This window comes from Nyctibius grandis, chromosome 3 (genome assembly GCF_013368605.1).
Source record: "Nyctibius grandis isolate bNycGra1 chromosome 3, bNycGra1.pri, whole genome shotgun sequence".
NCBI classification, from domain to species: domain Eukaryota; kingdom Metazoa; phylum Chordata; class Aves; order Nyctibiiformes; family Nyctibiidae; genus Nyctibius; species Nyctibius grandis.
Genome location: NC_090660.1, coordinates 66,601,831 through 67,178,546, shown reverse-complemented (window position 1 = coordinate 67,178,546; position 576,716 = coordinate 66,601,831). Strand labels below are relative to the sequence as shown.

Sequence of the window (576,716 nt, the reverse complement as noted above, 5' to 3'; positions counted from 1 at the left end):
AACCCTTGTGGAGACAAACATGTTTGAAAAGAGACCAGCCACAATATTTCAGAGATTACATTGCCATTAATCTGCAACACTGTAAACTCACTCCTGGGTAAATAGGAGATGACCGGGAAAAATGTGTCCTAGGTCGGAAGTACTGAAAATGGGTAATACTATTTTATGTGAGAAATTACCTGAAAAAGCAAAAGCATATCATACAACTCATGATCATAAAAACCTCAATAGGTCCCCCTAATCTGGGTGCCATTTCAGAATTTTAAAAGAACTAAACCTGTGTTTTCCTCTTCATGTGGCATTTTACAGACAGTATTTGATTTGGGTGTTGAGATATCATTCCCATAAAATGTACTTTCTCACTGAATTTAGATTCACTTCACTAAAGAACAAGAATTTGGTGAAATATCCTTTTTGCTTAATTTAACAAAGACTAAAAGATTATTCTATAAATTTTTGCCATTGAATAGAAACTGATAATAATGATGTGACTGTGCAGAGAAATATTTTGCATTTCAAGTATAGTTTGAGAAGACACTTGTTTTTCCTACCACAGGTTCTGGAGTCTGGCCCTGGCAAATATTATATTAATAACTCTTTTTAAATTTAATTATGCACAATCTGTGGAGTACTACATAGCTTTATTTTTTTCCAAATATACTTTTCTTTATTGATTTGTAGTGCCAATGGTCAACTCAAATTTCACTAAGTTTCAAACAGACCAAATATTTTCCAATAAATTACAAAAAATAGTGATGCAAATATGGTTTTTGCATTTCAGGAGACATGCTTCAGCATTTTTCCAAGTATCTGCTCTTCAGAGAAAGTAAAAGTGTTTCAGATCTGCTGCTTCCATGTTGGAAGATATGTAACTCTCTATGCTCAGGAATACTCTCAATATTGCCACCATTTCTGTCAAAAAAAATGACAAATGTCTGAATCTCAATAGTGTTAATAATTTTGCAGATCTCTTCAAGTATAAGGGCCCTTATTTGTTACAATTACTTCAGACTTTTTATTCAGTATCAGAAATCTGTAGAAGGATGCTTATATTTATTATCTGTTGTGTCTGCTTGTATCCTTATACTGGAAATTGTTCAATAAGATTCTATTCAGTGTCTTCTTTATACGAGTGCCTCAAAGAATCTGCTTGCCGTCTTCTGCCTCCACCTTAATGTTTTGGTAATTTTATTTTTATGCAAATTTTTATCCACGTCTTCATTGAGGCATAATGGAGAGCAGACATACATTTCCAGAAGAAATTTCCACTTAACAAATTTACACTTAGTAGACTTATTAAACATAACCAGCAAAAAGCCCTAGCTTTAGGCCTTTTATTTTCCTAATTATCAGTCAATAAGAAATGAATGGCTGAACGTAAACTAAGGCATAATAGAGCACTCAATTTTCAATCTACCTCCAGTAACAGTGGGCAGCCACAAATTCATATTTATTAAGTCAGAATTTTGTTAGAAAGGAATTTAATTATTGTAATTACTTTACTGAAAAAAAGAAGCCACATTTATCTTGCTAAAAAGCATATAATTAGAAATTAACTCAGAGCTAGTTTAGAGAAATTACAGAGGGAAGATTCTTCTAGAAGTGTAGTCTAAGAGACAGGGGAACAGACTAGATGCTGAATCTTCACATTAGCATGTAATTTCTCTCATAGACAAAACTAAATTATAACTTGTTTAACAAACACATGCATTTGCTGAAATGCCCTGTGACTTACTTGCAAGACTGGGACCCAGCTTGAGTAAATTATGGGTGCATCTACAACAGTAACGCATGTGTTGAAGAGGGAAGGACCAGGACTTGATTTGATGAAATCTGTTATGGTTCTGGAACCATATGTCCCCATTACTTGTTTACTGGAGATAAAATATGTTCCAGGTGTCCTACCTAGGTTTCTACCCTGTGTCTGTACCTCACAGTGGATATGAAAGAGATTTTCATCCAGCCAACCCAGCTTGCCTTGCCATCACTAACTGAGCATTGTACCTGTAGGGCCAAGCTACTGGAGGACTGCTGAGGAGATGTCTTTTCCACTGGGATGAAGCACCTTGACTCCCTTTTAAAGTGCGGTGCTTGCAATAGTACCTGGTCTGTGACTTCAAGCTTGGTCTTCTTGTAGGGGTACTGTACTTAAGTGCATACAACGTGACTCCAAACTCACTGATATAAACAACCCTTGCTGTGCTCTTAATCGCTAATGTAGACCAATCCTTTGTCTTCTGTTTGGCCTCAGTACTCAGTACAGATTTTCCCCCCAGGCAGAAAAGGAGAAAGGATGGTGACTGTCTGGCTCCCAGTTCAAGATGGAATCAGCAGGCAGCTGGGGGATGCACCCAAACTCATAGCTGGGAAACTCGCTAGAAATCTAACTGCGTTGCATTTAGGAGTCTTCTCCTAAACAAACTAGCAAGATACAGATTGGATGGGTGGTCTGTGAGATGGGTAGGACATTGGCTAACAGGCTGCACTCAGAGCGTGGTGATCAATGGTTTTTACTCAGACTGACAGCCTGCCACAAGCGGGGTCCCTCAGGAATTGATACCGGGCCCCATGCTGTTCTGGATAATGGGACTGAAAGCACCCTCACCAAGTTTGCTGATGACACTAAACTGGGTAGTGAAGTGGACACGTCAGAAGGGAGAGCCATCTTACAGAGAGAGACCTGGACAGGCTGGAAGAATGGGCTAGCAAGGACTGTATGATGTTCAACAAAGACAAATGCGAAGTCCTGCACCTGGTACAAAATAACCAAAAAATCCAGCACGGGCTAGGACCTGTGTGGCTGGGAAGCAGCCTTGCTGATGGAGACCTGGGCGTCCTGGTGGATAACAAGCTGAACATGGATCAGCAGTGTGCTGCTGTAGCAACAAAGGCAAATGAGATCCTGGGCTGCATCTGCAGGGGCATTACTAACAGAGGGAGACACGTGATCATTCCACTCTACTCAGTGCTCGTCAAGCAGCACCTGTATGCGTTGCTGGTCCCCACAATTCAAGAAGGACTCAGACAGAGTGGTGAGGGCCCAAAGGAAGACCATGATGATGATCAAAATGATGGAGAACCTGCCCTATGAGGAAAGACTGAAGGAGATAAGTCTCTTCTCACTGGAGAAGAGAAGGCTCAGAGTGAATCTCATTGCAGTATTCCAGTATTTAAAATGCAGCTACAAAGAGGAAGTAGGAGGCTGCCTCTTCACAAGCAGTCACATGGAGAAGACAAGGGGCAACAGGTACAAGTTGCATCGGGAGAGGTTTCATCTCAACATAAGAAAGAAATTTTTTACAGTAAGAACAATCATTCACTGGAACAACCTCCCAGGGACGTGATAGAGTCCCCATCACTGCAGGTTTTCAAGATGTGACTGGACAGGGTGCTAGATAATCCCACCTACAGTCCCTTTCCCATGAAAGTTTGGACCAGATGATTTGCAGGTCCCTTCCAGCCTGAGCTGTTCTATGATACTATGATTCTATGATTCTATGACTTTATGAACTGAAAGGCTTCAGAAATGATTACTAGTCACCCCCGGTTGTATGTTGGAATTTTCTGCAATCAGATCTTGGGTCTTCAATAATATATACTAGTTCTATAAATTTTCAGTGGTGTAGAGCATAATTTCTGTTTTATAACAACTGAAAGTTTTTGGTTTTGTTTCTTCAACAAAGAAGAGAAATAAAGTCAAGCGGAAAAATAAGTCAAACTTACTTATTTCTTTATAAGGCTGTCTACACCTAGGGCAATTAGTGACTCAGTAGGAGAAGCTGAACCTTGAGCAGGAAACTGAGTAATGGAGTGAGACAAAACAGAATGTCTTCAAGAAACTATTTGTTCCCCATATTGGCTTTTAGTGTTAGGAAAAAAAAAAAAGGTGATTGTAAATGGTAATAAATTGCAATAAGTAGTTACTATGAAAGATTTAAAATATGCTCTGAAGATATTTAATTCTCTCTCAAAGTGGATATTTTCTTCCTTGATTATTAGTTCCATAGGTCTTTTCCTTTATTAGTGATGACTCACAACAGCAAACCCCTCAACCACTCAGCCAGCAATATTCGCTATTCACTATGTAGACACACAGCTCTTGATCAAAACGGCTGCTATAAGATTAACTTTAAGAATCTTTTCTTAATTCCTCTCTTATTTTTTTTTTAAGTCAATGAACTTTAAATCTATGAATTCCAAGTTGTTTTCAAGTTGAAAAATGTGATCAAATTCTGAATGGTTGTTACAGCTAAAGAATGTGAAGAATGATTCAAAATAAGCATCTAAAATCCTTTCTCTAAAGCACAAAAAGTGAGATCTGAAGAGGAAGAATCCCAGGCATCAGCTAAAAAAAACTCTAATATTGTGCAAGTAATTGCAGTAAAAGAGAAATGCCTGGGGTTAAACCCACACAAAATCTTGATTCCTTTATTATCTTTTTTTTCTGTAAAAGGAACTGTACACAGCCTCTTTTTCTATTAGCTAACTTTTTCTAGACAAAAAATGAAAACAAAACCAAATAATTCCTCTTCTTCATTGGAAAGAATGCCCGGTCGCCGGCCCTTGTACTCGTGGGCCACTTCAACTTGCCGGATGTCTGCTGGAAATACAACATGGCAGAGAGGAAGCAATCTAGGAGGTTCCTAGAATGTGTGGAGGACAACTTCCTCATGCAAGTGGTAAATGAGCCCACTAGAGGAGGGGCCCTGCTTGACCTGTTTTTTGTGAACAGAGAAGGACGAGTGGGAGATGTGAGGGTCGGTGGCCGTCTTGGGAATAGCGACCACGAAATGTTAGTTTTTGATAGTGGGGGAAGTAAGGAGGGGCAAGAGCAGAACTTCTGCCTTAGATTCCGGTGGGCTGACTTTAGCCTGTTTAGAAGGTTGGTGGACCGAGTCCCTTGGCAATCGGTCCTGAAGGGCAAAGGAGTCCAGGAAGGCTGGACATGTTTTAAAAAGGAATTGATAAATATTCAGGAAGAGGCTGTCCCGATGTGTAGGAAGACAAGCCGTCGGGGAAAAGGACCGGCCTGGTTAAACAGAGAACTTAGGCTAGAACTTAAGGAAAAAAGCGAACCTATTTGCTCTGGAAGAAGGGTCAGGTAACTTGGGAGGTCTATAGGGATGTTGCCAGGTTGTGTAGGGAGAAGATTAGAAGGGCCAAAGCTCAATTAGAGCTTGATTTGGCTGCTGTGGTCAAAGATAACAAAAAAAAGTTTCTACAAATACATTAACAGCAAAAGGAGAGTCGAGGAGAGCCTCCACCACCTGCTGAATGAGGAGGGTAGTGTAGTGTCAGGGGATGAGGAAAAGGCAGAGGTGCTCAATGCCTTCTTTGCCTTAGTCTTTAATGTCAGGACCGGCTGTCCTCAGGAGACTCAGCCCCCAGAGCCTGAAGTTAGGGACGGGGGGCTGTGTGAACCTCCCATAATCCAGGAGGAGACAGTTAGTGACCTGCTGTGCCAGTTGGACACCCACAAGGCTATGGGCCTGGATGGGATTCACCCCAGAGTAATGAAGGAACTGGCAAATGAACTTGCCAAACCACTCTCGATTATCTACCGGCAGTCCTGGTTAACTGGAGAAGTTCCAGCTGACTGGAAATTAGCAAATGTAACGCCCATCTACAAGAAGGGCCGGAAGGATGATCCAGGGAACTATAGGCCTGTCAGCCTGACCTCGGTGCCAGGCAAGCTGACGGAACAGATCATCCTGCGTTCTGGATTGTAAAATGAAATGCTGTGCTCCTGCAAAATTTAGACACCTCTTTGTTAAGAGCATAGCTGTACTCCAAATACACTTAGCATCTTAGTTATCTGTACCTGGACTAACTCAACAGTGCCTTCTCAAAACTCTTCCTTCTTGAAACCTTTTTCCTGCCTCTCCAGGCAGTCTACTCCATTAAAAAGTGACCTTTTTAGTGCTTTAGACCTCTTTTCAAAAGTATTGTGACATTTCAGTGATGTTTGAGACAAGTCCATAACTAAATTGCTGCTATAATAAACCTTTCCTTAAGAAAATGAAAAAAGTATAACCTGAGTGTACTGTGCTAGTTTCTGCAATCTCATCCTGGTTTTGTTAGTCAACAAGTTATGGAGGAATATGACTTTAGGAGGAACTTGTAAACTAACTTACTTCTGCTATTATGAATAGCAATTTCATATGATCAGTTTGTAAAAAATTATTTTAAAAATAGTTAACATTCTCCTTATCTCCAGAAAAGCTTTGTCTATGGCCAGTTTATACCCACCAGTTTTCATCCCACTGTGGTTCTTCACTTAAGTTGTTCTTCCAATTTCAGGGGATATGGGTCCTTTCCCTCCTGCTACATTTACAGGCAGCATTAGTGTGCTGTGTTCTCTCTAAACTTTTCTTAAAACTTGAAGTGTGGTTACATCTTGATACTTTACCATCATTAGTTTTTGCATAATCCATGTACAGCTTTCTAATCTATTCATATGTTTGTTGCATTTACAGTACAACTTTTCTTTCTATGTGCTGATACTTGTTTTGACTAACACTAATCTGTCGTCATTCCTGTTACAAAACAATGGTACTGTTTTTATTTTGTTTTCTTTTGTCTTACAAATATATTACAAATATTTTAGCTGGATATTCTTGTCTTTTATCGCCCGTCATTAAGTAACATTTGCTTAGTCATTATTGCATTTGCTGTTGTCGTTCATGATTCTGATAAGAGAGTTTACCAAATCTCTAAAATATTTTCTGTAGTATTCCCATTTCTGAAATGTACAGATCACAAAAATAATTTGAGTGCCTTTTTCTCAGTATGGTACAGCTCTCACACTCTTGCTGTTGATGCACTTGTATGTTGCACAACACATTGCTATATTCTATCTTTTTTTCTTTTCTCGCATAAAGAAATACAACAGTCTGATGACTGGCAATAATTAATACATTATAAGAATCAAGTGAAAATTTATGCAGTAGTTTAAAGTAGATTTGAGTGCCTAAACTTTGGATTTAGGTACTGGAGAAAGTTATGAAGCACTTAGAACTCCGTATTCTTATTTTAAAATAATTTTGCATAGATCGGTGAGTCTTCCTTTTTAAAATACTAAAATCTGTCAAATTATAATGGATTGGTTAAAAATTTTACAAATATAATATTACAAATACACAGTTCTGCAGAAGTTAGAATGATTTTGATCAGGATATCTTATTGCATTTCAATATTTGTTTCTACAATTCCAAAAAAACTGACCTCTACATCTTTTCCACCTGAATACTCATTACAATGTCAATGCTTTTGTAAGTTGTTGTTGAATTTTTTTATTTTGGAAGCACAATAATGACAGGGGGGTTGGAACTAGATAATATTTAAAATCCCTTCCAACCCAAACCATTCTATGATTCTATGATTTTATGACTTGGTTTAAAAAAATGTGTTGTTTTCAAGGCCATTCTCTACAGTTAATATATTCATTTGTGGGGCATTGGAATATTCATCAACCTGTAAGTGTTTTCACTTCTAAAATAAAAATTGTCAAAAGGACTTAAGGCTGAATAACACAATCCAATAATGTCATATGGAATCTCATGACAAACCCAATATTTTCTCATGTGATTCTGGCTAGAAAATTAAAATGAGTTTTTCCTTGATAGACTATATTTTTTCCCAAAACACCTTCAAAAATATGTGTAAATTCTACTTTTACACTACATTTACATGATCCAGTTATAATTTTACATTTCTCATTTTTATTTTTCCTTTACATGAGTACTGAAAATTGTAGGTTAACTTTAAAAATATTAGAAAATTAAGTATCTGAAGAAAGTCATTCCCAGATGTCAGAGAATTTTTAATTATGCAAATGGTTCATTGCAATGCACAAGCTGAGAAATTGCAAAAGAGTGAATTTTTATTGCTGTTAGTTATTAATATGAATGGGATAAATTTATTGAAGATCCAGATTTTTTTTTACCTCAAAGACCTGATTCCATAGGAGGCGCAGCAGCTTAATGCACAGTGTTACAGTCTTGCTTCAGGTATTTACAGGAGGTTTTGTTATGAGTAATCTCCATATAATACCCAGTACCTTCATTATGAAAAATGTGGAGGACATGAAATGATTGTTTCTCTTCTTTGTTCATTCCTGAACTGTTCAATGTGTCCCAGTGCATGCAATACAATCAGGAGAAGAGTAACCCATACACAATATCTGTAAATGTAAAACTACAATCACAAACTCCTAATGAGGAAACTGCATCCAGCATGCTGGAGCTGTCACTCAGTGGTCAAGCCCCACTCACTGCACACAGACAAAAGGTCTAATTTCCATTCTTCAGGCATTGAGATTTCTGCTGACTTTAGAAGGAGCTTTGCATGTGTAAAGAATGCAAAACGAGCAGCAGGAAGCGCAACTACAGTGCAATCTCTTTACTACTGCTCTTGCAACATTACTGAGAAATATCACCATATTGCCTTGGAATGGAGAAAGGACCATAACAGTAAATGGAGATAAGGTAAATGGATGAATGTACATGAGGAGCTGAGATCAGAAGTCATCCTGATTATCATTTTTTAAAAAAAGAACAATTGATTCCTGTGACATTATGAAATGTCATATAAGCAGATGTGCTGAGAGCTGTGCAGGAAAAAAGTTGCACATGAGATACTGCTTGGTTCATAAAATCTTCTTCCCCAGCAGCACTGAAATCAGCTCAAAATGCTTATGTATTTTTAACGAGAAAGAGGAAGGCTTGCAGCCTCCATAGCTAGACAGGTTCATATAAATGCATACATTTATATAAATTCCTACTAAAATCCCGGTGACTAATGTCGATTCACAGAAATCCTGCTGTATACTTGTGCATCTGATTTAATGACCTTGTTTGTAAATGCCCTTTCGAATAACAGGCAGTTGTCTGTTTTTACTAGATTTCACTTCAGGCTTTCTAGGCGTAGTATATAATTGAAAACTCAGAGAATAATTATTAAAAAAAGCTTTTTACCGAAGTCACAAGCTGAGGTCAGCAAAGCGTATCGCACAGCAGCCCTGCAATAATTATTAAAAGAAATTTAGTCAGAGGCACTAATGAGGTCATTAATGGGGAATGATCAGTGGCGTAGTAGCATCTTCCGAACTACCAGGTCATATCAAGTTAAATGGATAGATATTCCTAGTCAGGAAAACTAAACACTCTAACTCTAGCACTCTTCTTTCCTATTTAAAAAAGTGAAATTAATTCAATGTATGTACTTTAATTCTTGTGACTAAACCAAACATATAAATTCCTTTCTTTCAAGATAAACTCCCTTGGCAAATGGCAGAAAAAAAAAAAAAGAATAGAGTCTTCATTTCTAATTTGCACAAAGAAAGATTTTTTAACAAATAACCAAATAAGAAAATATCCTTATTTTTTTTGTTCTCTCTGGGAGAAATCCAGAGAGTTTCACTGCAGAAGCTAGCTGTTGTAGATGCAGACCACATCAGCTGTAACCTTGTTACTGTCTGAAATACACATCGTAGGAGTCCTCTCCCATCCTGTCATAGACATGCTAACTAGGGGACCACAAGGTCCCTTGTGCAGGCATCGCTGCACAACACACAGTTGTGTTTTGAGAAGATCCTGTCGGGAGTGGTTTGTGTGCAAAATGTTTTTCTTTCAGCTTAAATTGACAAGGCTTTTTTGAAATGACAAGAAAGTAGAACCCTATACCAATGTCAATGAACTTCTTTTCTGGGCAGTTTTCACCAGAATTCTTAAGGATTCCATAATTTACACTTTTCTTCTCTCAAGCAGGCTGCTTGTAAACCTTGTGTGTGTACTTCTGAATTTACTAGTTCTAACTAATATGACTTCAATGACTCTAGCCACTAGGGTTTCTTAAGAATCCAACAGCACAGATCAGACTTGCTTTGGGGCTTACACCTTTTATGTCCATCTGTAAATGTGCAAATGAATAATAAATACTGTAAAACTTAAGCATATGGGTAGCCAGATAATGTGAAATATTTGATAGAAATCAGTTGAAATAATATGTAGCTGCTTATTATACATAAACATACATAAATATGTATATGTAGTAAGTATATATTTTATATCATGTATTTGTAATGATTAACCTACCTCATTTAAATATTTGTTTTTCTTTATCTTGAAACTGATTTGTTTCTAATATCGAACAGAAAGCTCCTATTTATCTTTGAGCATTGCATATGTAACGGTACTAGTTAGCACTTTCAGCTTTGTGGATTAAATTAATCATTTATCAAGGTAAACTGAAAGGGTATTTAAACTAGTGGGGACTACAATATTATAGGCAGGGGATACTTCCCTTTGAAATGATTTAATTATTACAGAAAACATTAAATATTAATTTTAAAAAGGAGAGCAACACTGCTGGGGTTCCCCTCCCCACTAGAGTACAGGACACATGCAGGCTGGGTTTTGCAGTAATACATTTGGGACACACAAACCCTCCCCTGAAGGGGAGAACAGAGAAGAGCTGCAAAATCTGGGAGTCGTTGACAAACAAACATTTACACACAGAATCACAGAATGGTTGGGATTGGGAGGGACCTCTAGAGGTCATCTAGTCCAACCCCCTGCCAAAGAAGGTTCCCCTAGAGCACATTGCACATAGTAGCGTCCAGGCGGGTTTTGAATATCTCCAGAGAAGGAGACTCCACAACCTCCCTGGGCAGCCTGTTCCAGTGCTCTGTCACCCTCAAAGTAAAGAAGTTTTTCCTCATATTCAGATGGAACTTCCTATGTTTCAGTTTGTGCCCATTGCCCCTTGTCCTGTCACTGGGCACCACTGAGAAGAGTCTGGCCCCATCCTCTTGATACTTGCCCTTAAGGTATTTGTAAGTATTGATAAGATCCCCCCTCAGTTTTCTCTTCTCCAGGCTAAACCGACCCAGCTCCCTCAGCCTCTCCTCATAAGGGAGATGCTCCAGTCCTCTAATCATCCTCGTAGCCTTGTGCTGGACTCTCTCCAGTAGTTCCTTATGTTTCTTAAAATGTGGAGCCCAGAACTGGACACAGTACTCCAGGTGTGGCCTCACTAGGGCAGTGTAGAGGGGGAGGATAACCTCTCTCAACCGGCTGGCCACACTCTTCCTAATGTACCCCAGGATACCATTGGCTTTCTTGGCCACAAGGGCACATTGCTGGCTCATGGTGAACTTGTTGTCCACCAGGACTCCCAAGTCTTTCTCTGCAGAGCTGCTTTCCACCAGGTCAACCCCCAACCTGTACTGGTGCACAGGGTTATTCCTTCCTAGGTGCAGGACCCTACACTTGCCTTTGTTGAACTTCATGAGGTTCCTCTCCACCCAGCTCTCTAGCCTGTCCAGGTCATGCTGAATGGCAGCACAGCCTTCTGTGTATCGGCCATTCGTCCCAGTTTTGTACCATCAGCAAACTTGCTGAGTGTACACTCAGTCCCTTCCTCCAGATCATTGATGAATAAGTTAAACAGGACTGGACCCAGTACTGACCCCTGGGGAACACCACTAGCTACAGGCCTCCGACTAGGCTCTGCACCACTGATCACAACCCTTTGAGCTCTGCCATTCAGCCAGTTCTCAGTCCACCTCACTGTCCACTCATCTAAGCCACACCTCCTTAGTTTTCTTATGAAGTGTCAAAAGCCTTGCTGAAGTCAAGGTAGACAACATCCACTGCTCTCTCCTCTTCTACCCAGCCAGTCACGTCATCATAGAAGGCCATCAGATTGGTCAAGCATGATTTCCCCTTGGTGAATCCATGTTGACTACTCCTGATAATGTTCTTTTCCTCCACATGCTTAGAGATAGCATCCAGAATGAGCTGTCCCATCACCTTTCCAGGGATGGAGGTGAGGCTGACCAGCGTGTAGCTTCCTGGTGCTCCTTCTTGCTCTTTTTGAAGACTGTGTGTGTCAGTGAGTGACACACAGAATGACATTGTCTTTCCTCCAGTCCTCAGGTACCTCTCCCGTTCTCCATGACCTTTCAAAGATGATGAAGAGTGGCTTTACAACAACATCTGCCAGCTCCCTCAGCACTCATGGATGCATCCTACTGGGGTCCAAGGATTTGTGGGTATCCAGTTTGCCTACATGATCTCTAGCTTGATCCTCCTTAACCAAGGGAAAGTCTTCCTTTCTCCAGACTTGCTCTTTTGTTTCCAGGGTCTGGGATTCCTGAAGGCCAGCCTTAGCAGTAAAGACTGAGACAAAGGCGGCATTCAGTAACTTTGCTTTCTTTATATCCTCTGTCACCAGGGCACCCACCTCATTCAGCAGTGGGCCCACATTTTCGCTGGTCTTCCTTTTGATGCTGATGTACTTGAAGAAGACATTCTTGTTGTCCTTGATGTCCCTTGCCAGATTTAATTCCAAATGGGCCTTAGCCTTCCTCGTCTCATCTCTGCATACTCTGACAACCTTCCTATATTCCTCCCAAGTGGCCTGTCCCTTTTTTCCACATTCCATAGACTTCCTTCATCCATTTGAGTTTTGACAGAAGCTCCTTGCACGTCCATGCAGGTCTTCTACCCCCTTTGCTCAATTTCTTACTCATAGGGATGCACTGATCTTGAGCTTGGAGGAACTGATGCTTAAATATTGACCAGCTCTCTTGGAGCCCTCTACCTTCTAGAGCCCTAACCCATGAGATATCCCCAAGTAGATCCTTGAAGAGGTCAAAGTCAGCTCTCCTGAAGTCCAGGCTTGTGATCCTACTTATTACCCTGATTCTTCCACACAGGATCCTGAACTCCATGGTCACTGCAGCCAAGGCTACCCCCTGCCTTCACATCCCCAACCAGTCCTTCTTCATTTGTGAGTACCAGGTCCAGCCGTACACCCCTCCTCATTGACTCCTCCACCACCTGTGTCAAAATGTTATCATCAATGCTCTGAAGATACCTCCTGGACTGTGGGTGCCCAGCTGTGTTGTCTTTCCAGCAGATATCAGGGTGGTTGAAGTCGCCCAGGAGAACCAGGGCCTGTGATCATGAAGCTACTTTCAGTTGTCTGTAGAAGGCCTCATCTACTCTTCCTGAGCAGGTGGCCTGTAGTAAACACCCACAACAGTGTCACCTATATTAGCCTGCCCCTTAATTCTTACCCACAAGCTCTCGACTCGTTCTTCATCCACCCCTAGGCAGAGCTCAATACATTCCAGTTGCTCTCTCACATAGAGGGCAAATCTACCTCCTTGCCTTGCTGGCCTGTCCTTCCTAAAATGTACATACCCATCCATGACAGCGTTCCAGTCATGCGAGCTATCCCACCATGTCTCTGTAATTGCAATGAGGTCATGGCCCTGCAACCACACATAGATCTCTCATTCAAGTGCCGGGTCTTACACTTTGGCCACAACAACCCCATGCAGCTCTACAGGCTGGGGGAAGAGTGGTTAGAAAGCGGCCTGGTGGAAAGAGACCTGGGGGTGCTGATCGACAGCCGACTAAACATGAGCCAGCAGTGTGCCCAGGTGGCCAAGAAGGCCAATGGCATCCTGGCCTCTATTAGGAATAGTGTAGCCAGCCGGTCTAGGAAAGTGATCGTCCCTCTGTACTTGGCACTGGTGAGGCCGCATCTTGCGTACTGTGTTCAGTTCTGGGCCCCGCACTTCAAGAAAGATGTTGAGGTGTTGGAGCGAGTCCAGAGGAGGGCGACCAAGCTGGTGAAGGGTCTGGAGGGTCTGACCTATGAGGAACAGCTGAGGGAGATGCGGTTGTTTAGCCTGGAGAAGAGGAGGCTCCGAGGTGACCTTATTGCAGTCTACAACTACCTGAAGGGAGGTTGTAGTGAAGTGGGAGTTGGCCTCTTCCCCCGGGCAACTAGCAATAGGAGAAGAGGACACAGCCTCAAGCTTCGCCAGGGGAGGTTCAGGTTGGACATTAGGAAGAATTTCTTTTCAGAAAGGGTTATTAGACATAATAACCCAGGGAGGGTGGTGGAGTCACCATCTCTGGATGTGTTTAAGAAAAGACTGGACATGGCCCTTAGTGCCATGGTCTAGTTGACAGAGTGGTGTCAGGGCAACGGTTGGACTCGATGATCCCAGAGGTCTCTTCCAACCTGGTTGATTCTGTGATTCTGTGATTCTTCCTGGTTATTCCCCACGCTACGTGCGTTGTTGTACAGGCATTTCAGAGAGGTAATCAAGCATGCAGGTTTCCCAGGAGGGGTGCAAGAGGATCCACCATATCCATACACAACCTTGAGGTGGTTGGCCTTTTGGTTCCCATCTTGGGAGGCAACTAAGGAACATTTGTTGACGCTCTGGTTGGTCTGGCTTATTCCCCAGTTGGATGCAAATTCATGAGCATTGCCACTTTGGACCACACCCTCCAAGTCCTTCATTGTAAAGCCCACCTTGCTTGACCATCACAAAATTTTATGAAACTGCTCTAAAAGAAGCCCGTATTCAACTTCTAGTGTCAAGTAAACTCTGATTTGTTTTTGCTTGTTTCCCACTTTAATTCCTGAAAAGGATCAAAAGAAAAATGCTATGTAATCTTCCAAGTGTAAATGCAGTCATTAACTATATTCAACCACCTGGAGTATTTTATTTTAGCCTTCTTATGGATACATTTCTTATATTACAGAATCACAGAATCACAGAATGTTAGGGATTGGAAGGGACCTCGAAAGATCATCTAGTCCAATCCCCCTGCCGGAGCAGGATTACCTAGATCATATCACACAGGAACGCGTCCAGGCGGGTTTTAAATGTCTCCAGAGAAGGAGACTCCACAACCTCTCTGGGCAGCCTGTTCCAGTGTTCAGTTACTCTCACTGTAAAGAAGTTTTTCCTCATATTTATGTGGAACCTCCTGTGTTCCAGCTTGCACCTGTTGCCCCTTGTCCTGTCAAGGGATGTCACTGAGAAGAGCCTGGCTCCATCCTCATGACACTTGCCCTTTACGTATTTATAAACATTAATGAGGTCACCCCTCAGTCTCCTCTTCTCCAAGCTAAAGAGACCCAGCTCCCTCAGCCTCTCCTCATAAGGGAGATGTTCCACTCCCTTAATCATCTTCGTGGCTCTGCGCTGGACTCTCTCCAGCAGTTCCCTGTCCTTCTTGAACTGAGGGGCCCAGAACTGGACACAATATTCCAGATGCGGCCTCACCAGGGCAGAGTAGAGGGGGAGGAGAACCTCTCTCGACCTGCTAACCACACCCCTTCTAATACACCCCAGTATGCCATTGGCCTTCTTGGCCACAAGGGCACACTGCTGGCTCATGGTCATCCTGTTGTCCACTAGGACCCCCAGGTCCCTTTCCCCTGCGCTGGTCTCCAATATCTACTGATATTCTACAGGCAATATCAGTGTAGGAAAGACTGAAACTTCTAGAGCTGTAGTTTACATTTTATTACTGCAGTCATAATCTGGTTTGGTTTTCATCAACATTACTTCCTACCCATACTTTCTTTGTGTGTTCATTTGCTGCCCAATTTGAAGTTATGTGAGGTGCACAATTATTTCAGTTTCAGTCTGAATTATTGATACAGCTCTCTTAAACCCTTGCTGCCATTTACCAACACAAATAACTCTAATCATATCCACAGTTAAATAAGGACGAGTTCAAAAGTATTTCCCAACATCCCAATTCATTCACTCCTGATATTGGAAGGATCTTTTTTTGGGTACAATTGTTTCCTGTCTTATTTCATGCTTTTGTAGCGTGCAAAGAACAAATGTTCCCTGAGGTGCCAGGAAGAGTGGTTGATGCACAGATTGTTTGCGTTTTCAAAATCATGACATGTAAGTAATGATATTATCAGATCCTTAAAAGTATTTGCCTGTCTAAACAAATCTCTCAATTCCTTCACGGGTGCCAGCAGAACATTTTAATACTTTTCTGTCAGCTCAATGTCAAAGATTAGCATCTGATATGCCATGTCACGTTCTTCTACCTGTCCTACTGCATTTGAGCCAATGAGACTTCATTTATATATTTTACAAAAAAAAACCCACAGAGACAGATTTGCAGTGGAATTCATGGAATCAAACTCTAAGTTGCAGGTGACAATGATTAGTTGTGGTGCCTTGAAAAGATGATAAACTCCTTCTTGTCAGTTATTGAGCTAGAATATGCAGATAGGAAACTTGTACTCCTCCACTGAGCACATAAAATTGAATAGAAAGCCTTCTTTTGAACCTTTTCCTGTGAATGTAGTGTTTTGTACTTTCAAACCTACTTCAGCAGATAGAAGGTATTTTATAAGCTAAACAAAACCTGAATAATCTAACAAAGGTAATTTTTTTTTTCTTTTTTCATAAAACACAGACATAACATCTTAACGAAAGGATGCAGATAAATTCTAATAAGAGAATACTACGGAATTACAAAGTCATTCACCATGTGACTGAAAGAAAATACTTTTCTCTATAAAATGAAGATTTAAAAGGTAATCAGTTAAAAATACCTATGTATTTTACATTTTAGGTTTTGCATACTAATAACAATTAAATTATTTGCAAATAGAGGTAAAAAGCAAGGGGCTTTGGCTATGTCATCTATCGTAAGGCTCAAAATTAAAGGATGTACAGAAAGATAAATTTTAGACATTTTTTTCTTTAAATCTTGTTTTCTTTTCATGGCAAATTCAAACAATTATTTTGGTTTCCTCCAATTTCAGGATGGAGACTCAGTGTTTTCCCTGTTTTACCTATACACAGACATGTTGTTTCTCTATAGAATTTACTTTGGCTCTGAAGAAATTGAAAGAACCCCAAAGGCTAGTTCGGTAATACCACTGTACCCCAAAGTTACATGTTTCCTGAATGAATACTTTGGATTAGATTCCTCTCTCAACACAATTGGTTCACAGAACCACAGAATCACAGAATCAGTTAGGTTGGAAGAGACCTCTGGGATCATTGAGTCAAACCTTTGACCTAACACCACTGTGTCAACTAGACCATGGCACTAAGTGCCACATCTAGACTTTTCTTAAACACCTCCAGGGATGGTGATTCCCCCATCTCCCTGGGTAGCCCATTCCAATACCTAATAACCCTTTCTGTGAAGAAATGCTTCCTAATGTCTAACCCGAACCTCCCCTGGCGCATCTTGAGGCTATGTCCTCTAGTCCTGTTGCTAGTTGCCTGGGAGAAGACGCTGACCCCCACCCTGCTGCAACCTCCTTTCAGGTAGTTGTAGAGAGCGATAAGGTCTCCCCTGAGCCTCCTTTTCTCCAGCCTAAACAATCCCAGTTCCCCAAGCCGCTCCTCATAAGACACGCCCTCCAGACCCTTCACCAGCTTTGTTGCCCTCCTCTGGACTCTCTCCAGAACCTCAATATCTTTCTTGAAGTGAGGGGCCCAGAACTGGACACAGTACTCGAGGTGTGGCTTCTTCAGTGCCGAGTACAGAGGGACAATTACCTCCCTAGTCCTCCTGGCCACACTATTCCTGATACACACCAGGATGCTGTTGGCCTTCTTGGCCACCGGGTACACTGCTGGCTCATGTTCAGCCGGCTGTCCACCAATACCCCCAGGTCCTTTTCCACCGAGCCGCTTTCCAACCACTCTTCCCCCAGCCTGTAGCGCTATATGGGGTTGTTGTGGCCAAAGTGTAGGACCCAGCACTTGGCCTTGTTGAATTTCATACCATTGGTCTTGGCCCATCTATCTAACCTGTCCAGATCCCTTTGCAGAGCCTTCCTACCCTCAGGCAGATCAACACTCCCACCCAACTTAGTGTCGTCCATGAATTTACTGAGGGTGCACTCGATACCCTCATTGAGATCATCAATAAAGATATTAAACAGGACTGGGCCCAGTACTGAGCCCTGGGGGACACCACTAGTGACCACACACCAACTGGATGCGGTACCGTTCACCACCACTCTCTGGGCCCGGTCACCCACCCAGTTCTTAACCCAGCGAAGAGTGCACCTGTCCAAGCCATGGGCTGCCAGCTTATCCAGGAGAATGCCGTGGGTCACAGTATCAAAGGCTTTGCTGCAGTCCAAGTATACTACATCCACTGCCTTTCCCTTATCCACTAGGTGGGCCACCTGGTCCTAAAAAGAGATCAGGTTGGTCAGGCAGGACCTGCCTTTCCTAAACCCATGCTGATTATGCCTGATCCCCTGGTTGTCCTCTATGTGCTGTGTAATCGCTCTCAAGATGATCTGTTCCATCACCTTGCCAGGCACCAAGGTCAAGCTGACAGGCCTATAGTTCTTGGGATCCTCCTTCCGGCCGTTTTTGTGGATGGGCGTCACATTGGCCAGCCTCCAGTCATCTGGGACCTCCCTGGTTCGTCAGGACTGATAATAAATAATGGAGAGCAGCTTAGCAAGCTCTTCCGCCAGCTCTCTCAGTACCCTTGGGTGGATACCGTCTGGTCCCATAGACTTGTGAGCATCCAAGTGGCACAGCAAGTCACTAACTACTTCCTCTTGAATTATAGGTGGTCTGTTCTGCTCCCTGTCCCTACCTACCAGCTCAGGGGGGCAGCTGCTCTGAGGATAACCGGTCTTCCTGTGAAAAACAGAGGCAAAAAAGATATTAAGCACCTCAGCCTTTTCCTCATCCCTGGTCACAATGTTCCCCCCCGCATCCAATAAAGAATGGACATCTTCCCTTGATCTCCTTTTGTTGTGCATGTATTTATAAAAACACTTTTTGTTCTCTTTTACTGCAGTGGCCAGATTGAGTTCTAGTTGAGCTTTTGACTTTCTAACTTTCTTTCTACATGACCTAACAACATTCTTGTACTCTTCCTGAGTTGCCTGCCCCTTTTTCCAAAGATCATAAACCTTCTTTTTTCCCCTAAGTTCCTGCGAAAGCTTCCTGTTCAACCAAGCCAGACTTCTTCCCCCACAGCTTGTCTTTTGGCTCATGGGGATGGCCTGCTCCTGCGCCTTTAAGATTTCTTTCTTAAAGTATGTCCAGCTTTCCTGGACCCCTTTGTTATCAAGAACTATTTCCCATGGGACTCTCTGAACCATTGTCCTAAATAGGCCAAAGTCCGCCCTCCAGAAGTCCAAGGTAGAGGTTTTGTTGACCCCCTTCCTTCTTTCCCCAAGAATCGAAAACTCTATCATTTCGTGGTTGCTGTGCCCAAGACAGCCTCCAACCACCACATCTCCCACCAGACCTTCTCTGTTTGTAAACAGCAGGTCTAGCGGGGCACCTCCCTTGGTGGGCTCACTAACCAGTTGTGTTAGGAAGTTATCTTCCACACACTCCAAGAACCTCTTATACTGCCTCCTTTCTGCTGAGTTGAGTTTCCAGCAGACAACTGGCAAACTAAAGTCTCCTACTAGAACAAGGGCTAGCGATTGTGAAACATCAGCCAGCTGCTTGTAGAATAGTTCATCTGCCTCTTCATCCTGGTTGGGTGGTCTATAACAGACTCTCACCAGGACATCTGCCTTTCTAGCCTTCCCCCTGATTCTTACCCATAGGCACTCAACCTATCCTTACACATCACTATCCTTAAGCTCTATACAATCAAAGCACTCCCTAATGTAAAGGGCCAACCCACCGCCTTTCTTTCCTCTCCTGTCCCTTCTGAAAAGCTTGTAGCCATCCATTAAAGCACTCCAGTCATGCGAGTCATCACGACACGTTTCCGTGATGGCATCTATGTCATATCTTTCCTGCTGCACAATGACCTCCAGCTCCTCCTGTTTGTTACCCATGCTGCATGCATTGGTGTAGACGCACTTCAGCTGGGCTATTGGTTTCTCCCCCAAGTCGGCATTCCACCCCTAGGCTCATTTCCAGCAAGCCAGGTTTTATCCCACTCCCCCTTCAAGCCTAGTTTAAAGACCTTTCAGTTAGCCCTGCCATCTTACAGGTTAGAATCCTTTTGCCCCTATTAGACAGGTGAACCCTATCTGTCTCAAGCAGGCCTGGTGCTGTATAAACCGCCCCATGATCGAAAAAGCCAAAATTCCACCGATGGCACCAGTCTTTAAGCCAAGTGTTGATCAGGTGGGTTCTCCTATTCCTTTCGCCATTCTTGCCTGCTATGAGAGGAATAGAGGAAAACACTACCTGTGCTCTTGTCCCTTCAACCAGTCACCCCAGTGCTTTGAAATCCTTTTTGATTGCCCTAGAACTTCTCTCATCAACCTCATCACTGCCAACCTGTCAACCAACAATGGGTAATAATCAGATGGTTCAATTAGTCTAGGGAGCCTCCTGGTAATATCCCTTACCTGCTTAGTATAATACTTTCTAAAGATTAGTATAATTAATTCCAAAACTATGGGTAACTGCACAATAATTTTAAGAAGAAGTTGATCTTTATAGAGTAAACCAGATTTTTCCCCTGAAGTAACTATGACATTAATGCAACCAAAATGTAATTAAGAAGCTATTATTTAAGATTAGTATACTAACAATATATTTAGCGTATCCAGTATAATTCCTGTTCAGTCTTACATTTTCTTCTACATAGAAAGTTAACCATATTCTTCCTTCCTCCCTCCTCCCTTTTTTTTTGTGGGGGATCAAAGAGGTAAGCTGCTATTTGGAAAAAAAAGCATCAGCATTGAATATAAAAGCCCTCAGTTTTCTGAAATGCAAAAGCCAACCATAAAAAATACTCCCTCTGTGTTATTGCTGCCTTTCCTGGTGATCTAGACCTGAGTCAGTGATAAATTATTTTCTTTTGGTCTATGATTTTTGAGTCCTATTTAAATTAGTTATTTAAAATGAAAATTCTTTCTACAGAGGTTATTTATTATGAGCTGTATTCATCCAAGATAATGAATTTTCTACTTTGGAGTAAATATAAATAAGAATATCAGTTTGGTCTTAATTTTTGTATATTTTTTAAATGTTAGTGTTACCAACATCTTTTACATATGTTTACACTGTGTGAATAGTGAGAAAGCTGACATACTATGTTATTTCACTTCCTTTTGGCAAAGTGAAAGTTAGTTTTGAATTTGAAAGTAACATCAAATTCAAAAGGAACATCTGTTATTAACTGAAATAATGTTTTCCCATCATTTACAAGCTACCTCAGATGTACAAAGTGAAAAATAAGGACCTTGTGTCTTTGTAGAAAGAAGTACATATAATTCTGGTATGTGTGCATATGCATATATACATATGCACACATCTGTGTCTGTATATGTCTATAGATGTGGAGGTAAAACTGTATCTACACATATAGCCTATATCTATCCATAAAGACATATCCATACATTTTCCTTGGAGCAGGTATATTGTTCTCAGTTCAATTGACCTAATTTTCTTCTTTCAGTAGAAACAAACTTCTTAACAATTAGCACTAAGGAAAAGGTTATTCGGAGTACATGATAAAGTAGGCATCTAACCTGTTTTTTAAGTTCAAGAAAAAATTCATAGGGTAAATGATTTCTGTACTGAACTCCATTTGGAGTTATTTTCAGCATTACTTTCAATAACTTTTTTATGTTCCCATAAAATGTGTCCCACTTTCTACTGTTTACCTAGGGTAATAGTATTTCCAGCAAAAATGGGACTGTGCTTGTGCACAGGACCAATTTTACTCTGACATAAATTGGCACTAATCCATCAGCCTTTAATATTTGTGATTACCATCTCAGTGTAGTCAAGTGCTGTCAAATAGCAGATGGGGGAAATTAATTATTAAACTGAACAACAAATAAAAACTCTAATTTTTATTAGTAATTAAATTAACAAGAAGGATTAAACCTGCCATATGACCACTTGGATAACTGAGGGGAAAGAAGAATTTTCAATTAATATCACATTCCCTTGACATTACAATTTGGGAGAAGAAATTCTCAGTGACATCCATTGGCAGGACAAGGGGCAATGGGTGCAAGCTGGAACATAGGAGGTTCCACATAAATATGAGGAAAAACTTCTTTACAGTGAGGGTAACTGAACACTGGAACAGGCTGCCCAGAGAGGTTGTGGAGTCTCCTTCTCTGGAGACATTCAAAACCCGCCTGGACGCGTTCCTGTGTGGTATGATCTAGGTAATCCTGCTCCGGCAGGGGGATTGGACTAGATGATCTTTCGAGGTCCCTTCCAATCCCTAATATTCTGTGATTCTGTGTAATTAATCAAATAGAGCAAACCAGAATTATAAAGAAGAAGATTACTTTTCTGTTAATTTCTTCCTTGCTTTCTACAACGGAGAAGCTCCTTTCACACACACCTCTTCTCATGTTCCATTCTGAAGAGTTCTAGTCAATTAAGTACATTTTGTTTCTTGCAAGTGGCAAAAAATCTGTTACCAGCTATGACTGAGCAGCTTAGTATTCTTCTACAACAGAAAACATTTTTTGTTTTCAATCACAGAATACACCTTTGACTTTATTCAACACATACCTTTGCCTCTGATGTAGAAGAAACTTAGCTGCAGACAAAAGTCAAAGGTGCAAAAAGAAAATGAGACACTTGAACCTAGACATATACTTCCATCCCAGTTGTGAATACTGTATCTATAGTGTTAAGAATGATATCCTGTCACATTTATTGGTTTTGATCTGTGTGTAACCACATTCAATTTAACCATTTAAATATTGGCATATGTGATAATATTGGCTAACTGATATACAAGGATATACATTTTGCTTTCAGGTTGTGAGACACAATGCAGAAGCATAAAGGTAATAGCAGCGTGTAAAACATCTGCTTTTTCCAGTCAAACAAAACACAATTTTGGAAAGAAAACACAGCTCTGTAAGTCATCAGGCTATTACCACTGGAGCAGAACAGACTCCCCTCCTCCCCTGTTAGGTTGACTTCGGATGAAATGGAAGCATGAACTTATTCTCTAAAAAGGAAAACAGAATGCCTTTGTTTCGTGTTTGATAGGAAAAATATAAAATAAAATTAAAAATACAAAAATAGTGAACATTATATTGATATGTATCAATGATCTTTCCTCTTATTTAGATATATATATCCTAAGTTTATACATGTATGCATACAAAGTTTTGAACATATAACTTTAAAGGTGAAGAAGTGATATTTCCATAAAGATACATGAAGGAACTTCTATCCTTTTGTCCAATCTACAATGATACAACTATTCATTTAGTGAAAATAGTCTTACAAAAACAGAGAGTGAGGGGAAAAAATCATTAAAAGAAATTTATTTCTCTTTGCTGGCTAAGTTTCAAAGTTGTTTGTGGTTTTTTGTTTGTTTTGTTCGGTGTTTTGGTTTTGTTTTTTTTTTTCCTCTGAGATTAAATACAGATTTTCACCATTTAAATACCTTTTTACTTTGTAAAATGAAACACTTCCTCACAGCATGGAACAGAGGAAAATATCAAATGCTAAATTCTTCCTGCTGTGACACACTCTTGAAGGTTGAATTTCGACCTTCTGATCAGCTTCATGACGGCATATGAAAGAAGGACTGAAAAGAGAGGTGTTTGCGTGGCAGTCCTGAAACAAACACTTGAAAAAATGTAGGCTACAGAAATTAATTATTTTCATTTTTGTGGTCTAAGTATGCTTGCCTTTTTATTTACTCTTAGTGTAAGCACAAACAATAACTGTCTTACAAGCACTCTAGAAGCTTGACTAGCCATAGATAAGGTTTAATTTTACTGTATTTGAGGGGCAGAAAGAATAAAATAGTTTTCAAAGCAAGGCCTCTCGGGAAAATATCTTTTTATTAGAGCAGTTGACAGTGGAAGTAGAATTTAGCAAGAAGCATTATCTAAATTATTTTCAGCAGTTATTTGTACTGCAATGTTTACTACAGTGCTTAGTGACTGCAATTGATTGAGACTTAATTATGTTGATAAAATAATTACAGCGATGACCCCAATCACAAGTAGCTTGTGCATAGTGCTCACTCTCATTTTCAGCATAGACTTAAAATCAGCTCCATTACAGTTTAGCACTTTTTTTGTAAAGGCCTGTAAGGAGAAGGGTTAAGAAGAAGATCATACTGAGAAAATGCCTAAAGATTACTAGTGAGAGAAGATTTTAAGGTAACATCTTTTAATAATGAATAACTGATCTCAAACAAATTCTGTCTTTAAAAGTATATTTGCAAAATAAATGATGCACAGAAAACCTTCATAATCATAAGAAGTGGTAAATAGGCATAAATGTAAAAATTTGATCAGACATTCAAAGGCATTTGACCAAGCTTCACCAGGGGAAGTTCAAGTTGGACATTAGGAAGCATTTCTTCTCAGAAAGGGTCATTAGACGTTGGAACGGGCTACCCAGGGAGGTGGTGGAGTCACCATCTCTCAATGTGTTTAAGAAAAGACTGGACATGTCACTTAGTGCCATGGTCTAGTTGACACGGCGGTGTCAGGGCAATGGTTGGACTCAATGATCCCAGAGGTCTCTTTCAACCTGATTAATTCTGTGATTCTGTGATTTCTCTTCCATTTTCTATTTTCATTCACATTTCCTAGCTATAACCCCAAAAAGAATCAGAAGAGCAGTAACTTCATTTTACCTGCAGAAATTTGACAAGAAACATGAATTGAGTACATCAGGGTTTTTTATTTTCTGGGGGTTTTTTGGCTTTCATCAGTCTGAATAAGATCTAAAAAAACCAGACTTTGTAACACATTTCAGTCCTGGGGAGCAGTAAATAGAGACCTTGATCATAACGGTAACTTTTGGCTTTGTTTAATGAAAGCAATGACAAAAAGGAAGATGCTGGAAATTTTTTTGTCCTTCTAACAGCCTTGCTTTTCATTGCCAGATACAGAAAATGCCATGATCTATCTGAAATGATCAGCAGCTGAATACCAGAGGCTGACTCTCTGAATTACTCATAGATCTTCTGTTTTTTCAACACGTATATAATAAATAAAAACATATAGTGTGTCTACATATAACTGGAAGTCATGCAGGCCACTACGAAGAATGAGGTCATCTGATTTCTTATCTCTTTTAGAGAAATATTGCTACTGCAATGTGCTTTTAATTGATCTCAAATTCTGTCATCTGCCTTACAGTCACTTTAAAACTGTATTGCCATCAAGTAGTCCATAATCGACTGCCGTTGAAGACAGTGGGAGCTGTAGGGCTCACGAGAGGATGGAGAAAGAACAGATGGACCAAGACTGGAGGCAGCCAACAGCCAGTCACATAATGAACTGCACTCTTGCCAGGGCATGTCCCAGTTTTTCAGCCATTGGGCTGTAATATTCATTTCTTCTATCCGCATGAGCTACACAACTGTTTTGCCTGATACTTACTACATACCTCCTGGGCAAGCTGCCTCAGTACCTGCAGAAATAAAGTATTCGTAAGGAAAAGCTTCTGTTAATGCTCTGTTCCCAGCCTGAAGCTGGACTTGACACAAAGTCTCAAATAACCCTTTTCTTATAATTAAGCTTAGTCCTTCCATATCAGAGAGCGTGCGACATGGACAATGGTGACTGCTTCAGTGTCCCCAGTCCCTGACAATTTGTTACACAGACTGTAGCTGACACTAGAAACTACATTGCACAAGCATTAGCGAGCCACTGGCAATTGTAATGTTTAGTACTTAGATGTACAGAGTTTTCCACAAGGTCCATGTCTTGGAAAATCAAGGTCGTGCCTTACACAAATTACATGAGACCAACTCCTACTCAAAAGAGAATTAGAGCAAGGGCTATACGCTGAGCTGACAAGAGAATATGAGAAAAGCAGACATGGAGGCAATATTCTGCAATATCAAATAAGATGTTATTTGGTCCCAGCGGTACATAAAGGTTTCACCCAGTTACTCTACATTGGTTAGTCAACTACCTTAGTGCACTGGATCACAACCTCTAATATGAAATGTCAGTCTTCATGTTTCAAAGACATAGCCACAGACCTCCTATAGATTGTTTCCTTTCATACTAGGACTCTTGACCATGGTTAATAGCAAAAAATCTCTATTTGCCAGGATGGCTCACTCTATTTAATCAGTTCTTCCTCAAGAAATGCTCTCTGTCCCTTTTCTATTTATATTTATAAATGTTTCACTGAATTTAGGAGAATAAGAGGTACAGTGAAGAGGAGAAATATAGTGAGCCTTATGGAAGGAGAGGGTAAATAGAAGTCTTAAAAGCAAGTAAAAATCAAAGACAAAGCTTCATGATATGCAATCACATGTCAGAATATGCTCTTACTCAGAATATAGGTCTAAGTTCAGAGTAAATTGAGAATACAAATTTAACCTCCGATATTATCTACCTAGACTGAAGCCAATGAAATTGTTCAAAAAGTTTAATTTATGCTCCACCATTTACATAGTTATCTCTATAAATATATTCTCAGGTTCCATTGGTGTAACTGTACAGAAGTTGTTGCTGACCTAGTTACCTCGTCATTAGTGTAAAACTCAGTTTAGTACATGAACAGCAATTTTTCTGTGAGTAGAAAAGGAAATATTATTCAAAGTGACAATGTTTCCTGCATAAAATGATAGTATTTACCAAAAAAAAAACCCAACAAAACAAAACAGAAGCTTTCTAATCCTTCCCAACATGTTTGTATATGTTCATACACAAAAATGTTTTAAATCTTCACAATCATCAAGGAAAGTATGCTGTTGGAGCTGTATCATTTCAGTAGTTACAGATTTAATTTATTGACAATCATTCTGCAATTTGTAGAGATCACCATTTTGTGTCAACCTAAAATATATTAGAAAGACATGTGAAGTTAGTACTAATGCGAAGAAAAGATGCATGGTAGTCAAAACAATATAACAAGGTAGAATGAAAGCCTTGTGCATTAATTTGCCCCAGCTTCACGCAGAAAATTTTCTTTTGCTGTATTTACTCAGTGAATGCAGTTGGTAGATAGATGCATACCGATGCTTACAGCTTTAAAAGAAAATAAAAAAGAAAACAAACTTGTGACGTAACACTTTTTTAAAATCTTGCACTTGAACAACATACGGTAATTACAGGCTACCTTATTCAAGTTTGCTTTCACAAATGATAGTGACAGGCTGTTTCACTTTTGGATGAAGCTATCCCGATAAGCTTGAAGAGTGATGTTTCTCAACTATTCCAGCAAAATGAGCGACTGGTGTTGATTTCATAGAAACATTCAAAATATTAGAGCTTTGTCTTATGTGAGCAAACTGCTTGAGCAGTATGCAGTCGTAAAATGTAAACTTAAAATTAATCTTCACCAGTTTTCAAAGGAAGGTTTCACATTAAACCAGTAGTTTCTTTTGCACCTTTGTCTGTTCAGGATAAATCAGGTATAGCTTGATTTATAGGATGTTATTTTCCTCCAACTGTTTGTGGCAGATTAATTCTACTCAGACTTAAATCAAGCCCTGTATGAGTGCCTACCAAAACCATGAGAAGAGAGCTTATGACAATCAGACTAATAGAATATAAAAGCTATTGATTTCAATTACAAAGACAGAGATAAATATTTTTAATCCATATATTTTTTAGTTACCAATACTGTTTAGACAGCTTTGTAAGAATATCACTGGAGTAATAAATATGTACAACCTGAGTGAAAAATTCCTTTTTAAATCATACTGTTCAGGTGTAGTTTTCCATGGGCTGTATAATGGCTGCAAACTATTTTAGAGAAGCCTAAATGCAGACCAGGTTGATGTATCCCCACAGTATAAACCGCATTGTACTCTGTGCCCTTACAGACTCAGACTGTACCTGATTACAGTAGACCGTTGGTGACATATTCTTTTTGTGGTTTATGTCCCTGTTCTCATGTTATGTTTTTATAGGTTAATATATATATTGTTCTTTACGTGATTTGCTTAATCCTTGTTATCCTCACTTTCCTCAGTACTCCAGGAAACTTAGAATAAATTAGTAGAGTAGTGTAACCAACACAGTTATCTCAATAAAGTGTTAAATTTCTTCTTCAGAGTTTTCCTTCAGCCTTCTCTTTCAATTACACGTTCATAAAATTAGAGAAACAATGTCACAGCATGCCCTCTATATAAATGTCAACATGAACTGTCAAGAAATCGATCAACTGTTATTTGCAAAAGCACCCATTCCTTAGCAACTAATGCTTGAATTCCTTGCTTGAATCAGTTTGCAAACAGATGCCTATAGAGGGATGCTTGCTTTTGAATAAAAGCCACTCTAAAGAAATATAAGTTCAAGCCAAGGCAGCTGCATTAAATAGGAGCCACCAGATGGCAGCACGACTGGCAGGTCTTTACAAAACAAGGGGATATACTTCAGAGAAAACTACCTGGTTAGTGCAATGCTCTTCTTCATCTTTATGCACCAGTAAAACATTTAGTTACTTGTAGCTCTTTGCCTGTGATTGTTGCTGCATGACAGAGCTCCTACTCACAGCAGAAGGAAGTCTTAATGATCCCGCTTTTTATTCCAAAACATGCAATGTGAGCTTGCTCTTTCCAAAAGCACAAATCCCTTGAGATTTTTTATTTTTTACTGTATCTCTCCTTCTTCTCTGAGACAGAAGGATCAGAATCCTCTCTATAATATCTTATGCTGAATTTGGGGGTGTTTTTTTTCATCATTTAAAAATAACAACAAAAAGAGACAGAATCAATCCCATGTTATTTTTCCCCAGAATTTAATTCCATAGGAAAAGAGCCCACAGAGCATCCTTTTTTTTTTTTTAATTTGTGCTGAATTTTTGTCATAAATAAGGCAATTTTTGTGTCAGAGCTCAAAGAACCGTCACAACCTCAACTTGGTTGTCAGTAGTTAAAAAGATGTAAGGAATTATGAAGTGCTAAAGGAAGGTCTTTACACCTATCAGCCCTAGTTCTGTGTGTGTCTTTGTGTGTTTCCCCAGTGCTCACCAGCACTTCTAATAAACTTGCCCTCCTGGCCTTGCCAATTTTTTTTTATAGAAATCAAGGATCACTGTCCATCTGTTTAGCTTTATACACTAGCTCTTTGAACAGCCTTCAGAAATTCAGCCAGTCGGCAACGGCGGCAGCGGCGGCAGCGGCGGCGGCAGTGGTGGCGGTAGCGGCTGAGGTTGGTGCGGGGAGAGATCGGGCCGTGGCGGGTGGGCAGTTTCCATGCAGTTTCCGTGCTCTGAGGGGCCCGGAGCAGCAGCCCGAGACCCGCCTGGACCCGGAAGTTCCCGGCAACGAATCAGGAGAGGAGGAGGCGTAGCACCACCCCCTGTGATTGGGTGATAAAGAGCCTCTGGGAGGACAGGGACTAGTCCCTGCCCAGAGGGGAGAGGGGGAGTCAGCAGTGACTGTGTGAGTCAGCAGTGACTGTGTGTGTCCCGGGGCGGAGGAGGGCACAGCCCCAGGGGCGTGGCAGTTTGCACAGCAGTTCTCGCAGGCAGGGCGGCGAGCAGGGTAGGCGGGCAGGCAGGTATGGTTTCCACTCGGCAGGGCCCTAAGTCCCTTGCGGGTGCCAGAAAAGACATGGCAACCCAAACGGACCTGCCGCGGAAGCATGCGGAGGTGCAGGTGGCAGGCTGCAGGGAGTGCCAGAGCCTGGCCCTGGCACTCGAGGGTAACGGAGACCTCACCTGTGTGAGGTGCGAACAGGTCGATGACCTGATCTCCTTGGTGGCCCAGCTCAAGGAGGAGGTGGAAAGGTTAAGGAGTGCAAGAGCATCCCAGGAAGAGGATGGCAGGCAGTGCTGTTCCCTGCCTGTCCTGGGGAAAACGGACGGGCCTAATGCTCCCTGGGTAGTGGAGGATCCTCTTCCTCCTCCACAAGGAGCAGGAGGAGACCTAGGGGATGGGGGGGAATGGAGGCAGGTCCCTGCTCGGGGTGGCAGGCAAATCCCATCCCGACCTTCCTCCGCTCCTCACGTCCCCCTGCAGAATAGGTATGAGGCGCTGGAGCCTGAGCTTCTTCCTGAGTGTCAGGAAGATACAAATCTAGGTGAAAGACCCTCTACGGGGCTACGTAAACAGAAGCAACCGAGTAAGAGGGTTGCAACCAGCTCCAAAAGGGAGAAAAGAAAAGTAATTGTTATAGGCGACTCCCTGCTAAGGGGAACGGAGGGCCCCATATGCAGGCCAGACCCGACTCACAGGGAAGTCTGCTGCCTTCCAGGGGCACGGGTAAGGGATGTTGCCAGGAGGATTCCTCAACTGGTGAGGCCCTCTGACTACTACCAACTATTAGTATTCCAGGTGGGTAGGGATGAGATTGAAGAGAGAAGTCCCAGGGCTATCAAAAGGGACTTCAGGGCCCTGGGGCGTTTGGTAAAGGGGGTAGGTGCGCAGGTGATATCCTCTTCAATTCCTTTGGTATTTGGGGAAAATAGGGAAAAGACTATGAAAGTACAACAGATTAATATGTGGCTAAGAGACTGGTGCCGTAGGTGGGATTTTGGGTTTGTTGACCACGGGGCAGCTTTCATGACACCGGGCCTGCTTATGCCGGATGGGGAACAGCTGAATCAGAAGGGGAAAAGGGTTATGGCCCAGAAGCTGGCAGGGCTGATCAAGAGGTCTTTAAACTAGGTTCGATGGGGGAGGGGGATAAGACCAGGGCAGACACAAATAAACCTAGGGGTGACAGGCCTGTGTCGGGGGCAAGGCCGCTAGCCCAGCTGAAGTGTGTTTACACCAATGCACGCAGTATGGGCAACAAACAGGAAGAGCTAGAGGCCACTGTACAGCAGGAAGGTTATGATGTGGTTGCCATCACAGAAACGTGGTGGGATGACTCTCATGACTGGAGTGCAACTATGGATGGCTATAAGTTCTTTAAGAGGGACAGGCGAAGCAGGAGAGGCGGTGGGGTAGTGCTATATGTTAGGGAGTGCTTGGACTGTGTTGAAATTGAGGAAGATGGTGAGGATGACAAGGTTGAATGTTTATGGGTGAAGATCAGGGGGAAGGTCGGCAGGGCGGACATTACTGTGGGAGTCTGTTATAGACCACCCAACCAGGATGAGCAGGCGGATGAGGCGTTTTACAAGTGGCTGTCAGAAGCCACCCGGTCGCCGGCCCTTGTACTCATGGGCGACTTGAACTTGCCAGATGTCTGCTGGAAATAAAACATGGCAGAGAGGAAGCAATCTAGGAGGTTCCTAGAATGTGTGGAGGACAACTTCCTCATGCAAGTGGTAAATGAGCCCACTAGAGGAGGGGCCCTGCTTGACCTGTTGTTTGTGAACAGAGAAGGACTAGTGGGAGATGTGAGGGTCGGTGGCCGTCTTGGGAATAGCGACCACGAAATGTTAGAGTTTTCGATAGTGGGGGAAGTAAGGAGGGGCAAGAGTAGAACTCCTACCTTAGATTTCCGGTGGGCTGACTTTAGCCTGTTTAAGAGGCTGGTGGACCGAGTCCCTTGGGAATCGGTCCTGAAGGGCAAAGGAGTCCAGGAAGGCTGGACATGCTTCAAAAGGGAATTGTTAAATATTCAGGAGCAGGCTGTCCCAGTCTGTAGGAAGACAAGCCGTCGGGGAAAAAGACCGGCCTCGTTAAACAGGGAACTTAGACTAGAACATAAGGAAAAAAAGAGAGCCTACTTGCTCTGGAAGAAGGGTCGGGTAACTTGGGAGGTCTATAGGGACGTGGCCAGGTCGTGTAGGGAGAAGATTAGAAGGGCCAAAGCTCAATTAGAGCTTGATTTGGCTGCTACAGTCAAAGACAACAAAAAAAGCTTTTACAAATACATCAACAGCAAAAGGAGAGTCAAGGAGAGCCTCCACCACCTGCTGAATGAGGAGGGTAGTGTAGTGTCAGGGGATGAGGAAAAGGCAGAGGTGCTCAATGCCTTCTTTGCCTCGGTCTTTAATGTCAAGATCGGTTGTCCTCAGGAGACTTGGCCCCCAGAGCCTGAAGTTAGGGACGGGGGGCTGTGTGAACCTCCCAGGATCCAGGATGAGACGGTCAGTGACCTGCTGTGCCAGCTGGACACCCACAAGGCTATGGGCCTGGATGGGATTCACCCCAGAGTAACGAAGGAACTGGCAAATGAACTTGCCAAACCACTCTCTATTATCTACCAGCAGTCCTGGTTAACTGGAGAAGTTCCAGCTGACTGGAAATTAGCAAATGTAACGCCCATCTACAAGAAGGGCCGGAAGGATGATCCAGGGAACTATAGGCCTGTCAGCCTGACCTCGGTGCCAGGCAAGGTGATGGAACAGATCATCCTGAGTGCCATTACACGGCACATGCAGGACAATCGAGGCATCGGGGCCAGCCAACATGGATTCAAGAAAGGCAGGTCCTACTCGACCAACCTGATCTCCTTCTATGACAAAGTGACCCGCTTAGTAGATGAGGGTAGGGCTGTTGATTGTAGTCTATCTAGACTTCAGTAAGGCATTCGACACTGTCTCCCACGGCATCCTCCTGGACAAACTGGCTGCCCGGGACTTGGATGTGTGGACTCTTAAATGGGTTAAAAACTGGCTGGATGGTCGAGCCCAGAGAGTGGTGGTGAATGGGGCAAAGTCCAACTGGTGGCCGGTCACTAGTGGTGTTCCCCAGGGCTCAGTTCTGGGGCCGGTGCTGTTCAATATCTTTATAGATGATCTAGACGTAGGGATTGAGTGCACCCTCAGTAAATTTGCAGATGACACCAAGCTGGGTGGGAGTGTCGATCTGCTGGAGGGTAGGAAGGCCCTTCAGAGGGATTTGGACAGGTTAGATAGATGGGCCGAGACCAATGGCATGAGGTTCAACAAGAACAAGTGCCGGGTCTTACACTTTGGCCGCAACAACCCCATGCAGCTCTACAGGCTGGGGGAAGAGTGGTTAGAAAGCGGCCTGGTGGAAAGAGACCTGGGGGTGCTGATCGACAGCCGACTAAACATGAGCCAGCAGTGTGCCCAGGTGGCCAAGAAGGCCTATGGCATCCTGGCCTCTATTAGGAACAGTGTAGCCAGCCGGTCTAGGGAAGTGATCGTCCCTCTGTACTCGGCACTGGTGAGGCCGCACCTTGAATACTGTGTCCAGTTCTGGGCCCCGCACTTCAAGAAAGATGTTGAGGTGTTGGAGCGAGTCCAGAGGAGGGCGACCAAGCTGGTGAAGGGTCTGGAGGGTCTGACCTATGAGGAACAGCTGAGGGAGATGCGGTTGTTTAGCCTGGAGAAGAGGAGGCTCCGAGGTGACCTTATTGCAGTCTACAACTACCTGAAGGGAGGTTGTAGTGAAGTGGGAGTTGGCCTCTTCCCCCGGGCACTAGCGATAGGAGAAGAGGACACAGCCTCAAGCTTCGCCAGGGGAGGTTCAGGTTGGACATTAGGAAGAATTTCTTTTCAGAAAGGGTTATTAGACATTGGAATGGGCTGCCCAGGGAGGTGGTGGAGTCACCATCTCTGGATGTGTTTAAGAAAAGACTGGACATGGCCCTTAGTGCCATGGTCTATTTGACATGGTGGTGTCAGGGCAGCGGTTGGACTCGATGATCCCTGAGGTCTCTTCCAACCTGGTTGATTCTGTGATTCTGTGTGATTCTGTGATTCTGTGATTCTGTGAAATTATCTGGATTCTGTTTCTTCACAGGCTGTGGACAGACAATAACCGTCCATTGACTACTCCTGCTTTAATGACTTACTACTCGTAACTGTAGCCACATTAGGTGGCTACATGGCTTTCACTAACCTGTTGCCTTTGCAAAATGGAAACTATGACATGTATTTCTATAGTCCAGAGAAGTAAATTTACTCCTCTGGAAGTTAACTTGAGAGATACTCTGATGTTTTAGTATGTTCATTTTGATTAATTGATTTGCACTGATGAAAATCACTTCTTTATTTTCTGCTAGACATATTTAAATACCTTAATTTTCTCTCTTATTTGTTACCTAGGCTTTGGTAGAAGTCTTACCTGCTTTTTAAAAGAAGACTGTCATTGCCACTGAAGAGAAAGTGAAAAGCTAGACTTTTTTCCTCTTTTCTCTTTGACAATGCGATCCTTTGGTACTGTGATTTCTTGTCATAGCTTCTCTTCCTCTGAATTAAAAAAATATATCCTAAATACTGTAACTGCATTTATAACAGTCTTCAGTGAAATCTTAAGCTAAACTTCTCGAATAACTCATACACTGGACAAACTGTGAAAAGTACCCATATCTCCGAAGAGCCTGCGTGCCATTTCAGAAGTGATGCACTCAGGGATTTGCATTCCTGTTCTCAGCACTTAGCTCCCTTTGGCTCTTCAATTATTTACTTTTATTTGCATGACACAGCCTGTGGTGACTGATTTGAGCACAACCAACTGTCCCAAGACCCAGTGAACAATATAAGCCTCTGTCAGATTGGAGAGAGAGAGAGAGAGATCTACCAAAATCCACTCTCTCACACAAAGGTGGACAATATCTGGCCAATGGCACATTCTGACTCAGTTCAGCTGGAAGTAAGTATATTAAACACTATAACAGCAAAAGCTTACTAGATTCACTACCACTGTGTAACAGGTTTTGTAAAAAGACCTTATCTTTCTGCCTCTGACCTCTACAGTGAGCTTTTGGCCACGTGCAGAACAATTTCTGTTGTACCACTTGCCCTCGCATTTAAAAAATCTTGAGTATCAAAAAGTGTTACTTTGGCTACAATTAGGACAAAATGCTGAGCTTGGTTGGTTAGAAACAAGGGTAGAGTTTGGACACAAGAAAAAGAAGGGGAAAGGACTGAAGCTGCGTGCTGCGTCTCAGTTTAGGACAGGGAAGTCCTAAACAAGTGATGAGCAAAGGTAATCGTGACCCCGAGGCAAAGCAGCACTGGGGTAGATTAGGGCAGATGTCTTCATCCATTAACTAAAAATACCCAGCTGAACTTTTGGACATCGGTTTCAGTCAACTTGTGCTGCAAGTTGGTGGAATACTATCTCCTAAGTGAGAGCATTTAATTCGTAACTCAGTCTCCCTCTGCAAAATATGAGGTGTTCTTTTCATATATATGAAAAGACACTTACTGACAGCTTTTTTTTTTCCCCTCATTCAATAGTGCTGTTCACTTTATTAAATCCTGCAGTGGAGAAGCTGTCCACTTATTTTTGATGTCTTTTTTAGCATTTAATGAGGATGGCTGCTAGATGTCATGCTTTCTCATTTGATATGATGACACTTACTGATATGTTTCAACTGAAGTGTATATCCTACTGAGTAGAAGGACCCAGTTACAACACACCATTCTCCTGTCATGGTTCAATGTTGCCATTTAAATAAAACTGACCTATGTGTTAATAGAGCTATAACCTCTGCTTTAGAGTAAACTGTGGCTCAATCAAACATAGAGATGAGAAAAGAGAATATACTATGTGGCACAAAAGGTGAAATATTACTGTGGAGAGTAATAATTCAGCAAAATGTTTAGAGCTTGGCAGCACATCAAAGTACTTGCTGGAATCATGGTTTCAAATCGAGCTGGAGTTTTTCAGGACAGTTTAAGTAGGTACATATAGGTGCCTTACATGAGATTAAAGATCCATCTTTCCCAGAATCCTGCCTCTGAAAGGCATCAGCATTGCTTAGGGAAAACCTCCTTTTAGCAGCTAAGCAATGAAAAATTCTGACAATTTGCAGCTTAGGGACTGCCTCAGCCAGAGGATCTGTGTTTAATAGCACTTTCTAGGGATATTTTTTCCATGTATTTATCTAATCTTTTATGAACTTATTTATGCTTTTGGATTGTAAACATTTTTTCAAGGACTTCAGCTGTGGAGTTGCTGCTCGAAAAACATGTTTCCAACATGCTGTCTGATCATTTTTTTTGGTGTGTTCTTGTATGGTTAGAAAAAAATTTATCATTCTTTATTCGCTTTCATCCCACCCCTTATGCACTGAGGCACCCATAATGCCTTCCCCTGGTCATTTCTCTTCTGAGATGAAGTATCATAGTCTGTTCAATGTCTCCAAGTACAGAGGCAGAGCACACATATTCATGACTGGATATAATCTAAACATATACAACAGTGTAATGGCATTTTCCTTCTTATTCGCATATGAAGTGATTCCTACAATCCACATTCCTTTGACTGAAGCTGATTATTGAACCTACTTTTTTCATCAAACTAGTGACAAGACTTGCGAGATGTTCTCAAAGTAATGAGCTAGCTTATTTATAGCTCACCATTTTCAGTGTATGTATCTAATATACACAACTTTTTCTCTAATCTATGTAGATTCCTTTAAAAATGTGACTTTTACTGCTCTGTCACTCAGGCAGTCTGCTGAAAATTCCAGAAATATTTAGAAATGTCTCAATCTTCCAGATTTTCCAAGCTTCATTCATCACTATTAGTGAGTCTTACAGTGTTGTAAAAGATAGATACACTGTTAATGAAACCTAAGTTTTAACTACAGCATGAAGCAAATGGTTCTTAAAATTAAAGCATGAGGCAACTCTATTAGCAAATGCAATAGCCCTCACTAGGGAAGAAATATAGAATTCTCCTTAAAAGGGTTGCTTGCCACAGAGGGATATTAATCCTATTTAATTTTAGCCATCATTTTATATGGTTATGCTTGCATTCAGACCTGTATCAAAATATGTCCTTTACAAACAAAATTTTTGCTAGGTTCTGAATACAAAGTTATGAACATCAGAGATAATGAATCATATACATTAAAATTCTAAGAAAATTTAAGTTAATTTATCATTAGCCATCACCTCAGTGTTTCAAGTTTTCTACCTTCTTCATTTTCATGTATACTCCATTTTTGTGGCTTTTCCTTATGTCTCTGACAGGAAACAGAAGCCAAAATTTTTGGTCTCTTTGAAAGTTTTGCTTCAGGATGAAGCAAAACCCTCAGATTTCCTCTTTCTATGTTTTCAAGGATTAACTAAATGATTAATTTTATAAGAGGGTATTTTGAACTGCAGGACCACAGTAACATTCCAGTTGCAAATGTTTAAGCAAACTGAATGTGTGCTTGGATATATCTTAGAATATAACCAAGGCAAGGTTTGTATTAAGAAATAGTTTCTTTAGTTGAGTAAAGAAATTATTGGAAAAATGGACAAATTCTCATGTTGAGCCACACACTGGTTCTGACAGGCAAAGAAATAATCAAACCAACCCAAGACAAGGTTGAGAACAACAACCTGTGAATTATGTTAATTCATTATACGCTTTGAGGTAGAAAATTAGTGATAGCATGGTATAATGGGATACAAACAAGCAAAAAGATGACCAGTTCAGCAGAGATGTATAGAAGCATTTTACATTTGTGAGAGAATGAAGTTTTAGCAGCGGGTGAGAAACGGGAAAACTGTTGTGGTCTTTTGATATCTCCAGTCTCAGCATCATCTACATTATGTCTGCAGTTTTTAACATTTAATAGAATTTTACTCTCTGTCTCATCTATTGAAGCTGCTCTGCAGATCTCCCTTAAAGATTCAAATTTTGAAGGTTGAGATAGATAGCATAGCTGTTATACTAAAAACATTCTTTGATTGCTCCTTGTGTGCTCCTGTCCTTTATGAGTTGATTGTGCGAGTCATCTATGGCAGCAGCTGGGCGGATTCGTGTATGACAGGATACTCCTCCTAATTTTCATGGATCCTACATAAGTATATTCTTTTCTTTCAGAAAGGTGAATTATCACACAGAGACTGTACCAGTGACATTGCTGTATATCACAATAAATTCTTACAGACAATCTGTAGAAGTGAGACCACACAGTTACTAGTGAAAGAAAATTTTTCACAAAAGTGTCTTTCCATCTCTGACATCTCACTCCTGGGTGTCAAGGAGACACAAGCCCCTGTCTCAATCTTTGTTGTGCAGAGGCTGAATACTTTCCTTTCCCAAAGTTAAGGCTATTGTCCTCAAATTATACGCAGCTGTTTATTTGGTCTGTCTGTGCCAGACCTGTTGAAAGTTAATGTGACTGAAAGTTATCTACTTTTACAACTGTATCAGCTTGTTTGTTAGAAAGATACTTCTTACCAGCTTGGCCTTTCTAACTGCAATAATACTATTAAATGTTTGATTTGTCATTTGTTTGCTTGTTTTACAATGTCAGCATAACAAGCAATAAAACCTAACAATTTAAAAGGAAATCCTTAAAAAAAGCTTCAAATAGATAGTCCTGATAGCAGGAGCCTATACCTTAAGGATGCTCTATGTTTAAATGGAATCCAAATACCAAGAAATGTTAATTGTATATTCCTTGCCTGGAAGGAAAAAAAAAGAGAGAGAAAAGCAGTAAGGCCCAATCTGCTGTTCACAAAGTGATATTTATGAATGGGAAAAAGAAAGAAATATTGCATAATATTGCTTACCTGGTAAAACAGAAAGGCAATATCAATAATGCAGAACATAGTAGAAAGAGTATCCAAGTAATTGATGTTTAGGGAAGCAAACGAAGAAGCACGGGAAAGGCTAAACAATCCACGCAAACAAAATACAACTTGTCTGCAGGGGAAGCAAAACCTTTTTATTCCAAATAATGGCCAATAAAATTTTATGAAAGAAAATTGGTAAAAAAGCCACCTGAAAATCTCCAGCTTTAACAAAAGCTTTTGACAAAAAAAGCTTTAAATTTGTTTCCGATGAATTGAAAGCTGTTTATGGTCTGTAGTCAGAAAATCAAATTCCTGTTACAATGTCAATAAGTGGTTTCTATTAACAGTCACACAATGATTTTGGAAAAATGGGTCAGTCATTAACATAATAAACATAATGGTCATTTGGTATGCAGTGAGTGTAAGATAATTGCAAACTGTTTCCAATAATTGATCAGTTTTCAAGATCGCTGAGTATTTCTGCAGTTATGAAAGCTAACAAATAAATAGCAAATGTCAAAGCATACGATTTGCACAAGCTGGTAAGAAAACTGGGTATTCTCTACTTGAAGAGCCTAGGAAAAAGATTTAAAAAGATGTTATCAGTTTCCAGCTGTGAGCAAGGAAATGAAATCAGTCATCCTACGATAATCATCAGGGCATTTCTTTACTGACAACTGATGGGAAAGGTACAACCCAAAGTTATTCCAATCTGTTTGACTGATGAAGTTGCAGAGACCTGAACAGAAAATCAATCAGCCTTCTCTTCTGGGTACAGTACAAGTGATACAAATTTTGTTGAATAGCAAATCTAGGAAAAATGTCATGAGCAGAATCAAAACTTGCATACAAACTTTGTGGCTCATGGGAGCTTTGACTCCATGGGTGGAGGTGGTCTACATATGATGATGATCTTATGTAAATTTGATGATCTTATGTAAATTTTTATGATCTTATGTAAATTTAGCTGCCTGAAAAGTCATTGATATCTTCAAATACAAAGCACGTATGTCCTCATTCAAGGATACTTATAAAATAAGCTTGCTGTTGCATATACACTTAAACAGGGCAATCTATTAGCTGGACACTTTAACATCATGTTTTCTGCACTGCTGATCTATGCCTTCAAAAACATAAATTGTGACACCTACTTGCAATATGATTTGGTGAATCTGCATCAATCACATTAAAAGAAAAATATAATTAGAACAACTATGATGACCAAAACTGCACAGAGATGATGTGGCAATGTAAATGATGTGGCAATGTAATTCAGATGATAAAAGAATCCCTGAGGATTACTGTATGGAGGAGTCTCATAATACAGTCAGATAAAATATCATAAAAGCTATCACAGTGCTAATCTTGAATCATATAACGTGGCACAGTTCTATACTGAGGATCCAAACCCCATTCCAAAGTCCACACTTCAGTTCTCCAACGTTGATAAGTTCTGAAGGTGCACTTGAGGTCAGAAGTAATTTGAATTCTGTGCAGTACAGAGCGAAACAGGAAATCAGAACATTAAAAAACAAGTGTTCAGTAACGTGTAGTTTTACCCATGGGTTGTTCTGCATATTTTGAAATAGATGAGCCCTCTAAGTAAAATAGCCAAGGGAAACAGGCAAGAGTACGCTCATTAAGTCTTTCACGTGGTGAACTAGTGTATATGTTACGCTGAGTTGCTTTTAGCAAACCTCAGTTGAATGCAGTTTAAGGTTTAAATCCAAATGCCAGTTGTAGAATGGATTAAAATCCATGTTAGGACTGAATCACTTCTCTCCTCGAGGTAATTGTATGGAATGACTTACAGGAAAGACATTTCTAGAAAGTTTTCCATATTTTGAGTTAAGACTGGAATCAAAGAATGAACTATGAAAGGAAGCCCTGGGGCTCACCCTATTCCCACATTTGATCAGCTTCTATCCTGTCTTCTCCTTCCACACAGATTCCCTGGTCCTTGGGTGTCCTGGAAACAGACCCTGGAGGATGCTGCCCTGAGACAGTCTTTCTCACTGACAAAAAAATCTGTATGTAGGTGTATGGCCATGCATATGTACTCTTTGTAATTATGTATCAAAGTTCCTTGAGAAACATTTAGGATTCTAAAAGTAGCATAAATATTAGATCACTGAGAAAATTTATAAACTCTGATATTGTTCTAGCTTATTCCCTCATTAATTCAAAAAATTAATTAGCTTTTCCTCTTACAATTTTTCTGCTTCCTGGAGTTTTAAATCCAAATAAATTTCTTAATATGTTAACTTCCCACTCAGTAGGCTTTTTGGTGGATTCTCATTTTGCAGTTGTTCTGCAGTGTTTTTCATTATCTAGGTCCAGATTTTAAAATCTGGCTTTGCAGCATAATATAGAGCTGACCTAGTGTTTTTCTAAAATGCCATAAAATAACTTTGCATATATAATCTATAGACTGCTTATATACTGTGTGAGGAATATTGCAACTTTAAGTACTAAATGCACAGAAGTCCTTCCCCAGTAAATGCATCTGGGGAGATACCTATTTACAATCTTCACCACCAGTTCGAACTTCCACGCTTCTGTTCTTTCTATTCACTTATTATTCATTTCTCTCTAATTATACATCTTCTAAAAAACATATCACAACTACATCTTAGTTTAATTAACATAATTTTGTCTTTGACTTCCAAGTGTGTCGACTTCTGTACTCAAAATGCCATATAATCTGTGTAAATCACTTCACATATCCAAGACTGAAGGAGCATTTAAGGGGATTTTTTTTTTAAAGATAATTATCCAGTCTTCCTCTGTTTCCTCCTTTTCCCCCATCTAAGGCAAGCTGATAAAAAGCAGAGCAATGCCATCATTGAAGAAAACCAAAAAACATTGCCATTTCTCAGTTTAAAAAAAAATCAGGTTTATTTTCACTGTTAATACTCACACAATGGAGCAAAGACACTCTGCCCAAGTACACTTGGACGCATTTTCCTTACAAATTTATTCATTTATTCTTTGTTGTTTCACTTGATCTAAAATAGCAGTAATGTGACCTGTAAGTACGTTTGCCCATTGTGAATGAAAAACAAAGCAGCAGACATTACTGGTTATTTTAGGGGGAAAATAGCATTTTGTAGCTGTTTCCAGGAGATTGATCTTCTTTCCCCTTTGATTTAGCAAGAAAATTGGCTTCTGTTCTGTATGAAATAGCAGATACACTACTTGGGTTAGCCTAGAAATAAATGCAAAGGACTACTTGTATTTTTCTCTTTAATGCATCTCTTTATTTAAGAAATCTTAAATTTTGTGAAGAACCATTCATTGAGGGGCGATGTTAATCAGTAAAGTATAATAGAAGGGGAGGATATGAAGGTAATGTTTGATAATACACATGAAAGGGAAAAATAGGACCATAGAAAAATGACCAGCACAAAAATAACAACAGACTTCAATCATCAAAAATGAAATAATCAGTGTAAAGGGTTTTTTATATGCACATTTTCCTTATAACTTTGTAACATTCACAGTTTAGTATATATGCCTTGTGAGCTCTGAAGGCTGAAAATTCCCTATATTTAATAAAATAAGAATGAAATCCAGCAAAATCATTCTGAGTTAGACTCATAGCAAAACAACAGCCAAAATCTCTATAAACTTAATCAATCTGGCTGACCACTACAGACATTCAGTTGTTCAATAACAATTTGTTGGGTGAACATGCAACAGTGTCTGATAGGTCACTGAAGTTCAATTGTAGTTATGCATTTAGTTACAACTGTTACACAGTTTACGGTCTGACTCAGTGCATGTTTACAGATCTGCCCACTTTTTACTAAGAATCCATTCACGTTATTACTTATTGCCTTCCTCGTTTGAAAAACAGTTCTCTGAAAATAACTAGGAGCTTGTGGAAGGCCTTGAATTCAGTTGCAATGATTTGTGTCAGAAAAGCAATATGCTATCAAAGACAATACTGTCTTCAAAATTTAGGCAATGCCTGCATGGCACAATGTTCTGTCAAGAGCCAAAGATTTTCAAATAGAGGTACGTAAGTCAGAAATACAGGGCTCTGAAAACTTATCAGCAATTTAGAAGCAAGTGTGCAGTACTTACCCTTGTTTGTTAGCAGAGAACTGCCCTAGCTGAGTCCTAAATTAATACACCATGCTGGTTCCTGAAGTTAAGTAAGTATTTTTTAAACCTGATTCTGAATTCCTATGGGCAGCCACTAAACTGTGTAGTTTTATTATCACTGCAAACTTTTAAATAGTGTTGAATCTTCTCCACAGCACTAGATGTCTTTGCAATAAACATTTTTTTAGTGCCAGATGGAAACAGTCAGGCTGCTCTTACATGCACAGAGGTACTTGAGACGCACTTTTCCTCAAATGATACACATAAACAAATAAAATCTGAAAATCGACTGTCTCAAAGGTAGGAATGAATTTGAATGGGTGGTGGGTGTATATGTTATGGGAATAGTTGGCTATTTGTGAAGCCGGTAGGCAAAGACAACTCGTTTTTGTGGCATGCTTTCAAAAGATATCTTTCAAAAACCATGCACCTTTGCATATAACGTGTCTGAGAAATAAGGTATTCAATATATCTTGTTTGTGTCGTTTGTTTTATCTCTGCTCTGAGTGAAGTGAGTGATTGAGCTGATTGCGATGTTATTAGCATACGTCTGGGATTCAATGTGAATGCTTTCTTCAGCTATGACTTCCCCAAAGCATGTACCTCCTAGAGGTGATACATTTTCATGAAATATTTATGTTACTTGGTAGCATACGATGATTTGTGTTTGAAAAGTTTCAGCATTTAAGAAAACAAAACAAAAGTATAAGTGTACATAAACTTTTTCCCTCATCTAGTCTTCCACTAGTACAATGGGAATAATGTAAATCTTGAAACTGAATGTTTTTCAATTCTAATCTTAGAGTTGAGTTGCTATTCATTCCAATTTAAGGACATCAATGTCCCTCTCAAAAGAAAGTGCCTCTTACGGGAAAAGGTAATCTACAAACCTAGGGAATAAGAAAATGAGTAAAACATAGAATTTGTGAAAAATAATAGCATTGTTTAGAAATTAGACAGTTGATATTGTGTTGTGATCTGATGCTAAACAGGATTAAACCTTATTTTTTTCATAGAGGCTATTAAATACTGAGTACTCTATAGTACTTAAGCAGAGAGGGAAAAATTACTTCCTTTTTAAAATTCACTTCAAAATGTAATTTGTCCTGTGCTTACCTTTGATAATCAACAAGAATCCCTCTGATCTCTAAACTACGTTTTTTAAATGACAGATGAAGCAGCAAGATAAAACTTCTGAAATGGTTGTAAGTGCTATTTTCAGTTCAGTTGTTGTTCTTTGACTCTTAGTTTCCATTAATTTTCAATGAGATACAGTGTCCTGGTTTGGACTAGGACAGAACCAATTTTCTTTTCAGTGATTTTTCCTTTCAGTTAGGTTTCTTCTAAGTAACTGCACTTTCTGAAGCTGACGATGTGTTTTTCAGACAGTGTCCACTTCTAGAATAACTCTTGAAGTTTATAGACATTACTAAGGCAACAGTATGAATGGCATGTGGAAAGACCCTTGCTTATACTTATTGCTATAGAAACCAAGGTCTCTGCTAAAATTCTTATGACCACAAGTGAAAAGGCGTAAAAAGGTCACATTGCAGGAGGTGCAGACAGGACAGGTGACTCAAAATTGTCCAACAAAATATTCCATCCCATACACGTCATACTCAGTTTAAAGCTGGGGGATCACGAGGGTTGCCCTATCTTCTTCTATGGCTGGTGTTCGAAAAGGGCTCTGTCCATTTCTCCTGCCTTCGATCCCAATCCGTGCATTCCTGAATCCAGTTCCCATCTGCTGCGGAGTCCAGTCCGGGACTTCCCAGTGCCTGCCCTGCAACACCAGTGGTGATGTGATTGTCATCGGGGGAGCTCGATCTTGGTTTTGTATATATTTGTATACATATAATTATTTATATTATTATTATTATTATACTCTTTTTCATTGTTATTTTTTATTAAAACTCTTTTAACTTTTCAACCCATAAGACTTTTTTTCCCCATTTTCCTTCTCCCAGAAGGGGGAAGGAAAGGGTTAATAGAGAGCGTCTGTCATCCATTTAATAGCCATCCCAGTTTTAAACCCTGACATACAGATAATCAAGTGTATGATTATCTGTATCTAAGATCTGTATCTTGTATCTAAGATCAAGTAATGTCTGAAAATGGTTCTAAGAAACATTTTGCAAATAAAAGCTTTTAGAATCTTGACCTGCACATCTTAACCCTAAATTCTCTTAATCCCTAAGCAAATGCGTTATGTCTCTTTTCAATAAAATTACATCTTCTAACAGAGAAAGTGCATTTTGCCTCAAGAAATCATGCTGCACTTATTCCCAGTACACTTCTAATAAACTTATATGTGAGTTGGAGTACTTGTGGAATTGCTTCTGGACTGAGTGGGACATATGTGAAAAAGGTGGTGGAATAAAAAGTCACTTTTCATCACTTTTATTTGTACCACAAAAATTAATCATTTAAATCCCTGGGGTTTAATAATGCTTTGTATGCTTAGTTCAAAGAATTTGTTTTTTTTTTTTTTAATTCTATCTGAGTAAGAAGTATTTGTTTTGGATAGCCTGAACACATACTAATTTTGTAGAATAAAAGGGAGATGGCAGAGAGCAGCTGTAAATATGTGATAGAAATGTGCACAGTAGAATGGGAAATCTCACAAAGTACTTTTGAATACATATTGGGTAAGAGGAGAATTAAGTGCTATCTAAAGTACATGTAGACTCGATTTTTATAGGCAATGGAATTCTACAGAAATAGAATTGACAAGAACATTAAAGTTTCCATCAGCTACTGTTCTGCCTGTTTCTTTCTTCCTTCCCCTTAACTGAGATTTATTCTGCAATGTGATCATCACAGGATCTCAGAACTTGATTGTGTATGATTCCATGTAGAGACAAAATCTGAGAAACTTAAGCAAAAGTCACCTAACAAACATCCAGAGTTTGTATCTATACTTTTATATATTGATCTGTGCAATAATTAAAACAAAACTGTCAACCATTTAAAGTAACCTAACAGCACATCATTGAAATAAAAACCTTGAAGTTATTAATTAATCCCCGTCAGAGACCCCTAAGACTACCATTAGGATTTTGCACTCAGTGTAGAATACATACAGCTTCTGTTCGGAGCAGTTCGAGCTTGAACACTGACCCTGAAACACCACTGTCCCAAAAACAAAGGTTTCCCAGATTGCCTATATACCAAAATAGGACACAACATCGCTTGGTGTGCCCTGGTGTGCTTTATAGGACCTAGCTCTCTGGTTCCCATCTTAACCCACAGACTCTTGAAGTTATACAGAATCACAGAATCACATAATCAACCAGGTTGGAAGAGACCTCTGGGATCATCGAGTCCAACCACTGCCCTGACACCACCATGTCAAATAGACCATGGCACTAAGGGCCATGTCCAGTCTTTTCTTAAACACATCCAGAGATGGTGACTCCATCATCTCCCTGGGCAGCCCATTCCAATGTCTAATGACCCTTTCTGAGAAGAAATGCTTCCTAACGTCTAACGTGAACCTCTCCTGGCGAAGCTTGAGGCTAGGTCCTCTTGTCCTATCACTAGTTGCCCGGGAGAAGAGGCCGACTCCCACTTCACTACAACCTCCCTTCAGGTAGTTGTAGACTGCAATAAGGTCACCTCTGAGCCTCCTCTTCTCCAGGCTAAACAACCCCAGCTCCCTCAGTCGTTCCTCGTAGGTCAGACCCTCCAGACCCTTCACCAGCTTGGTCGCCCTCCTCTGGACTCGCTCCAACACCTCAACATCTTTCTTGAAGTGCGGGGCCCAGAACTGGACACAGTATTCAAGGTGCGGCCTCACCAGTGCCGAGTACAGAGGGACGATCACTTCCCTAGACCGGCTGGCTACACTGTTCCTAATAGAGGCCAGGATGCCATAGGCCTTCTTGGCCACCTGGGCACACTGCTGGCTCATGTTTAGTTGGCTGTCAATCAGCACCCCCAGATCTCTTTCTGCCAGGCCACTTTCTAACCACTCTTCCCCCAGCCTGTAGCGCTGCCCGGGGTTGTTGTGGCCCAAGTGTAAGATCCGGCACTTCTTCTTGTTGAACCTCATGCCGTTGGTCTCGGCCCATCTATCTAACCTGTCCAAATCCCTCTGTATGGTCTTCCTACCCTCCAGCAGATCGACACTCCCACCCAGCTTGGTGTCATCTGCAAATTTGCTGAGGGTGCACTCAATCCCTACGTCTAGATCATCTATAAAGATATTGAACAGCACCGGCCCCAGAACTGAGCCCTGGGGAACACCACTAGTGACCGGCCACCAGTTGGACTTTGCCCCATTCACCACCACTCTCTGGGCTCGACCATCCAGCCAGTTTTTAACCCATCGAAGAGTCCACCCATCCAGCCCCGGGCAGCTAGTTTGTCTAGGAGGATGCTGTGGGAGACAGTGTCGAATGCCTTACTGAAGTCTAGATAGACAACATCCACAGCCCTGCTCTCATCTACTAAGCGGGTCAGTTTGTCATAGTAGGAGACCAGGTTGGTCAAGCAGGACCTGCCTTTCATGAATCCATGTTGGCTGGCCCCGATGCCTCGATTGTCCTGCATGTGCCGTGTAATGGCACTCAGGATGACCTGTTCCATCACCTTGCCTGGCACCGAGGTCAGGCTGACAGGCCTATAGTTCCCTGGATCATCCTTCCGGCCCTTCTTGTAGATGGGCGTTACATTTGCTAATTTCCAGTCAGCTGGAACTTCTCCAGTTAACCGGGACTGCCGGTAGATAATAGAGAGTGGTTTGGCAAGTTCATTTGCCAGTTCCTTCGTTACTCTGGGGTGAATCCCACCCAGGCCCATAGCCTTGTGGGTGTCCAGCTGGCACAGCAGGTCACTAAAATTCTAACTATACTAACATTCTGGAGAAAATTAACCTGGCTACAGGTAAGCAGATGAGAAACTAAGTGTCAGAATTATGAACAAAAACGACAGGAAGCAGAAAAAAAGGTAATATGCAATCTCTACTACATGTTCATAGGGTTCTTGAAGACATCTTCAATATCTCTAGAAATCCCTAGAGTAGATCTTTTACTCTTGGTTTTTCACATATGGCAAATCATAATTTCATTAGGAAAGAGTGAAAATGAATGTGAAATTTGAATATGAACTGAAATGTATTTTTCTAAGGAAATTTCAGTGCTGATGATACAATTCCCATTTTATTGCAGGACAGGAGAACCTGCTACTAAAGGTACCTCATCAAGGGTTTCTATGAACATTCCTTCTTGTCTTGTGTGACCTTGCTGCTGGCCAGAAGGAAAGTTGGTCTATCGGACCTGAAGGAAACAAGCAAAGCTAAAACCCAGGTGGGCCCAGAGTATTATAAGCAGCAGCACGAAGTCCATCTGGAGTCCAGTAACCAGAGGTGTATCCCAAGGGTCAATGCTGGGACCAAATACTGTTAGACCTCTTTGTTAATGACCTGGAGATGGGAGAGACTACACCATCAGCAGGTTTGCAGATGATATAAAGCTGGGAGGAGTGGCTGATATACAAGATGCTTGTTCTGCCATTCAGGGAGACCTTGCCAGGCTGGAAGTTGGGCAGAGAGGAATCTCATGAAGTTAAAAAAGGTGAATGCAAAGCCAGTTTTCCAAAATCTTCTTTTCTATAGACTAAATGGCTTGCTTATAATGATGTCATGAAACTGTGTCAAGAGCTCTAATAAATTCAAGATATATGACATCTACTGGCTATTCCCTGTGCATAAGGTCTGCTACCCTGTCACAGAAAGAAATTAAATTGATTTGATATATGTTGTTCTTGACAAATCCATTTTGGCTGCAACTCATTTCCTTGTTCCCTTCCAGGGACTTACAAACAGGTTTTTTGATCATTTGTAGTAGTACTGGATGTTGGCTGGCCTATTTTTCCTCCTTCACCTCTTTTTAAATAAAGAAAGAAATGCTCTTCCGTTCTCCTGGTGCCTGATTTGTGCGAGATCTCAAAGATAACTCATAAAGATTCTGAGAACTCAGAAACTATTTCTCACATACCCCAAGATGAAATTCTTCTAGCCTGCTTTATTTGAAAGGATCTTATCTAAGCACCCAGTATGCTATATAGTCTTTACTGAAGGCTGAGCTCTTACCCTTTTATTGTGGGAATTCATTCTATAAGTCAATTGATCAAAAGTGACCATTTTATTAAGGATTAATGTAAAAAATATCATTAACTCCCTTTGTATCACCTGTAGAGAGTATACATTCCCACTAACTATTCCCACTATCTTTTGATCATGAACATCCAAGTACTTTATTTTTTATCTATATTCTCATGCTGTACATTCTCATTTGACTGTAACCTACTTTCTGCTCCCTGTAACTTACTTCTTGAATATGTTCTTTCTCTGAAGTCAAAGGAGAGCTCATCATTTAGTCCAGTTCATCTCCTATCCACTTTCTATTTTTCTTCTACATTGGGATAGTGTGCACTTGTGACCTTAGTATCATTTCTGTAAGAACCTGCCAGTTCGATTTTTCCCTTTGAATAAATTTTCAACTGAGAGACTGACAGTTTTCCAAGTTTATTGAAATCTGCCTTCCTGAAATCTCTTGGTTTTCATTTTCTTGTTATTACTTCTTCCTTTCTTAAAGTCAGGGTAAAGGGGGCAGCCAGAAATAGATGTATAATGGAAATCAACTCTTGTCTTCGTGGCTGGTGCTATTGTGAGGGTTTTGGCTTTTATGACAATGGGATACTCTTTGATAACTGTAACCTGTTAGGGAGGGATGGGATCCACCTGTCTGGAAGAGGCAAGGGAATCTTTGGCAGCAAGCTGGCCAATTAGGTGAGGTGAGCTTTAAACTGAAGGACTTGGGGGGGTGGGGTCCAGAGTGGCAATGCTCGTGCCATCGCTTCCAACTGGGGAATAAGCCAGGCCAATCTGAACAGTGAGAAATGTTCCATCGCTGCCTCCCAAGATGGGAACAAAAAGACCAGCTGCCTCAAGGGTATGTATAGATATGTTGGCTCCTCTTGCATCTATTCTGGGAAGCCTTCATACTTGACTAGCTCTCTGAAATGCCTATACACCAACGCACGCAGCATGGGAATAAACAGGAAGAATGAGAGATCTATGTGCGGTTGCAGGGCCACGATCTCATTGCAATTACAGAAGCATGGCAGGATAGCTCGCTTGACTGGAATGCTGTCATGGATGGGTATGTACATTTTAGGAGGGGCAGGTCAGCAAGGCAAGGAGGTGGAATTGTCCTCTATGTGAGAGAGCAACTGGAACAGGCGTGGATGAAGAACGAGCTGAGAGCGTGTGGGTAAGAATTAAGGGGCAGCCTAATATGGGTGGCACTGTAGTGGGTGTTTACTACAGGCCACCTGATCAGGAAGAGGAAGTAGATGAGGCCTTCTACAGACAGCTGGAAGGAGCCTCATGATCACAGGCCCTGGTTCTCCTGGGCAATTTAAATCACCCTGATATCTGCTGGAAAGACAACACAGCTAGGCAGCCACAGTCCAGGAGGTTCCTTCAGAGCATTGACGATAACTTTTTGACACAGGTGCTGGAGAAGCCAATGCGGAAAGGTGCGCCAGTAGACCTTGCGCTAACAAATAACAAAGGTCTTGTTGGGGATGTGAAGGCGGGGGTAGCCTTGGCTTCAGTGACTACGAGCTAGTGTAGTTCAGGATCCTGCGTGGAGGAAGCAGGGCAATAAGTAGGATCACAAGCCTGGACTTCAGGAGAGCTGACTTTGGCCTCTTCAAGGATGTACTTGGGGGTAGCCCATGGGATCAGGATCTAGAAGGTAGGCGGGTCCAAGAGAGCTGGTCGATGTTCAAGCATCACTTCCTCCAAGCTCAAGATCAGTGCATCCCTATGAGTAAGAAATTGAGCAAAGGGGGCAGAAGACCTGCATGGATGTGCAAGGAGCTTCTGGAAAAACTCAACTGGAAGAAGGAAGTCTACAGAATGTGGAAAAAGGGACAGGTCGCTTGGAAGGAATACAGGAAGGTTGTCAGAGTATGCAGGGATGTGATGAGGAAGGTTAAGGCCCTTTTGGAATTAGATCTCGCAAGGGACATCAAGGACAACAAGAAAGGCTTCTTCAAGCACATCAGCAGCAAAAGGAAGACCAGTGAAAACGTGGGCCCACTGCTGAATGAGGTGCGTGCCCTGGTGACAGAGGCTGAGTTACTGAATGCCTTCTCTGCCTCAGTCTTTACTGGTAAGGCTGGCCTTCAGGAATCCCAGACCCTGGAAACAAAAGAGCAAGTCTGGAGAAAGGAAGATTTTCCCTTGGTTGAGGAGGATCAAGCTAGAGATCATTTAGACAAACTGGATACACACAAATCTATGGGCCCCGATGGGATGTATCCATGAGTGCTGAGGGAGCTGGCAGATGTTATTGCCAAGCCACTCTCCATCATCATTGAAAGGATGTGGAGAACAGGAGAGGTGCCTGAAGACTGGCGGAAGGCCATTGTCACTCCAGTGTTCAAAAAGGGAAAGAAGGAGGACCCAGGCAACTAAAGGCCAGTCAGCCTCACCTTCATCCCAGGAAAGGTGGTGGAACAGCTCATCCTGGATGCCATCTCTAAGTATGTGGAGGAAAAGAACGCTATCAGGAGTAGTCAACATGCATTCACCAAGGGGAAATCATGCTTGACCTATCTGATGGCCTTCTATGATGGCATGACTGGTTGGGTAGAGAAGGAGAGAGCAGTGGATGTTGTCTACCTTGACTTCGGCAAGGCTTTTGACGCTCTCTCCCACAACATCTTCATAAGAAATCTCAGGAAGTGTGGCTTAGATGAGTGGACAGTGAGGTAGATTGAGAACTGGCTGAATGGCAGAGCTCAGAGGGTTGTGGTCAGCGGTGCTCAGTCTAGTTGGAGGCCTGCAGCTAGTGGTGTTCCCCAGGGGTCAGTACTGGGTCCGGTCCTGTTTAACTTAATCATCAATGATCTGGAGGAAGGGGCTGAGTGTACACTCAGTAAGTTTGCTGATGACACAAAACTGGGACGAGTGACCGATACACCAGAAGGCTGTGCTGCCATTCAGCATGACCTGGACAGGCTAGAGAGCTGGGTGGAGAGGAACCTCATGAAGTTCAACAAAGGCAAGTGTAGGGTCCTGCACCTAAGGAGGAATAACCCTGTGCATCAGCACAGGTTGGGGGTTGACCTGGTGGAAAGCAGCTCTGCAGAGAAAGACCTGGGAGTTCTGATGGACAAGCAGCTCACCATGAGCCAGCAATGTGCCCTTGTGGCCAAGAAGGCCAACGGTATCCTGGGGAGCATTAGGAAGAGTGTGGCCAGCAGGTCAAGGGAAGGTATCCTCGCCCTCTACACTGCCCTAGTGAGGCCACACCTGGAGTACTGTGTCCAGTTCTGGGCTCCACATTTTAAGAAACATAAGGAACTACTGGAGAGAGTCCAGCAGAGGGCTACAAAGATGATTAGAGGACTGGAGCATCTCTCTTACGAGAAGAGGCTGAGCGCGCTAGGTTTGTTTAGCCTGGAGAAGAGAAGATTGAGGGGGAATCTTATCAACATTTACAAATACCTTAGGGGTGGGTGGCAAGAGGAGGGGGCCAGACTCTTCTCAGTGGTACGCAGTGACAGGACAAAGGGCACAAACTGAAACATGGGAAGTTGCATCTGAATATGAGGAGGTACTTCTTTACTTTGAGGGTGACAGAGCACTGGAACAGGCTGCCCAGGGAGGCTCGGGAGTCTCGTTCTCTGGAGATATTCAAAACCCATCTGGACACGACCCTGTGCAACCTGCTCTAGGAGAACCTGCTTTGGCAGGGTGTTGGACTAGATGATCTCCAGAGGTCCCTTCCAACCCTAACCATTCTCTGATTCTGTGTTTCTGCAAAGATTATGACCTCTATTATTTCATAATCTCTTTTACTCAGGTTCCCTTGTTTGGTTCTTTGCTGTTAGAGCACAACCTGAGTACTTTGCTTATCATTAACTATGTGCTGAACAAATATATATATATGTGTGTGTGTGTAGATAATAGATAATCCCCATTTTACAAATAAGGGTATTGATACCCATACAACCAAGAGTGGAACATCTCCCTTATGAGGAGAGGCTGAGGGAGCTGGGTCTCTTTAGCTTGGAGAAGAGGAGACTGAGGGGTGACCTCATTAATGTTTATAAATATGGAAAGGGCAAGTGTCATGAGGATGGAGCCAGGCTCTTCTCAGTGACATCCCTTGACAGGACAAGGGGCAATGGGTGCAAGCTGGAACACAGGAGGTTCCACTTAAATATGAGGAAAAACTTCTTTACGGTGAGGGTGACCGAACACTGGAACAGGCTGCCCAGAGAGGTTGTGGAGTCTCCTTCTCTGGAGACATTCAAAACCCGCCTGGACGCGTTCCTGTGTGATATGGTCTAGGCAATCCTGCTCTGGCAGGGGGATTGGACTAGATGATCTTTCGAGGTCCCTTCCAATCCCTAACATTCTGTGATTCTGTGATTCTGTGATAAAGATGTCATAACATGACTACTTACCAGGGACATTTACATTTCTGTCAAAAGTGTATACCTGTGCAGTGGTTTATGCAATTCATTCCTGACCTGCCTCTTTCTAGATAATTGTCACATCTGAGTCATATAGGTTGACAGTGTCTCACTAAAATTTCAGTCGTATTTCTACTTTTGACTTCAGCATAGTATTGTGCAAGAGCCTGCAGCAGAGCCTGTAGTAGCCTCCTTAGCTAGACACTAAATAGTGCTTCCCTAAAATTAACAACAATTGTAACTATGCACCACTTGTTATCTGTAGACGATCATCCATATAGCCTCTCCAAAGCAACAATGATATGTCATTATCCAGAAAACTTAATGGGAAGCTTTATCACACTTTATTTGGTTGTCGCACTGAAAACTGGCAATCTATGGTCACTGACTCATTAACAGATAGTAAGCACAACTAAACCATTAGCATCTCCCTGCAAAGAAATGTCCACTTCTAGAAAAACAAAACAAAACAAATCCCAACTTCTTCATCTCTCTGGCAATATCTGTGTGAGGTTGTTCACTCATGAAAAGTGACATGCCAGTCCAATCACTATGTTCTTGAAGAATGGCAATATCCAGAAGACAGAAAAAAATAACTCTTAATCTTTATCTATTGGTTTGCAACATAGTCAGATCACTGGTAAGCCTGGCAAAGTTTCTGATGGAAACAGGTATGGAGCGAGGTATTCATGATGCAAGAATTCACTCTGACACCTACTTAGAGGGTAAGTCTAGACAGGGAAATGTGCAAAGCTGAAGTGAAAAAGAAAGAAAGGTCTATATGTCCATCTTCGCTGATGGAAGTGTGATCTCAACAGTGAACTGTCACTGCATATGAATAAAAAAAAATTACTAGAATTAGTGTTTTTATTCTGAAAAAAATGATCTTTCAATTCCCTTCATCCTCTTCTTCCTTTTTAGACAGCACATCGTCTAAGTTCAGTAAGATATCATTGTAATTAATCACCCAGTTCAACATACATCAAGAGCGTGATGACATTTATTAAAACAGAATTCTCACTGTCTTATTATAGAAATACTAAAATACAGGGTTCTGATGGTTAGAATTCCAGTACTCAGTATTTAACTTCTTTGGAGGACAATTTAACCATCTTTGTGATGTATCTTCACTAGTGTAGTAGAAAATAACGTTCTACATGACATTCCAGGAATGTTAAATCACATGCACTTGTGATTCCAAAGAGCAATTAGCTATTTGAAGTGCTCTTCATATGGCATTTGTTTGTCTTTCATTAGGGATACTAATCAGAAAAAATCCATTTAGGTGTCTGCATGTTATTTGCATAAAAGCTTCTTGGTATATTATTGAGTATTCTGATTTTGGCTACTAGAAATGCCAAACTCACAATCTGTTGACCCCACGTACAACCCTACGAGGACTGGACAGATTAAATGACTTCACAGCAGAGTCTCATGATAGGCCTGATCTTTTGCCCAGGGAAGTGGTTGAGTCACCATCCCTGGGAGGCATTTAAAAGACGTGTAGATGTGGTGCATAGGGACATGGTTTAGTGGTGGACTTGGCAGTGCTAGATTAATGGTTGGACTCATGATCTTAAAGGTCCTTTCCAACCAAAATGATTCTATGATTCTATGATTGTATGATTCTATAATTCTGGACTGGTTAAGCTGAAAACAGAACTGAAGAAAAAAATACATTGTTTGCATAATTTCCTGCTGGCCATGAAGTTGTACTTGTCCAGTAAATTGGATGACCAGAATTAAGATCCTGTGTCTGCCCAGGGAGATCTGAACTTAAATCTCTAATTTCTTTAGGGAATACCTTTAAATCTACTCTTACATGAAAAAAAGGAACATTTTCTATTGAGGCTGTCATTGTGTTAAGCAAGTGAGAGTGATGGAACCAGAGGGAGAAAAAAAAGGAAGGAAGAACATGATTACAGCTTTACTGTTAGAGTTCTTACTCAGGATGAGATACACAACTTTCAGATCTGCTTCCAGGATTTGTTGTTTGTTTGTCTGCTGCCTACTGTAAAATTGTGTGACTCACTTATGATTCAGAGAAAGGAACATGGTTTTGCTTTCTCCCATCATGCAGTCACTTTCATTTTCCTTCCTCCAGCCCCATGACACTTTCTACATCTGACAATGCTTCAGCAACTGGGGAATTCAAAAGGGCGGGTATGTGCAGAACAGCTAAAAGCCCAGTGTTAGATAGGTACCTTGACAATCATTACATTTAATTGTTAAATGCACCTATTTCTGATTCTATTATTTCCTTTTTAAACTGGGAATTGGGGCAGACAGGGTAAGTAATTTTTTACCAAACTTCTCAACTCTGCTGTACAAACAAAGGAAGGATTTTTGCAGAACAGATATATGGAATGGCATGTTCATCAGCTAATTCAATTAAAATGTTGAGCTAGAAGGGCTAATGCCGGAAATCATTGTTTACTTTTTTTTAGTATATTTGACAATGAAAAATGCTTTGAGAATATGTAATGTAATTACTGTTAAATGCATTTCAGGGGTGTGGAAATTACTTGTCAAGGAGAACAAATTGTGTAGATATAAGATGTTACTCTGGTAACTTCACTTTTGTTGCTGAAGAATGCAACAATGAAATAAACTTGTAAAATATAATTTTGCAGGGATTTTACTTTTCTGTCTCAGATTCACTGACTGAGAATTGCATTTCATTTTCAAAGAATAGGCAATTTCTTACATGTTATACAATTTTTGCCCTTGAAAACTGTCAGTTGCAATATCCAGGATGAAAATCTATTTTTGCTACCCAGAGAGCATGCAAGAACATGTTGTTGTATATGGACTAAAATGAGGATGCCACCTGGGTAGCAGTAAGCATGTAAGATATATGAATTCTATAACACAATATAATTTATTTTGGCTGAGAAAAGATTACCAGAAAATGCTATTTCTTCTACTAGAAAAGTCTGTAATTTCTACAAAAAAAGCATAAGAAGAGCTTTATGGCATGTCCTCATTTAAATGCACCCTTCTACGCAATAAAATAACCTAATTAAAGATAGAGGATTGCTTACTTGATAGAGTTCTTGAGAAGCATCTGAAGGGCTCTTATCCTTGTTTAATACTACAACAGCTTGCCTGTAACTGTTTGTTAATGTTGTTTGTGCTAGAAAAAAGATTAACTGATTTCACAAGTCTAACCCATGCACACCAACTGCATGGAATTTTCCATGTGCCAAACTGAAAATTATCAGACCAGCATAAGAGGGAAGTTAAGCTCTGCCTGTCCAAGAGTGAAAGCCATTTAACACACAGCAGCACTGCACAGCAGTCTACATTAGGAAAGCAACTTGGCAGAGCAGCTAGGCTTTACCAAAAGCATAATTTTACACTAATTCTAAGAATAAAAATTTGCCTCCGGGGAGAGTTGTCAAGAGCCTTTTAAGGATCAAGTGTGGTCACAGTCCTACTTTAGCCCTCAGGGTGCTCATTGACATAAACGTACCATATCATTACCAGCTATATCAAGGGGATCTACCAAATTAAACACTGGTCTTTCTGATCTTTCAAAATATGTACTGGCATACCATGTGCTGCAGGAAAATATCAGAGAGAACCGTCATTGCTGAATCAGACACTTGAACCTTTGGATGCTTTATTATGTGTTGTTCTTTCTGTGTACTCACTTCTCTAGCTTTGACCTGCACTGTTGTACCACTCGTTCTGAGAATTTTGGTTTCATTCACTTCATCTCCTGTAACAATAATAGGAGAGAGTGGACATCTGTGAGACCTAATGACTGCTTGAAGGACAGCAAAACAATTTGTGGGTGTGGGGGTGTGCATAGAGTAGTTCATGGTGGTGAGGAAATTAGAATAAAACTTTTGCTCTGGGGCAAAATAGACCCAAAACTAGTAGGGAACTGAGCCTTGTTCAGCAAGTCACTGGCCAAATATTAAAATCTAGAGCTCCTGTATAATGAGATCTGCCTCCTGGATCAGGAATGCAATGGACATGGAAGCAATTATATGACATATTACAATAATATCTCTAAATAAGTAATGTAGCTCCTGAGCTATAACTGTGCAAGTAGTTTACATGGCAGTAAACACAACTGCAGAATAAGAGGTGATACTTTAGGCTCTACAACTATGCAATTAAGATTAGTTTGGCTAGATCTGGACTGAACTGAACACTCACAATCACATACGGATTATACTCCTATTGTCACAATGACTTTTTCTTGCTCTTCCTAGGCAGGATTATCTTCTGGAAATGATCCATCTCTACTCTTCTCCCTAGAATTCTCTCAGCTGCTCACAGAGTTCTGGATCTAAAGGTTTGGAGCCTGTAATAACACATTTACTGTTCACTGCACTCTGACAGACAAAAAAAGTCCCTCAAAGCATCCTTCTGAAAAAGTTGTCCAGCTGTGAAATGAGCAAGTACATGATGTGCTGAGTGAAGAACTGGCTGAAGAGCAGAGCTTAAAGGGTTGTAGTGAATGGGGCTACATCCGACCGGTGGCCAGTCACCAGTGATGTTCCTCAGAGTTCAATTCTAGTGACAGTTCTGTGCAATACTTTTATCAGTTATCTGGATGCAGGAGTTGAATGCACCATTAGCAAGTTTGCTGATGGTACTGAACTGGGAGGTGCTGTTGACTCTCTTGAGGGGTGAGATGACTTTCAGCAGGATCTAGATAGATTGGAGTATTGGGCAATCATCAATGACATGAAATTTAACAAGAACAAATGTCTGATTCTGCACCTGGGATGGAGTAATGCCAGACACAAGCACAAATCGTGAGAGGAGTGGATGGAGAGCAGCCCTGCAGAAAGGGATCTGAGGGCACTGATCAACAGCAGGCTCGACATGAATCAGCAGTGTGCCCTGGCAGCCAAGAAGGCAAACCACATCCTGGGGTGCATCAAACACAGCATAACCAGCCAGTCAGAAGAGGTGATTATCCTGCTGTATTCAGCATTGGTGCAGCCTCACCTTGAGTACTGTGTGCAGTTCTGGGCCCTACAATTTAAGAAGGATGTGAAGGTCCTTGAATGCATCCAGAGGAGGGTAACAAAGCCGGTGAAAGGGCTGGAAGGCATGTCTTATGAGGAATGGCTAAAGACTTTGGGTTTGTCTAGCTTGGAGAATAGGAGGCTGAGGGGAGACCTCATTGCTCTCTACGGCTTCCTGAGGATAGGAAGTGGAGAGGGAGGTGCTGATGTCTTCTCCTTGGGATCCAGTGACAGGACACGTAAGAACAGTTCAAAGCTGCATCAGGAGAGGTTCAGACTGGACATTCTTTACAGTGAGGGTAGCTGAACACTGGAACAGGCTGCCCAGAGAGGTTGTGAAGTCTCCTTCTCTGAAGACATTCAAAACCCGCCTGGACGTGTTCCTGTGTGACGTGATCTAGATAATCCTGCTCCAGCAGGCGGATTGGACTAGATGATCTTTCAAGGTCCCTTCCAATCCCTAACATTCTGTGATTCTGTGATTCTGTGATTAGGAAATATTTCTGTACTGAGAGGGTGTTCAAATGCTGAAACAGGCTTCCTAGAGAGCTGGTCGATACCTCATGTCTGTTAGCATTCAAGAGGCATTTGGGCAATGCCCTTAATAACATGCTTTAACTTTTGGTCAGCCCTGAAGTGGTCAGGCAGATGGACTAGATGATCATTTCAGGTCCCTTCCAATTGAACTATTCTGTTCTATTCAAATATAAATTAGATATATTATTTTGGGGTCATAATTATCATTGCCTGCCATTACAAAATTAATTCCTTTCTTGTTTCCTTGCTTGATACTTTCCTTCCACTGCACTTATATAGCTACTATATAAACAGCTGTCTTCCCATCTATAAAATTTACCTGGTGTGTCTGCTTTCTTTTTGTTTCCATGGAAACAAAGATGTTTTTTAAGGAGATAGAAAGAAATGCAGGTCATCACAAAGCCATTCCTCAGGAATAGATATCTTAAGATATTCTAGTTTTGTCCAAGAATTCCCACCTTGCTACCTCCTAAGAGGCATGTTTTCCCCACAAAGGCCTGAGAGGACTTCTTTTTGTGTCCTCCTATTCATACAGAAATTAACACGGCATCTTATAGAGTCACAACCTAATTAGGCAATGATACACTATACTTAAGTCTGAATAAAGAATAATATGAAAATCTTTACAGTTCAACCTTATTTACATGCTCCCACATATAAAAGAAAAGCTCAGGGGACGTCAGCTAGGTGCCAGGGCGACTGAGAGTTGAGCACCGGATTGCTCATTGCTGCAACTCCGCAGGTTCAGTATGGCCAAAGTGCTCTGATGTGAAGTGGAGTGATAAATGTGAAGTTACTAACCCAATTTCTCCACTCAAATGTACTTAATGATGTTTTTTATGTGGGATGTTCAGTTCCTGTTCTCTTATTACCTTGAGCAGGGACCTACTAGAACATCCTTCTTTCCCTGACATATTTTGATTTACTTCCAGTTGAAACTAGGACATCAGATAAGAAGAAGGTGGGAACAGATGGGGAGAGATCATAAAATCACAGAATCATAGAATGGTTTGGGTTGGAAGGGATCTTAAAGATCATCTAGTTCCAAACCCCCTGTCACAGGCAGGGACACCCTTCCACTAGACCAGGTTGCTCAAAGCCTCATCAAATCTGGCCTTGAACACATCCAGGGAGGGGGCATCCACAACTTCTCTGGGCACCCTCTTCCAGTGTCTCACCACCCTCACAGGAAAGAATTTCCTCCTTATATCCAATATAAATCTACCCTCTTGCAGTTTAGAACAATTACCCCTCATCCTATTGCTAGACGCACGTGTAAAGTCCCTCTCCCGCTTTCCTGTAGGCCCCCTTCAGGTACTGGAAAGCTGCTAGAAGGTCTTCCCGGAGCCTTCTCTTCTCCAGGCTGAACAACCCCATTTCACTCAGCCTGTCTTCGTATGACAGATTATCCAGCCCTCTGATCATCTTCATGGCCCTCCTCTGGACTTGTTCCAACAGGTCTGTGTCTTTCCTATTTTGGGGGCCCCCAGAGCTGGATGCAGTACTCCAGGTGGGGTCTCACGAGAGCAGAGTAGAGGGGCAGAATCACTTCCCTCAACCTTCTGGCCACGCTGCTTTTGATGCAGCCCAGAATATGACTGGCCTTCTGGGCTGCAAGCGCACACTGACAGCTCATGTTGAGCTTCTCATCAGCCATCACCCCCAAGTCCTTCTCCTCAGGGCTGCTCTCAACCCATTCTCTGCCCAGTCTGTATTGGTGCTTGGGATTGCCGTGACCCACGTGCAGGACCTTGCACTTGGCCTTGTTGAACTTCATGCGGTTTTCATAGGCCCACCTCTCAAGCTTGTCAAGGTCCTCTGCATGGAATTCCTTCTCTCCAGTGTGTCGACTGCACCACACAGCTTGGTGTCATCGGCAAACTTGCCGAGGGTGCACTCAATCCCACTGTCCATGTCGCTGACAAAGATGTTAAACTGCGCCGGTCCCAATACTGACCCCTGAGGAATGCCACTCGTCACTGGTGTCCACTTGGACATCGAGCCATTGAGTGCAACCATTCAGTCAAGATGGTACCATCCAGCAAGATGATACACCTTGAACAGTCTCATTATACAGTTGGTATATAATTAATCTACACCTGAAATCTGGTATCCCTTCCTGGAAGCTGGGAAGCCCTGGTGAGTCCCACAGCTTAAATACATACTAAAAATTCCAGGACTCTGAGCATTTCCTGGAAAACTGGGATGTGTTTGCAATCCAAATACCCAAAACAAAATGTTTCCCAATAGGTCTGAATTAGACAATTTTGTGACACTGGGATTCATACCCTGGAAGTAAGGGTGCTCTGCTTTTTTCACTGTTCCAAGTTAAAGGAAGATCAGTATTCAAGACTTTCCATACCATGAAGATATTCAAATCTCTTTGTCCCTGTTTTATACTCTAATGGTAATAACGGATGGTAGTAATTGCAGCTCCTGCTTCAGTTGTTTTCCTCAGTGCCCTCTCTGAGAGTTTTCTGTTTCTACACCAGCTGCTCATGAAGTGCCTGTTGACAGTTTAAAAGTTACAATACTGTCACTAATTTTCAGATTTCTTTATGTAACAGCATGCAATTTTCAGTGATTCCAAAGATGCTAAAAAAAGAAAAAAAAGTCAAGACCTCACTAATATATTGCTCAGAATGTGAATTATTTTAGTTATTTCCAGGTAAATTGACCCTAATTTGAAATTTTTGCCAGCCAGTAAGAAACACAAACCCCGGGACAAGGCAGGACAATTATCAAGACATGGGAAAGTTCCAATGATGTACAGCTATAAGGGCCACAAAGAGGATCTGGGGATTCATGCTCAGACCCTTTTCATATATTAGCAAAGAATAAAGAAATGCCTTCTGGGCAGCAAAATTGCCAGCAAGGGATTTCAGAAAAGGAAAAAGAGAATATTCTGTTTGGAATGGTGTTCCTAAAATAGTTCTTAAGGACTAATCTTGGATATCGCAATAGACAGTTAAGTGAAAAATGCAGAATGCAGTTGAAATAAAAAAAAAAATTAAAAAAAGAAAATTTAGAAAAAATGAATAGGTCAGAGAATAATACAAAGCTTTAATGCAGCTACATGAACCTATGGAAAGATCTCACAACTACTTGTATCATTTTTATGGGTGATAGTATTAGGCACGTGATAGTAGTAGGCAACTCTCTTCTGAGAGGCATGGAGGCACCCATTTGCCGACCCATTACACTCTATAGAGAGGTGTGCTGCTTACCAGGGGCTCGTATCAGGGATGTCACCGAGAGACTACTGACCCTCATACAGTCTATTATCCGCTGTTGTTGTTTCACGTGGGCACCAGTGATACAGCCAGAAGCAGTTTGAGACATATCAAGAAGTATTACAGAACCCTGGGAGCAGTGGTAAGGGACTCTGGAGAGCAGGCAGTTTTTTCATCAATCCTCCCAGTCAATGCGAAAGAGTTTGAAATGGCCAGTCAAATCAGGCAAATCAACAAATGGTTACAGGACTGGTGCCACAGCCAGGGGTTCAGCTACTTAGACCATGGGACTTGCTTTGAGAGACCTGGTCTACTGGGGGATGATGGGGTCCATCTGTCAGAGAAGGGGAAGAGCATCTTGAGTCATAGGCTTGCCAAGCTGGTGAAGAGGGCTTTAAACTAGAGTTGCTGAGGGAGGGGAACCTCAGTCCATCGCAGTCCTGCCAGTTTGATGCAAGGGCCAGCAGATAGGAGTAGCCTCAGGTTCACAAGCCCTGGTCCTCATGGGGGACTTCAACCACCCTGATATCTATTGGAAGGACAACACAGCAGGGCATAAGCAACCCAGGAGATTCCTGGAATACGTGGATGATAACTTCATTCTCCAAGTAACAGAGGAACCAACAAGGAGAGGTGCTATACTGGACCTTGTTCTCACCAACAAAGAGGTGCTCATGAGGAATGTGAGGCTGAAGGGCAACCTTGGCTGCAGTGATCATGAAATCGTGGAGTTCAAGATCCTTAGGGCAGCAAGAAGGGCGCACCGCAAGCTCACCACCCTGGACTTCAGGAGAGCAGACTTTGGCCTCTTCAGAAACCTGCTTAGTAGAGTACCATGGGATAAAGCCCTGGAGGGAAGAGGATCTCAAGAAAGCTGATTAATATTCAAGAATCACCTCCTCCAGGATCAGGAGTGATGCATCCCAACAAAGAGGAAGGCAATCAAAAATGCCAGGAGGCCTGCATGGATGAACAAGTTGCTCCTGGACAAACTCAGGCACAAGAAGGAAGCCTAAGAGGGTGGAAGCAAGGGTAGGTAGCCTGGGAGGAATACACAGAAATTGTCTGAGAAGCCAGGGATCAGGTTAGGAAAGCAAAAGCCCTGATAGAATTAAATCTGACCAGGGATGTCAAGGGCAACAAGAAAAGCTACTATAGGTATGTTGGTGATAAAAGGAAGACTAAGGAAAATATGGGCCCTCTCCAGAAGCAAACAGGAGACCTGGTTAGCCAGGATATGGAGAAGGCTGGGGTACTAAACGACTTTTTTGCTTCAGTATTAATTGGTAAGTGTGCTCTAGTCACACTGCCCAAGTTGCAGTTGCAGAAGGCAAAGGCAGGGACTGGGAGAATGAAGAAATGCCCACTGTAGGAGGAGATCAGGTTCAAGACCATCTAAGGAACCTGAAGATGCATAAGTCCATGGGACCTGATGAGGTGCATCCACGGGTCCTGAGGGAACTGGCAGATGAAGTTGCTAAGCCACTATCCATCATTTTTGAGAAATTGTGGCAGTCCAGTGAAGTCCCTACTTACTGGAAAAAGGGAAGCATAACCCCCACCTTCAACAAGGGAAAAAAGGAAGACCCGGGGAACTACAGGCCAGTCGGTCTCACCTCTGTGTCTGGCAAGATCAGGGAGCAGATCCTCCTGAAAACAATGCTAAGGCATATGGAAAATAAAGAGGTGATTTGTGACAGCCAACATGGCTTCACTAAGGGCAAATCATGCCTGACAAACTTGGTGGCCTTCTATGGCAAGGTTACAGCGCTGATGGATAGGGGAAGAGCAACTGATGTCATCTACCTGGACTCGTGCAAAGCATTTGACACTGTCCCGCACGACATCCTTGTCTCTAAATTGGAGAGACATGGACTTGACAGGTGGAATACTCGGTAGAAAAGGAATTGGCTGGATGGTCGCACTCAAAGAGTTATGGTCAATGGCTCGATGTCCAAGTGGACACCAGTGACGAGTGGCATTCCTCAGGGGTCAGTATTGGGACCGGCGCAGTTTAACATCTTTGTTGGTGACATGGACAGTGAGATTGAGTGCACCCTCAGCAAGTCTGTCGACGACACCAAGCTGTGAGGTGCAGTCGACACACTGGAGAGAAGGAATTCCATGCAGAGGACCTTGACAAGCTTGAGAGGTGGGCCTATGAAAACCGCATGAAGTTCAACAAGGCCAAGTGCAAGGTCCTGCACGTGGGTCACGGCAATCCCAAGCACCAATACAGACTGGGCAGAGAATGGGTTGAGAGCAGCCCTGAGGAGAAGGACTTGGGGGTGATGGCTGATGAGAAGCTCAACATGAGCTGTCAGTGTGCGCTTGCAGCCCAGAAGGCCAGTCATATTCTGGGCTGCATCAAAAGCAGCGTGGCCAGAAGGTTGAGGGAAGTGATTCTGCCCCTCTACTCTGCTCTCGTGAGACCCCACCTGGAGTACTGCATCCAGCTCTGGGGCCCCAAAATAAGAAGGACACAGACCTGTTGGAACAAGTCCAGAGGAGGGCCATGAAGATGATCAGAGGGCTGGAGCACCTCTCCTGTGAAGACAGGCTGAGTGAAATGGGGTCGTTCAGCCTGGAGAAGAGAAGGCTCCGGGAAGACCTTCTAGCAGCCTTCCAGTACCTGAAGGGGGCCTACACGAAAGCGGGAGAGGGACTTTTTACCAGGGCATGTAGTGATAGGATGAGGGGGAATGGTTTTAAACTGCAAGAGAGTAGATTTAGATTAGATATTAGGAAGAAATTCTTTCCTGTGAGGGTGGTGAGACACCGGAACAGGTTGACCAGAGAAGTTGTGGATGCCCCCTCCCTGGATGTGTTCAAGGCCAGGCTGGATGAGGCTTTGAGCAACCTGGTCTAGTGGAAAGGTGTCACTGCCTGTGGCAGGGGGGTTGGAACTAGATTATCTTTAAGCTCCCTTCCAACCAAAACCATTCTATGAATTCACACAGTGCTGCTATGTGAGAACAGATTCAGAGTAGGAGATCTTTTTCAGAAGTGTATTCAGAATAATTAATGTCAGAAAAAAAGTTCTTCTTATTACAATATTTGTTGGTCTTGTCACTCCAGGCCAATCTCTTTAGATTTAGATACACAGAAAATCAATGAGCTGCTTTTACACGCCTCGCTGTCACCTTCTGGCATCCTGCCCTAAACGTGTTAGCTGGATGTAAAGTCACTGAGAGTTCATCTGTCCTTTGTTTCTTTTCTGTGAAAATCTAACCCTTTAAAGCAGAGCAGATATAATCCAGCTTTTTTTTGGGGAAACCTCTCCCATGACAATTAACTCTGCTCACTTTGTTTTCCCTGCACGTACCAGAATCATTTAATAAGTTAGAGCTAGGCAGATACACTCAAGATCTCACTTATGTGCAGTGCTTTCTGGTACGCTTCACTCCATGACGGTAAAACTAGTTCTGTTTAGAAAATGAAGCTGTCTGCATTTTGCTGTAGACATGGAACGAAAGGGAAAAAATGAGATAACCTGGCTGATAAAGAAAAGATGGCCTTATCTTTGAAGCAAATGAATTATGACTGAAGAACTGGTTTCTTTCTGTCTTTGATACCATTCTTTTGAGGCTACTGAAACCAATGCAATCCATTTTTGTATTATGTGCAACTTGTTTCTGACATTAGGTCTGAGTGGCTTGTTTCCAAATTCCTGAGTGAGCTTATTCTCGACTGATGTGAGAGTTCTGCCCTGAGCACTTGCAGACTTGCAGACAATTAAACTGTCCTGAAAGACTGACACCAAATGTGAGTGGACAATTTTTGCTTCTAAACATTCTGTCTTCAACTTGCTGCCTGCAAACAAGCAAAATGCCTAGTGGTCTTTCAGTGCCTTGTGAAAACAAATCTGTTACTATTTCAACAGTGTTCAGACATTATGATGATAAGTACCAGAGGAAAAGCCAGGAGATTTAATAATTCTCTCTTCAGAGTGGATTTTAAGAACGTGCAGTAAATAAGGCATGGAGCAGATTTTGAACGATGAGTAAAAAACAAAATACTGAATAGTTGTTCATTAAACACTGTTCATTTTGTGCTCTGAGTGAGACAGGAGACCTCTGTAACAAAACAGTAGATGATAATGTAATTAAAGAGACCAGAATTTTAATGTACTTAATACTATAATATCAATACTACTCTTTTAAGAAGAGGGGTTTTTTGGGTATTGGAAGGTTATTTTATTTAGTTTTGCAGTATAGAGACTTGTGGTTACCACTATGAAGGTAATGAAGAAGTAGGAAAAAAGCAGAAAATACATAAATCAATATTTAGCAGAGAAGATAAATTGGGAATTTTCACTCTGTCTTACACTCTAAACAGACAGGAGCAATCAAGACTTAAACGCACCAAGTTTTGTCTTTTTTTAAAAGTTTGAACAATGAATAATTGCACAACAGGATGAGCAGGAACATATGACTTTGAAGCCAAGGATGTAGCAAGTTTCAACGGTAGATTAGACATTGATATAGTTTAAGGAATATATAAAGTTCCATGTTTCAGTGTTAGAGTCTATCTCGAAAGGGGATCAAAAATACACTTGTCTGGTAGTTGGTTCATAAACCAGCACTCACACAGATCTCAGATTTTTTGTGTCTCCCTTTCAAAACCATGCCCATTGACAGAAACTGTCCAAACTTTTTGTGACAATTCCAGTGTGAAATGATTTTAATTTTTAATTTATTTTCCCATAAATTACCTTTATCTTCAGTGAAGACTGGGTTAGTGATCAGTTACAGAAATTGAATACACACAAGTCCATGGGCCCCGATGAAATGCACACAAGGGTGTTGAGAGAACTGGCTGATGTTGTTGCTCTACCGCTCTCATCATTTTCGCAAGATCGTGGCAAACAGGAGAGGTGCCTGAGGACTGGAGGAAAGCCAATGTCACCCCAGTCTTCAAAAAAGGCAAGAAAAAAGATCCAGCAAACTACAGACTAGTCAGCCTCACCTCCATCCCTGGAAAAATGATGGAGCGGCTCTTTCTGGAGGTCATCTCTAAGCACATGGAAGAGAAGAGGGTTATCAGGAGTCATCAGCATGGATTTACCAAGGGGAAATCATGCTTGACTAACCTGATAGCATTCTATGATGTCATGACTGAATGGGTAGATGCAGGGAGACCAGTTGATGTAGTTTACCTTGACCTTAGCAAGGCGTTTGACACAGTTTCCCATGACATCCTCTTGAGCAAGCTCAGGAAGTGTGAGGTAGAAGAACAGACAGTGAGATGGATTAAGAACTGGCTACACAGTAGAGCCCAAAGAGTAGTAATCAATGGTGCCAAGTCCAGCTGGAGACCTGTAACTAGTGGAGTCCCCCAAGGATCAGTGCTGGGTCCAGTCCTGGTCAACATCTTCATCAACGACCTTGATGAAGGGACAGAGTGTCTTCTGAGCAAGTTTGCTGATGATACGAAGCCGGGAGATTTGCTTGATACACCTGAAGGCTGTGCGGCCATTCAGCGTGATTTGGACAGACTGGAGAGCTGGGCAAAGAGGAACCTAATGAGGTTCAACAAGAACAAGTGCAGAGTCCTGCACCTGGGAAGGAGTAATAAGATGCACCAGTACAGGTTAGGAGGCGATCTGCTAGAGAGCAGCTCCGTGGAGAAGGACTTTGGAGTCCTGGTGGACAAGAAGTTATCCATGGGACAGCAATGTGCCCTTGTGGCCAAGAAGGCCAATGGTATCCTGGGGTGCATTAAGAAGAGTGTGTCCAGCAGATCGAGGGAGGTCCTCCTCCCCTTCTACTCTACCCTGATGAGACCTCACCTGGAGTACTGCGTTCAGTTCTGGGCTCCCCAGTTCAAGAAGGACAGAGACCTACTGGAGAGAGTCCAATGGAGGGCTACAAGGATGATTAAGGGACTGGAACACCTGCTTTATGAGGAAAGGTTGAGAGACCTGGGGCTTTTTAGTCTGGAGAAGAGCAGACTGAGAGGGGATCTGATTAATGTGTATAAATATATGAGGGCTGGGTGTCAAGAGGAAAGGTGCAACCTCTTTTCACTTGTGCCCTGCAATAGGACAAGGGGCAATGGATGCCAGCTAGAGCACAGGAAGTTCAACCTCAACATGAGGAAGAACTTCTATACCATAAGGGTTACAGAGCACCGGAACAAGCTCCCCAGGGAGGTTGTGGAATCTCCTTCTCTGGAGACTTTCAAGACCCGTCTGGATGCGTTCCTGTGTAACCTGCCCTAGATTGGTCCTGCTCTGGCAGGGGGGTAGGACTCGATAATCTCCAGAGGTCCCTTCCAACTCCTAACATTCTATGATTCTATGATTCTGTGATATTTGTAAAATACATTTTCTGCCTTCTTTCTTTCCTACTCTATTATTTCTTTAATACTGACAAGGTATAGAAAAGTTCTGTGATGTTTTTTTACAGGTAGTTAATTTCACAGAATCACAGAATCACAGAATGTTAGGGATTGGAAGGGACCTCGAAAGATCATCTAGTCCAATCCCCCTGCCGGGGCAGGATTGCCTAGACCATATCACACAGGAACGCGTCCAGGCGGGTTTTGAATGTCTCCAGAGAAGGAGACTCCACAACCTCTCTGGGCAGCCTGTTCCAGTGTTCAGTCACCCTCACCGTAAAGAAGTTTTTCCTCAAATTTAAGTGGAACCTCCTGTGCTCCAGCTTGCACCCATTGCCCCTTGTCCTGTCAAGGGATGTCACTGAGAAGAACCTGGCTCCATCCTCATGACACTTGCCCTTTACATATTTATAAACATTAATGAGGTCACCCCTCAGTCTCCTCTTCTCTAAGCTAAAGAGACCCAGCTCCCTCAGCCTCTCCTCATAAGGGAGATGTTCCACTCCCTTAATCATCTTCGTGGCTCTGCGCTGGACTCTCTCTAGCAGTTCCCTGTCCTTCTTGAACTGAGGGGCCCAGAACTGGACACAATACTCCAGATGCGGCCTCACCAGGGCAGAGTAGAGGGGGAGGAGAACCTCTCTCGACCTGCTAACCACACCCCTTCTAATACACCCCAGTATGCCATTGGCCTTCTTGGCCACAAGGGCACACTGCTGGCTCATGGTCATCCTGTTGTCCACTAGGACTCCCAGGTCCCTTTCTCCTACGCTGCTCTCCAACAGCTCTGTCCCCAACTTGTACTGGTACATGGGGTTGTTCTTGCCCAGATGCAGGACTCTACACTTGCCCTTGTTATATTTCATTAAATTTCTCCCCGCCCAACTCTCCAGCCTGTCCAGGTCTCTCTGAATGGCTGCGCAGCCTTCCGGCATCTCAGCCACTCCTCCCAGTTTTGTGTCATCAGCGAACTTGCTGACAGCACACTCTAATCCCTCATCCAAGTCATTAATGAATATATTGAATAGAACTGGTCCCAGAACCGACCCTTGCGGAACTCCGCTAGACACAGACCTCCAACTGGACTCTGTCCCGCTGACCACTACTCTCTGGCTTCTTTCCTTCAGCCAGTTTACAATCCACCTCACTACCCGATCATCCAGACCACACTTCCCCAGTTTAGCTGCGAGGATGCTGTGGGAGACCGTGTCAAACGCTTTACTGAAATCGAGATAGACCACATCCACAGCTTTACCATCATCTATCCACCAGGTAACATCCTCATAAAAGGCTATCAAGTTGGTTGAGCAAGACTTCCCGTTGGTGAAGCCATGCTGAGTGCCCCTAATCATCCCCCTATCCTTGATGTGCCTAGAGACAGCACCAAGGACAAGTTGCTCCATCACCTTTCCGGGGATGGAGGTGAGGCTGACCGGTCTATAGTTACCCGGGTCCTCCTTCCTGCCCTTTTTGAAGACTGGAGTGACATTCGCTTTCCTCCAGTCCTCAGGCACCTCTCCCGTTGCCCACGACTTAGCAAAGATGATGGAGAGTGGCCTAGCAATGACTTCCGCCAGCTCCCTCAGCACCCGCGGGTGCATCCCATCAGGGCCCATGGATTTATGGACATCCAGGTTGCTTAATTGGTCCCTGACCCAGCCCTCATCTACCAAGACAGATTCCTCCTCTATCCTGACTTCTTCTGAGGCCGCAGGGGTCCAGGGCTCCTCAGGACAGCCTCCAACAGTATAGACAGAGGCAAAGAAGGCATTCAGTAACTCCGCCTTCTTTTTATCCTCTGTCTCCAGGACCCCCACCTCATTCATCAGTGGGCCTACATTGCCTCTAGTGTGGGTTTTAGCTGCAATGTATTTGAAGAAGCCCTTTCTGTTGTCCTTGACCTCTCTTGCCAGGTTTAATTCCAAGGAGGCCTTAGCTTTCCTAGTTGCTTCCCTACATCCTCTGACAACAGACTTATATTCCTCCCAAGTGGCCAGCCCCTCCTTCCACGATCTGTACACCTTCTTCTTCCACTTGAGTTTGCCCAGCAGTTCCCTGTTCAACCATGCAGGTCTCTTGGTCCCCTTCCTTGACTTCCTACCTGCTGGGATGCTCTGATCTTGAGCTCGGAAGAAGCAGTCCTTGAACGCTAACCAACTGTCTTGGGCCCCCTTACCTTCTAGTACCCTGTCCCATGGGATTTCCCCTAGCAATTGCTTGAAAAGGCCAAAGTTGGCCCTCCTGAAGTTCAGGGTTGTGATTCTGCTAGCTATTCTGTTCCTGCCACATGAGATCCTGAACTCTACCATCTCATGGTCGCTACAACCAAGGCTGCCCTCAACCTTCACCGCTTCAACCAGACCCTCCTTGTTAGTGAGGATAAGATCCAGCAGCGCTCCTCTCCTAGTTGGCTCATCCACCATTTGCATCAGAAAGTTATCATCAACGCACTGGAGGAACCTCCTGGACTGAGGATGGCTGGCTGAGTAGGCCTCCCAGCAAATATCAGGGTAGTTGAAATCCCCCACAACAACCAGGCCCTGTAATGGAGAGACTGCTCTCAGCTGCCTGTAGAAGGCCTCATCACCCTCCTCATCCTGATCCGGTGGCCTGTAATAGACACCCACAACAGTATCACCCCTGCCAGCCTGCCCCTTAATTCGCACCCACAAACTCTCAACTCGCTCCTGATCCGCCTCTGGACAGAACTCAATACATTCTAGCTGCTCACTCACATAAAGAGCAACTCCACCACCTCTCCTTAGCGGCCTGTCTTTCCTGAACAGGACATAGCCATCCATGACCACATTCCAGTCATGCGAGGCGTCCCACCAAGTCTCTGTAATTGCCACTAGATCATAGCCCCCTGACCGAACACGGATTTCTAACTCCTCCTGCTTATTCCCCATGCTGCGTGCATTGGTGTACAGGCATTTCAGGGAGCGAGCTGGGCGCAGCGGTTTCATCCCAGATTCACCCCCTGACTTCACCCCAGGGGGATGGGGGGCCTCCTGGTCTACCTCAACACTAGAGCATTGCCCCAGTGGTGCAAGCCCAGCTACTACCCCATCCCCCTTCGAATCTAGTTTAAAGCTCTCCGAATGAGCCCTGCTAATTCCTGTCCCAGAACCCTTTTGCCCCTACAACATAAACCTTTCCCATGTATCACTGTCACGCCTGTTGCCTTATAAAACCAGCCATTATCAAAGAACCCAAAGCCCTGCCTGTAGCACCAGTCTCGTAGCCAGGCGTTAATAGAGAGAATCCTACTGTTCCATCCCACATCATCACCTGAAAATGGAAGGAGGGAGGAGAAAACAACTTGCGCCCCAGACTCTTTCACCAACCGTCCTAGGGCCTTGTAGTCTTTCTTCATCCCCCTCAGACTACGGGATGCAGCTTCTTCCCCACCTGTCTGGAAGATCAGCAGGGGGTAGTAGTCTGTGGCCTTCACCAGGTTGGGGAGTTGCCTGGTGATATCCCTGATTCGGGCTCCAGGCAGGCTGCAGACCTCCCTGTGATGGGGGTCAGCTCTGCATATTGGGCCTTCAGATCCCTTTAGAAAGGAGTCTCCAACCACTAAAACTCTTCTCTTCTTCCTTGTGGAGGAGATAGCTATACGCCTGTCAGGTTTTTCTGACTGTGGTGGGACCTCTGATATAGGTTGCCTCTCCACCACATCCCCAATGGACGGGCTGTATTCCACTAGGGCTTCATATCTATTGCTCAGAGGCACCTGTGGAGGCAAGGTAGGCAAGGAGGGCACTCGCCTTTTGCCACAGCCATAGACTTGCCTCCACTCACTCCTCTCCTCTAGGTTATCATTTTCCACCTGAGAGGGGCAGAGTACAGGGGTCCCTCGAACCTGGGAGCTCTCCGGCAGGTGCTCCCATTTTTGTTGCAGGGAGGGCAGAGCCTGGCTCCACCAGTCTATCTCCATTTCAGCCTCCCGAATGCTCCTAAGCCTTTCTGCTTCGGCTTGAAGCCTTTCAACCTGGCTTTGCAGCTGTGCCGCTCGGCCAAGCAGATCATCTACCTGCTCACAGCGCACACAGCCCCCTGACACCACAGAGACGCTGTAGCATTCCCTGCAGCCTGCGACCTGCACCATCGCCTCCTTCCGTGGGAGCTCTGTCTGGGTTCCCACATCCATTTTGGTCTTCTTCCACCGGGTAGATACCATTGTTCTTCCACTGAGCTGGGAAATACCTGTCGGTGCCACCCCTGGTTCACAGCTCCTTGGCACCTTCCTCGCCTTGTGCACTGGGAGGGAGTCAGCGCCCTCCCCAACGAGCTGCAAACGACTGCAGCCTCTCCTGCCCTGGAGGAGCCTCTCCTGCCCTGGGACACACCCAGTCACTGCTGACTCACACAGGCACTGCTGAGTCTCTCCCTTCTGAGCAGGGACTAGTCCCTGCCCTCCAAGAGACTTTTTTTCACCCGATCACAGGGGGTGGAGCGTTTAAATCACTTAAATCGCCCGCGGTGCCTCCGGCTATGCCCCCTCCTCTCCTGATTCGTTGCCGGGAACCTCCGGGTCCGGGTCCGGGGTCAGAGGGAAGCAGCTCGGGGCTGATGCTCGCGGGGGGCTCAGGGGGGGCCCAGAGCACGAAAAACCGCCCGGTTAAGCCCGATGTCGCCCTCGCCCCCGCACTAACCTTAAGTCGCTTCCGCCGCTTTCGCTGCTGCCGCCGCTTTTCGCTGCTGCCGCCGCTGTCAGCAATTTATTTAAGTTTATTTTTTTTATTTATTTAAATTAATTTAATTTATTTAATAAATTATTATTAATTTATTAAATTTATATAATTTATTTAAGTCAGTAAAAACAGAACTGAAAATCCTTTAATAGTGAGAATTTTTTTTATTGGGAATGTCATTTGGAGCAGCGGACTTAGTCTTGATTCTGTGGATTATGCTGCTGTTTTTCAGATTTATATGAATTCTGTTCCTTTGTATTTATTTTGGGCTAAAAAACACGTCATTTATAGAAGGCAATATTCATGTGAACATACAAAGTGACACTAATAATGTTCAGTTTTTGCAAATTCATGAAGTAGGCATATTACAAAAGTAAAGCTCTTACAGGAGTTATCAGACACATTTTTGAACCTATCAAGAAGTTCATATTTTCCATTAATAGTATGATCATGAATACCATTAAACACCTTGAAATTATCAGTTAAAATCCTCAGTAATGGAACTGTCATTGTACTTTTCATATATAGGCTGTAGATCAGGTATTCAGGGGAAAAACAGATAAAGCTATTGTATCCTTAAGGCAGATATATGTTTGACAACACATATGAAAGTACATCTACTGTTTAATTCAGAGCATAAATTACAGTATATTGCAGAAAATGGAAATTCAAGAAAATTTACTTAGTTGTGTCCATCCTCTTTTATTTCACAGCCCAAACACTTAGGATTTGCTGCCTTAGCTGCTCCAAATCCAGGTGCCATAATTGAAGAAGGTGTGGTTTAGTTTCCAAGCTTAGGAATAGAAAGGAGAAAGCAGCAATATAAGTTATTAATGAAGAATACTAATGAATAAATGCTCCCCTACAGTAATGGCAGACAGAATCTGAGTTTCCAGGTGTCAGTCACTCTAAGTGAAGTTGGACTCTATACTAACCATCACTCATTGCTTTTCAATCTGCCTTTGAAAGGTGGGGAAAAGGAATAGTGACGTAGGATATGTTGGGTCCCCCTTACTTGGTATCTATCTGCTAGTTGCAGGTAGCATCAAAAGAGGCTTTGAATTGCAGAGCTGCAGATTATTTCATCTGCTTCAACCTGTTGGCATTAGTGGCACCATGGCTCTGCCATGGAAAGGGAAAGTCTCAGCAGGCTGCCACTGGCAAAAGCCGTTCTCCCGTAATGCTTCCACTCTTGCTGCCACTGGGGACTGTTTACAGAAGCGCCCTAGAAGAGCTGATGAGAGCTCGAGCCTATTGTGAACACTGTAAACATTTAAAAACCTTCTACTGTGTAAAAGCCTAATTTCCTTAGCCCGTTGGTTTTATTTTTATTTTAGTTTTATTTTTATTTTTTTATTTTTATTTTTATTTTTATTTTTATTTTTATTTTTATTTTTATTATTTTTATTTTTTATGTTTATGTTTTTCCACAAAGCACTATGTACCTGTCACCCAGAAAGCAAGTAGAAATTAGAAGGCAAAATACTGTTTGAAAGTAGCTCAGTTCATAAACTCTGAACCAAACATTCAAAGTTAAGTCAGAATTACTAGCGCACTTTCAACTCATAATGCATATTGGTTTATTTTTCAGTTGTGCTCATTTAAAATTTCAGTGGTGAAGACTCTGCTATTGACTTGAATAACTGTTACCCTTTAGATTTACTTCCAACACACAAAAAGGTAGTCAAGTTAGGACAAAATGATAGTTTGAAGCTTATAAGTTACTGCTCAGACTTCAGGAAACTTGACATATTAATTTAGCCACATGCCTGCTGGGATGTTAGAGCTGTTCTCAGCCATTCTCAAACAAAAATGATCAGTAATACATCATAAGACAGTGATGTGAGTAGGAGATCTAGGTGCTAGCTCTCCTTCCACATTACGCTTCCAGAAAGCTGTAGTTATTCTCTAAATGGAAACAAAAGATGATGGCAGATGTTAATTCATTGAAGTTTGTTTCAGATGAAAGAACTCTAATTACCAGCCCTTGTCACGTTTTTTGATATCTTCATGAGAGATTTTCAAACTAGTTCATGTACGAACTTTCCTAAGATATATTTGCTCATCTTGTATGACTATGACCATGACTGACATGTTTTTGCCTACGATATCTTCATAATTTATTTCAGAAGAATATGTTTTAAACATATGTACAAGGATATGGATCACAACAGTATAGTTGATGATAACAGTTTTAATTCTATTGCAAGTGCCATAAGGTCATTTTATACTCTGAAGAAATCTATTATGATTGAGTTTTGCTTAATATTTCCAGTATATGCACTTATCTCCCTAGCTGAGTAATTAAAAGACTTTGATAATAATCCAATGGGACCAGAAAACAATTGTGTATATAAAGTCTACCATGATTGCATTATTGTTATATCATATCCCAAGTCTGGTAAGATAGCGTAGTTATCAGAGCCATCTATAGTGTTATTTGTCTTCACTTCCAATGAGACAACAGACTGTCTCTGAAGCTCTGCTCCCAAGCAGACTACACAGGCTGCTCCATCTTCCAGAAGGCTGCAACAGACCCTTGTAATGTAAAGTCCTGAATCCCTTCCTTCTCTTCATACTCTTTGTTTTCAAGCACATTTGAAGTTCAACAAGGCCAAGTGCAAGGTCCTACACGTGGGTCGGGGCAATCACAAGCAAAAATAAAGGCTGCGTGGAGAATGGATTGAGAGCAGCCCTGAGGAAAAGGACTTGGGGGTGATGGCTGACGAGAAGCTCAAAATGAGCCAGCCATGTGTGCTTGCAATCCAAAAGGCAAACTGTATCCTGGGCTGCATCAAAAGAAGCATGGCCAGCAGGTCGAGGGAGGTGATTTTGCCCCTCTACTCTTCTCTCATGAGACCCCACCTGGAGTACTGCATCCAGCTCTGGGGCCCCAAAATAAGAAGGACATGGAGCTGTTGGAACGAGTCCAGAGGAGGGCCATGAAGATGATCAGAGGGCTGGAGCACCTCTCCTATGAAGACAGGCTAAGAGAGTTGGGGTTGTTCAGCCTGGAGAAGAGAAGGGGAGACCTTCTAGCAGCCTTCCAGTATCTGAAGGGGGCCTACAGGAAAGCTGGAGAGGGACATTTTACACAGGCGTGTTGTGATAGGATAAGGGTGAATGGTTTTAAACTGCAAGAGGGTAGATTTAGATTAGATATTAGGAAGAAATTTTTTACTGTGAGGGTGGTGAGACACTGGAACAAGTTGCCCAGAGATGTTTTGGATGCCCCCTCCCTGGCAGCGTTTAAGGCCAGGCTGGATGAGGCTTTGAGCAACCTGGCCTACTGGAAAAGTGTCCCTGCCCTTGGCAGGGGGGTTGGAACTAGATTATCTTTAAGCTCCCTTCCAACCCAAACCATTCTATGATTCTATGATATATCCAAATGGATATGATGTTTCTGTGCCCCTTGAGCAGCAGGAGAGACAAAACTTAAAACTTACATGATTCCCCGTAAGAAAGGTCTTCGGACCTGTTTTCAGAAGAGAAGACATACTATAAGCCTTGACAATAACAGTCATATATTAAATGTGAAACAATAACCAGGAGGCCACTGGTTTACTGCGTAAACACATTAAAATATCAGTAGACAGGGATAAATTAAACTAATGGCTTGGTTCTAATTAAGCCTTTGATTTCTGAAGTGATTTTCTGTTAATACACAGGAAAAGGCCTCCAAGGCTACATCTATCCTACCGAATTAAACATGCCCAATATTGTTTTCTGGCACTGAGACAAGCTGGCATGGAGTAGCCCTCACACATACCGCTGCATTCTCTCACCCTCCAGAACAGGATGACGAGGTTCGATCTCCTTATGGGGAATGGTCCTATTCAGTGCTCACTCTGTAATCCCACCTGGAATTGCTTTGGAGACAGCCTGGGCCAAGTATGTGCCAGGGATTGTTTTAATCAATCATTTAACAACATAAATAGGAGTATTAGACCATAATGACTGAACAGTGAAAGCAATTCAGTTCCACTGCCCACGAACAGTCCCTTTGCTTGCATCACCAGCATAATTTTTGCTGAGAAACTTTCTATTTTTTGGCTTACTACTTTGCCATCTATACTGGATATGTGTTTTCTCTATCATTTCATAATAAAAGTCTAAAAATGTGGAGGCATTTATTCAAAGTACTGAAAACTTGAAGTCAATTGTATTCCCTTGAAGTTGTAAGAATTGTCACGTCCCTCTTTTACAACGGGGACATGACAATATTATGAAGTCACATCAAATGTCTGGTTTGTTCGCAAACATTGTGATGAGACATTAATATGTCAAGTGTATTACCATGAAATTCTATTGTATAGATATGCTGATAATTATTTTTTAAAAGGAAAGAAAAAAAGAAGAGAGAAAGAGAAGGAGAATGAAGGACTTTTGCAGCACTATCTTACTAAATGGGAAAAATCACTTTTACTGTTAAAAAAGTTCTCCCTCAGCATTTTCTGGAAATGAATCCACTTAGAGATAAATACATCATTTTTATTCCTATGTTACCACTGTGTGATCCCATGACATACTTGCTAATTAAATTGTTTTTCTCCCAAAATAAAATCCAATTGACTTGTGGTTTATAATCCCACATACTTTTCTTAAGTGGGAGCTGAGATCCTTAATTTGGGAATATGTCTTTTGAGGTCAACTTTTGTAGCCCTCGTGAAGTAGACTATGGAAATTTTGTTGCTCATTTACTTTGTTTGCCACTGATACACACTTAAAGACGATATTAAAATTCAACATTTGCTATCGTTCCACATTGTTATTGCATGTGCTGTTACATATGTGCTGAAAGTTGTGGTAAGATAAGTTGCTATGGTATAATACCATTTACCATTATAGTACAGTAAGAGCTCACTTATAACATTACAGAGATTTACTTGGCAACATGCATACTGGAAAGAACTCTAGGCAGAAGTAAATAACTGCTTTTTACGTCACAGGAGCCTTTCCTCCACAACTCAGGGAGCCTTTCTTTCTCTTTGGCCAAAAAGCAGCAAGTTTAATGTATTCTTGAAGTCTTGGTGGTTTCAAAATCTACAGTTAAACTTTCTGAGGAGAAAAAAGGGATCCAAACCCTTCTTTTGATCACTCCTCAATGGTCCCTTATGTTAGATACAAGCCCTTCATGGCTGTTGAGGGAGACACTGCTATATGCTAAACAATCTTTTAGGATCTTACGCTACAGCTGCTATCCTTGTTTGACTCTCACTGACCTCCAAAAGATTGATGAGCTATTACATTTTGAAGATCAAATGTAAGATTAAAGCAATTCTTCACATATAATTTTGAATATTGGTCCCAGTTCTAGAGGCTACAATGACGGTTTATACATATTGCTGAGCAGATGCAGAGAGTTATTGATTTCTGCAAGACTCATCAATGTATTGTTGCTGCTGTGACTCACCTAGAGCTACTCTGAAATAATTTGAAAATGCTGTAGGCTAACCTAGCGGTTTCTATACAAATATTTTGACTTAAGTGCCTCTTGGAATTGTCTGAGATGGGTCAAGCAGAAAACTGGAGATGACTCACGATAGCTCACAAAAGGGTCATTAAGAGATAATGCTAGAACTATTAGATTTGATGCCTCTGGCCTCTGTCGACTTATGGAATTGGTTTGGCCTGAGAAGGGATAAAAGCCTGCCAATGCAAACGAAACAATGAAGACACCTTTGTGTTATTCAAAGGGATGTAATCTAGGGCTATGACTTGATATCCAGAATGGAAAGAATCTGTCCAGATATATACAGAAACACAGTAGTGTGTGTGGATTAGTTAGGCCTTCTCATGACCTACAGTGCCATTGTCATTTGGAAAGACATGAAATAAGAGAATCATATAAATTATTTGATACCTTATAACCCCTACGTTTTATAAAGCATTTTGGTAACATGAGAATAAAAACACTTTGGTTTAAGAATGACATTTGGTTACCTCAACAGACACAGGATCATAAGTGAAGAAATGTAAATGTTACAGAATGCAGTGGGATATAGTCTTACACAAAATAAATAAGAAGAGATTCTTCTAGTTCGAGAAAGTGGCCCTAATTCTGAGTTAGTGCATTTCACAACACTAGGAAATAAACATGGCCACAGAATTACCACATAGTTAAGAAATTTGTTTTAGGTTATCCACAGAAAGAACAGGATCTGTATTTGTAGTACATCTGCTATTTCTCTCCCTAATATTCTCATTGAAGCATGACAGAATATTATTCATTATTAATGTTTCCTCTGCCAACTTCAAAGGCTCAGACTTTTCATAAAATTAAAAGACATGGTCCCCAAATCCCTTGTTCACATCCCTCTTGAATGTAATTGCCAATCACCTCCAAATTATACACAAGTCAATAGAATATTTCACCCTTCCTGTTCACTGTCTTTGGTGAGGGACCTATTTGCCTTTAGATCTGCTCATATCTAGGAAACTGCCATCTTCTCACAGAAAGAGTAAACAGTTCCCTGACTAACATTATCCCTTTATGTTCCCTCATAGTTTCTTTTTCCTATGATGTGCCTTCTAAGCATTTTCTTGCTTAATTTATCTTCTACTCCAATTTAAGCTACAATGGCAAGGAGAGAGCTGAGCTACTTGAGAAGGAAAAAAGGCACGCAGAGAAGTTATACAGGACCATGAGGGGAAAGCCATGGGAACATTTATTGCATAACTTGCACTGAGCCTTTTATTGTCATTATCTGGCCATATCTCCATCATCACATTTACAGAAACATTGTGAACATCAGCAAAATTGTTGCTGCTTTGGGGCACTCATGAAAAGGAAGACCTGAAAAAAAGCGCCTTCTTTACAAAAATTAAAAAAAAAAAGCATTGGCATGTGACACATCTCTTCATATTAGGTCAAAGTACCAAGACAGAAGATATCCAGTAGAAGCTTGTAGGGATGGACAAAGTGTGTATGTAACCTGTTGACCACCAATGTGAGGCAGAAATATCTACAGCATTTACTCTGGAAATTTTTCCTCATCCTTTTCCTGCCCTCAGAACTCCACATAAGGAATCAGAAGGACTAAATTTAGAAACCCCTTTATTTCATAACTTTCATTAGATACATTTCAGACAGTGAAGTTATTGGTCCTCCCAAATTTTACTCCATTCAGGCTTGTTAAGGTGGTTACCGGTTTAGTATAACTGACTGCCGTAACCATGCAACTTCTACCATAGGTAATGGAAGGACAATCAGAAACAACCATTTTGGCTTATAATGTGATAATCTGTGGTGAATTGCTGAGGTCCACTAAACAGTAAAAGGCGACATGAAAGAAACTGAGTTCCTGAGAAAGATCATAGTTTGCATGCATGTTATTTTGACTAGGCTACCAGAGATAACGCCATGTTTTCTTGTTTTTATTGCATTGTGAACTATCACAATAGATTAATAGATTTAAACTATTAGATTTAATTTTGTAATTGCTGATATTCCAAAATTCATGGAATCATACAATGATTTGGGTTGGAAGGGACCTTAAAGATCATCTAGTTCCAAACCCCCTGCCACAGGCAGGGATACCTTTCCACTATACCACGTTGCTGAAAGTCTCATCCAACCTGGCCTTAAACACTGCCAGGGAGGGGGCATCCACAACTTCTCTGGTCAACCTGTTCCGGTGTCTCACCACCCTCACAGTAAAAAATTTCTTCCTAATATCTAATCTAAATCTACCCTTTTGCAGTTTAAAACCATTCACCCTTATCCTATCACAACACGCCTGTGTAAAAAGTCCCTCTCCAGCTTTCCCGTAGGCCCCCTTCAGATACTGGAAGGCTGCTAGAAGGTCTCCCCTTCTCTTCTCCAGGCTGAACAGCCCCAACTCTCTTAGCCTGTCTTCATAGGAGAGGTGCTCCAGCCCTCTGATCATCTTCATGGCCCTCCTCTGGACTCGTTCCAACAGCTCCATGTCCTTCTTATGTTGGGGGCCCCCAGAGCTGGATGCAGTACACCAGGTGGGGTCTCACGAGAGCAGAGTAGAGGGGTAGAATCACCTCCCTCTACCCGTTGGTCACACTTCTTTTGATGCAGCCCAGGATATGGTTGGCTTTCTGGGCTGCAGGCACACATTGCTGGCTCATGTTGAGCTTCTCATCAGCCATCACCCCCAAGTCCTTTTCCTCAGGGCTGCTCTCAATCCATTGTCTACCCAGCCTGTATTTGTGCTTGTGATTGCCCCGATCCACGTGCAGGACCTTGCACTTGGCCTTGTTGAACTTCATGTGGTTTGCACAGGCCCACCTCTCAAGCCTGTCAAGGTCCCACTGGATGGCATCCCTTCCCTCCAGTGTGTCGACCGCACCACAGAGCTTGGTGTCATCGACAGACTTGCTGAGGGTGCACTCAATCTCACTGTCCATGTCACCAACAAAGATGTTAAATAACGCCAGTCCCAATACCGACCCCTGTGGAATGCCACTTGTCACTGGTGTCCACTTGGACATCGAGCCGTTGACCGCAACTCTTTGAGTCCAGCCAATTCCTTTTCTACCGAGTAGTCCATCTGTCAAGTCCATGTCTCTCCAATTTAGAGACAAGGATGTTGTGTGCGACAGTGTCAAATGCTTTTCACAACTCTAGGTAGATGATGTCAGTTCCTCCTCCCTTATCCCCCATATATTACGGATATAATTACTGACACATTGAAGTCACATCAAATTTCAAAGGTCCAGCTGAGAGATGAACTTGGCAAAACTGTGGAATATTAAAAACACAAGTACTTTTTTATTTAAAATCACATTTCAGTTTGTATTCTTATAAAACCTTGTAACATCAGTTAGCTTATTAAATTATTTGAAAATGGATGTTCATTTTATGACAATCCATATGATTCAAAATCTTCCGCTTCTGAGAAAAGGTACTTCTCCTTAGACTTAGTAAGGATACCGTATTAGTGACTGTATTTGTAATACATATCAATAGTCATTAATATACCCCCCCAAAGACTAACAGTTTTCTGAAAGCTTAAAACAGAGATATACTATTTTTTTCCTTAATTCTTTAGAAGTGGAAGAGCTTGACAGAAAAACTGTTTTCCTCTTTTTCAAGAACATTAAGGATCCAAACCTCTGAGCTTGCTGAAATGTGTTTATGAACAGAAGCACAAACAAATTTGTACAGGACAGAAGATGATTAATTTTCTTCATAGGGAAGTTTTTATTCATAATGAAAACGCATCATCATTTTATAGTTTTAATACAAAAGTCTGTTACTTTTTAAGCACAGAGAGATAACTTTATATCTTCCTATTGACTTGGCAGTGCTAGGGTAAGAGACTTGATGATCTTAAAGGTCTTTTCCAACCAAAATGATTGTATGGTTCTAATATATCATTCTGACTTCCATAACTTTGATATGATAGAATTGCTTGAAGCAATATATGTCCATTCTCTTAAGTAGGCATGATCACTATTCTTCAATAGATCTCAAAGTATTTTAAGCTGGTATGCTCATTTAGGAAGCGAGAAAATTAAACCATAAGGCAGGTAAATGACTTGCCAATAGCAAACGAGTTAAGATTCAGGAAAACATTCCTGTTTCTGTAAGCCCACAATTGCAATTCTTACTCCATAGCTGACCCTCATGAGAAGGAAAAGTGTTTTGTTTTTTTTTCAGAAAAAAAGATCTAATTTTAATTTCTGATATTTTTCAGCTTTAATGTAATCCTAAGAGAAAAACTTAAAAATCATTTAAGGTACTACTGGTAAAGCAAAAAAGTCTGCAATAAACTACTGACTGCTTCCAAGAAGTGTCTCCTGTTCCTTCTTTGCACCTCATATTGCTTTAAGTGCAAAGGAGCAGTTCTCAAACTGTGAGCTTGGCACCATGGGGAGATTTTGATCTCCTGTAGGGGAGAATACAAATAAGACAAGTGAGAACAGAAAATAAATGTTTTTACTTACCCTCCCCAACCCCCACCCTCTCACACTGAATATCTGCCATTTAGGACTTGCAAAAAATAAGTGCCACTTGTGGTATATGATATACTTTATTTCCCTGCTTCTTAAATTGGATTAAGATCTAATAGCTAATGAGCATAAAAATATTTCTATATGTGTGTTCACAATGTAAGGCAAAATTTCAGGCTGTGGTCAAAAATAAAGTAGTGACATACATAAAAAATAAGTCCAGAACTTGTTCGCATTTTAATAAATTATTGTCATCAATCAGTTAGGGACAAGGACATAAAAATTACTTTCAGGGGTAAGAGAGAAGCCCAATAAATTCTTTGAGTCTGTCTGGGGATTTGGGGGAGATTCCCACACCTGTTGCAGTGGTGGTAGCAGATAGGGTGCAGGAGCAATAGCGTTTTGAGAGAAATATGCAGGTGTGAAACCAAGGAGATGTCACCACAGTGGGCAATCACCCAAGGAACTCAGCTGTAAAACTGAAGGACTATGGCAAAGGTGGATACCATTACAAACTGGCACTGAGACAAATACCAGCACTTAGCTAATCTCTAGTTTCCCATGTTTGTATCTACAAAAAAGGGCTCTAGAGGGGATCCTGGGAGCTGCAGACCACTGAGTCTAACTCAGTGGTAAGGTGGATGAGTTTATAATAGAGAATGACATTACTGAGTATATGCATAGAATAGTATGCTAAGGAAGAGTCAAAATCTTCTGAGAAGGGAAATGCTGCCTCACTGACATGCTGGACTTCTATGAGTGTCACTTAGCCCATGGATAAAGGAGATACCACGCAAATCATATAACTGGATTTTAAAAAATACTTTGATGCTGTTCCACGCCCAAGTCTATTAAAGAAACTGACCTGTCACCAGGTTGGAGGAAAGGATGTTTTAAAGATAGGAAGAAAAGGCTATAACTTAATAATTATTTTCCCAGCTGGAGAAGAGTCAGCAGTGGATTCCTTCAGTGACCAATCTTATTCAACTTTTTAGGACATGGAGAAGGGGCTATGCAGTGCATCTACAAGTTTGTAGATCATATTAACCTCTTGCAAGTAGTCAAATACTGTACAAAGCACTGAAAAAGGACTCATCAAATAAATGCTTGAACTAAAAGGTAGTAGTCGAGCTTCAGTGGACAAAAATATATGAAGTCATTTATCTGAGGGAAAACAGTCTAAATTGTGGCTCTGTGAGGTTGAATTTGGAACTGGAACTTAAGAAAGAGTCAAGGTTGAAAGTTTGCTAGATAATTGCCTCCACCTGCAGCAGCAGAAACAAAAGGTACCAGAATGAAGTATGGTCAAGATGGATACTGAGAGGAAGACAGAGGGTCTCATTTTGCTATTAAATGAAATCCTACTCTCCCAGACCATAGCATTGTATATAGTTCTGGCTTCTGCATCTCAGGAATGACATAATCAAGTTAGACAAGATACAGAGAATAACGTATAAAATGATGAGGGGGATAGAGCACCTTCTGTCTGAGGAGAGACTGAAGAGGCTGTGGCTCTTCAATTTGGAAAGGAGGAGGCTGGGTGGGGAATATGACCGAGGTTTACAAAATCATGAAGGTGATGGACAAAGTCATTTCAGCACACAGGTTTTTGATCAAACTAATGTTAGATTGGTTTAAAACATACAAAAGAAGGTAATTCTTCATGTAATGAGCTTCTGGAATTTAACGTCACAAGAGTGTGTGGAAGCAAACAATATTGGCAAATTTAAAAGGGATTAGGTTAACTTCATGGACAACAGGCCTAAAAAGACTACTAAACAGACAAGGCATGGATGTGTCTTCCACCATTAGAATCATAGAATCATAGAATGTCCTGAGTTGGAAGGGACCCACAAGGATCATTGAGTCCAACTCCTGTCCCAGCATAGGACAACCCCAGAATTCACACCATGTGTCTGAGGGCATTGTCCAAATGCTTCCTGAATGCTGTCAGGCTTGGCGCCATGACTGCTTCCCTGGGGAGCCTGTTCCACTGCTCCACCACCCTCTGGGTGAAGAACCTTTTCCTAATATCCAACTTAAACCTTCCCTGGCATATCTTCCTGCTATTCCCTCGAGTTCTGTCACTGGTCACCAGGGTGAAGAGGTCAACGCCTACTCCTCCACTTCCCCTTGTGAGGAAGTTGTAGACCACAATGAGGTCTCCCCTCAGTCTTCTCCAGGCTGAACAGACCTAGTGACTTCAGCCACTCCTCGTACAACTTCCCCTCTAAACCCTTCACCATCTTTGTGGCTCTCCTCTGGACACTCTAGTATCTTCATATCCTTTTTATACTGTGGCGCCCAAAACTGCACACAGTACTCAAGGTGAGGCCGCACCAGTACAGAGTAGAGCGGGACAATTACCTCCCTCAGCTGGCTAGCAATACTATGCTTGATGCACCCCAGGACACGGTTGGCCCTCTTGGCTGCCAGGGCACACTGTTGGCTCATGTTCAACCTGCCATCGACCAGAACCCCCAGATCCCTTTCCGCAGGGCTGCTCTCCAGCCTCTCGTTCCCCAGTCTGTATGTACATCTAGGGTTGCCATGTCCCAGGTGCAAAATCCAGCACTTTCCCTTGTTAAACTTCATGTGGTTGGTGATCACCCACCTTTCTAATTTATCTAGGTCTCTCTGCAGGGCTCCTCTGCCCTTGGGAGTGTTAACAGCTCCTCCCAAGTTTGTGTTATCAGTGAACTTGGATAGCAATCCTTCAAGTCCTGTGTCCGAATCATTAATGAAGATATTGAAGAGCACTGGCCCCAAGATGGATCCCCGAGGAACCCCACTAGTGACTGGTCGCCAGCCCTATGTAACCCCATTTACCATAACTCTTTGAGCCCTACCTGTCAGCCAATCATACACCCATTGCATTATGTGTTTATCCAGCTGTATGCTGGACGTTTTACCCAGGAGGATACTGTGAGAGACAGTATCAAAAGCTTTCCTGAAATCCAAAAAGATTACATTGACTGGCTTCCCTTGGTCAACTGGGTGGGTAATCTTGTCATAGAAAGAAATCAAGTTTATCAAACAGGACTTTCCCCTCTTGAACCTGTGCTGGCTGGGACCAATGACTGCATTGTCTTTTAGGTGTGTTTCAATAACTCCCAGAATAATTTTTTCCATAATTTTGCCAGGCACCGACATAAGACTAACAGGCCTGTAGTTACCAGGGTCACCCCTGTTGTCCTTCTTGAAGACTGGGACACCGTTTGTCGACTCCCAGTCAGCTGGGACCTTCAAGTCAACTGGGACATTATCAATACAGCATTTCTGGATGGTGCAGAAGTATGAAATATCTCTAAATATCACCTTTTATTTCCCACCTTTTATTTTCTCAAAGCCTTCCTCGAGAAGGAGTAAAGGCTAAGGGAAAAGAAATCAGCAAAAAGCCAACTGTCACAGGGAACAACACATGAAACTGTCACAGGGATCAACAAATGAAGAAAAGAAAGAGGGTGAAAGTAAAAAATATAGAAATAAGGAACTTCAGAGAGACTTTGCACAAAGCACCCTACCAGATGGCACCACTCTCTGATGACAACCAAGGAGACAGTGGATTAAATTCATACAAATGTTCATTAACAAAACAGTCAACAGTTGTCAACAGAGACCATATAGTTAGGGTCTCAAAATAATAAGTTATTGATATGTAGGGTAATCTGTTAGCAAAAGGTTTATTTTTAATTGTCACCTTCACAGAACTGAAAGAAAAAAAAAGGGCAAACAGGTTTTTTTTTAGTGTTTTGAAGTGAATCATCTTTTGTACATAGTGGCTTTTGCCACTGGGTTTAAAAAATGTAAAAAAGAAGAACTACTTTAATCTCTTGCTCCTTGAGTGATTTTCTTCATGAAAAGACTAGAGGCCTTTATCTGAAATAAGTCTGGGAACTTTTTTTTGTTGTCTCAAAGGTACTTGACAAATCAATTCTAAACATGTGAATAGGATTATGTAGAGGATTTTAGAGTACAGGCTTATGACACGTCACCAACATATTAACTATAGATATATTTTTTTTTTGAAGCAGTCTTTTTCCAGTGGAAATGTGTATCTGTCCTGGGATCACTGGGTAAGAAATTTCATTCATGAATAAGGAATGTATTGAAAAGAGCAGTACACCAGAAAAGAAAATATGATCAGAAAAGTGCCAACAGACCTTCATGCTCCAGGTAAAGATATTGCTGAAAAAAACCCTAGCAAATTGTGTCATCAGCATAAACAGCTGTAGAAAAAGGGTCTAATGAAAATAACATAACTTAGCTGCCAGGGCCCAGGGATTATTTGGGAGAGCACAGTGCAAAATAGAGAGGTTGCTTCAAGAGATTCTGAAAGCAGGAGAATCTGTAGCATTTTTTCTTACGGAACTTGTGAGCTTCATCTGGCCGTTGCGGTACTGGAATTCAACGAAAGATGTGAAAGTGCACAGCTTTTGGAATAGATCATCTTAAATTTTCTTTTACAACCCAGATACATTTTTCTGATCACATGTTCACAGAAAATTTAATAACTGAAACAAAGCAAGCAATATATAAGGTGAATAACAATAATTTTGTGGCTTCATTTATTCCCAGGTTGTCATACATGATCTCAGAATAATACTTCAGCCTTAGTAAAGTGCACATAAAGGTCAATACTTTACGGGACTGATTCAACATAAATAAATAAATAAATACACCTGTAGCCCTGAGGACAAAACCCACATTTATTATCTTAATATTATTTATTATCATCAGGGATCAGAGCTCATAAAAGAAAACACAGTTCCATTGACAGTCTTCTTTTTTTTTTTTATTTTATCTAAAGTAAAAACATCAAGAAATATGATTTATAATTTCACAAAGAGCAACAATCATTTTTCTGTTCTTAATAACATACACCCTATTTCTGCCCCCTTTCAAACACTATTCAGAATATAACAGTGTGTAACTAAACCAATCTAAGACGAATGAAATACCTTTTCATAAAAGTGAATGGAAATACTGAAAATCCAGAAGTTACTATAACTAAACTAGGAAGGACAGGAATGGAAGCAGCATCTAAGTGTTGGGAAGGCAGTTCCTGTAATGAGACATTCCCATACAAACTGGTTTTTTTAGAAGTGGGAGTGGACAGATACAAGGGCAAAATGTACGAGAATCACGACAGTGATAAAATGAATGAAATTATTCTAATTAAAACATTAGTATATAATAAAACATAGCATATCTTATTCACATTATAGAGATAGAAATCATATTATTCATACGAATGGACTCAGTAGACTTCTCATGAGCCTGCTCATGGGCTCAGCTGCAATATCTCTCAGCGGCCAAATGGCAGGGGTGTAACACCGCTTTAAACAGCCACCTATAATTTTACAACAGTCACCACACTGAAATTGATTTAAATTTAGCCAAATTTATGTATTTACTATGAGGCAGTCTGATGTATTATGTATCAGAAGTTACTTTCTATAGAAACAGCTCATAACACACACTTTAAAGTTAACACTAAATGTATATGTAAATTTAAAATTTAATGTTCCTGTTCATTAAAACAAATGCTGTTTTGCACAAGTTATTAATAACTTCAGATAATTCCCCAGACTCCTAGCTGAGGTTAATCCTCGCAAATCAGTTTTTTGTTGATTTTGTATTAATTTGCGCTTCTGTTTTTAAAAGTCCTTGAGACTGATCACACAGCAGTTAAAATAAATAGACTCACAGGAGTTCATTTATGCACAGGGGAAAAAAGGTAATGCCACTGATTCATTGAACTTCACCTGCTCAAAGAAAACAAAATAGAACAGAACCAAAAAAAAAGAATATCCCACCCACTGAAACTAGTAAAATTCTCTACTGTGTTATTTGTGCCAAAACCTCTGCTCACCTAAAGTGAGAATGGGCTTTGAAAAATGTGATTTCTCTGGCCCAAACAGAAAGAAGGTTATAGAATATAGTGCTGATTTTGTCATTGGAGTTCTATCCCAACCAAGGCTGCCCGAATATAATCCAACTGCAGGGGTTAAAAAAAAAAGAAAGATTAATCACTTGGAAATAAACCGTCTGATTGCAAAGATTCAACAAGGCTTGATAAATGCTGGAGATATTTTACCTCTGGAAGACCATAAAGAAAAGGTTTCCTATAAGCCTTTCATTGCTTCTCCTTTGCCCTTTACAGGGCTTTTTATTTTCTTCTATTCAGTCATGGCTGGAAGCCAAAAGATGTGGAAAGGGGAGGACTGGCATATAAATTCTCTAACCTGCCTCCCAGAAAAAAAAGATTTGCATCCAAATCTGCATCTTTACCTTGACATCCCTTGGAGCTGTCTCACTGAAAGCTAACTCTTAAAATGTTGGCTCATTTCTTTCTGCCTCACCTTCCCCAAAATATAGGGGGAGAAAAGAGAGAGACTCCTAGTTTATCTTCTGGGTGATAAACTGACTTGTTCCTATACCCCATCCTCATTACTGATGAGGTGACAGCTGATCACACGACTGGAAGAACAAGTAGGTCCATGATATACTAGCTTTTCACAAGATGCCTGTGAGTCACCAGTGTGATGCAGCCACAGAAATAACTCATGCAATCAGTCACAGTCATTACAGACGGTCGACAAATATTATGGCCATAGGGCAGGACATAGGGGAGATCATATCTCAAGCACGGTTTAAGGTGCAGAACTAGTCACAGCCAGGGAAAAAAAGTCAAATTGGAACAGATTTAGAGTAAGACTGCATCCCACTAGGATGGTATGGAAACAAGCCAGGGAACCTGATTAGTGAATGTTCTCACTGAGCAATGAAGAGCAGTGCAGAAAGCCCTGAGCTGCTATGGACTTTATCTGCTCTGGAAGCAGTATGTCACGCTGTGGTGCTGATGGGCTGTATTTATCATCTTAAACTGCATTAAAGTGGATGATCTGCTTCTGGCCCTGAGCTGGTATTGCTGCAGCACAACAGGTAGACATATCAGCTGGAGTCAGCAATAGCTCAGGAATCTCTGCACCAAATTTCACTGCACTGCATAGACATCTTCTGTATGAGCTTGGCTTGTGCATTCAGGCAAAATGAAAGCTGTCAGGGCATATGATTGCTTGCTATAAATACATTGAGGAGAGGAGGGGAAAGGGGGGACTGACACTAGGGCTGGAAAAGAACTATTTAAATTAGGGGATAATGTTGGCACAAAATCATATAGATATATACTAGTTACAAACAGGTTTAGGCTGGAAGTTAGAAGACAGTTTCAAACCATCAGAGCAGTGAGATTCCAGAAGGCTTTCCAACAAGAGGAAGAGGGCCAAAAAGCCTAATTACTTTTAAGACAAATTTTAAACATTTGTGAGAGGGGTTATATGACATGACTGCCCAAGGAAGCTGGATAAGATTCAGTGACTCGACTGTTCTTCCTAAATTTATATTTCTCTGAACATTTTTCTACCATCTCAAAAGCCCCTTGGTCCTTCACAGTAGGTCACTAGGTTCCTCTACTCCCCTCAGACAGCTCAGATCTCTCTTACACTACACCAGCTCTGGGGCCCTTGATCTCCCCATCAGGGAAGAGCCCTGTGCATACTTCAGTGGAACTGCTCCCAGCCACGTGAAACACCCAGATACGAGTTCCCTTTGCCTTTGATTTTCCATGTTAACCATAGTCTGAGCTCCTGTTTCTTGTGAAATGATGGAAGGCCTTAACTTCACAGTTCTTGCAAATATTTGTCTTCTGGTATGAACAGAACGTAAGTTGTTTGTGATGTTGCCCTGATCTGAGCCTTCGCAGCACTCTGTGGTATTGCAGTGCAGACCACATCCAACCACCCCACTATCTCTCTTCCTTGCTTCAGTGAATGGGTTTGACTTTTCTGAGACCCCTTGTCTTTCCTCACTAGCCTCTTCAAGTAAAATAGGAAAAAAGGAAAAAAAAAAAAAGACATCTAGCTAGGATTTTGTATCTGTTCAAAAGAGAAAGATGAGAGGTTCATCTCTTGTCTTTTCACTGAAGCTCATGGTACTTGATGGAGGTTTTTTTGCCTTTTTAAAAACCCCAATTTCTAGAGATATCTTCACATAACAATCTCAGTAAAAATCTTTCTAGTCCTCCACCCTGCCACAAAAAAGTCTGAAAAAGTTTCAGGTTGCACCTTAGTTAGTCCAGAAAAATAGAAAGCTGGTAGAACACTATTATCTTCTATGCTCACAATTCTTCAAGGCCAAATTGGGGAATACAGAGTAGCAGTGCTGCCACACACCCTCTTTTCACCATACCATACCAGTGACACAAGTGTAAATGCTTTGAAGTTCATCGTCTCTCTCTGAAATCAGTTTTTTTCTCATCCTTCTAGTAAAGAGCTAATTTCACAGAGTATTTTATTGAAGGATAATGAAACATACTCCCTTTTCCTCATTCTCACCACCTTAAGCTCTTTCCTACACCAGAGGTACTCAAAATTTTCATCCTCACAACAGTGTATTCAGTGCTTTATGAAAATGGGCTCTTAGTGTAGCCTCCTTAATATCTCATCCTGAGTCCACTGGGCAGGAGGACCTGACCTACACCTATCAGTTTTGCAGTTGTATCTTGGTTGATTGCTAGAATCTGTCTGTACAAGGACAAGAGGACCATGGTACAGACCTCCTTGGATGAGCACTTAGCCTCTAAGGTGGCATGCTGGGGAGCCTCCACTTTGGGAACAGAAGCTGTATAGGATTACCTTTTGTCAAGCATGTGCCCCATGCTTAAATAGTCCCCTGAAAACACTAACATTTCCCTAAAGAAGATGAAGCGATTATCCCCTATAGATCACTGTCTAAAATGTCTAATACTGCAGTTTTTCTACTGCCATAAATGCATTCACCAAGTGATTAAAAAAAAGCAAAAGAAAGCAACTGTCACTAACACGCTGGTAACATTTTTATAAATGTGCTATAATTTGTTCGAAGGGAGAATACAGACTGGATTCCTCTGTGCTCAGCCATTTAAGATTTTCCTTATATTTTGGGCTCCTTGCTGAACTAACTGATCTACCTAAAGCAATAGCTTTGGAGGGTCAGGGTGGTAAAGGTGCCATACACAACACCCTACTTTGCACGTGTTGGCTTCCTGAAAAGTCAGGCCAGCAAACGAAGGTGACACCGCCACTGGGGAAGGAGCAGAGGGAGAAGGGTTGCTGCTGGGATACTGGAAGGGGGCTGGCTGTTCCTCCCAATAGCAATAACTCCCATCAGCAGGTCTAGTCCTTTCTCTTCCTGTGATCAGATTAAACCTTCCTATGACAGAATTTTTTGACTAATAAACTTTTGTCCACAGTGCTAAGGAGTCTGGATCCAGCTCTGGTGGCAAGCACCTGTGCCATACATGGCAAAGAAGGAAAGGGCTGCGGAGAAATTCTGCTCATAGCTGGGAGAAGAGTGTGCATGTAAAGTACATAAAGCACATATAGCCAACAATCCAACAGTCTCCAGTACTCACTGTATGGTAAAGCCCTCTCTTCACTTTTCTGGAACAATTGCCTAGCAATATTAAATACAGCACTGCAGAGAATAATTTGGTTTATTTCTGGTAAGGAAATTAAGGGACATAATTTTCTATTTGTAAAGGGAATTGTGTTTCAAGAATACTTAAAAAAAATAAAATGCTATTAATTCATAAGCAAATGAAAGAATAGCTAGCATCAAAATACTGAAAAAAGAAGCACTAGGGAACTGTACACCTTAATCATTGATAAGATGTGAATATTACACTGTGCTTTTATTGATCAAATGCACATGTAACTAGATCACAATTAATTTTAAATGTTGCAAGAATAAATTGTTGTAGGGCTTGAGGAACAAGTATGTTAGCTGTGGAACATAAGTACAATGAATTTAAAGAAACTCATTCAAGAACTGTATCTTAAGAAAATTCAATTACAAGAATTTTCATTCAATTGAGGTCAAAATCTGTGGGGAAAATGTAAAAGCTGCTAGATTTAAAATGACAATTCAGAAGAAAATGGGTATTTCCAGAATAAAAAAACCTTTCAGTTCTATGTGAGTTCATGCTCCCAATTTAAAATGTAGTTCCTATTTACAGGGCAAACAGAAATGGCAGCTGTAACAGGATTCCTGTACATGTGGAATATACTTACTTCCAAGATTTTCCTAACTTTGTAATATTCTATGGTTCTCTTAACCTCTTTTTTTAAAGACCTCTCTCCTCTATTTTTTTTCCTGGCCTTTCATTTAAATGTGCTGTAAAAACAAACTTGAGACACATGAAGCTAACTGAAGTGATGTGACAGAGGTATGTAGGTATGCTAACCCACATCAGCTGAATCACATCTGGGAAGGAGGACTGATGATTTTTTCAGCACAAAGTGTTCATCACACTTATAATTACAACAAACTTCATATTTTTTTCCTTCTTTTCAGGATGCTGAAAGGGCTGGGGCCAACAAGAGAAATTTCCGTGGGTACAGCACTTAGGACAGCAACCCCAGCCTGAGGTCCAAGAAAGCCCTGGTGAGTGTCTGTGGAGAAGGTGGGAGAGAAAGGTGACTGCAGCACTGTCACAAGGGAGCTTACCTGGCTTCTCTGCACTGGGAGCACAAGAAAGGCACCAAAAATATGCCTGCGAGATGTGCACTGCAGACTCTTACCTTAAATTTGTTGAAAAGGTACAAAGGTGCCTAAATAAAAGTAGGGGTTCCACTTCTTCCAGCATCTCTTCCCTCAGTCAGGAAAAAAGACAAACAAAACCGAACTCATCAAAGTTGGTTTTGTTCTAGTAGTTGCAGCACTATTTGAAAGTTATTTGATTGCAAAGATGTACCAAAAAATACCTTCAAGCACTGCAATATCAGACCCAAGTTCATTCCAACCAATACTAAGCAATTAAATGCCAATGGTAAAATAACGTGGTGATTGTGTAGTAAAATAATCCGGTTATAGGTGAGCTTCATAGCCAGTGGAGAGGCAGATATTTCCAAAATCCTAGTCAGACTTTAAGTGGGTGACATGCCTTGTGGAAATGATCATAGAAGTAAGGAGTCATCATTATTTCCATTAAATAAACAGTTGAACATGGTGTTGGGAAATAACTTTACCATCCCAGGTTCTTCAAGTATTTTCTTGATCTCTCAGACTTGGCTCTCAATGGTATAAAACTCATACACTGTATGACTGAATGCAAAAGATTAGTTAAAAAATATTTATTTTCTATTTTTTTCTGTTATGTCTCATTACAAAAAGAAACAAAACAAAACATAAGATAGCATTTTATTAGTGGTACATTAATGAGCTTAAACAACTAGGTGACTTATATTTGTCACAAATACATATTACAAACAATCACAAAACCATAACTAAAAATTAAATAAATAATTTGAAGTTTTTCTTAAATTGTTAATATTTATAAAATATATAGCACTTTCTATTACATTTTTTCAGTCATTTTTATCCTTAACAAAGTAAAACTTATTACATATATTGTAAATATGCTAAAGGGATAAGAATAATTAAAAAATTAAAGTTCCTGGACGTATGAAATAGTAAATCAGTTGATGTTTATCAATTTATTATCATATATCCAGATTGTGCATATCCTGCAAAAATAGCCATTTCTTCAACTAATATACATATTTTTCTTTATATTACTATAAGATTAAGTTTTTAAATGTAAAGCTTCATGGATTTATGCTTCTGATTTATAGTTGTGCCTAATATGTAACTTCCATTAATATATACTGAATATTTTCCATTAGTATATACTAATATATACACACACACATACATACACACACACTATGCATTATATATTAGTATATACTGAATAATAAAAAAAATTCTATAATATATACTTGGGATTCTTGTGGAGAAATCTGTTGAAAGTGAAAGGCATGTATGCCATAGTGAAAACTGACTAGGGTATGCAAATAAAGCATTTAGTTTTACATTGTTCAATGTACTTTAATAGATTATGTAATGTAATGTACTGTAATAATATACAGAATCCAAACAGAAATTTCTTTTTATTCCAGTATTCCTATGCTTTTCTCTATGATTCCAACAGAATATGAACCACTATCTCTGCTAAACTTCTTGAAAATGGAGCCAAGCAAGTAGAAATGTGTTGACGTTACAGACCTTACAAACCCTCCAAGTCAGGAAAGCACTTAAGCTCAGATATGACTTTATTTGCTTTAACCTGAATGTTAATCACACAAGGACTGTTACTGGTACACGGATGCCTTTGCCATAATCCTTAATACTGTCCCGACTGCGTAACAGGTTTAGAGGCTCTGTTATGTAGCTGAGAGTACAGTTTTGCTGCCCGTCTGAGCAAAGGGGATGAGGGGACAGGGAAGTGTGCTTGAGGACCTCAGAGCAAATATTCAGGTGCGTATTTGCCATAGATAGGGAGAAAGATCCAGCAGGTATAGGGCTGACCAGCACGGGTTATCCTGCTTGTAGTCAATTCTATCCCAGTGTGGTGAGGGAAAAAGGTGATGCAGAATAACCTGCCCTAGTCACCCATCAGCCTTCGTCAGCTTCATTCTGCCCCTTGCTGCAGTGCAGCATCTCCCTTCAGGCACTAAGCTCTAGTGGGCTACCTCGTGAAGCTCAGCTTTCTAGGGTTCTTCAAGCACCCATGGTGCACGAGCAGCAGCCACTGCAGAGACAGAAACGGCTGGCAACAGAAGCTGGCAGCCTCGCTGTTAGCATCTCAGAGGGTTTTTTCCTCTGGACTCATTTCAGTTGGGCCACATGAGCTGCAAGCCCATCAGGACCTGGAACTCATATAGGTGTGATGCTCGTTTAGTTTCATCCTAAAAACCCAGTTTATGTGCTTAAAGACATGTCTGTGATATGAAGAATAGCACAGTGACTGGCAGCAGGCAGGAGCCTGGCTTCAAAAGGACATGACAATCCTGATAAAATGAAAACACTAACGTAGAAGCACCTCTGGCTCCTTAGAGAGACACATGCATGCACCTTCAGAGATCCTAAGCTACCTTCCTGCCTTGTATTTCCCTTTTGAGAGCCCCAAGTCCTACCTTAGGCATCTAAAATAGGTACTTAAATTTCAGGAGCTTGAGTGAGTCTCTCATGTTTCCTATCATGCAGAACCGGTCAGAGGTGTCCAAAGTACAGACTCATAACTGCCTGAGGTTGAATATTTAAAAATTAGCTTAAACTTTTTTTCAGACAGTACACTTTTTCAGAGACTGGACCCTGTAAGGAAATGGAAAGTGTAATACGAGGATTAGTGCTTGATATTAATAAAATTACATTTTCCAAAAAGTTTGTTGCAATTACCATTCCAGAATGAAAACTGGTCTTTCTTTTTGGCATAGGGAATACTTGAGGGTACTTAGTCAATATGTAGCAAAGCTGCTGAATTTCTAAGGGCAGCAACCATACATTCACAAGACCTTTAGCTTTTTTAATATTTTGTTTGATGTAAGAAACATCTTAAGGCATTGAATAAACCAAATCACATTTAAAGTTATAGGCTGTAGTATTGACAACTACCTACTCATGTTTAACCATCCACTTTGAGGTGTTCTGATAAAGTGTACATGCACAAAGTAAACAAATACATTGTTGTGGAATCAAGGACTAATTTGGAAAATAATATTTTTCATTATTCTCATGTCAAAGCATATTGATACTGTGTATTATTGGTTTGCATTCTTATGAATTCTAGTTTGAACAGAAAAACCTTCAAATTACAGCTTTAAAAAAATAACCCACCTACAACTAGTTTGTCTCCACAAACTTCTTGCTGAACTTAATCAACAAAATAAAATGGCCAACATTTAAAAATACCCTGATTTTTTTTTCAAAGGTGCCTTCATGCTACTGGAATGCAAAGCTCTCTTGAAAATCTGGAACTGTGTTTTTAAACAGATGTAAGAAATGAAATTTATTCATTCACTGATGAAATCCAGAATAACATGTATTCAAATTGGTAACATTTTCATAATAAAATTATGCTAACACTATAATCTAGTATATGGTTAGTTCTGTGAAGGTCAGATCATCTAAAATTTCCATCATAAAGCAAAGCAAATCAAACCAAATATATTTAGTTATACTTAAGAGTACATATTTTTGGTATACTATACAACATCACTTCAATAGGCACAGTACTATAAAGAATTTTTTTTTATTAAACTTATTTAAGAATATCGACATAGAAAGAACAAATTACATTTTATGCTATGGGTTCATTGGTTTGCTTTTTGTTAAAATATTTGCTTTCACTTGCATACAGATTTTTAGCAAAAGCTGATAGCTCATTATAATTGTGTTTTTTCATTATCACTGGGCTGTGTTGACTTAAAAAATACTTGTATTCATTATATGATACATGTGAAATGAGAAGCTGCAACATAACGCCTAGGTTTTGACATATGCATATGAAGTTCACTATGCTTTAAACAGGAATCTCCTGTAGATATTTAAATAAAAAATATAGCCATTTAATATGTCTGAAAATTATATTTTGCTATTTCAGGATTAGTTATAACACGGAGTTTAAAATTTCCCCTCTTTGGTTCAAGACTGAATTCCCAATCAACATCCTTGAAAAGGGCAAGCCTGGATGCAGAGTCACCTCTGAATATTCTGTGAGGTCAGTGCTCAAACACCTGCTGCATTTACAAACCAACACTGACCTGCAGTCAAGGCTATGGCATTTCATATTCTCACATCACTTTTATCTCCTCGAAAATAAAAGTATTGATTAAGTCCCACCAGTTTAGCTCTTTGAAACATAGGGGTTTAGAAAAACAACAAAAAAAATCAATTTACAGGCTAATGTTTGTCTCTTAAATGTTGTGTATTTAATGCCCAGTTACAAAAGTCTCATTGATGAATACAGCAGTTCTACAAACAGAATACTTGACCGAGATCTCCAGGATACCCTGGTGGAGTCCCAAAAGTTCGTGTTACTACCTCAGTTCTTCACAAGAAGCATTTTCTTAAAAATTTTTTGGGGGGTCTTTCATATCATGGAATCCCTTAATCTACAGCATTTTGCAGTGACATATTTTCTGCTGTTTTGGGTAAATGTTATATTCATTAAAGCACATTAAGCAGCGTCCCTTAAACAACTCTCAGTTTCAGTGGTACAACTGTGCACATAACATGAACAGTTGAAGGAAAAGCATTCAGCTGGCAGCTGATTAGTTTTAGATTCTGCTATTACCAGCAGAGCATTTACTGAGGTGTTAGCACATGCCAACACTGTGAAAGCTGAATCCACAGCAACGCACTAAAAGGAAGGAGATGATTTGGAAGAACAGAGGAGGAGGAACTGTCATTAACAGGTATCAGGCTTCTGTTTTCATCGTTGTCAGTGCTCTGTCAAAATTTGTGTTTCCAGTATATGCTTTCTTGACAAGGGCAGTGCCTGTGTTACCATCATTAAACCCCTTAGACTGTTGTAGCTTTGGATTCAAAATATCTAGGTTTGTACTCTCTCAGGAACAAACTCGAGGTCCCGTGGACAGCCATGGTAGTTTTATGTGCAATTCAGTGGCCAGGGTGTGACCCCCTTATTTAGGGACAATTCATATAAACAAACACATGACGATGACTATGAAAATGCTGGATTTTGATGATACTTAAAGCATTTAATATCCGGATTACGACATCATTCCATTGTATTTAGCATGGAAAATAAATGTGTAATGCTTGGAGGTGTACTAATAAGAAGTAAGCATGTACTGAAAGTCATTTGAAAGTGATAAAAGAGTCCCCAGAAGATATATTTTCAGATTTGGAACTAGTATCAAGTGAGATCAGCTACACTTCAAGGCAAGGATACTCTCACACACATAAATCCAAACACTTCCAACGCAAAGCAAAAAAACAGAGACATGATTTGACCCTACAATTTATTCATCTTTTGTGTCCCCCTTGCATTTTGAATTGTTCCCATTTTGAAAAAGCTTTCCTCTGGCTTCACTTTTGAAGTTTTAATTATCTTAATATGTAGAAGGGGATGTGACAGAATTAGTCTTTCAGCTAAACAAGGCAGATGGTTTCCATAACCCTTACATGCCATGTGCTTTTATAACAAGTCTAAGTGGAAGGAAAAAAAAAAAAAAAAAAAAGAAGTTTTGGTTTCAATATAATAAACAGAAACCCCACAAAGCACTATTTAAAATATTATGCACACACTGTAGCTGCACTGTTCTTCTTGTAGTTTTGTAGGTTCCTTTATCCTGTCTGGCTAAAAAAGTCACCTTTTCTGTTGTTGCAGGTACATCCCACACATGCTGCCACCATTTTTCCATCTTCACTATGTGTGTAATAGCACAAAATTAAATTATTTTGTGAAATTATATTTAAATAAAGTCATTATTTTTAAATTTACAACTCCCTCAGATTTCATTGCTAAATGATACTCTGGAACTAGTATGTGATCCATATTCTTAACATACAAAGACATTATGCATTCTGTCATCTATTCTTTACAGGTTATTTAATTTATTCCTGTGTTTTACTAACAACATTAAAAAAAAGAAATTATTAAGAATTTAAAGGGTCGACTCATTTTTCAAGCATAATGTAGGATGTCTATTTTGTTGAGAGCCTGAGTGGAACAGAGGTTCTAGTTATGATGTGAAATGAAGGTGAAATGTGGAATAAACATGGAAACAATGTATTAGGTGGATTGTCTTTGAAACAAATTCAACGGCTAAGTCTTGTGAACAAAGAGTATTAGATTTACAGAATTTAATTCTTGACCAAGAAAAGGGAGGATGTAAATAGCAGACGGGATATTTTATGCACTCGCACTTAATTTGTAATTAAAATTAAATTCACATCACATTATTTTTACTTAAAGAAGAGGGACTTACTCATGGAAAGGTATTTTGCTTTTTGTGGTTTGTGGTTGTTTTTTTTTTTTAATATATCAGTCCAATATGGCTATATCTTTGTTGTTATTGTTAGACTAAAAGAACAAAATAGAAAAAGTAGCATGACTCCATGTATGGACACAAGTATGGATTTACAACAGTGCTTAAAGTGCTTTCTTATTTGAGGAGATACTTACACAAATGCCTTTTCATGTTTATCTCCTTGTTACCATGTTCTACATGTTTGCTGCTTGCTCTTATGTTGTTTATAATATAATGATAGGGTATTAACTTGATACTCAGAGTTTAGCATATTGTCATAAAAACATCTGCAAACAGGAAAATGACAATTCTATTTGTGTATTATTACAGCAATTTGAAAATTTTATTAAATACTGAAGTGCTTCATTTTGTCATTTATTCATTTGCTTCCAGTGTTGCTTAAAGCACTAAGTACAAATAGATCATACTAAAAGCGTATCCATCCTATTCTGAGGTTTCAGCTAGGATTATTTACTGATGTCTTGCAGAACAGAGATGAATTTATGATCCCACGTGACCATTTATCTGCTGATGCTGCAAGATGTCTTGCCTCCAGGATTGGTTTCCACGTACATGGTTCACCAAAGGTCTACATCTTATGAATATTTATACATTGTTATGTCTTCTTGTTAAGTGGCAGTGCTGTAATGTGAGATGTCAAGTAGTATACTTTAATTTGCCAGTACCAGAAGTTGTGGGAGCAGTAGAAGCTGTGGCTTGACTGCCTACATACAAAGGGTCCAAACAAGCCACTTTGGCTGCAAAGAATGAGTGGATACAGTGAAGGACTGCAAACAGGTTGGAAAACTCCAGCTCCTGGAAGTGAAAACAAGAAGATTAAACATGAAACAAAAGAACACCTCACAAACATATACCCAGGAATGAACTGCTATTCAAATAGCAACAATTTTAATAGTTTGATGTAATTCTGTTAATGTGACTGACAATTCTCCATTATAGGGACTTACGACATTGGGCTATCTCCATTCAGTAAATAATTGTTTGGAGGCTAAGATGGACTAATGTTGAGTGCCTCCACAGAAATACGAGATCCTACTGGCTAAAGTGGATGGAAAGTGACAACATACAATATTTTTTTTTTTGCCTCAGGTGAATGCAAATCTGGAACTTTTGCAGATAGAAATTGAATGACTGCACCATAAGATTCTACACATCTCTGGACGACTACAGTATACCCAATGTATATACAGTATACAAGGACCAATAACATTGAGTTCCACATATGTTACATCACATCACCTCACACTGGCAGCTATTTTCTTACCTACGCTGATTGTTTAACCAAAAAAAAAAAAACAAAAGACACATTTTCAAAAAGTGCTACTATCACACAGTGATAGTCTGGAACTGTTTTCATTGAAAGGGTTACTGTTATTGGACTGAAAAATGGAACAGACTCCATGTTTTAAACTTACTAACAATATTAGACAAGGTCTTTCCTTTTCTACTTTAATTCTTTCATTTACATTTGTTTATAGCTCCTCAGCATGTGATTAAAGTAGCTGACACTCTTTTAGACACCACTACAGAGGAATTAAATAAAAACTACATTTTTTTACATATATAAATTTGCTCCTTTCTGTCTAATTGACTTTATCTGATTATTTTTTTTTAGGTTATCTTCAGTATGTGTTTTTGGAGCTGGGATTTAATCAATAAATATCTGTTGTATTTGAAAGCAAATACTGAGGTATTTGAATACATATACTTGTAGGGATGGTGGTGCAGAGTTGCCATCTTTCTGCTTTGATTCACTGCCTATACAGATTTCTTCATTGTAATATGAAGCCAGTAACAGATATCTGTGGTATATTCTATTTGTCTTTCTGTCCAGCACTGGTATTTTCAGGCTATGTAGTGACAAGGGGCTTGCTTTTTTGTTTAGAAGAATATTGATAATGTTGTAAATACAACAAAAATTGCTAAATCTCTCAAAATGACATTAACCTGCAATTTTCTGCCTCTTGAGATTTCCTGGAAGACATTGCTTCATGTAATTCATGGAGACGTTCATAAATCCCTCATGTGCAAGGGGGAACGACTGCCTGAAAGCAGACAGCTGCATGTGCATAGTGTCCAGTGATGTACTGAATGGGTGGAGCTTTGTTCAGCTCTCTTACAATCTGAGCAGATGTCCTTCAGACATGCTCAGAAATGAATTTGTAACATCCCATGAGCTTCTTTAAAACTCCCTAACTGCCAATTCTCAATAAAGAAGATAAAGTTTATGCCAAGTTTCATAAACCTGCCATCTGTGTCCATTTAAAAAAAAATCTGTTTAGAGACATTCTCATTTTTAAACACTGGGAGAAGGGCAATTTTATCACTATGCCAAAGGTTTTTTTCCTCCCTCAAATGGCAAAATAAGAAAATTTATCATAGATGGGAACACAATGGAAGTTCAAAGATGAGGAAACAAGGAATTATGGAAGCTTTTTGGAGCAAGTTCAGAGGAGGGCCACAAAGATGATCAGAGGGATGGAGCACCTCTCCTAAGAAGACAGGCTGAGAGAGTTGGGGTTGTTCAGCCTGGAGAAGAGAAGACTCCTGGGGACCTTCTAACAGCCTTTCAGTACCTGAAGGGGGCCTACAGGAAAGCTGGAGAGGGACTTTTTACAAGGGCATGTAGTGATAGGATGAGGGGTAATGGTTTTAAAATTAAAGAGGGTAGATTTACATTAGATCTTGGGAAGAAATTCTTTACTGTGAAGGTGGTGAGATACTGGAACAGGTTGCCCAGAGAAGTTGTGGATGCTCCCTCCCTGGAAGTGTTCAAGGCCAGGCTGGATGGTGCTTTGAGCAACCTGGTCTGTTGAGCCAGGCCTGCTGGCTGCAGATGGGGTACACCTGTCTCAAAGGGGGAAAAGGATCTATGCGGAGGAGTTAGCAGGGCTCATTGAAAGAGCTTTAAACTAGTATGGAAGAGGGGAGGGGATAAAACCAGGCTTGCTAGAGACAAGCCTGGGCTTAGCACACCAGTGTTTGAGGGACGGTGTGCTAGCAAGGTCCTTTGGTCTGTCAGCTCAGTGGTGGCAGGGGATGGAGACCCATGCGTCAACAGGAACGCAAGGGTTAGTGATGATTTAGAAACCACAGAAGTGCCCCAGAATGGACATACAGGAGTTAGGGGTTCTCTCCCCACAAAGATGGCAGGATCAATAGCCCAGATGAAGTGCATCTACACCAATGCGCGCAGCATGGGCAACAAACAGGAGGAGCTGGAAGCCCTTGTGCAGCAGGAAAACTATGACATAGTCGCTGTCACAGAAACATGGTGGGATGACTCACACAACTGGAGTGCTACAATGGATGGTTATAAACTCTTCAGAAGGGATAGGCAAGGTAAGAGAGGTGGTGGGGTGGCCCTGTATGTTAGGGAATGTTTTGCTTGTCTAGAGCTTGAGGATGTTGATGATAGGGATGAGTGTTTAGGGGGAAGGATCAGGGGGAAGGCCAACAAGGCAGATATCATGGTGGAAGTCTGTTATAGACCACCCAGTCAGGATGAAGAGGTAGATGAAATATTCTATAAGCAGCTGGGAGAAGTCGCATGATCAGTTGCCCTTGTTCTCAAACCACACTTTAACTTACCGGATGTCTGCTGGACATAAAATACAGCAGAGAGGAAACAGTCTCGGAGGTTTCTGGAGTGTATGGGAGATGATAACTTCGTGACACAGCTGGTGAGTGAGCCAACTAGGGAAGGTGCCCCGCTGGACCTGTTGTTTGTGAACAGGGAAGGACTTGTGGGTGATGTGATGGTTGGAGGCCGTCTTGGGTATAGTGATCATGAAATGATAGAGTTTTCAATTCTTGGAGAAGTAAGGAAGGGGGTCAGTAGAACTGCTACGTTGGACTTCCGGAGGGCAGACTTTGGCCTGTTTGGAAGACTGGTTGACAGAGTCAAAAAAATTAGGGAAAAAATTAGAAAGGCCAAAGCCCAACTAGGACTTAATCTGGCCACTGCTGTAAAAGGCAATAAAAATTGTTTCTACAAATACATTAGCCACAAGAGGAGAGCCAAAGAGAATCTCCATCCTTTACCGCATGTGGGAGGTAACAGGGTGATAAAGGATGACGAAAAGGCTGAGGTGCTTAATGCCTTCTTTGCCTCAGTCTTTACTAGTAAGGAGAGTTGTTCTCTGGGTACCCAGCCTTGTGAGCTGCAAGACAGAGACGGGGAGCAGAGCGAAGCCCTTATAATCCACAGGGAAATGGTTAGAGACCTGCTATGCCACTTAGACATGCATAAGTCTATGGGACCGGATGAGATCCACCCAAGGGTACTGAGAGAGATGTCGGAAATGCTCACCAAGCCACTTTCCATCATTTATCAGCAGTCCTGGCTAACTGGGGAGGTTCCAGGGGACTGGAAGTTAGCGAATGTGACGCCCATCTACAAGAAGGGCTGGAAGGAGGATCCAGAGAGCTATAGGCCTGTCAGTCTGACCTTGGTGCAGGGAAAATTATGGAGCAGATCATGAGTGCTATCATGGGGCACGTACAGGACAACTAGGCGATCAGGCCCGGTCAACATGGGTATATGAAAGGCAGGTCCTGCTTGACTAACCTGATCTCCTTTTATGACAAGATGACCCCCTTACTGGATGAGGGAAAGGCTGTGGATATTGTCTACCTGGACTTTAGTAAAGCCTTTGACACCGTTTCCCACAGCATTCTCCTGGAGAAACTGGCTGCTCATGGCTTGGATGGGCGTACACTTCGGTGGGTAAAAAAATGGTTGGATGGCCGAGCCCAAAGAGTTTTGGTGAATGGAGTTAAATCCAGTTGGCGGCCGGTCACAAGTGGTGTTCCCCAGGGCTCAGTGTTTGGGCCAGTTCCCTTTAATATCTTTATCAATGACCTGGACGAGGGGATAGAGTGCACCCTCAGTAAGTTTGCAGACGACACTAAGTTGGGTGGGCGTGTTCATCTGCTTGAGGGTAGGAAGGCTCTCCAGAGGGATATGGACAGGCTGGATGGATGGGCTGAGGCCAACTGTATGAGATTCAACATGTTGGGTTCTGCACTTGGGGCACAACAACCCCATGCAATGTTACAGGCTTGGGGAAGAGTGGCTAGAAAGCTACCTGCTGGAAAAGGACCTGGGGATGTTGGTCGACGGCCGTCTGAATATGAGCCAGAAGCATGCCCAGGTGGCCAAGAAGGCCAACAGCATCCTGGCTTGTATCAGAAATAGTGTGGCCAGCAGGACTAGGGAGGTAATTGTCCCCCTGTACTCGGCACTGGTGAGGCTGCATCTTGAATACTGTGTTCAGTTTTGGGCCCCTCACTACAAGAAAGACATTGAGGTGCTGGAGCAAGTCCAAGGAAGGGCAATGAAGCTGGTGAAGGGTCTAGAGAACAAGTCGTATGAGAAGCAGCTGAGGGAACTGGGGTTGTTTACTCTGGAGAAGAGGAGGCTCAGGGGAGACCTTATTGCTGTATACAAGTACCTGAAAGGAGGTTGTAGGGAGAAGGGTGTTAGTCTCTTCTCCCAGGTAACAAACGATAGAACAAGAGGAAAGGACCTCAAGTTGCACCAGGGAAGGTTTAACTGGATATTAGGAAAAATTTCTTCACGGAAAGGGTTATCAAGCAGTGGAACAGGTTGCCCAGGGAAGTGGTGTAGTCACCATCCCTGGAGGTATTTAAAAGATGAGTAGATGTAGTGCTTAGGGATATTGTTTAGGGATATTGTTTAGTGGTTGACTTGGAAGTGTTAGGTTAATGGTTGGACTTGATGATCTTAAAGGTCCTTTCCAACCAAGATGATTCTGTGGTCTAGTGGAAGTTGCCCCTGCCCATGGCAGCGGTGTTGGAAGTAGATGATCCTTAACATCCGTTCCAACCCAAACTATTCTATGATTCTACGATTCTATTTCAGAATAAGAACTGCTAGTGATTCAAATTAAGGTACTTTTCATTTAACTCCTTTTTATTAATATAATATTATTTATCCTTCTGGTACTATAAAAATAAAACTGAAGCTCAAGATGAGAGAATACATATTTAGTGGAACCAGTGAAACATTATAATATCAGTTCTGTGTGTTATCTGTAGAAAGACCCCATTTTCACCTATGTCTCAACAGCATAAACCTATTAAATATTTCAGTTTGAGAATTGTACGAGTCAATTAGGCAACCCTACTAGCTGAAAGTTTTTATTATCGTAATTATGACTACTGAACACTGAATTTTCACTGTGCATTAGTACAACTATTACCAACAGTTATCACAGGTGTTTCTGCAACAATAACACATTGGGAAGATCCATTGCTCAATGGACCTTCAAGGAAAACAGGTGAGGTAACAGAACAGCCTCTGAAGGTCCCATTGGATTACTGTTATTGATAGTAATGATACAACGCAGAAATTACCTTGACCGCAAAGATGACCACTAAGAAGTCAGCAAATGCTAGATTATTATTTGCCATGAAACATTATTCCTATTTCAATGTAGACACGCATATTTAACTTGAAATTAAAGCGATGTGAAGCAGAGTAGGCCAACTGGTATGTGGTGATACATATAGGCCTGACTAATGGCTGCAGCTCAATTCACAGGAGCCTGATTGATGGGAACAGGATCTATCAGGAACAACACTTTTCTGGCAGATTAGCCTAACCACAAGAAAGCTTAATGAACAGGTAAGACTTCATGTAGAGCTGCTGACAGACAAAACATTCCCTCACTTCTGCTGAGAACTTGCACTTTTAGCTGCCCACAGGTCTGCACTACTGCCAGCAGATGGAGGGGAACCCATAAGCTTTTTGTGTGCACCTAGCCACCCCTGGTTGTTTTTGTATATACATTGTCATCAGTCATCCTCTTTTCTGAATACACTTTCATCTAGGCAGGGTATTGTGTATTGCACACCCAGCTTCAGATGAAGTTTCAGATAAACAAACAGGCAAACCCTAAGAAACCTGAAGAAATATGCAGTGAAGCCATTAAAGTTGCTACCAGTAGGGAAAAGCAAATGCTCTGAATACCCAAAAAAAAAGCAAAGAAATCCAAATTTAAGCCACGTCTACTTGTCCATGCACAAATACACAAGTTACTATTATTCCAGTTTCCAGACTGTGGTCTGTAGACCTCACCTAACACCTCACTCTCCTAGGAATATCAGTGTGCCCTGTGGTCTTCCAATTGTCTTTCTAATCTCTCTCTTGATCAAATTACTCTCACCCTACATTGCCGTTATTATACCAGACATTCCCAGATTATTAATCCGAATATTCGCAGTTTCTGCTGAGGACAACGTAAGTGGGTAGAAAGGTATATGAGAAAGATTCAGTCATTGAGCATGAACAGAAGCGTATGGGAATTCTAGTAAGCTTTCACAAAGGAAGTCTGGATTGAAAGGACAGAGATGGAAAAAGAAAACAGAAAGAGAGTGCCCCCAGATGAAAAAAACCACAACTGTTATTGCATTATATTAATGATACAACCACATAAACAATAAATCTACAAAATCAAGCAACTGTAAGTTTGTAAGTATTCATGATATTGTTAGGAAAAAATCTATTCTTTCATCCATATATAAACTGATGATATGAGAAGATATTTGTTCTTTCACCAAATGTGGTGTTACATGGTCTCTCTATCTCATCTAAAATAGATATTAAACAGATAATCCATGTGCAAGACATGAGGAAACTAAAAATTGAATCACACAAACCTACACAGGTCAGAAATCTGAACTCAGAATGCAGTCACTGCAATTGAGCAATCACTCTGTAAAAATCCCAAGGATGTATACTTAAAACCCATTTAAAGATGATATTCTAAATTTGAAGAGCATTGTCATGCTCACAGAAAAACCCTCAAGCTGGGAACAAGAATTAATTTAAAATTACATTTTGGGGAATATACTTTAAATGAGCAGAAATGTCAGTCTGGAAAATGGTGCAAGCATCCATCAAGACATCTTGCAACACTTGAAAGTGAGCATTTTGTTCACATTACAACAGCAGTAGCTCAGGCTATTTATCTTATTTTAATTAGTTTTCTATACAAGATAATTTCAAGTTCAAATTAATTGGCAATAATTACTATTAAGGTAGTACTAATTAATAAGTATTAATGCTAAATCCTTGAAATTACACTTCTTCTTTGGCTGATAGCATATTTCTGCCTTCTTCTGTTCTCCGTATTCAAATAGGCAAAGACAACTGACTGGACCTTCATCTTGATGTGCTGATTTTTGTATTCAGTTTTGTAACACTCAGCTTAGGGGTTCAGCTAGTCTATGAACAAAAGCTAACCTGATGCAGCAAAGCTGTGTGACCTTGCCTGAGTGTTTCTGACAAAACTGTTGAGCTGTGAAAAAGCCCTGTAAGTTGAGAAAGGTGAAAGCACAGATCAAAGTCTAGCTTTTGAGTTACACGTATGTTTTATGAGGCACAGAAACTCTCAGTTCACAGAAACTACTGATTGGTGCATTTACTTACAAAATGGAATGGAATTTGCATGTAATAAGAAAAACAGTACTGATGCTGATTTTTATATACAATACGTACTCCTGTGTTTGGGAGCTCCCAGTCAGCAGCAATCAGTAATTTTTATATATATATATATATATATATGTATATAAAACCAAGATGTCTCATAGATTTAAGATACTATTCATTTTTGTCAGAAAAAATATTAAGCAGTTTCTATTGCAGTGGGCAAATACTTAGCCATGTAAAATTGAAGAGAACAGCACTCAGTTTACTACAGTCCTGAGATTGTGTTAGCCTCTGGAAGCTGCTGTGATACTGGAGAGACACTAGTGCATCATTAAACTATAGCTAAACAAATAGGTAAATCAATAGGTAACTAGATAGGAAGGTGCCTGAAGTGCCTTTTGTGTCTTACAGGCAAGGAGAAAGCTTTCCCCTTCTGTGCTTGGTTTTCTCAACCCAACCCCAACAACTCAGTAACAACGAAGGAGAGGGACATGTAGGCTCCATGTTCTGCCAAGCTGACAACTCTGTTTTGTAGCTCTCAGTCAGAAAAATTCTGACTGTGCAAACTTGTGCAATATCTCCTGCTGAGTGACAGTTGGGAAATAACCTACAGATTGGAATGTCTAAGGGGTATTGGTGATTAATGTTTCCCCTAAGTGGTTTTCTTCTCAAAAAACACTTAGACCCTGCCTTAGAGACCTTCAAAGTTAGGTGTTTGCATCCAGGCACCCTGCCATGGACACACTGCTGTGACCTATGGTAATTACTGTTCAGATTTTTCAAGACTGGAATTGCTTAAATCTACACGGAAACCCTTCTTTTATACTACACTATATATCTTTATAGTAACACAATATTGCTTACAGAGAAGCCAAACAAAAGCATCAGTACAAAGTCTACTTAAAAAGGCAATATTTTAACAATATCTGAGAGAATAATGCAAATGTTTAAATATCTTAAATTATTTTCAAGCTGAAAAGAAGTATACCTGGTTAAACTGTAATTAAATCCATAGCACACGTTGTGTGTTTCATATCATGCCATTTTGAATTTGTTAGGTCAGGCATGAAGCACAGGGTAAAAAATTTTGACAGCATTATAAAAATATTAGTTATTCGGTGTCAGTGAAGGACTTTCTACCACTTGGGAATATAAACTCCAGTGGCAAGCGTGTTTTTCACAAAAAAAAAAAAAAAAAAGCTGACTGATGAAGGGATGTGGTTCTGCATTTTTTCTCAAAAAGTATTTTTCCTAGATTCTTCTAACATTAACAATGATAACTCTGTATATTCCACCAGAATACAGAAGAGATGCTGGACAATTATGAAGACAGTATGGCCAAAATTTAAAATGATGCTGCATAATTTTTTTTTTCCAAGCAATGCCCATCTACAAATCTGAATGTATTTCTAGAATAATAAATTTATCTAAATTTTGGATCAAAAATTCAATAGCTAAGCAGTCTGACACTCTTAATTCTCTAGTGTTCTAAAGCTACTGGACATTATCGCACAGATACAAGATGCCATAATCACACACTTCTGGGATAGCATGAGATACATAAAATGTGCAGCATTGTAAATGAAGGAAGACAGGAAGCATTTAGATTTTGATAACTCACATTTTTACAGGAAGGAATTATATAGAATCATAGAATCTCTTAGGTTGGAAAAGACCTTTAAGATCATCAAGTCCAACCATTAACCTAACACTGTCAAGTCTACCACTAAACCATGTCCCTAAGCACCACATCTATACGTCTTTTAAATACCTCCAGGGATGGTGACTCAACCACTTCCCTGGGCAGCCTGTTCCAATGCTTAACAAGCCTTTTGGTGAAGAAACTTTTCCTAATATCCAATATAAACCTTCCCTGGTGCAACTTGAGGCCATTTCCTCCTGTCCTATTCCTTGTTACCTGGGAAAAGAGACCGACACCCTCCTTGCTACAACCTCCTTTCAGGTAGTTGACGAGAGCGATAAGGTCTCCCCTCAGCCTCTTTTTCTCCAGGCTAAACAACCCCGGTTCCCTCAGCCCCTGCTCATAACACTTCTGCTCTAGACCCTTCACCAGCTTCATTGCCCTTCTTTGGACTCTCTCCAGCATCTCAATGTCTTTCTTGTATTGAGGGGTCCAAAACTGAGCAGCCTCATCAGTGCTGAGTACAGAGGGATGCTCACTTCCCTAGTCCAGAGGGACGATCACTTCCCTAGTCCCGCTGGCCACACTATTTCTGATATGAGCCAGGATGCTGTTGGCCTTCTTGGCCACCTGGGCACACTGCTGGCTCATGTTCAACTGGCTGTCAACCATGATGAAAGAAATATTAAAAAAAAAAGAACAAAAAAGCTCCTATGGCCAGACCACCTCACATTTGCAGGGAGTAACTGAATTATAGTGCATTAAATACATAACACATTCTGCCAGTGCCATAGCTGAAACTCAGAGATGGAGTAAAACAGACCCTGGAGGCAAGAAAAGCAGAAGTCCCAGATCCCGTATGCACACTCCATAGCAGGTTCTGCACAGAGTGTTTGTTAATGATGAAGGGGAAAAAAGCACTCTCAGTTCTACTGACTGTCTTAAGCCATGTCAAAGTTACCGGCCACGCTCTGCTTCCACATTACTGCTTGGGAACGCAGAAGTGAAGAGCCTTAATATGTTGGGGCAATGTGTCCTGAGATTTTTGGTTTTGTTCTCATCTGTGAGCTCTCATTTCACTATATTCTGATTATTCTCCATGTAATATAACTGGCAAAAACTTATATTTATGTAAAGAAAATGTTACGCTGTATTTTCCCTTACATCAGTGGGTCTCCAGGCCATCTGAAGCACAGAGCTGCATTTAGCAGGTGATGATAGCTGTGGCCATGAATATTCATCACAACCTTTAACAGATGTTTTACAAAATTCCCATCATCTGATTCCAAATGAAGCCTGCATAGAGTATGCATGAAACCTGGCACTACAAGCGTTTCTGAAAATCTGATTAACATTTCCTAATGACTGAAAGAGTTCCCCAAATAGCTATACCTCTAACTATGTAATGCTAGTAAAGCCCAAAAAATTGGCTAGATTGTTACACCTCTTCTCATGCTGAATAGTGCTTTTAATCCATGAAAGGCTTAAAGGATACCGAAGGGGCCTATCCATAGAATTTTAAGCTAACCAAAGTTGAAAAAATATGACCCAAGAATCTTCACATTCATTTTATACCCACATTTATCTATATTTCTTAGACTGAGCAACATACTTCATATATAAACAAACTGGAATGGACAGAAGTGCTCACTATAAAAGCCATAGCACCTTCCAAAGACAACATGATCTGACATTTTTTGCATGATATAATTGGTACTCTTTGATCACCAAGAAAAAGAATTAAAAGTAACAAATTTTTATTTCCAAATTGATCAATGTGAAAGTTTAAATTTAAAATAAAGAGAAGCAATCAGGGAATATAACAGCATATTAATATGCATGCTAGCAAGTTTGTATAATATTCTGCCTTCATAAGGTAGAAGGTAGAATTTCTACTTTCATAAAAGGAAGAAAGATGAAATTTCCTAGAAATAAAGCTCTATTTGGTTTGAGTGGGAATAACAATAGGTATGATAAAGGTACAAGGATATCTCTAAGGCTTATAAAGTGATTTGCATGACAGATTTAATTCAAATATGAAAACATTTTGTTAAAAACTATTTTTCTTCAAAATCTATGTTTCATACTTTGTTTTTAATCATTTTTAATGTAATTTATTATTAAAAATATATTCTACTTTTACTGAAAAAAAAAAAGAAACGCTGTCCCATTTTGGATTCTTATGAAATTTCTTTAGTCCTAAAATCATGTGTTAATATAACGGCAATAGCAGACAGATGTTAGAAAAATAATGATGAGTTTCATCCTTCAGCTGTACTTAGGAGCATGATAAATGTTTCCAAATATTTGCTTGAAAGAAAATCACTCTCACGACACTAGGTTATTAAGTTATATTTTCTTATTAGAGATGAAAAGAACTTCTGTAATATTAAAACGATTTCTGAAGGAAATTGGAAGTCAGAAAATATTTATCTTTGAGATGTAGCAGAACATGAAGTTATTGAAAGCCATGGTCCACCATATTTCATTGCTGTTGATTTAATGGGAGATTTTACATACCTTTATTGTATTGAGTTCAACATTCAAAATCAAGTAAACAGCTGTTACGTAGAAAGTAATTAATACCAAACATAAACAGATATGCAGGAAGGAAAAATAGCTGCTTAATGTAGCTGTTTGCATTTAAATTCACGACTGCCCCGGACACAATGCCTTTCTTTTTACAGACTTTATTATGCTGTGCATATTTAGCCCTTTCAGACAACAATTTATTTAACCATTTCCTTTTTGCTCATGGAACTGTGTGGTTATCACATTCACTCAGCAATTTTCTCTCTGACACGGTCGGGAAAAATGGTATAGCAAATGCTGCAAAAGTAAGGCTTAAAGATGGCCAAGAAAATAGTTTTTAGGATTACACAACAATTGGGATTCTAGTCAAAAGACCTTCGATTAAGACTCTAAGGCAGTTCCAGTTATCAAAGATCGTGGGAGATCACTTCTCCTCACACACATTGGGACAGTAAATGCCATATTCTCAAAAGACATAAATCAAGCCAAGCATAAATCTCTCAGGGTTACTGTTTTCATAAATTAACTCTTGAATCAAAAGTACAACTGAAAATACAAATTTTCTGATTTTGAATTAGACACAGACACAAAGCTTCAGTCTTGTATGGGAATACATGTTTAATGCACACTTTTTTGCTCTGAGTAATAAAAAGATTTTAGGCCTTTGCTGGGTTTTGTCCCCAGGTTGACTTAAGGATATATTTTTGCAGCATTACTTCATGATACGAGTATAGGGTGAAAAACATGGCATTCAAACTCTCAGCTAGTTTTATCAAAATGATAAAGAGGAGAGTTGGCAAACGTGCCTAAAATCATATATAGCGAGTCCTTTTTTTTTTTATTTTTTAATGTAATTACATCTTTCAAAAGGCTTTAAGCTAGCAAAAAAACAAGCAACCGATTCAGTTTTCTTTTCTTGGAATTTCTTTGGTTTTCTTTGCATTCTTTGACTTTGTGCATTTACCTAGTATTTCTAAGTAATTTAGTTTAATTTACTCCTCTGTTCCCCTAGTTACTTTGATAACTGCTTTTGCATTGTCTTTATAAAACAAACTACGTATTGTTTTTACCTTTGCTTCAATTTGTTTAGTATCTTGGTTTTGGAATAAAAATTTGATTTTGCTCTTCCCATCATCTGAAGAACCTTTGAGCTGGGAAAACTTGTACCTCCATAGTATGGCCTAGAGGGAAAAAAAGAAACATAAAAAACCATACACAAACAAGTCAGTGTAGTTATCATTGAAAACTGTATTAGAAATAATTGATCTCCTTCCAAAGGAATTTTTAACCCTTCTATGGTACACAATTAAATCAATTCAGTGTTATATGGTCTGATGTCCCTTTGATCATATGGATGTATTATACTTCAGCAGTGTCTGATTCAGGTCACTCATACTACATTTGTAAAATCTACTCTGAAATTCCTTTATCTGTATTTAATCCTGATTAAACAAAAAAAAAGAGAGGGTTGGTAAATTCATTCTCGTGCAAAAAACCCAGGTTTTTTTTTCCACTGATGATCTGAGGATTCCCTACTCCACCTGAAGTGATAACTTGTCATAGAAGTCCTCTCTTCTTTCCACATTAAAAAATCTAGTTGTTTTAACATAAAGGGCATCTCAAATTAAAAATAAATATAGATTTTAAAATGATAAAATAACAAAAGGAAACTCTGTAATGAGAACTTATTTTGAGTTTACTTATGAGAACTCTAATCAGGAATTTAAGCAGATCATTAATTCCAAGAATATCTAGCCTTTCAAGTAATTATATTATGATTTATATTGTGTCTTATTAAAAAAAAGATATATTGCTCTACAGAATAAACATGCAATTAATAAAATTTACAGCTGGCTAGAAAAACATCTTTTTTTAATATCTAATGTGGATTTATGCAGAAAAAAATACATTTCAAACTACTTTGCTTAGAAGTGGAAAAGAGCTATTTTTTATTTTAAGTCTTTTCAGTTTCATTTAAAGATATCCCCCCACACACCCTCCATATATTTTGAACCACTAACATTGTTCGTTGTGATTTCAGTAGCATTTCACATAATTATAAGGTCATCCTCATTCACAGTGTGCTGTTACTTTGAGGATACATTAATTCCATATGCATTGGACAACACAGAAACTTAAGACAAGAAGTGCTGCTCCATTTTCTTTTATCTAAATGTTTGTAAATTACTTCCTCTCAGTGGCGTAGGATGACACTTCCATCTATGCCCTTTGTCTATATCTCTGAATGATTTAGTATCTACTTGAAATTAAACAGAATATGAAAGAGGTCAAATTTTTAACTGTCCTAAATCTATACAGGTCACTTTGCTTCAGGATGTGTTATCTCTTTATGTTAATGACTGACAAAAATTTCTAACCTGCACCAAACTAAATAAAGTTAGCTGTGTTTGTCTTAGTAACCTGAAGAGGAAAAAAATCCTCTTAAGGACAGTATCTTAACTGTGCACAGTACACAAAGCAAGCGCTAGAATTATTTTCCCAAAAATTCACTCTATATATTTGCCCCTTCCAGATGAGAAAAAAACAACCTAATCTCAGCACCATTTTCATTCTCTGTGTGTATGTGACAGGTGAACTCCCATCTACCATAAACAGAATTAAGGACATTCTGTTTCAGATAAACTAGAGAAATTTAGCAATTTATGTGAAACTGTATCATATTTGTTTCAAATGGTGGCCTCCTGAGCCCACCAATCTGTGCTACAGAAAATAGAATAGCTTCCCTCATCTCTAAGTGTGTGCAATTCCTTTCACCTTGTTTGATCAATGATGTTTACTTAAGTCCTGTAGATAGTGAGTTAAAACACAAAACAAAACAACCCAGTACACAATTCAAGTGGTGATACTTCTTACCTACATTGTAAACTCCTTTTTTTACAGACCTATGTAACTCAACAGATCCTGTCAGAAGATCAAGACCATTGTCTTTCTGCAGGAACAACAAATCTATTGAAGCATGTCATTTCCTAGATGAGAAATGTAAAGTGCATTGATGGTCTCTTTATCTCAGGAGAACAACAATCAAAGAAACAAGCTATCATCTTTCTCTTCTCTGATGATGTATGGGGAGGGCAGGAGAGAGGTGCAGGACTAACAGGGACCCTTAGATGGGCAAGCAAAATCCCAGGATACCTGGCCTTATTCCAAATAGATTAAGTTCGAGTGAAGATAAAGGATGTACAGAACTGCAGTACTTCAGCATTTCCCATGCATTTTTGCCACTCACTTCATTCCCACTCAGAGGAAAGAGAATGACAGTCACACCAAATCACAGGCATGATTCAAGAACACACTTCCGTTTATGCATAACATCGGTTTTGGAAAGCCTTACTTAGCAATGGCTCTTACTTAACTACATTGCAAAATCAGTTCTATAGTGTGGAGGGGATGAAATCCTTCTTGAGACTAATCCCAACAAGACTGCACTTCTTCCATCAGGATATCAAAACAAGTTCCTAGAACTGCCAGTTCAACATCATACTTCGCAGAGACTATTAAACACTCTTCATCTAAAGTGTAAGGAATAAAAATGCCATTGGCAATGCATGAAATTATTCCCAAATGAAAGAACTACCTGTTTCTTTTGAGTGATCTTCAACAAATTACACACATTTTTTTCCCAAAGATGTCCACATGAAGGAGGGTTATTTTGCAAAAATAAGAGTGGGGAAATGTTGTGAGTTTTAAGTCTGAAATCCAAAGTATTTCAAACATTCATGCTAGTCATCCTGGCTACTTCTTTCATTCTAGAGAATTTCTGAATAACAGTTCCTTCATCCTGGTTTGAACTGTGATGAATGCTGGTTCGCTCTGATACACTCGGGATGTGTCTACACCTCAATGTACCACACTACATTAGAAGTGTAACAACTAGCTTAAACTAGATGTCCAAATTCTAGATAGCTAAAATTGGGTGAATTAGTTAAGCATATGCCCAGTAAGACCCATTTAATTCCTTGTCTCCCACCAAAGAAGCTGAAGTGCTTCCCTGTGTAGCCAGAACTGCACGTTTTGCATGTGCAGCAGATGTACAAGATGATTCAGAATGCTGTGACCAGCAGTCAGATCACCCTCTTAAAATACAGTATCATGGGGATCCCTGGGTTACTTCCTCTTGTGGTTTCATATGTTCTGGGATTTTTTTCTTTTCATTTTCATTACTGCAAAATGTATAAGCACTGATCAGGGTCCAGACCTATCCTTTTTCAAGGACTACCTCATAGTGCCAAAGCAGAAAGCAGAAGCAAGACCTATTCCCCTAAGCACCCAGTTTCACAGAAGTCTGTAGCTGCAGCAGTGACATAAACATATAGAGAGAGTTTCACATGTTGTATCTACGGGCTGACTTCAGTGTCACAGTGCTTGCTGTGGTGACTGTTTTGAATTCTAATTTTAAAGACTAATTCTCCTGCATTAGGAATAGACACCCTTGGGGATACTGATCTATACCACTGTCAAAGCCAAGTGAATGATTTTTTAATGTTTTTGAACATCACAGTTCCTCAGAACCATTTGTTGAATGCTTGCCTCAGAGAGTTAACATAGGTTGATAAAATTTTGTACAAAAATATATGTATTTATGCATAGATTGTCTTTAAGCAATAAGTACATTTGTAAAACACGTTGGCTTTTTCACAAATTGCCAAAAAACTAAACATGTGTCATGTAAATTATTCCTAAATCAGTTTTTATGAATTATAAAATATAAGCAGAAGTATTTGCTGGTTTGAAGGTCCAGTGTTACTGAGCTCAGCACTCTACAATACATTCTGATAGGGCTTCTTTTAGTTAATAAAAGCAGCCTGTTCTCTTCAAGTGTTTTTCTTGTATAATACTTAGTACCTGTGCATAACCTGCATCACTGAGAATATTTTTCAGGACTATATATAGCATTTTTAGCAAGCAGTAATTTTTTGTTTACCCTAAAATAGACTTGACAGGTGGACCAGGTGGTGATCCTTTTTTAAAGCACAAATTGCAACCAAATTAAAAAAGATTCTGCGGTAGATGCTGGCATCAGGTACTCATGAGGACCCTGACATACTTCTCAAGTCAAGGCACCCAACCTTATCATGCCTTGATGGAAGACAAAGATGAGAACTCAGTATGCACTATTTATTGCCTTTAAAAGGGAATTCTCAATCCATGAGTAGAGACAGAACTTGTGAATAACAGCAAGCAGTCCAATTTAGAAACTGGGGACCAAGGTAATAGCATATACTGAAAATACCACCAGCTTCACAATTTGCATACATCCAGTGGGGTCATGGAAAACCTGACATAGCTAATCTATGTTTTGCAAAATGCACTGCAAGAAGACAATCTCATTGAACAAATACTGTATATATCATGCATAACATTGAAAACAATCAATAAGATATAAATCCTTTTCCCAATTATTATTCACAGATCTCTTAGGCTGCTTTGTACATTTTATACCATTTAATAAAATTAACTTCAAAGAATACGAGAATGCAATGCAAACAAATAACAGACAAGCAGACAAGCTGACAAATTAGATTTAAGACTTCTCTTGAGATGCTATTAAATTATTGTTATAAGAAATCATCAAAAAACTAAATCCTGTCTTCACTGAAATTAATAAGATTTTTTTTTCCTTTGACATATCTGGGACCAAGATTCTCCACCAATATTTTTAATGAGAAATATTTTATTTATAAGTAATCATCTAGGACTCATTTGTTCTAGTCTTTGTAACCAAATTACTGCCTATTATCTTCTGCTAGTCTTAGTTTGCTATAATTACCCAAGGATGCTCTTTCCCTGCATATTTTTTATTTTATAGATGGGACATAAATGCAATACATAAATGGCACGTGGAAGAAAAGCTATTGACTTCAGTACCTGTAATACTTTGCTGATGTTCCCCACAGTCATACAACTAAAGAAAATTATATTGCTTCTATTCTTAGCACTAGTGCTAAATCTAGAACACATATTCTGCAAGAGACCTTAGAAAATATTTTCATATTCATATCATATGTCAGTTTGCTACTCATTCCTATCATTTCAGAATCCTGGACTAAACTACACACAATTTTGATGAGATGTCACCAAACAAAACCACTTCCCATCTAGATAATGGTATCAGAAAAGTAGGAATGCATCATAATTGTCTTAGTTTAGGGTATGATAGGGAGCGTTGGTTAGCGTTTTTGTTTTGTTTTGGGTCAAGGGGCTTGATTTACCCTAAAGAGAGACTGTATTACCAAACAAACACAGAATAGGTGTCTATGTATTTTTACTTACCATACTCCAAGGAGTATGCATAGAAATACGAGTGTCTGACTAGTCCATGGCTCTGTAATAGCTATGTGATTTAGCAAGGATATACAGGGCATTTTGCATTGGCATTAGGAAAGAAAAGCTATATTTTGTCAACATGAGAGTCTCCAATGAGAACAGAATTAATTTGTGTCCTATGGCTTCAGTGATGAACTAGCTTCAATTTATTATTAAACAATCTTGCCTTTTCTATATCGGATTATGCACTGTGGACCAATTCTGTTCTTGCAAAAAGACCATTTACACTTAACAAACTTGTGAAATAGTGTTTGCACCACATACTTCAATGGCATAATTTTACCTGCCAGTGCACAGTACCGAATACAGGCTTTCTCTATGCTTTCCATTTACATGAATTATACAGGTTTTATTATGTAATAGCAAAAGAAGTCTGGCCTTCAGTAGGATGCTTGGAAAAAACCTGAAAGAGTCTGTCAGTGTTTTATAATGATTAGACAGCTACATCTCAGACCACCTGTAAATGGCGGAGTAAATAAAGAAACCATGTTTATTACAGAAAGGATGTCAGAGGTCACTGTTCAAATATTAGTTTCAGCAAATCCCTTTGTTGCCTTTTCCATTTCATCTTCAAAAAGCTGTAGCTGTACTTTTCCAACACTGCCTCCTTTTTTCTTGAAACTCCGACTGATTTAATCATTCTTCCATTTAGCTTTTTAAACAATTTTTATGCTATATATATTACAGAATTATGCTAAATTTCAGTGGACACCTTTCAAGCTAATGTTGTTTTGTTATCTGACTACAATAAGTGATACTCCTACATGTCAAACTAAATCAAGAGCAGATGCCTTGTGTGTCCTTATTTTCAGGAATAAAAGTAATTAGGTCTTTGGGCACCTGGGTTACACCTTAATTTGGCTGTTTGTCTCATACCTAATTGAGAAAGATTGCATTCTGGCAAAGTGACACTTTGCCCATACTGATAGGAGCAGTAGGGAACTGAGGAGGATTAAGATCTTGTTCATGCTCAGTTCCACTGTGTTACCAATCTCTCGAGAGTGTCTTACTACTAAAGAATTATGGTCCAAGGCAATTTCCTTTGTCAACTGCTGTGGCTTTATAACTGTAAAGGGAAAGACAGGGGAGGACACAGAGGATAAAGAACAAAAATGAGACAAAGGAAAAAAGCAAGAAAGCCAGCACTAGTAAAATAACTGTTCTTGTCCATTACTGAAGTTACATTGAATGTTAAAAGACTACAGATTATTTGCTTAGTACTGATGGATGACCTACCAACGTTTGCTTCTTTCTAGCCACAGTACATAAGACTGTACAAACCATGCTTAATGGCTTATATTAAAGTTACAGTAGCTATTTGTTCAGCATTTCAATTTCTAAGCATGGAATAAATATTTGTTCACAAGAGTTACATTATTAAATCTCCACCTTGAACTGAGCCTGGTTTCTTTCTGACTTCTCTATTACTGAACTTTGGATATCAAGGGTTTTTTTTACATGCTGTTTTATTTCAGTACATTGTATATGTATTAGCTGCATGAAGAGACAGACATTAAGGTATGTATCCCTAGAAAACATAGAGTCTGTTCCTAAAGAAATTAAGATAAATCATGTTCTCTGTTACTTAGTAGCCTTTTGGTATGAAAAACAAATTAAATATATTTGCAATGTTATTTATTGTTTACAGTGTATTCTCTTTTTTGATGAAGTCTGCAAGGTCTCTGCGAGAGAACAGATGACAGGTACATTGAGCTTTGTTGATATGCACCTTGTGGGCCATTATGAAGCTCTTTGTTACTTTGTTCTGGCATCACCATATAATTCAGCATCACTTTATTTTCAGCCCTATAAGGGATTATTTTTTTCTCTTCTGACAAATACATATTTTTGACTGCTGCTTTAATGAGCAGTAAATGTAATGGAGTACAGACATAGCACTTTGCACACGTAGGTATATTGTAATGTACACTCACACACATACATATATTATTCATACAAACTATGATGCAAATATGGACATTATGGAAAACAATTTTAATGAATATATCAGTATGAACAGAGACATATATAACATACATATGTCTATGTATATACACCCATACACTTGAAGAGTAGACAATATTTTTTTTAGAAGCATGTTAAAAATAAGTTCTTGAATGCTGCTGGAGTAAGTAGTTTTATACATTGGATCACTTTCAGAATAGGAATTAGATGAACTTCTGTACACATCTTGTTATGCTTTTTAATCTATCAGTCTTCATCCTTAATTCTTAAGGTGACTGTACTGGCTGCAAAACCTTATTTATAAATGCTTATCATAATATCTGTGTATGTCTATACCTAACATAAATAGTCCACAAGAGAGTTATGTTTGCTCATTAAAACATTGACATCTATATACTAGCTAATGTTAGACAAATGTAGGATGTGAATTGATGCGCTATAATTGTGCAGGACTTGGGAAAAATGTTTTCCCCAGTAGACATTGATACACAATGCTGTAAAAATGACCTAGGGTAAAATTTGGTTTATAACTTCTAACACCTGCAACAGAATGTTTTGCATCTTTTTAGAATTTTCATAATTTAAAAAAAAACCATTTAGCATCTAAAACATCTCAAAAGAAAAATTATGTCTGGAGTAGATGCTGTATACTAAGACACGTTGTAGAGTAAGGAGTAACTAAACAGAATCCAGAAGACTTGATTAGGCAGCCAAGAGAAAGGAGAACATCTAAATGGTATTCAAAAAGATTAATTAAATTCACTTTTAGTAGAATACCAGCAAGGAAGAAAGAGCGAAGTTCAGTAAGAGGATGTTATTTGACATCCTGTATTTCAAATAATGCAAATGAAATTATATTAAAGCTAGTGGACATTTTTTGAAGAAGTCCCCAGTGGAAGAGATGCTGTGGGGACACTCACTAATGATCAGATTTAAACTTCCATGTATGCCAACACAGGAGGCAGGTGGCCTTTTCACTCCAGGTATATCACTACTGCAAATGAAGGATTACATGATAGAAATTAGTCATAGTCAAACATTTGCCAATGTCTGCTTGGCCTATATGTCGCAGTTCTCTTTCAAACCATACATCATTAATAAGAAAAAAAGATGACATCTTGCACTGGAGCTTTGGCTCTAGAGACTGCTACAGAATAAAAAGAGCACAAATATACATGTTATTGTTTTTTAACGTGCAGGGAGAGAAATTGTCTTGTGTCCATAATTACATTTGGTAGTATACAAACTGTTTAGCTGAATTAAGAAATTATTTTCTGAAATGTTGGAACAATCTGATTTAACTAGGCAGTCTTAAAAACTGTTCATCCTCCTTTCAGGAAATCACAATGTTTTTTTATAAAACAACATACCAAATGCTCTAAATGATAAACTGCTGTTGGCTCTACAAGCCATCAGTCAGAAAATGAGTAAAAGAAAGCAGGGGATATGCAGCAGAAATGGCTATGATTTATGCCAGTGCTGTTATAATCACATCACAGTACAGATTTGTTCTGAAGAACTCAGTTTAATACTTTGTGTACTCATATTTATCATAGGTCTGTGTAGATATAGAAACAATGTTTTTATTGAACTATGATGTGTTTGACTTGAAATACATTTAGCACAGATGACAGTTTTTAACCACTAATTTCGACTTACATAGTTAGGTATTATATAACGATTAAATGACAGTAAACAAGGAAACAAACCACACAGGGTTGTACTGCTTTTGTCTGAAAACCATAAGCGTAATAAGAGTCACTACCCTCTACAAAGTCATTGATGAGCATTGGTAGTGAGTTTGAGTTTTAGAATATTTGTGAAATTTTGACTGCAATTTGTCAGACATGTTGGAAAAAAAACTATTAACTTGAAAGGTAAGGTGGGAAAAAGCAATTTAAATATTGTTTCATTGCTTACATAACTTGAATACTGGAATAGCTGAACAACTGTTAAAATCACGAGTTGAAGAACTTGGCTACGCTTCAGTTTATTGGTGATTATTCACTATTAAAAATAGTTCACAGTCAATTCAGTAGTGATTAAGAAAGAAAACTTAAAATAGCATGAGCACAGTGTTAAATATACAATAAAAATTGTCTGAAGATTTACTGAAGACCCCACTGCATCAAAATATGAGAGGACTTCTCAGGTGTCCTCAAAAACTACTACCTGAGCTTTGTGTTCTGGGAAACATGAAAATGTCATAAAAAATAATAAAAAAATAGTTAAGGCTATTCATTAGATCTGTTCTCCAAATACTTGTCCAAGACCCTCTTTGAACTCATTAAAAGATTTTACATCTGCAGTGTTATTCTGGGAGAAGTGAAAGGAGAGATGGACTGAATGAATTATCTGACATTGAACTCTGAAGTCTATAGAATATGTCTTGGAGTCAATCTTTTCCCAAAAAAGAGTGGTTGAATTTGGTATAAGTAGTGGCAAAATAATAGAAGTGAACATGTACAAGAAAGACATGGACCTGTTAAAGTGGATCCAGAGAAGGACCACAAAAAGACCAGAGGGATGGAACACCTCTCCTGTGAAGAAAGGCTGAGAGAGTGGAGGTCCTTCAGCCTGGAGAAGAGAAGGCTCCGGGGAGACCTTATTGCAGCCTTTCAATACTTAAAGGGGGCTTATAAGAAAGATGGAGAAAGACTTTTTACCAAGGCCTACAGTGACAGGACAAAGGGTAATGTGTTTAAACTAAAAGAGCGTAGGTTTAAATAGGACATAAGGAAGAAATTTTTTATGATCAGGGTGGTGAGACACCAGAACAGGCTGCCTCAAGAAGCTGTGGATGTCCTGTCATTGGAAGTGGAAAGATAATAGTTTCTATTGATTTTTCAAATACTGATTGTAAAAATTCATACAATTTATAAGAATTAGATGTAAGTTTTTTTTTCATTAACAGCATTACATTTTAAATAGTGTTTTTGTCTTTAATACTGAATTTGTTAATTCATGTGACAGTTGCTAGGACTTTTGTACAGTCTTAATGCACAAATGTATATGTAAATATTAATAAGATATAGTTAATTTAATTTAAATTTTATTAATGATTTCCTTGTCCTGCAAACTGTTTTCTGTTTTTCATTGTTTTTTCAGATCTTTCTTGGAAAAGAGATTTTGAACTCCTGCTTCATATGAACTCCTTCATTAGGTGGAGAAATAATACTTTTAGCTTATATGACAAAACACTTCTAGTTCATGTTTCAGTTTATGTGAGTATAGCAATATTGTTGAAGAACATTACCAGCATAGTCACAACCTACACCTGTCATCATCATAATGAAGAGATCTGAACAAATTTTTGGCTGAGTGAATCACAATCTTTATCTTTCCATAAAGTGATGGAGAGTAGGTAATGGTTTTCGTATTTAGGTACTCATTAAAATATGGTTGACACATGCAGGGCAGATTTGAGACAAGCTTTGATCCCATGGCTTGTTTGACATCTTCAGCTGTATCAGTCATTTGGCAGTAGATTATGTTGCATTATACAGTATTGTTTCTTTTCTCTTCTAATGCACCCTTATCATCTCACACTGCCTAACATCCGATTACCTAACAAAACAATATGTCCTCTTTTTTATCCATGATGCTATACTTTATTCTAACATACAAACTAACTGAGGTGCGACACTGCAGGTAGGTTTCTGAGGATACTAACTACATTCTGCTTAAAACACTGAAAGTTTTAAGGTAACAAAATCTGCTTCAATATAATATGTAGAGAAGTTAAAAACAATATTTTTACCTCTTTTATACGTAAACATTTTCTATGTAAAATCTTTTTTTGTGAATGTTATGCAGTAGTTTACTTATGCTTATGCGATTTATTTAAGTGACTATATATCAGAAGCCTGAAAACAGTTTTTATGGAATCTGTTGACAACATAAATACTGTGCTATCTGATTAGAAAACCTGGAGAGTTTCTCATTTGATTTGTTTATGCACAACTTTCATTCAAGTTACAAAAATGTGTATCTGTATTTGTGTGTACAAAACCTTAACTTTGAAGGGAGCTGAACAGTCTTTGTTGGTTTTGTTAACTTTTTTTTTTTTTCTAGATGATGTGCTTTTTAATTGGTAACAGAAGAATATAATGAGTTTTGGGTCACCAGAAGAATTGAATTATATGTTCCATGAAACATTCATGAGATGAATGAATGAGTTTTCAAAAACTGATGAACAGTGATAGGAAGACCTGCAAGACGGTATGACTAGCATATTTGACACATAGCTCAATGACAATTGCCAGAAGAACGTTATCCGAGAAGTGTTTGCATATTGCTTATGGAACTAAAATACTTATGATGCTTGTGGGTTTTACGCTTTAAAGGCTCCATTTTGGGAGGTCTGGATTTGTAAGTCAGGGGAAAAAAAAATCTTGAGGTCTTCATATTATAAGTCTGTAATGAGTTTAATAGTCTCAGTTATTGCTATCCATTTATTTTCTTGAATTTCCAATGTACAAGTTCTCCATGCCTACTGAATGGATTAGTACGTGGCATATCTCTCATATGCATGCTATATAATAGATCAGGCATTTTTAACACAATGTTTTTATCTTAAACTGTACTCACTGCTTGCCTGTCTTTCTGTATCAAACAAAAATGAAACAAACCCTGAAACCTTCAGATTCTCCTTGTACTGACTCCTGACCAGCATGGTCCCTCCCTCCATTCAGGAAAATAAAACCCACTTTTAAAGGAAAAATCAGCAAGCATTAAGGCAAAATTCATTTTATCAGTGTAAAATGGAAACACAAAAAATGCAAGAAAGACAGAGAAAACATGGACAGTGCAAGTGGAAAAGGTGGAAGGGAAACTAGGAGATAAGTGTAGCACTGAAAAATGGGAAAGAGTATTTTTTCAGGAAGAATCACTTCTGCCACAGCATGCAGCTCCTGGGTGGTGTCAGGAGTTTTGAGGACCAGAGTGACACAGTATGGGGCTGGTGATAGATTTGACAGATCAGCAGGAGACCCCTGCTCTTCCTTGCAGCCTGTATGTAAGCATGGTAAATGAGTGGTACTAACTGAGAGATTTCTAATGCTGGTCTGGGTCCGATAAATGTTTTGTGAGCTGCTATCCGCTGCAAGGCTGGCAGGAGAGAAAGAAGAGCAGCACAGTATGTCAGCTACAGATGATGCCAAATGTACTACACTTTCTCTAGTTACAACTAGAGTCTATTCACTGCAATAAAAATGTCTGTCCTCCAGTTCATGAGGAATTCTACACTTGTCTATTCTGCCCACATAATGCCCATGAAGCCCTTCCCTTCCTAAAGGAAATCCATTCAAACATCTGCTACCCTTTCACACTTTGATGAAACCTCTTTCAGACTCTCTAAATGTATCCTCTTTCGTTAGTATTTAGACCCTCAAGATCCCCAGACACTCAGCTGCAGTTAATGCTTGGTTTAAAATTTCAGAACTTTTTGGATGCTGAGGATAGATGCCACCCCAGAAGGAACAGGTTCATTCCACAGTTTCATGGCTTTACAGATGAAGGGGAGAGGAAAAAGTAAAATTGCCTTGTACTTTTATAATGCTTTATGAGCCTTCTCAAGCTTGGAAAGACGGAAAATTCCTTCTTGGCTTTCTTTTGGTTGTCATCAAGTCATCAAAGCTTCACTCCAGTGGTCTTGCATTGTAGATCTTCTGCTACTTAGTTGTGCAGTGTGGTTTTAGTTTAAGTAAGTGAACCTACTCAGTCAGGACTCTTCTGACTTGAAATGGAAGTTAGATGCTAATTTTTTGCTGCACTTGTTTTAGTGTTGGAGTTTATGTGTTTTTAGTATTACTTATGTGACCTGGTAGAGAACATGGGGCAGCAGGAAGAGGAGAGAAGAGCTGAATGTAAATCTGCTGGAAATGCTAACAATTGCCTTAGTGTTTCAGTAGTCAATTTTAATACTTGAAATATTTTTCTGCTCTTTGCTATGAAAGGAAAAAAACTAAAAAAAATCTATTTGTGAGGGCAAAGAAGAATCTGTTTTGTAAGTAATATTGTTCATCAAGATGATGTCTCCAGAAATTTTGTACAAATGGAAAGGCACCATGACTTACTTGAGAAAGCAAGACAGTGATGTTATATCTGTACCAGAGCTTTTTCTATATCTGGAAATCTGCTGTACATGTTCTAAGGACACACGAAAAGGGTACCATACCCTTCAGCCATGGTAACATGTACAAAGGCAGTTGTGCTTGTGCTTTGCTATCTGAAATTTGGTGTATGCATGTACTGCAGATAATGGTTTTGAAAGAGTCTAAAGTCTTTTGAGAATCAGAGATGTGCGAGAGCTTTGAGAGACATGCAAATTACCCTTATACAAGAGCATTGCTATAATATTATTGGGTGGGGGGAAACCTACATTTTTTTACTGAGCCACTGTTGCAGTGATTTTTTGTGTAGTACCTCTTAAGTTGACAGTCATGTATTTTACTAATGAATCATACAAGACTTTGCTTAACAAAAAGAAATACGTATACACGAGTATTTGAATCTCAAATTCACCACACCTTGTACAAACAAATGGTAGAATGGAGTGGGAAGAATAAAAGGGTTCTGATTAGTGGAGTAATGTGGTGAGAAGTGTTGACTTCAGATAGAGGATAGGAGCATATTCTACAGAGAAAAGGGCATTTTCAGCAATTGCTAGTGGCAATGCTGCAGCATCTCAAAGGTAAACAAGTACTGAAGAGAAGTGGAACTCAAAAAAAATCTCACATTCTCCCATAACAGCAGTGTCAAGCAGTAGCAATAAAGCCTGCTTAAATTTTAGTACTTGTTAGCAATTACTGCAAAAGCAAACATATGTAGGCTTTCAATGATTTTACTGAGATTTGGATGTGCATTAATATAATCTATAAATTGATGCCACATTATTCACTTGATATAGCAAACTATTTCATCAGTTGTACTGAGCTTTTTTAAGACTGACGGGAAAAGCATGAGACATACAGACCATGGCTGATTTCTCTTTTTACAGACACCTGAACAAAAATATCTAAAACATAAACTGAGAATTGCTGTAATAACACACACTCCCACACATGAAACAGGAGAAGAGAAAAGTAGGTTCTTGTCAAAGCTCACAGATCAGCTTGAAACCAAGACGATTATTTCTTCTCAAAACCAAGGACGCATCAGTGAAAGAAACAACAAACTGAATAAGTCTGGGCTTTCATGTGAAACTAAAGAATGAAGACTTGATGCTTGTTTCAGATTAGTATTGGTATTCACTTTTCAATAACAAGCACATAAAAGAATACAACTTTGCACATCATTTAGAAATCACCCCTGAGTTTAAACTAAAGCATGAGAGACTTGACAGGAGATGATCTGTTGTGATAACAAAAAGAAGTACATTTTAAGGAGGTACTACTTAAGCCAAAATATAAGAAATAATGAGGAATAATAACAATGTGATGGAAACAAGTCTTGGAACTTTACCTTTGTGGCAGCATCAAAACAGACAAAGCCCATGCTAAAGTCGATGGTAAGTCCCATAAGATGACTCTCCAAAACACAGGCATACGTTTTGCACTGTAAAAGAAAAAATAAGAGAAGGTAGTTACCACAGAACACATTCCTTCAAATTCTTTTTAGGGCCAGTATTTTTGTGTCTTTATTCTAGTGTTTATGAATCTCTTATTATTATCAGAAACTAGTCATTTGTGTATAAATAGGTCAGTTTATTGCCAGCGCATTTCAAAGCAAAGGATTTATATCAGTGATGAAGTTTTCTAAGTGTTGTCAAAAGATGCTTTGCTTCTATTAGGGAAAAAAATAAATCAGAATCAGAATTGCCTCAGTGGTTTACCAATGACAACTGCTAAAAGGGAAGTTTCATTATTTTCAAACTCTCTTATTTGTTTTGGTATCCAGTAACAACTTCTAACATTAATATATTCCTTTTAGCTTTTTAAGAAAAAATAAATGCATTTGTAAAATATCTCTTTGGTGTGCTGTTTATTGTGGTTCTGTGTTGTTCTAAATCTCAGTGAAAAAGGCAGTATTTCATACCATATAGCAATTGACATAATAATATGAAATGCCTTTTTTGCTTCAGCTAGTGGACCAATATATCTCAAAGGCTTCTATGAGAAACCTTGAAATCCTGAAAGACTTTCTCATTCTATGATTTTTAAATCTACACATCTATTTATTTCCATAACATCACACTTCAATACATCATGGTGTGAGACATCTATTAGTGTCATTTTCAGGATCAAAACTATTGCTGTGCCTGAAGGTTGACTTCAGGTACAAAAAGACAAACTTGTATTTTTCATTACAAAATATGTAAAAAAATTAAAATATTTCCAAATCTGATATAAGTTCTTTAAAGAAACCATTCTTATGTTATAGTAATTTTACCCTCCAGATTAAATGAAATATAGTTATATTATTCAAATGTTGCTGTAGCCACTAAATATACAATATGAGAACAAAGACTTTATGATCTAAAATGTGTCAAAGAACCAAAATATAAATCGCAAACATGGGGACAATGTAAGTTACTAAATCATCACTGTTACAAAACTATGTATTATTATTTTGATTATCAAGGATAAATCACATGCCTTTACTTATATATTCTTTGGGTGGGCTCTTTGGATTTTAAACAGTCTTCCCCAGAACACAAGAAACTGAAAGGCTCATTAACAGCTTCTAAGAGTTGAAATAAACATTGTAATGAAGGAAAATTGAAAAGTTCATAGCTATATAGATTCTTTGATTATTTAAAATTTGACTTTCTTATACTTAATACAGATTTCTTTTCTGGAACTGAAATATTTGAGTGAGTTGCTTTCATTTATCAAATCCGGTCTCAACTACATACAAACAATTGTTGGTTAATCTTTGTGCACACACCTTGGAACTCCAGAATCCAGGTTTCAAACACAGTGATATCCACCACTGAAGCTGAAGGACACTCTGTTAGTTATCAGTGGGGCACAAGTGCAGCATTTAAGCCAGTCTATAGGCAAAGGATGGCCATCTATAACTCAGAAGTAAAACAATCCATGACACGTTCCCTACAAGATGATTTTGCGTTATTTCTGAGTAACAATAAATCATATGTTACTGTATGATCCACCAAGGTGTTCAAAAGCTGTAACTGTCTGTCAGTAAATAAAAGGTTTCCTACTGCTGCTGTTGAGTGGAAAGCAGCGATCGGTCTTTTCTTGTAGCTTCCAACACTGAAAGAACTTTATGTACTTCACTACATGTATAAAATCTGAATTCAGATGGTATAGGGGTGCACTTGGTCATTATAACTACTAATGCATAAACCCTCAAAATTTTTAATTACCAATTCAATTATTCAGCTTTGTGGTGTTGTGGTCATACAGTATTTATGTTTATATTAGCAAAAAAAAGTGGCTTTTTTTTTGGAACAGCTACATCATAAAAGTGCTATGAATACGTAAACTTTGATCATAAATCAGCGTTGTTAGAAAAGGAGAGGATAGTGCCTTTGGCAACATCTCATTAGTAGAAGAAAAGAGTGTAAAGTAATATATTTCACAGTGATTTACTACTTAATGAATTCACATATGCAAAAATATTCAGGTTTTACATGCAAAGCAAAAAACGTACATTTTGTAGAATTATCTGGCTAACTTCCTACAAGATGCAAACTACATTTTTATTTGTAGACCTCCAAGATATCTACAACAGGCATAGAGCCTTTACTGAGAATTAAAATTTGGTAAGGAGACAGTATATCAGATTTGAAATATGTATTGCTGTCTAGAGTTACTCATCTGACCTCCCACCTCAACACCAGAGGTCAACCTACAATGTGCATTTGCAGGACCACACTGAGCTGGCACAGCTACCTCCGCTTAAGCACAGCACTGTGCCTGGCCTAATTAGTCTCACTGAGAAGTTAAGATTTATGAGAAACAGGACATACCAGTCTTGGTTCAATGCTGAACTGAAAAAGCAACCTGCTTCCCAGACTGAAGGTTCTTTCTACAAAAGGCAGTGCACAGTTTGTGCAGAAATATCATCTAGTTCAGCTCAATGTGGTTATCAGTAGGAAGAAACCGCGTTGTAAGGTGCAGACCACTAGTAGTAGCTGATTCTTTATTCTTTACTTACACGTAAGACTAGTCTTTGTCCTAGGACCATGTATTCCATGATGTTCAAAACAATTCAGAGAAGCAAAATGTGAGAATAACAAAAGGATCTCTGACAGTGAGATTTTAGTTTCTTCGGGGAAGAATGTCCCTTGCTTTATGCATGTGTTGTATGCACTTGCACGTGATTCTGGTCACAGGTCAGAGTAGGAATGTGAACTTTCAGACACTCGTTAACTCTGTTAAGATTTTTCTCATCTTTATTTTCTTTAATTTGTCTTTTAAATCAGACATTTGGAGAAAACAAAAATGCACAAATTCTTCCCAGGAGACTTGATAATTTAAAATTTCTTATACATTTAACAAACACACACTTTAAATCATTAAAAGTGACTATTAATAACATATACTGTGGATGTTTGGTTTTGTTTCTCACTTAGAGCTCATGAAAACCTTATCAGAACTGAAGCATCCCCCTACCAAAAGAAGCAGAAGATATTTCAGCACTCATTTCTTGTTCTCTCACAGAATACAGAATCTTAAATTGGGTTTATGAATCATTCAGTGGGTCAGGCAGGGGCTGAAGGAGAAAACCCAAAGTTGTTCCTTAGATTCTATCCCTCAATACACACGGTTTAAATTATGGAAAGAATGATACATTGTAAGTCTAGTGTAAGCTATCTCTGAAGCTAAGGGAAACCATACTATAAGTCCAAGATTTAATTCAGACTTTCAAACTCAGATTCAGCTTCAATGGGGACAAACTTTAAAGTACTGTAACACAAAGCAGCTTACATAATAATCCTTACATTAGGGAACAAACAACTCCAATACAAACATGAAGGACAGCAAGAAAAAAATTCATGATGTAAATGGTGAAAATTTTAGCCTAAAGTAGCAGGAACACAAAGGGAACCTGATAAACATATATAATTGCACATTATTATGCAAGCTATAGTAGTTCCAGATTCTTCATATAACAATGCTGTGAGATTGTAAGTAAAAAGGATCTCCATTTCAACTAATTTTTTTTTCTTTTAACAGGTAATTATGAAAATGGATTATCATCTCTTACTACTTAAAACTAACTGAAGAGTGACTGTAACACACCATAATGGCACCATTACAATATCGTACCACGTGTTATTGCTAAACCATTATCAGCTTGACTATCTCTCCTCTAATTTATTCCTTTCCTAAAAAAAACACCTGCCTGATTTTTGTTTTAGATATACCTCTGGAAGAAGCTATGAATTGGGCTTAAAATGAATTTATTACATATTTATAGTGAAGCATTTTTAAAATATTTAAATTTGTGAAGTATTTGTTAGAATTACATCAGAATGAGGCCCTGATTAACCTCTCGTGGAGGTTAATGTCAGTGTACACTCATTGAGTAACTCTGTTATTATTTCTATGATTATGGAATAGTACACAACACATTTGAATAATTTCAAATGGCAGTTTTAAACTGCAGTTATATTTTCAAAAATTATATGATTTCATAGTAAGACAAACCTGCACACAGCTGGATTATCATTCACATTAAATATGAATATTCATATGAATATGATTGCATAAAACACGATGTTAGTAAAAAAAATTTAGTCAGTTGATACTTTGATTTTGAACCTGTCACTTTTTTTCTCACAGAGCAATGAAAGAACTCGTCAGTGAAAAATTGTATGACTACTCAGTCAAACCAGCTTTTATGTGAATCTGCAAATTGGTGGATGAAAGCAGTAACGGATTGATGAAAGAAAAATGAGGAGGCCAAGATCACTTATATTAAACATTAATGTTCTGGGTTTTTTCCAAACTGAGATACAGAAAGAGAGGCAAGAAAATAAGGGAAAAAAGCTGATATTGTGAGTTCCACAATCAAAATCTATCATGAGAAGCCTGTTTGTCCAACTTCACAAATCTGCTATAATCAATCAATCTCAGGAAATCATTAGAGTTCATAATTGCTACTCTGAACATCAGTAGATAAAAAGAAAGGCGGAAAGGTTAAGATTAATCTGAGGTTAAGATTATTAGGGAAATTCTTTTGGGGAAACATGGGAGCAATTTTGAATAAATGTAATTCTAAAACCCAAAATCTAAACTAGGAATGTTACAGTATGGATCAAAATTAAAGAAGAACAAATATGAAGTGGCTTCTGGGCTAAAAGTTATTCAAGAAAATTGCCATATATTCTTTTACTTATGGCACAGTTTCAGTCAGTTATATGAGAAAGACAAAGCATCTCAAATATTTATTAGCAGAGGATATATATTGCAATTTTTATACAGAAAAACTACACTTAACATTTTTCAGCACGACAACCAGTGTTCAAAAGGTAAGAACAGCTCCTGTAAAAGGTAGCAGAGTGCATGAACTTAAAAGTTTAACCTTCTTCAACTTCTCCTCCAACAATGGTAATATGCATTAAAACTGACAGCTGTGTAGTTGTTGCAAAATGGATCATCATGAGTATATACTAATTTAGTCCATCTGCATGTGTTGGTTTATAGGTCAGAAGAAGGCTAATATATAACTAACTAACAATTTGTCTAAATAAAATACTGTCAATGCTTGCATTGGAGGAGGACACAGAAAATGAGCGCAAGGGAAGTGAGCATTAGTCAACACTTGCGCAGGTTAATATGCTAATATGACTTTTCTAGGCGTGTATACAGAATAATTCATGGTACCATCAACTAAAGCTGTTCCAACCACATGTATTTTTTAGGATTAGAACATCAAAATAATAACTAGGATTAGGTGAATTATAATTGTGGTGAGTATTTTTTTCTCTTGTTTTAAATCAAAGAATAGGTGATGCAAGAAAAACAGAGTTATCTTTAAACACTCTGATATGTAATTTTCCTGTAAAAACTCGATAGTAATCTGTACCTGAATGTCATCCATCTCTGCTCTGTCATCTGACAATTGAGTAAATACACCAGAAACAAGAAATGTATCAAAAAAGAATAATGTATCTGAGGTACAATTTTGTTCTTCCTTGCATCCAGGAAGTATTCTCACTCAGTGTACTATCATTCCTGATTATTATAAGGACAATTTAATTCCTGCAAGGTTCTCTTATATTATCCAGTAACAAATAAAGTAGCATGTAAGACAGTATGTAAGAATATCTAAACAGATGTTTTTGTCCCTAATCTATAGATTGGTTTTCCACTTCTGTCCATGAACTTTAGTTAACAAATATGTATCACCTAGCCACAATAGCTCAAAGATTGTATTTGAGGTGATCTCTTCTGAATGTTAGATTGCAAGCTGTTTGGGAACACCAAAAGGGTTTTAATGCAATTACATAAATAAACGAATAATAATTTGAGAGCTGCAGGAGGTCAGAGAATTTCTTAAATTGCATCATTACTTCATACAGATCTAATTTGTCAATCTACCAAAAGGTAATCATCAAGGCAGTTGTTCTCACCTGTATCCGCTCAACTTCTAAAAACGTTGCTGTTTGGAAGGCTTTTTCCCATAGTGTTAGGTCAGACTCTAGTTCCACAGAAAAGTAAAGATCTTCTCCAGATTCAGACTGGACACTGAAGCAATGTTTCCGCCGGTCCAGTAGATCACTGTCCTGATGAAAACCTGAAGTTATATAATCTGGCATACATCAATTAATATTTATAATTGCAAATATCTGTGCCTCAAACCTAGCATTTTTAAATGGCATTTTAAATGATATAACACTGTAGTAACTATTGTGAGCTGAGGAACTGAAAACTAGGGTTTTGGTCTAAACATTGACACTTCAATGAATTTTAAACCGGACACCTATATTCAGAATGGTACAGAACAACATAGCATATCTGGCATAACTTCCGATATTTTAACAAATCACTTCTCTAGATTGTTATCAGCTATACACTTTTAAATTAGATAAATGCTATAAGAGGTATCCACTTTCTATTCACATGAGAGGAACATAAATATCAGCTTCTCTGACCTATTTGACTCACCCACCCTATTCTGGAAGGCTGGCCAAAGTAAGCGAGAGATTTATTTAAGCAGTATGAAAAGTCCATCTGTCCTATTTTCCCTATAGAGGCTAGACAAAACAAGTTCGTATTTATGGTGGTTTACAAAATCCAAGATAAAATTTGTCTGTAACTGCATATTGCCTGTAGAGACTAGAGTGGCTGCCAGTGGTTAGGTTGCTGGCTTTGGACCTGGAGGAGGAAGTTACTTTTGGCTTTAAGTTCAGCACAACACCACACAATGGATATCAGGTTACAAATACATAATATTTAATGATTGCTGGCATTTGTAATTGGCACTAAATCAAAGAACAACCAAGTTAATCAGGAAATCCATCACTAGAATGTTTTTCAATTATTTTTTTTTTTAATACAGAATGCTTTATGCTAAAATTCTGGTATGCAATTTGTCCTTGTGAAAAATACACTTGCAGAAACAGTTTTAATTAATTTTGTCCCTACTATGGCAAAGCAGCTGTCACAAACCACAAGCTCACCAGCTGTCCTTGCAAATAGATCTGGAGATTTGGGTATATGTAGCTTGGGTGCAATTTCTACAATGGTATCCCATAGCAGAAGGCACAGCTGAGATCTGTAAAGGAGATTCACAGGACAGTATTGCCTTCTGGTTATATTCAACTTGAATAGACCAAGGGGACCAGAATCAGCTGATACAAACTGGAAGAGCTCCTTACATTGTCCAAGCCAGCTCCCTCTGGGGCAGAGAACCAGGAACGGAAATACATAAACCAGGAATCTCTATGAATCTCTATGAAACTCTCAGGCAGATAATTAGGCAATAGTAGAGTAAGCACTATTTTCCTCTTTCTTCTCAGTAGATATGTGACGGACCTGCCCAAGGAAGCCCGTACAGCATGCATTCATGAATGCTCCTGGTTCAAAACTGCTTTATGGTTTCTAGAAGAATCAGCTATGGAGGCAACATACCCTCTCTTTGCAATCACCGTGACAAAACAAAGTTACTCAGGTTTGAAAATGACCAGTCACTGTGGAACAATCTCCTGCCTTACTTCCATCAAGTCCTAAGCTTAGTAGCTCAATAGCATTAAGTCATAGATGGAAAAAACAGAATGAACATAGGCTGTTAGATCTTAAAAACAGCGTTTCCAAAAAAACTAATATTCTCACAGATTTTTCTTCCACGTGTGTAGCTGAACTAGTTAGATGTAGCTAAACAATAGCCTATGACTTACGACAAATACTTCTGGCTCTTTTTTTTTTTCTTTCCACTCAGGCCCTTCTGTTAAAACTAAAATGTCAATTCTGCTCACAGTATGTTTCGACCAGCATTCAAAAAGAGGTCATAATGCCTAGGTTGTTGTTAATGACGCCTATGCTCTACTGCACGCTCAGCCTCAAAGTGCACAGAGCAGCAGCACTGTGACAAATGTTCAACCTTGTGGATATGTATTGCAACATAAAACATATAATCTAGCACCTGACTATACAAACCCTATCAATAGGAACAGTAAAAGCACTGGCCAACCCTCACTCCTCCAGGGAAGAAAACCAACTTTGTATAGTATGACAGCACTTCTTGTCTAACAGGTCTTAAGCAAGGTCTTAAATTCATTATGCTCCCAGAGCTACACCTGATTGAATGGGCCTGTTGGTCCACAACTGAAAGGACCTATTCAGCATGGAGTCTGACAAAACTTGTGTGTAAGGTACATTTCTTTCCCAAGGAAGGTTCTAGTTCTCCATAGCTACAACTTCAGAAGAAACTAAAAATATTTTGTACTCATCTTCACCTATTCTTATCAACAGTCAGTAGAGAACAATTAATTATTACTTATGCAATTGTGCACAAAACTCTTAAACCTTATTTGAAACAAGACTATGGCACTATGTGGGATCACAGGAATCACTGACACTAAAAAAAAATGAACTAATAGTCCTTGTTTTCAAATGGGAGGAAGTTTGGCAAAATGCTTGGTTCCAGAATGCATATCTCTATTTAGCTGGGCACAGTTAAGGTTTGATGCTTTTTAATTATATTGTTAGACTCTCCCATTCTTACAGGCTTTTTCCTATTGAGAAGAACACACTGGCTGTAAGAAAGGGATGAGTTCTTGTGTAACTGAAAAATGAAAGTGTTAAAAGTTTTACCGAGAGAGTTCTCTGTTAAAATGTGTTTGAAAAATACAGAAATCTCAGAACAGTCTTTTGAAGTGATTAAATAAAAGCTTGTGTATTTTATTACCAACATTGCTAGTAACAATAGTACTAGATTTTACTAAGCATTACATCAATCCTAGAGGTTGAAAAGAGAAGAGCTAAATAGGATCTATAATATTAAACGATGTTTTTGCTATTTATATATTAAAACAAGAACATACTTTGATTAAGAAAAGATCTAAACAATAGTAGGTAGCATTTACCCTCAGTGGTTCACACACAAAAATTTTAGAATATTTCAACTGCTACACCATATTGTGACAAATAACACATTGTACTCATTAACAGAACAGAGTAAAGCAAAGAAATAAAAAAAAGAAGAAAAATAAAATTCAACCCAAAATTTCTTCATACCAGAAAAACACTTTTAAAAATCTGAAATATTATTATGGGATTTTACAGTTTGTGAAGTTCTTATTTGGAATGAAAACAAAATTCAACATTTCCACAGAAATAATAATTATCCACAGAATACTGATTTCATTTTGTGACTAGTTCCAATTTGATGGTCTGTATGTACTTGTGATTTTGCTATCCATGTTTATGGTTAAGTCCATGGTAAGAAAAGTTAAAGTCAAATATATTTAAATGTTTTAGTTTAGTTTTAAAAGAGTTGCTGACATACATATGAGGTATTCATTTCCTTCTTAGTGGTATTTCATTCTACCTGTAAAAATAATTTGGTGCAAGGCTCCCTTCAGTACTGCTTCTGCTCCTTTTTGCTGCAAGATCTTTCTTTAATTTTTTCATTTGTGCTCAGGCACCTAAAAAGTGAAACCTGTATCTAAACATGTTTCCATTTGTACAATGGATAACTGTAGGGAACAATATGTAAGCAAAGTTAAACGATAGCTATCCAAATGTCCTCGTAAAGGCAGAAATTCAAAGCAAAATTTTGTCTTACGAATCCAACTAAGAATTGTCCAAAAGTCTCTGCAAATTTAAGATAAACTTGTTATGAGTTTCAAAAACAGGTCTGGATTAAGCAGGAATCTTCATTAATTAACTTTTACCAAATGGTTATTTCAGCTAAAATATAAAATGTCATTCTACCCATTTAAGAATCTGCTATGACCCCATGTTTTTATAATCACTTACTAGAACTCTTTTATACTGTTAATGATTAGCTGTACCATTTGCTCCTGATGTTCTCAATGTGAATTAATACAGATTCTCTGAAGAACAGTCACAAAACTTGTCACGGTATGCTAATTCCCTACTGGAAGGAAAGTGGTCCTGCTGAAGGATGGGCTGTGTGGAAAGTCCTTGGCTTACACTCAGCTCCAGGGTAATAAAGCATCTCTGCTGACAGGATAGTATGACTCCTGCTTGCCTAATTAATAATGATGTCCATGCTAAGTGAGAGTAATAAATTTGTCTAAGGGAACCAAGCATGGCTCATTAGGCAGGTCCTTTCAAATTAAGGCAGAATGCTTCTTTATCACCGAGTAGTGACATCGCCTTCTCTTCTGCAGAGGTAATCTTTTCTCTTTTGAAAGACTGCCCTCTCCAGAAGTAGCACTGCTCCTTTTCAATTACTTGTGTCTTTTCATTTTATGTATGAAGAATGCATTAAATACTCATATTTTGGCTATTATTTAAATCCGCTAAGATGCAAGAGACCCTCAACTTTTACTATAGTCAGTGAGAGTTGAGTTGTTCCATTCTGCAAAGGTCTGTGCAAGAGAAAACAAAGCTAGGTCTACCAGTTTCATGCTCATGGCATGATTTTTTACCCAGGAGGTGCTCAAAAACTCTCTGGAAGTATGGTTTACCTGTAAAGTTATATCTAATATACAGAGTAATTTGGCAGTGGAACCGTAAATATAAGTGACAGTGGCGAACAGTTTTTGACATGACCAACAATTCATGTAAGATGTTCAAAACCATCCTAATCAGAGTTGTATATCTAAACAGACAAAATAGACCTTAACTTTTGAGATAGTTTTATTTCAGCTGCTAAAATGAGGTAAATATTCATGTTTGTGATATTATTTGTAATAATTGTTAATAATACACAGATGAGAAAACAAACAAAATCTGGTTTCTTTGTTGACTAGTTTAGACAGTCCTGCAAAAACGTCCTAGCATGACCAAGATTCAAACCTAACACCTAAATGAAGATATAAAGCATTCTCTCATCACCTCAAGACTGCAATAACTCCAAGGCGACTGTAAAAAATAATCACATCATGCCTTTACACTTGCTGGCATCAGTGCCCTTATTATTTTACTGTTTGTGTCTCCTTTCACATATCAACTCCATCTACATAAACATAAATTCTTCTTTCTAAGGGATTTTGGTGGTCTACCTCTTTATCTGAAACTTTGTGAACACTTTTCTTGAGCATCACCATTAGTTGCTATGGAGATGGTTCTAACAGCATTTACAGGCAGCAGGGAGCAGATTCACTCCAGAGTGAAAAGAAGATACTGCTTCTCCAGCATATCCTCATTAATCAAGCAATAAAGAAAAAGCGACCCATGCAGGCATGCACATGTCTGTATATATCTCATCTCATTTGGACCCTTCTGAATTTTAATGTTAAAAGACGCAAGAAAAATGTTGCAAATGTTGAAATTATGTGTATACATATATGCATTTAAATAAACACAGAATGCCAGCTAAACTAAAACTGGAGAGAAGATTTTTCAATGTCCAAATTTAATGAAAATATGTTTTCTCAAGAGGAAAAATAATTATAATTACAGGATAAATTTTAGTTTCAATTAAATTTCCATTAGAAAGACCTGTCTAATTGCTTGACAGAAACAGAAATGTTAATTCCCTGTAACCTACTAGGTATAGCAGTAAGCTTGAATTACTCTCCTATTCTGCCTGAACAGGAAAACTAATTTCCTATTCTGCTTGATTAAAAGATGAAGCAGTCTCAAAGACCCTCATTTGAATCAGAGCAAGAGTCCAAACACAAGTTTCTCCTGAGCCAGTACCATAATTGTGCCTATTTCTTAATGACCTCCACTCAGAAATGTGTTTATTTTAATGCCAGGAGGAAAATTTTCAAAATTTTCATAAAACAGACTAATTTTTTGGGGAAAAAAATATTCTAACACTTTCCAGAGAAGCATTGGTGGTTATTTTCTGCTAAAGAGAAATCAGAGACTAATGTAATTACAAACAGATTAAAAAATATCCTGATCACCTCTTTGGAGAGTTATTAAGGATTTGTACCTCTCCAAACTTTGAGGCATTATTTGCTGGAAATTAAGTTTAAGAACAGATCCCAGAAGAGTACACATAATGATAATAGATAGCAATGCTAAAGAGTGATCCTGTTTTTTCATTCTGAGCCCTTGTTCACAACTTTCTCAAATTTAAATAATTGTAGCTGTGGGTTTTTTCCATGTGTAGTTGCCTGCCTGAGGATATTTTTTATTTTCATGTTATAGTTAAAACAGCTGAATCAGTTCTGTGATAAATTAGGAAAAGGAATGAAATTGTTTTGTCCATGTTGAAAACAAAGAAACAAACAGACAAGCAGAACCACCCCCTGTAACTGCTTTTCGGGCTGCTCTGGTGCATCCATTCTTTGGAATGGCACTGACTGCTTCAGGGATGGCAGGAAACTTTTGCTTTCCTTGATAAAAAAAACACAAGTTAAGATCTACTAAAAAATTTAGATGTTCTGGGCAAAATTTGGCTGTTACTGCTCTGAAGATTTCATTTTGAACATGTTCCATCTCTATGGTGTATAGGAAGAGAAGAACCTTCACTACTTTTCCCAGCTGTTAGGGGATATTATGCCACTAACTATGGGAAACGAGAACAGGATATGCTATTTCTCCTTCAAGAGGTTATGTACCTCTTAAGAGGAGAAAAAAGCACCTAACTCAAAACCAAACTGGATGGAAAAATTATGTGGAAGAAAAGTCCTTGTAATTCTCACATAGTGAAATTTTTGTGAGGTTTGTTTTTTTTTCAACTTCAGATGCATTTGTTTTAAACAGGTCTTTTAAAGGTCTTCCTCATGAAGGACACAAATATTGGAAGGATAAGAATTAAATCTGATTAAATAAAAGGCTGGAAAATTACCCAGCAAATTGATTATTCATTATAATAAAAGCATTACTTACAAGACCGCATAATTTTTATTTATCTTTTTTTTTTAAAAAAAAGACAGAATTCCTTACTTACTCAAATAGCTTATGAATACATTATGGTAGGCTGAGAATAGATTAGGGTAGCATAGTGAAAGCATATGCGTTGGATATCAGTATGTCAGCACATTTATATCAGCAAATGTGTAAAAAAATATTTTACATGTACTTGCTAATAGTGTTCTGAAGAAAACTCAGAAGTGCCTATGGAAAATAAGATCCTATCATAAAACTACAAAACATAAATTAGTTAGGAAATTAATATTTCTGGATTTAGTGTTGGCTTTGGCTGTTTAGGTAAGTAACATCCAGACTTCCACCATGAAGAGAATGTACCAAAGGAAATTTTGAATAGTTTCCCCTGAGATAGGAATAATTGATTTCATATAATAAATGGGACATGAATCCATGAAAAAATACAGTATGGTCACTGTTACATGAAAGCCTATACTCCTAAATTCTTTATGCAATAAAACTCCAACATCTTTTGCTAAATTTAATTATTGCAATAGTCAGAAAAAAGACAGAAAAAAAATCAAACAATTAAAGAATGTGACCAGAAAATAAGAGAAAATTGACAAATTAGAGAAAAATGCTTTACACAAATGTATGAGAATTGAAGTATCAGAATATATTAGTGGATAAAATACTGAAATAATGCATCATTCCAACCTTGAGAATGCCCTGATTAGTCTAAGTCAATGAGAGGAAATCTCAAACTTTGGATAAATCTTGAAAATCCAGGATGTAAGACATATACTTGTCTTTCCAGAGTATCCTCATTCCTTGTTTATACTTCACACCTTATTTCTGTTTTTTTTCAACATTCCTTTTTGCCTTATGTTTAAAGTTGAATTTGGCTTTGGCTTTCAAGGATGTTGCAACACCACTGTGGGTCTCATAACTAGAGAGGCAGCAAAAAGCAACTTCTTAGAAGAAGGAAAAGCTGATGCCTTTAACCAACAGAGGTTGCAGGAGCCATTTAAACACATATTTTCTGTATCTGATATTCTTCTTCTTTTCCTCTGTGTATTTATCTTGTTATTTCTTCCAGGAAACAGGATCAGACTCTGAGATTGGCAGCCCCAGCCCAACACAACTCTCTTTTTTTTTCCCAAAAAGGTGACAGTTTATGCTATTGTAATATTGCATTAAAAATGTCAAAAAGGTTTTTTTCTTTTTCAAGAAAAGGGAAACTTCTCTAAAGTTAAAGGGACAAAGAAAAAGCCCTACTTAATAACTTTATGTTTCAAATATCTTTTCTCCTTCCTTTTCTGAATCAAATAAAAAGTTAATAAGCCTTTATAGTGTTGGAGTTGTCATGTATCTAATAACACTGCCTCTTTGCTTTCAAAATAACAACTCTTACATGGTGCTGTACAGTTACAGGAACATCAACATCTTTGACACTCAGAGCCCATTAAATTTATCCAAATCAAGACACCATGGATTAAGGATTGTATCACTATGTACATGTTGATGAGAAATGAACTGACATCACATACAGAATCACAGAAAATGCAGATGATTGGGTCAGAGGTGTGGCCATCTAGCGCATATCTCTATGCAAGGTAGAAGCAGCTACACACCAGCTTATGCTTATAAGCTTCCAATGATGGAAATTCAACGGCCTCGTCTGGAGCTCTATTTCAGTACCGAATGACACTAGCACTCAAGAAGTTTTTCTTTATTGTGTAACTGAAGCCAACTTAATGATAGTCTTAATGTCAGTGGACATGGAGATCATTTATGACTTTTACTATTTTTCTTATCTTATAAGACAACTCTAATTCTAGTTAGAGTGGGAACAGATCCTCTTTTCTTTGGAAACATTACTCTTAAACTTAGAATAGAAGACAAACGAAAGACTGAAAATTACTTCAACTGGTTAGAACTGAAACACTCAACATTTCAGCATTTTTTCCAAGAACTGGCACCTGGCTAAACCCTGGCTAAAAATCTAATTTTCCCTGGATGTAGTATTAACCTAATCATAAAAGGGATTCATTACTTATGCCTCCTAAGCAGTTTTGAGTACGTGTGAAGTGCTTTAGTGGAAACACATCAGGATGCAAGTCTCAGCCATTGAGTAAACTATATTAATGACAGACCTCAAAATACATTCTGTACCTTCATTTGATATGTTTAGGTGTCTATTGGCATTAATTTTAAAAATTATTTGATGCATCATAAACATTTTCTGTAGTTTTCCATGCTTTTTATATCATACTTTTCTCATACTTAACTTATTGGAAAAAGAAAATAAAATTACAGGAAATTTAAGTGGGAAAATTAACATAACTGCATTTGAAGATTTTACACCCACTAACAGCTAAATAAGGAAGGAAATACAAGTCTTCTGAGACACCAAGTTGGTCCTGGTTGATATAGTAAGAAAATTATAGCTGCACTGATGTGAATGATACCAGATGTAAACATCAATGATTCACCATCCTGACATATTGCACGCATAGACTGCCTTTCACAATTATCCTCACATTTCATTTCAGAGCTGATCTGACACCTGAATATGTTTCCTGTTTTATGCTGAACAAAGTGTGTTTTTTACTGTAAATCTCCAAATATTTTTACATGACACATTGAAGATAGAAGCCAGGTGACTGAACTATAGAAAGCGTTTTCTCACAATTAAAAGGATATGCTTGGATGAAGCTGAAGAACATTAGCAACTCAAGCAAACAAGGCAAACTTTCTTGCAGCAAAGTGCAATCTTTTATATTATACTTCATAATTTACCTGAAGAATTTAACAAAAGTTTTCTACCCCATATGGAAAAATTACTTAAATATTTAAGCTAATTACCAATCTATCAAAGATACTTAAATCTTGTTAAAATATACACACTTACACATGCATGCACATGCACACACACTCAAAACACACACATTAAAACTGCATATCAAAAACATAAGAGGCACCAAAAAGACATATACATTTCAACCAGCTTTGAAGTACTGAACAGGACAAGGCCGTCTGCCCGTTTCTGAAGCTAGTGATATAAGTACCTGCTTTTCTGGAGTATTGAAGATTTGATCAATCCTAACATCGGAATTAGATGGCTGTTAATGGGGCTTTGCCCCTCAAAATAGAGGACAGGGTGAAACAAGCTTCTCCCAGAATAAATAAGAAATATTTATTCATGGCAAATTCTACCACCAATTCTGTTGAAAATGTCATAGATACATTTTAATGTTAGAAGTGGTATCATCAGATTATCTGGCCTGACAAATTGCTTAACATGGATCACAGATTTTCATCCACATGCTAGTGTCACTGTCCCACTAGCACTGGTTTGAATAGAACTCGTGGTAAAAAAAGAAAGTGGTTTAAAAGCTATCAACTTCTCTTACCAGTTCCTTCCACAGATTAATCATCAAAACTTGTACAGTTTCTAACTTCTTCCCAATTTGAACTTGCCTGACTTTGATTTCTACCAACTCTTTCTTTTTACTTGTTTCTTTTTAGGGTTAAAGAGTTCTTTGGTGCCTTGTATTTTCTCTCTGTTAAGGTAATTCCACCCCATAATCAACTGATCTATTGAATTTTTAATAAATTACTTAGTATGCTTACCAATTTATGTATTTCCCCCCCAAGTCTTAAGTTATTTGCAGCTCCATAAATGTTCCTTTTACATCAAACGTAGCCCACTGCTGTTTGCCATTATTTCACAATGAATAATTTAATCCAATATAATTAAAATGTGATTTTTGTATGCAGCCTGCTTCACCTACTTTGCATGTCAAATATTACTATTTCAGCCCAAAAATCTTGACAATGAAGAGCTTTATATTTATGAGATATGTATTTTTACATGGTATTTTGAAAACTTTCTACAGAACCTTTTTTTATAATCCACTGTTGTTTTGGTAGTGTATGAAAGAGGAAAGGCTAAGGGAGCTGAGCCTGTTTAGCCTAGAGAAGAGTAGACTGAGAGGGGATCTTATCAATACTTACAAATACCTTAAGGGCAGATGTGAAGAGGATGGGAACAGACCCTTCTCAGTGGTGTCCAGTGGCAAGACAAGGGGGAACAGGAACAAACTGAAACATGGGAAGTTCCATCTGAATATGAGGAAAAATTTATTTCCTTTGAGGGTGAAGAGCACTGGAACAGCCTGCCCAGGGAGGTTGTGGAGTCTCCTCTGGAGATTCAAGACACGCCTGGACACACCCTGTGCAACCTGCTCTAGGTGAACCTGCTTTAGCAGGGGGGTGGGACTAGATGATCTCCAGAGGTCCCTTTCAACCCTAACCATTCTGTGATTCTGTAAATGTGATTGTCAGGGTTTGGATTTTTTTAATATTTTTTTTACTATCTAAAATTGTAAATATTGTACTAGGGGATCAGTGCTCCTTTACTGAATTTATGTCAATGAACAGTTTTTCACATAGTCTAAAGACTAAAGCTTTTTAAAAACTACTTTTATGCTTCAGATTTTAATGGTCTTCCTGATTATTTAGAAGGTCTTGATCACATTACGAATAGTGACTTATTGCCTTGCTTAGGGCAAGTCTCCTCCTCTTTTTTTCCTAGCAATCTGATAAGGGGGGAAAAAGAGAAAAAAAAAGAACACAGTGACAACAAATAGCGATTTACTAGAGGACTGTTATAAATATGAATCTGCTAGTTATAAATCACATAATAATCTCTGACATCTCATATTAAGGAGCAGATGATCATGCCTTTTAAGTGCTTTGAGACTGACAGAACCATAAAAATTGAAAATGGCATCCCAGTTTCCTATATGGTTCATGAGAAGAGTCAGAGCCTTTGGAACGGATGATAAAAGAGAAAGCACACTCCATACATGCAGGCAACTATGAAGAAAGCACTGGCCATGGTGGCAGCTGAGTTCTGATTTGTATTTAACATGTTTGGACTATATTCCCTTGATTAAATTAGTGAAGTTCTCTGCTGGGTGTAGACATTAATACTTATTTAGTGTTTTAATATTTTTACTGTCACCAGAAGTGGTAGTATTCTCTCATATTGAAATACTGAAATATTAATGTGTATTCAGTAGGATCTGGCAGTTCATAATCTCCACTGTAGCGCTTCTGTCATGAAGAGAAACTTAGAGAAATCTCTCTAACTGAGGAAAATTACAATTCTATTTAAAAAGACAAACTTAAGGTAGTAAATCTCTCTAATCAAAACTGCTCTTATGAGGTTCATCAGAATTTTGGTCATAATTAAGGAGCAGAAGAAGAAGAAAAAAATGCTTTCAGACAGATTTAGTAGTAAGTCTTGTCCTTGTGGTATGAGGGACAGTTATTGAAGTTGCCAGTATACAGCAGAAGAAAATACCAGCATTCTTGGGTGAAAGTTGCATCCTAGTTTCTAATGACTATAAGTCTAAATATGGAAAAAGTTTTTTAAATATCTCATTCCAATCTAAGCCAGCCCTGTAATGCAGATACATTTTGATTAGTAAGTGTTGTGATAACATTTAGTAATTCACTTTGACAAACAAGGCAAGACCCAAGACCCATGTTCTTTCTGGCTCTACAGAGGTGTGTGGCAGTTCTGACCAACACACTCAGTCCTGCATGCAGTTGATAAATCTTCTGCTCTTTCTCAGGGCACCCAACAGCCTGATCAATATATAAGGAAATATGCTTTGGAGACATCAATTCTAAAGCACTACTTCTCACTCCTGGGCAAATTTGTATGAAGATTAGCACAGACCACCTGCAAGTCCTTCTACTTAAAGTGAATATTAGCCACAGAAGCTGTATCTATACTAATAAATTAACCATGTATGGAACTGTTTGTTGACAATATAGCCAGCTGGCAAGGACCAGACCACATCCATACTATGAAACTCTTTACCCCCATAAAACAGGGTGATCACATAGCTCATTAGAAATGCTCCTTCGCTCATGATAACTCTGAAGCTACTCCAGGAATTGTTTGGGAGAGTGCAAGATGGTCTATTTGGTCCAAAATCCATGGTAGTGATCATTCTAAAATAAATTAAGAATATAGATGATGGTGTTCCACCATTTGGGAATGTTCTATGATATTTACTTCTAGTAAATATGTAGATTGAACAATTTACGTTTAGATGAATACATCAAAGTAAACCCACTTAAGAGACACTGAGTGATGACAATTGTCCTGCAAACAGGCATTACTATCTTTCTGGATTTATCTCTACCCAACGACATATGAATGTTTCTTCTGAATCAGAAACACAGAATAATTCCATCTTCTCAATTTTCCTGAAAAGAATGACATGAACTCAGTCTCTGCCATGGAAGAACGGGAAGTGCAGGAGAGGGAACACTCTGTGGTAGCAGAGCCCAGGTTTCTTTCCTTCATTTTTTCATTAGGTTTCCAGAGCTACCATGCTAGCTATCAGTCTCTGAGAATATAATCGCTTCAAACCCTGTTAGTCTGTCCATTTTCCATTCAACTCATTCTCCCAGGACAACAAATTTATAATGAAAGTAACATGTGAGGTACTATAGAAGGAAAGAACTTTGAAGGTGATCACAAAGCACCAGAGTAACTTTTTAAAGCTTCCTCTGCTTCAGTAATATCCATGGTGCTTGTACAAATGTGTCTAGAAACACACTGCTAAAATGGAGACATTTAAGATGCTGGCATAAAAGCTGAACAAAAGCTTGAGTCTCCACAGAGGTTCAATGTAGTAGTAGTAATGGGAAGATGTTCTTCTTGGTTTTACCTGTTTTTATATTTAGTGAACCCATGGTTATAGTACCTGCTGTAGAAAACTGGAATATGGTGAAGATTAATACTCCAATGTCAGAAGCTGTAATTTCATTGCAATGACTTTTCTAGTTCCATTTTTTATTATTTACAGGTTTTAGTCAGCTAAAGAATCTGTTTGAAATATTTCAACACTTTATAAGCTTGACCATGTTTACAGACAATAAAGAAATAACTGAACATGAATAATGTGATAAACACATAAATGATATTCCTGTATCACTTAAACTGGAATTGTCTCCCTGCTGGGACATCCTCAGTTAATACAGACTGAGAATGAAGGATCTACACCTCTTCCCAGACAGTTTGGAGAGCTGGGTGATAAGAAAAAACAGCATCTTTGTACTCTTTTCTATGCTTCCACACAACAGTGCCAGGAAGGCATTGGTTTAGGTTTTACTGCTTTGTGGACTAGCTGCTTGCCTCTAATTAACTTCTGCTACATGGCTGAAAAGAGAAAAAAAAATCCTGCATTGGTATACAAGAACAAGGGATAAAGGAGAAGGGGAAAAAAGAAAAATGGCTGAAAATGAGTGAATGAGAAGAGTATCAACAAAGGAAAACAGAAAAAAGAAAGGAAAAGAAGAAGGACCTTTCAATTACAGAAAACTATATGGCATAGTTCTGTACATTTCCATTCAAACAGTACAATAAAATCTTTGGATAAGTCCCAAGGAAGAGTCATCCTGGCTCCAACAGGCTTACTTATCAGAGAAGAGCTACCTAGGTGCTTACTGTTTTCCAGGCTCAAGGCCTGAAGTAACCAGAGGTTTCCAGAAAAAATAATAAATGTGCATGTCACAAGTGAGATTTTTCATCTCTCTCAAAGCCTGACTGTGCTAAGAGTGTCGGTCATATTACGCCCTCAGTGCAATGTCTTCAGAGAATGACTAACTTTTCCTGTTAATTCTATCCCTACGTGACCACTACTAAAGAGTCAATGTTTGCATGCACTTGGTAGTTAAAGGATGTACCACAGCGATGGGACGTGTTGCATTTGGGATGTTCTACTCCTTGATGAAGACTCCAGACCTTACAGCAGTAAAAGAACCCCTGTCACTTTTGTGTTCCAAATTGCTAGCAGAGAGGTTTTTTCCAGACTATAAATTTAGTTTCTTATTTTTGAAGGCTCTGATGTAAAATATTTCTGAATTTTATTGAGCTGTTCCTTCTGTAATCTGACTCTCTGAGGAAAGGATAGTGCACCTGTGACCTACAAGAACTAGGAAATGTACCATGTATGTCAGTATAAGGTCTTCCTAATGGGAAACACTTGTTTAAAATATGACTTTTCATACTTCTTTTTGATACTACTCTATCTCTGCCTAGATGAAACCTCAGAAAAGACCAAATTATCTTTTACATAATTTTGACCTAAAAACCCCAAACCTAACATACACAGGAATGCACTTTAGATGAATGGAAAGAGACAATTGTTTTTCATCTCTTTCATCTCCTTTTCCTCTCCTCATGTTTTAGATTGAGAAATGTTGAGTATCTGCAGAACTGTTTTTCAGTTTTTAAAACAGAGGGAAGACCATATACATTAAAACTGAATTAATTCAGAGTTAAAAAATAAACATAACATACAATAATGGCCCTATTCCATTTGCTGCTACTCATAGCTTTAACTTTCTAAACATATTTCATTATTTCTTCCCATTCATTACAGTTACGGCAACCTGAAGAAATTCAAAAAATAAGACAGTTTTCAGAATGGTATTGCATATTTAAAGGACTCCGCTCAGTCTTGGTGAAATCTTGCATTGCAGTCACTGTTAGTCGCATCAACATATTTGAAAGTGATCAAATTGATCACTCTTTCTTTAGCTACTCAGTTAGAAAAAGAAATGTTACACTGGTTAAATGTGACATTAAAGTAAAGCTATAAAATCCATACTGCATTATGGAGAAATAAAATAGTTTCCTAGTCAAAATCCGTTTATTCCCAATTTTGCCATGCCTCCTAGAGTTTGACTCTGTACATACTGACACCAGGACTTCTCATATTGATTTCAAAGGGAAAAAAATTGATCTCTTTCTTCAGGGTAGTCACATACAGTTTCCAGTTGCAGTGTTATGCTCTGGCTTGTCAACTGGTCTGACAAAGTGGTAATTTGTTTTATATTTTCTCATCATACCTTGAGAATTTTGCACATTATCTCATAAACTGAAAATGTTTTCTCAGCTCGTGTCCAATCCCAGGTTGTGACCTTGGAAAACAAACAAACAAACAAACAAAACCGGAAGAGAAAGTAAGTTATTTCTGTTTATTTCAAGAATTAAGTTTACTTAAAAAAAAAAAAACCTATCCCTAAAACTTTCAACCCTTTACACCCAATATGACGAAGCACTGCCTCAGAGCAATAACTACCAGGGAGCAGACTGTTCCATCCAGGCAGTGCTTAGGAGACATCCTGCCTGTCTGCTTGGGCTTACAACACAGTACCTTTGCACGCAGGCTGCTCTATGCTGAATGATGAGGCTTTCCCTGGGAGCTTCCTGCCCATGCTGGTGGGGGTTGCACTGAGATCCTGAGAGGATGCAACCATTGAATTCCTCTTACAGACTCTTGACTATAAAAGGGAATATTTCTCACCACTTCCCTCCTTGTAACTGCATACCACAATTTGCTCCCAGTCACATATTATTTGCAAATCCATAAAACCAAAGTCTCCAACCTTGCAATGTCCTAGACACCCCACATGCCTTGAAATCCAGGGGAAAAAACTAACAAGAAACCACAGAGGCAAATATACATTTTCTTTTTTTCTTACTAAGATTAATCTACTCCTAAATTCTAACAAAGTGAGATTTGAAGAATAGTCTATTTCTCCTCTTTGCTTAGGAACTGACAATTGCTTTTAACAGTATTAATTTTAAGCAACTATTTTACACAAAAAATTTGCATAGAGAAAAGAGTTTAATAAAATCATGCAAGGGTAAGGGTTAAGACTTAAACAAGACAGAAGGGGTAGATGAACATACTCAGTAAGGGAAGAGTCAAGGGGATATCACAGCAATCTAGAAATAACTTTCCAAGAAAACTGTGAGAAGGAAAGAGGAAAATTATTCACAGTCTAAAATAGACAGAACACAAAAAACAGAGTGAAAATTGAGGCTATGTATAAAAAAAGAAATCTTAATGGTAAGTATTGAATAGTGGCCTAGCTCCAAAGGAAGATGGTAGTGTCATTACAATTGTTAGGCAAGATAAAGAGGTTGATGAAGACCGAAGTTTATTTGCTTTTCAAGATTCAAGAATACAAAGTTCTTTGAAAAACGTACCTTCAAATGGTATCCATAGCATATGAAGAAAATATTATATGAAACCAATTTATTTTTTATCTAAAGAGAAAACAACCATGAAAAGAGACAACATGGCTGAGAAGCATCTGTAGGTTTGGACGCCTTGGTATAAAACTTTCTTCATCAAAAGTATTTTTGTGTTGTATGACAAAATTCTATCCCTAACTAATTTTTAGGTATAGACACTATTGTAATTGAAACTCCTTTGAGGGAATCACAGTCAGGAATGAAAAGTTAAAAAATACAGTGTCATAGTTCCTCTTCTATTAGAATTTTATTTATTTGCAGTCATTCTCAAACTGAGTTTTCACTATTGTTTTGAAGTGCAGGTATTAAAACAGATTGCTAAGAAAGGGAGTGTCTAAATACTGAGAGTCAACGAATTATCCAATATAGAGTGAGAAAGCAAAGAAATATTGGAAATATACAATTTTTATGCCTGAGTTTTAAGAAGGTATTCAGAGATGTGATGAACGACATGTAAAATACTTTTGACAAAGAAAGAAAGAAAGAAAGAAAGAAAGAAAGAAAGAAAGAAAAGAAAGAAAGAAAGAAAAGAAAGAAAGAAGAAAGAAAGAAAGAAAGAAAGAAAAAAAAAGTCTGCTCTTTCTACTGTGGACAAAAAATGAACTTTCTCACCAGCAACACAGAAATGGGGAGAGGAGTCTTGCTACGGCCCCACTGAGCCCAAAACATCAGCCACACAAGCTGAAGTCGTATTGCCCCATCAAGAAAAATAGTTACTATTGCTGCTGAAGGACAAAGTCATTCAGAGCTATGTTTAAAAGTTTACTGTAGGCTTGATACTTTGGTGAAAGATATCAGAGCTTCCCCTTCTCCTCTGGTTTCCTGGTTTTACTTGTACTTATAAAGGGACTTCCTTTCAGGTCAAAACAAAACTCTTTCTATATAAAGAATATAAAGATATGTGCAAAGCAAAAGCAACTGCAGAATTAAGACACACACAGAAATGGCTTGCCTTGATCACTTTTAATCATTTAAATTAAAAAATCTTGAGTAGCAAGAGAAAAGATGTCAGCAGCTCCTTCTCAAAGTCCATTGTCTCTGAGATTTCCAACACTAAACTGGAAGAAAGTGAAACCCACCAGACTTGACACGCTTAATAATTCTAAAGGAGAAAATGTACCAGGAAATAACAGAAAAATAAAAAAAAAAAAGAGTAATTTTGTTTAAAGCTTTCAAAATGCAAATAAGATACACTAGAATTGCTCATTTATTGGTGCACGGAAAGTAGAAGTACTATTGATCAAGTAGATAAAAAAAGAGGCAGGGGAGGCCGCTGATATATACTGCTTAAACACATGCCTCCCTAATGTGTTAGTCTTTGGCAGAGACGGGGGAAATACTTTCATTAGTTTTTCTGGTTTAAAAGTTAGCAGCACATCTCTGTTCAGAAAACAACTTAATCCAATGAGTTTACACTGCAGATATAATTAAAACTGTTTTTCTTCTTATAACAACACTTTACACATCTCATAAATAGAAGCTCTGAAACTGCGGCATTGAATGTTTGTTCTTAATCTTTTGTAATCCCTGGAAGAAATGAACACACATACCTGCAGAATAGCAAACATAACTGTATGTGTAAAAGTTTGCATATAGAAAATAGGATTTTAGAAGGCCTTTTTAAAGGCCTACGGCAGTCTTTGATAAGAAGATATATTTTCTGGGCATGTAAGTGTGCAATTATTACATAAATTACATGTTTTTAAGGTAGCTCTATAGGAACTCTTGTCTTTGTCCTTTGAAAAGCATGTTTGTCATTCTGCTTCCCTCCTACTCCATGGAGAGAAAATATTTTTCTCCATAGAATCATAGAATCATTTTGTTTGGAAAAGACCTTTAAGATCATCAAATCCAACTGTTAACCTAAAACTGCTAAATCCACTACTAAACCATGTCCCTAAGCACCACATCTAAATGTCTTTTAAATATCTCCAGGGATGGTGACTCCACCACTTCCCTGGGCAGCCTGTTCCAATGCTTGACAACCTTTTCCATGAAGAAATCTTTCCTAATATCCAATATAAACCTCTCCTGGTGCAACTTGAGGCCATTTCTTCTTGTCCTATCATTTGTTACTTGCGAGAAGAGATCGACACCCACCTCACTACAACCTCCTTTCAGGTAGTTGTAGAGAGTGATAAGGTCTCCCCTCAGCCTCCTTTTCTCCAGACTAAACAACCCCAGTTCCCTCAGCCGTTCCTCATACGACTTGTGCTCCAGACCCTTCATCAGCTTCATTGCCCTTCTTCAGACTCTCTTCAGCACCTCAATGTCTGTCTTGTAGTAAGGGGCCCAAAACTGAACACAGTATTTGAGGTGCAGCCTCACTAGTGCCAAGTGCAGGGGGACGATCACTTCCCTAGTCCTGCTGGCCACACTATTTCTGATACAAGCCAGGATGCTGTTGGCGTTCTTGGCCACCTGGGCACACTGTCGACTTATATTCAGCCAGCCATCGACCAACAACCCCAGGTCCTTTTCCACTGGGCAGCTTTCAGTCACTCTTCCCCAAGCCTGTAACATTGCATGGGGTTGTTGTGCTCCAAGTGCAGGACCCGACACTTGGCCTTGTTGAACCTCATACAATTGGCCTCGGCCTATTGATTCAGCCTGTCCAGATCCCTCTGCAGAGCCTTTCTACCCTCAAGCAGATCAACACTCCTGCCTAACTTGGTGTCATCTGCAAATTCGCTGAGGATGCATGCGATCCCCTATGTTTGAACTGTCTTTCTATTTTAGAATAAGAACAAGAATCTGCAAAACAAAATCATGTTGTGATTGCAGCTCAACTGAAACAAGACCTATAAAATCTTCAAGGATTGGTGGCTTGTCTCATTCAGCAGCAGCTTGCCAAAATTGTCCTAACTCACATCACCATGGTTCACAGCCAACAAAAGCCAAACTCCCATCACTAGCCACAGGAAAGCCAAACTCCCACACCAGTGAACTAGTGTACAGACATTGAACACATTAAGTTTTCAATTCATACTTACTTCCGTTCTTCTTGTCTTTCACATGATGTTAAGCAATTTGCTAAACAAACATGAATAGTGATTGATGAATGATGTAAAGACTTGCAAGCTGGCTTTGAACTACCTCAGGCAGGAAGGAGCTTCAGCCTGGATTTGGCAACATGGCAGTCAGAAACGTCACCCATTGAACAGAACAAATTAATCCACACTACTCTCCCTCTTTCCAGTATGGGACTGCTACTGGCTCCGTAGGTGCTGGTTTAAAAGTTAGCTAGAAGATATCTCTGTTTACTGCAGTTTAAGTGTACCATAAAACTGTGAAAGTAAATCACTGAGACAACAGCTAAAATTTTGCCCAGTGTTACCAGTCAGATTTCAATTAATATGTTTAACCTAAACAATTCCATTTGCTTCCTTACCTTCCTTTTGGTGCTCCCAAGCAGCAAAAAAGTTACACTCAGGATGAAATCTCAATACAGAGACATTGCCATTTCCACAGCATGCAAAAAGCTTTGATATTTCCCCAAATCTCAGCAGTTTGACTAGAATGACAGTTCAGTTTAAATCTAATCATCTTGCTTCAGGCTTGTTCTGCCTGCCAAAGGGAAACGAAAAGCCCCCCTTTTAGCACAAGCAGATCTATCTTGTATTTTTCTAAGTGCTCAGGTAAGTGGGGGAAAAGAAATTAGATGCCCAATCATCTCATGAACAGCTATTTTCTGTCACTTCTATACCACATTCCCTGGAACTTTTCAGTTCTGTAAGCTGCAATCCAGCTCAATGAATGATAACTCATTGTGAAAGCCTTGTACATATTACATGACATTATTTTATTTAATAATATTTATTCCCACTAAGCATGAGAAATACTTACTGGAGGTGCTATAAATTTATACAGGGAAGATCCCCTCAGTGCTAGAAACTTTGGTGTGTACATTCGATCCTGAAGGGAGTCTTGTTCCCGTTCTTCCGTCCAGCCCATGTAGACTATCTGACAGAAAAATCAATAGTGTTGACAAATTCCTCAGACACTTTCTTCAAATGAATTTCAAATATTTCATGCAAGTAAGCTGATGTCTGTCAAATTTTACATAGCTACAAACCTTCAACCACTGACACAATATGGTGTATTGGCAGTTCACTTACAATCACATACTTGTACAAAGGATGCCTATTATGACAATCCAAAAACATCAGAACAAATATTTATTGTACTAGCAACAACAAAAAAGCTAAACCACATACTCAGTGGATGTTAAAGGTCTATTATTTCATTAAAAGCTCCCTGAAGTAATTGTAAATATTTGCTGACGGATCCCATCAGAGGAATTCAATGCAAGTGAAGTGTAAGGAACCACTAGGCAGGAATACAAAATCAAGTAACTGTTGCTACACTGCAATGTAGATACAGTCTCCACATACAAGTTCACAGTTATGCATTAAAAAATATGATCTTACAAATTTTATTTCCAAATAATGACAAGTTGCTTTTTTTTTTTTTCTCTGAAAATCCCTGTGTAGGAGTTTTGAACCTCCTCGCTTAGGAATAGCAAGTTAACAGACTGTTTTCAGACACTATTTTGAAGAGTCTTCATCTACAGCTAAGAATTAACCAGAAAGCTGTTGACTCTTACTACTACTTGCAGATCTTCTGACATAGATGTATGAATTAGAACTTATTCAAACCCATTTTAGGATCTAATTCCCTGCCTATCCATCTATTTAAGTTTGAGTAATTTAATATCAAATCCTTAAAGAGTAACAGTATGAGTGAGCACTATGTCAACTTCTGGAGAATATCTGAACAGGGAGTAGACACATCATGCAACTTTTGATTTATAACCATGCCACTAGTAATAACAAACAATTTCCAGTGTGCACTGGTATGCTACTGCTATGGAAAATAGATCAACCCATATTTCATACAGTGCTGCTAATGGAATAGATTTATTCTTAAATCTCTTTGTGAAACTGATTTCTACATTAACCAGGCATGGGACATTCTCTGTCTTAAATGTCAGTAATGAACATGTAAGGAAAACAGTTTAGGAAAAATAACTATAATCATATTAATAGTCCATGAGTTGCTAAGTTTACCAATGGTATAAATGTACCTAAAATGAATGTTTGTATTGCATGTTTTATCCTTTGAGATTTTGTATGTAACACACTTTTAAAAAAGCAATTTACACAAGTTTATTTCATTAACGTTGGGAAGAGGATTTCCATTAGCAGTTCTTCATGGAATATGTATTAAAATAAATGGGGAGTTCTGTTTTTATTTTCTTTCTTTTTCTTTTTTTCCGTTGGATTTTATTGTAACACAGTGGAAATTAATGGCTTTTTCAAATCACCCTGTACAAAATCTACGCTACTACTCTCCATCACAGTTTATTAGTTATTTTATGGTCTATAAACAGAGACAGGTAGAAGGTCCGTTCCTCTAATACAATGAAACCTCTACATTTAATTCTTTTGCCAATAGCAAACACTAACACAGTAATATAGTCTCAGGTCCAGTGAATAACATGTGTTTAAGTATCTACTGTTTGGTGATTAAACAAGTCCATAAAACTCAAAAGAAGACAGAGCTGTACCACAATACTCAAGAATCAAGCAGAGTGCTCAACAGTATATTGACATGCAATAACTAGAAAGCCATGTTCCCCTGAAATCTCATTAAATCCTGAATGAAGAAATAGTCAGAAAAAACCCCAACTGACAGTAGAGTATGGAGAAGTTTTAAATTATTTCAATTGAAAGTTTATGGAGATTTCCCTCATTTCTGCTGTTTTGTATGTTATCAATGCAGGATAAGTATGGATCCTTGTCCCTCTTGACTTGGCAGAATCTGCAAGAGCTCAGCGACTGAGAGGGGCCACACAGAAGAGTAAAATTAGTATAAAAAAATTTGCACTACTATGTGCAGAAGTTTGACACATTTTCCTCTGTGTAACTGAAAGAGAACGAATGATCTCTAATATCTAGGATTGAGACATCTATAACTTCTAAATTAATTAAACTGAACTGATTTGGTTCCATCTTTGACTTGTTTCATTAAAATCAGACAACACAGTAAGATTATCATCTTGTCTGATGATATTTAATATCACTCTAGCACTGTATGTAATCTGTTTTCAGTCAGTGTTTTTCTTTTTCACGTTCCTCATTTCTACTTGTACTATTCATCAGAATAACAGGATACAGTCACTCATGCTGTGCAGATGTATTGATATTTCACATTTGATTGCCTTAATACTAAAGCAGCCATGAAATTTAAGGCAATTGCTCCTTTAGATATTTCTCCCTTGCCTCTGTAGATCATGAGGAGAAATTAGATTGATTTTTGAGACAACCTGTTGTACTAAGGTTTTATTAACAAAAAGGCATTTCTCCTTCAGACTAAATATCTACTATTAAACATACAGAAGAACTGCTAAGCTGTATGATTATAAATAGGAACACTCAGAAAGTTGTTTTAGTGCATGTGCATATTCACATGTGTGGATTAAAATAGCATGGGCTAGATTCTGGAAAACAGGGCAAAACTGAACAAATACTTGATAATTATTTTACTTATGTGTTCCTAAAGTGGTCTCAGTTTATCAAAACACACTGGAATGTGTGAAGTTAGGTGAAATACTGTAATTTTAACATTTTTCACTTATGAGATAAAATAGAGGCCAGGTTCTTGAGACATTTACATTACTGGTAAATATTTTGACTTCTAAAAAAGTTTTGACTATGAACAACTCCAAAAAAATTATTGATTTGGAAAGGGATCTTAATTTCCAATTTAATAGTTCATGTGTATACATGTATTGAAATAGGGGATGAATATGAAATTTCACTTGTGAGTTTTGGAACATATACCATTGTAATGCTACACATGTGGACTTGACCCAAAATATGGAATTTCATGAGATTCTGTCTGGAAAGAAATGTTTACAACCACAGACACTGATGAATGGAAATAAATGTGAATCACAAATAGACAGTGCATAGAATGCCCCTTTACAAATTGAAAAAACAGGTTAGTTTTTCAATCTTACAAAAGATTTTTGAGTCCCTATAAACTGCTGACCATTATCAACAAAGGTGGTGGTGATGGGGAAAACAGATTATAACTCAATATGTTGTTATCATTTATGAGTTACATCATGTACAGTTTAAAAATAATCTCTAAATGATAAATGAAACAGGACACTTCCTTCAGTCAAAAATTCAAAATCTCCTAATTTAGTATGTACTTACATCACATGGACATCGCAATCACGGAGCATTATGGAGACATGGTGGGACGGCCCCTATGACTGGAGGGTTGGAAAGGAAGGATACAGGCTTTTTAGGAAGAACAGGCAGGGGAGACGAGGAGGGGGTGTTGTGCTCTATGTCAATGACCAGCTGGAGTGCATGGAGCTCTGACTGGGGATGGAGGAGGAGCAGACGGAGAGTTTATGAGTCAGGACTAAAGGGAAGGCAGGGACTGGAGACATTATAGTAGGCATCTGCTACAGGACACCTCACCAGGAAGACCAAGCAGATGAGGCCCTCTGCAGACAGATAGGTGTAGTCTCACGTTCACAGGCCCTGGTTCTCATGGGGGACTTGAACCACCCCAATATCTGTTGAAGGGACAATACAGCAGGGCATCAGCAATCCAGGAGGTTCCTGGAATGCATAGAAGATAACTTCCTTCTCCAGGTAATACAGGAGTTAATGAGGAGAGATGCCATGCTGGACCTTGTTCTCACCAATAAGGAGGAGGTAGTGGGGGATGTGAAGCTCAAGGGCAGCCCTGGCTGCAGTTACCACGAAATGGTAGAGTTCAAGATCCTTAGGGCAGCGAGGATGGTGCACAGCAAGCTCACTACCCTGGACTTCAGCAGAGCAGACTTTGGCCTCTTCAGGGACCTGTTTGGTAGAGTATCATGGGATAAAGCCCTGGCGGGAAGAGGATCTCAAGAAAGCTGATTAATATTCAAGAATCACCTCCTCCAAGATCAAGAGTGATGCATCCCAACACAGAGCAAGTCAGGCAAAAATGCCAGGAGGCCTGCATGGATGAACAAGGAGCTCCTGGACAAACTCAGACACAAAAGGGAAGACTATAGAGGGTGGAAGCAAGGGCAGGTAGCCTGGAGGAATACACAGAAATTGTCCAAGCAGCCAGGGATCAGGTTAGTAAAGCGAAAGCCCTGATAATTAAATCTGGCCAGGGATGTCAAGGACAAGAAAAGCTTCTATAGGTATGCCACTGATAAAAGGAAGACTAATGAAAATGTGGGCCCTCTCCTGAAAGAAATGGGAGACCTGATTACCTGGAATATGAGGAAGGCTGAGGTACTCAATGACTTCTTTCCCTCAGTCTTCATTGGTAAGTGCTCAAGCCATGCTGACCAAGTTGCAGAAGGCAAAGGCAGGGACTGGGAGAAGGAAGAACCATCTAGTATAGGAGAAGATGAGGTTCAAGACCATCTGAAGGTGCACAAGTCCATGGGACCTGATGAGGCGCACCCCGGGTCCTGAGGGAACTGGCGGATGAAGTTCCTAAGCCACTATCCATCATTTTTGAGAAATTGCGGCAGTCTGGTGAAGTTCCCACTGATTGGAAAAGACAAAACATAACTCCCATTTATAAAAAGAGAAAAAAAGGAAGACCCGGGGAACTACAGGCCAGTCAGTCTCACCTCTGTGCCTGGCAAGATCAGGGAGCAGATCCTCCTGGAAACTATGCTAAGGCACATGGAAAATAAGGAGGTGCTTGGTGACAGCCAACATGGCTTCACTAAGGGCAAATCATGCCTGACAAACCTGGTGGCCTTCTATGATGGGGTTACAGCTCAGGTGGATAGTGGAAGAGTGAATGACATCATCTACCTGGACTTGTGCAAAGCATTTGACACTGCCCCACAAGACATCCTTGTCTCTAAATTGGAGAGACATGGACTTAACGGACGGATCACTCAGTGGATAGGGAATTGGCTGGATGGTCACACTCAAAGAGTTGCAGTCAATGGCTCGATGTCCAAGTGGACACCAGTGATGAGTGGCGTTCCTCAGGGTTCGGTATTGGGACTGGCACTAACATCTTTGTCAGTGACATGGACAGTGGGATTGAGTGTGCCCTCAGCAAGTTTGCCGACAACACCAAGCTGTGTGGTGCAGTCTACACACTGGAGAGAAGGGATGCCATCCAGAGGGACCTTGACAGGCTTGAGAGGTGGGCCCGTGCGAACCACATGAAATTCAACAAGGCCAAGTGCAAGGTCCTGCATGTGGGTCGCGGCAATCCCAAGCACCAATACAGGCTGGGCAGAGAATGGATTGAGAGAAGCCCTGAGGAGAAGGACTTGGGGGTGATGGCTGATGAGAAGCTCAACATGAGCCAGCAATGTACGCTTGCAGCCCAGAAGGCAAATCGTATTCTGGGCTGCATCAAAAGAAGCGTGGCCAGCAGGTCAAGGGAGGTGATTCTGCCTCTCTGCTCTGCTCTCTTGAGACCCCACCTGCAGTACTGCGTTCAGCTCTGGGACCCCCACCATAAGAAGGACATGGAGGTGTTGGAGCGAATTCAGAGGAGGTCCATGAAGATGATCAGAGGGCTGGAGCACCTCTCCTATGAAGGCAGGCTGAGAGAGTTGGGGCTATTCAGCCTGGAGAAGAGAAGGCTCCGGGGAGATCTTCTAGCATCCTTCCAGCACCTGAAGGGGGCCTACAGGAAAGCGGGAGAGGGGCTTCTGACAAAGGCATGTAGTGACAGGACAAGGGGTAATGGTTTTAAACTGAAAGAGGGTAGATTTAGATTAGATATTAGGAAGAAATTCTTTACTGTGAGGGTGGTGAGACACTGGAACAGGTTGCCTAGAGATGTTGTGGATGCCCCCTCCCTGGCAGTGTTTAAGGCCAGATTTGATGAGGCTTTGAGCAACCTGGTCTAGTGGAAAGGTGTCCCTACCCATGGCAGGGGGGTTGGAACTAGATGATCTTTAAGGTCCCTTTCAACCTAAGCCATTCTATGATTCTATGATAATCAAGCAAGTTAAATTGCCACGAATTGACATATTTCAAAATATTGCTAAAATGTCTTAAATAGCCTTGACTTTCAGAGAGACTTCTCCAGAGTGTTAACACATTTTTTTTTTATATTTTAGGAAGAACAGAAGATAAAAATACACAAAAATTTCCCAAAAATGAAATGTGAAATGTAAAGTGTATGTAACATTAAATGAGTGAGGCGACGCAAAGATCAGAACAGATGCACTTTCAGCTTTTTATCTTGTAAGTCTCATATTTATACTCATGTGAAACAGTGCTGTAGGGCAACAGGATAAACATGGAGTCAGAAGACAAATGAATATGTCAGACAACACAGGGGAAAAATGATGAGGTATGAGGAACTCTGAAAATGCTCTCTAACTGGTTTTAATATCCTTGTCTCTGTATGATAGTCTCAAAATTCATTATAGTCAATTGTTAGCAGAAAAACAATAAAAACACACTAAAAAGGAATAAAATTGTGATCATAATGCAATCATTGGCAAAAATAGTCCTGCATTTGAAAGACTTAGGATTTTTATTGTAAGAAATTTTTTCAATGTCAACAGAAGAAATAATCAAATATATTTTTTAATGAATGCTAGAAAAATTTTATTCTACTGTAAATATAGTCAAAATGTCTCCTATCCTATTTTTAAAGTTTATGAAAAGCCTGATAATCTTTCCACAAATCATTTTAATTCCTGTGAACTATTTTCTATTTTATTCCCAAAGAAAGTCCACTAAAAAAAGACATTCTGCATATGAAAAATAATCTCAAAGAAACAGAAGACAAATGGCAATGAAAGGTTATTTTACATGTGTTTCAGATTAGATTTAAAATAATTTAAAGCCTCATTTGCATTATTACATTTTGTGACAAACGAGCACTAGTAATGGTCAGTATTTTCTAGGAAATTATGCTATGGAATTATTAATAGCAAAGGAACAGTTTTGGCAAATATCCCCTTTGACTTTCATTTCTGAACTTCAAAAGTTAGAAATGAACTATTTTTGATTTGAATTGTGGGTGGACATGGTCCTGGGAAACCTGGTCTAGGCGATCTTGCTTGAACAGGGGAAGCTGAGGAAGATGACCTCCAGAGGTTCCTTATGACCTCAACCATTCTGTGATTCCATGAAATAAGAAAAATTACAAATGTATAAAAACAGAAAATGATTGCTTGCAAAATAGTTTCCCCCTTCAGTGCTCCTCTGTCATATCTCCTCCCTTCTGTCCTATGTGCTTTAGAGCTAATATTGACAAAGATCATCTTCATACCTGTGAACCACCTACCTACTAACAGATTATTCAGTCTCTAAGCAGTTCACTTATTATTGGAGATTATGAAATTATTATGGGAGATTATAAGGTTACACATTTGTTGTATCTCATATAGCTTAATTTCCTTTTGGGTAAGAACTCATGTTGTCATTTTGTTACCGGACCAAGGTTGAGTATATGTTTTCCATTTGGTTTTGTCTCGTTCTGTTTTTTAAACCATCACACAAAAATTAAGGAAATATTTAGGGGACTTACTTAAAGTAAAGAGCACCAGAGAAAGCAGAACATACTTCTTACTTATGGAAGATGATTTTTCCTTTATACTCCAGATAACTGAAAACTGATATCAAAGACTGAAAACAGAGTATATTTGCTTTCTTAGCATACAATATTATAATCATACTGAAGACAGTTGTTCAGGGTAACAAAACTGGCCTGGACCTCTGCAGACATCTGTCCAACATTAATAGCACTGTTTGAAAAGCCTGCATTACAGTTTACCCTACATCCAACACCATACCATGACAAATGTTAGCACCTGTCCAGTGAGATCCACCATACCTTGCTAGAATTCAGGACTATATTGACCACTTCATGCCTTCACTCCCTTCACAGATTTGGAAAGTGATGGCTACATGTGGATACAGGACAACTTTCCGAACAGGTAAAGATCTGTACTTTTCTTTTCCAGTTTTCTCACTATCTGCTTTTTATAATCTACTAATCCAGAGCATCATTTTGTCTCATCCATTCCATTTTTCATCTAGTGTTACATGCCAATAGCTACAGTTTATTTCAAAGCACTCTTTTTAATTACTGAGACTTCTGTTCCTTGAAATAAATTCTTCTAAAGACAAAGTCAATTTGAACATTTATTGGGCAACTGTGTGCCTTTGTCAAAACGTCAACATTAAAAGTTGGGGGTTTTTTTCCTCCTTTAAATTATTCAAGTCAATGAACAATTACATGTATTTAAAATTCATTACAGTTTGAATTTGTCCATTTTAATAGAGGTGATTAGCATTTAGAAAGTACAGCATTCCTGTGTTAAGACTTTTTCCAAGAAAAACCTTATGCAGCTGTTTTTACAAAGATAGATTTGGATGCAAACTGCAGTATTAGACACCAATCTATAATAATTTGTGGTATGTGTGTGAAATTACTAGAAGAAGTAAGTACAAAAGTAGCTCATGCTAGTCCTGGCTTGCAGGATATTGACTGGGTAACTTTAAAAAAATAATCATCAACTAAATTAGCCAGCCAGAACATGGTAACCCCCCGAATTGCACAAAAGATGTGTACATTTTGCATGGGATTGAGTTAAGCATTTTCCTGGTTAATAGATAGGGTAGCTAGATGATGAAAAAATATATCTTGTGTTATCTAGAGTGATCTGCCTTCCTCACTTGAATGAGCCTCCTTTCTTTTTGTAGAGACTTCTCTTGTTTATCTGCCACATAACTCACCTTCAGAGCAATTTAGCACATCCCTGAGCAGGTTCATTTGACTGCCAGGTTGATCACTGCGGAGACTCTGTCCCGCTGCCATCACAGACATTTCACAGACGACCTGAGAAGCTTCAGACCTTCTCTGACACTCTCAACTGAGAAGCTCAGTAAACTCTTTGATAATGACCAGGTCTTACACTCACCCTGACTAAAAAAATTACTATATATCACACTGTCATTATTTCCCTTCCTTTTGCTGTTGTGTAACTGCAACCAGTAGGATTATGGTTTTTTTTTACTGGGAAAAACATCTTTGATATATGGTCATATTTGAATTCCTGCCTGTCCATTTTTCACCTACTGAATTTACAAGCAGGCACAAGAAGGGCTGTAAATTTTAATCCAGGATACAATTTCTGGGTTTTTTTGAGGGTTTAAACAGACAACAGTGCAATACAGAAAGCTCAACACTCAGGTGGCAAAAAAGTAAACATCATCTATTCTAAAGCCTAGTAGCTTGACTGTATTTAGGACTTATCCTTTGATTAATGACTTTTTTTTTCCTCTTCTAAATGTACACAGTATAAATCGAAGATATTTTTCTGACTCTAAAATGTAAATGGGTCAAACAAAAAATATTTCAGATAATCAAGCTGGAGGGCATGGCCTCTCGTTTCTGATGAACAACATGTCACAGTCATTTTTGTCACCTCAGATTAGACTACTGAAACATGTGGAATGAAGAAAAAGATGAGAATATTACAAGTCACTAGAATGTCTTTCAGCCTATCGATGGTGCCACTGAGCAACAACTGACATAATCATCTTTCTTAGGTACCAGTGCAAGTGAATCACTTCTGGAAACATTTATTATCATTCTTAACTCACTCCAGGAGTAGTTTTCAATGATTATATTTCAATGATTGGTTCCAGATATTGTTTTGATTTCCATTTTCCGTTTCTCTGAAAAGGACTAGTAAGCAGAACTTGGACTAGTACAATTCAGGCTATCTGGCTGTCTCTGTGAGATCATAGAGAATGGATTGAGAGAAGCTCTGAGGAGAAGGACTTGGGGGTGATGGCTGATGAGAAGCTCAACATAAGCCAGCAATGTGCGCTTGCAGCCCAGAAAGCCAACCGTATCCTGGGCTGCATCAAAAGAAGCGTGGCCAGCAGGTCGAGGGAGGTGATTCTGCCCCTCTACTCTGCTCTCTTGAGACCCCACCTGCAGTACTGTGTTCAGCTCTGGGGCCCCCAACATAAGAAGGACATGGAGCTGTTGGAGCGAGTCCAGAGGAGGGACATGAAGACGATCAGAGGGCTGGAGCACCTCTCATATGAAGGCAGGCTGAGAGAGTTGGGCCTGTTCAGCCTGGAGAAGAGAAGGCTCCAGGGAGACCTTATAGCAGCCTTCCAACACCTGAAGGGGGCCTACGAGAAAGCTGGAGAGCGACTTTTTACAAGGGCATGTAGTGATAGGACGAGGGGGAATGGTTTTAAACTGAAAGAGGATAGATTTAGATTAGATATTAGGAAGAAATTCTTTACTATGAGGGTGGTGAGACACTGGAACAGGTTGCCCAGAGAAGTTGTGGATGCCCCCTCCCTGGCAGTGTTTAAGGCCAGATTGGACGAGGCTTTGAGCAACCTGGTCTAGTGGAAAGGTGTCCCTACCCTTGGCAGGGGGGTTGGAACTAGATGATCTTTAAGGTCCCTTCCAATCCAAACCATTCTATGATTCTATGATTCTATGATCATCTACTCATGTAGCTGTTTTGCTCACTACTGCTAGATTTCTGCTTCATCCAAAGGAGAAGGTAATCATAGAAGTGTGAGAAACCCAGATGTCTGAGTATATGAAAAATACACATTATGGATAATAGGTTAGAATTGTTTGAAATTAATTTTATTAATTTATGTTTTGTGTTTGCATAACATCAAAATGACTTTTCTATAGAATTAGATGTTTATACTTCAAAGTGCTCCCAAAGCCAGAATAAAACTGCAAACACTTAGTGTATACTTAAAGTTGTCTTTTAAGTCTCTGGTGTTGTTACTTGCACAGCAAAATAGACCTGTTTGACAGAAGTCCCTTTTTTGATAGCAATGACTTCACAAGATCTGACTTAGAAATATTTGTATAGCTTTGTGAGATTGAAGTTTGAACTACTCATAAAATTAGCAGTGCAGATATATATGTAAGCACACAAAAGCCTATTTAGGCTTAAATTATTATATTTAAATGCTTTGTCCTCTCATGAAATCAAAATCAAAATTCTATTGAATAATACTATTCATGGCTACTGGGTGAAGACTTTTAGGGAGCCAAATTTTTACTTTCAATTCTTAGTCATTTAAACAGCAATACTTACAAACTGATAAAATTAGCTATTAATGTTTGAAAAGCGTCTTTTGCTATTTATAGTGGGAAACAATTATTTTCTATCCTATCCGATTATCAAAAGAAAAAGACATCTGCCAGCTTAAAGTGTTCTTAAGGCTTTCTCAGGGCTCTCAGAGAACACAATTACTACTTACATACTCCCAGAATAATAAATATAAATAAAATCTCCAAAAACAATTGAATAAATTTAGACTAGAACTACACTGCCTTTCAGGAACTCATTCATTTTTTAAGAATTCAATGCACGTAACCGAAAGAAGAAAAGTCATAAAGAGGTGAAATTTTATTTTCAAAAGTACAAACTGTACTCAGTTTCCCAAGAGAAATAATGATGAAGTCTTATCTACTGATGGATTAGTCAGAATAAGCAAAGGCCATACAGCTCTCCTATAGAACATGGAAATCTACAGATGAGAAGTATATTTGATGCATCTGCAGAGTGTCTTCAGTGGACCAACATTACTGGTGCCAGTTAATAACAGGCAAAATAAACAGACACTATAAAAATTTAATGTTTCAATCAATGAAGAATACCCCCTAAGGTAATTTTATCATTCATTAGCTATACCAAATAATCTTTTGTCTAATGAATTCACAGTTTTTGAGATCATTAAGCAATAGCTCTAATTAAGCTTAATTTCTAAATAGAAAATGATAAATATTCTTCTTGATCTATAAAAAATGAGCAATGCTGTAAAACTTCAGTTTATATTTCAATTCATATCATGTAATAAGAAATTGTAAACTAATCCATAAATTTTACATATATGGATAACATTGTGATTCCTTCCTTATCAAGAACCTCAGACAACACTTATCCTCTAATCTTCCTTTAAGTCAAAGTGTATTTCAGAGATATATATATAAAGAAATTATCATAAGTCAGAAGAACAGAACACAGAATTCTGAAAGCAAGACATTCTCACAGTCATATTGGTCACTTACTATTAACTCCACAACATCAATGGGACTGACTGATATTTTTCTTTTTTGTTAATCATTATCCTGGTAAAAATCTGACGAATAAGACTTTGCTTTTGACAGTTTAAAATTGATTTAGAGTAAAAATTGACAATCACCAACTTTATCACACATAAAAAAATCACTAAATTAAAAAAAAAAAAGTTAAAAACCCCTCTAAAATGCCATCAGAAACATATTTGGTACAGAAACAACTAGTTTGAACTTTCATTTTTGTTTTGAGTAATTGTGCATGTCAATCTAATGAGCTGAATGCCATTAAGAAATCAAGCTTGTATTTATGCTTATTTCATACTTCCTAGCCACATATCATCAATCAGAGAATTTAGAAAGCTACAGATTTTTCAATATTTTTGCTTTTAAAAGCATTTTCAGCAGATTTTGAACGGCTCACAAAAACTCCTTTTTAAAAAAATTACAGTTGAATCAATAAAACTTGCAGGATTTTAACAAATCGGTCCCAAAGAGTACTCATGTTCCACTATAGCTAAACAGAGATAGCTTTACGTGTCACTGTTTTTCTCTTTCACCGACCTTCAGAGTTTGAACTTTCAATCACAATAGCCTGAAAAATAAACTATTTTTATAAAAACAAATAAATAAATATTCTACAATTGAAATCCAGTTTATGTACCTTGCTAGATCTTCAGAAAGAGATTTATTCACTATCTTGTGGCATTATGGCAAAGAAATCATACATCAAAGCACCTTTGATATATTTTAGTAGTTAAAGAATACAGAAAATTTTAAATTATTTCTCTTAGTGAGAGATGTTATGAAATCTCCATTCTTAAATACATTCAGAACTTGACTGGTCAAAGTCCTGAGAAACTTGATTTATGTTGGCCATTCTCTGAGCAGGGTTTTGAAGAGATGACCTACAACAACTCATCCAATCTAAATAATTCTGTTGTTCTGAGAGTCTTTGATCTCAAAGCAGCCATATCTGTCTTGGAATCTGTTTTAAAATAGTCCTGACATATTATTCTTAGCAAACCAGCTTCAGCATTGTTTTTATTACAGTGTCACATTATTCTTTGGTGGCACACAGAGTACTACATACCAAATGTCATAGTTCACATTTCATAATCCATTTGAAGTTGTCCAGATATTTCTGAATTCACCAATTTTATATCTGCCTTCATTTTCAATGGGGCAGTGTATCAACCTTCTCACTAGAGACATTTTATCCTTAAATTACACTCTGGAAAAGAATTTTTAGTACAGACTACTTGCAGATAAGGCATCGTTGAGACTGAAGATAGTAGGACTCTGCTATTGCTCATGAACAGCTATTGAGAAATGAAAGCTGAATCCTATCATCCTTTCTCAGTTGTTAACAGTGGGGCAGGAAAAGGTTATGATTTGTGAACGACTCTGATATTCTATGGAGAATGAGGAGGAAGGGAAAAGGATGTGAGAAGTCAGACGAGAAGAGAATAGAGATGCTAAGTATCTTGAAATTGCTTGAAATTCAACTGACTTTCTAAACAGAATGCAAAAGCTGGCATTTAAAGGACTAACGTAATGATGTATAACTTGCATTCTTACACACTCTTAAAGTAAATAAAAATCTTCCTAAATTAATTATTAAGAATGAAGGAGAAGTGAGGCTACTCTGAAATTACTTTATATATTAATTTTCAAACAGTGGTATCCAAATACAAGTGTGTCAAAAAAGAGAACCAGAATGAAGTCCCATTCTGAAAGACAGCAATGTAGAGGAAAACTACTGCTAAAATACCTCCCCTAGAAGCTGAAAAAAACCTTAGGGGATGATTAGATCAAGAACATGATATTCAGTATATCCTACATAATACTGTTTTCATGCTTCTCTTCATAATTTATTTTTTACAAGAATCTAATTTTTTTGCTTTGTTAGAATAAAGCCTGTTTTAATTTGACTGGTGTTTAGATTGAAACTAGGCTATCCAAAGGATCTTTTGCCGGTCATATGCCAATGGCCTCTGACAGGGACTTAGCAGTAAAGTTCACAACATTTATTGAATTCACATTTCACTTCATTATTTTTGACAACGGGGTGATATCTGTCAATAGTTGACTTGTCTCTGACATCTCAGTATTTCCATGGATTTTGTAGTTTCACTACAAAAGCTCACTCTTCAAGGACTACTGGGTAACAATTATTTTTCAATAATATCAGAGCTTTCTTCTACTCAATTTTTTTTTAATGCAAAGTGACCCACCATCATGAACAACCAAGGGATACAACCTATAAAGGATGTAACTGCTCCAAAATTAAGACTGGGTCCTGAATGAAGCTCTAACTTTGGTGTTAGACACTGAGGCTTTGTATCCACACAGAGCTCTGCAGAGGGACAGGAAGGATCCTTCACCCTCAGAGAAGACAACATAAAAAATCCACTGTGGGTGCCATCTGTGTGGCTGAAGGAGAGATCCTGATGGAATAGTTCAAGGCCCTGTGAAGAGCAGACAGTGACCTACAGGAACTGTATCAAACATTTGATGGATGTAAACTCAGAATTAACACTTAGTCAGAAGTCTCTCCTCTCACAGAGGGCATCTCTTTTTCAAGGCCTTTGTGCATAGTCTCAGGGGTCTGGGTCCTTTTTGCATACTCTCCTTTCCCACTGTCTGGGGTTGGTTTTGAATGGCAGCCTGCTTCAGTTAGAGGGGAAGGAGAGGCTGTCATATTATATCACCCACTGTATATTTAAAGAAAGCAGCTAGAAACTGCATACTGTTGTATCTTGATCCTGCTGGACTTCGGGGGTACGCTGAGCATGCCTGTTGGATCGGGTGCCTCTGGACACTCAACACTTACATGCCACCAGAGCCATCAGGTAGAAATCTGTTTTTAAGAATGAAGAACCCAGACGTCTGTCTGGAGCTTGGTTGGAAGTTCCCAGCCAGAGCATTGCCTATCTACTGCTTCAGGCTCTTTCACCTCTCCAGACCCGCACCATTTTCCAGAATCATTCTTCATAAAAGTGGACTCTTTTTGGTTCTAAACCCAGCATCACTGAGAGATATTCCAACAAGGAAAACATTTATTGTTAAATAAATAAATTCTTCTGTTGTCAGCTCCCAAGAATATTTTATCTATTTATCACTGTTAAATTTCTATTTTCCGTGTCATAAAATAGGATGGACTTAATAAGTTTTGTTTCCCAAAATAGTAAAGTTGAAAGCAAAAGTTCTCTAATGTGCTAAACATATAACAGATATTGATCACTATGTGTGTGTGCTCACTGTTCCTTACCAGGAAACATAACACTTTAAAAGAACAAAAAAGTGTCCTCATATTATGAATTTCTAGGGGATGTTTCTGCATTTGCAATTAACTACATTTTTTTAACATTTTACATCAATTTTATTGTCATTTTTCCTTCAGACAATTTAGTGATTAATATTTCTTGGGGTATTCTTCCTTCTTCATTTGTAGGTAACCCATAAATTGTCAATTGCTTTGTACTATTTTATGCATCAACTATTTTCTGAAATTCAGGTAGCGACTGTAACACCAGTACCATGAACTATTATTGTGATGAAAGGGAAAAGATCAATGACAATCTATGGTCCACAGAATTCTGTTTAGCTACTGTTCTTAGAATTCAAGAGATTAAATATTTTTACTTTCACAGGGTATGATATGAAGCACCAATCATCTGCATAGCTGTAAAATAAGTGAATGAGAAAAAATGAAATGCTTATTTACCTCTCCTATTGAAGTAAACTGTAATTAAAAATATTTTCTTTAAGCCTTTTGAGTGCCATGTGCTCCTTCAATAGAAGATCTACAGTTAAAGTATATGCTTCACTGATTCCAATTAATTTATTTAGATGATACAATTCCCCAAGGAATAATGTGTGTATAGGCTTACTGAATACCTTCATTCTAATCTACTAAAATTAATGTTATTCTTGGGAACTTTTACACTCACTTGATGCAATGAAAGAGACATTACAATAAAGCGTTGCAATGTTTTTATTTCTAGCCTCAGCCTCCAATGAAAATTCCAAAATGGTCAGAGAGAACAAATTCATATCCGGTAAGCAATGGATATTAACAATTCCTGATTTAAGGTGAGGTTAGAGGAAAAAAAAAGTTTTCCCCATACTTAATCTTTCTAAGTATAACTGCAAAAAAAAGATGACCTATATCTTTTGTGGATATGGTGACTTAATTTCTCTCCCTATTTCCTCTCTTCATTACTGCTTTTCAGGAACTTGTCAGAGAGCAGAGAGGTACAGGACATACGCTTCATACAAGGCATCTATTTCTAAACAAGGATGCTGAAATTTGCTTCCTGTCCTTCTGCTTTGTTGGCCTGTTTGGACAGTAGCTAAAAATCCTGGCCAACAATAAAGCAGATGAAAAAGATGCAAGCATTTATTTTACTCAAATAAAAAAAGTCTCTTTCTTGGTTTAATATTTGCTACTTATGTTTCCAGTCTCAGACATCATAAATATCCAACTGCCCTAAAGAATCTGTCTTTTAAATTGCAGGTATCCCTTTCACTGTCTTATTTATGTTACATACCCCATTTCTTGGGTAAGTGGCAAAATATCAGATCCAAATATGTTTAGAGACTCAAAGCAGGATTTAATTATGTCACACCTTTAAATAGAACATTGGGATAAAATGATGCAACAAAAGCAATCCCTTAGATGGGTATTTAAATACAGTGGTTTCTCACTGTCTGACATCATCATAGATACAGAATTATGCTTCTGGGAAGAACTACAGGTATTTGTCCATGTTAAAGCTTTATGACAAATCAGGAAGCAACGATTCCTGTGCCTAAATCTGCTGGGGGCAGGGGGGCGGGTCTGATTCGAAAGAACCCCAGATGCACACAGGCAGGGTCAGGTTTATCAAAAAATGTTAAGATCATATTGTTGCAAAAAGTAGCAGCTGAAAGGAAAGCCCTTATTACAGCAATCTAGCAATTACAGCTCTCACTAAGTCAGTATGTCAAACCTGTATCTTTCATCTTCTAACCTAAACATCAAGCTAAAAGCTGAGGTATACAGCTCCTGTTGAAGCTATGACACTACGCAGAAAGACACGCAAGAACTGTGGGATCAGAAAGAGCCGATTTCACACCTGAGAGGAGTGTAAAGCAAGGTGAAAGATCTGGTAAGAACACCTTAATCTGGAAAGCAGTGGATTGAGCTGTCTACTTACCAGTTGAATACTTTTAAGCCATGACTGTTATCCAAAAATAGGCATAAACATCTTCTTTTGTAAAGTATATGTATTTATCTATCTATCTATTTATTTATTTAGAGAAGGAACTTCCATTAATTTCTTAGAAAGAGTCTTTGTGGAAACATTCAGAGCTTTGAACCTGACACGAATGAAGCTTTGACTCAGACCCCTAAGCCACGAGGAGAGAAGAGCTATCAGACTTGTCCCTGTGAGCTGCCTGAGGCAGTACTACACCCTGGATGTTTTGGATCTTATCCCCATGGTTCTCCGTTGTTCAGGAATCAAATGGGTAACAGCCAGGCATCACATCACTTCCCTGCAGATTCCTAAGTCCTCTCTGTAATCTACCCTTGAAATGTCACTAAAATAAGTACAATATGTAGTAACTCTTCTTCCAGAACCAGAAAATAAGTAATATTTGTTTATCTGTTTATCAATTTAGGATTCCACCTAATAACATCAGTTGTGGGACATGTCTGTTTATTTCACTCAATTTTAAATGTCTACAATAGAACAAGGCATTTAGACTCCTTTCATTCATCTTCCCTATTTAAGCCTTTAGTGGACAACACAGTACATTCATCCCTGTATTGACTAAAATCTGAACACAGATCTAACATGGATGTAGTCACTAAATCTGGTCAAGCAAAACTTGCCCTTACTGAAAGCAATTTTCAGGGAGTGACATTAATATTGCAGAGAGAAAATTAGCTAATACTTGTTATACTAACGAGTTAGTATTAAAAAAGATACAAGACGATAAAAGAGAAAAATATGTAAATGAGGATGAAATCTATACTTGAGGCAAAATTAAATTTGCTAGACACACAGAAATTATTTGATACACAGCTTGAGACTTATAGTTTGATATTTAAATAAGAACTTGATCTAATCACTCTTTTCTATCACCTAAATTTCCAGCGTGTGTCCAAATTACTTCCATCCTCTCATGAACTATAGGGTATGCAGCCCTAGGATAAAAGCATTGCTATCCAATAACTGCATCAAGTGACTCACAACATGAATGTTATCTAGCTCATCAGGTAATGCACTATCTTCAGGAAGCAGTCTGACCTTCCTCTCAAAAGTCAACATGTAGGTTTCCTCAACCTAAAGTCTCTAACAATCTATGGTGTGTATTGCCCTTCTAAAACATTTTTATGTCCTGAAGTTCAAAAGCTACTCTGGGATACAATTTAAAGGGAAGAAAAATCATTTTATTGGCTACAGGAAGAACAGTTTTTATAATAGAGAGTTCCTCAGAAGCATCTAAAACAATTAAAGAAACTGCTCAGTGAAAAGTATTTAATGTCAAACAAACATATTTTTATATATAGACAGATAGATCGACAGATAGATATTCCTTTTATTTTACAAAAAGCTCAACAAAGTATTAATAAGCAACATAAGCCTTTCAAGGGTTTATGTTGTGGAGCAATAACCCATGCTGAGTGCCATAGATGGCTGACAATACAATGCAGGGAACTAGCACAGCATAATTTACACCCTATTGTGCACTTCCGCTTAATTTAACAGCAAGAGCTCAGCTCCCCCTGTGTGTTTCTAGTGTGTTTCTATAAACATTTAACAATAGAGGCTTCATTCTAGAGATTTTCCTTCAAAATAAACCTGATCAAATCCTTACTGTGACAACAGATGGTGACAGAGCAGATGTACCATAGGCCTTGAAAGTTCAATAACTGTCAGTCAAGAGCTGCAAAATGGCTGCTCTGAGGAACTGCAGTAATGGCATGTTGAAAATTAATTAATTCAACAGCCATGCAAAATCAGGAAGAAAAAAAATAATTAAAAAAATAAAAATCTAAGGAAAGGGAATATAAACACTGTCCTTAATGTACTTCTAGAGTAACGACTTGATTTTCTTTGAGGACATGTCACCTTTCAGCAGAACACCCTGTTTAATCATTCCACTTTAAAAATATGAATAGAATAGCAATGTCATCTTGGAGGTTATTATTCTGCAATTAAAAAAAAAAGATAAAATGGAGTGTGTTGTGTTTCATGCAGATGTTTATCACTAGAACAAATCTTCTACTAGTCTGAGCTATGCAATTCACCTTTTTAAGTGTAAGAGAGATGCAACACATATGCACCAAAGGACACTGTCTTGAGTGACAGGCAAGCCAGCCACCATGACATTTGCATGTATTCATCTTTATACAGGGTTTATAAGGTTTTATTAAACAAACTCACTGAGTTGAATTTTCAGAAGTGATTTTAAATTAGATTCTTCTAACTATGTAACTTTAATCAAGCTGAACAGCAGCGTATTAAGCCAGAATATGAGTTAATATTACATAGCTGATCTGGTACAGCTGCATGTAGTTGTTTTTATTAAATTATATCAAAAGCAAGAGAAAATAGGCATATCCATGTATATTTGTGAACGTCTACAATATGCAAGAATTGTATATACAAGAATGCAAATATGCCTGCAAAACACTGGGATTCATGACAGCTGAGAGCTGCGGAATCTAACACGCACAATTTTACCCCAGTTTCTTGCCTTAACATGGCATCAGTTCATTATGCCATGATGTTTTTTTAAAACTAGAGTTAAACACAGTTGTGGAGATGGAAACATTGTCTCATTCTCATATAATTCTCATTATAAACTGTTAACTTTGAACAGGACAAGTACCAATTCTTTTCCCATAAAGGTAGGAAAATTCTAGAGGGAAAGATTCTTCTTAAAAATGAAAATTAGAATTATTAACAAGAATATCTTATCTTCTGTAGAGACAAGTCAAGTCTTTCAAAATTCTCATGCTGCCTGTGGATAGAAGAGAAATAGTGTCCAACTTAAAGGATTATAGCATTCTTCCACATTATTCTTTTTTGTGAATTCATCATTGATGAAAGGTGGAGGGTTAGAGCCTTTGAATTCATCTTAATAGAGATAAGACATACAGCATGGGAAAAGAAAGTTTTAAATACGCTGCTCTGCCAAGATACTCTAATCTCTGTTTCATGTGAAACCTTGAGACTTGACTTTTGTCTGTGTAGTAGAGAAGCAAACAGCTCCTTACTGCATTTGTGAACATGTATGTGAACACAACCATAATCCAATAAAATCGAAAATCAGCTCCCTGGCCACTAGCTCATTGAGTAAAATAAGTTATCCGAAGTACAACCCGAATGTTATGACATTCCCAGCCGCAATTTAATAAACATTGTAGTTACTTGTACACGTAGGCACAGGAGGAGGTGAACTGAAGGCCATACTAAGATTTAGATCTAAACCTTGAATTCCCCGGCATACCAATTTATCTTACTGGCACAGCAATCAGTAAACACCAGATGCCAATAAAACACAAATAGCAAATGAGGATTATAATGTGTAGTGAAATCTCCACTAGTTGGAAGCATTACATTTTGTTTCCCATCCTGAGAAGAATCAGAAGATTTTGTAAGGAAGACTATCTAAGGCTGATTTCTCTAGGTGCTGTTAAGTCATTTTTCAGCTGAGCTCAGCACATTCACAAACTCATGGTGGTTAATGTAAGGATCGGGAATTGAAAAGGAATGGGCAGTGCTTGTCCTCGATATACAACCACAGTTTACTGAAGTAGGGTGTATTTTCCTGTCGTTTGGGTTAGCAGAGAAGTCAGTGCCACCTTTCAGAACTCAACCTGCATAATGATGGCTCTCACAGGAGCTGACATTTGCTGTACTCAGTGTAACAGCTGAACAGCATTGATGAGCTCCAAGAAAAGGAAACATGTCTGTGCTTCCTTTTCCATCTTAGCTGATCAAATAGGGAAGCCTCTGGCTGAAATATTCTATCTCCATGTCTCCCTGCTATGAGGTCTTTATCATTTTTCTTCTGGATTTATGGAAATTTTGTCTATGATATAGTATTATTTTTAGTGCATATTTAAAATACATATTATGATTTCAGTATCAAGTTATCTAAAATTTTTTTCTCAACTGCTTGCTTGTTTTCTCTTAGATGGTACCATATGTAGCCCATGTGTATAGTACCAAAATAGAAAAGACAACCTGATTCAAATATGTTGCCAATTTTCTAATTTTTTACTACCTTCAAGAGTTCTTTTAATCATTGTCAGCTCAGACAGGGGGAAATTTATTTCCCTCTTCTCCCACAATCTTCTTCAACAACATTTTGTCTGTGTGGTCCTCTTTCATCACTTTTTGCATCATCTTCCCACCACTATTAAACATATTAACACCATTCTCAGATTTTTTTATTGCCTGATGCTGTCCATATAATTATCACTTTATCAATACTCATCATCTTTGAACTTTTAATTTCCAATAAATGTATCTTATCTTTCTAATAATTTCTCAGACAAACCTACTTTCACAATTACTGCCTTAAAGGAAAGCTGCTACACTACGTGTAGTCAACAAGTCTTTTCTAATCACTTTGTCTCTTCTCTTTTTACCTTTATTGCAAACATTGAGACATTTGGATAACACTGTCAGTGTTACAGTAGCTTCCACACCTATGTAGGTTGATTTGTTTCCACATTGTAATGCTAATGGATCTGTCTGTGCTGATATTTTCCTCTCTAAATTAAGAATATATTCATAAAGGAATTATAATTGGATTAGTTCATTGACTGTAGTTTGAAAACTGCATTTGCCTTTTTACCTTTAACAATTAATTAAAATCCACATATATACAGAGAGATATATAGTCATATTAATTTTATTTTTATATATATGTATATATGTATATGCACACATATATATAAAAATTCTAAGTGAAAATAACCTTCAATTACCCTGCTAGTGCTCATAAAAAAAAACCATGGGCACTCTCTAAGTGGAAATAAGTCACTTTTTTTTTAAAGCATAATAGGATGAAGACAGCAGTTGAAAGATCAACTTACAATGTTGCCACTGTTGATGGAAAATTCTACAGAAAGTTTTGCTTAGATAGATAGACAAAGGTGTAAAATCAAAACCTTCACATCCCTTTTAGATATCTAAGTGGGAAAGAGATACTAATCCTCTTAGTAACTGGATATTTAGCAAAAGGAGGATATTTGAGAGAAAAGGTTAAATACTGAAATTTATTGGTATTTATCATGAATCTCTTAGATATACGGGGAAGAAATGTAAAATATACTGTAGAAATTTTGTCACTGAGGGAGAATTGAAAAGTCCCATGATCACAGAAACCTTTTCCATCTGTATTGATTAAAGATAGTACTCTAAAAATTCTTAGTCAATAGATGTTTCTCATTAAAGTGACTTTAAAAATGTTTCTTTATAGGCACTTAGAAACTGACAGACTTTGTTTTATTACAGCTTTTTATTGAACAAGATGCATAGGGTGTACAATAAGACATAGAGGCATTTCCATCTTAAACAAACCTTCTTGTAGTTTGGATTAATCATTTTAGGTAAAATATATTGGAAGAAAAAATCTAGAACTAAAATCCCAATCAGAGTTCAAGTTCATGATGTGCTTGCAGAAACAAGTTAAAACTAGCTTTTCAACCTCTTCAACAAAAATGTATTTTCTTGAAATAAATGTCAAGATGAAAAAAGTAGTCAAGATGATAATTTAATATTCAGATAAATAATGATGTGTTAATGTAACAAGTAAAAAGGCCTGTTCCTTCCCTGCATGTCATGCTAATGTCTCCTGCATATCAGAAGACAGAAATTAAACTTACATCTATGTAGTCTTTTCTGACTCTTCTCAGAAATATCTTATTTAACTTAAATTAGGTTATATTTCCTAGCTTCTTCTACAATAAAAAACTGCAACCCTCTTTACATAAGGTAAACCCAAAAGGGAGGCTGTTTTTGAAATTAATGTTCCCTAAAATTTCAAGATATCAACAGATCAATAAACCTTTTCCTCTTCCAGTATTTAATGATAAGGTCCGATATGACTGAAAAGGTCTCACTGCCCATCGAATCGGCCTCTCTTTTTTTCAATTTGATCTTTTGGCCGACTTTCTTGAAATGGTCATGGTAATTCCATTGGCATATAGTGATTGATGCTGATGAAACAAGAAAGTATTAATTACAGACCGCCCTAACAGATAATATGCCCAACAAGCTATTCAAGCCAAGAAAGTTGTTTTTGCTTTCTACTGGAATTCTAATGAAAAAGAAAATTCCTTCCTGACCACACATGCCAAGAGCTCCAAAACAGCAGAGATTGCTGAATCATTGTTAGCCTGGTAGAACTTTATATCTGTTACATGTATTTTTGTTGTCTTTTTTACAGTAATAGAAGCAAAGAGATAAGTTCAGAATAAATCATAACAGTGAAAATGGAGGTAGTTGAATAATTTTTATTTACTGGGCATTTTGTCTTTCCTTCTTTTGAGGTAGGAGCATTTCTTTGCCACTGCCAGCAACTGATGTTATAGAAACTGTTCTGAAAATGCCCAAATGCAACTGTTATCTTCATTTGCTGGATGTGATGAACCACTTCCTTTCTGTGACTTCAGGAGGTAAGAGCGAGACAGAAGTATCTAAAAATCTGAGTAACTGTAGTACAGACAAAGAATTGACAATCAAGGGCAAATAAAAACGTACCTAATTTTAGCCTTTAACTTCAAGCTGTCTGTAAATGTTTTCTTCTTTTTTTTTAAAAAAAAAAAGTGGAAAGAACAGATTTCTCAAGACACACAGGTCTATCCTTTAGTTCCATGGATCCAGTCACCTGATACGCAGCTGTAGACAAGAGCAGCAGCTCTGCTCGTGATATATTTTGCAAGAAACCATTGCAATGTCTTCCAGTAATATGAGACTGCCAATGGATGAACTTGAAGACAGTCAGATGATTCAGTTTGTTCCAAAATCTGCGGCTGGCCTCCATAACCTTAGGCAAGTATTAATTTTTTATACTGTCATTTGGACCATAGAATTAATACATTTTTAGAATTTTTGAAAGGCATTTATTAATACTGACTAATTCTGTAAAGCATAACAATCACGTTCCTCCTTTTATAACGAAATGGGTAAGATGCAATCTGAAGAACACTTTTTTATATATACATATATATATATAAATATATGCATTAAACTTATGTTAATTTCAAAATACTAAGCATGTTCTTACTTGACCAAAAATTCTAGCTCCCTTTGACTTTAGGGTAAAAAAATATTTCAAGGCAGCAAGGTACTCTAAAGAACGTCTACTAAGAATTCTTGAGCTAGAATAATGCACACCTATCACACAATTAAATACAGTTGAAATGAGAATTATAAATGCAACAACCCCAAATTTTCTTTTTCTTACCTGCTGGTTTATGGGAAAATTCCTGTTGATTTTTTTAATCTATAAAAATGAATAAAGAAAAAGATTAATACTCAGTCACTAGAATAAAAAAAATCAAACATTAGATTTTAGAGACATACATCAGAGCTCCCTTCTAAATTGTGTGTTAAAAAAAAAGAGACAATCCCCTGCAGTAAAGGGACAGAAATCTTTGACATGCTCACGTGAATAATGGGACATTTCTGCAGTCACTGCGTGGTTTATTCTGCTGTTCGAATACAGGAAAGGAGAATTTATGCAAAACATTTTCTGAATGTTTGCCATTTCTTCCTTCTCTGAACTCTACATCTTTTGCTTTCATTCTGATTAGAAGCTATAACTTAAACTAGAGTATTTAACTACATAAGTAATTCATAACAACTTACTGCCATCCACCAAAGTCATCAAGCTTTAAGAAAAATTCTTTTCCTTAGAGAATGATGGAAAATTGGGCTCTAATAGCCTTTGAAATATGCCTCACTCTACCCTTGTATCCTAGGTGCAAAATGAAGTGTGCAGTATCAGTTTTGATAAATGTTCAAGTAATTTTTTCTTAAAACATTCAACAATATCCCTAGGTAAAAAAAAAAAGAGAAAACCAGTTTGAGATCCCTGATTCATGACGAGTTTATATTTAGCCCTGCAGATTATTGAATCCATGTAAATAAACACTCCCAGCTTTCCAAAACAAAAGTGTCCAATACAAGGAGAAATAAGTGTGGAACATACTCATTCCTGCCATCAGAAGAAGAAAAATGTTCTTTTTTATTTTAATCATAAGACCTGAAAGCTTTTGAGCAAACCTAGTAAACCTACCATGTGCATTCATGACAGATACTTAAAACCTAGAATTTATTTTTTGCTCTCGCACATTAACTTTTCACAATTGTTTTTGTAGCTGTTGGTAAATGAGCAAAACACACCTTTAAATTAAAGACATTGACAACCAGGAATCAATTGTATAGTCAACCAAGCCCTGAAACCACAGTGTAACATTTACACTGCTTCAGCCAAAGGTATGACATCTTTTTAGAAGAAAAGAAGAATCACCACTGAATTTCCTCCAGTGTTTACAATATTATCTCTAAACAACTATATGCAGAGATGCAAGTGGCACTGTATTTTGCAGACTTTAAAAACAGACGGTTGCGGTGGTAACCTCTTTGCATTCTTCATGCAAATACTGAGCAAGTCTGTAAGTCTGTCACTGACATCCCACAGTTTTGCTATCAAAGGATAATTCTCACTATCAAGAACATGCTCGCAAGCAATTTCAGTTGGTTTTCAAATGTATCCTGAATCAAAAAGTGTCAGAAGAACATTGCCACCCTCCCTTCTTGCATGTACACCAGCTTCAGTTTCCTCCTTTCTTCAGTGTTAAGGGGAAGCATTAGAAGAGCTAGGACATTCTGTACACAAAGTATTAAAATAAAATGAATCCACACTTTATAAGATACGAACTATCTTAAATGATTCCTTAAAAGAAAAAGTGGATGAAAAACACAGGTTTTTGACAGAAAAACAGAAATTTCAAGACTTTTGGGATTTATTCCTAAATCTGACATGAAATACTCCAGTATGATAAATCCCTCTTTGTGTTAGTAGGCGTTACTAAAATCCTTGTCAAAACTGTGTATTTCCTTAAGCAAAGACTACAGCCAATACCATGAAAAATTTAAGTTATGAAAGAACATTGTCAAGAAAAAGAGATTTTACTGTTCTAAACGAAATACTGAAAATATATCTCTGGAGCAAGTTACAGTTACATAATAAATACTTGGATAATATTTTTGTTTACTTCATATATAGAGATTAAATTTTTTTACAGAAATAAAGTACATTAGGAGTCTTGTAAATGTACGATCCAAACATAATTTTCTCATTCACAAATTTCCAGCTCATTTTTTAAAGTACAATCTAAGCATCTACGTTGCATAGTTGTTTTAACTGTTGTTACTTTGATGAATTAAAACAATCATGTTTATCTTTCAGGTAATATGGTGATGAATTCTTGAAATGCATTAGTTCTAATTATGTTATAGTTTGCAATCTGTATTACAGGTATTCAGTTCTATCTATCTGAAACTAAAAATTCTTAAGTGTAATTAGTTTTAGGAACACTCAAAATGTTTATCATTCACATGCATAAATACTGGACGTTACATAAAAACCCAAAAAAATGCTACAATTAGACAGCAGAAGTCAGTGATCATTAAGATTATGAGATACACTGTCACCAACATGATACACTACAAACATATATGCTCATAATATTTTAAAATAAAGCACCTTGGCAGATACTACAGTAAGAAACTGAGGAGGATGATGAGGATGACAAGGTTGAATCTCTATGGGTAAAGATTGGGGGAAGGTCGGCAGGGCAGACATTACGGTGGGAGTCTGTTATAGACCACCCAACCAGGATGAGCAGGCAGACGAGGCGTTTTACAAGCAGCTGTCAGAAGCCGCCCGGTCGCCGGCCCTTGTACTCGTGGGTGACTTCAACCTGCCGGATGTCTGCTGGAAATACAACATGGAGGAGCGGAAGCAATCTAGGAGGTTCCTAGAATGTGTGGAGGACAACTTCCTCATGCAAGTGGTAAATGAGCCCACTAGAGGAGGGGCCCTGCTTGACCTGTTTTTTGTGAACAGAGAAGGACTAGTGGGAGATGTGAGGGTCGGTGGCCGTCTTGGGAGTAGTGACCATGAAATGTTAGAGTTTTCAATAGTGGGGGAAGTAAGGAGGGGCAAGAGCAGAACTTCTGCCTTAGATTTCCAGAGGGCAGACTTTAGCCTGTTTAAGAGGTTGGTGGACAGAGTCCCTTGGGAGTCGGTCCTGAAGGGCAAAGGAGTCCAGGAAGGCTGGACGTGCTTTAAAAAGGAATTGTTAAATATTCAGGAACGGGCTGTCCTGGTGTGTAGGAAGAAAAGCCGTCGGGGAAAAGGACTGGCCTGGTTAAACAGAGAACTTAGACTAGAACTTAAGGAAAAAAAGAGAGCCTACTTGCTCTGGAAAAAGGGTCGGGTAACTTGGGATGTCTATAGGGATGTTGCCAGGACGTGTAAGGAGAAGATTAGAAGGGCCAAAGCTCAATTAGAGCTTGATTTGGCTGCTCCGGTCAAAGATAACAAAAAAAAGTTTCTACAAATACATTAACAGCAAAAGGAGGGTCAAGGAGAGCCTCCACCACTTGCTGAATGAGGAGGGTAGTGTAGTGTCAGGGGATGAGGAAAAGGCAGAGGTGCTCAATGCCTTCTTTACCTCGGTCTTTAATGTCAGGACCGGTTGTCCTCAGGAGACTTGTCCCCCAGAGCCTGACGTTAGGGACGGGGGGCTGTGTGAACCCCCTGTAATCCAGGAGGAGTCAGTTAGTGACCTGCTGTGCCAGTTGGGCACCCACAAGGCTATGGGCCCGGATGGGATTCATCCCAGGGTAATGAAGGAACTGGCAAATGAACTTGCCAAACCACTCTCTATTATCTACCGGCAGTCCTGGTTAACTGGAGAAGTTCCAGCTGACTGGAAATTAGCAAATGTAACGCCCATCTACAAGAAGGGCCGGAAGGATGATCCAGGGAACTATAGGCCTGTCAGCCTGACCTCGGTGCCAGGCAAGGTGATGGAACAGATCATCCTGAGTGCCATTACACGGCACATGCAGGACAATCGGGGCATCGGGGCCAGCCAACATGGATTCATGAAAGGCAGGTCCTACTCGACCAACCTGATCTCCTTCTATGACAAAGTGACCCGCTTAGTAGATGAGGGCAGGGCTGTGGATGTAGTCTATCTAGACTTCAGTAAGGCATTCGACACTGTCTCCCACAGCATCCTCCTAGACAAACTGGCTGCCCGGGGCTTGGATGGGTGGACTCTTCAATGGGTTAAAAACTGGCTGGATGGCCGAGCCCAGAGAGTGGTGGTGAATGGGGCAAAGTCCAACTGGTGGCCGGTCACTAGCGGTGTTCCCCAGGGCTCAGTTCTGGGGCCGGTGCTGTTCAATATCTTTATAGATGATCTAGACGTAGGGATTGAGTGCACCCTCAGTAAATTTGCAGATGACACCAAGCTGGGTGGGAGTGTCGATCTGCTGGAGGGTAGGAAGGCCCTACAGAGGGATCTGGACAGGTTAGATAGATGGGCTGAGACCAACGGCATGATGTTCAACAAGAACAAGTGCTGGGTCTTACACTTGGGCCACAACAACCCCATGCAGCGCTACAGGCTGGGGGAAGAGTGGTTAGAGAGCAGCCCAGTGGAAAGAGACCTGGGGGTGTTAATCGACAGCCGGCTAAACATGAGCCAGCAGTGTGCCCAGGTGGCCAAGAAGGCCAGTGGCATCCTGGCCTCTATTAAGAATAGTGTAGCCAGCCGGTCTAGGGACATGATCGTCCCTCTGTACTTGGCACTGGTGAGGCCGCACCTCGAATACTGTGTCCAGTTCTGGGCCCCGCACTTCAAGAAAGATGTTGAGGTGTTGGAGCGAGTCCAGAGGAGGGTGACCAAGCTGGTGAAGGGTCTGGAGGGTCTGACCTATGAGGAATGGCTGAGGGAGCTGGGGTTGTTTAGCCTGGAGAAGAGGAGGCTCAGAGGTGACCTTATTGCAGTCTACCACCTGAAATGAGGTTGTAGTGAAGTGGGAGTCGGCCTCTTCTCCCAGGCAACTAGCGATAGGATAAGAGGACATAGCCTCAAGCTTTGTCAGGGGAGGTTCAGGTTGGACACGAGGAAGAATTTCTTTTCAGAAAGGGTTATTAGACATCAGAACGGGCTGCCCAGGGAGGTGGTGGAGTCACCATCTCTGGATGTGTTTGAGAAAAGACTGGACATGGCACTTAGTGCCATGGTCTAGTTGACATGGTGGTGTCAGGGCAGTGGTTGAACTTGATGATCCCTGAGGTCTCTTCCAACCTGATTGATTCTGTGATTCTGTGAAGAAAGAAAGGTAGGTGCTCTGAGAACATTCTTTAGAAAGATGTGTTTATCCAGAGCGATAAGAAGTCAGGAGTAGCACAAAAGGAGACAAAAGGAGAAGCTAGTAAATAAACTCTCTTCTGAAGGCAAAGATACAGGAAGCATTATGAAAGCTAAACTGAAGCTAGCAAGAACTACCTGCTTCTACTTCATGTTCAGAAAAACAGGTGCTGAAGACTGAAATTCTATTCTGGTTCAACTTCCATTAATGTAGGTTAGAAAAAAAAATCTAAGAATGCTGTAGAGAAAGTAGTTTGGGATTTGGTGATCACCTAAACATGAAAGGAGGAAGAAGGGATCAAAAATAAGGTCTCTGCAGTATGTTGCATCTGACTACTAAAGAGGCAAGTGATGTTCATATAAGACCAATAATGGAAGAATAGATTTTAGCAGAAGCTATCACAGAAGAATGGTTTGAAGCATAATTGATTGTGGTAAGGGTACAAACATATATGACTAGATATGTTCCAAAATGTCAGCTGGCCAAATATGTTAGGACATCATGGCCATGAAGAACACTGGACAAGGAGATGATATGAAGTGAGACATAGAGAAGAATGCACCATGGCCAAATTCAGTTAATTTTGTGCACTAGATATTGCCACCACAGTTGGATAGTTTTCACAATGATGGCTGTGCCTGGTCTGCAGAAGAAACAAAGAAGAACATGGAACACATCACTCCTCAGCAGAGTGAGCAGATGAGCAGGCTTTGGCTTCAGTGTGCACAACAATTGCAATGTTTGGTTGGTTTATTTCAAATTTTATTTTATTTTATTTAACAGTCTTCATGCCAGAGAAGCTGTAGTCCAGGAGAATACCCTTCCATACTACTATCTTTTTGTGTGACTCGTACCCTATTATTGTTGCCTTCTGCTGGAATGCAGATGATTAAGCTCGCAAAAACTGTGTTTTAAACTTTCACATTCAGTTGAAACTGAACTGAATTGTCCATTCCTCTGAGAGCTACTATTTCAGATCATCTTTCAGCAAATAGCACTACAATAACTATTTTCAGTTTCCATAAGAGGATCTTAAAGTGTAATCTCAGAATCACTATTTATTAGGGGTTTGTTTGACCTTTTCTACCTATTTATTTTAACGAAATTTGCTATTCCAATGTAATCACAGGATCCTCATGAGATGATGAGAAAATGTGCCTTTCAGTGAGCACACACCACCCTACGAATTCTTAAGGGCAGTATGATCCAGAGATAAGGGCACTGATTCCAGGTTTTTCCAATTCTTAAAAATTTCAATAGAAACAATCATATGATTGAAAACTCTATGTGTCCCATGCTTACTTTAATCCTATTTCTTGAAAACTGTATTGCAAATGAGAGGCTCACAGCTCTAATGTGATACTGGGAAAGATGATTAATGACAGTGTGAGTCTCAGGTATCACAACTGGTCCTCTGCAAGAAGCAATAATATAGTAGGTGTTAGTTGTCAGCACAGGGTGCTTGACAGAGACCACTCCCTCACAGTACCTAGAGGAACAGTCAAGACTGAAGAACAACATTTGGAATGAGTGGGCACAAGCTCCTGCTCAGTATTTTGTTGACTTAAACAATAGATCAGAATCTCCCACACTTTCACATATGATTTGATCTATCATTTTCTTGCAGCCTGTCGATGTCAGGTAACTTTGCAGGTCTCCTTCCTTATCAGAAATTTTCCAATTAAAAAATAACCCTTTATTATTTTAATTTATGCTGGCCACATATCTGGATTTCCCCAAACAATTTAGACTCTGTAGCCATCTTCATCAATTGTTTGCATTACATAACTGCTGATTTACATTCATTAACAGCTAATTAAAATATAATAGCTTGACAAGAATGTAAATTCATTAAATAGTTCTTAACTTTATCTTGTGCATTACAGCAACAATACAGTTCATGCTATTGGAATGTTAAGTGATTGCAAACAGGTAGCAAGATCATTACAAGTTGGAGCACTTCGGAAAAAATCATGAATCCATGCTCTGATAATCTTATATTAAGAATCAGTAAGAAAGAGTAAATAACTAACATTTGGAATTATTAGTTGGTTAGTCTTACTTTCTGTCCCTTGCTAGGGTTTGTTTGCTCAAAGTGATAGGTAAGTTTTGGTAAGGTTGTGAAATTTTGTTATGCAAGAGTATACGTGCATTGAAAAAAGCAGGGAATCAGAAAATTTGAAAGCAGTATGCAACAGTTCACAGGAAATACATCATACGTTGCTGAATACATTCAAATATATGTATAACCGCCTATAGATTGAATGTAGGAATTCTCGATGCTGGTTTTACAAGCTGTAGCAGATCTTAAGAGTTTAGGCTGAAAATCCATATAAGCTATGATATGCAAAGTGATCTGTCAATGCATTCTGGAAAATATGGGAGCATAGGAAATATTTAATGTAACATTTACATCTGCTTCCCGACCTACCAGGGATGATGCCATTCTCTATTGTCTGTTGATCACATTTTACCAACTAAATGGCTTAAAGGATAGAAAGATTGCGATTACTGCCATGATTTCTAGTATTTTAATGCCTAACTCAGATTTTTCTCAAAACTAGATGCGTTGGATTGCGAATACACTCAGCCTGAATGAATTCAGCATCAAGTTCCTTGAAGGAAGAAAGGATAAAAACAGAATATATGAACATTTATATAGAGGAGAGGCTTGATAAAACACTGAATAATGCATAAGCATAAACATGACCTCTATTTTAGAGTCTGTTCCTATAGATCCCTGTAGGCTGAATCATTCTCAGTACGGTTTCTAGATGAAGTGAGAAACCAGATGATACGTGTTTCAACTTATATAATAAATGTTATAAAATCTCTCTCAGGAGTCAAAAAAAATTACAAAAAGAGATTAAATACTTTTTAAAAGTATGGACAATTAACACACAGTAGGCATAATTCAGTAAGTCCCTTATCAGCTGATCGAAGAAGTCCCCAGGTAGAATCTGGCTGGAAAGACAAAGGGAAATACAACTGTACTTTTGCTACTGCCAGACACAGAACTAGATGGATCTTTGTTCTGGTTCAATATTAGCACTTAAAGTTCTCGTGGATCATCTTAATCCATCTGGAAACTAAAAGTTTTCCTTTGCATCCTACATATAATAGAGGAAGAAAGGCCTGAGATAGTCTTGAGGTCTCATCTGGAAAGCAGTCCTATAATTCTACAAACTTCCTTTTAAATTCTTGTACTGACTGCCCTTGTATTAGCCAGTTGTACAAAGTATACAGAGAGCTTGCATGTTTTGGTGAGCTCCCATACATGCAGGTATTTGATAAATACTTTTGGAGACAGAACAGGATGGCTAGTAAGACTCAGTAATGCTCCTCCCAAAAATCAAATCAAGAGGTCTTGAACTGATGTATGGAGGAAAATATTTGTGTATTGAGAGTTATTATCAATTTATGGCATGTAAGAGTACTATCAAAGGACAAATGGCCATCTGAACTATGATTGCAAACCTGCACACCATCAAACTTCTTTCATTCACTTTCTCACTCAAAAGGATTCAGTGATGCATTGAACACTACCAGCACAGCAGTAACGGATGAATATTACAAAGAAATACCAGCTTTGTACCTATTATATGAAAGTATAGTGAGAAAATTTCCTTTTACTTAAATGAAAAAAAAAGTTCACTTAAAAGATTAATGACTTCATCTAATCCTGCAATATTTAACACCCATTCCTAAGTTTGAACATTACCTTAATGACAATATTGCTATTGTGCTTCTTTAAAGAAGACACTTGTGTTACAAACAACACAGATTCACAACAGTGAATCTCCATAATTAAAAAAGTAGCAGCAACATGCATATTATTAAAGAGACAATGGTAACAACTGAAAGCCAGTGCCTGAAAAGGCTATTATGGTCCCATCTGAAAGTGAGAAACATATGTCTCTCTACTGAAGATTTACTAGAAAGATTACAAACAATAAAAATTGAAAAAAATATGAAAAAAAAAGACCCGGAGGAGATACAAGAAGCATTGCTTCACACGATGAAATGCAACTGGATAATCGTGGTTTATATCATAATAGCAGTTGTTCATTGGAGTATGATTACTGCAGTAACAATCACACTGAGTAAAAAAGCTGGTGTAGGTAATAATCAGTAAAACATCTACTCACAAAATAGTGAAATATATTTCTCTTAAGTACCTCTTTCATTTGCAATTTAAAACAATTTTACTATCCACCAAAGAAAAACAGTTTGCAATGGAAATCCATCTGAATACTTCATAGGTATTCAAATCCATTTTAATTCTTGTTAAGAAAACATACATAGATTCCCAAGGGAACATGTAGCATACCTAGCAACTATCAATCCAGTCTTCCTTCGAAGATATCAAGGTCTTCCATTTGAAATATAACTATTCCAGATTCTCATAGCTAATCTTTTTTAAATAATGAATTCTAGAAGTCATTTGTATTTAAAATATTTAAATATAAACCTTATATATCTTCTATAGCTGGAATTACTAGACTCTATAAGATATCAGAGGCCTCCAGAATACATATTTTATTATTTTTCTCTGAATTCTCAATATTCAAGGAAAGTTTTATTGAAATTCCATCCTGTTTTTCAATAGTTTTACCTAGCTGTTGCTATATCCTTCCTCTACACAACAGTGACTACAAAATCTGATTAAATTAAATAAAAGAAATTCTAAACTTTCCAAACACTCACTGCTAAAAGAAAGATACAACAGGGAAGCAAGTTTAATAGGTGGAAGATAATGCTTGGCACTAGAAAACTACAATTCGTTTCCACAGACTACTGTTGACTTATTGTGGGATCCTAAACTTCCGAAATTCACTACTTGAGTGAGTTAGTCTAAAATAGTATGCTTGAGCTATTATACTTTAGTTTAGTTTGACTGAGAATACAGCAAAATAATATTTAAAATTTGGAATATGGTAGGAGTAGCAGTTCATAATGACCAGTTTAGTAGATGACAAAATGCAACAGAAGCAGTTACATCCTCAACACATTACTAGATCAAAACACTAACACCCTGGAGCTTCAAGATATCTGCACTTGTCAAAAGAACAAGGTTAAGGCAAAGAAAAGAACTAGATTTTGAAGTAAGAGCACAGTGAAGAAACCCCTGGATCACTCTCCTTCACAAAATCATGGCAGTAATACACATCCGTCTGTACAAACACCTATGAGAAATGCTTGAATATACAAACTGTTGAAGAGGAAAATAAACTTATTAAACAAGTGTGCTATATCTGATTAGGAAATGTCATTGATCTAGTCAGAATTTCTTTTGGAGGTGGAATAATTTTTTTCAAGGCTGATATATAATTTACAAGGGTAAATGTAGTATGCAAGACTGACAGTTATTTAATATGTTATAATATATGTGCTTGTTATGAAACTTGGATGATGACAAACAAGACAATATGCATGCAGAAAAAAACAAGGCTGAGTGTTTTTGTCATTTGGAAAGTATGTTATAATTTTGGTAATTATTAGCAGCTAATAAGGGAGTTAAAGTCATGAAGGAAAAATCAAATCAAAAAATGAATATGTACTGTATGTACCTAGTGTTAGAGTGGCACAGCACCTGAGGTGATGAGGTTGTTATTTAACAAGGATGGGTTTCAATAGGAATAATTATCTAAATGTAAACAATCAATCAGATGGTTGATTATCTGATTTAGATGGTGGATTAACAGGTCTGCAGCTCTTAGCCCCTCTGTCCACCAGTTATTACTGCAGAATAAGCAACTCCATGTCATTCTTCCAGCAGATATCAGATTATTAAATTGTTAAAAATTGATCCGTATGTCTCTCTTGGTTTAAAACATCAGATTTCATAATTTCTGATTTTGCAAGGAAATTAAATAGTTATTTCCAATTTCGATTTTACTTTTCACTTAGAATTTCATTACAACATATCATTTAGATAATAAAATATTTAGAATATAGTATTTACTTTCAGAAGTTTTCACAGAATGCCAAAGAAATGGAGGAAAACCTTTATTCTAATGGTAGCCATAGAGTGTCTTATCCTAGCATTTCTGAATGCAGTTGCAAGCACTTATATGAATATATTCATTCTGTGATAATACAAAAGAATAGAAACGTATGGCTGAAAATCAACCCAACAGATCAAAGCTGTCTGTCCAACCCATTTGTACAGTCCTGCCATGATGGCACTCTCAATGCCTTATGAGTCAATCTATTAGCAAGTACAGCTCTACTTAGCATTGAAATTTCCTTATATCAAAACAGACTCTTTCTGGTTGCAGTTTAAGCCCATTACTTCTCATGTAATCCATCACAGAAACAATGAAGTAACCGCCTGCTCTTTGTGTAGCTTTTCTAAAGTTGAAACATTATTCTTTTATTCAGACTAAGTAGTTCCATTTCACCTTGTATTTCCTTGCAAGTTCATGCTATTGTCAAAGAAGCCAAAGCCCTCTTTGGTGACACTGCTTCTGCATACGAGCATTGTAGGACACATTTTTTCCTTCATGACCAGGAGGATTGAGTAGCACATTACAACAGTTCTGACCCCCTCAGCCTTCCTCCAAGAGTCTTGTAGTCACTTTTGATCTGCTTACAGTCACACTGAAATCGGTCCTGCCTGCATGAATGACTAGTCCCAGTTAATTGTCACTTGGCTAGATGGCTTTGGCAACATCCCTCAGATTTAAGCTCATGGGAGACAGAAGGCTTCCCACAATGTTAGGTCCAGCCACTAGACCAAATTTTTCATCACACACAGGAGTGAGTCACTCATGACCAATACATCTCTTCCTCATGAGAAGTGTGATCATTAATCTCAGCTTTTCCAGCCTGCCAGGTTTTCATTTTATTTTTTCTCCACTCTGTCATTTGGGTTGAAACTTCAGTTACTGCAAGCATCATTGTAATGCATCACTGCCTGAGAAGGGACCATTTCCGTACAAAGAAGACCTGCGAGTAGAAACCTGTTGTTAACGAGGTTTTCCTCATTCGCAGCAGGTGCTGTTGTGGATCTTCCTGGCTTGTTGCTAATTATCTTATCCACACCCTCCAATTCCAGATTTCACTCATCTTTATAATGTAATTTCTCTACCTACTTCTTAAGAGGTTTCTCTAACAGGTATGCACCAATTGAGGCATCCTCCTCCCTCCTCAGCCTTCTTTTGGAAGGGAAATGCAAACCATAACTCCTACAAATTCAGTTTAAGATTTGGATTAAGACATCAATAGTTTTGGTTCCCACCTAAAGTTTCCACTTGCACCATTAGTAGGTGCTGGAAGAAAAATATCTCATAACAGAATTTATATTCTTATCATCATTTTGCTCTGTATACGGTATACTTGTTGAAGCTCATTACTTTCCTCATTTTCCTTCCCCCTAAAAGTCTTATGCACAGCTTTTGAGTTACTTCTTTACTCAGTCACACAGCCCCTTGCCTTTTAAGTCCCTCTTGCCAACCTGGTCTTTTCACTCTGACTTGGCTGAAACAGAATGAGAGGCAGTTTGTTAAAGATTGCAGCTAAACCTATTTTGTTCCTATGCTCTCAGTCTATCAGCAGGCTTCTGACCTTGCCCATGAAGAGTTCACAGTTTGCCAAGGTTTGCATTATTTCAGGACTCCTCACTTTGGTAGAGATAATGGTAGAGATTTGCAGTTCACACTCTGGCATTTAATAAGACAAAGGGGTAGTAAAATGGCAAAAGAAATAAGGAATTTTACACAATTATATATAACACATGAGACAATTAATCCTCTTGACAAAACCTAATGCCTTGTAGAAATGTAGCTAGTGATTTTTAAAATACATGTAATACTTATACCATAGCATATCAGTCTAAATTAATTCCTACTGGCAAAGTTCAATAAATTGGCCAGTTGCCAGCAGCATAGACAAATACCTTTACCTGAGGCAATGAAGCTAAAGAGGTTTTCTGTAGTCTTCACAGGTATTATATCTTCCACCACCCCACCATGAACCCAAATTTGTTTACTTCAGTTCGAGTGGATTAAAAATAAAATTATAGGAACACCTAGTCTTTAGTGTATTGTGTCACATATAACATTTTCTGTCTAAAAGAATTACATGCTTTTAGTCTCTTGGAGCTCTCAGGAAGAACAGCAATATTTATGAGACAATTTGGCTGGCAGCACCATATAACAAACTGCTTGTGTGTAAGCTAAAAAAAACCACCTGGTACTACATTACTTAAATAATTTGGTTGACATAATATGAAATAGCTGTTGAGACATTAGGTTTGCATGATAATGAACTAGGTATTAACACAATTGCTAAATCTGATATTAAAAAAATAATTAAATCTTTTCATATGTCACTGTGAGATAGGTATAAAAACCTCAGTTTTTCAGTACCTGTTTCTGCTGAAAGCTCATCATTCATCTGTATAACTAATAGTTTTAAATTTCACTTGAAACACCAAAAAATTACTTTATAGTACTTTTATATTTAAAGGTCATGTCCTCATACTTTGTAAAATACTTCTAGTCCCTCCTCCTTATACACAATGGGGCTCACTGTACTCTGTATTCAGATTAATCACAGACTCACTCTAGCACTGTATTCAGTTATACTCTGAGTTGGTTTTCACTGAGAAACTCTTTTGCAATATAGCTTCTGACTTGCCTTCAGTAGAAAAGATCAGAGTCTCTTTAACCTTTCTCTTTACAAGCTGCTGAGCCATCAGCTTGAAAAGTCTTGGATTTAGCTCCCTTCTAAAGAATGCAGTTGCTTCTAGGTGTCTCCAATTTCATCTCATAACTAAGAATTCATTATAAAATACTAAGCAAAAGTCCTCATAAATACAGCTTTTCTCAAGTATCTTCTGGTATTTCTGAAAAAGAATGCTCAAATACTGAGCAATATGGTCATATACAAGTGTAAAGAGCTGTGTATCTGTGTGACCATGGCTGAAAGGCAGGCCAAGGGGTAAAATATGTCAAAGTACCAAAAAGGGTAGGGTTCAGTTTTTTGGAGAAACCAATTAATTTTCAAGCTCAGACTTATTTTTTTTTTTTAGAAGTGTTTTAAATACTGAACTACATTTGAGAACTATTTCAATATTGATAACAATAATGTTAAATCAACACAGTAGTAATAGATGGTATATTTTCCTTGCCTTGGATATGACCTTGTAATCCTTAAAGAGGAAGAATTTTGAACAATCAAGAATCAACAGAATTTTCCCCAACCTCTCATGAATTACTAATGTCTTGGCATTAAGAATGACTAAGACAAGCTCTGAGGATACTACAAGTAAATTTAAAGATGATGTTTGCTTTAATGTGCATTTCAGACTTGCCTATGAGAAAACTAAATCAAATTTCAAACCCATTTAAAAATGACATATTTCTGCACGAGTGAGAGTTGTCACATGGTATACAAAGTTCAAGAAACATTTTTAAGATCTTTCATTGAAAGTGCACCTGTGTCAATAGATTTCAGAACAGTAACTCACTGGCTAATTGCATTTCAGCAGTAAAAGAGATTGTTTAGTCAAAAGTATAGACTTTTGCTATATCAATAGTTTTGTAGTCCAAAGGAAAACATGATGTCATAAGTTAATAAATGCAAATAATAGCATTTCATCTTTTCAAGACATGTGTCAACTTCTCTAAGTTTCAACAATAAAAAACAATATCAAAAGAAGAATCATCCTTATGACACTTAAATTATTGGCATAAACTAAATAAATTACTATTTTTTCCACAATGCCTTCTCTCATTACTCTAGTGAAGTTTTAGTTATCAATCACAGACATTATCTTTCCTGAAAGAAAAAGGCATGGCACATGCTCAGAAAATTACTACAGCACTACAGTTAAAAGAAAAAATCAGGAAACAAATTAATTAGCAAAGGTATAATGAACCATGAAGACAGTGGCATGAGTAGAAGAAAACAAAGGCTATAATTTACAAGTGAAATGCGTATGTCAAGCTGCAACAAAACCAGATGATGTATAATGAGTAAAATTGTATGTGGTTGCATTGTTATATATTGTCGCAATGTGGGAATTAGCTGTATAAACTTGACATTATTATAACACTTAAAATAGTAATATATATCAGCACGCTGTGCTATTTGGAGAATTTAGAACTGAACAAAGCAATTAAATATCTGAATAATATCATGTCTGTTCATAAAGCATAGCTGCTGTGAGAGTATAAGCTCAAAGCCCAAGAAGAAAAAAACCCAAAGATGAATGAAGGCAGCAATTCCTACATCAAATATAGAATTACTATGTCACTCTGAGTACTAACTGTTCCTAGCGGTAATTAGGTGGGTATTAACATATATAATACAATTTGCAAAAGATTTAGTTTTGAGTTGGTTGTGACTGAAAAAAATAGTAATGAAATGAAGACATAGCTATATAAAGACAGTTTTTACCCTGAAACCATATTCATTGGGTGTTCTAAGCCACACAAAATTTATCATTTCTACTTTACTATTATTTATTTCCTCTAGAAAATTTCTGCACGCAGCAAATGGATTTAGAATAGTAGTTCAATCTTTTGTAGCTTATGAGTAATGTAATTAGGACACAGTTTGAATTTTAGAGAATGTGTATATTTAAAACTCTTCTTGTTGACGTGTAACTAGTTGCCTGTCTGGTCTATAACGTGTTCCGACATTATTCAAGATTGTGTCACACACTTATAAATGGTGACAATCATCTGTTTATTGAGTAAATTCTCATCCAAAAGAGCATTCAATACTTTTGACTTTCTTGTCATTGTCTATTAACAATTTTCAATACACGATGGACCAACCCTTTCCTTGGCCTTTCTGTTATCACTGGTATATGTCAAAACTATTTCTTTTCACCCTTACTACTTCCCATCTGAGGAACTCTCATCTAGTCCTACCATCTTTCTGGTTCTACATACTCATGCGATACCTCCCAAGACCACTCTTAGTAACAAATTCTACTTTGCTATTTCTTTCCTCTGTTTTAGGTTAATGGAAGAGTTGATCATCTAGCCAGGTCCCTTCTTGCACTTTCTTTTCTTTCCAGTGGTCTAGTAGAGTATGCATCTTACAGAAAAGATGGCTATCTATTGATTTTTGATTATACAAGTATTCATATATGAAAATGTAAAAAAAGTTCTTTAGTACTGGTAACACTGTATTGGTAGACTCCCCTTTGCCCTACAGGAAATACTACTGAGATAAGAGTAGTAAACAGAGCAACAGAGACAAACAATATAAAGATCTGCTAAGAAGCTGATGACAGACTGATAAAAAGAGTGGCAGTGTTGAAAATAATCCCATTATTAGTATTAACTTTTCTTGTCTTCTAATGCTTGGGATAGAAGACACCAATGTGCAAAAATGTGAGATTTTCTTTTTAAGATGAAAGGTTCATGTTTCTGGAGCTAAAGGTTTCTTGTCTATTCAAATCCAAAACCAAAAAACATGCCTCAGAGTTGTAGTTCCGATCAGATAAAAACAACATGGCCAGTGGGGCTACAGAGACCAGTAATGCGGCAAGTTGATTTTTTTATTATTTGCTGATGACTTGGTCAAGACGCAAACTGCCTTCTAAGTCACTCCGTCGTAAAGAATGATAGGTACTATAACCAGGAGCAAGTGGGAAGTTTCTGTGATTCTGTCTTTAGGGTTTAAAAAAAATGTAAGGATAAAATGCATAAACTGTGATTTGTTCTATGAACTTACAAAGGTAATGGGAAGTGGGTTTTGGATCAGAAGACTAAATACAGGTCAGACAGCTATAATTGCTTTAAGCTAGGTTTGGCCTGCAACCTGTCCAGCTATGTAAATGGCAACTTAATTTACTGGTAGAACCATTTGCAAGCATCTGAACTAGAGAGTTCTAGTTGCTATCCAAACCTAGGGACTTTTCTTTTTTTTATTTCAAATTGCATACTTTATTCTCCTGACTTCCGCTCATTACATTTTGAGATGAAAATGATATTTATGGTTACTGTTTGGTAAATGAATGTACTAATCTCCATATCGCTGCAGCAAGACTAGCTAGCTTAATTAAGGTGCAGGCATACTTTGCTAAATAGTCAGGAGAGGTATACTGACTATCTCGTTAGGCAAATAACTTTAAAAATAATTTGTTTAAAACAGCTTGTTGAGTGCCTTTTAGAATTTTTTTTTGTTATAGTATTTACAATTTATAGATTATGTTTATACAGCAATATCAAGATCCATTTATGTTAATCTAGCCCAAAAGGAAATAATTCAGATGTAAAACATGCATAAGGACTACAATTTATTAATTATTTAAAGAGGAACTGAAAAAGAATGTTTCACTACACAGTTCCATAGGGGCTGTGTCAGCCTAAGGACATATTTCTTCTTGTGAAACACCTTAGTTATGTTGTTAAAAAAAACCTTTTTACTGTTACAAAATGAGGCAAACATTTAAATAGAATGCACACACTATTAAAATATAAGTTTATGAGTAGCCTGTGTTTTTCTACCTGGCAAAGATTTCTACCTGGCAAAGAACAGAACAAGTGGTAAAAATAACATATTTACTCCCTCTAACAAGTGCATCATATAAAAATATGTAGAGTTGAATGAAAAGGCTCACTGCTGAAAGCCCAAACATCTATGTAGTCATTGTATAATATTTAATAATTATAAAGCTAATGTCCTTCAAGATTTGCTTCTTATTCGCATTTGCATTTCTATGACTCCTCTTACAATAATAAACTTCAAAAGTTTCTTTGGAGACATCTGGAGTATCTCAGGAAAACTCATGAAGAGAAACATTTTTGCAACAGCTCAGAATACTTCATGGAAGTGACTAATAACATTAGTACAGCAAAAAAAGGAATCTGAAACAGTAAAACAGGTGTCTGAATGTCAGTTCCTTTTGTCTCTTTGGCAGTATGTTTCTTTATGAATGATCTTAATTGAAATGGTACTCACAATTCAGTGGACATTTTCCAATAAAATCCAAAATTTTCCAAAACAGTTAAGTACCACATATGAGAAAAGGAATACTTTCTTCTTTCTGAATAGAATAGTAAAGCAATACAATGGGCATTAATAGGAGTTCTTCTAAATCTACACAGCAGCTATAGGTTGGTATTCCAATGAAGAAATATTAAACAAATATATATCTAGAGATGTCCAGTAAGACTTGTATTGTTCCTATATATAAGGCTATTATTTTTCCCAGGTACCCCCCTGGGAAGGGAAAGGAGCAGCCACAATGAACAGGAAGGCAAATAGGAAAAAGAAAACAACCAATATTTTCATATATACTCATATATTCAGCAATGGCCAAGTCCATTGCACATAAAAAAAAAAAAATGTTTTGCATCAACCTGGCTTCCCTAAAACAATGTGGGCTAGTTTTGCAGTAATAATTATGCCACAAATTAAGAAGCCTCAGCATTCCAAAAGAGTGGGGAACACCTCCTGTGATGTGAGAGCATCTCAAGAAGCACAGAATTTAATTTGATCTCAAAACCTGAGAGACATTCTTGTTATTTTTTGAAACTTTTGTAGATTGCAAAGGAAGATCTAAGAAGACAGAAGGGAAAAGGGTAAAGGAGGCTTATCTGGCTACAACATTCACAAATATAGAAAATCCCCAGTTGCTCAGCTGAAGACATCTACATGAGCCTTCTTTTTGCTGATCTTCCTTTCATGGCAAACTTGGCTGCAGAAGTTTGTGCTGACTTCTCTCTTCCTGCCTGTATATCCACCCTATGTTCCCAGCCTTTTAGTTGTGCTAAAACAACTGTTTGGGGGATTGCACTGTTAATGAGATTGGTGAACTGAGTTGGGTTAAAAAATCTGCAAAAATAAAAGCTGCATTGTAGTATAGGGAGTGAAGTGTCTGTGTCCAATTTGGTCATGGTAGGTAATACCAGAGTACTCACCCATAATATGGGCCATACAGTACTCAGGCTGAAGGAGATAAGCACTTATCTGCTGCACTTAAGCAATACTCCTACTGGATGAATCCTACTGGATAGCCTGGATGAGAACCCTGCCTCCCGCTAAACAACACTGGCATGAATTTTACATGTGGCTCAAAGGATGGCAACGAGAACAGTCTCTGGAAGGGGGAGCAGACCCTCAGCTCTGCTCTGTCTCCGGGCATCCTTTGGCCAGTGGGAAGACAGATGGCACCAGGCCTGCAGGATGAGTAGCATAGAGAGCTCCTTTCTCTCATGTCAGGGTGACTCTTCCAACCTGTAGGCTATTATGCTAAAGTACATTCTTGCCATTTCCTATTAGAAGTGGGAGAGGTAGGTACTTAATTCAAGGAGATTGAATTACCCTCTGGAGATGTCTGCATTCTTTATATAGTTAATGGGATAGATTTAAGTGCCTAAGTTAGGAGGACTGCTTCACTTTCTCCAAGTCTTAAAGACATTTTCTTCTATCCATTGACCATGTAGAGAGGTTAGATGGAGAGAATCTTGCCTTCTCAGGGACAAACACCTAACATTTCTGTGGGATTACTTAATTTAGCTAGATTAGATTAATTTCTTACATTTTTACAAAAAAAGTAGTTAAAAAAAGACAAGTCTAGTTCCTTGGCATTCAGATACCAGAGAAGAAGAACTGCTAAAGCTCCTTTGACAATGTTATATGAGCTGAATTATGTGAGAAGTGTCAAGGTTTAAAGCTGGGCTGGCTATTAAATGGATGGCAGATGCTCTCTATTAAACTTTCCTTCTCCCAGAAGGGGAAGGAAAACAGAAAAGGGAGAGAGACTTACAGGTAGGAAAGTTAAAACAGTTTTAATAAACAATAACAATGAAAAAGTCTATAATAATAATAATAGAAATAATTAAATATATACAAAACCAAAATTGAGCTCCCCCAATGATGATCACGTCACCATTGGTGCTGAAGGGCAGGCTCCAGGAAGTCTCAGACTGGACTCAGTGGCAGACAGGAACTGGATTCAGGAATGCACAGATTGGGATTGAAGGCAGGAGAAAAATGGACAAAGTCCTCTTCAGATGCCGGCCATAGAAGAAGAGAGGGCAACCCTCATGATCCCTCAGCTTTAAACTGAGTATGACTTGTATGGGATGGAATACTTCGTTGGTCAACTTCAGGTCACCCGTCCTGTTCGCTCCTCCCCGCCGCTGCAACTCTTTTATGGTCTTTCACTTGTGGACCATAAGAAACTTAGCAATGACGTTGGCTTCTATAGGAATAAGTATAAGCAAGAGCCTTTCTGCATACCATTCCTACCGTTACCTTAGTAATAACTATAAACTTCAAGCGTTATCAATCCTAGAAGCAGACACTGTGTGAAAAACATGTAGTCAGCTTCAGAAAGTGCAGTTACTTAGGAGAACCTTAACTGAAAGGAAAAATCACTGAAAGGAAAATTGGTTCTGTCCTAGTCCAAACCAATACTTTTTACTGATCTTCTGTGTGGTTTCAATGCATCACACTGGAAGAGCAGTCAGTAATTTGAAATGGAAATAAAGTTTGTCTTATGACATTCAAAAAGTAGCCTCATGAATAAAACTGGAATTTATCATGTTAAAGATCTAATTTGTGTATCTGCATTGACCTTACATCATCTTTCAGTTAATATACCTAGAAGTAAGTGTAAGGATTAACATGCATCAAGTTCTCCCTCGGTTGCATTTTATGTTGTATTTTATGATACTGAACCATTAAGTAGTCACAGGTGAGATGAACCAGCATTCTTTAACTACCTGGTTGCCTCCTTTCCAGCAGTGTTTTATGATTTCCTCATTCTCTATATCTAAAAATTAGTGACTGCCTTTCCTATCACAGATATCAAAACAGAATTTAGGAACCCAGTATGCACACTTGAGTCATAAAGTGCTCTCTTGACAGACTACTCGGGCATTACTGATAATTGGCTCATAAAAAAAGTAAAATTGGGAAATAAAGAATTGATTACCTGCATCAAATATAAAATGTATAGTCATTTTAATATCAATCTAATATATGTGTTTAATACCTTCTGAGACATTATTCCATATAGAAAAGGATTGCAGGTTAGATTTCAAAAAGAAATGAAGCAACAAAAAGTTGTTTTATACATTTTTTATAGTTTTAATATATTTTTCCTTCTTAACATGTAACACATTAAATCTTATTCTCTGTGTACATATTTGTATGTATATGCACATATATACACACACATATGTAACATTAAAGCAGTTTATTTCTTTTTTTCCCTTAGTCTTAATGATATGACTTAATTCTATGATCTCATATGGTTCTTTCCCCAGGGTGAAATAACCTTGATGAAATTCAGGATTCTATGAAGAACAATGCATCTTCGGGACCTCTGTTTCACTTATTAGCAAAGTTCAAAGATATTTGTATTGAAGAATCAGGACAAATCCAGAAAAGCAAAAAAGCCCCTCATGTTTACGGCAGCTACATTCCCCAACAAATCTATTTTTATCCACTCTTTGACAGTAAGTTCCAGGATTAATTCAAGAAAACTGTTTAAACTAAATATTTTCATTCATGAACAATAACTTTTATAGGATTCCTAACCTGAAACACTATCAGAAATGGTGGAAAATCAGGCCATTACAAAGAAATCAATGGAAGCTGTGCTTTATGTTACTTTCTAGGTAAGTTAGGGTTATTTAAGATCAAAGTTATCCCAAGTGATTCCATAAATGCAGTAAAGAAAATTTTCCTTCGTTTCACTGTACTGCAGTTCCTGATTGGTACAATTGGGAAATACGAAAATACCGTTTTTCAGCCTGTAAAATTGTTCAAAAAATTTTGAAACAATTAAAAAAGAAAGAAAAAAGCAGAAACCTCTCATATGGTCATTATAAACAGTTCAAAAAGATAAAAATCTCCAAAGGAAATTAACAATTCTTTAGTGCAGTAAGTCACAGGGTACCATGCACTGGGAAATGAGAATACTTCATTCTCAGTTTTTCAAGCTTGATTTCATGACCTCATTGATAGTCTTTGAAATAAGTTTTATATGTAATTACCTTATTTTCTGACATAAACAAACTAGTGAAAAAAAAAAAACCAAAACAACTCTGCAACCATGCTAATGCCTACACAGGCGATCAGCATGGCTATGATTTCAGACTTTTCAGACTTTCCCCACAGATGCCTGCCACTTAACTACATGAGGTATTTTTAGGAGATAAGAAACTTGTCACAGAGTTTCATAACACATTTTGTGAGCAGAGAAATGGCAAGTCCAAAGGATTTGGGGCTCACTTCCTCTGTAGCACATTCTGCCTAGTGGTCATTAGTTGTTTTGCCCGTTTCCCCATCAGCTGGGCTTGTTTGCCCCAACCTCTTGAAACTGTCCTGGAATTACTGAAATTCCTGTCTTCTACCCCAGCCCTCTGCCTCCTCCTCTGAGTCCATTCTCTTCCTCAGGCAAATATAAGCTGTGCACTACCAGAATGCGCTGGATGTCTGCGGCACTTTGTGAAGCAAGACAAACTAATGGAGAAAGTGCTTTCAACAACATTAGCCTACTAATAATGTATTCCCTGGGGTGTTTTATGGCTTTTTGAGAGCATTTCAATTTCTTTTAATTATTTTTTTTAATTGGTTGTGGAAGAAAGGCAAAACTTTTGATGTAACCACCTTTCTGAAAAATATTTAAAAGTAAGAAGAAAGGGTTGTGAAAACAAGCTGACCTTGCTTTAAAATACAAATAATGACATCCATGTTTGAGATTTTTTTTTTAAGACAGTAAAGTGGAGGGATACAAAAAGAAAGGTTATTATTGCCTAGCCTCCCAGTTCCCACTTGCTGTTTTATCAACAGCAGTTTGTGATTCAATAGCCACTTTCAACACATTCTTGCTTAAAATAAACCCATTGTGGAATACTGAACAGGTTACTGCACAACAAAAACTAGGTTAAAGTTGCTGGAAGTCTCCAACTGCTACTGAAAGGGCAACTTGGCATTTTGGCAGGAAAGGGCAACTTATAATGAGTACTTTCTTTTTCCATGTGCTACATCTCTGCAAAAACCCAAGTGGCTTACCCTGTGTTCCCAGTCAGACTTCTCCTACTTCCTTTATTCTTGTCATTGTTTCTTTGCCACTTTATATCAATTAAGAGATTATTTTTCCTTTTTTTTTTTTGTTTTTCTTAATTACAGGTTCCTTGCTACCTTTCACCAGGGTGGGATGTTGAGAGCACATATGACATCCCTCTGAAGTGTCTCATGACTAAACAGATTACAGTCTTTATTATAGTGTGTCAACCTAAGCCTTCAATAATAATGGAATGAAGGAAGAGAAAGAGTCTCAGAGTTTAATATAAATCCTACATAGATTAAAGAACACATTGAATGTTCTGATGTTTTGCTTTTATTTAAATACTAGTTCAAGGCTACAATTTGACACCATCAAAAACTGGATGAATCAGACAAAGTGGGGGGATTCTTTGCTGTGTGACAGCACCATACATAAAGTAGCAAAAACATTCTCTCTGCCATAACGTGGCTTTCTTTTTTAAGGTTTACATTTAACAGGTAAATTGTGGTTCTGTTTGAAGAATATTTAAAAAGAAGGGCTTTTCATTTTATTGTCTCTAAGGATATTATTTCTCTTAAATTGTATTTGGGAACTGTATAGTGGTAATTTATAGCAATATAGATGGTAATATCTTTATTAGATATTATTGACCAGTGTAAGACTTGTAATACTATGTACAGCAAAACTGGAAAGATATTATTAAAATAGCATTAATAGATTTAACATTTGGGAGAAGTTTGGTACAGAAAGCCAATTTTATTTCATTTGAAAAGCTATCATGAGTAACTGAAGTTTATGATGTATATTCCAAATCCAGACTGCAAGGCTGCATGTCTTAACGGTGAGTGCTGTCACCATAATCAGAATGTGTCATAACAAATGCTCCAACTATGAAGACAGAAGTTTCTTGCTACAAATTTCCCAGATAAGGTGACTATTCTGGAAGAAATATTTCTCAAAGGAATATTCTTTTTTTGCACTGTTTTCCTGACCTGCCATATGCCATTGTCCTTTAAACTCAGATACATTATAAAAGTGCAAATGAAACACACTGGAGCAACAGCAATACAGTTTGGCAAGACCTAACTTTTCTTTGCAGCGAAATCAGTACACCCAAGAGGATATAAAATACCCCACAATTCTTCAGCCAACGAGGTACAGGCAACAAGTTAGTAAAACAATACAGCAAATGGCCCAAAATGTAAGTAAATATGAGAAAAGGTCATATGTAACACTTGATAAAAATGACATAGAAACAGATGTTTTTTTAAATGTCAGACTGGCAACAATCTCATGTTAAAAAAGGAAGGAAAAACAGGAGAGATTTGATTTATGTAATTTTGACGCCACACTGACTACGTTTATTCACTTAGACCTATGTGCCTTAAGAGAACCATATATGGAAAAAAAATAAATGGCAGCAGTATGTCACAAGTGCATCCAGTTCTGGTTTTAAATGTTCCTTCCTGACTGGAAAAGGGCAAACATAACCCCCATTTTCAAAAAGGGAAAAAAAGGAAGACCCGGGGAACTACAGGCCAGTCAGTCTCACCTCTGTGCCCAGCAAGATCAGGGAGCAGATCCTCCTGGAAACTATACTGAGGCACATGGAAATCAAGGAGGTGAGTGGTGACAGCCAACATGGCTTCACTAAGGGCAAATCATGCCTGACAAACTTGGTGGCCTTCTACAACGGGGTTACAGCGCTGATGGATAGGGGAAGAGCAACTGATATCATCTACTTGGACTTGTGCAAAGCATTTGACACTGTCCCGCATGACATCCTTGACTCTAAATTGGAGAGTCATTGACTTGATGGATGGATCACTTGGTGGATAAGGAATTGGCTGGATGGTCGCACTCAAACGAGTTACGGTCAACGGCTCGATGTCCAAGAGGACACCAGTGATGAGTGGCATTCCTCAGAGGTCGGTATGGGGACCAGTCCTGTTTAACATCTTTGTCAGCGACACGGACAGTGGGATTGAGTGCACCCTCAGCAAGTTTGCCGACAACACCAAACTGTGTGGTGTGGTCGACACGCTGGAGGGAAGGGATGCCATCCAGAGGGACCTTGACAGGCTTGAGAGTTGGGCCTGTGTGAACCACATGGTAGAGTCACCATCTCTGGATGTGTTTAAGAAAAGATTGGACACGGCACTTAGTGCCATGGTCTAGTTGACATGGTGGTGTCAGGGCAATGGTTGGACTCGATGTTCCCAGAGGTCTCTTCCAACCTGATTGATTCTGTGATTCTGTGATTCTGAAAGTGAAGTTACTGTGAACTAAATCTTGCAAGATCTTATGGGCATTCTCAAGATAAATTTAAAACTAACTTGTTGTCAGCTCCTGCTTGGCAATCTTACCTCAGTTGCCTGTCATTGCTGTCTGATGAAGTTAAAGATAAATTAGGGATGTATTGACAACAGGTGGATCTTCACACAGCACATGATTTTGTAGTATTTTCTTAGACTTTTCAAAGCATAGTTTCTTTAAAAGTTATGTGACCTATTGGATATTGTCATCATAAAATTCTTTAAAAAAATAGATGGTAAAGAATAGAAATCAGTATCAATTACCACAGAAATTAATACAGTTTAAAAGTTCATGGAAAGGCCAATAGTTTATAGCTGAATTGAAACAGCAGAACTAAAAACTCCTGCTTGGAGCATGGGTAAGAAAAGATAGAAGCAGCAGCTTGTTCCCTTTCGAATTGTCTTTGGCCTGCCATCCAAACTGACAACATGAAGAGGTAAAACCCTCTTCTACTTTATCAATTCATAAAGGAAGTAGAGTTCCCAAGTCTAGGTTCAATTTAATGTATCCAGGCTTCAGCACATGAACTTCAGTTTCAGGATTGCTTACACTAAATTTTGGGTTTAATATAACGTCCTTGTTTTTTGAGGCTACTGCTAAAACTGATGAATTTTTAACACAGATGCAGCTCAAGTGACTTAAGTTGGAGAGGAACCCACCTTCAGAAATGAATGGTCTTTATGGATTCATCACGTCATCAATTATAGTGTGGTATTAAGTCACTCCCAACAGTGCATTTCTATAGTATGCATCTTGGTTGCATACCAATATACAAGTCAATTCATGTTTTGTAATTTTAAAGGGATGCATTTCATTTCATATGTAATATTTCCTTGGTTTCAGGGGAGCTAAAGAAATGAAAATTAGCAGTATCACTCTCAGTAGTCTACAAACACTGGAGGACACTAGTTCTAATTTACTGAATACAAAGAAAGAGTGCATACCTGAAGTCTGTCTTTTGATGAAAATTTGAAATGAAGTCAACTAGATCAGTCAGCATACTGATGTTTTTATTTAATCTCTTCTTTAGTAGCCAGAATATGATTTTCTATATCTCTGCATTACAACTTTAAGTATCTTGTTGCATAATAATAAAAGTTTTATCTCACACTGTACAATGATTGATAGTCTAAAGTGTGTTTGCCTGCAGACACCATCTTCCAGCCTCCATTATGTATATTCACTTATACATCCAGTTGGGAACACTGCCTTTCAAAGATGATGATGTGAAGACATTTTGATTTTGCTTCTACTCCTGCCTTTTTGTTATCTTCTTGCTCTCTGGTAGGTACTAGCTACACTGATGATTCTGCAATTGAGTCACACCACCTTTGTGTCAGATGTGGACATATTAGATCATGACAGAAGAGATTTTTACATTATCCTTATAAAAGTTTAATTGAACTATAGACTCAAACATGAGATCTTGGAGCCAGGGACTCACATTTCACAACTGTAAGATACATATGGGAACACAGGGAGAGAAAATCATGTTCTTCCCAAACACATTTGTGGGGTTTGAACCATCAGATGATTTTTTTTCAGCCAGCTTGTGTGTGAAAAAGTAAAATAATTCAGATTTTCTGGTTGAGACTAGTATGCTTTTTGTCAAAATATCCAGGCATTTCTTTGGTAGATTTATTCAGAGAAACATTCTCTGGCCCCTCAAAGACACCAGTGACAGGATATAATTTCCTTAGGTATCGAAGTCTGAACTCACCATGCTAGGGTCCCTTACCGGACAAAGGAAAGAAAGATATGTCCTGAGGGAATTAATCTCATCATAAAATAGATGTTGAAAGTAAATCATAAGGATCACTGTTTGGACATTCTGCTTTAAGACATCTAAATTTAGCCAAGATAAATCCCACCCAAATCTACAGAGTCCAACCTTGACACATTGGAAAGGAAACGCTTTCAGAAATAATTTAGTTTTTATGGTCTTATTTTCATCTGCTTCCTTCTTTTGCAAAAGGTAGGTGTGAGAAAGAGTGTGTGAGTTAACATTTCTATGAGCTACACGCTATTTAAATTAAACAAATTATCTTCCACAACCTCTAGACAGAAATAAGAAGTTAATTGAAACTAAAAATCCAAAGAGTAAATATATCTCAATATGTCTAAAAGTTCAAATAAAGTCCTGTACTCTCTTTGTTTCTTTGGTACTGGATGCCCCAGTAAGGGACAATGACTGTGAGTAAATGTCTCCCTCAGAGGAAAAATGCTAACACCAACAGTATGTGTATGTCAATAACCATCTTGTAAAGAAATAAAATATAGGGACCTCTAATCACATCTAATCATTGTTCCTAGCAATAGTTTGTTTTTTTTCCCCTCTGTGTTTCTAATGTTAATTATATACACTTATCACATGTGCTGTCAAATAACTAATTATTTCTGGCAACTGACAAATTGAAAGAAAAGAATATTACAGAAAAGAGTCTCATTGGTTTCTATAAATTCATATAGGCTATGAACAATTAGGATAGTTCTAAAAATAGATTAATGGATAACTGTCATAAGCCCTAACTCTCATAGTTACTTTACAGGATGTCTTTGGGATAAAGGAAATATGAAGATTGGCATAATAGTTGTATAACTTACTCTTTCCATTTTACAAAACATCAGATACATTGTTTCTGTATTTTATGGAAACTAGTGTAGAATTATAAACTGTACTCATTCTTAAAACACTGTAAATATAACAGGTAACAACAGTGCATTACCAAAATTCAAGTTACAGTAAGCAATCATATAGTCTCATCAGAGCTACATAAAGCATTACGTGATAAAATTTAGGTGCATCTATCTATTATTATAAGGAAACAAATACTCTACATTGATAGCCTGAACTAAAAGATTCAAGAGAAAAAAACAGCACCCTCATTTGTCAGGATGCCTAGTGAGACAAGAATGGTTCTATACAGCAACAGCATTGTAAGGATGAATAAATAGCCATAAAGTTGGCTTGTACTGCGTGGAAGCTTGCAGATGGTGGATGAATTCATGTCTGTCACGTTTTTATAATACAATGACTTTTACATATTGCTGCCAGATGGAACATAGTTTTGCATCTTGAATATAAATATCCAAGAAATACAACTTCCTTCAATGTGTTCCCTGTATTTGAAACAAAAGCAAATTGAGAGGCAGGTTTGGAAGGCTAAAGCAGATTTAAGGAAATCTGAGAGAATATAAATAAAATCCTCAAGGGCTTCTTTGTTATAACTCAATTCAAATTAATGGAGTTACCCATGTGCGCTGTATTTTTTGAGGAAAAACAGGAAAGGTATCATATAGACTTCTACAGGAAAAACTATGTCATCAATCAAATGCAAAATACATCCTAGGCAGGTCCAGAAGACCTCTCAATCGAACTTACTAGTAGTTTGGCAAAACTTTTGCATAACATTTATTCTTGCTTCAATAAAAAGAGATATCTATCCCACAAGATCAGACCATTAAAATACAGTGCATGAAGCATAAATGAATTTAATCTTTTCTGATAATGAACATCTGTATCTATACCACAGAAGCACCTTGCCGTTCTCCTTGTGTTAAATGATACCTAAACAGACCTAATATCTAATTCTGATCTGATTACAAGAGTCTTTATATAGGTGTGCTTTCTCAAACTATTAAGAAAGTGCAGAATTTTTTGCTTTTATATGTGCTTACCCATCACACCTGGCTTTCTCCTGTGTGTCTGGTCTTTGTTTCTAAACCTAGCTGGTATTGCTAAGAAGCTAATAACTCTTATAGCAATGAAGGGAACTATATGACTGTAGGGGATAATATTTTCCCATTCAATGATTTCTCGCAAAGTCTGATTTGATGAAACTTGAGTTGACTTCTCTCAGACAGCCTCAAGCATTGTTTATATGCAGATAATTCTGTGTGTGAACCCATTAGGCTTTTATGACAGTTAGAATCAAATATGATTGGGAAACGTTCTGGCTTACTTGGATCCATACTTACATTGTGCTTTGTGAGGCTGGAAATGTTACTTGCTATTGCTTGTAGCCAGTCAATACAGTCTTCAGCAGAGAGACACTGAATTATTCCACTGCAAACCCCATCCACAGCAATTACTTGGAACGCATTTTGCCTATAGACATGTCATAACAGATCAGGTCAGAAGAATATTTCATCTGTTCTAGCATATCATCTTAACAATACTTGTAGAAATGCTTTTCTTTCAACTACAATGAAGGTCAGCCACTGAACACTGATAAATTGCCGGTTTTCCTGTTTTATAAATACGTGACATATTAAAATGATCATGCTAAAAGGTCAACTCAGACTATATTAAGTTTCCAAAAAGCTATAAAAAAAAATGCATAGACTAGCTCCACAGAACCTTTACCAACACTGCGTGACTTCAGAAGCTAAACAAGTGAAATAGCTGATGCATAACAAAGAGTTGATACTTTAATACTGCAGATCACAGAGAACAGAAGTGTGTACTGGACACTGTAGGCAATCATTTGCGAAATTCAGTGGAATACCAGTACCTTTTTCTCAACAACTTTTGTTTCATTTTTCTAATACATTGTTTAAACACAGGAAGTTCCTGTCTGGATACCCCTTGTTGGTTGCTCTTGGTTATACAATTTTGATCCTTTCCTAAACTACCGATAGAAAAGCTGAAGAATTCAAAATCAATCAAGTAGCATTAATAAATTTTCCAATTGCATTTCTGAATACAGGATCATAAGCAAAATACACTGGAATGCCAAGAGACATCCAATGACAAAAGCAGTGCCCACCTGTGTGCCTCCACCCAAGCACCAATCTGGGCACCTACACAATAATCTGTCATGCATTATAGACTGACTTTCTACAGCTGAGTGCTGAGCAATTACAGAACAAGAGAAAACTTTCAGATGCTAAAGCAGTAGCGAACCTAATTTCTTCAGTAAATAGCTTTCTTGGCTAACAGCGTTTGGAAGGCCCACAGGTCTCCGGCTTCAGAACCAAAAAACCTCAATATTAATCCATATCCCAGAATAAGTGATTACTAAACATACAGAGAATACCAAGTTCCACTGCTGGCATTCTGCTGCAAACCCATCTGTTAATAATCAGTTCATGGTTTAAAATTAAGTAAATAATTCAGATTCTTTGAGAATGGCTCAGGCAACGTGAGAGTTCTCTTCAGTGCAAAACTGAGTGTCACTGATGAGAGTTTCTGACATCTCAAGACAGATATCCATTCTGTAAAGGGTTTTTTTACCTCTTAAAATTATATTCCAGTTGTATAGAATGTAGAGCTAACATCTATCTTTACCATAAAGGTCTTTGCATGCATGTCAAGTACAGGCTTTTCCTTCAGTCAGGAGAAGCATTAAAAATCAATTAGAGCCATGCCTTTGCTTTGAGAGTCCCATCATGAGAACTAGCTCTTACAGAAGGATAAGGCTTATATATCCTAACACTATCATGCAGAAACCAGTGGTTTATTTAAATCCATCAGCTAACTTAGCAGTTTAGTTGCCTTTTCATATGGGCAGTGATTGTTCTTCAAAATCCCAAAGGTACAAACTGAGAGCTACTTCTTTCAATGACTCATTTTCACAATAATTCAGGTAAAGTTTTTGAGGAAGATTTATTTAAAGTATCTTCAGGTAATGTAGCTAGCATTTGTTTACGATGTCCTTTATTTTAAATGCCTATAAATAGTACATTCTTCCAGAATAAAATTCTAAATAAGTCCTTACCTAAAAAGCATAGCACGATGCTCAGACAAATTTGTTGATTATCTCTTTGAGGAAAAATAGCATTATTTTCAGGACTCCCCTTCTTCCTACTCAGCCTATTGTAAACCAAAGTAGGAATCCAAGAAATCTGTTAATGTGTGACATTAAACTGCACAAACAAAGAAAATCCAGTATGTTCCAGATTCAGTCCCGATGCACAAATTTCCCTTACCATACAAACACAGTCAATCTGATGCATTTGGAGCATCAGACTGTTCCTACTGTTCCTAGGTATTTGATCTATGCACATACAAAACCATTCAGCGAGAATGTTCTTACCCAAGTATTAATAAGCACAGACTATAAGATGCATGGCTACCTAATAAATTAATTCTGAATGTGGTCTGGCAGTAGACATCCTTAGCCTTAGATTATTGTAATAGTATTTTCTTGAATTAGTCTACCAGCCAAAGTCCATACTACCACACAAACCTGAAAAAATAAAGTATTAAATACGTGTTTTGTATTAAATAGAACAAATAGTAGATTAATCACTTTATAATACAGCAAAAAAGTTAAGATCAGATGAATTCTTATTCGACTACACATCTCAGGTACTGTGCCTTCTGTAACTCGAGAGTTACATTTGAAATTAATAAGCTTTCCAAGATTAACCTGAATGCCCTCTGGAATTTTATATGAATACTCTCTGGAATTCATGCATCTCAAGCATCCCACTTGAAAAGCTAGAATAGGATTATGAGGTGTAATAGTGTATCTGATAATGATACAATGTGCCAGTCTTTTCAAACTCTGAAACATAAAAAGTTATTAGGCTTTATATAGTGAAAGCAGCCTTGCAGATATTAACTACAGAAAATGTAATGAATTAAATTCCATTTCACGTGGCTTTCTAATGTTATTTTCAATATCTTTTCCTTAATGTTGCTCTTTACAGCAGTCTCTTTTAAAAATGATCTACCTTTCTCTTGTAACAAATTTTGAGAGGGAGTTACATTTTGAAATGTTTACACTGATTTAAAAGACTCTTATAAACTGTCTTGCTAGCAACATAAAATGTTGGTTCTATGCTTTTTTGAAGAAAACACCACTTCCTCTCTCATATTTATACTGCATTTTTGTTTCCTTTAAGTACTCTTACTCATGTAAGCATAGGACACAAGGAGAAAATTATCAGAGTAGTTACTCAAGGTTTGAGCATAAATTCAGATATTTTCTTTTGTATGAATATACTCTAAATTTATTTTCTGGAAATTCAAATCTCAGGAATATCATTGCTACCTAAAAATCTGTCTCTGTAATGTACAAGTTCTACAATGTGCACTTTAAGGTTGTGCTTTATTGATGCAAAAGACTGAATTTTAAAACCCTAGATCTATGAATAGTTGAATATGTCCTAATTTTCCATGTGAGTAGTTCTATTCAATTCAATATCTTATCTGAAGTATACAGCAGAACAGATCTCAGATTTGACTGTTACAATTTTGGGCCCTTTATGCCTCATGCTCTTAATTATTTCTATTTCAACCATTGTTAAACATTGAGCTGAAGATTTGCACAGAATTTAATAAAAAAATTCCTGCCTCTGTGGTGAGTATACCCTGTTCCCTTTCAGTTCGGCCAATAAGCCACTGTAGCCTTTGGTTTACACGTTGACTCCCTGGGCCAGCTATTGTTCCTCAATAAAATAAGCCAAGTAAATACGATTTTGCTATTACCAGTCAAAAGCTGCAGGCTCTTTCTAGCTTCACAATTATCTAGTGGTGAAAGGACTATTGCCTAACCTGCTTTAATTTCAGCTCTGTGAATAGGAAAAAGGCTGGCAGACCTAGGTAGTGTACTTCTAAGAAACAACAGCTCTTAGAATGGCCATGGAAGGCTTTTGTGCAACTTTCAAATGTTTGCTGAGAACCAATGAGAAGGAAGCAGGCTGTGATAAGACACAATAACATTCACCCCACGCAAACCCAAACTTAGGTTGAAGAACACTCCTCTTCCCCTGTTTCTGGGGGAGATCATAAACCCACTTCTGGGGGCAGATGGTATCAGTTGACTGTAGGACCCATAGAAACACTGGAAGGGTGAGCATAACAACTGAGAAAAGATACTGAAGAGGTTCTTTCACAAAACAGTCTTTCTAGAAACACCAATGAAGATTTTCTGCATTAATTAGGTAATTAATGTGTATGAATGGAGGAACAGGAAATTTTAAACTGCTAATGCCTGATGAGCCATCAGGGTATAGCATAACACTATTCTTCTCAGACTTGCACATCTAAGCCGGCAGACATGAAGGCTACATGGGAAAGTTACAGTTTATTTCAATTAGTAAGGCCTCATAGCCTCAAAAATGATAAGTTCTTTGTGCTTATTTTACACATTAATGTTTCTGATGGGTTAGAAGAAGAAATAACGGAGAAACATGCTCCGTAACTGTAGACAACTGTCCTCCAGTTAATGATCTACATGCTGGAATGCCCAGAATTTTTTAGTATTACAACTTAATTCTTGTATGTACAGATGATAAATTAATCCACACAATACCTACATATTTAAACCTTTTAACAAGTATGACCTTATTTTTATACTATACCTTGTTGGTTTTTGTAGCTACTTTCTTTTATATTTAGATGTGTGACACTTCAAAAACAGTAATCATTCCAGAATATTCTCATCTTCCTTTCTGATTTCTTCTGATTTACCAGGATAATATTAAATTAAACAAGTTCTGGGTCTATATGATGCAATAAATTTAAACCTGACCATGAGCTCTGGACAGCTTCCCCAGTGATTGGGAGTCAATATAGCAATGAAGTTTGATGATAATAAACACAAAGTAACACATATGGGAAAAAATAACCTTAGCTATAGGTAAGCAACAAAGAGCCTTACTGTAGCTAGAAACATTGAGGAAAGAAATGCCAGAGTTACTGCAAACAATTCTCTGAAAACCATCACCTTAGTCCTCAACGATAGTCAAAAGATAATAGTTTATTACAAAGTATTAGATAAGAACAGAGAAAAAATGGAAAACATCATTATATTTTAATATAAATCAAGAGGGATCCTCTTTGCAGTCCTGTTTACCTTGTCTCATAGAAGATATATTAGAATTATGAAAGAAACAGAGATAATAACAAGTATAATCAGAGCTATGGAAGGGTTTCCCTAAATGGAGGTAAGAATAGGGATCCTTCAAACTGGAAAACAGAAGATAGTCATCTGAAGCTATAAAAACATAAATCACAAAATGCTTACTTAGCAGTTCCCTTGATACAAGGGTCACGGCCCAGAGTCCACTCTCTTCCCCCTCCTGGGTGCCCAGCTGCCTTTGCTTGAGGCCAGCTCTGCCATAGAATGGCTGTGGGATGTGGGATAAGGCTGCTGTGAAAGAGCTAGAGTGGGGGGGCCTGTCCTCCCCTCACTCAGGAGCTGCATATCAGCTCAGGCTCTCGCCCTTGGTCCTCACCTGAGTTTGGTTGCAGCTACACCTGTGCCTGGACACGTATCCCACTGATTTGGACCTAACCTGTGGGCTGACTTCCCAGTCTGACCTGAGCTCCACCTCACCATGACGGACTCATCTGAAGACCACCCCTAGGCCTGCTCTGCTCCACCACCAGAAGGAGTCGGACAGGGCTCTTGTCTGCGTGGATACTGCCTCATCCAGCCCTGTTGCCACCCTCTGCTTTTGCCTTGCCTTCCCCACGGGGAAGCCAGCCCTTGCTGTTCCCAAACAACAAGATTATTTCACCCAATGAAGTCATCAGGCAAGATATTTAACACAAATAGAAGGAAGTACATTTTAAAAATATAATTACATTGCAGAGCTCAATGCCACAGTGCATTGAGAAAAACCAAATGTGTAAAAAAAAAAGCAGCTCAGAAAGAAGCTTTTGAGGACAGGAACATTAGCAGTTATTAAATATGATGACCCACATGCAATCTCAAACTGAGAAACATACTGACCACTAGGTGCAAGTGGGAAGTTCACACGTCTTCCCCACATACCTGGTCCTGCCTGACGTTAGAGTAGAATATGGGCCAAGGAAGGTGGACCTAGACAGACCTTTATGATAGCTCCTACGTTGTGTGCCTCTGACACCAGCTGTGCACTAATATTGCCATTCCTCTAACAAGGCAACTCCCTAAGGCTTGTACCTGTTAACCAAGAAGTCAATAGTTTCAACTTGCTGAACTTCTTTACCTGCACAAATCTGATCCTGGAAGGTACTGGGAAAACCTTGAATGAAGAAGTGGAATTAATCGGAGATCACACCACCTTTTTTCCCACCTAAGTCCTGGGGATGCAGGCCATGAGGAACATGACAATGTATCCTGAAAAACATTAAAAGGTCCTTCTCAGTCTTGGGCTTCATTATAAGTACTCAGCAGATTCGGAAAGAGATAGATAGATTTCAAAGGCTTTATATTTCTTTTGGCATTGTGTTCTACTTTCCCCAAATCATTTGGCATCAGTTTTCATTAGCAGTGGACAGATTGTGAACTTTTTCTCACAAATAAAACAAACCTATATAAACTTCAACATGAATATGCTTAGAGGAAGTGTGAGGAGCAGTATTGTAAAAACCTAGGGAAAACAGATTACGTGCTTTTTTTGAAATGACTAAATTATTCACTATAGAACCATAATTCAGGTGTTTCCTGTGGCCCCATACACATTTACATACATACCTATTCTAATGATGTCACCTCAAAACCTGGTAATTATGAATGGGATTTAACATGGGATGAAAATAGTTTAGTCAAAACTACACACTTATGATTGATATTTGAATTTTACCTATTTACACAGACACTACTTATATGAAAATTCAACTTTATCGTGATCATATCTACATAGAATGAGTATTTAAATATCTACAGTCTAATTTCACTAGTATTTTTACAGAATATAAATTTGAATAAGAAATGCTTACAAAGAGTGAAATGATCAAACCTTATTATTAAAAATCCAACATCTCTTCCTTTCTTTAGAAAAAGCTTTACAAAATACTGCAAGTGTTTGTTATTTTCTGAAGAAGCATGATTCTTACTGAAATGTATGTAGCACTTCTAGTATATCAGTAAAATTGTACCTGTTGATCCTGCATCATTTACAATTTTTTTAAATCTCAGGCTTCATATTTTTTCTTACCTGTGTCTTCTATAAAAGAAATGTTATAAAAATTAAGAATGCCTTGTATTATTCTAGGATGTGATTTTTGTGTAAAAGATCTATGAAATTGTAAAGCTTTTCCAACTTGAACTTTATTTTAACATATATGGTCATATATCTTTTATGTAGATTAAATAAAAGATCACTGAACATCAGTTTAGATGAACAGCAGGCTTTTCACAAGTAGATTTACCTATTTAAAACACTGAATCTCTGGTGAAACATTCCATAGATTCAACCCAAATGAATAAATGATTGGCTAGGAAGAGTAAGCTAGGATGTTGTTTTGAACAACTTCTTGAATTGTTAATGTTTTCTGTCAGCTTTCAGGAACCTTTCTTCACCTCTGATTAAACTTGGGAAAAAAGCTGAAATGCAGCAAAAAGTTTAGATGCAAGCTGTAGGCCTAGATCTGGCTGCAACAGAAATGTTAACCCTACTTTAGCTTGCATAACTCTTTGAACTGTTGCCAAAAGACCAAAAGCAGTCCTGTCTACTCTAAATTCTGAGCAAGAAGTCTCCTTCATGTGAATTACCAAGGCTATAAATGAAGAAATAGACTATGGCCAGAAGTCATAATGCATTCTAGAGAATATTCTGAAAAAAAGGAAGGACCATGACATAAAAGTTGTACATAATTTAGGAATTCATACAGAGGTCTCATTTGGTTTTATGAAGCATTCTATTCCCATGACAAAGGGATATCTGAGACAAGACCCACATCCTGGTCTTCAACAGAAGAATTCGATTTAGCATGAATTATAGACTCATGATGCCTGATTATATTATTTAAACTGAGAGAAAAAGTCTCGGCATCAGTAAATTATTATCAGTTCAAACAGAAACTGTAGCTAATTTAGATCAGTTTCAACACCTGCAGAAATAGGATTCACAAATGGAAGCACAGTTTTTACACTAAAAGCAAAGTTAGAATGGAAGTGGCTAGTGAAATAAGTTTAGGATCTGCTTCAATAGCCTTTCTACACACATACATATATGGACTGTTAAGATAGGTCGGCTTCTGATGTTGTTGCGCTAGTTATATATATATATTTATTACTATTTGACCTGCATTAAGATGGCAATTTTATTGTTTTTATCCTGGTTTTATGAATTCCAGGTCCTATAAGCGTGTATAAATCCTAAAGGCTTCCCATATTAAAATCAGGCTTAAAATCTGTGCTATTTACTTCTAAGTCTCTGGGCTCCTATTTAAAGCCTTTACCAGTAAGGTATGAAAGAACAACACAACAAACCAGAAACTGACCGGCAAAGTCTACTGAACAATGCTTACATTTCTGTTTTTTTAATATATCTGTAGTAATTATGCTGTATAATGGTTTATTTATTCAGCGCTTTTTATTTTATCTGTGTATTTTCACCTATCACAAAGCCAAATATGCAGCAAAAACCCCTTTAGAACCATACAAAACAATGGAAATTTTGCATTTCTTGGCCATGAAAATTGTTAAAAGCCATTGTTGCACTTCAAAGGCCTCTTTTACTAAACACCTGATCAGATATCTGTAACATTTCATCCTAGAGAGGCTTCACTCCATAATGCTATCACTCTTCAGCAAGATTTTAAGTGTAAATTACTAGAAGTAAAACGCTCTCACCTTGAAAATAGGCAAAACTGTGCACCTAAATCATCCTTTGCCAAAAGTTTTAGATAACAAATGAAATAAAAATCATGGAAAAATATTCTGAAAAAGCTGTCTACCTTTTTTTAATAATTTTAATTCCTATGCTGTGGAAATAATCTAGAAGGAAAACCTTTCGCAAAATCCCTACTGCTCAGATAAAAATAGTAATCACATCTATCAAGGCACAGTCTCAGCTGGTATAATTTGTCATAGTTTAATTTCCAGACATAATATCTGGCAAGTCTTTTTGCCCCCTATGGAACTGTCTATCTCCAATGTTAATTAGAGCTCCTCCCATGTTGCTGTCTTTTATTAGGTACTTCCACTTAGCTATTATAGTATTATTATTCTTCTGTGTAATTCCATCACAGAAACATAAGCTCTTACCGTGTTGTTGGGGTGGTAGTTGAGATGCAAACCACTGTCACATAGGGGAGAGGATGTGCCACTGCTTTGGTCACTGGGGGCACCTAATACAAATATGAATTCACCAAAATATCTTCATTAATCTATAATGCTATAATTCAAATTTGTGTATGTCTGTCTGTATGTATGTATTCCCCTCTCCTCATTAGTTTTGTTGTATCTAACACACATTTACTTTCTCCATTCAGCCAGTATCTGTCTTCTGGTTTGAGTGGAGTGCCTTTTTAAGCTGAGTGGAGGCTCAAGAAACCCTCGCAGGGCTCAAGAAACCTCCCACCAGGTGCTTTGCTTAAAGGAGTTAATAATCTGTTTAGTTAGAAAAAAAAAACAAAGGTTTTTGCAAATTTGATAATAAAAGGGAAGTGTGTACCTCCTCACTTGGTTTTCACTTGAATGAACTACTCAGATAATGCTTTTGTTACTCTCAATGAAGTTTACAGATCTAACTGTTCTTGTTACAGTTTAGGAAATTACATGCTACTCACAAGTAGCATGATAGGATCGATTCAAACGCATGTTTGTGTGCATTACTCAGGGTATTCTGTGATACCACAACCTCTAATAAAAGGGACAAATGTACTGGGATACATTTTTATTTAAGAATATGGTGTTCTAAATTTTTTCTTGTGTGACTAGAATTTAATATCTAGGCAAAAGATAAAGATACTATTTCAACAAATGATTGTATAAAATATTATTTCATAATTTAGTTTAATTCCTACTAACATATAATCAAAGGCTAAAAGTATTGAAATCAAGTATTTATTGTTTTGTTGCTTAAAAATTAAGCAATTCATTTTACCCTCTTAGGAGTAAGAAGCAGAAGGAAAGCAGCGGTGACAAAAGGCACAGGCTGACATATAAATATGTTTAGATATGCTGCAATATATAATTATGCACTGACACTTACAATTTAATATAATTAAAGGAAGACAGCTGCCTTGATATGTCTCTCATGGGGCTAGTTGACTAAAACTCGGTTGGACTTAAACAAAATACTAATCATCTGAGTAATTTATTTTTAAGTAGACAGACACCTCCACCAAAAAGAGTGGTGGTCAATGGGACTGAGTCCAGTTGGAGGCCTGTGTCTAGTGGAGTCCCTCAAGGGTTGGTACTGGGACCAGTACTATTCAATATATTCATTAAGGACTTGGATGAGGGAATAGAGTGCACTGTCAGCAAGTTCGCTGATGACACAAAACTGGGAGGAGTGGCTGACACACCGGAAGGCTGCGCAGCCATTCAGAGAGACCTAGACAGGCTGGAGAGCTGGGCGGGGAGAAACTTAATGAAATATAACAAGGGCAAGTGTAGGGTCCTGCATCTAGGCAAGAACAACCCCATGTATGAGTACAAGTTGGGGACAGACCTGTTGGAGAGCAGCGTAGGGGAAAGGGACCTGGGGGTCCTAGTGGACAGCAGGATGACCATGAGCCAGCAGTGTGCCCTTGTGGCCAAGAAGGCCAATGGCATCCTGGGGTGTATTAGAAGGGGTGTGGTTAGCAGGTGAAGAGAGGTTCTCCTCCCCCTCTACTCTGCCCTGGTGAGGCCGCATCTGGAGTATTGTGTCCAGTTCTGGGCCCCTCAGTTCAAGAAGGACAGGGAACTGCTAGAGAGAATCCAGTGCAGCGCCACGAAGATGATTAAGGGAGTGGAACATCTCCCTTATGAGGAGAGGCTGAGGGAGCTAGGTCTCTTTAGCTTAGAGAAGAGGAGACTGAGGGGTGACCTCATTAATGTTTATAAATATGGAAAGGGCAAGTGTCATGAGGATGGAGCCAGGCTCTTCTCAGTGACATCCCTTGACAGGACAAGGGGCAATGGGTGCAAGCTGGAACACAGGAGGTTCCGCATAAATATGAGGAAAAACTTCTTTACGGTGAGGGTAACTGAACACTGGAACAGGCTGCCCAGAGAGGTTGTGGAGTCTCCTTCTCTGGAGACATTCAAAACCCGCCTGGACGCGTTCCTGTGTGATATGGTCTAGGCAATCCTGCCCCGGCAGGGGGATTGGACTAGATGATCTTTCGAGGTCCCTTCCAATCCCTAACATTCTGTGATTCTGTGATTCTGTGAAAGCATCTGAATGTTAAATGGAAAAGTTAAGCCCTCCAAATATACACACACAACCTCATTTTCACATTTACAAGACAAAACTCTTCAGAGAAAGAGTTATATGATGGTGCCTGCAAAACTGCTTTTAAACACTCTGCATCAGAATGTGAACTACTGTAAACTAATGTAATTCCACTGTTTTACCTACCTCTTTGCTGATTCACACCAGTCAAATGCCTGGTGACCTGTTTGTCAAGCAAAGATTGTGATTTTTTGCTGAAAATGAACTTTACTACAGGACCTGGCAATATGAGCAGCTCATATTGAAGCAGCATTGCTGACTGAAAAAGCTGCTGTCAATCACCCGTAATGCACAGTAGTTTTGGAAGCTGCAAGCATTCATGAGCATTGAATTGAGTTTTCTTTTGGCCAAGTAATAAAGGCTTACATGCACAATCTTCATTCAGTGGCAGTTTGAGAAAAGCAGGTGCTCTTTTCAGAAAGGACACAGTTAGGGTCACTTCTTCCCCTGCGTTGCGAAGGACTTGAACCTGGAAGAGAAATACAGACAGGACATCTTAAAATAAATGTATGACCAAAATGCATCAGCAGATGTAAGCAATGTCACACAGCTTTCACATACCAGAACATGACTGCTTAGCAATTTATTGCAATGATATTTTTTTGAAAAGAAAGTAACATGTAAAGCTTGCTATATGCTTGTCTGTTGTTCTAGTCCCACATGCAGGTAATGGAGAGGGTGGGCACTGGCCTCCTCTAATACCACTGGCTTTGCACTGTGCTATTGCACAACTTGCTCCCTGACACTGTTCAGCTGTGCACCTCCTTCTTTCAGATCTGGCATCATCCACAGTAGCATGTGTGTATAAAAAAAAAAAAATTCTTTTGTCCCCCTGAGGTTTTCTCATAAATCTCCAACCAAAACAATAGCAGTAGTTTGCACAGCTGTGCCATAACGCTATGAATAAGTCTCTCCAACAGCCAGAGTTATATTTAGCCTAAGCGCTCCAGCATGGATGAGAGACCTAATCTTCCTTACAGCCACAGAGGAAAAGTACCTATTTTAAGCCTTAAGTCTTAGATAAGGACAAGCTTGGCTTTTGCCAAAGGGCAGCTTGCATTTTCGACACAGGAATGCATAAATCACCTATCTACCTGTGAATGCTTTTAGCCTTCCTGTCCTCTCCCACAATTGCTCCTGTGGCTCTTGTTCATGCCTTTAGCTTTTTTGTGGTACAGCTGATAGACACCTCAAGACACACAGCAGAGAAAGGGGACCCCAGGCACCTCCCCAGAGTGGCACAAAGGAGGCACAAAAGCAACTAAGCAAAGTGCTATACTTAACAGTAGAAGAATAACATTTGAATCAGTTTATAACGTGAAAGCCAAGAAGCATCAGGTCACACAACTCTTTCAGACAACAACCTTTCCTGTTCTTCTGGCTCCATAACTTCAAAACTATTCAAGAGTTGATTTGATTTGGGCTTACAAAGACAGAAGATTGAACCACACCTCTATCGGAGTGACTGCACTCATACTGTGCAGACAGCCAGTGCACTGGCAACAGTGTTCCAAGAGCTGCTAAACAGTAACATAGTAGACAAACGTTTTAAACTAGTATGTATCTGCTCCCCTTCTGCTGTGTTCTCATGGTAGCTGGATAACACACAGGTAACCCCCCTTCTGTCATGCTGCTGCTTCTGAGAAAGTCTTGTAAATAATTTATGGAGGATTGTTATTCTTTAATCTATGCCTATCAACAACCTATCCTACAGATTTCGTTACATGCATGTATATAACTATATGCAGGGATGCTTTCACATGGAATCACTGCACTACATTAAGTTAAAGAAATTCTTAAAGAAAAAAATGTTGACTTTGCCTTTAAACGCAATACTTCCTAATCCACACTGGTTGCTACAGAGGAGTAACAACATGATGACAGAATATTTGATTCAGTATCCGAAATCCACTCCGAAATTTTAGGCTTTTTATTGTTTAAAATAGCACAGAGGTTGTCAAGGCAGAATTTACAGTGTAGTGTGTATTTATATGTATGTGTGCAAATAAACACACATCACAACAAATTTCACAACTTAAACTGCATACCATGTCAAAAAACTTCTTCTGTAACATGAGCCTCTTTGATGAGCACTTCCCAGTTCTGATATGTTTTATACCTTAGAATTCATAAGTAGTACTTATTTCACAAAAAGATGACTCGCAATCTGCAGAACAGTAGATCAAGACTCCAAAGTCCTGAATTCCATCAGAGAAACCATACCGTATCCTCAGCCTTCACAGAAAATTCATCCTTCTCTCTTACATAGCAGTCACACAGTTCAGAATAGTCATAGCCAAAGCAAAAACTTACAGGCATGTATTCTCTACTGAAAAGACAGATGTGGATAGACAAAGTGCAGGAAAACTACAGCTACCCTCTGACTTTTAAAAAATATTTCTTTTTACTCAGGAATGGGGAAGAAATAAGTGGAGAAGTTACAGCATTACCAACTTTAATTTATAAAGTCACCTTTGAAGATCTCTAAGAATAAGTGGATATCATTTGTGAAAGAAGCTGAGACAGGAAACTCTGCCCCTTAATCTGTCTTCTTCTGAGACTTAAACAAGCCATGACTCTACATGACTTCATTTGATAATACATTGTTCTGTAAAGGCTAGAAGTTGCCATAAGTAGTCCACTGTGACCTTTTTCTCTAGCCTCTCTCTCTCTCTCTCAAACCTCTTTATCTCAAAGGATGACGAATTTAAGTTGGTACATATTTTAGTTGAAATCAGTAATACTTATCTCACTGAAGTGTATTTTGGAGTGTATGAAGCATATAACCAGCAAGTGACTAGATTTTGACATGCAGAATAAAGACTAAAGAGGGATAAAAGACTAAAAAAGGAAAAAACAAAGAGGAGACAAGCTATCAATCCCATTTCACTTACTTTCTAGTCATTAACAAAGCCATTCTGGGAAGTAAGGTTAGCTGAAGAAAATAGGGGTTTTAATTAAATTTATTAATTGTCTTTTTGTAGCTTTTGCTTGAAAGCTTTACTGTTATTTCACATTTTTTGTCTTTATTTTACATAAGACATGAACAATTACTAAACTGCTTTAAATCAAGCATGCCTTTGTGTCCTCATTCAACATGTGCACCATGCCATATTGCCGTCCCTCCGTGCAGAAAGAGAATGAGGTACAACAGGAAATCTACTCTTACCGAGGAAACAGCCAAAAGTAATGTGCCTAATTGTTATGGAGAGTTATGTCTATGGAAAAAAATACTTGAAAACAGGAAGCCAAGCAGTTTGTCTGGAAGATACGATACAGTATGAATTTCTAGAGTTTTACAAACATGAGTGGAATTCGACTAATAGTCAGAGATGCTGGCACATTAATTACTTCTCTCTTCCTCACTGCCTAACATCAGTTTAGCTCAAAATTTTATAGAGCTATTTTGGTAAAATGAGGACTGTATGAAAGTAAAGGTGTTGCTTGTTCAGGCTTGGAAAATGCACATTCATGAAAAATGGATGTATTTGCACAAGTATATCCATGTCGACCTGAAGAACTGGTAGCATATTCCACTAACAAAGCAGTAAAGAGCTTTTACCACTGAAGTAAATTCATGAACATACTGAATAAACAAGTTGTCAATCATAATATAATTTTTAGATGAAGAAATGGACAGATATTTGCTTAGCCATCATGCTCTCTTACTTCGAAGAAAGCTCCTTCACCTTTATTGTGTATACGTTGCCAATACCCTGTCCATCAAGCACTATCACTGAGAATGTACGTGTTGGTTATTTCTGGCAGTGATAATTCAAGAAATACTTCAAGGTTACTTTCAAACATAAGAGGGAAGTAGACTACATAATCCTTTATAAACCTTTTTCAGAGTTACAGCATATATTCTGATTTATAAGGAAACCTTTATGCTAGGTTGGTCAGAATAAGTAACTCCAGATTTTTTTGCCAGCATCATTACATATTGTATGCATGATACAAATGACGGAAGACTAAAAAGCTAAGGACTGTTTTCTGCTTCCTGCAAACAATGAAGGTCTCTTAAGAATTCACAGTCATTTGGAAGACTTTCGGGATTTTTCACAGAATCACAGAATCACAGAATGTTAGGGATTGCAAGGGACCTCGAAAGATCATCTAGTCCAATCCCCCTGCCGGGGCAGGATTGCCTAGACCATATCACACAGGAACGCGTCCAGGCGGGTTTTGAATGTCTCCAGAGAAGGAGACTCCACAACCTCTCTGGGCAGCCTGTTCCAGTGTTCAGTCACCCTTACAGTAAAGAAGTTTTTCCTCAAATTTAAGTGGAACCTCCTGTGCTCCAGCTTGCACCCATTGCCCCTTGTCCTGTCAAGGGATGTCACTGAGAAGAGCCTGGCTCCATCCTCTTGACACTTGCCCTTTCCATATTTATAAACATTAATGAGGTCACCCCTCAGTCTCCTCTTCTCTAAGCTAAAGAGACCCAACTCCCTCAGCCTCTCCTCATAAGGGAGATGTTCCACTCCCTTAATCATCTTCGTGGCTCTGCGCTGGACTCTCTCTAGCAGTTCCCTGTCCTTCTTGAACTGAGGGGCCCAGAACTGGACACAATACTCCAGATGTGGCCTCACCAGGGCAGAGTAGAGGGGGAGGAGAACCTCTCTCGACCTGCTAACCACACCCCTTCTAATACACCCCAGGATGCCATTGGCCTTCTTGGCCACAAGGGCACACTGCTGGCTCATGGTCATCCTGTTGTCCACTAGGACCCCCAGGTCCCTTTCCCCTACGCTGCTCTCCAACAGCTCTGTCCCCAACTTGTAATGGTACATGGGGTTGTTCTTGCCCAGATGCAGGACTCTACACTTGCCCTTGTTATATTTCATTAAATTTCTCCCCGCCCAACTCTCCAGCCTGTCCAGGTCCCTCTGAATGGCTGCGCAGCCTTCCAGTGCGTCAGCCACTCCTCCCAGTTTTGTGTCATCAGCGAACTTGCTGACAGCGCACTCTAATCCCTCATCCAAGTCATTAATGAATATATTGAATAGAACTGGTCCCAGAACCGACCCTTGAGGGACTCCGCTAGACACAGACCTCCAACTGGACTCTGTCCCGCTGACCACTACTCTCTGGCTTCTTTCCTTCAGCCAGTTCACAATCCACCTCACTACCCGATCATCCAGACCACACTTCCTCAGTTTAGCTGCGAGGATGCTGTGGGAGACCGTGTCAAACGCTTTACTGAAATCGAGATAGACCACATCCACAGCTTTACCATCATCTATCCACCGGGTAACATCCTCATAAAAGGCTATCAAGTTGGTTGAGCAAGACTTCCCGTTGGTGAAGCCATGTTGACTGCCCCTAATGATCCCCCTATGTTGCCCTCATCAACCAAGACAGATTCCTCCTCTATCCTGACTTCTTCTGAGGCCGCAGGGGTCCAGGGCTCCTCAGGACAGCCTCCAACAGTATAGACAGAGGCAAAGAAGGCATTCAGTAACTCCGCCTTCTTTTTATCCTCTGTCTCCAGGACCCCCACCTCATTCATCAGTGGGCCTACATTGCCTCTAGTGTTGGCTTTACCTGCAATGGATTTGAAGAAGCCCTTTCTGTTGTCCTTGACCTCTCTTGCAAGGTTTAATTCCAAGGAGGCCTTAGCTTTCCTAGTTGCCTCCCTACATCCTCTGACAACAGACTTATATTCCTCCCAAGTGGCCAGCCCCTCCTTCCACGATCTGTACACCTTCTTCTTCCACTTGAGTTTGCCCAGCAGTTCCCTGTTCAACCATGCAGGTCTCCTGCTACCCTTCCTTGACTTCCTACCTGTTGGGATGCTCTGATCTTGAGCTCGGAAGAAGCAGTCCTTGAACGCTAACCCACTATCTTGGGCCCCCTTACCTTCTAGTACCCTGTCCCATGGGATTTCCCCTAGCAATTGCTTGAAAAGGCCAAAGTCGGCCCTCCTGAAGTTCAGGGTTGCGATTCTGCTAGCTATTCTGTTCCTGCCACATGAGATCCTGAACTCTACCATCTCATGGTCGCTACAACCAAGGCTGCCCTCAACCTTCACCTCTTCCACCAGACCCTCCTTGTTAGTGAGGATCAGATCCAGCAGCGCTCCTCTCCTAGTTGGCTCATCCACCATTTGCATCAGAAAGTTATCATCAATGCACTGGAGGAACCTCCTGGACTGAGGATGGCTGGCTGAGTAGGCCTCCCAGCAAATATCAGGGTAGTTGAAATCCCCCACAAGCACCAGGCCCTGTAATTGAGAGACTGCTCTCAGCTGCCTGTAGAAGGCCTCATCACCCTCCTCATCCTGATCCGGTGGCCTGTAATAGACACCCACAACAGTATCACCCCTGCCAGCCTGCCCCTTAATTCGCACCCACAAACTCTCAACTCGCTCCTGATCTGCCTCTGGACAGAACTCAATACATTCTAGCTGCTCACTCACATAAAGAGCAACTCCACCACCTCTCCTTAGCGGCCTGTCTTTCCTGAACAGGACATAGCCATCCATGACCACATTCCAGTCATGCGAGGCGTCCCACCAAGTCTCTGTAATTGCCACTAGATCATAGCCCCCCGACCGAACACGGATTTCTAACTCCTCCTGCTTATTCCCCATGCTGCGTGCATTGGTGTACAGGCATTTCAGGGAGCGAGCTGGGCACACCGATTTCATCCCAGATTCACCCCCTGACTTCACCCCAGGGGGATGGGGGGCCTCCTGGTCTACCTCAACACTAGAGCATTGCCCCAGTGGTGCAAGCCCAGCTACCACCCCATCCCCCTTCGAATCTAGTTTAAAGCTCTCCGAATGAGCCCTGTTAATTCCTGTCCCAGAACCCTTTTGCCCCTACGACATAAACCTTTCCCATGTATCACTGTCACGCCTGTTGTCTTATAAAACCAGCCATTATCAAAGAACCCAAAGCCCTGCCTGTAGCACCAGTCTCGTAGCCAGGCGTTAATAGAGAGAATCCTACTATTCCATCCCACGTCATCACCTGAAAATGGAAGGAGGGAGGAGAAAACAACTTGTGCCCCAACTTTGTGAGAAATTTTTCTCATTTTTGTAATGTCTACTTCCATATTTTGATATAATTATGCTAAATTCCTTAAATTCCTGATACATTAGTCCAGAAAATAGAAAAAGGTGGGTTTTGTTTTGGGTTTTTTTTCCCCCATTCAAGGATAAGGTGTATTTTAAATAGGAAAAATAGAGAACCGTGGACATCTTGATTCATTGAAGGTTGAACAGTGGCATTAAAGTGATACCACATTTTTTTCGGTAGATTAAAAAAACAACAGGTCACTGGAAAAAGTATGCTTATTTTATTCCATACCCACTTTTTATTCTATAGAGCTGTGCCTGGACCTTCCAAAAAAAAATTTTTACTAGGGTCACCACATCCAACTGCTGATTGATCACTGTTTTCCAAGATGATTCCATCCCTTGCAAAAATTTTCCAGCATCAGGTAGAATGCAACAACACTTACTGTGTTGTTAAAAATGGCTATTTACTTGATGAATGACTAGTCCACAATTAACTGCTTTCTTTTAAATTAAAAAATGACTTTTAAGAAAAATTGCTCCTATAATAACTGTACAATCAAATTATCAAAGACAATGCCAGCCACAAATAACAATTCTTATCAGTCCTGGAATAGAATTAGAGCCTCATCCCCACTGTGTGGTAAAAAGATTTTCAAATTTAATGAAATGTAGCTGTAGAAGTAAGAGATTTTCAGTTTAATATTGCTAATAGAGAAGGCATTTCTAAATTTACATAAAATAAAAACATTTAAAACATTTGCCCTAGAATGTGAAAAGATAAAAATGGACCCAATTTCTAAAACGTGAAAAAGAAACATTTTTTGGAAAGAATATTAATTTTAAATAAACATGGAAGCATTATTTCAACAATTTCAAAACAAAAATGCAGCAACTTCCTAAGATTTTTTTTTTATCATTTACGAAGAGTGTAGTGAAGGTGAGAAAAAATCATAATGCTAAATGCATGGAATATTTTCCTGACAAAAATTTAACTCAGTAGTAACCTAACATTTCCAAAGTCTAACAAGATTATATCTCCCCACTGTAAGCTATGGAAAAACTCCCTTTGGAAGAGATCTGTATGTCTATGCATTTCACCTGTCAGTTTCTAAAGCACTGCATCCTAGATTGCAGAAAATGCATGACCAGGCACCATTAAACAGATTTGCTTATTCTCTGTATCATTGAAAGGTAAGATTCTGTTTTATTTCCAAAAGCTGTACTGACTATTCAAGATGTATGCATTTTTTTTCTATAAAGCCCTAGATTTTTAATATTTTCGAGATCATCTACAAAGCCCTAGATTTCAGGCATATCACAGAATCACAGAATGTTAGGGATTGCAAGGGACCTCGAAAGATCATCTAGTCCAATCCCCCTGCCGGAGCAGGATTGCCTAGACCATATCACACAGGAACGCGTCCAGGCGGGTTTTGAATGTCTCCAGAGAAGGAGACTCCACAACCTCTCTGGGCAGCCTGTTCCAGTGTTCAGTCACCCTCACCGTAAAGAAGTTTTTCCTCATATTTATGTGGAACCTCCTGTGTTCCAGCTTGCACCCATTGCCCCTTGTCCTGTCAAGGGATGTCACCGAGAAGAGCCTGGCTCCATCCTCATGACACTTGCCCTTTCCATATTTATAAACATTAATGAGGTCACCCCTCAGTCTGCCCTTCTCTAAGCTAAAGAGACCCAGCTCCCTCAGCCTCTCCTCATAAGGGAGATGTTCCACTCCCTTAATCATCTTCGTGGCTCTGCGCTGGATTCTCTCTAGCAGTTCCCTGTCCTTCTTGAACTGAGGGGCCCAGAACTGGACACAATATTGCAGATGTGGCCTCACCAGGGCAGAGTAGAGGCGGAGGAGAACCCCTCTTGACCTACTAACCACACCCCTTCTAATACACTCCAGGATGCCATTGGCCTTCTTGGCCACAAGGGCACACTGCTGGCTCATGGTCATCCTGTTGTCCACTAGGACCCCCAGGTCCCTTTCCCCTACGCTGGTCTCCAACAGGTCTGTCCCCAACTTGTACTCATACATGGGGTTGTTCTTGCCTAGATGCAGGACTCTGCACTTGCCCTTATTATATTTCATTAAATTTCTCCCCGTCCAACTCTCCAGCCTGTCCAGGTCTCTCTGAATGGCTGCGCAGCCTTCCGGTGTGTCAGCCACTCCTCCCAGGTTTGTGTCATCAGCGAACTTGCTGACAGTGCACTCTATTCCCTCATCCAAGTCCTTAATGAATATATTGAATAGTACTGGTCCCAGTACCGACCCTTGCGGGACTCCGCTAGACACAGACCTCCAACTGGACTCTGTCCCATTGACCACCACTCTCCGGCTTCTTTCCTTCAGCCAGTTCACAATCCACCTCACTACCCGATCATCCAGACCACACTTCCTCAGTTTAGCTGCGAGGATGCTGTGGGAGACCGTGTCAAACGCTTTACTGAAATCGAGATAGACCACATCTACAGCTTTACCATCATCTATCCACCGGTTACGTCCTCATAAAAGGCTATCAAGTTGGTTGAGCAAGACTTCCCCTTGGTGAAGCCATGCTGAATGCCCCTATCCTTGATGTGTCTAGAGACAGCACCAAGGACAAGTTGTTCCATCACCTTTCTGGGGATGGAGGTGAGGCTGACTGGTCTATAGTTCCCCGGGTCCTCCTTCCTGCCCTTTTTGAAGACTGGAGTGACATTCGCTTTCCTCCAGTCCTCAGGCACCTCTCCCATTCCCCACGACTTAGTAAAGATGATGGAGAGTGGCCTAGCAATGACTTCCGCCAGCTCCCTCAGCACCCGCGGGTGCATCCCATCAGGGCCCATGGATTTATGGACGTCCAGGTTGCTTAATTGGTCCCTGACCCAGCCCTCATCTACCAAGACAGATTCCTCCTCTATCCTGACTTCTTCTGGGGCCGCAGGGGTCCGGGGCTCCTCAGGACAGCCTCCAGCAGTATAGACAGAGGCAAAGAAGGCATTCAGTAACTCCGCCTTCTTTTTATCCTCTGTCTCCAGGGCCCCCACCTCATTCATCAGTGGGCCTACATTGCCTCTAGTGTTGGTTTTACCTGCAATGGATTTGAAGAAGCCCTTTCTGTTGTCCTTGACCTCTCTTGTAAGGTTTAATTCCAAGGAGGCCTTAGCTTTCCTAGTTGCCTCCCTACATCCTCTGACAACAGACTTATATTCCTCCCAAGTGGCCAGCCCCTCCTTCCACGATCTGTACACCCTCTTCTTCCACTTGAGTTTGCCCAGCAGTTCCCTGTTTAACCATGCAGGTCTCCTGCTACCCTTCCTTGACTTCCTACCTGCTGGGATGCTCTGATCTTGAGCTCGGAAGAAGCAGTCCTTGAATGCTAACCAACTATCTTGGGCCCCCTTACCTTCTAGTACCCTGTCCCATGGGATTTCCCCTAGCAATTGCTTGAAAAGGCCAAAGTTGGCCCTCCTGAAGTTCAGGGTTGTGATTCTGCTAGCTATTCTGTTCCTGCCACATGAGATCCTGAACTCTACCATCTCATGGTCGCTACAACCAAGGCTGCCCTCAACCTTCACCACTTCAACCAGACCCTCCTTGTTAGTAAGGATAAGATCCAGCAGCGCTCCTCTCCTAGTTGGCTCATCCACCATTTGCATCAGAAAGTTATCATCAATGCACTGGAGGAACCTCCTGGACTGAGGATGGCTGGCTGAGTAGGCCTCCCAGCAAATATCAGGGTAGTTGAAATCCCCCACAAGCACCAGGCCCTGTAATTGAGAGACTGCTCTCAGCTGCCTGTAGAAGGCCTCATCACCCTCCTCATCCTGATCCGGTGGCCTGTAATAGACACCCACAACAGTATCACCCCTGCCAGCCTGCCCCTTAATTCGCACCCACAAACTCTCAACTCGTTCCTGGTCTGCCCCTGGACAGAACTCAATACATTCTAGCTGCTCACTCACATAAAGAGCAACTCCACCACCTCTCCTTAGCGGCCTGTCTTTCCTGAACAAGACATAGCCATCCATGACCACATTCCAGTCATGCGAGGCGTCCCACCAAGTCTCTGTAATTGCCACTAAATCATAGCCCCCCGACCGAACACGGATTTCCAACTCCTCCTCTTTATTCCCCATGCTGCGCGCATTGGTGTACAGGCATTTCAGGGAGCGAGCTGAGCACACCGATTTCACCCCAGGGGGATGGGGGGCCTCCTGGTCTACCTCAACACTAGAGCGTTGCCCCAGTGGTGCAAGCCCAGCTATTACCCCATCCCCCTTCGAATCTAGTTTAAAGCTCTCCGAATGAGCCCTGCTAATTCCTGTCCCAGAACCCTTTCGCCCCTATGACATAAACCTTTCCCATGTATTACCGTCACGCCTGGCGTCCTATAAAACCAGCCATTATCAAAGAACCCAAAGCCCTGCCTGTAGCACCAGTCTCGTAGCCAGGCATTAATAGAGAGAATCCTACTATTCCAGCCCACGTCATCACCTGAAAATGGAAGGAGGGAGGAGAAAACAACTTGTGCCCCAGACTCTTTCACCAACCGTCCTAGGGCCTGTAGTCTTTCTTCATCCCCCTCAGATGACGGGATGCAGCTTCTTCCCCACCTGTCTGGAAGATCAGCAGGGGGTAGTAGTCTGTGGCCTTCACCAGGTTGGGGAGTTGCCTGGTGATATCCCTGATTCGGGCTCCAGGCAGGCTGCAGACCTCCCTGTGATGGGGGTCAGCTCTGCATATTGGGCCCTCAGATCCCTTTAGGAAGGAGTCTCCAACCACTAAAACTCTTCTCTTCTTCCTTGTGGAGGAGGTAGCTATACGCCTGTCAGGTTTTTCTGACTGTGGTGAGACCTCTGATATAGGTTGCCTCTCCACCACATCCCCATTGGACCGGCTGTATTCCACTAGGGCTTCATATCTATTGCTCAGAGGCAGCTGTGGAGGCAAAGTAGGCAAGGAGGGCACTCGCCTTTTGCCACGGCCATAGACTTGCCTCCACTCACTCCTCTCCTCTAGGTTATTGTTTTCCACCTGAGAGGGGCAGAGTACAGTTGTCCCTCGATCCTGGGAGCTCTCCGGCAGGTGCTCCCATTTTTGTTGCAGGGAGGGCAGAGCCTGGCTCCACCAGTCTATCTCCATTTCAGCCTCCCGAATGCTCCTAAGCCTTTCTACTTCGGCTTGAAGCCTTTCAACCTGGCTTTGCAGCTGTGCCGCTCGGCCGAGCAGATCATCTACCTGCTCACAGCACACACAGCCCCCTGATACCACAGAGACACTGTAGCATTCCCTGCAGCCTGCGACCTGCACCATCGCCTCCTTCCGTGGGAACTCTGTCTGGGTTCCTGTCCTGGTTTGGCTCAAACCAGGCCAAATAGTCTTAGAGAACCCAAGGTCACTGCTTACGAGTAAAGAGCCGAAGGGGGTTGTACCTGCAGGGAGTAGTGGACGGGGCAGGTGACCCAGGATTGACCAGCAAGGTATTCCATCCCATACATGTCATTCTCACTTTCCTGTTTATCACTAACCCACTGCCTCCTGGAGGTGGGGCCCAGGAGGGAGGGGCCCTCCTGTCTCCCACTGATTGGTACCAGCTTTGCCAAATCTCCAGTTAAAAGCCTGCAGGTGTGATGGCAGTGGAGCTTTTGCATTTTGCCCTCTGCCCGTGCTGGGTGGAGCTACTGCATTTTCCCCTCTGCCCGTGCTGGGTGGAGGTACTGCCTTTTCCCCTCTGCCTGTACTGGGGGGAGCAATTCTGCCTGAGGAGGATTTCCAAGCTCTTGATCTTGGTTTTGTACATATTTGTATATATTTGGTTATTTCTATTATTATTGTTATTATATTCTTTTTCATTATTATAGTTTATTAAAACTGTTTTAACTTTCCAACCCATAAGTCTCTCTCCCTTTTCCCTTTCCCTTAGGTGGGGGGGAGAGGGTTAACAGAGAGCATCTGCCACCTGGTTAATAGCTGGCCCAGCTTTAAACTGTGACAGATTTATTGGTGTCCAACGTGGGGTGGGGCTTGAGAGAAGCTCCAACAGGTTGCTCTGATAAGTTGAATCCTGGCTCTGGTGGGAGGAGACCCGGAGAGCTCAGCTGAGAGAATATCAGATTTCTTCCTTTGAGATTTACGAGGGGTTGGAAAGTTAAAACAGATAGTGAAGATGGTGATGTCATTTTTGAATGCTGTGTTATCTCATCTTTTTATGGAGGTTCTTTCACAATTGAGTATTGCAATGATGCCTTACCTGCCGTGGGCACTGTGTTATTGCTTGCTTCTTATGAATGTTTACATGCAGTTTAGCAGTGGGCGCTGGTCGAAATGTATTGTTTTGGTATGGGGTTTGATACTGATTTATGCTGTGATAAACTGGGCAGTTAATATTCCGATCTCTTATCTCTATGACACAATGATGGGCAGCTTTAATCGCGAATCAGTAGCAGCAACTTCATCTGCACGCTCCAGGCGCCCTTTAGCTGATTCTGTTAATGATTACACTTCCAGTTTTACTTTGGGAAATAGTACCTTCTCCTTTTCTGCCAAGCTGATTCCACTAGATTTTGCGAAATTAGGATGGTGCTGTCTAGGTGGCATGTTTTTATTTTTGGTTGTCCTGAATGTGTTTCTGATGTGGGATAAGATTAAATATCAGTGCAGGGACAGTTGTAGGTGTCATGCAGCCACCTCAGATCCTACAGTGTGTACTGCTGCTACAGCCACTAAACCCACTGAAACCTCGGCAGCCTGTACCACAGCTGCTACACCCCCCAAGATGGCCACTGTAGCTACTCAGACTCTCAGCACTCCCACGACAGCCACTGCATCTACTCAGACTCCAGCATCTATCGAATCTCTACCAATTGCTCCTGTAACCAGGAAGAAATACCAAAAGAAATCAGCTCGTGAAGTGAAGGATGATGACTCAGAGCCTTCTAAGGCAGAGCCATCATATGACCCAGGTGAGGGCCCTTCTCAGGCAGAGTTAGGGCCTGACACAGATGGGGGTTTCCTCGATCGTCCTTTTAAAGCAGACCCATCACAGAAGAAAGGCCCTTCTAAAGCAGAACTATCACAAGAGGAGGACTCAGACGTAGAGATAACCTACCACTCCTTATCCCTGAAGGACCTGAGAAATATAAGGAAAGACTTCAGCCGTTATGACGGTGAACCTATTATTACCTGGTTGCTCCGATGCTGGGATAATGGGGCAGACAGCATGCAATTGGATGGCAGAGAAGCCAGACAGCTGGGATCCCTGTCCAGAGATGGTGGTATTGATAAGGCGCTCGCAAGAAAGTCAAACACTATCAGTCTCTGGAGGCGACTCTTGTCAGCTGTAAAGAGCAGGTATCCCTATAAAGATGATGTTATGAGTCACCTAAGCAAATGGACCACTATAGAAAAAGGTATTAACTACCTTAGAGAACTGGCTGTGCAAGAGATCATTTATAGACACCCACGGAACATTGTAGATCCTGTAGATCCTGATGAAGTGGAATGCAACCGATCCATGTTCCGGAAGGTTGTGAAGAATGCTCCACCGACATATACCCATACATTGTCAATATTAGTATGGGGAGAAGATGATATGGCACATTCTACTGTGGGCAAAATGGCTAACTGTATGCGACAGTATGAAGATAGTATTTCTTCCCCACTGCAGGCACGCATCTCGGCTGTGGAAAAACTGACTAAGGAGAACAAGGACTCATTTAAACAACTGTCAGACAAACTGTCCATGATCGAGAATAAACTTGACTCTCTACCTACACAGGCGCGCGTTGCAGCTGTTAAGAGAAAACGTTCTCCTACAGGACCAGCTCAAAGGAAAAGGAACACATCACGAGGTATCCTGTGGTTTGCCCTGCGTGGTTATGGGGAGGACATGAGCAGATGGCATGGACAACCTACCAGTACCCTACAGGCACGAGTACGTGAGTTGCAAGCTAAAAGAAATACCAGAGAGAATTTTTCTAGGAGGATGGCTGCTCCAGTTACCAGTGAGCAGGACCCCAGTCAGGGGAGATGGGCCTCAAATCATTTTTTCCCAAGTGTGAATAGGAGAAATGAAGGTCCAGTCCCTGTGAGCAGCATGAATCCATTTCTTAATTAGGGGGGGCCCTGCCTCCAGCCAGGTGGAGGAGAGGGACAACCGGATTTATTGGACTGTGTGGATTCGATGGCCTGGCACATTAAAACCACAAAGGTATCGAGCCCTGGTAGACACTGGTGCACAGTGCACCCTAATGCCATCGGATCATAAAGGGGCAGAATCTATCAGCATTTCAGGAGTAACAGGAGGATCTCAAGTGTTATCTGTATTGGAGGCCGAAGTGAGCCTAACTAAAAATGAATGGAAAAAGCACCCCATTGTGACTGGCCCAGATGCTCCGTGCATCCTTGGCATAGACTACCTCAAGAGAGGGTATTTTAAGGACCCAAAAGGGTACAGATGGGCCTTTGGTATAGCAGCTGTAGAGACTGAGGACATTAAACAGCTGTCTACCTTGCCTGGCCTCTCAGAAGATCCTTCTGTTGTGGGGTTGCTGAAGGTTGAAGAACAACAGGTGCCAATTGCTACTACCACGGTGCACCGACGACAATATCGCACCAATCGAGACTCCCTGATCCCCATTCATAAACTGATTAGACAATTAGAAAATCAAGGAGTGATTACCAAGACTCGCTCACCCTTTAATAGTCCTATATGGCCAGTGCGAAAGTCTGATGGAGAATGGAGATTAACTGTGGACTATCGTGGCCTAAATGAAGTTACGCCACCGCTGAGTGCTGCTGTGCCAGACATGCTAGAACTTCAATACGAACTGGAGTCAAAGGCAGCCAAGTGGTACGCCACCATAGACATTGCTAATGCCTTTTTCTCTATTCCTTTGGCACCAAAGTGCAGGCCACAGTTTGCTTTTACCTGGAGAGGTATCCAGTACACCTGGAATCGACTGCCCCAGGGGTGGAAACACAGTCCTACTATTTGCCATGGACTGATCCAGACTGCACTAGAAAAGGGTGGAGCTCCAGAACATTTGCAATACATTGATGACATCATTGTGTGGGGTGATACATCAGCAGAAGTTTTTGACAAAGGGGAGAAAATAATCCAAATTCTTCTGCAAGCTGGTTTTGCCATAAAAAGGGGCAAGGTCAAGGGACCTGCCCGGGAGATCCAGTTTTTAGGGATTAAATGGCAAGATGGGCGTCGCCAGATCCCGATAGAGGTGATCAACAAAATAACAGCAATGTCCGCACCAACTAACAAAAAGGAAACACAAGCCTTCTTAGGCGTTGTGGGTTTCTGGAGAATGCATATTCCAGATTACAGCCAGATTGTACGCCCTCTTTATCAAGTGACCAGAAAGAAGAATGATTTTCAGTGGGGCCCTGAACAACGACAGGCTTTTGAACAGATTAAACAAGAGATTGTGCATGCAGTAGCCCTTGGACCAGTCCGTACGGGACAAGATGTTAAAAATGTGCTCTACACCGCAGCTGGGGACAATGGTCCTACCTGGAGCCTCTGGCAGAAAGTGCCAGGGGAGACTCGAGGTCGACCCCTAGGATTTTGGAGTCGAGGATACAAGGGCTCCGAGGCCAATTACACTCCAACTGAAAAAGAGATACTGGCAGCATATGAAGGAGTTAGAGCTGCTTCAGAGGTAATTGGTACTGAAGCACAACTTCTCCTAGCACCTCGACTACCAGTACTAGGCTGGATGTTCAAGGGTAAGGTTCCCACTACCCATCATGCAACTGATGCGACGTGGAGTAAATGGATTGCATTAATTACGCAGAGGGCTCGAATAGGAAACCCTAATCGCCCAGGAATCTTAGAAGTAATCATGGACTGGCCAGAAGGCAAAGACTTCGGAATGCCACCAGAAAAGGAGGTGACACGTGCTGAAGAAGCCCCACCATATAATGAACTACCAGAGGATGAGAAGCAGTATGCGCTGTTCACCGATGGATCCTGCCGTCTTGTAGGAAAGCATCGGAAGTGGAAAGCTGCTGTATGGAGTCCTATACGACGAGTCACAGAAGCCACAGAAGGACAAGGTGAATCAAGTCAATTTGCAGAAGTAAAAGCCATCCAGCTGGCTTTAGACATTGCTAAACGAGAAAAGTGGCCAAGGCTGTATCTTTATACTGACTCATGGATGGTGGCAAATGCCTTGTGGGGGTGGTTAAAGCAGTGGAAGCAAAGCAACTGGCAGCGCAAAGGGAAACCTATTTGGGCTGCTAAATTGTGGCAAGATATTGCTGCTCGGCTAGAGAAACTAGTCGTGAAGGCACGTCATGTAGATGCTCACGTACCTAAAAGTCGGGCAACTGAGGAACATCGAAACAACCAACAAGCGGATCAAGCTGCTAAAGTGTTCCAAATAGATTTGGACTGGGAACACAAAGGTGAACTATTTTTAGCTCGGTGGGCTCATGACACTTCAGGTCATCAAGGGAGAGATGCAACATACAGATGGGCTCGTGACCGAGGGGTGGACTTAACCATGGACTCTATTGCACAGGTTATCCATGATTGTGAAACATGCGCCGCAATTAAGCAAGCCAAACGGTTAAAACCTTTGTGGTATGGGGGACGGTGGTTGAAATATAAATATGGGGAGGCCTGGCAAATTGACTATATCACACTCCCTCAAACCCGCCAGGGTAAACGCTATGTGCTTACCATGGTGGAGGCGACCACCGGATGGTTGGAAACATACTCTGTGCCCCATGCCACTGCCCGGAACACTATTCTGGGCCTCGAAAAGCAAATCTTGTGGCGACATGGCACGCCAGAGAGAATTGAGTCGGACAATGGGACTCATTTCAAAAACAGTCTCACAGACAACTGGGCCAAAGAGCATGGCATTGAATGGGTATATCACATCCCCTATCATGCACCAGCCTCTGGGAAAATTGAACGGTATAATGGGCTGTTAAAAACTACCCTGAAAGCAATGGGGGGTGGAACCTTTAAAAACTGGGATAAACATCTGGCACAAGCTACCTGGTTAGTTAACACCAGGGGATCTATCAATCGAGCTGGCCCTGCTCAGTCAGACCTTCTACATACAGTAGAAGGAGATAAAGTCCCGGTGGTGCATGAAAGGAATCTATTGGGAAAAACTGTCTGGATTCTTCCTGTAACGGGCAAAGGTAAACCCATTCGTGGGATTGCTTTTGCTCAGGGACCTGGATGTACTTGGTGGGTGATGTTGCAAGATGGTGAAGTCCGATGTGTCCCTGAAGGTGATCTGATTCTGGGTGAGACTACTTAATTTTGAACTGTATGTTGTTGCTGCATAAGTGTCTTTTAGGTTAAGACAGTGGTGATGCGACCGGAGCTAGCTTCATCAAGTGGCGTCCAGTAACCTCCTCGAGTCTGACATCTTTAACCTGCAACCCGTGGGCACGAACCATGACAAAAGAGAGACTGCTAGCCAGAAAGACTGCTGAGAGACTGCTAACCAGATGCAAACCCACAATCCTGAACCAAATGAACTTGATGGACTTTTTGCATAAAGATGAATCATAGACTAGTGATATGTATATATATATTTGAAAATGAAAAGGTAGTGGTGATCTGAGTATGACATGAATGGTATGGAATAAGGGGTGGAATGTCCTGGTTTGGCTCAAACCAGGCCAAATAGTCTTAGAGAACCCAAGGTCACTGCTTACGAGTAAAGAGCCGAAGGGGGTTGTACCTGCAGGGAGTAGTGGACGGGGCAGGTGACCCAGGATTGACCAGCAAGGTATTCCATCCCATACATGTCATTCTCACTTTCCTGTTTATCACTAACCCACTGCCTCCTGGAGGTGGGGCCCAGGAGGGAGGGGCCCTCCTGTCTCCCACTGATTGGTACCAGCTTTGCCAAATCTCCAGTTAAAAGCCTGCAGGTGTGATGGCAGTGGAGCTTTTGCATTTTGCCCTCTGCCCGTGCTGGGTGGAGCTACTGCATTTTCCCCTCTGCCCGTGCTGGGTGGAGGTACTGCCTTTTCCCCTCTGCCTGTACTGGGGGGAGCAATTCTGCCTGAGGAGGATTTCCAAGCTCTTGATCTTGGTTTTGTACATATTTGTATATATTTGGTTATTTCTATTATTATTGTTATTATATTCTTTTTCATTATTATAGTTTATTAAAACTGTTTTAACTTTCCAACCCATAAGTCTCTCTCCCTTTTCCCTTTCCCTTTCCCTTAGGTGGGGGGGAGAGGGTTAACAGAGAGCATCTGCCACCTGGTTAATAGCTGGCCCAGCTTTAAACCGTGACAGTTCCCACATCCATTTTGGTCTTCTTCCGCCGGGTAGATACCATTGTTCTTTCACTGAGCTGGGAAATACCTGTTGGTGACACCCCTGGTTCACAGCTCCTTGGCACCTTCCTCGCCTTGTGCACTGGGAGGGAGTCAGTGCCCTCCCCAACGAGCTGCAAACGACTGCAGCCTCTCCTGCCCTGGGGCACACCCAGTCACTGCTGACTCACACAGGCACTGCTGAGTCTCCCTCTCCCTTCTGGGCAGGGACTAGTCCCTGTCCTCCAGGAGGCTGTTTAGCACCCGATCAATCAATCAATCAATCAATCACCCAATCAACAGCGGGTGGTGCGTTTAAATCGCTTAAATCGCCCGTGGTGCCTCCGGCTACGCCCCCTCCTCTCCTGATTCGTTGCCGGGAACCCAGCACTGCCAAGTCCACCACTAAACCACATCCCTAAGCACCACATCTCCACGTCTTTTAAATACCTCCAGGGATGGCGACTCCACCACTTCCCTGGGCAGCCTCTTCCAATGCTTGACAACCCTTTTGGTGAAGAAATTTTTCCTAATAGCCAATATAAACCTCCCCTGGTGTAACTTGAGGCCATTTCTTCTTGTCCTATCGCTTGCAACTTGGGAGAAGAGACCAACACCCACCTCACTACAATCTCCTTTTAGGTAGTTGTAGAGAGCGATGAGGTCTCCCCTGAGCCTCCTTTTTTACAGACTAAACAACCCCAGTTCCCTCAGCCGCTCCTCATGCGACTTGTGCTCTAAATCCTTCACTAGCTTCGTTGCCCTTTGGACACACTCCATCATGTCAATGTCTTTCTTGTACTGAGGGGCCCAAAACTGAACACAGTATTTGAGGTGTGGCCTCACCAGTGCTGAGTACAGGGGGAAAAGAAGACACGTTCCTAGCCCCTGTGCAGAGCTACACAATGCACTAGTTCAAGTCCATCAGCAGATACCACAACATGCATCCTGGTACAATCACACAAAGGCCCGAAGCCAGAAGGCTCAATGCATGCATACAACTGTCTTGAATTATGTTTATTTAAAAAATCAACTTTTTTGTTCAGTAAAAGCCATGTAGTTAGTACAGAATATTTGCATTAAAAACACATCAGCATATGAGGAGTTTTTAATTCCTATGATATCATATTTATCACAGTATTTGCCAACAATGAAAATTAATCAACAAATATAATAGTAAAAACTATCAAAGTTTTTTTCTTCAGAAAATTTCTCTTACTGATACACAGAGCAAACTAGAATACCATTTTATGACAGCAGTTCCAACTCAGGCTGCACAACTCAAAGTATACTTCAGACCATAGTTTGACACTACCATAGTTGTAGGTTTTAATTTTTTGCTGTCTGGTTCCAGAACCTGTGTTAGATATTTAGACATGAACCCAAATGGGCTGCACACTAGAACTGGGACCTTCCTCAAACAAGGCAAAAGGAAATGCAGGGCTGAGAGGTGCACATGCCAAAAGTGTGCCCTTCTACTCAGAACCCTCTTCTGCATGTATCTTGCTACTGGCACTGTTTTACGAAAGTGCAGGGGGATGCAGTAAGATTAGTAGTTACAGCAAAGATACTCTACCGAGCCGACTCCTAAGCAATTATTCTGAAAAGTGGCAGATAAAGGTTTATGGCTTCTCAAGATGACACTGGAATTGAATTGAGGTAGCACTTACTCAGTGAATGCTCCAGCTACTAAGACGCTATACAAAAGATCATTTCAGAGCAACATACACTGAGATTCAGGGTTTGATGCTTTTTGACAAGTCCCATCAGACTGACCACTTAGAAACAAAATTATTCCTGATTCCACATGACAGCAGTCATTTAAGATAGACCATCAGGTGGTTTGTCAGGTGGACAATGTCATGCCAGTCATCTTATAGCTGTATTCAGGCTTCCTTCATTGATCCTTGCCCTGCTTGTTTTCACAGGCTTATGGGCTTTAGACACAGAGATACCAAAACATGCAACCTCAAAATTCCTGTATAAAGCATTAGTAGAAAACTGAGTGATCCACCTTTAAATAGATAGATTTCATTATGCTTCAAGCCTACATGCAAAGCAGGCCATTTATATTAGCTGACACTAAGAGACATCTACAGAGTTTCCTTCACAGGAAATGACTAAAATAATCAGATGTAGCAACGTGAATAACTGTAATGAGGAGGTAGAAGAGATTAATTTCACAAATAATTTATTTGAAATATAATTAACTCACACACACAAAAAAATCCATCAGGCAACAGAGGACCAAATATAGGTCACATAGATGACACAGACTCCTGTCAGTTCTTTCTTCAATGCAGTTCACAGAATCACAGAATCACAGAATCACAGAATGTTAGGGATTGGAAGGGACCTCGAAAGATCATCTAGTCCAATCCCCCTGCCGGAGCAGGATTGCGTAGACCATATCACACAGGAACGCGTCCAGGCGGGTTTTGAATGTCTCCAGAGAAGGAGACTCCACAACCTCTCTGGGCAGCCTGTTCCAGTGTTCGGTCACCCTCACCGTAAAGAAGTTTTTCCTCATATTTATGTGGAACCTCCTGTGTTCCAGCTTGCACCCATTGCCCCTTGTCCTGTCAAGGGATGTCACTGAGAAGAGCCTGGCTCCATCCTCATGACACTTGCCCTTTCCATATTTATAAACATTAATGAGGTCACCCCTCAGTCTGCTCTTTTCTAAGCTAAAGGGACCCAGCTCCCTCAGCCTCTCCTCATAAGGGAGATGTTCCACTCCCTTAATCATCTTCGTGGCTCTGCGCTGGACTCTCTCTAGCAGTTCCCTGTCCTTCTTGAACTGAGGGGCCCAGAACTGGATACAATATTGCAGATGCGGCCTCACCAGGGCAGAGTAGAGGGGGAGGAGAACCTCTCTTGACCTGCTAACCACACCCCTTCTAATACACCCCAGGATGCCATTGGCCTTCTTGGCCACAAGGGCACACTGCTGGCTCATGGTCATCCTGTTGTCCACTAGGACCCCCAGGTCCCTTTCCCCTACGGTGCTCTCCAACAAGTTCCAAGGTAAAAAGAGAATATTGTCACTTCAGCGATATATTTACAATTGAGATGGAAAAAATAATCTGTTTTTAAACTTTTAAGTCTAACACTTGTGGAATGGAGTACTTACAAGTTTGTCTAAAAGATCTGATGACAGCTTTCTGGAAATCTTTAAGCTTTCTTATGCTCCATAATCAACACTAAAATGTTTAGTAATCTTTCAATCAGAATAGCAACAGACTGCAATTATTGCTTAGTTGCATGTTTATCTTTTCAAAAGTAATATCGGAGTGCCTCAGCAAAAGATATCAATGTAAACATCTGAGGAAAAAAACATTATGACAGAAAAAGTCTGCCAGGAAAAGTCTGCAGCATTTTCCTGTTCTTCTTTCATTAATCTTAGCATCATTAATAAATATAACCCATAAAAAAATACTGCTGTATATTCTTAATTTGCATTCTTAGGTCACGTACCCTAATTTTGAATTCTGTTTCACTGAAGACTGCACTTACTGGTCATCACAGTTCATATTAAATCATTAGAAGGCCATTACTCCAATACAGAACCTATGAAAAGCAAGGAATTAGTACTTGTTAAAATTTTATGTCTATCAAAACTGGAAACACCATACCCTGCAGTCCCTGACCATAGGTCACAGGGGACACCATAGGTTCCTGAACTGAAACATTTCATACCATATTCTGAAAAATTAAAAATATTATTTTCCTATATAGATTCCAACTCTAACACATTATTTACCATGATCATAGAATCATAGAATGGTTGGAAGGGACCTTAAAGATCATCTAGTTCCAACCCCCCTGCCACAGGCAGGGACACCTCTCCACTAGACCAAGTTGCTCAAAGCCCCATCCAACCTGGCCTTGAACACTGCCAGGGAGGGGACATACCAGCATATTCTTTGACTCATTCCAGCTGAGCTTCACACTGTTGACTGATTCTAATGCAAATGTTTATTCTAATTCAAAACAATGGGCCTTGTTAATGTTTCCCAACCTATATTACATGGACTAGTACTTGTCTGGGACTGTGGTCCATAGAAGAAATAAATACACAAAGATGCATTTATTAGCCATTCAGCTCTATATGATATGCAGTTACTCATGACAAGAAAGTACCTAGGAAAACACAAAAAAATTCAGAGAAGCAGAAGATTTCAACCCAAACTCTTTCCAAGTTTCATGAGCTTTTTCAGTGTATCTATACGTAGTGAGTACCTGCCAGAGTTCAGAACTGCCTGTCTTTATTTTCACATTACCTGCTCTGTGTAGGGCTCTACTTCTTTAGGATTACTCAGCTACACTAAACTATCTGTGTAGTTATACAGTCTTAAGGAGTCTGCTACTTTAAACTCTCACAGTTCCATTTTTTGAATGTTATTATATATTCACCTGCTGGGCACCTACTATCTTTCTGATCTAATTCATGAACACATATGTTTGTAACTATATATTTAATGAGTTCCAAAACAACTGGCTAAGAGGAACAAGACAAATCCCTTAATAATACTGAAAATGTTAGAAATACCAGTAAAACTGTTCCTAGTGTGGTTGAAACTAAACAGCATTTATTCTACATTTTTTTTAAAGATATGAAATAGGAAACTTGCTTTCTTTTGGACAAAACTAAACTTTAAGATAGTTTTCTAGTTGTAAATTACAACTCTATGAGACTGATAAAATCACCGCCATGTATTTAGGTAAACTACTCAACCCCACCATCAGTCAAATATCATCAATCCATAAGCCTAATTCTGGTTTAAACTAGTTGTATTAACACGTATATTTCATCTTCTACCAATACTACACACTTTCATTACAATTGCATATATTTGAGTAAATGTCTCATTGGTATGGTAGCTCAGAAATTTACAAAGGAACCAGATTTTGTTTGGGATCAATTTCACTGACACTGTCCAAATCAAATATTGACCAAAAACCACTTTGGGAGAAATGTGCGATCCTCTTAATAAACAAAAAATAAACTCCTACTGAAATGGAAGAAGCATTTACACCACTCTTATAATAGCATCTACTGATTTCTACACAGCTTTGCCAAAAGGTTGCACAGCATCCTGTGTGCACTGGTGTGTACAGCCAGATGAATGATATGCTATCCCATCAGTCTACAGAGGATTTCTTATTTAAGACACAAGGGTTTTGGACTTCAAAAACCTCTGTCAGGTCTTGGTGCACAGGGGCTTTTCCTGAGGTAAGGAAACACCAGGGCAGCGGTGAGACCCGCCAGGAGGCGGCAGCTCTCAGAGAGTTGCTGACAAGGTGGGGGCATTGCCATTTTCCTTTCAACTACATGTTATGAAGAACTTGCAAAAAAGTTGTCAACGCCTGTAGAACCTCCAGAGGCTTTGCACGTTTACCTTCAAGGATCCATGACGTACAAAGTCAAAGACTTCCTCTGCAGGCTACCAACCAATTCTTGGTATTGCTGTTCGCTAATAAGAATTTCAGATAGCAAAAGATGGATAAAACCACCTTTAAATTAAAGCAGAGAAGTTTAATAGGACACATTCTCTTGGACTAAGCAAAATGAAGATTATTCAGTGTATAGTGTACTATAATACACACCATACTAAATAGTCTATCACAGATTTCCATGACACATCTTTAAGCAAGTTTTTGATTACCATCCACTAATCTGCAAAAAGACAAGTTATATTGGAATTACACTTTCTGGTGGTATGAGCTGCCACAAAAACACTCAGTGCTGGATATAAGTCAGAGCTTCAATCATGAAATTACTAACAAACTAAATAGGAAAACCAACACAACAGGTAATAATATCAGTATCTCATATGTAGAATATGTGGAGGAGTTAGCAGGGCTCATTGAAAGAGCTGTAAACTAGTATGGAAGGGGGGAGGGGATAAAACCAGGCTTGCTAGAGACAAGCCTGGGCGTAGCACACCAGTGTTTGAGGGACAGTGTGCTAGCGAGGTCCTTCGGTCTGCCAGCTCAGTGGTGGCAGGGGATGGAGACCCATGCGTCAACAGGAACGCAAGGGTTAGTGATGATTTAGAAACCACAGAAGTGCCCCAGAATGGACATACAGGAATTAGGGGTTCTCCCCCCACAAAGATGGCAGGATCAATAGCCCAGATGAAGTGCATCTACACCAATGCACGCAGCATGGGCAACAAACAGGAGGAGCTGGAAGCCCTTGTGCAGCAGGAAAACTATGACATAGTTGCTGTCACGGAAACATGGTGGGATGACTCACACAACTGGAGTGCTACAATGGACGGTTATAAACTCTTCAGGAGGGACAGGCAAGGTAAGAGAGGCGGTGGGGTGGCCCTGTATGTTCGGGAATGTTTTGCTTGTCTAGAGCTTGAGGATGTCGATGACAGGGTCGAGTGTTTAGGGGTAAGGATCAGGGGGAAGGCCAACAAGGCAGATATCATGGTGGGAGTCTGCTCTAGACCACCCGGTCAGGATGAAGAGGTAGATGAAATATTCTATAAGCAGCTGGGAGAAGTTGCACGATCAGTTGCTCTTGTTCTCAAGGGGGACTTTAACTTAACGGATGTCTGCTGGACATACAATACAGCAGAGAGGAAACAGTCTCAGCGGTTTCTGGAGTGTATGGGAGATAACTTCCTGACACAGCTAGTGAGTGAGCCAACTAGGGAAGGTGCCCCACTGGACCTGTTGCTTGTGAACAGGAAAGGACTTGTGGGTGACGTGATGGTTGGAGGCCATCTTGGGCATATTGATCATGAAATGATAAGAGTTTTCGATTCTTGGAGAAGTAAGGAAGGGGGTCAGCAGAACTGCTACCTTGGACTTCCGGAGGGGAGACTTTGGCCTGTTTAGGAGCCTGGTTGACAGAGTCCCTTGGGAGGCAGTCCTGAACGGCAAAGGGGTCCAGGAAGGCTGGACACTCTTCAAGAAAGACATCTTAAAGGCGCAGGAGAAGGCTGTCCCCAAATGCTGGAAGACGAGCCAGAGGGGAAGAAGACCGGCCTGGCTGAACAGAGAGCTTTGGCTAGAACTCAGGAGAAAAAGAAGAGTTTATGACCTTTGGAAGAAGGGGCAGGCCACTCAGGAGGACTATAAGGATGTTGCGAGGCTATGCAGGGAAAAAATTAGAAAGGCCAAAGCCCAATTAGGACTTAATCTGGCCACTGCTGTGAAAGGCAATAAAAAATGTTTCTACAAATACATTAGCCACGAGAGGAGAGCCAAAGAGAATCTCCATCCTTTACCGCATGTGGGAGGTAACAGGGTGACAAAGGACGAGGAAAAGGCTGAGGTGCTTAATGCCTTCTTTGCCTCAGTCTTTACTAGTAAGGAGAGTTGTTCTCTGGGTATCCAGCCTCATGAGCTGCAAGACAGAGACGGGGCGCAGAGCGAAGCCCCCATAATCCACGGGGAAATGGTTAGAGACCTGCTATGCCACTTAGACATGCATAAGTCTACGGGACCGGATGGGATCCACCCAAGGGTACTGAGAGAGCTGTCGGAAATGCTCACCAAGCCGCTTTCCATCATTTATCAGCAGTCCTGGCTAACTGGGGAGGTTTCAGGGGACTGGAAATTAGCGAATGTGATGCCCATCTACAAGAAGGGCCGGAAGGAGGATCTGGGGAACTACAGGCCTGTCAGTTTGACCTCGGTGCAGGGAAAATTATGGAGCAGATCATCTTGAGTGCTATCATGGGGCACATACAGGACAACCAGGCAATCAGGACCAGTCAGCATGGGTGTATGAAAGGCAGGTCCTGCTTGACTAACCTGATCTCCTTCTATGACAAGATGACCTGCTTACTGGATGAGGGAAAGGCTGTGGATATTGTCTACCTGGACTTTAGTAAAGCCTTTGACACCGTTTCCCACAGCATTCTCCTGGAGAAACTGGCTGCTCATGGCTTGGATGGGCGTACACTTTGGTGGGTAAAAAACTGTCTGGATGGCTGAGCCCAAAGAGTTGTGGTGAATGGAGTTAAATCCAGTTGGCGGCCAGTCACAAGTGATGTTCCCCAGGGCTCAGTGTTGGGGCCAGTTCTCTTTTAACATCTTTATCAATGACCTGGACAAGCGGATAGAGTGCACCCTCAGTAAGTTCGCAGATGACACTAAGTTGGGCGGGAGTGTTCATTGCTTGAGGGTAGGAAGGCTCTGCAGAGGGATCTCGATAGGTTGGATTGATGGGCTGAGGCCAACTGTATGAGATTCAACAAGGCCAAGTGTCGGGTCCTGCACTTAGGACACAACAACCCCACGCACCACTATAGACTTGGGGAAGGGTAAGTAGAAAGCTGCCTGCTGGAAAAGGACCTGGGGGTGTTGATCGATAGCCAACTGAATATGAGCCAGCAGCATGCCCAGGTGGCCAAGAAGGCCAACAGCATCCTGGCTTGTATCAGAAATGGTGTGGCCAGCAGGACTAAGGAAGTGATTGTCCCCCTGTATTCAGCACTGTTGAGGCTGCACCTTGAATACTGTATTCAGTTTTGGGCCCCTCACTACAAGAAAGACATTGAGGTGCTAGAGCGAGTCCAAAGAAGGGCAATGAAGCTGGTGAAGGGTCTAGAGAACAAGTCTTATGAGGAGCGGTTGAGGGAACTGGGGTTGTTCAGCCTGGAGAAAAGGAGGCTCAGGGGAGAACTTATTGCTGTATACAAGTACCTGAAAGGAGGTTGTAGAGAGGAGGGTGTTAGTCTCTTCTCCCAGGTAACAAGCGATAGAACGAGAGGAAACGACCTCAAGCTGCACCAGGTGAGGTTTAGATTGGATATTAGGAAAAATTTCTTCACCAAAAGGGTTATCAACCATTGGAACAGGCTGCCCAGGGAAGTGGTGGAGTCACCATCCCTGGAGGTATTTAAAAGACGAGTAGACATAGCGCTTAGGGATATTGCTTAGTGGTTGACTAGGTAGTGTTAGGTTAATGGTTGGACTCGATGATCTTAAAGGTCCTTTCCAACCAACACGATTCTGTGATTCTGTGAATATTAAGATTTTGCTCGTGGCCTGCAGGTATTACGGCATACAGTGCATGATAATACATTCATTATTCTACAAAAAATTAAGTATAGTGTATAAGCTATCCAACAGTGTATGAGAACACAACAGATTCCAGCAGATAATCATAAGCTGAATTGAAGAAAAATGTTGTGTATGGCCTCTCGAAATCAATAGCCATATTTCAGCAATTAGCCAGGAAAATCTTAGAAGAGTGACTTAGTCACTTAGGAGTCTCCATGCCCTACACAAAAGTTGCGTAAAATATTTAGCATAATGAAAAAGACTGAAAACATTATCCATGTTACATGAAGAAAAATAAAATAACATCAGCTATATTTACAGAATAAACCAAATTGTTCCGTATTTATCTGCATGATTCCTAGAGTACCCAGCTACAACTGGAATAAAGATCACTAGAAAACCTTTTATACACAGATTGAATGGATACATATTTTTGTTTTGCTAGAAGACATTATGCTAAATCCAAAAAAAAAGCTTCAGATAGAAGCTTTTGCTTTTTCATAATAACTTTTTTTTTTTTAAAAAAAAGTAAGAGTAAATATCAAAGCAAAGTTGAAAGTGGAAATGCTTTTTCCTAGTAAGCTGTAAGAGAAACTGGACAATAACTTGGAATTAAGGTCTCCAAATTTTGCAGGTAATGTGTGCTCCTCAATAGGAGGAAATAATGCCAATCAAATTATTAATTTTAAAGGATTTGGAGTTCTTTCTTTTCACAGTTGATCATACTGAACTTTTATTTTTATTTCATTATAGCAATGAACTTCAAGGGTCTGAGTTTTCTAGCCCTGATTATTAACAAAACAATGAAGCTGCTTGCTTATCTATTAAATATATAAGAATTCCCTGCTCCTTCACTCAAACTGTTCCCACACTTCAAATTCACCAGAATAAGTGCTCTCACAGTTGAGTTCTATATGAAATTCTTAACACATTTACTACACAAGTACAGTTTTTATGTATGCAGTTTATGAAAAGATCATTAGTAATATTCCAAATGCATACACATTACTAAACTACATAACGTCACAGAGTGAAAGTCGTCCAGTTGACACAGCATTTTGAAGTACACTCTTAATTTTGTAATCTTTTATGAACAGAGATAAGTCTAAGATTGTTGAAAACACAGCTTAAATATTTTGTCTGACTAAGCAGAGCCCCAGTTCTAGGGGAAAAAAGATAGATCAGTCCCAGAATAAGAGTTTGCTCACACTAATCCCATTGCAAGGCTGGGGTCAAACACACAGCTAGTGGCAAATTTCACATTTACATATTCAATATAAAATTTGCTGTTGGCAAATATGACCTTAACATTTACTTTTCATGAATAGTCACACTAATCAAGCACCAGCATATAAATGCTCATGAAAAATGAATACAAAATGGTCTTAAAGAGTTTGAAATCAAATTTTAATTCTAAATTTGAATAAATATTAATGTACAAGCCTACTCCTATTTGTTCAGTTCTAAGTGTTATCAACTTCACAATGACATGAAGAATAATTCTTGGACAAATTTGTATGTGAAGCAATGTTTTACATCAAATATGCAGTTAACTCTGCTAAGCTTCTCAGCAGCTCAGGATCTAATCTCTGAGAAAGATATTTTAGTACTTCAGGGAATGTGCTCAGCAATAAAAGTTTTCAGCTAATAAAATGCATAAGAACATACTTTCATGCCGTTTAATGCAATGGCAGCCTTTCTTCTGCAGAATAATTGTACTGCATCTAGCTGAAGTTTACAAAATTACTTTGTTCCTCGCAGCTAAACTGGGGAAGTGTGGTCTGGATGATCGGGTAGTGAGGTGGATTGTAAACTGGCTGAAGGAAAGAAGCCAGAGAGTAGTGGTCAATGGGACAGAGTCCAGTTGGAGGCCTGTGTCTAGCGGAGTCCCGCAAGGGTCGGTTCTGGGACCAGTTCTATTCAATATATTCATTAATGACTTGGATGAGGGATTAGAGTGCGCTGTCAGCAAGTTCGCTGATGACACAAAACTGGGAGGAGTGGCTGACACAACGGAAGGCTGCGCAGCCATTCAGAGACCTGGACAGGCTGGAGAGTTGGGCGGGGAGAAATTTAATGAAATATAACAAGGGCAAGTGTAGAGTCCTGCATCTGGGCAAGAACAACCCCATGTACCAGTACAAATTGGGGGCAGAGCTGTTGGAGAGCAGCGTAGGGGAAAGGGACCTGGGGGTCCTAGTGGACAGCAGGATGACCATGAGCCAGCAGTGTGCCCTTGTGGCCAAGAAGGCCAATGGCATCCTGGGGTGTATTAGAAGGGGTGTGGTCAGCAGGTCGAGAGAGGTTCTCCTACCCCTCTACTCTGCCCTGGTGAGGCCGCATCTGGAGTATTGTGTCCAGTTCTGGGCCCCTCAGTTCAAGAAGGACAGGGAACTGCTAGAGAGAGTCCAGCGCAGAGCCACGAAGATGATTAAGGGAGTGGAACATCTCCCTTATGAGGAGAGGCTGAGGGAGCTGGGTCTCTTTAGCTTAGAGAAGAGGAGACTGAGGGGTGACCTCATTAATGTTTATAAATATGGAAAGGGCAAGTGTCAAGAGGATGGAGCCAGGCTCTTCTCAGTGACATCCCTTGACAGGACAAGGGGCAATGGGTGCAAGCTGGAGCACAGGAGGTTCCACTTAAATTTGAGGAAAAACTTCTTTACTGTAAGGGTGACTGAACACTGGAACAGGCTGCTCAGAGAGGTTGTGGAGTCTCCTTCTCTGGAGACATTCAAAACCCGCCTGGACGCGTTCCTGTGTGATATGGTCTAGGCAATCCTGCTCCGGCAGGGGGATTGGACTAGATGATCTTTCGAGGTCCCTTCCAATCCCTAACATTCTGTGATTCTGTGATTCTGTGATTCTGTGAAAAATTTGTAAAAAAAAGAAAGTCCCCAAGTTAGTAAAATACTTAAATTCATACTTTGAGGCAAATACATAAATATTTTGCTGGACTGGGATGCAACATAGTTATCCTGTAATATGAAATTTTTACAAATAATATTGCCTCAACATTTTTAGGATCATTTTCATTGGCATCTAAATTTTAAGGGTCTTTGCAAAACTGAGTTTGGAGGTACTCACACTGGATATTAATTAACTGGAGGACATTTACACGTGTTTTGGAAAGAGATTAACATATAATTCCAAGGAAGGAAAAAAGCAAATTTGTATTTCAACACAATGATAAAAATGTGCTGAATTACAGGTTTAATCAGTTTATAGTATAAGGTCTTAATGACTTTCAAAGTTAAGCATAAATCTGATATATTCCTTCAAAATGATCAGGCTACTTATCCCATTGCAACCCTTGTTTTACCTTTTCTTATTTTCCTAATTAGGCAATAACCCCATGGAAATCCATTCTTGCCAGCAGTTAATTACCATTTGAGACCAAAAAATCTTATAAAAACCATAATTTATAGACTGTTATATAGAGTGGATGCATTTTCTAAAGCAAAAATTGCAACATCAAAAATAAAAGAAAACCAAAATGCTTTGCAAAATTTTTTTACATTGCTGCTAGGTGAATATGTCAGAATATGACAAATGAATGCACAAACTACAGGTCTCACTTTTAGAAAGTCTAGGCCCCTCAAACCTTAATAATTCTGGTTTTACAATTTTCTCTGTGCTGTCAGTTTCTACAAAAACTCAGAAAATACGCAAAACAGTGCTGATGCTACGTAACTCAAAGCTATTTAAGGAACATCTATACAGAAAGATTATTCAAAAAAGCACACTCCCATTTACATAACACTTTCCTGTCGAGATATAAAGATTTTGGTTTTGACACTTTCTGGGATATTAAAAGCTGCAGTCATAGCAGTAGAAGTAAAAATTTAAATGTCTTGGTATTGCCAAATTCCAAATTTCACAGTGTTTTAATTGGAAAAAAATAATACTTTTGTCTCACAGATTTGTTGTTGTTGCCATAGTTGTGCAAGTGAGTGACTCATTTTACCCTAAAACCTCCCTTATTGATTAGTGGAAAGATGCTTTATACAGTCTGTAAGACCTTGTAATCTTTCAGGGTGAAAGATGTTTAAACAAAATATTTTATCTGCTAGCGTTGATTACGGTAAATGCTAGCTCTCACCAACACTTCTCTTGGCAATCTGTGTTTCAGAAATAATACGTTATGACCTGAGGTGCACAGGGGATTTTGAATGTGTTTTGTATTAGATTTTTCATGTAAATATGACTGAACAAAAGATGTCAAAAAACGTTAAGACAACTGAGATATGGTGAATATTTTGTGAAACATGTCTGTCTATCCATTTAATACATAAATACATTATACTCAGAATAGTATAAGAAGGGAAGGCATTTCAGTATTTCAGGGAATCTAGAAATATCCTCAGTAATTTATACTGTACACCAACATGTTAAAATATGGGAGTTTTTTGATGTAGAGCATTTTCTTTAACTTTCCTTTTAATGGGTCAGCATAATTAGAACCTTTGAAATATTCTGAATCAGTACTGGCTTGACAAGGGCACGTGAAGTGGAATAGAGCTATGTACATTTGCTAGACCTCATTTAAAGATATATGTCATTATCCTAGTAACAGTGTTTCAACCTGAGCACTGACTATTTCCCATTTTTTTCAGAAAAGTACTAACAGCATAAGGAGGCAACAACTCCTGCAGGTCTCTGTACTAAAATCTGAAGAATGGGTAACCTTTGTCATTTTTAATGAAGTTCCTTCCCTCTGTAACCGCACCTGCACTGAAGTTTTTCTTGTGATCTGTGAACCTGTTACTACTGCAAGCTGTTTTACTGGCCACAGTCTTGCAAAACAGCTAACGGGAAACAGGTAGTACCAAATTGAACGTGTAGAAAGACACCAGTACTATGAGGGCAACACTAAGAAATAAGTATACATCTAGAAATAGGCCCAGTGCTGACAAACAGATACCAAAACACCAGTACCATACTGTACCATACTAGTGGTTGAGAAGTATGGGGTGGGCCATCTGGAAACCTCCATGTATCTGTCTGGAACAGTCCAACACTGGATACTATTGAAAAATATATAGAGTCCATTCTCCTTTCCTCTTCCTCCTCCACTGAACAAACTGTCAAAAGATAAAGACCCATTGTAGAGAAAAAAAAAAAAAGACCTAAAAATATGTACAGGCGTTAGATAATCCCTGGATAAAAAGTTTCTTCCTGGCACCCATCTGATTTTACTATAGTCAGAACAACGACAATTCTGAAGAGTTAAATCAGATATTGTGACTGACAGAAAAACGTCGGAAGACTCTATGTGTGTGCACATTTGCACTTCTTTGAGCACACCTCTTATTTATGTCTCCTTCTGGCTAGCTAAATCAGTACACATGCTCTGTTTTGTCCAATGTGCTCTCTTGGGCCCATGCCAAGCCATAAGAAATATAGAGGTTGCCTTTTAGAGTCAGTCTATACCACATGGTTGTTACCTGTTTAAAGAAAATACTGTTGTTGCCACTCAGACAGTATTTTCTAGTCCATATGGGTAAATGAATTTTTTTTAATGGTGACCAGGGAAGATAATTTTCATGCCTATAGAAGGTTTCAGTTTTCCTACACTGAATTGAAGTGCTTTGTGTATGTTTATTTCCTCTGCCTTTTGGAGGCTTTTGATGCTCTCTATGCTATTCTTGTCTAGTCTCACTAGATTATTATGGAGTAGCTAGTACAAGTAAAACAAAAAACTCAGAACACCTAGCCAAAGAGGACTATGTTTTTTCAAAAATAAACCACACAGAAAGAGATATAAAATAATTGGGACTTTGGTGCTCTACCAGCCTCATTTTCTTATTTTTTTTAAATTATTGTACAATTATTACATCTATGCACAGCAAAGAAGTCCCTGTACCAAAATCAAACTGAGGTATATCTCCACAACTCGAAGATGCTGTGCAGAATGAAATCTTTCAAAAAGTCTTCTGGAGGGTAAAACACACACAAGTACAAACAAATATGAAAATATTTCTATTTGCTTCCTAAGATGCTTTGCAGACCTATCTTACAAATACAATATGCTCGTTCTTCTGCTTTAAAACATTTACGAAAAACATTACTGAAACTATTCATAGCAGGTTTTAAAAATCAGTTTAAATGAAACAACAGTTTTAAAAAATCAGAGTAAGAGTTACATCAGCTGCACATTATTGCAGTTAAGCAACTTCAATGCCTATACTGTCAGTTTCATATAACTTATATGACTCATGGAGAGCTAGCACAGTTACAGCTCTGCTATGAATACAGAGAAAAGGGGGAAGCAAAAGATAACAATGCAGTGCATGTGGACATTCCACGTCAGGTCATTCTGCTGGAAAAAAGATGTCTTGTGCAAAATGCAGCTGATGGTTGAATTGAAACACGGTGCTACATACTGTAACTATTTATATAGAAAATCCACCAAAGTCTAAATATCTATGCTGTCTCGATACCTATCTACCTCTACATGAGTTTTTCCTGTTGTTTTTCAAGGAATGCACCTGAGTCACGGTAACTGGCACATATGAACTACTATTTTTCATTAGAAACATTTCCTGAATTTTCCCCAAATATAAGAAATAAGAAATTATTTCATAACCATATTAATTTAATTCTATTTTTACTTCCTAAGAGAAAACCAGATGCTAAGATCCAAAGAAACCTCTGTGATATGTAACCATAGTTGCTGGTACTACCTGGGATGCTTAATTCACAATGTTAAGAATAGAGACATAACCCTAAACATATCAGTGTTCATTTGACTGAAATTCTTCCATCCCTGTGGGTCCCAGATGCTTTGGTGCACTATAACCCTGGAAACAGTTGTAAGAGCAGTAGATCCAACACAAGGTTCTTGGGAGTATGCAACTGAGTTGACTCGCACTCTCTTACTCCAAGCCACTCAGTAGTAGCTCAAGCGAAGTAGCTCACAGCAGGTCCTCTCACCCTCTCTCAAAATTTCATCCATTTTTAGTGGTATAGTGGCTAGACCCAGAACCACCAAATATGTCCACAAAAACAGCATTAGGTTGGTGATTGCCTATTTTTGTTTTATGTTTGGACAACAAATGGAGGTAAGGGCTAGAGACACATTAGTTTCCAGATTACAGACATATTAGTCTCCAGCCTTATGAATAATCATATCCATTGTGAGTTCTTAAAAAACTAGGTGCGTGGATTGACAAGCTATGCAGTGTTGGAATGAATTAATCAGGTAGAAGCCTTTAAAAACTGTTGTTGTAAAATGTAAAGGACAGTTGACTGGAAAAGGAATAATTAATAAATCCAGAGTAAAAAGAGAACAAACTCATGTAAATTAACAGATATAATGGACTCTCCTGACCTCCAAATTCAAGTTCATACAGCATTTTTGGAGTTAAATGTCTAGTATGAAGTTGAGATTTTTTTTTTAAGAGAATTGTTAATTTTTTTTTTATCTCAACCTCCTCCCATGCTGATACTTCACCACACAGAACGTATTTATTTTACCATAGGAGAACACTGAGATTGAAGCAATGTTATGCTGTACTCAGATGGGAGTCTTTATAATCCAAGATCAACAACAAACTGACATTCAGCATTTGATAGAAACTCATAATGTGCTTTCATGATAGTAAATAATATTCTCACCTTCTACAAGCAGAAAACTAAGCTCAGTTGAAGCTAAGAAAAATTAGAGAGGAACTGAGGAGAGGCCTCCACTAATGTACACTAAGAACTGAATAAACCTATCTATCTGTCGGATTTTGTAAGACTCTTATCCATCTACCCATCTATCTGCCTGCTTACCTACCTACCTACTTATCTACTTGTCAGATTCAGGCTTCAGACTGTAGTATATTTCTTGGGTAACATGATCTGTGCATCACTGAATGCTATATCTAATGGAAGACAGTAAAACAACAAAGAACTGCCCACAACTGTTAAGCTAACTAAATTCACTATATATTGGGGAAAGATTCTCCCTACTATGAAAGACAGCACTAACTTGATTAAAATCATTAATTTTGAAATTCAAATAGAAAAATAATTTTATATGCATAATATAGTTATAAGTAAAGCACGGTGAAATATCAGGACCAACTAATCATCGGTGTAATACAATAGGCTGTAGTGATTGTGCCACAGATCTTTTCATTGCAGAGCTATGAAGATCTGACACATACTTAAAATGTTTCTTCAAGCAGCAAGAAATCTTGGATCTAGAAAAAGAATGAACACTCATAGGATGCACACTGCAGATACAAGTCTGAATTTTCTATGCACATCTTCAGCTTTACACACTGCAAAAAATCCACGGTGGTTTACAATGAATATTTTCTAAGACATTCAGACAACCCAAAACACTAATATATTCTCACATAATATGATACCTGCTAAGTCTTAATTGGTTACATAAAATATCAGAAAGAAACAAAGCTCCGAGCTCAGGTACCTTGTATAGCCATTTGAAAGGTACCTAGGCGCAATAAGGATTAACAATTAAGCTTCCACTACTGTTTGACTCCCTTCTGTGAGAACTATGGTCCACACACCCTGTTTTCTCTATTACATTGAGATTAGAGCTACAGATCCTGTATTTGATAAAGACTCTGCAAGAGAGAAGTGCTAGAACAACTCAAACTGCCACGGGCCTGCTGCAGACAAAATCCCACCTACAACTCCTGCTGGCAGACCAGCTGATGTACTTGCACTTTACTCAGGGCTATGCCTAAACCCACAGATTACAGTACAATGCATAACTATATCTATCATTACTATAACAGCAGAGATTTTAATCAAGCTTTGCAATAGATTTACCCCACAAATACACAACACATGACAGTGAATGTTTCTGAAAAAATAGATTATCAGAGTTCATTTGATTTGGTTTTGATATTTATTTTACATTTTGTATTTATAACTCCTGCATATTTTAGTTTATAAAATGTCATATGGACATTTTATCTTATTTAAATATTGCTCAATATTTATTCTTAATCCTTAAGAATTATTCTTAGATAGAATAAAGATTTAATTTAAATAAACCAAGATTTAATTTTAAATTTATCTGCTTCTTAACCTCTTAAAACACTTGCACATACACAAAGTCACATTCAAAACTGGTAAGATATACTTTTTTTTATTCACAGAGAATCATCTGTAAGGAGTCTGAGAAGCAGATTATGTTGGACAAAGAAGGTATAAAACAGGATTTAACATGATGACACTTGCTACTCTATGTCAATCTGCACCTTTTGTTTTTTCCAAAATGTTTCTTTTTTTTTTCCCCATGAAAGTGTTTAAATCTGATCACAAATAGCCAACAGATTTATGTATAATTGTAGTGGTTAAGAGATTATCTCAGAAAAAAAGAAAAAAAATCCTGGTGTTCTTACCAGTTTTCAACATGTTTTTGAGTGTGCAAGTCTACACAGTAATATCTTTTACTCATGTCTTGAGCATATTTAAATCCCATTGAGAGATTTACCATACTAATGCATATTAAGCCAAACAACTGTGGTAAGCTTATAAAAGATTAAAATCTGACCACTGTTGCACAGCCAAAGCTTAAAAGTACTATAAATATGACTATTAGCCTGTGTATATGGTAGGTGGCATGACGAAGGCTCGGAAGAATGAAGCATGATTTGCAGCACAAATTTCCAACACAAAAGCAGTGCACAAAAGCACTCTGAGAGGAGGAACAGTGTAGGGTTCTAATTTCAGCCTGCACTAACTTGTTCATCAGAACTTCATCTTTATTAACTCATGCTTTCTGTATCTGAATGGCATACGCTCAACGATCTGTCATATAACAGAATGCTGTATGAAATATAGAGCATCTTTGAATGGGCAAAATTTTTAAAAAAGTAAACTTTCAGATATAACATTGCTACATTATTTTAAAACTACAGGTACAAAATCCATGGAGCTACACAGGATTTAAAGGTAATTTCTTTGGTAATCTTCTCGTTTCTGGCATTCTTTTCTGAAGTAAAGGGTTTCCTGCTTCTAAAAGTACTTAAGAAGAGTCAAAAGGACAAATACAGCAAAAGTACACGACACTTTCAGCAAAGCTGACTTACCAAGGGAACCAGCCTACTATACAGCTCTCAAATACACATGGCTTCTCTAGAAAGAATATCCTTAATACACTGTTATTTTAAACCCATATAGGTAACAGCTTAATTGAAGGAGGAGAGCATCCTCATAAGTAACAGCCAGAGAATGAAAAGCAGACAAACAGTTTTGTTTCAATTTTTAAATAGGATTAAAACCAATCAAACAACAAATCTCCAGCATAGTGCAAATTACAGCTTTTGCAATTAAAATGACCTCACACGGCCAGAAAGGTGTAGCACTGCTGAAATTTGATAGCTATAAGCCAGAAGAAGAAATGTTGGAATATGTACAGCTAAACTCTCCATAATAAAATAATCACCTTTAATATAGAAAAGCCTATCTGAGAACAGCAACTACAACAAACTTATGAAGAGATTGCACTAAGATCTTAGTTGCTTGCCGTGCTAGAAGGTACAGTCATATTTGTTTAGCAATAACAATAATATAACGGACACCAGCGCATTGCTATCAGTGTACACTATCATCTCAATAACTACAAAAGACAAAAAGTAGACTAAAAACAGAAAAGCTCACCACTTCTTCATGCCTGCATTTTCTCACATTAATTCCATTAATCTGTTATTAAAAAGATAAAGAGAAGACTTACTCTACATTTCATAAGTACAGATTTCATTTCACTTTTCTAGAAAAATACAAACAAAAGAACTTGCAATTTTACTCACCTGTAGAATTGCATCTCCTATAAAGAGCAAACCTGAAAGTTCCGCTGAAAACAGAAAGCATATTTTTCACTCATTTTGTACAAAACATCCTACATTCTGTGTACATGTATTCCTAGTTGATTTAATGTTTTTACATAATCTTTTAAAAATTTAAACAAAAAACTAATAAAAAACCTAACACACAGCTTCCAAATAAATTATTTGGATTTTTTTTAATCCCAAAATACCTGCATATCAGTGTTACAATGAAAGAGTCCACCCAGCCCAAGTACAAGACTACAAAACACCTTCCATCAGTCACTAGCACCTTTCAGGCCATTGTGGTGAGGTATCGCATACTGTTTTGAACAGAAAATCACTGGAGAACTGGGTCCTATCTGGCTGTGAGAAGTCATTTGTTACAAACTCTGAGGAAAAAGCAACATGGAAACTCCACAGCTACTTATGAATGATAAATTTAACTTGTAAGCTTTTACCAAAGAGACTTTAGATCCTGCATCTTTGATAAGGTCAGTGGAGTGTTTATGCTGGATAATACTTTATATGCTGAAGAGCTAGACAATCAGTATATTGTACAAAATCACCAGCCAAACTGAATTTGATTTTTAAAACAAAGCTATACCCTATAAATCACAAGGCAATTTACAAAATCTAATTCTACAGCTGCAATTTTAAAATATTGTGTTATGTTACAGAGCTATCTAATGCAAATATATTTTATAAATACACAAGAAATATTACAAAGATTATTTGAGTGTCTATAAAGAAATAACCCGTAACATGAGAACTAAGGAATGTTAACAGATTATATGGGATTACTTTTCTATAGTATTCTAAAACATCACAGAAGGCACTGTCTAGAAAGACTAGAATTGGACTTGATCCAAAAACTTTACTTATTCACATGAGTTGTAAAGCTGGAATCAATACTGACATAAATTATAATACTCAAGTACGTGTTTGAAGGAGTGGTCTTATTAGCTAGATGTAACAAAGGATGATTAAATTATTGGAGGATAAATATTCTGATTTTTTTTGTTTTATTAAATAAATGCATATCTCAATATTCTTCAGACACTGGGCTTGCATGTACTAACACTGGAACAGGCTGCCCAGAGAGGTTGTGAAGTCTCCTTCTCTGGAGATATTCAAAACCCGCCTGGACGCGTTCCTGTGTGATATGATCTAGGTAATCCTGCTCTGGCAGTGGGATTGGACTAGATATCTTTCGAGGTCCCTTCCAATCCCTAACATTCTGAGATTCTGTGATTCTGTGAACACTTCATATATGACCTAATGTGCTAGCCTAAGCACCTTATATGCATCACTGGTTTTAAGAATTGCATCAAATGTGACATTCTTGTTTAGAGGTCCAAAGAAAGAGATGGGGTCAATTGGGAGAAGGGCAGAACCAAGCCTGCAAAGCTTTGAGGTAGAGGCTCTGGGTCAAACTTCATTTTCTGTATCAAAGATCCCTAGTATAGACATATGGCATGACACCACAAGACAGTAGTCTGCTTCTACACAAGCGATCTCCCTCAGAATTATCTTTCTAAAAATCAGCAATGTTTTTATTGAAAGCAGTAATGGAGATGATATCTCAATTAGGTATTGAGGTTAGAAATTCACCTACTGTAGCAAAAAAATAACGACAAAAATAAAATAGTGTGCAGTTTTATGTACTCAATTAAATTTAAGTCTACATTTCTTATTTTTCCTGCAGTGCTTAATAGCATTTTAATAGCTAGTGTAGGTAATATATGCCACATTATTATGTATTACATACTTGTATGTATACTGAAAAAAACAGAGTCAGAAGTATAACTTCGTAAGGTTAACCTTAATGCCTTCCTCAGGGGCTCATTCCATGCTACTCTATAGTCTCCCTACATACAACTTTCACATCTACCTTTCAGGGTTGGCTTTCAGTTCTCAATACACTGATTGCCCTGTACTTCTCTTTCTTTGTGTGGGTGAATATGTGATTTTTTTATGCTGGCGCATTCCAAGTGTGCAGAAGCAGCATCCTAGAACTATTGCATTAGAGATGGAGGGAAATGCTTCCAAGTTTATATTTCTGACCTTACACAAATGTACACAAATATACACAAACATAAGAGAGATATTAAATACGTTATACTACTAGTGATTCACAACCTTCATCTCTCATCACGGTGCCCATCATGAGCTGTTAACCATTATCCATCTTCCTAGCACATATTATATCATTCCAATAGTTTCAAAACATTGCCAATTAAAAACAATACAGAGACTGAGAACCAGCTCTGCATGCACTAAAAATAAGTATGATTAAAACCTTATGCAATACCAGTTTTGTTACGTATGAGTTGTTGCAAATGCTTACACAGCACAACATCTAATGCTGAAATAATATAGGGGTATTTTCCAGGTTCTGCCATTACCCGCCCTTGTCAAGCATCACCCTGATAACCAGTATGAAAAGATATGCATTCTCTTCTTGTGTTACCTCGCTTTGATGGCCAAACATTTGATCTGCTACAGCTTCCTAGCAATAACCATTTGGAAATAAAAGACATAAAATCATTAAATTTTGCTAAATTTGTTAAACATTTTCATTCTCTAAATACCTTTCTATTTCTCTCTTCATAAATAACGCTTTACAACAACTTTTTTTTTTAAAAAAAACCATGTTTAAGACTGTTTACAAAATATTCCAAACATCGATTCTGTACTTTTTCAGAGAATAGTTCCGAGGAAAAGAAGGATCATAATGACATGGAGAGAGAAATGGTACACCAATAGCATTTATTTAACACTTCCTGAAGAAACACATGACTTAATGCACCTTGCTTTAAGGAGCATGTCAAAACACACTGTACTAATCTGATACCCACCTCTTTGTTCTTTGGAAATCTTAGAAATGACCACTGGAATATTATGTTCTGCTCCACCCTGAAAACAGAATAAATGGCAATCTCATCAGTCACTGGAAATATCTTTTTGCTTAAAATTATATTTCACCCTTTCTCTAACTGCAGTTTTCAGAGAGACTGAGAAAATAACTCTGATCCTGCATTTCCTCTTTTTAATTTTTTTTTTAAAAAATAAATGGTTGATTGGGATTAATTCCTTATTGCCACTCATAAAGGAGTTCTCAGTTGCCACCATCAGTGCAGGAAGTGAATTGAATGATGTTCAAAACTCTACAAGACCCAAAGGAAAAAGACATCAGTTTCTGTGAATCCTGGAGAGCTTTATGTATGAAATCGTGTCCTGCAAAAGCAAAATGGCCATCACACTACAATGGCAGCCATGCTGTGACCACTTAGTTTTCACGCTGGCAAGAAACAGGTAAACAAAAGCCCAAGAAAAGCAAGTTTGGACTTTTCATCTCAAAAGCAGCTTTATTTGTTTCCATCTCTGTCACGCAAGCACAAAGAGTGAGCAAAGCAGTGTGATAAGTAACAAGGAACAGAAAAAGAAACACCAAGAAATGGAACAGTAGGTGTCCAATAAAAGGGGGGAAATAAAGGAAAGCTGGACAGTAATTCAACAGTTTGACAGCAATTCAGTGCTGTTGCTTCATTCAATTTATGCTGTTGGGACTGGAAATGTTCATGGTGCTTAAGAATAAAGTATTAAAAAGAAACCTTAAATAAAAAGGAAACTCAAAGGAAGACAAAGGCAAATATACAGAGAGACACAATATATTTTTTCCTCTGTAGAGAGCATCAAAGTATAAGCCTGCATGTAACCTGTACAAATCCCGATCATCAGAAACGACAGTCTGCCACACTGTTATTTTGCCTAGGATTCCTGGTTAAGGGTTTGCTTACTCTTTTCCTCAGCAGCCAGATATTTCTTTGGAAACAATGGCTTTCTTAGGTCCAGGTATCCAGTGCCGAGGTATGGAAAGGACTGACATGGGTATTTTGATGGTCTAAGGAACAGTACGTATTCCTTCATGCAATAACCAATTGTTTAAAACTGATCAGACTCCTGCACTCAACAGCTATTTCTGTCATGGAATAAAGATGAATTTCCTGTGAAAATGCAGAATTTTAAATAGGATTAAAGTTCCTTCTGTTAGTGGCTATCGATGCAAATGGTCCTAAAACCACTGAGTTAATAGGTGTATCAGTAATATTACAATAGATATATCTACAAGAAAAGTTCTACTGGAATTGCAAGAGACGAATGTTGACAAGCACAGAACATATATTGGTATCTGTAGCATGGACTGAGTATTCACTCCACAAAGACCATGAGGCTACCTTCATTTCAGTCAGGCTTAGAGATGTATTCAGATGTAGCAGATGTAACTTGTTGAATATCTTTCAATGGTTTTCACCAGAAGAATAGCAAAAATAAAAGCTGGCTTCACTTAAGATAATCAGTTCAAGCTCACTAAATTTGTAAGACTTAACCTACACCCTCCAGATGTTTCCTTAGTTACAAGCACATTTAATTTCTTCCAGATTTTTCAAACAAACAGAAAAATAATTGCATCAGTTCTCTTCCTAAGCCTTCAATGTTACACAGAAATTGCACTATCCAGGACACTGGAAGCCCAGCAAAGGAGTGCAGGGTTTATCAAAGCTCAGCACAGCTAACACAGGTCCTTTTTTTCTCAGTAAAATGGCCTCCCTCCCTCCTTAGACTCAGATCTCCAGTAAAGAGGGAAATCACTGTTATTACTAAGCCAGCGTGCAATGCACACATCATGATATTTCTCTCTCACTGACTATATCTACCTAAATTCATTTACACTGCAGATTTGAAGAACCATTCAGTAATGTCCTACTGAAGAAAACTATCTCCTCTCACTGCATTTCAGTCTGGCCAGTATGAAGGATTCCTTTTAATTAGTCATAGGAGGTGTTGCCTGCTATTCTAAGAAACAAAAATTCAAAATGGGAAAGAGAAAATAGTTGACCACCTATCTATACCCAGTCATCATTAGCAATTTGCAGCAAGCTAAAAAAGCTGTGTATATTCTTGCAACACCTTGTTGAATACTTCAGATTGACAATGCAGCCTTGCATCCTGCATCCTCCATACTTGATTCTCTGTCCTGTGGAAGAAAAAGTGTATGCGTTTGGTTTTATAGGCTAAGGAGATACTCTACTGAATAATCCTCTGGGGACAGATGCCACTTTTCCATTCTTTTAAATTTTCCCTCTCATGTGAACATGCAGTTATAACCTCAGATCAGAGGAGGGAACAAAAATATGTCAGGTAATTGTGTTGAAGTCTTAATGGCTCAGACCTCTACCAGACTCTAACACCGATCTTTGTAATGCAAATTTTCTCCATCATTTTTCTTTAAGCAGGCAAGGATGAGACTGGAATACAGGTAGCTGCCCACCTGCAGAGGTGGTCCTCATAGAATTGGCAGAGGAAGGTCTAATCACTGGCAGCTGTTTGAAGCTCACTATCCTGGTTGTTGGCCATTACTGGTGGGAGGTCACCCATGCCTCCTTTCAAAATGTCGCATGATACAGTTCTAAAGATTTTTTCTTATCCCAGTTTTTATGTATGAGGTTTTTTTCTGAAGTTTTAGTCATTCGAAAAATAGGGCAACTAAAACTAATAACTTATTGACAGATGCTGGTTTTGTGTTTGGCTCCAAGTATAACAAGAAAAATACTATTTTGTTTTTCTAAACAGAGAGTCCATAAAAAATTAGACCAATTGTTGGACTTCAGCATCCTCAGAGTTAGACAACGTAGGGGACATTTTAATTTCATACTAAAAGGCAACATTTATTCCACTAACAAAAATGAGCCTGTTTGTTTTAGCTTTAAGGTCTAGTAGCACAATATGGCTCATATCTACGAGGATAAATTATCTTCCCACTGAAAAAGGGTAACTCTATACATGTTCCCTATTGGAAACAGTCCATGTAAAGCTCTGAACTGTGTTCACGGACTGTCTTAGAGAATACTAGTTGGTATAAGCCAAAACTGTGCCAGAAATCATGCTAGCAATTAAACAATATGAATAATAATGGGCCAATATTAATTGGCACTTTTAAACTTTTCTTTTTGATAGAATAGTGTAGCTGGAACCAAAATACCACTTCCAAAATGCATTCAACAGCAATTTCTGCAAGGGCACAAGCCTTTAAAAATTAAAAGATGATTTTTTAAACTAAAAGTTAGATGATTCGTCTATTAAGTAATGCTTTCTAGCCTTTTTATTTTATTTTTTCATTGTTTCAATTTGAAACACAGAGAAAATGTACTTAAAAAAATCAGAATGAAGAGTAAGAGAATCATCTAAGTATGTACATAAGTGCGAACAGGACAGGTGCACGTGCTTGCTTTAGAGATTTTTTGATCGAGTAAAACTTTTAAAAGTCAAACTGAATCTCAGCAGATCTGTGATGCTGTTCATCATTTAAAAAGAATGATCAAAACAGAGGCAGTAAAATGGCACTGCACAGAGTCCTGGTAGCCAGAAATCAGACTGTAACTGCAAAGCTTAATTTATTTAATGAACCATCAATTTTATTGCCCATTTCCGCAAGAACACTACACTCCAATTACTGAGAAACATGACGTTCTTTCGGAAGTCATACTTAGCAGCTTCTTGTGTCAAATTTCTGCACCTCAAACTTGTCAGAAATGTGATAAATGAGTGAAACACTACCCTACACTTATCAATTTCTACATCTAACTCCATGGCTATTCCTTCACACACAGAAGTTTATTACTGAGGGTTCTAAAGGGGCTTCAGAAATTAGAAAATAATTTATTCTGAAGAGTGTAAAATAGACCAGTTCTGCTTCAAATTTAATCACAATTTTACCATTAACTACAGCAAAATGAAGTACAGCAAAACACAAACCAGGTTTTTTTCTTTTTTGTTCTTTCAAACCTTCAAAGAGTAGATTATAAGCAATTTTTTAAAAGGGTTAAGTTCAGATCTTATGTAAAATCAATCTCACAAGCAGGATTTTTTTAAGCAGTTATTTGAACCTCTGATTTTTACAAATATAGTTTAATCATTCAGGTTATAACACAAAAGAAGAGAGCTCCCCTCACAGACAAGTCACCAAAAGATAACTAGACAGTTTCATTTTGGAATTATTAACATTTTGACGTTCTGCTCTTCAGGAAAAAAAAAAATCTAAGGGTCCAGAATACGTAAGGTGGAATAAGACACTTTCAAAATTTACTGAAGAAAAAGTTAAAAGGTGACTTGATCATGAGAGATTTCTGATAGCAAATGGGTGTTTATGTTAGCAGAAAAAAAGGCATGATAATGCTCTAGAGCTGAATGCCAAAAGTAGACAAATTCATATCAAAGCACAAGCAATTATTTTAAAGTGAGGGTCATTAATCGGTACTGCTATAACTCACCCCGCAGATAAACTGTATCTTCTGATGTATACACCATTGCCAGAAAGTAAGTCCTCAGATAACCCCCATCTTTAAATAATCTGAGAGTAGCAAGACAACAGGGACCACCGTAGTACATAGGGTTTGTGGGAGACGACAGAGATACTGAAACAAGGAGGAAAGGCCTCAGTCCTCCTCACCCCTCACCACTACTTAGATTAATTTTGATCAAAATATCTATGCAATAAGATAAACTTAGAAAATATGTTTAAATAATTTAATTTAAAGCCTTCATTTGTAAATTCTATTGTATTTGCTTCTAATACACTTGACATAGTTTTTTATTGTTTTTTTTTTTCTATTGAAACAGGATCTTATTAAAAAAAAAGAAATTCCCTTCTAGGCTGAATTCACAACCTATTTTGGCATTTTTAAATACTTTTGCAACTTTCAAGAAATATCTTCAGAATAATGGATTTCTGGCTCTGAAAATTTAAGAATATCTTCCTCCTCTAGTTTAAGAAAGACCATTGCACATTCACTATTTAATTTATATTTCTGCATGATATTTTATTTTATACAATGTACCTGATACTTAAATAATGTGATCTTGAGCTTGTCAGCAATTTTAATTCTAAACAATAACCCATTGTAATGTATAACTAAAAAAATCAATTTTAGTGACTCGAGATTTGCTCTCCAAACCTCGTAAGTCCTTACTGTAATCAGTTACTTATCAGCACAAGCTAAATAAAACCTCATTCACCCGTATACTTGATTTTACACTGACACGCATTACTTCATCGTTATTCAGTGAACTGTAACCTATAATTATATTGAAGGAAAATAACTTGTGTGCTGTTGACTAAACTCATGAGAAACTTTGGCCACAGAATGGCAATTAGTTTTCCTTGACTAGAGGTCTTTAGTGGATCAACAAGGTAACAGCAAGTGTACTGAGACATATTTTAAAGAATTAGTATTTCTATTCAGCAATATTCTTATCAATGACAACACAAATGCACATTAATCCCTCTTCTGAGACACTTCTTATAAGGTCAGTAATAGCAGATGTTCACAGGCAAGTCTATACTTTCACTTTATATGCATAATTTAAGTCTCTTTACTTTCCTGTGAAGTACACTTCACTTTTTCCATTGCTATCATGAGACTGAGGACTGCTGTGCTTAGAAGATAAAATTAATATTGTGTTGTCTACACTGAGATTCAAAGCTAAGGTAAGGTTTTCAAAATAATAGATTAAGATGACACAAATTATTAACCCTTCCTCCCTCTCCTCATCCCTCCCTCCCTCAAAAAGGATCACCTACTCTTACATATGTTCTTAAATCTAACTGAAGAAAGCAAAAATATGGTAACAAGATAAATTGCTGCCTTTGCTTAATCTACAGCAAAATAAACAATATGAGAAAGCAGTAACACTTTCTGTTCTACTAATGAACTGCAGAGAATTAATGTGATATTCTTTGTAGGAGAACTGATGATGAACTTATTGGCTGTTTATGTGCCTGCCACTGTAATTTAGCATTCATTAATAACCACTTAAATTAGAGTGCTGTTGAACAAAAGTACAGTCTGTGCCATTGCAACACTTTTCAACTCTCATCTTATTAGAGAATTGATCAGCTTGAATATTAAGGGAATGATCTTTCCACTGCCTTCCATTCCATAGGGCAGTGTAGTTGTTGGTCGCCCATTGCGACAGTACCTAACATCCTAGAATATGTTTGGTCTCGTTTCTAGTCCTCAAAAACATAGTTTGTCCTCATTAAAAGTAACATCAATTATATACAAAGACACTTTCTGTGTAACGTGGAATAACAGACCAAAACAATCATCTTACCTTTATACTTAACCCAAATCCTCCTACAGCCTGTCTTCTAATTGTTACTGTTCTTTCCTGGAAAAAAAAAATAAATCAAGTTTTGTTAGATTTGATGTTTTCTGTCATAACATCTATATTCACACTTTAATAAGTTGTTTCTGTGCTTCCATCCTACATTGATCTTTCTTGTTTTAATAAACTTGTGAATTCATGAATTCAAAAATCCCATGAAAACTACACTGCAGAGAAAAAAGACAAAGCCTGGAAGAAAAGCAGAGGTCCTGTCTCAGACAAAAATTAACTTGTTCAATTCATACCATACTAGCAAGTACTGCAATGCAATAAGAACAGCACTGTAGAGTTTAACAATTAGTGCACAACACATGCATTTCAAAGGTCTTAACATCGACTAGTCTTAAATTGATCCTATACGGACACTGAGCACTACATGCTGAAGTACATAAACTGCATTCCTGTAGCACATTTTCCAATTTAGTTTCATCCAAAAGGAATACAGCTTGTGTACTGCAAAACCACTCAGTGATATGAACCAAAGCATGATAAGTGCACATGATCCAGAAATTAATTTCAAAGCACAGTCCTGATCCATATTAAAAAACTAATACCAACACAGTCACTAATGACCTCAGAGATATGGATTAAAAATTGTAACCACTGATTTAAAGGGTGTTGTTAAAGACAGAATTATTTAAAGCAGCCTATTTTTTTCCTTTTATTGCTCGTTCTAAAATATGTTCTGTAAAAACTGTAGGTTAGTATCTGTCTTAGATACGAACATCTTCAGAAAAGACTTTTTTTTTCCTAGTCTCTCTCTCATTGACTTCATTCACAAAGATAATTTAGTATTACTCAATTTGGTTGGGCAACCATAAATAGATGTATAATGGAAATCAGCTCTTGGCTTTGTGGTTGGTGCTATCGTGAGGGTTTTGGCTTTTATGACAATGGGACACTCTTTGACAACTATAACCTGTTAGGGAGGGATGGGATCCACCTGTCTAAAAGAGGCAAGGGAATCTTTGGCAGCAGGCTGGCCAACTTGGTGAGGCGGGCTTTAAACTGAAGGACTTAGGGGAACGGGTCCAGAGCTGTAATGCTCATGTCATTGCCTCTATTGGGGGAATAAGCTAGGCCAGTCAGAGCAGGGAGAGAGTTCCTTAGCTGCCTCCCAAGATAGGAACAAGAAGGCCAGCCGCCTCGAGGTTATGTATAGATATCACGGATCCTCTTGTGCCCCTCCTGGGAAACCTGCATGCTTGGCTACCTCTCTGAAATGCTTGTATACCAATGCATGCAGCATGGGGAATAAACAGGAAGAATGAGAGATCTATGTGCGGTCGCAGGGCCACGATCTCATTGCAATTACAGAGACATGGTGGGATAGCTCTCATGACTGGAATGCTGTCATGGATGGCCACGTACTTTTTAGGACAAGGTCAGCAAGGCAAGGAGATGGAGTTGCCCTTTATGTGAGAGAGCAACTGGAATGTATAGAGCTGAGCCTAGGGAAGGATGAAGAACGAGTAGAGAGCCTATGGGTAAGAATTAAGGGGCAGGCTAACATGGGTGACACTGTTGTGGGGGTTTACTACAGGCCACCTGATCAGGAAGAGGAAGTAGATGAGGCCTTCTACAGACAGATGGAAGTAGCCTCGTGATCGCAGGCCCTAGTTCTCATGGGAGACTTCAATCACCCTGATATCTGCTGGAAAGACAACACAGCTAGGCACCCACAGTCCAGGAGGTTCCTACAGAGCGTTGACGATAACTTTTTGACACAGGTGCTGGAGAAGCCAATGTGGAGAGGTGCTCTGATAGACCTTGTGTTAACAAATAACGAAGGTCTGGTTGGAGATGTGAGAGTTGGGGGTAGCCTGGGTTGTAGTGACCACGAGATGGTGGAGTTCAGCATTCTGCGTGGAGGAAGCAGGGCAATAAGTAGGATCACAAGCCTGGACTTCAGGAGAGCTGACTTTGGCCTCTTCAAGGACCTCCTTGGGGGTATCCCATGGGTTAGGGCTCTAGAGGGCAGGGGGGTCCATGAGAGCTGGTCAATATTCAAACATCACTTCCTCCAAGCTCAAGATTGGTGCATCCCTATGAGCAAGAAATCAAGCAAAGGGGGCAGGAGACCTGCATGGATGAGCAAAGAGCTTCTGACAAAACTGAGATGGAAGAAGGAAGTCTATGGAATGTGGAAAAAAGGACAGGCCACTTGGGAGGAATACAGGAAGGTTGCCAGAGTACGCAGGGAGACGACAAGGAAGGCCAAGGCCCGCTTGGAATTAAATCTGGCAAGGGACATCAAAGACAACAAGAAGGGCTTCTTCAAGCACATCAGCAGCGAAAGGAAGGCTAGGGAAAACATGGGCCCGCTGCTGAATGAGGGGGGTGCCCTGGTGACGGAGGATGCAGAGAAGGTGGAGTTACTGAATGCCTTCTTTGCCACAGTTTTTACTACTAAGGCCAGCCCTCAAGAATCCCAGACCCTGGAGGTACAAGAGAAAGTCTGGAGAAAGGAAGACTTTCCCTTGGTTGAGGAGGATCAAGTCAGAGATCATTTAGAGAAACTGGACACCCACAAATCTATGGGCCCCAATGGGATGCATCCACGAGTGTTGAGGGAACTGGCAGATGTTATTGCCCAGCCACTCTCCATCACCTTTGAAAGGTCATGGAGAAGAGGTGAGGTTCCTGAGGACTGGAGGAAGGCCAATGTCACTCCAGTCTTTAAAAAGCGTAAGAAGGAAGACCCAGGCAACTACAGGCCGGTCAGCCTCACCTCCATCCCTGGAAAGGTGATGGAGCAGCTCATTCTGGATGCTATCTCTAAGCATGTGGAGAAGGTCATCAGAAGTAGTCAACATGGATTCACCAAGGGGAAATCATGCTTGACCTATCTGATAGCCTTCTATGATGACATGACTGGCTGGGTTGATGAGGGGAGAGCAGTGGATGTTATCTACCTTGACTTCAGCAAGGCTTTTGACACTGTCTCCCATAACATCCTCATAGGAAAGCTCAAAAAGTGTGGCTCAGATGAGTGCACAGTGAGGTGGATCGAGAACTAGCTGAACAACAGAGCCCAGAGGGTTGTGATCAGCGGTGCAGTTGGAGGCCTGTGGCTAGTGGTGTTCCCCAGGGGTCAGTACTGGGTCCGGTTCTGTTCAACTTATTCATCAACGACCTGGATGAAGGAACAGAGTGTACACTCAGCAAATTTGCTGATGACACAAAACTGGGAGGAGTGACCGATACACCAGAAGGCTGTGCTGCCATTCAGCGAGACCTGGACAGGCTGGAGAGCTGGGTGGAGAGGAACCTCATGAAGTTCAACAAAGGCAAGTGTAGAGTCCTGAACCTTGGGAGGAATAACCCCATGCACCACTACACGTTGGGGGCTGATCTACTGGAGAGCAGCTCTGCAGAGAAGGACTTGGGTGTTCTGGTGGACAACAAGTTCACCATGAGCCAGCAATGTGCCCTTGTGGCCAGGAAGGCCAATGGTATCCTGGGGTGCATTAGGAAGAGTGTGGCCAACAGGTCGAGGGAGGTTATCCTGCCCCTCTACACAGCCCTGGTGAGGCCACATCTGGAGTCCTGTGTCCAGTTCTGGGTCCCCCAGTTCAAGAAAGATAAGGAATTACTGGAGAGAGTCCAGCGAAGGGCTACAAAGATGATCAAAGGACTGGAGCACCTCTCTTATGAGGAGAGGCTGAGAGAGCTGGGTCTGTTCAGCTTGGAGAAGAGAAGACTGAGAGGGGATCTTATCAACACTTACAAATACCTTAGGGGTGGGTGTCAAGAGGAGGGGGCCAGATTCTTCTCAGTGGTGCCCAGTGACAGGACAAGGGGCAATGGGCACAAGCTGAAACATGGGAAGTTCCATCTGAATATGAGGGGGAACTTCTTTACTTTGAGGGTGGCAGAGCACTGGAATAGGCTGCCCAGGGAGGTTGTGGAGTCTCCTTCTCTGGAGATGTTCAAAACCCGCCTGGACGCAACCCTGTGCAACATGCTCTAGGTGAACCTGCTTTGGCATGGGGTTGGACTAATGATCTCCAGAGGTCCCTTCCAACCCTTAACCATTCTGTGATTCTGTGGTTAGCAGCAAAAAACCTTGGTAGCAGATACACCATATGTCCAGATACAAATTAATGGAATATATAGGTTTTTTTAATGATGTCCTCTACAAGTGGTCTAGATTTTATACTCATTTCATTATATATATATTGCATAGTATAAGTCTGCATATATATTTTATCTATATATGTTCACATATTTCAGCATAATCAGCATAGATCGCCAGTGTCAGCCAGATTTGAAGTCTCTTATGAGAAACATACCAGTGACAGACAGAATGAAATCTCTACAGAGCTATTTTTTCCTCCTTACTTCATATACAAAAAGGCAGAGAAAGGATGTAGGGCTACCACAGTTTTGGAAAACTGATATTGCTGAATTTGGGGGAAAATCCAGTTGCCTTCTTTCTTTCTCACATTTGTGACAAATATGAATTATGTAACTGCAGAAAGAGCAAGCATAAACTAGTCCAATGTTTTGGATGGCAAGACAAAATGGATTGCCTAAATGAGACTTTCCATTTATCTGTTTAGGCTAATGCTTGTAAATGTTTAATCTAAGAAAGAGGTATATAATTTTGCTGTTAAACTGCCAAATGTTTCAATTTCTTTTTTAACATTTGAAATGCATCAAAAATATATACTCTTATATTTGTAACCCACAAATGAATGCATAGCATAGCAATAGAGGAAATATGGCTATCCTGTTTCATCCATGTGCTTCTGTGCTGTTCAGGGGGACCAGAAGAGCCTTCTCAGCTCTCAACTCACACCTCATAGGAAGGAACTTTCACAATGAAGTTCCCAGAAAGTGGGTGCAGTCCACAAAGTTATTTCACTTCAGGCCACAAACTGCACTTAGAAAACCTTTTATCTGCCAGGAAGTTGCAGCCACTGGTAGCAATATATTCAGGGTAAACCGATATAGGCCACAGTATGATGTGTGGTCTAAGCTGAGTTTACACAAACGAACATGAAATACCCAGCGGTGGCTCCACTGGAAGCTGTATTTTTCCTGCTAACTCCACCTCATTTCCAGCTCCAGCTTGTGTTGAACATCTGGTTAAGAACAGAAGTTTGACTTGTAGACTCTAGTGAATACATTCTATTATTTATGTTATACATGCTCAAATCAAATAGAAAATACTTGTGTTACCTAAGAAGATGTTGAAAAATAGCAACCTTTTAATAAAGATAAACTGGCTTGATAGTATTACATTAACCATGAACAGAATAAAGAATATCACACTTCACAATTAAATTTCAAATGAAGTAGTATGCTGAGTGAAAAACATAAATCTTCATTAAAATTTGTAGTTCATGGTATGTCAGTAGTCACTGTAAAGTTTAAACAGTGGCATTTTAAGCTGGAGCTATGCTTTTAAAAAGCCTAACAGAAAGCTGTTCTGCAGAATATTTCTATCCTTGTTGTTTTTCTTAGCACAACACACACACAAGTACCCATACAAAAGAGTCAATAAAATATTAATTCTGCTTTTCACTCAAGCTAAGGAAGAGTCAAGCCAGCCCTGAAAACATGTGATTTGGGGTCTTTTGTGAGTTTACCAGTGCTGTCTGACAGGAAACTAGAAACATTTTACACTGGTGTCTAGCATCACTTTTTAAGAGAAAGAGGTGCATGCTTCAGAAATACTTTGCTAGCATAGCAGATTACTAAATAGAAAAAAATGCGTAAAAGCAAGCAAAGGGAACAGAAAAATTGCAAGCAACCATAATTTTCCAGCACCACATAATTTATCAAAGGGTTTCATCTGGTATTTTTTCTAGGTTGTTCTCTGTCTCCATTGAGATAGACATTAAATATTTCAGGTCTGGATTGTTACTGAACTGAACTTTAAAAGCGTACTGCAAACTAGATCCACACTAGTGAGTGGATCTAGCGGATCTTCATTACATATAACGAAGTGAGTGGATCTTCATAATGAAGTGAGTGGATCTTCATTATATGTAATGAAGGCATTGCATTGTACTTAAGCTAGGCTAATTCAACACACTTCTTAGTCTTGCAATTTTACTTCGGTGTATCTTCATAGAATCATAGAATGGTTTGGGTTGGAAGGGATCTTAAAGATCATCTAGTTCCAACCCCCCTGCCACAGGCAGGGACACCTTTCCACTAGACCACGTTGCTCAAAGCTCCATCCAATCTGGCCTTAAACACTGCCAGGGAGGGGGCAGCCACAGCTTCTCTGGGCAACCTGTTCCAGTGTCTCACCACCCTCATAATAAAGAATTTCTTCCTAAAATGTGATATAAATCTACCCTCTTTCAGTTTAAAACCATTACCCCTCGTCCTGTCACTACATGCCCTTGTAAAAAGTCCCTCTCCAGCTTTCCTGTAGGCCCCCTTCAGGTACTGAAAGGCTGCTCTAAGGTCTCCCCAGAGCATTTTCTTCTCCAGGCTGAACGGCCCCAACTCTTAGCCTGTCTTCATAGGAGAGGTGCTCCAGCCCTCTGATCATCTTCGTGGCCCTCCTCTGGAATCGATCTAACAGCTCCATGTCCTTCTTATGCTGGGGGCCCCAGAGCTGGATGCAGTACTGCAGGTGGGGTCTCACGACCTAGATCTTAAGTGGAAAGACTTACATACTCTTCACAGCATGATAGCTAAAAATTACAAACATGCAAACAATTAATGATCTTCAAAAACACAAATCAGAATTACATACAAGTTATGTATTTCTTTAGTAAACCACCAATAATCCCCTAGTCTGCAATTGCAAACCTCACATAAACAATACAGTGAAACAGCTTTTCCAGAACTGTCAGAAGCATCACACATTTCATACACCAGAATTTTCACTTAGGATCAGACCTCAGTGCTGATAAGCTCCTCTTTTTATTACGCAGAAGTTTAGAAGAAAAATAATAGGACTCATCTAATCAAAGCTAATCGATCTAAAACTAAGCCATTGGTCAAGGCAAGTTTTGTCATGTAATCAGTAAAGAAAAATACAGACATTCAATCCAGATGAGTCAAAACACATGCCCAAGTTAGGTGATAATCATCTTCATCATCTATGCCCTCCACTGAGTATACAGCCAGCATGTCAATTTTAACTTTTGAAAGACGAATCCCCACTTTACAGCTGCAAACTAACTTGAGCAAGGATTTTGATGGTAGATATCAGCTTTGAAATGTTTTCCCAGAAAACTCAATTTTATCTGAGCAAGTTTTTCTTTGTGACTTCCATGACTTGCACGTAACTTTTTGTATGTGACTCACAAAAAACGCAAACAAACTTCATTTTCAGTGTCATCTTCAACCAAGGTGAACTGAATAAACCTTGTCTGCAAAGCACTATATTTTTACGTAAAATAATTTTTATACAATGATTAATACAGTAAAGAAGTTTGACCTGCAAACTGAAGCAGATTTTGTTCTGACGCCTTTAATTAGCATTTCAAATGAACAATAACAGTAATAAAATGCTTTTCACTGGTCTAATAGCATTAAGTTCCTAAAAAGCACTACAGCTATTCATTGATAAAATACAGTGACAACTCTGGAAGGCAACACATTTTGTACTAGTAAAGAAGCGCTCTAAGTATCCTGATTGACCATTTATACTCTTCCAGGTTAGTTAGTGCTGCTCCACTGATTCTAACTATCTGCTTAAAATAAAATCTAACTAAACATCTGTGTCAGATGTAGATTTGTCTATTAATATTTTACTTAGTATTGCTTTCCCCTCTATTTGCACAAGGTAGTATTTGATGATTGAATTTGCAATGGTTTTGCAAATTCCAAAAGCAACTTCATCTCCAACTTTACAAAATAAAACTTGGTTCTGATGAAAAGCTACTTAGTGCAATATAAAGACTAAACAAAATCTCCTGTGAGCTTGTAATTCCATTATCACATTCATCATCTACATTATAATAGAATGATAGAATGGTTTTGCTTGGAAGGGACCTTAAAGATCATCTAGTTCCAACCCCCCTGCCACAGGCAGGGACACCTTTCCACTCGACCAGGTTGCTCAAAGCTCCATCCAATCTGGCCTTAAACACTGCCAGGGAGGGGGCAGCCACAACTTCTCTGGGCAACCTGTTCCAGTGTCTCACCACCCTCACAGTAAAGAATTTCCTCCTTACATCCAATATAAATCTACCTTCTTTCAGTTTAAAATCGTTACCCCTTGTCCTGTCACTACATGCCCTTGTAAAAAGCCCCTCTCCCGCTTTCCTGTAGGCCCCCTTCAGGTACTGGAAGGCTGCTAGAAGGTCTCCCCGGAGCCTTCCCTTCTCCAGGCTGAAGAGCCCCAACTCTTTCAGCCTGTCTTCATAGGAGAGATGCTCCAGCCCTCTGAACATCTTCATGGCCCTCCTCTGGACTCGCTCCAACAGCTCCATGTCCTTCTTATGTTGGGGGCCACAGAGCTGGACAGAGTACTCCAGGTGGGGTCTCAAGAGAGCAGAGTAGAGGGGCAGAATCACCTCCCTCGACCTGCTGGCCATGCTGCTTTTAAGGTAGCCCAGGATACGGTTGGCTTTCTGGGCTGCAAGCGCACACTGCCGGCTCATGTTGAGCTTCTCATCACAGAATCACAGAATCAGTCAGGTTGGAAGAGACCTCTGGGATCATCAAGTCCAACCATTGCCCTGACACCACCATGTCAACTAGGCCATGGCACTAAGTGCCATGTCCAGTCTTTTCTTAAACACATCCAGAGATGGTGACTCCACCACCATATCAACCACTACTCCCAAGTCCTTCTCCTCAGGGCTGCTTTCAATCCATTCTCCGCCCAGCCTCTATTTGTGCTGGGGATTGCCCTGACCCACGTGCAGGACCTTGCACTTGGCCTTGTTGAACTTCATGCGGTTCATGTGGGCCCAGCTCTCAAGCCTGTCAAGGTCCCTCTGGATGGCATCCCTTCCCTCCAGCGTGTCGACCACACCGCACAGCTTGGTGTCGTCGGCAAACTTGCTGAGGGCGCACTCAATCCCACTTCCCATGTCGCCGACAGAGATGTTAAACAGGACCAGTCCCAATACCGACCCCTGCGGAACGCCACTTGTCACTGGTGCCCACTTGGACATCGAGCCGTTGACCGTAACTGTGAGTGCGACCATCCAGCCAATTCCTTATCCACCAAGTGGTCCGTCCGTCAAGACTATGTCTCTCCAATTTAGAGACAAGTATGTCGTGCGGGACAGTGTTAAATGCTTTGCACAAGTCCAGGTAGATGATGTCAGTCACTCTTCCCCTATCCACCAGCACTGTAACCCCGTCGTAGAAGGCCACCAAATTTGTCAGGCACGATTTGCCCTTAGAGAAGCCGTGTTGGCTGTCACCAATCACCTCCTTGATTTCCGTGTGCCTCAGTATAGTTTCCAGGAGGATCTGCTCCGTGATCTTGCCAGGGACAGAGGTGTGAGTGACTGGCCTGTAGTTCCCCGGGTCTGTCTTTTTTCCCTTCTTGAAATTGGGGGTTATGTTTGCCCTTTTCCAATCAGTGGGAACTTCACCAGACTGCCATGACTTCTCAAAAATGATGGGTAGTGGCTTAGAAACTTCATCCACCAGTTCCCTCAGGACCTGTGGATGCACCTCACCAGGTCTCACGGACTTGTGCACCTTCATGTTCCTTAGATGGTCTCAAACCTCATCTTCTCCTACAATGGGCAGTTCTTCATCCTCCCAGTCCCTGCCTTTGCCTTCTGTGACTTGGGTGGTGAGGCTAGAGCACTTGCTGGTGAAGGCTGAGGCAAAAAAGTTGTTGAGTACCTCAGCCTTCTCCATATCCCAGGTAACCAGTTCTTGCATTTCCTTCCAGAGAGGGCCCACATTTTCCCTAGTCTTCCTTTTATCACTGACATACCTATAGAAGCATTTCTTGTTGTCCTTGACATCCCTGGCCAGATTTAATTCTATCAGGGCTTTAGCTTTCCTAACCTGGTCCCTGGCTGCTCAGACAATTTCCTTGTATTCTTCTCAGGCAACTTGCCCTTGCTTCCACCCTCTGTAGGCTTCCTTTTTGTGTCTGAGTTTATCCAGGAGCTCCTTGCTCATCCATACAGGCCTCCTGGCATTATTGCCTGCCTTCCTCTTTGTCAGGATGCATTGCTCCTGAGCCTGAAGGAGGTGGTCCTTGAATACTAACCAGCTTTCTTGGGTCCCTCTTCCCTCCAGGACTTTATCCCAAGGCACTCTCCCAAGCAGGTTCCTGAAGAGGCCAAAGTCAGCTCTCCTGAAGTCCAGGATGGTGAGTTGGCTGCGTGCCCTCCTTGCTGCCCTATGGATCTTGAACTCCACCATTTCATGGTCATTTGGCATTTCATTATGCCAAACAGAGGGAAAGTTAGAGGTCCTAGGATCTTTAAATGCAAGATTCAGACCAGTGTTTTAGAAGCTGCTTCCTGGAACAGAACAAAAGTGGTTATTTTATTGAAAAACTCAAAGCTGCTGCCAAGCTGTCAGCTTTTTCCATGCCTCTAACTCAGAAAATTCCTCATCCGCACATATGTTTGTTGACTGGAAAAGAGACTTTTGCCAATAAAAATCTTCCTCAGAGATATGCAATGAAACAGAAGCAATGATTTCTAGGCTTTCATTAAAGATGTATTAAAATTTCTCCTTAAAATCTGTATGATCTTCTTGAGATCACGGACGTCATCTTACATGAGATTAGAAGTGAAGAATGACCTTGTGAGCACGCAGCAACAGTAAATAGTCAGGAAAGGAAAACACAGAATCCTCTGTAATCATTAACTATTTACATTTAGTCAAGAGTTAATGTTATTAGCAACAGTTAAATCTTAGGGCACAATGAAGATTCATACTGACTGGTATGTGGTGTAAAAGAAAGTTTATAACTGCTTAACTGACTCCTAACAGAAATTATTAATTAATAATATTTTCAAATTATTTATTCTGTATAATATAAACCAGTAATCTAAGGTGATCTAATAATCTGTCTCTGTGGAAGCAGTCAAATAACAGTTGAACAAAAGGATGAAGAAATTTCAAAACTCTTCATGAAACTGAGTTAACAGTGTGTGAAACTTCAATATTCCACTACTCGACCTTTTTACTAGGATATAAATATTACATTTTCATTTTGGGACACTGGTGTGCCTGGTTATTCATCTTACATGAGTAAATGGAGAATTAATTCATCTAAGTCCAGACAGAAAACAAGACGTCTCTCTTTTCACAGTGGATAGAACAGACACCAAGGTAGTATACATATGGAAGAACATGGAAAAAAGTTGAATGGGTGCAGAATACAATGGCAGGTGGGAAAAGAGGAATAGACATGGAGAGGAATCTAAAATAGCACAAGGACTTGGAAGAATGTAGTGAAAAAAAAAAGTTAGAATATATTTTTTAAATGTAATAATGAAATACAGATATAATCAATACATTAGCAGCAACTTCATAGATCAACTTGTTAACATTTCCTGCCATAATATCTTCAAGGCCATGATCTCATGTCGTTTATTGGCTATTAGTAATCCCACTACGTTTTGAAATAAGAAAATGTCATGAGAATTTTTTTTTTAATTGAATTATTCCACACATTTTCAGGAAGGGAGATTTTATATCCTCGTTTTGGTAATGCTTTGCTCTTTCTTAGTGGCATTTCTTTGGATTAATTGACATGAACAGTCAAACTTTACACTCATTCTGAGTGTAAAGGACACGGGACACAGGTCAGTCACATTTCCAGTTTGAATTAATAGTGTTAACAAGGTTTGCCAGCAGACTTGCTCATCTGCTAACAACTTCCATCGTGTGACATTCGAAGCTTGTCTCCTTATTTCAGTTCCTCATGCAACTGAAGAAGGTCAGCAGCAAGGGATGGTGGCAGAATGCCACCATGGTCAATTGGAAATCCCCCTTCCTCTGCAGCCACACTGGAGACTGAGGATGGTAAACACAGCTGTGTTGTGCAGACTGTTAACACTGAGTGGAATGAGCAAGAGCACCCAACCCTTCACTTGTTCTCCCTTCAAAATATTCCCAGTCCTACAACATATGCCTAAAAGCAGAAACATTCACCTAAATATCTACTTATAAAAATTCTACTCCTAGGATTGATTTATTTCAAAAGTACTGCATTTCTAAATATAGAAATAAAAGAAAAAAAAAACATAAATCCAAAGTCAGTATGGATCTGAATTCCCACTAGGCTTGGTAATAAACACTCGCTGTAGTTCTGTAATAGCTGTAGTTTCCAGCTACTGCCTCACATCGTGCACTGCTATTGATCAGTGCTTTGGGTTCTCCAAGTGTTTTGTGGTTTGCAAGATTTTTCTTTTTTGTGGGGGAAAAACCTTCTTCCAATGAGAAAAAGCTATTCTGCTTTTTTAAATTTGGCTTTACAAATGGCAGTCCTGTGTTTGAACCTCAGTAGTTTGCTATGCTTTTTATTTTTAAGTAGCTGCAGAAAAATAAGCTGGTTTAGGTTGTCCCTAAATATTCATATTTACATCTGTCAGTTCTAGGTTGTCACTTAAAAGCTGTCCAGATTGGCAGGGAAAAAAAAAGTTACCACTATCTGATAGATATTTGATGACTTCTGTGAAAAAATGGATTCACTCCACTGAATAGCTGACAGATACCAACATGATAAAAAAAAAAAATCACCATTCTTACTGGTAGCTTTGTGAAGGTAACAAGAATAAAAGGGATTGAAAGGTGTCCTATCTGTTCACATATTTGCAATTCTCTCCAGGACAGGGAGTTTCACTTTGGCACAGTTTATACTATTCAATCACACATCAGAATCAAAATAGTAAATAAATACAGAAACAAATACAATACATATGTTTACTATTTTAAGCTTTTCACTTTTTTCTTCATTTATTTTTCTGCTCATTAACATTGCTAAGGTTAATTTAACTTGTTTTACCTACATAAAAATATATGAAAAGAAAATTTTAAACTCCCAGAAAAGAAGGATCCAACATAACAGATTTAAAATTCACTCTCAGGAAGTCTCCAAAACCAAAATGTGAAAGCAAGGGAAATGTAATAACTTCATCAGACTGCTCAAGCAAATCACAGTTGAGTGATATCTTCTGAACTTAAACTTATACTTAAAAACTAATATTACCTTTATCATTTAAATTAAAAAAAAAAATCAAGGAAAACATCCTATTGTGCAAGGTTTGTAAGCTGAAAAACTCTCTCTAATGCAACTTATTTTTTTGTAGTGCCATATGGGCTTTGTATAGAGTTATAAATCTTTCAACACAGTTGATTTCACAATAGCAAAAGGACTACTTTAAAAGTGAGATATAATATGTCCTTATTTTAACAAGAAAAAGAAGAAAGATTGTGTGATTAATAATAATGCCAGAAATCAAGTCTGGCTACAGTTCAGCAATTTAAGTCAGTGTTACTTTCTGACCTTGGAAAAGATGTTTATTGATGAAGGGGTTTTATCTATCAAAAAAACAATTAGAGTCCATAGGTTACATTCAGAGACATCTGCACAAACCTCCATTAAATCCTTGGACAAATGCCATACTACTCTTAGAGCTATTGCTCTATAAATTCACAAAAATGTGCATTCACTTTTTATTAATATTGAAATTATGAATGATCTTAGCACCAATCTCTCAAAAAGCTCCTGAATATAAAAAAAGGTAAAAGAAATTATTGTTTAATTAAACAACGCATTACTATACAGCAGCATAGAAATACATTACTCGAAAGAAATGAGAATCATCTGTATGTTATCATCAGGTGAGTTAGCAGTATTTTGGAAAATCTATGACTCTTTCACAGAACCTGTAAAAAGATTAAGTAAAAATGCAAACTGTCCTGGTAGCTGAACTTAGCAATTTGCCAGCTTCTCAGAGTTTATTTTCAGTCTTTCAGAAAAACAGTAGCTGATTTAAATCATTCATCTTGTCAGATGGTACATTGTCATGTCCTTGGTTTATGGATCTCATATGCACATACACTCTATTAGAAAAATTTCTGAGTACGATTAGCAAACAAATAAAATGTGTTAAAGAAACGAAGAAAAAAACCATGGCTCCCTAGACAGATAAACTACTTGATAAAACACAATAATCCTTTTACTTGTATTTGAGATATTCATGAAAGGTGATAGAAATTGTGAGGATTAACTCTAAAATAAAAATTTTTATTCTGGAATTGCAAAGATTAAAACCTTTCCTAGGAATAAATCTACTGGAGAATCATATTTCAGATCAGACATGCTGTATCTTAGGCTATCCCCACTCCCATCAATTTTCAGCAAGGTCAGTATTAGGCTATCCTTGTTAGTCCAGGCTATTGACCTATATGTCTAAAAAGACTGGAACTCGTCTTACTGCACATTGTCACCTGGAACACCATATAGCAAACTTTTGTGAGTATAATTTCATGTAATCCAAGAAATATGCTTAAAAGGAAATATAAAATAAACATCTTCTATACTTCTCTCATCTATACTGAAGAAGTTCCTACAAGGTTTAATTCAGTGGTTTTCAGGGCATTTCTTTTTCAGATGAAGACAGTAAAAATCCTAACTGTTCTCTACCACAAGAAACTGTCATGGAGATTTATGACAATTATAAGAAAGTTGTCTGTTGGCAATACCACAGTTATGAAAAAATATTTTGTGAAGGTCCAGTACTTTAGAGGAGGAAAAAAGCATACCTGACCTAACAGTCACCAATCTTATCTTCCAGTTTTCCCACAGACTCATCGATATCTTCAGAATGCAAGCTACTTCAACTCAGGCATACACTTCCCATACTACAAAGCCTCTCTACAGGCAAGGATTTAATTTGAATTACTAAAGACACCGTCTTCTAGGCTTTGAGTTTCACAAAATGTCTTGTCTCACTTTTCGTCATTTGCACTGGAGTTCAAATCTATGTCAGATATCCACTAGCAGCATAATGCAGAACCCACTATGTTTCTATCTCTTGGAATGCAAGTCTTTCTTGTTGCACACAAATAAATCTGTGTAATACTTATTGATGCAACTGATGCTCAAATTTAGATCTAACCTGTGATCGTTTGAACTATCTTTGATGCTCTATGGAATTGCTACAGGACCCTCACTAATACTATCATTTGGTTCAGCCTACTAAAGAAACAGATGCTTTCTTTTGTAGTGTTTAAAACTGATTATGTTGCTTATGATCTTTTATGCATTTTATTTTCTTACTCCAAACTGTATACAATGAAAGAAGAAACAAGGTTCCTTTGCACCTCTTCAGTTTTGGGAAACTAGAACTGTTTTTCATGAAAAAGGATGTGTTCTAAATTAAGAACTAAGTCCTCATCCCATGTACCCACATTAAGCAGCACCTCATTCCTAAGGAGCCATTGATTTCATTTAGATTATTCCGCAGGATGCAGATCAGGATACCACTGGAACGTTAAGTGCCTGTTTAATGTCTGTCCTACACAGAGGAGCATGCAAATTAATTCAGACCCAACAAACAGAAGATATACTGTTCTGAACTAGAAACATAGTAATAGCCTTTCATTCCTTAACAGTGCAGAAGTGATTAAGTAAAATCTTATAATCAAATTATTTGAAGATTATTTATTAAAACAGATTAAAAAAGAACTTTTACTGTAGCTACTTGTCCATAAAATTAACAATGCTATTGTTCCTCAGTTACAAATTTTATTTTTATTCTTTAGAATAAACTCGCTCTTGCTCTGTAGAATGCATATAAAAGAAAAATAGATGTGGTCCGCCATTTAGAATGACAAAGAACAAACCAAAATTAACCAAGCAAAGTAAAAGACAAGAAAAACAAACAAACAAAACAGACACCTAATAAATCAGGAATAAAAATTAGGAAAAAGATGCAAAAAAAGAAAGCCTGTAGGACTCATCAGAACATGCTATACAATCAAAGCACATGATTCCAGATGATTTAAATGACCTGTGACAAAAGAACAGTTAACTGCCTGTGAAATGCCAATCATCCTTAGTTGGAATGAACCTACTGATTCAAGACCTAGTCTTAATCCCAGAGGAAATCAGGGTAAAATGTTCAAAAGTCACTAGCGTAACAACGACACTTCCAAGAGAAAAGAAACTCCTCATCACCACACTAATATCAATCAGTTAATGAGTTATGCATTCGATATGCAAATAAGGTAGAGGGAGTGTAATTGGGGAAGCAAATAATCTACTATTTTCTACAGCGCGGATGCAAAACTAATGATGACAAAACTAAGAGAAAGCCTTGCTGTTAAATGGAAAAAAAATAAATATGCATTTCATGAAGACATTTAAATAACAGGTTCAGCAGAAGTAATAGACATTAGAGCACAATAATGAAAGTTGTATTTCTAAGTGATAAAATCTTTTAATAAATAATGCCAGAATGGGGTTGGTGGAGTAACGGTGCCACAGTGTGTGTTGAACAACTACAGCCTGAGCTTGAACTCATAATTTCTTTCTGTCTGGGCTGCTAGATGTCCTGTATGTTGAGAAACAGTACAGGCTGATTGGTAAAAGGAGCATCTACATTCCACACACAGATCTGTATTAGTAAACTGCATTTGTACAGCATGAAACTGTCAAAAGCTAATGTCAGATTTGTCATACAAATAAACGCAGCCTGTACAGAGACAGTGTAGGCAGTGGGCTCCTCTTGTTCCAGAGGAAAACTCAGAATCATTCACCTTGAGATGTTCATAACAGTGAGTTGGATTCCTCTATACATTTTCCATCAATCTTCCACACTGTTATCAATGCTAACATTCGACCAATTCATTTCTGGTTTCTGCTTTGTATCTTTTTATTATACTTGCATTTAGAGATACAGGGATGTGGCAAGAGCAGCAATTAATAAAACAGATAGACATAACAGCAGTCACATAACATTTGCAGAAACAGATATTACCCTACTATGTCTCACAAGATTTAATGTGGAATCCTATGATAATTTTTTTAGCACAAAGGGAGAGCAGAATGTTTATGATAGTTTCCCATAAATCTTAAAAATATCTCTACAAAATATAATTATAGTATCTATAAAAATGTCTATACAAATTAATAGTAAATGATTTCTATTAGTTTTTTTAGCTTTCTTCTAGAATTAGATAGAAACTTAGCATTACAATAGTTCAAAACCCTACAATATTATTCTATATAACATTTTACAGATCTTACAAATAATCGTCTACAAAGCTTCATTTCTTATCTGCAAAATTCAGTATGATGCTTAAATAAAATCCGACACATCATGTAAAAACAGTAATACATAAATCACACTATTACACTGTTCCAGCTGAAGTCCCTCTTTATTAACGTGATGTGCTGATTCAACCAGTGACCCTCACAGCATGGACTGCCAACATTTGTGAAGTCTGGTGGTATACTACCATATGAAGCATCCAAAGCAATAGAGGACAGCAGATAATTCCTCTACCAGCAAAGCTCTGTTATAACATTTAACCATCAACTGTCTTATCAACTCCACAGACAATACTCAGATATGTAATTACATTGAGGTATCTGTATTCACTGCAAAAATCACTGCTTCTGTTTTTCCTATTGCATTCAGTGGCTCCAGTATTCAAGGGTGAGTGCAGAGAAAAAATACTGTAGTCATGCATACAACTTATTCATTACCTTACCGCTGCTTCTTAGATGAGTATTGCTAAGATTTACTCTCAAAAGACAATGCATTAAAATACACTTAATGTTAACAGTATAAAATCAAACTGTGGGAGTAAATGCATACTCTCTGTGCACACACACAGAGTATTTTTGCTTTGTATAAAGTACATCTTAAAGAAAAAATAAAAACTACTTACACCAGAATAGAAAGGCTCACCAGACACACAGATCACATCCTGCTCCTGGATCATCAAAATATCTTTGGCTAAGTGCAGTCGCACTTTGAAAGGCTCCTGGTTACCATCCTGCAGCAAACAAATCCCTGTCTTTGTCTTCAAAGGAAGGAACAAAGAAAAAAGTTTTCTCAGTTAACACTTTGCATTGATAGAATCAGTATTTTGAAACAAAATAGTTGAGAGATAGGTACAGTTACTGTAAATACATCGATAAATATCTAAAATACTACCAGTGATCACTACATTTATTTATTGTGCTCAGACTACAAGAGTGATGGTTACAGTAGCAACTAGCGAAGGCAGAGTTTGAAATAATAAGGTGCTATTCTGCCCATGACAAATTTGTGAAACTTTCAAATTGCTTCAGAGTAGCTGTGCTCATACTTTCCATCTTTGTATTAAATGATGACACCTCATTTGGACATGAAATAAAAGCTAATGTTCCACATATTACACCAATTTTGACACAGAAATAGATACAGTAACACCTCCAAACTTCTTCAATATACAATAAGTGAATTTCCAAAAATTTAACAGTGTCTTCGTGGCAGTACCTGTTTGTGCTACTTTATTGGGCATTATATATTAAGACGTCTGAGCAGTGAAAAAGTCAGCATCTGTAAGCACCTGCGGTATTTAATATTTTTCCCCGAAAGCTGTGTTGAAAATAGCACTCTCTGTAACACTTCATAAATGGGCAAAAGTCATGTTGGTAGAGCATTTTTGGTATGAGAAATTCGCTTACAAACATTCTAAAAATTTAGTCTTACAACATGGCATTTACCAGTATGAGATGCCTATACCTATTTGCATAGATACAGATATATATGTATGCATGTATGTATCTCAGAAGAAAATTCATATATAAATCATATTTAAAATCTTGGACTTAGTGTCAATAATAAAACTTCCATTGTCTTCATTCAGGTCACATTTCAATCCACTGTCTGTAAAAAGTTGGTTTAAGAGGAGATCAAGGAAACAAAAATCTTGCTGTGAACTTTAACTGCCACATCTGACCTGGGTGAAACTGAGGGCTCTTTCTCAGACAAGAGTTTAAAAGAGGATTTGGAAGATCTCCCCATAATGTGCTGATACCTTACATCCCTAGCATGGAGCGAACAAACACAAATGTGGAACTGACAGTAGGGAACTGGCAGAAGAAAAGTTTAAATGGCTCTCAAGATGTTTTAAAAGAGGTGGAAAGATCGAGGACAATCTTTAAATAGTTCTATATAATGTTCTCCACTGACAAACTGTTCTGTCACTTCTGCTCCATGCTCAACACTCAGAGTTAGGAAATTGTTTTCCCTTGAACCCCAGTAGCAAATCTCTATAACTCAGACATAACTTTGAAAGTGGCTCTGATGTTGTTTTTATTCTTTTTAAACTAAGTAAGAAGAAGAAAAAATGAAGACTTCCATGCACTGAACTCACACTGAGGTCAGTGGAAGCTCTGATGAGAAGACATCATACAGCCTTGTTCTAGTATTTAGATGTCTTTTTTAAACAGGGTGAGATAGAAACTGATTGACATGGAGAGACAAACTGAATAAATGGATCATGAAAGGAGTTAGGTTTTCAGTACACTGCAAAACTCCCTCTCATATCATACATAAAATGTTACTACATTAAAATAGAGAGAATATAAAATAGTTACATTCCCATGGTCATCTCCTATTAACTTCTGCTTTACAGACTAAGATGACTCCTCTTTCCATGGAGTTGTGAAGTAAACAGTAAGCAACAATGGAAGTTGAAAAACGCAGGCTGTAAATAACTATGGTCAAATACAAGGGTCTAGCCTACAAACATCTACCACATATAAAATGCCCTTCTCCTGCAGAAAAGTTTGCAGACATGCATTTCTTCCTCCCTGGATAAGTGGCAATAGAATAAATTTTGCCTCTGATACACTGATGATAGTAACTCTGCCTTACTTGACTGCACATTTCTGATTTGGTCAATAACCCTATAAAACCTCCAGAGTGTCTTTCTGCAAAAGCTGAGGGACTTCTTTGTGGGGACTAGATGCACATAACCATAGCAGACACAATTAGCCATTAAAATAAAATTAAAATACAGATTGGTTTCTAAATGCATATGGGCTGAACTTATTCAGTCTAAACAAGAAACCAAGCTTGGGAACAGCAAAACATTTTGGCCCTTGGAAAGACTGATCACACACACTCAGGGATCTTATTTACATTAGACACTCTAAAATGTAATGAACCACTTTACTGTTGTTGGGCTTTATGAAAGCTGGTTTATGATACAGTTCAAAATTAAATCTTCAATTATACTACCTCCTTCCCTCTCCTACCTGAGGGCAGCATTAACAACCATGTAAAGGAGAACAACGTAGTTCATTTTCATTAGATTAGCTCAAGAGAAGTCCTTGAGAACAAAGACTGGGATTTAATTATTTAATTATGTTTCATTTTGGTCTGCTGAAATTTCTTTCTTCTCTCTCCCGCCCTCTTCAAAGCATCCAGTAAACTGAATCAAATAAAGATATGAACTCCTGCATCCTTACCCAGAGCTGGAACTTAGGCAAGATGTCCTGTATATATGCTTTCATGTAAATCGCTGTGCACATCAACACTTTTCATCCATGTGGCCCCAGTAAAATTATTCTGGTTGGAGGGAGAACACCTGTCCACCCTATAACCCTGTCATCTCTTACATTTGAAGAGCTTCGATGGTGTGCATGTGTGTGTGTGGATGGGGTGTGGGGTACAGGGTTGTGGCTGATGTTAGCTTTTGTGCCCATTACTAATTTTTAGGATTCCATGAGAGGATGTGCTAAAATTTTCCCTTCAAGCCGCCTACATTTCACTGGCAGAGGGCTCTGACCTACCTCTGACTTACAGCAATAAAACGGCATATGGCACATCAGCCAAGCTACTGTAACTGTCAGTGTGAGGACATGCAAGGCATCCTCTTGTGCTCAAATGTACAATAAACTGCATCACCTTATAGCCGACATGGATAGAGAAGCATAGTTCAGCTGATAAGTTTGTTAAGCCAATACACCTTGACTGTATGTTTGAGCCAAAATTGGCAGGAACACTGCTCTGCTTACATGTTTACCATCCTACTTTCTTCATCCTATTTATAGAGTTTGGCACCTGTTGTAAAGAGGGCAAGAAAACTGAGTGTTTGAAGTTGCACACATTTATGAAGTGGATCAGGTAGGCTAAGGAATGCATATGGAAGCAATATACAGCAGTGGAAGAATGAGTTTCCATAGGGGAGAGGAGTCAGTGACTTCAGGCAAAAGAAGTGATGAAGTAAGGTAACTGTGCCTAAGTGACATGCAGTGAATGTTGCACCTGCACAGTACTGCCTCTGCCATCTCATTCTATACCCTTTTAAGCTGAGTTAGACAAAAACACTGATCTGGCAAGAGCTGATGTCCTTGGCAGGAGTTTAGAAACAGCTTACTGTTCGTGAACTAATATAACCACAAGAAGGGCTGAAAACTGACCCCTCTTTGCTTTGCCACACCAGCTGTGTTGAACTTTCTGCTTCAGATCACTATTAGAGAATGGTATAGGCTTGCAGAGCCCTCAAGGCAGACTGCTTCTACAAAGAATATGGTCACACTCAGATCATCAGTAGCAACAAGGCAGCGAAAAAAGGCCGTTTAAAAATCTTTTTCCATTATACCCTGACTTACAGCACATTGTCCATATCAGCTGTGCATAGGATCTGGCCCTAGTATCTTTCCTAAAAGGAATGTAGAAATGCTTACATACCATAAACAGCTTGGTGAAATATATATGGCCTTCACAAACATTTAAGAATTACTTTCAGAGGAAACACACATGAAAGCTACAGTTTACAGATTTATGCTAGCAGCAGAGTCTCCACGAAACATATACCAAAATTAATACTGTATGAGAAATTTCTTTAAAGTTACGTATTGATTTCAAAGTCAATATCCTGCAGGACTTCCAATAAAAATATTTTTAAATTTTTCTGGCCTAAATAAGGCTACTGGCAGGTCTTCTGCTGAAGATTTTTTTTTTTTTTTTTACATTTTCCCTACTTTTTGTTTTCCTTGTTGTTTATGACAATAAAAGAAAATTCTAGAACTGGGCCCCGCACTTCAAGAAAGATGTTGAGGTGTTGGAGCGAGTCCAGAGGAGGGCAACCAAGCTGGTGAAGGGTCTGGAGGGTCTGACCTATGAGGAACGGCTGAGGGAGCTGGGGTTGTTTAGTCTGGAGAAGAGGAGGCTCTGAGGTGACCTTATTGCCGTCTACAACTACCTGAAGGGAGGTTGTAGTGAAGTGGGAGTTGGCCTCTTCTCCCGGGCAACTAGCGATAGGACAAGAGGACACAGCCTCAAGCTTCGCCAGGGGAGGTTCTGGTTAGACATTAGGAAGAATTTCTTTTCAGAAAGGGTTATTAGACATTGGAATGGGCTGCCCAGGGAGGTGGTGGAGTCACCATCTCTGGATGTGTTTAAGAAAAGACTGGACATGGCACTTAGTGCCATGGTCTAGTTGACAGGGTGGTGTCAGGGCAACGGTTGGACTCTATGATCCCAGAGGTCCCTTCCAACCTGGTTGATTCTGTGATTCTGTAACTTTTTCTGTATTTTGTTCTGAAGGAGAGTTATTCAGTATTTCAGGCAATTTTAAATATCCTTCATTAGTTTGCAAGAGACAACTATATCTTTTCGTTTATGCTATTTTATCTATTACATTTGCCTTATGGTAATAAAACAATTTGGATAGCTTTGCTTCTTGTAGTTTCACAACAGTAGGAAGACTTCAATAGATATCCCAGAATAGTGGAAGAAAGGAAGAGAAAAAAAGTCTCTCAACACATTTTCTATGCAAGGTGGCCTGGATTTTTAGTTTCTGCTTTGGCTGGTGTGTCCTAAAATAAATGAACCCTCTGCAATTTAGTTTTAAGCCCTGAAATTTAATTTTACCATAACAACCTGATACCAGTAAGGATAATGGGTTGCAGAAACTGCCTTAATATGCAGGTAGTTCACTTCAAATGAATATCTATACTTTTGGATGCTTATTTGAACTGAAGCTGACCTCTGAGTATTTGGAGATATGCCTGTCACTGCTTTACAATCGCAAGTGTAATAATAAAAAAGGAAATGGAATCAGAGTTTTAAGTTGATAACGGCAATGAATACCAGAGGTAGGAATATGTGTCAGAACCAAAGAAAGGATGCTTCTTAAATGGTCCAGCTACTCATTCTGCGGGGGTGTTGCTAGCATAAGTGAAAGCACCCTAGCAAAATTGGAAGGCAGCCCAGATACACAGGGATGTGTTCAACTTGTCATTTGGAATCTGTGCTATGAGGTACCAACATTCTCCAATTCTGCACATGAATCTTACACTCCAACCTGAAAAAAACACAGGAAAATGTTGAATTTTGACTTAATCTTCTTTTTCTTTGATTTACCAGGTGTGACTATTTGGCTACGGCATTCTTCATAAGTCATTTTCTCTAAAGAATAGTCTTACAAAGAATTTCCTTGTTTCATACAGTCTGATTAATTCAATATGTAAATTAGACATTTGGAAAATGTATATGTATTTCTATAAATACATAACGACTTCTTACTGAACAGAGGTACTTTATTAGAGCAAACACTTTCACTTTCTGACACTATAAGCAAACAACCTTTGATGTCCGAATTGCCAATGAGCTTACTGGGACTAGAATATATCATTACAGTTAAGGCCAAAAGATAAGGTAACATAAAACTGAAGGGTACAGAGAGAACATGCATGTTTTTTCAAATTTAGTTCACCCATTACATGACATTCTCACAGGCACTGTAAGTTGCCAGTTGTTTTCCATTTTGTGATACTGGGATTAAATTATGAATTGAAGCTGGATTTAAGAAAAAAAAAAAAACAACAAACCCAAAGTATTAGAAATCACAGTATTGCCATTTGATAACACTTATGAACATAGGAAATCATCAGCTTGGGCTGAAATGTGAATCAGAAAATGGCATAAAGGCGACTAGAAACAGTCTAAAATAGTATATAACAGGATTTATGAAAGAAAGTCACAGTCAAAATACTGCTTAAAAATGAAAACACATTCTGTGGAAGGCAAAAAAACCCCTCAAGATGGATATTGAAATAGAGGTCACTAGACCTACGAACAAGAGAATGTATCAGAATTTAAAGTTTGTGAAGTCTACAAGAATATTCATTGGATTCATAAAGCAGAGGACAAACAGTTTACCAATTCAAACTAATCCTTCAGAGAAAGAATGAACAATACTGTAAAAAGAGATTAATAGATTACAAGCGTGAAAATGAATGGGATGTTTACTAATTTAAATAAGTTTGAAGTTATATCAGGAAAAAAGCACCAAGTTCATAGTAGAAAAGAATGAGATTTCAAAAGTTAGAAAGTTAGAAATGTTAGAACGCCAGTCACGCAGCTTGTTCGTAAAGTACACGGAAAATATCAACTCTAAAAAAAAAGTTTCTAAGAGGAAAATGTTCTAATGTATTATAATCATCCCAATTCTTCCATTTCATCAGAAGGGTACTTCCAATGCCGAGGACAGTATTATGTCAGAGACTGAGGTTATCTTCCAAGAGATAGTTTTCAGAATATAGAATAAAGTCAAGTGAGTACAGGAGAGAGTTTAAAGAACCCAGTGACTCTATGATTTATGCTTTTGTAAAGTTCAGAAAGCTCAGGATAAAGGCTAAAAGAGGAGCTGGATAGTCTTATGGCTTGGAAATTGTTGAATAAGTACAAGAACCAGTACAATGGATACATTTGCTGATCAGTGAAGGAAAAGAGCATGGAATTCAGACTAATTAAATATGAAACAATGGAAAATTTCCCAAAACTAGCAAGTGGAGAAGCCACAAGAAAAAATTAACTGTAGCTTTCCCATCATCAGATATCAGGTAGTTTCCCTTAGTAAAAAACGTGTGCATGTGTGTAAGACCTCATCTTTTTGTAGTGCCATTTGAATTATTTAGCACAGAAGGTATTTTCTAGCAGAATAAAACCGCTAAGATCCCTTGAATGGCAGCACAGATAAGATAAGAAGCTTAAGGGAGAAAATAATCATTAGAGCTCAATTAGAGCTTGATTTGGCTGCTACAGTCAAAGATAAGAAAAAAAGCTTTTACAAATACATAAACAGTAAAAGAAGGGTCAAGGAGAGCCTCCACCACTTGCTGAATGAGGAGGGTAGTGTAGTGTCAGGGGATGAGGAAAAGGCAGAGGTGCTCAATGCCTTTTTTGCCTCGGTCTTTAACGTCAAGACCGGTTGTCCTCAGGGGACTCGACCCCCAGAGCCTGAAGTTATGGACAGGGGGCTGTGTGAACCCCCAGTAATCCAGGAGGAGACAGTTAGTGACCTGCTGTGCCAGTTGGACACCCACAAGGCTACGGGCCCGGATGGGATTCACCCCAGAGTAATGAAGGAACTGGCAAATGAACTTGCCAAACCACTCTCTATTACCTACTGGCAGTCCTGGTTAACTGGAGAAGTTCCAGCTGACTGGAAATTAGCAAATGTAACGCCCATCTACAAGAAGGGCCGGAAGGATGATCCAGGGAACTATAGGCCTGTCAGCCTGACCTCGGTGCCAGGCAAGGTGATGGAATAGATCATCCTGAGTGCCATTACACGGCACATGCAGGACAATCGGGGCATCGGGGCCAGCTGACATGGATTCATGAAAGGCAGGTCCTGCTTAAACAACCTGGTCTCCTTCTATGACAAAGTGACCCACTTAGTAGATGAGGGCAGGGCTGTGGATGTAGTCTATCTAGACTTCAGTAAGGCATTCGACACTGTCTCCCACAGCATCCTCCTAGACAAACTGGCTGCCCGGGGCTTCGATGGGTGGTCTCTTCAGTGGGTTAAAAACTGGCTGGATGGTCGAGCCCAGAGAGTGGTGGTGAATGGGGCAAAGTCCAACTGGTGGCCGGTCACTAGCGGTGTTCCCCAGGGCTCAGTTCTGGGGCCAGTGCTGTTCTATATCTTTATAGATGATCTAGATGTAGGGATTGAGTGCACCCTCAGCAAATTTGCAGATGACACCAAGCTGGGTGGGAGTGTCGATCTGCTGGAGGGTAGGAAGGCCCTACAGAGGGATCTGGACAGGTTAGATAGATGGGCCGAGACCAACGGCATGAGGTTCAACAAGAACAAGTGCCGGGTCTTACACTTGGGCCACAACAACCCCATGCAGCGCTACAGGCTGGGGGAAGAGTGGTTAGAAAGTGGCCTGGCGGAAAGAGACCTGGGGGTGCTGATTGACAGCCGGCTAAACATGAGCCAGCAGTGTGCCCAGGTGGCCAAGAAGGCCAATGGCATCCTGGCCTCTATTAGGAATAGTGTAGCCAGCCGGTCTAGGGAAGTGATCGTCCCTCTGTACTCGGCACTGGTGAGGCCGCACCTTGAATACTGTGTCCAGTTCTGGGCCCCGCACTTCAAGAAAGATGTTGAGGTGTTGGAGCGAGTCCAGAGGAGGGCGACCAAGCTGGTGAAGGGTCTGGAGGGTCTGACCTATGAGGAACGTCTGAGGGAGCTGCGGTTGTTTAGCCTGGGAAGAGGAGGCTCAGAGGTGACCTTATTGCAGTCTACAACTACCTGAAGGGAGGTTGTAGTGAAGTGTGAGTCTGCCTCTTCTCCCGGGCAACTAGCGATAGGACAAGAGGACACAGCCTCAAGCTTCGCCAGGGGAGGTTCAGGTTGGACATTAGGAAGAATTTCTTTACAGAAAGGGTTATTAGACATTGGAATGGGCTGCCCAGGGAGGTGGTGGAGTCACCATCTCTGGATGTGTTTAAGAAAAGACTGGACATGGCACTTAGTGCCATGGTCTAGTTGACAGGGTGGTGTCAGGGCAACGGTTGGACTCTATGATCCCTGAGGTCTCTTCCAACCTGGTTGATTCTGTGATTCTGTGATTAGGATCATAGGAATCATCTTGAGATTGACACAAAACTCTATCTGTCTATATGTAAGTGTCTAAGCTCTAATTACAATCAATGGAGAACTGTTCATTATAGGCAATGAAGTGTAGAGAGCAATTCAGTTGATCAGCAGGTTTGGGGGGAACTGAATTACTCTGTACTATTCAGATCTGCAGTAGGAACTTAGGTGCAAAGTGCATGTGCAGGTACCTATAAGTAGACAAGACCATTTCAGCATCCAAATCTGAAACCAAATCCTACTAGGAGACACTAGAAAAAATAAGGGATGCATGAAAGTATCGATACTATGAAAGAACTGAAGTTCCCTCAGAGACATCCAATGCACTAGAGCAGCAGTTATTTACAATGAAAAGAACAGTTTAAGAAATATGTCATGGACACTATGAAAAATGTGCTTTAGTCTCAGTACATCTATGTGGAATATTTTGGTTTTATGCTAACTGAAACTCAGTTCGAAACATTTACTGCCATTAGCAAGGATGGGGATGGAAGTACCAATAACAGTCTGAGCACGCTCATCATTTTGGGAGAGTGATCTCAGTTCTTCTACAGTGGTGGTGGTTACAGCACTGGAAGATAGGGAAAGAAGGGTGATAAGATATTCAGAAGAAAGGAAACAAAGAGAGGAAGAAGAGGAAGACCAAATGGTCAAGATGCCTCATGACAGCTTTTATTGCTATTATCAAAAACTGCCTAGTAACTATTTTGGCATAGAAAACCAGAGATTATTTTTCCCAGATACATACTATGACTGAGAATTTGATACAATAGGGGATGGAGGGGAAAGGAGGCTGCAAGTTGTAAATGTACTGGCTAGATAACTGAGTTAGGTCTGTGTGCTGGGCTTTGGTAGTGGGGGAGGGGCTACAGGGGTGGCTCCTGTGAGAAGCTGCTAGAAGCTTCCCCGGCCCCTGAGGAGGAAGTGGCAGAGACAACATGTGATGAACTGACCGTAACCCCCATTCCCTGTCCTCCTATACTGCTGAGGGGGAGGAGGTAGAGAAATTGGGAGCAAAGTACCTTGAGCCCAGGAAGAAGGGAGGGGTGGGGGGAAGGTGTTTTTAAGATTTGGTTTTATGTCTCATTATCCTACTCTGATTCGATTGGTAATAAATTAAATTGATTTTTTTCCCCCAAGTTGAGTCTGTTCCGCCCGTGACCATACTTGGTCAGTGATCCCTCCCTGTCCTTGTCTCGACCCATGAGATTTCATTGTATTTTGCCCTCCCCATTCCATCAAGGGGGAGGAGTGAGCAAGCGGCCACATGGTGCTTAGTCGCTGGTTGAGCCTAAACCACGACAATAACCAATTAAACAAAAGTACATGGAGCAAAGTCTACAGCTACTTTATGTTTCATGTCAACGGTCCCCTGCCATGGCTGTCCCAGGACAGTCTCAGCCCCAGTGTTCAGGTGTGAAATCCATCATAAGACAATACCAGAGCACGTTTCGGACTGAGTGAGGGTCACTGCCTGGGGGTATGGGACACATTATGGGATACAGTTTTGGATTGCACAGGGCATATTGGATGTTCAGGGGAGGAAGCAAATGCAGGGAATGGGAGGGGTTTCAGTGATTTGGGGAGGAACAAGCAGAGGAAAATACAGAGTTAAGGGGATAAAAAGGGGTTGGTCACATGCAAATAGTCTTCTGGTCACTATGCTTGTCTGGCCATGCCCTATGCCTGATCAGCACTGTCTGTCCCATCCTCTCATTAAATTCCTTTCTAACTCTTTTCATGGGTGAGGGACTCTGTGTGGGCAGGGTGTGTGCAAGTGTATGTCTGTACCAGAAGCTGGACAGGGGCTGAGGCCTCAAGGTCTCATATGCCCAGCTCCTAGCAACTGGGAAGACTGTATTCCAGTGGCAGCTGCTGGGCAGAATGACTGTCTAAGGCCAGCCCTTGGAGGCATCCACACTGTACATACACATGCATATTCTCACTAGTGGACCTCCATCCTGGTCAGCCAGAAAGGGGAGCAGGATCAGGCTGTTGGTGCTGTCTGTGTTTGTGCGACTGCTCTGTGTGTCTGTATGTGATCTGCACAGCTGGCCATGTACATAAGTATATACATATATATGGATAAGTGTAGTGTATATGTGTGCATATGCCTATTGGGGATACATCTTCACCCTCTCTACTGGCTGGACCTGGGTACACAAAGCTACAGCAGCCTCCCCTCTCTTGGGCTTTCAGATCCAGCTCAATATATTTTCCCTTGAACAAAACCAAAGTAGATAATGCCATACAATGATAGTGCTGACATTTTAGTTAAAAATTACGTTATGTGCAAGCATAAGGCTACTGATGATTTATTTAGACATAGGCATTTGATGAAAGTAGGCTGAAAGGCTATATTTAATTAACTTTGATTGGCATTGGAGGAAAGATGTAGATCATACTTCTCAGAATTTCTCGGAAGTGACACTACTGATTCTGTGGCACCAGGCTCATTCTACACAAATGAGATAAAATGAAATGAGGTGGATTCAATTCCAGTTTATTAATCTAAAAGCTAAGGGAGCTTCTTTAGGGTCTCCAGATTAAGAGCTTTTTTAGGATGGGAGGAGTCATCCTCTCCTTCCCTTGTCTATCATGGAAGCTCCAACAAAGCAGGTGACTTTTAAAGAGCTAAATTTGAAATCAATGCCCCCATTAGAAGCTAGATACAGAATGAGACAGATCTGTCAATGTACTTGTATTGTAAAGGCTCAGATAGGACTCATATGCCAGGTCATCTTTCTGTGCCGCTCTTGTCCTTACTGCTGTTGGCCACAGAGTGAAATTAATTGCCACTAAATAATCTATATAGCATACAGTTTAAATAATAACATAAAAACCCTATGAAAATAATATGTATCTGCCTCTTTTGCTCAATAAGTGCTTCAAAAAAATATTTATAAAAGAAGCAAAACCAAATACCAAACCTCAAAACTAACAAGAATGTTTTTTTCCAGGCAAATAACCTGGGATATACTGTATTATAGAATTTAGACTGTGCATGGATCTTCTGAGGTAGTAAAGCCTGTTACATAGCACCCTGGACAACCATCACAGTATCCTTTCCCAAAAGCAAGTTTCACTTTAATATTAGTTTTTGACCCTACTACTCCTTTCAGAATGCTGTCATGATTTAATGTTCACTAGCCTGCTTATTTTCTCTTCCCCCCTAATTTACACCAATTGATTCTCAAGTTAAAATAGGGTTTAGCTGCAGTTAGTTCTTAGTTCTACTGATGTTCCCATCCGTTCACTTCATTTTTTCATGGGATCATGGTCACACTTAAAGAGATGGCCAGTTTTCTTGTTCCCAGTCATAACTTCCTAAATATTGTTTGTGATTCTCAGTGTACAGGCAATTGTCATGATTTTTTAATCTAATAATGCACTGATAATACATAATTTGGTGTAAATGGTTCTCATTGTGTCTCAGTTGCTGAAGTTGTGAAAACACATTAAAACAACTTGCTCATAGACAATAACTGAGTAAATAAGATGCTCTTTTTAACATCTACAAATACATCTAATTTACTTTCTTTAAGGCAAAGTTGTTATGAACAGAGAAAGCAAAGAACTTCCCCCATCTCTAGTGGAGGGGGACTGTACTTTGCATTGACATTATGAAACTATATCTACTTTAAGTGAAAATAACTCTTACCTAATCAAATCAGAATGGAATTGCTTTTGATTTTGGTCATCTTCACAGTTTCCCCTCCCTCCCTCCCCACCCACCTTTTTCTCATACTTCTACACTTCCCCCTTGATTTTGCTGAACAGTGTTATACATATTTCTGGCTCCATTGATGTTTTTCTTCATGTACAGGCTTTCAGATATAAACACTTCACTAAGAGCAAAGCTCACACAACACATTGCTATCTGCACCTACATTGTGCCTAAAGAGGCAAATTGGAATGGACAGATGTGAGGGCTAGCAATGAGTACACCTCGGCAAATTCTTTCATCTTCTGCTACAAAGTCTGTCTACCACCATAAAGCAATCAGCTGAATAACTTATATCTGATTATACAATTCCACTCATTTCTAAAAAAAGTGAAAAAAAGGATTTTGCGTATAAAAAGATTAAAAGTTCATTGATTTTGATTCTGCTATTGTTCGAAAAGAAAAATATCTGATCTTACCTCTTCACAGGCAGTCCTGAAATCCATGTGCTATGACACAGCAAGTGATATTTGTCTAAAATGGAGAGAAAGATTTCATTAGAATGAAAAAGATACTGCAAAACATAAAAGTTACCTGTCTGAGATGAGCAACTGCACTTCCCTTTGTTAGGTCCAGTTACAGTTGTTGAAAAGAGAAATGACTGAAGTTGCAACAGGATTTGGAAGTGTAAGGTGTTATTAGTTGTTCCTGGTTCTTATAAAGTACACAACCCGGTTTCATTGAATATAATCAAAGGAATGCTTATGTTCCCACAACTTCCTCCCTTCCACAGGGAATTCAAACTTACTTTTCTTATTTCAAGTGTGGGGGTTTTTGGTTGGTTGTTTTTGGTTTGGTTTTTGTTTGTTTTGTTTTGTTTTTGTTTTTCCCAAAAAAAAGTAAGGGTATACTGGAAAGCAACACTTCAGATGGAGATAATTAAGTGTTGCTCTTCAGAATGCCCTCTCTCTTCTGAAAGACTGTTTTCTGTTTCTTTTCTGCCGTAATTAAAAACCATCATGCATTAATACCTTTTGTCTCACACTTTATAAACATACATAATCTCTCCAAGGAAGCCAGTATCATTTAACAGTGTGCCTACTTTGCAGAAATATTTGTGAGTTAAAAAACCCAAATGTTAGAAGAGTCAGGAATATGTGTGAGTGCTGGCAAAATGTCACACCAAATCCTGTGATTATTACTTTGCTTGGCCTTTACCTAAAGTGTATTCATCCCAATGCACATTTATGCATTCATTTATTTATGAGATAACAGCATGTTCCAGTGGCTTTATCAGAGGATAACAGTGTCCTGATTCTGGTTCTGCAATAGAAGTACTCATGCATCAGCCAATAACATTTCCAGGAAACACTTCCTGGGCAAAACAGTAATTTCATTCCATGGCTGAAGAAACAAAACCTGTAATAAAATCCTCTCCATCAAGCATTTTATTACTATTCTGAACTAATTATGTGCTTACAACTATTTATATAAATATAGTAGTCAAAGCTCCAACACAAAATTTGTCCCATTAGCCTAAGTTTAAAATAAAATTTAAAAATTATACCTCACATAGTACAAAAATGTAAGTCCTAATAATAATAATAAAACCTCTTAATCTCTTAATTAAGTCTCTTAACTTGTTTTGCTGCCCTGGATGCAGTTGTATTAAACTAAACCACACACGCTCATATGAGGTCAATGTTCTGTATTTACCGAGCTCTGCCTGATTCACAGCCTGTGCTCTAGACTAATTTATAGCAGAGCTACCCTAGGCTGGCTAGGTTACAATGAAGGAATTTAAAAGGGACCCATCATAATTCCTTCCTTACCAGCTTTACAAGTGCACCAAGACTCAATAAAGATTTCTATCTGTAATTCTGCTTTCAAAGTGCTCATAACAAACAAGGTCACTATTAGAATCTTGAAGACTTTCTCTCTGGTGGGACAGTCATTGTGCAATGAAGTATGTTTCTTTGTAATTTTTATGAACTCTTTCCAGGTGCTGAGTAAGCTGAAGTGGGGAAAAGGCTTTATTCACCTTAGCAAAGTATTCCAAGGACTTTTTAGCCTTCTGGAACTATAAACTTATGTATCTTTAAAATATAAACTGAAGTACTGCACAGTGTTCTCCTTTCTCAGGCCCTGATTATGTCGGGTCAGTAACTCCTACTACAGTCAAAAGTGTATTCACTTATGTTGTGTTCTGCCTTATTAATAAAAGTTCTGCAAAGTTTGGGTTTGGGCAACTTTTGTTCCACAGTCAATGACAATTCCTCTTTGGTTCTTTTTTAGCTACTCTTTGATCTAAATCCTATCTAATCCAGGTCATTTCCATAACTCAGTACTACTCAATTTTCTTCTTTTTGTTGTTTTTATGTATTACACATTTATCTACTTATTTCAGAAATATTTGTGTTACCACGTAGAAGAAAAGTCAAGAATAACTAGGCTTCCCAGCATCATAACTTATTGTCTATACAGCTCATGACCTAAAATAACTTCTAATTTTGCTCAGATAGTAATTTAGCAATCTTAGAAGTATGAAGCTTCACATGAATACAAACTTCTTTATTGAAAAACCCTTTAAGTCCCTTCTTAAAATCCTGGGGTTTAAACCTCTTCTAAAAAAAACCCAACATTTTAAACACCACTGCCATTAGCTCTAGCATGCTTAATATGTCGGGTGATTTTTTTCCTGAAAGGCAGGAGCCATAGTTCTCCATCCTATGTCTCGAGGGTTGTCATGGCAAACAAAGCCTATGGCCTCCAGAGAGACAGCCCTCAAACTATAAATATTGCCTCCCACTACGTGTTGATACTTGGTGAATCTACCTGCCAATCACCTTGGTGCTACCTCCTTTTTTCCCCCTACATGCTAAATTACAAATAGGTGAAATAAAATATACAACCAATACACTCCTGATATCCATCTCCTACTGAAATAACTTCTCTGGTTCCCACAGAAAGGTGAGACACGGTGTTTCCTCTGGGAAAGGTGGTTAGAGGCAATTTTTCATGATCTATGACAAGAGCTTTTACTATTAAAATATTGTCTGAAATGTAAACCTGGAATTACATAATTCCCAACACAAAATCATACTCATTGCAATGAGTGTACCTGTTTCTCAGACATTCAACAACTCAGTCACTAATCTTTGCAATATAGCTGCCACTGCTTCTGTATCACACTATTTCCTACTGATTCTTGTCTGCAGCTGCACGGAGAATTTAAGCCCAATATCAATGTTCTTTTTCTGACTATCAGCAATTTTACAACACTTGCTATTTTAGAAATAGCACATAGAAGGTTTGATTACAAAGTGCATTACCTCATAAATCACCTCAGAAACATCGTTTCCAGCATTTACACCCCAAATAAACACTCTAGACGATTAAATTACAGAATACATATCATGCATCATGCAGAAATTTTATGATCTTATGCTGGTAAAATGCCCCAATGATTAGTAATTGTCTCCTCCTGCAATACACGAAAAAAGACAGAAAATATAAACCCAAGCAATTTTAAAAATAAAACATTTGTAAAATGACAAACCGTGACAGCCAGTGCTGAGAGATATCCCCTGTTCAGCCTCTGGCTAACCTCTGCAATCTCCTTACCTTCAAATCACAGCCACTTTCACCTGAGCATCTTTCCAGCTCTCCTAGGAGCTTCCTTCCTTCTCACCCACTTTGTAAAGGGTTGGGAATACTACATAAAATACTATTGAAGCAATAGTAGGTGCAAAGGAAAATACAATATTGTATGCACAAATAACAAGTACATGAAGAAATGATGTATTATTAAATGCAATTTAATTTAACATATGATATCACTGCAGCTTGTATACTTCTTACTTGCTGGATATAAGTCAGAAGAAATTCTTATTGTCTAACTGTCTGAATTGCTAACTGAGAAAAAGACTAAAGCCATGTTTCAAAGGCACAAATATCAGATCTGCTACTAACTGTGATAGTAGTTCACTACTAAACTTCAGGTTTGCCTTTTCAAGTCCTTCTCCTGCTTCCATTCTTACCAACTTTTGTGCTCTACATTTTGGAGATGTCTGAAGTAAATCATATCTGTCATTTTTGTGTGTGTTATGAAATGAAACATACACACTTTAACTCTGAAGGGGCTTTTTCTTTTCCCAGCAATAATTAAAAAAAAAAAAAATCTCTATTGTAAATAGGGAAGAAGGCTTAAAAATTATCCTTACATGTAGCATAGCTGATCCTTTGTGCTTTAAGGGAAAGAAAAATATTTTGGGGAAAAAAAAAGACTCATTACTTTAAATGCAAATTCCTTAATGTCATATTCATTGCATCCAGCTTGCCACAAGGTGTTTAGTACTGGAAGAGTGGTCAAAGGCATGCAGACAGCTCAGTAAATCAAAGGAGCAGTTTAGTAACCACAGATTAATAACACCCTATTCAGTTACTGTTTTCCAACACACTTAATGATATTTTGTTGGAACACTGAGTTACTTATGTTCAGTTAACATAATGATTTTTAATAATTTATGATACTAACATATTGGACTCATCTGGTGAAGAATTTCTCAGTGTGTTGGGAACAGATAGTGTCTAGATCCAAACACAGTCTCAAACTTCCCTCATAGAATTCAATACATGAAGGGGGATCTATATATCCCTTGCACAGAATTACAGCTTTCATAAATTAAAGTTGAAAGATGCTCATAAAGCTGGAGGCCCCTAAGCTACATGTACTTCTATCTACCTGACAGTTCAAGGACTGAGATGAACTTTGAACTCAGCAAAGCTGTGCACTTCTTTGGCAGTAAGGAAAATAATCATCTGACAAAGGTTTTTAACAAAATGACCAGCTCTTAGCAAAGCTCATGCTTCAAAAGAATTGAAGTTGGCAATTAGTGTCTAACAAGGTTTTTAATGTTTAATTCATTTTACCTCGGTTAAAACGAGAATGATATTTACCTGCCAGTCATAATTTATTATTTTAGTTGCAAGCATTTGTAATCAGCAAGCTCAGTCAAGGATTCACTGTATAAACATCATTTTTTTTAAGAATCAGTGAGCCACAAGGCAGTATTAACTGAATGAATGTGTCAGGCTCCTGTTTGTTTATCCAGTACTGTTTGCACTAACAATTACCTAGTGCCCCCTGGAACAAACACTCACAAAATGACTTAATAAGTAACCCAGCCTGTTCTGCCTTGGCAAAAGCAAACTGATGGAAATGGCAAAATAAAAAAACAATGCAGCACACAATCTTTCTGAGGCAAAAGCAGTATTACAGGAGAATCATCTGACAATGGTGACGTTAAATGCCAATGAACTGCTACTGCATATCTTTATGTGAAACGCTCTATGGCAAACTGGAACAGGAAAGTTTGGCTTTGGGTTAAAGCTTGAAATGTTGCTAGAAAAAAAATGCGTGTGTCTGATCTCTCACTTTTCCAATGTTACCTTTTGGTGACTCACTAGACGTGTCTGAATATAATTACGTACTTAATTTCAAAGAGCAGTAGTGCAGGTGTCAGAGCCCAAGCAGGGACTAAACATCTCCTTATTCTTAACTGCTCTGGAGGCTTCATGAACTGTTTCATGATCTAGACCATTTCTCAGTTTCGACTAAATAACAATGCCTTGTATCAAAGATGAACAGAAGTTCTTCTCTGACTATCTGGCACTGCAGTCTGTTTTTCCCTGCTTTATTTTTCAACACAGAATTTCCTTATAAAAGAGACACTCTGTCAAGGCAATTGTTTCCCAGTCAAACATAAATTTCACACCTCTGGCATTATGCCTAATGCTAATAGTTTGGGGGGAGACTTTCCACATCATATTGCATCTTTTGATTTCACTTAAATTAAAAAAAATAAATATAATAATAAAAAAGCATTGTACTAATCTCCTAAAGGAGCTAAAGAAATAAATTAATGGTTATAAACATTCAGGAGATTTTAATTTGCAATGTTCTTGGGAATTGCTTGGATGCTAAAGTGAGCTAAAGACAGGAATGCTTCCACTTCAAATACTGAGCACGATTTTTCAAATTAACAAGCAGGTAAGATGATACTTAATGGCAACATCACAGTTTAATGGAAGTTTTGTCTTTGCCTCACCTCCAACTAAGGACATTTATTCAACAGCTAATATAATAAAGCACACATTTAGCCCTGTGAGGTCCAGAGAAACTAGACTTCAGAATCACATGGTAATAACTACATTTATATACATTTAAATAATCATAAAAGTTTCTAAAATTTTCCTGTGTAAGCAAAACAAGTTGGATTGACGCAACCTAAGATAAACTGATTCGCAAACAGGGAAGTGCAAAAAATTAGTACGACCACAAAGTGAAATAAACGTACCAATATTTTTTGAGTTTTATATATCCACAGACTGAGCAAATGTATGCAGGCTTTAATATAAGGGAGTAGTAAAATACATTTAGTGAAATTGTTTGGGCTAAATATATTACTTTAGGAAGTGGATTCTGTTTTCACAAAAGTCAGTCACAAAATCCCCGCTAATCCTAGCTCTGCCATTTCAGATTCAGACTAAAAAACCACGAATGCAATACCAGCACATATCTTTCCTCACTGATAACAGGACTATCCCTCCACTTCTGTAGATATGTGTAGCCCTATCTTAAAAAAAAAAAGGCTTAAAATTAACTGCTGTTGATACTCTAGCCTGCCATGTTCTTTGGGCAGTGTTTTGGATGTGTGTATTACAGGACATATGTATAAAAGCATTTATGATTTTAGAAAAAGATATGGAAAAAATCCCAATGGACTACATTGACTTCTAAGAATTCTGAGAAGGTCTCATCCTTTCAGAAATTCTTTAAATGCCTGTATCTACTTGGAACAAAAGGACATTCTTACATGCTAATGATTACATAGTGGGGACAGTGTAATCCATTAATGACTTTCCCTTTAATTCCCAAAAATGGAACAGTATTATAATGTCATTTAAAAGCAACAAGCATTGTAAATCCTAAGAACAAGAGCATGGCATACCATTTAAATATAATTTTATTCTGGTATGCTTTGACTTTCAGTAAATGGAAACAGCATAATACACTATTTATTTGAGATTTTCAGATCCTGTATAAATAACTGTTCTATATATTTATACCTGTATATATACACATTTCCAATTCAAAGTTAATTGCAGAAGGTCTTAGTGGAAAAATAATCATTCACAGTTGTCTTCATTTAGCCTGCAGCCAGGGCTAAACAATAGCCAGCTGTTCTATCACCCAAGACCCCTCCCCAACCGAGAAAGAGAATTGAGAAAAGGAGGGAGACTTGGGGGTTAAAATTTGAACAGATTTAATAAAATAAGAAAACCAATACTGATGCTAATACAAAAGACACAAAGTTGTATTGAGCCCAGAGAGTGATGGCAAGTCCCTCCAGGGATAGCAACCATTGAGAAGAAGAAGGGAAAGTAGAGCAAAGAGATAGAAGAGAGCACAGCAAAGAGCTTCTCCATCCCCACCAAGCTTTCCCATTTATAGTGAATGTGACGTTAATGTTACAGAATACACCTGTGGGCCAGCCTGGGTCAGCTGCTCTGGCTTTCACTGCTAATGGCCTTGATCACCATACCACAGCTGGCCACCAACTGAACCAAAATGTAACAGAAAATTGATTCTATAAAGTTTATCCTTGCAAAACCAGGACAACCGTGAAATTTGAAAAATCTGTATTTCCCTGAGATGATACATTGTAAAAGTCCTCCTTAAAAAAAATCAAAATAATAATGTACAATGAATAATGAAAATTCAAACCAGATTAAATTAATAGACATGATATTAGACTTAGTACAGAAGACGTTAATTGAATGAAACGCATATGAGTATGCTTTACTTCCAGTTTACAAGTGTACAAAGTAGCTCATATTTCCATTTTGTTAACTGAATGAAATGTTTCCCATATACAATGTAAACCAAGATTTCTCAACAGATATGACAGCATTTCTGTTCATATGCTACAGTTTGAATCACAAACTCTAGCATGTCTCAATAGCACTTGAACTAACAAGATAAGCATAACTGAAAGAAATGACAGAATCTAATCTCAGAGAAATTCAGAAGTTTCATTAACTTCAATGAAAACAAAATGACAAAGTCATTTTAAATTGCCTCAGCACAAAACAAAAAATCCCAAATTTCATCTGAAACTTCATAACCAAAACAATATATGATTTTGACCTTTCCTCATTCTGATGGGATTGAAATTAGTTGAGTAAGGTCAAAACATTTTCATTATATTTTATCATTTGTGTTTATGAAATGATTCATAGTATTAAAAAGAATATTCCAATTCTACATTCACAAAATCAAAACACTGTCTGTTATACTTTAAATTATCAGGATATATATCACAATGTAATAAATTTGTAATCTGTTTGAGATAGAGCAGTGACAGTGTTTTAAGATGCTTTCCTGTTATGTCCATAGGTGTGAATACAAGTCTTGTCCTGGATTTGTAGCAGAAGCTCCTAACTGGTTCAGATAGAACTGGATATCTTGTTGGGATGGGGTCTCAAACGCAGCAGTGAAGGACGCTAGACTTTATTGGTCCTTTCCACAAAGATGGTAACAAAAATCAAAACAGCCTAATGAAAAAAATGGTATCATTTAGCTTTCAGTGTTTGTTTTCATATTGATACTTGAATTGGAGCTTGCTTTCTACTTAGTAATTACCATAGTCACTGTTTTTGCAACTGCTAGTCAGTTTTCTCACATAACTTGGAAGTTGAATTGGGCTATCAGGAGTAAAAAGGTTTGGGGAATATGCCTGGAAGCTACCCAGGAAGATGGGCAGAGAGGTAGCTTGAGAAGCTGTGAGATAACACTGAGTCAGTGCAAGCTGGCAGAACAGAAGAAACCAGGTATACTTATTTTCATCACATCAACACTCTGCTGAGACACTGAACTAAAATGACTAAACTCTGGTATCAGAGTCACCTAGGTGAAATACCAGAGAGCAAGACAAATTGGACATTATAGGAGCAAGACCCCACATTTCTTATTTAAAGTGGACTGAGTCATCTCTGTGTTGTACTGCAGCTTAGACAAACTGTGTTGTTTACTGTGTCAGGTCATTGATTCTTGAATGTCACTGATTTTCTTCAAAGGCTTTTTTTTTGTTCCTTTTCTAAAGTACGAACTTACCGATTTCCCATAAATAACCAAGTTAATAAAAAAAAATATAAGCAATAATTTGAAAAACTGATAGATAAAAATATTTAAATTATTGTAATTTACTGACCATTTGACAGCTTTAGACTGAAGTCTGAACTGCAACTTAGCTTCTACTGCCAGGTTCTGTAATCACCAGTGACTTTCCCTTGTAAGAACTCCTGTGACAACAAGCATGTGCACACCTCCAGTGGTCATTATAAACTATGCATTTCTTAGTCATCTCTGGGACAGCACAGCTATCGCATAGAGAGCGCTCAAGGCTTATTGCAGTTGCTGCTACAGTACTGCCTTATCTGCAAAGTCACTTATAAAGACTACCATTAAACATAATTTTCCTCAGGTTAAGGAAATAAAAAGTAGCCTATTTCTAATAGTTGCCAGTGAAAAAACGTGGAATAATGCTGTGCATGAACTAGGAAAGTCTAGCGATCAGAGATATTATGGTCATGTTTTGCACAGTCTTCACCACATTTCTCTTTTTTCAGAGCAGATACTTCTGTACAGAAAAATTCAGTACTTATGAATAACAAACACCAATAACTTGGCTCAAAATTAATCAACATAATTAGATCTTCCACTTGAGTTTTTACATGATTGCATCAAAAGCCTCTTTAACTCCTCTGGAATCCAGAAAGCAGGAATTTGTAGCAGTACTGTTGTAAAATCATCAAGTCAAATTTATTTATTGTCAAACAGTTTCTGCAGTAGTACATTGTCAAAATGTATAAAAAGAGAACTTGAGATATGCAAAATATGCCACATAGGAAAACATAGCACTTAAAGTACTGTAAAATTAAAATAAACGAAGTTAAGTAGCCAGTGAGAAACACTTAAAGCTAATCCGAAAATATCCCTCTGAGAGCAGCACCCCTCACTGAAAATCTTTCTGCATGGGATTGAATTGGACTGGGATGGTGAAATGGTCATCGCAGCTGTCCATACAGCCCTCTCCTGCAGGTTGTTAATCCTGCTGTAGGCGTACAGCAGTAAGTTGCAAAGAAACACTAACTACAGCATGCTCCACTTTTAAAAACAGGTTGATTCAGACAAACACTGGCTAGCGGTAAAATGTGCTGGTCCAGGAACACTGAGCTGCCACACAATGACAGCAGTGCAGGGCAGACATGGGTGCACAGCTACAGGTGCCATCTTTATTTAATCAGTCACCTCATGGGAATTACTCATTTTGGTTATCTCATTTTCTACCTAATTGACTACTGCTCAGTTTAGATTTTATTTAATGTGTTCTTGAGCTCACTGAGAGCCAGGATGCCAAAAACTGAAAGTCATAAGAAATTTTTCTTTGTAAAGTCTTGGACTCACTCATGATGCAATCTAATTATAATATGGGTGGGACTAATATCAGTAACTCCTTCTACGACTGTCTTTCATACTCCACTAAATGTAGATGAGAGAAGACGATGAAAATTTGAACTGTACAGTCAGGAAGACTGGAAGACGCTGAAGCCATTTTGTAAAAGTGTTACCAGGAATAGAATGAGAAGAATGTGAAAGGGAATTTGAAACTTGGTAGATCAGCAGAAAAGAGTTAGGGTAGGCCAAACTAAGGAAGCTTTTGGCTCACGGGCAAGTTGAAGTATGAGGAAGAAGGAGATGACCTTCAGGAGAGTGAAAATGAAGGTTTGTAACCACTATAGAGCACTTGCCTCCAGGGAAATGGTACTCAAAAATCAGATCAAAATTCCACAGGCATGGAAGCATTGCACCTGTTTTACTGTACAGAATACTAAAATTAAGCAATGTCAGCAAATTTATTGTATATATTGTTATGCTATTAGTATGCACCCTCGCATGGATTTAGTCCATGCCAACTAGTACTCTCCAAAACAACAGGCTACATGATTCAGGAGTTAGTATAAGGATCATTCTCAATAGACAGTTTTCTCACAGCCACCCTACTTTGTAGGATACGGCGGTTAAATACCATGGATATGGGCTATCTTCTGCAACTACCCTCAATGACAGAAGCCAGTTTCATTGACAATGATAAACAAAAACTAGGAGCTTCATCTTCTGGAAACTCACAAAAAGTGGCAGAACATTACAAGCCGATAGTACACTAGCTCAAATGACAGCTCTAAAACTTTCAAGCCTACTCATGAAGAGTACCAGAAGATATCTCATATGGGTTACTTTTTACGTGAAGTGTGTTCCAGTGGAAAATCTAGATTGTGATTGCATAACTGAAACTGAGTCATAGTGTATGCACGAAGATATGATGGCTTACCTGAAAGATTTTAAACATAAATCATAGAATCATAGAATGATAGAATGGTTTGGGTTGGAAGGGACCTTAAAGATCATCTAGTTCCAACCCCCCTGCCACAGGCAGGGACACCTTTCCACTAGACCACGTTGCTCAAAGCCTCATCCAATCTGGCCTTAAACACTGCCAGGGAGGGGGCATCCACTACTTCTCTGGGCAACCTGTTCCAGTGTCTCACCACCCTCATAGTAAAGAATTTCTTCCTAAGATGTAATATAAACCTACCCTCTTTCAGTTTAAAATCTTGAAATTGAATGGGACTCAAGTTTAAAAAATTCCATTGATGTCTCCAAAACTCAAAGGTATAGTGGGTGTACATCTATATTGGTACACTAAACAGTACCAAAGGACTTCTGCACTTCAGACACAGTCACTGAAGCAAAGTAGGAGTTCTGATCTTCCTTTTTACTTTCCAAAACTCTCAGTCAAGAGAGTAGAGGAGAGGACAGAGTTCAGGTGACAATTCCTTTATTCACTTTAAATCTATTTCAGGGAATAGAAAGGTTATCGTTTAAAGACTCCATTCCCTCACCCTGTGGGAATACAGAACTTCAGGGATGTATATGGTTCTTTTTCAGCATATTTTTCCCCCAAGGTAATGGAAGTAGGAAAGAAAATTCTCCAAACTATCCACAAAGTGTATGTGTTAATAAATATAACACAGTGCCAGTCCAAGAAGACCGATGAAAGAGGAAAAAGCATAAAAAGGGGAGACAAAAACATGAGAGAAGAGGGAAAAGATTAAGAAGAAAGGCAAGGGAAGAAAATGACGTGAAGGAGGGGAAGATGGAAACATGTTTTTCAAAAAATCATTTGTGTTTCTGTATTACGTTATCTTCCAAAACTGTTCTTATATATGTTAGCTTTATCAAATCCATATGCACTAAGATAAATTTTGTTATTTTTTTCATCAATAGTATTCCATATTCTAACTACAACTGGTAAGCTGAAGAGAAAGTATTTTAGGTATATGAAAGAACTTAACTTCTCTACATGTTGGATTTTTTCCCCCCTTCTAACCTCAGCAGACCTGGAGAAAGAGAAGTAATGTCAATGTTAGGCATAAGCTGACTATAAGCAGTAATGTTGAGAAAAGAGGGTCAGAGGTGCATCAAGAGATACTTTCCTTACATCTTCAGTCACATGGTTGTGGTAACTGTGCTGTATTTTAAAATCTTTTCACAACATTACCAGAACTATCAAAGTTCATTGCTTGTAACATGCCTATGGATAACAAATTATTTAAGTGCAGTTTTGGGTAACACCTGAACCACAATTGCCTAAAAACATTCTTTATCATTTTAGAAATAGTCAAGTGAAAGAGAGAGATGTAAAGAGAACAAGCTCTGTACAGAAGTCCAGTGACACACTGAATTAAAGCAAATTAAGTCAATGTTAGCACAACACACTGATGCAGGAAATGAATATGGGTGTTGTGGGGCTGTACAGCATATTTGAGGACCTGGGATTTGGCAAACCTGTCACAAAGGAATGATTAAGGCAGAAAGCTCAGCTAAATTAAGATCATGCAGCGGAACAAAATACATGACTATTTTTAGAAACTGTTGACGTCCACATAGCCCAGGGAAAAGACTGGCCTCTTACTTTCAGTGTAAGTGACAGCAATGCCATCAGGGTAAGCTACAAGGACATACTGAGAGTAAACGGCAGACAAGTTAAATCTGAGACATATACAGGACAATGTGAAATGATGGCTTAGCAGAACTTCCATAAACTTAATGTCAAGGAGTTTGCTGCCCAGAGTCCCCAAAATGTAAGTTCTTTTGCCAGTTAATAAACGTGCCAAAGTGCAGGTTAGTCTGGGAAATTCTGGTATCAAGCAGCTTTATCTGAGCTTGAAACTATATAAGAAAAAAACAATTTGTGAAGTGTAAATACTGATATTGACTGGGAATCCTTTGTGATGGTTCTAGCTTCAGAAGTGTTGTTCTAGACTTGTTGTGTCTGTGATACTTGATCATATTTTAAAAGAATTCTTCACAAACCATAACTGATTGAGCCTGATTTAAAAAACAGTGAAAACTAGAATGCTAAAGAAGATATTAGAGAGTGTTTTACTCTTTGAGAAATGCTTCTCCTTTGAAAATTAAGATTTCTTTTGTGAGCTGCTGATACTACTTCTCCTAGCAACAGCACAGCTTCCAGGTTCTTGTACTTCTTCATGGTTTTAACAGCCATCAGCCTCTGTTTAAAAAAATTGTTCACTCAATGAGAAATATTTAAGTTTCTTGCTGTTTACACCAGTCCAAAGCTTATGTTCCTTTTTTTTCCAAGTATTGCATTCCTTCTGTAAAAATAGCAGCAGTTTTCAGGCAGCAGTTTTAACAATCGTTAACAGTCAACCTATAAAATATTGTGAGAGTCCAGAAGTATTGCTATGAGAATTTGTAACCTACCACTTGAACATGAGCATGATTTGGGAAAGATCGTAAGGACTAACAACTAGTAAATATCCACCAAGGTTTTAATTCACAGTTGTTTTGGATTCTTACAATCGGGTGGTGGAAGAAACAGAAGACAGAGGATACATCTGTTAAAAACATGGGAGAAAAAACTTTCATTACTAAATTTTATTTCTTTAGAGATGACATGTTAATAGTTCAAAAGGGACTGTCTTGGAGAAAATCAATTGACAACCAACCTGATGCCATAACTGCAGTGTAATGTTTGAGAAAACAGTAGGCTCTACCTTCTTGATCTTGATCTCGGTATAACTACATTCAATAAACAAACACAACATTTAGCAACTTTTCTTCAATGAATTATTTACTATACATAGAACTGGGAGTTCTTTTTACGCACTTGTGAACAGACTAGTCCTGCTCTAGGCTTGAAAGTAGTATTACGTGTAAGATTTTTAAGAGGTCCCTAGAGCAGCAGTGAACTCCTCAAAAATGGTTTAGATTTGCCAATTCAACGAACTTTTTTGTTCTCCTTCATGGGAACAGGGCAGGAAGACACAGCTTGGATCTTCAGACCTCCCCCAACAGAACAGTGGAGTGTACGTGCTCTCTTAGATTCCCAAATTACACTTAGCTACACTGTACTGTTTGTCTTCAAAAGGGATGAAGACAAAGTCTGTGGTCTGTTTTTGTGTGATCTTTCTATATGGGCACAAATAATAATGCAAAAAATATTACTCTGATAATAAAAATAATAGTATCAGTGTACACAGCACAGTGCCATGTTCAGTCAAATAACTCAGTTGCCTATCTCATCATTGCAAAGTCTAAACAACAGGCTAAAAAGAAGTCTTTTCCCAGACAGACTTCCAGCATCATGGGATTTTTCAGACTCTTTCAGTATATTTGACAACCCTCAGCAGCCTTAGGAATTCCTCTGTCCCTGGACTAGTTGCCTGTAAACCCTCAAGATACCAACTTTGCAATAGCTAATGCAAAAATGTGTTATGCTGTGAAGCTTATCAGATCATCTTCAACACCTATGCATATCTCCCACCACTCCATCTAGAAGCCTGTTCTACTATGGCTTCTGATCAATCTTCTATATTTGCTGGGAAAGCAGCTGTGGTGTCCCCTAGAGATGTTATCACCCAACAGCATTTCCACACAGCAGTAGTCCAGGTAGGTCATTGTTGGGCAAAAACACAGCAGTAAAAGAAACAACTTCTATTCAGAGATTTCCTTCCATGTAAAAAAGTTTCTGCTGCCTTTAATGGAGGCTTAGGTTTCAACTTGTAGAGAATAAGAACATGGGGTAGTTATTCACAGACAACTTGGACTTCCAAAAGGTTTACATGGCAAAACTCTTTTTTTTTTAACTTTTTCATCAAAACTTGTAACTAACTTTTCCATTTGCACCACAAATTTCAAGTCTCTTGTTCAGAAACTTCGAGACTGAAATAACCAATAAGAGTATAATCTGTTCCTTTAGATACTTTCACAAAAACTCTATGGTGTAGGCCCATTCCTAATTCTGTACTATGGAGTTAAAAACATCTAAGACTTGGAAGGCTTACCAGGCCATGCCTGTAGCTTTTGTTCCCATTTTCTGATATTCATCATTGGAGACCTATAACTCTTTAACCGTATAACTCTGCCATTAGGGGAAATCTGGGTAACAGTTTCTGCAATGCCTATTGTAAAACAAGCAGGAGTGAGCTGGACATATGGATTTTCTTCACATGTCTTTCCAGAGCTGTGATCTTCCACTTTGAAATCTCCTTTCCACTGTAATTGACAACACAGGATTCATAATTGTCCTTTCTGCTGTTTAGCATATGGGTTCGTATTCCAAAACTGCTTAATAAACCATTATGGCTTTCAAAAGAGTGATCTATACTTTCACAGTCAGGGATAATTCTACATAATTGATAGAATCACACTAGGATAAAGCTGTGATGAGATCAAAATAAGGTCTCAAAATCAATACTTAATACAAATTAATGCATCTTTATCTAACCGTAGTTTAATATCCGATGGAATATTTCAAGGCTTCACAACATTATCTAAGGAAGTAGATAAAGGAACAACATTTTATTACATTCTGTTCACTTTTTAAGTCAAGGATTTAGCAAAGGGATTTCCTGCTTGCTTTCTTTCCTTCTCGCTTGCTTTCTTCCTTTCTTTCTTTGCTCAGAAACAGCTTCGTGAAACTAGCACTTAGAAATACTTATGTTTAAAGTCAGAAACACACTTAAATATCTTGCTGAACTAAGCCTTCACATCTACTAAGACTGAAGCTGAATTTTCTTCTCCCTATGTGTAAAAAAACTATAATGCTAAAATTATTTTGGGATTAGCTAACTTCCAGAAGTAATAGATTCAATAAGACTTCTTAACTTGACGGTAATATTTGAGTTACAATTTTGATCACATCATAAAAAATAAATCTTAGCAGTGTATGACATAAAGATATCAGATGACATCTTTGTAGAATCACAATAAATCCTCGGAACTTAAGGAACCTGAAATAGTCCACATGAGCAATATGTAGTAAAAACACTGACACACATTATTATAGCCATTGTTAGAAAGTCTCAGGGAGGGAACTTTCATATTCACTTGGCTGCATAGTACAACACAGTCCACAAATACAGCACAAAGTACTTTGTAAGGAATATAAACTAGTGTAACCGCTTCAGCTGTCACTCAGTTGGTCCTGAACCACACTGACACAAGTGAAATTATATTTCGAAATCTAACATTTAACATCTTTAAAAGCAGTTATCTAGAAACTGCATTTAATGCTTTCCTTTCTGTCATTGTTCTGTTTTCTTCTCTTATCTTCTGTTTTAAGGGATAAACTGTCCTGGTTTTGTGGGGATAAAATTTATAGAATCAATTTTCTATTACATTCTGTTTCAGGTTGTGCCCAGCTGTGGTATGGTGATCAAGGCCATTAGCAGTGAAAGCCAGGGCAGCTGACCCAGGCTGGCCCACAGGTGTATTCTATAACATTAACGTCAGGTTCACTATAAATAGGAAAACTTGGTGGGGATGGGGGAGCTCTTTGCTCTGCTCTCTTCTACTTCTTTTTCTTTCTCCTCTGTTCTCAATGGTTGCACTCAGTAGAGGAACTTGACACCACTCTCTGGGCTCAGTATAACTTTGTGTCTTTTGTATTAGCACCGATATTGGTTTTCTTATTTTATTAAATCTGTTTAAATTTCAACCCATGAGTCTCCCTCCTTTTCCCAATTCCTTTTCTTAGCTGGGGAGGGGTCTTGGGTGATAGAACAAGTGGTTATTGTTTAGCCCTTAGTGCAGGCTAAACAAAGATGACAACAACAAAAAGATGAATTCCAAGTTATGAGGTACTTTACTAGCCTTTGCTGCTGACAAATAATAATAAATACATAAAATCTGCACTCACCCATTTCACTTCTAATCTTTGCATGTGCCATCTTACCACCTCTACAACCTGCTGATACTATACTTTTTTGTCTCCTTATTTTTTTACAAGTTACAAGGTCTTGGTTTCAGTTTCTGCTGGAGTTCTTCCTAAACTCAAATCCTTACTATTTATGACTGAAAGTTATGTAAAAAAGCTGAATGTGGTGTATTTGATAAGGTTTAAGAGCATCCATTCTTAGATTACATTATGAGAAATATCTTAAAATACACAAATACTCAAAAGCTTGGACTGAAAGAAATTGCTGTAATGCTCTATCTTCAGGTCCTATAGTTTTCTCATATCTAAATTCTGAAGATGAGGTACCACACTTATCAACTTCTGGACAACTGTAGGTCATTTATTCTAATATATGCAAAGACCTACCTAAACATTTTTTATTTTCTTCTTCCTTTTAATCATCCAGATACAAGAATTATCTCCCAAAAACAGAAGGTAGTTCAAAACCAGAAAACAAAATGACACTGGAATGACATAGCTGAGTATGTTTCCCACATCCTAAAGAAAGGGAAAAAAAAAAAATTAAGCATATTTAATTTACACACAGTGATGCAACATAAGTTTGACCAAATATAAGTGGGGAAGAAGTTTGAAAAGTGCCCTGTAACATGCTGAAAAGTTCTGCTTCAGAAAAGGAAGAAAAACTGTAAGATGTGATACATTGCAGAGTATGCTGTGTAAAGTCATTAAAAGAACATGTTTCTCAACATGCAGCTCATTTGATGTATGAGCTGTGTCCAGGATGAAACCTATTGCTCATAGATATACTTCTTTTAAGATGACATCATTGCTTAAATAAATGTGCAATCATCTTATATTAGATCGATTTGAATTCAGGCACTTTGCCAAATTCTTCATTTTCTACAACCTTTCTTTGAGAAGAATGCATAATAAACCTGGTAATGCTTAGCAGCTAACTGTCCTTCACCTATTACACTGACAAATGATGCAGTAAGCTGATTGTGGTTTAAACAATGCAACAGGTTTGAGAAATTGCTCTCATGCTTGTTAAGTCAGGAATAGAGGCTTTACGTGCCCCCCCACTCCCTGCCCCATATTCTGTGATCTGTAATCCCCCAGGTAGAAACTTTCAGAGATACTGTTCTAATACATGGAACAAAGCATCTTAGAAACATGGGCTACTTTGAGATTAAAATTCAGAGGGCCGTTAAGTTAGAGCACTGACTAAGACTCTTTCCTTTTTCCTCTACCACCTCTCCTTTCACATTTCACAAAACCATCTCAGGACTAGTCTGCTGAAGCAGAATTAGAATTCCAGAGAGAAGATTTGAACTGCTGAAATGTTAAACATGTCAGCGTGTTAGAGATCCACACTTCTGCTCTACAGCAATAAGTAGTACAAGGTCTAACTGCCTCTTCCTCATCCTCAGGTGAAAAGAACAATCTATGTCAGTCATATTCAGCAGGCACCTACTTACTGTGTTTTACCCTGGCAATCTGGGCTGCAAGACCATTCAGAGACTCTGTAACTGTCTCCTAAAGGTAAGTATGGTATACGAATTAAAAAAAAAAAACACATATAGCTCATATATTAAAATAATTTTGCAAAAGCCAGTAAGAGACACCACACGGTTTTCTGAAGAACCCTCTTGATAATAAACCCGATTATGGAAAGAAAACTTAAGAGAAAAGGTCAATATATACAGTTTAACATGGAAATTAATGTATTATTTAAAACATTCTCACAGTTTCTGCTGTGGGGTTTAGTGAGTGAAGAGCTCTAATCTCAGTTAATATGCTGTAGAAGAATATCTTCCTCTTTCTGTCCGCTATTTCTTCACTAAATAAATTCCAAATCAATAAATAGAAACTCCAATCCGCATGTAATATTTAGCTTAAAATCCAACTGCCAAACGTCATGAAAAGCAGGCGTAGAAGTAAGTCAGGAAATAGTCACACTACATAACATTAGAATGAGCAACACATTTTGATGCATATCAGAAACAGATAACACAGACAATTTACTGTTGCTTTCAGTGTCCTAATGTTAATTCACAATCACCTAACGAAAAGCGAAAGGTCACCAGCTCTGCAACTATCAGTCAAATAGCTCATTTAAGATTAACAATAATCTATTCACTTTTATCTGTTGTAGGTAAAAGGGAATCAGTAAATTTATTCATGAAAATTCCATTAATTCAGCTGAGGGTTAATAGCAAACTTGGAGTGAGTAGTAAACTTTGTAATAGTAAACCCTGGGCCACAAACCATGGGCTTGGTGGCTCTCGTTTGGCTCTTCCTAGCACACAGATGACACAGGATGTCTGGTGATCTAGAGCTTAATACAAAGTTGTGCAACACTCCAACAATCACCTCCTTTCCACAATCCCAAATTCATACAGAGGATGTGCAAAGTAAGAGAGTGGAAGAAGGCATTTAAAGAAGGATGACGGAGGGTCACAGCCAGGCACAGAACACGCAGACCACTCACGTGTCCCACCAAGGCTGTCCCTTTCATCTTGGCTAAATTCCCCCCTTCCCACATTACCCAGGTGGGTGCGCAGGGAGAGAGCATGAGCTGGAAAGACTCAACAGACTGATCCATTTTATTCCGGGTACTAGGACGCAACCAGACCACATAACTATGTATGTTTGCACGCAGTTTTCTTACTGAATGAATTTTTCTTTATGCTGCCTGTAAGAAACTGTAAACTGTTAGCTACTCCTTCCTTACTCAATAAAAAAAATAAACAGAAAATCTCTTTTCCAGTCATATATATGCATAACCCTAGTGACAGCTACAGCATGCCAAAATGTCATCTTCACTCCATTCATTTCATTTAAAAGTGTTTCTTTTCAAACAGAGAAAAATAAAATTGCTCTCCCATGTGGTAGATATAAATAAATAAATAAAGTGTTAATGAATTTCATCCTCACGGATAATACAAATATTGCCATGACCCTGAGAGCACTGCCAGCCCTGCCCAGACACCCATGGCTCCCCACCCTCACCCTGTCCAGGTGCCAGGACCCCATTTCAGCCCCACAGGTCTACCTCCACCCTGCCCCACTCCCAGGATGCCATTTCAGCCTCCCAGGTCTTCAGTCCCTGCCCCAGTGATGCCACAGCATGGCCAGTCTCCAGCTTCCCACAGGGTCCTGCTCAGCCATGGGCCCTGTCAAGCTGGGCCCACTCCTGCGCTCACATCCTGGCCCAGCCTCAGCGTGTCCCTGTCCCCACAGAGGTGCCCAATGTCCCAGGCTGGGGCTGCCCTGGTGACCCACCCCCCGGCTGCCCTGCTCCTGGCTGGGACGGTGGGACAGGACGGGCTGCCAGGCCCTGCCCTGCCACCCCAGGGAGTTGCTGGTCCTCATGGTGACCTATCAGGACAAAGGGTGATTATACAGTAGAACACAGTTGCAGCAAGATGGTAAAATTGCTGTATTTTTCCATGGCAGTTTCAGCTTATCTGAACACTTTAGGTTGGTTAAAAATTAGATTAAGTCTCTGAAAGGACATACTTTCTGGTTATTAAGGTAATAGGATATACCCTTTTGTAGCGCTACAATGCCGATGCGCACATGGGATTTTGACTGGGCTGAGTTACGTTCTCATCTACAGCAATAATGAAACTAAATCGAGCCTATCAGAATAACAGCACTACTTGCAGTCTACACCAAAACAGCTGAGAGATGAACCCACAGCACTTTGGGCTTTATTTTGTTCTTCACTGCAGCTCCTTTGAGTTTCAGTGCATCAGAGGGACGCTGGAGCTGCCTGCCTGGTTGTTTAGGTAGCACTTTTTTCTTTCCTAGTGTTTTTTTGAAAGAATAGGACATACCTGTATCAAACTGTGGATGTAACTTTTGTATTCCTGTCTCCATTTCAGAATTTTAGAATTGAGCCAGCAATGTGCCCTTGTGGCCAAGAAGGCCAATGGCATCCTGGGGTGCATTAGGAAGAGTGTGGCCAGCAGGTCGAGGGAGGTTATCCTCCCCCTCTACACTGCCCTAGTGAGGCCACACCTGGAGTACTGTGTTCAGTTCTGGGCTCCACAGTTCAAGAAAGATAAGGAACTACTGAACAGAGTCCAGCGAAGGGCTACAAAGATGATCAGAGGACTGGAGCATTTCTCTTATGAGGAGAGGCTGAGGGAGCTGGGTCTGTTTAGCCTGGAGAAGAGAAGACTGAGCGGGGGTTCTTATCAATGCTTACAAATACCTTAGGGGTGGGTGTCAAGAGGATGAGGCCAGACTCTTCTCAGTGGTGCCCAGCGACAGCACAAGGGGCAACAGGCACAAACTGAAACACAGGAAGTTCCATCTGAATATGAGGAAAAACTTCTTTACTTTGAGGGTGACAGAGCATGGGAGCAGACTGCCCAGGGAGGTTGTGGAGTCTCCTTCTCTGGAGACATTCAAAACCTGCCTGGATGAGACCCTGTGCAACCTGCTGTACGTGAACCTGCTTTGGCAGGGGGTTGGACTAGATGATCTCCAGAGGCCCCTTCCAACCATTACCATTCTGTGACTCTCTGATTCTGTGATTTAACCTTCATTTCACAGAATAAACTCTACTTCAAATTATCCATCAGTTTTGAGCTAAATGGTGACAGATTCTGAAAAACTGACATGAGACGACATCTGACATTGGTCTAGGGGCATTAGCTCTGTCTTTCTCTCAACCACTGGTCCACCACAAAAGGAAATTGTCTCTTTATAAATGGAAGTGTAAAAGATGTAGACAAAGACATTATCTGTGCCAAAAAAAGGGAGACCTTACATTTAAGGAATAAACCTATATGAAGAAAGGAGTCATCCAGACCTACACATCAGACAAGCAAAGTGGAACAAGAGGAGGAAAAAGGAGCATCAGCTGTGCCCAAGACTCTTATTTCAGATACTTTTCACTTTTGTTACAGGATCAGGAGAGGCAGTGACTCTGAAAAGAGTCACTGCAGCCTCAACAGTCAGAGCATTCAGCCACACTCCAGTGCACTAAGGTAAACGGAAAGTGATCGTGGATCCTTTCAATGTATCAGGCTGGGGACTTTGGCTATGGAGGACAAAATGAACTGCCTATTCAACCAGCTCTGCTACCAACACTGTCCTCTGAAAGAGTGGTGGTGGACAACAAGTGGAATCACCTTCACAGAAGCATGGGGACTCAAAAGAGCATGTGAGTGCAGCCATTTACCGCTAACAGAAAATGGGAGTAAAAGAGAGAAGAGTGTGCATCTTAATTTTACCATAGAAAGATCTGTGACTCTCAAAGACTTCCACAAATACTAAGAAATCCATTTTTGAGTGTAGGTAGATTAGGGTACGGCGACCGGAAAATCTCGGGCTGTAACGGAAGGTGGGCGTGGCGAAAGGAGCAGGATGTGTCATTATCGTGCGAGTTCGTACGGGACAAGACGACTATATAAGGCTGTTGCGCAGTTAAATAAATGCCATTTGTTGCATCCTCACATTGGTGTCAGTGCTCAATGGCCCTGGGGTGCGGATAGCCTCAGGCCAGCCAGCAACCGAACGGAGCTTGCTGCAGACAAGCGGCAACAAGTGGTGACCCCGATGTGATTGCTGGACTGGCGGACCGCAGGCAGTCGGAGTGGGTTCGCGAGCCATGGAAACCTTGATGAAGGTGATTTCGTTACTGGGCGGGGAATTTAAGATTTCTGTGAAATCGAAAGACGTAGTCCAGTGTGTGGACCGTCTCGTTAAAGGGGGGGGCGGTGGCAGGACTGGCTGATTGTTTACAGTCGAATACCTGGGAGCGGTGCTCAATGAAGCTCGCTGAGCGAGCTATGGCAGCGGGTTCTGCCAAAGAATTAAAAACATGGGGAGTTATCTTGTGGCTGCTACGGACTGCGTGGGAGGACTGGGCGACATGGGATGCGGCTCGGACGTGTTTACATGGGGTCTACTCTGACCAAGACAGAAGTGACAGTGGTGAAACTCCTCCAACATATACTCTCTGAGAGAGGAATTAAATATGACGAAGCTGCGTTAAAGCAGTTACTGTTTTGGGCAAAAGATAAAGGACATTTTACAACCTTTAATGATGTCTTTGAAGTGCCTTTATGGGAGAAGATTGGTGACTCTCTCTGGAATGCGGTGTCAAGTGGTGATAAGGAAGCCTTTAAATTGTCTGCTACATGGAGGCTGGTTAGTGAAGCGTTAAAAGGAATAAAAGCAGAGAGAGAAGTCACACATACAGCTTTTATGGCTTTAGGACCACAGGCGCCTACTACCCCCTCACTGTTTGCGGGACCAACACCTCCCATGGCCCCGGTGGCTGTACCGGTGGCAGCTCCTTTATCACCGTGGGTACGGACGGCTCCGAAAAAAGCTGAGGAGCGGGGAGTGAGAAAAATAGATACAGATCCATCAGAACCGGTAGTGCGCCCTAAAACACAAACTCGATTTGAACTAATTGATTCAGACGCTGAACAGGAGACTTGGCAGAAACCCCCTCCGAAACCCCCTCCCTCTCATTGATCTCTCTACGGATGAGGCTGAGCAGGAGGACAAGAAGGAGGGTAAACATGCTTTGTACCCACCTTTACCGGATTCGCCATTTACAGAGTCAGCAGTACCAGAGTCACAAGGACTTAAAGGACTGTTACCATCACGAAATGGACATGAACTTGACATGACAGAGCTTGGTAGACGACTGGAAGAATTAAAGACGGAATTGCAGCAGCATCGTTCAGCCAACGCCTCGGGACACGTGACTATGTCTCCCCCAAAAACCCCCCTCTGTGTTCGAGACAAGTATTAGGGCCACCTCAACCTCCTTTACAACTCCCTACTCCACCTTTAGATCAGGGCGGGGGGGGAGGTTTGCGTCCATCTGGTAATGTGGGAGGTGAGGGAGAGGGTCAGCTTCCGCCCGCGTATACAGGGGAAGGGGGGCAGGTGAGGGAGGAGTGAAATGGAAAGGGGTCATTCGAGATGTGTTATTAGAAGGAGTTGTGATTCCACGGGCATATCCGGTGATTGTGGGTGCGGGTCCTGAGGGAAGAAATATTTGGCAACTGTTAGATTGGAAAATTGTAAAAGAAGCATTACCACTATAGTTAGCGAAGGACAACACAGGTGAGGACTGCAGAAAAGTTGCTGCAGGGATGGCAAATAGTAATGCCACCTTAACTGAGCTAATGGATGCTTGTGAGAAAGTAGGAACCACCACATTTCAGATGGAGCATTTAGCAAAAACTTTTGCAGCGGCAATTAAGGTAGTTCATCGTTGTTATACATGCGAACAGGAAGGTCACTTTAAGAAAAACTGCCTTAAGAAGTTGAAGCTGAGTGGGAGAGATAACTCTGTTTTGATGTGTCATTGCTGTGGGAAGCTAGGGCATTTTGTGAAGCTGTGCAGGTCTCAGTATAATGCTCAAGGTCAGCTGATAACAACCAGCTGCAGAATACAGGGAAACTGGAGAAAGAACGCGGGGGGGGGAACTGTATGCTGACACAAATGAATCTTCACAACCAGTTCCAGGCCTATGCAGTTAACTCGCAGCCCGAACCGCAGGGAGCGCAGGACTGGTGTTACCACACGGGGTTAACCTGTGCGGCTGCCAAGCCTTGGACCTGTGGCAAACAGGGATAATGCTAATGCTGATTGTCAAAAGATCATTGAAGCTTTACCTGGAAAAACAGATTTGAATGCTATGATAAAGGCATGTGCAAAAGTGGGTACTGTGGAACATAAGGCTCAAGTTATGGCTGCGGCCGTACTTGGGGCTTACGTCGTCACAATTGCAGCCTATATTCCAATAGTTAGCAGGGGACACAACTTTAACAGCGCCACGACACACTACTTCAGAGGTACAGCAACTGATTACGGAAATAGAAAGCAGGCTACATTCCAAATTTGTACATTGTATTGATTTGAATCAGGAAATACAAATTATCACTTTGTTTGATAGGCAAATTCAGTATGCAATAATTGGTCAATGGAATTCAGAATGATCAGATTCGTTACAGAGCTATTGGCACAGATTATTCATCAAGGGACGGATGCGATGTCGGGAGCTTGTGGCCAGAGATCCCTGCATCACTAATCGTTCCTATTTTGCAGCTCAATATTTTGAGTGGTGTATGGCTAATAGCTTTGCTTTGCAAACAGCTATGGAGAATTTCTCGGGACAGGTTGTTTACCACTTGCCCTCCCATCCTGTTATAAAATTGAGTGTGGAACTTCCAATTGCCACAGGAGTGTGGTGCGCAGACACTCCTGTGGATGGAATTACCATTTTTACGGATGGATCTGGGAACAGAGGCAAGGCGGGCCTTGTCTGGTATTCTGATGGCAAGTGGGAATCTATGGTAGTACAACAAAAGGGTTCACCTCAGGTGGTAGAATTACGAGCTGTATTAAAAATATTTCAGAATTTTCCCATTCCCTTTAATTTGATTGCTGATTCAGCATATGTAGCTGGCATTATAAAGCAATTGGATAGATCTGTTATAGAGCATATATGTAATCAGTGTGTTTTTGAATTGCTGCGAGCTCTGTGGCAAGAAATTCAAATCCGAACTGCATTGTTTTATGTTTTACATGTAAGAAATCATACTAATTTGCCTGGGTTTATTGCAGAAGGCAATGCTCGAGTGGACTCTTTGGTTTTTCATCCTAAAACAACACTTTGTACCAGAGTGGAAGCAATAGCACAATTGCTTATCAAAGTACATAAAAGGATTACAGACATTACCGGACTAGACTCAGATGCTATCTATTTACCTATCAGAAAGGAATATCTACAGTGGTTAACAAATCAGTCAACTCTTTTTCAAATGGCCTTACAGGACTTTACTAGACAATTGTTAACACATTTGCCAAAAGATAAAAAGCTACAGTTTATTTGCAAACAGGATTGGGAAGAAAAACCTATCAGATCAGAGATACCTGTGACTGGACTAACTGTTTTTACTGATGCAGGAAAGCGATCACATTCAGCAGTTATTACCTGACAAGAGGATGGACAATGGAAACATTGTAAATTCTCAGGACAAACTGAGGACTCATTGCAGACACTTGAATTTTTTGCGATATATCAGGTTTTTGTGAAATGGAAGGATTTACCTGTCAATATTGTAACAGACTCTCTTTATGCAGCAGGCATTGTAAATCGAATTGAAAAAGCTTTTATACGACCAATAAGAAATATGCGACTTTACACCATTTTGCTACAGTTGCATCAAGCAATAAACCTCAGAGAGATACCTTATTTTGTCACCCACATTCGTAGTCATCAGTTTGATCAAGGTTTGAGCATTGGAAATAATAAAGCAGACACACTTGTGTCCTATACGCAAATATCACCAAATTTATTTGAACAAGTACACCTATCCCATCAATTCTTTCATCAATCAGCGAAAATGTTAGCGAAACAATTTCACCTCACCATGGCACAAGCACGTGAATTAGTTAGTCCTTGTCCTAGTTGTCAGAAAATTGGCATGGGAATTGGAATAGGGGTAAATCCTCGAGAGTTGAGTGCGTTGCAACTGTGGCAAATGGACGTTACTCACATTGCAGAATTTGGAAGGCTCAAATATGTTCATGTATCTGTTGATACGTTTTCACTTGTAATATGGGCAACAGCACAAACTGGGGAAACAGGTCGTCATGTCAAATGACATTTACTTGCTTGCTTTACAAGTCTTGGGGTTCCACAACAACTTAAGACTGATAATGGACCAGCATACTATTCATAAATTTTTCGTCAATTTTGTCAACTATGGGGTATTACACATGTCACCGGGATTCCTCATTCGCCTACGGGTCAGGCGATTGTCGAACGTGCTCATAGTACATTGAAACAGCTTCTGCAAAAACAAAAAGGGGGAGAGGAAACTGAACCTTCTGAGAGACTTGCAAAGGCTGTTTATGTACTTAACCATGTAACTTTAGCAGAAGATAAGGAGTGACCCCCAATTGTAATACATTGGGAGGCAGTTCGACAGGGAGCAAGCTATGTGCAAAACAAAGGCAAAGTGTGGTATAGGGAATCAGGTACTAACGAATGGTTGGGACCAGGGGAACTATTACTAATGGGTCGAGGTTATGTTTCTGTCTCTACAGGCGCAGGAGTACGGTGGATTGTTTCTAAAAGGATGGTTAGCCACATTATTAGAGGGAATAGTTTATATAGTTGTGATTATAATTATCATAGGGATCTGCGTGGGTTGTGTTGAGGCAATCATTGAGAATAGTATATGGAAGTAGTGAGATAATAAATCTAACTACTTCCAAAGGGGGAAATTGATACCAGATGGTTTAGCAACGGTTTAGCAAGAGTAGGCCTCAGAGTAGGCTCTAAAAGGCCTGATCTGTGTTACCTTTAAACAGAATCAGCTTTCCTGTCAGTAATTTTCCTTTCAGCTAGAATAACAGAGAATAACAGTATGTTCTGAAGTAAACTGCATGTTTTGTAGATAGAGTCTGCTTATGGGAATGTTTATAATAGGCATTATCCTACTTGTGTTACCCTGTTTGTTTGCATGTTTGCAGAAAACTGTGCAACGAATGGTCAATACAACTTTTGTGGCTCAACAACAGAGAGCAGGATTTATGGGTAACCAAGGCTGGGATTCTCTGACTGGGCTCTGCGACACACAGGGAACCAGGTTTAAGTAAGAAACAAAAACACAGAATTAAGATTCTTGGGGAGGGGGAAGGATTCCCAGACGTAATTCCTGTCAACTACCAATCTCACATTTTACATCGCCCTCTTTATTCTTTAAATCATTTTGCCCGGGGAGACCAAGAGCGTGCCCCAATTGAGCGACATTGGGGTCCAGGGGTGCCAGAAGTGGGCCCCCCAGTCAAGGTTCGGTTCCCTGGGACAGCGGAGTGGGAAACAGGTTGGGAGCTGCTACATCACGGGAGGGGGTATGCCGCCATCAAACGGGATGATGTTATACAGTGGGTCCCTACACGCTGTTTGCGCCCTGATTTAAAACAAAATCCTAACCCGAAGTAATATGTACACTGTCCGAGCTTTATGTTTTGCAGGAGTACCTGTGGGGGAAGCCGAAACAGCACCAGCCTCGACCTTCAGACGTGAGGAGTCATGACAGTACAGAGAGTCTGGTAAAGCGGAGGGGCGCCAAGAAAGATGAGGAACGGCGGCCATTGCTGAGTGAAACAAAAGCTTTAAACAATGCGCTCATGATTAGCTTGCTTTTGCTTTGCATCTCAGGAGTTGCAGGGGAATCTTACTGGAGAACCTGGGCTCGGGATGTTGTATCCGCCAGCTACGCTTACGCTTTGACGCAAGGCTCCAGAATCAGCGATACGCTTTACTTCGCATGACTTGAAGCATGGGGAGGGGGAAATGTAGGTAGATTAGGGTACGGCGACCGGAAAATCTCGGGCTGTAACGGAAGGTGGGCGTGGCGAAAGGAGCAGGATGTGTCATTATCGTGCGAGTTCGTACGGGACAAGACGACTATATAAGGCTGTTGCGCAGTTAAATAAACGCCATTTGTTGCATCCTCACATTGGTGTCAGTGCTCAATGGCCCTGGGGTGCGGATAGCCTCAGGCCAGCCAGCAACCGAACGGAGCTTGCTGCAGACAAGCGGCAACATTGAGACATACATTACAACCAAGAGATTGAGTGTATCTATGGTGTAAAATACACAATTAAAAGTTGTATTTAGGAATTACAAATTTTATGTACTTTTTTTTACTATGCTATACATCATACAGCTTTCTCTAAAAACATATTTTTAATAGTTCTCCTTTTCATTGAGGTTATCATATATGCCATAAAATTTAAAATATTGCTGCAGCTGGAATTAGGGCTACAATTATGGAGGATTGCTTAGTGCCTTCAGAAATGGCATAACGTAAATCCTACATAATAATTTCATTTCCCCTCCAAATGTTCAATTAGATTAATTTACACAAGTACATTGCCCTTTTCCTCACATACCACAGAAATAGTTGCCTTGGAGTGAAAGATAACCGCTCTTTAGACTCAGTGTTGTGCAACTGAATGGGGTGAGACTTTCTCATTGAAATGCAATGATTGTACAGCCAACTGTTGCACAAGTGACTGGATGAAAAGTTGTTTCTATGGAAGAGTTGACTTCTGTGACTGCTGTTAAAAAGATTTTGCATTATCAACATAAAGAAAAATGTTTTCACAAATGAAAACCTACATGTGAGATAACTACAATAATGGTGACCTGTTTCACTGGGTAAGGGAAAATAATGACTGAGCACAGTAAAACCAAACCTCAGTGCTAATATTGTTTCATAAATATATGCTGTATATTAAAGTTTGGTATAAAATACAGCATTCAGTGTGAAGAATAGTGTCACTCTGTCTATATAGCAATGTAGCTGAAAGCATTGCCTGTTTTAAAGTTTTATAATGCAATGACTAACACTAATTTTCAAAAGACTGGGAAGGCATTTATTTTTATATATTCAAACCTTCATAAGTAATAAGATTTACTCTGAATATGGAATGAATTAGAACCCTCTTATACATCGTAGCCTATTTAACAGTTTAAAAGAATATTATTTTGGTAATGACCACATTTCATAATTTTCTGTCAATTTTATGAAATCAGATGAAGTTAAACAATGAAGACAAAAGCTATAGCCAAGTATCAGATAATCTAAGAGAAAACCCAAGTAACTTACAAGGGGAAACTGTTAATTAACCTGTCCTATATTTTATTTGTTCTCAAATTTGTCTTTTTATGAATTCTGCATAAATCTACTAGACATCAAGAATATTTTACTATCACTAGTTATGCCTTATTCAGAGTTTTGCAGATGAAATTCTGTCTCTGATGACCTCAGTGGAAATTTTGCCATTATCTTCAAAGACAGTTCGGACTTCACGTTTCTCAGCAGGTTGTTCTTGGTTAACAAGAAGGTGTTGAGTCTCACTATATTTTCACACACCCACTGGACTCTTTAAAGCTATAGTAACTGACAGAACTAAGGAATTAGCCCCAAACCTCTGGTTCTGTAAGGGACAGATTGGCATTTTACAGAATGGTGCAGTCATGATACTAAAGCCCCACAGTTTCACTTACACCAACAGTTGTGAGAATATGTTACACGGACGACTGCCGTGAGAAGTCTTCTGCATTTGTTCTTCACTGGCAGACCAACATTCCACTAGCCCCACAATCTACCTTCAAAAAAACATAACACAGTAAACATAACTAATGCTTTCACTTATATAATTGACAGTAATGACACTTCTTTTCATAGCAATTGAATGGGCATCTGTTACAACCCATCAAAAGAGCCTTGCTTGCCAAAATGCTTAAGCAGAAATAAGGAGTTCTGATTTTCAAAAGAAAATGTCATTCATTATGACTCATGTAATGATAAAATGTAACAATATTTTTTAAAAAATACTTATTTATTTTTTAGATTAAATAGCCACAAATTAAGATTATGAAATGAAGAAATAGCACAAATGAATAGATTAACTCATGTGAAGAAAAAACAGTATTTTCCATTTTTATGGCCACTAATGATGATTCAACTTCACTACAATGTTGGTTTTAGGGTTTTTATTTTAATTTAAAGTCTTACATATGCTTCTATTTGGAAACTGAATGATTTCTATTTATTTTTTAAATTCATGGAGCCTACTTCAGTCTCAAATTTTCTACTAAAATAAAGTAATTAAAGGCAGATTATCCCCATTTTTTAAAATAAATGTGAATTGAAAATAAGTTCAAGTGACTTTTGTCAGCTATGTTTTATCATCTGTACTACAAAGTTCATCCTGGAACCAAAACAAAGAAATCTCTCAGACATGTATGGAATTATGTCAATGTTAATGAAAAGAACAAATTCTTTCTATCTGACTTTCCATTTCAGTTTTGGAGACCAAACAGTTGTATTAGTTCAGGGAAGTTTTGGATCAGCAAACAATGCTTTAGACTTTGTAAAGTCAGTACAGAAAAGTATTACATGTAACAGGTAGTTTTACAATACCAGCTGCCCAATATGGATAAATGGCATATATTCTGTCTCTAGCCCCCTAAACAGTCTCACAATCTCACTCTTATTTACAGTGAGGTTCATGTTACCTGGGACTACATTCTTTCCAGATTTACAAGAAAGTTCCTCCATTTTTTTCTGAGAAGTATCCTTTTTGATCCCTAAGATTTTGTCTCTTATTTTATTTTTCAGTAAGGAAAGGATCCAACTCCAGGTGTGTTTTGTTTTTCTTTTTCAGGAAATTATTAGTGAAGGCATCATCAACCACAGTTTCCACTTACAAGTAAGATGGTTATTAACTTCCTTCTGATCTCTCCAGTGAGCACCTCTTTCTCCAAGTAATAATGACAAGCTCACGCTTGAACCTCCAGAGTCTTCTCTAAAACCCTTGGTATGGGAACAATATCTGACTTCTCTTCACATTGCACTCCTGCAACCACTTTGGATGGAGAATGCTTTTACCAGGGCAAAGCTCTAAAATATTGTAAATATGAAAAGTTTATATCAACCCTATTTTATTATGTTTATCTTTTAGCAGGTATAAAAATAGTTAAATGAGATATGTAATCCTAAAATGTAGGTGTTACCATTAACTGCATTCAAATGTCAGTAATATCAGGAGAGTTCATTGAGATTTTCCTGAGCAAACAAAAAAAACACACAGTAGTCTCAATGTTTAATTTAATTCTTACTCAGAATTTAATTTCCTGTTGCACTTTCTGTTTTTGCAAAGTGCTTCAAACCTGATTCACACTATATGAAAGCAATTGACAAACTGAGCAGCAGCTTTCAATAGGATTAAGAAATACTAGCATTAAGTTAGTATCAATTTGTGCTTTCATACAATTCCCTGTCATTTTTAAAGCTCTGAACCAAAAATGAAATTAAAGTGTCCTCTGTTTTGTTTTAGCTTTCCTACCTGTTTCAATTTTTGAACACAGCTGTCTGCCACTGCATACGATATGTATTAGTGCTGTCACTACTAAGCAGAGGATGGTAATTCTCTAGTCTTTCTCAAAACTAGCTGTAGAACAGAACATATCATATACCAGGTTATCCACTGTAATAAAAAACTACATAGCAATAGTATGAAGATAAGCAATCAAATTTTAAAAGACTGAACTAGTCTTTAAATAAGTACAAAAAAGGCTCTATTGTGATAATATAACACGCTGAACTTCAGCAATATCTCCACATCTTCTCTAATGTACTATCAAGGAAGCCCTTGCCTCAGGGAGCTAGAACTCCCCACAGCACTGATCACATATTCGGTAGGCTGCTCTGTTTGCATGGTGTCCCACCAAAATCAGTGGGGTATCAAATAGTAACAGGAAGCTGTCAATGTGTAAGAAACTGCTAAATGAGTGCCTAAAAGACAGACACGGAAGATCAGATATTCTGAAAAAATTAAGGAGAATGTGACTGACAATTATTTTTTTTCAGGAGCAAGCTTTTAAAGGCTTGAGAGAGCTGCTGAAAAAAAAATCCACAACTGAAAAAAACATTATGTGCATTACCCTGATTACATGTGCCTATTTTGGAATATATCTGACATATAAAAGAAATCTAGATTTTTCAATAAGCTGGAAATGTGAAACTGAGTGGATTTTTGCAGCTTAGCTTAGTGCTCTGGGTTTCTAAATTCCAAAAATCAAAGCAACAGACAGACTCAAAATCAAAATTTTAATGGTGGACTTTTACTTAACTTTACTGAAAATCAGTATATTCCCCAGTGATATAATTTGTCTTTGAGAAATATAAGCAGGATACACCAAAAAGAAGTTTGCCCTTACAGCAGAGTATAGTTACCCATATGAGAAAGCCTACTAAAGACATGAAAATGTAAGGTAAAGCCAAAGGGAGACGCGTTTTATGTGTTAAAGTTACTGAGGGTGCACTTCTAGTTACATGACCAGATTAAGCCATCCATTCACTGAAAGGAGAGTAAATATTTCTTACTGTTGTATGTATCAATATCTCAGTAAATGGACAGCATCAACCACAATGGTGAACCGATCTAAAGAGATAGCAGGAAAGGTCAAAAGTCGATGATAACATTTCCATTACCTTGCACCTTACCTTCAAAAGCTTCTCACTGTATTTTCCACTTACTCATTTGTAAGAACATATGAATCACAGAATCACAGAATCAACCAGGTTGGAAGAGACCTCTGGGATCATCGAGTCCAACCGTTGCCCTGACACCACCATGTCAACTAGACCATGGCACTAAGTGCCATGTCCACTCTTTTCTTAAACACATCCAGAGATGGTGACTCCACCACCTCCCTGGGCAGCCTATTTCAATGTCTAATAACCCTTTCTGAAAAGAAATTCTTCCTAATGTCCAACCTGAACCTCCCCTGGCGAAGCTTGAGGCTGTGTCCTCTTGTCCTATCGCTAGTTGCCCGGGAGAAGAGGCAGACTCCCACTTCACTACAACCTCCCTTCAGGTAGTTGTAGACTGCAATAAGGTCACCTCGGAGCCTCCTCTTCTCCAGGCTAAACAACCCCAGCTCCCTCAGACGTTCCTCATAGGTCAGACCCTCCAGACCCTTCACCAGCTTGGTCGCCCTCCTCTGGACTCGCTCCAACACCTCAACATCTTTCTTGAAGTGCGGGGCCCAGAACTGGACACAGTACTCAAGGTGCGGCCTCACCAGTGCCGAGTACAGAGGGACGATCACTTCCCTAGACCGGCTGGCTACACTAAAGAAGAGTAGGCTTGGTCAGATTTGTACACTAGTTCTGAGAACGCAGACAATGTACTCTACAGAAAAACAGCTGTTCCCACTGTGCTGTACTGAACTGTTTTGTTGGGATTTTTTTGGCTTTGATGTTGTAACCTTCAAAACTCTGCAATATCTGAAATATCATTGACACTACTGTTAGTTACTATGTGCAGATCTTCTCTACTCCAGAGACTGAAGTGTGATTCTACTGCTCCTCAACACAAGTTACTAGTAAAGTTTTCATTTTAATTTCAGGAACAGAAGGCTCTGTCAGCAGCTGAAATAAGGTTTCCCTAACTTACATTGCCAATGGAGGATAGCTTGAGATAACTAGAATAAAGGAGCATTTGTTCCATCCAATCTGCTCAAGCACTACAAAAGCCTCCTGTGGTCTACTGTTTATAGTTTTGGGTACAACACATCAAAAAAACAAACATGGAGCAGATGGAGACAGTTCAGGGGACAGCAATATGAATGATCACACATCCAAAAAATATGGCCTGTAAAGACAGACTGTGAGAATATAAGTAATTCTAGCCCAGAATAGAGAAGGCAACACATGCAGCCATGTACTTTTATATATACACACATAAATACATATATGCATATACACACACATAAAAAGAACAGAGAGAATGGAAACAAACTGCTGTCCATGTTTAATGTGCATAAGCCAAAAATGGGACTAATTCACAGTGACGAAGATTTAGGTTGCACACTAAGAATAATTTTCCAGTAGTAGAAACCCTTAAGCAGTTCACAGAAATCAACTGCCTAAGGAAGCTGTGAACTTCTGTCACTAGAGGTGTTTTGTTCCTTTTCTTTCTAAGAACTAACTAAATAAAAATATTCCAGGAATGGTTCAAGTACAGCTGATCTCATGCTCTAGGGAAGGACTGGACAGGACGATCTCTCAAAGGTCATTCCAGCCCTCTTTTCTAGAATATTACCATTTTTAAAAGCCTAATTTCAGGTAAATTAAATTTCAACTTGTCGTGGTTTAACCCCAGCTGACAACTAAACACCACACAGCTTCTCACTCACTTCCCAACCCCCCACAACCCTGCCAGTGGGATGGGGAGGAGAATTGGAAAAGAAAAAGTAAAACTCATGAGTTCAGATGAAGGTAGTTTAACAGAACAAAAAGGAAGAGAATCATAATAATAGTAATCATAATAACCCTAATAATAGAATACACAAACCAAGTGATGCACAGCACAATTGCTCACCACCTACTGACCCATGACCAGCTCGTTCCTGAGCAGTGATACCCCCGGCCAACTCCTCCCCGTTTATATACTGAGCATGACATCACATGGTATGGAATATCCCTTTGGTCAGTTGTCCTGCATATGCTCCCTCCCAGCTTCTTGTACACCTCCTCACCCAGCAGAGCCTGGGAAGCTGAAAAGTCCTTGATTCAGTATAAGCATTACTTAGCAACAGCTAAAATATCAGTGTTACCAACATTCTTCTCATACTAAATCCAAAACACAGCACTATACCAGCTGCTAGGAACAAAATTAACTCCATCCTGGCCAAAACCATTACACAACTTATATGGTTTTTATCTGCAGCAACAAAACTCAAATCCAGCATTACATTCCCCCAAAATATGACTATGTGATACATCCATTACATGTCAAATATTTATGTAGTCTGTATACAGGTTGTGCATACAGATTTAACTTTTTATTTTCATTTAAACCAGAACCGTATAAGAAAAAAAAAAAAAGAGCAGTCCTGTTCCCAAGTGTTGCTTTTATACAGAAAACTAAAAAAAAAAAAAAAGAAATAGGGAGTTACAGAGCATTTTGAAAAGCATTTTGCAAATATTTATACTCTGTTCACTAAAGCTGCCAAAACTGTGTGCAGCACAGATACCAACTTCAAAACAATTTCATTTACTATAAGCAAAACAGGAATGTGTGAAAAGGACAAAAACAGGCTTTACTTTAGTTTTTAGTCAGGTTATTTGCTGTCATTTATTTCGGCTATTTATTACTACTGATGTTATGGACAGTATTTAAAGTTGACACTGACTGTCTCTTTAAAGAAAACATAAAATCGTTGGTATTTGAACATCAGACCTTCAGTATGTGCTTTGTGCTTCTTTTTGGTGGGGATATGATGGCTTTGTCAATTTTTTGTTCCATTTGTGTCCATTTTGTGTCCAGCGTCCCAACAAAGAACAGGAAAGCGCAGAACAGTGATGAATGACTGTTATGTACAATTTGTAAATGGTGATGATTACATTTCTGTTGCTTCATTCATATAAATAAGGTGAGATACCTACAAAAAGCAAAGCCTCAAGTGCATTTGTAAGGTCCTGCACATCTTGTAGGAAATACTTTTTTTATTATTTTTGCAGTGATAAACCCTTTTATTAAACCTGTGCCTCTTTGTCTTTTGCTTAAGTGGCATTATAAAATGTACATTTAGCAAAATCCTTACTCTTCATAACATTGGCAGGATTCCGTCAAAAACTCAGCACTCTGATTCTGACGTGCAAGGGAACTCAAGTACAAGTAGTTTGCTAGCTGCAAAATGTAAATGTTATCCAGATGTCACGGTTTAAAGCTGGGCCAGCTATTAACCAGGTGGCAGATGCTCTCTGTTAACCCTCCCCTCCCCCGCCCCACCCAAAGGGAAAGGGAAAGGGAAAAGGGAGAGAGACTTATGGGTTGGAAAGTTAAAACAGTTTTAATAAACTATAGTAATGAAAAAGAGTATAATAAGAATAATAGAAATAATCAAATATATACAAATATATACAAAACCAAGATCGAGAGCTTGGAAATCCTCCTCAGGCAAAGTTGCTCCCCCAGCATGGGCAGAGGGGAAAACACAGTAGCTCCCCCTGTCATCACACCTGCAGGCTTTTAACTGGAGAATTGGCAAAGCTGGTACCAATCAGTGGGAGACAGGAGGGCCCCTCCCTCCTGGGCCCCACCTCCAGGAGGCAGTGGGTTAGTGATAAATAGGAAAGTGAGAATGATGTGTATGGGATGGAATACCTCATTGGTCAATCTTGGGTCACCTGCCCTGTCTGCTTCTCCCTGCAGGAAGAGCCGACCCCCCCTTTCGGCTCTTCACTCCTAAGCAGTGAGGAATTTAGCAGTGACCTTGGTTTCTCTACGACTAATTGGCCTGGTTTGGGCCAAACCAGGACACCAGAAAAGTAAAATTCACCCTTGAAACAGGACTTTCACAGGGCATAGACCTTGTGCTGGCAGAATATATCAGGGCTGAACTCCAGCAGAGGTAATTCTTACTGTGATTCAGAAAAAATTCCATTACTGGAGCTGCAGAAGTTTTGCTGGGGAGCTGGCAATCATTCACTGGTAAAAAAAAACACTGAAGGGAAAGTGTGCATTATGTCAGAAAAAAATTGCTTCATGAGACATTCCAAATGTACGAATTATTTGTTTCATCACCAGTGTTTCATTAGTGATGATGACACAGCAGTTTTTTCTTTTGTTATACAGGAATCTCAATGCACATTCACTGTCATAAATTTCTCTACTGATTTAGAAAGAAAGTTCCCATAGCCTGAAAAAGACAGAAGTGCTCAAAGGGAAAATAAATCAAAACCATAAAATTGTGAATCTGGTATCTCTAATTATGTTCTCCCCTGAAAACATTTAACCTTCAAAACCAGCATGCCTGGATTATTTCCAGTCATGATCTTTTCTTGGAAAATTGCATCTACAGAAAAGATCATGAAAAATAACACATTTACTCAATTAAAAAGTAAACCTTTTTTTTAAAAGGAATGGCAGAAGTCCAGTAAGGGAAAGTCCATAATCACTGGCCAAATGATTACAAGTACACTAAATCTTATACCCTGAAGACAATGCTTTAATTGAGAAAACTGAAGTGCAGAAATCCATTCATGCTCTGAACATCGAGAACACACTTTTTTTTTATATATGCATCAAGCCAAGCACTGTAATATTTTTGGCCTACAATATGGATGGAGTGGTTCAAAGCTACAGAAGTCTGCAACTCTTTGGAATATGATCTTTTCATGAAGCAACTCTCAAGATAAGAAAGAAAAACTTACGGCTGGCAATTAACAAGCCTGTAAAGACAGGACCCATGATAGAGAAGTTTGAAGGACAATGCAGCATGATCTGTGGTTCCATCTGCACTTTTATTTCTAAATTAGACCTAGTCCTCATATGCCATGTCCAAAGTTGACTTCTTCAGTCACTGGCAAAAATGTAAATCTTTTGTAACCTGGACCAAAATTTAATGTAATTTTTTGCATGTTTCAGATCAGGATAATTTCTACTTATTCTTCCATTCTCATAAAAAAGCAACACAGTAAACATCCATCTCACAACATCTATAATTCTGATAATGATCTAGTTTGCTATCAGTTCCCACCTATTGGGGAAAAATTAAAAAAAAAGTTACAATTTCCTGTTTGTTTCCTATGGCAAAATAGGCTGCAAAACAGAAATAAATTATTTGATTGAGGAGACACTTACTGGAGGTGGTATATAGTTACCTAAGCAGTTTTAGTTAACCTGAATGTCAACAACAGCCATCTTTCTTCAGACACAATTATATGCAAATACACTGTGTAACAGCTGGATTACATCAATTCCACATTTCCTGCAAAGACATTTTGTTCATGTATGGTAAATCCAGTATCTCTGGGATATATTAAACAGTAACTGGATGATCTGGAAGTCTCGTCCTCAGCAGCATGTATGCATACAGTACTGATACCTGTTCTGCAAGGTTGTACCTCCTTGAAATGTCCAAAGTGCCTCCTTGAATGCTATAACTGGACAGTACAAGCCTATGAAGCACGCAGTGCGGGAACGGCTGCAATTTTCTGATACTCAGCCGTCCTTCTAATAGTACTACACAGTAGGTCTCAGGACTTGCGACAGATCTGCAAAACTCACCCAGAGAAACTCCTTAGGTATTGCAAGAAGGCTATCTGAGAAATGTCTCAAGAATTGCAGCTGTATGAACAATTCACTGCTAAAATTTTTAATAACGTAAATTTCCAAGGTTAGCCAGTCATGTATTTTGTCTTCAAAGTAAGAAAACACTTATTTTCTTTCTGTAGGAAGGTAAAACAAAACACTGGTAAATGTGTATCTCTAACACTGTCATATTTTTATTTTTCTGTTTAAGAAGACCTGGCTGTCCTACTGGGGCATGAAACAATAATAGAGTGTTTATCCCTCTCTTGAGCACGGAAATTCTTTAAAATCAGTTGCCCACCTCTGACTGCGAAGAATGAAAACTGCTAGAGCACAATGGAAGTAATAATGAGTTCTCTGAAGTTAAGCATGTCATGGTCACAGATGCAAGCTAACAAAAAAAAAAAAAAGAAATTAATCTAGACAGTAGATTCCTGTTGAATTTCTCCACTGTCATCAGCTGTTTATTGTCATGCTACATTATGAATAAATGAAAGATTTAAAAGGTTTTAGCATTTATTAAATTCCTAATTGGAATGACAGATATTGAGATCTGAGACTACTTCAAGTCATTTTCACTGATAAGCAAGCTCATCATAACATCCTCAAAGAAGCTATTCAATAAATATGCATAAGCAGTTGCTGAAGCAGAAAGCTGTTTCTCTCCACTCCATAAGAGTAAAAAGTTTTGGGTAGTTTCTTCACCCATAAATGTATCTAAATCAATAGAGCCAGAAATAAGCTGTCTGATCTGAGGCTGTACTGGTGTAGAGAGACAGATGTAAACCAAGAAAGAAATATGAATTAGGGAAGCACTTTGAAGTGTGTGTGATTCACAAACTCAAGGAAAAGGGAAAGTTAGGACTATTTTCAACATAGTGTATATAAAAATCCATAGGATGTCCTTATCCAGCATATGCAATAATTCATACTCAGAAAAACTGCTAAGAAATTCTCTTGACGGAGAAGGAAACAGAGGTTTATGTTCCTGACGGAGAGCTTACAAAATACAACAGACAAAGCAATCCAGATACGCAGACTCCACTGAATTTGTACTATAACTGGGACTTTGATCAACAGTCTCCACTACATCTTCCAAACAAACAAGCACATACCTCCCCTACATATAATCCATACTAATATCCAGTATTTTCAGTCCATCTTGAGCAAGATTTGGGTATTCATATATATGAATAACCCTACAGTACAAAAATAATCAGTAAAGTTTAAAGCTATACTTTGTGTATCATTAATGAGTCATTATTTTATTGTCAAGTAGCACTCTGAGATCTTGGAAGTCGTATCTGCTAAGTGTCTCCCATGGGGATGACTGCCAACTTATTTTGCTGTTCTATCACTCATACACAAATTTAATTCTTTGAACTCATCCATCTCTCCCTACTATCTTCCTTTTTTAAGTACAGCACAAAGAATCAAAAGCAGGATTGAGAACAAGCAAAGAAGAAAAGGAATCTGGTACTGTTTCATGATCACCCTTCTGAGCAGCTGCCTGGATCTGAGATTCCATGTTCAGAAATTGGAGGGTGAAGAGGATTTTTGCAGGCAAGGCAGACCAAATGGTAAGCGCGCTGTCAAGGGATGAGGAAAATTCATACCAATGAGTTAAAGAACAAAATGCTGCAGGTAAAAGAAACAGCCCATTCTGAGTTTCTAGATGTAGATAGCAACCTACAGGCAAACTAGTGTGATTTATTAGTTGAAAAAACAGACTGCTCTACAAGGAATCATCTTATCTTCTATGTAATTTTCAAGCTGTCAAATCTAAGCTTATGATTTTATAGCCCTTAAAGTTGAAAATATCCTCAGGGAAAACATTAGTCTGAAAGCAAATTGAATTGCAGGCATTTTAATATTAATCTGCTTTACGCAATACAGCTCCTCCATTGAAATGACTCTTGGTTGTTTCAGAGGAATTCTGCTGTTGGCTCTCAGGAAGAATGACAGGGAGGTTGGTACAGGTAGGTCTGAATCCCACTACCTGTCTGACCATAAAAACCTTGGGGACACAACTCGATCTACCTAAATCCTGCCAGTCTTCACTTCCTATATACTTAATAGAGTTTAATTCTGGAATAGTAAGTCCAACTAAAGCAGACTGGATCATTTTCTGCATATCTTCAGGGATACCTGCTTTTTTTCCTGTTGCCTCCATGCAATGGGAAGCTTTGGCTTACCCTTTATAACTAGAAATTTCCATATATTTAAAAAGAGAAAAAGAAAACAGCATGTATAAGAAAATAAAGAGGAATCCTCTCTCCCTGACAGGCTGAATATTACAGATATTTCAGTTCTGTACATTTACTACTACTACTACTACTACTACTATTATTATCATCATTATTATTATTATTACATGTACAGAAGTTGCTTCTGACTTCATAGATAAAACTTTTTGGTTTTTTTCCTAGCAGTAGTTAAAGGGAAGGAGCCTATACAGATTTGCTGAAGAATCTTGTAAGTAGGCATTCAAAGGTATACAAAAAAGGTCCACAATGATCTGTATCCAGAAACATTAAAGCGTGCCAGAGGAAAGGACTGCTTTGGGCAGGCAAGTATTACTGCTTCTTTCTTTGATCCTGTTTGCAGATAAAAGGGAAAGAGAGAAACTTATGAGCAGTTCCAAATTTTACATAACAGGAGATCCCAAATGAAGTAAATCACCTTTAAGAGCAGACTTATGAAGTGAAAGCTACAAGGCCAGAAAATGGGGACTGCTGCTTTCACGTGCCAAGAAAGATGCACCTTGGTGTTTGGGTAAGTTTGCCAGCTCATGAGCACTGCACAATGTCATCATTCAATGAGACACAGACTACCTTCTTTTTCTTTTGTTCTCTGAAATCGTCAGAGTTTAACCACAAAAACAAAATCAAGTGAATTCTCAAAGGACAAAAGCACAGAAAATCGTTCACAAAGGGAATGGTTGCACTATACTGCTGCTTCCCAACATGAAGAAATGAAGGGAGAGGAGTGGAGTAACAGCATTTTTGAGGGATGATGAAAAGAAGCTGTTTATTGTCCTATTGTTAGTGTAATCCAGATAAATGAAGAGCCCATCTATTTCCTGTAAAGAGGAGATGGAGTGAGAAACAGTCTTAAAGAGGGACTGAGGTGCTGACAGTGAAGCTCCATTAATCTCTAAAGAAACAAGCATGTCTTAAGAAAATTGTGGATAAATATTGTTCCATACTGGAACAAATAACTGTAAATTGTTTACCTGGTCCAGCAGGTGCCCAGTGCTGCTTTTCCCTCTGATTTTTCTCTCTGTACAGCTCTCGGTTATATCGTTTAGACATTGGTGAGGCAGCTCTAACATCTACAGCCAGATCAGTTTCAGTGTAGATCTATGGACCGTAGATTTTGATAGTGGTGCAAACGTTCCTTGTATTGATATACTCTATAAGGTTCTTTCCCAAATTTTAATCTCAGGAACGATACGTAAGGGAGATGAAAAGCATAAGTGTGTTTTTGTAGAAACAGGTAAAGATAAACAGCAGGCCAAACCATCAGCTTTTGATGAGCATAAAATAGTCTCTTTGAAGGGAATTGTGTCTTAGGGTATGTCTGCTTGAGGGGTTGTGTCTGCACTTTGGCCGGATAGGACAGCAGTGCGTCTGTAAACTGACACAGACAGATGTGGTCCAGCTACAGACAGGAGGGCCTGTAGCTGTGCTTTGTCAAACAGCATGAGCAGAGCTGCACAGTTCCCAGTCTAAAGATGGCTGGTGCCAATAAACTTGGCAGTGTTATACCAGGTATTCTTGCAAAAGATCACATGGACATGCTCTTGCCCATGTGTCACACTTAAGTTATCTGAATATTTATTTTAATTCCACTAATAAGGAAAAAAAAAGATAAGTCACTAGGTTTAGGATTGGATATAGGCTCAGAAGGGCCACTTTCAGTTTCTTATTCAATACAAACTTATATTGTGCTTTAAATGAAAGCATTTAGATCTAAGTTTATAACTAGGTATCAAAAATATCTTCTGCTAACTCCAAACTCTGCCAGCAGAAGCAGGTAGAAGATGCCCAACCTTTTGTCCAGGCAGTGCCTAAATGTTTGCTCAAGTTCTGCACTCAGGTAGCCGTCTTCAAATCAGGATGAGCAAATAGCCTCCAAACTCATATCCATGACCTTTTTGAATCCAGCAAGCAGGACTGCTTGCAAGACCCAGTCAGACAGTAGTTCTCAGATGACAGATACCTGTGCAGACTCTGTAAGTCAGGGTAATACTACCTACACAGACAGGTTTTTATGACTCAGCTGAAAAATCTACTCCGTATTGTGAGAAGCTCTTTTTCTTTTACTCATAAAGGCAGACTTTATTATAGAAAGATATTGTCATTTCCAAACTGTAACCTATTTCCTTGGTAGAAAAAATGATTATATTTATTCTAAATTTGGGAGATTTCAAGCTAAGCTTGCAAGGGTCATTTAAACTTGGTTTATATGGAAAAAATGATGTTTTAGAATAGATATAATGGATTGCAGCTAAGCCTTAATAGTCTTAGTTTTGTCTGTACTACAGAGAGCTTGCAGGAAGACTTTAAAATGACTGTGGACTTTGTCCTGGTTTGGCCTAAACCAGGCCGATTTTCCTTTCAGTGATTTTTACTTTCAGCTAAGTCTCCTCTAACTAACTGCATGTTTTTGCAGACAGTGTCTGCTTCCAGGACTGATAATGCTCGAAGTTTGTAGTTATCACTGAGGCACCGGTAGGGATGTTGTGCAGAAAGGCTCTTGCTGTACTTATTCTTGAGAGAAACCAAGGTCACTGCTGAATTCCTCATTGCTTACGAGTGAAGAGCCGAAGGGGGGTCGCAGCTGCAGTGGGGAGCAGACAGGGCAGGTGACCCAAAATTGACCAACGAGGGTATTCCATCCCATACACGTCATTCTCGGTATAAAGTGGGGGGATCACGAGGGTCTCGCTCTCTTTCTGCTATGGCCGGTGTCCAGGGAGGACTCCGTCTGTTTTCCTGCTGCCCCCCATCCCAATCCGTGCGTTCCTGAATCCAGCTCTCGACCGTCGCTAGGCCCAGGCTGGGCCTTCCCGGAGCCTGCCCTGCAGTGCCGGTGGTGACGTGGCTGACTTCAGGGGAGCTCAATCTTGGTTTTGTATATATATTTGTATATATTTGATTATTTCTATTATTATTATTATACTTTTTTTTCATTATTATAGTTTATTAAAACTGTTTTAATTTTCCAACCCAGAAGTCTCTCTCCCTTTTCCCTTTCCCTTTCCCTCTGGGGGGAGGGGGGGCGGGGATAACAGAGGGCATCTGCCGCAGGTTTAATCGCCAGCCCAGCTTTAAACCGTGACAGATTTATTGGCGCCCAACGTGGGGCTCGAGAGAAGCTCCGACAGGTTGCTCTGATAAGTCGAATCCCAGCTCCAGTGGGAGGAGACCCGGAGAGCTCAGCCAAGAGAGTATCAGATTTCTTCCTTTGAGATTTACGAGGGGTTGGAAATTAAAACAGATAGCTAAGATGATAATGTTATTTGTGAGCCTTGTGTTACCTCTTTTCTTTATAAAGCTTGTTTTAGAGTTATGTGTAATGATACCTTACTTGCCGTATGCGCTGTGTGTTAGTGCTTTCATGTGGTTTAACAGGGCGTGCTGGTCGAAATGTGTCTTTTTGGTATGGGTTTTGATACTGATTTATGTCATGATAAACCGGGCAGTTATTATTCCGATCTCTTATCTCTATGATACAATGATACAATAATCGCGAATCCGTAGCTGCGCACACCGGGCGTCTTTTAACTGATTTTGATAGTATCTGCTCCTTTTTTGCCAAGCTGATTCCTGCAAAATTCGAACAGGGCATGTCGTTATTTTCGTGTGTCCTGAATGCATTACTGGTGTGCTATGTGATTAGATGTCAGTGCAGCAACAGCGGGAGGTATCATGCTGCCCCTGTAACCAGGAGAAAACACCGAAAGAAATCAGCTAGTAAAGTGAAGGATGATGACTCAGAGGCTTCTAAGGCAGAGACAGCACGGGACCCAGGTGAGGGCCCTTCTCAGTCAGAGTCAGGGCCTGACACAGAGGGGGGTTTCCTTGATCGTCTTTTTAAAGAAGGCCCATTACACAAGAAGGACAAGAAAGGTCCTTCTAAAGCAGAACAATCACAGGAGGACTCGGACTCGGAAGTAGAGATAACCTACCACTCCTTATCCCTGAAAGAACTGCGAAATATAAGAAAAGATTTTAGTCGTTATGACGGTGAGCCAATAATTACCTGGTTGCTCCGATGCTGGGATAATGGGGCAGATAGCATAGAATTGGATGGCAGAGAAGCCAGACAGTTGGGATCCCTGTCCAGAGATGGTGGTATTGATAAGATGCTTCCAAGAAGGTCGAACAGTATCAGTCTCTGGAGGCGACTCTTGTCAGCTGTAAAGAGCAGGTATCCCTATAAAGATGATGTTATGAGCCACCTAAGCAAATGGACCACTATAGAAAAAGGTATTAACTACCTTAGAGAACTAGCTGTGCAAGAGATCATTTATAAACACCCTCAGGACATTGTAGATCCTGTAAATCCTGATGAAGTGGAATGCAACCGATCCATGTTCCGGAAGGTTGTGAAGAGTGCTCCACCAACACATGCCCCTACATTGTCAATATTAGTCTGGGGAGAAGATGCTATGGCACGACCTAGTGTGGGCGAAATGGCTAACTATATGCGACAGTATGAAGATAGTATTTCTTCCCCACTGCAGGCCCGTGTCTCGGCTGTGGAAAAACTGACTAAGGAAAACAAAGACTCATTGAAACAACTGTCAGACAAACTGTCCAGGATCGAGAATAAACTTGACTCTCTACCTACACAGGCCCGCGTTGCAGCCTTTAGGAGGCAACGCCCTCCTACTGGACCGGCTCAAAGGAAACGGAACACGTCATGAGGTATCCTGTGGTTTACCCTGCGTGATTATGGGGAGGACATGAACAGATGGCATGGACAACCTACCAGTACCCTACAGGCACGAGTACGTGAGTTGCAAGCTAACAGAAATACCAGAGAGAATTTTTCTAGGAGGATGGTTGCTCCATTTACCAATGAGCAGGACCCCAGTCAGGGTAGATGGGCCTCAAATCCTTTTTTTCCAAGAGTGAATAGAGGAAATGAAGGTCCAATCCCCGTGAGCAGCACGAATCCAATCTTTAATTAGAGGGGCCCTGCCTCTAGCCAGGAGGAGGAGAGGGATAACCGGATTTATTGGACTGTGTGGATTCGATGGCCTGGCACATTAGAACCACAAAAGTATCGAGCCCTGGTAGACACTGGTGCACAGTGCACCCTCATGCCATCGAATCATAAAGGGACAGAATCTGTCAGTATCTTGGGAATAACAGGGGGATCTCAAGAGTTATCTGTATTGGAGGCCGAAGTGAGCCTAACTGAAAATGAATGGAAAAAGCACCCCATTGTGACTGGTCCAGATGCTCCGTGCATCCTTGGCATAGACTACCTTAAGAAAGGGTATTTTAAGGACCCAAAAGGATATAGATGGGCCTTTGGTGTAGCAGCTGTAGAGACTGAGGACATTAAACAGCTGTCTACCTTGCCTGGCCTCTCAGAGGATCCTTCTGTTGTGGGGTTGCTGAAAGTTGAAGAACAACAGGTGCCAATTGCTACTGCCACGGTGCACCGACGACAATATCGCACCAATCGAGACTCCCTGATCCCCATTCATAAACTGATTAGACAATTAGAAAATCAAGAAGTGATTAGCAAGACTCGCTCACCCTTTAATAGTCCTATATGGCCAGTGCAAAAGTCTAATGGAGAATGGAGATTAACTGTGGACTATCGTGGCCTAAATGAAGTTACACCACCTCTGAGTGCTGCTGTGCCAGACATGCTAGAACTTCAATACGAACTGGAGTCAAAGGTAGCCAAGTGGTACGCCACTATAGACATTGCTAATGCATTTTTTCTCTATTCCCTTGGCACCAAAGTGCAGGCCACAGTTTGCTTTTACCTGGAGAGGTATCCAGTACACCTGGAATCGACTGCCCCAGGGGTGGAAACACAGTCCTACTATTTGCCACGGACTGATCCAGACTGCACTAGAAGAGGGTGGAGCTCCAGAACATTTGCAATATATTGATGACATCATTGTATGGGGTGATACAGCAGCAGAAGTTTTTGACAAAGGGGAGAAAATAATTCAAATTCTTCTGCAAGCTGGTTTTTGCCATAAAAAGAGGCAAGGTCAAGGGGCCTGCCCGGGAGATCCAGTTTTTAGGGATTAAATGGCAAGATGGGCGTCGCCAGATCCCGATAGAGGTGATCAACAAAATAACAGCTATGTCCCCACCAACTAACAAAAAGGAAACACAAGCCTTCTTAGGCGTTGTGGGTTTCTGGAGAATGCATATTCCAGATTACAGCCAGATTGTACGCCCTCTTTATCAGGTGACCAGAAAGAAAAATGATTTTCAGTGGGGCCCTGAACAACAACAGGCTTTTGAACAGATTAAACAAGAAATTGTGCATGCAGTAGCCCTTGGACCAGTCCGTATGGGACAAGATGTTAAAAATGTGCTCTACACCTCAGCTGGGGACAATGGTCCTACCTGGAGCCTCTGGCAGAAAGTGCCAGGGGAGACTCGAGGTCGACCCCTAGGATTTTGGAGTCGAGGATACAAGGGCTCTGAGGCCAATTACACCCCAACTGAAAAGAGATACTGGCAGCATATGAAGGAGTTAGAGCTGCCTCAGAGGTAATCGGTACTGAAGCACAGCTTCTCCTGGCACCCCGATTACCAGTACTAGGCTGGATGTTCAAGGGTAAGGTTCCTACTACTCATCATGCAACTGATGCTACATGGAGTAAATGGATTGCATTAATTACACAGAGGGCTCGAATAGGAAACCCTAATAGCCCAGGAATCTTAGAAGTGATCATGGACTGGCCAGAAGGCAAAGACTTCGGAATGCCACCAGAAAAGGAGGTGACACGTGCTGAAGAAGCCCCACCATATAATGAACTACCAGAGGATGAGAAGCAGTATGCCCTGTTCACCGATGGATCCTGCCGTCTTGTAGGAAAGCATCGGAAGTGGAAAGCTGCTGTATGGAGTCCCATACGACGAGTCACAGAAGCCACAGAAGGACAAGGTGAATCAAGTCAATTTGCAGAGGTAAAAGCCATCCAGCTGGCTTTAGACATTGCTGAACGAGAAAAGTGGCCAAGGCTGTATCTTTATACTGACTCATGGATGGTGGCAAATGCCTTGTGGGGGTGGTTAAAGCAGTGGAAGCGAAGCAACTGGCAGCGTAAAGGTAAACCTATCTGGGCTGTTGAACTGTGGCAAGATATTGCTGCTCGGCTAGCGAAACTAGTCGTGAAGGTACGTCATGTAGATGCTCACGTACCTAAAAGTCGGGCAACTGAGGAACATCGAAACAACCAACAAGCGGATCAGGCTGCTAAAGTGTTCCAAATAGATTTGGACTGGGAACATAAAGGTGAACTATTTTTAGCTCGGTGGGCTCATGACACTTCAGGTCATCAAGGGAGAGATGCAACATACAGATGGGCTCGTGACCGAGGGGTGGACTTAACTATGGATTCTATTGCACAGGTTATCCATGATTGTGAAACATGCGCCGCAATTAAGCAAGCCAAACGGTTAAAACCTTTGTGGTATGGGGGGCGGTGGTTGAAATATAAATATGGGGAGGCCTGGCAAATTGACTACATCACACTCCCTCAGACCCGCCAGGGTAAACGTTATGTACTTACCATGGTGGAGGCGACCACCGGATGGCTGGAAACATACTCTGTGCCCCATGCCACTGCCCGGAACACTATCCTGGGCCTCGAAAAGCAAATCTTGTGGCGACACGGCACACCAGAGAGAATTGAGTCGGATAACGGTACTCATTTCAAAAACAGTCTCATAGATAACTGGGCCAAAGAGCATGGCATCGAATGGGTATATCACATCCCCTATCATGCACCAGCCTCTGGGAAAGTTGAACGGTATAATGGGCTGTTAAAAACTACCCTAAAAGCAATGGGGGGTGGAACCTTTAAAAACTGGGATAAGCATTTGGCACAAGCTACCTGGCTAGTTAACACCAGAGGATCTATCAACCGAGCTGGCCCTGCTCAGTCAGACCTTTTACATACAATAGAAGGGGATAAAGTCCCTGTGGTGCATGAAAGGAATCTGTTGGGAAAAACTGTCTGGGTTCTTCCTGCTACGGGCAAAGGTAAACCCATTCGTGGGATTGCTTTTGCTCAAGGACCTGGATGTACTTGGTGGGTGATGCTGCAGGATGGTGGAGTCCGATGTGTCCCTGAAGGTGATCTGATCTTGGGTGAGAATACTTAATTCTGAACTGCATGATGTTAATTGCTGCATAATACTAACAGTGTTCATAAGTGTCTTTCAGGTTGAAGCAGTGGTGATGAGACCGGAGCTAGCTGCAAGTGGCGTCCAGTAACCTCCTCGAGACTGACATCTTTAACCTGCAACCCGTGGGCACGAACTGTGACAAAGCTCATATCATCTCTCCTACCCTGGGAGACTCCTAGCCAGATGGAAACCCACAATCCTGAACTAAATGAACTTGATGAACTTTTTTTTTGTATAGAGATGAATCATAAACTAATGTTATCTGTATATATTTTAAAATGAAAAGTTAGTGGTGATCTGAGTATGACGTGAATGGTATGGAATAAGGGATGGAATGTCCTGGTTTGGCCTAAACCAGGCCGATTTTCCTTTCAGTGATTTTTACTTTCAGCTAAGTCTCCTCTAACTAACTGCATGTTTTTTGCAGACAGTGTCTGCTTCCAGGACTGATAACGCTCGAAGTTTGTAGTTATCACTGAGGCACCGGTAGGGATGTTGTGCAGAAAGGCTCTTGCTGTACTTATTCTTGAGAGAAACCAAGGTCACTGCTGAATTCCTCATTGCTTACGAGTGAAGAGCCGAAGGGGGGTCGCAGCTGCAGTGGGGAGCAGACAGGGCAGGTGACCCAAAATTGACCAACGAGGGTATTCCATCCCATACACGTCATTCTCGGTATAAAGTGGGGGGATCACGAGGGTCTCGCTCTCTTTCTGCTATGGCCGGTGTCCAGGGAGGACTCCGTCTGTTTTCCTGCTGCCCCCCATCCCGATCCGTGCGTTCCTGAATCCAGCTCTCGACCGTCGCTAGGCCCAGGCTGGGCCTTCCCGGAGCCTGCCCTGCAGTGCCGGTGGTGACGTGGCTGACTTCAGGGGAGCTCAATCTTGGTTTTGTATATATATTTGTATATATTTGATTATTTCTATTATTATTATTATACTTTTTTTTCATTATTATAGTTTATTAAAACTGTTTTAATTTTCCAACCCAGAAGTCTCTCTCCCTTTTCCCTTTCCCTTTCCCTCTGGGGGGAGGGGGGGGGGGGATAACAGAGGGCATCTGCCGCAGGTTTAATCGCCAGCCCAGCTTTAAACCGTGACAGACTTTTAAAAATTCTAAAAGAAAGATACATTATGTATCAAGAGTGATAAGGGATAAAAAAATCAGCTAGCCTAGAAAAATATTTTCTGATGTGATCAACTGAAGGACAATGGACATTCCTGAGAACAGGAATAATTTTTAAGGTAAAAACCATCAGTATGTGAAGTTAAAGACAGTTTTGAAGTATCATGGCAGTTGCATGTCAACAAGAGAGATAAAATGAGAATACTGTGGGGCACAGGTAATTTAGAAAGATCAAAGAGAACAACACATGAAAAAAAAATGCTTCATTATTCTCTTGAAAAAGAGGGAGAAAGTAATTTTGATAGGAAAATGTGAAAGAAATACAAATAATGGAGAATTATAACAGCTTGATAATCAAGAAAAAGGAATAGGAAGTTATTACAGAAGATCCAAAAAATTAGTAAATAATGAACATAATATGGATTATGAAAGAATTAATTTCAAATTTGAATATATTTATATGTATTAAATATAAACCAGAATAGACTATCAAGTGAAGTAATATAAAAATATAGTAGAAGAAATTTTAAGTAATGTAACATACTAAATAAAAAGGGAAAACCAAAGTAATCTTGAGTAACTTTGCAACGAAAAAGTCTGTAACTGGAAGCTGAGATGAAGAGTTGTAAAATCAATTACCATGACCTACTTGGACATAAGAGGATATTTAAAGAAAATAAAGCAATGTTGGAAAACAAGAAGTGCTAAACTACAGCCCAACAAATTTAGGAAACATGCACAAAATATTGATTCTGTGGTTCTGAAGGAAAACAGAAATGTATGTACGAATTTACGTGTGTATTTGGAATGTAAATTGTTGGCGAAAATGCTTCGCTTCAGTATTTCTAACTTTACCTAAACAGATGAGATACGTAATCACAGTAGGCTCCGCTCCCTCTACTGTCAACAAAAAAGACAGCAGCAGGTAGTCACGTAGATTTGGACCCTTTGAAACACCTTTCACAGATGTTTCTTTCCATCAGCAGGAACACAACTATTTATTAATGGAAGGGTATACTGGGCAAATAAAACATGGTAGATAAAATGGCTGACTATTATAAAAAAGATATATGAAATTCTTTATACTTACTTGCATTTAGAGAAGCAGAGGACAGGAAAGAAAAACACGCTACTTATATACAAGTAATTTCAATACTTGTCTCTGTGAGGACTAAGTATCACAGTATTTGGAACCATTTTCAGTTTGGAAACAGCGTGTGTGAGATATGATGTGTAGGGAATCTGTGAGGGACTAAGTATATCTAGGATGAGTGTGTGTTTTACTTGCTTTGGAACTTATTCTGCTCCCTTTGACGTTAGTAGCAATTTAATGGAAATTAAATAATCCCTTTGCATATAAATAACAGTAATATCAAGTAAATAATAAAATTACTTAATAGTAAACATCAGTAGATATGAATTCCCCAGAAAGACACGTGCATAATGTGCAGAAATGTATCACATGCTAATACTGTAAGTATAATATGCTTTAAAGTGTAATAAATGCTCAGCATTTATATATTGAAAAAGTAGTAAATACAGTTAGTAAAAAGTCTGGAACTGGTTATGAATGAAATACATTATAAAGTATAACTGTAGTAAAAGAACACTATTCTGTGGAAATTCTGACTATATTCTGTCTCAGAGATAATAATTCTCACACTTCCAAGAGGATTATCCAGGTTGCTCTGAAACACCACACAAACTGTGTCATTTCATAGTAAAAAAAGGATAATATAGGTAGAAAATGGTAGAGAAGAAGGTAGTCAACGTAACAAAGTAAGTTACAGATCTTAGCTCCTGACAATGGTTATAGAAAACCATTTCTAGCCAAGGAGATCTTACTGACATGGACACAAGAAAGGTTTGAAGCTACAGAACTGTCTGATTTGTAACAAACATGGGCTCAGGGGTTTAGAAGTCCATACTGAAAGAGGAAAATGTAATAAAGCGAAGGTGGAATTCTATTAGCAGGTAGTATGAGAGGAGGGATAGAGGGCAGCCAATCCTATTAAAATAACTTGACTCAGCTGCTTCATTCACCTAAACACGTGCCTTATGCATGCCATGTCTTACATATATTCTCTGTCCAAAGTAATAAATACTTTGAAAATTCAGAGAGCTACTTCAAAATATTCCTGCCTCAAATTACAATGATAGACTTATATTATTCACAGATACTTTTTAGGAAATTATTGTCACAGTGCTCTGGCAACAGCAGAATCAAAACTCAAGACCATAAGCACTTAAAAATTTAAAGCAGAATAAAGCTTTATTCTCAATTATCTGGTGTAAAATGTTTCACGCTTTTATTCAGGGAAGATAAATGTTTGCTTAAGTTAATCAGACCAACAAAAATTTTTGCCTTCACCAACAAAAGAAATTCTCATAATGGAATATTAATATAGGCTAACTGATTGCAGACATGCATTTTAAAATGCTTGACACTCTAAAGATACATGATGTACATGCCAACCTCTTTAAAATCAGCGATGACCAACAACTTAACATCAGACAACACATGGATTCTGATCACTCAAGCCTACACTTTACCTTGTTTATAAGGCTGTAGGCTGGCAACAATCTTTTCTGCTTGAGACTTCACAGCCAGTGAGTCCCGCTTGAGGCGACGGGCGATCCCAGACATGCATCCTGACCAGCTCCCTGTTTCTCAATAGAGGTGAATACTCCTCTCTTTCCATTTTTTCCCCTTTCACCCTGAACCTATGTATTCATGCAAAGGACATCTGACTCTATTTCACTCTAAAGAGATGCTGCTATGCAGGGGCTAGAGGAGCAAAGTACATGTCAGCACAGCACACATCTGAAGGCAATTCCAAAAGCTGCCTCAGATACTGACAGAACTGAGATGGAATGTAGGCTGGTTCCCTGTTTCCAAAATCCTCTATCTATATTTTAAATGGGATTGTTAACTGCTGTATTTTTTATCATATACTGAAAAAAAAAAAAAAATCTTAAAAAACTAGAGTAGGAGCTCATCACTACGACATACCGAAACCTATGATACCCAAAGTCGAGACCTTAGACTTTAGATACTGAATGTGGCAGATCGCTGCCTGTCTGCTAAGAAATTTCTGAATGATAAAGTCCGCATTTAGACTATATCATCAGCAGTGCTGCATATGAATATCAGTAACAGTAGTGATGCAAATATAATTTTCAGAAAAAAAAAAAATCTAACTCTTATTTTTCCTGAAAATATAGAGAAGATTCCTACAACAATACCCAGCTGTGGGTTTAATCATCTGGAAAGAACTCAAGGCACCCCACAAAGAATGCAATTAGTCTGCAAATGGGGTACGCCTAACCACTTTTGCCTGGCTGCTCCTCTCCATTTCATAAGTACCCAGCTCTACAGGGTGCCCACATCATGTAGGCAGCTAGGAAATAGAAGCTATGTCTGCTCTTCAGTATTGGTCCAGTGACTATTTTGAATAAATGAGATAGATCAAAAATGACATGGTTTTCACAGTGGCCTACTATTTCTTTATTTTTACCTATTAACACAACAGAGGATGTCAAACCATTCTGGAGAGAAAGTTGGGAAAGATCCTCAAATAAACCTTGCCAGTATAGTCATTATGCCCTGCTCATAATAACTTAATGCAAATAGCAGATTATTAAGCACAGATGAAATCCAGAAACACAGAGCAAGTAAAATGCTTTATTTTATCAGCATTACATACTTTTTTCCCCTATAGCAGAAAAAGTCTCTGGTTCCATGTTTTGGAATTACAGCAATATTGTGCAATGTAGATAAACTTCCCTGGAAGACTATTCTCTAGCTGTTTTATTAATAAACACAGTAAGTGCTGCTGTCATTTAGCTAATAGACATACACTACCAACAAAAATTCAGTCCTACACTTCGCTCATGCACAATTAATATGAATATCTAGAAGGCTAATGCATACATATAGCCAATCAGAAGAAAAGCATCAGCTTTATTCTGGCATTTTCAGGTCTTTCATTAGCAGATTTTCATGAAAGTCTTCAATTAACAAGCACAGGCAAAGTTAGATGTCCCTTTACTACACTTTCATTCTCCTTCACAAAGAAGAAAATAAGCAGGATCCATGGAAACCAGATGATACAGCAGAAAAATCAGACATTTAAATTAAACTGAATAAATTAACCCAAATGAGTAATAAAAAACATTACAAATACGTACTGACATTTCTCATCCTTCTTCTAAGAACTCTTCAATGTCTAGACCAAATGTAAATAAATTTTATCTTCCTACAGGTATGATTTAAATTTTAAACTTATACCTTGTCCTGGTTTCAGCTGGGACAGAGCTAACTTTCTTCTTAGTAGCTAGAATAGTGCTATATTTTGGCTGTAGTATGGGATTTTGGTATGAGAAGAATGTTGCTAATACACTGATGTTTTTACTTGTTGCTAAGAAATCAAGGACCTTTCAACTTCCCATGCTTTGCTAGTGTGCAAGTATACAAAAAACTGGGAGGGAGCATAGCCAGAGCAATGGATCCAAATTGGCTAGTGGAATATTCCATATCATATAACATCATGCTCAGTATATAGATAAGAGTTGGCTGGGAAGTTCACTCTCTTTTACAGGATTGTGGTTTCGCGATCTCTCTCCTCCGGGATTGCTAGCCAGGGACAAGCTGGGCATTGGTCAGCGAGTGGCGAGCAGTTGCACTGTGCATCACTCATTTGTATATTCTACTATTTCTATCATTATCATTATTACTTTATTTTATTTCAGTTATTAAATTGTTTTTACCTACCTAAGAGTCTCCCTGCCTCTACCCCTCCAATTCTCTCCCCCATCCCCCAAGGTAAGGGAGGGTGAGTGAGCGGCTGTGTGGTGTTTGGCTGCTGATCAGGTCAAAACCATGACATACCTATAGATGGTGAAAGAGATACTCCATTTATAATTTCATTTGACAGGCATGTCGTTGCATAAATATTGATTTCATTTTCCACATAAATGGCGCTGTTGGCCTTTAAATATAGTGACGATGCAAACATATGTCTTATTTCCACCTTTCAGCTGCCTTGAGCTTGTGATGGTAATTGACAAAACAATGTATCAAGCCATATGTGTATCCTCGTGTGTATATATACACACACACACACACACTCCTCCAAATAGCTGTATCTGTATCTAGATCTATACACACACACATACACACACACACACATCCCCTCCCTGCCCAAAGCATGGCATATACCAAGCTATGTAGTCACCCCAAGAGCGTAGCCAACAAACTGTTAGCAAGCTGGGCACATCCCTATCTTGAACTCAGTTTAAAAAACTTTTTAGCACAGCCAGATTCTCATAGCAAAGCCAGATGAGCACACAAATATTTAACAAGAAAATGTCCAAGCAAAAAAAAACCACCCAAGTATAGTCCTGATACAACCTGAAGTCCGTTTTGTCTCAGGAAAGCCATACTTGGTCCAATGGATCATTTTCTTTATGACTATCAGTCTTGCTAAAAACTATAAATTAAGGAAATAAAAAGTGAATGTTTGCCTCTTTCAGATCCAGGAGAATAGTAGGCAATATGCATTTTTTCACAATCACCTTAGCTTTAATTTAGACAAACCACAAAACAGTTCCCAGTCCCTTCAGAATTAATTTTGAAAATTACAAAATATTTTAGGGAACAAGACTTGGAAAATTAATTGAAAACTTCTCAAAACTTTCTGTGGTCCTAACAGTTGATTACAGAAATCTTATTCATCATCTCATCATTTGGATTTTTCTTTTACATGTGATATATTCCAATCATTCCAGAGCTGACATCTACACAAATGTTACCTTTAACCTGGGCAGTCCCGGACAGTCTCTGTTCTCTAAGGTACTTTTGCTATCAGAGGACAGAAGCAAGCTCTTTTGGTCAGTTCAGATGATACAGTTGATAAAGGTGAATTATTGTCTGTAAAGGATGATACCTGTTAATTATAATAAATCAGTTTACAAAGGATGGAATAGTCAGAAAATAAAAGCCAGATGATCATGCTGGATTCAAGAAGACATTAATTCTAGAATGTCTTTGGAGATATTGACTGATCCTGTTATTAAGGCTGTTAATTAACTGCAAATATTCTGCTTGATTTAAAACTTTTAAAGTGAAGGATGTGTAAATATTTTCAGGGCTTCCTATGTGCCTCTCTACTACCTTATTCTAATGTAAATTACAAATGATTACAACAGAAACATTGTGCATGCACAAGGATTTGTTATCTTCACATCCAAGCAATTAAATAGCAACATAAACATATAGAGCAGCATATAAAATAAAACAGACTACTATTTCTTCTAGTATATTATGCCTACTCATATACACAGTCTGTGCAATAAAATACAAGTTCCCAAAATGATAGGCATTTTCCTTGTTATGTTTTAAAAAATATTTACAATTTACACAAGTCAAAGAATGATCAGACTTAAAATAAAATAAAGATCAGTATACAATCAAACCTTTGAAATATCTGGCAACAGGAATCAAATAAATATTCCTATTTAGAACTTGAGATTTTTTTTTTCCTCATTAGCTTATACCTATTTCTTAGAAAAAAGAAGAAGGATCAATGAAATCTATGCATAGGAACCTCTCAGTATTATTAGCCCTTCCATAATGAAAGCATCCACTTACATGTCCAGTCCTTCACCTTACAGCTACAGTCTTTAAAATGTAAGTCACTTGTTAGAAAACCATTTCTAGGTAGGTTTTAAAACACTCAAAAACCCTCCTCACACAGCTCCAGGCTTATTTTTGTCTTTCCTAGCTACCTACTGTTGTCCTCACATCTACATTGCACCTAAGGTTACCTCCCTCCTGCTCTCCCCCACTCCACGACTGTGCAGCGGGTACGTGGGAGGACAGAGCACAGCCACAGGCATGCAGACGGCTCACAGATACAGGCTATCCAGCTGAAGAGCCCTTCAAAGAGAAACTGTTCTCTGTGCTCAGGGTACCCCGATAGCTGCAGCCCTGGCCTCCTTTTCCGTGAGGACTCATCATCACTGACCCCAGCAGGAAGCTCTGAGGTCTCAGCAGACTTAGGCAACAATCCTGGGAAAAAGGGGTGGCGTGGCCTGAAAGTACCACGACTGGAATTTGAGTAACTCACCAGATTTCCTTTTATGCAGTAAGGCTGCCTTTTTCTGGAGGGTTTCTCACCCAGTGATGGATTACTCAGTCTCTTCTATTGCTGTGGGGATGTGTGGTCTTGAGCCCCCTGAAGATGAAGTACTAGCAGGACCAATGGGACTAACAGAGCATGAGGAGACAGGAGGAAGGGGACGGAGTCTTCAGAGAAAGGCAAACCCTACAGAAAGGACAAGTGGCAAAAGCTGATTGTTTTTCTTTAAGCTACTTTATTACCAACTATACAAAATAAATTTTTTCCTGTCTTTTAAATGTAGCATATGTGTATACATACGTATATCTGGGCACTGGTATTCAATGTTGTTGCTGTTTTACCTCAAGCTAAGATTTTTATCCTGTATTATTGGGAAGTATTTTATGTCTTTGGCTTTTTGCAAGACAGATGTAAAATTATATGCCATGATAAAAAAAAAAAAAACACAAAACACCACAACAAACCATAAAATTCCTTTTTATTTCACTCAAAATTCAAAAATTTCCAAGGAGGATTACTACCCACTGTTTCCCAGCATAGTAAAGATGTCCAATTTCTGGCCCAACTGCACATTTCTCAGATATGGCAGTGCAAAGCACCTCAAGCAGTCAAGAAAACACTGATTCCCAAAACAACCCTTGTCTTTTTGAACCATGTGACCATTACGTCTCTGCTGATTTAGCAGCCTTTCCTACAGCATGTGGAAGGCAATGGGTGTGTTCCCTCTGGGATAACGTGCACACAAACTGTAGAAATGGATCTTACCACACATGCAGCTGAGTACTTTTGGCCCATGTTTCAAATTAAAGAAAGACACAGTTGTACTTGAGGCAGGGGAAAAAGCTCTTGGTAGATATATTAACTGAACAGTTTCAAGAAACTCTAAAACTCATAAACACACTATGAAGCTCTGCAACCCATCTAAGTTTATAAATGAAACCCATTTAAACACAGACTTTGTTAAATTTCCAATAAATGTACATCAACACTTACCTCTCCAGATCACATCATTTCATTTAATAAAAACTCCAATTTGTGATACAGAGATGGTGTACACAGTCAGACACACTCTTTAACCCTACTGCAGAGCATTATTTTTCTACTGTGTTATTTATTACTTTAACACTAAATCATCATTCTTTTTCTGGAAAGAATTGAGGACTGGAAAAAAAATGTGTTGTGGAAACAGAACAAAACTGGGTATATGGAAAATGTGCTAACACATCTCTCAGTGGGATCTTGTCACCATGATCACAACAGTATGCAGTAAATAGCTTTTCTTTAGCTGAGTTGGAGCAGCTTTAGAATGAAATTATTAGTATTAAATGAAACCTTTGGAAAGTAGCAATTTATGTTATAAATTCTCTGTTGTTTTGTCGAGGTTTTAGATGGGAAAGTGTAACTTGTTTTACAGTTTCTGCAAATAGGAAAAGTTTCATTGAAACTTTCAAATTATAGCCTTCAAAAGTCAGACACAACTGCTTGTGGCTGGCACAGTTTGAAATCTTAAACTGCTAATGGTAAAATATGTTTTTACATTCACTTGGAATGTAAGATTTCAAAAGTTTTTAGAAAGGCTGCACGGGGTAAAAGTTCAGCGTGTGTGCACAGCTGATGAAGAATCATTTGGAGACATGCACATACCTGGGGCTGACAGAAAATTTTATATGATAGAGATGATACACTAGGTCAGATGTAGCTAAGAGTGAATTTCAGATTCTTCAGGGACATTCTCTTCTTAGTGAATAAAGGGCAAATGGCCATCCTCTTGTTCCACTACCTGAAAGGAGTTGGTAAGCAAGGTGGTCTCTTCTCTCAAGTAACGAGCGATAGCACAAGAGGAAATGGCTTCAAGTTGCACCAGGGCAGGTTCAGTTTGGATATTAGGAAAAACTTCTTCACCAAAAGGGTTGTCAAGAATTGGAACAGGCTACCCAGGGAAGTGGTGGAGTCACCATCCCTGGAGGTATTTAAAAGACATGTAGATGTGGCACTTAGGGACATGGTTTAGTGGTGGACTTGGCAGTGCTAGGTTAATGGTTGGATTTAATGATCTTAAAGGTCTTTTCCAATGAAAACAATTCTATGACTCTAGAATTCTGTGAGGTTCTTGTGCCGTGTGATGGGTACAGCGAGGTTCCAGAAGAACTGCTTAAAAGGCCTCTCATTTGTGATCTCCCTCATATACCACTATTTTTTCATCCTTTTCAAAAATTAAAGGCTATTTCCAGAAGAAGAGCTGTAATAGCACAGTCTCAAGTGCTAATAACATCCTAATAACATGCAAATAACACTCTCCTATCTACTCAGTACTATGGTGCCACCAAACTGGTCCAAGTGCTTTGAAGAAAATCAGACCACAGGTGAAAAACAAGCATCTAAAACTGAAAACAAAAATTAATCCCACTCCTCCACCCCCACCCCACTAATAAAAACCAACCCACCCCCTAGTAAAATTTCTTTGAGTTAAAAGATCAGTGAAAAATGCTATTCGCCATATTTCACATATTACTTTTAAAGTGATTTGTACTCTCTCTTGACTAGGAGTTTTTTTCCCATTTATAAGAATCTTATCTGTTATTCAGCTGTTTATCCTCCCATGGTTCAGTTACAGAATTGCAGTAAACCTGGAGATACTGTAAGTATTTGAGTACCTAGGAAACTCCCTAATAAATACAGAAAGCTACAATAGAATTACACATGAAGCTTGACTAAGCTACCTTATCAAACATAAGTTTTATATACTGATTTTCCAGTGTATAGTATCAAACTCAAGTTCTTTGCTCTCATCTTTATATTGCAATCTCTGCTGGGATTCAGAACAACTGATGTTTCCTGAAGCACCAGATAAGGACTGAAATAGATTACTTCATCTTATAAGACAAAATATTTCTCTTTGGAGAACTGTAATCTTTGCCTATGCTGCCAATATAAAGCTTTTCAGAGCATCAACATGGCCCAGCATATTGGGGAATTAAGGACAATGGGTTTTAGTCTTTTTCTGACACAAATGTACAGCAACATGCATACACTATAAAAAAAAAGCTTCAAGTAGAAAACTACTACTCCACTGCATTTATTTCTCCCCCTAGAGAGAAGAAAGATAACAAACAATATATGATTTGACACACAACAAAAAGGTATTCTGATGATACCATGATGCAATAAAAAAAAATTTTAGAATGGGGTAACCACTTCCATCAAATCCGATGTCTGATACACGTACTTCATGGTTGAAGATAACCAGCTATATTTCTACTTTTACAGCTAAAAACAAAAAGGGGACTGTATACGTAGGAATTCACCTAGCTACTTTATGGATGTTACTTACCACCCTTGTCCTGTCTACATCCTTAGATACTCAGCAAAAATGTGCTCTTGCTCAAACTGTAGTCATATTGTGCTTACTACATCACAATAGATGGAAATGCAAGGAAGTGACTAAACCAACATTCATGACTTCACAGGAAGTTGAAGAAGGAACAAAAGGTGAGCTAAGAAGGCTTTGTGCCTTCAGTAATTAGAAGGCAGGCTAAAAAACTGTGTATAATTTCCGCAATTTACAAACTTTACTTTAAAAGGAAATATACTGCAATTTGGGGTTTTTTAGTAAAAAAGTTCATAAAAGTTTTATGAAATCCAACCAAAAAATGTACAGATACAGATACAAGGTAAAACAACATAATATGAAGGCTTCACTGCAATCTCATGCCATGACAAATTCCACTTTTTCCAATAGGTCTGCTTTACTTAAGTATTGCTTAGATGAACTCAGTGACCATACATTAGCAAACAGAAGAGCACTTCTGCCTATGTTGACAAACAATCTCTGGGCTGGAACAAAAGTCAAGGGAACTACAGATGCAAATACAAGAAAAGATCATTACCAGGCTAATAACATGAAACGCAGGTATGCATTAAACAAATAAAAGCTATAAAAGAGAATGGTCTTCTCTGCCTAAATAACTTCTGGGGAGACAAGGTATAGCTAGTTTGGGAAGATTTGTGAGGCTAGGCTGCAGTAAGAACATCACAGCTGTCAGTTACTGTACAGATGAAGTACAAGATGGCTGATGAACAATGAAGGGTGATTTGCCACATTCTGCACTTGGGTATCTTGCTGACACGTAAAATCTCTACTGGCTGTCATGTATGCCAACGCTTCCCACAAGGGCAAGAGTCACAGGAAGAGATATACACACCCAGTCAATATATAGGGCTGTTTGCACATGACTCTACACGTTTCAGATCCTAATGTCTCCATAATTAAAACATTTTGAACATCAAAGGAAAGGAAAGGAAAACAAAGTTTTCAGGACTAAGAGTTTCACACAGTCTCTTGTTTGCCTCTCCTTCAGGCACAGTAATAGAAAGACCTTACAGAGGATCTGGTCAAAGGAGTTATGAAGAAGTAAAAAGGAATTTCAAAGTTAGACGGTGAGGAATTATAACCTGGGCATTGAGGAGAAAAGGATTAAGGGTTTAGGCCATACTGTCCCGATCCATGGATGGTTTAGATTGTCTCCTGGGATGCAAAGCAGAAGGTCTTGATCCATGAGAGCTGGATTGAGCTTGAAGGGGTGAATACAGAATGAACTGGCAGTTTAATAAGCATCTCAATGAGACAATAATTCAGACCTATATAGTATGGAAAAGCCAGTCACAGACTGATCAATGGCATTTAGCCCATCTTTATTTTCACTCCACCTCTTCTGTCTGCATTTTGAAAGAAAGGACAACAGCAGACACTGAAAGAAAGCCTTCTTTTTTCTCTGGGTTTTTTAGAATCTTACCTTCCTCAACATGTTCTTTTGCGGGTTCTGATTCTTTCTAAAGCCAGTTAGGGTCACCAGTTCTATTCTTCTCCTCTTTCTCCCCAGACCAAAACACCATTTAGATGAACTTCCTTATCTCCAGAGTCATCACAACATTGATACATTTTTTCAGTGAAACACCTAGGATGAAAAATATAGCCCAAATATCGCTCCTATGAGGAGTCATCAATGGTCATAAACCTCTGCTCTGGTTTTCTGTGACCAACTGCCAGAATCCTATTTACCAAGTACAGAAAAATATCACCTGCTGTTTCTGAAAACATTTCAGTTCCACATAAATAATGAAAAGGTTCTCTTTTACACAGCAATGTAATTCCTTTACAATACTAAATGATGAGGTCATAGAATCACAGAATCATAGAATGGTTTGGGTTGGAAGGGACCTTAAAGATCACCTAGTTCCAATCCCCCTGCCATAGGCAGGGACACCTTTCCACTAGACCAGGTTGCTCAAAGCCTCATCCAACCTGACCTTGAACACTGCCAGGGAGGGGGCATCTACAACTTCTCTGGGCACACCTGTTCCAGTCTTTCACCACTCTTACAGTAAAGAATTTCTTCCTAGTGCCTAATCTAAATCTACCCTCTTTCAGTTTAAAACTTTTCCCCCTCATCCTATCACTACATGCCCTTGTAAAAAGCCCCTCTCCCGCTTTCCTGTAGGCCCTCTTCAGGTACTGGAAGGCTGCTATAAAGTCTCCCTGGAGCCTTCTCTTCTCTTCTCCAGGCTGACTTCTTCTGGTCTCTCTATATTTCCCAGAGCAGTTAGTAAATTCATCGCTTTTTTAACCTCTTAGGGCCAAGGAACTTTTCTTGGATCCTGACCCTTGAAGAACTAGACACTCAGATTTCTGTTCACTGCTCTTATTAAGAGCTTTTCTTTCTATTGAAGAATGGTATTTTTACATACTATTACATGTTCATTCCTAGCTCTTCCAATGATTACTTCCTCTTAGCAGGGGAACATATGTAACACAGATTAAGTGATTTAAATGGATATTCTCCTCCTATATAACACATGACACCTTTCTGTTGCACAGTAGGAATGGATAGCTAGCCAGCTCACTGGACATTGACAGACAAAGACATTTAGTTTATCTGAACAGTCAATGTGAAGGAGATTGTCCTTGTAAGTCCTGCCTTCATCTAACTGCTGACGTTACTGATTTTTTTGACACTAATGTCTCTGTTGCTGGCACCACAGTATTTTTTCATGCAACTGTTTCAGAAGTGGAACCAACAAACCTCCCAAGTTGCTTGTAAGCACTCGCCTCCTGCAACGTCATTCATTCCTTCCGAGACTAATTCTCCTGAACTAGTCCTCCTGCTTGCCCATGCTGTGCACATTCTGCTACCAGTTACAAGCTCTCAGGAAGTCACATAAGTCACTGGGGTTCCTGCTGCTTCTTCCATATGCTTTGGCTTTCAAACACATTACCTTGGCTTGCACTCACCATAGCATGTGCAACTCCACATAGTGATTCTTTTGTTTAATTTTTATTTTTCTAGACTCTGATTTTAGGCTCAACATTTCTTTCCAAATCAGATCTCCATTTTAATATTGCTTTGTGCCCTGAGATTTGCCAGAGAGACTGGTGCCAGAGAGAGCTACTGGAACCCACCTGAAGAAAAGGGGAAGTCGAAGGCGCAGCTCACGGGTGCTGGGCGACGGTTCCGGAGTAACGACACAATCTCAATATGAGTATGGAAGTTCTCCGTTTAATGATTACACGTACAGGATATATATAGACTGTAAGCAGAGAGCACGCTGATCACGCACCAAAGCCCGCGTTTCCATTGGTAAAGCCTTGCTGTCCACGCGTACTAGTAGCATATATGATTGGTCTATATATTTAGATACACAGAGCGATGAGCACCCCCTCCCCTTTTCCTGTTTCTCTTATCTGTTTATTACAACTGCCAAGTTCTTGTTTTGTTGCATTTTTGCAGTGTTCAAGGAGAGTCCAAGGTGACTCGCTCTGGGCCTAACTCTTGCTCAGAGCTTGGATTGCTCAGACTGCTCAGTGGCATGAAATCATGCCCCCTCTCACTTAACCAAGCCTCCACACCCACCTGGACTCAAAGTGCCCTGGCCCAAGGAGTGGGCTTAAAACATGTCCAAATGAGAAGGGCGAGTTTAACTGTGGTCATGAGAAACTGATAACACAAGAACTGAAGAAAATGTTTCCTTAGAGATTTAAAGTAGGAAGAGAAAGACCAGAAGTATGTTGCACATGCACGTAAAAATAGTGAATACAGGTTTTAAGGTATCTATCCAGAGATATGAAAGAATGAGAGTGGCACAGCATAGCAATGGCACATAGCCTAGGGAATCTGGGGAGAATTCAGAGCTAAACACTCAAAGGGAAGGCAACCCATTCAGGAAAGTCTTTGATTTCCTCTTTGTTTTTGAGTAATGTCCTCTGTTGTCCAGCATGAATATTACAAAATTACATAGACTTATTTTATTACAGTCACTATTTTAATATAAGAATAACTTTCTGTTATCCTAGTACTTAGTAATTATATTATTAGTTAACAGACAACCAAATAATTTAGTTGTTAAAGCACACCTTATAGTGTTTGCTTATTTAGTGATATTTGGCACAGTACCAGTGTAAGCACAGAAGAGAACTGAGCAGATTACAGAACCTATATCAAAAGTAATATTTACTTGTAGGATAGCTCTCCAGACATAGCAATCGCTATCAGTAAATGTAGATTTAACCTCTGAAGTATTAAACGTAAACAGTTCAAGGAACTACAGAGACTGCCAAAACAGCATCCAGCATTAACTCAGCAGCCTGTGGCTGCTCAGCTTGTACAACACAAACACAACACTGCACTTTCTTCCATCTACAGTATATATGGGACTACTTCAATGCACAATAAACCTGCAATATCTGGAATAGTAATTTTACATGCATGTTGCTTAGATAAGAGTTTTGAGCAAAATGTTCAGTTTTTCTTCACTAAGCTTTCCTTGCAGCACATAAAGTGAGCTTTCAAGGAGCTTTCTGTGTCCTGCTGAAACACTACACAGTAAAGCTTCTCACAATGTACCTTTACCTACATCTGCTACCAAAAAAGTTGAGCATTATTTGGCATTCATTCACAGTGAAATTCCAAAACTTGCAAGACGTGTCCATTAATACTTTTGAGATATCTTAGACCATTTATCAGGTAATAATGAAACGTATCACTGGGAAGAAATTGCAAAGACTGACTGGCAGCCATAGTCAGTCCATAGTAAAGAGCAGAACAGTGTGTGGATCATTAGGTATTTTCCTATAAAATCAATGACATAAATTCTTTGCAACTTAAATACTTGTCTGGGCTATGTTGGTTTGAAATGTAGTTGAGATAATAAAGGCCAATAAGTATTCAACATAATGATAACTTAATTTTGTAGAAATAGAAGTGATTAAGCCAAAGAATCTCTCTGAATTTTGAATTGGCCCAAAATGTGGATTTTTTTCAAATAAATCACAGTGTAATTGTAGTATTTTAAAAATCTCATTAAAACTGTTCTTAAATAAACATGCATTCTCCTGCAGCATTGAAAATTCAAACATTCACATGTAGTATTGAACTCATTTAAAATTTTCTTAGGGGATATGAGAGGCTTAGGTCCTGTACTCTCATTCCACTGCACAATGTCGTTTAATAATCTCAGTCTGATTGTGGAACCAACTACAGAAACTTTCATCTATTAAAACAAGTGTAAAAATCAAACTACAAAACAGTGAGAAGAAAACTGGATTTTTGGATTTCCTTTGGTCAAAATAATCAGAAGCTATACTAATAAAGGCAGTGCAATCATTTTCCTCACAATACATGACATAACATTGAAACATGCAGATCTAATTTGTGAATGTTGTAGCTTTACACACACATTGAAGCTGCCTGAATCCACTCAGATGCTTTGTTTTGAATGTATTACTGCTACTTCCATCGTGCCCATTTCTACTGTCTTTCCTAAGGCAAATCATCCAGTACAAGAGAGACTTCTTCATTCAATAGTACCTTTCTGGATGAACAGTTCCACTGATGAAGGGTATAAACTCTATTCCTAGATAAGGATTTAAAGGTACTTTGTTTAAATAAGAGAAACAAAAGGAAGTAGTGCAATAGACACTCATTCATTTGTTTCTTAGTGAAAAATTGAATATGAAACAAAACACCCCAAGTCTTTACAGGCATGACCTAGATGCTTGTATTTTTGATTATGCTTATAATGATTTTCTCAGGCACCAAATTCCTTCCTATTTGCTTAGGCATTCCAGTTTTCACAAAAGGGCTTACACACTAAAGCAGCTTTCTCATACATGACTATCTCAGGCTAGCTACCCTTCAGATGCCTTGAGCATCTTGAAGCTCACTCTGTTAGCTGGCCACCTAACCATTAAGCATTGTTACTCTTACACAACTTTTGCAGCAGATCTGTGAAATGCGAGTGGGAAAGATACAGCTGAGAGATGCGAAATCTGTTTTTTTGCTTCATAACAAAATTACATGAAAATCTGAGATACAGAGCATACAGTTGCAGGGAGGCTAGACCATTGTATCTTCATATAAATTCTTCGTAACAGCATAACTCTCACCAACACCGTTTATATGAGGAAGATAAAGAACTGAAGCAAAAGCCAATGAGAATTTCTACCATTCCCAAATTCCTTTTGATATACAAGATTTGCCTAAAATCTAAGCACAGGAATAAAAATCAAAGCATGGATACCTATACATAATTGGTATCTCTTGTGCATTTATCTTCTACACTTTAAATACATCCAGATAGATAAAAATTAGAGTGCTAGCTGTAATAAATTGGAATCTGTGAAAATTTGAGAAAGAATAAAGAGAGACTAAGGAATACAGTGTGTTGCCTTTGTCCATGACGCTTACTAAGGAATATACAAATACTAGTGAGTGTAGAAAACACTGTCTTATGTAATAGCAATAAATAAGACACATGGATAGAAATAAAACCAGAACAATGACAAAATCCTTTCCCTAATCTTTATATATCTAAATTTTCCCAGATTTAAAATGTATCTCTCTGTATCTAATCCACAGAAGGCATACTGCAAATGCAGCTAACATACACTGACCATAAGTTTTAAGAATATCATTACCAAATGCTATGACTAAACTGGTGACTTTTAGCAATGTGAATTCCAAACATGAAAATGAAACCACAAACTAAACAACAGTAACTATAGCTCCAGCAGGGAACTCTTCATCACTTTGCCTTAGATATGATTTCATTCAATGCACTTTACTCAGAAGAAATAATTGTGATTTTCATTTGTCTATTCAAAATATAATATTTAAATAACATGATCACTTATGAAAAAAAACAAAACCAACAATGTTAATTTTTTTAAAAAAGTCCAACCAGACTTTATTTGCTGTGAGGGTCTTTCAGATGATGCTAGAAGACAATGCACTAAAGAATCCTGGACATTCATCCGTGACCAGTCCCGGACTCTTTGTGCAAAATTTCTGCTACATGAAATGGAAAGCTTTGCACCATTTTATGACTGATGGACTCAGAGGTAATTTGCAGTGGTAAAATCACTGAAAGTCATAACAACAAAATCCACAGATTACTTCTAGGATGAGGGAGCGCTCTCTCTATTTATGTTACCACAGCATATTGAACCTGTGATCTTTTTAGGTACGTTTATCATCTTGACATTGTAGCTAAGAAGTAAGGAAGTTTTGCTTTGTCCCATTTTAAGATGGTGACTACTGGCTGCCACAAGAAGGCCAGCCCTAGAGAAGCTTGAGCCAAATATTCTATAACATAGTATACAGCATTTTAATCACTGGGAAACCTGATGGCAAACCCTGAGCTAGTAACACTAATTGTATAAAGTAGGTGTGAGGTTAATGAAGCTGTATTGATTGCTACTTATTTATGTCCTGAATATGTATTTTACTGGATTCCATTCTACTTGGTAGAAGGCTTTTGAAGTTATTCACTCAGGATTGTTCAGCCATCTGCAATGAAGCTCCAAACAAGTAGCAGGAAGACTTCAATTCAGTTTTCATTAAGCAATGGCAGAGAATTTGTCCGAAAGACAGCCTTGTGTTCCAGCTTTAGACTGGGCCCACTGTCAACATCTGCAAACCAAACTTGCATGGCTTGCACAATTCAGCATTTAATAATTAAGTATTAATTGCACATAGAAAATGAAAACTAAGGTTACCGAGCCAGACTATCCAAAAAGACAATAGAAAAAAACATGTACTACTTTGGATATGACATAGTTCATTGTACTTTTCACATGTACAGCTACAAATAATGTCCCATCAAAATTGTTCTACAGTCAACGTTTATACAGACTATGTATATGTATATGTGTGGAATCTAAGATATTTTTGAAAAAAAGAGTACAAGACTGAAAAAAATGCTATGCTAGGAAAGCTCTGGGGAACTCAAAACAGCATAGATCACTGCCAGTTTTCTTTTTTCCTTAGCTTTACTAGACCTGTTCTTAATATATCGAAATTAATGAAACTTTTGAACTCATCAGTTAACCATATCTTATCATGTCTTCATTTCACAGATAGTAGTACATCTTTCTGTACTGACCTACTTACCTAATTCATTCAGTAAAGTTAAGAATGAACATTATGCCCAGTTATAATTCTGATAATCAGGGCTTGTGACTGTCATCTTTTCTCTTTTCCTGACCTTACCAAAAAATTGTGATCTGAAAATGGAATTACCACTTGCTTGTAAAACACATATACTTTGCATTTTCATTTTCCTTCTGGGACATCGAGATATTGTCTGGCTTTTAATTACAGATTGCACAACTAAAAAATTGTAGTATGTCCTCAAGGCTAAAGTGCCATTTTGGATTGAATCATCCATCTTCCATTTAATTTTTACTTGTGACACAAGCCACAGCTTTTGTCAGTAAGAATTTTTGTTTGGATGTTAGTTTTTTTTATATTGCTAAAGAAAGCTGTCTGATGCATTCCCTTAACTCAACAGCATAGTCAGAAGCATTCACAACCATTGTGAAATGACTCAAGAAATCAGCTATTTAGAATGCATGATCACACCAGAGGTTTCAAGAGTCTTTTTCAAGCTCCTTTCTTCCTCAGAAATCTTCCCTTCCACAGATCTCTGTCATTGGATACATAGGGAACCATTAGGAAATTAGAAACAGAAATTGCCACCTAAGATCACTACAATGTTCCTAGCAGCGACTAGTGTAAGACATTTCAGAATAAGTGCAAACGAAACAAATACGTAACCTACAGTAAGTATCTATCAATGCAAGCCAAAAATGAGCGCTTGCAGCCCAGAAAGGCAACTGTATCCTGGGCTGCACCAAAAGCAGCATGGCCTCCCTCCCCAGCAGGTCAAGGGAGGAGATTCTGCCCTTCTACTCCGCTCTCATGAGACCCCACCGGGAGTACTGCATCCAGCTATGGGGGCCCCAACAGAAGAAGGACATGGAGGTGTTGGAGCGAGTCCAGAGGAGGGCCATGAAGATGATCAGAGGGCTGGAGCACCTCTCCTGTGAAGACAGGCTGAGAGAGTTGGGGTTGTTCAGCCTGGAGAAGAGAAGGCTCTGGGGACACCTTCTAGCAGCCTTCCAGTACCTGAAGGGGCCTACAGGAAAGCAGGAGAGGGACTTTTTACAAGGGCATGTAGTGATAGGACGAGCATTCACTTATGAATAATGTATTTTAAGAGAGCGTACAGCACAAATGGCCCACTCTGTGTTAGAAATAATGAAAACAGGGTAAGTTAATAGAAGTATTAATCTTTAAGAAAGAAAGGGGGAAAAAAGGTGAATGTATACAGACATGCACATGCATCTCTATACATGATTATTTTTTATTATATGAATTTATGCATATGTGTGAGCTCAAGTGTATGTACGGGATAGAATAGTCACTCAACCTCTCTCTGCAACTGATGAATTTATTTTCTTTTTAAATGAAGGATAGGATGGTAACTTGGAGCATTTATGCCACGTTAATATTGATGGCCAACATATGTTTTATAGTTAAGCAGCTTAACAAAACTAGAAGATAGAAGAATGCTATTAAGGTTTCAGAACCATTCCTCAAAAATGCAGAAGCGCTAAACCTGAGACTGCTTGTGTTATCACAATGCAGTCTTTTGCAAACATTTTGTGATACAGCTTTTAATTATATAGTTACATACATAGTTTTGCAAGATTAGTTTCTGGGGAATAGAAGGCAAAGTCTTAACACAGGAAATGTCAGTCTTCCATTGCACTAGTTATGTTGCTAGTCTTGTTTATAAATAAAATAAGATTAAAACTCAGCAGAATACATACTAAAGCAATGAGTAGCCTACTGGTGAAATTTAATGTATGCTTTTTTCCACTCACCTGCAAGGACTCAATAAGATTGAATGGGCAAATAGAAAGAAAATTCAAATTATTATGAATGAAATACATATCAAGAATAACATCAAAGCCTTCAACCACTGGTTGTGTCCTTTTTTCAACCAACTTCCCTCTGCAAAAAAAAAAAATTCAAAACCAAGCAAAACCGTAAATATGTTTAAAAAATTCAAGAATATATTCTAATTCTCACACTTACATATGCATTAGATGGTTAAGCAATTAAAAATGTCTGTCTAGGAGGTAAAATAAAAAGCATTTAAATTGCAGGAACTCTCCATCATCAAACCACAACTTTTCAGCTATGTTATAATACAAGAAACGAAAGATGTTTTGGCCAGAACCCATGCTGAACAATGAATTCATATACTTCTAGCAGCAGACTATCTGATGATACATAATTAATCCTTGATTAATGACTTTAATTTAGACCCTACAATTATTTTTGCAAAGACTGTAACAAGCAGGAAGAGTTACACAAGTTTTTTTGAGTGTAAATTGCAGTAATTCTACTTAAATCAGGCTTGGATTCATTATCTTCTAACCTCTCCTTTATCCAGCCCTGACTAATTTTTAAGTGCAGATGGAGTTTTCATTTTATTTTTATCTTTCCTATATCTGAATTTTTATTTATGCTTCAAGTTAATTTCTGCCTTTATTCTTACAATGTGTTTTGTTATAGTACTCCTCAATCTTGTTAAACCTTGCAGAACTTAAGAATCTGAAGCTTAAAGCAGATATTTAAATTGGGTCTCAGGCCGTATCTCAACTTTTCTGCATTGTGAAAGATTTAGACAGATTACTGTACAAATTGTACCAATAACTGTATAGCTGAGTGCTATGTAGTGCAATTGAAATGTCCACCTACGTAGCAATGGATAACGAAAACTTTTGCAGTAAAAACTTCCCTAATACTCATTTTATATACCTGAAACCATTGGACTTATAGCAATTCTTTTTACAGATTGCTTTCTACATTTTGGCCATGGTTCTTCAACAAATATGTCCATTTCATTAGCAGCTATGCATCAATACCTGAATCCACATCAAAATGGTTGTCCTAACAGTATATGACGCCAGAGAGATTGATTTTGCCTTGCCTCACAGATGACACTCATTTACTCACTTGCATCGCCGTTTCTGTCTTTTCTCTATTATGTTCAATTTTTGAAGTTTTATTAAGCTATTGTGAACCACAGGTTGCTGCTTTTCCTCTTGGAGTCACTAATTCTTTGCAGCACTTTCTGTTTCCAGTAAAACACTTAAACGTGTTTTGCATATTCTTTTTTCTTCCTGGAAGCTGGAAAATTCAGGCCATCTTCCTGGAGTTTCTGAACAGCTAGTTCAAATAACAATAAAAGTTGCTCACTCTCAAAGGCTAACATGCAAGGTCCTAGAAACTGTATAGTTTATTTCAGTGAAATCAGTCTCTACGTTTTCTGTACAGTATGTGTGTAGTCAGAACAAAATGTTCAAAATTAATCAAATTAGAACGTATTCACTGTCCAGCATATATGAACACATTTCTGTCCATAAACTTCTGTTGCTCATGTGGTAAATCAACAGTGGGGAAAAAAACTTAAGTATCATCAATATCAATCCCAAACTTCCATTGATTTTCCAGTATTAAAACCAACTTATGTAGAAAGTGATAACTACTGCATTTTTGTCATGACTTTCAATCTTTTAAAGACAATGTGTTAGGAAAGGAAATAAGAATTAAAACAATTAAGATATTTAATGAGTTGAAAATGCTTTCATCAATATAGCAACATTCATAATACATTTTCTCAGAAGACATACCTTCTTTTGCTAATTACGCTACTTGAATACATGAAATAGAACAAAATACAAAGTATTCAGCAACACATCCCCAATCCCTTGCTCCAACTATTATGTCTGGCAAGAAACTATCACAGATTGCATATTTGTAATTGCTTGGCTTTTAAGAATATGAAAGCACTCCTTGATAAGATCTGTAAAGCCCACTGCAGTACTGCATAGGTCACCATTTGCTAATGCAGCTCATTTTCACTTCACTTCTTAAATAGGATTTCATTTCCTTTAATTTCAAATGAATTTGGGGTGGACTATAAAGTAACTGCCCCATTTCACACATAAGCACTTCTTCCCTTGCCAAACTTGTTGCCCTGGTCTAGACATACGGATCATGATAAAGCTAGTCATCTAGGTAACAGTTTCAGTGTCTTTTTTTCTACCATTTTAGCAAGGAATATGTGAAACTTGGCACATTAGCTACAGGAATTTTTAATTGACTTTTCAGAAGACACCAGACTCTCACAGCTTTTCTTGATTGCTTCATTTCAATTTTCAAATCAGACTTTGTCTAATTAAAAAACAAAAAAGAATGTTTTCAACCTTTTCCACTCCAAAATGTCATTGTTTTAGCCATCCTTTTTGCCTGCATCTCTCATTTTCTCACGCTTCTCATACTCTGCAGCTGTTGATAGCTCTCATTTTCCTCCTTCACGGGTTTTTAACAGTTCAGTAAGCATAAATTCTGCAGCTTGTTAATCCTGGGAATCATTTCCTCCAACTCACTGTCTTGTTACAGTGCTATATCTTTACTTGGCTCCTGCCTTGCAATCTGAATTTCTTCCAAGGCTGCTGCTTTATGAAAATTTTTAGGTTTGTGTATTCTTTTCAGTTGGGCAGCTATTGGTAGTGGCAGCCATTGTCCTCCAAGCAATTTCAAGCTTACGCACTAGAGGTTCTTTTGCTCAGTCCAGTCAACTCAGGAGCTCAGCATAAGCCCAAAAGCTGTGAGATTTTAGGTGAAAACTTAGTACAGAAGAAAAGAGTTCTACTAAAGACATAAGAGGCAAATCAAAAGGAATGAACTAAGTGGGAACAAAGCAGCATTAAGGAGATAAAGTGGAACAAGAATGAGACCTCAGAGGAACAGGGAAGGACCAAGATGTCAGCAGAATGATTTTCTGCTTACATAGCTCAGAAAGGATTCTATAAACTTTGCTTCATAAAACCTTCACCCCAATGGTTTCAATTATTTTATTGATTCAAAGGAACCTATATTACCTTCTAATATGATATTTAGTTTGCAGTTTTCTCTATCATTGGGCAGTACCTGCTACAGAGTATGTGGGAAGAATCAGTTACTAGGCATTGGCAGTAGTCCTTTCTAAGAGCAGAAATTATTGTTTACCTCAGGATAGCTATTGTTTACTTGGTTGGCATCATCAACTGATAAAAAAAACCTTTTTACTTTTTTTTCCTACCCCTGTACCCCAAAAGGTCAGCTTTTATTTTTGTCCTTCTCTACATCCCATATACCTACACAGTAAAACATCAACTACTTCAATATACACAATTATTTCATGGACATAAAAGAAATGCAAAGTCCAAGTACTCAGCCACTAAATCCTTTCTGACCCCTTAAGAGTTAAAAAAAAAAAAAAAAAAGCCAAACAAAAAACCCCACAACAACCCAAAGCAAAACTCCATAAAACAAAAGAAAACATAAATAAAACCCTGTATATGAACAACATTAGGATTCCATGCCTGGCAGGCAGTCACTCACTGGACTAGCACTTTTTTCTACCTGAGCTCCATTTTGGTAGCAATGTTGAAGATACCACATATATGTTCCCAGTGTATTATTTTGATTTATTTTGTTAGTCTTTCCTAAGACTAAAGATGGATGGCATGGCAATAAGCATAACTATGGGCCTTACCACACTGAGTCCTCCAGTGCATGAATAGCCTTTTTTAGCTGATCACATACATCTTCCAGACCAATGTGGCAAAGGCTCATGTTGGCATAAAGACAAGGTCCAACAGGACTGAGGACTATAGTTTCTTATAGTCTACTCTTGGGATCCAGCAGCTCAATTAAATGTTGAAAAAATCATGGTGACTAAACTTGCAACAAAACTTAGGAATTTTTCACAAAATGTATGGCTTTGATTTTCCTAGTATAGACAAATCCCTGAAAGATTTGTGTAACCTAAATTACAGCCATGATATTTATTCCTCTGTCTTTGCCACTATGTCTGAACAGTTTTATATAGAACAATTTCTCATACATTTTTTCTTACTTTGACTGGGGAGACAGACACAGATTGGAAGCCCTAAGTTCAGGAGATCCATTACAGCAGGGCAGAAACATAATGGACACAGAGGGTTTTATGTTTTCACTTTCCTCAAAGTACATTTTTTTTCAAGGTTAACTATTACCAACAACATCCTTCCTCCTTATATTTTACTAAGATAAGGCTTCCTGAAGCAAGAAGCTGAGATCTATAAAACCTCCCAATAGCATAAAAGCAGTATTTTATCTTTCTTCCTTATCAATAATAATAGTATGTTTATTTCATCCTTTATTGTTATGCTTTTATCTTTAAAAATATTGTTCATTACCTGAATGCTCACATTTCAGCCTTTTGCTTTCAGCTTTTGCAGTATTCTACCTCAAGAGCTACTGGTCTTCAAACACCATCAGATATGTCTATTCACTTCCAACATCTTTTCCTTTCACACAAAATATAATACTTTTATTTGACCCATTTGCCTTTCAACTAATCTTCCTGAGTTTTGCTTCTCTACTGTGATTATGGCTCCATGTTCCTTCTACTTCCTAACAGTTTCTTTTAATTAAATCAATCAGAATCTGGACCTGAAAACTACAGTAGTCTTAGTATTGAAGGATATTTGAGAAGAAAATGGGAATTCTTGATTTGCTCCACAGCCATCTGCTGACCTTTTAGGTTCTTTTTCAAATAAAACCATGGCTTACAGTATATCTCCTTAAAAACTTGTCCCTATCATAACCTTAGATCATCATAACTAAAACATAACTACTACTAAATACACAATAAAGGCCAATAGAAACGAAAAGACCAGTCCTGCAGTCACTGACTCTAAGGCTGAAGAGGAGACCAACCTGAAAGGCAAGATCCTTTGCCTCAGCTGGATTTGCTGGTAGGAGTGACTTGCACAGGTAATTGGGCACTACTAACAAGTATGGAGAATAGCAAAACTCTACCATGCTTTAACATTAAACAGGTAGAACATTGTACTGCAGGTGGAATAGTCAAAGATTTTACGTTTTAGTGTTTAAACGTTTCTATCAGCTATTTTAAAAGACATGCTTTTGAACTTACACTACATTTCCCGTTGCATGTATCAGATGCATTTAAGAAGGCACATTGGTGGTATTGCATGTTTCCTCATATGACTATTTTATAGTACTCCTTTTATGAGTTTTCCACATCTGTTTTTATGCTTTTTAATTATTTCTTCATAATGAATATTCCTTTATATAAAACTTAACTACAAAGGCTAGAAAATACTTTAATATACTACTAAATATTACAGTGTTATGCCATCTATATAAAAAAAGCTTGGACAAAAAAAAAGTCAGATTACTGTTAATTTAAAAGCATAATTGAACATTAAATGTATGGGGCATGATTTGTCAAACTAGGACTCTCATGAAGACTGAAAGATGCTCAGTGGCTGAGAGGGACAGCTAAGAATGCCCTGTGTCTGACACAGAAAACTATATGGTGTGCCTAAATGTCAGAAGTCAAAAACAGAGGATAGGTCCTACAACGGGTGTTCTTATAAGTATTATCCTTAAGGATGGGTAACGGAACTGAAAAAGAAGCCAAGAGATGCATGGCACGTATTTTTTTGTTCATTTTTACAACTACCTCAGATCATAACCATTACAACCTTTAAAATTAAAATTTCCAGAAAACATTAATAAACATAACAAAAGTGCAAATGAACAGCACAAAACCTGTACCTTAGAGAAAGCTGACAGTCTTAGGACTGGCCTTACATGGAAAAGATACCAAGGGGACTTTCTGTAATGATGAAAAATACAGGAAAAATCTTTTCCTGGAAAAAAAAAGACAGTACACAATGCTATATTGGAGAAAAAGACCAAGCAGTCCTCTGTTTCCTTAAATTAATACTTCAGCTCATGGACATAATTTCAGGCTTCCTGGATGGAATCTCAGCCAACAGACTTCCATTAATAGCCAAACCTCTTTTAGACACTGAAGAAGCAGCACCACAGATATGACTGAAATTCAAAATTTAGAACACTGTCTACAGCCATAATTAACTGCAAAAGTTGGATGATGTCCAGACTTGCAGTCCTTAGCTTAAATGTTTGCCCGTAACAGAAAGATCTATATTAAATCCAGGTTAACCCAGAATACCATTTTAACACAGAGCATTCTGCACTCATTTTAACAGAGAGAATACTTCAGATTGAAAATGTAGTGGTCTTTTTTGGATATCCCTTGTTTTTTTTCTGTTGGAGAGTTTCATCTATATGCAGTTTCATTCTTTCTAAGAGTGAAACTGAGGAAAGAAAATTATTTCCCCCATGTTAAAAATACTTTCTTAGAAATTGAGATCTTGCATCATAACATCCAAGAACATGGGGAATTAAGCAGGAAATTGGCTTTTATGTCAGAAATAGTTCTTCAGGTATTTCCATAGAAAATGGACCGAATTAGGTAGGGTGCAGGCCTTCAATTCATTTTAGCAGACATGCGTTGCACACAGACTTGTTAGACTTTGACCTCTAAAATCTTTGAAGATTTCAGCTTTATAGTGCATAGTAAACAGCTTTTTCATGTTGCTAGACTGTTTCTGTACCTGACAACAGCATCCTATTGCTATAGGGGTTGTTAGATTTGTCTCTAGAATTATTACTTAAGGCTTCTTGATCCACTGCGGTGCTATGTCTATATATATATATTTATATATGTATATTTAAAGGCTCTTCTTTCTTATATTCATACTGTTGCTGCCCAAAGTGCTTGGATGAAGAGATGTGATCTGGGCAGGTGGTGATAGGAAAAGACAGAACAAAACAGCAGTGAAGAACAGACAATAAAAGTCTTTAACCAATTGAGGATGTACTTCAACAGGCTTAAAATCAGCCAGTGTTGACTCTTCATGGTCCTATGCTACCTAGCAAAAAGCTGCAAAATCAATGGGAAAAATATGCCTCTGTTCTTGATCAGAGGCAAGTCTCTATCAAGAAAAAAGGCTTTCACCTCTTCCACTTATGGTACTACCTTCAGCCACTGAGGGTTGTGCTGTGAAATTTTTGAAGTGTCTAAATGAAAATACTTAAACCGGGAATAGGAATGTTTGATTCAATTTCTAATTTTCAGCTTCTTCAGAGGAAAAAAAAACACAAAAAATCAAAACACACTAGAAATAAAGCACATTAAATGTATATTTAAAAAAAAAAAAAAAAAAAAAAAAAACAACAAACACATAAAAAGCACATAATTTACAATTGCAGTCAAGTACTCCAGAGTCAGTGAACAGTAACACTGAGTCAAGCATGACACATAACTCCCAGTTCCTGGCATACATATATTAACATGTGTTTAATTGTGTGTTTTCATATACCATTTTTCTCCCCACAGAACTTCTGCTTCACTCACTGTACTGGCCAGACTCTGCCCTCAGGATGAATTTCTCAGTCACAGCTGAGCGTTGCAGGACAGCAATGGGTAGCGCTGTAGTTAAGTCAGTTATACGCTACTGTGAAATACAGGACTCTCTTCTTGACATGACCACGCAGTCCCTGCACGGTGATGGACAAGAAACATAAATTACAGGTGTCACTTGCAGTATCGGTATGTTTCTAGTGTTATCATAATATTCTCATAATATGATTCAACCCCGGGATCCTGCAAGTGCGTTGTTTACTTATATAACAGGTATGTTATAAAAAGAGATCTGTTCATATAATAAAGCATCCTGAAACTATCACAGAAGAAAACAGCTAATAACAGTATTCTGCAAAAAGGAATCTTGCTGATTCAAAATAAATATGGCACACTGACACTATGTGAAAAGGATATAGTGCATTAGTATACCCTTTGTCAGTATTGTCTACCTTATGCTTTCAATGAGGTGCTTTGTTTTTTAATAGATTGTGCAATTACAAATTTAATCCACCCAAATATGGATCAGAAATTGTATTAAGGTTGCACACAGAATCTTACTGTTGTTATGTCTTAACTTCTCAGGCTCTGGTTTTCTTACATTAATATTTTAAACACATTTCTATGCCATATTATCTACATATGTAATTATTCATTCAAAGCATGGTATATTTTATAGAACTTAGCAATATCCATAATTCAGAGAGAGAAATCGACTGTTCAAGAGAATCCTCCTAAACAAGAGAAACTTGTCAAAAGAAAGATTACAGAATGATGCTCGTAATCAGAACGGAAATGTTTGGGGTCATGCATCACTATCCCAAAAGTCAGGAAAGATCAGCTTCAAAATGCAAGTTAAGTGCATAAGTATTTACTACAACAGGCAAAAACGCATCTGTATAGAAAATTGTGTATCAGAGACATAAGGATTTCTTGTTCTTGTGGATTTTCTGCTCCTTTGGAGACCACTTCTGTACACAAGATGCATCCAATAACTACCACCGCCATTTAATTACTTCATATATAGAGCTCTTTCCTCATGTATATGCAAGATTATTGATTTCTTTTACTGCCCATTACTGTATCCCTGATACTTTTTTGTAATTAGAATAATTCAAAGGACAGTATGTCAGCCAACTAAGCAATCCATGCAGAGCCCAGACTTTTGCTGTGCATCAATATGCATAGTTTTCTGTAACTTCAGGAGTGCTTGATTCTGATTCTCAACATATTCAACCAGAAGGGGTTCTGAAGAGATTTTCATTTCAATTATGCATGCCTCATTATCATACTTCTTTTAGTGAAGCGGAAAGTACATTACAAGGTCAAAGCCAAAAATCATGAGATGAAAAGCACAGAGTATAAGTACTTTAGAAGGATTTTGAAATTTGTCTGAAATAATATTAATTCATAATAATATTAATCATCCGTTCTATAACACTGCATTTTTATATGGCATTTCACAATTAGCTCTTCAGAGCATCTTTCACAAGATCAGGTATGGTGTAAAGCTTCAGTGAAGAAAGCACACAGTTATCACTAGGGAGATGAACCAATTAGGAAGTATTCTGTGATGCAGTGGGAATTAAGGAGAGATGTTTTTCTAAGCTTGAAAATAGGTGCCCAGAAAACAGGAAAGCCCTTAGCCGAGAGGAAATGGGGCACTGTTATGAAAGGTAGAATTACGTACAGATCAAGGGATTGTGAAGATGTAAAGAACGGGTTGACAGAAAACAGATTAAATTAAAGGCTAGGGGAGGTAATAAAAGGCAGGGGAGGAGGAGAGCATCGTTCTGCGTATCAAATTTAAACAGCAAAATTTTAAAAGATTATTCACATGAAGAAACCACATTTGTATGAAAAAAACACACTGATGAATGGGGCTTTGAGCAACCTGATCTAGTGAAAGGTTTCTCTGCCCCTGGCAGGCGGTTGGACTAGATGATCTTTAAAGGTTCCTTCCAACCCAAACCATTCTATGAATCTATGATTCTACCCCCAAGCTATAAGACAATGCTAACAAACCTGATCTATCATCAGAAAATGGGTATGCTGTTGAATAAGAGCCGAACATTAATTTAATTGGAGAGTGAAGATATGATAGTAGAATATGCATTAAAAAAGCAGTAAAAGAAAGTGCTGCACAGACCTTTGAGGAAAACAATTAAGAACTATAATGCTGTATAATATATGTTTGACAAATGTGAACTGTATAAGCTAAGCACAAGTGGTAGATACCTACCTGATGTTACAGGCATATTAAAGTATCTTCAACAGACTTAAGTATTGGTCTGTGGCTTTCTGAATTCTTCTCCTGAACAAATGATTGACCCTAAAGTATCTAAACATAGCAGATACTTTTAAAATTGGTAATATTCATTAATATTTTTAACCCTGTGAACTATCAGTAATTTCAAACAAATTCAGATGTCAGTTTGATAGGAGTCACAATGAATCAGAACAGGCACTTACCTTCCTCACTAAAATTAATACAGTATTATGATAACACAGCTATAAAATAAATAAGCCACTTCTACTAATAGGAAAGGACATAAAGACTGTAGGAAAAATGAAAGGTGTTTGATGAGCTTGTTTGCATGACAGAAAGTGGTGTTCTTCCCACTGTCACAGCAAGGGCAACAATGTACAGGCTTGTATACTTAACTATTTGCTCCATTTTTCTATCAAGACAAAAACTTCAACTTACCTGGTGTACTCACAGTATAAGAAGTGCCGGAAAAACACCAATAAAACACAATATGATACAAAACCGTACAATACAGTAAATCCAATCTTTAGAATGACCAGTGGGTGGGAGCAGGCTTTTAGAAATTGTTGGGGCACACAGAAGAAAAAAAATTACCTGGACCTATTTAAAAGGAATTATGTCAGTTCTCAAATCTAGATTTTTGCTCAAGAACTGTAGAAAAAATAAGTACGGAATTGTCAAAAATCAGTGAAATCTGTACTTATTTAACTGGGAATTGCATCAATTTCCAGTGGAAAGCAAGTTTGACACAGAATTGTCGAAATACACCTGTAGGTAGATTAGGGTACGGCGACCGGAAAATCTCGGGCTGTAACGGAAGGTGGGCGTGGCGAAAGGAGCAGGATGTGTCATTATCGTGCGAGTTCGTACGGGACAAGACGACTATATAAGGCTGTTGCGCAGTTAAATAAACGCCATTTGTTGCATCCTCACATTGGTGTCAGTGCTCAATGGCCCTAGGGTGCGGATAGCCTCAGGCCAGCCAGCAACCGAACGGAGCTTGCCACAGACAAGAGGGAACAAATGGTGACCCCGACGTGATTGCTGGACTGGCGGACCGCAGGCAGTCGGAGTGCGTTCACGAACCATGGAAGCCTTGATAAAGGTGATTACGTTACTGGTCGGGGAATTTAAGATTTCTGTGAAATCGAAAGACGTAGTCCAGTGTGTGGATCGCCTCATTAAAGAGGGGGCGGTGGCAGAACCGACTGATTGTTTACAGTCGAATACCTGGGAGCGGTGCTCAATGAAGCTCGCTGAGCGAGCTACGGCAGCGGGTTCTGCCAAAGACTTAAAAACATGGGGAGTTATCTTGTGGCTGCTACGGACTGCGCGGGAGGACTGGGCGACATGGGATGCGGCTCGGACGTGTTTACATGGGGTCTACCTGACCAAGACAGAAGTGGCAGTGGTGAAACTCCTCCAACATATATTCTCTGAGAGAGGAATTAAATACGATGAAGCTGTGTTAAAGCAGTTACTGTCCTAGGCAAAAGATAAAGGACATTTTACAACCTTTAATGATGTCTTTGAAGTGCCTTTATGGGAGAAGATTGGTGACTCTCTCTGGAATGCGGTGTCAAGTGGTGATAAGGAAGCCTTTAAATTGTCTGCTACATGGAGGCTGGTTAGCGAAGCGTTAAAAGGAATAAAAGCAGAGAGAGAAGTCACACATACAGCTTTTATGGCTTTAGGACCACAGACGTCTACTACCCCCTCACTGTTTGCGGGATCAAAACCTCCCACGGCCCCGGTGGCTGTACCGGTGGCAGCTCCTTTATCGCCGTCGGTACGGACAGCTCCGAAAAAAGCTGAGGAGCGGGGAGTGAGAAAAATAGATACAGATCCATCAGAACCGGTAGTGCGCCCTAAAACACAAACTCGATTTGGACTAATTGATTCAGATGCTGAACAGGAGACTTGGCCGAAACCCCCTCTGAAACCCCCTCCCTCTCATTGATCTCTCTACGGATGAGGCCGAGCAGGAGGACAAGAAGGAGGGTAAACCTGCTTCATATCCACCTTTACCGGATTCGACATTTACAGAATCAGTAGTACCAGAGTCATAAGGACTTAAAGGACCATTACCATCAGGAAATGGACACGAACTTGACATGACAGAGCTTGGTAGAAGACTGGAAGAATTAAAGACGGAATTGCAGCAGCATCGTTCAGCCAACGCCTCGGGACACGTGACTATGTCTCCCCCAAAAACCCCCCTCTGTGTTCGGGACAAGTATTAGGGCCACCTCAACCTCCTTTACAACTCCCTACTCCACCTTTAGATCAGGGTGGGGGGGGAGGTTTGCGTTCATCTGGTAATGTGGGAGGTGAGGGAGAAGGTCAGCGTCCGCCCGCGTATACAGGGGAAGGGGGGGGAGGTGAGGGAGGAGTGAAATGGAAAGGGGTCATTCGAGATGCGTTATTAGAAGGAGTTATAATTCCACAAGCATATCCGGTGATTGTGGGTGCGGGTCCTGAGGGAAGAAATATTTGGCAACCATTAGATTGGAAAATCGTAAAAGAAGCATGGTTACTACAGTTAGCGAGGGACAACACAGATGAGGACTGCAGGAAAGTTGTTGCAGGGATGGTGAATCATGGCCCCACCTTAACTGAGCTAATGGATGCTTGCGGGAAGGTAGGAACCACCACATTTCAGATGGAGCATTTAGTAAAAACTTTTGCAGCGGCAGTTAAGGTAGTTCATTGTTGTTATACATGCGAGCAAGAAGGTCACTTTAAGAAAAACTGCCTTAAGAAGTTGAAGCTGAGTGGGAGAGATAACTCTGTTTTGATGTGTCATTGCTGCGGGAAGCTAGGGCATTTTGTGAAGCTGTGCAGGTCTCAGTATAATGCTCAAGGTCAGCTGATAACAACCAGCTGCAGAGTGCAGGGAAACTGGAGAAAGAACACGGGGGGGAACTGTGTGCTGACACAAATGAATCTTCACAACCAGTTCCAGGCCTAAGCAGTCAACTCGCAGCCCGAACCGCAGGGAGCGCAGGACTGGTGTTTCCACGCAGGGTTAACCTACGCGGCTGCCAAGCCTTGGACCTGTGGCAAACAGGGATAATGCTAATGCTGATTGTCAAAAGATCATTGAAGCTTTACCTGGAAAAACAGATTTGAATGCTATGATAAAGGCATGTGCAAAAGTGGGTACTGTGGAACATAAGGCTCAAGTTATGGCTGCGGCCGTACTTGGGGCTTACATCGTCACAATTGCAGCCTCTATTCCAATTGTTAGCACGGGGCACAATTTTAACAGCACCACGACACACTACTTCAGATTTACAGCAACTGACTACAGAAATAGAAAGCAGGCTACATTCCAAATTTGTACATCGTATTGATTTGAATCAGGAAATACAAATTATCACTTTGTTTGATAGGCAAATTCCGTATGCAATAATTGGTCAATGGAATTCAGAATGATCAGATTCGTTACAGAGCTATTGGCACAGATTATTCATCAAAGGACGGATGCGATGTCGGGAGCTTGTGGCCAGAGATCCCTGCATCACTAACCGTTCCTATTGCAGCTCAATATTTTGAGTGGTGTATGGCTAATAGCTTTGCTTTGCAAACAGCCATGGAGAATTTCTCGGGACAGGTTGTTTACCACTTGCCCTCCCATCCTGTTATAAAATTGAGTGCGGAACTTCCAATTGCCACAGGAGTGTGGTGCGCAGACACTCCTGTGGATGGAATTACCATTTTTACGGATGGATCTGGGAACACAGGCAAGGCGGGCCTTGTCTGATATTCTGATGGCAAGTGGGAATCTATGGTAGCACAACAAAAGGGTTCACCTCAGGTGGTAGAATTACGAGCTGTATTAAAGATATTTCAGAATTTTCCCATTCCCTTTAATTTGATTACTGATTCAGCATATGTCGCTGGCATTATAAAGCAATTGGATAGATCTGTTATAGAGCATATATGTAATCAGTGTGTTTTTGAATTGCTGCGAGCTCTGTGGCAAGAAATTCAAATCCGAACTGCATTGTTTTGTTTTATATGTAAGAAATCATACTAATTTGCCTGGGTTTATTGCAGAAGGCAATGCTCGAGTGGACTCTTTGGTTTCTGACCTTACAAATTCTACTGCAATGACTGTGCAGGTGCCGGACATTAAACAGCAAATCATAGAATGGGTTTTTCCACCTATTCATCCTAAAACAACAATTTGTACCAGAGTGGAAGCAATAGCACAATTGCTTGTCAAAGTGCATAAAAGGATTACAGACATTACCGGACTAGACTCAGATGCTATCTATTTACCTATCAGAAAGGAATATCTACAGTGGTTAACAAATCAGTCAACTCTTTTTCAAATGGCCTTACAGGACTTTACTGGACAATTGTTAACACATTTGCCAAAAGATAAAAAGCTACAGTTTATTTGCAAACAGGATTGGGAAGAAAAACCTATCAGATCAGAGATACCTGTGACTGGACTAACTGTTTTTACTGATGCAGGAAAGCGATCACATTCAGCAGTTATTACCTGGCAAGAGGATGGACAATGGAAACATTGTAAATTCTCAGGACAAACTGAGGACTCATTGCAGACACTTGAATTTTTTGCAATATATCAGGTTTTTGTAAAATGGAAGGATTTACCTGTAAATATTGTAACAGACTCTCTTTATGCAGCAGGCATTTTAAATCGAATTGAAAGAGCTTTTATACGACCAATAAGAAATATGTGACTTTACACCATTTTGCTACAGTTGCATCAAGCAATAAACCTCAGAGAGGTATATTATTTTGTCACCCACATTCATAGTCATCAGTTTGATCAAGGTTTGAGCATTGGAAATAATAAAGCAGACACACTTGTGTCCTATACGCAAATATCACCAAATTTATTTGAACAACTACACCTATCCCATCAATTCTTTCATCAACCAGCGAAAATGTTAACGAAACAATTTCACCTCACCATGGCACAAGCACGTGAATTAGTTAGTCCTTGTCCTAGTTGTCAGAAAATTGGCATGGGAATTGGAATAGGGGTAAATCCTAGAGGATTGAGTGCGTTGCAGCTGTGGCAAATGGATGTTACTCACATTGCAGAATTTGGAAGGCTCAAATATGTTCATGTATCTGTTGATACGTTTTCACTTGTAATATGGGCAACAGCACAAACTGGGGAAACAGGTCGTCATGTCAAACAACATTTACTTGCTTGATTTGCAAGTCTTGGGGTTCCACAACAACTTAATTGCCTGTACACCAATGCACGCAGCATGGGGAATAAACAGGAGGAGTTAGAAATCCGTGTTCGGTTGGGGGGCTATGATCTAGTGGCAATTACAAAGACTTGGTGGGATGCCTCGCATGACTGGAATGTGGTCATGGATGGCTATGTCCTGTTCAGGAAAGACAGGCTGCTAAGGAGAGGTGGTGGAGTTGCTCTTTATGTGAGTGAGCAGCTAGAATGTATTGAGTTCTACCCAGGGGCGGATCAGGAGCGAGTTGAGAGTTTGTGGGTGCAAATTAAGGGGCAGGCTGGCAGGGGTGATACTGTTGTGGGTGTCTATTACAGGCCACCAGATCAGGATGAGGAGGGTGATGAGGCCTTCTACAGGCAGCTGAGAGCAGTCTCGCAATTACAGGGCCTGGTTGTCGTGGGGGATTTCAACTACCCTGATATTTGCTGGGAGGCCTACTCAGCCAGCCATCCCCAGTCCAGGAGGTTCCTCCAGTGCGTTGATAGTAACTTTCTGATGCAAATGGTGGATGAGCCAACTAGGAGAGGAGCGCTGCTGGATCTGATCCTCACTAACAAGGAAGGTCTGGTTGAAGAGGTGAAGGTTGAGGGCAGCCTTGGTTGTAGTGACCATGAGATGGTAGAGTTCAGGATCTCATGTGGCAGGAACAGAATAGCTAGCAGAATTACAACCCTGAACTTCAGGAGGGCCAACTTTGGCCTTTTCAAGCAATTGCTAGGGGAAATCCCATGGGACAGGATACTAGAAGGTAAGGGGGCCCAAGATAGTTGGTTAGCATTCAAGGACTGCTTCTTCTGAGCTCAAGATCAGAGCATCCCAACAGGTAGGAAGTCAAGGAAGGGTACCAGGAGACCTGCATGGTTGAACAGGGAACTGCTGGGCAAACTCAAGTGGAAGAAGAGGGTGTACAGATCGTGGAAGGAGGGGCTGGCCACTTGGGAGGAATATAAGTCTGTTGTCAGAGGATGTAGGGAGGCAACTAGGAAAGCTAAGGCCTCCTTGGAATTAAACCTTGCAAGAGAGGTCAAGGACAACAGAAAGGGCTTCTTCAAATACATTGCAGGTAAAGCCAACACTAGAGGCAATGTAGGCCCACTGATGAATGAGGTGGGGGTCCTGGAGACAGAGGATAAAAAGAAGGCGGAGTTACTGAATGACTTCTTTGCCTCTGTCTATACTGTTGGAGGCTGTCCTGAGGAGCCCTGGACCCCTGAGGCCTCAGAAGTCGTCAGGATAGAGGAGGAATCTGTCTTGGTTGATGAGGGCTGAGTCAGGGACCAATTAAGCAACCTGGACGTCCATAAATCCATGGGCCCTGATGGGATGCACCCGCGGGTGCTGAGGGAGCTGGCGGAAGTCATTGCTAGGCCACTCTCCATCATCTTTGCTAAGTCGTGGGCAACGGGAGAGGTGCCTGAGGACTGGAGGAAAGCGAATGTCACTCCAGTCTTCAAAAAGGGCAAGAAGGAGGACCCGGGGAACTATAGACCGGTCAGCCACACCTCCATCCCCGGAAAGGTGATGGAACAACTTGTTCTTGGTGCTGTCTCTAGGCACATCAAGGATAGGGGGATCATTAGGGGCACTCAGCATGGCTTCACCAAGGGGAAGTCATGCTCAACCAACTTGATAGCCTTTTATGAGGACGTAACCCGGTGGATAGATGATGGTAAACCTGTGGATGTGGTCTATCTCGATTTCAGTAAAGCGTTTGACACGGTCTCCCACAGCATCCTCGCAGCTAAACTGGGGAAGTGTGGTCTGGATAATCGGGTAGTGAGGTGGATTGTGAACTGGCTGAAGGAAAGAAGCCAGAGAGTGGTGGTCAATGGGGCAGAGTCCAGTTGGAGGTCTGTGTCTAGCGGAGTCCCGCAAGGGTCGGTTCTGGGACCAGTTCTATTCAATACATTCATTAAGGACTTGGATGAGGGAATAGAGTGCACTGTCAGCAAGTTCGCTGATGACACAAAACTGGGAGGAGTGGCTGACACAACGGAAGGCTGCGCAGCCATTCAGAGGGACCTGGACAGGCTGGAGAGTTGGGCGGGGAGAAATTTAATGAAATATAACAAGGGCAAGTGTAGAGTCCTGCATCTGGGCAAGAACAACCCCATGTACCAGTACAAGTTGGGGGCAGAGCTGTTGGAGACCAGCGTAGGGGAAAGGGACCTGGGGGTCCTAGTGGACAACAGGATGACCATGAGCCAGCAGTGTGCCCTTGTGGCCAAGAAGGCCAATGGCATCCTGGGGTGTATTAGAAGGGGTGTGGTCAGCAGGTCGAGAGAGGTTCTCCTCCCCATCTACTCTGCCCTGGTGAGGCCGCATCTGGAGTATTGTGTCCAGTTCTGGGCCCCTCAGTTCAAGAAGGACAGGGAACTGCTAGAGAGAGTCCAGCGCAGAGCCACGAAGATGATTAAGTGAGTGGAACAACTCCCTTATGAGGAGAGGCTGAGGAAGCTGGGTCTCTTTAGCTTGGAGAAGAGGAGACTGAGGGGTGACCTCATTAATGTTTATAAATATGTAAAGGGCAAGTGTCAAGAGGATGGAGCCAGGCTCTTCTCAGTGACAGCCCTTGACAGGACAAGGGGCAATGGGTGCAAGCTGGAACACAGGAGGTTCCACATAAATATGAGGAAAAACTTCTTTACGGTAAGGGTGACTGAACACTGGAACAGGCTGCCCAGAGAGGTTGTGGAGTCTCCTTCTCTGGAGACATTCAAAACCCGCCTGGACGCATTCCTGTGTGATATGGTCTAGGCAATCCTGCTCCGGCAGGGGGATTGGACTAGATGATCTTTCGAGGTCCCTTCCAATCCCTAACATTCTGTGATTCTGTGATTCTGTGATTAAGACTGATAATGGACCAGCATACTGTTCACAGATTTTTCGTCAATTTTGTCAACTATGGGGTATTACACATGTCACTGGGATTCCTCATTCGCCTATGGGTCAGGCGATTGTGGAACGTTCTCAAAGTACATTGAAACAGCTTCTGCAAAAACAAAAAGGGGGAGAGAAGACTGAACCTTCTGAGAGACTTGCAAAAGCTGTTTATGTACTTAACCATTTAACTTTAGCAGGAGATAAGGAGCAACCCCCAATTGTAATACATTGGGAGGCAGTTCGACAGGGAGCAAGCTATGTGCAAAACAAAGGCAAAGTGTGGTATAGGGAATCAGGTACTAACGAATGGTTGGGACCAGGGGAACTATTACTAAAGGGTCGAGGTTATGCTTCTGTCTCTACAGGCGCAGGAGTACGGTGGATTGTCTCTAAAAGGATGGTTAGCCACATTATTAGAGGGAATAGTTTATGTAGTTGTGATTATAGTTATCATAGGGATCTGCGTGGGTTGTGTTAAGACAATCATTGAGAATAGTATATGGAAGTAGTGAGATAATAAATCTAACTACTTCCAAAGGGGGAAATTGATACCGGATGGTTTAGCAACGGTTTAGCAAGAGTAGGCCTCAGAGTAGGCTCTAAAAGGCCTGATCTGTGTTACCTTTAAACAGAATCAGCTTTCCTGTCAGTAATTTTCCTTTCAGCTAGAATAATAGAGAATAACAGTATGTTCTGAAGTAAACTGCATGTTTTGTAGATAGAGTCTGCTTATGGGAATGTTTATAATAGGCATTATCCTACTTGTGTTACCCTGTTTGTTTGCATGTTTGCAGAAAACTGTGCAACGAATGGTCAATACAACTTTTGTGGCTCAACAACAGAGAGCAGGATTTATGGGTAACCAAGGCTGGGATTCTCTGACTGGGCTCTGCGACACACAGGGAACCAGGTTTAAGTAAGAAACAAAAACAAAAAGGACGAGATAGGACATAGCTCGTTCAGAAACAAAAAGGGAGAATTGTGGGGTACCCACGGGACAATGGTAGGAACGAGGTACTGAACGAGCTATGTCCAGGCATGTCCAGGGGGTGGTAATGGGGTGGTGATGAACTAGCCAATCATAATACAGAACAAGGGCCTTGGCTATGAGACCAACAAGATATGGGGGAAGTTGAAAAATAAGAAAGAATGCTGCACATGCAAGATATAGCTTTTTAGCATAAGCCAATCAGAACTAATATAGAGGCGCGTGGACACTTACAGTATGATGATTGTGGCCACCCCGCATTGGAAACAAACAGCACGCTCCATTCAGCTACATTGGAATCTTGCAATCGCTTGGCTAGGCCTACCTGTCGAGATCAAAACTGATAACAGCCCCTGTTTTATTGCTCATACCACACGTCAGTGGAGTCAGCGGTGGGGTATCACGCTCAAACACGGCATTCCGTATAATTCTACCGGGCAGGCCATTGTAGAGCGCGCTAATCAGACGCTAAAACACAGAATTAAGATTCTTGGGGAGGGGGAACGATTCCCAGACGTAATTCCTGTGAACTACCAATCTCACATTTTACATCGCGCTCTTTATTCTTTAAATCATTTTGCCCGGGGAGACCAAGAGCGTGCCCCAATTGAGCGGCATTGGGGTCCAGGGGTGCCAGAAGTGGGCCCCCCAGTCAAGGTTCGGTTCCCTGGGACAGCGGAGTGGGAAACAGGTTGGGAGCTGCTACATCACGGGAGGGGGTATGCTGCCATCAAACGGGATGATGTTATACAGTGGGTCCCTACACGCTGTTTGCGCCCTGATTTAAAACAAAATCCTAACCCAAAGTAATATGTACGCTGTCCGAGCTTTATGTTTTGCAGGAGTACCTGTGGGAGAAGCCGAAACAGCACCAGCCTCGACCTTCAGACGTGAGGAGTCATGACAGTACAGAGAGTCTGGTAAAGAGGTGGGGTGCCAAGAAAGATGAGGAACGGTGACCGTTGCTGAGTGAAACAAAAGCTTTGAACAATGCGCTCACGATTAGCTTGCTTTTGCTTTGCATCTCAGGAGTTGCAGGGGAATCTTACTGGAGAACCTGGGCTCGGGGTGTTGTATCCGCCAGCTACGCTTACGCTTTGACGCAAGGCTCCAGAATCAGCGATACGCTTTACTTCGCATGACTTGAAGCATGGGGAGGGGGAAATGTAGGTAGATTAGGGTACGGCGACCGGAAAATCTCGGGCTATAACGGAAGGTAGGCATGGCGGAAGGAGCAGGATGTGTCATTATCGTGCAAGTTCGTACGGGACAAGACGACTATATAAGGCTGTTGCGCAGTTAAATAAACGCCATTTGTTGCATCCTCACATTGGTGTCAGTGCTCAATGGCCCTGCGGTGCGGATAGCCTCAGGCCAGCCAGCAACCGAACGGAGCTTGCCGCAGACAAGCGGCAACATACACCTTTGACCCGGTAGTGACCATAATACACTTAATAGCTGTTAAATCTTTTTTACCGGAAAATATTCTTCATTCCAAACACTTCAATGTGTACATTGACACTTTTTTTAGTAAAAAAAATTACTAAGTCTGCCACAGCAGCCAAAATCAAAGAATCACAGAATCACAGAATGTTAGGGATTGGAAGGGACCTCGAAAGATCATCTAGTCCAATCTCCCTGCCAGAGCAGGATTACCTAGATCATATCACACAGGAACGCGTCTAGGCGAGTTTTGAACGTCTCCGGAGAAGGAGACTCCACAACCTCTCTGGGCAGCCTCAGTGTTTGGTTACCCTCACTGTAAAGAAGTTTTTCCTCATATTTATGTGGAACCTCCTGTGTTCCAGCTTGCACCCATTGCCCCTTGTCCTGTCAAGGGCTGTCACTGAGAAGAGCCTGGCTCCATCCTCATCACACTTGCCCTTTACATATTTATAAACATTAATGAGGTTACCCCTCAGTCTCCTCTTCTCTAAGCTAAAGAGACCCAGCTCCCTCAGCCTCTCCTCATAAGGGAGATGTTCCACTCCCTTAATCATCTTCGTGGCTCTGCGCTGGACTCTCTCTAGCAGTTCCCTGTCCTTCTTGAACTGAGGGCCCAGAACTGGACACAATATTGCAGATGCGGCCTCACCAGGGCAGAGTAGATGGGGAGGAGAACCTCTCTTGACCTACTAACCACACCCCTTCTAATACACCCCAGGATGCCATTGGCCTTCTTGGCCACAAGGGCACATTGCTGGCTCATGGTCATCCTGTTGTCCACTAGGACCCCCAGGTCCCTTTCCCTTACGCTGCTCTCCAACAGGTCTGTCCCCAACTAGTACTCATACAATATGGGGTTGTTCTTGCCCAGATGCAGGACTCTACACTTGCCCTTGTTATATTTCATTAAATTTCTCCCCGCCCATCTCTCCAGCCTGACTAGGTCTCTCTGAATGGCAGCACAGCCTTCTGGTGTGTCAGCCACTCCTCCCAGTTTTGTATCAAAAGAGAGTTCTTTATAAAAAAGTGAAACGTTAGTGTACTTCCTTAATTACCATTGACAATTTCGCAAGAACAAATATAGAATCCAATTTGCTTGCATGTTCATCCATCTTTTTAAAACACTTCAGTTCGCTTCCAACAGCGCAATGGTGGATATTTTACTATATAAAATTATTTAGAACAGCGGAATTGAAAAAGTAGGGCAAAATGCTCTTCACATTCCCAGAAAGCAATTACAAGACAATTAAAACCAAAGTGAACTTTCTCTTGTTTCTTTATCATAACAACATATTCTGGATTGGAGAGAATTAAAACTATGACAGTGTTTCAAGGTCCATGGGTCTTTATCACTCTTTTAACTGCAAGACATGGAACAAATTTCACCTGTGTGAATCTCAATATAGTTGCCCCAGTCTTTCTTGAAAATAAACATTCTCAAACTGTTACTGATCTGTAGTCAGCATTTTATCCACATTTAGAAAAAAAATAGAAAAAAAGCACTCTGAATAAAATCTAGACAATTATAAATTAGATTTAGACCAAGAAAATGTTCTGTCCTTACAAGACTTAAGAAAACTTACGTTTCTCACTAAAATAAATTCTCAAAAATCTTTCTACAATACTAAAAAATATCTGTCCAATGGGATGTCCAACAAATCAAGGGTCTAATGGTAAATGAATAAAAGATGAAAGTAAGTTACACTGAGGTTCAACCTTTTCACTTTTAATAAAAGAAAGTAATGAAACCTTGACAGGTTTCATTATTGTGGTGACATTTGAGGTCTAGAATATTATTTTTTTTTTAAACAAATCACTTGAGTTTTATCCCATTTGCATCCTTTTAGTAGAAACCCAGAATCCATCTGACTGGCTAAGCTTCTGGGCTAATAAGCTCCACTGCATGTCTCTTGTGTTATTAATCTTTACATTAAATCCAATTTTACTTATCATAAGCACCCCGCTTCTTTCTCTGGACCTTTGAGATAACTAAACATTTGCTCTTTGCGTACAAATAGCAAACTAGCAGAGAGGAGGACTGGTGTACATCTCATATCTGTCACACACCAAAAAGGATTTCCGAATTTCATCTTCAAAGCTTTTTTTTTCTCCTGTACCATTTACGTGTATATCTATCTACAGCTTGGACTGGCTCCTCTCTCAGTTCTGAGAGAATACATGCCTGTTTCACAAGAAGGATAAAAAAGCAATGGCATGCAGCACAAATCAAGGCAGAACACAAAGGAACGGACAGTATGCCCTGCTCATGCCCTAATAGGCAGAAACCTGTCCATGATGTAAACTCCATGATCTTAATCATAAAAAGAAAGGAAAAGTGTGAACATTTTGAAGACCTCAAGGGAAACCTAATGCTAACTCACAACCTGTTTTCATCCAGAGTAGTCTTAGATGCAATTTGCACTACCATTAAGCAAATAATTAACAAACTCTTTGACCTGTAAAATTTTTTCAGAGACAGCAGCTTCAGATAAAAGTCCGAAACTATTCATGCTAAAGAGGAGGTAAGAGAAGAGAGAGAGATATGTCCAAAATCTGAACTACAGTCAACTTCTTGGGATCCAAAGATGCTGGAAATAACAGAAGAAATCCTGAAGTTTCATAACTAGTATAAATATAAATACAAAATTATGTTCCTCCCATTGTACTCCTCTTTCGGCCCAGAAGCTTAAAACTTGCGTTGTAAGATTTTTACATACATGAGCCTGTCACTTTTTCATGCATTTAGCATTTGTGTAAGGAAAGGGCAAGGAGGAGAAAAATAGGTATCTGTTTTTCATATTCTTTCCATGAACAAGTTCTACCTTTGATTTTCTTATTCTGTTTCTTAATCACTAGATGCTGTGAGTTCCAGCACACACAAATGTGGAAGCAAGAAAATGCCAGGAAAAACAAGGCTATTTTAGTTTTTGTTTGACTTAGTAGATGCCTGAATGGCCAAGGCAGTTAAGCAGTCAAAGAAGCATAGCATTGTGAAATCACAGAAGGTGTCTATCAGTGTGTCCTGGTTTCATGGGGATAAAATTTATAGAGTCACTTTTCTGTTACATTTTGTTTCAGTTTGTGACCAGGTGTCATATGGTGATCAAGGCCATTAGCAGTTAAATCCAGGGCAGCTGACCCAGCCTGGCCCACAGGTGTGTTCTATGACATTAACGTCACTTTCACTATAAATGGGAAAGCTTGGGCGGGGGGGGGTATGTGTGGGGTTCTTTGCTCTTTTCTACCTCTTCTCAATGATTGCTATCTTTGGAAGGACTTGCCACTAATCTGTGAGCTAAGTATAATTTTGTGTCTTTTGTATTAGTATTGATATTGGTTTCCTTAATTTATTAAATCTGCTTAAATTTCAACCCATGAGTCTTCCTCCTTTTTGCAATTCCATTTCTCAGCTGGTGAGGGGTCTTGGGTGATAGAAGAACTGGTTATTTTTTAGCCCTAGATGTGAGCTAAATAAAGACATAGTGTAACAGAGGAAATATAGAAGAGAAAAGACATTTAGGAAATGAACATGACTGCTAGCAGTACATAAACTAAGATTGTATTTAGGGATTAACCTATAGGTGCCTTCATTAATACAACTACTATTAACAAAACTATTATACAAATGTCTTAAATTAATAGGGAGTCCACTAAAAAAAAATCTGCTAATGAAATACATTATAAAATTAATTGTTGCTTCTTTTCTTTTAAAGGAACCCCTGTGTTAAGGTGTCACAAATTGTAACGAAACACAGCTGATAAAACTGAACATCACCCTTGGACAATTTCTGAGGATAACTAGCATTCTTAGTAAGCAATTAACTGCAGGTAGTTAAAGATATAGCAAGTTTTGTTCTTTAATAGAATTTCAAACTAATATATAGAAAATATGCTACTGCTTTCATGTTTCTGAAACCGCAAAACATCTCAGGAAAGCGATTTTGTGTACATGCAAGCCTCTCTTCATATCTATTGCATGCTTTAAAAATAAGCAAAATTAATGACATGCTTAAATATCACCACTGAGAGAAGGTGAGGTGAGACTCCTAATGACGTTTAGCCTTTTTGGAGAGTATGGAACTCAATATCCTAATGTCTACAGTAAATCCAAACAAAGTTTTCAGCCAAAGCTTTGATTCAAACCACATATAGAGATTGCAGAACCAGCCTATTGATTGTGTTGGTGGCAGGTGGACATAAGAAGGGCCAAATACCTTCCCACCAGCACTACTGGATGCAACAATCAGAAGCATTAAATATTGAAGATCTGTCCACAGAGCTTCTATATAGGTCTGTACCCTCTCACAGACTATGAAGTGCACAGAAGAGTGTGAGATATGTTTGCAAGTATCTATGTGAAATTGGTGAACTTGTTAGTGATGACAAAAGTTGTCTGCAAAATCTGAGGGTGTCTTTTTAATTTGATGTTTTCTTAGAAGAAACAAAATGACACAGCATACTGTACACTCAAAAAATAGCATTTCTTTATGCTAAACTCTGTAATACCTGTTATTCTGTGGGCATTCCCTTAAAGCAGGAATAAAAAATCAGTTCCCAATCTTAACTACAAATGTCAGGTCCCATGAGAAAATGGAACAAAGCTTTTTGTTGTCTGGGTGTGTTACTTGAAATGTCAATACAAAGACAAGTATTGCAAGCTCTTATCAGTTTACCTGATTTTGGTTGTAACAGGAGCTGATAGTTGTTCTACTTGTCATGTATACTGTCAATATCCATAAGTGAGTAGTGTCTTGCCAGATGCTCTTCTGACTTCTCCAGACCTCTTCTCAGGCCTTTGCCTATTCTTTTTCTGTCATCAGATCCTGAACTTAACTCAGTCTTCTAGGTTTTACTCCAAGGGCTATCAATTGATCTAGGTAACTTGGCTTCTGCCAGGTCTTGCAGTAGGTAACTGCTGGTGCTAAATGCATAGAAACAGAGCCTTCAACACAAGCACTATTTATTTCTGAACACAGTGCACACAGTCTGCACTAAGCAAAATGGGTTTCTCTTAAAAAGAAATCAACAAGTGGAACATTTACCAATATGCTGACGTTCCCCAACTGCCTCCCAGAAGGGAACCACGGTGCAGGGAACTTAAAGCCTTGTTGGTTATTGCAGGCAATGTACAGAAAGGTCCTCTGCCATTTGTGGACTTTCTCCCCCCATTTTGCCAGTAATCTGTTTTCCACACTCTGAATATCCTGAGATCCAGCCACTGTAAACAAAACCTGCCAATTCTAATAGTGCTTAGGCATAGAATCTTCTAATAGTGGCCTATTTTGTACAGTTACCTTGAAAAGAAAAACCTAATGCTTTCTTAAATCTTAGAATTCTTTTGGCTATTATGCATGCCAATTCCCAGATCAGCCCTTTGACTTCATGCAGGCAGTAAACAGTAAAACCAAGTTGATGCACAATGCATCTGAGTAAGAAATAAGACATTTTCCCAACTTGTAATGAATATTATATATCTCATAGAGTACTTTTGAACTCTACAGTTCCTAGGTCTTAATAGCATGTAGGACAGGGGAGAGGCAAGCAAATTCTTGGACTAGTAAGATGTTGCAAGTTAACCCCAGCAGGTAGCTAACCACCACGCAGCTACTCGCTCACTCCTACCCCAGTGGGATGGAGGAAGAGGAAAGGAAGAGTAAAAGCAAGAAAACTTGAGGATCAGGATAAAAACTGTTTAATAAGTGAAGCAGAAGTTGAAGAAGAGAGGAAGAAAACAAAACAAGTAATGCAAAGGCAATCACTCACCATCTCCCACAGGTAGACTGATGCCTAGCCAGTTCCTGAGCAAAGATGGCTAACACAACTAAAACCCCCCCTTTTCCCTTCTTTTTGCTGAGCATGACGCTACGTGGCATGGAATATCTCATTGGTTAGCTCAGGTCATCCAAATGGTTGTGTGTCCTCCCAACTTCTTGCCCACCTCCAGTCTGTTCGCTATAGGGGCAGAGTGAGAGAGAGAGAAGGCCTTGACGCTGTTTAGCAATAGCTAAAACATCAGCATGTTATCAGTACTGTTTTGGTCACAAATCTAAAACATAGCTCCATATCAGCTGCTGTGAAGAAAATTAACTCTATCCCAGCCAGGCCTGGTATGCAAGAGATTTCTGAAAAAACATACCCAGAGGTAGATGGAGAAAATTATGTCTTGTATCTCTGCACTCATCTCACTGCATTTGACTTCACAACAGAACAAGTTCCTGATAGATAAACAAACATTTTAGCTTACTAGTAACACTTCGTATTTCCTAGTTTGATTTGTGATATTCTTTTGTACATTACATCGGTTTCATAACACAGACATGATTTTCCATAATATCTTTATTAATCCTTTAATGTTAGGCCTGAACTCTGAGTCTGATTTGATCTAAGTACTTTTCTTTCACCTAAATGTTCCAGGGCGAGAGATCTGCACTCACACCGACTCAAACTCTCCTCATACAATGTAGTCTTCCTCACAGTGAAGAAACTCCATCTGAAAAAGTCTCCTTAGGTTCATTAGCTCTTACAAACAATATTTAAGTATTTTGGTCAGTAACTGTGATCCCAAAATAGTAACAGTTTCCCAGCATCCTGTACCCAGGGCCATGTGAACACAAGGCAACTCTACCTTCACATGTCCATTTAACTTGTTTAGAAGGAGTCTACTACCAACTCAAGAGAAACAAGATTTCACCTTCTACATTTCAGAAGAGATTGCTAGATAATTGTTTCAGAATTTTAAATCCTGTTACTAATTTAAATCTATTTTAAACAGAAATTAACAGGTAGCTAGCTATAGGATATGTGGGATATCAGAAAAATACCTAGGCAATAGATGTACAAATAAAGGATGACACCATAGCAACCAGCATAATTTTTAAGGTTTAAGCAGAAAACAAAGCACGCACTGACTTTCTACTTGGATCCATGAGGCCATCGAAATGAATTTAAGCTAGGTTTAAGACCTGTATAGACCAATTTAATTTTATGAAGCAATTTTTCAAACTATATGCCAGTTACAATGTACAAGATGAGATTCGGGTGGTGTATCCTTTATTGTAGCAACTACTTGGTAATTTGTTTGTCAACTCCCTTGCTAGTTGGAGTGTGTCTATTAATCCATTTGTGACTGGATCAATTCCAATTTTCTAATCTTCTGGGCAGCTTTCACAGAGACTTCATATTTCATAAAAAGAACCTCCCACAACACACATTTTCTTCTGTCTTGCCATATGTTGCATTTTCCTTCAAGATAACTCTGCTCTTGTGCCCAAGGTTAACACGCTCCTATCATGGACTGGTCACACAACTAATGAATTCTCTGGATCTACGGAGATGAAAAACACCTGATTTACTCTTGTGAGCAGGAATTCCCTTGTTCAGTAAGGGAAGGAGAAAATATATTTCTCATTATTTTAAAGGTTTATTTTACACTATATTTTAATGATTTTACAAGGCTAGCATCAATTGCTTTGTAGCAATTAAAGCAGCCAATAATAAAACCAGGTTAATAGACATCTATAGTAAACATAGGGTAAATATAGGTTAACAATGATGAGAGCTCTGTGCATGACTACTTAGTTGAGTGTAGAACACTATTTTCTGTGGTATTTCAGATTTCATTACCAAGATGGGATGACCATAACTGACTCATTATGCTAAGTGTGTAGCATGGATGTTCAGGCAGGTTATTCTAGTTGTCACTTTTTTTCCTTTGGGCTTTTTGAATGGAACACTTTATTTTAAAGAATACTTCGTTGTTAGGAATGCAGACTATTCCACTAACATTGATCACCATAAACATAGCACTTCTGGCCTTCATAATTAGCTTGGCTCCCATAAGACAGACTTGCTTCACATTGTCACCAATAGCTTGATGGCACTGATATCTCTTATGATAAAGCAATTGATTATTAATGCTATCTTGACTTAGGAACCCACAGTCACAGATGTATTAGTTATGGAAAAGGAATAGTAGATATGTTTTGAAGATGGACTCAATAGAAGGCCGCTAAAACTATTCCTATGAATTCTGATTGGAAGGGTTATACAAGTAAAACCTAGTGGGCACACAGCCTTACAGGATAACAGGAATGTTGCCTTCAGCTCCCTTTACAGCTGGTGGAGAGACAAGAACTTCTGCAGTACAGTCAGGCCCATCCAAACCTTCACTGCCCCAGAGGATGCTTTCTCTCCATCTACTGCAGAGAAGACTAGAACAGTTGGCTGCACATCAGACACACCACACTCAAACGTCTAGCATTAGAGAGGATTAATCCAGGCCTCAGTGTTTTGCGGTTCTCTTTCATTCACTCTGCATTAGAATTCTTGTTTTAATTGTATCATGGTTAATGAGTTTAACACAGTGGATGGATCTGCCCAAGAAAAGGTTCTGCAATTTCCTACACAGTGCTTAAAGGCGAAAGAAAATGGGCACTGAATTATTTCTTCTCTGAAGATGATTCTATGATTCTATGAATATGGCACATCCTAGTAAGAAAGAGATGGGGAAAACCTCTCCTTATAACAGCAATACATTGAAATGTCTTTAAATGGCACATTGTCAGCAAATATATCAGAAAAGTCTACGCTCTCTCTTTATGCATGAGTACAAGCACAGTCAACTCAGGGTACAGGGCTATTTCTCTTTGTGACAGGGACTCAAAGTAATTATCTTGATCATGGCTGTAAAACATAGGTAACTAGACCGCTAAAACTGAAAGGAATAACATGTAGTTTGGAATTAATTAATACCTCAGATGAAAATACAACCATATGCATTACTTGATAGGTAGTACAGTATGGATGCTTCCCAGAAGGCATAAATACAAACAGAATATAATCAACAGTGGTTTTGTTATTGGATTTACAGCAATGAGAGTAGATTTTCATCAAAATCCGACACTAGATGACTTCCTGCATATTAACAAGACTACTGAAAAAGAAATAAAGTATACTCAGCATTTTCAGAGCATTAGAATAACTGTAGTCAATAGAAGTGTTAAAAGATATGCTCAGATAAGACTTAAGGAAGCTGTTTTTCTTCCCAAAGAAGCAAACTCTGCTAAATTATGAAGTTTTGAGATTCTTTTCAAGGAACAACTGTTATCTACCTCACTGAATGATTCCCTTGTATTATACACGTTCTATCATCCACATCAAGTAATGAAAATAACTAGCAAATGATTTATAAAAACAAATAAAATAATGTCTTTACTCATCCAAAAATATCTAAATATATCAAATAATATATCAAATTCTCCCTTTCAGTCATAGCTACAGGGAAAGACTCTCCAGTGACAATATGAAGGAGAAAAATGCAGACTTTTTAAAAGGTCAAAGTTTATTTCTCAAATAAGGAATGATCCTTCTCTACCACAGAACTTCTCTACTGCAGAATATCGTATTTAAATAAAACACTAACAAAATCAAGGAACAGAAAAATGTTCACAGTTTTAAGAATTTCCTTTCATGACACATTCTTTCTAGTCATGGAAATCATAACAAATTGGTGAGAATATGTCTCTTCTGCTCTTTCAGAGCAATTCACTACTGACAGTAGTCTGTCATTCCCATGATCTTCCACTCTATTCTTTCAGTCAGAAGGACAAAATATCCAACTGCCATCTCAGCTGTTTTACTCTTAACCAGCAGGTCTCCTTCTGAAGATTTTAGTCATTTCTGTGACAGTGCTGTTTCTCCTGCTTAATAAAGAAGTCACATTTCCTTCCTGGAAGATGAAGTCGCATTTTTGTATTTCAGTGATCAAAACACACAAATGTACAATTAGTCTTTAATCAGAAGATAGTCAGCAGAATAATAGCTAGAAAATTCATGCAGGGCATTTATGGTGGAATTTATTGAGCGTGATTCAGCCACCTAAAAGGTAGACATCTAGCCTTAGCTTCCCCTTTAGTCGAGAGAAAAGCATCAACATCTCCAAGGGCAATTCATTCTACCTAGCTTAGATACCTTCTTTATGAGGAAATTAATCCTCTTTGACAGCATCTTTTGGGTATGTCTGAGACCAATGCCATTTAAGATGCATTAGAAAGTGAACAATGTTGTACTATTGTACAGCATGCAACTGAACTAACTGCAAATTCTTCATATACAAATAGGTGTTAATTACTAGCTATACAGCAAATGTTCTTGGGTCTCTGTATGTGTGTATATAGATAGATGTGTATATATACATATGTATATGCAGCTATTCATAAGTACTATAAATACATACATTAGAAAAGATTTACAAAAGTGAAATATATTGGGAGCAGAAGGAAAGAAATCCACCTTTTTGTTTCAGTTTGGTTTGTGGGCTACTATTACGATTTTAGTTAGTAAAATACTCTGGAAAAAGATACTAAGTCTTAACCTAATGGCATAATATAGTTATGGCAGTCATTTGTCATAGGACTGAAGTACTTGAAAATCCTGCTGTTATAGTTTTGGGTTCTTTTTGCGGGGGGCAGGGGTTGTTCTTTTTTTTTTTTTTTTTTAAATGACAGTAGAGTCCTGGAAGGGTTTCCACAATGTTTCAGGAATATTTCACATTCAGCAATGGCAGTTATGACATGACATTTCCTACCCTGACAACATAAATTTTGGCTTTATCATTTTCAAGTGATCCCAAGGGTCCTGCAAAGCTGACATGTTCAGTATCCTAATGAAAGCTAGACCTCGTCTCTGATCTAAATAGCCACAGGTAAGGATTACATCCGTTAATACAACCTTATCAGCCACATGTATATTCAAGTCCCTGAGGGTAAGTGTTGCCATAACATGAACCTAAAAGACATAAAAGATTAAGGTACTGAAATAAGGTAAAAGGAGAAAAGTCTGTGCACAGAAGTTGTGACTGATTTCCTACTGCGCATAACCTGCAACACTGGTGCACAGTCTGGGGCTGATCAGAAATATGAGAACATGAGACTCTTCTCTGTTCAGTTTTTAATAAACAAATGAATGACAATATAATTTCATGCTCCTCAATATAATTCAAGACAAATGCTCAGAGTATTCATTCTTCTCCAGTTTGTTTTCTACATCCCATGCCATTTGCTTTATAGAGAAGACTGAAAAGCAAGCACAAAACAAAAAGAATAAAGTATCAAGACAAATGAGGACAGTGTACAAACAAAACAGCAAAGCAAAATCAAATTAAAAATATGAAACAATAACATATTGCAAAAAGAAGCATTTGGAGAACATTCTTGCACAGAATTAGAGTATAATTTAGGCGCTCTCAACTTTCCAGTAACAATGTGGGGCTTTTTTTAAGAAAAGAATTAAAAATAATTTTAATAAGATGCACCACATTTTACTGTGTGCTGACCTAGGCTGTAATTTATACAATTTTTGATATTTTGCAGTGTTTATCCCACAATTTGACTTGTGATTCATCAAATACAAAAATATTTTCCAGATTATTAAACTAATTTACTTAAAAGCTGTGTAGAGGTTGTAACTTCACTTGTCAATGCCTAACTCCATTTAAAGAAAAGTTAAAGACACAACTAAGATGTATTATCCAGATTATGACAGTACCTAACGTATAACATGGAATTTCTAAAGCTATAAAAAGGTGATTCTTAGTGCAAAATATAAACATATAGATGTGATATAAAGAAGTAGATGAAAGAACAAAAAAAAATGTTTAGAGCCATAGAAGAGCTTCCAGTGGCATAGACTGATTTAACATTTGGTCACGTGTTGCTTTCCTTTATTTATTTATTTTGGCTTTGAATTAAACACATTATTTTCACCTCCATCTGTCACAAAGCAATCCTTGTCCCAGTTTCTGTTTGCATCATTCTCTGTTTCCTTCACAGCACTAGCATTTCTTCCTCCACTAAGAATCAGTGGTCTCTTACAAGACCAGTATTTCAAGTAGTGATTTTGAAGATGACATACCCAACAGGAGTTCAGTGAAGTGCACTTCACATTCTTATTACAAGAAAAATCCACGAGCATTTTAAAGGAGAAAATGATTTTGTGGAAAACCTTAGCATACATATTGTTATAAATCGGCCTTTTTGCAAGGACAGGGAGGAAAAAAACATGAGAACTGACATGACTGGTGAAGGCAATAAGGTTAACTAGGGCAGGGAACAAAGGGTTATGAGTCAAAGGAACAAAAATACCTCTTGGAGTTACTTGTAGGGATACATCTTAAACTTCATACAAGTTAGTCAGGAATTAAAACATTCTTGAAAACAACTGAACTCCATGTGAAGTGAGGAAAGCATAATCTGAATAAGGGATTTTTGTACATTTATTTTCTTCTAATTGTAAAATGAAATTCTGAATTTTTGCTAGATCAGTTTAAGTATTGCCATTGAATTCTGTAGATCCAGAAAAAATTCCAGATATAGTTCAGACACTCTCACCAACATTGTTAAACCTGCCAACGTTTGTTAAGTGACAAAGCTGTCTTAAGCTTCATTTCATAATGTCAGAAGAACCAATCCTGTTATTACTCAACATATTTCTCTTACAAAATTTCTACAAGTAGCATAATCAAACTCGCACAGGCGCTGGTATTTCAGAAAACAGTATTTTTTGATATTTCCAAAATCAGAAATTTCATTTCACATTATTTCAGTTTTCAGGCATTTGCTCTGTCTTTATTTTACTGAAAAGACTATGCTGAGTTACTTATGTAATAAAACCTGTGGAGTCAATAGGTTCTTAAAATTCTTTGAACTTAAATAGTTCAGCTCTTTCTGTAGCATTTGGCGAGCAACCTTTGTATTTTTGAGATCAATGTTTGATCATTCTCATTATCTAGACTGGATATATATTATTTTCCTTAAATCCTAAGGCTTAGGCTCAAAATTCTTACAGGATGCTATTTCATTGTCAAACCAAGATAATGATCTTTGAAATCATCATAGGCATTAAAAAGCCACTTCATAAAGAGTTCCACATTCCAAGCTTCCATACTGTAGACTAAACATTGATGTGAGGTTCTTTTCCTTCCGAAAGACACATGACCTCAAGACAAATGAATCTCAAACTAAGATTAAGATGAGTCAATGTGGCATGTGTATTTTCACTCAACTTCAAAAATGCAGCTGTCCAGTACAAATTGTAAAATCAAGAGACAACTCTCCAGCAGATGAATTAGACTTATGCTTCACAGGATGTCCAGAGGGATTACAATTTCAAAACAGAAGAAAGCTTAGCAGAAGGAACTCTGACTGCGGTACAAACATCAAGTTGCACACACTGATTCTGATCAGTCGATGAGTGAGAACGAGGAGCACTGTCAAGTACATGATCACAGTCAAATCCCCAGGAAAACATAGTGCTGACATGAGTTAAACATGGGAATCAGTGTAATGGAATCCAAAAACTCTGTTTTACATGGGAGTAAAATAATCCACATACTCTCACTTGCAGAAGCTGGGCAGGCAACACCACAAGATAATAAAGAGCAACTACAAGACAAATATACTGGGAGATTCTGCACCTAGTTCTGAATCAAGACTTACTACACTATTTGTGATCTGTGGTGTTTTTTCCTGAAGAGCTTCAGATTACTTTGGAGAGCCCATAATGGTACCTCTACCCCACAACTGTGTAGTTATATTACCATCGCCTGTAACCATCTCTGTCATACTAGGACATTGGCAGCAAACGCTAAGAGGGTTTTGGACAGGTGGAAGGATTTAAAACAAAAAGGAGACATAAAAGAAAAGCTAGTTATAGCCTTTAGCTAATCAAGTGAATAAATCCTTGGAGCAAACTGCACATGTTAATCAAAGAGTTCTGCTCAGTAGGGATCAGGTGAGAAGAGTAGTGACAAAAGTAATGTGCTACTTCCAAGTCATTCCCTTCCTACAGAGAACTTCAGCAGTCTTAAACTTCATTCTTCTCTTTTTTTCTCCGTTCTACAGAAATACAATTTCCATGACTCATTTAGGTCTTTATATTATGGCCTTTATCATAGTAACCAAGATCTAATACTGGGCTTTGTAAACCGAGATTTTGCTCAGAGAAATAAACTCTGAAAATCCACAAAAGCAAGATGGACATACACTATTGCACTGAAACACTGGGCTCTAGTTATCCATAAAGGTACTTTTGTGTAGTTTAGATCGCACAGTAGTTGTTCTCGCTTAAATGTTTCTACTTATTGTCTAACTTTCTGAAAAGATGGAAAACTATATGTAAATTCTAATTCCTCTTCCTCTTAAAAATCCTACAATAACGCACCTGCCCTTCTCTGTGACAATTTCAAAGAGGTGGCATGACTGATCATTTGAATTTCTAAACCTTCACGACGTTCATGCTCTACCTAAAATTCCATCTGCTCACTAATAGTGTCACTTGTAGGGCAAGACTCTTTCCACCTACTAAGAAAATACACACAGCACCCAGCAGTAAGCAAGAACTGACACAAGGAACATGACAATGAGATTCCACAACACAAGTTTTGATTCCATTAATTCCTTTCCTGCTCTGGGTTATAACCTATGATTCTCACAGCAAATGCAAACCAGACATTTATAAATGGCAAACAGAAAGGTCAAACCATTTATTGTAACTTGATTTACAGTATCTCATTAATTTGCTTATGCAATTTCAGCATAATCAGGAAACTTTAAGGAAACAGCATGGATCACTCACGTTTCATGTAGTGAAACACATATGAAACAATTTCACAATTCAAATCCAATACTATTCAAACAGCTAGTTTATTGTATTTCCTCTATTTATTCTTTTCTAAGAGTCTGTTTGCCTCTTCCAATGCTTTCATGCTTAGTTTTACAGAATCACAGAATCAATCAGATTGGAAGAGACCTCTGGGATCATCGAGTCCAACCATTGCCCTGACACCACCATGTCAACTAGACCATGGCACTAAGTGCCATGTCCACTCTTTTCTTAAACACATCCAGAGATGGTGACTCCACCACCTCCCTGGGCAGCCCATTCCAATGTCTAATAACCCTTTCTGAGAAGAAAAGAAGAACGTGGTAGTTTCCTGAAGCTCAACAGAATTACTCAAATGTTTAATTTTAAGTACACATATGTTTGCAAGCTCAGTGTTTTAGCCTTGTCTTTTCATACACCATGTAATTCATGGCATATGCTGAAACATTCTAACAATGGTGAAGCCCTGGAGCAGTGGCCCTTTGTATCTGAATCTTCAAATGGTGAATTGTTCATCAGGCAATTCATTTTAAGTGTACCAGAAATGCTGCTTCTGTGGAAACAGATGCCTTCAATGGCTAAACTCTTTATTTGATATCTCAAACCCTGAGATTCCTACTGTGTACGAGGTGCTAATCATGTTAAGATTCAGGCAACACAAGAGGAAGACATTTAAGTTATATACTTAAAGAGGTACAAACACAGTCAAAAATGCTTAGGCATCTAAATTGACCATAATAAACAAAGCTAGCAGATAGTGCTGGCTTTGTTCACAATGGTGGCTTTTTTCGTTCTCAGCCTATTCAGTCTGCACGGTTATAAAAAGATCAGGTTTGCATTATGCTTGTATTTCTTGCAGTACTCCTAATTTGATTTTCCAGTGTTGGATTCTTAAAAGCTTATTTTTAAGGCTTAATCTTAAAGATGATAAGTGAAGAAGCTAATGAGAAAAAAAAATCTAAGTTCTCTGCTAAAGCATTTTGGAGCAAAAATGAAAAATTATTCATTGATTATTCTGTATATTCACTTGTATCGAGGTTACCATTCACAGGTATCAACCAAGAGGCAATATCATGTAGTGGCTGTTCCATCTGAGACCTCAAGACATGAAGGAAATAACAAATGCAGCAGATAATGGACGATGAGAGACTAGGAAGGTATAACAAGTTGTTCAGCATCTAGATTCACGTTGTATACAATCAACAGTTGCTACTCTTGAGCTGATCAAAATTACACTTTGGTCAACACTGGGTAGCTTATTTCCCTGGCAAGTCATCATTGTGACTTGAGTAGCAGAAGCTAGTTTCCCATTTTCATAAATGAAGCCTTCCTTTAGTGAAATTAGAATTCCTTCGTTTTTCCCTAAATGAAACTGGATAAAACTCAGATCTTGCACATCTAGAGTTGAGCATACAGAAAGAAGGAATGTCTCTTCTGTAATATCTCTACTCACATTTATGCATCGTTTTTGTGCTTGGTTTGTGTGAGCAGAGAAGGACAAAGAAAAAAGATTTTCCACTGTAACATCATTATGGAGAGGAAGAAAAGGAGAAATATAACTTTCAAGGGGTTTATTGCAGTTTTATCTCTTGGCATTATTATAATTTACTTTATTTGTTTAACTTAAAGACTAGGTGATTTCTTTCTCTCAAGTCTAGTATATTTGATTATGATTTTTTAAAAATCAATCAGGACCCATGAATAGAATATAAGTACTTTAGCTGTGTATACCTTAGTTTCAATTTAGAGATACTAAGTATACTGCATAGATCTTGGCATTCAATTTTCCTGTCCTTAAGCTGCCATTATTTTTCAATTTTTATTCAAGATACCTTTTTTAAATCAAGTTAAAAGGAATTCACAGAAGTCAGAAATTTAACACAGCTCATGGATGGTTTGCAAACATTTCACTACAAAAAAATTCTGCTAATAATTGTTACAAAATATTTTTCCCTTCACTTTGGCACTCTGGAATAGAACAAAACTGAACTCTTAAATTATTAATTTACTCCCCTTCACAAGAAATCATTAATTTGTTAAAAAACTTTAACTAATGTTTGGAGCTTACGTTCAATCCATTTCAGCATAAACAAATATTTAACACTTTTCCTTCACAAAGTATTCACTCAGTTCAACACATTCATTATCTTAAGCATCTCTGTCTCTATACTTAACCAGTTAGTTTGTGATGAATACAGATTACTGCATCAGACTTTCTCAGGAAAAAAAAAAAAACACAACAAAAACACCCCAAAACTAACCCTCATTTCTTCTTTCTGATTACTTACTGAATGGTTTTGATCAGTGATGTCAGGTTACATACTAAATTATGTTACAAGAGTAAAAATGGATTAAGCAAAACTAATTTTGGAAGTCATGAGTTTTCTGTCTGTATCGCTCATTGGTGTGGTTGGGATAACTACTTTCTAGGACCACTGCACGTGGACTGTGATTGAACCTATGAAAACTCACTTATGCCCTGACACATGAGACCCTGCAAAAACATAAACATGAGCTGGGTCTCCCCTTCAAGCCAGCTCTCACACTCACTATAAATCTCTCCTAGAATAGGCTCACGTACATGAAGTTCTTCAGATGAGAGTAGCTAATATCTCTGCTTAGCTGATGACATCAGTTATCATATGTGTAAGGTCAATGGGAATTTTGTCCCTGCATTAAATCCTAACTCCACTGAATCCTACTTTGCGAATTGTGAACTGTAATTGATGAGGGTTCTAACTCTGCAATCCTGCCAGGGAACAGCAACAGGTGCGAAAATAAATTGGGGGTTTTATATATATTCACAGGTTTTATTTGTTATTTGCAACTTTACAACATATTTTTATTTGAATGTTACATTTATCCCAGAAGAATTAATGGAATAATGAAATATTATCATCACTCCCCAACTCCCCCTTCCCTGAGGATATGGTTGGAAAAACTATTAAAGTTTCAGAGCTCAGGTCATATTCCTTTATTTAAAAAATCTACTATGATTTACAAAAAATTTCAGTCAGTCAAATCAAGAACTTTATATTATAGAGTAGAAAAAGCTAACTGACGGTCCAAATTCAAACCTGGCATTAAAAAAACGGCAACCTGGCTTAGATACATCAAATGCTAGGAAGTCTTCAGTTTTCTTACCTTTGCAGACCTTCAACTCAAATAGCACTTTTTTTCCCAGTAATGATAAGGACAAAAAAAATAATTGATTTATAATGATTAAAAGCTTTCCGGGCACAGAAAAAGAAAAGGAACAAAGCAACGTCCTCGGGGAATCGTGTTTCATTTAATCTTTTTTTCTTCTCCCTTCCAGAGCTTTACTGCTTTGTTTTTTATTATTCTTTCTTTCTACCAACTTTCATAACCCATGTGAACTGGAATATTCTGCTGTCTCTGGAAAGTCATGTGAGCAATCTTTAAAGTGTTTGGTCTTACTAAAACAATGAAGATTCTTAAAAACAAAAAATAAATTCCCATAATGTCTTGTCTGCTGCAGACTTCCACTAATTAAACAGCTTAGGTTTTTGAAACCAGGTGTAGTTACTTCTTTGAAATTCTCTGGTTTATGATTAAGACAGAAAAAAAACAGTTCAAGTACCTATCATTTTAATTTTTAACTTTAACATTTGTCTTTCACAAAGTATTCACTTTGTAGCTCATTACAATTTAGCAGGTAAATCTGGAGAAGGAGAAGTGGTATGGTGAAGTTCAATATTCATGGCTATTTTCAGTCTCTTCTAAGACCACAGAAGTAATTCTGGAAGCATTTCAGTTTAGGACTCTAAACTGAGTTCACATGAATTCTGGCAAATCAGATGTGCCAAAGCCTCTTCTGTGGCACTGAGCGCAAATGGCATGGCTCGTATGCAATATATTAAAATCTCTTTTATTTCAGAACAGAGGTTTTATCCATACTAGTTATCAGGAACTGCCACTGACCTATGCTAGTCCCTAAAAACTGTTTGAGAATGTGTTAATTGCATAAGCCAAAGCATTTTAGGAAACATGCCAACACTAAACAGCTCTAGCCCTGTTTGCTACTATGCACAGCTTGCAAGCCCAGAACCTTCTAAAGTACACAGCAACAGCCCCTTAAACACCTTGAGATATGCCGCATTGCTCTCATCAGAAAAATCAGTAGTTACAAACCCTTAAAATATAAGCTGGAAATTTAACAATCTCTTCTGTGCTTGGGAACTGCAAGTAGTGCTATGACCTTTCGGTAAAGACATCCTTGCATTTAAAGATTTTGCAATTATTACATTTTAAAGCAATTACTATAGAGCAATATATAGCAAATAATATAACTACTGTGATATTAAAATAATTAAGCCAACACAAAAAGATTAAAAACCTGAAACTTGCATTTTATACCAGTACTTCTGTGAACTTAATTTCAACATTGATTATTTTCTCCCTTTTGCTCACACCTGTTTTACACCAAATATAGTTTACCGAAATCAAAGGAAACGACATAATTTGAAACACTCTATTAATAAAACAAAAAAGCATCATTTGGGAAAAAAAAAAAACAAAGAAACAGTAGCCTAGTGAAAATAATGACATCCTGAAGGCATATGTTGCTTGTATTTGCCATCACTTGATTACTATTGTAGTAACGTAGATGAACACACTAGCTGTTGGCAAAGGATCTTTTTATCATTTTAACCACAGATACAGCAGAATAGTAATTCTGGCACCATAAAGTCACATATAATAGATGATCAAATTATTTCTAGCTGCTACCAAATGTTGTAAGAATACTGGGAAATTGGATTGCTCTCTCTAGATACTTTAATATGCATTTCAGGTACCATTTATTCCAGAAGTATATGCATGTGATATAATACAAAGAAGAGTGAATGGAGTGAAGGAAGGATTCTATATCCTTATTTAGCGCAGTACATCACCAGGTGGTTCAGTAGTCTATATTAATCTACATTCTCTTAAACTTTGATACAGTACAGTTTTCCATAGAGTAACATCTATGGCAGCTAAATAAAAAAACTTCTAAAAATAATTCACAACTAATAAGTCACTTTTTGTGAAGAAAAGTATTGAACACTCTATGTTTATATGAAATATATAGTAAATGAAACTACGAGATTTTATTTGAAGGTGTTACCGTTTAAGGCTGGGCAGGCTGTTAAGTGGACGACAGAAGGGGAAAAGGAAAAGAGAAAAGGGAGACAGACTTACGGGTTCAAAAGTTAAAGCAGTTTTAATAAATAATAACAATGAAAAAGAGTATAATAAATAACGAACTATATACAAAACCACTATTGAGCTCCCTCCGATGACAATCCCGTCACTGCTGATGCTGCAGGGCAGGCACCAGGAAGTCCTGAACCAGATGCAGCAGCAGGTGGGAACTGGATTCAGGATCGAAGGCAGGAGCGCGGGCAGGGTCCTCCCCGGATGCTCGCTTCCCCGTGGGCTGGTCCTCCCCGGGGAAGAAAACGCGACCCTCCTGGTCCCTCAGCTTTAAACTGAGAATGATGTGTATGGGATGGAATACCCCATTGGTCAGTCTTGGGTCACCTGTCCTGTCTGCTCCTCCCCGCAGGTACGGCCTTTCACTTGTGGAACAAAGAGACCCAACAGGGACCCTTGTTTCCACAGCAACGTGCACGCGTAGTCAACTTCAGAAAGTACAATCACTTAAAAGAAACTTAAACTGAAAGTCTGCCTAGTCCAAACCAGGACAGAAGATATGCTTATCTGTCCTATAAACTGTAATTGTTTAATGATTTCTCTACCTACATTCCAACACAGGATGGAAGGCTATGGTGGCCTTGTTTTGGTCTCTGCTAGGGTTTGTAGGGTGCTATTTTTGCTGTTGTCCAAAGTCTTGACATTGATTCTACAGCAAAATGGACTTTTCATGTCTTATATCCCTGCTGACTCTACTGAGTACTACTTCTATTTCTGTTCCAGTGAGTCAAAGGCACAGTTACCTCCATCTCCAGCTAATACATCTCTAGATCATAGCCATTACTTCTCTAAGCTATTGAACTACTAATATAGTTAGACTGAAATAACCACCACTGGTTTTAACATGTTTTTGCTAGAAATTTGCTGCATCTTTCCTAGCAAGAATGATTATGTGCCTCAAGGCATGCTGTTTTTTCTAACTACTTACTGGTCTAATAAAAATATTCCTTTACATTAATATATGAAGTAAACTGAATTCTTCAGGCTGTTTAAGTGTGAAATACACAATATTTCACAGAACATGTAGCTCACAGATTTTCCTCTGTCGTTATTAGCTCTGTCAAGCTATAGCTTGACACTCGGCATGTGTAATCTCTAGAGAATGAAAAACAATGCTTTTTTTCAGCTTCCTATCACAAGCTCACATTTGAAGCCTCATTCCAGTATTGTAAATGGCATATTGACCCTAACTCCTGGCACGTAATACCATTACAAACTGAACGCACACACGTCAGATTTCACAGATTGATTTCTGTCAAAGGAAGACCAAAGGTCATCAATTATTCTTTCACCCATTCCGTTAGAGAACTAAGCCTTTTTATCCTACCTTTATATGACTGCTGGATTCCAAGTGACAATGCTTTCCAGCAGTACATAAACACACAATGACTTGAAAATCTGGAAAAGGTGATTTTGCCTGTGGTGACATGAAACATGTAGCAACATAGAGCAGATAACACATAAATCTTTGCAAAACTGCTAAGAACAGTTCAGTATAAAATGTTCTAGGAGATTGCAAACACATTGCTTTCTAAAGTCTGGTCTTGAAACACAGGTTTAATTTTACCTTTTCATTTAGCTATTTGAAACACGAATTCAGCTACAACAGTCGTCTTTGCAGCAGGTACATGACTATAAAAGTAATGTTACATACAGAATTGAATGTTGCTTTACGTTCCTCCTTTTTGCTAAATTATATTGCTGAATTTTAATGCAAGAAAATTCTAGATTAAAGCTTATCACATAGATTCACCTCTGGATTGTCCATTCTCCTATGACAATGAAATACTTTTAACATGCAGTACAGCTGAATTCTACAATCATGAATCATGTTATAATACAAAATAAAGAAAAGGAGAAAAAAGGAGTCTGCCCTGAAGCCTATGTGTGAAGGAGAAAGACTGATCAGATTAGAAAATACAATGAAGAAATATAGGACAGAAAAGACCATGTGCATCAGTAGGGTCAGACCTTGACAACAGAACAGCTGATGGATTCAGAAGAGCTATCCTGCACACCTCTGGACTATGGCACTGCCAACAGCCCTACAGCAAGGATCTATCAATCTAGTTGGTCCTTTGGTTGGGAGACCAAAATAAACAGTCTAGCTTACTATAGGAAGCGAACACATGAGACCAAGGAAGAGAAAAGCTAAATGTCAGGTGGATTTCACAACCTAGAGAATAGCAGTGAAGAAAGCAAGCTATTATTTTATTTTCTCTCATTTGTTGCTATCTTACCTCTAAAAGGTAGACCATCGCCTCTTAAAAAGATACTTGCATTTTACATATGATAAATGCTAACATACAACACAAAAAAATGTTTTAAATACTTATACTTCCTTGGTTTGCATTGTATCTAAGATTTCTTCACATGGGACTGTTGAATTTGGATGTAGACATGTACATTGTAGGTGCACTTTTTAAAAAAAAAACCCTGGAAATCAAGTTCAAGCTTTCAGTTAGCCTTTTATGGTGGAGGGCACCCAAGTACAAGGAATAAGAGAGTTCCCTTTTCCTATCAGGTACCAGCATATACCTCTACAAATGTACACTAGAAACATGGCACATCTTGATAAAACATTTCTGGCATACAGAGAAGCAAGGAAAATATTGAGGCAGGGTTTGTCAACTCTTGCTCTAACGTTAGGAAAACCTTTCTCCGTTGATTGCAACGACAAGTGAAATATAGCACTTGAAATTTATCATCTGGGAGATACTTGAATCCAAGGCTTATGGAGGTCCCACCTCTAGGCACTGAAAGCAAAAGCAAGCTGAAATTGCACATGATGTTAAAAATATAACAAATGTAAATCCGAACAAACATCAAAGTCTGAGTCTTAAGCTGGATTTTTTTTCTGTAGTCTCTTCTAGAATTCATACAGTTTAATAATGCCTAATAATTTGTACATATTGTGAAACTATAATTATTTTTGCTTTCAGGTTGATTTACTACTGTTGACAGGAAAGGAGTGTAAAAGCATCACCTTTTAATTTTTTCAGATCCTTGATGCAGTGATGGAGTGATTAGAAGGATTATAAATAATGAAGTATTATAGACTTTCAGGAATGATTAGAAATTTTGAATTAAAACCACTCTTACAAAAATATCCCAAAAGCTTTGTTCAGCTTAATTCATGCCTTAATACTCCAAGCATCTGATGAAGTCTAATGGAGGGTATTTTCTCCATTCTTCCAAGAATAATAGTTTCAAGGAGCAGTCGTTCTTTTATAAAACACAGTATCTTATAATACAGTGACAACCTTAAATTAAGCTCTTCTTTAGGTTTCCATGTGTAGGAATATGATGTATCCAAGATCACTTGCATCCAGTACCCATAAATCTAAGAAATCTTTCTATTAAAGTTCATAATTTCATTTAAGTGACAACACTGCAAAATGTGGGCTAATTAAAACATTTTTTGAGGGCAACCTATTGAAAATAACATCCTATTCCATATGGACATTAGACATTATATCAAAGCTGTAGTTTTTCAAATCCTAAATTTAGGAACAGAGGGTTGACATTTGCAGTCTTGATCATCTAACACAAGCGTCTTGCAATCTCAATCCATTTTGCAAAAGCTGTTTAGTCCAAAAGTGTCAAGTGAACGTACATGCTATGTATCCTCACATAACATGACACAAAATATTTTTCCAAGCTCCACAGTTCACTATGACCCAAGGTCCCTGAATCACAACCACATCCCTTCAGTATCAATATATAACTCAGTGATTTTGTCTGTTCATTTTATTTGAAAAACAAGATTCCTGACAGCAGACTATGGCCCAAAAGAAAAAGACAGCACGGCTAAGTAAGCAAGTTTGGGGAGTAACCCTTCTGAACCGTAGAATGGCACTTAGCGATGGGCAAGGCACAGAAGCCAGGTACTTGACAGATTTTATCATCACTAAAATTTTACTGTAGCCTACTATACATCTCTGACGCCTCTGCAGCTAACCTTTTCAGGAAGGGTAAAAAAGAAAAGAAACCTCCCCCAAAACCAGTGTTATGATTTATCATATAAACAATCAGTCTCTTACAAGCAGTGTGGCATCCAGAACTGTGTATTGGCCTCACCAGATGACAGGATAGGCTGAAAGAGCTCTCCTCAGCTACTGAGTATAAATTCCAGCAACTGCAAGCAGCCTCAGAATGTAATCTTGTCTGTAAATGTATCAAGCTTCATTGTATAAGTAATCAAACTCCTTGTCTTCCTTGCTTCTATTGCCACAAATTTTTTGAAACGTTACAATCTGCAGTTTGCAAAAACAATGAGAAAAACAGTGGCAATGGCAAAAATTAATTCATATCATGAATTTCTCTAATATGAAAATAACCTATGAAACAAATAACTGAATCATTAATATTTATAGTTTGGAATGGGTAACTTAATACTTTTTTTCCTCAAATGCTTTTTTTTAAATAGAGTGCTTCCAATAGATTATTTATTATTCCTACCCTCTAACAATTTTTGATCTTCACACATGATATTATGAGAAGATCTGCAAAAACGTCATTCTATTTTAAGGTTTTTCACTCATACAAATAAAGACTGGAAAATCAATATAAGTTAACCAGCATCAGCATCTGAGAAAGGTTTATGTGAACATGTGAACAATAAATCCATACGTTAGTACAACCACTAGGCAAAACCAAATTACACAAGACAATATGGCAATTTTCTAAATTAATTACCTCTAAGTTAAAGCTGAAGCTTTCCATGTTCTTTGACTTCCAATGTCAAGTCTTAGTTCTCCCTGTCTGTAGTCCTCCTCAATCAGAACAGTTCAGTATCTGACATGCTTTGTCCCTTTGTCCTCAAACATGAGAAACTTCCTAAGGAATGGCACAGAGTCGTAGGTGACACCAGCCATGCCTCCCGCATGCCTTTGCTATGCTAGACCTGGGAGGACAGACTGCGAGAAGACATTCCACTCAAATCAGAAAATAAGAATAGATGCCCGCTTTAAGCTATTAACTTTTTTTCGTTTTACTAAATAAAACTGTTTGGTTTCCCCACAGATAAAACTATGCGAATGACATACATTTGAAAGATTTCAGTACACACACACAGAGGCGCACCCCTAAGCCCTAACTGCATTACTCCATCTCCATTGGCATACCACACGCCACAAAATACTTCCCTAAAACCTCTAGTCCACTAAGACCTAAGATAAAGTCCCAATAACATAACTGGTCCTCTTCAATACTAAAGTAATCTTCTGGCAAAAACATTAGGATGGACCCTGAAAGCAGACCATGACAGGTCTACTCAGGCAGCACAGAGAGCCATTGGGTGTGGGATCACTAGTTCCTCTCCAACAACATTGAGCAATCTATTTATCTTTCTCTACAAAATGCCTTATTCTTTATTAACTTCTAAGACTCTAAAGAATCATATGTATTTCTTAAATTTCATATTCACTGCAATAATGTACTAAATTCATGAAAGCCAAAATATAAACTTTTAACCAGGAAAGAAATCTTATTACTTCAAATTTTTGCCTTTCAAGCTGTAATTCTTAACTGTTTCAGAAATAATTCCTATCACAGTATGAGCAAAGTGAGGATTCAGTCAACAAAATGGGAGATGGAGGTGAGAGTAAGACTTGATTCACCACGTGAATTCACCGGGTCATACTGACATCAGCACTCTCTCGTTCATACCACCCTGCAGGTAAAATGAGGATAATATTTTGCTTTTGCAGTAAAAGAAATATTTTCAGATAAAGCAAACAGGCCAGAGATGTTCCAAGTATGAGAGGGTTCAAGAGCAAGAGAATCAGAGTTGTGTCCTCTCTCCCATAAATACACAATATCATAATCCAGAACTGACACAATACCATACACCAGATCCACAGCAGATCTGTCATCAGTCACAGTCACTTACAGAGCTGGCAGATCAATCATATATTAGAAGGAAAAAGATATAAGAAACCGAACTTTAAAAAGTTGTGATGCCATTGTAACATTTTACTTAAGAAAGATCTATAATCTCTTAGGAAGCCCGTTGCCCTCCCTTTGACACCCCCCCCCCCCCCCAATTATAAGTTCTGTTTACATTCTTAACTTTGCGAGACTGGTATTTGTTGGTAATTTTTAAAATTGTCAAACATATAGTCTCACTACATAAAAGATGTCTAATTAGCTTATGCGAGGCTTAATTTGGACAGCATTTTACTTACAAATCTATGATGCATCAGACTGGTTCGTGTTTCAAACACATTTTAGTAAGCTGAGTTGTATTACATAAATGATCTTTAAAGCAAACACTTTTTAGAAGTGACTACCTTCAGGACTGATGCAAGGCAAGACATGTCTAAGTTATCTTCCAGCAGATTTCACAGATGGCTCACAAGGCTGTCATAAGACATAGGAGGAAGAGAGTTGCTTATTTCATTATAGCAATGCAAGTGCTAAGCACAATCTGGATTTAAGGCTAGAAGTTATTTATCAGTAACTCCTGCTAACTAGTATTTCTTACATTAAAGTGAATTACTAAAACCTAAAATGTAAAGGCTGTAAGGAAATAAGTATATTTCATGTTGATGAGATGTCAAGTATTGCCTTACAAAAACATGTAATATGTGCTTTTCAAGCACAACCTTTTATGCACTCTTCTATGCAGCCTATAGCAGAGTCTATTTTGTTGGTACAAGTGAACATATGAAACCACCATTGAGTAGTCATGGGATACATTAGTTAGACCATTTCAGGAAAAAAAAAGCAAGGTTTTTCAAAAGATAACTATGGGTTAATTTTGTAGAGCAAATTCTGAAAAACAGTACCATCATCAGTTTGTGCCCTTTCACTAGGCTGTGAAGAGAATCACAACAAACTACAAATGTATATGTTTATTTTTCAAAGCCTACCACATTCATCATAATAGACACTTTTCCCAATTTATAAGACAGAGTATGACTTTTTTCAGAATTTGCTTCTTCATTATGGAAAACAGCAAAAGGAAATAAGTTCTATTGAATCATGCTGGTCTTCTTTTATACTCTTCACATGGGCTAATCCTTTTTTCAGCCTTCCAACAGCATTGAGAAAAATAACAAACCATTTAAAAAAAAATCAGGATACATTTTCTTCCCTACAGCTTCTAAAGACTCAACTAACCTGGCTGCAAGCAGCTGGCACCAAGCAAGTGGCATATGTAAGTTGTTTACAGACTTTGTGTATCTCAGAAATAGAAAGCCTAAGGCTCTTGTCAAGAAGCTTCAATTTGCTCTAAAACACTGTTCTTCTAAGACATCGGTCTCTTGAGACCTCTCGTCTTTTTGGTCTGCAATGTTCTTTGAACAATTATAGCATCTCTGGTGGGGCTTGCAAAAGGAAATCACACTGGTTAAGTGTATGTGCCACACTGAAATCCAGGGACGGTGCTTGAGAGGTATTTGAACGCATTAGCCTATAATCTGGTCTTGACTCATTGTGTTACCTTCTTTTTACTAAGCTCAGCCATCTATTTTTTTTGGTGTGTCTTATGTTAAGGGCGAATATTTTATTATAGAAGCTCCATTACAAGAAGCCTTTACAACAAAATCATACCTTATAATTTTTCAGTCTCCTAGGCAGTTGCTTCATTATACACTCCACTCTCATAACCTACAGATGCATTGAGAAATCACTTGAAACTGTAATACCATAGCATTTAATGCAGCATAATGATTTAACTTATGGTTCTATATAAGGCTGAATGTAGTATGGGAGCCACACATGTTTGTATCTCTCTGAGATTCTGGTGATATATTAAACAAACAGATGGGGAAAAATTACCTTTTTTTGTTACATAAAACAAGATGTTATACTAAACTTCACAGGAAACTCCAACATCCCACCATTCTGTCTAGAGCTCTCAAACCAGAAATAGAATTCGTCCTGCTCTTGTCCTAGATGGTTCTATTCCACACAGACCCGTCACCTTCCCTTTTAATATGTGATACAGCAATTTATTATTGCTGCCTCAACTGTTGAGATAATTATAGGCAAACATATTCAGTAAGAAGCCTTTTCTTCCCTTCCCAAGTCTTTTTTTTTTCCTTTCTCTGTTTCATCAATTGTACTTCATCAATCCAACACATATATGTGTGTGAAATATATATTAATTTGACACACTCAGTTAAGTTCAAGGCAGATCAACGATAAATTCACAGGATTAAAAAAAAAAAAAACAAAACAACAAACCAGACCTAATACACAGTCTTTTGAGATTCAACCATCACTAAAACCAGAGAGCCTGACATTTCTTTCATCTTTATTATACCTGAAGAAGTTATTTTTAGCTTTTGTGCACTGTAATCTACTCAGTGTTAGCTATGACAAGCATAACAAAATAATTAACTTATTTCCTCTAGCAGTGGCATCACTGGACAGCTGGTTTAGTTATTCCTGCTGTGACATATGAAGAAAATGCATTTTCTTTCCTTCACATATAAAAGGCAGTAGCCACATAAGAAAATTGGCTTCAATATGTACTGCAGTACTATCTCTAATGACTCACGGTTTTCATGTATTTTCCAGTAGCTTGTTAATTTTTGAAAATCTATCTTTAAATAGGTATCTTGAGATTAATTTCAGGAGATTTTTTAAGTATCGTGTAGGACTTACTGCTACTTTGGTCAATAGAAAGAAAGGCAATTCACTGATATTCTTTCACCAGCTTTCATCATCTTGATGCATATCAACATGATATACATGTATGTATATAAACATCCAGATAAATAGGTTAAATGACATGAAATTGTCTGTACAACCAGAAAACAGGGATTCTTCACATTCTCACATCAGTTTTGTAAGGCATCGAAATCTCTCTCTAATATAAGCCTACATTATGTTGTTTCATAGAATCATAGAATGGTTTGGGTTGGAAGGGACCTTAAAGATCATCTAATTCCAACCCCCCTGCCACGGGCAGGGACACTTTTCCTCTAGACCAGGTTCATTCAGTGTAAGCCAAACTTACCATAGAATCTTAGAACAATAGAATGGTTTGGGTTGGAAGGGACCTTTAAAGGTCATCTAGTCCAACCCCCTTGCCATGAGCAGGGACATCTTCCACTAAATCAGGTTGCTCAGAGCTTCATCCTACCTGAACTTGAATGTTTCCAAGGATGGAAACTTATTGAACATACAAGTTTTAAAGTGGCAGAGATCACTAAATTAAGTATGGTTTAATGTGATGAGCACATAGGACAATTAAAGCATTTCTATTATTATCTGGCTTCCAGTTAGGTATTTTCTCAAGCTACAAATTCCAATGGGAAGACAGTCTCCCTCTCTATCAGTAAGTAATTATGATGGAAGTAAATACTGATAGATAACACTTTTCTATATCCATTTCATGACAGCCACATGTAAGGACTTGAAAACCTAAACACTTCAGAAACGACCTTGAGATTCGTTATTCTAATGACAAGAGCTTGTCACTTTTCCTCTTTACTGCTCATATCACTAGATGTCCTGTGTAAATACTGTACGTTGTACAAAGGTAAAAACAGGTCCAGAATAAAAAGTCTATCTAGAGGGCAAACTGAAGTTGTCAAATAAAAGTTCTTATCGCCACCAAAGACCTATGTTAAAATAATCTTTGAAAACAAGAGGAGAACAAAATCAGAAGTACAGGGTACAACACTAGCCCCAGGCGACTCTTGGCATGGAGATGGCCTATTCCATTCATCAGAGCTTTTGGAAACTTTAAAAGACGTTTTTGAGGTGACACAGAAAATACTGTGACAAGGCTTGATGGAATAGAGCAATCTGCCTTGAAAACACAGCATCTACTCCTTGCCTAGAAACATGGGATCTTCACCTCAGGATCACAGAAGCAACTGAACAGAACTGAACATCTGATTGTCCCTAAAAGTCTGCCAGGTCTCAGAGTAGTTGACAAAATGGTGTGACACTCCTGAACTTCTCCTAAAGTAACATTATCAGAGTTAGAAAAAATAACAGAAACAATGTATTCTCTGTGCTATACTTTTCCATTATTTTTGTGTTCCAGATATGGGTACGTAACCAGAAACAACAGGCGCATCGTGTCTCAACCAGCTTCTTCAAATGTGTGCCTGACATCTTCAACACCACTTGGAAGATACTGAGTTTCTCTATTAAACTAATTGCAGTTAGAGCAAGGTATGTTTTTTTCCCCCACTAAAAAGTAATATGTTGAAAAATACAATTCTCAAAAGACTCTAAAAAAGGGAAGGAGGAGGAAAAAGTGATGAAGAACGTAAGCCTCAACTGAACAGTCAGGTGAGCTTTGACGAATTTGCAACTTTTTTCATTTTGCCAAACCAACTAATAAAAATCCCTCCCTCATAAATAAACATGCAAGTATATTCCTAAAACTTCCATTTCTTCCACAGGATTATTACAACTAAAGGCAATTAAGCCTCACTGAGCACTCCAGATTCAAACCGACTGAACTGCTTCTCATTTTTCTCTATTTTTAACAAAAAACTCTCGGCGATTTTGAATGGTAAGGAGGCCGATGTATCTGTAGGCTATCTCTATGTCGACAAGCTTTATTCTGTCTTCGCTTGGGGTCAAGCATGCCAAATTTCCAGCCAGATAATACTTGTCACATCTTAAGCCCATCAAGACAGTAATCACGCCTGCTGCTCGCAGAAGCAACAGCTGCCGCTGCAACAAACAAGAGCTCTTGATTCACACAGTCTCTGAGCTCCCAGCTCATTAGGATCTCCTAACTGCTGCCTCTTACACATGAAAAACACACCTATCATTGAACAAGCAAAGTGCCTCACTCCCTGCTAGACCCTTGAACAGAGCAGCTCCTGCTGAGCCTGAGCTTGGCAAGAGTAAGAGCCCCCTTCACTCACAGAATCAAGATCTTGTCAGACTGTCTATCAGCATTACCTGATGAGTGAGAGGTTCTTCAGCTGTGAAGCCAAATCCAGCCGGCTTCACAAGTACCCTGCTCAAACCCTGAGCGCAGCCATGCCTGCTTCAGGCACAAGCCTAAAGCCCACACCAGGGTGAGCAGGAGGCTCCCTCTGTAAAGCCCCTTGGCACTCCACAGCTCCCCCTCCTTTGGGCACCTCACCTAGGAAGATATTTTGGAGCTACAACATCAGCTTAACATTTACCATAAATGTTTCCTCAAAGATCCCAAACTTATCTAATGGCCTATAGTTATACACTTGGCAGGATCATACAAGCACTTTTACCTCCCTGTCCCTACTTACTCATTCAAAGGTATCTGTCCCCGTATTGCCTTAAGGCTAGAAACTTGCCCAGTATGGAAAAGGACTTAGACAAAATTGGCAGTTAAAAAGAACAAAGAATTTCACATTTAGCCTGCTTGATACGAAATTACTTTTCTCTTAAAAGAAATAGTGTGTTAGGAAGAGGTGAGATTTCACTCAGGGAAAACTTCAAAAGCAGCAGCTTTCATAGGATTAACATCTAAAAGACTGTAACAGTCTAATTTTCTTTTTAAACAATCCTATTCGTACAACATCAGCCTAGAATTACAATATAAGAAAATGGTCCTTCTTTGAAGGAAAAAAAGAATTCACATCTTTCTACATTTTGACAAAATTCTTTGAAAAAATACCTGAAGCAAAATTTAGCAATTTTACATGGCTCAGAAAAATTAACAAGCCCAGTATATTCAGGGATTTGAGTTGGTTAATCTTTAAAACATGAGACAAGTACTACTGAGATCTTGGGATAAAGCAGATATTACTGGATGCCAGACAGTAAATGAGATTCTAACAATGTGGGAAAAATACCCAAGATAACCTTTGCAGAGAGAAATACTGTCTTGTTTTCTGGAACCAGTGTTTTCTTTAACACACAAATTAATTTACTTTTTCTGTAGGCACTAGATCCCTTCTTCTACCCTTCATTCTTACACATAAAGAAAGGGCTATCCCACAGCTCACGGTTTTTTATCCCAGAGATCTGCTTTCTGTTTCTTACTGCACCACAAACTTCCTGTGTGATCTTCAGCAAATCCTTTTGTTATCCCTTCCCAATAAGACAACACCTGTGAACTATAACTTAGGATAAGTATACTAAAGATGGGATTGCTAAAGTATTACTGTATGAACAGAAAACGTTTCTGTTTATATGAATAAAAAAGATTTCTCAGATAGTAGAAATCAAAATAGTTCTTTGCAGATTTACGCACACTGTTAAACAAGCCCAGATCTCTGTACATTTGACATCTGCTCAATAAATGGGAAGGGCTTTATTTGTCCAGTTATGGAATAACAGCTGGATGATCTTGCAGTGATTTTCTCTACATGGACAAACCTAAGCAAGAAAAAAAAAGAGAAATCCATAATTCAAAATCTAAAACTGTGCTAAACTGATGCTATGACTTCAATTGTGAGCCGCTTGTTTATATTTAACTTCCAAGTTTCGGTTTGGTTTGTTTTTTTTTTTTTTTTTTCCAGAGGATTAAAGATAAATGATAAAAAAAAAATTATAGAAATAATAGTATCATAGCTCAAGATACAGCCTTATTTTCATATTCTGCTTCTTTTACTACCCTGCTTCATTATTTTTTTAACACACAATCAGATGTTTGGCTTTTAAACAACAAAGTATTTCATAAAGCACTTCTCAACTGTTAAGCTCCACTTAGCTGAAGGAACTGTGCAAGTATCAGAAATTAATGAGCATGGTGGACCACAATCCAGGCTCCCAGAGGTAAGATAAAATAACTAAGTATTGAAATCAGTGTCTTGTGGCGTATCATAGAGTACTCAGTATAGATGTAAACACAGGAATTTCACTTTTTTCCAGGTATTGAATGCTTAATATAGATGCATGATCTTCACCTTGCAGATTTTAACACATTTTATCTCAGCCTAGGGAGCTTGTTTCATTGGAAGGAAAAAATGTGATATACACACAAAAAAAAAAATGAACTCTGATGTATACAAAGATTACAGACCCTCAGCTGACATATGGCGACATTATTTTGAGTTTCAGATTACAGACTCTTGAGAAACTGGTTGCTTCCTAACAACCTTTGTACTCTTACAATAAAAGAGAGAAATAAATTCCTTGAAAATCATCATAATAGAATATCCTAAACACAATTATTTCCCTCTAGAAATGACTCATTACTAATAAGGATGGGAGCCAGCAAATATAAAAGCACAAAATACCTGATATCCTTCATTAGAAAAGATACTATTATTTACAGTCACTTATTCTTTCCCACAAGGATTCAGAATTTTTATTTTTAGTCTTACAAACAAATGAGAATAACATACAGTTACGATTAAGATTTTGCTTGATGAATCTGGAAATAAATATATATTTTGAGAGTTGTCTTTCTTTGTAAAACACTTAGCGTAAGTAATTGGAAAAGGGGCAGGAACACGTAAGGGAATGAGTTGTTATTAATAACAATGTCATATTATTGCTGACTTTAGAAGTTACATTTTTTCAGCTGGGTCTTATTATAAACTTCCCATTGTTCAATACAGTTAGCAGAGAAAAGCACTAGTTTGACAAACAGCAGGAAGCTGATGCCAGCAGCAGCGGCAGCAGTTGCCATGTGCTGTGAGGAGAGCGAGGCTTGCAAGGTCCGGTCCCTTGGGGATGTCTGAGGGGGTTTCTGGCCCCCAGCACCCTTGGGCTGTGTGTGTGGAGGGAGTGGCCAGCAGGTCTCACAAGAGGGGCTGTGCAAGGGGAAGGAAAGCCTGAATTCAACCTCGAGCTGACTGGCACAAGACCCACACTATGAAGGATGGTAGGGTTAGACTGAACACAAGGAGGGAATTTTTTGCAGTGGCAGGGGTGGGACACTGGAACAGGTTGCTGTCTTTATTTAGCCTGCACCAGGAGCTAAACAATAACAGTTTTTCTCTCACCCAACGTCCCATCCCCAACCGAGGAAGGAAATTGGGAAAAGGGGAGAGACTCGTGGGTTAAAATTAAACAGATTTAATAAAATAAAGAAACCAATATAAATGATAATATAAAACACACAAAATTGTACTTAGCTACAAAGTTGCAGCAAGTTTCTCCAGGAATAGCAATCATTGGGAATGAGAAAAAGAGATGATAAAAGAGCAAAAACAGCCCCATCTCTTCCCCCCAAGCCCCCCCTTTTATAGTGAACTTGATGTCAATGATATAGAATACACCTGTGGGCCAGCCTGGGTCAGCTGCCCTGCATTTAACTGCTAAGGGCCTTGATCACCATGGCTGGCCACAAACTGAAACAAAATCCCAATGAAACCACGACAGTTGCTCAGAGAAGTTTTGGATCACCCCTCCGTGTAAGTGTTCAAGGCCAGGCTGGATGGGGCTTTGAGCAACCTGGTCTAGTGAAAGCTGTCCCTGCCCATGGCAGTGGGGGTGGACTAGCTGATCTTCATAAATCCCTTCCAACCCAAACCATTCTATGAGTCTATGACAAAGAAAAAAATCAGGAGAAAAAATGGTTGCCATTAATAATCCAGTAATCTACTATTAAAAGACCACCGGAAATTCATTAACAGTACAAGATAGGAATTTGTTCAAAAAGCTACTTAGCCAACACTATATTTTAATTTTACAGTAAATTTTGATATCCTGTTAATAGGATTAATAGGTAAATTCAGTATGTTGAAACTCTCATTTGGTATTCAGTTATTACTTTCATGTAACTACTTAGCAGTAGCAGCAGGCATTAAATACTATTGATACTGTAACTGGAAATTGCAGAATTATTCTGGTAAGAATTGGGTTTAGGTTTGTAGATCCACTATGGAATTCTGTACTACATTGCAATAACACGACAGTTCCTCACAGATAGCTATGGAGAGTGTTGTAAAAACTGTAGTCTCAGGAGACACATTTATGAAAACATTGACTGCTTTCTAATTGAATTTATGAAGACAAACTATTTAGAAATCAGATATTGAACAGAAAAAAGTTTTTTTTGAGATTTCTCACCTGTTTTTGTCCAAATCAGTCCATGCAAAGGTCTCTCATTTTCCACTTCTCTGGTATTTTAGTTTTCTGATATTGTGAAAGATTTCATAATCTCAACTAAGGGATGTCTCTCTTGCAAAATCTTCCAGTGAACTCAGTAAGATATAGAAAATTCAACACCTTTGTAACTGAGCTCTGTTCAGTTTATGTCTACACATAGCAGGTCTGAAATCTAACGACATCAGTTTGAATACTTTAGCCTTAGTCCTTTGACAATTAAAAACCCAAGAGATTACTCCATTGTGATTATTCTCGCCAGTTAAAATGCATTATTGGTGGTACAGAGAAATCCACCCTGTATCTCTGAAGTTTATTATCTAACTTCATCAAAGAATTTCTAGAAACAAGGAAATATTCAGCTCACTTTGAGCAGCTGTGGCTTTATACAGATAATAAATGAGCATGATGGCTTTTTCTAATCTTATAGTGTGGGAGATCACAGTGTGTCAATAAGCCTCTAATACTTTGAGGACACTGGAGATTAAAGTTAGAAACTGAGCCTGGATGTAATGTTCATAATACCAACTAAATAATTTCCAGAATCCAAAATGGATTCTGAGAGAAGATTGCTTTGTGTGCTTGTTTTACAAACAGCCATATTACTGTCATGTCCATGAATCCCAATTATGTAGCTAATTAATTGTAATTAATTAATTCATTGTAATTACCTGTAATTGTAAAAGCAACTCAATCCCCTGAAGTTTTTCACTCATTAGTTGCCACATAACATGGTTCTGTAAGATTCTTTTCCCTTAGCAGCCTGATGATCAGATTATCATAACAGTATTATGGAAACAGGTTGAGGAGAGTTACCTACTTTGTATATAAGGAACATCATAACATCCTCAAAATTCATTTTTCTTCTCTTGAAATGTAGAAGAATGTATAATATGTATTTATAGCTATATGAGTCTGGAAGCATAGTGGAACCATAAGCAGAAAGCCCAAATAATGTGTTTATAAAGTTACTGAACACATCTTTCACCTAGTATGTGGGGGGGGCATGGGGAAGAGAGAACTTAAGAAAACTGAAGAAGAAAACTTACATTAAAACAGAGAAGAGCTACATGCATAAAATTTTTACCTATCCACACTGAAAGAGAAAAGTTTGTATATATAAAATGACTCATATTGAATCTGCACTTCTTACATTAAATGTATTTTCAAGATTTTCTTTCTTTTAAACAAAACTGGCAGAAGTTTTAGTGCTCATTAACGTGAAAAATGGGTATTGTTGTCCAGGACAACAGGCACAGCAAAATATAAGAAGCTAAAGCATAGCTTTGTTACTAGAAAACAAACCAGGCATGTCCTACAATCTCCTTCTCTAAGGCAGAAAAATATCCCAGAAGAGGCTCTTTATTTCACATGTACTCAGCTTTAGTACTGCTGCCACAAACTCTTCAGATGGCAGTTCCACAGGCTCCAACATCTACCACCCTATAAATCAGCACTTCAGCACAGAATCACAGAATCATTTAGGTTGGAAAATACCACCAAGATCATCAAGTCCAACCGTTAACCTAACACTACAAAGTCCACCAACAAACAATGTCGCTAAGTGTCACCATTTTTTGGAGAAGAAACAACGAAACCCACAACGCACCAAGCATCTTGCCTGGCAGCTAGGTGCAAGAGACAGCAAATATGTAAAATAATCAGCATTTAGGCAAACAAAATATGATTGTTTTACAAAAGCATAATCTATTGCTTCCATCAGAAGTGGAATAAGCATGATTTTAAGAAGGCCTCTCACTTTTGGGGTCAGGGGTGCACCTCCTGGCACAGATAAGTTCTCAAGTGAAAACTGTGTCTCGTTCCGCAGATCACTTCTGGGTGCCTCCAGGACCACCAGTGGGTAGGAGCACAGAGAAGCAGCACTGCACTCCTGCAGCTTGGCTCTCCTCTGGCACAAACCCTGCTCTCCAGCCACCGCAGAGGCACTGAAATACTAATGAGTTATTTTATCAGCTTGGTCACTCCAGGATTCATTGTGCACAACACGTCATCACACATAGGTTGTGAAGGTCACAGGGCTGGAAGGGAGCCATTGTAAGATCAAGTCCAGTTTCTTATTATCTTAGGTATCTCCTCAAAAGCTGGAGCTTTTGTTCCTTCCCTCATTAAAATATTGTCTCAGAACCTCACTCTTCCATTTAATTTTCAGCCCAAGTTGATTTTTTCCCTTCTGAATTTGCTATCACTTTTTTTCTTGCGCCAAAACTGGTTTGTTCAAATTCTGCTTCTCTGGAGTTATCTGATAAATTTTTAAACAGAGATCCTACCCAAATGCACAATAGCAAACCCAGCAAGCAGCTCCTGACACATCTACAAACAGAGACCTGAGCAGGCCCCCTCACTAACCTCAGAGCTATACTTGACAGAGATACCCCCTAAAAAGTTCAGTGCCTGTGCTACAGAGCCGACCGGACACAGCGCAGCCCCTGGGCACCATCCAGGTGCTGCTAGGGGGGAGTAGGCAGAGCTGCCTGACCCTGAGCAGCTCCACAGAGGCACCTCCGACTCAGAGAGCACTCTGACTCACGGCAGAAGCAGCCTCTCAGGTCTCCTCTAATGAAACACCCCCTTTTGTTATTCTGGAAGTCTTTTCTCTCACCTACCTTTTATCCATCTGTAGCTGGTTTCCTAAATATCTGTGAAGAAGAGAACTGGTATGACGAGACCTGTGTGCTGGACAGACGTGCAGCCACTCTCTGGCACAAAATCTAACTGCAGAGAAAGCAGCAGGTAACTCACCAGCTTTGCTCTTTCTGTAATTTCTCCACTGCTGAAACATGTTCAAGTTACTTCTCCCATTCCAGCATTTAGTCCACTATGATTAACAGCTTCTAAAGTTAAAAACACCATTAAAATCTCAGTTGTCTCAAGATAATATTTTTTCTAATCATGGCCTCCCTGGTTTCCAGGGACCTCTAAATTATTTCAGAAATCCTTCTCTTAAAGATATCTTTTCATCTCTTGATTCCTGTTGTCAGATAGTCAGAAATCAGGACCTGAATTTGAAATTAAAATGCAAATACCAGAATCTGAAACTAAGCACTCAGGCTCTTTTAAATTCAGCTCTATTTTTCGTTTTTAAGCTTCATAAGGCTTCACTGACCCAGTTTCACAATGACTTTTTTCTGTAATTTTGCCTCCTGCTCAGTGAAGCGGGTACAACCCACTGTATTCGTTTCCAGAATTAATAGATTTTTACATTAAGGACAACATCTCCTGAATATAGTTTTGGTATTTCTGTTACATATATTCACTGTATCTGCATTGCGTCATTGCTTTTCTTGCATTTAAGAGATTCTCCTTCTAAAAGTAAGAACTTGAGCACATATCTCTTCATCAAGAAGTACATACACAATAACAAATGGACTCTCTAGTTCTTTATTTCGCAGTGTTCACAAAGACATTTCCACTAGTTGTTCTTTTCTATCATTAATATATTAATATAACTGACTTTTTTAAGGGGAAAGTGAAATGCTGAATTAACAGCTTGCAAGTTTTCATTAACAGAAACCTTTTTTAAGAATTGTACCACAGAGACAATATGCAGACAGTTACATTGTACCATAGCCTTAAATGTGGGCACTGATGGAAGGAAAGTGGCTTCAATCCAGTCAGACCTTGTGCTGACTATTCATTTTGCCTCAATGCAGCATGCAACTCATTTCCTTTCATCACTGAAATACTAAAAGCTTTCCAATCAACATCATCTATATTTTAAAATAACCATTTATAAACAATGAATTGTTGGTATTAGTATGCTTGCTCGTACTTTTGCATGAATCTGTATCAAAAATTTGTATTACACATATCTAGTACGTCCACCACAAAATATTGATAATTTTATATCTAATGCTGAGAGATGGCCTTATGACACTAGCATTACAGGTCAGTTTAATATAAATTATTCTAAAAGATATAATTCACATCACAGTTCAGCTGGATGTAAGGACAATAATTATGCAAGCAAACTGCCCCCAAATTATATAATAATTATTCTCATAGTTACAAAGTCAGAAGAAATGGGTAAAGGACAAAAGGACAGCTGGACTGTTTGATCTACGTACAGAAAAACTAAGAAACATCTCAGACATATACCTCCTAAGCCACCTCATGATCCAGGAATCTGCTTCAGCCCTTTGCAGCTGGTATCACCACCTGCCCATGGCGTCCAAGATGAAATATATATTGGTAAGTATCAGAAGCAGAGAGAGAGAGAAAGCGTGAGAGAGACCTGTCATCACCCCAGATCTGCAGCAAACCTCAGCAGACTACGTACAAAGACAACTCCCTGCCCACCCTCCTCCCTTCTTACTTTTTGTGTAGCCGAACTACACAACTAAATCTGAGCTACATTTATATTTACTACTTCTGTTTTTAAAGCTGGTCCATCTTGAAAACAATGTTACAGCGTGTAACTAGTGATAAGAAAAGATTGTGTTCCTCAGATTATCTGTCCTGTTAAAGCTAGATCTGTTTCTCCTCCACAGGAGGAAGTCCCCGTTCCCCTGTGATTTCTGCATGTTGTAGCTCAACACATCCTGAATCCATCATTCTGCTGTGCTGGAGGAAGATGAAACTGCTTTATCAGCAGTCCTGGCTAACCAGGGAGGTCCCAGTTGACTGGAAGTTAGCAAATGTGACGCCCATCTACAAGAAGGGCTGGAAGGGGGACCTGGGGAACTACAGGCCTGTCAGTCTGACCTTGGTGCCAGGGAAGATTATGGAGCAGATCATCTTGAGTGCCATCATGAGGCATGTATAGGATAACCAGGTGATCAGGCCCTGTCAGCATGGGTTTATGGTAGGCAGGTCCTGCTTGACTAACCTGATCTCCTTCTATGACAAGATGACCCGCTTACTGGATGAGGGAAAGGCTGTAGATGCTGTCTACCTAGACTTTAGTAAAGCCTTTGACACCGTTTCCCACAGCATTCTCCTGGAGAAAATGGCTGCTCATGGCTTGGATGGGTATATTCTTTGCTGGGTAAAACACTGGCTGGATGGCCGGGCCCAAAGAGTTGTGGTGAATAGAGTTAAACTCAGTTGGCAGCCGGTCACAAGTGGTGTTCCCCAGGGCTCAGTACTGGCGCCAGTTCTCTCTAATATCTTTATCAATGGTCTGGATGATGGGATCAAGTGCACCCTTATTAAGTTTGCAGATGACACCAAGCTGGACTGCAGTGTTGATCTGCTGGAGGGTAGGAAGGCTCTGCAGAGGGATCTGGACAGGCTGGATCGATGGGCCAAGGCCAATTGTATGAGGTTTAACAAGGCTAAGTGTCGAGTCCTGCACTTGGGGTATGTCCTGGTTTGGCCCAAACCAGGCCAATTAGTCTTATTGAAACCAAGGTCACTGCTAAATTCCTCACTGCTTACGAGTGAAGAGCCGAAGGGGGGGGTCGCAGCTGCAGGGGGGAGCAGACAGGGCAGGTGACCCAAGATTGACCAACGAGGTATTCCATCCCACACACGTCATTCTCACTTTCCTATTTATCACTAACCCACTGCCTCCTGGAGGTGAGGCCCAGGAGGGAGGGGCCCTCCTGTCTCCCAATGATTGGTACCAGCTTTGCCAATTCTCCAGTTAAAAGCCTGCAGGTGTGATGGCAGGAGAGCTACTGCATTTTCCCCTCTGCCTGTGCTGAAGAGAACTACTGCATTTTCCCCTCTGCCTGTGCTGAAGAGAGCTACTGCATTTTCCCCTCTGCCCATGCTGGGGGAGCAACTTTGCCTGAGGAGGATTTCCAAGCTCTCAGTCTTGGTTTTGTATATATTTGTATATATTTGTATATATTTGATTATTTCTATTATTATTGTTATTATACTCTTTTTCATTATTATAGTTTATTAAAACTGTTTTAACTTTCCAACCCATAAGTCTCTCTCCCTTTTCCCTTTCCCTTTCCCTTAGGGGGGGGAGAGGGTTAACAGAGAGTATCTGCCACCTGGTTAATAGCTGGCCCAGCTTTAAACCGTGACAGATTTATTGGTGCCCAAGGTGGGGCTTGAGAGAAGCTCCAACAGGTTGCTCTGGTAAGTTGAATCCTGGCTCTGGTGGGAGGAGACTCGGAGAGCTCAGCTGAGAGAATATCAGATTTCTTCCTTTGAGATTTACAAGGGTTGGAAAGTTAAAACAGATAGTGAAGATGATGATGTCATTTTTGAATGCTGTGTTATCTCATCTTTTTATGGAGTTTCTTTCACAGTTGAGTATTGCAATGATGCCTTACCTGCCGTGGGCACTGTGTTATTGCTTGCTTCTTATGAATGTTTATATGCAGTTTAGCAGTGGGCGCTGGTTGAAATGTATTGTTTTGGTATGGGTTTTGATACTGATTTATGCTGTGATAAACTGGGCAGTTAATATTCCGATCTCTTATCTCTATGACACAATGATGGGCAGCTTTAATCGTGAATCAGTAGCAGCAACTTCATCTGCACACTCCAGGCGTCCTTTAGCTGATTCTGTTAATGATTACACTTCCAGTTTTACTTTGGGAAATAGTACCTTCTCCTTTTCTGCCAAGCTGATTCCACTAGATTTTGCGAAATTAGGATGGTGCTGTCTAGGTGGCATGTTTTTATTTTTGGTTGTCCTGAATGTGTTTCTGATGTGGGATAAGATTAAATATCGGTGCAGGGACAGTTGTAGGTGTTATGCAGCCACCTCAGATCCTACAGTGTGTACTGCCGCTACAGCCACTAAACCCACTGACGCCTCGGCAGCCTGCCCCACAGCTGCTACACCCCCCAAGATGGCCACTGCATCTACTCAGACTCCAGCATCTACCGAATCTGTACCAATTGCTCCTGTAACCAGGAAGAAATACCAAAAGAAATCAGCTTGTGAAGTGAAGGATGATGACTCAGAGCCTTCTAAGGCAGAGCCATCATATGACCCAGGTGAGGGCCCTTCTCAGGCAGAGTTAGGGCCCAACACAGATGGGGGTTTCCTCGATCGTCCTTTTAAAGCAGACCCATCACAGAAGAAAGGTCCTTCTAAAGCAGAACTATCACAAGAGGAGGACTCGGACGTAGAGATAACCTACCACTCCTTATCCCTGAAGGACCTGAGAAATATAAGGAAAGACTTCAGCCATTATGACGGTGAACCTATTATTACCTGGTTGCTCCGATGCTGGGATAATGGGGCAGACAGCATGCAATTAGATGGCAGAGAAGCCAGACAGTTGGGATCCCTGTCCAGAGATGGTGGTATTGATAAGGCGCTCGCAAGAAAGTCAAACACTATCAGTCTCTGGAGGTGACTCTTGTCAGCTGTGAAGAACAGGTATCCCTATAAAGATGATGTTATGAGCCACCTAAGCAAATGGACCACGATAGAAAAAGGTATTAACTACCTTAGAGAACTGGCTGTGCAAGAGATTATTTATAGACACCCACGGGACATTGTAGATCCTGTAGATCCTGATGAAGTGGAATGCAACCGATCCATGTTCCGGAAGGTTGTGAAGAATGCTCCACCGACATATACCCATACATTGTCAATATTAGTATGGGGAGAAGATGATATGGCATGATCTAGTGTGGGTGAAATGGCTAACTGTATGCGACAGTATGAAGATAGTATTTCTTCCCCACTGCAGGCACGCATCTCGGCTGTGGAAAAACTGACTAAGGAAAACAAGGACTCATTTAAACAACTGTCAGACAAACTGTCCAGGATAGAGAATAAACTTGACTCTCTACCTACACAGGCGCGCGTTGCAGCTGTTAGGAGCAAACGCCCTCCTACAGGACCAGCTCAAAGGAAACGGAACACATCACGAGGTATCCTGTGGTTTGCCCTGCGTGGTTATGGGGAGGACATGAGCAGATGGCATGGACAACCTACCAGTACCCTACAGGCACAAGTACGTGAGTTGCAAGCTAAAAGAAATACCAGAGAGAATTTTTCTAGGAGGATGGCTGCTCCAGTTACCAGTGAGCAGGACCCCAGTCAGGGTAGATGGGCCTCAAATCAATTTTTCCCAAGTGTGAATAGGAGAAATGAAGATCCAGTCCCTGTGAGCAGCACGAATCCATTTCTTAATTAGGGGGGCCCTGCCTCCAGCCAGGTGGAGGAGAGGGACAACCGAGTTTATTGGACTGTGTGGATTCGATGGCCTGGCACATCAAAACCACAAAGGTATCGAGCCTTGGTAAACACTGGTGCACAGTGCACCCTAATGCCATCGAATCATAAAGGGGCAGAACCTATCAGTATTTCAGGAGTAACAGGAGGATCTCAAGTGTTATCTGTATTGGAGGCCGAAGTGAGCCTAACTAAAAATGAATGGAAAAAGCACCCCATTGTGACTGGCCCAGATGCTCCGTGCATCCTTGGCATAGACTACCTCAAGAGGGGGTATTTTAAGGACCCAAAAGGGTACAGATGGGCCTTTGGTATAGCAGCTGTAGAGACTGAGGACATTAAACAGCTGTCTACCTTGCCTGGCCTCTCAGAAGATCCTTCTGTTGTGGGGTTGCTGAAGGTTGAAGAACAACAGGTGCCAATTGCTACTGCCACGGTGCACCGACAACAATATCGTACCAATCGAGACTCCCTGATCCCCATTCATAAACTGATTAGACAATTAGAAAATCAAGGAGTGATTGGCAAGACTCGCTCACCCTTTAATAGTCCTATATGGCCAGTGCGAAAGTCTGATGGAGAATGGAGATTAACTGTGGACTATCGTGGCCTAAATGAAGTTACACCACCGCTGAGTGCTGCTGTGCCAGACATGCTAGAACTTCAATACGAACTGGAGTCAAAGGCAGCCAAGTGGTACGCCACCATAGACATAGCTAATGCATTTTTCTCTATTCCTTTGGCACCAAAGTGCAGGCCACAGTTTGCTTTTACCTGGAGAGGTATCCAGTACACCTGGAATCGACTGCCCCAGGGGTGGAAACACAGTCCTACTATTTGCCATGGACTGATCCAGACTGTACTAGAAAAGGGTGGAGCTCCAGAACATTTGCAATACATTGATGACATCATTGTGTGGGGTGATACAGCAGCAGAAGTTTTTGACAAAGGGGAGAAAACAATCCAAATTCTTCTGAAAGCTGGTTTTGCCATAAAAAGAGGCAAGGTCAAGGGACCTGCCCGGGAGATCCAGTTTTTAGGGATTAAATGGCAAGATGGGCGTCGCCAGATCCCGATAGAGGTGATCAACAAAATAACAGCTATGTCCCCACCAACTAACAAAAAGGAAACACAAGCCTTCTTAGGCGTTGTGGGTTTCTGGAGAATGCATATTCCAGATTACAGCCAGATTGTACGCCCTCTTTATCAAGTGACCAGAAAGAAGAATGATTTTCAGTGGGGTCCTGAACAACGACAGGCTTTTGAACAGATTAAACAAGAGATTGTGCATGCAGTAGCCCTTGGACCAGTCCGTACGGGACAAGATATTAAAAATGTGCTCTACACCTCAGCTGGGGACAATGGTCCTACCTGGAGCCTCTGGCAGAAAGTACCAGGGGAGACTCGAGGTCGACCCCTAGGATTTTGGAGTCGAGGATACAAGGGTTCTGAGGCCAATTACACCCCAACTGAAAAAGAGATACTGGCAGCATATGAAGGAGTTAGAGCTGCTTCAGAGGTAATTGGTACTGAAGCACAACTTCTCCTGGCACCTCGATTACCAGTACTAGGCTGGATGTTCAAGGGTAAGGTTCCTACTACCCATCATGCAACTGATGCTACATGGAGTAAATGGATTGCATTAATTACACAGAGGGCTCGAATAGGAAATCCAAATCGCCCAGGAATCTTAGAAGTGATCATGGACTGGCCAGAAGGCAAAGACTTCGGAATGCCACCAGAAAAGAAGGTGACATGTGCTGAAGAAGCCCCACCATATAATGAACTACCAGAGAATGAGAAGCAGTATGCCCTGTTCACCGATGGATCCTGCCGTCTTGTAGGAAAGCATCGGAAGTGGAAAGCTGCTGTATGGAGTCCCATACGACGAGTCACAGAAGCCACAGAAGGACAAGGTGAATCAAGTCAATTAGCAGAGGTAAAAGCCATCCAGCTGGCTTTAGACATTGCTGAACGAGAAGAGTGGCCAAGGCTGTATCTTTATACTGACTCATGGATGGTAGCAAATGCCTTGTGGGGGTGGTTAAAGCAGTGGAAGCGAAGCAACTGGCAGCGCAAAGGTAAACCTATTTGGGCTGCTGAATTGTGGCAATATATTGTTTCTCTAGCCGAGCAGCTAGTCGTGAAGGTACGTCATGTAGATGCTCACGTACCTAAAAGTCGGGCAACTGAGGAACATCGAAACAACCAACAAGTGGATCAAGCTGCTAAAGTGTTCCAAATAGATTTGGACTGGGAACATAAAGGTGAACTATTTTTAGCTCGGTGGGCTCATGACACTTCAGGTCATCAAGGGAGAGACGCAACATACAGATGGGCTCGTGACCGAGGGGTGGACTTAACCATGGACTCTATTGCACAGGTTATCCATGATTGTGAAACATGCGCCGCAATTAAGCAAGCCAAACGGTTAAAACCTTTGTGGTATGGGGGGTGGTGGTTGAAATATAAATATGGGGAGGCCTGGCAAATTGACTATATCACACTCCCTCAAACCCGCCAGGGTAAAAGCTATGTGCTTACCATGGTGGAGGCGACCACCGGATGGTTGGAAACATACTCTGTGCCCCATGCCACGGCCCGGAACACTATTCTGGGCCTTGAAAAGCAAATCTTGTGGCGACACGGCACGCCAGAGAGAATTGAGTCGGACAATGGGACTCATTTCAAAAACAGTCTCATAGACAACTGGGCCAAAGAGCATGGCATCGAATGGGTATATCACATCCCCTATCATGCACCAGCCTCTGGGAAAATTGAACGGTATAATGGGCTGTTAAAAACTACCCTGAAAGCAATGGAGGGTGGAACCTTTAAAAACTGGGATAAGCATCTGGCACAAGCTACCTGGTTAGTTAACACCAGGGGATCTATCAATCGAGCTGGCCCTGCTCAGTCAGACCTTCTACATACAGTAGAAGGAGATAAAGTCCCTGTGGTGCATGAAAGGAATCTATTGGGAAAAACTGTCTGGGTTCTTCCTGCAACGGGCAAAGGTAAACCCATTCGTGGGATTGCTTTTGCTCAGGGACCTGGATGTACTTGGTGGGTGATGTTGCAAGATGGTGAAGTCCGATGTGTCCCTGAAGGTGATCTGATTCTGGGTGAGACTACTTAATTCTGAACTGTATGTTGTTACTGCATAAGTGTCTTTCAGGTTAAGACAGTGGTGATGAGACCGGAGCTAGCTTCATCAAGTGGCATCCACTAACCTCCTCGAGTCTGACATCTTTAACCTGCAACCCGTGGGCATGAACCATGACAAAAGAGAGACTGATAGCCAGAAAGACTGCTGAGAGACTGCTAGCCAGGTGGAAACCCACAATCCTGAACCAAATGAACTTGATGGACTTTTTGCATAAAGATGAATCATAAACTAGTGATATGTATATCTATATTTGAAAATCAAAAGGTAGTGGTGATCTGAGTATGACATGAATGGTATGGAATAAGGGGTGGAATGTCCTGGTTTGGCCCAAACCAGGCCAATTAGTCTTAGAGAAACCAAGGTCACTGCTAAATTTCTCACTGCTTATGAGTGAAGAGCCGAAGGGGGGGGTTGCAGCTGCAGGGGGGAGCAGACAGGGCAGGTGACCCAAGATTGACCAACGAGGTATTCCATCCCACACACGTCATTCTCACTTTCCTATTTATCACTAACCCACTGCCTCCTGGAGGTGGGGCCCAGGAGGGAGGGGCCCTCCTATCTCCCAATGATTGGTACCAGCTTTGCCAAATCTCCAGTTAAAAACCTGCAGGTGTGATGGCAGGGGAGCTACTGCATTTTCCCCTCTGCCTGTGCTGGGGAGAGCTACTGCATTTTCCCCTCTGCCTGTGCTGAAGAGAGCTACTGCATTTTCCCCTCTGCCCATGCTGGGGGAGCAACTTTGCCTGAGGAGGATTTCCAAGCTCTCAGTCTTGGTTTTGTATATATTTGTATATATTTGATTATTTCTATTATTATTGTTATTATACTCTTTTTCATTATTATAGTTTATTAAAACTGTTTTAACTTTCCAACCCATAAGTCTCTCTCCCTTTTCCCTTTCCCTTAGGTGGGGGGGAGAGGGTTAACAGAGAGTATCTGCCACCTGGTTAATAGCCGGCCCAGCTTTAAACCGTGACAGGGTACAACAACCCCATGCAATGCTACAGGCTTGGGGAAGAGTGGCTCGAAAGATGCCTGGCAGAAAAGGACCTGGGGGTATTGGTCGACAGCTGGCAGAATACAAGTTGGCAGTGTGCTCATGTAGCCAAGAAGGCTGATAGCATCCTGGCTTGTATCAGAAATAGTGTGGCCAGAAGGACAAGGGAACTGATCATTCCCCCTGTACTCGGCACTGGTGAGGCTGCACCTTGAATACCGTGTTTGGGCTCCTCACTACAAGAAAGACACTGAGGTGCTGGAAAGAGTCCAAAGAAGGGCAACGAAGCTGGTGAAGGGTCTAGAGCACAAGTCGTATGAGGAGCAGCTGAGGGAACTGGGGTTGTTTAGTCTGGAAAAAAGGAGACTGAAGGGAGACCTTATCACTCTCTACAACCACCTGAAATGAGGTTGTAACGAGGTGGGTGTCGATCTGTTCTCCCATATAACAAGTGATAGGACAAGAGGAAATGGCCTCAAGCTGCACCAGGGGAGGTTTAGATTAGATATTAGGAAAGATTTCTTCACCAAAAGGGTTGTTACGCATTGGAACAGGCTGCCCAGGGAAGTGCTGGAGTCACCATCCCTGGAGGTATTTAAAAGACGTGTAGACGTGGTGCTTAGGGACATGGTTTAGTGGTGGACTTGGCAGTGCTAGGTTAACAGTTGGACTTGATGATCTTCAAGGTCTTTTCCAACCAAAACAGTTCTATGATTCTATGAAACTCTGTCCCCCTCCCATAGCGGGTTGTTTCCACACCCATAATTCCCACTGCATCACTGGCAACACTGCTAAAAAGGCATGAAACTACTCCTCCACAAAACTTAGAGGAAGTCTAAACAAGAAGGACAGGTATATGGAAATCTCACTAACTTCACTGTCCAAACTCAAATATTACGCATTAAAATTCACTGACACTTACTGAAAAGAGGAGAATTTTGAAGCCATGTGGCAGTGATGTTAACCGCAACTACACTGATGGCAATATTAGGATGAAAGAGAGCAACAGTAATCAAAGGTCACTGATTTTGATCAAGAACTCTCTTTAAAAGCAAAGGTTTTGGTTAACACAGATGCTTCATTGGAATGCAATGGCTTTCTTTCAGTTTTGTTTGAACCTATATTCATATCCTTACTAATAGCCATTTTAATAACCTTAAATGATTATGGTCATGGTTCTTTATCTAGGTAAAACTGTCCTCTCCCTGGAATACTGCAGAGCTTGTTTTTTCTGGTTCAGAAACAAGTGACTCAGAGAAAGGATACCATATCTTGAATCATAATTTAGTTGACATGAATGGCATCTCATAATTACTGTAGATAACTGATAGCTGTGGACACATCAATAATAACACCCATCATTGTCTTTGTGAATATATTTTCTGTGACTCTAAGACTTTTCTACTAAAATTGCATTCTGTGTGCTGTTGGGATTACCAATGGCAAATACAATTCCTTAATGGTATGAGATTTCTGCTCACAATTTCTGCTGACCAAAGGTCAAGCTGAATTTATTGACCCTAATTTCCTCTTGCCCCTCAATTTGTACAGTTATTTGAATTTGTATAAATTAGGTTTAATATACAACAATGGATTATTTTGTTTCCATTTTGTACTAATGTCAATAACTCCACAATTGTAAACAACTGCACAAATTGCAGAGAGACAAAATAAGATAATATTATTCAGAGATCAATTGCAAATATTGCAGTTCCTATAATTCTGGACTTTCCAAGTCTGCAACAATCAGATATGCTAAAAAAGCATAAACATGCAGCATATAATACACATAATGAGCAATCTGTATTACGTACAGATATGCATATAAAATACAGACAAGACTATCCTTGGTTTATGTCCCAGCTACCTGCAATTTCACAGTTTACACATAACTAAGTCAGAAATACCCATGTTCATATATAGGTGTCTTTGTGTTTAATATTCACATATGGAATTTTCTGCCATGTCTTATCCTTTTTGAACTCACTTATGCTACATAACAATAACGTCCACAGTGGTATTATGCACTCAATAAAAAAATATACCCTTTAGTCCTAAACTCACACAACAAGAAACAGCATACAGCATTGTCCTATTATATTTCCCAGTTCCACTGCAGATAAGATCCACAGCCTGGGAGAGATGGCTTGGAGGACTATATGTTTCCTTCCATGGGGGAAAAATATCCATTATTCCTCACCTTCAATTGCTATCTTTTAACTAGTTATTAATCTGTAAGAAGCTTTTCTTGTGAATTCCAATTTAGTTCAGTTTAATTAAAAGCATTTGTTAAGGAAATTTGTCAAAAGCATTTTGGCATCAAGGTTTAACAACTTTTTGTTACAGTCACTGCTTCAAAGTGATTCTTCAGCTGTTACGTCTTAAATTTATATGGAGCTGTTCAGTACTAAAGCAAGAGTATTCTTTTGTAAGCTCTTTGAATATTACTTCAGTCATTTACAGTGTACAACAGTTCTGTCTCTATCGCATTCCACATCATGACATTCACCTAGTTCATACAGCAGCAATCAAGCTGTCTATTATTGCTGTATTGTCTATCCCAAAGTTTCTCTCCATTAGTGTTTCTCAGTTCCTGTAAACATCTTGGTTGGCTGGTCTGTACTTTCCTTTATGTTAGCATTTTCTCCTTTCTCTTTATGCCTGGAATTTCACCCACAGGGATTCAATACCATGTGCTGATGTAGTTACCCATTTCTAACCAACGCATTTGGCTCCACCTTTTCTTGTCTAAAACACGGAGTTGGACTATTCTATACCATGTGTACCCTGGGCATACAGGGAACCCTCATTTCAGTACATACATTTCTATAATCTGTATAGAAGCACTATACACTTGGTTTGAGATGTATGCCTTCTTACATGGCCTACTTAAACGGGACTTGTCAATACCATTCTTTTGTCCTTTTTACTCACATTTCATTTCTTTCTATCTTATACTGTCTGGTACTACTGGTACATAGGATCCAAGCCACTTCAGATTTCTTACGGCACTGGCTACAGATACACCTTATAAGAGCACTCCTACCTCTTCAGTCCACCTCTTCCTATCAGCTGTAATCAGTTTTACAGAAGGACTACTAACAGCATCTCAGTTGAAAGCATACATAGCTATCTGCTGACCTTTGCTGACAGTTCAAGTGAGCTTAGAAATTGTGACATTATATGTAAGTTCATGTCTCCAACTCAAGCTGCAGAAAAACGAGATTCTGCATCTAGTAACTCAGTTTTCCACTTTAACAGAATGCTTCCAATATATCTGCTGTCTTCCTTTGTCATCACAGCAGCTTCCAGCAAGGTCAACTGACGATCACCCTCTGCAGGATCTCTGCCTCTGTGGCTCCTGTCTCTCAGGGACACTTACTTCCTCTCATCAGAGACTCATTTATCTACTTCAAATGACACAGAAGAGAAACTTAGACCTGTTTAGTCCTCCCAGATTCAAAACAGACACAGGTTGTCTACTCCGATAAACACTCAGATGATGTTTTCCTACAGAGTGTGCTTCCTTCATCACTTGTTTCAACAAAGGAGTTTTGGCTTTTTTATCTATCTCCTTTTTTTTTTTTTTTTTTTTTAACTGTCCCTATCAAGGTACTTTCCTGCTCCCCTAAGGCTTTTAAAGAATAAAAACATGTTGCATGTCTCCCACCACATGTCCACAGCCACGTGAGTCCACATCTTTTGAAGTCATTGCAATGCCTGGCTCCAAAAATGTCTTATACAGTCCCAGTTACATCTTGAGACTGTATTACATGTTTGTTCTAACCACAAAAATACCAGAAAACGTTGTCAATGTATTCTGTTTCTATGTAGTATGTTTGGTCACTAATTCTCCACAAAGAATATTTTATTGAGATAATATATACAGTTCTTCAGAGCCTTCCTATATTACCTGGACAAATCGCGTTCTTTCAGAGTTTTATTTCCAGATTCTTACAGGGATAAATCAAACACTGAGACACTGCAACATAGGTTGCTATATGGTATCTTGGATGGCTGCATATACAAAAATCAAGCACAATTTAATTTCAAGAATTATATTTACTACAAAGAGAATAAGTTTACCCAGTGTCAAGGGTAAGACTTATTTTTTTAGAAAACGATCACAAAATAACTGACTTAAAATGTAATACTCAGTTCCCTCTACAGTACATTTTAAACACAGAGTTTTTTTATTTTTCCAAAAAAAGCATGAAAGAATCAAAAATCTCTTGTATGTAAGCATACGGGAACCTTTCAAGCTTTTTATAAACTGCTTTTTTTTTTTTTTTAACAGAATCACAGAAAGATGTAGGTTGGAAGGGAGATTCTGGAAGTCTGGTATAACCCTCACTCAAAACAGGGACAAATATGATGTTGGATCCAGCTTCAACATTAAACCAATTTGCTCAGAGCTTTCTTCAGTCAAGTTTTGAATATCTCTAAGCATGGAGATTCCACATCTCCATTCAAGCAAGTAAAAGCAAAACCACTTCTACTTCTATTATCAAAACATACATATCTGTCAGAAAATATTTTCATATTGAGTTTATCAATATAGAAAAAGATATGTGTCTCTCTAAATTATCTTTTCAAAAAAGAGAATTTGCTTTCCTGATACAACCTTTAGGAAGAGGAAAATATTCATTACATTTACACGCATCATTCTTCAGTGAAATAATTAACTACTGCAAAGTGAAATTAAGTGTGTGTGGATTAATTGAAGACCTTGTATTAATACAGAAGATAAGCTATCTGTTCATACAATCTGAAATTTCAAAATTGACTCTTTCATAGGATTGATTAAAAAATAACAGAAAGCCATCTGCATTCTTATTTGCTTGTTAAAGAATACCCTGTTACGCATATTACATGGCAACTTTAATGTAGGTAACTGAAGCTAACTTATAGTTATATTCACTCCTATGTTCACATGTATATATATCAATTTATTTATTTACCTTGTAAATATAGAATTTACTGGAATCTTGCAGTCAATACTAAAAGGAGAGACATTATCTAAAGAGGCCTGAGCTCCATACAAAATGAAGTGATATTAAAATGTACCTTGCAAATTCAGCTACTTTTGCACTTTGAGTCATAGAATTTAACAAATGATCACTTCTGGGTTGTCAAGACAGAGGAATAAATCATTTGTGGCAATACATAATGTTTTTGGTTCCAATTTCCACTTGTCTGTAAAGAATGAAATATCATAAAAGAAATAGTGGAGGCATAAAGAGCACAGTGCTACTAACATGTTCAAGTAAATTCTGCCCAAGTCACATAAAAACAAAAATACATTACTGCCTGACAGCTCTTTCTTGATTTAGGTGAAATGAGTTGTGAGTTTTGCTCACTCACTAACACATTAATAGCCATTTTCAAATCATCACTATCCTTTTTCTCTTGGGCCTGTGCTCCAGACACAATTTTGACTCATCAGCACGCATACACTCATCTGACTCATTTATTCTTTCAGGGTTGGCCAGAAAAGCTAGCTAATTACAATGAAAAAAATCAAGGAAGAATTCTAGGCATGACAGAAATTCATGACATGAAAAGTTAAAACAATTGCTCAAAACCAAATTAAATCATATTTTAGACTTTCAACTTCATGACAGAATTGAAATACTCTACACACTGACTTTTGATCAATTCTACCTTTCTCTAAGACTGAAAAGAAGAGAACAGAGCTGGCTTCCTGCTGGACTAGAAAAAGAAACTTCCATAAACCCTGAATTTGCTACCAAAAATGAATATATCATCATGACAAAGCTATTCCAAGAAGGAATTCATAAAGAGTAGGAGAAATGCAAAAGTTGTACTTATGATGACCTTGATATAAGTTTTATGCATACTGCTAGAGTTTCCAAAGAAAAGCAAGTTCAAAAAACGGAAAAAACCTTGTTCAGTACTCAGACTGTGGTCTCCTTGTTTTGAAAGGAATTGGAGATCAGTAAGATAAAGAAAACATTTTCATTAAAAAATAAGGATAAAATCTATGAATAAAACATGGGTGACAGACTCTGCATATCAGTTCCTTCTGAAAAAAAGGCCATGGGCTCATCCAATTGCAGAATGTCAGCAAAATAACCATTCGACAAAGGAGAAAAGAAAATCCAAAATTTTTTAGTCTGGACTGTGAGGCTCAAATAGTGCTACAAAAAAAAATAGACTGTAAATATGGGCAGATACGTTTATGTACAAAGCTGCTCATATGAAAAAAGTAAAGTGTTAATTTAAGGGACTTGTAATAGATACTTAAAATATCAGTTGACACAGCTGACAACTTCAACTATGTTTGTATCTATGAATTAGCAAATCCCAAAGTTCAAACAAATCTCCTGGGAAGTCTAAATCTCTCCCTTTTATAATTCATATCTTCCTTTGCACATAGGGAAAAATGAGAAGCTTAAATACAAAATAACGGCTGTTCTCATCCTATTTCGAGATTTGGTGGGATCAAGAGAAAACAAAAGGCTTGTGAGACAGATTGCTATAGAGAGATGTTCAGCAGAGGTTGGCTAACTCAGAATATTTTGATGCTTTGGATTAATACAGGAGATTTCACAATTTATTTGAGACTAAATTGAGAATGATTTCCAGGTTTCAGCTATGCAGTGCCACACATAGTATTAAAAATTTTGCTACTTCTCTTTTGCCATGGTATTTAATAAGAGACTGAAGGATGTAAAGTGCTGAGGTGAGTTTAACCATTCTAACACCTCTACTTCCACTGTAGTCTGGTTTCTGCACCCTAGTATAGTCTTTGTCTTCCACTCATTTCATGCAGTTATGTGCACATTCATCTAGGCATTTATGTTAAGTTCCAGTTTTAAGGATATGTGACTAGCTCACATCTAGGTTATGTACATAAAATATGGGAAATTCACAAAAGATTCCCATTAGTAATGTTGAAGACTCCCACTTGCATTCACAGCATCAAACATCTTTCTACTAAAAGCAGAGATCTCCATTTCCCCAAAAGACTGAAGATAGCCCAGTTATGTTCACTAAAGAGCAAAACTTCTTTATCATCTGTATATTCCCCTTGACATACACCAGAGAGAACAGTGGAAGGCAGTGAAAAAAGAACATCCGCATCACAAAATCTGACCATTTGCAGATGGTAATTCATTTTCTTAATCGAGTTCTTTAAGCTATTACTCTCAGATTATTTCACCAGGCTGGGAAGTTTAAGGAAATTTTTCTGGCCACCACATTCAACCAGTTTTAAGTGACAAAACTGAAGTAAAATTTTAAAAGGTGAACATTATCCAAAAAAGACATTGAGATTTTTCTTTAAATTAATTCTTGCTTCCAATATTCTACCTCTCCAATATCTCATCTTAATGTGGTTTATCTCATCCCACCCTATTACTTTAGCTGCTCACGCCAACGTGAAGAGAGATTTCAAAAGCAGTTACAAAGATGACAAACAAAAACATCCATACAGTGTGTTCAGAAGTAGTGCAACATGATGCCCAAAAAACAAACACTCTTCCTATATTTAACCTGACAAATCCCTCAAAGGCAAAAAGCCTTCAGGACAACACCAGAACAAAAGAAAGTAAGTCTAACTGTAGTTAATATTTGGATTCTTTGGGGGTAAGATTTTAAGACAGCCCAGTAAAAAGTGGGACATGAACGCCCTGTCAGACAAGTGCCTCAAGATGAAATTATTTACATTTGCTCTTGAAACAAAGAGCAAAGTTTAAAAAAAAAAAACACAAACAATAAAAGAAAAACAACAACAAAAAAAACACCTCTTGAAACAAAACCACTGAAAAAAAGAGGAGAGATTTAATGAAGGATATTAAAGAATAGAATCTGTATTTGTGTTTAATTTGAATGGTTATCAGTTTTCATGCAGATGGATATAAGGCTGTCACAGTGACTGAAGCGGAGTCACACCAAATATGTCAGAGCTGAAGCAGTATTTCTTTTTCTCTTTCTGTAACACTCTCTTCCCCTAAATCCCAAGCCTCCATGTTAGAAAAGCAGTAGACACAAATGACTAGATTTAGAAAACTATGGAAAAAAGGTGGTGTCTCACTCTTATCCTAGTCCAATAGTTAAGAATTTTCAGAAATATTTTGATGTAAAACACCTCAATAATCATTGAGACACAAAGACAATGAAAAGGTAAGGCAGTATGTGCAGCCACAAGTCATTAGTCAAGAATTTTTTTTCCCTTTTGTTTGTGAAGATTTCAGAGAACCTTGAAAGCAGTACACATTAGGCTACCCACAATTCAAAGGTGAAACATGCTTACAGGAAATGAAAAACCTATAGCTATAGCTCCCCTGTACAGTAAAAAGGAGAGAGGGAAGTTGTTCCAAAGACCAATTCAAAAGAGGAACCCAATTCAGAAATTTATATTTGAGTGTGAAAACCAAAGTTAAAAATTTCACCCGTTGGAGTTTCTATGACAGCTCCTTTATCACCCCGGCTCCCTGCTACCAGCGCAGTAACTGGTAACACTTTTAACCTCCTCTGGGTCACAAGTAACAGGCATAAGTTCAGCAGTTTTGTTCTTCTGGTGTTGCCAGGATCCAGGGAGCACAGATCCAGCTATGTGCCGACAGCTGTTCCATGTTCTCTTCTATCAGGCCTAAAGATCTGCATCATTAACTACACTGGAAATCACACAGCCCAGTCAGTGAAAAAAAATACACCAGTAATTCATCCCGATACAAAAGAATGGTCGAAAACCACAGAATATAGAATCCTTAAAATCTGATTTAATAAGAAGACAAAGAACAACTGTGTTGCAATTGTTTATGGAAAGACATTTAGAACTTCCATAGTGAATAAAAACATCAAAGCAGCTTAGTGATAGATAAACACCAGTTTAACATTTACATTCACTATAGCAACTCCCTGCCTCCCTCTTGGACATATGCTGCTTCTGTATATACACGGATTGTGCTACGGTTCCAGAAACATGTCTTGAGGAGGCTGAAAAGACTACTGTTAAATCGTTGCCATACTTCATGAGTCACACCACAAAACTTGGTGACTTGGCAATTTTATCAGCTACAGAATAACTGACCTTCACCAGCTCCCTGCTTATCTTCAGTGTGTTTGAACAGAAGCTGTCAACATCTACTACCAAGGATCTGCCAGTATAGGGTATTATGATGATGAGGGAATTTATACTCTGATCATTACTATGGTTACTAAATGTGATAGTAGAAAGATTTTAATAGAATTTACTTTTGTGTTCATATTATTAAATTATCTGTAGTGGTTCAGAGACTGCTGAGTGACAATCACTAGAAGTCTATTTTTTAAAAGTCTTTTGAGTTTTTTATTTATTTTTACTTGACCCTATTCTCCCTTAAGTTGGAAAAAGTAATCCTACAACATGGAATTCAAACAAGCTTTCTAGCTGTACTATACCTGAGAGTTCAACTATGTTTTATTCCTTGCCCAATATCCTGAGTATTATTGCTAAGCAAGGAACAAGTAATTACATGGTTTGTGCTATGGTTCCAGAGACACGTCTTGAGATGGTTTCTCTGAAATCACTGCCATACATCATGAGTCATACCGCCAAACCCGGTGACCTTGAATTACTTATGCCTGATTAGTATCACATCACCAGAAATTTTCTGCATAAACTACTCTAACTTAAAATCAGACAGTGTAAGCTAAAACTATTCTTGAGAATCCTCTGTTCTGTCTGTTACGATCAACCTTTAGACTTCAAGGGAAAGCAAACAGTTTTGTTAAAAATGTTCTGTTTAAATAGTTAAACCAAAAAGGTTAATTTTGATTTGAAAACAGCTTGATTTACCTATTTCAGTTTATACAACAGTTAAAAAATAAAGTTAGAATACAAAATAAAATGTTTTTAATCTGATCCGATCTTTTTTCAACCACTTTGAAAAAAAAAAAATTAATGTCCGACATTCCGTCTAACTGAGATGAGAAAAACCTTCAAAACCTTTGAAGTATTAAAGCAGGAAAACCCTTTCAACCCCAGGACCATCTAATGAGAGTTCTGACAATAAGTTAATAGTATCACATCTTGCCATACCAAGTGATTAACATATTAGTTTGAAAAAAGAGAGAGTCTCTCAACAAAAAGTATTCACAGCCTTTTTCACTGAGGCTTGTCAAAGAAACATATCATTAAAGGAACGGTTCTGATCAATCCTTCCTTTAACATAAACATACTCTAGAATAATATTTCAGGTTTGCAAGAACACCTGAAGTCACGGATAAAGACATATATCTATAGCAAAATAGCTCACCCAAGTATGAACTACTTCCTATCTTGTCAGTATTTGCAGAAAAAGATAATTCAAGTTTTACATGGTGGAGAAAAGACTTCTGTCTAAAAGGAAGGCGATACATAAAAGGTGTACCTCCAAAGTAACTAACACAAATGAAAGTTGGGCTGCATCAAAAGAAGCATGACCAGAAGGTTGAGGGAGGTGATTCTGCCCCTCTACTCTGCTCTCGTGAGACCCCACCTGGAGTACTGCGTCCAGCTCTGGGGGCCCCAACAGAAGAAGGACATGGAGCTGTTGGAGCGAGTCCAGAGGAGGGCCACCAAGATGATCAGAGGGCTGGAGCACCTCTCCTATGAAGACAGGCTAAGAGAGTTGGGGCTCTTCAGCCTGGAGAAGAGAAGGCTCTGGGGAGACCTTCTAGCAGCCTTCCAGTACCTGAAGGGTGCCTACAGGAAAGCTGTAGAGAGACTTTTTACAAGGGCATGTAGTGATAGGATGAGGCAGAACGGTTTTAAACTGAAAGAGGGTACATTTAGATTAGATCTTAGGAAGAAATTCTTTCCTGTGAGGGCAGCGAGACACTGGAACAGGTTGCCCAGAGAAGTTGTGGATGCCCCCTCCCTGGCAGTGTTCAAGGCCAGGCTGGATGGGGCCTTGAGCAACCTGGTCTAGTGGAAAGGTGTCCCTGTGCACGGCAGGGAGGTTGGAACTAGATGGTCTTTAAGGTCTCTTCCAACCCAAACCACTCTATGATTCTATGATTCTATGATTCTATGATTCTATGAAAGTGACTATAAACTCGAAGTCTGTAACCAGGTGAATCCAACAAAAGAGGACATATCCACATTTTTAGGTTAACTGCAGTGCTGTTCCCCCGTGTTTTAGTTCATGCTTTTTTTTTCTTTTGATGGGATGATATGATTTCCATTTTGAAACTGAGTCCTCCATGTGTCACAGAAGACTACCAAACAATCAGAAACAGCTTTTCTTCAGACCCCTGCTTCTATGTTCTCTGTAGAAAAAGGCTGTGTTTAGCTGCAATGACATAATCTCTTTTAAAAATGTATCTACATATAAGACAAACTGGAAATTCTTTTCGTAACACTTTTTTTTTTGGCCTAAAAATATGCTCAAGTTCATATCTGAGCTTTGGTTTATTCAGAAACAGAAAACCAGACAGGAGATGCTGTTCACAGAGGCAAGACATCACTGCTGAGGTCCCCACCAGGGCCAGCAGGCTGTTCAGCACACAAAACACCTCACTAGGAGCTGGGTACCTGCCTGGAGAGGGATCAAGGCCACAGCAGGTTGGGATTTGAAGCAGGATTACAGAGGTGGGTGAACAGGTGAGATGGGTAAATAGTGGATGACATATGACTGTAAATCTACTGTGAGCATTGGAGAAGGAAGTACATTGGTGGAAAGATAGAAGTCATAGAGCTCCATTATATTTAACATAAATCTTGATACAAATGTTGTCAATTATCTGTTTATACTCAAAGTCACTTCTGTATTCACGTAAATATACACTTACCAGCTTAAAAAAAAACATCAGCAAGCAGAAATCTCATTGCAATAAATGCAATAATATTGAAGCAATAAACTCCTATCTAGTTTTTCAGACGAATACCCATGCTCCTTTGACGATCCTGCTAGGTCTAATTTTTTTAAAGCCTACAGAATGCTTCTCCATGCTACCACAAAGTACAGTACAATGGAAAAGACACACAACCAACTTATGGTGTCCTTGGCCACAGCAGGGGAATAGCTATGCTCAGGCTAATTTTCTTCTGTGCTGTAACATGCCAATATATCAGTTGGGGGCTGCAGTAACCCCAAGGTTTCTCCACTATGAACCCACTGTACAGCACAAATGTTCTATACTTCAGCTTACCCATCTTGGTGCTGCCAACAAACATTTGAACACCTCATGGCAAATGATGTGCCTGTACCCTTCTCCCTCTACAACTTCACTCCACATTTGATACTCAGGCTCCAAGTCCCAGAAAAAACGAAGGGCTGAGTACATAAAAAGAAAATTTAATATCCTAGAAGGACACAATATGTGTCGTTCACAGTCCTCCTACAGTCATTCAAGTGTGCTTTGGTGATGACTGCCATATGTTATGTGGCTTCTTGCACAAGAGCACTCCAAATATTTTCCACAGTTTATTTCAATAATTGTTAAACATGACTATCCTTGGATAATTTCAGAATGTATCCACAGTTTTCACCGTGCTGTCTTAGGCATCTATCTCATTTAGGCCTAACTGGAGCAAAACTGTTCCCTATCTGCAGAAATGGCAGCAGAATTTTAAGATCAGCTCTACCGCTATGTCCCCATATAACTTTGTTGTGACTCTTGGAACATGCATTTATACCCCGTGTGCTTTGACTCCATCATTAAATTCTGCCTCTACTCTTTTTGACAGCTCTTTCTGAAATTTTAGCTGTTCTATTATTTGACTTGGTGTCACAGCTATTTAAGTTTTTGTTCTATCTATTTTACATACACCACCTTCAAAAGTTTGTTTGCTATGGGAATGAAACACCTGGGTACTGAGACATGAAACACCTGGGTGCTGAGACATGACTAGCCAGACTACGTGATATGCATCTCCAGTCCACCACCAGTGCCCACGGCTCTGTTCTAGGGAAGGTACATTTCTCATTGTTCTCTGCATATTCATCGCCGTACATGCAAACATCACAGTCTCAAAAAAAAGCAGCTTGATAACTCAGGCGCAACTAGAGGTCGTGTCAGGGAGCCCTCTGAGAAGGGCCTTGGGAGAAGACTGATTTTTAGCATGGCAAGGAAAAATAGCTTCAGGTAGTAAAATATCTTTCATCACCTGTAATTTTATTTTTATCAGATGAGGAATTACGGTTCCACTAGCTAAATATTGATCACATATTTCTGCCATAGTTCACAGTTACAAACAAAAACTCTCTAATCTAAACAGTTAAGCTGAAGCTCTGCTGAAGTATTTCTGGTAACGTAGCCACGATGAAGGCTGACATTTTGCATCTGAAAAATCATATGATGATTGCTCAGAATGCCTTTGCCATCTCTTTTACAGGCAAGATCATTTTTTTTTGTCCTTGTTACTTTTTTTCCCCCCTCAGCTAATAAGATCCCTAAACCAGAATTCAGAATAATAGGAAATCTTGTCATTTTATCACTTTTCAGCACCATTTGTGACTTAAGAGGACCTGCTATACCGAATTCAGAACCAGCCTCTCTCATCAGCCTAGAGAAACAGCAGTGTTCACCTCCATGGATAGTTTATCTCTCTCTCACCTTGTTCCAGAAAGCACTAAGTACGGTAAGACCCAAGGGCCTAGTTAGCCTGTTTGTTAGAAATAGGCTCGAACCCTTGCTCGCTTTAGGGCCTGGCCTCAGAGCACAACCCTCATGCGCCTTTGACGGGAGCACAGGGCGCAGCGGGCAGGCTGGCGGGGAGAAGCCGGCACACAGGGGCCAGGGCTTGGGCAGGTGCCCAGCCCATCTGGTCTCGCTCCTAAGGTCCTGCGGGCAACTTTAAGCTCACTGGCAGGCCACGCTGCTTTACTCTCCAGGGAACAATCAAATCATTTATTCACTATCTGGAACCAGAGAAAAAACACTCTTCCTGCACCTTCTCCCTCCAGAACAGACTCCAGACCATCCTGGGCTGTACCAAAAATAAAGCAAGAGGTAGCATGGAAAACAAGGCTCCTAAGGGAAATAAGAACAGCCTGGTCCTGGAAAGAAAGCAGCCTCTATTCATATTGAGAGGTGTATGTCTAATATTTTCAGTTAAACTGGAAATTCAAGCAACACAGCTGTCCCAAGGAATACCGACGATGCAAGATACATGATCTCTTAAGGGTTATTTTTGGGGGATGACTCAACCCCTAGGAGCAGCACAAAAGAGGATGGTGGCTGCATGATTATGTAAGTTTAAAGATAAGTTTCTGCGTGATACAGTCATCTTAGTGAAAGTGCCTGAGGTCTGCCATCAATTAAAATCCATGTGATGGTGAAGATAACACTAACAACCTCTTAATATCATCCATATTCTGTGCTGCATTCCATTCATTTTAGTGACAGCAGAGAGGAGTCAAAGCTTCCTCAACAGCAGTTTTCAATGGCTCTACACCTGCCCACAGCAAAGACATTTAAACATGCACCCAGGGGAGGGAAGCCACTTCAGTGGAACAGCAAACAAAGAAGAAAAAACATTTTAAGTAATAAAGTTATACTGGAGTCACATATTTTTCTTTTTCCATTTCAAAAAGTCAGTTATTTCTGAACAGAGTCATTGTGGACAAGACTAATCTCCACAGCCCCAGCAGCATTTCTGTAACCAGAAAAAAACAATAACATAATTATTTTAATTATAGTGTCTTTAAGACTTAATCTCTAATAATGTGATATCCAGCTGTTTCTGTAATCTATCTCACTTAAAGAAATTGAATTGGTTGCAAACAGCTGTTCATAAACAGCAGCCACACAACGTGATTGCACATTTTAAGGTCACAACATGCAAATTACAGAACTGCGATTTGTGGATAACAATCTTTATCTCCCTTTCATAACACAATACTGAGCCATCTGAAGGCAGATAAGGTGCATCCAGTAACTACGCAACTGAGATCAATTTACTTTCTAAATGTAAAATAATCATTATTTGATAACCAATAAAGTTATAAGATCCAATTCCTGGACACTGAAGTCAAACAAAATCAAACAAAAAATAAGGCTGTATATGTTGAACTGTGAAAGTAACTATCATCTTATCAAGAGTGCAATACGGTCTTCATTCTAAGTCTTGGAAGCAAGAGTTGATGCCTTTCCAAAATGAGCACTCCTTACTGACCTGCCATTACTTATTCGATGCAGGAATTATTGGCTAAAAATGCCATCCACTGTCAGGCTGAAGTAAAACAAATCACCAATGGTGATCCTTGCAGTTCTTAAAATGTCTGAAAATAGCATCACTAACTATGGCACATGGATATGGTGAAAAAAGAATTTGTATTTAACAGGGTAATTCCTGATATTAATTCTTTATTCTTCAAACACAGACTCTTCTTTACACTGGCCTATGGACACTGAAGTACCTATAGACATTCTTCCTTTAAGTACAAATTACATAATGTAAATTAATCTTTCAAACACTGAACAGATGTGTTTGTTTCATGCCTGACTTCTCTATTCCAGTTTCAGGCTAGCAAAAAAGCTGCAGCTTGCCCAAAATTTTCTCTAAAGCCAACAAGAATGAAGGGTGTTTCAGAGGAATATACTTTGTCACAGATACTGGATCACATTCTGACGATATAGTTAACTTATGCCAAGCGTTGCAGGTCTTGGGGCTTCCAAACCCAGGCAAACCTCTAATTGAAGGAGCCACAATGATGGCTCATCATTACCTTTTGACAAAAATACCAGTTCAAACAATAATCAAGGAATCTTATCAGAAATGTAGTTAATAACTGCATTTTGATGAGGTTGATATTATTTAAAAAAAAAACAGAAACAGGATAAATTCGTAAAAATAAAACTTTCCTTAAATACATAGATTTCTATGGCTATTATTTATACACTGGTAAATGTTGGCAAGATATTTTATAGACACGAATAATTGCCATGCAAAAGCACTATTAATCTGGCTAAGAAAACTGGTTCAAAGATAACATGTATATCAAGAACTTAAAAAAAACACAATTAAAAAATACCAAAATAAAAGGTTTGTTCATATTTTATCATGGAAGGTTTCTAAGCAAACAACAAATTAACTGACCTGGATTATACAAACCCTGTCAGACTGTCCCCACCCTATGCACATGCATTTAGAATGTGTATTTCTGCCATCTCTTCCCTTTTCTCCCCATAACACACATTTTATGAGACAGACTTTATATACACCGTCTACATGATGTAAGTAGGTGTATTACCATGTCGGATGCCTTAAGTAAACCTGCTAAGTAGAACTTCCATTTAATCAACTGGATAAAAATATGTTTTCTCTTCATCCATAATTTATCTTGTTGGTTGCCAGGAACTACACAACTGAGAAAATACTTGTCTAAGAAACTGAACAAATATTTAGCAAGGGGTATTTCACCCTTGAAATTGAATAAAAACCAAACTCCTATTAATAGCTGGGCCAGAATTTCTCTGTCTAGAATACCTACTCTAAAAATATTTTTAAAAATTATTCTTTCTTGTAAACATTACAGAATTAATGAGTTTGCTCCACCTAATATGATTTGTAATACAGATAAAAAGTTTAATGTCTTAGCTATAAAACCTTTTAAAAGCAGATGTGTAACTGCTCGCATTCAGCAACATTCCCTTACTACAAAGGATCTGAACATTGAAAGTCCACCACTGCCCTGAGAAAACAGAATGGGCACAATTCCTGTGAAGGTGAATGGGAGCCCTTGGACAGAAAAACATTCTTGAAGCTGTACTTTGAAACACAGTTCTGAAAAATACAGGCAACAAAAGGTGACGAAGCGAAAGTTTAATATCTGGAGAACTTCCCATTGTGTGAATAATCCCGGGTCAGCCCATCACTGTTTAGTATTTTCAGCTGAGAAATCACAGAGCATTTTATCCTTGGAATCCAACATTGGCATGGAATGATCAGTAGCATAAGACAGTGTTATCACCAAATAAGAATTATTTACCTGAAATGAAAACAAAGCGGACTGTGAAATGACACAGTTTGCACACAAAACAGATTTCAAGAATTCTTGCACATTTTAAAGCATATACAGAATCATTTTTCACTGATGCAGTAAGACCTGTATATTTCTGTCACCACCAAAAGGACAGTTTCAGCACACTACTTATGGAAATAAAGCACATCATCACAAGTGCTGAATAAGGAAAGGATAAATTCTACTTTGACATACTGATATAAATTGAAATATTAAATAGTTATGGATCTGGCAGCACAAGTGCATTAAAGAAGGCCTGCAAAAGCTGAAAATGAAGCCAAAAGAAAATTGACCTGAGGTACTGAAAAGTATCTTACATTTTGACACTCAAAATGAGAGCCTTCAAGATACATCTTCATAATCCTGTATTCTGAGAGGCTCACGAGTATTTAGAGGCAAGGCTAACCCAACAGGCAGTGAGCAGCATGCTTTTCACTAGCTCTGTGTCACCTTTATTTAAAGCCAGAGACAGAGGCAAAATCCCAGAAGACTGATAATTCTAGAGCAAAAATGGGTTTTAAGCTGACAATTTTTATACTAATTGATGGCTCAGATCACAAACGTAACTACTATAAATGAGATTTACTGCATTGCTTGGGAAAGACAGCCACAGTATCATCTTTCCTTCAGTGTTTGTTTAGTGCTTACCAATAAAGTCCTTTTGACATAATACGATAAACGCAACAGAGAAAAAGAAGGAAGAGAAGATCTGAAAATTGTGAAATGCAAGTTGTAGTGTATTTTAAAATGGAAAATAATTTGGACAGTACCTGTAAAAGACTTCAGGCACATATGGAAGATGAAACAAAAGTGAGGTAGATGAAGCAAGTACTTTACTTGTATGTACTTAAGCTGTCAAAATATATCCCTAAATGAACTCCACAAGTTATTTGAAAGAAGCATTATAAAAGCATGATAATTTCATGCTGTGTGTCTGCTAGGTATCAAGAGTCAATGCAAGATTATTGACTAGTGTTCTATGAATACAGAATTTATTTTTCTTGTATTTAGCAGACTAAGCCGATTCTGTGTTTATTGAGATATGGCAATTAACGCTTTATCTCTGGCTTTCAAAAAGCTTCTCCTGCGACATACCTTCTCATCTCAATAGACAACTGAATCACAGTTAAATGCCCATCTGTTCTAAGTATGCACCGTATCAGAAATGGGCAAACATACTGTGTACTAGCTATGCTGCTTTAAGAATCTTCCAACAAGTTCCCTTAACATAGAGCAGTGTAATATTTTCCACTGGCCATGTTTATGTGGAATGACTCACTTGAGGTGAGTGTTCTCTGAAGGGACCTATGAACGACAAAATGCTCCCTTGTGATCCATCCACAAGACTCACTGACGTATTGTAACGTCAAGGCACACCTTGGAAAAAAAGGAAACAAAAATGCAATGCAGGATCAGCTCTAGATTCTCATCAAGGATGCCAGCAAGTTGCAAGCATCTCAGAAAGAAGACATACTTGTCCTCTTTTCTGTAATCTGCCCTCCTTATGTGATTCCTCTGAAGGCCTGTCTGTGTATTGTAATAAATTTGAGACAGAACAGAGGAGAACAAAGGTTTCCAATGTTTACTCATTAATGTAAAGGCCCTTAGGTCTAAGAATAAATGTAAAGTCTCATAGTGAATGTAAAATTACATCTATTTTAGTATGAAACATCTTTCCTTCAGTACCAGCAGATCTTTCATAAACCTCAAGACAATGCCACATGGAGGGATGTTTTAGCCTTCAGTAGCTCCTCTGCGGAAAGAGAATTGAGCTCTTGAGGCAATTCAGATGGAGCTTAATCTGTAAAGTCTGCCACCCTGTCGACTGCAAGTTAACACACCAGCTGATATTTCATTTGTAGATCAACTGAGGGATAGATCCTTCTGCCAAGACATTAATTTTGGGGCATCTTTGGATTTGGCATGGATTTTGTAGCCTATTTTTATCTTGCACTACCATCACTGACACTAGAGAATGTGAAAGAGGATAAGACAGTCATGCAATCCTGTTGTGGTAGGGGTGTAAGTAATGCTAGGCACATAACAAAATAGTTGAGATGAAAACTGGAATGGCCAATAAATACTTTCCTGGATTACATATCTACTGATTAAGACTCTGCTCAGGGGTCTAAGAAACATATGGCAGCTGCAAAACCCCAAAGACTACAACAACTTTTCTTGAGCCTTTCTCCAAACGTTTTTTAACTTGAATTATCTCAACCAGGAACAGCTATTAAGAAAGCTTGTTTGTTCAGAAAATGGAAACTAACAGGCATTTTTTGTACCTCCTAGATAGTTAGGTCTTATCAATAAATGTATATGTTCCTTTGACAATCTCCTTGTAGCACTGAGTGACGTGTCATCTGTGGGTCCACTCTAAAGATGGCCTAAAATGCCTTATAATTTCAAGATATTTCCAAAGGGAGACAAGAAACCTGACAAGGCAGAGCAGTAAATGTATGAAGACAGGTCATAGCAAATAAATGTAGATAGGTTAACAAATAACCTTTAAAAGCTTCATTCGAAGCTTCTTTCCTTTTAAGACATCTCTCAAAATCTGTATTTTAAAATGGCAACCTGGTTCTCTTTTATTTCACAAAATGCGAAATGCAAGTGCAGATGATGTAACTCTAGTTAAACCACATTATGCACATTTCAGATTACAAGTATTCCTTTCTAGAGCAGACTGACAGTTTCTCCTACCTGTAGTATATGACCCTCACAAAAGCAAATCAGGATATTCAATTACTTATGTCAAGTCCAAGGATAAGGGGGTTTTAGTACAATTTTGTTCCATAAAATTTCATTAGTTACTAGGGTCATATTGATCTGTAATTAGATAATGTTTTGCCACGTCTTATGGAGATTCTGCAGCCTCATTCAGGCCCTGTCAGTAAAGTGAAGAATCTTCATTTTCTACAGGCAGATATATTCAAGAAAACACAAAGGATTTAGGACAAAAGAAACAAAAAAAAACCAACCAAACAAACAAACAAAAAAAAAACCTCTCTAAGCTACTGGAGGAAAGAAAAGAAACCGGGAAAGTTTGATAAAATGCCTCTTCCTCCCATCACCAAGCACCTTAGTGGTCTCGCAGGAAAATCAGTCTGCCTCTTTTCTGTTTAACATGAGGGACAAGTACTGGCTAAGCCTATTCTCATGCCTAAACTACACTGCCTTGGTCATCCTGAATACAGAAGCTCTATCCCTTCCTCAGCCCTTGTTTCTTGCCTATAATGACCTAACTGTGGTTCCAGCAGGCACCCTCTAGTACAAACTCTTCTTTTTAAGAAGAAATGATGCTTGAGTGGATTAAAAGCAGGTGATGGCAGGAGAGGGCAGATGGTAGATACAGGCAGCAGCTGCCACTACCAGCAAAAATGGTAGGGCAAGGTCACTTTAGGAACTCTGGTTATAGCTAGAAATGGTTTGGGGTCTTTTTTTTTTTAGTATGTGTCTGAAATGAATACTGGACAGCATTAAGCAACACACATTTTAGCCTACATTTTCCCAGAATAGAACAGAAATCAACTACATACATACAAAGGAGTTATTTGTTAAGTATGCTGTGACGGAACAATCCTTGTCACAACAGGACACTGCACCTGACCACTAAGAAATTGCAACAAAGGTGCAAAGGATCAAGTCCTTTTTTCCCCTAAAATGCCTAGCTGCGATCTGTGACAGTAAACTTCTGGAGTACGTATTCCAGATGAAACTCCAGAAAAACAGATACCTGTCTTAGATTCCAGTAGGACAATCTGATTTGCTTAAGGAGAAGTTATGCAAACGCCACTGAAAACATTCATGCTCAGTGACTTGCAACGCGTCTGTTTGTATGACTTGAAGTTGGTTACACAAGTAATTGGGTTATAAAACTTAAGGGCAGTTAGATTTAGTAACAAGATGCCTGAAGGAATAAAAAGGTAGCCAAAGTGCAGACTTGTCTTGTACTCCTTACATATTTGTTTCTGCTGTGCAATTTCTACGCCACAATGTGTTTAACTGGCTTTGTTTGAGTACATCATGATAACAGCAAGCAACTGAGTTTGTCCCACACTTTCCCATGAGGTGCTCAGTGGGCTGAACAATTGATATGCCTTACAGTTAAAAACAACACACTACAAAAACAAAGCAACTAATGAAATATTAAAGCCCCAAAGCAAGCATGACCATAAGCAGAGACAATGAGACACACGGGTGCTTTTATCCGTTCTTTCTCAGAGAAGGTAATGAACCAATTTTAACCAATATTGTCCAGATGCCTATCCTATGTAATGGGATTGTATACACACACTAATTATTTTTTCTCACTTCTGTAGACTGCCTTTCTGCTAGCATCCAACATATCTGTAACACTGGTCACTTGTAAACTAAAACATCCTTAAAAATCGAAAGGAAAGTAAAAGAAGAAAGATGACACAGCTTCATGCTCAAAAAAATGCAAACAAAAACATCCTCAGAGTACTCATGCACAGCACTACCGAATGGAAAGGAAAATAGTTTATTAAATCAGTTAGGCCTTTTAAGCTCAATATAGTATCAACTAGGGATCTATGGCTATAGCTACTGAATAATAGAACCAGAGCTGATAAAAATAAATTATATCAGTAAATAACAGGTATTCCAGCACCAAAGGAATATTGCTATATTGGAAGGAATGTAAGGAAAAGTAACAAAATGGAATTAAACATACATTCTTATTAACTCCCAAGATTTCATAAAGTACAGCCACATTAGATAAAATGAGGACATAAGAGCAGAGACCTCTAAATCCTCATAGCCCTCTAAAAACCCCTTAAGCCTTAGGGCTTAAGTCAATAGCTTACAAAGGTAAGGTTTCTATTTCACAGAATCAATCAGGTTGGAAGAGACCTCTGGGATCATCGATTCCAATCATTGCCCTGACACCACCATGTCAACTAGACCATGGCACTAAGTGGCCATACTATTTGGTATTTCTACCTTTGAAATTTTTATGCCATAAAAGTCTATTAGAGATTTTGCTGCATTTTCCATTTCAATATCTATGATTAGCTGCAGTTAGGGAGAGGACATTGCTCTAAATGGAACCTTGGCACTAACATTCTTGCAACAAAAAATGATCAAATAAGCAACTATATTCAGTGAGCAATTAATTAGGAATGTGATCACATAAAGGCATGTGCCACATAGAACCATGGTTTATATAACTGCTAAGAATTGTGGTTATTTATTCCTTCAGTTTATAAGTGTGTAAATTACATTTCAATATCTAATTTAATAAGTCCTGCAACCATGAGTAAACTTTTCCTGGCTTTGTGGATGGTTTTTTTTTCCCAAAAATTCTATAATGGATAAAGTGCCAATTCAGCAGGATGAAGATCTTTACTACAGAAGTTACTCTGCATCCCTTTCAAATATGGACAAAATGTGGACTTTTTTTTTTTTCTTAAATGTGGCAGTACTTCCTGATTAAGCTATACAGAAGCACATACATTCAGCTGTTTGTCACATGCACACTGACACCTTCACTCGGGAGCAACGTGTTTCCTGCATATAGACTGAAGAGATGTGATTCTTGAAGCACAATACAGTGATAATTTAGGATAGCATAGATATTTCCCAAGTCATCCTTATTCAGGGGTTCTCCCTTGACTCTTATGAATCTGATCCCAGCTCCTTCAGTAGTCCTACTGCAATGAGTTATCTTCATATTTATATTCACTCTTGCTTTGTTTGAGTTCAGATAGAGAGGATGGTCTAAGAAAGAGAGAGTTGTGTATCTTCATCAGTTTACTCAATGATTTTGAGATGGAGACCGTGACTTTGAATTATTTTACCCAGTCCATGCATTTCAATACCCAATTGTGCCTGTCTAAGAGTGAATTATTACATATTACATCCAGAAATTTTGATTTAGAAATAATACTTCTGGAAAAGTAGCACTGTTTTTTTTTCCTAAATATAGAGAAAAAGGTGAATGCAACTGTACCCAAGGACACTGAGACAGCAGGTAGCTGAATAATTACATATCTTTATTCGAGATACTGACTGTAGATCGTCCTAAAATACAGTGACATTATAAAGCAATCTCTGTTTGGTTTGGGATTTTTTTAATATATATAATTGATCTCCATCTCCCTTTCATTTCTTTTATATACTTACAAGGCTCAGGTAAAATGAAAAAGTCCCTGGGCATTATACTCAGCAAGACCCTGCTACACACCATGGACAGCAATCATAGCTATCCACGAAATTACTGATAACTGTCAAAAATGGAAGAGATAAATTCTGAAAACGTTGTGGGGTGATTTCCCAAACTTCACAAAATAAATAGGCTCTCTGTGCAACTCAAGTATCACAGAAAAATAATTGGAAAAGCAACATGGGGTGAAGTTATCATCACTGAGTATGAAAGATATGTAATAATGGCCTACCTCATGTGTAAACCAGAAATCTAAATAAGTACATGGTAAATACATCCATCACTGACGTCCACATTTAAACAGCTACAGAAACAGAGCTCAGAAGTAATCAGAGAAAGTTCCAGGTAAGGCAGATGTACCTGTTTTGTTTGCAAATTTTTTTTTGTTTCTCAAGAATTAACAAATAAATAGAAAAGGATTAAAATCATCATACTCAGTATTTACAGTATAGAAACTTAAAAATTCCAGATAGTTTCAGACACTTTTGCTTGTTACATAGTAAGTGATGATCCTGTTCTAACTTCCTGCACAACAGTGACCTCAAAGATTGCTGTTTTGTAGCAGCTGTAGTAATAATAAATAGTAGATGCCACACAGACCAAATGATCAAACTGATTTAATAGAACAGAAATAACTTTGCCACGATCCACCTCTTGCAAAGATGGAGCTTTTGGTAAGGGTATATCTCTGGGGAACCGGAGTGCCAGTCGTTCTCTTAGAGACCCACGACAGCGGCACTGTGGGACCTAGCCTTCAGTGAAAGGGGAAACAAAAGGAAACCATAGACCCAAATGACTATCAAAAGGCACAGAGAAAAGTTCAGACCCTATTCAGACTGCAGAAAATTTATGTGCATATGTATTCAGAGCAGTCGGACCCACACCAAAGCACACAGGGAGCCCTCCACAAGAGCACGGTGCTCACTATGTAAAAACTTCATTCACCTTAGCACCACTGACTTGCCTGACAACAGCAGGAGACGAAAATGCTCCAGAAGTTTATCTTAATTTTAGTGTAGTTTTTTTCACAGTGGCACTGCTTCTAGCCCTAAATGTTTTCAGATTATGTCTTCCCTGCCCATCACAAACTGCCTCTCTCCTTTCTGAATCCATATCCTTCATCTACTATGCAACCTTGCCAAGAGCACAAATGAATTTCAAAGATCCCTAGTTCCTTGGGGTCCCAAGTAATCACTGTGTGTTCCATAACAACCTTATTACAGAGATGGATTACAAATACTATGTACAGATAATTTGTGGTGCAGAAGCACTCTACAGAGTACCACATAACCCTGGTACCTGCATTACACGTGTTAGCTTCCTCCCTGCTTTATGCATGCCCGTCTTCAAAGGGAATCATAACACATGAGAAGAGCACAATGCACACTTGGAACTTGTCCCAGCATACAGCTAGAAGATGACAAACTGGCGTGTATTCCAGGGTATGAGAGATGGGTACCACTTCTAGGTACAACAGTTTAAACATGGGAACAATGAAATGGTGGTGGGTTTTTATGTGCACGTCTAACTTCACAATTAATTTTCTAGGACTAAGTGTTTTCTTAGACTAGGAAGCACAGAACAACTGCTCCTCTCCCATTCTGAAGGACGAGGGATTACTCCTACCCTCTACTTTCATGTCTGATCCCTTCCAAGAACTAAGCTGCTGTTTAGCATATCCCTTAGTGTTTGGGGAATTTCCAACGACATTGAGGAGACACAAGGCTTTGGGGTTTTTTTCCACACGGTATTGCATCCTGATGGCAGGCAGACTTATCTAAACAAACAAGCAAGCATATTGGATAGGAGAGATATTTAATGATTGAATGTTCTGCTGTATTATGATGGATTCAGAGGTAGCCCTGAAAATACTCTCTGCATTTTTCTTCCTCATATGAAAATGTTTACTGCTGAATTAGCTCAGCATAAAGATGTGTGTTTCTGGAAGGCAAGCTTTGCAAAGTTCCCAACACTGAAGAGACAACACAGGCATCCTGTTCCAGAAAGGCTGATCATCTGGACCTGTAAGTCTCATATTGCTGATGTATCTTAGCCTTTTTCACCTATCATTATAAACAAAGAAGACAAACCTAAAACAATCAAGAAACCAAGTACTGTCTAGATATTTTATGGGGAAAAAATTACAAAGGAATAAAAACTAGTGTATTATTTCTATAATAGTTTTCATTTAGAACAAAACACTACACATCTAGAGCAGACTAAAAACTTAGAAGTTTGACTGTTCATTTATTATTTCGGTACTTCTGTTGGTTTCCCTGCTTGTATAAGGGGAGTGTGCTTTTTGTTTTGTTTTTAACCATAAGAAGTTCACCTAATATCTGTCATGTCCCATGGTTAACTAATAGTAAGCACATAGACCAAAGATTTAGAAACAGTGTTTGACAGACAAAGTGGTGGTTCTTTCTTTTCTTAAGGACTACGTACAAAAAATAAAGGGGCAGTGGAGCTGACGAAGACATTGAGAGCATTTCAAGCAAAAGAAGATGAGATGACAACACACACAGACTAAGAATTCTGAAGGAAACAAATCACCACAATTACTTTTATTAGCAGGATGCCAATAGAAATATTTAGACTATTTTGTTATAATTGTTTCCCTCTCAAAAGTAACTTGTTATTAAAGACTATGAGTGGTTGCATTTTAAGTATGCCATGGAATACGCATCATAAGCCACTAGCAATTGAAAAAGCAGTTGCATCCAAACATAGGCTGTAGATTCAAAAGAGCAGACACTACACTGCTGCCCCAACATGGAACTGCATGTTTCATCTCAGAAGAGAGGAAAAATTTAGGAGGACATACTTGACTGTCAGTACATCGCCGAAGCACAGATACCTAGAGCAATGGCAGATAATGATCTCAGAATGGTAGGCATGTTACTTTCTGGTAGTTTTCCAGGTCTTAATACCATCCAAAATGTGCAAAGAGGCTACTACAAAGCAAGCTGGTACACCCTGAGAACACAGAGTGTCACAAAGGGACAATATAAGCATTGGAATGAGAAGCAATACAGACCCGTGAGAAACCTATGATCGATTAATTCCCACCCCAGCAGGACTAATTAACATCTTCATTTTTTTAATTCTCATTTCTATGCCTTCTTGGCATACTTATGCTTCATCTTACTGCCAGCTTGCTTAGCCGTGTTTGCACTTTGTTCCACACCATATTAGGCAAATTCACTTGTAGATACTGCCTTCTGTCCTGTTCAAAATACATTTCATTTAGTTTGTCTGAAGGAGTATGGACCTCCAAGGGCAGAATTCTCCAAGAACAACAGAAAGGACTGGACTTCCAATGCACTGTCCTTCAGGACTGCTCAGGCAGTATCAGTGTGATGAATCACATGTTCTGGTGACATGGGGCCATGCTGCTTTGAATTATGCATGATTGCTAGTTTAATAAAACACCGTGACTCATCCAGTTTTAAGGACAGAAAGATTACCATCCTCTGTAGGAATGTATCTGCTAATATTGGTTTCATGAAATGCGGAGAAAAGCCCTTCCTAACCAGAATCCTTAAAAAGCATAGAAAAAAAACAGTAATTTACACATGAGCTGAGAAGGGACAAGGGGCACTGTGCCCAAAACACAAAGACACAACAGAGAAGTAGTACATGTGTTGCAGTATCATTAATACCACATTGTAAGTTAATTCTCCTTCTCCTCATCCTATCCCATTTGACTCTCCAGCTTTTCTTCAGTATTTAGTAGCCTACATTTTCAGTATGTTCCATTGGCTTTACTTTGGTAACCCCAGTTCAAGAGAGACAATAAAAAAAGAGAGGCCACCAAGTGCTCTCTACAAAAGTGGAAGGTCTCCAAGATGAGTAAAGCACTGAAGAACATGATATAATAAAGACGGCTGAAGTAGTTGGGTTTGTTCAGCCTATAGAAAAGATGGCTTCTAATACTTAAAAGGTAGTTGGTAGAGAAGATGGAGGTACATTCTATATAAGGATGCACAATGACACAACCAGAAGCAACAGGTAGAAACTGAATCAGTGGAAATACCAACTTGATAAAAGAAAAAAAATCCCCACTGTGAGGACCACTGAACATTGGAAACAGGTTGCCAGAAAAGTGGTGCAATCTCCCTCAATGGAAATATTCAAGACTCAGCTTGACATGGCCATTGATAAACTATCTAAAGCCCTGCTTTCAACAGAAGTTGGACGAGATGAGCTTCAGCGCTGTCTTCAGACTTTTTCATTATCCCATGCAAATAAAACACTGAATGATGCATGATTCTCCCTTAAAAATCTGATTCCAAGAAAGCTGTCATAGTCCTTAGCCCATTTTAAATCTGCCTACACTCCACAGAAGTCTGTTGGCCACTCTTTTGAATAGTTAAAAGCCATAAATATTAGACTATATGAAATGGAAATGTATACATGTTATATATATGGATACTTACAGACACTCTAAATTTGCTGCTAAAGGAAAACACATTTTCTCTAAGGGACTTCCCACTGTGTCCAAGTTTTCCAAACAACTCATCATGCCTCTCTTACTTGGCACCAGCATCTTTCACCACATTGCTTTGATCAGTTGTAGCATCTGTCCCCTGCATGCTCTGTTTCATTTGTGGTGCTGGGGACAGACCTGCAAGGAGAAGTCCCACCAAGCGCAGAACCAGCAATGGAAGTTTCTGTATTTCCTTTCGGACCTTGAACCAGTGAATGTCTTCCGATATGCGCAAAAAAGGAGAGTGGAGGATGAGCAACAGAGGAGAAAAGAAGGGGGAGATGTAGCCTAAGGGGTATGATGGAGTTCAGAGCCAGCCATCCCCATCTGCCAGTGCTCATCAAGGGCAGTATGAGGACTCCAGGTAAAGCTGAGGAGCCACAACTAAGATCTTCACCCAACTCCTGCCCTGTTACTTCAGCAACAGACATCAGAGAACTCGTGGTCATTCCCAGCAGAACAGCCATCAAATCACATCTCAACTGCACAACCTAGTACAGTCATTTTAAATTAATCCTTTCAGCACTGTGGTCCATAATAAAAGCCTCTACAGGATCTGTATAATTCTCAAAGGAGAGTGAAATTTGTTCACTTGGAAAGAAGCAAGAAAGAAGCAGAAAGAAGCAATTATTCTTAGCAATGCCCTATGATATCACAAAGCAGCCACAAAATCAGTCTTTTGTGAGGCATTCACTAGTTTAAAACTCACCCATAATAATCTCTCTACAAATTTTTTTTAAAAAGTGCAAATACAGTGACATATTTCTACGATTCTAAATAAAGGTTTCATTAGCTAAATTAAAAAAGTTAAAAAAAACCAAACAACTAGAAGATGAAGAATGACACTCGGATTGGGAAAGCTGAACCATATTTATGTGACTTGAATGTTTTGCAACTGTACCTCATGCTTGCAGCACTGACGACTTTCAAAAACACAATACTGGATCTGACAAAGCAATGACTTGCTGTAATATGGCAATTTCTAGATTAAATAAAAAAAAACCAATCCTTCTTGCTTGATCCAGAAACATCCATGACTTTGTAAGAGTACAAAGGGAAAAGCAAGTCCTTCTTTTTCCCACACATATACACAGATATAAAACACGTTTTCAGCTGCAAGCAGTATTCCAGTTACAATAACTCAGAACTGGCAGTTGTTCTCACTGTACTTCAGTACAGCTTGGTAAACATATTTACAGAAACTGAACCTGTTTGCAAAGTAATTGGAAATGCATAAGAGATTCTGAATTGCAAATGTAAAAAGCACATAAGAGTGCTATTTACATTTGCAATTCAGAATTATTTTTTTTAAACCCATGCATTAGTGAAACGTGCAAGGCAGGCCTGGTTGAAAAATCATGAAAGAAATTTACAGTTGAGCAAATTAACTAGTTAATAATTACCACAGGGGAAAATACACAGGAAAATAAAAACTATTTTAAAATATTAAATAGAATTGAGTATAAAGTATATTACCCAGAAATGAATGTCATTTACATTTTTAAATGTAAGACAAATTTATTAAATATTACTAAGCTTTGCTGGGAGAAACTACAAACATTTTCAAAACATGCAAGTGTTATCAGATGTGTTTGGTAGAAACAATGTGGACTTCATAGTCTCTGAAAGTTGGATGTGTATTGTATTGCATGCACTTCTTAATAATGATTTTCTATAGCAGATGATCGTTTAAATTTATAGACATAAAGAACTATATAATTTTTCATGAATGCTGCTGCAAGACCTTGGTAGATGTACAGTAGCTACTTTTATGTATGTTGTAAATCCAATGCAAGTAACAACACTTCAAAATATATTTGTATATATATATATATTTTTTTAAGATGACCTCTCAGTAATGGATAAATAAGAACAAATCTCCATCAACGTAACTACTCTTTGTTTCCTATACAACAGTCCTTTTCAATTGTTCTTTGATATGTCTAAGTATACTTCTATTTATGTTTTTTTCCTATTACTTGTCAATAAAGCTATCATATAGTAAAAGAAATCGTAACACAGTTGTCACGGTTTAAAGCTGGGCCAGCTATTAACCAGGTGGCAGATGCTCTCTGTTAACCCTCTCCCCCCCCCGCCAAGGGAAAGGGAAAGGGAAAAGGGAGAGAGACTTATGGGTTGGAAAGTTAAAACAGTTTTAACAAACTATAATAATGAAAAAGAATATAATAACAATAATGATAGAAATAACCAAATATATACAAATATGTACAAAACCAAGATCAAGAGCTTGGAAATCCTCCTCAGGCAGAGTTGCTCCCCCCAGTACAGGCAGAGGGGAAAAGGCAGTACCTCCCCCCAGCACAGGCAGAGGGGAAAATGTAGTAGCTCTCCCCAGCATGGGCAGAGAGGAAAATGCAGTAGCTCTCCCCAGCACGGGCAGAGGGGAAAATGCAGTAGCTCCCCTGCCATCACACCTGCAGGCTTTTAACTGGAGATTTGGCAAAGCTGGTACCAATCAGTGGGAGACAGGAGGGCCCCTCCCTCCTGGGCCCCACCTCCAGGAGGCAGTGGGTTAGTGATAAGCAGGAAAGTGAGAATGACATGTATGGGATGGAATACCTTGCCAGTCAATCCTGGGTCACCTGCCCCGTCCACTCCTCCCTGCAGGTACAACCCCCTTCGGCTCTTCACTCATAAGCAGTGAGGAATTTAGCAGTGACCTTGGTTTCTCTAAGACTAATTGGCCTGGTTTGGGCCAAACCAGGACATTCCACCCCTTATTCCATACCATTCATGTCATACTCAGATCACCACTACCTTTTGATTTTCAAATATAGATATACATATCACTAGTTTATGATTCATCTTTATGCAAAAAGTCCATCAAGTTCATTTGGTTCAGGATTGTGGGTTTCCATCTGGCTAGCAGTCTCTCAGCAGTCTTTCTGGCTAGCAGTCTCTCTTTTGTCATGGTTCGTGCCCACGGGTTGCAGGTTAAAGATGTCAGACTCGAGGAGGCTACTGGACGCCACTTGATGAAGCTAGCTCTGGTCTCATCACCACTGTCTTAACCTGAAAGACACTTATGCAGTAACAACATACAGTTCAGAATTAAGTAGTCTCACCCAGAATCAGATCACCTTCAGGGACACATCGGACTCAACCATCTTGCAACATCACCCACCAAGTACATCCAGGTCCCTGAGCAAAAGCAATCCCACGAATGGGTTTACCTTTGCCCGTTACAGGAAGAATCCAGACAGTTTTTCCCAATAGATTCCTTTCATGCACCACAGGGACTTTATCTCCTTCTACTGTATGTAGAAGGTCTGACTGAGCAGGGCCAGCTCGATTGATAGATCCCCTGGTGTTAACTAACCAGGTAGCTTGTGCCAGATGCTTATCCCAGTTTTTAAAGGTTCCACCCCCCATTGCTTTCAGGGTAGTTTTTAACAGCCCATTATACCGTTCAGTTTTCCCAGAGGCTGGTGCATGATAGGGGATGTGATATACCCATTCAATGCCATGCTCTTTGGCCCAGTTGTCTATGAGACTGTTTTTGAAATGAGTCCCATTGTCCGACTCAATTCTCTCTGGCGTGCCGTGTCGCCACAAGATTTGCTTTTCAAGGCCCAGAATAGTGTTCCGGGCAGTGGCGTGGGGCACAGAGTATGTTTCCAACCATCCGGTGGTCGCCTCCACCATGGTAAGCACATAGCGTTTACCCTGGCGGGTTTGAGGGAGTGTGATATAGTCAATTTGCCAGGCCTCCCCATATTTATATTTCAACCACCGCCCCCCATACCACAAAGGTTTTAACCGTTTGGCTTGCTTAATTGCAGCGCATGTTTCACAATCATGGATAACCTGTGCAATAGAGTCCATGGTTAAGTCCACCCCTCGGTCACGAGCCCATCTGTATGTTGCGTCTCTCCCTTGATGACCTGAAGTGTCATGAGCCCACCGAGCTAAAAATAGTTCACCTTTATGTTCCCAGTCCAAATCTATTTGGAACACTTTAGCAGCTTGATCCACTTGTTGGCTGTTTCGATGTTCCTCAGTTGCCCGACTTTTAGGTACGTGAGCATCTACATGACGTACCTTCACAACTAGTTCCTCTAGCTGAGCAGCAATATCTTGCCACAATTCAGCAGCCCAAATAGGTTTCCCTTTGCGCTGCCAGTTGCTTCGCTTCCACTGCTTTAACCACCCCCACAAGGCATTTGCCACCATCCATGAGTCAGTATAAAGATACAGCCTTGGCCACTTTTCTCGTTCAGCCATGCCTAAAGCCAGCTGGATGGCTTTTACCTCTGCTAATTGACTTGATTCACCTTGTCCTTCTGTGGCTTCTGTGACTCGTCGTATGGGACTCCATACAGCAGCTTTCCACTTCCGATGCTTTCCTACAAGATGGCAGGATCCATCAGTGAACAGGGCATACTGCTTCTCATTCTCTGGTAGTTCATTATATGGTGGGGCTTCTTCAGCACGTGTCACCTCCTTTTCTGGTGGCATTCCGAAGTCTTTGCCTTCTGGCCAGTCCATGATCACTTCTAAGATTCCTGGGTGATTAGGGTTTCCTATTCGAGCCCTCTGCGTAATTAATGCAATCCATTTACTCCACGTCGCATCAGTTGCATGATGGGTAGTGGGAACCTTACCCTTGAACATCCAGCCTAGTACTGGTAATCGAGGTGCTAGGAGAAGTTGTGCTTCAGTACCAATTACCTCTGAAGCAGCTCTAACTCCTTCATATGCTGCCAGTATCTCTTTTTCAGTTAGGGTGTAATTGGCCTCGGAGCCCTTGTATCCTCGACTCCAAAATCCTAGGGGTCGACCTCGAGTCTCCCCTGGCACTTTCTGCCAGAGGCTCCAGGTAGGACCATTGTCCCCAGCTGAGGTGTAGAGCACATTTTTAACATCTTGTCCCGTACGGACTGGTCCAAGGGCTACTGCATGCACAATCTCTTGTTTAATCTGTTCAAAAGCCTGTGGTTGTTCAGGGCCCCACTGAAAATCATTCTTCTTTCTGGTCACTTGATAAAGAGGGCATACAATCTGGCTGTAATCTGGAATATGCATTCTCCAGAAACCCACAACGCCTAAGAAGGCTTGTGTTTCCTTTTTGTTAGTTGGTGCGGACATAGCTGTTATTTTGTTGATCACCTCTATCGGGATCTGGCGACGCCCATCTTGCCATTTAATCCCTAAAAACTGGATCTCCCGGGCAGGTCCCTTGACCTTGCCCCTTTTTATGGCAAAACCAGCTTTCAGAAGAATTTGGATTATTTTCTCCCCTTTGTCAAAAACTTCTGCTGCTGTATCACTCCACACAATGATGTCATCAATATATTGCAAATGTTCTGGAGCTCCACCCTTTTCTAGTACAGTCTGGATCAGTCCATGGCAAATAGTAGGACTGTGTTTCCACCCCTGGGGCAGTCGATTCCAGGTGTACTGGATACCTCTCCAGGTAAAAGCAAACTGTGGCCTGCACTTTGGTGCCAAAGGAATAGAGAAAAATGCATTAGCTATGTCTATGGTGGCGTACCACTTGGCTGCCTTTGACTCCAGTTCGTATTGAAGTTCTAGCATGTCTGGCACAGCAGCACTCAGCGGTGGCGTAACTTCATTTAGGCCACGATAGTCCACAGTTAATCTCCATTCTCCATCAGACTTTTGCACTGGCCATATAGGACTATTAAAGGGTGAGCGAGTCTTGCCAATCACTCCTTGATTTTCTAATTGTCTAATCAGTTTATGAATGGGGATCAGGGAGTCTCGATTGGTGCGATATTGTCGTCGGTGCACTGTGGTAGTAGCAATTGGCACCTGTTGTTCTTCAACCTTCAGCAACCCCACAACAGAAGGATCTTCTGAGAGGCCAGGCAAGGTAAACAGCTGTTTAATGTCCTCAGTCTCTACAGCTGCTATACCAAAGGCCCATCTATACCCTTTTGGGTCCTTGAAATACCCTCTCTTGAGGTAGTCTATGCCAAGGATGCACGGAGCATCTGGGCCAGTCACAATGGGGTGCTTTTTCCATTCATTTTTAGTTAGGCTCACTTCGGCCTCCAATACAGATAACACTTGAGATCCTCCTGTTACTCCTGAAATACTGATAGATTCTGCCCCTTTATGATCCGATGGCATTAGGGTGCACTGTGCACCAGTGTCTACCAGGGCTCGATACCTTTGTGGTTTTAATGTGCCAGGCCATCGAATCCACACAGTCCAATAAATCCGGTTGTCCCTCTCCTCCACCTGGCTGGAGGCAGGGCCCCCCTAATTAAGAAATGGATTCATGCTGCTCACAGGGACTGGACCTTCATTTCTCCTATTCACACTTGGGAAAAAGTGATTTGAGGCCTATCTACCCTGACTGGGGTCCTGCTCACTGGTAACTGGAGCAGCCATCCTCCTAGAAAAATTCTCTCTGGTATTTCTTTTAGCTTGCAACTCACGTACTCGTGCCTGTAGGGTACTGGTAGGTTGTCCATGCCATCTGCTCATGTCCTCCCCATAACCACGCAGGGCAAACCACAGGATACCTCGTGATGTGTTCCTTTTCCTTTGAGCTGGTCCTGTAGGAGAACGTTTTCTCTTAACAGCTGCAACGCGCGCCTGTGTAGGTAGAGAGTCAAGTTTATTCTCGATCATGGACAGTTTGTCTGACAGTTGTTTAAATGAGTCCTTGTTCTCCTTAGTCAGTTTTTCCACAGCCGAGATGCGTGCCTGCAGTGGGGAAGAAATACTATCTTCATACTGTCGCATACAGTTAGCCATTTCGCCCACACTAGATCGTGCCATAGCATCTTCTCCCCATACTAATATTGACAATGTATGGGTATATGTCGGTGGAGCATTCTTCACAACCTTCCGGAACATGGATCGGTTGCATTCCACTTCATCAGGATCTACAGGATCTACAATGTCCCGTGGGTGTCTATAAATAATCTCTTGCACAGCCAGTTCTCTAAGGTAGTTAATACCTTTTTCTATCGTGGTCCATTTGCTTAGGTGGCTCATAACATCATCTTTATAGGGATACCTGCTCTTTACAGCTGACAAGAGTCGCCTCCAGAGACTGATAGTGTTTGACTTTCTTGCGAGCACCTTATCAATACCACCATCTCTGGACAGGGATCCCAACTGTCTGGCTTCTCTGCCATCTAATTGCATGCTGTCTGCCCCATTATCCCAGCATCGGAGCAACCAGGTAATAATAGGTTCACCGTCATAATGGCTGAAGTCTTTCCTTATATTTCTCAGGTCCTTCAGGGATAAGGAGTGGTAGGTCATCTCTACGTCCGAGTCCTCTTGTGATAGTTCTGCTTTAGAAGGGCCTTTCTTCTGTGATGGGTCTGCTTTAAAAGGACGATCGAGGAAACCCCCATCTGTGTTGGGCCCTAACTCTGCCTGAGAAGGGCCCTCACCTGGGTCATATGATGGCTCTGCCTTAGAAGGCTCTGAGTCATCATCCTTCACTTCACAAGCTGATTTCTTTTGGTATTTCTTCCTGGTTACAGGAGCAATTGGTACAGATTCGATAGATGCTGGAGTCTGAGTAGATGCAGTGGCCATCTTGGGGGGTGTAGCAGCTGTGGTACAGGCTGCCGAGGCGTCAGTGGGTTTAGTGGCTGTAGCGGCAGTACACACTGTAGGATCTGAGGTGGCTGCATAACACCTACAACTGTCCCTGCACCGATATTTAATCTTATCCCACATCAGAAACACATTCAGGACAACCAAAAATAAAAACATGCCACCTAGACAGCACCATCCTAATTTCGCAAAATCTAGTGGAATCAGCTTGGCAGAAAAGGAGAAGGTACTATTTCCCAAAGTAAAACTGGAAGTGTAATCATTAACAGAATCAGCTAAAGGACGCCTGGAGCGTGCAGATGAAGTTGCTGCTACTGATTCGCGATTAAAGCTGCCCATCATTGTGTCATAGAGATAAGAGATCGGAATATTAACTGCCCAGTTTATCACAGCATAAATCAGTATCAAACCCCATACTAAAACAATACATTTCGACCAGCGCCCACTGCTAAACTGCATGTAAACATTCATAATAAGCAAGCAATAACACAGTGCCCACGGCAGGTAAGGCATCATTGCAATACTCAACTGTGAAAGAAACTCCATAAAAAGATGAGATAACACAGCATTCAAAAATGACATCATCATCTTCACTATCTGTTTTAACTTTCCAACCCTTGTAAATCTCAAAGGAAGAAATCTGATATTCTCTCAGCTGAGCCCTCCGGGTCTCCTCCCACCAGAGCCAGGATTCAACTTATCAGAGCAACCTGTTGGAGCTTCTCTCGAGCCCCACCTTGGGCACCAATAAATCTGTCACGGTTTAAAGCTGGGCCAGCTATTAACCAGGTGGCAGATGCTCTCTGTTAACCCTCTCCCCCCCCCGCCAAGGGAAAGGGAAAGGGAAAAGGGAGAGAGACTTATGGGTTGGAAAGTTAAAACAGTTTTAATAAACTATAATAATGAAAAAGAATATAATAACAATAATAATAGAAATAACCAAATATATACAAATATGTACAAAACCAAGATCAAGAGCTTGGAAATCCTCCTCAGGCAGAGTTGCTCCCCCCAGTACAGGCAGAGGGGAAAAGGCAGTACCTCCCCCCAGCACAGGCAGAGGGGAAAATGCAGTAGCTCTCCCCAGCATGGGCAGAGAGGAAAATGCAGTAGCTCTCCCCAGCACGGGCAGAGGGGAAAATGCAGTAGCTCCCCTGCCATCACACCTGCAGGCTTTTAACTGGAGATTTGGCAAAGCTGGTACCAATCAGTGGGAAACAGGAGGGCCCCTCCCTCCTGGGCCCCACCTCCAGGAGGCAGTGGGTTAGTGATAAGCAGGAAAGTGAGAATGACATGTATGGGATGGAATACCTTGCCGGTCAGTCCTGGGTCACCTGCCCCGTCCACTCCTCCCTGCAGGTACAACCCCCTTCGGCTCTTCACTCATAAGCAGTGAGGAATTTAGCAGTGACCTTGGTTTCTCTAAGACTAATTGGCCTGGTTTGGGCCAAACCAGGACAACAGTAGAGGCAATATTTTCCTATCTGAAGTAGGAGCTATTTGCATGGGTTCCTGCAAAGTGGGACAATCTTACTTATTACATCTTGCATGACAGAATCAACATTTAGCTCTGAGAAATCCAGTTGACAGACAAAATTCTCTGGTGAAAAGCCACCTTCCTTATTTCCTATTTATGCAGAGTACTTCTTATTATCACTTACTCCTACAGATATTAACTGAGGACTACATCAAAGCCCATCTATCAGGCTTTCTCAAGTGTGCATCTACATTGGCTGTACACAGTTCACTTATTCACTTATTCACAGACTAATTAATCACTTATTATGTGATTATTACCCAAATTATGTTTGAGTAATCATTTCCTTATTTATCATAAATAATCTAAAAGTTTTTATTGCAGCTTTCAAACTCTTTGTGCTTTTGATCTTTAATATTGTTTCTCCCTGAGAAATGTGCGTTAATATTTGTTTTCACTCAGTTACAGAACATAACTAGCTTAAATATTTTTTTCAAATAAAAAAGACACACTTTTTTCCTCAAAACGTATTCTTGAAAGTCCACAGTGATAAAAGGCTATATGTAAAGACTTCCTATATGATCTATGAAAAAAGGAGAGTGTTGCTAATAGCCTAGCTTCAGCCAGATGACTGTGCAGACACACTAATTCAGTGACTATAAAAGCATTGATTTCAGAATACTAATTACACATGGTATTTCACCCATATATCTGAATTGTAACCATTATTTAAAGCTGAAGCTTTGAAACAGAGATAGTCCCTAAGAGGCACCATTTTGTGTTACATGTTTTTCTTCATCACAGACCCCTCTCTACCCTATGATGTTGCTCTTAAAGCTTTTTGACCAGATCCTCCACTAAGACTTAATGAAGATGCTTTATATAGCAGAGAATCTAATTCATTAGCTCATATACATATAATACAGGCAGTATATTTCCATGCAGAAACTTTTATTACCAGTTTACTAAAACAATGTGCTATGTGCACACCTAACCAACTCATGAATTTTCAAATTATTTAGGGTGCTTATGTCTGGAAAAAATATGTTGCGTATTGTACATTTCATTCACTGAAGTTCTACCAATCTTTGGAATTATTTCTTAATATAAATTTTATATTACAGTAATTATTTAAGATGTCAGGGTTTTCTTCAGTTTTATTTTCAGATGTAGTTGTTTTTCATGGTTACTGATCAAAATTCTCACATAGCTTTGCACCTTGTTTTCAGATCAATTAATCTGCATGAGAAATAGTAAGATCTCCTCCACTTATTTTAAACTAAATGGCCATGTATTATTTTCTACTCTTGAAATCAACTACTGAAAAGACTACTACCCAGTTTAATGCTGGGTTGGAAGGAGTACAAACTCCCTCCGAAATGCTGTGGAACACAACAGGATTTAAACCTGTGCAAAGGGAGAACTTGTTTATGTGTTTTGCAAACAAAAAATAGGTTTAAATTATGAGGTTAAAGACAAGCATTTAAACATTCAGGTCATCCAGTGCCCAAAAGAATACAGTAACATTTCGATCCACTGTGGCACCGCTAATGAAGACTGTTTTTACCACAAAATATTTTAGCACAATATGTATAAGAGGCTACTGATTAATAACTAAAAGTATTCATTCTGCGATGACACTGTGCCATCCCATTAGCTGGATCATGACTCATGAAACCAACTCATCCTCAGCCAACATAACACAGCAACTATAAAGCACTTCTGTGTTCTTGTCCTCAATGGATGGCCGTAATTGACTGATGATGTGTTTATACAACCCAAGCAACAACGTACTTGCCGTACCTTAGCTTTTGTGTTGCAGCGTTTCATGTAGCTTCAGTAGAAACTCAAATATTAGTACCCAAGGTCTGTTAAGCTAGATAGATCATTTAAAAACTAGTTTTTAAAATAGTTTAAAACTCCTGCAATTTCTGAATTCCTGGTGTATGCTAACATAAACTGGGATTCTGAAGCCCCGTCTTTCTTCTCAGTACCTAGTCCATGATTTGCTTCATTTATCTTTCCAGAAAAAAATCTTCTGTTTATTATTTGTAAATTCTAATTTTTTTTTTGAGATTACTTACAGAAAACACATCTCCAAACTTTCTCCAGTCCTTTCAAAGGACTGAATATCTGGGGATTTATCCATGTGACTAATAATCAAGAAAAAAAAGAATCAGAATGAAAACAAAATCATAATTCTCATCCATTTTTATTTACATTGCAGTAGTGTATATGAACATGTGCCGTGCACTAGAGCTCTGTTACTGGGACTTGCAAAACATATGCAAGATACTCCCAGCCTCCAAACACTTTAACAATGTGCATATATCACTCCTGTTGATGTCACTGAACACTGCACGCCTTCTGAATATACATAGGAGTGAGGTTAGATCAAGGGCTAAGACAAGCTGTTAACTAGAGCTAGTATTAAACACAAAGATCTCAAAGACAAAGCAAAACAAAACAGGAAAGTAATTTTGAAGCAGTTTCCACTTACAGACCATGTAATTTCTGTAAAAATTAATATCTGCAATTTTATGTAAGATATATCTTACATACATTATTATACTCAAAATTATACTCAAAACCTTTAGTGATTTTTTTTCTGTTACAGAAAATAATCTTTTTGCATATTTGGGGGATTGCAAAAACAGTTTTGATGAAAGTTTCAAATAATATTTCAATTTTTACACTTTTGAAATTACGTTTTCAGTGAAAGTATTTCTACCTGAAAATATTTAACCAAATCTGGTCATCAAAGCGTAGCTGGCTGTGATATAAAGTCAGTCCAGAGGTCATATACACAAGCACTGAAGCTACTGTATCAATAAAAGTACTAATATACTTAAATGCAGGAATCTTTTCAATATAAATATTTAAATTATTACATAACTATAAATATTAACTCTTAACAACTAATAATTAATTTTATTTATTTTATTATTAATTTCTTGTTCACTTATGTATTATTTATTTATGAATCCATTGCTTGTTAATAATAAATTAAATAAATATTTACATTTTTGAATTATATGAATTTAATAGATAACTCCACAAATTGAGTCTTCAGCCTTTCTACCTGATAGGTAATCACTGCACATGGTGTGGTGTTCCTTCAAGTCCAAATATCTCGAAGAAAACAAGAACATATAAATTTAGAAACACTGTCAACACTTAAAATTACTGGATATCATAGCAGAATGCTAATATATTTCAGAGGAATAAAAATGGAAATCCTAAAGAGAGTGATGAATAGCTGCTGTAACACTGCCAAAAGACCAGAAGGGACCTCTTACAAGAAGCTTACCAACGTAGGAGTGTCTTTGCAAATATTTATTTAATATTAGTATGGGAAAGAACATATACTGATGCCTCTGTTACAGCTCTGAGCACGCCTAGTGAAAATGAACTGAGCAGACTTAAATCTGAAACAGGAGGTAACAAAACAAGTGTAGATCTACCAATGTAACTCTAGAAGCCTCATCACTGTCTCTTACGACGCCCACCATGGCTATGACTGAGAACCTTGCAAGTGTTCTGAATAGGCGACAATAACGCTTCACCCAATGACTGCAAATAGGTACTCAAAGTGATTTAAAAGAGTCTAAGCCAATAAACAAGCCACGCACAGGAGCAACTTTAATGTTAACCTGTGTTTCATCTGGCAGTAACAGTATTATTTTGAATTGGATGTTAGTACTCGTGCTGCCAGATTGAACCAGTGTTTGAAAGACACTTTCTCTTTTAACATGTACCTTTATTCTACCACCCATTTCATTTAAGGACTGTACAACACGCAACGTGGATGAGACTAGCCTGAAGCAATGAACTGCTAACAAATCAAATCAAGTAACAGACAAGTAAGACCTCCTGATGTTCCATTTTAATTTGACTCATAGCCACCAACCATTGTTGCACTAGAGGTTTCCTCTACACTTCATGACAAACATGGAATAAACTTCTCTATTTGAACAGGTCACTTGAGAACAGTCCAAAGATAGCACCTCCCTTAACAAGAGTTCTGTGTTCAAAATGTAGATGTGAATTCCAGGGAATAAGAAAACTTTTCTCCAGTAAATGGCAAACTAAAGAAGTTTTCCCAGGGTCCAGTCATCCTCCAGGGTCAGGGAACATCAAACCTCTGATGACAAGGCTACCGCAAGTTAGCTATGAAGGGCTTCAGTGAAAAGCCTCCAAGCACACAAGCTATGGGCTGCAGCTGTGCACCAAAGATCAAAAAGGTGCCAGGGGAAAAAAAAAAAAAAAAAAGAAAAAAACCCTGAAAACATAAAACCAGGTAAAAACTGTTCAGCGAAGATCCAATTAAATCAGAAATATGGAAGGTAGTTATAGCCTATTCTGCTGAATCTAATCTTGGATTACAATAAAGTACAATACAGTGTGTACCTAAAATATCTTCAGTCCTTCAGGTAGTTAAAAGTAGTGTAAAACAGAAGTAAAAAAGAGAGTCTGAAACTGTATTTCAAACTTTGATGGGAAAGGAAGCTGTTCCTCAGAAATGGTAATATTTAATAAAGAGTATGCCTCAGTGAACCTAAGTTGACACAGTTGCTTTCTTACATAAGTGAGCACCAAGAACAAAGAATGCTAAATATAACATAGCTATAAGCACTGATTTACAATTCTAAAACATGAAAGAACCTAAAAAGGAACTTGAAAAATGTTTCTTAAAATGCAAAGAGCATAGTAATTGGAAAATCAGTACTACTGGGTACTTGCTGTACAATTTAGTATAATTTCACCGACTGGAATACAGGTTAGGTATGTTTAAATACTTTTTTTTGTCATAAAAGTTCATTACTAAATACATATTTTGCTATGTATTTAAAATTGTATTTATATATGCATCTATACATACAGAAGTGCCTATGCAAAATAATACATGTTTATTAAGCAAATATAGGGTAGAACAAAAATACTTGACACGCTGTCAACACCACAGAAATATCTCTGGCTTCTGTTGCAAATTCTGTTTTCCTGAGACAGGCAAGCAAAGGCATTAAGTAAAGATGTCTAACATGTAAAACTAAGTATTATGTCCATTTCCAATATTCTGACTTAAAATGCATTATTTTTCAATCCAGAAATAGAGGAAATATCAAAATATTCTCATATTTTCATATGCAGTATAGCTATAACAAGGTATGTGCATGACCACTTTAACCATAAGATTTGAATATGTCACATTCTTTAAAGTATTTAGAGTGAACAGCTTGTGAAACAGGGAAATAACATTATTCTAACTTTAAATCTGTCGAGAAAGTGAGGAACAGGGATATCAAATCACTTGTACAAAATTACACTGAAAACTAGCCAACACAATAGGAAATAAATCTGGATAAATACAAGGAAAATTAACTATAGATTCAAGGATCTCTATACCATAACTGACTGATCAGAATTTCTAGACGACAATCCTATCTACTCATTGAACTCCATAAAATCAGTATATAAGTATAAATAAATCTGCATGGGCTCCTAATGCATGGCTTCCCCTATGGAAACCTGGGAGATTGTATGATTTTTTGTTTCTTGTTTGGTTGGTTGGGTAGGTTTTAGGCAAATTGCTCTTGGTTCCTTAATTGAAAGGAAAAATGCTCCTCTCAGTCTCATTTCCTTGAGTCCTCCCACCTCAAATCAATTCTGCCACTCAGAACTGATCTCGCAAGTCTTCGCAAAACAATCTTCTTCTTCCATGTCCTCCTATCACATTGATGAACTTAAGAAGTCTAATTTAAACCACCCCCACAGGGAACCCACAAACTCAAGTGAGCATCTTTAGAAGATACTGTTTCAAGTCACTGCAATCACACTTAGCTACTTTAGCAATCCTCAAGCGTATTAAGTGAAAACAAACTTTGTAGGACAAAAAGTAACTATGGAAGAGAGATTATTAATCTATTATTTAATATTGATTAGTATTAAAAACTTAACATTTAATTTTATTAATTTAATTAATATCTAATATTAATTAAAAGTATTTTGCAAGTACAGGCTTGCTCTGAGTCTGAGCACAAACCTATCTTCTGTTAAGATCTCAGTAACAAAAGTTATTCAGTAAATCAGTAATTCAGTAGAAGCTTTTCACACTTAAAGCTAAGTACAACTGGTGCCCAACTGAACATTAAAGGACTTCCAAAGAGTCCTTTCTTTGGAAATACATTATGGAACTATCCTCACTGAAAAACAAATAATGAATTAATCAGAACATTTTCTTAAAAGAGAAGTGTCTTGTAGCCACACTTGGTAAGAAAAGTCTTAGTTTTGAACATTTTACAAAGCTTCCTGTTAAGGAAATAGCCCATCTTCCTGAACATGGATGGTCACCAGTTCAAAACCAGGTCCAGCCCCAGAAGCAGTTTCAACTAGTCAACAAAAATGCTGGTCTGCTGGCAACTCAGTCAAACAGAGCCTATTGTTGGCATATGTTGTGGTGGAAGCAGGAGAGGCAGAGTGACACTGTGTACATCTCACAGGGTTGTCTGTCTAACAGCAGTACCTCACCAACTTGCGTGCTCTGGTCTTTGCCCTGAACTGCTCTAAAGGCATGAGCTTTCTCTTCCACCTCATTAACAAATCCCTGGATAGGCATCAACACATCATCTCTGCTTTGCTTTTTTCACCTATGTATGAAGAATAAAACATTCAAAGCAATTACACTGCTGAGGAATGGTCAGAGGTTTTCTTGCATGGTGGGTCAGGTCCATGTGATCTATAAATCTCTATGTGCTTCACAGACAGGTAAATAAGATTACACTGCTCTGTTTTTTCTTCCTTATTCCCAGCTGCTGACCTTCACTAAAAACTCCATAAACTAGAGTAAAGATATCCCTCAAGAGTCAGTTGCTCTAATTCTCCTGGAATATATTTGCAAAGAAGGGGCAGGTGGCTCACACAGCAGTCTGGATGGAAATGTGATCAACCGTATAAACATTTGAGAACCCTTGTGCTTACAAAATTGAACGGGAGTTGGCAGGTATGAGAGGCTACATTATATATCTTATTCTCATAGACTGGGAGCACATAAAACTGATTAGTTATCCATTGCAAATACATAAAAGGACTTTGCACACATGGACCTTGCCAGAGTAACAATATCCAGCGCAAAGGAGACTGAATTTGCTTAGATAGCCCAGTCTGATTCCACCAAATACGTTCATTCCACCAAATACGTTCAAATTCCAATCATATGTTCAAAGAGCTAAGAAAACACCAGGTGTGAACTGTTTTCTGTTACCAGAAAGTAAACCATATTTCATTTTCAATTGTCAGATGTTTCTAAACATACTCTACCATACGCACTAGAGTTAGAATACTGAAGAAGAAGCATGACAAGTCCTTCAGCATTGTGTTTATGACAATATCCTTCCAGCAATCAACACGAGCATGAACAGCAAGGGCTTCTGCTGCCCTTGAGGTACTCTAAAACATGGGCAGCAGATTTTCAGATTTAATGGAGTTCCAAGAAGTCAAGAGCTTCTGTCATTCAAAATATTTCAGGAAATTTAATTTCTTCCTATAGTAGCTCCAGAAACGTCACTGGCATTATTAAGGAGCAAGCAATTTGCAGGACAGGTAGACAGACCAGAGTTCAACTTTTTCTCAGTAGTAGTAGTAGTAGCAATATTATCGTTAACTTATTCAGCACAACCGAACTGAATCTGTCATACAAATATATAGTTGTCCACACTAATGTAAAAAAATATTGTTTGGGGTTTTTTTTGCTTTTGTGGTTTTTTTAATTGGACTTACAGTTAGCACTGTCTTGAAAAAATGCATGTGTTCAAATTTGAGGGTTGAGCACCTTCCCAAATTACAGTTGTCACTATTTAAGGAGACATGGATTGAAACATGATCTTTCCCAAATTTTAATTATTCTGTATGATTCCTGCAGAGATCCTATTCATAGACTGACAGATTGGAACACTGCCTGGTGTGTTTCGATTGACATGACATTACCCAGCTTTTGGTTACTCAACCAACCACATCAGTGTGTCCTCCACTCTCGCAGGTTTCCATTCTTCCTTTTATTCTAGCGCAAATGTCTCATTCTTCCTAGTGTCATTCTTCTTGGGCTGTATTAAAAACAGACTTGTTCCAAACACTTTTAAGCTTGTGCTAAGTACCAGTACATTGCTTTTCAAAGAGGAAAAAAAAAATATATATGGCTGGTTTTTCCCCCTTTTTTGTCTATGTTTTTCCACCCTTTTTTTTAAAGTTTTACCCATGCTTCTATTATGTCCTTTCAAATATAGTTTTATTGATTTATTTTACAGACAATTTCTTGTCAAATAACAGTTGTAATGACATTTACTTTATTCTAATATAAAATCCCTGAATTGGTGTGAGACATGAAATTGCAGTGTGCTTTAAAGAAAAAGTGTTTATTATGGAACAACCTCTACAAATGAGACAGATAGGTTTCCAGCCTATTCAAGTTTCAAATTTATCTTCAGATATCAAACCATAATCTGCTACGTTGGATTAGTTTAGCAGTATACTCACAAGAAAACATACACATATACTACATGCTTAAGCAAGATTACTACACTCTGCAAGCCTCTTTCTTTATAAAAACAGAAGACATAGAAAGACTTTTTCAGAGCTTATTACAGATCAGTTTAATTTAGGTGCTTTGAATTGCCCTACTGCAGAAGCCTACACTTATCATACACTGAGAAGAGGTCTTGAACTATGCATCTAAATACCCCCAAAGTCACAACAAGTAATGTTAAAAAAAGAATTTACCAAGTTTATATCTTTAATACTGTACACAAAAGCACTTGTGGTAGGAATTTGTACAATTTCTGAAACAGGAAAAAATATAGCTGAGTGATAATTAATACATTATATTGCTTCTTAAAGAGTAAAGGCCTCTTTCCTGCCTTATCTTAAACTGTGAATTAGATTTCTATGATTCTCCAGTTGTAAAATCCCAACTACTGTGTTAATGCAATTCTGAAGTCGCATACAGTCCAGATGGTGCCTAACACAAAAAAGCCTACAAATATGTTTTGGGTTTTTTTTTATTTGACACAAATACTTCATATATTGTGTATGTTTCTTGACAAGCCAACAGAAAAGGCATTGATGATACTGTTCATTGATTTACCCTTTCAGCAAAGTGAGTAGTGTATGTGACTGTATTTTCAGCTGGTCTCCAGTAAGAGTGGTGCGATGCAGAGCTTACCAGTATTGGTACAACATATACATTACACAGATTGCTATAATCAATAAACCAATGGAGTTTGTCAACTTCGTCTTCTCAGATATATTCCTATTAGAAATAACTGTTGCAATATAAGGTGTTAACTATTTCCCTTGCTAACAAGCATTTCTTCTTAGGGCCTCAAACATAGGAAGATACTTAGACAGATATCTGTTACAATTCCTTCTCTCTTTTTGCACTAGGCATACTAATTTCACTTTCACCTAGTCTTTGCTACACTGTCTGTAAGCCACCACCACTAACTCAGTTTGTTAGGTTCATTACTCAGATACTTAAACCACCTGCAAATTTTCAAGTTCTTATTACATTGACATGAGGTACTGACTTCTCCCAGACCTTTTCTTTGTTTCCGCTTGACTCCATTCCAGAAATAACACTGTCATTCCCAAAATGAGACTGGCAGAGCCACGAAGATGATTAAGGGAGTGGAACATCTCCCTTATGAGGAGAGGCTGAGGGAGATGGGTCTCTTTAGCTTAGAGAAGAGGAGACTGAGGGGTGACCTCATTAATGTTTATAAATATGGAAAGGGCAAGTGTCATGAGGATGGAGCCAGGCTCTTCTCAGTGACATCTCTTGACAGGACAAGGGGCAACAGGTGCAAGCTGGAACACAGGAGGTTCCACATAAATATGAGGAAAAACTTCTTTACGGTGAGGGTAACCGAACACTGGAACAGGCTGCCCAGAGAGGTTGTGGAGTCTCCTTCTCTGGAGACATTCAAAACCCGCCTGGACGCGTTCCTGTGTGATATGGTCTAGGCAATCCTGCTCCGGCAGGGGGATTGGACTAGATGATCTTTCGAGGTCCCTTCCAATCCCTAACATTCTGTGATTCTGTGATTCTGTGATTGTTTCCAAATATCCTCAGATGAGAAAAGGACTCTGAGTAACTGGAAGCCAAAGTCCTCCCTGTTCTGTCTGGGGTAGAACTGCACACTTTCTTAAAAACACCACTATAAGATAAAGTATTCACCACACTGCTCTTACAGTGAGTGGGCAAATTACCTATTCAGTAATACTGGAAGAGAGTGCACAAAACTTTTAGTAATTAAAGACTGAAAGGACTTAGATTGTGCATGCTAAAAAAAAAAACAAACCCCAAAAAATCCACTTTCAAATACAAGAAAACCTAATATCAAAACACCAAAATATTAAGTGGACTCAGTAAAATTGGTAACCCGATTTTATTCAAAAAAATTGCAGGCTTCTGATGCAGTTGAAGTTATCTGCAAGAATATTAGCCCTTATGGAGAAAGACTGGGAAAAACTATTTTTTCATTTAAATGAAAAAAAAAAGAAGAAAATAAAAAGAAAAAAGAGTAGAATCTTTACAGTATACATTTATTTTTCATGACACAAACTAGACTAACGAGTAATATAACTTTTGGCCTACATCATTGATAAAAGAGTGGTATAGACAATGTCTTCGATTATACATATTACAGAAAGTTAAACCTTGTTTACGTGGTTAAACTTGGGGGTTTTTTAATGGACAAGCTGTGCTACTTAGCATTTAAGGTATCTGTTGCACCAGTAAAATCAGAATCTACCTAACACAGTAGAGGTAAGATTTTCCTTCGAAAAAGCGTATGATCAGTAAGCATTTACCTCTTTATTGACCACTTCTTCCTCTGAATTTTCTACACCATTAGGCTGTCAAAGCAGCAAATTTATATTCTTTACCGATTAAATTGTAGCTACAACCACTGAGCAAGATTCTTGCTCTGAACATAATAAAAATGTATCAAAGGAAATCGCAGACTGATCGTTATTTGTCAGTCCTACTGAATAAATACCAGTTATCATCTTACTCTCAACAAACATGACAAGAAAAATACTACTCCACCAGGATAATTTTAAAATCAGTTTTAAGGTTTTTTAAGACAGTCTGTAAGCCATTTTTTATGCATGATTAGCTTCAGAATATTTTTTTCTTTCGTAACAAAAGCAATTATTTCACTACAAATATGAAGCATACAACAACAGATTTTTGCATAGAGTAGACGAAAGTCAGCAAATAATTTCAGAAAGGTTTTCCTATCTGATCAAAACCCAAAATAATCTTTCATCAGCAGAAACAGAGAATTTTAAAACATTACTAAAGGATAAATTACAGGCAATAATCAATAATCATACAGCTCCATTTCAGCATGCACCTAAATGAATCTCATTAAATTCATTCATTATTCAATCAGAGTACGGCCTGCAGAAATACGGAGCAAAGTGTTTTCTTCAAATGTTCTCACAAAACAGTGTGGCTAAAAGCTTTCACCTGTGACTTAAAAATCTTACTTCCCTGCTGCATCATTGCAGAGGTGACAGTAAATAAACCAAAAATCACATTTACACTTACACTAGTAGTATTTTATCATCATTATCTCTGTCCTTTTGGAGAAGATATGGATGTTACAGCTTTCCTACGAAATCTCATTCACATACCATTGAAACTCACAACATAATCCAGTTATAAACTGAAAGCATTACAAAATTGCTTTTCATAGCATAATCTCATCAATGGTGTCATGGGCGTTTCATCACCCTTGAATCGCAGTGTTGTTACCTTTCAACTACACGGTGAATAACGTAAATGCTCCTCTGTAATATTGTCCTCGATGGATACTACTCACATTCTGTAACAGTCAAAACATCTCCCTAAGGACTTCTCATGCAGTCTGCATTACATTCCGGTCCTAACATTTTTTTGTAGTTAGAAGTGCTATATTCCTTAAACATGCAAGAAACGTTAGTTTTGTTTCATCACTGTTTTGCAATGCACATTTCAAATAACATTATGCTCCTTTGAAGTATAATGCACTTTCAAAACAGCTGTGTGCCATACCAGTAAAGCTAAGCTTGAAAGTAATGCTCATCTTATCTTTTAGCAATTCTGCTCTTGTGGAGGGCAGAGTGGGATAGGAAGCAGTGACTATATACAAGTTGCAATCAGTTTCTATAGGTTTAGAAGCTTATTTGCAAGGCCAAAAAAAATGAAATGGTTTGAAGATGTAAGCCTTTCAAATAGACATAAGAATGCATAGAATTATTTCAAAGCATGTGAAAAAATGAAGATAGAGGAAGACCAGATGGGGCCTGGCCCTGTCCTCGTCTCAGGGACAGAAATAGGCAAAGCAACATGGACAAACACAGGCCAGCCGTAAAGCAGCACCCCAACACTTATTTTCATGCAGTACAGGTCCCATTTCCTTTCCTACCCAGAGAAGCTCTGCAGAATGAAGATCACAGCTCCACCTCACCCCTTTCAAACTTTCTCGTGAAATAAAGAAATGCAAGTGAAATCTCATTCAGCAGTGAAACAACAAGAGTACTTTCTTGTAACAGGAAAGATGACCCCCTGCACTGTGTGGCTGTGCCGGAGCAGAACAACTGAGATCTGGGAAGAGAGGCAGCAACAGCATTTTGTATTAGAGGGATGCTCAAAGCACTCCAACGACGAGTAAGAGTCTTCAGTCTGAAAGAAATTGCCCTTCCCCTGCTAATTCCCACACAGAAACCTTAGATATTCAATTTATTCCATTAATTCACGGGCATGAGGATGTTTACGCAGTCATACAATGCTGAAATCAAATGCCTGCTTCTTCACTGGAAATGTATTCTAAACTAAACACAGGCAGCAGTCAACACACAGTCATTTAGATGGGAACTGAGTCTGTTCTTCCTTCCTTCCTTCCTGAAATAAAGATTAAGTTTCTATTATACCTCGTGGAAGCAGGAGAAGGCCAGTTTATTGTATTGTTGTTCTGTGGAATATCATTGCAATAAAGAAATTAACGGCTTTAAGAAAAGTGGTGCCTTTGATAACCACGGTTGGCCAACAGAGCCTTAATGACAACATACGCCATCACGATTAAGCTGTTTTAGCAGCAAATCAGAGTCATCCTTGACTGGGCTGGACTGATCAAATTTATGACCAAATTATCCAATATAATAAGTTAGTTTGATTACCTGAGATATAGTCATTGAACTGGTGTCAGGCTCATGGTAAAGTATTTCAGACATCATTTCTGAGGGTGTTCACTTGGTCAGTTGCTGTGGTTCATTACTTAATTATGAGAAACCAATGACTTAATTGAATCTCTATAAACTGAGGGTTCCCAACAATTATTTAATTAAGGAGATGGGGGAAAATAATTATCTGATGCAAAAGCTAAGAGCTACATACTAAATCGCAAAAGCAAATAGCTACATATTCAATTTTAAACAGGGAAGGTTAAGTTATATTTAAGAAATTACCTATTAAAATAAATAACCTAGCAAGGCGAAGAAATGTAAGTATTTATTATAGCTTCTGAACATTTAATTAATCAAATATTACAAATGCATCACAAAGTACACTTATTTCTGTGTGGGTTAAGCGTTTACTGGAAGCAAAAAGAAGCAGCATGACTCTAGAAAGAAATTTTTGCAGACTAAATCGTAAAATCAACTGTAAAACCTACAAGTACACGAAAATATTTCCAGAGAAGCTTCCACTGGACAGAGACAGCCCCCATGCAGATCTCTGTGCAACAGGTTTGCAAGATTTCAGAAAGGCCATCCTACACTCCTCTCTCCTCATTTTCTCCCAGAGAAAATCACCACTCAACTGAGCAACGCTTCCAGCCAAAGCAAAAGACAGGACATGCTTTAAAACACTAGGAAGCAGTGAATAAGTGTTACCGAGGAAAAACTGGGCACTTCAATTCACAACAAAAAATAAAACACTGAAGCCCTGTCTGTTGGGAAATGCCTCAAAAATCTAACAACAAATTGGAGCTGACATTAAAATCAATTCATGACTATGAAGAACTCCATTGATGGACAGATGTATTTGATTTCTGTTTCCTGAATTGGCACGTTACTTTCCAGGGGATCTCTGAACGAGCTTGCTAGTCTCCATGTACTGACCTGAAACGAGTCTAATTCCAGCTTTAGTCATTTACTGTAACTCAAAGCTCTTCTACATGAATATTAAACCATTGTTCCCTACAACGCTCAATTCTGGAATAATTTTAGTTATTGCAATGTTTTCATTTCAGAATGATGTGGGGAAAAGCTACTATAACTCTGCAGTCCCATAAAGTTTAAAAAATCTGTTTTTCGGCTTTTACTATCAGAATTTAAGTACAGAAATATATTCAAAAAAGAAAGCATACACTGAACTAAACATAGATACAAAACCATCTATGCCACAGCAAAATGGAGCATACAAATTTTTAATTTGCCTGACTTTACAACACATCCACGTGCAGTAAATACCTCAGGAACCTTCACTGAAACAAACTGAGACTAATTACTACTTGTATGGGGTAATTAAGGGTACCTGTCAATATTTTAGAGCGGAAGGAGCTGAGACAGATTAACTATTAAATCGATCACTTCATCACAATACCCCAGTTCTCCTCCCTCATTACTGTGGACACACGTTTAGACGCCAGCTCCCAGTTCAGTCCTCCTGCTCGCTGAACTTTGCTAGACCTGTCCTTGCTCTCCCTGTTCATCTTCCCCAGCTCATCCAGCCCAACTCAGCCCCTCCACAGGACCTTTCATCCTTGTGTATGCCTCTTAAGAGTTTCATTCTCCAGATACTGATCCATCCTGTTCAGATTTTTCATTTTTAGCTTGCTCCAATACTTTAGAGAGAACAGTGTTTACTACAGTAGGCATCTTCACATACCAGAAATCCTACAGCACACATTCTTATCATTTGGTTATAAGGCAATAGTGCATATATAGACTCATTTTCAGTTCTTTACCCCTAAATTGCCTGCTTCCCAGTACCAGATACTATCAGCTATTTTCAAAAAATACCTGAAAAAGCAAAAAAAAAAGCATTTTGCTCTCACACTGAAAAACTGTCCATAACCTAGTAAAAATGAGGACAGATCAGCAAAACTGTCCACCTGTTCAATAAAGGATTAAAACAGCAGTCCAGAATGTTTAGCTCACTTCAAAGATCCTAAGTTGCACTTTTAGTTACTAGATGGTAAAAATATCAAAATAAGGGGGTTTTGGCATGCATCAGCTCAAACTCATTTTCTTTAATACAAAAGTATTTATCTGAATTATTCCATTCCCTATAAAAAGTGTGCAAAAAGCATACCAACACTACTGTCAACCAGTTACAAAGAAGCCAATTTTATGTCCTATATCAAACCAAATAAAACAGGTGTATATAAAACAGGTCTATAAGATACGCCCACATTTTGTATACATATATCACACACGAAAAGTTATCTCAAATGTACTTTAGAATCAAAAAATGAAATGATACTTTTACACCGAGGGACATTCAGATCAGTATTTGTGCGGTGTACACAACCGATGTTCACTACTTCATTTCACTGTTTCCATTCGCATTGTGGCTCCATGCCTTATTTTATCAGCCACAAGTGATGTTGCAACTCATCATGTTGTAAATATATGAGAATCCCAATGAATCTGTTAGTATCCTTCATCGTATTCAGTGAATGCTGCAACATCTGGCGCAATATAGGTACATTGTCATGTTACTGTACTGTCTCATTACATATAAGACCAAAGTGAAGGAACAGATATACTTCCTGGTTTTAACACTTGAAGTTGCAATCTTAATAACTTCATCTTTTTATTTAAAACAAAAAAAAAAAAAAGAGAGAATTAAAAAAAAAAAATACAAAAACCTAAAGCTGATAAACCACTTCTTGCCCTACCCAAATCCTTCAACAACGAAAGTAAAGTGTGCTTGAACACAGGTATAGTGTAGAAGTCCATTGACAAAGGAAAAGAAAATCACACCTATCCTTATTTCTGGCAAATTGTAACACAAGGAAGGTAGCCAAAACTTTTGCTTCATCACACTTCTTCCCCTCTACATAGACAAAAGAAATAAGAAGGGGCACTGCACTTTCTGGAAGAGGTTTGTGAACAAAACCCATCATTTTTATCTGCTTTTTCTACCAGCCAAAAAAACGTAATCTGACTTCCCAGGTGTCAGAAGCAGTGCTAATATATATTTCGTCGTTGGAGAACCATGAAAATGCCTACCATCAACAGAAAAAAAAGTGAGATGAAAAATGTTGTTGTCATCAGTAGAGCTAAGTTTCACCCAAAAGATAGATACAAGGTTTCTAAAAATTTTAGTCTTTCAAAAAACCAAGGAAAAGTAAAAGAAATTCATAAGTAAGTTTTGATTATGAAATATGTTTGAAGAAATTTTCAACAAATACATGAAATATCTTGAGGTTTTGAAATGAGTGTGAAAGGTTATTTTTACTTCTTTTCTAAGTATTATAGCAAAAAAAGTTAAAGATTTTTTTAATATATGTCTCCCTTGCTGGTGCTGTATTCAGATGATTACTGAGTATTTATGAGCAGAGGAACACAAATCAAAGCACTGACTGAATGCTTAAATAGAGCATGCTCTACCCTCTTCCCATGGAAACATTATTGGAAACAAAAAAGGAAGGTATATAATTTCAAGGTTTATTCTCAATGCATAACTTCAAAACTTAAAAAAAAAAAAACAACAAAACATCACTATGGGAACTAGAGTGTCTTGGTTTGGCCTGAAACAGACCGATTTTCCTTTCAGTGATTTTTACTTTCAGCTAAGTTTCTTCTAAGTAACTGCACTTTCTGAAACTAACTGCATGCTTTGCAGACAGTGTCTGCTTCCAGGACTGATAACGCTTGAAGTTTGTAGTTATCACTGAGGCACTGGTAGGGATGTTATGCAGAAAGGCTCTTGCTGTACTTATTCTTAGAGAAACCAAGGTCACTGCTAAATTCCTCACTGGTTATGAGTGAAGAGCCACAGGAGGGTCACACCTGCAGGGAGGAGCAGACAGGACAGGTGACCCAAAATTGACCAACGAAGGTATTCCATCCCATACACGTCATTCTCAGTATAAAGCGGGAGGATCACGAGGGTCTCACCCCTTCTCACCCCCTTCTGCTATGGCCGGTGTCCGAAGAGGACTCTGTCCATTTTCCTGCTGCCCCTGATCCCGATCCGTGCATCCCTGAATCCAGTTCCCGTTCGTCGCTGGGCCCAGCCTGGGCCTTCCTGGAGCCTGTCCTGCAGTGCCGGGGGTGACATGACCGACATCGGGGGAGCTCGATATTGGTTTTGTATATATTTGTATATATTTAATTATTTCCATTATTATTATTATACTCTTTTTTTTCGTTAGTATAGTTCATTAAAACTGTTTTAACTTTCCAACCCATAAGTCTCTCTCCCTTTTCTCTTTCCCTTCCCCTTCTAGGGAGGGGAGGAGGGTTAATACAGAGCATCTGCCACCAGTTTAATAGCCAGACCAGCTTTAAACCGTGACATACAGGTATGCTATAAAATTATTAAGAGAGACTTATTTGGAAACTGAAACATAATAGTAATTTTCTTGCTGAACGCACATGATTTATGTGCACAGAGAATCTGTCTCTCATGATCACTGGAACGTGATCTCACAAGTCCCTCAAATGCCAGAAACACTCAGCTTTGCTCCACGGGCTTCTCACCTGCAGACAAACTGAGGTTCGATCCACACCACAAACTGTGCTGATCTGTGCTGTGCAAACACGGATATCTGAACAAAAAACCTGGGACCTTAATCTTGTCTGTGAATAGAAACAGAATGAGGAACTTCAACAATCCTACCTGTAAACTGGACTAATAAATTAATTCTCCCAGAAGGAAATTCCTGGGATTTGGAGATAGACAAATTAAGCCAGTTGGAACAGAAACAGATGAAGATTATGGAACTATAAAGGGCTTGGGGTTTTTTGTACTTTTTTTTTTCCTTAGGGTACAACTTCTGCTGGTGTTAATTGCTTAGAAGAGCGATGATTTATAAAGAGTTTGGTTTATTAATATTGGCAGGATTTCTTGAAAGCCACTTCATTGACAGCTCTTGTACCTCTTTCAGTGTTACTCTTAGCATTTCCTTCTTTTCAATGCTACCATTGAATGTTCAAGAAAAATATTGTAAATGGACAGGTGTGGAGATCAGCATCAGTGAGCAACTAAGGAGAGACTGCTCATGGAAGAATGATGTTTATCTGAAATACAAAACTCAGAAGGTTGTTTCTCTTCAGGGAGAAGGAGGGCAGCCCGTGACAAGGAATGCACAGGAGAACTAGGGGTCACTACAGTTGGGTAAAACTTTTTGGAGAATGACAATAAAATATATGTTTAAAAATGAGCTTTGGTTGTCAAGATATAGGTATAAATTTAAAAGGAGGAAAAATGGAAATACAAAAGGCATAAGACTCTATCAAGGTAAGAAACAAATCTCTTGATATGCCAAAACATATGTGGAGGAAAAATAACTTCAACATTTAATTTCATTCCTGAAGTTATGTGAGTTTCCAGAAGCTGCAAACATTTCCTTATGTTCTGCTCGATCGTTGTTAAAGCTAACACGGTTTCCATTTTTTAAAAGGCTCCATTTTTTAAAGGTGCTTTCCATTATCTCCTACACTAGATGAACTGACACATCACAAAACCCTCTGGCATAATGGACAAGCAGCAACACTCCTTGAACAGGCCTTGGGCACATTTTCTCTGGCTGAGCAGTGCATTCAAAAATCCAACCTGTTTGCGCACTGCATGAGTGGAGCAAGATCTCGGGGTGGGAGAAAAGGAGAAGGAGAAAGGAAAGAAAGCCTGAAGACAACACACTAAGGAGATGAGGAAGGATACAGCAGTGAAAACTGTTTGGGTCAAAGACTCACTCTGCATTTGCTCGGTACCTCTGAGTAAAACAGTTATGGTATTACTAAGGCAGCCCTCTTAACTACCACAGCTTGGTGTCCTGATTCAGTAACTTGCTGTTGAGCTTATCAATCAGAGACAATCAGATGATCCATGATCTTATGCTATCTTCAGGCAAGGTTATAATTCCATACAATGTTGGAATTTCAGAGGATTTTCCAGGATAAATCTATGAGGTGTTATCTTTTTTAATTTATGCATTCATTCACTAGCTAATACATGGAAGAGAATCTATTTTGACATACGTCAACTAGCTGAAGTGAACTGTCACTGCCACCAGTGCAGCATGACAGCACTCTGAAAGGCAACAAATGATGCTCTTCTTAGCAAAGGCATAAACTACTACCCCAAAAGCAAAGCAGCTGACAATCATGACCAACCTGACACCAAGGTTGCACTAGTTTAAAACCTATCTTAAGACTAACGTTAATTCCTGCACAGGCAGTCTTACGTAGACACAAGGCAGCTTAAGAGTCATTCAGCATACACCTCAACAGTTACTGCTAATACAATGGAGAATTTTGCATCAGCTTAATGAATGCAACATTAAAACACATAGCTCAACGGGTGTGAACTACATGCAGAATCTGCTTCCATTTTTTACCTTTAATTCTAAAACCAGGGAATGCAGTGATTCCAAAAGCAAGCTCCTGATTTTGATGAAGTCAAACTATAGACTGAAAATTCAGTTTAAGAGTGGTTTAAAAAAATAATTAAAAATGACAACAATTGTAATTGATGTGTATTACACATAATGAGAGAGTACTGCAAAGGTGATTAGCAGGATAACTTGCCCCTTTGTCAACCAGTAGAATGTGAATATCTATGTGTAACATGGAAATGAATTTATTACCCAAAAATATCTTTCAAAGAAATCACAACTTACTCTTTTTACATTGCTTTGAAGAAACAAAAATGACTATGAAAATGTTCAAAGCAATAGATAATGATTCGCAATGCATTTAAAAAGGGCTCTACAGAGTTCCGATAGAGACACTAAAGTATCGGGACAAACATGAAACAGGTTACACTGCGTAGTCTTTGTAACATACTGAGTTTCAGACAGTTTCAGTGGTAACCTCCCTCACCTACTCTGCACTCCCAACTCTTTTATGCTGTCTTCAGAACTGAAGGCATCCTAACATTTCATCTAAGCTGATTCAACTCTGGTGAGCTAGGATTCAAATACCTTTTTACTGAGAAACATGTAAAAGTGGCATGAACCAACTGACGCAATATCAAAATATGTCTCTTGGTTCACTTTTGTTCTTGGACACAAGATAAATATTTTGTGAAAGATCACAAATTGTCAAGACGAATGTTTTGAAGAAGCCAGAGTCATGCTTTTATTGCTATTTCTCTGCTAATAAATTATTTAGAAGAACAAAATGTCATACAGTACACAAAAAGATTTTAGAAAATTTATCATCTTTGTTTTAGTAGGGCTGGCAAGAGGTTTTGAAAGGACCACTTACAGTATAACCAGGAAATCCGGAGAGTAAGATAAGAGCACAAGAAAGGAACTGTTAATTGTGAGTTATGGATAATATTAGCTTCCTGTACAAAGAGGCCACACAACTGCCACTGATTTATACTCCAGCGCAATCACTTAAGTAATGGCGCATGAGAATGTATGCGGGAGTCAATCCTTACATACAGCCACCTCAGCGAGGAAGGAAGCCAGGCAGACAGCAGTGAAGTTGGGACCACCTACGTGCCCCAATGCTTTCCACACTGCGCTTGAGCTGGCTCGATGCAGAGGGCAGCACAGCTAGCAGAGTCACCACAGGCACAAACAGCCCTGGCACCTGCAGTGTCCGGGACACAGCTCCCACCAGATGGTTTCTCTCTCGTTCGCATGGTGTGGCCAGGAGGGAAGAAGGACAGTGGCAGCACATGCTGCTCTCCTGATATCACTGCTCCTGGCGCCTGCAAACTCAGAGTAACACAACCACTGCCACCTCCTCCGCACACCAGCTCCTAACTAACATAGTGCCTTTCTGGTGTCAGCTTTACATCACACTTTCCTTATGACAGTTACCACTTGCTCTGACCCTTTGAAACTACGTATGTCATCAATGTCAACTCAGTTAAAAACACTACTGTAATTAAGGGAACTGAATAAATAGGGCTGAAACCCTTCTTGGGGAGATATTGCAAGAGAATGTAAAATAAAAACAAAAAATCATTTTTTTAAAGTTTACAAGCACCTTACAAGCAGAGATTTAATGTTTATCAGAGGATAAGATCTGTGGGAGAAAATCATCTGACCTAGCTGTGGCAAGGAACCTTTCTTCCACAATGTGGTTCAAGCTGTACTAATGCCCATACCTTTCAGTCTCACTGCTCATTAAGGGAAATGAAGTCCACCTCTTTTGGTAACAAAAAGGAGAAAAGAAGGCTGAGGAGAGACCTTATCGCTCTCTACAACTACCTGGAAGGAGGTTGTAGCAAGATGGGGGTCGGTCTCTTCTCCCAAGTAACAAGTGATAGGATGAGAGGAAATGACCTTAAGTTGTGCCAGGGGAGGTTTAGACTGGATATCAGGAAAAATTTCTTCACTGAAAAGGTTATCAAACATTGGAACAAGCTGTCCAGGGAAGTGGTGGAGTCACCATCACTGGAGGTATTTAAAAGACGTGTAGATGTGGTGCTTAGGGACATGGTTTAGTGGGGGACTTGGCAGTGCAAGGTTAATGGTTGGACTTGATGATCTTCAAGGTCCTTTCCAACCAAAATGATTCTATGATTTCATGATTCTATGATCATTGCTCAGCTTCACAGAATCACAGAATCACAAAATGTTAGGGATTGGAAGGGACCTCGAAAGATCATCTAGTCCAATCCCCCTGCCAGAGCAGGATTGCCTAGATCATATCACACAGGAACGCGTCCAGGCGGGTTTTGAATGTCTCCAGAGAAGGAGACTCCACAACCTCTCTGGGCAGCCTGTTCCAGTGTTCGGTCACCCTCACCGTAAAGAAGTTTTTCCTCATATTTATGTGGAACCTCCTGTGTTCCAGCTTGCACCCATTGCCCCTTGTCCTGTCAAGGGATGTCACTGAGAAGAGCCTGGCTCCATCCTCATGACACTTGCCCTTTCCATATTTATAAACATTAATGAGGTCACCCCTCAGTCTCCTCTTCTCTAAGCTAAAGGGACCCAGCTCCCTCAGCCTCTCCTCATAAGGGAGATGTTCCACTCCCTTAATCATCTTCGTGGCGCTGCACTGGACTCTCCCTAGCAGTTCCCTGTCCTTCTTGAACTGAGGGGCCCAGAACTGGACACAATATTGCAGATGCGGCCTCACCAGGGCAGAGTAGAGGGGGAGGAGAACCTCTCGTGACCTGCTAACCACACCCCTTCTAATCCACCCCAGGATGCCATTGGCCTTCTTGGCCACAAGGGCACACTGCTGGCTCATGGTCATCCTGCTGTCCACTAGGACCCCCAGGTCCCTTTCCCCTACGCTGCTCTCCAACAGGTCTGCCCCCAACTTGTACTCATACATGGGGTTGTTCTTGCCCAGATGCAGGACTCCACACTTGCCCTTATTATATTTCATTAAATTACTCCCCGCCCAACTCTCCAGCCTGTCCAGGTCTCTCTGAATGGCTGCGCAGCCTTCCGTTGTGTCAGCCACTCCTCCCAGTTTTGTGTCATCAGCGAACTTGCTGACAGTGCACTCTATTCCCTCATCCAAGTCATTAATGAATATATTGAATAGTACTGGTCCCAGCACCGACCCTTGAGGGACTCCGCTAGACACAGACCTCCAACTGGACTCTGTCCCATTGACCACCACTCTCTGGCTTCTTTCCTTCAGCCAGTTCACAATCCACCTCACTACCCGATCATCCAGACCACACTTCCTCAGTTTAGCTGCAAGGATGCTGTGGGAGACCGTGTCAAACGCTTTACTGAAATCGAGATAGACCACATCCACAGCTTTACCATCATCTATCCACCGGGTTACGTCCTCATAAAAGGCTATCAAGTTGGTTGAGCATGACTTCCCCTTGGTGAAGCCATGCTGAGTGCCCCTAATGATCCCCCTATCCTTGATGTGTCTAGAGACAGCACCAAGGACAAGTTGTTCCATCACCTTTCCGGGGATGGAGGTGAGGCTGACCGGTCTATAGTTCCCCGGGTCCTCCTTCTTGCCCTTTTTGAAGACTGGAGTGACATTTGCTTTCCTCCAGTCCTCAGGCACCTCTCCCGTTGCCCACGACTTAGTAAAGATGATGGAGAGTGGCCTAGCAATGACTTCCGCCAGCTCCCTCAGCACCCGTGGGTGCATCCCATCAGGGCCCATGGATTTATGGATTTATATTTGCATCATATTTGCATTTCAGTTGTTTTACACCCTAGGCTAGATTTCACTGAATAAATCTGCATTTTCCAAAAAGATAATTACCCACATCAACCAATGAATGTTCATTATAGTCAGCGATGGAACAATATGCTTGCTTTGTAATATTCTGCTTTGTTTTCTTTTCAAAGAAAATAATTTCCCAATAATTGCAAGGAAAAGGAAAAGGGTAAAACTGTTACTACAGTTAACGCAGTTACAATTCAATTTAGTCCTAGCCATTGGCATAATTTTTATTATGATCTATCCTCTTATTCATAAAGCTACCAGTGGAAATGATATCGCAGCGCATTATACATTCCCTGTAGCAATGCTCTTGGCTTCAGACCCAATGAACTTAGTTTGTCTTTTTTCATTGAGCTACAAATTTATTAGACACAGATCACTATTTTCATTTGTGATACCAACTTGTCTGACTCGTTTCCCCAACTCCAAAGTAGTGATTTGTCAACCTTTGGTAAATGAATGCTACTTCAGCATAGAGTAACAGTTCTCAATCGCTTGGTTGATGCCACCAGACAAAGTAATATTTTTTTTTCTAGTTGAGTATAAAGCACATTCAGTGGCTAGAAGAGGATGACAAATGTAAGAAAGAGAAATCACATATTCAGAAAAACAGGTTACTCATATGTGATGACATAAAAGAAATAGAAATCCACCAGTATGTTTCAGTATTGCACATTAAAAAGAAGTCTTCCTGCTAAAAAAAAAAATACATTCTTTTTTAAATTACATGGATGTGCTTACAGTATTTTCTGAGTACTGATCTTTTTATTTGTTTAGAATTAGCCTTCAAGACGAGCAGTCTCAGAATGTGTGAAAAAATTGCATGTGACCACATTCCTCACCTTTCACATTTTCTGCTATACATCTGTGTTCAATTCCTACACAGCACTCAAACAGCCAAGGTAAATTACGTATCTTTCAGATTTCTTTTTGCTCTTTATCAAGACCTGTAAGATATACTTGTGTATTTCCCTTCTTTGAGGGGTTTATGAAAAGCCTCTGAAGCACATACCATACTGACACACTTGGTTTTGCACTTCCAAAAATTCCGGCGAACAAATGTTTTTCAGTATTCCCAAGTGGGATTCAGCATAAGGCTCTCAGTTTCCCAGGGATCCATAGCACACACACACCAATATTTTGCCAGAAGCACAATTTTACTAGAATTTATCATTGTGAAATTTTAGTCTTTTTACAGAAAATACACTCAGCTAGACAAGAGCATTTTACACCTTTCATTTGTACAGAAACCAACAGAAAGCATGAAGCCAATCTACAAAGTGTGCCAATTTTGCTAGCAGTGAGACGTTTTTCCCTCAGTTCTAGAGGTAATTTGTTTAACACAGTTTAAAATGCAACTCTCAATGCTACATTTAGTTTTCAAGAGCATTGTATGAATATTGGAGGATCTGAGTAACTCTAGGAACAACCTCTCCCTCAAAATGAAGGAGCAATAAATGAACTTGATAATTTGTCTAAAGTTCCTTGTAGTGTGTTAGGTATCACCAAAAAACAGTAAAGCTCAAAAGTGGAAAAATCTGTATTTCTAATCAGTAAGCAAAATAAGTCACTACATAATCCTCTGTATCTCTGCCACGAGAATGAAAGAGTACAAAGTAACTCTTCTTTCTGTGAGAATGAGAGATGTTTACTATTCTTTCAAACACTGGAAATCTGGCACGGGTGAGAGACACATGTCAGCTAGAGGAAAGTAAATAGTTAAAATAGTAATAAATGTTTAAACGCAAATAGGGGTTCTGGAAGTTTATCATTGTCCATTTGAATCAGGTTTTAGGGTCCCCCTGCCCCTTTGGACATTTTGTTGAGCAGCTCTTGGTTTAGAGCTTCTAATCTCTAAATTGCTTTAGTCTTTGTGATTGGACAATGATGAACTGCGGAGCCCAGAATTACACGGCAGAAGCTTTTTAGACTTTCACCCATCCAATTTCTTTGCAAAATGCCTACTGCCACTGATCATGGCTTCTCTTAGCCCATTTGTTGAACACTAAAGTAAATTTCAGAGTCCCTCAGCCATAATTTTAAAAGTACTCAGACAAATTAATGGAAGCTTATGTCTCATATCCCCAACTATGTTAATAAACTGCATTCCCCAGTTGTATCATAATTACCAATTCGGCCATAATAAGCTTTAACTAGGACTCACAATACATTTTCTATAAATACACAATTGTTCTACCCAGCAAAATACAACATAGTATGCAAAGTATCCAGAGAGTAACAGAAAACCAAAGGACATGTTGGCATAGTTGTTATTATTTTTTAATTTGTTTGCCTAAGAAAATGAAGTTTGTGTTATCATGCTGCATGTATATGCCCACACAAGGGTGAACATGTGAGAAATACCTGCATGTCTGAACATCTCCAAAAGCATTTATGAGTTTGTAGTCTCTTCCTCATACTCAGTTTCAGCAAAGTGGGTCATAGAGGGGGCGGTACTGACAATAAAAGTTCCTAAAGGTTTTGTGCAAACACATAGCTGGATAAAATAGAGTCTCCATTATTAATCCTACTGGCAATTAACATATCCACCAGGGATGTGAGCTTTTATTCTTGATAGGTAACCTACCACCTCAAAGTAAAGTGAAGACAAATGAAACCACAACTTGCAGAATTACTAACTGCTGTGGAGGTACCGAGATACTATACTGAGATGGTAGAGTTCAGGATCTCATGTGGCAGGAACAGAATAGCTAGCAGAATCACAACCCTGGACTTCAGGAGGGCCAACTTTGGCCTTTTCAAGCAATTGCTAGGGGAAATCCCATGGGACAGGGTACTAGAAGGTAAGGGGGATCAAGATAGTTGGTTAGCATTCAAGGACTGCTTCTTCCGAGCTCAAGATCAGAGCATCCCAACAGGTAGGAAGTCAAGGAAGGGTACCAGGAGACCTGCATGGTTAAACAGGGAACTGCTGGGCAAACTCAAGGGGAAGAAGAGAGTGTACAGATCATGGAAGGAGGGGCTGGCCACTTGGGAGGAATATAAGTCTGTTGTCAGAGGATGTAGGGAGGCAACTAGGAAAGCTAAGGCCTCCTTGGAATTAAACCTTGCAAGAGAGGTCAAGGACAACAGAAAGGGCTTCTTCAAATACATTGCAGGTAAAGCCAACACTAGAGGCAATGTAAGCCCACTGATGAATGAGGTGGGGGCCCTGGAGACAGAGGATAAAAAGAAGGCGGAGTTACTGAATGCCTTCTTTGCCTCTGTCTATACTGCTGGAGGCTGTCCTGAGGAGCCCCGGACCCCTGAGGCCCCAGAAGAAGTCAGGATAGAGGAGGAGTCTGTCTTGGTTGATGAGGGCTGGGTCAGGGACCAATTAAGCAACCTGGACGTCCATAAATCCATGGGCCCTGATGGGATGCACCCACGGGTGCTGAGGGAGCTGGCGGAAGTCATTGCTAGGCCACTCTCCATCATCTTTGCTAAGTCGTGGGCAACGGGAGAGGTGCCTGAGGACTGGAAGAAAGCAAATGTCACTCCAGTCTTCAAAAAGGGCAAGAAGGAGGACCCGGGGAACTATAGACCGGTCAGCCTCACCTCCATCCCCGGAAAGGTAATGGAACAACTTGTCCTTGGTGCTGTCTCTAGGCACATCAAGGATAGGAGGGTCATTAGGGGCACTCAGCATGGCTTCACCAAGGGGAAGTCATGCTCAACCAACTTGATAGCCTTTTATGAGGACATAACCCGGTGGATAGATGATGGTATAGCAGTGGATGTGGTCTATCTTGATTTCAGTAAAGTGTTTGACACAGTCTCCCACAGCATCCTCGCAGCTAAACTGAGGAAGTGTGGTCTGGATGATCGGGTAGTGAGGTGGATTGTGAACTGGCTGAAGGAAAGAAGCCAGAGAGTGGTGGTCAGTGGGACTGAGTCCAGTTGGAGGCCTGTATCTAGCGGAGTCCCTCAAGGGTCGGTACTGGGACCAGTACTATTCAATATATTCATTAATGACTTGGATGAGGGAATAGAGTGCACTGTCAGCAAGTTCGCTGATGACACAAAACTGGGAGGAGTGGCTGACACAACGGAAGGCTGTGCTGCCATTCAGAGAGACTTAGACAGGCTGGAGAGTTGGGCGGGGAGAAACTTAATGAAATATAACAAGGGCAAGTGTAGAGTCCTGCATCTGGGCAAGAACAACCCCATGTATGAGTACTAGTTGGGGACAGACCTGTTGGAGATCAGCGTAGGGGAAAGGGACCTGGGGGTCCTAGTGGACAGCAGGATGACCATGAGCCAGCAGTGTGCCCTTGTGGTCAAGAAGGCCAATGGCGTTCTGGGGTGTATTCGAAGGGGTGTGGTTAGTAGGTCAAGAGAGGTTCTCCTCCCCATCTACTCTGCCCTGGTGAGGCCGCATCTGCAATATTGTGTCCAGTTCTGGGCCCCTCAGTTCAAGAAGGACAGAGAACTGCTAGAGAGAGTCCAGCGCAGAGCCACAAAGATGATTAAGGGGGTGGAACATCTCCCTTATAAGGAGAGGCTGAGGGAGATGGATCTCTTTAGCTTGGAGAAGAGGAGACTGAGGGGTGACCTCATCAATGTTTATAAATATGTAAAGGGCAAGTGTCATGAGGATGGAGCCAGGCTCTTCTCAGTGACATCCCTTGACAGGACAAGGGGCAATGGGTGCAAGCTGGAACACAGGACGTTCCACATAAATATGAGGAAAAACTTCTTTACAGTGAGAGTAACCGAACACTGGAACAGGCTGCCCAGAGAGGTTGTGGAGTCTCCTTCTCTGGAGACATTCAAAACCCGCCTGGACGCGTTCCTGTGTGATATGATCTAGGTAATCCTGCTCCGGCAGGGAGATTGGACTAGATGATCTTTCGAGGTCCCTTCCAATCCCTAACATTCTGTGATTCTGTGATACTACAGTGGTGGGTCCACCGAGCTATTTATGTCAATGTAATACATGCAAGACCACAGCAGATTATCCCATTTAAAGAGAAAACATTACACAGTCCCCAGTGCTATGCCAAAATACTGTATTAAACAATAACTTCTTATTAAGCAAAGCATGGCCCTAACAGTGAGGCAGTCTGAGTATCAACTACAGTTGTTGCCTTATGATAACAAGACAGCTGTGGATGAGAAAGGCAATGGCACTAGAAATCTTTGCTAATGAGCATATATTGCACGCAAGGATAGCAAAACGTAAGTTGTAAGTGTTTTAATGTCTCACATCAGCAACTAATACACCTGCTCACTGATTCACTCTACAGAATGAGTCACTGACAAGGTACTGTAGGAGAGACAGGATCACGATGGATGGTTCTTCTCTCTCTTTTTTAAGGGAACAACTCTCTTACACTGTTCCTGCTATGCTACTTACACTGTGACATCTATTCTACATGCACATGTCTAATACGTTAGAGGCCTTGCCATAACATGAATATTTGATAAGTACTTTGATCTGGAAATCTATGTGCTGGCCTATGCTAAAGCCAGAGACCTGTGCTATTACAAGTCTGCCTACAGCAAGGCTGAAGCAAGTTGGTTTAATAGTTGTTTTGACAGTGTTTCTAGCTGGCTTCATATTAGCCTATATTTCCACTTCCATTCAAATTACTCTTATATTTCAGTTTTTTCTTTATTATTTCCCATAACAGGAAGAATGTGGCGTTACACCAAATCCATATTCAGATTTGCACGTGGAATTATAGCGGTTCTGAAACTAAATGCTAACGTAGGAAAAGGACATTTTTTTAAGTCATAACTTCCGTATTGTACAAAGAAGCACATGGTACTATCTCATATGTTCAGCTGTTATTTTAAATACAAACAAAATTAAATTTATTTGGGGAATTTATAGCTCTCTAAATGAGAGTCCACTTTTTCCTTTTACAGTGCTGTAGTAGGAAAAGAATGTATTTGTTTAGCAGTTGTGGCTCTATTCACAAACAAAACGCTCGCAGAGAGATTCCTTCAAGTGCTTATTATAGTACGTGAACCCCAAAGCCTCAAAATGTTCCCCCTTACAGAGTGTCAATTAAGACAAAGACTGGAAAATGAACATATATGACTTCGTATCAAATTTAATTTATGTCAAGAATAGATTTAGACAAATCCACTTTAAATACTCCTGTAACAAATCAAATTATTTTCCAGGTTTGCATGATGTTCTTCCAAAGGGTAGTAACACATCAGAGAAAGCAATGACTTCACGTATACAGAAATTTGCTACTAGATCATGCAAAATACTCTGAGAAACCAAAAACGCATGTAAATCGATATCTAACACACTATATGCCTCCACTGTCTCTAACTACTGGAAATAAACCTTGATGTCACCGTTCATTAATGAAGTCTCAAAGTACTAACACATGTGTCCATGAAGTATAAACTTAAGCTAAATGGGATAAATGAGCCAAAATAAATTTATGCAACTTGCTCAAGCCTATGGAGTGATCACAGAGTAAATCCAATTCAGAAGTTCCAGTTCACTGTTGAGACCCTGCTCTACTCCATACACTTGACATTGCCAAACTGAAATAAGCAGGTTTAAAAGAAAACTTACAGTTTTGAAATTTTCCTAAACTTCAGTAACAAAAAATATTACATACAGAAAAATTTGGGATAAAATTCCACTAAATTATAGATAAGACAATCTAGAAAAAAAAAATCATAACAGACCAGTTTAACTATCGGTTGTTGACACAGCTTCTGATCAGGCCACACAACCCACCCATTAACCCACCTCCGAGCCCAGGTTCTCCGTAGTTCAGAGGGTTCACCACTCCTTTCCTCCAGCAGTATGCTCATTCACTATGGTTTTTTTGGACTATAAACTCTAAGGAAGAGAGTATGCAGTATGAAAAAAAGACCAAGATTTGTTTTCAAAGGGAGGAGGCAAATCAGCTTTGCAGCCGCAGAGCACTGCCCAGTTGAGCGAAAGTTACCCACACCAACATTTCGTGAGCGTGATGGGGACTCAGGCAGGAGTCATTGCAGCACACACTAGGATCCATGTCTTCTTTTTGGGTCTCCCCACACTTTACATCTTCACAGTCTGGATTCTAGAGTAAAATTTCACTGCTTTTTTTAATTCACTGTACATTCAAACTGATGTGTGTAATTTCACTTGATCAGGCTGTTTGTTCCTAAATCCTTTTCCTGTATTTTTAAACTAAGCTCTTGACACTTTGAATCTTCTGTGGCTGAACAAATGGAAACCAGTTTAAGTCCAAGGAATCTAACACCAACCACTGCCACTACTGCCATCAAATGCTGAAAACTCATCCATAAACAAAACAGGGAAGTTTTATCAAGCTGATAGCAAATTCCCAGGTAATCTGTCCTTGTCTGGTATGTACTGCCTAAAGGCAGACGTCTAAAACCATTCACATCAAGTATCTGCAATTTCACTGAATAAAAGTATATTAAACAGTTTTAAATTAAACAGTCAAGCGTAGTTATTGAAACAAGAAATGCTATTTTCATGCTCTGTGCCAGGATGTTTTAATATATAACAGTATACATTAAGTAGATTCTATTATTGGATTAGCATGACAAAAATTTAAAAAAGGCAAAATTTCAGTTTCTCAAAAATTAGGCATTAAGATCTTGCTGAATTATATAAAACTATTCATATAAAACTATTCAAAATGAACCACTGAAAAAAACTTCCTATTTAGGCCTGAAATCAGTTCCAGATGGAAACCATCTGCAAGCATCCTAGTAGAAGTTAAGATAACAACTGAATGTTAAAAAAGCAGATTTTCAAGTAGAGCATTTTTACTTTCATATAGGACAGAAAAATATGTATTATGGAAATTTCAAGGGACAAAACAGGCAATTCAGACAGTGGTGGACCAGTGGTAAGAACAAAAATCTCAGTAAGCTGCTAAATACAGCACCTAATACTCAGCATTACTAAGCAAAACCCTTGAAAACAAAGAGAGCTTCAGCTTGACGTGAGGGAGGAGGAACCAGCAAAGGCATGCAAAGAGAAGATTTAACAGGCCAGGAAGATGATCTTCACTTGCGGTTCTGAATAGATTTGAGGAGGGTACACAGTGTGAGAAAAATTATCTGAAGGAGGGTCAATTCCTGTACAAGCACAGGCCACCATGTGCTTTATGTACGTCTAAAAGGAGCCACAAGAACATCCAGCCACGTAATGTGGCCACTGTCATGATCAAAGATGGATTTCTTATAGATTTCCAAATTCCATGGCTATCAAGGCTGAGAAGAACTTAGTATATCATATTTAACACAGATATATAGACATGTATCTATTACAAACACAAGTATACATACATATATGTTAGAAACATACACTGCCAAGTGATAAGCCTGTAAAGGATACAACAGAAATACTGGGGCGAGAAATCATAAATGTGAAGCTCTAACTAGGGATTATCCTCAAAAATATTAAAATCAGCTGCTCTCAAATTACCAATTTTGTCATCCCTTTATGGAAAAGTTGGCTGAAAAGCAAAATTAAACCTTCTGGCGATTTAAGAGACATATATTCTCTGTATATATGTGTCAGTAACCAGAAATAGAAACAAATATTATAACTGAAGTTTTACAGATGAGTTGACAACAGTCTCTGTAACTCAAGTCACTTTTACTTCTATTGTGATGGCACCTTGTACCTCAAAGAGGTACCATCTATGCTCACTGCTATACATGTGAACACCGAAGTAACATTCTCCACTTACCATTTCTTCTTTGAATTACATACTTTTATATCATTGTATTATGTCATTACAGCATTATCATGCCAAGGATCTCATGGGATTCCAGCAAGTAAGTCTCAGGACTATGAATCTCATAAATAACCAAGACCAATGGCACTCTCTGCTGTAAGCTATCACTCAAGAAGATGGCCAGAAAGAACCTAATGCATGGCCTTCCTGGTGCTGACTGACTGCAAACACAGGAGCTAAAGGTTTGATGGGCCACAACATGCAAGAAGAGAGACTGAAAGAGACATCATGTCAGTCATGGTTGTGAGAAGAAACAGAGCCCAAGCTTTGTGGGGCACAATGCTTACCCCAAAGGTGGTTTTTACCACAAGCAATTTTCTGCAGTGTGTTCACTGACCTGTAACAGAAATATTATGTCTAATCTTTATAAATATAAAAAGGGTGCCACCACAGAAATCTCAGATATGTATCTTCTATCTTCCTTCAATGGGAGCACTACAGAAAGGTCCCAGATACCACATAGCTACTCAGACAGAAGGGACCGTCACATAAATAATTTCACACTTAAGAAGCTGCCTTGCGCATTTCAATAAATCAGATGCTTCCTAAACTGATGAAAACTGAGCTTACAGCAGAAGAACATCCTCTCCGTGATCGAGGGAGACAGAGCTGATTCAGTCACACATCATGCCTGTCATACTCTACAAAACACCTGCACTCTTGTTCCAAGCAAGCGCATGCAGGCTGCTAGGGAAATCAGCAGTACGACTGTCATGAGGATTATCCCAAGAACCACTTCTCTATACACAGAACAAGACACAGTGACTCCTTTCCAGCAGCTACAGGACTGAGAAGCCTTCTGATTACGAGCAGCAGTACGTTCACTTTAGATATCTGCTGCATGTAACACAGCAGGTTTTCCATCTTAAAAAATAAAAATAAAAAACTGTATTTTATGACCCATAACAACCACCTTTGTTTTGGTTAAATATGCGGACTTCTTTCCTGCACCCCAGACTTTGGCACACAAGCTAACTCTGGCTATTCTCAGTTTTCTTCTTGACTGTGTTAGACAACAGAATCACACAGAATCACAGAATCAATCAGGTTGGAAGAGACCTCAGGGATCATCGAGTCCAACCGTTGCCCTTACACCACCATGTCAACTAGACCATGGCACTAAGTGCCATGTCCAGTCTTTTCTTAAACACATCCAGAGATGGTGACTCCACCACCTCCCTGGGCAGCCCATTCCAATGTCTAATGACCCTTTCTGAAAAGAAATTCTTCCTGATGTCCAACCTGAACCTCCCCTGGCGAAGCTTGAGGCTGTGTCCTCTTCTCCTATCGCTAGTTGCCCGGGAGAAGAGGCCAACTCCCACTTCACTACAACCTCCCTTCAGGTAGCTGTAGACTGCAATAAGGTCACCTCGGAGCCTCCTCTTCTCCAGGCTAAACAACCGCATCTCCCTCAGCTGTTCCTCATAGGTCAGACCCTCCAGACCCTTCACCAGCTTGGTCGCCCTCCTCTGGACTCGCTCCATCACCTCAACATCTTTCTTGAAGTGCGGGGCCCAGAACTGGACACAGTATTCAAGGTGCGGCCTCACCAGTGCCGAGTACAGAGGGACGATCACTTCCCTAGACCGGCTGGCTACACTATTCCTAATAGAGGCCAGGATGCCATTGGCCTTCTTGGCCACCTGGGCACACTGCTGGCTCATGTTTAGCCAGCTGTCCGTCAGCACCCCCAGGTCTCTTTCCACCAGGCCGCTTTCTAACCACTCTTCCCCCAGCCTGTAGCGCTGCATGGGGTTGTTGTGGCCCAAGTGTAAGACCCGGCACTTGTTCTTGTTGAACTTCATGCTGTTGGTTGCACAAATTATGCAGTATACACAACCAGATGAAAAAACAGAATCATCGTTGCACAAACAATGCAGTATAAACAAGCAGATGAAAAATTAAAATCATCATTTACTTAAAATATGAATTTTCACAGTCTAGGAAGTATAACCATGAGAAACCACCTCTAAAAAAACAGATACTGGAGTAGAAAGGAAGACTACTTTTTGGTCAACCTCCCATACACCCAGTACACACAAACAAGGCATATCACTGGAACCAATGTCACATAGCATTATGGTGAATACTTAAATACTAGATCCGGAGACCCTAGGTCCAGAGCTTAAATGCACCCTGAGGTATGGATCTATCAGGGGGAGGAAAAACAGTGGGACAAATGAGAACGTAACCGTCCCTTCTCAATTAGCATTAAGCATTATATCATGGCTAGGCCTCTCTGCATGTTTGGGAACAAGAACCTGGCTACGTCAGTTCCCCAAGCCAGCCTATGGCTGCATATTGCACTGATCTGTCACTTTGCCTACAGTAATTATTTTTGTAAATTACTTCTTTATTAATTTTTACTTCCCTTTATTTTAGAGTTTTAAACATCACTCTGGAGACTTGACTTGCAGACTCTAAAGGGACCCTCATCCTAAATTGAAGGCTGCACATATAGATAGGTGCTACTGGCATATACAGTTATTCCCAATCTAGAGTCTCTCACGTGTGCACTCACTGTGTTGGATTTGTTTGCATAGTCAAAAACTCAAAGGTCAAACAATGCCCCTAATCTGCATCCCGAATGTGCCCCAGTACTGTGAAAACAACTGGCTTGTACAAGAGACCATAATTTTGATGCCTAGCATTACTCTGCGATACTTAAAAGTATGTTTTCACGTTGTTTCTCATAATTTCTAAATACAAGAGTGTATTTCAGATTTCAGATCAAAAAAAGAACGTTTAAATAAAAGATGGTATTTATGTAATTACACATTCTGTATAAGCTAACAAAAAGCTCTGACGAATAAACAGATGGGAGTTTTGAGCAAAACCATAGGTTTTGAACACACAGCAGGACAGTTTATGCACTCATAAATATAGGTTACTACTACAGATGTATATTTTTAAAAATAAAGGACTAGCTTTCCCTGCTGTAGCATCTCCAGCTATTTAGATGCCATAAACCTGCAGAAAGTGACATTTAGCTGTAATTGCAAAACTTCAAAGTACTGCATGGTTTTTGTAAGCTTTTGTGCAGAGCATTTTAAATGTCTGCAGAGAGAGACTCTATACGTAGGAACAACTAAAATACTTCTCGCCATACAGAAAAGACAATTCTGCTGCCATAAAATGAGGAATGTAATTTAATCTTGTGTATCGCTTTGTAACTGGAGTAATATTGACAGCTGATCCATGAAAGCAGGCTCCTTCTCATCTACTTTCTCTGAAGCAGAATTAGTATTAGAAAGTTCACAATCTTAATTTTACACTTTTACAGTTGCCTTTAGAGGTGGTTCCAGCTATTTGTTCCAGCTCTACCTGCTGGAAAGAAAGGTGCCCAGACAATTTTCTTAAGGAAATCAGAATTGTGAAATGAGATCCGTAACTTTGCTTGGCATCCACAGACTTCTGAGCACTGTAGAGTCTATTATAAGAGCACACATGTGCATGAAGCCCAATTTATCATACCATTTATCTTGAGCCAGAGGTACGCGTATATACATGTATGGCAGAGCAAAAAGGAATAGAAATCCTGATGTTGCCACTTTTGCATCTCTCCTAACATGACACAACCTGAGGAACTCACCGATTTCCATTTTGCTTCTTGTGCACTAAGAGGCCAATCTCAGATAGCCTGAAGAACCAGAGCATCTCAACTACATACTCAAATGGACCCGCAGAAGTGAGTGGTCCGTCTAAGGATGCAACTGAATTCGTGCACATGAGGTCCTGCTTTAAATATCGGGAACTTATGAGACTTTTGAAGAACAATGACACAGATACATACAGATGCTAGAGAGAGTCCAGCGCAGAGCCACGAAGATGATTAAGGGGGTGGAACAGCTCCCCTATGAGGAGAGGCTGAGGGAGCTGGGTCTCTTTAGCTTGGAGAAGAGGAGACTGAGAGGTGACCTCATTAATGTTTATAAATATGGAAAGGGCAAGTGTCATGAGGATGGAGCCAGGCTCTTCTCAGTGACATCCCTTGACAGAACAAGGGGCAACGGGTGCAAGCTGGAACACAGGACGTTCCACATAAATATGAGGAAAAACTTCTTTACAGTGAGGGTAACTGAACACTGGAACAGGCTACCCAGAGAGGTTGTGGAGTCTCCTTCTCTGGAGACATTCAAAACCTGTGTGACACGATCTAGGTCATCCTGCTCCAGCAGGGGGATTGGACTAGATGATCTTTCGAGGTCCCTTCCAATCCCTAACATTCTGTGATTCTGTGATACAGTCTTTCCCAGACATTTCTCACATGGACAGGCAACATGCTTCTGGCAGAACTCTCCCACATGAATAGCAGGTCCAAATTTCACGGACATAATTCTGCATATTACTGAACAATTGCAGTCTTGGGAAGCACCACTTTCCCCTCAAGAACACAGACAGCAGCTTTCTCATCAAACATCTTACTTCTGTCCTTGAAGTTCTCTCTGCTTTGTCTAGAAATGCAGCTATTCACCTTTTCCTCTTTAGGGTCATACATATTGTCTCTCTATCACAGCATATAGAATGCAAAAGCAAACCCACTGTATTTTTCTGCCTTCTTTCATACAGTTTATTTATATGTTTATGACCCCATTCACTACCTACACAAAAACAGGCTGTCTTGAATCTACTGGTTTCACAAGGCTGAAATAAAGAGCTAACAAAAAATGCCACAGGAGTCTTTCTCCACTGATCCAATACTGACATCCCATACTTTCTTCCAAACATCTCAGCCACAGAGCCCGGAGGCTGAGGTAGCAGAGATTCAGGTCCATTGCCTGATGACCCTCTCAGAACTGGATGTCCTCCCCCTGTGCTGGCCATTCAGCCACACTGGATACGACTCCTCTTTTCACTCCATTTTAACAAAGCATTTATTCAAGGATCAGCTCCTTTGATATTTAAAACATTTGCTGAGTTCTGCCATCATCCCCAAACTCCCTTTACTTGTCTAACAGGAATCAGGTATCTCTCTCTCTCTCAGAATAACAGACTTTTTCCTTAACCAGATACATCAACCAATCTGCATGTCAGTATCTTTCCTGCTTTGCAGAATTTCCCATCTTACTTTTGATAAAAATCAGTAGTTGTACAGCAGTTGTTTTAAGATTATGACCTTGGGCACATTATCAGCTTTTTTAGAGACAATATTCAACACAGTAACAACACAACAGGGTAACTGGACCAAGCAGGCTTTCTACTCTTCCCCGAACGTGACATAATAAGGTCTACAGTGTAATAGCCTCTACCCTAAATCTAATTTTCCTATATATTCAAACCATATCCTTAATCCTTTATTTCCTTGCAGAAAACAATGAAGTTGCATCAAGCCAAGTTATCATTTTTAGGCAAAAATTAACTAGTTCAGGGTTGAAACCTGAAAATATGTTTAAAAAGTAAAAAGAGCTAAGTAATCTTGTTTAATACTGAAAAAAAATGGGTCCATATACAACGTATGAACTTAACAGAAAAGGTCCAGTTAATTTCAGTAGATCCTGGGTGATGTTCTTGTAATTTGCCAAAAGAGAATCAGTCCCCAAATATTTTCTTTTCCCATTTCCCAAAACACTATTCCACAAAAAAGTATGACTTTGCTGTAGTTAGACAATTGCAGCTAATATGTCATAGCAAAGAGTTAACTATAAAAGCAAAAAATCAAGTCTGATTTCAAAGAGGAAAAGTCATGGACTCAGTCCTGTAAACACACAGTACATAAAGGATGATATATTAATCTTAATAACGAGTTGGACCTAGACACACAGAAGCAGAGCACAAAAAAACACAAAATCTCAGACTTGAGAAAACAATCAATTGGATGCAAAATGTACTACATGAGTAAAATAAATAATCCTTGAGAATAACCTTGAGATTTTTGTTTCAGGAAGAAGTACTGTAATATCATTATTAAGAGGTTAAAAAAGAGACAGTAAGAGGTGCATGAAAGGGCGTGTTGGGTAGGAGCACAGCAATAAATGGCAATATCAAATCACCGTTAACAACTGGATTTCTCCATTAATCAAAGCATGTGATGAATAATCATATAGTCCATCTACCAAAAATAGGAAGGTGTGGGGTTTTCTTTAAACTAACAAGAAAACTTTGCAAACATACATAGGTATATAAATGGCATTAAGAACATAGATAATACAACAAAAAGAATGTATAATCACTGATAAGTAAAATCAGCTCAGGTCACTAGGAGGCTATTTAATGTAGTGAAAAGGAAAGCTGCTGTATAAAACCGATTAATAAATTGAAATTTGGGCAATTTTAATTAAGACGTCCCAAGAAAATAGCCCAGACAACCTCACAACTGCATAAGACAGTAACTTGTGAAACGAAGCATATGATACACCATTCCTACAGATGCTTAAAAATTAACTAGCTGAAAGACTAATGACATGGTATAGAAATAAATTCTCTACTTGTGGATTCAGTTATCCAGGAAGGTCCTTCCTAATCTCAGTGAGTTAAAGAAAAATGAGAGGTGATAATCATCAGATGCTGTCATGATTTCTATATACTTTGCTTGGAAACGTCTAGCACAGTTACAGCAGGCTTCCTACAGTAAAATTCCTTCACGAATGTCACTGTATTTTACTGAGTAGTTGCTTCAGCTGAAAAAGCAATAGAGTAGCTATTTTTGCACTTACATTAATAGAGTTGCTTAGTTTGCCAACAGGGAGCCCTGCCACTAACTGCACCCCTGGCAGTGGCCAATCATGCTCCATTCATAACACGTTAACTGCTCCGGCTCCTCGGAACTGTAACCCCAGTTTGCTTTTACATCCATTCCTCTGTGTTGTTAAAGCCTAACATTGATTTTGAAAAGACTACTTTTTATTATATATTACATTCTGTGTTCATAAAGTTGTTTCATAAAAAAGCAAAATACATAACCCACTGAATGAGAACAAAGGCACTCCAAATGTTAAACCCCATGGAGACACAGGTCTGACGCTGTTTTTTACTCAATACTTATCTTCAGTGAAGAGCTCTACGCATGCATCAGTGTGTGTTTTGTTACATGACAACAACTGCTCTGCATGGACCAAACCTTTATATTGCCACATAAATGTTCGCCATTTAATAACCGATTAAAACAGTTGTGCGAAGAACTGTTTGTGAATTCTGCTGCATTCAGGAACATACAGCTGCGGTACCAACCGGTAATGGATACAGGCAAACAGCTGTGTGTGATGAAACCTAGAGCTGCAAGACAACTGTAGAGCTGATCATTTTCCCCTCCTTTTTCACTTGGAAAAAAAATCTGATTAATGTAGATCAGTTCTCAAAGGCTGTTTATAATATATATCAAATGATAGGAGAGAGAGAACAGGGTTCTCTTACAAGCATAATTCTAATTGCTTTACTTCTTTAGGGGTCAAAAGCAAGTCAAAGAAAATCAATGTCCATTTGTGTTGCAGAAGCTGAAACATACAGTTCATTATTCACAACTGTTAAAATAGTCAATCAAAACATTTTGCCATGTAGAGCGACAAGAAAAAGCTATCACATAATTTTGCATGAATATATATTTAGAAACAGCAAAGTATTTCATAAAAACAATTTCAGAAACAATTCTGTAATTAAGAATGAACGCTTTATAGTAAGGCAAATATTAACAACTATATTATGTATGAATATCAAACTTTGAAAAGATTTCCAAAACTTAGTATTATACCTGTTGAAACCAGTGACATTTTTACACCAAATTCAATAAAAATAGGTCTTTGCACCAAGAAAGAATCAGAGAGTAGGATTATAATCACTCATCAGATTTTGTCATCTGTAGGGACAATTTCAAATTCCCTTTAGTTTTTGACAGAAAGGGGAAGAAAAATTAATGTCATCAACAGCACTCTCATTCTTACTTCTTTATGGATAGCCATATTATTTTAAATAAATTTAATACAACAGGTGGAGGGGGAAAAGGTCTCTGTTTTGTTTTATTCAAACAGCCTTTGCTCATAGTTCCCTGCAAGTCTATTTAAATAATGTGACCAAAAGCAATATAAAATTTACTTGAAGAGTCATTTCTAACATCAACAAGAAACTCAGTATACTTTCCACTATTTGAAAAATACATTGTTTGAGATTGAATGAAAAATACAATAAACCCAAACTTTAGAATAATCTGATGAATAAACTGTTCCTCCTCTGATAACATTATCTCAGAACCTCCAAGCAACAAACACTTCAGAAGTGCTTGATGTCATCAGGTTTAAAAGAACACTTTTGAACCAAAATCTCACCTGACCAGGGAAGGAACACCCAAATCTAACAGCAAGTAACTTCATAGGAAAAAATAAAAAATCCAACACTCTTGAGATGAGATCTAGATGATAACTATCTGCAGAATAATCAATTGAGCCAACAATCAATTGCACTCACGGCATCTCTGAAGCCATGAGCTCTTTCACAGACTCAGTATCAGCGCCAGTATTAAAGCAGTAAAACATCAGTGCCTTTACATCAACCACATCTCACAGAGGAATTTCAGTGGCTGTTGAAAAGCACCCTGCGAGCACCAGTGTGGGACTTTTGCTCTCCTCCAGGGCTTGTTCCACTACAGGAACATCCCCTTCCACCCTCAGAGCAAGACTATGTTCAGCTGTGTTCAGCTCCTGGCATGGGAGACCTCCTGCTTTTCACAGTGGAAGGTACAGCACAACCTTTCACAAACCATCCATGCCTTATTGTTAAAGTCATTCTGAATACCTGAGTGGCACAGCAAACCTTGTCCAGCAGTATCACTGATCCATGTTTCGGCCTCATGTGCAAAACTCCAACCCCATCTTTTAGAACAATTATACATATCTAACTCAAATCTACTGTTACTCTCACATTAGTATCACAGTGAAGAACTTTTAGGGCTTTGTCCAACACTACCCAAAGTAAACTGGAGAACAAGTAATGAAATTAATCTCATCCCAAACACTCTTCTTGATTAGTTTCCCTCTACTCATTACTTTAATAAATTGAAGAGAGCAAGTCCCCAGGAAACAACACAGCCCTTGGCTCCTGCACCACCAGACTCATCACACAAGCGAGTGTTCCACCTCTTTTGGCCAGCTCAAACTAATTACTGAAGATAAGGCTCAGAGTCACAAATGACAGTGACAGACACATCTGAAGTGCGCAGTGGAAAAAACCTTTGTTTCCATATGACTTAGCTCCTCTTCTTCATAAGGAGTAGACACATCACCTACTAAATCCATCTCTCAAGATGGGTAATAATTTCTCCCTTGGATAATTAAATATATATGTGAATTTCACTGGCTGTGTCTCCACTGCATTCCCTGGTGTTGATTAGAGCTGTATCTTTGAGGCATAACCTGGTTTGGGTTTGGGTTTTTTTTTTAATGTATGCTTTCTCTCCTTCCTCTGATCTGCAACAGAAATGCAGAAAATTTAGGCTGGCCACGACAGTAAGGCTTTCTGACTCTTCCAGTTACAGTAGGCGAAACTCACGGCAAATACAGAAGGTCGGCTGTGCAATCATGCTGAGCCTATGTCAGGGCATACTACCAGAGGTATATATTGATGCAGCCAACTCAAATTGGGATTCAGCCCACCCACATTCAGTCCTTTTCCTGGAAACCTAACTGAAAGCAGAGACATGAGAAGGACCACGAAAGACTACACATTAAGTCAATTTGACATTTATCATTCACTGCAACTCCTTACCTTTTTAACGATGCATGCAAGCAGACCTGGCGATGACTACCGGTAAGAAATACTGACAGTATCACAGTCTTCCTAGTGAAGCACAAGGACCAGTGCTAAATTACAAGTATGAAGACATGGTACTTATCTGAGCACTTCAGAGGGAAGAACTGAGCGCAGACTACAGCTCATTTGTTTGTTTGTCTTAATATTTAAGATGAATACATAGAAATGACAGACTCAACTGGGTTGGGCTGACTACAAAAACCATGCTTAACTGTTGATATGTTTAATTTTGCCTACAGGTCTTTCTGTCAGTTCATGAAAGTTATGCCTGCCGAGCCAAACAGCATGTCTGAGCAAACATGAAAAAAATCAGGAAAGAAACGTAATCTCTCAGCTTGCTCCGAAATTTCTGAATCAAGTCAACATCTTCTCTATTAGAGAGATTTGAATAGTATTAAAATAAAAATGCATGCTACAAAGTTGAATATACTGCACTTTGGAAATCTCCATTTCAAAAGGTACAAGCAAACCAAGACACAGAACATTAAAGAGGATACTAGAATAGCTTTACAGTGAACTGTATGCAGCCACTCCTGAATTTTTAAAATTAAAAACTATACAAATTAAAAACTATACACATGCAGAAAGGCTTTCTGACAGGTACCAAGTAAAAGATAAAGAAAATATGTGAAGATAAAGGCTTTTGATTAATATCTTAGAAGTTGTTGGTTTTAATTATATCCTTAAAGGCCTCAGGTCTTCCCTTTCTTTTCAAGTTTCTAACACAAAAATAAATGTGTTTTTTTTCTATCAGACCCTGTGAAAACTCAGTTCTTCCACCATGTAACAGAGTGAAAACCTGGCTGTAAGTGAAAGTCTAAAGCAGCATGTTCTTTAATTCAGCGACCGGGTCCTTCATTAGATTATCTCATAGCTATGGGACAAGATACTACAAAAGCCAAACGATACATCATTAAATTATGTTTTCTTCCTCTCCAGGCAATAAGGGAGTATAGCATTAGATTAGTCTGAAGGACTAAAAAAAAAAAAAAAAAAGGAAGAAAAGGGCTCTGTAACATGCATCAGAAGTGACAAAGCTGATACAATTTTTAAACCCCATTTATTTGTATAAGCAGTTACTTATGTTAATTGTGGAAACCTCGAATGTAATATATAGCTCAAATGAATTCCAGATTAGTGCATGCTTCAGTATTTTATGATCTCCCTTGCACATGCCTAGTGAAAGCCTGCCACTGTGCAACAGAGGAAGGAATTACTACAATAAAACCACAGGCAGACTTTGCTAAAATCTGTACTTTTTTTGATACGACGCAGAAGCAGCTGAGTGTTTTAAGTAGTGGATAGGTTTGTGTCCCACTGTCTAGCAACAGTTATTCTAATTGTGTTTCACAGTATCTTCAGAGAGTCAGAAATAAGAACCACAGGAGCTCTCTCTGTAAACTGCACTGAAACAAATGACACTCCCCTCAGCCGGCTTACCCACAGTGGGCTCCATCCACCATTATGGGAAAGGCTTACTTTACCTTTCTGCTATAAACTTTAGTTACACGTTCACCATGCTGACATCCCAACATCTTTTAATATTATATCAATATTGCATCTATGTAAAAATGTGTATTTTGGTGCACAAAAAGATCTCTTGCTTCTGGCAAATCAAAGTGCATTAACCTGGGAAGCTCTGAGATTGCCACGCACACCCACACAGCCCTTTCACTAGAGATCTCACTGGGGAGAAAACAAAACATCCAAAACTCAACAAACATTTCACACACAGTGACATTTCTACAGGAGCATATGCCTCCAACATTGCAACTTATACTTTCTTCACTATTAGCAAGTTATTTCCCCCAGCCATGTCCTACACACATACCATGCCCAGTGCCCCTGCTGAAACTACCACCTTCACTAGAACTGACTGAGCTCCTAGTGAAAGACCTTAGCTATAAATCTATGTAAATGCTTTTATTCTGTGCTGTTTTCATGTTAGAACAGAAAGTACATCAAGGTCACTGTGAAAGACTGTCATTTTCAGGCTCACAGAGAAGACACCAAGAAAATCAATAAGAGCAAACTTAATTAAACACTGTCTGAAGTTCTGTCTCTCCCAAACCTGCCCAGAATTCACATCTCTCTCTCCTGCGTTTCAGAGACAGGTGTTTCATAGATAGGAGAAGGCAGGCTGCTTAGCTTATACACTACCAGTGCTGAAAGGTGAACAGGAGAATTCATTCTTTGCAGCGTGACAGGTCTGCCCTGAGCTCTCTTGAGTTTTTAGCAAGAGATTACATCCCCATGGGCCTCCTCCTTTGAAGTGGAGTTCCTCTGAGAGAAGAATTAGTCCCCCGCCTGCTCCATATACTGAAATAAATTACAGTCAACTTTTTGTTTCATGGCAATGTCAAGTATAGCAAGAAATATCCACAGGCTAAAAGTAAGCAAGCAAACAAGGCTGGGCAAACCATATCCTCACAGCAAGAGCATCTCAAAGAAACGAGGTAGGGCACAAGAAAGTTAAAAGCATAAAAACCAAAACTCTGGGTTCACTATCTTAATCCATAAGTGGGTCTGAAATGTCAACACACATCCTGCCTCTCTCCTACATGAACCAGACGGAAAGCAATTACGAGACTCCTACCATTTAGCTACAGCTCAGCACAAAGGCAAAGGCATTTTATATTAACGCCTATAAGAAGTCATCATCCCTTACAGTTGCAGAAGTGGGAAGCCCTGGGACACTCTGCTTCCTTCCCGGCTACCACGCGGGAGCACCGCACCGGCGGGATGCCCGCGGCAGACTCCGGCAGAGTTGGAGCCGGGCTCCCCTGCAATCCCCGCCGCAAACCTCCCGCACCTCAATGCCTGAGAACTGCCGCTGGCGCCGCCGACCATCCTGCCTCCAAACCAGGAGCGGGCGACCAACAGCTGCAAAAAAAAAAGTCACTCGAGACGAAGGTAACGGAGCGAAAAGACAGCCGGAAGGGAGTACTTACTTGCCTATACACCACCGCCGGGCCACCTCCTCTCAGCTGGTGAAACGCTGCGCCGCTCGTCCTCCTCGGACCGCTCCGCGCTATTTCCAAAATATTTCCACAGGGCGCCGGCACATCTCCGGGCTCAGCCGGAGCGCGCAGGGAGCCCGTCCGCCGCGCCCCCCCGCCCGGTGCCCATGGTGCCAGCCACAGCCCCGGCTACTCGCGCCCCTTCCCGCCGGCTAACACGGCATCGCACCCCAGCCGCCGCCGGCTCAAACTCCGCCGCCGCGCCGAGGGGGAGCGAGGGGCTCCCCGCGCCCTTCCCGGAGACGGAGCGGGGGCGCCGGGCGGGGGAGTGCGGGAAGGCAGCGCCGCCCCTCCGCGGCGGCGAGCGGCCAGGCGAGGCAAGGGGAGGCGAGGCGGCGCGCCGCCGCCACCGCGGCCGCAGCCAGCCGCGGCGATGCCGGCCCCGCCCTGGACCCCCGCCCGCCCCGCCCGCCGCTCCTGGGGCGCTCCGTTACGCCGCCCCGCTGCCAGCGACACGAGATCCGGTGACGCGCGGCCCTCCCCCCAGCCGGCCCCCGTGGCGGAGCGGGGCGAGCGGGCGCTTAGGCGGGGCGCCGCGCCGCACGGGGGCCGCCCCCGGCGGGCAGCGGGAGGCTCAGCCGGGCCCACCGGGGGAGCGCGGCCTTCCCGCCGCGCCTGGCCCCGGCCCGTCCCGCCGCGGCAGCCGGCGACTCGCGGCGGGCGGGAGCAGCGCGCCCTCGGCTTCGGCGCCGCTGGAGCTGCCGGTCCGCCGAGGGGGCGGTGGTGTCCCCCCGGGCCGCGGGGAGCCCGCTCACCTGGAGCCCGCGGGAGAGCCCGCTCGCCCGGATCCCGCGGAGCGCTCCGCGGTCCTGGGTAGCTGCGGCCGTCGGCTCTCCCCCGTTCCCAGGCGGGAGAGTTGTCCGCCCCCCGCTCCCGCCTCAGTGAGTCTCCGTTTCTGCTCAACTTCCCCGGCTGCCGTTTCTCCTGGCTGCGTGCATGGGTCTAGACTGACCGCTCGCCAGAAAGAAAATACATCGACCCCCCTGTTCGGAAGGAATTTGGTGCCGGTTTTATCCCTTTGCTGGTTCGGGCGCGACCTGCCCCCCGCTCCCCTCCCTAGCCCCGTCTCCCAGCCCCTAACCCGGGCACGGCTCTGCGGCCCCTACCCCGCGCCGGAGCACAGCGAGCCCCGCTCTCGCGGGAAGCCTGGGGCAAGGAGGAACGCCTAAAGGTGCAAAATGTGCTGGGAGTGCTCCCCCCTAAAGCCCCTGCCTGGTCTCCTCCCTCCTCCTCCGCACGGCCGTGCCTCTAACAGCGGCACACGGCGCTCCGCTGGAGATCACCCCGCAAGCATCGCCCTCCCCGTCGGGCAGTGCTGAAAGGATACGGTATGACGTGTCAGATCAGTGAGATATACACGCACACACACATACATATAACACGTATATACAGGTGTGTACACACACCCCATATGCACAGGCCGGTGAGCGGCGGCCGCCGAGGGGGAGCCAGATCTCCGCCCAGGACGGGGGTCACCACGCACCGACCCGCCTCCGCGAAGGTTGCGAGGGAGAAGGAGAAAGAGGGAGCCCGGGGGGGAACCTGCCAACAGAGCTGCCCCTCGGCAACCCGCTCCCCTGCGCTGGCTGCGGGGGAGCCCGCGGGGTTTCGGGAGCCGGGCGCGGAGCGGCCCCGCCGCCGCCCGCCCAGGCTGCGGGAAGCTGCGGGCGCGGGCAGGGAAATCCCGCGGCTGTCGCGGCAGGGCAACGGAGCCCCTGCTCCAGCTGGGTTTGGCGCAGAGCCGGCCCGTCGTGGTGCTCTTGGTAGACTGGGGGTGGGGAGAGCGGTCGTGGCGTCATCTGCATCCTCTGGGGCCTGTTTTAGCTCTTGGAAATGTCTTTCCGTAGTTAAGCTGAGGATATCGGGGAGGGTGGTAAAAATTACAAGGCCGGTAAAAGAAGATTGAGCTTTGATTTTCTGTAGCTCCTCAGCCAGTCCTTTTCCTCTCAACTCTTATTTGGGCTCCTCGGAATGAAAAGTAATTTTCATATGCGTCTTACAGTTAAGGCGTCTTTTTCCACCAAGCTGGTGCAAACAAAAATGTTTCTGTTCCTTATGAATTCCTTTTATAAATATTAACCTCAATAATATGCAGTGAGCCATTAAGGGGGAAAAGGATTTAAAAAGATGGCTTCATGCAAGCTAAATGCAAAGATAATAAAGTTGCTCTGAAGAGTATGGTTAAGTGTTGAGCTGATAAATTCATGAGAATATGCAGTGATAGGTTTCATGCCTAATTGAACAGATTTGTACTTCAGTTCTCATCTAGAAATACGGATCCTTATTTTTCCCTGTTTCTTAATATTGATTGATGTTAACAGAGTTCTTGATAGCTACAAGCTAACCAAGTGATCTGCCCTATTGTGGTTCTACTGAAAGATTGAATCGTTTGAACTGATGTCTGACAAGATTGAAAAAATAAATGATTACAACTGTACATCTATTAGGACTAGGATGATTAAAATACATGTCTGAGAATTGCAGTGAAATGTAATGAACCAAAAGCTATTCAAAGTCAAACACACAAGTAAAGCCTCACTCTAACCCTCCTTGCTCATGCCCTGCTGAGAATGACGGCACTCAGCCCTTGAGAGCAGAGTTTTTAAACAAGGTGGAAACAAATAATCTTTTATGATCTTTTAACTACCCTGTCTAGAGCCAATCCCACACTCAAGTTCCAACAGGGACAACCTCCTCTGTTTTCAGTACTGAAGCCACCTTCACGTACCACTCTCAAACCTGGGTACGGATTAATTGGTACATACCCAGTTCCCACTACCTGTAGGAAGATCTGCCATCTTTCATGGAGACCTCTCTCTATTTTTAGTGTGACGATGAAGAGTAGGGTAGTTTAAGCAAGCAAAAAAGTTTCATTTTCACAAGAGGAAGTTGTTATAATTTTCACTGCAGGATCTTTCAAACTATTCCTACATTTATTAGAATACATATGTGTTGGTTACAAGTTTCATTAGCAGTAAGAATATGCTAAAGATGAACTCTACCAAACCAGGTGAAAACAGTGTGCAATATTTGTAATCGTTATCAAACTGATGCCACATGATTGTATGAAATAAGTGTGACTGCCAGTTTTACACAAGATTATAAGGTTAATTTTGTGTTGTATTTTTGCTTTGGGCAGCACAAACACAACATAAGATTCTTACCTATACAGAAATCATGTTTCAGGTAAGCTTAGGATGTAGCCAAGAACATAAATCAACATTTAAAGTCAGAGTGGGTGAGCCAGAGTTGTTTTTGTGTAGTATGGGCAATGCTAATTAAGAAATATCACATAATAAGCTGGTGTTAGGTTGGCTTCTCTTGTAGGTTCTACAGCTTCAACAGACTGGCACCATGCAAGTCACCAACAAGGATGGAGTGACAGGGGAGGAACAGCATTAAAAATGGAAAAAATAGAGGTTAAGCATGAACATAAAATGGCATTGCTTAAAAAAGATGGAGATGAAAGGAAGAATGTCACCCAACAAGAAAGCAAGTGATATCCTTCGTAAAGCTGCATTGACTATCTATCTGTAAGAGGTCATTTGCCTTCTTTTCCCTTAGCAAAATTATTACAGCACTCGATCTCCTTTTTTTCTCATTAAAGTATGGTTCGCTTGGATTGTGGGCAGTGATTCTGACATTTGGCAGCCAAACACTGGTGTCTACGTCTGTCACATAAGCCTCCCTGTGAAACTGCGGGGAAATGAAGAGCTGAGAACTAAGGCTTTGAAAAAGTTCTTGGGGAAAGAAACTACCTGTAGTAGTGGACAATTAAGAAAATATAAGAAAAATGTTACAGATGCTTTGGGGAGCAGAGAGGAGAGCCTCTTTATCTAGTATCACTGCAATAGTGGCTTTTCCATTCATGTAGCAGGTCCTAGCACCTCTGGGAACACGTCATGGCTCTCCACTGTTACCTATTCTTTCCTTGACAGAACCTTGCTCTTTTATCAATTTTAAGCCATCAACAACATGAAACACACTTCAGTTGGCATATGAAGGCATATGGTATATAGGTATACTCCTATTTTGAATATGAAAATCTGTACCTGAAACCAAGTATTGGTTGATGTTCGTTTAAAAGCATTCTTTTTTTTCAACAGCAAAGTGCCTTTAGTAGACCTCTAGATGTGTTTTTAAGTCTTACAAAGTATCGGGTCTTATTTATTCACGTAAAAATGCTCAATGAAAAGACATTATCAGTCTGTAAGAAGATATTTTTAAGCAGAATATCAAAGATATTGAAGTGAAACGTATAGCACTGATGGGTTTTTGATGACTCTATGAGAATAGAACTAGTCTATTGTCAATATCCACTTTTGGAAAAGATAGCAATCAGAATAGCGAATGTAACTCCCTCAAGGACAGGTATCACATGCGTTATAATAAGTAGGTCATAAGGTCATCTATGAGGACCAAACTCTTGGTACTCCTTATATTGAGTTACAAATGCAGAGCACATTCCCAATTTCTGATTACTTTGTATTGTTTTTTATTTCCATTCACAGACTGGTAATAATCCACACACGTCCAGAAAAGTCTATGAACATATTCCTTCTCGTTTCCCCACAACTACTCTAAATTAAACTTCAAGAAAAGAGTAGATTTACCAGTATCTGGCACAGTTATATAAAATAATGTGTCATTTATCACCATGGTTTGTAATCTGAAAATCTGACTGGGGAAATGATGGAGACCAAAATAGCCTTTTACATGTAAAATTTGGGTGGGTCTGTGGGTGGCCAATAAAGCTGCAGCTATATTCCATAATATTCCTTGCTGCCTTGATTTGTTTCTCAAGAGCTCTTGTCAATCCATTTAAAACTCACAGTCATGTAGACCCAAAGAGAAACATGGGGGTTTGTTCAGACTGGAACCAAATATGCTTATACATTAAAATCCCTCTTTTCACATGTAAACAGGTTATTAGCAATTCTATAAATTCTATGTGAATTTTCCTTTGAAATCTGAGCTTTTCAAATAATCTCAAGGCTTGGAGAATTTAAAGTCATATACTTTGAAATCAAACAGCAGAGAACCTCAAGGAAGCCAGACTGTGAAGTTCTCAGTGTTAAATTCATTTCTTAATCCCAAATTTTACATGCAGCCTGTGTATCATGTTCAGTACTGTTATTATTTATGCCAGTCTATAATTGGCTTGCATCTCATTAATGGGTACTTTTAACCTATAAGAGAATTTGGATAAAATTACAGCAAAGGATTTTAACTAGTTTCAGAAAAATTATCTGTTATCTGCCTTAGTAATTAATTTATTAAAATCATTTATCACAAATTAGAAAGGGCAAGTAGCAAATCATGGGCTATAAATAGTAGGATCTAAGAAAATTATCAATTACTTTTTTCTGTATTATCCTCAATAAAAAAACTTATCTCTGCATTGTCACAATTATCCTATTTCTTCACTAACAAAAGATAAAATTGCCCTCTGTGCATTTAAAAATCAATTTTACACATTGCAAAGTTCAAAACATTTTTTTTCCCTTTGGAAGCCAAATAACTGATAAAAGACAAATATAATTTAAAAATAACTAACTTACACTCTGTCGCATTTTTAAGTCTATATAAGAGAACTAAAACTGAAAGATTACTACGGAAGTGGAAGAATTTTTTTCTGTTAGCTTCACAATTTTTGAAGTGGTAGTTAAAAACTGAGACAGTGGAATTCAAATATGGGATGTACTCTGCAAATAATTTAATTGAGTAAAGCATTTTGAAATATATGTGGATACAGCCATAGTTTATAAAATGATTGCTATGTTCCTGGCATTAAAGATCATTAACATATACTTGAGACAATTTTTGGATAGACTAAAAGTCACAGTTTTGCCCAAAAGTTGAAACCACTCTGCAAAGATGTATTATGGCTTAGGTACAAAATTATGCCTGTTACAGATAATTCCTGACAGATGGGTATTAGGACATGGTCTGCCCAGTATCTTCAACCTGGCCCAAGCATCTGCCTGTGGGAGGATGAAGAGAGAAATGGCTATTTAATCAGAAAATGCTTTCAGATGGCTTAATATTTTTTTCACACTCATAGCTCCCAGTCAGGAAGAGGGGGTACAAAAGAGCTGCTTTTATGGCTGCCAAAGAAATGGGGAGGTGGTTCTGCCTATGGATGAATGAGGCAAGCCTTCATGCCTGGAGCCACCACGGCATCCCTCTGAACCTTCAATAGAAAGGGCAGCTGCTCTAGCTCAGATTTCCCTCCTCAGTTCCACAACAGCAATCTGGTGCTCTGTGAAAGAATTCAGTGTTTGCTGTAAATGCAAAGAATGGCTGCTTCACTGCAGAGAAGAGGATGTAGGTGTCTCTTGGTGTTAGGAACATGATAGGTGTATGTAGGCTGAACACTGTGCTGATGCTCAGTGCACATAAAAAAGAAAGAAACTGGCCTAGTTTGACTATCTTGTAAAATCGAAGTAGTTTCTCCCACGATGCACGTGGTCTGCATGCATGACCTATGTCTAACCCTAGGGAAAACCATCTGGGCTATGGGAGCCGCACCATTTGCTGATGTTTCTTGAAGAAACTGACCCCAGCTCACACCTGTGTGACCCACTGCCTTTCTGCATTAATGAGTCAAATACTCCAGATCCTTAGGTACTGAATAATCGGCATTGCTCTTCCATCATGTGGAAGGTCTTGAAGTTTTGGGGTTTTTTTTCCCTCCCTCTCCTAGTCACGGATTAACAGCTCACAGCTGTGAAGTACTTCCCAACACCACTGTGTCCTTCTCCCACCACACTTTGGTGACATCTACTGAACATGAACATGGTTCTTTCTCAAATCACTCTTAATAGTCCAGTTCCCTAGAGCTCTATGGCTCTGGTCTTTGCTCAGCCCCCACCTCATGTTGCACATCCCTTTCTTTTCAGCACAGCCTCACCCTGCCTTTCAGCCATCTCGATTAGCTATCAGAAAAGGCATTGTTTGCCACCTGGGTGTTTTTCCATGGTTGGCCGGGAACCAGAATGGAGATGAAGGACAATAGCAGAAATGCAATTAAAAGCACACTTTCCGGGTTTTTTTATTTGTTTTTTTTTTTAAACAGACTACTTTTAGTCACAGCAAACATGGTGTTATCTACTAAGCTAGCCTTCTGGTGAAAAAAAAAAAACTAATGCTGTCTGCTACTTCTCTGCTTCAGTCTGATATAAATGACATAACTAGCGTAGCTTCATATGGTTCCCTTATCCATGCCTTGGAAGGACCACACTTCAGGGCTCCTCTGTCTCCATGTGCTCCAGAACAGCTTTTCTGAGCAGGTTGCTGCTGAAGGCCCTGTAGGACATACACCTTTCTGGGTTGTGTCAGGGTGCTGCAAGGCCCAGTGGCTCCCTGAGGACTAGGCTGGTATAGTGACAAAGTCAGGTCCAAGGTCAAGCAGGGAAGATAACGCACAGATCAGGGTCCAGTTCAGCAAGGTCCATGGCCAGGCACAGGCATGGCTATGAGAGAACTGCAGACAGACAAACCTACAACGTGTGCCTGTGTCCTACAACAGGGACTGATGGCCCCAGGTGGAGTTGAAATGTGGTCCTGGTCCCATGGACAGGGGCGAGGGTCCAGGAGAGGCTGGGTGGGGACAGTAAGGACTGGAAGTACCCTCAGGGCCCTTGTAGTTGATACAAATAGAAAATACGCTTCACCTGTAACTCTGATGAAGCAGGGCCTGCCACTTTTCTGAAGTACACCTATGCCAGGATATTCCTACTGCAAAGGTTTTCTGTGCTGCATATGAGTGTAGCAGATTATCACTCATTACAAAAACATGAAGGTACTGAGCTGAAGCTCCAGCTCTGATACAGCATTTCCCAAGAGCTGTTGATTCCAGGGCAAAGCAAGCCCCCATGCAATTCCAGCACTGTTTTGCTCATAGATATAAAAAACCACCCACAGCATCTCATTCAGAAATCATTAAATGGGTATTTTTTTTGTTACTATAAGAAACACTCATGCAAAATGTTTTTCATTTTTATACAAGGAAAAACATTTTGACATGGTACCTTTGAAGTGTTCCTTCTGAGATGTAATCGGCAGCAATGAAACCTAGGAATGAATTTGGACTATCCACCTCTACTTGTCTTTCACGGTAATAATCTGTCTTCCACGTATTACCTCTCTATAAATATTATATATTTCTGAAATAATTTTTTCACAGAAGTAAAATGAAGGATGCAATAAATGTGGTGTTTTTTTCAAGTTATAGATGAGATCTGCTAAAACTAAGAATGACATCTGCATCATCTGTCCCAGATCAGTGCTCTGCTCTTGATGCCTGCATTATCCTCCCCCTTCCTGGAGGGAACTCCACTGACCCAGGTATCTGGGGAAAGTTTTATTAACACCCACACACAGGGAAGAAACAAAATTAATGTCTTATATATAAATATAGCCAATCATTTCAGCAATTCCTTAATTATTATTTTTGTGAGGAAAAAACAACACCGAGAAAAGTGTTGCAGAGTTATAGCCTTAAAATCTTGATACTGCATTTAATATTCCATTTTTGCTAGAAACAACATGTATCCTATTTTCTGTCATAGGTGACTTGGAAGCTGAGTTCAGATGATCAGCTTTCCTGTGAATTTCAGTTGTCTGAATTTTGCAAATTTTCCTGTTTTGTGCCCACTAGCTATTCATTACCTCATAAAGACACTTTTCTTTTGTCACAAATATTTGTGTAAAAATAATTTATTTATTCTCTTCTGCACATATTTCATTATTTTAGTAGACTTTGTGCTATCATAATGAACAGTTGACTAAGATAAAATTTAAGTACTATTTAAATAAACTGAATTAAATTATTTATTGCTTGCCGAAGAGTAAATTGACTCAAGTATATTAGATTCTATTTCTCTCTTAGTAATACCTCTCAAAAATGATCTGATATTATCTGTAGATGTGATGAAAATAACCATAATTTAATATGTACTCAAATATTAATTGCAGCTTGTCCATGATGAAAACAAGCAGCTTGTCAGTATGCAATAGTTGGGCACTGTAGTTTTTATAGATTAATTAGCCTTCAACATGGGTCTCAGCTTCAAAAAAAAAGGAAAGAGCAAGCAGACATGCATCTCAAAGCAATCTTATTTTTCACTGCAGATGTTACTGGGAGACTAAGTACAAATGGGTCACAGATCTATCACAAACTTAGGAAATCCTTAGCAAAACGCATCACGGGTAGAGCTGCATGGCTATAAAATGAATATGAATTCCTGGCTTTTTTTCCAAGTGGCACTAACCAGTGGGTTAGATTTTATGCCAATACTATTACAAATGCTTTAAAGAAATGTTAACTCTATACTTTGCTTAATTTTTAAAAGAAAATATTGAATTAACATTTGGGATTGAGTTAACATTTGTTTTGCATTGTTAACTAACAGCTCTTAAAAGAAACAGAATCACAGAATCACAGAATCACAGAATGTCAGGGATTGGAAGGGACCTCGAAAGATCATCTAGTCCAATCCCCCTGCCGGGGCAGGATTGCCTAGACTATATCACACAGGAACGCGTCCAGGCGGGTTTTGAATGTCTCCAGAGAAGGAGACTCCACAACCTCTCTGGGCAGCCTGTTCCAGTGTTCAGTCACCCTCACCGTAACAAACGGTAACAAACAAACATAAACCCCCTGCATTTGCATAAAGCTTGATAAAAAGGTAGCAGAGTTTTAAACATATGCAATACATGCATTTTAGAAATTAAACCATAGTGAAATTTATCAGTTATATCAGATCAGGCATGGGGAGAAAGTCCATTTTTATTTGCTAGGAAGTGCTGTGCTGTTGATAAAATATCTCAAAATTTTCCAGAGAAATAAAAATTTCAGAAAATCTCCTTTCACATCAGTCAAAACCTTTATAATGTTTTCTTCTTTTCTTCAATATAGTGAAATTAGAAGTACTTCCAAACAAGAAAGATATGTATTTTCTCTTTTGATAAAATCAGTTTATTTTGATGCTTACTTCAAAACACAATTCTGTCAAGCTGACTGGCTGCCACTGTGGCTCCCCACCAAAATGCTTTTGATAAATTGGCTTTTCTGCAATGGAAGCATTCTGCAAAAAAAAAAAAAAAAGGAAATTCGGATTAATTCTATTTATAACAGAAAGTCCATGTACCAGTCTATGTACCGCTCATGCAAGCTGTTTCGACTGATTGGCATCTGAATCTAAGCTAATATTGATGGGTGCTGATATATATCGAAGCTTCTCTGTGCCCTTGTATCAAACTGAAGGCTGGAACAATCACTTGCAGCATCTCCTGTACAGAAGTTGATGTACAGCTGCCAACAGATGAATCATTTACTTTCAACACCTGTGCTGCCTACTTCCTAGAGGTTTTACATTAGCGTGCTGGCTCCCTCTCTGCAGAGTGAAAAGACAATTAACCTGAAGCCATTTCATGGGCAAAGAAACACATTCTGACAAACTGAAATACTGAGGGAAAAAAAATGTCAAAGCTGAAATATGGCAATTCTCATAAAGATTCCTTCTGGTAAAAAGGGAGGGGTTCATGGAACTGCCACATATGTAACGTATTCTTTGTATTTTTCCTGGTACATCAAGCAAAAGGTTCTGTCTGGCTTTTATGGTTCTCTTGTCTAAATTATGGTTTTTGCTTATGGCTTCCTCTGGTCACAAAACGGTTTAGTGCTCCCAGATCACAGAGAAGAATCACTGAGGAGATACAGTCTCTAATGATTAAGTACGCTATTAAAACTACAACCCAGATGGGAAGATCCTGTGGAGAGACTCCAAAGACTGACATTTGAAGCTGAAAGGGATCTTAGAAAACCTCTTACATCTCTCTGACAAACTCAGATTTATTCCCATCGACCCTCCTGAACTTGATACTCTAGTCTGGGCGATAATCCAAGATCTTTCATGAATTTGAGCTCCCCCAAGCCTCATTAATATCGCTAGCTCTTAGATAATGGTGTTTAAAGTCTCAAGACACCCTGAGATCTTTCAGCCCTGAGCCATTCCCATGTTACAGGCTTCACTAAGCTGCATACTGCTCAAATAATAACAGCTCAGATGCTGTCTGCAGTCTGATTTCTTTTGGTGTCATAGTCAGTGAATTTCCCCTGTCCACTGTTGCTCATTCAGAGTGTGAAAATGTGAACATTTATTTACACATTCTACCCAGCTATGTCTGAGACTCCAAGAAGGAAAGAGCAATAGTACAATAGAGAACTCTTCACAGAACTGGGAATAATAATGGTAATATTTTTTAATGGCAGACGGTGAGGGTCATAGGGAGCTTTGTGCATGCATGCACATACACAGTACAAGTCCCTGAAAATCAGCAATCAGGGCTCTAATGTTCTGAATACAGCAAAATATTGTAGTTGTAAAAGAACTCTGAAATACTGCATGCTAAAATTTTAGTGTTGTTCTCACTAATGTCACAAAGATTTTGTGTTTTAACAATCACAGCACCATCATCAATTTATGTAATCTATGTATTGTAAATTTACGCACCAATATCTTTCAAAAAAAGTGAAATGCCACATAGAACAAATCAAGTTGTAAATGTTGAGAATATGTGGAGTTGTGATAAAAAAATGCAGTCTTAAAAAAAGTAAAAAGTTATTAGACTTACGTGCTCTTATGGGTGCATTCTTTACCAGTGATGGCAATCGGGCCCGCAGGCTCTGGTGGACAGCCCCCAGTATCTGTGAAGAGTACACTTTATTGCATAATCTCAGGACTAAGACTTCTCTAATTTAAGAATTAGCAGAATCAAAAAAAAAAAAGGAGACAAAAATACTGATTCTTTTGAAACTTGCAATTATAAGTTTCTTAAATGTTTCTAAGAACAATTTATAATTATAAAATGGCTTTTGAAAGCAATATCTGCTCATCAAGTGTGACACTGATATAGTTCCATATAGTTGTCTCTTAAATGAAAATTAATTCTTTCAGATTACGAACTGGACATTCATTTTGGATTATTACTCAATATTATTACTGTGTAGTTCATAAACCAATCCCACCAAGACCATCAAAGAAAAAATATTGAAACCCCCAAAAAATCACCATTGCTACTGTTCCTCTAAGTCAGTGCTATGAAAGTCTTTTTATCAATTAGAAATTTTAGAGAAAAGTCATTTATGTTGTTAGAGAGTTCCCTATAGTAAAAGCAGTACTAAGAGGAACAATACTTAGTGTGGTTTTAGTGTAACAGCACTTAAGACTGATTAAAGAAAAGAAACTCTGTTCCATTACTATGTGTGGATTAGAATGTAGAAATTTCTGCATTAATATTTTTTTCACATGCTAAAAATTAAGAGGAAAGCCATATTTGTTTCTATGATCTTGATCCAAAGACCACTAGAGTCAATGGAAATTATTTTCTGCTTATACGTAATTGTCTGATGGTCTGGATGAGGGAGGTATTAATATACTGATCTATTTCATTTGGGCATGAAAAACCTGGTCCCATGTTATAAGGAACAGGGGATTAACATGGAACCCTCACCTCTCATACCATTTCTCTGATTACCAAGCAACAGACTTCTTCCTGTTTCAAAAAGATCACATTATACCGTCAAAATGAATGTTTCAAAAGAATTTCAATTAGCAAAAATGTCCACTTCTTCCGAAGCGGAATGAAAACAAATCCCCAAATCTCAGAAGTTGCTGTGAAACAGAATTGTTGTCAGCTCTGCTATTACCCACAGAGGGCTTTGGATCAGACCCATTATCCCTTTAATCTCTTTATGACTCTCCCATGAGCAGAGGACAAAAATGAAAATGAAGAGCCCTGTGCATCAGTGACCTAGATCAGACTACGGAGCTAGTAGCTAGAACAGTAAAATATCACTGCTCAAGTTCTCCTTCTACCAACAAGCTGTGTTATACTCTGTCAGTAGATAACAGGAAAAGAGAACACAAAAGGAAAACAAGTAGGGGAAAAATAATAATATAATAAAATAATATAAAATATTATAATAATAAGATCTGTTTTCTTCTAGAGAGATGTGTTTTATAAATATCTCTGTTTCATGGCAAACCATGAAGAGCTGGAAGCAACACTGCTATCTCCCAGCTTCCAATATTGTTTCCTAAAAATCTACTGAAAACAGTGCAAAGCAAAGCAAAAGTGGAGCCAGCTCTGCTTTGGAACCGCTTGTGAAAGGCAGGAGTACCCTTCATCTTTCAGAATGGGACAGTGCTGGTTATCTGCCAGCCAGGCTGGTAGCCACTATAACCATTCCTGTAATTTACTGGCCTAGCTCATTGACTTCTGTGTGGGAATTACTGCAGATGTCTAGCATTTTGTAAGACTTTTAATTCTTAAGAAGGATCTGAAAACCCTTTGTATGTCTGAGCTATACACACATACATACACGAGTCACCCATGGTGGTGAATGTGAGTGTTACGCTACCTGTTAATTTTTGATGCATAGTGAAATCACTGCAGAAATTCCTTAAATTTAGAAGATGAGGTACCCCCCGATCACACACTGGAAAGTATAGTAAGTACTGGTTTCTTGTTAATGATGATAATTTTGCATTTGTTTATTTGATACTTGACAGGCACAGAGAAAGGAATGTAAATGGTTATAGCAGGAAACTGGAAAATTGCTACTAACATTGTGATAATGAGAGTCACAACTGCCTTATTCCTCAGATTCAAAACCTGTAAGACAAGATAGTATTCATCCTTAGATAAAGGATTTGTATGTACAGAACATTCTAGAATTATATTTTCATGTTCTGTTTAATACACACTATAAATGTTCTCACCTCTTGATCTTCTTGCTTCGAAATATTAACAAAATTAAAGTTGTCCCCCTATTTTGCCTAAAGGAGTAATTTTAATTCAGATGTCATCAGTGTTATCTGTTGTCCAAAAAATGATAAAATAGCCAATATGTTACAAGTCCTTTTAGAAAGAATTTGAATATGATTGAAGCCTCTCTGTAGATAAGGATTTTGCGTATTGGAAAGTACAAAGAGATAATGAAACAAATATTTTAGTATCTGTAGATGCAATAAAAGCAATAAATAAATAATATCGCCAGGAGAAAAATGTGCTTTTTTTGATTATGCATTTTGCCCACAGCTTTAAGCAATATGTGTGCTATCAGAAAACATTCTTTTTTCTAATGAGCAGTATTTATCTCTAACATTATAAAAGCTGGTCAAGATGCACACACACATACATACACAGGTAGCCATACACATGGGTGCAGCTTTACGTATAACGTTCATACACATAGGTGCAAAAAAATCTATGAATTACATATTAACCCTACACAAGTATAAAACCTTTTTGGTCCTTGAAAAAAATATTCCACATGCCATTATTCTTAGAAGATGTCTGAATTATCCTGAAGTTACACTGACAGAAAATGAGATGAACCAAACCTCTTGACTCTTGCTTTTACTGCCTTCTGTTTTAACCTTGTAAAATGGATGTTGCATTTACAAGGTTTTACTGTTTCTATTTCTTTAAAGAAAGAAAAATGTCTCCACAGTACCACTGTCAGGTTGCTGTAGCTAGTGCACTTAGGCTACATCTAGATGGCACAGCAGATGAGCATCCTGGCATGCCTGGGGTCCCAATCCTCCAGCACCCTGATAACAGATGTATGATGCTGCTCCCCCTGCCCTGATCACCCACTTTCTTGCCCATGAAGATGAGGATGTAGGGGATGGAGAGAAGGAGAATAAGGTGATGGTGCACTTCTGGGATTGGATCTGATATTCTCTGGGGTCCTACAGTGCAAATATAGTCTTGGAGACTCTCCTAATGCCCACTGAAGTCAGTAGGAATTTTTCAAGTAAACACCTGTCTTGAATTCTCCATATGACAGTAGAGGTTACAGAAAGAAAAACACTAACAATGTTTAACCGAGAAAAAGTATACTTATGCTAAACCACAAATACTTAGATTGCCTTAGGCTCTAAGAATCGTCAGACTGATTTAAAACCAAGATCTATATTCGTTATGTCATATATGTTAAATTTTGTATTATTTCCATAGGTCTTTTGATTTTGACCATTTACAACAAGCTAAAGCTTGGACTTGGAAAAAACAGCCAAGCAGAAACTTGAAATATATAAGTCGTACTCACACAATACATTTCAGTTTCACCAGATTACAAATTTCACGTTAATTTTTATACAGCCAACAGTGTGGGTGATAGACTCATTCCTGAATGAAAATTAGTAATTTAACTACTTTCAAATCCCAGTGATGCTCAGAAGAGTCTGTAACATTGTTTAATGCATTAAAAATTGCCAAAATATTTTATTTTCAGACCTTCCAGAGCACAGTAATATATATGTGATTTCGGTCAGAACTCATGCAGTTGTTTCTGTCTAGATAGATAGGTACTTAAAACTTGAAAGTCAGAATACCTCCCAACTGATGCAACATCTTTTCTAGATTTAGGCCACGTCCTTATAAACAGTATTTTCTATATTTAATGTCTTGTATGACCTGATTTGATAACTGATGTACAGTGGTCTCAAGCCATCACACTACTGCTTCATTCCATCTTTGTTAAATAATCAAATAGTCAAATAGAAGTAAATGTTAAACCCAAAAGAGATCTTTTTCTGAGTTTATTAGTTACACAGAAATTTGTTTCAGCTGTGACCATTCATGTTTGATAATTTTAAAAAAATAATTAATGATCCTCTGTTTCAGGACAGGTCTCTGAACACTTCCAAATAGAACAATATTAAAAAGAGAACACAGTCTGATTAAAACTTCTCCAGTGACATAGAGCAGCTTGACTGAGAATGGTTTATGACTTTATTAATGCAACATGTGCACTATTTTAATTTCAAATGCACTATTTTAATTTAGGGGAAGCCTTTTGTAGTAAGTAGCAGTCCCTAAGTACTTACCCATCAGGCTGCTTAGGGCAGGCTGCCTAAATTACACAAGGATAGTCTTCGTCTCAGTGCACAAATACTCCTTTTATTAGTACAACCAATTAAAACTGAGGTACTGTATGACAGCTGTGGAAATTGTTAATAATAGAATCCAGCAAATGGCTGCTGTATCTTGATTCTGATCCCTGCACAGTCGTACTCAGCTTGTGAATATTTCTGATTAAAGGTAAAAGAAGAAGGAAGATTTGATTTGAACACATTGCCTCTGGGAAAATGGTGGTGGAAGTAAGAAGATGAATAGTATGTTTCTTCCTTGGGGACTTGTCAATAGTTGTATTACAGCCAACACTAGAACTGTCAGATAAATGAATCATTAAGAAATCTACTTCAAGACAGGAAGTTAAGTTTTTCTGCAGATGCTGAATAACCAATACGTGCCCAAAGAGAAGCAGATGGCGTTAGTTATAAGAGGCTATAAGCTGCTTTGCATGAGGATGGAAGAAATCACAAGATACCAGCTACTAAGTGGAGTGAGGTGGATGGGAAAGTATAACTGTCTTTGATATGAAAAGATATGCCTTCCCATAGGATCTTACTCCTTTGGACTTTTATGAAGACCTACCAAGAACTAAAGAAACAATGCTACATGTCCTTGTCAACAGCCATAATTTTAAATACATGTGACTCCATTTCTGAACCACAGTTGTTTACATCATTAGGGTAAGAACAAACCCCAAGATATGGAGGATTTGGAACTGCAATGGGTGCTTTGCTGCTGGTAAAAACGGCAAGCTGCCATCAGATTGAGTCTTGTTTAAGGTACAGAATGGTTCACTTCCAAAGCAGAATATAATTATCTCACAGTTACTCACTGGAATTTCTGGCATGCAGTAAACTCAAAAATACATATACAAAGTTGGATTAAATATGCATAAGTGCCTATAACATGAAAAAAATCATTCCTTACAGCAATCAACCTTGCCAACTTCTTTTTAAATTTTTGCACATATACATAGTTAGTGGATCATAACAGAGGTTGATAGCAGGACCAATAAGAACTTTAATACCTAGAGAGGAGAAAAACACCAAACAAAATCATCCCATTAAAATTGTAGGAGATAACATTTTTCAGAAGTGGTGAGAAGGTTAGGTGAGCAATAATTACTTGACACTAAAAGTCAGATTTCTTTCAGCTGTAGTCCATTTCACACACCTAACATTGAAAGCAAAATAACTCAGCAGTAGACTCTGTTAACAGTTTTCTTCATTACTTCAGGAAGAGTAATTCACTGTTTTCTATGCAAGTTTTTGATCTCTGTTTTCACAACTGTAAATGGCACTACTATTCACTAGACCATAGAATCCCACCTCCCATTTCTTTGTCCTGGGCTCATATTAAGAAGGGAAGACAAATAAACGTACTATTATACTATTAAACATATCCATTAATTATACAGCAATTTTTAAACAAAGTCCTTGAATGTCTTTTTTGGAAGGACAGGCAAATATAATGAAAGCTAAGCAGAAAACATTTTTCCTGTGTTTCCAAAATTTAAAGCATGGGAAAAAGCTTAATTTTTCACATTGCCTAAGGATGTGAAAAACCTTGTTTCAAGGCGAAGTACTTCACGTCCCATATTGCAGAGGGTAACACTCATTGAGAGGTGGCTGCCTATATTGAGGGGCTTTCTCAGAACTGAAATACAGTCTCAAATCTGTGAAATCTTTGGACTATGATGGGGGTGTGATCTGAGATGGTCTGATAAACTGACATGTTGTAAAAATAAAACACTTTGCAAATTCAAAACCAGGTCTTCTTTATTTTTCCCTTGACAGTTATAAAAACAGAGGGTTGTGAATGCACAGTTAGTTTCATGCCAGTAAAAGAAACCAGTTCATCGAGATGTTATTTCTAACAGTCTCAGTCTCATGATAGTTATGCTGAAAAACAAAATTCCACCTTATATCTATGGATGTTACTAATCTGTGGAAGAGAATTTTATTCAGTTTGTCATCTAAAGCCATAAAGGGATTTCCATACATATTTGTTTAACTATAAATATCTTGTTTGTTCTTTCCAGAAACTAGCAATTAGGACTACAAAAGGCATAACAGTGTCGGGCTACACCTGTCTGACTACAAACAACCAGCTACTCTGTTGACAATGGGTATTCAGTGTGGAGCTGGCGGCTGCCAGGGTGGAATGCAGTCTGCAGGATGCAGGTGCTCTCATCTCACTTCTGCTCACGATCCCCGCTGTACTGGGGAGTCCACACACTCACCGAGGAGGCTAGGATGAGTATGTCTCAAGCTAGTATTAGCTTTCACAAAGAAAGACAAAATGATCCTGACAACAGCGAGGTGCAGAAGGCAGCATCTGAACATGGTTTAGGTTATGGCTCATTCTCTGCATCATTCAGTAATTTTACTAGCAGTTTTAAACTGTCAAGATAATCAGTCCCTGTGCAAGATATGTTATCCTGGTGTGGGATATTGTGTTTAGCTAAAGCATCTGGGTTGCACATGGAACGTCAGTGTTTTCCAGAGTGTGAAATACCACATGGTCTTTCATAGACAACCCCTATATGTGCAAAAGCAAATAATTGTGGTAACTGTATATCTCTGTGTGGTAACATTATGGTGATTGTCCTGGTATCAAAGGCATTAGAACATGAATGCTTGCCAACCACTGTTATAGTGATGCTATAAAAATCTCTCTTCAATGGATTTTTTTCTTCTTTTTTGTAGCATTCTCAGTTATATTTTATGCTCTAACTGTTGGAAAATTCAATTTCATTGTGATCATCTGCGTAATATTCCATGTTACTGTCTGCTGACAATGCAAATAGCTCACATTTATCATGGCCTTCCAATCAAATTAACAAAAATGCTGAAGTTGCGGAAATCAGTGCTTTTTCCAGAAACATTTAGGAATGCTTGTCACATATCTAGTTTGCATTTCTATCACATAAGGATTTTTAAATTCTGCTGGCAAGTATGGATCTGATCTATTGCTGTGTATAGATGCTCAGATAAAAGTATTTAGATATGAAGGTAATAGGTGTCCTGAAAATAGCTCTAAGCAAACAGATTGATTAGAAAATTTGACTTCTACAAGCAAGCAAACAGAAAAGAGGTTGAGTCATTGGTCTTAATTTTAGCACAAAGTCGTGCTATCCAGGAAAGGCAAGGAGAGCTTTTGTGTGTAGAAAGGATGGGGGAAAGAGCAGAATTAAAGCACTCGCTGAAGAACTGAAATATGAATATGCTTCTGTACCTAACATATGTATCAAGAATGAAAGCCAACATGGCTGAGAAGATAATATAAGGTAACATAGTATTGAAAATATCACAGAATAAAAAGCAGGAATAATCATCAGTCAGTCACCTAGCAATAGTCCAGACAAGAAAAAAGCAACCATGAGCACTGAGAATATGCCACATACCTCATTATATGCCTGTTTCTCATTTTGTTTATTTGCACATCACCTATTTGTCTTTTTTTTTCTGATCTTTTTTTCTCCTTGGGGTGTTTCATATGAGACCACCTGGTCTCAGATGAGTCTTTGGCCCTTTGTACAACTTTCATTTTTGCTTGAAACCTTATGGTAGTGGTGAAAATGAAGGAAAACATTGAATCATAAAAATAAATATACATATTTTTTTTCGTCTTTACAGGAAGTCAGTAACTGCCAGGTAATGGAAGGGCATGTTCCAAACCAATTAGAGTCAGCTGGACTTGAGTAAGCCTGGGTTGGGGTCTGGAGGAGGCTAACATCCGTATTTAAAAATGCAACTCTTTCTTTTTCTTATATTTCATGTTACAAATTTTGTAAGTCATCTCATTTTAGATTTTGAATTGACAGTATTCTGCCAGACACCTTCTTACCTAACAAAAACAGCAAGAACAGGCAAAAATGCTGTTTTGGCCTATCTGTAGAGCTAGCAGCATGACAGGAGATGACAGAATTTTGCATTAACGTATTTCTAGGTTCTTTTTTCATCTGGGGCCTGAATAGAGGCTGTATATTTTGTATTAATTTTTGTATTAAATATTAGACTTTAAAATAACGTATATCATTATATCGGTACAATATCAGAGCCTAAGAACTCTGGAGGGACTAATAACTGAGTCATCATCTTCTTTCAAGCTTCCTTGTATTGCTACAGAATAGATTGCTGCAATAGTTCCCTCTTCGTATTTTTAAGCACTGGCTTATGCCAGTGAACAGTGAAAAAAGAGCATTCTGTATCATCTCCACTGTTTCCAGGAGCCTAAGGTACATGCATACTACAAGTTATTTAGCTCTCCAGCTCTTTTTTGGGTCTTCATCTCAAGATTATTCCTAATACATGAGCATTAGTTCACTCCTAGACTTTCTTTTCATATGAAGCAACAGTTCCTACCAAAAGAAAGCTTGGGCATGGTTCATTCAGGAGGTACCTTTCAGTTGGCAATTTGGAAAACAGTGGCCTAAGCCCAGCTGCCAAGGCCCTACACTGTCCTCCCACATGATGCTAGCAGGTTGTGTGTCCCCATAGTCCGGCGTGCTCCTGTGCCAGCCCTTGCTTGTGCAGCACTCACCATGTGGACATGCTTCAGGTTCACAGCATAAAACCCCCGCTGTTCTGGATGGTAGGACAAGCCTTGCATCGTTTGGCATGTATCAGACTGGGGAAAAAAAAGCACACAAATAAAGAGAACTGTGCTTTAGAATGACAGTGGCAGTCCTTGAGGCCCACAGAGAACCCACAGCCAAGCTTTTGATAGTTCAAGTGCAGCTCCCAGTCTGCACAGCCTGACTAAGGATCTGCTCCTGGAGGGGGTATGCAGTTATGTAGGCTCTTTAGGATGTGGCTTCAAAAGACAGGCCACAATATGCCTTAATGGCCTCTGTAAAAATATTATCAACAGCTCTGTTACTCATTATTTAGATCACAAACCAGTATATTGTACAGCTCTGAGTCTCTTAAAGATAGTATGTTAAATGATAATGATGATAATGATAAAGAGGAGAATAATAATAATCATAATAAAAAACATAATAATAATTAAAAATGTCTTAGTTTTTCTTCCCTTTACTTCTGGGCAGGATATACATACCAGGCTGAAGAACCCCAAGTGGACTTAAGCCTTGGTCTTCAAAGAGTGTTTTACTCTTTTGACAGGCTGTTCTCTTCCATGGATTTCACTATGACTGGAACAATGTATCTTCAGGATCCAAGCCATTGAATCACTTCCCTCAAAAAGTGTGATTTTATTTAAGTATCTCACTGAGGCAGCTGAAAAAATGCTTGCTCCTGTTCAGCCCACTCTGTATCAAAGCAGATAAGAATATTAGGACACTTTAGTAGCATAAATTGTTCACTATTCTTTAATCCTCCAAGGTGACCATACACATGATATTCATAATGTCATGATTTTAGGCCCCAATTATATACTATTACATAACAGATGGTGTAGAGTCCATAGTGAGTGTTGCTGGAGTTTGCTGAAGTCTACAGCTACCTCTTGTAATCTACCATTCACAGAATCATAGAGGAGCCCAAGTTGGAAGGGACCTCGAAAGATCATCTGATCCGACCTATCATGGAAAGGGGAGCCTAGACTAGATTATTGAGCATCCTGTCTATTCACCTCACTATTCATTATTCACCTCAATGCCCAGTAATGCAGGAGATATCCTAACAACCAGTATATTCTAAGCAGTAGTTCCAAGTCTCAGTTGCATCTCATATTTTGAAACATAGGTTTCTATTTTATTGTTGTAGTTGTTTTGTTTAATTGTTAGTCTAATTTTATGGGGCTACCTTTGCATGGTTTGACCTAATTATCACAAATGAGGGATAGCTGCAGTTCAGAGCTGTGAGTTCTTGGCTGACCTAGGTACTTAGCCACTTACATTTAATTTATGCACCTAGAATCAGAGGTAACTTTGAAAACTTAAGCCTTCTCCTCAAAATGATTTTTTTTTTTGTCAAATACATTAGTCAAACTCAGCAGAGTATATCAACAACCCCTTTTAAAACATAAATTATTAAAACTTCAGGTGAGTTAGGGTAATTCACCCTGCATAGTCAACTTTTCAAAATACGTTGAGCATATTTCAATTGGACTGACTATGTCAATGCCTGAGGCTTCTGTAAAAATACATGACTACAAGACATAAGTGACACTGATTAATTCACTGGGTGACAGGCTGAAATGAAGAACAGAAGTGAAATTTCAAAATGTGAAAGGCTTCCAAATTTGTGTATGTGTCTATTAATAAATTCATAAATAAAAAATAACAAATGGTATTTCCAGGAATGATGCAAAAAGAGATCATCTCTTATCTCCAAGGGTAAAGCAGAATATTCAGAAAACCAGAGAAGAAATTAATTATAACTATCATCAGCTCCATTGGATTCATTAAATGGTCAAGAACAGGAACTTCTACATAATCCCTGCCAGATTCTGTGTGTCGATGGGACCAGATTTTTGATTCTGTTACAGGAATAAGTCCATGAAAGTAAATTGTTGAAACTGAATATGGTTGTTAATCTTAGTTTCCTCAACTTCCCTTTGTCTTACACATGTAATCCTTTGAGGAATGAAGTATTGGAGGACTTGAAGCCAGAGTGCCATGAGATGTATTTCTGGATGTCATAAACATATTTCACTAATGGAAAAAATAAATACATATATATAGAATCATAGACTCATAGAATTGGTTTGGTTGGAAAGGACCTTTAAGACCATCGAGACCAACAGTTAACGTATATAATTTGACTTTCATGGGAAAAAGAGAGAGCAGTGACATTCTGCAAAATAAGAAAGCAGCCATTTGTGGATTACAGTCAGATATCAAGGAGAAGAGCAAAGTATTTTCCTAGAGCTTCCTTGTTTTCAGGCTATGCTAGAATAGAGATAGAAAAGTCTTCTGTTAATTAAATATTGATAGTTATATAAGTACATATTTTAGCTGTCTGCCTAAATGATGAACAGGGTGACATTAAAAAAATTATAACGCGCTGAACAAAGCTCCTCTGATGGTAACTACATCTAGTACATTACCTCATAACAAGCACTGCATTTGTGTAAGAGAATTTTACTTCAATTTGAGAACAACATGCATGCATACAAAACAACAAATAAAGAGCTACATTTTTGCTGTTGTGTCAAAAAGGTTTAGTGGAAAAGTCCTCTCAGAGGAGATTAATTTTAAACATTTAATTTTTCAATTATTCTCAGATTTTCAGCCAACCATTAAAATTCATTAGAGTGCTGAATGCCACGTGTTCTATGTCAAGTCACCAACTTACCTATGTCAGTCACCAACATTGTAAATGTTTATCTTTATTAATATTTCTAAGATACATTTGGAGTTTTGGCTATAAAAACCCATTAAGCAGTCATCATTAATTCATCAGAAGCATCAAGGGTCTAAATTCCATAGGTTTGGATCAGACAATAAGGAAGTAAGTATCAAGTAATGGTAATTCAAACAGCTATTAAAGTGAATATCTTTTTCTGGTCATCCTAACAGCCTATCCCTTAATTTTCTTCAGTCCAACTAAGAAAGAATTGTTAGACAAGTGCATAAATTTAAGCACTGTCATAAAGTAAGGTGTTCTCTTGAACCAGGGCTCAAAACTTAAATTTGCATGTTATAATCCAGCAGTACCTAACCTCGAGCCATTGCTGACATAAAAACTGTTCACTTTGGAGTAAGGTCTTCATGCCTTTAAGGACAGCCACAGCAGCTGCCCAATTTTCCAGGCATTACTACTATTATTTCTCATGATGCATTTAGGATAGACAGGAAACACGTTTTCCAAGTTTGCCAAAAAGCTGGTTGCAAGAGTTAAATCCATTTTTAAGACCTTTTAGACATTGACAAGCATAGCATTTCAAAAATCCACTCCTCTCTCCTCTCCTCTCCTCTCCTCTCCTCTCCTCTCCTCTCCTCTCCTCTCCTCTCCTCTCCTCTCCAGTTGAATATGTTTTGACCGTAATGAATTCTAGCAACTGTGATACTTCATAACCTGCAGATGAGAGTAACAACTTACAAGTCTTAGCTCTGGAACTGCTTTCGAGTCATGCCAGCTGAAGAGCAAAAGTCACAATGCTTTTTGCCTAATCATTACAAACCTTTTGTCTTATCACAGCTTGTCTATGTGAAGAAAAGGGGGAGTCGAGGGCGCGGCTCTTGGGTGCTGGGCGACGGTCCCAGAGTAACGACACAATCCCAATATGAGTATGGAAGTTCTCCGTTTAATGATTATACTTACAGGATATATATAGACTGTAAGCAGAGAGCACGCTGATCACGCACCAAAGCCCGCGTTTCCATTGGTAAAGCCTTGCTGTCCACGCGTACTAGTAGCATATATGATTGGTCTATAATTTTAGATACACAGAGCGATGAGCACCCCCTCCCCTTTTCCTGTTTCTCTTATCTGTTTGTTACAACTGCCAAGTTCTTGTTTTGTTGCATTTTTGCAGCGTTCAAGGAGAGTCCAAGGTGACTCGCTCCGGGCCTAACTCTTGCTCAGAGCCTGGATTGCTCAGACTGCTCAGAAGCATGAAATCATGCCCCCTCTCACTTAACCAAGCCTCCACATCTATGCAGAAACCTTTTTAAAACTGCACCTATTATCCACCTCCGTTCATCAAACGTATACCGATAAAATAAAAAAACTTAGCATAATCTTTATTCTACCAAGGCTATCTTTTAAATTAATTCATTAAAATAGGTGTTTTTCCAATGATGCTTGACCTTAGAATGTATCCGGTTGTTGAAAGTAGCCTCAGGACTATCACAGAAATAAAAGCTAAATTGTAAGTTTACTTTAAAATCACATTATTGTTCAAATCACCCTTCACATTCTTAAAAATGCACCTTTGCTTTTCTAGAAATATGAAAAAATGCAATAGTATTACAAGAGAAAGCCAAAACTACAAGATCCTAATGCAGAGAATATTTAATTCATGAAAAGATGTAAAAAAGGGGGATAAATTCCTTAATGGTGATGCACTTTTGGATAAAATTTTGCACAATAAAACATATTCTTTGAAACCTTGATTCTCCCCTCACCCTTAGTGCTGCTTCAATTTTGTTTTCCTTTTAATCTGAATAGTATCTGCTTAGTTTACTGCTTACAAAACTACAGCTTTGTTTTAGTCAGTACTACAGCTGAGCATAAACGACCTGTCAAAACACCACAAAGTAGGTAATGGAGAGGAAGAAAACTTTTCCAATGAACTTTCAATCATAAGAGAATTTTCAAGATTTCTTTAAACAGTAGAGTTAAAAAAATGCTGCAAAATATTTTCTGCTCATGTCACACTGACATATAATTTGATGAAAAGTTATATATTCCTTAAAATAATCATCAATTTTTAAAATTACTATGTGTGGTCAACATTTGGTTACACATCTTATATGAAATTTTCTTAAGTACTTTAAAACAAACTTTATGTATAATTTTATGGAATGTATCTTATTTCTCTTATTGTGCAGAATAAACAATATCCACAGCTTCCTTATTGTATTGGCTTTATGTGATATACTGTGTTCCTACATTATTGTGAGATTCTTATTCTTTACTATCAATACCAATTTAAACAGTTTTCTTTAAAAGTATTCTACTGCTTTATGTTTTAAATGAAAGGGATAACTGTCTGAAAATATTCAAGAGAGAGCACAGTCCCCTAGGTTCAGGTGTGCATGTAAGTGCACAGAGTAGACACCACTTATGTTTCAGAAAACGTTCAATTCTGAATTCTTGAAGGAAAAGAAAAAATCAAGTTTTAACGCTGTTTGCAACTGGGCAAAACTGGCATCTCAAAATTGATGTGGATACCTTTTAGAATATATTTAAATTACTGTCCATAAATTATTATTGCAAAAGGTAAATTGTCATTGTCAAGGAAATGCAAAATGACAGTTCATGTTTCACAGGAGTAGGATACTGTTCTAAAAATTAGGAACACCTATTTTGTCATGAGTGGAGGTAAAAGAACAAATAATAATAATATGAGCTTCTTCAGCTATCGCCAATATTCTGCATTGTGCTTTTATGTGATAACTTTTATATAAAAGATCTTTTGATATTATTAAACATCCCAGGTAGTAGATATTGATCCCATTCTTTTACAACTGCTGTGACTTGCAGAGGATATGGAGAGATTTTTGTATTAATGGCTGCTTCGCTCCTTCTCTGGAGCAAATCAGTCGTCTTCTCAGGCTAAATTATTCCTCACAAATTTCTCTGCTTTTGTTCACACGGTGCCTTTAGTATGATAGTTGAGATATGCCTTCATGGATTTGTACTGTGCTGTGAAGACATGCCATTACTATCAGACGCTTGCATGAATTTTGTCATATCCAACTTTATCCACCTAACATGTAGGTACCTGATCTATCATAATCATGTAGATAAATTCATGGTGAAGCATCTCCAAATTACAATTCATCTTATGCATTGTGAAGCCTACCTAGGGATGAGAGGAATCACACTGAAGAGGTTAATTTATCTCCATTGAAGGAACCCACATCACTAGCATAGATTAGGCAGCTAATTTTTAAATGGCTAATGTTGGTTGAGAAGAATACCACCCCAGGTAATGAAGTAGCACGGTAGGTCAATGTCTGAGTCCTCTGTATTATGCAGTAGCTGTAGCTCCCGCTGATATTACGGTTTCTAACCAACAACAAACAGTTATAATGAACCACCAGTCCTGCTCTAATGTATCTGAGTAGGAAATTTAGTATTAGCCATATCATCAACTGCAGCCTTTCTTTTTCTTAATGATTTTCTCTTTGTCCTCACTGAGCGGAAACAGAAAGACAGTATATTAAGCCTTTCTCCAGGCTTTGTCTTTACATCATTCTTCTCCCTCCCATATACTGAGCTGGCTTCAGATTATCCATCTTTCTACACTAGAGTGAGGAATTATTCAGAACGTGATGCAACACATCAGAATAGTCTGAGCTTCTTGATGAAAGGCCATATATTTTCAATTAGTTGTACACTTTGTAAGTTTTTGATCGATTATTTCTCCCAGCCTGCATGCTAGAAAAGTACAGTATGGGTACTGGATTTTTCTTTTTTTCATGTTAGCAGTCAGATCTGCAGGTTACTTCAGGACAGTATTTCATTTTTGGCAAATATTACTGTTCTGTACAACAGTAGAGTGAGATAGACTGAGCTGGAAACAGCCCGATGACTATCATTTGATATATTGTGCCAGAACGTCCTTTGTTTTACTCTGTCAATCATCTCCCATCTTTTTTTTTGTGTTTTTTTTTTTTAATTTAGCATTATGTTCAAATGTCCTAAATTTTATAGAGGAGCACTGTTAATTTAGACACATCTTTGGACTAGAGACTGTCTTACTGTTTCATGTTTGTGATTCATCTGTGACTTAGGCTTCTGAACACTCTCCTGGTACAAATAAGAGATGTCAGTAGGAGCTGCCTAGATGATGCATAAGGAGTATGATCTTAGCTGGAACTGTGAAAGATGGATTTTTCTATATGACATGGTTCCTAGTCTCTCTGATCTTGCCTCAGAAATTTGCCTTGAATCTGCAGGAAACCAACAGTCATGTTAACTTAGCTGTGCTGGGATGACAGAAGGTAAGTCTAAAAATTCCTTCCATTCAATGACAACTCGGCCAGATATTTACATTACCTGAGTGGGAGGGTTGTCCAGCCATTCAGCTGCACTGTTTCTCTACTAACTTGTTTTGTAAGCATTTTGTCATTTGCAGTGTCCTGAAGAGCAACTGAATGTGCCAAAGGTAGCTGTAAAAATGCAGTGGTAAGAAAATAATTCAATTCAGTGATTCAAAATTACTTTTTCATATGTAACTGAATCCTAAACAAATCAGTGATACTTTCCCATTAACCACAACATTGCCAGAAATATAGTGCCTCTTTTATTGCATAATTATAAATTACACTTTTCTAGTGTCACCTTGCTAGAGGTTTTCTTGGCATCTTTATTTTGATATAAAAAGCAGTTTTCTATTAATAATATCTTTTTTTGTTATTCTCAGATCAGTGAAGAAATAGTTCTATTCTATGGTATTTTGCTTCAATACCATTTATATCTTACGGCTTCCTTCTGAAGAACCACAGAAGTAAAAGCTATCTTTCTGTTTTTAAGTTAAACTTCAAATAGAAAAAAAAATGGTACAAGAATGTGACTTTTCAGGAAAGATTTAGAAATTCTGAGAAATACAATGTATCATCATACAATACTAAAATAGAGGAATAAAATAAGTTAGGATAATATTTATTTTTTATTCCATTGTTCTCATGCAGGTAGATGACAAAAAGGGGTAATCCTAAGATTCCTAGACTTTCCAGAAATCTAAGATTTCTTGTGGGTATAAAACTGCCGTATCTAACCCTGAAAAGGTATCACATATTTGAAAACTTGAATGTGGGAAAACACTTAAGAAGGGCGTTTATCCACTGGACACCCCAAACCTGCTTTCAGGGAAGGGATGACATTGGTGGAAGGATGGTACATGATGATAGGTATTGGATCCCTTGATATAATGTCTTTCTTTTTTCTCTTTTTCCTATTTGTTTGTATTGTGCTCACACAAGGAAAACACACTTTCATGCTGTGCACTTGTGAATAAAAGTGGCATTAATATTACATCCAGGTTTGCTTCTCGAATTCTAAATGTAGGTATCAGCCATCACAAACATTTTAGATGAACAGAAAGCAGGTGAGAAAGACATTAGATCTTCCTTAATAGACCAGTTCCCCTTTGTTTATGAACTTCCTGAGAGTAATTCAGAGGGGCTTCCTGGTGTGCTGCTCTGCAGTGGCTGGCTGGAGGGTGAATCAGGTACCTACTCTTCTCCCCTCCCATTTTCATCTTCCACAACACGATATCTCCTCCTTGTTCGTGATTGCTCATCCTCAAGTTTCCAGTGCTGAAGGAGTGAAGAATTAATTTTTTTTCAGAGGGAGTTATTCTGGTTGCTCTAATATAGAGCAGTTTTATCATTATTCATTCCCGCATCAAAGCAGGCAACCACCAACGGGTAGCGTTTTCTAGAATTATGCCTATAGTTCAGACTAGTCAATAGAGCCCTGAAGGCAAAATTGAACCACTGAGTAAATTAAACAAAAAACGAAACTGAGTGGACACAGGGACAACACTTGGCATTTGCATAGTTCTTTGTTGGCTTGGCCTTGCATGTTAAAAACAGATGTGAGTGCTTACTGGGAATACAACTGCCGGCCCAGCGTGAATTCTGCAGAGAGAAATTGTTGCACCATTTTCAGTAGTAATTAAAGCTATTGAATATTTTTTCAATTATTTGTAACCAGAAAATTCTGCTCAGAATATATTATACAGCTGGCCAATGTTTCTTTAGTTGCACTTTTTCTTTAAAAGAATGCTGAAGCACAATTACATAAATGAAATGAAGTGAATGAAGTGAAAATGAAGTGAATAACATTTCAAGATCATATTGATTTCTAGACAAAACCAAAGGAATGCTTATACTTTTTCCTGATATCCCTATAAAGAGAAAAATATAATTAATAACTGAAGAAAAAATATAATTCAAAAATTATCTGTGCAGACAAGACGGTATTGAAGTAAAGAAGAAAAAGCCTTTACTCCTAAACATATTCTACTAACATCATTACTTCTCTCCAAGGACAAACTGTGCACTTCACTCACAAAATAGAGAACTACTTCATAATCAGAAGCAAAATACTGAAGGATCTTAATATGTATTTGCAGGAGCTAAGATTCAGCTTCTGATCTCATGGGAAAAGCTATAAAAAACAGAATTAGGCACCTAAATTTAACATAGATTAACTCTAAATTGTTCAGAAAAGAATTCATAGGCTCCCAGTTGCCACGGACACACAATTTGTTTCTATCCCAGAGCTGAAAGAAAAGTTATTGGTTCTATTACTATGGTGAAGGTAAGTCATGTACATTTCAAGAATTTTATATTAATATCAGTGTTTCACAGAATCACAGAATCACAGAATGTTAGGGATTGGAAGGGACCTCGAAAGATCATCTAGTCCAATCCCCCTGCCAGAGCAGGATTACCTAGACCATATCACACAGGAACGCATCCAGGCGGGTTTTGAATGTCTCCAGAGAAGGAGACTCCACAACCTCTCTGGGCAGCCTGTTCCAGTGTTCAGTTACCCTCACCGTAAAGAAGTTTTTCCTCATATTTATGTGGAACCTCCTGTGTTCCAGCTTGCACCCATTGCCCCTTGTCCTGTCAAGGGATGTCACTGAGAAGAGCCTGGCTCCATCCTCTTGACACTTGCCCTTTCCATATTTATAAACATTAATGAGGTCACCCCTCAGTCTCCTCTTCTCTAAGCTAAAGAGACCCAGCTCCCTCAGCCACTCCTCATAAGGGAGATGTTCCACCCCCTTAATCATCTTCATGGCTCTGCGCTGGACTCTCCCTAGCAGTTCCCTGTCCTTCTTGAACTGAGGGGCCCAGAACTGGACACAATATTGCAGATGCGGCCTCACCAGGGCAGAGTAGAGGGGGAGGAGAACCTCTCTTCACCTGCTAGCCACACCCCTTCTAATACACCCCAGGATGCCATTGGCCTTCTTGGCCACAAGGGCACACTGCTGGCTCATGGTCATCCTGCTGTCCACTAGGACCCCCAGGTCCCTTTCCCCTACGCTTCTCTCCAACAGGTCTGCCCCCAACTTGTACTCATACATGGGGTTGTTCTTGCCCAGATGCAGGACTCTACACTTGCCCTTGTTATATTTCATTAAATTTCTCCCCGCCCAACTCTCCAGCCTATCTAGGTCCCTCTGAATGGCTGCGCAGCCTTCCGGCGCGTCAGCCACTCCTCCCAGTTTTGTGTCATCAGCGAACTTGCTGACAGTGCACTCTATTCCCTCATCCAAGTCATTAATGAATATATTGAATAGTACTGCTCCCAGTACCGACCCTTGAGGGACTCCGCTAGACACAGACCTCCAACTGGACTCTGTCCCATTGACCACCACTCTCTGGCTTCTTTCCTTCAGCCAGTTCACAATCCACCTCACTACCCGATCATCCAGACCACACTTCCTCAGTTTAGCTGCGAGGATGCTGTGGGAGACCGTGTCAAACGCTTTACTGAAATCGAGATAGACCACATCCACAGCTTTACCATCATCTATCCACCGGGTTATGTCCTCATAAAAGGCTATCAAGTTGGTTAAGCATGACTTCCCCTTGGTGAAGCCATGTTGAGTGCCCCTAGTGATCCCCCTATCCTTGATGTGCCTAGAGACAGCACCAAGAACAAGTTGTTCCATCACCTTTCCGGGGATGGAGGTGAGGCTGACCGGTCTATAGTTCCCCGGGTCCTCCTTCTTGCCCTTTTTGAAGACTGGAGTGACATTCGCTTTCCTCCAGTCCTCAGGCACCTCTCCCGTTGCCCACGACTTAGCAAAGATGATGGAGAGTGGCCTAGCAATGACTTCTGCCAGCTCCCTCAGCACCTGCGGGTGCATCCCATCAGGACCCATGGATTTATGGACGTCCAGATTGCTTAAATGGTCCCTGACCCAGCCCTCATCAACCAAGACAGATTCCTCCTCTATCCTGACTTCTTCTGGGGCTGCAGGGGTCCGGGGCTCCTCAGGACAGCCTCCAGCAGTATAGACAGAGGCAAAGAAGGCATTCAGTAACTCCGCCTTCTTTTTATCCTCTGTCTCCAGGGCCCCCACCTCATTCAGCAGTGGGCCTACATTGCCTCTAGTGTTGGCTTTACCTGCAATGTATTTGAAGAAGCCCTTTCTGTTGTCCTTGACCTCTCTTGCAAGGTTTAATTCCAAGGAGGCCTTAGCTTTCCTAGTTGCCTCCCTACATCCTCTGACAACAGACTTATATTCCTCCCAAGTGGCCAGCCCCTCCTTCTATGATCTGTACACCCTCTTCTTCCACTTGAGTTTGCCCAGCAGTTCCCTGTTTAACCATGCAGGTCTCCTGGTACCCTTCCTTGACTTCCTACCTGTTGGGATGCTCTGATCTTGAGCTCGGAAGAAGCAGTCCTTGAATGCTAACCAACTATCTTGATCCCCCTTACCTTCTAGTACCCTGTCCCATGGGATTTCCCCTAGCAATTGCTTGAAAAGGCCAAAGTTGGCCCTCCTGAAGTTCAGGGTTGTGATTCTGCTAGCTATTCTGTTCCTGCCACATGAGATCCTGAACTCTACCATCTCATGGTCGCTACAACCAAGGCTGCCCTCAACCTTCACCACTTCAACCAGACCCTCCTTGTTAGTGAGGATCAGATCCAGCAGCGCTCCTCTCCTAGTTGGCTCATCCACCATTTGCATCAGAAAGTTATCATCAATGCACTGGAGGAACCTCCTGGACTGAGGATGGCTGGCTGAGTAGGCCTCCCAGCAAATATCAGGGTAGTTGAAATCCCCCACGACAACCAGGCCCTGTAATTGAGAGACTGCTCTCAGCTGCCTGTAGAAGGCCTCATCACCCTCCTCATCCTGATCCGGTGGCCTGTAATAGATACCCACAACAGTATCACCCCTGCCAGCCTGCCCCTTAATTCGCACCCACAAACTCTCAGCTCGCTCCTGATCCGCCCCTGGACAGAACTCAATACATTCTAGCTGCTCACTCACATAAAGAGCAACTCCACCACCTCTCCTTAGCGGCCTGTCTTTCCTGAACAGGACATAGCCATCCATGACCACATTCCAGTCATGCGAGGTGTTCCACCAAGTCTCTGTAATTGCCACTAGATCATAGCCCCCCAACCAAACACGGATTTCCAACTTCTCCTGTTTATTCCCCATGCTGCGTGCATTGGTGTTTCATGGAGTCAGTGATAAACTAAGAACTTTAACAGCAATGCATACACACAAAAGGAAGATTTTCACCTTTGAAAGAGAGAAAATGGCTATGTCATGTGACTGGTGACAGGCTCCACTCAGGATTTTTTCAATTACACATTTTTTTCTGAGAAACCACCACTTTGAGAAAACCAGAATTATTCACAGAAATTGCTGAGCAAAAGTTTTCTTAGGTCTAAGGTAGACTTTATGGGGAAGAAAAAGAAAAATGGACAACATAATTGCATAAGGGCAATCAGCCCCATGGCTAGGGCACTGTGAGAGAATGAAATGTTAAGTGATTGTCTCAAAGTTTGCTTGCGTGTGCTGGCTTGACTGGAACTGTGGAATCCACAAGCTTGTTGATGCAGCACACCACTCTTCTGCTTATCAGTCGCTGACCATTATCCGGGCTGAGCGAGCAGCCCACCAAGGACATCCTGTTTACTACAGATGACCATGCAAAGGCCGAGTGATAAGCAAGACCTAAGGTGCATAAAACAGCGCATGAGACGTATGTACATATGCAAAACTGTAACCACACCGTTGCCAAGACACCATTGTCAAGGCAATGAAACCCGCTCCCTTACCTACATGGTATAAAAGAAGACCACCCCGAGACACGGTGCCGGAATACCACCAGAAGACCGAACACCGAAAACAAACAGAGGACCTGCAGGACACTGCTGGATGCTGGGTGGTGACAATCCTATCCTTGCTATACTGTCTGTAATCTCAGCTTATTTTTCCTTCTATCTCTTGGTTTCTTTTCTGTGTCTTTCCTCCTCTTTAACAAAATATCATTATCCACTTACAGAATATCATTCTCCAAGTAAACGTAGCCAACTGTGAATCAATACCGTGCCTCGTTTGTGCTTTATCTTCATCTTAAGGATCAACTAAGAACCTTTCATAGGGGAGGGGAACCCCTGCTCCCGAGTGCACTGGGAGGGAAGGGGCGGGGAAATTATTCTTAGGGGGCTCTAACCCATACGGGTGGGGCAGACCATGGAGTTTTTAGGGGGCCCTGACCCATGATGGCTGGGCAGGGTTGACCGAGGAGGGCTGCGATCTGATCAGGGAGGGCTGCGATCTGATCAGTCGTAGCAGGTAAACCCCCATCCTGGGGAACCATACTGGTTCTTGACAGGGACTCTCTGAGAAGTGAAGCTACTCTGTACTGTGGGATGTCACTTCACCAAACTTTCTGGGTGATTAAAGCACGATATCATGTCAGGACGAATCCAAAACTCACAGTGTGAGAAGGAAACAAATGTGCGGGATAGAAAAGGGAGTCAAAACACATACCAGGAAATCCCCTAATCTGGAACCAGTGTCAAGGATGATGTAGGTTACTGCACTGCACATCCAGCCCAATATCCTAACACAGTTTCAAGGACCCACTTGCTTTAAAGAAATGCAAATGCAGTTTGAAACCTTTGCATTTCTGTAAGAGAGAATTTTTTAATTTTTTGAAATTATTGTATGTTGAACAAATGCAAATAGCATACTTTTAAAATGTTGATTTTTTCGCAGATCGTTTCTGAGCAGAAGAAATGTACAAATTATTCATAAGGGTTCTTGTGTACAGTAGTTTGTTCAAAACTGAATGCTAAGAAGGCTAGCAAAAAAAACCAACCCCAAAACCCTACACCAAAACTAGCTAACATGTGAAAAAAAAAAAACGACGGCGGCTTATCACAGGAATAATTGTGTCTCTCTGTAAGAAAATTACACAGATTTATATGATAAGTAGACAATTTTCAACATAGGATTCTGTACTACCAACAAAAAATGTGGGCTACTAAATAATAATAACAAAACCAAGGATAGGCTAATTCCTCCATGTTGTTTTCTCAGCCATGAGACAGAGAAAACAGAAATGCTATTTCTGTTTGAGCAACTATTCATCTGAATAAAATTAGAATAATTTTTCTGCACTGCTTTGACTATTGCTTGTATGAAGATATGACCCAAAGTCTAAACTAACTTCAAAAAATCATGCTAGAACCAGGAGAACTCAAAACAAGTAATTTGATTAGGCAAGGCGTTTATTTTGAGAATATTCACTCAAAGTAAAAGAAGTTGAACATTTTTCAGTTATCTACTAGTGCAATAAAATAAGATTTGAATGATGTTTGGAAGTCATATCATATTTAAAGTCAAGAATGATATGTTTTTGGCATAGAAGAAAATAATTTAGGAGGAGAAAGGGGAAATTTCAGCTTGTGACAATAAGATTAAGAGTGTACTGCTTTGACTACTGCTTATTTCAAAACATGACCCAAAGTCTAAACTAACTTCAACAAATCACAAATAAATTATAATCTCTGAGGCCAGAAAAAGCATACTGAAGTGTTTTGTTCTACATTCCTGATTTTAGTGTAGTCTTGCTCCAAGTCTCCTTTGAGCTGCACAAGTGCTTTTTGTGTAACCCTTACTTTATCCTCCCTGTAAGGTTAAACAGAGGTACAAAGTAGGGGAGGTTTAAGGCAACATGCGTGGCTTCTGTAAGTCATCTTAGAAATCACTCAGTCATGATTAGCAATTTCAGTAATTTTTAATAAAACTTGATCACAGGATATTACAAAGGACTGGGTGACTTGGATTCTGTACTGTTCTGTTTCTGTGTTATAAAATGACATAGACTGCGGCAGAAATATTACAAAGGAATTCTTTAGCCTGCTGCAGATAGTCGCTTGGTGTTCACAATGACTGACCTGGCTGTTTTAGCTGTTCAGTGGTTCTTCAGTCAATGGTTCAGTTCCACAGAGGCCTGGCAGGGGGGGCCTCCTGCGACCTATACACACCTGAACAATTACTGCTCCTCTGGCCATAAAACAAGACAAACTCTGAAGCCGTGGGGAGAGATGGAGCTAAAGAGTATCTGGTTTACAGCTTCTCCATTTGTGATAGCTTTAGTGTTAGGAAAATCAAGAGCACTATTTTGGATCCCGTGTCCAATCCCAGTTATGCACCATGTTATTTTAAGTATGTTTTTTTATTCATATCAAATATTCTACTAGCAAATTAATAAAATTTTAGTAGTAACGACCAATGTTAGAGTTTGCTTATTTTTTTCAGAATTGCTTTGAAATAAGGAAATATTTCAGATTGCAATATCAGTAAATTGTTAGTCTCTACCATAGACAGATCATAACATTGTTAGTTATTCATGGCATTCAAAACTATGATAAAGCCTAAGAGACAATCAAGAAGGGAGTCCAGTTTACAAAATAGCAAGAGTTCAGAGACTCTGATCGAGAGGTAAAAAACTAAAGCAATAGAGGGAGTAGCACATGTGCCGAGTGAACAGCGGGATGACAAAGTTTTCTTCTGCATGCAAGTGGTTATTGTGAAAGGATAATGAAAGGAGATGGAGACTGGTGAGTTAGGAAGGACGTGGCAGATTTGAGATTCTGGATGCATGGGCATCTTCTTGTTAAATTGAGAGAAGTTTGAAGGTTTGTACATGTGGAAAATATATTATTGAAGAAATTTTTATTATTGTTAAGAGTGTTTATATTCTTGGGTTCCATGCTGGATGATGATACAATTAATGCAAATCCCCAGAAAGTTAGACAAGCTTGACAGGGAAAAAAAAAAAAAACACAAAAAAAACCCCAACCCAGTACAAGGTCTCTTACACTTGTTTAAGACTCAAGTCAAACAAACCATTTAAAGCCTTGAGCTTAAGTCAGAGATTTATATATATGAAATAGACTGAACAAAGAATTCGGGAATTTGACTCTGTAAATGCCAAGACTCTATACAGTTGAAGGATAAAGCCTACTAAGTGGAATATGTATAGATGTTTTTTAATCTTTACATGTTTCATTTTCAAAACTTTATCCTAACAAAAATGATATTATAAAATTGGACAAATAATGGAATTATTCTGTCACATTTTGTGAAAAGAACACAGACATGTCAGCCAAGTTCAGATTTTCTTGGCTATAGAAAAGAGAGGACATAGCCTTGTGCTTCTAGTTTTAAGGGACAGGAATGCATCTCTACCTTCCTCAAGATCTGTAGGACTGTCCCATAAAAATTTAACAGTGTTGAAGTGGTATTAAGCACAGAACCATGATCGGGTGATTAAAAAAAAGAAAACAGAAGGGCAAGATATAGAAGGGGAACTAAGCAGGGACAGAATCATAGAATCATATAATCATTTAGGTTGGAAAAGACCTTTAAGATTGTCAAGTCCAACCGCTAACCTAGCACTGCCAAGTCCACCACTAAACCATGTCCCTAAGCACCACATCTACTCGTCTTTTAAATACCTCCAGAGACGGTGTCTCCACCACTTCCCTGGGCAGCCTGTTCCAATGCTTGACAACCCTTTTGGTGAAGAATTTTTTCTTAATATCCAATATAAACCTCCCCTGGCACAAGTTGAGGCCATTTTCTCTTGTCCTGTCACTTGTTATTTAGGAGAAGAGACCGACGCCCACCTCATTGCAACCTCCTTTCAGGTAGTTGTAGAGAGTGATAATGTCTCCCCTCAGCCTCCTTTTCTCCAGACTAAACAACCCCAGTTCCCTCAGCTGCTCCTCATAAGACCTGGGCTCTAGACCCTTCATCAGCTTCGTTGCCCTTCTTTGGACCCTCTCCAGCACCTCAATGTCTTTCTGGTAGTGAGTGGCCCAAAACTGAACACAGTATTCAAGATGCAGCCTCGGCAGTGCTAAGTACAGAGGGACGGTCACTTCCTTAGTCCTTCTGGCCACACTATTTCTGACACAAGCCAAGATGCCGTTGGCCTCCTTGGCCACCTGAGCACACTGCTGGCTCATGTTCAGCTGGCCATCGATCAACACCCCCAGGTCCTTTTCCACCACGCAGCCTTCCAGCCACTCTTCTCCAAGCCTGTAGCAGTGCATGGGGTTGTTGTAACCCAAGTGCAGGACCCAACACTTAGCCTTGTTGAAATTCATACAGTTGGCCTTGGCCCATTGATCCAGTCTGTCCATATCCCTCTGCAAACCCTTCCTACCCTCAAGCAGATCAACACTCCCACACAACTTGATGTTGTTTGCAAACTTAATAAGGGTGCACTTGATCCCCTCGTCCAGATGATTGATAAGGATATTAAAGAGAACTGGCCCCAATACTGAGCTCTGGGGAACACCACTTGTGACTGGCCACCAAATGGATTTAACTCCATTCACCACAATTCTTTAGGCCTGGCCAGCGAGCCAGTTTTTTACCCAGTAAAGAATATACCCATCCAAGCCATGAGCAGCCAGTTTCTCCAGGAGAATGCTGTACAAAATGGTGTCAAAGACTTTACTAAAGGTCAGGTAGACAATATCCACCGTCTTTCCCTCATCCATTAAGTGGGTCATCTTGTCATAGAGAAGATCAGGTGAGTCAAGCAGGACCTGCCTACCATAAACCCATGTTGATTGAGCCTGATTGCCTGGTTTTCCTGTACATGCTGCATGGTAAATTAAGGTAGCAAAGGAGATGTTATCTCCTTTGGTAGCAAGCAGCCAAATAAGATGGTGGAAGACAACAGCAAAAATTGGTGTTTATTTGGAATCAGTTTGGTTTCCTTTGACATTAATTTCACTGTTGGAGTGCGTGATAGACTGTTTTTTTGTAGTTTTTCTCAGTTCTTTGCAGAGGATGTGGAGATGCACCTCTCGGCAGTGACGCTTCCAACATGTTAGGCACAGTTCCCCGTAATGCTTGATAATTCTATTAGATACAGGGCAGGTGAATGACTTTTGCTGTTTATCACTGTGGTGGGTTTGACCTTGGCTGGATGCCAGGTGCCCACCAAAGCTGCTCTATCGCTCCGCTCCTCAACTGGACAGGGGAGAGAAAATATAACTAAAGGCTCTTGGGTCAAGATAAGAGCAGGGAGATCACTAAGCAATTATTGTCACAGGCAAAATAGACTCAACCTGGGGAAATTAATTTAATTTATTACCAATCAAATCAGAGTATGGTAATGAGAAAATAAACCCAAATCTCAAAACATCTTTCCCCCACTCCTCCCTTCTTCTCAGGCTCAAATTCACTCCCAATATTCTCTACCTCCTCCCTGCCGAGCGGTACAGGGTGACAGGGAATGGGAGTTGCAGTCAGTTCATTACATGTCGTCTCTGTCACTGCTTCTTCCTCATGCTTTTACCCTGCTACAGCCTGTGGTCCCTCCCACAGGAGACACTCCTGCATGAACTTCTCCAGCATGAGTCCTTCCCACAGGCTGCAGTTCTTCACGAACAGCTCCAGCGTGGGTCCCTTCCACGGGGTGCAGTCCTTCAGGAACAGACTGCTCCAACATGGGTCCCCCACGGGGTCACAAGTCCTGCCAGCAAACCTGCTCCAGCGTGGGATCCTCTCTCCACGGGATCACAGGTCCTGCCAGGAGCCTGCTCCAGTGTAGGCTTCCCACAGGGTCACAGCCTCCTTTGGGCACATCTGTCATGGGTTCCTCCACAGGCTGCAGGTGGATATCTGCTCCACCGTTAACCTCCATGGGCTGCATGGGGACAACCTGCCTCACCATGGTCTTCACCATGGGCTGCAGAGGAGCCTCTGCTCCGGCACCTGGAGCACCTCCTCCCCCTCCTTCCTCACTGACCTTCGTGTCTGCACAGTTGTTTCTCTCACATATTCTTACTCCTCTCTCTGGCTGCTGTTCTGCAACAGTTTTTTTCCCCCCTTCTTAAATATGTTAGCACAGAGGTGCTCCCACCGTCGCTGATTGGCTCAGCCTTGGCTCGCAAGGGGTCTGTCTTGGAGGCAGCTGGCGTTGGCTCTGTCGGACATACGGGAAGCTTCTAGCAGCTTCTCACAGAAGCCACCCCTGTAGGCCCCCCCGCTAGCAAAACCTTGCCATGCAAACCCAATACAATCACAAACTATTAACAATCCAGACTATTTACCAGCTCCCCTCAAAGCTATTTGAGTATTTGATGTCCCTTACCTGGTGGATTTTAGACCCTAACTGATCAGATTTCATGTTTTCTACACATTTAAATCAAAAACGAATAGCTTTCTATAACTGGTTATCACTGAAGAAGTCTATGAGGTATGTATCTAACAAACAGAAAATCAGGAAAAAAAATAGCATTCTAGGAAGGGATTCTATTTCCAATAATAAATGTCAATAAATAGTCAGTTTCAAAAGGGGGGGGGGGGGGGGGGGGGGGGGGGCGAAACAGCAACCTCTGATATTTAAGTGCAAAAACATGAGAGTAAAATATCTGTGTTTTTACAGCACTATTTCTCACCTTGCTACTTTTCTCCCAATTGAAATGTGCTGTTTTCAGCCTTCTCTAATCCAGAAGGCTTTCTCCCAAATCTACTCCTTCATTCCAAGAGCTGGCGAAGAAGGAGGAGGAAAGGCCAAGAGATTGTAACCATCAAAAATTGTAACTGGCAGAAAATTGCAGTTAACAAAAATAAAAGTCAAACTGAATTGTCAACTTTCTGTAAAAATAGAATTCAAAACTTTCTGTGCTTGCATTTATAGATTTATGCATAACTAGAAGATTTGCTTCTACATTTTAATTTTTTTTTCATTGCTTTGTAAAATAGTGAAATTTTTGGGCTTTGGTATTACATATTTCCAAAGCACAGGACACGCACTGCTAATGACAGAAGAACAAGGAGCAAACACGTTGTTTTTTATTTTGCTTTACCTGTTTTCTTATGAATAAAATTTTTGGATATAACAACTCAAAAAATTTGAAGTATGATCTAATGCAAAATGTTAAAATTAATTATTTTTTTAATGTGAAACAGAATCTACCAAATTTCATATGAATTGTCTCCGCTTATCTCGGCTTTTTCCGCCTTACTACTCTTCTTCCTTGGCTATGAACATGTCCTATTGTTTTTTTCTCAAATTGCTTCTTTTTCCTACCCCAATCAAGATTTTCTCATGTCATAGCACTATTAAAACATTAAGCACATTCTAAGGCCAGTGTAAGATTTAAGGAGAATTTTGGTGAAGTATAATTAGCATTACGTTAAAATAAACTGTTTGAGGGATAAATTGTTACAGTTTGTATCATGCTGAAAGACCATAATGAAAGTCTTCCTTTAAGATTAAGTTTTGCTGTTTTTTCCTGAATTCTATTGAAACTGGCAGGAGGTAGAAGCCTGGCAGTTTTAGTTTTCCATTATCTTCCATGACAGCAAGCCATCTGCAAAGGAAATGAAACAGATTCAGCCAGAGCAGAGCACACTGCTACAGGATATCACCCCATGAAGACATAATACAGAATAAAAGAAGAAGATATTAAATAATTTACCAATGCTGTCACATGACAGGTGTATAGCAGCATCAGTAGAGTCAGCTATACCTGCCCTCGTTCCTCCCCTAACACCTTCCTGCTCTTTTTTGAGGATTGTAATCATAGAATCGTAGAATCATAGAATGGTTTGGATTGGAAGGGACCTTTAAAGGTCATCTAATGCAACCTCCCCTGCAACAAGCAGTGACATCTTCAACTAGATCAGGCTTCTCAGATCTCCATCCAACCTGACCGTGAATGTTTCCAGGGGTGGGGCATAATAATGGTAATAATCAAGACTATTCTAGTTTCCAATTTTTAATTCTAAGAATGACATAATTCATAACACATAAAATATTAGTGACTCTGTGGCACAAGCATGTGCTTTTTGTTCCAGGGTATGCTTCCTTGAACTGACATTTAAAATTAACATATAAATTAATTTAGCTGTGGTTAAGTGAATGCAAATTGATATTTTGGCAACCATTCTGAGAACAATAAATTTATCATTTTCTCTTAGCCAGGAAGATATACTATATGAGAGTATCCCCAATGAAAAATATGAACACAAACTCCTGACATTACTGGCAAACTCATTTGTCAGTAATCTGCAGGTTGATGAACTAAATTGTTTACAGTAACTTACATAGCTTATCAGTTGGGCACTTATAGCAGTGTGCCATTAAAATTGGGCATTTATTTTATATTCTCTTTTGTTTTTCCTTTCTTCAGGGTGGATAAAACATATCATTGTTGTTCTCAAGGTACAAGTCTGACTCTGAACTCCTTCGTATCTGTTGACCTGGCTGTAAACACGAATCTGATCATACAAGCTTGGCAGTGGAAAAAAAATATGTATGAGTGCTGCTCATACCATTTTCCTTTGTGCTACTGTCTAGATGGCTGACCTGAAGTATCCTACTCCAACTGACCTTCTACTCAGGAATAAACCTTTACTGATTCTCCGTCTGAATCACCGAAGCATTCTTAAAATAATATGAAAAACCTGTTATGCTTTTCTCACAAAAGAGCTTATTAAAAGAAAAAAAAAAGACTCTGTGGATATATACCCTTTGTTCTGCTTATCTATCAATGCAATATAATGTACTTGATGCTTATGAGATTGTTACTTGTATCACACAAGTTAAACATCATTGACTTCATAGGACTTACACGCATTTTTAGAACTTGGGAATTTCAGAACATTTTAGCCTATGAAGCTATAATTGTGTGCATATGTGCATACATGCAATGGCTGAATGGAATGTAGTGACAGAAATTGATGTAAAGTGCATGCATACAGCTCTTGGTACAGGTCTTACTTCATAGATACTTAAGGGACAATTCCTTTTTATACTGCTAAATTGGAATCGCTTTTGCATCAATGCTTCCTCTTAGGTACTCCAGAGTCTTCACCATTCCCTATGTAAGGAAGAGTTTTGCGATGTTAACACTTAAATTGTGTGAAACCACTTCTTCTATAGCAATGTAAATGGTTAAATTATTTATTATTTTTTTACATTATGCTTTTTTTTTTTTGCTTAAGATTTTTAATGCACTCATTACTGGAGAGTAGCCACTGCATTTTTGAGAGGAATAACTGTAAGTCATTTGAGAACAGTTCACATTCATTAAAAACCAAGTGCGTAATACTCATAATCCTGAATAACATAGAAATTAACAGTAGAGCCCTGCAAAGCTGTGTAAATTCTGTAGCTATTAAAATTCTAAATCCATGCTGAAAGGGAACTTCATTAAGACAGTTGCATCTTATTTCCAGCTACAGCTCAATCTTTAAATAACTATACTAGAAAAAGAATTTAAAGGCGCCAACTTGTATGTTATTAACGTGAATAAAGGACAAGTGCTTTACAGTGTACTACCCCCTGTAAGCCTGTCTCCAAGTTTTCTGATGATTCACAGCGTATCCAGGCAACAAAGTAAATGACGGCTTTTGAATGTATTTCCTGTTCTTTCTTCATCCACATTTACAAACTTTTTATTTTTTCCCAGAAGACTGGTTAGCCATTTTGGTAGCAGTTTTAAAAAACGTCCATTTCATCACTTTAAGAAAGAAAGATGTCCACTCAGCCAATCTGTGATGTGATCTAAAGATATATTTGTTCTTGCATGCTTTCCAGCTTTTTGACTTATCTCCTGCTGCAATTAAGAAATGCTTAGATTTGCCCATATGTCTAACCTATGACTTAGCCACCTACACATCTCCGTAGCTCCTTCTTGGTACCTTTATATTTCTGTTGCCACATATCCTGGAGACACATCTTCAGCTCTGTTCCATGGAGTATGTGGACTCACAGCCTATTGCGTACATAAAACTTTTATATTTACTTTAACTCAGTTTTGTATTGTTTCTGATTAACTGTCAATTTAATAATACTCCATTTAAACAGACCTTACAGAATTTTATCTCAAGTCTGGAATTTATGGTCAAGCTTATAAACAAGGTAAGGAAGATGATGCTGGTGAACTCATTCTTTTTGATTGCCTGCAGATCGTATTCTTCAAGATTCAGTTTGCAGGGAACAATTTCCCTAGTTCTATCCTGTCTCTGGTATATTTATAATAAAAAGAGAGATCCTTAAATTCTAATAGTCACAAGGCTAAGTTCATTTCTCTCACGGGACATTTATTCCATTTTAAATTTAATTTAATTTCATTGTTCTGCTATCCCATTTTACAGGGTCTTTCCCCTAACAATAGCTTTTCTGGATGATTCATGTGCATTGAGTGGTTTATCCCAGAATCTCTGCCCCTGGTAGTATTCAGCATGTCAAGACGTCAGATTCCGGTGAGAGTCAAAATGGATACCTAGGAAAAAATTTGCTCTTCTGAATATTGTTTCATCACTTACTTTCTCTATATCCTGGAAGGGCCTCAATATCCAAGTAATTCTTCTTCTTCTGAAATCCATGAATTTCAAAATCAATTTTTGGAAAGCCAACTGATTCCTTTATCGTGCCTGTCATGGATCAACTGGCACTGATTTTGAGAAATAAGCCTACTTCATTAAAACATACTGATCTCTGAACTATGGTGAGTGCTGCGGTTGACATGCCTGAGGGATAGGATGCCATCCAGAGTGTCCTAGACAAGCTTGAGAAGTGGGTCCATGTGAACCTCATGAGTTCAACAAAGCCAAGTGCAAGGTCCTACATCTGGGTTGGGGCAACCCCCAGTATCAATACAGGCTGGGGCATGAAGGGATTGAGAGCAGCCCTGAGGAGAAAGACTTGGGGGTACTGGTGGATGAAAAGCTGGACATCAGCTGCCAATGTGCGCTCACAGCCCAGAAGGCCAACCGTATCCTGGGCTGCATCAAAAGCAGCATGGCCAGCAGGTCGAGGGAGGTGATTCTGCCCCTCTACTCTGCTCTCATGAGACCCCACCTGGAGTACTGCATCCAGCTCTGGAGTCCTCAGCACAAGAAAGACATGGACCTGTTGGAGCGAGTCCAAAGGAGGGCCATGAAAATTATCAGAGGGCTGGAACACCTCTCCAGTGAGGAAAGGCTGAGAGAGTTGGGGTTGTTCACCCTGGAGAATAGAATGCTCCGAGGAGACCTTGTGGCCTTTCAGTACTAAAAGGGGGCTTATAAGAAAGATGGGGAAAAAGCTTTTAATAGAGCTTGTTGCGATAGGATGAGGGGTGATGGTTTTAAACTAAACGAGGGTAGATTTAGGCTAGATGTAAGTAAGAAATTTTTTACTGTGAGGGTGGTGAAGCACTGGAACAGGTTGCCTAGAGAGCTGGTAGATGCCCCATCCCTGGAAACATTCAAGGTCATGTTGGACAAGGCTCTGAGCAACCTGATCTAGTTGAAGATGTCCCTGATGATTGTAGGAGGATTGGACTAGATGACCTTTAAGGTTCCCTCCCAGCTCAAACCATTCTATAATTCTATGATTCTATGATTTTATGCTGTGTTGCTGTAATTTGATCCTGGGCACAAACTGTCTGCCATCTTTTGAGCTCTTCATCAAGGCTCATGATCCACTTCGTTTTTTAAAAATTGTACAAGATCATTGTCCATTATATGACATCCAAACTTGTAATAACTTCCTGCATATACTTAGAAATCAAAAGAAGTTCAAGGCTGAAATTCATGTGGAAATGCTATGAGAAAGAAATAACAGAATTAAAATAGAGGGAAACTAGTAAAAAACGGTTACTCTTAAAATTCCACAAAATGTTTAATGGTAGTGAAATTTTTCCTCCAACAAACAATCCACCAAAGCTGTGCACTACTCTGCACTAATTCAAGTACCTCTTTCTTTCCTCCTTCAGTTCAATTTCCACAGCAGTGACTATTCCTCTAAACTCCCTTTGAAAAGGGGTTAACTCAAACTAACTGAATTGCTGAAGACAGACACAGGTAAACAGAACTTCTCTGTTAGTAATTGGCAGAAATTGGAGACTTTTTACTGCTCAGGTTGACAAAAACTGTTTTATTCACCTTTTTGATACCCACTTTATTGAGTAATGATTCAAGGGGGAAGGGTCTGCTTCTTTTGTGTCAGCAGACTCTCAGATTGCTTATGCATCTTATTGAACATCATCTTGCTAGGCAGAGTGGGAAGAGTTTTACCTTTGTTTAAGAAAAGTTAAGATCTGATAGGGAGGTCTTAATAAAAATGAGGTCAAGTCAGTTGAAGGGGGGAAAAATGAAAGAAAGAGGGAGGAGAACGAGGAGAGAGAGAGATATATGTTTCCAATTTAACCACACTGTAATAGATTAATGCATGAATTTTCTTTAATGTATTTATTCTTGTATTTCATAATTACTTTTCATGGTATTGCCAATTGTGGATTATATAAATAAATACTCTCATTTGCATTTTACTGTACCTGACTTCAATTAATAGGGATATCGAGCTAACTGGATAATATCAAGGCACTTTTCATCCAATGGCATAGTAAACAAAAAGACTGGATAACTGAGGAATCTTTGTCTCACACCAACACATTCTTCAAAATAGCCAAATAGCATGTAGACTGTTTGCCAACTGTCTACCTAAAAAGATGTTGCACACTAGAGAACTGATATCACAAGGTGAAAAGAAAAAAAAGTATTTTCCAGGGACTGTGGTAAGTAGAGAAACTCTTTGTGAATGTGTGGATGTCTCACAAGTCACTTAAGCCCAGAGATGCAGAAGTACAGGGAAGGTACATGCCAAGCTCTCTTGCTGCAGCTATACATGGGTAACCAGGTCACCCACAGCAGAAGGACACAGTAACAGAACAGCTGAGCAAGGAGTTGGAGAGCTGGAGAGGTGCCCGGCCATGCACCACTAACAGTCCATACCCTTTCAGTGATCATCAGAAGTGGAACAAATTCTGGATCCTGAAAGGCCTCTGGATGTGGGGTGCTGCCATATGTTCAGGCATCCGTTTCTTCTGAGACAAAGATCATGGCAGGCACTTCTACACTTCAGGGAAGAAGAGGGGTGCCAAGAAACACATTGTTTGATTCTTGGCAGAGGAGAGACCCCCTCTTATAGATCTGGAGCAGATGAATGAAAGAGGACTGGCCTTTAGTTTGGGCTTCTCCTCTACAAATACTGCTGTTTGCATTGGTTATTACACCCTGTAGAATCGTAGAATCATAGAATGGTTTGGGTTGGAAGGGACCTTAAAGATCATCTAGTTCCAAACCCCCTGCCACGGCCAGGGACACCTTTCCACTAGACCACGTTGCTCAAAGCCTCATCCAACCTGACCTTAAACACTGTCAGGGAGGGGGCATCCACAGCTTCTCTGGGCACACCTGTTCCAGTGTCTCACCACCCTCACAGTAAAGAATTTCTTCCTAAGATCTAATCTAAAACTATCCTCTTTCATTTTAAAATCATTACCTTTTGTCCTATCACTACATGCCCTTGCAAAAAGTCTCTCTCCATCTTTCTTGTAGGCCCACTTCAGGTACTGGAAGTCTGCGAGAAGGTCTCCCCGGAGCCTTCTCTTCTCCAGGCTGAAACCTCCAACTCTCTCAGCCTGCCTTTATAGGAGAGGTGCTCCAGCCCTCTGATCATCTTGGTGGCCCTCCTCTGGACTCACTCCAACAGGTCCATGTCCTTCTTATGTTGGGGGCCCCAGAGATGGACGCAGTACTCTAGGTGGGGTCTCAAGAGAGTGGAGTAGAGGGGCAGAATCACCTCCCTCAACCTGCTGGTTACACTGCTTTTGATGCAGCCCAGGATACGGCTGGCCTTCTGGGCTGCAAGTGCACGTGGTCAGCTCATGCTGAGAACAGGCTCCCAAAAGCCAGTGAGAACAACCAGGACCAGTTGGAGCTGACATGCACTGTGGTCATGTTCTCAGAAGCTCTTTGGTGCTTTTCTGTATGTACAGAGAGGCTGACTGCAGAGTTTTGTTATGTGTTCTGGGACAAGGTTGGCCTGGATATGTTCTGGGACAACTTTGTCCTGGACCGTGCCAACATCTGGGATAAATGTGTGGGATGCTCCCCTTATTGTGTAGGAGGGCCATAGTAGCCCTATTCCTGAAGACCTGAAGCACGAATTCCCAGTTTCTGTCCTCAGCACAAGACTGTAGTGAAGGCATCTGCTGCGACTAGTGTCCGTGCTGGAGGATGTGATTCAACCAGATCAGGCCTATGTGGTCCCATGACAGGGCATCTTTGATAACTCCTATCTGGTCCAAAATGTCCTTCACCTGGTCTGTCATTTGCCTCCTCTCCCTCAACAAGGAGAAAGCATTTGACATGGGATATCAGAGCTATCCTGTAGGGATCACTATACACTGGTATCAGTCCCTGCTTTGTGGGGGTCCCTTGAGGCACTATAAACTGTTGCAGAAGTCTTGGTAAAGTTCTGCAGGATCTTGGACAAGACTGTTGGCTTTCATCAGGGAGAGTGTCAAGGCTGCCTCTTGACCTGCTATCTTTGTCTTCTTTAGGGGGAGAAGGTTGGTGCTTACAAAAGTGGATAAAAACCCAGATGATTTAATGGATGTGAAAGCCTGTGAAGTCACCAACTTGATGGTTTCCTTCACTGGCCAAGCGAGTCAAGAGGTCTGGCCTGGTGGCTGGGGACAAATGAGCTCCTTCCCCCATGCTCAACATCTAGCAGGGCACAGGCACACTGCTCTACCTGGTCATCTACAGCTCTGCAACCAACCCCTCCCTCCTAACTGTGCCGAAATGGAGGTGAGGGTATCAGAGTGAGTGTGAAGGTGGGCAGGTCTGCTGTGGGTCCTTGTCCTTCAGGGAAGATGAGTTCATTGTCATCTTGCCAGTCCTGCCCGTTTTCTGATACTGCTTCAACAGCCTCTGCCTTTTCCCCACGACCTGGACCTGGATTTTTTTCAGGCGAGGGCAGCACTGGCTCCTTTCCTAGCAGCTATATCCATGTATCTTGTACCCAGAACAAGTTATTGAGTCAGGATTTCCCTTCCCAGAGGCCATACTGATTCTTTCTTTATAGGCTGTGTTTATTCATGTGCTCAGTAATCTCATGCTTTAATATAGACCCTTCCTTTTTACCACAGATGAAAGACTCAGTGGTCTGCAGTTCCAGGATCCTCTCTGGAGCCCTGTTTCTGCATGGGACTTATAGTGGCAATCTTCCAGGTCCCTGGCTCAGTGGCTGCTTGTAATCATAGGTTACGCATTTTGGCCAGAAGCTCTGCAATTTCACATTTGAGTTCCTTCACAGCTCTTGGGTGAATGGCTGCTGATCCTGGTGACTTGGTCTTGGAGCTGCTCCAAGCTCAGACTTGGAGCTGACTTGGTTTGCCCAAAATACAGTTTTCTACCAGTTGCTTTTTTGTTAGTTGAGAGGTTTCCTTTTTGTAGGGGGAGGGGGACGTTCTTTTATTCTTGTTTGTTTTTAACAAGATGCTTGTCGTGCACTTTTAAGAAGTAATATGCACGCTTTGGGCTCAACGTGGAGCCATGGTTAGTTTTGTGCTGTAAAGATTTCCTGCAGATCCCTTCCAAATATACTAATAAATTCCTATGAATGGGTATATCACATCCCCTATCATGCACCAGCCTCTGGGAAAATTGAACGGTATAATGGGCTGTTAAAAACTACCCTGAAAGCAATGGGGGGAGGTACTGCCTTTTCCCCTCTGCCTGTACTGGGGGGAGCAACTCTGCCTGAGGAGGATTTCCAAGCTCTTGATCTTGGTTTTGTACATATTTGTATATATTTGGTTATTTCTATTATCATTGTTATTATATTCTTTTTCATTACTATAGTTTTTTAAAACTGTTTTAACTTTCCAACCCATAAGTCTCTCTCCCTTTTCCCTTTCCCTTGGGGTGGGGGAGAGGGTTAACAGAGAGCATCTGCCACCTGGTTAATAGCTGGCCCAGCTTTAAACCGTGACAGATTCATCTAACTTATTCTATGTGGTCTAATACTTCCTGTATACTTAACTCAAACTGATATAGCTCCCCTGACCAACCAGCTACAAAAAATGCACTGGAAGTTGAAAAATCCCCAACATTTTTAACGGTAAAAAAAAAAAAATGATACAAAAAATAAATCTTATATTCTCTGCTATGGCCTTATCATCAAATGCCACTTTAACACCTTTGTCATCAGGTAGTCGAGCTGTTTCATGAGCTGGCTTCCAGCTTCTGAGGTATTTAAAGACCTTTTTATTATCAATCTGAGTATCTTTTACAAATTCATTTATGTTTCCTATAATTTCCTGCGTACATATGATATGCCATGATTTTACTGCTCTCCTCATTTGGACAAGCCTTCTGTTTTTTACAGTGAATCCTTTCTGTACAGTAGCCTCCTTAAGATTTCTATTTAGCTATGCAGGGTTTTTACTGGGTCATTATGTTTTCTTTTTCTGCGTAGTTTACCTGGGCTTCTAATACAATATTTTCAAACAGCCTCAAGGGTGCTTGCAGGCTTCTTGCTTTTTGGAGTATTCATTTTAGGTGTATTTTCACTAATTGCCTCATTTTTACATAATTCCCTTTCCTGAAATTGAATCTCTGTACACGGAATTTATTTAGCTTGCTTTGTCCCACTGCAATATTAAGCCTAATTTTATTCTGATTGCTGTTACAGAGTGCTCTTCAACTAATACAATTTGAATTGGGTCCTGTGCATTACTCAGGACCAAAGCCCAAATGGCAGCTTTTCATGAGAGTACTAAGATTAGTTGTTCTAGGAAGCAGCCATTTATTGCATACAGCAGTCTTATCTGTACCTCTTGTCCTGAGGCAGCAATGATACAGCCTGTATATGTATAGTGAAAATCTCATGCTATTGCAGCGTGTCTTAAATTTGTGACATTACCTAAGCACTATCATCCTCCAGATGAGAGAGCCCAGAGTATCATCCTAGTACTATTGTTTATTATTATTAGAGTATGGGATTTCCACCCGGAATTCCATAATGCTTCTCTTTTCCCACAATACTTTTATGCTGTTAAATTTTATATTTTCCTTCACATACAATGCCCTCACCTGTACATCTCATTCCATCATCCTTCAAAGCTGGTAGCCTGGCAACACTGTATCCTGTTAATTATCCTTTCATCAAGACTCTGAGATGCCTATTGTATCAGGGTGGCTGTTTATTGCCAAAAATTCTGGTTTCCGCATCTTATTTTTTAGGCTTCTAGCACTGGTGTAGAAGCTAGCATTTGTTAGTTTTGCCCTTGGTTTATCTTTGCCATGCTAGTCAACTGCCATTTTAGGCAAACTGACTTGCCTTCCCTATTTCTGTTTATTTTCCTTCTGGCCTTTTCAGAGATATGCTGAGTATTATCCAGGTTACCCTGCCAAGTTGAATCAATCTGAACGAGGTGTTTCTCCATGCTTGTCAATGTTTTCCCAGTTCCTAGTTTACATAATCCTGTATGACCTTCTTAATTTTCAGAGCCAGCAATCTGTCTCCACCTTGATTAAAATAAAGCGTGTCCTTCCTTTTGTCTCAAAAGGTTTCCCAGTTCCTAATGTACTGAAATACCTGTCCTTACTACACCATGGTCTCATCTGTGCATTGCAACTCTGGATCCTTGCCTGCCTCTCATGCCTCATGCCCCGGAACTGGCAGCATTTGGGAGAATGCTACCATGAAAATCCTAACTTTAACCTTCTAATGGGCAGCCTAAACAGCCATCCAGAACATCCAGTGATGTCACTGGTACCAGCTCAGATCATTACTTCTGGATCCTGCCATGCACCCTCACATTTCTGACTATCACCTGCTTCTTTTGATAGCCTGCAGCTGAGCACTCTTGGTGAAGGAGCTATCATACTGCCTAGAGGGATGGTTTCCTCTCAGATATTATATCTTTCATTTTCAGGTCAACACCCTCTCTCCACAAGACTTCTCTTTAGGAGCACAAAGCTGGGTGCCCACTCTGAAGCATCCTGATAAGTAGGTGTCATCTATGTACCTCTCCTCTTCATTTAGCTGTCAGTCTTCAGCAACTCTCAAAAGAACAGAACCACTCTCCCCAAACCAAGAGTTCCTTGCAGAGCATGCACACGTATAGAGCCAGTTGATTCTCCTCTTATCCTAGTCTATTATTATTAAGCTAGCTAGCAACAAATGAGATATAACCAAGAATGTGGGGGGTGGAGAATGGAATATTAGGAGTAATTTAATGAATATGAAATGAGCACCAGCAATCCATGCTAGCAATGTGGCCACCAGTAATTTCAATTAATGTTGTATCGTAGACTAACTGAACCTTTGGATAAATTGGGGAATTAGTTATAGGAAAGGATACATAAAAAAAAAATGTAAGCAAGAGACAAAACATTTTAACAAAGGGTGAATTGAAATACTTGAACGAGTCATTAGATACAGGTATTTATACTAAAAATTACTTAGTTCCAAGCAGACTGAGTTTATGCAAAATACAAAATATTGGTGCTCAAAAGTACAAGCCCTTCTGAATTCATATTGTGTTCAAAGGACACAATAAGTGGACGGCTATGGGCAGTGAAATCTGTTTAATCCATGTGCCAAAGGGGGAACAATCCTGGCCTTTTTTTTTTCCTACGTGTGATATACTAACAGAATGAACTGACAAAAATAATTACAGCATTTCATTTATAGTACTTAGGTACCATACCTAGTATACTATACCTACTACACTACACAAGGATGATGGTTTAATTCATAGAACAACTTTAATACTTAATATAGGGATATGAGTAGAATTAGATAGGAAAGGTATACAGTACAGCAAAACTTATTTCAAAAAAATCATGACTTGAATTAGATCAAAAGTTAAAATCTAAAAGTCTGCCCCATTTTTGATTCATAGGAACTTTCAAATCTCATTAGATGCAAATATTTCATTTTTATCATTCTAATAAACATTATTTAGCTTTTAACCATTTTAACTATGACTTGAATATTAAAAGGGAGTAAGGAGAAAGTGTTTTGTAGATGTCAACTTCATTCAGATAATTTTGAAATGTATTTCCACTCCTTTTGAGATACAGCTTTATTTAAGCCATCTTTTACCAAAATAGGGATTCCAGCAAGAATTCAATTTAAAACTTTTCATGTGTATCTAGACAGGAGACCAGCTGTTTGACTTAGTAGTTAAATAAAGCATAGCATTCAAGTAATTTAGTAATCTCATTTCTAGTTCTGACATGACATATTTAATTATTTACCTCATGTAGACAAGACACATTTTTCTTAAGTTGACTGCTAAAATGAAAACAATTAAGGCCAAATTCTCTTACGAACTCAGTACTCACAACATTGAAGAACTATTCTCTGTTGAACAGTGTTTTGAAAATAGAAACTCTCCCAAATGTCTTACTCAAGGTTTAGCTGTGAATACATTCTAATTCTTTGTTAAATCAATTACTGCCCACTGGACCCTTCAGCATCTTCTGATGAAAGGTGTTTTCACACCAAAAAAAATCCTTACTGAATTTTATTCTGCAGGAGAAACCTCTAAGTCCAACGGGTGGTCATAATTATTGTTCAAACCTACAATGGCGAAAATAAAGCTGACTCCACCAGCCCAAACTACAGGGAATCAAAGGTGAATCAGCCCCTCAAGAAGGGACTTTTCTGGTTGTGGGTACACGGGAGAAATAACAGGAGCAAGTTCAGAGAACCTTGTTTAGGACAGGGAAATCTGAGAAAAGAAACAAAATGAGTTACTAACAACTAGAAGTATGGCCAGGAGAAAAGCAGAGTAAGAATCCTAGTCTACCACCAACTACTAGAGGGCTCTGCTTTCATGGATGTCCACAATAAACAGAAGTCCAAATGATGTTTCATTCTAGGGTTTTCACCATCCTGACATCTGTTTACCTCTCTTCTGGCTGTTGCTTAATCAGGTGATATAAAAACTTTCTGATAGTCATATTATGCAGTAAACTTCAACTACTTTGGAAATCTAGTGCTGTGATAAGGCTATGCAGTTCTCTTTACCTGTACAATGCTATAGCTTCTTGCTGAGGATTCTTCAGCATTGGTCACAAAATAAAGTAGGATTAATGATGTTATTTTAGTGTGTTAGAATTCATACTGACTCCACACAGAATAACCTGATAAGATCAAAGGTTCACAGCAGGCTTTGTCCTTTCTAAAGAAAAAGTATTTTCATGTGATAAAGTCCATGCTAAAGCCTCTCAATAGGATTTTCCTAATGTTAGAGCCAGCAGGCAAGAAAGAGGCTATACAAAAAAGCATCTGTTCCTTCTGGGAGAAGGATCATGCTAGTTCACTGACTTCTTAAGTTGCCCTCAGAGAGTTTATCCTATTCCTAGCAGCATTCTGCAACTTCCCACCACAGCAAAACCACTTGTGTGTAGAGGTTTGGTTAAGTGAGAAGGGGCACGATCTTGTGCCACTGAGCAGTCTGAGCAACCCAGGCTTTGAGCAAGGGTTAAGCCCAGAGCTAGCGACCTTGGACTCCCCTTGAGCGGTGCAGGGCAGGGGGCTCCGCGGCGCCTGCTTCAGCGGGGGGGCGGTCACGGCTCTGAGTGTGTAAATCTATAGACCAATCACAAGTGCGATCAGGACGCGTGATTAGCATATAACAGACTATATACCCGCTGCGTGCTTAGCGAATAAACGGAGAACTTCCATACTCACATTGAGATTGTGTCGTTACTCTGGACCGTCGCCCAACACCTGCGAGCCGCCCCCCCGTTTTCCCCTCCTTCAACTGGTAGCAGAGGATGGCTCCCTTCGGCGTGCTCTCTCCGAGACTGCGGTAAGCAGCGATAAGGAGGTGTTGGGAAAAGGACGGCTGAGAGAGGTGCTGCTCGGGTCAAATAAGGCAGTGCAGACACTGGTTGGTGCTGCTCGGGTCAAAGAAGGCAGAGCAGACACTGGAAGAGTTGGCCACTCAGCTCCCAGAGTAAAAAGGGCAGCCATGGAGACAGAGGCTGCAGCCGCGTTACTTGCAGGTATCCTCTCTAAGAGAGGGAGCGAGACAGCGGAGAAACAGCTAATTAAGCTGATAATGTTGGGACAGCGCTGGGGACATTTTAAAGACACAGCGCTTGTATTTTCCGTGGAGGAATGGAGAGAAATGGGAGACACTATGTGGGAAAAGACTGTTGAGAGTGACCACAAGGAAAAAGAAATTAAGGAGGTGCGTGGACTCTGGCAAAACATGATAGAGACTTTAAAAACTATAAGGGCAGAAAGAGAGGTCGCCTGCATGGCTGCTCAGATGCGGCCGGCACCGGAGTCCACCCCCCCCACTAAAAAGGAAAAAACTTCTGGGGCTCTGGCTTGTTTCTTCGGGTTACCGGCAGTTAAGGGCATGTCGGCGCTGATACAACCGTCTGTAACTGAGGCACGCGCGGTACTGGAGGCAGCAGCCTCTCGGAAGCAATGGCGCAGCAAGAATTTAAAGAAGGAAGTTACAAACAAAGAGGAACGTGGCTCTCAGAGAGTCACACAGCAAAGGGAGCGGAAGGTGGAAGAGGAGGAGGAGAAGGAGGAGTGGTCAGCTCCTCCCGACCCTGCCCAGCTGGCGGGCGGAGAGGGGGGCCGACCCCTCCCCTCGGCACCGCCGGCATACCCACCCCTTCCTCCCTCGCCCTGTCCGTCAAGATCGACGTCATCTACCTCACCTGACCGTGGGAACCCGGAAACGGACCCCACTGGCCTTTTACAGCAGGTCTTGTGGGAATGACAGGATTTAAAGGTACAGCAACCACAGTCAAGAGCATGCGCTCATGGATTACAAAACAGAGACAACTCCAGGGATGCTCCGCTTCCACCTGCACCTAGGGCACCGAGGTGGAGTGGGGTGATTCGTGATGCCATATTAGAAGGACACTGGAGTGCTGCTGCAGATCTAGGTGGTGTGGGAGCTTTTCCAGTGCTACAACAGAATGGAGTAGCTACTTGGGAACCACATGATTGGGAAATTCTTCAACAAGCAAAAGCTGCAGTTACACAGTATGGAGTAAAATCAGACGCTACAAGGAATATAGTCTCCTGGATTTTTTCTGCTGATCTCTTATGCCCGCATGCCTCCCGGAATTTAATGAAACTGTTGCTGACACCTACTCAATTCCTTTTGTGGGGTTCAGAATGGGCACAACTGAGAGGGCACGGAGTAAATGCACGCAGACCAATATGATCGTTAAGCAGATCTCGTTTATTTTCATATCTGAGGGTACATTTATACTATTCTATTGAGGGTACACTCTGTGTATGTGTCATTTCTATTATGATTGGTTAGTATGGTTTGTTCACACGCCTCTATATTAGTTCTGATTGGCTTATGCTAAAAAGTTATATCTTGCAGGTGCAGCATTCTTTCTTATTTTTCAGCTTCCCCATATCTTATTTTTCTCATAGCCAAGGTCCTCAACTTCCCCCATATCTTGTTGGTCTCATAGCTAAGGCCCTTGTTCTGTATTATGATTGGCTAGTTCATCACCACCCCATTAGCACTCCCTGGACATGCCTGGACATAGATCGTTCAGTACTTGACCGTTGTCCCGTGGGAACCCCACAAATCCCCCTTTTTGTTTTTGAACGAGCTATGTCCTATCTCGTCCTTTTTGTTTTTGTTTCTTACTCAAACCCGGTTCCCCGTGTCTCGCAAAGCCCGGTCAGAGAATCCCAGCCTTGGTTACCCATAAATCCTGCTCTCTGTTGTTGTGCCAAAAAGGCTGTATTGACCATTCGTTGCACAGTTCTCTGCAAATATGCAAACAAACAGGGTAACACAAGTAGGATAATGCCTATTATAAACATTCCCATAAGTAAACTCTGTCTACAAAACATGCAGTTTGCTTCAGAACATACTGTTATTCTCTGTTATTCTAGCTGAAAGGAAAATTATTGACAGGAAAGCTGATTCTGTTTAAAGGTAACACAGATCAGGCCTTTTAGAGCCTACTCTGAGGCCTACTCTTGCTAAACTGTTGCCAAACCATCCGGTATCAATTTTCCCCTTTGAAAGTAGTTAGATTTATTATCTCACTACTTCCATATACTCTTCTCAATGATTGTCTCAACACAACCCACGAAGATCCCTATGATAACTATAATCACAACTACATAAACTATTCCCTCTAACAATGCGGCTAACTATCCTTTTAGAGACAATCCACCTAATTCTTGTAGGATTTTGTTGAGCTAACTATTTTCTGCTGTATCCCTGATTGTCCTGTTGTTTTTTGTTACTCTCTGTCGGATCTCCGGATCTAGATTCCACCTCCATGTATGGTTTAATACCTTTGATCGGAAACCACCGTACTCCTGTGCCTGTAGAGACAGAAGCATAACCTCAACCCTTTAGTAATAGTTCCCCTGGTCCCAACCACTCGTTAGTACCTGATTCCCTATACCACACTTTGCCTTTGTTTTGCACATAGCTTGCTCCCTGTCGAACTGCCTCCCAATGTATTACAATTGGGGGTCGCTCCTTATCTCCTGCTAAAGTTAAATGGTTAAGTACATAAACAGCTTTTGCAAGTCTCTCAGAAGGTTCAGTCACCTCTCCCCCTTTTTGTTTTTGCAGAAGCTGTTTCAATGTACTATGAGCACGTTCCACAATCGCCTGACCCATAGGCGAATGAGGAATCCCAGTGATATGTGTAATACCCCATAGTTGACAAAATTGACGAAAAATCTGTGAACAGTATGCTGGTCCATTATCAGTCTTAAGTTGTTGTGGAACCCCAAGACTTGCAAAGCAAGCAAGTAAATGTTGTTTGACATGACAACCTGTTTCCCCAGTTTGTGCTGTTGCCCATATTATATGTGAAAACGTATTAACAGATACATGAACATATTTGAGTCTTCCAAATTCTGCAATGTGAGTAACATCCATTTGCCACAGTTGCAACGCACTCAACCCTTGAGGATTTACCCCTATTCCAATTCCCATTCCAATTTTCTGACAACTAGGACAAGCACTGACCAATTCACGTGCTTGTGCCATGGTGAGCTGAAATTGTTTCGCTAGCATTTTCGCTGATTGATGAAAGAATTGATGGGATAGGTGTACTTGTTCCAATAAATTTGGTGATATTTGCGTATAGAACACAAGTGTGTCTGCTTTATTATTTCCAATGCTCAAACCTTGATCAAATTGATGACTACGAACGTGGGTAACAAAATAAGGTACCTCCCTGAGGTTTATTGTCTGATGCAACTGTAGCAAAATGGTGTAAAGTCGCATATTCTTCACTGGTCGTATAAAAGCTCTTTCAATTCAATTTACAATGCCTGCTGCATAAAGAGAGTCTTACAATATTTACAGGTAAGTCCTTCCATTTTATAAAGACCTGGTATATTGCAAAAAGTTCAAGTGTCTGCAATGAGTCCTCAGTTTGTCCTGAGAATTTGCAATGTTTCCATTGTCCATCCTCTTGCCAGGTAATGTGATCACTTTCCTGCATCAGTAAAAACAGTTAGTCCAGTCACAGATATCTCTGATCTGATAGGTTTTTCTTCCCAATCCTGTTTTCAAATAAACTGTAGCTTTTTATCTTTTGGCAGATGTGTTAACAATTGTCCAGTAAAGTCCTGTAAGGCCATTTGAAAAATAGTTGACTGATTTGTTAACCACTGTAGATATTCCTTCTTGATAGGTAAATAGATAACATCTGAGTCTAGTCCGGTAATGTCTAGTCTGGTAATGTCTGTAATTCTTTTACGCACTTTGACAAGCAATTGTGCTATTGCTTCCACT

The 576,716-nt window shown here is 39.4% G+C and overlaps 1 protein-coding gene and 1 long non-coding RNA gene across 2 annotated transcripts; one reads left to right on the top strand and one right to left on the bottom strand.

The window, feature by feature from the left end:
* Nucleotides 1-99,838: 99,838 nt before the first annotated feature.
* SNTG1 (syntrophin gamma 1) lies at nt 99,839-518,607 on the bottom strand. The gene is made up of 20 exons (XM_068396528.1): nt 518,467-518,607; nt 356,307-356,504; nt 354,991-355,124; nt 299,101-299,155; nt 285,955-286,089; nt 268,087-268,143; nt 261,771-261,828; nt 258,895-258,938; nt 258,746-258,787; nt 220,122-220,224; nt 217,577-217,659; nt 214,572-214,702; nt 208,623-208,752; nt 179,343-179,381; nt 154,608-154,724; nt 149,567-149,638; nt 133,798-133,950; nt 127,713-127,805; nt 113,009-113,119; nt 99,839-100,101 (listed from the first exon to the last, which is right to left on the bottom strand). Exons 4-20 carry the CDS (start codon nt 299,125-299,127, stop codon nt 99,943-99,945), a joined length of 1,554 nt encoding a protein of 517 aa, XP_068252629.1. The 5' UTR covers nt 299,128-299,155; nt 354,991-355,124; nt 356,307-356,504; nt 518,467-518,607; the 3' UTR covers nt 99,839-99,942.
* On the top strand, nt 311,788-326,576 carry LOC137661149 (uncharacterized). Its single transcript, XR_011047833.1, has 3 exons — nt 311,788-311,890; nt 317,403-317,514; nt 326,498-326,576. It is a non-coding gene; the product is annotated as an uncharacterized lncRNA (long non-coding RNA).
* Nucleotides 518,608-576,716: the final 58,109 nt, after the last annotated feature.

Coding starts and splice junctions, on each gene's coding strand:
- SNTG1 (XM_068396528.1), bottom strand. CDS start 299,127: ATGGATTTCAGGACTGCCTGTGAAGAG. Junction 217,660..220,121: donor ACTGAATGAAGATTGTGCAT/GTAAGCCTTTAT, acceptor TATTTGTATTAG/GTGCCCCCAGTGACCAAAGC. Junction 179,382..208,622: donor CCAGCCTCACAAAGCACAAT/GTAAGTATGGAT, acceptor TCATTTTTATAG/ATTAAAAAAATCAACAGGAA.